At 44.3% G+C, this 568,039-nt stretch overlaps 2 protein-coding genes and 1 non-coding gene across 6 annotated transcripts; 1 reads left to right on the forward strand and 2 right to left on the reverse strand.

The window, feature by feature from the left end:
- Positions 1–8,073: 8,073 nt before the first annotated feature.
- LOC125448393 (U1 spliceosomal RNA) lies at positions 8,074–8,241 on the reverse strand. Its single transcript, XR_007246701.1, has one exon. It is a non-coding gene; the product is annotated as a U1 spliceosomal RNA (small nuclear RNA).
- Positions 8,242–13,252: 5,011 nt separating this feature from the next.
- spryd3 (SPRY domain containing 3) lies at positions 13,253–377,768 on the forward strand. 2 transcript variants are annotated; one of them, XM_059643420.1, is made up of 11 exons: positions 13,253–13,364; positions 19,741–19,886; positions 20,880–20,955; positions 36,775–36,899; positions 44,566–44,701; positions 64,550–64,738; positions 172,361–172,510; positions 291,697–291,754; positions 340,005–340,124; positions 360,049–360,188; positions 375,037–377,768. In XM_059643420.1, exons 2-11 carry the CDS (start codon positions 19,759–19,761, stop codon positions 375,169–375,171), a joined length of 1,257 nt encoding a protein of 418 aa, XP_059499403.1. In that variant the 5' UTR covers positions 13,253–13,364; positions 19,741–19,758; the 3' UTR covers positions 375,172–377,768. The 2 variants fall into 2 exon arrangements, with proteins under 2 accessions (XP_059499403.1, XP_048379550.2); XM_048523593.2 differs by lacking the exon at positions 340,005–340,124.
- Positions 377,769–380,729: 2,961 nt separating this feature from the next.
- Positions 380,730–495,921, reverse strand: LOC125448198 (calcitonin gene-related peptide type 1 receptor-like). Of its 3 annotated transcripts, XM_059643411.1 has the most exons (14): positions 495,788–495,921; positions 475,406–475,647; positions 470,448–470,544; positions 436,089–436,239; positions 427,456–427,566; positions 424,202–424,314; positions 418,753–418,844; positions 410,446–410,572; positions 402,730–402,883; positions 396,463–396,523; positions 394,293–394,359; positions 388,960–389,178; positions 387,694–387,735; positions 380,730–382,795 (listed from the first exon to the last, which is right to left on the reverse strand). In XM_059643411.1, the coding sequence occupies exons 2-14, from the start codon at positions 475,426–475,428 to the stop codon at positions 382,589–382,591; spliced, it is 1,464 nt and encodes a 487-aa protein (XP_059499394.1). In that variant the 5' UTR covers positions 475,429–475,647; positions 495,788–495,921; the 3' UTR covers positions 380,730–382,588. The 3 variants fall into 3 exon arrangements, with proteins under 3 accessions (XP_059499394.1, XP_048379268.2, XP_059499395.1); XM_048523311.2 differs by lacking the exons at positions 475,406–475,647; positions 495,788–495,921 and adding an exon at positions 475,042–475,148; XM_059643412.1 differs by lacking the exons at positions 410,446–410,572; positions 418,753–418,844.
- Positions 495,922–568,039: the final 72,118 nt, after the last annotated feature.

The raw sequence follows: 568,039 nt of genomic DNA on the forward strand, positions 1-568,039 counted from the left end.
TTTTCTGATTCATGTAAATGATTTGCCAGGTGGGCGTTGAGGGCAAAAATCTCCAAATTTGCACATGATACCGAACTACAGAAAATCGTGTATTGTGAGGATGATGCTCAAAAACTTGAGAGATATTGACAAGTTGACCAAAGGAGCAGACACCTGGCTGTTGAATTTCAATGCACAGAAATGTGAGGTAATGCATTTTGGCAGAAGAAATATGCTACACTCTACAAATCATTGGTCACACCATATTTGAAGTATTGTGTCCAGTTCCGGGCACCTTATTTAAAGAAGGGTGTTAAAGCCCTGGAGAGAATATAGAGGAGATTTACTAGAGTGGTACCATAATGTGGGAATTTATATACATGAAGAGATAAGAGAAATTGGGCTTTTTCTCCTTGGAGTAGAGAAGATTAAGAGGTGGCCTTATCGAGGTCATCCTTCCTAAAGTGTAGTAAGCAGAACTGCACACAGTACTCCAGCAGTGGCCTAACCAAAGGCCTGCGCAGCTCCAACATAATCTTCCTGCTCTTATAAGTTTATGCCTTGATTAATAAAGGCAAGCATCCCCTATTCCTTCTGAACTATTCTGTTAATCTGTTTGGCCACCTTCAGGGATTTGTTGACAAGCACTCCAAAATCCCTTTGGGAGAAGTTACACACTCATTGAGAGAGGTAATGTACCCTTTGGGAGAGGTAATGCACTCTTTGGGAGAAGTTATGTATCGTCTGGGAGAAGTTACACACCATTTGGGAGATGTAGCAAACTCTCTGGGAAAACTCCTTTAGGAGTGGTAATGTATCCTTTGGAGGAAGTTAGGTACCTGCAGTAAAGTTTCTCATTTTTTAGTAATCCATTCCCTTTGCAAGTAGTAACAACAATCCATTTGCCTTCCTAATCACTTGCTGTACCTTCAGACTGACTTTTCATTATTTACAATTCGCAATTATTCAGTCTATTTCAATCATCAGTAAAGTGATGGGAGGTATCATCAACAGTGCTATCAAACAGCATCTGCTCAGCAATAACCTGGTCAGTGATGCCCAGTCAGCTCCTGATCTCATTACAGCCTTAGTTCAAACATGGGCACGAGAGCTGAATTCCAGAGGTGAGGCGAGTGTAACAGCCTTGACAACAAGTAGCCCTCGCAAAACTGGAACCAATGGATATCAGAGGGCAAACTGTCCGCTGGTTGGAGTCGTAGCTGGCACAGAGGAAGATAGTTGTGGTTATTGGAGGTCAGTCATCTCAGCTCCAGGGCATCTCTGCAGATATTCTACAGGGTAGTGTCCTAGGCCTAACCATCTTCAGCTGCTTCATTGATGACCTTGCCTCCATCACAAGGCCAGAAATAGGGATCGTAGCCGATGACTACACAATGTTCAGCACCATTTGTGACTCTTCGGGTACTGAAGCAGTCAGTCAGTGTTCACTTGTAATAGGATATGGAGAATATCCAGGCATGGGCTACAAGTGGCAAGTGACATTTGTGACACACAAATGCCAGGCTCTGACCATCACAAATAAAAGACAACTTAACCACTGCTCTTAACATTCAATGGTGTTACCATCACTGAATCCCCCACTATCAACATCCTGGGGGTTACCATTGACTCGCAACTGAACTGGGCTCACCACGTAAACAAAATGGCTACAACAGCAAGTCTGAGGCAACGAACATGGTGGCAAGTAACTCATCTCCTGACGCATCGCAGCCTGCCTAGTATGTACAAGGCACAAATCAGGAGTGTGATGGAATACCCTCCACTTGCCTGGATGAGTTCAGCCCCAACAACACTCAAGAAGTTTGACACCATGTAGGACAAAGCAGCCCACTTGATTGGCACTACATCCACTCCCTCCACCATCGACGCTCAGTAGCAGCAGTGTGTACCATCTACAAGATGCACAGCAGAAATTCACCAAAGACCCTCAGACAGCACCTTCCAAACCCACAACCACTTCTATCTAGAACAGCAAGGGCAGATGTATGGGAACACCACACCTGTAAGTTCCCCTCCTGACTTGGAAATATATCTCCGTTCCTTCAATGTTGTTGGGTCAAAACCCTGGAATTCCATCTCTAATGTTTTGTGTCAGCCTACAGCAGGTGGACTGCAGCAGTTCAAGAAGGCAACTCACCACCTTCTCAAGGGCAATTAGGGACAGGCAATTAATGCTGACCAGCCAGTGATGCCCATATCCCACAAATGAAATAAAACAAAAGAAGGACACTTTACTGCAGCATTCAGCAGTGTCTCTCCATTTAAATATTTTTTCTATCTTTCCTACCAAAGAAAACAACCATCTATTTTATCACATTCCAGCACTTCAACTTTTGCCCACTCAAACTATCTATATCCTTTCGCCAATTCCTAATGTCCTCTTCACAACTTGTCCTCTTACCTATCTTTATATTATTAGCAAATTTAGTAACCATACATTCTGTCTCTTCATCCAAGTTATTTATATTAATTGTATATAGTTGAGACTTCAGCAGTGAAGTCGCACTCCACTTGTTACAGATTGTCAAAATCAAAGTGACCCACATATCTTTACTCCCTGTTAGCTCACCAAACCTCTATCCATATTAATATGCATTATTTAGTCATTGATGGGATACGGATGTCACTGGCTGGACCAGTGTTTATTGCCCATCCTTAATTATCCTTGATAAGCTGGTAGTGAGTTGCTTTCACCATCTTGGTGAGTTGGTGCAGCGCATCTTTTATATGGGACACACTGCTGCCACAGTGGTGGAGGCAGTACTTTCTTCCCCCGTTTATCCAGAGCTTTGTATATAGTGTCCCTGTGGACATGGTCCATCTTAGTCTTCCAGATGAAATGGATAATGGCTTGGATGACTACAGTGGTGCAGGTTCAGAGAATGGGCCAGACCTGGACCACATAAAACAACAGTACCTCACACCTGATGACCAGGATATACCTGCTCCCATTAGCCCAGTTTCTGCCTCACCTTGGCAATATGCTCCTCCCAAGCTTTTGCGCATGCCCGGCCCTTCGGAGCCATATTCTCAGCACTTTCAAGTAATCTGTCAGACAGTGGAGGGGATTAAGAATCAGTCAGCCTAGTTCCCAAAGACTATGGTCTCACGATTACTTCAAATTTACCTTGGCTCTCGAAGCCAGTTCAAACTGGACTGCAGATTCTCATGAGTCTACACACTGACAGCAGATCTGAGCAGAATGCGAAATCATCCATGCACAGGGGGCTTTGACATGCAAGCCTCTGCTGTCTGGAATAGTCACCCCTCTCAGGCTCACATCTGTCCTGATGGACTCAGCAAAATGCTTTATACAACACACTAACAAGGCAGGAGAGTGGGCAGCCCTATCTGACTCCAATTCCTCACTACTGATGCGTGCGTCAGAGCAGTTGGATCCAATTGCAGGTTTCCTCTCCCAAGCCCATTTTGGAGAGTATGTCCCACATGGTGCAATATCCTGTCAAAGGCCTTGTCCGAGTCGAGGCTGACCAGTTTGGCATAAAAAGTGGTGCTGGCTCGAAGGGCCAAATGGCCTACTCCTGCACCTATTGTCTAAAAGGATTTGCTGATTCTCATTATGTCAGACTCAGATGAAATTACTGAGCCATCTTCATCCTTCAGGCTGCTGATCGCAGAGCTTTCCTTGAGCATCTTCTCAAGTCTTCACCAGTTTCAAAATCTCCCCTTCCCCTACCGCATCCCTAAACCAGCCCAGTTCGTCCCCTCCCCCCACTGCACCACACAACCAGCCCAGCTCATCCCCCCCACCCACTGCATCCCAAAACCAGTCCAACCTGTCTCTGCTTCCCTAACCTGTTCTTCCCCTCACTCATCCCTTCCTCCCACCCCAAGCCGCACCTCCATCTCCTACCTACTAACCTCATCCCACCTCCTTGACCTGTCCGTCTTCCCTGGACTGATCTATCCCCTCCCTACCTCCCCACCTATACTTTCCTCTCCACCTATCTTCTTTTCTCTCCATCTTCGGTCCGCCTCCCCCCTCTCCCTATTTATTCCAGAATCCTCACCCCATCCCCGTCTCTGATGAAGGGTCTCGGCCCAAAACGTCAGCTTTTGTGCTCCTGAGATGCTGCTTGGCCTGCTGTGTTCATCCAGCCTCACATTTTATTATCTTGGAATTCTCCAGCATCTGCAGTTCCCATTATCTCCTTTAGGAGTCAAACAGCTCAATTAGTATTGCTGCTGCTGAGCCACTCTTTGTGGTGGACATTGAAGCACCCCACCAGAGTACATTCTATGTCTTCACCACCCTTCATGGTTTGCCCAGTTGTGTTCAACACAGGAGTACCGATTTATTATTTGAGGGGGTACATTAATCAGCAGATTTCTTTGTCCATGTTGGACCCAATGCCGTGACACTTACTAAGTTCCGGGTCAACATTGAGGTCTCCCAGAGCAACTTCCTCCCAAATGTCTACCAATGAAGGAGCTTCAGAGATTTCATCATGTTCAGTTTTGCGAAGTAAATCGGCTGCTTTAACATAATTTGATTCCTTTTTACTCAAATGAGAATAAACCACGACAGTAGGAAAACATGCTTGATGTCAGTGAAAGGTAAATTCTAGCAGGTCAGAAAGTTGTTCACAAGACAGTGCTCAAATGAATGGTGCAGGTCAGTAATGGTCCATTGTCAGCAAGACTCATTCAAGGAGCAAGCAGATATCTTGCAGGGAGAGAGCTTGCTGTCCTCATCTGCATCCATCTGGTTTGCCTATAATCTGGAGAATATCTCCTTTAGTCATACAACAGCCATGCAGTTTCACACCTATTAAGAACTAGTTTTGATGGAAGCAACTGAAGTGGCTCCCTAACCATCTGGTAATGTTTCCTAACAAACAATAGATAATAGCAACCCTTTACCACACCCACCCCACCATAGTAAAGATAAAATGAAACTGTTTTCAAGATAAGCAATTGTTACCATTTACCAGGCAATAAGTATGTTTCAAAACAAAGTCCCATTACCTTTAATTTCAGTTGGGCCAGAGAGGAATTGTTCTTCATTCAGAGCTGAGGCCCACAGTAATATTTTCACAAAAATGTGGTTATGTGTGTAGATCACATGTACAAGCTCTTACTCAACGGTGCAAACAAGGAAAAGACTTAAAAGGTCCCACATTGGAACCCAACCTCAATTATTCAAATTATCACAGTGGAGGGGAAATTCATTTCAATAAATCTCAGGCATACCTATTCCAAATCTTACACTGCTAATTGTACTTCAAATGAATTAATCCATGTTTCAAATACAGTATTTTCACCATTTACACATTTCAAATGCACAGGAAATATTTCTATGTAACAATTAGAACAAATTGATGCAAAGCAGTGAGATTTCCTCAGTCACATGGAGTATTTTGCCTGCAACCCAGTGTCATACCCAAACTGAAAGCAAAGCCCTCAGCACCTGCAGTCTCTGCATAGGCTGTTCATGTTTGAGGTGTACAAGGTAATGAGAGGCATGGATAGAGTCGATAGCCAGAGACCTTTCCCCAGGGCAGGATTGACTGCCACGAGGGGTCATAGTTTTAAGGTGTTAGGAGGAAGGTATAGAGGAGACGTCAGAGGGAGGTTCTTCACCCAGCCAGTTGTGACCGCATGGAATAGCTTACCAGTGGTAGTCGTGGAAGCAGAGTCATTAGTGACATTTAAGCAACTGTTGGACATGCACATGGACAGTAGTGAATTGAGGGGAATGTAGGTTAGGTTATTTTATTTTTGGATTAGGAATATTCCACGGCACAACATTGTGGGCCGAAGGGCCTGTACTGTGCTGTACTTTTCTATGTTCTATGTTCTAATAAGCTGCCAACTCTATTGGGCCTGTCCTGCTGGTGGGACAGGGCACACCCAGAGATGATGATTGTATTATGTGCAATATTGTCTGTAAGGTATGATTCTGTGAGTACGACAACATCAAGTTGCTGCTTGGGAAGTCTCTGATAAAGGTGTCCTAATTTTGGCACGAGTCCTCAGCTGTTTATAAGTTGGAGTTTGAGAAATTAACAGGTTTGACATTATCATTTCCGGTGCTGAGAACAATGATGGGTAGTCAGTTTGATTCTTAGACTTGGTAGATGTTTAATACAATGAAGTGGTTTGCTTAGCTATTTCAGAGAGCTGTTAAAAGTCAACCATATTACCTTGGGTCTGGAATTACATATAGGCCAGTCCAAGTTAGAATGGGACATTGCCTTTTACCAAATGACATTAGTGAACCAGATGGATTTTTATGACGATCGATCATGATTTTGTGGTCACCATTAAACTTGTTTTTAATTCCAAATTTATTAATCAAATTCAAATTTCACCGTCTTCCTGTTAACCTAGGCTTTTTGATTACCAGTCCAGCAAAATTATGCAATACCATTGCCTCTACTTAAAATCCTTATATTCTGAACTCTTACATTGTATAATAACCTTTGTTCTGGCACCTTTTCAAATGCTATTTTGGAAATCCAAGTGCAATCAAGTCTATAGGTTCCCATTTTAATTAGGTTGCTCCTTTCTTCCTAAAAAACTAAGAAATCAGTCAAATATGATTTTCCTTCCATAAAACCATGTTGACCCTGCATGATTTATAGAACACAAAACAGTACAGGAACAGGCTCTTAGGCCCACCATGTCTGTGCCAACCATGATTCCATTCTAAACTAATCACATCTTTCTGCAAGTGCTCCGTATCCCTCTATTCCCTGCCTGTTCAGGTGTCTGTCTATCTAAAAATCTCAAACATTGGTACTGAATCTGCTTCTACCAACCCTTTGGCAGCGCATTCCAGATATTTACCACCTTCTGTATAAAAAAACCTTTTCCCCTCATTGACCGGAACTGCACATACCACCCCAAATGTAGCCTAACTGACGTTTTATACAGTGGCAACATGACTTGCCAACTTTTAGACTCAACACCCCGGCAATTTCTTGACTACCTTATCCACCTTACCACCCTCTGGGGAGGAAGCGCCCCAGTGGTGTTATTGCTGGAATGTTAATCCAGTGACCCAGGTAATGTTCGCAGAACCCAGATTCGAAACCTGCCACAGCAGATGGTGGAATTTGAATTCAATAAAAATCTGGAATTAAGAGTCTAATGATAACCACAAATCCCCATTGCTAATTATCAGGAAAAGTCCATGTGGTTCGCTATTGCCCTTTAGGGAAGGAAACTGCCAACTTTACCTGACTTCGCCTACATGTGATTCCAGGCTCACAGCAACGTGGTTGACTCTGAACTGCCCTCTGGATAATGAGGGATGCAAAATAAATGGTGGCCCAGCCAGTGTCACCTCCATATAATTAAAAAGTCCACTTGTTTTGCCACTTTCAGTGAGTTATTGACTTGCATCCAAGTCCCTCTACATATCAATCCTCTGAAGGATCCTGTCATTCACTATATACTTGCCTCTTGCATTTAACATCACAAGATGTATCACCTCACACTTGTCCAGATTAAACTCCTTCTGCCATTTCTCCATCCAACTTTCAAACTGACCTGTACCCTGCTCTATTCTTTAACAACCTTCCTCGCTATCCATAACACTACCAATTTTCATATCATCCACAAACATACTAATCAGGCCACCTACATTTTCATCTAAATCATTAAACGCAGAGGTCCCAGCACTAATCCTTCTGGAACACCACTGGTCACAAACCTCCAGTCAGAAAAAGCATCCCTCCAGAACTCTGACTTCTATGACCAAGCTAATTTTATATCCAACTTACTAGCTCACTGTGGATCCCATATGATCTAATATTCTGGACAGCCTATCATGAGGGACCTTATCAAATGCTAAATCCACGTAGACAGTCTTCACTGTCCTAGCTTCATCAATCATCTTTGTCATTTCCTGAAAAAAGGCTCAATCAAATTTGTGAAATAAGACCTCCCCTGCATAAAGCCATGCTGACTATCCCTAATTATTCCTTCTTTTCCAAAAGAGAGTAAATCCAATCCCTAAGAATCTTCTCCAATAATTTTCCTACTACTGATGTAAAGGTCATTGTCCTATAATTCCGTGGATTATCCCTGTTGGCCTTCTTAAACAAAGAAACAATATTTGATAACGCAGTCCCTCACTACCATAAATTTTGCAGTCAAGCATTCTGCATTTGGGGACATCGCAGGTGTCAGCACACCCAAAGTGCAATGGGATAGCCTCGTCCTGGGAGAACTGCCTTGTTGATCATGGTATCTCCCCTGCCAGGTAAGTATTTTAAACTTTCTGAAGAAGGGTCTAGGCCTGAAACGTCAGCCTTCCTGCTCGGCCTGCTGTGTTCATCCAGCTCTGCTCCTTGTTATCTCAAACAATATTGGCTACTCTCCAGTCTTCTGGGACCTTGCCTGTGGTAAAGAGGATACAAAGATCTCTGTCAAGGCCCCAGCAATCTCCTCCTTTGCCTCTCTCAGTATCCCGGGATAAATCCTATCCAGCCCCAGGGACTTATCTTTCTTAATGTTTTTCAACACACACACTGCCTCCTTTCTAATTTTAATATGCCCTAGAATATCAACATATTGCTCCCTAATCCTACTACCCCCCATGTTCTTCTCCTCGGTGCATACCAATACAAAGTACTCATTAAGGACCTTGCCCACTTCCTCTGGGTTCTTGCATACATTCCCTCCTTTGTCCTTGATTGGACTGACCCTTTCCTTAGCTACCCTCTTGCTCCTAGTAAATGGATAAAATGCCTTGGGATTTGCCTTCATTTACATGACAAGGAGATTTCATGGTCCCTTTCAGCCCTCTTAACTTGTTGTAAGTTCTTTCCTGCTTCCTCTTTTCAAGGGCCCTGACTGATTTCAGTTTCTTAAACCTATGTTTCCTTTTCCTTTTTGACTTCTTTATGATTTTCTAAGTGCCCTGCTATAATTTCCTTAATAATAGTTTCTGGTATTTTCACCATGACAGATGTTGGCTAAACACCCTATAGTTTCCTTTCTTGACAAGGAGTTATGTTTGTTATTTTCCAATCTGATGAGATCTTCCCAGAATCTAGGGAAGTTTGGAAAATTACAATGTATGCACCTACTATCTCAGGAATCACATCTATGAAGATCCTGGGATGAAGTCCATCAGACTCTGGCAACTTGTCATTTTTATAAAGTTTTTCTAAAGGTTTTTTCAGTATCCCTTCCTCAGTAAAAGAGAACTTTATATACAGAGGGTGTTCTTTTTAAGAAAGAAGCATCCATCTTTTGCATGTACCCTGCTCTTAATGCCTTTATTTTGCATAATTTTGAAAGATCTTCAACCTGCACTGACCATCTATTTTGGAGGTTTCAGCTACCCTCTAAATAGCTGCCATGTGATTGGCTGATAAATTGACTTTGAGTTCTGTTTTAACCAGTTAAATGTAACATGACACAGATAGTTATCTTTGCATCCTTTCCGTGGCCAGGGCTGCAGACAAAGCAAAGTAGTAAAGTACATCAGCAGTGATAATCCAAAAGTCCCAGACTTGTACTCGCTCGAGCTTGGAAGATGGTTTCAGCGGATTGCAGCGCAATTTGTCACTTTTTGGTTCTTTCCTTTCAAACAACACTGAGCTAAAGTCAATTAGTTTGGCTAAGTTGCTCTAAAACCTTCTGGATATTAAAGAAAAGGTTGAACTCGTCACGATTGTGGGCAAACACTTTAAATTAGTTCATTGCTTTATTTGTTTATCCAGCCTGATACCACACCTAATTTTTGGGGAGGGACAGGGAGAATTATTACAGTTCATGACTTCGTTTTTGACATGTAGAAAATGACAAGTAGGTATTGTAGCCCTATGATTCAGAAACGCCTTACAGCTGTGAAGAGTTAGAATACCTCCTGTAACCTGAAATCCACATTTCTTCATTCAACCCTACAGCTTGCTCATGAGCATTACTTCATTCAAACAACAATAAGACATGAACTACCACTTATTATTCATTGAAAGTCTGCACATGTCACATGTCACTTGAGAACACACCCTTCAACCTAATTAAGTATCCATTGCATTGCTTTACATAAACTAACATTGTCTTATTCTTTGGCTGTACTTTCTCCCACGACTTCTCTGGACTAAAATAGTCTGACTCTTGCTCGACTGGGGACCAGGACAGTCAAGCTTCTACAGGAGCTTCAACCTCCTGTTGGCTCAGTTATCTCAATGGCAAATGCTGCAGCAATAGCACAATCATGCCCATTCTTAGCACCACCATGTCAAATATATGGCTTTGTTCACTATTACACTGCACATACAAAGTGACAAAACACATCGAGGACACACTCCCCCTGCAGACTGTTCACAGGGAAGCCAGCACCACTAAACTTAGGCTTAAAAACTAAAATAGCTTGGGCACTCAATGATAATCAATCGCTTAGAAATTCATACATTTAAAATTCATCCTCACTACTTCTTCATGATGCTCATAGAAAAGGAATCATAAAATCCCTCCAGTGCAGAAAGAGGCCACTCGGCCCATCAAATCTGCACTGACCCTCCAGAGGGCACCCCTGCACTATCCCTGTAACACCACATTTATTATGGCCAATCCACTTAACCTGCACATCCTGGATATTACAGGGCAATTTAGCATGGCCAATACACCTAACATGCACAATTTTGGACTGTGGGAGGAAACGCTTGAGCATTGTCTATTAAAGCCCCATCATCTAAGTTGTTCCGTCAGAATCCGCGCATAAACCTGAAGCAGCTGAAGCTGGGAAAGCACAAAAGAAGAATTAAGCCAATGCAGCCCATTTGTCTAATATTCCATTCCTCCACCACTCACCCTGTCAACTACACAATGTCTTAAATCTGCACTGCTTCAAGAAATAAGAAATTGGCTAATGAAAAGGAAACAGAGGGTGGGGATAAAAATGTCATTTTAAGTTGGGAAATTGTGACAATCGGAGTGTTTCAGGAAATCAGTGCTGAGCCACTCAGTCATTCACGAGCTACAGTAATGATGCAGATGAAGAGATTGACTGCATTGCAAGCAATGATGCAAGCAAGTGCAAAGATGTGCAGTTAGGTGGACTGGCTATGCTAAATTGCCTATAGTATCGAGGCATGTGCAGGCTAGGGGGATTAGCCATGAAAAATGTGGATTTACAGGGATAGGGTTGGGGGCTGAGTCCAGGTGGGACATTCTTTGGAGGGTCAGTGTACACTCAATGAGTCGAATGACTGCTTCTGCACCGTAGGGATTCTATGATTCTAAGCAAATTTTGTGAGGATACTAAGATAGGTAAGAAAACAAGTTGTGAGGAGGATACAAGGAAAACTCACAGGGATGTAAGTAGGACAATATGAAAAAAAGAAATGCAGATGTTGGAAATCTGAAACAAATACAGAAATTGCTGGAGCAACTCAATGGGTCTAGCAGCATCAGTGCACGATAAATGACAGAGCTAACATTTCGATCCAATGACTCTTACTGAGAACTGAAGACAACTGGGAAATGGTGGTAATTATGCTGATGATGGTGGCTGGGGTGGAACGGATGTGGAGAGGAGATCGTGCTCACAAAGAGAGAAAGGAGAAACAAAGGGATTGCTGATGGTAAGCAAGGTCAGAGATAAATGCTGAATCAATGCTAACAGTACGTTTGAATAGTTGAAAATGGGTTGGCCCTGTTGGGAGAAACACATACGGGATAGGACCTGGGAGTGTTGAAATGGGTAATAAACAGGGAGAGTGTTCACGCTCTGAAATTGTTAAACAGAATATTGACTCCTAAAGGTTATAAGGCACCTAGGCGGAAGATGAGGTGTCATTCCTCAAGCTTGTGTACAGCTCCGCAAGTGTCAAAGGGGACACGTAATGAGCAGCAAATACAGTAGACAAGATTGAATGAAGTGCAAGTAAATTGCTGCTTCACCTGGAAGGTGTGCCTGGGGCCTTGCATAGAGAGAGGGAGAAGGTAAATGGACAAGTGTTGCACCTTCTTGTACAGCAATCACTACACTGTACATTTGAGGGAAGCAGCACCAATGATGTTATTGATTATTTAAGGAAGAGTTGTTGGGAGGGAACAAGTAGGACTGGAATAAGAAATCTCCTACATCACACACAAGTTAATGGGGGCCTATGTGGGTACACAGTCACACCTTTGAAACTAAGAAAGTGACAGAAGTTAAAAGAAATTACATCAGCTTTTGTGCTCCTAAGATGCTGCTTGGTCTGCTGTGTTCATCCAGGTCCACACTTTGTTATCTCAGATTTTCCAGCATCTGCAGTTCCCACTATCTCTTTGCTCAAAGTGTGAATGAGCTCAGACAGGCCTTATTACGTTCCAATGCCAGTATTTCTAGCTTGGAACTAGTGTAGTGGTCCAGTGAAGCTTGATGCAAGTTAGAGGAAAAACATCTCAGTTTTCACCAAGGTACCTTACAGACCTCAGGCCTCATTATCGACATTAATAATTTCAGCGTGTGAACACCTTCCTCCATCTTCATCACCCGCTTATATACCCCCTGTTCTACATAGGCTGCCCGCAGCACAGTCAACCTACTTTCAACTATTCAGAATTTCCAGCAGCACTCATTCAGTATTCCCATTAGCCTAACAATCCCCCACTCCCTTTCTCACACTAACTATTACCACCATTTCGCAGATGTTTTCCATACTCATGTAGAGTCACTGGATTCAAAACAATTCCTTCCAGCACTTCCTGTTTCTTTTGGCATAAATTGGACAAGTGGTAAAAATAAGGCAGCTGGATTAAAATGTGAGATTCGGCACTTTGGCAGGCAGAACAGAACAGCCGAATATTATTTAAATGGAGTGAGGTCTTGAAGAATGTTTCAGTGCAGAGGAATCTGGATGCCCTTGTATATGTATTATAGAAAATTAGCACTACTAAATTGGAACTCAAAAGGAATGCTGTTGGAGCGTATAAGTAGAAAAGCATTGAACCATTAGCAGTCTACCAGTTCTCTCGCCTGTTACGTGGAACTGATAAGCACACCAGACACGGAAAGTAAACACACTCAAATCGCGAATGTTCTCATCACGTGTACCTTGCGATGGCGTATTTCCTCTACCAATGATTGACAGTGACTTGGGACCGCATCACCGAGGAGCTGACGTTAACCTCCCGCGACAACAGCCGCATATTACGGAGAAGGCGGCGGTGAAAGCCCGCCTTTTAGCCATTGCCATTGGTTGCTTGGCGGCTTGTGTGGCGGTTGATTGACTAAGTATGCCGTCACTCAATCCCACGGCGGGCTAGCCTTTCCGCTTCCAGTAGTGGTATTCCCAAACGGGTGGGCGGGCGCTGGTACGTCAACTGTTTGCTGAGCGTTAGGGAGAGGCTTGACCGACAGCTTAAAGGGAAATTCCTGCAGCAAAGGCCAGGTAGGCTGAGTAGTCAATTTAATGGTGTGCAGCTGCAGTCTGCTTGTGTGAACCACGGGGGAAGGAAATGTCCAACTTCTATTTGTCAATCCCAACTCCAAAGAATGGCAACAAAACATTAACAGCAACTGTAGCCACCTCTGAGTTTGTGACGACCGGGCCGTGTAGAAGGAACCGGCTAGTTCTGTACTTGTTTGCTGGCTAGAAATTTTGGGCGTCTTATTTAACGTGTGAGCATTCCATTGTAAGCGATTTACATGCGCTGCTCCCTTAAACGAATTCTCCTCGTTGAGAGAGTTTGCCCCTCACTATTCGCTGCCATTAAGCATTCCCAGGTCAGGTACAATAAAGCAGGTAGATGATGCCGGTAGTTCATTTTCTGATAGATTACCCCGAATGTCCACCTTACTTTGAGCCAGAATTGCTGCTGATATATCACTGCTGCATTTGCTTTATTTTTAGACATAATTGCCCCAAACCTAATGACTGAAAATGCCTAGGACAGTCATAACTAATCTGTAAATCGCCAAAAAAACTGCGAATATTAGAAATGAGAAACAAAAACCGAGATTGCTAGGAAAAACTCAGCAGATCTTTCAGCATCTGTAAAGAGAAAGCAAAATTAATGTTTTGGATCCAGTTCTGTATTAGGGTCACTGGACCCAAAACACTAACCCTGCTTTCCTTTCCACAGAATTCTGGTTGCCCTTCTGTGGGAAGGATGTTGTCAAACTTGAGAGGGTGCAGAAAAGATTTATAAAGGATGTTGCTGGGACTGGAGAGTTTGAGCTATGTTGAGAAGCTGAATAGATTGTGGCTTTTTCCGCTGGAATGTTGAGACTGAGTGATGTATGGAGGCTTATAAAATCATGGACATGGGTAGGGTGAATAGACCAGGTCTGCAATGTCAACTGATACTTTCATGCAAATCATGTGTTAAATAGAACTGTTGCCTTTCTGCTTGGTACTTCAGGAATATTCAAAACAATATGTTATTTGAACAGCAGCAGTTGGGAGATTTTGACTGAAATTCATCCCATAAAGGACAGCTTTAATTTGACTTGTGAATCTCCCATCTAGATGGACAAGGGCAGCAGATACGTGGGAATACCACTTACACATTACCTTCAAGCTGATCACCATCCTCACTTGAAAATATTTCACTATTCCTTCACTGTAACTGGGTTAAAATTTTGGAATTCCCTCTCCAAAGGGCATAGTTGGCCTACCTACAGCATGTGGATTGCAGCGGTTCAAGAAGAAGCTCATATCATCTTTGAGTGACAGACAATAAATGTTGGCCAGCCAGCAGGGATGCCTGCATTGCACAAGTCAATTTTAAAAAACTGCTAAATTCTCATGGATTTATTGATTGTAAAGCATCATGACCGAATCCAAGGGCACAAAAACGTGCCATGTAAATGCTAGATTTTTACTCGAACTTTAATAAAAACATTGAAGGCAAACCTCTTTATCCACATAATTTGAATTTTTGTTTGGATCTCTTGGTGGTAGGATTCCTGATCTTTGTAGTAGCACAAGTGTCTTCTGTAACACCTCTAAAGAGAGTTTATTCTTAAGGCAGTAGCAAATACAAATGGTGTCCTCTGGCAGGATTGTCAACTACTGTTTTTGTTTAAACAGGCAAAATGCTTCGATCATGTCACGTGCTAGAATTACACCTATCCATATGGTTCCAAGAACAGTCAATGCGTAATGTGTCTGTTCAAAGACATTTCAGCTTAGAGAGAATGAGATCTGTTAGCAAGTGACAAGATGGATGTAGTTACATCTTCCAACCATTGTCAGATGTCAAAAGAGTGGAACTGTGAAATTGGGATTTGAGAATTTGAGAAATTTTTTTTTTAAATTCCTTTTAAGCTGACCAACCCACTTATGTATAAATCAGGTTATCATACTTGCAGTGCCTTTTTGTTTCTATTTATTAATTAACATATATGTCACTTTTTAAATTTGTTCTCAATATGTGGGTATTGCTGACAGGGAATCCTCAAGATTGATAAAACAAAACTAGATGTATATATTTCTATTTACCATAAGTAGATTAAAATAAAACTGGAATTTGAAAGTAAGCTATTTGATCAAATTAAGCCAAAAAAAAATGCTAATCCAAATCATAGGGAATAAAGAATGTCAAAAGGTAGTAAGCAATAGAAGGAATTTAGATTTGTAATGACATCTTTCACAATGTCAGGACACCTCAAAGGTTTAATGGTTGATGAAGTACCTTTAAATGTAGATGTTGATATAATGTAAGGAAATGTAGTGGCCAGCTTGCGTCGCACAGTCAGTTAAATGAATAAGAAATCTAATTTTGAGGTGTGGTGATCAGAGTCGGGACACGCATGATTGACCAAATGGCTTCTGCTGTCTTATTTTATGACTCCATCCTAAATATTGCTCTAATATGATGTACTGCTCCCCCTCAAGTAGTAACATTGGATCTTTTGCATCCAAACAATGATATCCCTGACAGTCCCTTAACTTTCTTTTGTGCTCGATTCTGAGTCGGAGTTGAGCCCAGGACTATCTGACTCTGGCAAGAGAGCAGTCAGTAATCCAAGGCATATACAAAAGGGAGATTCAGAATACAAAGATGATGCATAGAAAACTGAGGAGATGTTATGAAAGGAAATAAGGAGGGTAGGACAACTTGGAAATGAAGTAAATCTGTTGGATAATGAAGATATTTCAGGGCATTAAGTCTTTTTTTACATGACCAATAGGAAGGAAAATAGAGTATGTTGGACAAGGAATTGATCCTGGAACCGTTTGCAGAATTGAAAAATAGGTCAGTCACTGGGTCTCATTGTGGTATCCTAGGCTATTCAGAAGAAGTCAGAAAAGAGAGCTAGGACTTTGGTCACAATCCGTCAATGCCCAAGTTTTCAAATAGTGCAGAGACTTTATCTTTCTCTTTCTCCTTGAATGGAAGTGTTAATCTGGGTGACAATAAACCAGTTTATCTAGGGCCAGTTCCAGGCGCATTCTTTGAAATGATAATTCAAGATCAAATTCATGTCACAAAATCAAAGTTGCTGAAAATGCTTAGCAGATCTGGCAGCATCCTTGAGGGTAAAAACAGATAACAAAATGAGTCCGGTGACCCTTCATCAGAAACATCACCCAACCTGAAATGTTAACCCTTTTTTTTCCTTCACAGATGCTGCCAGACCTGCTCAGCTTTAACAGCAACTTTGTTTTTGTTCCTGATTTACAGCATCTGCAGTTCTTTTGGTTTTTATAAAATTCATGGCTTTGTGCATGGGAAATCATGTCCCACTAACTTAATTGCATTTTTTTTGAAGAAATAATGAAGCGGATTGATGAAGGCAGAGTGGTGGATGTGACTATATGGACTTCAGTAAGGCATTCAATAAGGTTTCTTATGGTGGACTGGTTGGCAAGGTTAGATCACTTGGAATACAGGGAGAACTAGCCGTTTTTTTACAGAACTGCCTCAAAGGCAGAAGGTAGAGAGTGGTGGTGGTGGGTTGCTGTTCAGACTGGAGGCCTGTGACCAGTGGTATGCCATTAGGATCGGTACTGGATCCACTGCTTTTTGTTATTTATATAAATGATTTAGATGTGAATTTAGGAGGAATGGTTATTAGGTCTGCAGGTGACACCAAATTGGAGATGTAGTGGACAGCGAAGAAGGTTACGGAGGATACGGTTGTGGTCAAGAAGGCATACGGCATGCTTTCCTTCATTGGACGGGATATTGAGTACAAGAGTTAGCAGGTCATGTTACAGTTGTATAAGACTTTGGTTCGGCCACATTTAGAGGACTGTGTACAGTTCTGGTTGCCACATTACCAAAAGGATGTCGACGTTTGGAGAGGGTGCAGAGGACGTTCACCAGGGTGTTGCCTGGTATGGAGGGTGCTAGCGATGAAGAGAGGTTGAGTAGATTAGGATTATTTTCATTAGAAAGACAGAGATTAAGGGGGGACCTCATTGAGGTCTACAAAATAATGAGGGGTATAGACAGGGTGGATAGCAAGAAGCTTTTTCCCCAGAGTGGGGGACTCAAATACTAGGGGTCATGAGTTCAAAGTGAGAGGAGGAAAGTTTAAGGGAGATATGCGTGGAAAGTTCTTTACACAGAGGGTGGTGGGTGCCTGGAACGCTTTGCCAGCGGAGGTGGTAGACACAGACACGTTAGCGTCTTTTAAGATATATTTGGACAGGTACATGGATGGGCAGGGAGCAAATGGACACAGACCGTTAGAAAATAGATGACAGGTTAGACAGAGGATCTTGATCGGCGCAGGCTTGGAGGGCCAAAGGGCCTGTTCCTGTGCTGTAATTTTCTTTGTTACCTCAGAGTACAGAGTAGGAGTGGCAGATGGAGTTTAATTCAGATAAATGTGAGATGCTGCATTTTTGGAAAGACAAATCAGGACAGGACTTATACACTTAACGATCAGGTTTTGGGGAATGTTGCTGAACAGAGAGACCTTGGGTGCCTTGAAAGTGGAGTCCTAGGTAGAAAGGACAGTGAAGGTGGCGTTTGGTATGCTTACCTTTATTGGTCAAGGCATTAGTATAGGAGTTGGAAGATCGTATTATGACTGTACAGGGTATTGGTTAGGCCACTTTTGGAATACTGCATGCAGTTCTGGTCTCCCTGCTACAGGAAGGATACTGTGAAACTTGAAAGGGTGAAGAAAAGGTTTGTTGAGCCTCTCCCTACAGCTCAAACCCTCCAACCCAGGCAACATCTTTGTGAACAGAGATAATGGGAACTGCGGATGCTGGAGAATCCAAGATAACAAAGTGTGGAGCTGGATGAACACAGCAGGCCAAGCAGCATCTCAGGAGCACAAAAGCTGGCGTTTCGGGCCTAGACCCTTCATCAGAGAGGGGGATGGGGAGAGGGTTCTGGAATAAATAGGGAGAGAGGGGGAGGCGGACTGAAGATTGATAGAGGAGAAGATAGGTGAAGAGGACAGTATGGGTGGGGAGGTAGGGAGGGTATAGGCTAGTCCGGGGAGGATGGAGGGTCAAGTGGGCGGGATGAGGTTGGTAGGTGGGAGGAGGGGATAGGTGAGAGGAAGAATAGGTTAGGCAGGCTGGGACGAGCTGGGCTGGTTTTGTGATGCAGTTGGGGGAGTGGAGATTTTGAAGCTGGAGAAATCCACATTGATACCATTGGGCAGCAGGTTTCCCAAGCGGAATATGGGTTGCTATTCCTGCAACCTACGGGTGGCATTATTGTGGCACTGCAGGAGGCCCATGATGGACATGTCGTCTAAGGAATGGGAGGGGGGAGTTGAAATGGTTCACGACTGGGAGGTGCAGTTGTTTACTGCGAACCGAGCGGAGGTGTTCTGCAAAGCGGTCCCCAAGCCTCCGCTTGGTTTCCCCAATGTAGAGGAAGCCACACCGGGTACAGTGGACCAGGCTTAGGTAGGTTAATGCTTTTGAAGTGCAGATTTAAAACCCACCACAGTAGCTGGTGGAATTTGAAATTCAGTTTATGAAATCTGGAACATAAAGTTCATCTCAGTAATGGTGACCAGGAAACTGACACTGATTTCATGAAAAAAAATCAAAGAAGGAAATCTGGCCGACATGTGATTCCAGTCCTTTGGTAATATGGTCGATTTTTATCTGACTCCTGAAATGGCTGAGCAAGTCACTCAGTGTGTGGGCAGTTCAGGATGTGCAACAAATGTTGATCTTGCCAGTGACACCCATTTCACATGAAAGAATAAAGAAGAAAAGCAAGTGATATAAAGTCAGTAAGGAGTCTTCAGCATTGACTCTGGACCTCATGGCTTGAGATAATAGGCAAGGAAACTCCACCCCCCCCGCCCCGCACTAAATACCACCTACCGCTTTCCCTCAGTGGATGTATCAGCTGCTTCTCTATGTTGAACATCGCAAGTACCCATAATGGGTCCATCACTAAGAGTGGGAACATCACTGCTGGTTGAATCCTGAAGTATATATATGCCAGACTGGGTCTGCTGCATATGATGAGGGAACCAGCAAGAGAGGAAAAGCTATTTGACTTGGTTGTCACCAATGTACCTATTGTAGGTATATCTATCCATGACGATAAAGGAAGGAGCAATGCCCATAGTTATCAACTACAGTGAATTCAGGCAATGAGGGTTTGTAAACTGCCAAAATTGATCAATGTGCCAGTTAACTGATCACAATATCAGTGAAACTGCTTAACTGGGATTGCATTCAAACTCCAGTCAGTTCTCAGTCTGATGTTTGGCTCAGGCTTGATAGAAATTTGGCTCGGGTTTAAAAATTCCAGTTTAACCATCTCAACTAATTAGACCTAAAATATTAAGCCTGTGAATTTGTCTTTGAATATTTCTGTTCACTGTAGGAACTGAAATAGTGGGAAATGGAGGACTTCAACTTACACTACAGGTTCTTAAATTGGAGGCGACGAATAAGAGAAATAAGAGAAGTACGAGCAGTACGGCATCAAGAGAGGTACAAACGCATTCTTGTCGATGGAGACATACTGAGGTAATGCTTCCTGTTGAACAAGCACGTTGAATAATCTACATGAATCAGCGATAAAGTTGCTCTAGTCTGTGATGAAAGACTCAGAACTCAGTTTGATCTAGGGAATTGGAAAGTTGCTGCAGAATTAATTGCTGATTTTATGCACATTACTGCAACCAGTGAAATATGTTTTTTTTTAAATCCTGTTACTTCACCTCAGTCGCTTAGCTATCGCAGGTGACTTGCTTTACTGTCGAAAGCCTGAACAGCTTAACCTGGAGAGTTTTCATTAAATATTTATGAGAAGTAAACGGAAATCTAACCAGAATTATTGTTTATGCCTGCTGTTTTCCTTTGGCTTTGGACGTATATCCGTTTTTGGCTCTAGGGCTGCATGTGACGACTTAGGATGCAGTGAAGATCTGTGATCTGTATATGAGAGAAAAGCTGGAAATCCATTTTTACCCATGTCTCTGTGGAAATGTCCGTTCTGTAAATTAGTACATACTGCAATTATGTAGATTTATACTTTCAAGATTGCTTCTGAATGCCACTATGAAAGCTCAGTAGTTAACACTGCTGCCTCACAGTGTTAGGAACCTGAGTTCGATTCCGCCTTCAAGCGACTGTGTGAAGTTTGCACATTCTCCCTGTGTCTGCATGGGTTTCTACAGGTTCTCCAGCTTCCTCCCACAATCCAAAGATGTGCAGGTTAGGTGGATTAGGCATGGGAATTTTAGGGTTCCAGGAATGGGGTGGGTCTACATGGGATCCTCTTCAGAGGGTTGGTGTTGTCGCAATGGGATGAATGGCCTGCCTCTGTGCTGTAGGGATTCTATGATCTAGTCGAAAAAGGTGGCTAGCATTGTTAAAATCCACAGTGAGACTGGATGTTAAGCAAATTATGGACAGGCTGACAGAATTGGTGTGGATTACATCTCTTTGGCTAAAATACATTAATGTATTTAATTTATACAGAATTTAATGTAGATTCTTTGGGCACTAATCTTTCAGTTATCATGGAAATGCTGATGAAGTTGGCTGTTACGTGGCCCCTCGTCCTTTGACCAAGGAGAATCATTATTTTGAGGTGGGTGAATCTAAAGGAACTGACTTTTGCTGTGAAATACCAGGCTTCTAAAACTGTGGTTAAAGCAAAATTATTGATCCTGCAGTGCGTCCGCAGCGAGACTTGCATTGTTCTTTAAATTCAATTTATATCATTTGTCACAGTTTAAGAATACTCTCGTCTGAGGTGAGGATGATGTCCATGATGGGTTCTTGTGCGTGGAAACAGCATTGTTTAACTGGTTATTTTTATAAATAATTGCAGAAAAATCCATAGAGTATCTTGACCATGAGGCAGATGGCTTGACCATTTGTGTTTTAGTGGTCTAGACTAAGCAGATCTCAAGAATTGGTGCTTCTAATGTATGGAACAAAGAACAATACAGCACAAGAACGGGCCCTTTGGCCATCCAAACCAGCACCAATACATTTTGGCCTTCCAAACTAAAACTGCCTTTACTTACAGGATCTACATCCCTCTGTTCCCCTCCTGTTCATGTACCCACCCAGGTGCTTCTTGAAAGTTACTATTGTGTTTGTTTCCACCACCACCTCTGGCAGCACGGCCCAGGCACTCACCGCTCTTTGTGCGAAAAATGTGTCTCAAACGTCTCTTTTAAACTTCTCCCTTTGCGCCTTGAACCTGTGTCCCCTAGTAATTGACCTCTCCACATCCTTCATCTAGTCTAGAGACCAGAACTGTGTACAATATTCCAAGCGTGGCCTAACTAAAGCTCTGTAAAACTGCAGCATAGCTTGTCTATCTTTATACTCAATGCCCTTGACAATGAAGGCAAGCATGCCATAGGCCTTTTTTACTACTTTATCTACCTGTACTGCCACCTTCAGTGTTCTGTGGACCTGCACATGCCCAGATCCTTCAGCATAACAATACTCCTGAGGGTTCTGCCATTCACTGTATAATTTTCACCCGTACTTGACCTTCCAACATGCATCACTTCACGATCGTCTGGATTAGGCGGAACCAAATGGAAAGGTTTTTAATTACCTCAACCTTGAACTACTGTTGAGTCAATACATCCTTTTCTTTCATACTAAATGAAGTAACTCAGCAAATGCTATTTGAACTTTCGTTCGTCAATTCAATTAAATGAATGACCATTTTAATCATCTAGAGGGTATGTTTGAATATTAATATAAATGTTGTTTTGAATAATCTCAAAATCTTTTATGCATGAAGAGAAAAATTTGTGTTGTTTAATAGGTAAATGGAGCAGCTTGAAAGGTTCCACAAACAGTAACAAAGCTGAACCAGTTAATCTATGATTTGATTTTGGTGAGGGAGGATCAATAGGCCACCAGGATGAGTCCCTGTCCATTTTTCTTAATATTGCCACAGGATCTTTTACATCCTGATTTGATAGAAGGGCCTCAGGTTAACAATTTGCCCAGACAGCAGTGCCTTTCATTGTGCAACACTCCTTTAGAGCTGTATTGAAGTGTTAACTCAGATTATGAGCGCGAGTCTCTGGAATGAGGCTTAAAATGATATTCTGACTCACGTGCATGCTACCACTGAGCCAACCTTGCACTCAGAATGCTGAGAGAAATATACCAAACTAATCAATGTCCGTTTTATCTGACAGTCAGTGCAAAGTCTAGTCATATTAACCCTGAGTCGAGACAAAAAAAACTAGGAAGAAAGAAACCAATTTAGGGAAAATATTGTGAAATTCCTCCGTGATTCCTGAAAGTTGTAATGAAACACCAGGACACCAGTGTTATAGCATAAAAAAATCCTTACATGATCCCATTTACAAACTAATTCATTTTCTGCCTTCCTCGCATTTCCCAGCTCTCATTTTTAGGGACATAGGACCATGCAAGGCTGGTAGTAATCACCTGCATCTGGTTTCAAAAGTCACAGACTTCATAGCTAGTGTTAATTTTAATACCCTTCATTATCTCATCTGTTGAAACCTCATTAGTTACTGTCCTAAAATTTTTGTATGGAGACATTTGATTTTTACCTTTTATTCTTCAAGGATTGGAACGCCTATGGCCTATTGTTAAGAATGTTTAAAAAAAAGGGCTGGAATTATCAATTTGGTCCTTTAAACCTGCTCTGCCTTTCAACGTGGTCATAGCTGAACTTCCACCTCAACTTTACCTACTTATACTATTCTCCGATCTCTTAAATCGCTTCATACCATTTCATCTTGAACATACTCCATGTGCAATCTACAGTTCTTTGGAATAGAGAATTACAACTATTTACAGTCATCAAGCCATTTCTCCTCGTCATAGTCCTAAATGGCCAACCCCTTTTTCAATTGGCAATCCCAAGCTCCAGATTCTTCAGATAGGGGAAACATTTTCTGAACATCTACTCTGAGCCTCTTTAAGGCTTTTAATATATTTAAAGTGGACCACCCCTAATTTTTCTAAACTTCAGGGAATCTAGGCCTAGTTAACGCAATCTCTCAATGTATCTCACCCAGACAAGTGGAGAGTATTCTGTCATACTCCTGACTTGTGCCGTGAAGGTGGTGGACAAGGTTTGGGAAGTCAAGAGGTGAGTTACTTGCTGTGGTATAGAACATAGAACGTAAAACAGTACAGCACAGTACAGGCCCTTTGTCCCACGATGTTGTGCCACCCTATTATCCTACTAAGATCAATCTACCCTGCATACATTTTACTATCCTCCATGTGCCTATCCAAGAGTCACTTATAAGCGGCTAATGTGTCTGACTCCACTATCAATGCCGGCATTGCGTTCCATACGCCCACCACTCTGTGTGAAGAACCTACCTCTGACATCTCCCCTATACCTTCCTCCAATCACCTTAAAATTATGTCCCCTCGTAATAGTCATTTCCACCCTAGGAAACAGTCTCTAACTATTCACTCTCTATCTATGTCTCTCATCGTCTTGTACAACTCTATCAAGTCACCTCTCATCCTCCTTTGCTCCAATGATAAAAGCCCTAGCTCCCTAAACCTTTCCTCATAAGACCTGCCCTCCAGTCCGGGTAGCATCCTGGTAAATGTCCTCTGCACCCTCTCTAAAGCTTCCACATCTTCCCTGTAATGAGGTGACCAGAACTGAACACAATATTCCAAGTGTGGTCTAGTCAGAATTTTATAGAGCTGCAGCATAACCTCGCGGCTCTTAAACTCAATTGCCCTGGCAATGAAAGTCAACACACCATACGCCTTCTTAACAAACCTATCAACTTGGGTAGCAACTTTGAGGGTATCTATGGATGTGGACCTCAAGATCCCTCTGTTCCTCCACGCTGCCAATAATCCTGCCATTTACCCTGCATTCTGCATTCAAATTCGACCTTCCAAAATGAATCACTTCACACTTTTTTGGGTTGAATTCCATCTGCCGCTTCTTAGTCCAGCTCTGTATCCTGTCAATGTCCCATTGCAACCTACAAACAGCCCTCCATGCTGTCCACAACTCCTCCAACCTTCGTGCCATCAGCAAACTTACTAACCCACCATTTCACTTACTCATCCAAGTCATTTATAAAGACCCTAGCCTCTTACCTGTTCTTGTAGCCAAGTATTTACATTGTTCATCCAATTGACCCTCAGAGCATCTCACCGCCCCCCCCACACACACACACGCACAATATCTACACACACACAATATCTACACACCCCTAAGCACTACAGGCAATTTAGCGTGGTCAATCCACCTAGCCTGCACATCTTTGGACTATGGGAGGAAACCCATGCAGACACGGAGAATGTGCAAACTCCACTCAGACGGTTGCCTATGGCTGGAATCGAACCCAGGTCCCTGGTGCTATGAGGCAGCAGTGTTAACCACTGAGCCATCGTGTAACAGTATAAATTCCAAGCAGAGTAGAGCAACATCACTTCATTGGAGGCCTCACTGATGATGTTATGTAGCATAGTGATGAAACGTCTGAAAAAAAAAGCCAGCTTAGTGAACAAGTCACAACCTCACTGCTTCAGACTTATCCTATGTAAGATGTGTCCATGTGCATTTCTAGGATTAGTCGAGTTGCTGTGTTGGGAACCACCCCTGGTATACTATCAGTACGATGATTTGCAGCTTTGCTATGGTCCTGTTTTTTTTTTTGTCTGCTGGACACAGGCCACCAGAAATGTTGAACTTCCCTCTGACTACATATTCCCCTGCAGCTTGCTGTAACCAATGGATTGTTTAATGTATTTTATCAGTCTTGTTTAACTGTCATATGGATGTACATGGAATAGTGTAGGTTAGATGGGCTTGAGATCGGTATCAGTGATAATGGGAACTGCAGATGCTGGAGAATTCAAGATAATAAAATGTGAGGCTGGATGAACACAGCAGGCCCAGCAGCATCTCAGGAGCACAAAAGCTGACGTTTCGGGCCGAGACCCTTCATCAGAGAGGGGGATGGGGTGAGGGTTCTGGAATAAATAGGGAGAGAGGGGGAGGCGGACCGAAGATGGAGAGAAAAGAAGATAGGTGGAGAGGAGAGTATAGGTGGGGAGGTAGGGAGGGGATAGGTTAGTCCAGGGAAGACAGACAAGTCAAGGAGGTGGGACGAGGTTAGTAGGTAGGAGATGGAGGTGCGGCTTGGGGTGGGAGGAAGGGATGGGTGATAGGAAGAACAGGTTAGGGAGGCAGAGACAGGTTGGACTGGTTTTGAGATGCAGTGGGTGGAGGGTAAGAGCTGGGCTGGTTGTGTGGTGCAGTGGGGGGAGGGGACGAACTGGGCAGGTTTAGGGATGCGGTGGAGGAAGGGGAGATTTTGAAGCTGGTGAAGTCCACATTGATACCATTGGGCTGCAGGGTTCCCAAGTGGAATATGAGTTGATGTTCCTGCAATCTTCAGGTGGCATCATTGTGCCACTGCTGGAGGCCCATGATGGACATGTCACCTAAAGAATGGGAGGGGGAGTGGAAATGGTTTGCGACTGGGAGGTGTAGTTGTTTATTGCGAACCGAGCGGAGGTGTTCTGCAAAGCGGTCCCCAAGCCTCTGCTTGGTTTCCCCAGTGTAGAGGAAGCCATACCGGGTACAATGGATGCACTTTACCACATTGGCAGATGTGCAGGTGAACCTCTGCTTAATATGGAAAGTCATCTTGGGGCCTGGGATAGGGGTGAGGGAGGAGGTGTGGGGGCAAGTGTAGCATTTCCTGCGGTTGCAGGGGAAGGTGCCGGGTGTGGTGGGGTTGGAGGGCAGTGTGGAGCGAACAAGGGAGTCATGGAGAGAGTGGTCTCTCCGGAAGGCAGACAGGGGTGGGGATGGAAAAATGTCTTGGGTGGTGGGGTCGGATTGTAGACGGCAGAAGTGTCGGAGGATGATGTGTTGTATCCGGAGGTTGGTGGGTGGTGTGCGAGAATGAGGGGGGATCCTCTTTGGGCGGTTGTGGCGGGGGCAGGGTGTGAGGGATGTGTTGTGGGAGATGCGGTCAAGGGCGTTCTCCACCACTGTGGGGGGAAAGTTGCGGCCCTTGAAGAACTTGGACATCTGGGCTGTGCAGGAGTGGAATGCCTCATCGTGGAAGCAGATGCGGCGGAAGCGGAGGAATTGGGAATAGGGGATGGAATTTTTGCAGGAGGGTGGGTGGGAGGAGGTGTATTCTAGGTAGCTGTGGGAGTCGGTGGGCTTGAAATGGACATCAGTTACAAGCTGGTTGCCTGAGATGGAGACTGAGAGGTCCAGGAAGGTGAGGGATGTGCTGGAGATGGCCCAGGTGAACTGAATGTTGGGGTGGAAGGTGTTGGTGAAGTGGATGAACTGTTCGAGCTCCTCTGGGGAGCAAGAGGCGGCGCCGATACAGTCATCAATGTAACGGAGGAAGAGGTGGGGTTTGAGGCTGTGTAGGTGCGGAAGAGGGACTGTTCCACGTAAGCTACAAAGAGGCAGGCATAGCTGGGGCGCATGCGGGTGCCCATGGCCACCCCCTTTGTCTGAAGGAAGTGGGAGGAATCGAAAGAGAAGTTGTTGAGGGTGAGGACGAGTTCGGCTAGGCGGATGAGGGTGTCGGTGGAGGGGGTCTGGTCGGGCCTGTGGGACAGGAAAAAGCGAAGGGCCTTGAGGCCATCTGCATGCGGAATACAGGTGTATGGGGACTGGACGTCCATGGTGAAAATGAGGTGTTGGGGGTCAGGGAATTGGAAGTCCTGGAGGAGTTGGAGGGCGTGGGTGGTGTCACAGACGTAGGTGGGGAGTTCCTGGACCAAAGGGGAGAAAATGGAGTCCAGATAGTTGGAGATGAGTTCGGTGGGGCAGGAACAGGCTGAGACAATGAGTCGCCCAGGGCAGGCAGGTTTGTGGATTGTCAGCTTTTGTGCTCCTGAAATGCTGCTGGGCCTGCTGTGTTCATCCAGCCTCACATTTTATTATCTTGAGATCGGTATGACAGGTCGGCACAACATCGAGGGCCGAAGGGCCTGTACTGTGCTGTAATGTTCTATGTTCAGTTTCTCATTAGTGGTAGCCTCCAGGATGTTGGTAGTGAGGGACTCAGCATTGCTGATGCTATTGCGTTTCAAAGGGTAAAGGTTAGATACTGTCTTGATCATTGTCTAGTATTTGTGTGGCTCAAACGTTACTTGCCACTTGGATATTGCTTTTGACAGGAGATGCTGTACATTGCACAATTATCTGTGAACATCCCCATATCTGATAGATAAATCATTGAAAATAGCTGGGTCTAGGTTACTACCCTGAAGAACTCCTGTAGCGATGTCATAGGAACTGAAATGACTAACCTTGAACAATCACAACCTTTCTTTGTGCCAGGTGTGACTAAACCAGTGGAGCATTTTCCTGTGATTCCCATTCATTATAGTTTTGTTAGAGCTTTTAATGCCACATTTGGTCAAATGTAACCTTAATGTCAAAGACAGCCTCTCACACCTTCTCTCTGGAGGTTTGGCTCATTTGTCCATCTTTGACTCAATGCTGTAATGAGGCCAGAAGTGATTATCGGGTAGATGCCAGTGTTGTAGCTGGAGTGGAACAGCTTGGCTACGTGCACAGCAAGTTCTGGAGCACATCTTCAGTATTTCTTTCAGAATGCCATCAGAGCCTCTCGCTTTTGCAGTATCTTTCTTGGCTAACGAGTAAAACTGTACACAATACTCAAGATGTGGTCTGTGAAGTAACTCCACAGAGGCCTGTATCACACCACCAAGTCACCCTTAATTTACAAATGGAGAGTGCTTGACATTGATCTAGCTCCCTCAGGGCCAGCTATCAGCGTGAACAGGATGTCTGACACTCCTGTTCTTATCTGACAGCCAGGACTCCCTGTTTGGATCAGATTAACAGCCCCAATTAGGGAAATCCATATTCTACGAAGTCTACCCGGCATACCTCGTTACAATCGCTACATCCTTCCCCCACCAAGTCTGAGGACATAGGCTGGTTCTTCCTTTAGTAGCTCCTCCTGGGGTGTTTTAAAACTGAGTAAGGTTCCTCCATCTCTGCCTCCGGTACAGGCAATGTGTAATGCAGAGTAGATTGCCTCGTGCAACCAGAGTGACTTGGAAGAAAATTATTTTCCCCTTCCATCAAGGAGGCAACGTCTGCTATGTCCATCTCAGATTCTGAGGTATCTTCATTGCTTGAAAGAAAGGAAGAGCCCACAGTTGGAAATGCTGACAAGGAGCCGGGCAAGTTTTGCTCCCACACCTTTTGTGAGTTTGCAGCTTTCATATGGTTAGCATGCTTATTCAAGACCATCACACCTACTCGAACTTTTTCCACTACTAGACCTGACCTCAGGTCAACCATGCCTGTTACCAATGCAGGGCTGTTCTTGTGGTTCCTACGCCAAACTTCACCCTCTGAAATAAACTATCTGTTTCGCTTAATGGAGTCTTGAGTCCGACATTGGCATTCCTGATGCTGTTTCACCCTCCACCCCACCCCTCCAAGTCCAGGAAGATCAGATTTAGCCAGGTGAGGAGTCTTCTCCCCATTACACCTCTGCTAGAGCTATACGGTTTTTCCTATCATCATCCTTGTGTTAGACAAATGAACTCTATGCACATCCAGCCTTTTTGAGTGGGTATCCACAGTGACTAAGAACATTGAGCCCATGAAAGAGCCTGCATAGTCAATGTGTAACCAAGTCCAGGGTTTGCCCAGCCGTTTCCATGAATGTCGGGGTGCTGCTGACAGTAACTTCATCCTTGTTGGCACTCTGGGGCACTGTCTCACCAATGCAGTTAAGTCAGCACCCAATCCTGGCTACCAAACATAACTTTTCGCTAGCAACCACATTTTAGAAACCCCTGGATGACCCTGGTGGAGTTCAGCCAGTATCTGGTGGTGATCTTTGCAAGGGGCAATCAGTTTTGCTCCCCATAACAATAACTCATCCTCTACTGACATCTGTTCTGGCCAGGTCCAAAAGGATTTCAGTTTTGGTTGTGACAGCCCTTTGGTTCCCCCAGCACCTCCAATTTTGTTGGGACTGAATCTTTCTGTGTCCAAAGTCTGATATTGGTCAGCTGTGACTGGAAGTGTGTCCAGAAAATTTTAAAACTCTTCCACTGGCAGTACACTGGTGTGTATCTGCCAGCGGGAGGCAGCTCAAGGTGCCCGCATTCGCTACTTGACCTACCAGTCGGTGTTCCAACTTGTAATTATACACACTTCGAATTAAGCCCCATTGCTAAATTCAGCCTTAAGCTATGAGCAGCACTGCCTTGTCCTCTTTAATTAGAGCAATAGGTGTTTGTAGTCTATTATTATAACAAATTTACGTCTGTAAATATATCAGGGGAACTTCCTGACTCCAAATCTGACTGTCAAACCTTTCCTGTCTAATCTCGGCATACCTACATTCTGCACTTGTCAAAATCCTGGATGGATATACTATTATGCATTCCTCTCCATTGGGCCACCTATGAGCTAATATTACCCTGATACTGTATAGGAGGCATTGCATATCATAGTGTGCCACACTTTGAAGGATGATAGTTGTTTTTTCACTTCCCCAAAAGCTATGGCTTGGCTATGCGACCATTTCCAAGGTTATCTCTTGTTTAAGAGATGATGCAAAGGCGTAGGATGGAAGTAAGATTATGTATGAACTTTCTGTAACAGTTTGCTTGACCAGGGAAAGACCTAAACTCTGGTACAGACATGGGAACAGGGTCACCTTTGATCACCCCTACTTTATCTTCCAATGGGTGTAACCTGGTCTTGTTGACTCTGTAGCCCAAGTAAGTCATTTGTGTGCATGGAACACACATTTTTCCATTCTAAGGCAAATACCCACCTGGGAAAAATGTCTAATAACTATATGCAACTTCTCTAATTGCTCCTTATTGGTCTTCCCTGTTAATAGCACATCATCTAGATGAATGCCAACCTGGGGTAGACTTTGTAAAATGTTCTCCATCTTCCACTGAAAAATTGCACAGGCTGATGATACCCCAGATTGCTTTCTCATGTATTGGTACAAACCCTTCTGAGTATTAATTGTGGCATATTCTTGGGAATCCTCGTCTAACTGCAATTGCAATAAGCATGGCTCATGTCCAGTTTCATGAGGGACAGCTCTATGTATGAATCTCTCAATGGGGAGGCAGTAGCTGACTGGTATTATTGTGGGACTCTTAATCCAGAAACCAGTTAGTGCTGTAGCCAGGTTCAAATCCTTCCATGGCAGATGGTGGAATTTGAATTCATTTTTAAAAAGTCTGGAATTAAGAATCTAATGATAACCATGAATCCATTGTCACTTGTTGGAAAAACCCACCTGATTCAATAATGTCCTTTAGGGAAGGAAACTGCTATCCTTACCTGGTCTGGTCTGCATGTGACTGACTCTCGATGTGGTTGACTCTGAACTACCCTCTGGGCAATGAGGGACAGGCAATAAATGCTGCTGAGCCAGCGATGACCTCATCCTGTTAATGAATTTAAAAAAAACCTTCTATGCGAGTGATTGATAGTTATCCAGTTGTGCGAAATGGTTTACCGTTCGTTGAATATCCTCACAAAGGTGAGCTGACCTGTTGGCCTTCACAATTGGTACGGCTAGTGCTGCCCATTCCACAAACTGGACTGGTTTGATGATTGATTTATTCGCTTTTCAGTGCCCTGATTTCTGTCTCTACTTTTGTCCATAAGGCAAATGGCACTGCGCAGGCCTTTGTAGAATTGTGGAATTGCTTCCTGGTTAGTATGAAAGATGGCCTTGACTCCTTTGATAGTCACTTTATCTTCCTGAAAAATGTCTGGGTACTTAATCAGGACTTCACTAAGGCAGCCATTTTCTAATTGAAAAGTACTGATACTAGGTGATTCTTTACCAACCAATATTGCCCTATCAAGCTAGGGCCTGAGGCTTTTACGACAGTCAGAGGTGACATTTGGGGTCTGGCCAGTGGCGTTGGGCGCTGCTTCAGCTTTCTCTTTGATGTTGCGGCCTCAGGGAATAGTTTAGTGGCTGCCATGTGTAGCGGTGTCCTGTAGCTACTTAGGAAATTGAGAAGCCATGTGCAGGAAAAAAAAGTTCTAACTTTGTATGATTTTCTTTTTTTTATAAGTATACAATTAAAATGGTGCCAGCTTATGGCAACTTACTCACATTTTATTGTATACACACAAATACATGTAGCAATAAATTACTATTACTGTTACTATTACTATTTTGGAAAAGCCTTCTCAACAGCAGGATGAAGTTTACTGGCCTTGAGTTATTGGGTTTATCTTTGCATCCATCATTGAACAAGGGTGTAATTTTTGTAAGTGTCCAGTTAACTCACACCGCTCCTGAGTTGAAGGAAGACTGGAAAATTATGGCCTGTGCCTCTTGCAGTTTCACCCATGCCTCCCTCAACAGTCATGAACGTAGTCCAGCTATGCCTATTGACTCATCAACTTTAACTTCCACCAACCTATTGAATGTAGATTACTGTCTTCCTTTACAAAGACAACTGCAAATAAATGCTTCAGCCTCTATGTGTAAATGTTATTTGACCTCACCCCACTCTTGATGCTGTTTTACTATTTATATGTTGATAGATTTTCGGATCCCCTTTTATGCCTATAGGTCACTCTGCATACTTACTGTTTGTGTATTTACATTTCACTTCTTTTCTGAACTTTCTACAGGCAGTCTGATTCTCAATTGCATTATCAAACTGACATCTGTCATATGTTCGTTTTTTTTTGCTTTATTGTATTCTCTCCATTTTGTCATTCAGGAAACTCTGGATTTATTTGACCTACCTTCCACATGTTGGGAATGTACCTTAACTATACCCGAACTATCTCTTTGTTGCAGATTGACCATTGTTCCATTAAGGTTATACCTACTAGTTTATAGACATCCAAACTGTAATGGTAATGATGGGGAAAGCATTAAACAGGAAATTAGAAATGCAAGTTATAAAGCTATGGCTCCAAGTATGGGTGATTTTAATCTGCATGTGGATTAGGCAAATCAAATCAGTAACGATACCATCGCAAAGGAATTCAGGAAGTGTGTAGGATATTGATTCAGAAAACCATGTGTTGAGGAACCAACTAGAGGACAGCCTTCCTAGACTGAGTATTGTGTATTGAGAAAGGAATAATTGGCAAATTAGCTGTGTGAGGCTCTTGGGAAGAGTGATCAAAATATGATAGCATTCTGCATTAAGATGAAGAGTAATATAGTTGATTTTGAGAATAGGGTCCTGAATCTAAAAATAAACCATGATGGTGTGAGAGATAAAATTGTGATCAGAGATAATGGGAACTGCAGATGCTGGAGAATCCAAGATAACGAAGTGTGAATCTGGATGAACTGCTTGGCCTGGTGTGAGAGATAAGCTGGTTATGATAAATTGGGGAATGTTACTTAAAGGGATGACGGGTGGATAGGAAGTGACAAATGTTTACAGAGCACATGGAGGAATTTCAACAATTGTTCATTCCTGTCTGGTACAAAAATAAAATGGGAAATGTTGACCGACCAAGGTAATAAGGGAAATTAGGAATAGTATTAAATCCAAGGAAGGAACATACAAATTTACCAAAAAACAAAGCAGCAGACCCGAGGATTGGGAGCAGTTTAGATTTCAGAAAAGGAGGACAAAGTGTTTGAGATCTGAGGTAGGGAAATAAGAGTCAAGAGTCTGAAAGTAAACTTGCAAGGAACATGCAAACTGATTGTTAAAGCTTCGAGATGTGTGAAGAGAAAAAGATTAGTTAAGGCAAATGTAGGTCCCCTTTACAGTTAAAGGGGAAGTTATAATGGAGCACAAAGAAAATGGCAGATCAATTAAATACATATTTTGGTTCTGTCTTCATTTAAAAAAATTCCAAACTTGTTAGTTTATGCAGGGTTTAATGAGAAGGAGGATTTGAAGGAAATCAGTTCTATGAGGGAAATGATGTTGGAGAAATTGATAGGATTAAAGACCGATAAATCCCAGATCCTGATGATCTACATGAGGGAATATTTAGGGAGAAATTGTGGATGTAGTGGTCATTTTCAAATTCTATTGACTCAGGAACAGTTCTTATGGATTGGAGGGCAGGTAATGTCACCTCATCATTGAAACAGGAGGTGGAGAGAAAATAAGGAATGAAAGACTGGTTAGCCTGACATTGGTGGTAGGGAGATGCTAGAGTCTCTCATTAAAAGATTTAATTGCTGACCACTTGAAAAACAATGATAGGATTGCACAAAGTCAGCATGGATTTATGAAAGGGAAATTGTGCTTGACAAATCTGCTGGAATGTTTTGAAGATGTAGATGGGGGTGTAGGGTGCAGGGTCAGTGGACGTGGTTTACATAGACTTTGAGAAGGCTTTCAATAAGGTCCCACTTAAGAGATTAGTGTGTAAAATTAAACTGCATGGGATTGGTGATAGTGTACTGACATGGATAGAGAACTAGTTTTCAGACAGGAAACAAAGACAAGGGATAAATGGGCCTTTTTCCAAGTGGTTGGCTATGATTAGTACTGCAGGCTTCAGCAGTAGGATCCCAACTATTCACAGTGCATTCTAATAATTTAGATGAGGGAGTTAAATGTAATATCTCTAAGTTTGCAGACAACAATTTGGGCGAGAGGGTGATTTGTGAGGAGCATACTTCAAATGTTATTTGGACAAATTGAATGAGTGATTAAAATACATGACAAATGAAGTATAATGTTTCTGCCAGGCGGCCTGGTTTCCTACCATAGTCCAAAGATGTGCCGGTTTGGAGGATTGGCCATGCCAAATTGTCTGTGTGTGCAGGCTAGGTGGATTAGCCGTGGTTAATGTGGGGTTATAGAAATAGGGTGGCATGCTTTTTTGGAGGTGCAGCCCAGACGTGATGGGCTGAATGGCCTCTGTACTGTAGGGATTCTAATGATAACACTTCTGTAATTCTGTAATCACATGTATGACTGTGATTGTGAAGGGTTGTGAAATTAATTTGGTCCAGAAATTAGGAGTAGAGATCCCTATATCTCTGCCCTAAAAGGACAACCCTTAAGTTTAAGAGCAGCGTCCCACACTTTTGGGCTAATCCACCAGAACAAACAGCCTTACCATATCCAATCTGTCAAGATCATTCAGAATTTTATGAACTTGAATCAAATCACCCTTTGGTCTTCTCAACTCCAGTAAAAACAAGTCCACTTTGTCCAGTCTTTCTTCATAAGGCAGCCTAGTTTTCCAGTATCAATCGAGTAAATGCCCTCTGAACTGCCTCCAAGACACACATATCCTTCCTTGACAAAAATGCATACAAGAGGCGGTCTCACCAATGTCCTGTGTAACTGAAGCATAATATCCTTACTTTGATGCTCATTAGCCTTCCAAATCATGTGCTGCACACTAATTTTGTGACTCATGCCCAGAACACCTAAATCCCTCTGCACCTCGGAATTTTCCAGTCATTCACTGTTTCAAATAATATTCTGTTATTTCCTTCTTTGAGCTCCTCATGGGAGCACAAGGTGGCGCCGATACAGTCATCAATGTAATGAAGGAAGAGGTGGGGTTTAGGGCCTGTGTAGGTACAGAAGAAGGATTGTTCCATGTAACCTACAAAGAGGCAGGCATAGCTTGGGCCCTTGCAGGTGTCCATGGCCACCCCCTTTGTCTGTAGGAAGTGGGAGGAATTGAAAGAGAAGTTGTTGAGGGTGAGGACGAGTTCGGCTATGCAGATGAGGATGTCAGTGGAGGAGGACTGGTCAGGCCTGCGGGACAGGAAGAAGCAGAGGGCCTTTTAGGCCATCTGCACGGGGAATGCAGGTGTATAGGCACTGGACGTAACGTGGTTACTTGGAACGTAGCTTGCACGTAGAAGACAGAGGGTAGTTGTGGAAGGATATTTTTCTGACTTGAGGTCTGTGACCAGTGGTGTTCCACAAGGGTTAGTGCTGGGACATCCATTGTTTGGAATATATCTTTATGATTTTGATGAAAATGTCAGAGGTCTGATTAGTAAGTTTGCACAAGACAAAATTAATGGAGTTGTCAATAGTGAGGAAGGACATCAAAGGATGGAGCAGGATATAGATCAGCTGGAAAGGTGGTTGGAGTAATGGCAGTTGGAAGTTATTTTGGACAAGTGTGAGGTGATGCATTTTGGGAGATCAAACATGAGATGAAAGTATATGGTAATCGGCAGGACACTTGAGGGCATTGATATACAGAGGGATCTTGAGGTCTAAGTCTGTAGCTCCCTGAAAGTAGCAGCACAAATAGATAAGGTGGTAAAGAAGGCATATACGGCCTGCTTGTCCCCATTGGTTAGGGCATTGATTATAAATCTTGCCTTGCCAAGCCAAGCTGCAACTTTGTAAGACTTTGTTCAGGCCACGTTTGGAGTACTGTGCACAGTTCTGGTTGCCACAGTATAAGAAGGATGTGAAGGCTTTGGAGAGGCTGTAGAAGAGTTTTACCAGGATGTTGCCTGGATTGGACTGTATTAGCTGTAAGGAGAGGTTGAATTAACTTTGATTGTTTTGGAAAAAACAGATCATTTTTTGCTAGAGCATTGAAGGCTGAGAGGTAACCGATGGCAGGTATGTAAAATTGTGAGAAACATGATTAGGTTGGATAGTTGAAGTCTCTTTCCCTAGGTGGAAATGTCAAATACTAGGAGGCATAAGTTCAAGGTGAGAGGGGGCAAGTTTAAGGGAAATGTGCAAGGGAAGTTTATTTTATTTGGACATTAATAGATGCCTGGAATGTGCTGCCAGGGGAGGTGATAGAAGCAGATATGATAGCAAAAGAGGCATTTAGGCCTGCACACGAACAGGCAGAAAATAGAGGGACACAGACCATATGCAAGCTGATGAAATTACCTTAGAACAGCATTGTAGTTGGCACAGACATGGTGAGCCCACTGACCTGTTCCTACGCTATACTTTATGTTCCATTTTCTATGTTAATTACGCTCAATGACCTGGCCCCCACTGTCTTCTGCAGCAATGAGTTCCACAGATTAACCACCCTCTGAAGAAATTCCTGCTTATCACAGTTCTAAAGGGTCATCCTTTCACTCTGAGGCTGTGTCCTCGGGTCGCAGTCTCTCCTGCGAGTGGAAACATCTTCTGCACATCCATTCTATCCAGGCCCCTTAGTATTCTGTAAGTTTCAATGAGATTCCCCTCTCATTAGGTACATGGATGGAATAGGTATGGAGGGTCACGGACTAAATGCAGGAAAATGGGACTTGTTTAAATTGTGAAAATTGGGCAGCATGGGCAAGTTGGGCCGGAGGGCCTGTTTCCATGCTGTAGAGCTTTATGACTCATTCTTCTAAATTCCATAGAGTACAGACCTGACAGGAAAACTGGATATTTCTGAAGAATATGACTCTGTTGCAGAAGTATGCCACTTAGTTAATGAAATATGACCTGTTTTTCCTCCGTCTAGGTATGTATAGTGGATACTGGCGTAAGAGGGACCATTGCAGTAGGATTAGTCCCTCAGTATTACAAGCTGGATCATCAACCAGGATGGCTTCCGCATTCTATTGCCTACCATGCAGATGATGGCAAGTGAGTCATACAGAAGATCTGAAATTGAAAATAATCTGCCTGCAATGTCTTTGTTCTTCTTCCAGTGGAAGCTGTTAAAGCAATAATTGTTTATGTAGAACTTTATCACACTTCGAAATATCTCAGACTGCTTCATGCATTGTGAATTAATTTCGAATGCGGTGATTAGAGTTGAGTTGCTCATTTGTACATCAAAGATTCCACAACAGAGGTCATAAATGAGTGCCATCTAGTTCTCCAACACGTCTATTGCCTTTGACATCAAGGCAACATTTGAGCAAGATGTAGGTAGCATCAAGGAGCCTGAGTAAAGTTGGTTGGGAATCAGGGGAAAATTCTCCACTTTTTTGAGTCATTTTGAGCAGAAGGATGTTTGCGGTTGTTAGAAACCAGTCCTGTCAGCCCAAGGACACCACTATAGAAGTTCTCCAGAGTAGTATTCAAATTCAACCAGATTCAGCTGCTTCGTCAACAATGTTCTCTTTAACAAAATTTCTTAAGTGAGAATGTTTGATAATTTCTGCGTTCTGTTCCATCCAGAACACATCATACCGATGTAATCCATGTTCGTATATAGCAAGGCCTGGACAAATTTCAGGCTTGGGCTGATAAATGACAAATACCAACATTTGCATCACGTAAATGCCAGACATTGACTATCTTCAACAGGAAAGAATCTAACCATTGCCCCTTAACATTCAATGACATCAACTCGCTGAATCCCATGCTGTCGACATCCTTGGGGTGACCATTGACCAGAAACTGAACTAGACTAGCCATATAAATACAATGGCTACAAGAGCAGGTCAGAATCTAGGAATCCGGCAGTGTGTGACACATGTCGTGATGCATGGAATCCGTACAGCGTGGAAGCAGGCCATTTGGTCCATCCAGTCCAGAGTGACCCTTCAAAGAGCAGCCCACCCAGACCCATCCTCCCCTACCTGATCCCTGTAACCCTGCATTTCCCATGGCTGATCCACATGGCCTGCACTCCCCTGGACACTATAGGTACTTTATTGTGGTGAACCCATCTAACCTGCGCACCTTTGGACTGTGGGAGGAAACTGGAGCACCCAAAGGAAACCCATGCAGATGCTGGGAGAATGTGCAGACTCCACAAATTCAGTCACTCGAGGATGGAATTGAACCCAGGTCCTTGGCGCCATGAAGCAGCAGTGCTAATCACTGAGCCACCGTGACTCCTCAAAGCCTGTCCGCTAGGCACAAATCAAGGGTGTGGTAGAAGGCTCCCCGCTTGACTGGTTTAGTGCTGGTTTAGTGTTGTTGCCGTTCCAACAACACTTAAGCTTGACACCATTCAGGACCACCCAAATCTCTTGTTTGGTATCACATCCACCGTTTTGAACATTCACTTCCTTAGACACATATCCATACTAGCAGCAGCATGTACCATCTACAGGATGCATTGCAACAACCCCCCAGCACTCCTTCAGACACCTTCCAAACCCACTATTTCCTACTCCTGGAAAGTCAAGAGCAGCACATGTGTGAATACCGTCACCTGCAAATTCTCCTCACATTCCAACCTGATCGGGAGCGATATCACTGTTTGTTGTTTGTTGCTGGGTCATATCCTGGAGCTTGCTCCCAAAAATATAGTGTATCTTCCAGCACTACATGGACCTCAATAATTCAAGAAAGTGGCTCGCCATCATTGGCTGATGAACCAACCTTTTAAAAAAAAAACTGACAATTTCAAGACCGTGCACTATTTCTTGCCCCGTTTTACTTGGGATTCTTGAATGTATCCCATCATTTGTTTTTGATAGGGTCATGTTCAAAGGGGCTTTAATCTACAGAGAATGCTCTGCTATCGCTGGCATGGGATTATTTGCTGGGAACAGTGTGGAAAGAGCTTTACTCTCACGCTAAAAGAGTAGAGAGAGCTTTATTTTCAGTTTAAAAGAGCAGAGGAAGCTTTACTCTGTATTTAATCGCTTGCTGTCCCTGTCTGGGGACTGTTTGTTTGCAATAATGTAGCAGGGGCATTGCTCTGTCTGTAACCCATAACGTGTGGGGATGTGATTGAGTGTTGGTTCTCAGTGATGCACCGGCATGGTCAGTGCTGAAAGAATCCCAATTAATTCAGTCATGATCGTGATTGCTATTTGTGTACAGAACAGGAACAGGCCCTTCAGCCTACTATGTCTGCATTGAACGCATTGCCATTCTAAACTAATGCCATCTGGCTGCACGTGATCTGTCTCCCTCTATTCCCTACCTGTACATGTATCTGTTTAAATACCTCCTAAACTTTGTTATTGTGTCTGCTTCTACCACCTCCCCGGCAGCGCAATCCTGGCATCTACCCCTCTGTGTTAAATATTTGATTCGCACACCTCCTTTAAACTTTTCCCCGCTCACCTTAAACCTATGCCCCCGAGTATTTGACATTTCCACCCTGAGAAAAGGACTCCGAGTATATTCAAAAATACTGTAATCAGAAAGACTACCCATCTATCCGTAATTTTCTCTACTTCTGTCCGATCACTCCTCAGCTTCCGACAAAAACGGTCCAAGTTAATCCAGCCTCTCGTTATAGCTCAAACACTCCAATGCAACATCCTAGTGAACTCCTTTTGCACCCTCTCCAAAGCCTTCCTGTAGTGCGGTAACCAGAACTGCACACAATACTCCAAATGTGGCCAAAACTAAAGTTTTATACAGCTGCAAAATAACTTGCCAACATTTATTGTCAATGCCCTGACCAAAGAAGGCAGGCATGCTGTATGCCTTCTTTACCACCTTATCCACTTGTGTTGCAACTTTCAAGGAGCCATGGACTTGGACCTCAAGATGCCTCTGTATATCAATACACCTAAGAGTCCTGCCGTTTACTGAATACTTGCATTTGATTCCCCAAATTTCATCCTCTCACTTGTCTCGATTAAACCCCATTTACCATTTCTCTGCCCAACTTTCAAACTGATAGATATCTTGCTTCAACCTTTGATAACCTTCCTCACTAGTGACAACTCTTATCAGGTTTTGTGTTGCCTGCAACCTTACAAATCTAACCCCCTATATTTTCGTTCAAATCACTAATATATTTCTAGATTACAAACTGAGTTCCTAGCACTGATCTTTGTAGAATACCACTGGTCATAGACCTCCATTCAGCAAATCACACCTCCACAACTACCCTCTGTCTTTTATGACCAAGCCAATTTTGTACCTAACTTACCAACTCACTATGGATTAATCTTCAGGATCAATGTACCTTGAGGCACCTAGTTAAATGCTTCAGTAAAATCTATGTAGATAACATCCCTAGTTATCTAGGGATAGCTGACTATCCCTAATAAGGTCATTATTTTACAAGTGTGAGTAAATTTGGAGTGGCACGGTGGCTCAGTGGTCAGCACTGCAGCCTCACAGCACCAGGGACCCGGGTTCAATTCCAGCCTTGGGTAACTGTCTGTGCAGAGTCTGTGCAGAGTTTGCACATTCTCCCTGTGTTTGTGTGGGTTTTCTCCGAGTGCTCCGGTTTCCTTCCACAGTCCAAAGTTGTGCAGGCTAGGTGGATCGGCCATGCTAAATTGCCCATAGTGTTCAGGGGTGTGTGGGTTATAGGGGGATGGGTCTGGGTGGGATGCTCCAAGGGGCAGTGTGGACTTGTTGGGCTGAAGGGCCTGTTTCCACACTCTAGGGAATCTAATCTAATCAATCCTGTCCCTAAGAATCTCCTCCAATAATTTCGCTCCCACTGATATAAGGCTTACTGGTCTATGGCTCCCTGAATTAACCCTGTTGCAAAACAAAGAAACAATATTGGCTATTCTGTAGTCTTCTGGGACTTTGTGGCTAAAGATGAAACAAAAATCTCCTTGAAGAACCCAGCAGCCTCCTCACTTGCTTCCCACAATATCCTGGGAAAGATCCCATCAGGCCCTGGGGACCTATTACCCTTAATGTTTTTCCAGATACCGAACACCAACTCCTCCTTAATAGCAACATAAACTATCATCCATGTCCTTAGCTTTGGTGAATAACTATGCAAAGTACTCATTAAGGACCTCAACTACTTCCTCTAGTTCCATGCATAAACTCTCCCCTTTGTCCTTGAGTATAGCTACCCTTTACCTACCCTTTTGCTCCTAGTATATGTATAAAATGCCTTGTGATTCCCTTTCATCCTACTGGCCAAGGACATTTCACGGCCTTTTTTCACCCCTCCTAATTCTTTATTAAAGTTCTTTCCCACTTCCTTCACATTCCTCAAGGGCTTTGTCTGATTTCTCTTTCCTAAACCTTACATATGCTTCCTTTTCCTTTTTGACTAAGCTTTCAATATCTGTTGTCATCCAGGTCAGCCGAATCATGCCATCCTTATCTCTCATCCTCACAGGAACATGTTGGTCCTAAACTCTGATCAGCTGGCATTTAAAAGACAGATATGTCAGATGCGGATTTATCCTCAAACAGCTGCCTCTAATCTCATTTCCCCAATTCTTGCTTAATCCTGTTGTAATTAGCCTTGCCTCAATTTCACCTGAGGATCAGTGTTATCTTGATCCATAACTATCTGAAAGCTTTTGGAATTATGATCACTGTTCCCAAAATGCTCCCCCACTGAAACTTTGACCAATTGGTCAGGCTCATTCTCCAATGTAAGGTCTAGTATAGCCCTTTTCCTAGTTGGACTACCTACATATTATTTCAAGAAACCCTCCTGGATGCACCTAACAAATTCTGCCCCATCTAAGGCCCTGACATGAAGGAAGCCCTGTTAATACTAGGGAAATTAAACAAAAAAAATCACCCACTGCAACAACCCAGTTACTTTTATATCTTTCCAAGATCTGCCTACATATCTGTTCCGTTAAATCCCGCTGGCTATTGCAAGGCTTGTAGTATTACTCCATCATAGTGATTGTACCTTTCTTATTCCTGAGTTCTACCCTATGGCCTTGCTGGATGAGCCCTCCAAGATGCCCTCTCTTAGTACAGCTGTGACATTCTCCTTAATCAATAATGCAACTCCCCGACCCCTTTACAACCCTCTCTCTCTCTCACTTGAAATAGCTAAATCCTGGAACATTGAACTGCCAGTTCAGCCCTTCTCCCAGACTAGTTTATGTAATGGCTTCAACATCATAGTTCCATGCACAGACCCAAAATCTGAAGCTCATCTACCCTACCTGTTATACACCTTGCATTAAAATAAATACCACTTCAGGCCGCCAGGCCTGCTGTGTTCATTAACCTGGCCCTGACTGTTCTTCTTTTCATAGAATCATAGAATTTTACAGTACAGCTTTTGACCTATTGTGTCTCTACTGGTTCCCAAAAGAATTGCCCAGCTGATGAGATAATGGGAACTGCAGATGCTGGAGAATCCAAGACAACAAAATGTGAGGCTGGATGAACACAGCAGGCCAAGCAGCATCTCAGGAGCACAAAAGCTGACGTTTCGGGCCTAGACCCTTCATCAGAATTGCCCAGCTGGTTGCATTCTCCAGCCGTATCTCTGTAGCCCTCTAAATACGTCACTTTAAAATATATAGCCAGCTCTCTTCTGAAACTGTGTATGGAATCTGCCTCTACCATTCTCCCAGGCAACGCATTCCAAATCGTAATGACTGTGGGAGTAAAGAAGTTTCTTCTTACCCCACTCCTCGCTCTTTCTTGCTGACAGCCTTGAAATTGTGACCCTGAGTATTGAAGTACAACCAGTGGAAACAGAATATCCTGTTTACCCTGCCAAAATTGACCATAATTTTGGACAACTTCAAAAAGCTCACCTGTTAATCTTCTGTACTCAAAGGAGAATAAGCCCAATTGCCCTAATGGTTCCTTGTGTTTAAAATCATTCCAATAAACCTCCTTTGCACTCTCTCTAGGACTTTAATATCCTTCCTTAAATAAGGTGCCGAAAACTGAACACAATGATCCAAATGTGAGCTGCCAATGACTTGTAGAGGTGTAGTATCACTTACTTGCTTTTATACTCTATACCTCTATTTGTAAACCCAAGGACCCTATAAGCCGCCTTAACAATGTTTTCAACTTGCCTAACCGCCTTCAGAGAAATATGCACTTGAAACCCAAGGAGCCTGTCCTCCTGTACTTACTTCAAAGTTTTACCATTGAGTTTGTACTGTCTCTCCCTGTTTCTCCAACCAAAATACATTACCTCACATTTTTCTGCCTTGAAATTCACCTGCCAGGTATCTCCCCTTCTCAGTTTTTGTGAGTTAGCTGATCTCTCCCGGAATCCTCCTCAGTCACTTCTCACTACCGCCCTAATTTTCTTGTGTTGAGTGACTTGTTTGGCCATTTCAAAGGGCACTTAAGAGTCAGGCTTGTCGACCAGACTTGGTAAGCAAGGCAGATTTTCTTTCCGGAAGGATGTTCATGAGCTGGATGGGTACTTAAAACAATAAATGGTTGCCATTAGGCTATTGAATTGAAATGTTACAAACTGTCACAGTAGGATTCAAACCCATGCCCTCAGAACATTAGCCTGGCATTCTGGATTATTCATCCAGTGACATTACCATGAATAACAGCTTCACCGTTTCTATGTCATCTGTCAAATTGTACAATGCAGATGGATTGATCTGGGTACGTAGAACATAGAACAATACAGCGCAGAACAGGCCCTTCGGCCCTCGATGTTACGCCGACCTGTGAACTAATCTAAGCCCCTCCCCCTACACTATCCCATCATTATCCATATGCTTATCCAAGGACTGTTTCAATGCCCCTAATGTGGCTGTGTTAACTACATTGGCAGGCAGGGCGTTCCACGCCCTTACCACTCTTTGAGTAAAGAATCTGCCTCTGACATCTGTCTTAAATCTATCACCCCTCAATTTGTAGCTATGCCCCCTTGTACAAGCTGAAGTCGTCATCCTCGGAAAAAGACCCTCACTGTCCATCCTATCTAATCGTCTGATCATCTTGTATGTCTCATATAGGTAGCATGGCTGAATGGTCTAAGGTGCTGAATACAGGCTCTGGTCTGTTTGGGATGGCATGGTGGCTCAGTGGTTAGCACTGCTGCCTCACAGTGCCAGGGAGCCAGGTTCAATTCCAACCTTGGGCGACTGTACAAACTCCACACACGCATCTCCACGTCTCCGTGGATTTCCTCCGGGTGCTCCGGTTTCCTCCCACAGTTCAAAGATGTGCAAGTTAGGGTGGATTGGCCAAGCTAAATTACCCATAATGTGTTGGTTAAGTGGATTAGCCATGGGAAATGCAGGGTTGCAGTGATGTGGTGAGGGGATGGATCTGGGTGGGGTGCTCTTTGGAGGGTTGGTGTGGACTTGTTGGGCAGGGTAGCCTGTTTCCACGCTGTAGTAATTCTATGATTCAATGAAATGCGAGGAGAAATAATCAAAGAAAAAGGTGGACAAAGAACTTAACCCTGTATTTTTCTTGGATGGTATTTCTGTACTTATGTGAATTTTGTTTCCTTCCACTCATTTAAAAAAAAAGTTTAAAAAAAGCCTTTTATTCATTCTTAAATCTTGGTTCTTTGAAAGCAGTGAACTTGTATGATTTGAAGTCCAGCCTCTAATGAAACCTGTTGTGTGGCAATATTAATTTTGAGTTGAAGATGTGGACTTGTATTTTCTGATTATAAAGAATATGAGCTCAGTTTTTAATGAACTGATTATTTTTGATTCTGTAGGTTGTTTAATGGAAATGAGGTGGGCCAGCAGTTTGGACCTAAGTGTTTTACGGGTGATCGAATTGGTTGTGGAGTCCACCCAGAATCCTTTGATAGAGGAATGGCAACTGTGTTTTTCACAAGAAATGGCAAAGAGGTGGGAACAATACACTTCATCGAAGTTGAAGCATTTATTCATCTCAGACATATCAGGATATTATTCCTCTATCCTCGGTTACAGCCAGTCCCTGGGCGAGAGCCCACGACTTATGATTGCAGATGGGACACCTCTAAATGGTTATGCTCTTGGCTCCCCTTTCCTCACGTCCCTCTGTTGGTTGCAACAAGATTAATGTAGAACGGACCCCTTCTTATGCATACCTTTTCCCAGCCCAAATATTTGTAAATAAATGTTTTAAAAGGACTCAATTTAATCAGGCTTTTTTTTATCCAGGAAGGATTGAGTTTTTTCATAATAAAATCTAAGAGAGAATAAAACATGACACATACTCATGTATGAGTAATGAGAGGTGAGACCAAAAGGTTTTAAAAAAAAAATCACTATTTGTCTTGTCTGTGATAACTAGATTGTGAAATGTTAAGATAATAAAATGTGAGGCTGGATGAACACAGCAGGCCAAGCAGCATCTCAGGAGCACAAAAGCTGACGTTTCGGGTCTAGACCCTTCATCAGAGAGGGGGATGGGGTGAGGGTTCTGGAATAAATAGGGAGAGAGGGGGAGGCGGACCGAAGATGGAGAGAAAAGAAGATAGGTGGGGAGGTAGGGAGGGGATAGGTCAGTCCAGGGAAGACGGACAGGTCAAGGAGGTGGGATGAGGTTAGTAGGCAGGAGATGGGGGTGTGGCTTGGGGTGGGAGGAAGGGATGGGTGAGAGGAAGAACAGGTTAGGGAGGCAGAGACAGGTTGGACTGGTTTTGGGATGCAGTAGGTGGAGGGTAAGAGCTGGGCTGGTTGTGTGGTGCAGTCGGGGGAGGGGACGAACTGGGCTGGTTTAGGGATGCGGTGGGGGAAGGGGAGATTTTGAAGCTGGTGAAGTCCATATTGATACCATTAGGCCGCAGGGTTCCCAAGCGGAATATGAGTTGCTGTCCCTGCAACCTTCGGGTGGCATCATTGTGGCACTGCAAGAGGCCCATGATGGACATGTCATCTAAAGAATGGGAGGGGGAGTGGAAATGGTTTGCGACTGGGAGGTGCAGGACTGAAAAAGAGTCATATTTGACTCGTATTTGTTCAGTTTCTCTCTCCACAGGTGCTGTCAACCTCTCAAACCTTTTCAGCGTATTGTGTTTTAATTTACTTATCTTTAAACATTACACTTAAACTTAAATAAGTCATCATTTTTGGAGGGCAATAGATTTTTTTTTGCATGCTCAAATTGGAGGGCTGGAAAAAATTGTGCCTATAAGAGCTGCTCCTTTTTATTTTGAGGTATTTTCAGTGTTAGAGCTGATTTCCTCACGTTCTAGGAGCAGTAATTACTGTTTTATAAGCTGTTGCCTTGTTTGGGAATTTTTGGGGGTGGAAAAAAGATCAAAACAATGGCACTTGAAAAAGGAAGAATAGAGACGAAGGCAAGAACCACATGGGCAGTGTATCAAAGGGAGAAATAAACCTGCACTGCTGACTGACTGGGCATTGAATCTGCACAGCTGACTGTTCTGCTTGATTTCAAGTATCCCTGGACATTGGGGTTGATCTAAGAAAATATTAACAAACAGCGAAATTCACAGCTGACCTTCGAGAAACCCATGTGGGAGAGCTCACAGCAGCGGAGCAGCTAAGTGGCTTTTTAATGTGTAAACATAAAACATAGAACATCGAACAGTACAGCACAGTACAGGCCCATCGGCCCACGATGTTGTGCTGAACTTTAACCCTAAACCTAAGGTCTATCTAACCTTCTCTCCTACCTTATACTATCATCCATATGCCTAACCAATAGCCGCTTAAATGCCCCTAATGAGGCCGACTCCATTACCCTCTTTGGCAATGCATTCCACGGCCCTACCACTCTGAATAAAGAACCTACCTCTGACATCTCCCCTACATCTACCTCCACTCACTTTAAAACTATTCCCATTGTAATAGCTACCTCGACCCTAGGAAAAAGGTCTCTGGCTGCCTACTCTATACCTCTGATCATTTGTACACCTCTATCAAGTCACCTCTCATCCTTTGTCATTCTAAAGAGAAAAGCCCTAGCTCTCTCAAACTTTCCTCATAAGACCTTTCCTCCATTCCAGGCAACATCCTGGTAAATTTCCTCTGCACCTTTTTCAATGCTTCCACATCTTTTCTGTAATGAGGTGACCAGAATGGGCACAATACTTCAGATGTGGCCAAAACAGTGTAACCTTACTCTTTTTTTTGTAAGTGTAGTGTAGGTTGTTTTTAGATTATATGTTTTATTGAGTTCTGTCTCTTGATTAAACTTCAAAAATATAAAGCGTATGTATTAAGTTAGCCAGGAGCAGTGTTTTTTTAGAGCAGTAAGACTGCTATATTTTGTGTCTGTAGATTGTTAAGATTCAAAGATGGCCTTTAGTAGAGTGATTTGCTCTTCCTGTTGGATGGAGGAGATTAGGGAAAGATTCCACGTCACTGATGCTTATGTCTGCAGGATATGTGTTTAGTTGCGAATCCTATTGGATTACATGGATTGGTTGGAGTAGCAGTTTGGGGCAATGAGGAATTTATAGGAACTAGGGGGTGTGTTGGGTGGCAGTTGCAGTAAGGGAGATGAATCAAAGATACAGTCAGGTAGATAGGTTATCTCCAAGAAAGGTAGCAGAGGGAGGCAGGTCTTGCAGGAGTCTTTTGTGGTATCCCTATCTCAAGCAAGTATGCTGTTTTAGAAAATGTAGGGGGTGATGGACTCTCAAGAGAACGTAGCACTGACAGCCAGATTTCTGGTACCAAGTCTGGCTCTAATATAATGAGAGGTACATCACGTTCCAAGAAATCAATTATGATAGGGGACTCTGTAGTCAGGGGCATAATCAGACATTTCTGCAGCCGACAGTGAGACATCAGAATGGTGTGTTGCCTCCCTGTTGCAAGGATATTTCCGAGAGGGTGCAGAACATTCTCAAAGGGGAGAGAGACCGGAGTCATTGTACATACTGAAACTAATGACAGAAAGAGAAAAATGATGAGATTCTAAGGAGACAATATAGGAAGTTTGGCAGGAATTTTCAAAGGAGGCCCTCAAAGGTGGTAACATGTGGATTACTCTTGGTGCCACAAGCTAGTGAGGTAGGGATAGGAGGATAGAGCAGATGAATGCATGGCGAAGGAGCTCGTGCAGGAAAGAAGGGTTCACATTTTTTAATCATTGGAATCTCTTCTGGGAAAGAAGTGGTATGGTGGCTTGGTGGCACCGTGGTTAGCATGACTGTCTCACAGAGCCAGCGACTGGGTTCAAATCCAACCTCAGGTGACTGTCTGTATGGAGTTTACACATTCTCTCTGTGTCTGCATGGGTTTCTGCCAGGTGCTCCAGTTTCCTCCTCCTGTCCAAAGATGTGCAAGTTTGGTGGACCAGCCATGCTAAATTGCCCATTGTGTTCAGTGATGTGTAGATTAGGTGCATTAGCCACGGAAAATGCAGGGTTACAGGGATATGTTGGGATGCTGTTCAGAGGGTCAAATGGCCCGTTTCCACACTCTGGGGATTCTATAACCTGTATAAGAAGGACAGATTGCACCTGAATTCGAAGGGGACTAATATATGGCAAGGAGATTTGCTCAAGTTGCTGGGGAGGATTTAACCTAGTAAAGGGGTTGGGACCCAGGGATATAGTAAGGAAAGTGATTAGTCTGAGACTGACACAGTTGGGAAAAAGAACAAGGCAAATAGCCAGGGCAGGCAGGAACAAAGCAGAGATTTAAGTAGGACTGATTAGTTAAATTGCATTTATTTTAATGCAAGAGGCATAACAGGTAAGGCAGATGAACACAGGGCATAGTTGGGAACATGGGATTGGGATATCATAGCAATTACAGAGACGTGGCTCAGGACTGGAAGCTTAATGTTGCAGGGTATAGATACGATAGGAAGGACAGGCAGGGAGGGAGGGCAAGAGAGGAGGGGACTGCCGCTTTTGATTATAAATAAAACTTTGGCTGTGCTTAGGGAGGATGTTCCTGGGAATATGTCCAGGGAAATTATTTGGGTGGAACTGAGAAATAACAATGGTTGATCGCCACTTTAATGGGATTGTACTATAGAACTTACTGCCCAGTAATGAGTGGGAAATTGAGAAACAAATTTGCAAGAGGTCTCAGTTATCTGTAAGAATAAGAGGGTGGTTAAGGTAGGGAATTTTAATTTTTCAAACATTAACTCGGAATGCCATAGTGTTAAGGGCTTGGATGGAGAGGAATTTAAGTGTGTACAAGAAAATTTTCTAATTCAGTATGTGGATGTATCTACTGGAGAAGGTACAAAACTTGACCCACTCTTGGGAAATAAGGCAGGGCAGGAGACTGAGGTGTCAGTTGGGGAGCACTTTGGGGCCAGTGACTATAATTCTATTTGTTTTAAATTAGCGACAAAAAAGGATAGACCAGATCTAAGTGTTAAAAGTTCTAAATTAGACGAAGGCCAATTTTGATGGTATTAGGCAAAAACTTTCAAAAGTTGTTTGGGGACAGATGTTCACAGGTAAAGGGATGGCTGGAAAATGGATAATGAGAGTGCAGAGACAGTGTGCTCCTGTTAGGGTGAAGGGCAAGGCTGGTAGGTGTAGGGGATGCTGAATAACTTGAAAAATTGAGGTTTTGGTCAAAAAAAGAAAGCATATGTTATGTATAGACAACAGAGATCGAGTGAATGCCTAAGGCAGTAGGAGTATGCTTAAGAGGGAGATCAGGAGGGCAAAAAGGATATATAAAATAGCTTTGGAAAATAGGGTTAAGGAGAATCCAAAGAGATTTTACAAATACATTAAGGAAAAAGGGTAACTAGGGAGAGAATGGGGCCCCCTAAAAATCAATAAGGACGCCTATATGACGGAGATGGTGGGAGATAATAAATGAGTATTTTGCATCAGTGTTCTTTGTGGAGAAGGAAATGAAAGATGTAGAATGTGGGGAAATAAATAGTGACATCTTGAAAAATGTCCATGTTACAGAGGAGGAGGTGCTGAACGGCTTAAAATGTATAAAGCTGGATAAATCCCTGGGACCTGATCAGGTATACCCTAGAACTCTGGGAAGCTAGGGAATTGATTGCTGGGCCACTTGCTGGGATATTTGTATATCAGGTGAGGTGCCGGAGCACTTTGGTGATAGTGACCACAATTCGGTTATGTTTACTTTAGATATGGAAAGGGATAGGTATGTACCGCAGGGCAAAAGTTATAGCTGGGGGAAAGGCAATTATGAGGCGATTAGGCAAGATTTAGGATGCAGAGGATGGGGAAGGAAACTGCAGGAGCAGGGCATAATTGAAATGTGGAGCTTGTTCAAGGAAGAGCTACTGCGTGTCCTTGATAAGTATGCACCTGTCAGGCAGGGAGGAAGTGGTCGAGCGAGGGAACCTTGGTTTACTAAGGAAGTTGAATCTCTTATCAAGAGGAAGAAGGAGGCTTATGTAAAGATGAGGCTCAGTTAAGACGCTTGAGAGTTACAAGTTAGCCTGGAAGGACTGAAAGAGGGAGCTAAGAAGAGCTAGAGGGGACATGCAAAGTCTTTGGCAGGTAGAATCAAAGAAAACCCTAAAGCTTTCTATAGCTATGTCAGGAATAAAAGAATGACTAGAGTCAGATTCGGGCCAGTCAAGGACAGTAGTGGGAAGTTGTGCGCGGAGTCCAAAGAGATAGGAGAGGTGCTAAATGAATATTTTTCATCCATGTTCACACAGGAAAAAGATAAAGTTGTTGAGGAGAATACTGAGATACAGGCTATTAGACTAGGTGGGATTGAGGTTCATAAGGACGAGGTGTTAGCAATTCTGGAAAGTGTGAAAATAGATAAGTCCCCAGGACAGATGGGATTTATCCTAGGATTCTGTGGGAAGATAGAGAGGAGATTGCAGAGCCTTTGACTTTGATCTTTATGTTGTCATTGTCTAGAGGAATGGTGCCAGAAGACTGGAGGATAGCAAATTTTGTCCCCTTGTTCAAGAAGGGGAATAAGAGACAACCCTGGTAATTATAGACCAGTGAGCCTTACTTTGGTTGTGGGTAAAGTGTTGGAAATGATTATAAGAGATTGGATTGAGAATCATCTAGAAAGGAATAATTTGATTAGGGATAGTCAACATGGATTGTTGAAGGGTAGGTCGTGCCTCACAAACCTTTATTGAGTTCTTTTGAGAAGGTGGATGAGGGTAAAGCAGTTGATGTGGTGTATATGGATTTCAGTAAAGCGTTTGTTGATGTTCCCCACAGTAGGCTATTTGCAGAAAATATGGAGTCATGGGATTAAGGGTGATTTAGCGATTTGGATCTGAAATTGGCTAGCTGTTAAGAAGACGGACGGTGGTGGTTGTTGGGAAATATTCTTCCTGGAGTTCAGTTACGTGGTGTACCGCAAGGATCTGTTTTGCGGCCACTGCTGTTTGTTATTCTTATGAATGACCTGGATGAGGGCGTAGAAAGATGGGAAATTTGCAGATGACACTAAAGTCGATGGAGTTGTGGATAGTGCGGAAGAATGTTACAGGTTACAGAGGGACATAGATAAACTGCAGAGCTGGGCTGAGAGGTGGCAAATTGAGTTTATTGAGGAAAAGTGTGAGGTGATTCACTTCGGAAGGAGTAACAGGAATGCAGAGTACTGAGCTAATGGTAAGATTCTTGGTAGTGTGGATGAGCAGAGAGATCTCTGTCCATATGCATAGATCACTGAAAGTTGCCAACCGGGTTGATAGGGTTGTTAGGAAGGCGTACGGTGTGTTAGGTTTCACTGGTATGGGATTGAGTTTCGGAGCCATGAGGTCATGTTGCAACTGTTCAATACTCTGGTGCGGCCACACATGGAGCATTGCGTACAGTTCTGGTCGCCGCATTATAGGAAAGAGTGCAGAGGAGATTTACCAGGATGTTGCCTGGTATGGAGGGAAGGTCTTATGAGGAAAGGCTGAGGGACTTGAGGCTGCTTTTGTTAGAGAGAAGAAGGTTAAGAGGTGTCTTAATAGAGACATACAAGATGATCAGAGGATTAGATAGGATGGACAGTAAGAGCCTTTTTCCTCGGATGGAGATGGCTAGCATGAGGGGACATAGCTTTAAATTGAGGGCTGATAGATACAGGACAGATGTCAGAGGTAGGTTCTTTACTCAGAGTAGTAAGGGTATGGAATGCACTGCCTGCAATAGTAGACTCGCCAACTTCAAGGGCATTTAAATGGTCATTGGATAAGCATATAGATGATAATGGAATAGTATTGGTTAGATGGGCTTCAGATTGGTTTCACAGGTTGGCGCAACTTCGAGGGCCGAAGGGCCTGTACTGCGCTGTAATATTCAATGTTCTGTGTTCTATTTTGTTCATTCACAGGATGAGGCCGACAACTGGCTAGGCAGCATTTATTGCCCATCTCTAATTGCCCAGAAGGTAGTTAAGAGTCAACCATTTTGCTGTTGGTGTAGATTCGTATGTAGGCCAGACCAGGTAAGGATGGCAATTCCCTTCCCTAAAGAACATTAGTGAAGCAGATGGGTTTTTCCTTTCATCGGCAACAGATTCACGGTCATCATTAGGCTTTTAATTGCAGATGTTTATTGGATTCAAATTCCACCATCTGTTGTAGTGGGCTTTGAACCCAGGTTTGCGGGACATTATCTGGATTAGCAGTCCAGCATTAATACCACTCAGCCATTGCCTCCCGTTTGAAGTTGGATGACATGGTCCCACTCTTAAATAAAAACGGTAAGGAAAAGCCGGGGAACCCCCTGGGTTGGGGGTGTCCAAAACTAGAGGACACATGTTTAAGGTGAGAAGGGAAAGATTTAAAAGGGACCGAAGGGTGAACTTTTTCACACAGAGGCTGGTGCATGTATGGTATGAGCTGCCAGAGGAAGTGGTGGAGGCTGGTAGAATGACAACATTTAAAAGGCATCAGGATGAGTATATAAATAGGAAAGGCTTAGAGGGATATGGGCCAAATGCCAGCAAATGGGACTAGATTAATTTGGGATATCTGGTCAGCATGAACAAGTTGGACCGGAGGGTCTGTTTTCATGCTGTACATCTGTATGACTATGACTCTAAGTCAATGTGGGATGAGGGAGTCGTGCTAAAAGGTGAAATTATGGTTGGAAAATATCTATCATTTTATTAAATGATAGAGCAAGTTCAAGGGGCTGATTGGCCTACTCTTGCTCCTATTTCTTCTGCTGTTACACGTGACTCCTCAGATACTGAAGCACTCTATGTCTGAATGCAGCAAGAAAGGGACAATATCCAGCCTTGTGTTGACAATGGCAAGTAACATTGGCACCATATGAGTGCCAGTCAATGATCATCTCCAATGAGAGAGAATCTAACCATTGCCCTTTGAGATTCATTGGCATTACCATTGCTGAATTGTCTGTAACCCGGGGGTTATCAATGACGTGAAACTAAACTACAGTAGCTAAATAAGTAATGGTCACAAGAACAGGTCAGATGCCAGAATCCTTCAGCAGGTAACTGACCTCTCTCCTTTCTTTTTGCTGTATACACTGAACAAATCTGGAGAGTGATGGGATACTTATTTACCTGGATGAGTGCAGCTTTAATAACACTTGAGGAGCTTGACATCACCCAGGACAAAGTAACCCATTTCATTGACACCCCATCTACCATCTTCGCCATTCACTTGATTTGTGATCAGTAGCAACAGCATGTACCGCCTGTAGATTGCACTGCACTATTGCACCAAACCTCCTCAGACAGCATTTCTAAGGCCATGATGTCTACCAACTGAAAGGATCAGGGCAACGGACACATGGGAGCACCACTAGCAAGATCGCTTCCAAGCCACACGACATCCTGAGTTGGAAGTACATCACTGTTCCTTCACTGTCACTGAGTCAAAATCTTGGGGCTTCCTTCCTTACAGCGCTGTGTGTATATCCACACCCTAAGGATTGCAGCAGTTTATGAAGACGGCTCACCACCACCATCTCAAGGAGCAGGTTAAGATGGGAATAATGCTGGCCTAGCCAGTGACACCCACCTCCCATGAGCAAATTTAAAACTGAAAGCTTGGTCAAGCCACAACTAAAGTATTGCATCCAGTTCTGCTTGTCACACTTCAGGAATGTCATGAGGGCCCATGAAAGGGTACAGAGGAAATTTACCAGGATGATTCCAAGGATGAGGAATGTTAGCTCAAAGGTTAACATTTTCAGATTCTCCAACCCTGAATCAAAGAAGAGTGAGGGGATGTTAGAGATGTAAAAATTGATGACAGGCTTAGATAAGGTGGTCAAAGAAGATCTGTTCCCATTAGCTGATCACACAAGGACTAGGGGACATTGATTTAAGTGTTTAGACAAGAAGTGCAGACATGTCAAGATAAACTCCTTTATGCAGAGAGTGGTAACGCCTACAAAACATGCTGGGCTATGGGACTAGCACAGAGATATGGCATTGATTAGATTGTTCTATGAAGAGCTGGCATGGCTTGGTCCGAATGTCGTTGTCCTGTGCTGTTATTGACTCTCTAAATTCAATAGCAGGTTCAGGAGAAAAGACCTTACCCAGAGTGGTGAGAATCTGGAACTTTCAACTGCAGGAAATGGTTCAGGAGAACAACATAGATGCATTTGAGGTGTAGCTGGTTAGGACCTCCAAGGACATAAAAATGGGTAGAGTTAAATGGAAAGTGGTAGAAGGAAGCTGATATGAAGCATGAACTTTGGTATGGACCTGTTAAACTGTTCCTGTGCCATACATTCTGTAAAATATGTGCAAGGAGCACGTTGTGGTCGGTTGGAGGTTGTTTGTATGATTCCTGTTTCAGCTTTTCAGATTTATATACAGGAACAGGAGGAGACTTCAACCCCTTGGGCCTGGATATCCATTCACGAAGATAATGTTTTCAACCTCCATACTAATTGATACTCCTTGGCAAGTAAAAATCTATAGATCTTTGATTTAAAATTATCACTTGGCCAGCCCAGCCCAAACGTATGCCATGAGGAATAAAACTTGCCTGTAATGAGTATAATTTTAGAACATAGAACATAGAAAAGTACAGCACAGTACAGGCCCTTCAGCCCACAATGTTGTGCCGTCGAATATTCCTAATCCAAAAATAAAATAACCTAATCTACATTCCCCTCAATTCACTGCTGTCCATGTGCATGTCCAGCAGTCGCTTAAATGTCACTGATGACTCCGCTTCCACGAGTACCACTGGTAAACTATTCCGTGCGCTCACAACTCTCTGGGTGAAGAACCTCCCTTTGACGTCTCCTCTGTACCTTTCTCCTAACACCTTCAAACTATGACGCCTCGTGGTAGTCAATCCTGCCCTGAGGAAAAGTCTCTGGCTATCGACTCTATCCATGCCTCTCATTACCTTGTACACCTCGATCAGGTCACCTCTCTTCCTCCTTCTCTCCAGAGAGAAAAGTCTGAGCTCAGTCAACCTTTCCTCGTAAGACAAGCCCTCCAGTCCAGGCAGCATCCTGGTAAACCTCCTCTGCATCCTCTCCAAAGCCTCCACATCTTTCCTATAATAGGGTGACCAGAACTGGGCACAATATTCCAAGTGTGGTCTCACCAGGGTTTTGTAGAGCTGCAGCATAACCTCGCGGCTCTTAAACTCGATCCCCCTGTTAATGAAAGCCAAAACACCATATGCTTTCTTAACAACCTTATCCACCTGGGTGGCAACTTTAAGGGAGCTATGCACTTGAACACCAAGATCCCGCTGTTCCTCCACATTGCCGAGAATCCTGCCTTTAATCCTATCTTCAGCATTTAGGTTCGACCTTCCAAAATGCATCACTTCGCATTTATCCAGGTTGAACTCCATCTGCCATTTCTCAGCCCAACTCTGCATTCTGTCAATGTCTCGCTGAAGCCTGCAATAGCCCTCGATACGATCAACGGCACCTCCAACCTTTGTGTCATCAGCAAACATACTAACCCAGCCCTCAACCTCCTCATCCAAGTCATTTACAAAAACTACAAAGAGCAGAGCCCTGCGGGACACCACTCAGCACTGACCTCCAGGCAGAATACTTAGCATCTACAACCACTCTCTGCCTCCTGTCAGCCAACCAATTCTGAATCCAAGCCAACCAATTCTGAATACAGCCAACCAATTCTGAATCCATCATCACTTACAAATATATCCCAATTTTTCTTTGAACACCTCATATTGAATCCGTTTCCACTGCATTTCAAATCTTAACAACCAACGAAAGAAGTTTCTCATCTCACTCATAGCTCTCTTGCTGATAATCTTGAAATTGCAAACCTCCCTCTAGTTTTTGACACAACCACCAGTGGAAACATAACATCCCTCCATTCCTTGTAAAAAAAAATTGTTCATAACTTTGAACACCTCAATAAGGTCACCTCTTAATCTTCTCTTCTCCAAGGAAAATAAACTCAATTTTTTAATCTTTTTATCTAAAATCCTTCATTCCTAGTATCATTCTAACAAAGGCTTTTCTGAAGGAGGGTCTAGGCCCGAAATGTCAGCTTCCCTGCTCCCCTGATGCTACTTGGCCTGCTGTGTTCATCCAGCTCTACACCTTGTTATCTCGTCATTCTAACAAATCTCCTTTTAACTCTAAGGCTTTAAGTTTCCTTAAATAGTGCGCCCAGAACTGAGCACAATACTCCAGAAGTATTCTGACCAATATGTAGATTTTTGTACCCATGATTGATACAACTCTTTCTTGTTACCAAATGCTGTTGTCATAAGAACACAGTATTGCAGGTGCCGTGCCTGTTTTGTCTTGCACACAGTCCTAAAATATATGAACAATTTTAACTCAACTTTTTTGAAACAGATAGTTTTCAGGCACTTTGCTCTGTGTTTTTCTCATAGTGGAATAGGTTTGATTACTCCCTGATTGTCTTTTCTTGTCAAAGTTAGAATGCAATGCAGACAGACAAAACCTGGGCAGTTAAAATTAATACCATCTATAGTACTGGGTGAAATAGCAGCCAAGCTGGTCTGATTTGGATATTCTGTCAGCATAGCCTGTTGTACCTGCAGCAGAAGACACTGTGCTGACTTCTACCTTGACTGGGTAAAGATACAGACAGGGCCACTTGTTAATTGGAGTTAAATCTCTGCCAAGTACATCTCATCAGAAAGGCATTCCCAAAACTCGTGTCTTCTGTAGGCAAATCTTGTCTATGCCAGAGATTTTTTTACTGTGACGGTAGGAATTGTGACCGTCTTGAACTTCAATGCCTCTTGGTTCTTTCCACCTGCTCTGGATGGATTGGTCAATGGAATCAGTTTGCATTGGACCATCACACAAATCAGATCACCGCTTCTTTGTTAAGGTGAAGGTCTTTGATCATATTTTGAAAAGAAAGCAAATGACAGCAGGAGGGAAAGCTATATCAAAATTGCTGCATTTGTACAAGTGCAGATACTCAAAAGGCGAAAAATGTGTGATCAAACGATCTTGTCCATCCTCGCTGATCGGTGAGCCTGGCTATGACAGACCAAAACAAGGTTAAATTAGGAAGGCACTGAACGTTTTGAAATACTTCATCAGGAAATTGCAGAGACTAGTTAAAGGAATTTTAGAAGGCATGCACAAACCACCAAACAGGTCATCGGTCTGCCCCTTCAGATATCACCTGTCCCGTACGTGGCAGATTCTACAGATCCCACACTGGGCATTTCATCTATCGACACACCCATCAACTCAGAGTAGAGGCAAGTCATCCTCAGTCCCAAGATGCTGCCTAAGAAGAGATGATTACTAGAAGGAGCAGACGCAGCATTTTTGCTCATCCCCAATTGTCCTTGAGCTGTCCCCTTTAACTGACTGCAGCCCATCTGGTATAGGGTTATCCACAGCATTGTTAGGAAAGGAGTTACAGGATTTTGACCCAGCAATGTTGAAGGAACAGTATTGTTCTAAGTCGGGATGGTAGGATCCTGCAGGTGGTGATGTGCCCATGCATCTGCTGCCAAAGTCAAGGGTTTGGAAGGCTTTGTTGATGGAGGTTTGGTGAGTTACTGCAGAGCATCTTAGACATTGTACACATTACTGCCACTGTGTACTGGTTTTTTAGATTAGATTCCCTACAGTGTGGAAACAGGCCCTTCGGCCCAACAAGTCCACACCGCCTCTTGAAGCATCCCACTCAGACCCATCCCCCTATAACCCACATACCCTGTTTCACTACGGGCAATTTAGCATGGCCGATTAGCCTGCACACCTTTGGACTGTGGGAAGAAACCGGAGCACCCAGAGGAAACCCACACAGGCATGGGGAGAATGTGCAAACTCCACACGGACAGTCGCCCGAGTCTTGAATCAAACCTGGGTCCCTGGTGCTCTGAGGCTGCAGTGCTAACCACTGAGCCACCGTGCTGCCCCTGAATGGGATTGATGAATGGTGATGAATGGGATTCCAATCAAATGGGCTGCTTTGTCCTTGATGCTGTTGAGTTTCTTGTGGTGTTAAAGTTGCACTGATCCAGACAAATCAAGAGAATTCCACTCCAATGTACAGTTACATTATTAATTCAGGTCAGTTCTATCTCTAGTGAATGGATCCCAGGTGTAAGGAAATATTCCTTGACCTGTGGCTGACAACGCCGCCGTAGAAATCGAAGAACTATGGCAGATCAATCGGAGTGTATGTTTCTACTGGAGTATAATATAAGCATAAGTAAAACTATTGAGAGAGATTCTGCTGTGTGTATGGATCTGGGTAAATTCTGCCGTTTCACATTGAAAATGTCCCCAGAGTGATTGTGTGATAGAGAAGTACATCTATCTTATGGGGTTAAAATTGTTTCAGAGATGGTAGGAACTGCAGATGCTGGAGAATCTGAGATAACAAGGAACACTTTTTTCCTGAAGAAGGGTCTAGGCCTGAAATGTCAGCTTTCCTGCTCCTCTGATGCTGCTTGGCCTGCTGTGTTCATCGAGCTCTACACTGTGTTACATCTGTCTTATGCTGTCCCTGGGATCAACATAAGATAAATTAAAATGACTTTCTAGCCAACATGGGATTATTGTGTTAGTGGATCCAAGGCAAGTAAATCTTGACAGTTGTGGGACAGGTTGAATGTGTCACAGCCGTTTTTCCACATGTCTCATGGATATTAATTTGATAACTCGTCATTATCAAAATGAAATGTTGTGTATGAGGATTGTGTACACATGGGACCACTTATTCAAAGAGGTTGAGTAGACTTAACTGAATATTGCAGAACCCATGTTGTTCCTCTGACATAATTAATTTTTCTGTGTGCTATGATTTAGAGATCAGCATTGAGTATAGTGATTAAGAGTACATTTCATTGAAGTAGTTAACTTCTGAATGCTGCACTCGTGCTGGAAATGTAAAGGGTGATGTGCACAAGTGCATCAGTGTGAATATCATTGTCACAACTTAACTTAGAACAGTGTGCTGATAATTATGCTCCACCGCTCCACAAATCATCACAAAATGTGTAAAATCCCAGTGAGTTCAGCAAAACCTAATTTGCCTGACTGAGTGCTATCCAGGATAAAAGGAAAGCACTCCAGGATGCTTCAGTTATTATAACATCAATTCCATTTATTGCAACACAATTAATGTTCACAAAAACAGTGAAAGAAGAAAGGATATCTAATTTATGCAACTTAAATTATTGTCCTTCAGCGTCCCAAATAAACACACCTTTAGTCATGATTAAGACAGACAAAACACAAACAGTTTCAGACAGATTGCTCAGATGGAAAAAGAATATAGATAGGGTAAAAAAAAATTCTGAAGCTTGTAAGTCCAAATTCTTTCCCCCTCACAGAGTGCAGGGTCTGGAAGTTACTTTCATTCTCTGCTGCTCTTAACACTTGCACTTTCTTTAAAAACTCTGAAACTCAGCCAACCAGAAGGCTGTTGCCAGGCAGAATTTTCTTAACTTGAAAGTTTCTTAGTGTGGTTAAGCCATGACTTCTACCTCTTTTCGCTTCTAAAAGACAACATTGTATTGCACAGCTAGCAATATGCAAAACTTTGCTGCTTTTCTGTTCATAGAATCATAGAATCCCTACTGTATGGAAACAGGCTTTCGCCCAACAAGTCCACACTGACCTTCAGCATCTCACCCTGACCCAGACCCAGACCTATCCCCCCACAACCCACCTAATCTACACATCCTTGAATGCTATGGGCAATTTAGCAAGGCCAATTCACCTAGCCTGCACACCTTTTGGGCTGTGGAAACCAGAGCACCCGGGACACGGAGAATGTGCAAACTCCACACAGACAGTCACCTGAGGGTAGAATCGAACCCGGATCCCTGGTGCTGTGAGGCAGCAGTGCTAACCAATGAGCCACCGTGCCACCCCACCGTTATAACAGTAGAGGCAATGTGTGCTATCTACAAGATGAACTGCAGAAATTCTCTAAGGCTTTTTAGACAGCACCTTCCAAGTCACAGCCACTGCAATCTTGAAGGACAAGGGCAGCAGGTGCATAGGAATGCAGTTGCCTTCCAGTTCTCTTCCAAGGTGCACACCATCCTGACTTAGGAATATACTGCTATTCCTTCAGTGTCGCTGGGTCAAAATTCTGGAATTCCCTCCCTTAACAGCATTGATGGTCTGCCTACAGATCTTTTACTGCAGCAGTTCAGGAAGGCAGCTCACCTCCACCTTCCCCTGGGGCAACTAGGGAGGGACAATAGATGTTAACCCAGCCAGTGATGCCCACACCATATGAAAGAATAAAATAAAAGCCTGACTTCCATTCACTTTATTGTCCCAAACAATGAATAATAGGTTGTTTCATCCAATATCTCTCAAACCCCTGAGTACTCTGAAACGCGTGCAGTGGAATCTTAGTGAATACCTGATCTTGCATTGTTGTCACTGCATGTCTGAGAAAGAGGCGGGTGAATCAAGGCCAAAGAGTGTGAACTCATGAGCATTAGAGCAATGTCTCCATACTATCACTTGTGATGCAAGTTGCTGCTGCTGTGTCTGGGAACACTTTGGAAAGAGGTTCTTATAATCTAAAACATGCCACGATTATGTCATGTGTTAACACAGTATGCTCAGTCATGGTCCTTTGTGGTTCCTGTTAAATGAGCTTGACAAATGTTTGTGGGAAGAAAAATCAGTGGTAACCAGAGCCTGAAGATCTATGTGGCAGAATGCTACCTCCTGGGTTAATATCCTGAGAAAGTGCTGGCTGCATTACTACCAGCTACTGGGTTCTGTTAACGTTTACCTATAATCCTGAAGATGCTGGTGAACTACTGTTTGCTGACCCTTACTGTTGTAACATGATTAACCATTATGCTTTTCAAAGCAATAGTGCACGAATTTGCTGTGTACGCATGGGTGCTGTAGTATGCTTATGTACCAACGGTGAAAAGTTTTCTTGAAATATGAAAGGTGTGTTAGGCGTAAGTATGTGTAGACTTGTGGTCAAAATGAAGAGGCATCAGCTGAGCTGGTGTTTCATGAGTATGCAGCTGGTTGTGAATTTATTCAGAGATAGTAGGAACTGCAGATGCTGGAGAATCTGAGATAACAAGGTGGAGAGCTGGATGAACACAGCAGGCCAAGCGGCATCAGAGGAGCAGGAAGGCTGATGTTTCGGGCCTAGACCCTCCTTCAGAAGTGGGTCTAGGCTCGAAACGTCAGCCTTCTTGCTCCTCTGATGCCGCTTGGCCTGCTGCATTCCTCCAGCTCTACACCTTGTTATCCCTGTGGTCAATTTGTCTTGCTTTTTTGAGGTGTCAAGCTTTTTGCTCATATGTAGTGATGATCTGCACTGTTGACACTTCCTATGTAGACTAGACCATTACCTTCTGCACCAGTCTCTTAACTTTACCTAAACTAGAGCTTTTATAAAAGTAGCAACAGTTTTGCCCTTTTATGGGGGCATGCAGTTGTGTGATCTATCGAAATGCAATTCAAAAAACCTGTGGAACACTTCTCTTAACATCAAAAGATTTATAAGACACAGCTTTGGCTGCCTCATTGCCATACTCAATGTGTTCATTGAATCAGCAGTAGTGATTTGTAAATTAAGGAACACCGGAAAAGATAACAGCTAGATAACTTAGGGGAGTGATGGGGTAGTGGTATCGTCTTTAGACTATTAATCCAGACAAATTGAAACAGATGCTCGGAATCAGAAACAAAAACAGAAATTGCTGGAAAAATTTAGCAGGTCTGGCAACATCTGTGGAAAGAAATCAGAGTTAATGTTTTGGATCAAGTGACCCTTCCTTAGAATTGGTGGTAGCTAGGAAAAATTGGTTTTTATGCAGAAGATAAGGTGGCAAGAGGGGGTAAAGAATAAATGATAGATGTAAATAGAGCCCAAAAACAGAGAACAACAGTTAGACAGACAAAGAAGTGGACAACAATCAGCCTGGGAGATTGAACAGCTGCTGATGGGGGCAATTAGTGGCTAACAATGGGTTGTCTGTCATAGCTATACCATGTGATAACAGACCAGACCTTGGCCTGGTGTGTGGGGGTTGATGTAAGAACAATGTGCCTCCAACCCTAAAATTGTTGAACTCTATGTTGAGTCCAGAAGGCTGTAGAGTTCCCAAGTGGAAAATGAGGTGCTGTTCTTCTAGTTTGCACTGACTTTTGTGAGAGAACTGCAGCAAGCCTGGGACAAGTGATAGAGGCTACTACAACACACCACCTTGTTCCCTCGCCAACATTTCTATCTGACTTACTATGGAATAGTGGAATTTGAATTCAGTAAATATCTGGAATTAGGAGTTGAGCGATGACCATGGAACTGTTGTCGATTGTTGGAAAACCCCATTTGGTTCACTAATGTTCTTTAGGAAAAGCAAATGCGGTTCTTTCTTAGTGATGTAGTTGACTCTTAACTGGCAATTAGGGATGGGCAGTAAATGCTGCCTTAGCCAATGTCCTCAACCTGTGACTGAATAAAAAAAGCTCAGTCCTCTGACAGCCCTTCTACTTGTGCGAATGCTGCGTTTCAATCAGAATACTTCACCTATCTCATGTTTTTCATCTAGTGGTGTTTATTTGCTGCTGCTGTGTGTGTTTGAAGGACTGTGATATATTCTTTCCATTCAAACCCCTCTGATAATTATCCTGAAGCACAAGCCCCCAATCTGTTATGGCAGGAGTAGAGGTTCCCTTCTAATAATTAAACCTGAAACACCCAGAGAAGCTTGCCTCGCCTTATAATCTATTTTAAAAGAGTGATTAAATGAAAGAAAACCCCTAATATTCGCTTTATAAGTAACAATTTATTTATTTAATGTAACAGTGAACAAATTAATAGAATTACTAACAAACCAAATAATTCCCCCTTAACTACTAACTATTCCCAAACTGAAACAAATTCTACTGGTATGCTGTTCCAATAAACATAAGTCACATTTACATGAAACCAAATAGTAAAAAAAAATTAAGACTTAGTTTCTCAAAGTCAACACCCCTTTCTTCCACTGATCTGGCTGTCAGGGATGTTTTCTCTGTGCAATCTTCTATGAAGACTCTTAGCTGGAAGTGCCATGGTACCTTTTATGGATAGATGGTGCTTTCTTAGAGGCCTTAGCGATTTCTTGTGAGAGCTAGATGCTTACTTCTCAGATGGCGATTCACTTGTATACCGATTTTTTTTTTTCTCTCTCTTTTTCAAAAACCCTCTCTCCATAACTTGGATGACAAATCAATTTTCTTACTGTAATATTGGGCTGAGGTAGTCAAAACCATCAGATTTACATTCAATTGGCTTCCAATCGCTAAGAGCTTGGTTTAAATTTGTTGGCTGATTCCAGCTAATTGCCAAAATATCAAAACAAATCTAAGGTTGTCAATGACACAGCCAACTGATACATGTTTCAATTTTAGAACTGCTTGTATATCTTCAGCTGCATACAGACACATGTTTTTCTCTGTCTGAATCTCTAAACTTAGAAAAACGCTTTAGCTCTTAAAAGAACCATGCAGTCGGCTCCGTCATCATTTTTTTTTAACTAAAAATTTCCGGCTTCTTGCCTTCCAATTCACAATTACTCCATACAGGTTTTACTTAAACTTTAACTTTTATTTTAAAAGAGTAGAGGAGGCTTTACGCTGTCTAAGCCCCATGCTGTACGTGTTTGATTGGGCCATTGTAGAGGAAGCTTTACTCTATCAAAATAAAAACTGAAAGAGTTCAGAGAAAGGGTCGCCATCCCGAAACATTAACTCTGATTTTTCTTCACAGATGCTGCCAGATCTGTTGAGTTTTCTGGCAACTTCTGTTTTTTCACTCTTTTGAACCTGGTGTGTCCAAAAAAAAATTCTGGAGCTGAGGTCAAAATTATGTTTTTACAATCCTATTTTCCATAATATATATGGTGGGAATATGGATTGAATGCAAGTAAAAGGGTAAAGTATGTTGCCATAGCTCTACTTGACCATAAGGCTGTTCTCTCATCAGAGAAAGAGAGAGACAGAGCTAGCGGTGGTTTAACCTGAAGGTCGCTACACTTCAGGCAAGGGGAGAAGTTGAGAAGGAGAGTCCTTCGTGGTAACCTCAGCCAGTGTGGGAATTGAACCCACGCTGTTGAATTCGCTGTGATCACAAACTGGCCGTCCAGCCGTTTGGCGAGGTGTATTAGTTCCAACACAGACTCCGATCAGCCGTGATTTGATTGAAAGATCGAACACTCAAGACTTTAATGGCGTTCTTCTGTTCCTAAAACATGGAACTTCAGTACAATAATGAGTAATGCATTTTTTTTTCTGTTTGAGTTGGATCAGTATTGTTTGATCTTGCATTCTTGTGTCTGTATAACAACATATGTATGAAAGACTGAAACCTTTCTTTTTTATATTTGCCTAGGTGGGGTCAGTTGTTATGGCCACATCACCTGACGGATTGTTTCCAGCAGTTGGAATGCACTCCCTTGGTGAAGAAGTTCGCATTGACTTTCAGGTTGAATGGGGCCTGGAGGAGGATGACAGTGTCATGATGGTTGACAGTCATGAAGATGAGTGGGGCCGTTTACACGATGTTAAAGTTTGTGGAACAGTAAGTAACTTTTCATGTCTATGTTTCACAAGATTATCTTTGCATTGGGAAATATTGCAGGATAATGTGGTTTGAAAATCTGTCAGCAAGGAAAAGAGTAGCGTGCATTCCATCATGGCTTTCATGGTAGATTGTGGAGCTCATCAGAAACTGCTCTGGTATTGTAAAATTAGATTGCGCTTATTTGACAATGTCAGGAGACTCTATTCAAGCGACTTTTGAGAAGATTTGTAGCTCAGGTTGAGGTTCTGGATGTGAGTTTGCTCGCTGAGCTGGAAGGTTCGTTTTCAGACGTTGCGTCACCATTCTAGGTAACATCATCAGTGAGCCTCCGGTGAAGCACTGGTGTTAGGTCCCGTTTTCTATTTATCTGGTTAGGTCTCCTTGGGCTGGTGATGTCATTTCCTGTTCTTTTCCTCAGGGGATGGTAGATGGGCTCCAAGTCAATGTGTTTGTTGATGGAGTTCCGGTTGGAATGCCATGCTTCTAGGAATTCTCGTGCACGTCTCTGTTTGGTTTGTCCTAGGATGGATGTGTTGTCCCAATCAAAGTGGTGTCCTTCCTTATCTGTAAGGATACGAGTGATAGTGAGTCATGTCGTTTTGTGGCTAGTTGATGTTCATGTATCCTGGTGGCTAGCTTTCTGCCAGTTTGTCCAACGTAGTGTTTGTCACAGTTCTTGCAAGGTATTTTGTAGATGACATTCGTTTTATTTGTTGTCTGTGTAGGGTCTTTTAAGTTCATTAGCTGCTGTTTTAGTGTGTTGGTGGGTTTGTGGGCTACCCTGATGCCAAGAGGTCCGAGTAGTCTGGCAGTCATGTCGGAAATGTCTTTGATGTAGGGGAGAGTGGTTATGGTTTCTGAGCCCGTTTTGTCTGTTTGTTTGGGTTTATTGCTGAGAAATCGGCGGACTGTGTTCATAGGGTACCCATTCTTTTTGAGTACGCTGTATAGGTGATTTTCCTCTGCTCTGCGTAGTTCCTCTGTGCTGCAGTGTGTGGTGGCTGTTTGGAATAATGTTCTAATGCAGCTTCGTTTGTGGGTGTTGGGATGGTTGCTCCTGTAGTTCAGTATTTGGTCCGTATGTGGTGTTTTCCTGTAGACGCTGGATTGAAGTTCCCCATTGACTGTTCGCTCTACTGTGACATCTAGGAATGGCAGTTTGTTGCTGTTTTCCTCCTCTTTTGTGAATGTTATGCCAGTAAGGGTATTATTGATGGTCTTGAAGGTTTCCTCTAATTTGTTTTGTTTAGTGATGACAAAGGTGTCATCCACATAGCAGACCCAAAGTTTGGGTTGGATGATTGGCAGAGCTGTTTGTTCGAGTCTCTGCATTACTGCCTCTGCTGAGAACCCTGATATCGGAGGTCCCATGGGTGTACCGTTGGTTTGTCTGTAGGTTTTGTTATTGAAAGTGAAGTGGGTGGTGAGGCATAGGCCTACTAGCTTGATGATGAGGTTGGCGCTGTCTGGTGTATGTGTCTACGGTTCTTCTAATAGTGTAGTCAGTGTTTCACTATTAGAAGAACTGTAGACACATACACCAGACACCACCAACCTCATCAGCAAGGACAACATCATCAAGCTAGTGGACCTATGCCTTACCACCCACTTCACTTTCAATAACAAAACCTACAGACAAATCAACGGTACACCCATGGGACCTCCGATATCAGGGTTCTCAGCAGAGGCAGTAATGCAGAAACTCGAACAAACAGCTCTGCCAATCATCCAACCCAAACTTTGGGTCTGCTATGTGGATGACACCTTTGTCATCACTAAACAAAACAAATTAGAGGCAACCTTCAAGACCATCAATAATACCCTTACTGGCATAACATTCACAAAAGAGGAGGAAAACAGCAACAAACTGCCATTCCTAGATGTCACAGTAGAGCAAACAGTCAATGGGGAACTTCAAACCAGCGTCTACAGGAAAACAACACATACGGACCAAATACTGAACTACAGGAGCAACCATCCCAACACCCACAAACGAAGCTGCATTAGAACATTATTCCAACAAGCCACCACACACTGCAGCACAGAGGAACTACGAAGAGCAGAGGAAAATCACCTATACAGCATACTCAAAAAGAATGGGTACCCTATGAACACAGTCCGCCAATTCCTCAGCAATAAACCCAAACAAACAGACAAAACGGGCTCAGAAACCATGACCACTCTCCCCTACATCAAAGACATTTCCGACATGACTGCCAGACTACTCGGACCTCTTGGCATCAGGGTAGCCCACAAACCCACCAACACACTAAAACAGCAGCTAATGAATTTAAAAGACCCTATACAGACAATAAATAAAACGAACATCATTTACAAAATACCTTGCAAGAACTGTGACAAACACTACATTGGACAAACAGGCAGAAAGCTAGCCACCAGGATACATGAACATCAACTAGCCACAAAACGACATGACCCACTATCACTCGTATCCTTACATACAGATGAGGAAGGACACCACTTTGATTGGGACAACACATCCATCCTAGGACAAGCCAAACAGAAACATGCACGAGAATTCCTAGAAGCATGGCATTCCAACCGGAATTCCATCAACAAACACATTGATTTGGAGCCAATCTACCATCCCCTGAGGAAAAGAACAGGAAATGACATCACCAACCCAAGGAAGCCTAACCAGATAAATAGAAAACGGGACCTAACACCAGCGCTTCATCGGAGGCTCACTGATGATGTTACCTAGAATGGTGACGAAACGTCTGAAAACTAACCTTCCAGCTCAGCGAGCAAACTTACATTCAGACTCTATTCAACTTTGAAAATGTAATTCTTTGTGAAGCCAGCCATGTGTGACTGCAGCAGTGTCTAATCTTCTCTTTCTATGAGCCATCTCTGTTTGTATTGGGGAGCAGAGTATGTTTTGAGTTTATTCCTGATCCTAATAATTTGTTATATCTCACATTGCTGATTCTGATGTATGTGACTATGGGAACTGATTTAAAAATGCACAGATACAAGTTCATTCAAACGTGATGGGTCATGGTATTATTTGCTGAACTACTGATCCCGAGACCCTGATACTGTTCTGGGGACCCAGGTTTGAATGTTGCCATGGCAGATGGTGGAATTTGAAATCCAAATATATCTGGCATTAGAAGTTTAATGATGACCGTGAAACCATTGTCAATTGTTGGAAAAATCCATCTGGCTCACTAATGCCCTTTAAGGAAGGAAACTGCCGTCCTTGCCTTGTCTAGCCTATGCATGAGTCTAGTTCTAAAGCAATGCATTTGATACTTAACTGTCCTCTGGGCAATTTGGGATGGGCAATAAATGGTGGCCTGGCCAATGATGCCCACATCCTGTCAATGAATTAAAAGAAAACCCTCTCCCATCACTGAACTGATCTATGAAACTGACCCTTGTTGCATGATTTGCCTAGATTCCGCTTATTATGTTTGCCAGCACACTCAAAATAAAATGAAAACTTTTACAAACCAGATGTAAAGGTGTTGTTAATAAAATGTGAGGCTGGATGAACACAGCAGGCCAAGCAGCATCTCAGGAGCACAAAAGCTGACGTTTCGGGCCTAGACCCTTCATCAGAGAGGGGGATGGGGGGAGGGAACTGGAATAAATAGGGAGAGAGGGGGAGGCGGACCGAAGATGGAGAGCAAAGAAGATAGGTGGAGAGGGTGTAGGTGGGGAGGTAGGGAGGGGATAGGTCAGTCCAGGGAAGACGGACAGGTCAAGGAGGTGGGATGAGGTTAGTAGGTAGCTGGGGGTGCGGCTGGGGGTGGGAGGAAGGGATGGGTGAGAGGAAGAACCGGTTAGGGAGGCAGAGACAGGTTGGACTGGTTTTGGGATGCAGTGGGTGGGGGGGAAGAGCTGGGCTGGTTGTGTGGTGCAGTGGGGGGAGGGGATGAACTGGGCTGGTTTAGGGATGCAGTGGGGGAAGGGGAGATTTTGAAACTGGTGAAGTCCACATTGATACCATATGGCTGCAGGGTTCCCAGGCGGAATATGAGTTGCTGTTCCTGCAACCTTCGGGTGGCATCATTGTGGCAGTGCAGGAGGCCCATGATGGACATGTCATCAAGAGAATGGGAGGGGGAGTGGAAATGGTTTGCGACTGGGAGGTGCAGTTGTTTGTTGCGAACTGAGCGGAGGTGTTCTGCAAAGCGGTCCCCAAGCCTCCGCTTGGTTTCCCCAATGTAGAGAAAGCCGCACCGGGTACAGTGGATGCAGTATACCACATTGGCAGATGTGCAGGTGAACCTCTGCTTAATGTGGAATGTCATCTTGGGGCCTGGGATGGGGGTGAGGGAGGAGGTGTGGGGACAAGTGTAGCATTTCCTGCGGTTGCAGGGGAAGGTGCCGGGTGTGGTGGGGTTGGAGGGCAGTGTGGAGCGAACAAGGGAGTCACGGAGAGAGTGGTCTCTCCGGAAAGCAGACAGGGGTGGGGATGGAAAAATGTCTTGGGTGGTGGGGTCGGATTGTAAATGGCGGAAGTGTCGGAGGATAATGCGTTGTATATGCTACACTTGTCCCCACACCTCCTCCCTCACCCCCATCCCAGGCCCCAAGATGACATTCCACATTAAGCAGAGGTTCACCTGCACATCTGCCAATGTGGTATACTGCATCCACTGTACCCGGTGCGGCTTTCTCTACATTGGGGAAACCAAGCGGAGGCTTGGGGACCGCTTTGCAGAACACCTCCGCTCAGTTCGCAACAAACAACTGCACCTCCCAGTCGCAAACCATTTCCACTCCCCCTCCCATTCTCTTGATGACATGTCCATCATGGGCCTCCTGCACTGCCACAATGATGCCACCCGAAGGTTGCAGGAACAGCAACTCATATTCCGCCTGGGAACCCTGCAGCCATATGGTATCAATGTGGACTTCACCAGTTTCAAAATCTCCCCTTCCCCCACTGCATCCCTAAACCAGCCCAGTTCATCCCCTCCCCCCACTGCACCACACAACCAGCCCAGCTCTTCCCCCCCACCCACTGCATCCCAAAACCAGTCCAACCTGTCTCTGCCTCCCTAACCGGTTCTTCCTCTCACCCATCCCTTCCTCCCACCCCCAGCCGCACCCCCAGCTACCTACTAACCTCATCCCACCTCCTTGACCTGTCCGTCTTCCCTGGACTGACCTATCCCCTCCCTACCTCCCCACCTACACCCTCTCCACCTATCTTCTTTGCTCTCCATCTTCGGTCCGCCTCCCCCTCTCTCCCTATTTATTCCAGTTCCCTCCCCCCATCCCCCTCTCTGATGAAGGGTCTAGGCCCGAAACGTCAGCTTTTGTGCTCCTGAGATGCTGCTTGGCCTGCTGTGTTCATCCAGCCTCACATTTTATTATCTTGGAATCTCCAGCATCTGCAGTTCCCATTATCTCTGTAAAGGTGTTGTTACTGCTTTCTGAGTCACTTTTGTGAATATATCAGATGTTGTGAAATCAAACTTGAGCTTTTTCTTCACATGGGTGAACTTTCAAGTTTGTTCTTTGGAACGTGTGTGAAACTGACAAGGCAGTCTTTACTGTCTCTGCTGAACACTGTGAGCCTGGAGTTGTTTATTGGTGATACGTTAAATAATTGTGAACATTGCCACAGATGATTTCGTGGTAGGAAAAACCATTCAGTTGTGAGTACTTCCAGAATTAGAAAAAGGAAAAAGGTGAGTGAACGTTAGCACTTTTAGTTACTTTCTAGTGGCAGACCAAAAATTATGAGTTAATTGTTGCCATATACCGGATGAGATTTGAACTCCTTACCTTGGGATTGCTGGATCAACACCATAAACCAATGGATTACCGTAGCCTACTGCATTGGCCCATTTGCCTTGAATTTAATTGCCTTTGTGGAGGTAGTGGATGATATTGTTATAGACCAGCCAAACCTGCTTCACATACATCAGGGAGGTTGCCTCGACCCTAACATTTTCTTATTTAAAGGCAGTTGTAAGGTGCTGTGTTCCAGATGTAATTTGACTGGTTACACTACTCTACTTTAAGCAAAACACACTTCATTGTTATTCTATAGTTAAAATAGAATCAAAATAAAGAAAAATTGGTCTAACTCTAACCCTATTGGAAAACTTAACAGAATAATACCCTATATAACTACTAAACAGCAACTGTTTCAACATTGTAACACCCCGTAAATGCAGTCTTGGCAAAGACAAATTTGGTAAAATAAATTGCCTCTCGTGCAATGGTTCTCCAGCCCAAGAAGAAAGAACATCAAGAGAAAATTCTGGCAGAGAGAGAGTGAACTCAATCATGTTGGTGTAGCATCGAGAGATGTGTGGCAGTGTCAAAACCCAAAAACTACTGGAAGTTAAACTAAAACCCTGGTTCTATGGGACCCTGACTCTACTCATTCATGCTGCTTCTACTGTCCCAACTTTTAAAGAAAAACCCCAAGTACTCACACGTTGTTTATTTTATTGGCTTGGAACAGACTGCTTCCTACCCCTGTCTCAAACTCTCCTTTATTTTAAGAAAGGTAGACAAGACATTCCTCCAAAACCATAGTATCGTCACAGTATCAAAGTCAACCAAGATGACCCCATGTATATTCTCCACACTTCAAATTCTTGTTTTACTTGCTGAATAAATCCTGTCAGAATTTTTCTTAGAATTTAACATTCGCAACTTGCTTGCCAGTTAAGTTGTGAAATGGAAATGCTTATCTTGTATTTCAGAGGTGCTGGATTATGGGGAAGATTGGGGTAAACAGAATTACTCATGCTATGCTTTCAAAACATTCCCGACATTCTAAGAGTTGTTTATAAGGTGATATTAGCTGACTAAATCTGGAAAATGTGCAAATGCCTTGAAGTACAGCATATAGCACTTTGTGTGTCCAGTAATGAGATTGCAATCAAGGGTATCAAATGAATTGCATATCCTAACAATTAGTGTGTTTACTGAGATCACAGTAGGTTCATAAGACAGCATTGGGATTTTTAAAAGGAAATATTTGTGTGCAACCTTCAGAGCAGAAGATGTGCATAACTTTAGGTGAGTTTTTTCCCCCAGAAAAACCTATAGCCTTATGATCCTGCAAGTTTTTTTTTTGAAATGTACACATCTTCACTTCAATCTCCTACAAATACTGGTCCCTAACATTACCTTTTGTGAATCTCTCCTGCATGATCTGTAGCCTTGACGTTGCTCTTAAAGGTAATCATGAATAAATCTAATCTGGGATTTAGGAGAACTTTCTTTAACCAGAGGGTGGTGAGAATATGGAATTTGCTATCGCAGGGAGTACATGAGGTGAATGATACAGATGCATTTGAGGAAAAGCTGGATGAGCACAGTAAGGAGAAAAGATTTGAATCAGTCATAGAATCCCGACAGTGTGGAAACAGGCCCTTTGGCCCAACAAGTCCACACTGACTCTCAGAGCGTCCCACCCAGACCCATTCCTATTAATACTCACCTAATCTACACATCCCTCAACACTATGGACAATTTTTCATAGCCAATCCACTTAGCCTGCACATTTTTTGGACTGTTAGAGGAAACCAGAGCATCCAGAGGAAACCCGTGCAGATACGGGGAGAATGTGCAAACTCTACACAGACAGTCGCCCAAGGGTGGAATTGAGCCTGGGTCCCTGGCACTGTGAGGCAGTAGTGCTAACCACTGAGCCATCGTGCCACTCTGATGATGGGATTAGATGAACAGGGATAGAAGAAATCATGTGTGGAATGTAAATATCAGCATGACCTGTTTCTATATGATATATTCTGCATAATGTGTGCAGACCATTTACTGGTTACCTGCATATACATCATAGAACATAGAACATAGAACAGTACAGCCCTGTACAGGCCCTTCAGCCCACGATATTGCGCCGAACTTTTACCCTAATCCTAAGGTCTACCTAACCTCCACCCCTACCTTACACTGTCATCCATATGCCTGTCTAATAGTCGTTTAAATGCCCCTAATGAGGCCGACTCCTCTACCCTGTCCAGCGATGCATTCTATGTCCCGACCACTTTGAGTAAAGAACCTACCTCTCATGTCTCCCCTGTATCTACCTCTACTCACTTTAAAATTATTCCACCTTGTAATCGCTACCTCCAGTCTCGGAAAAGCCTCTGGCTGCCACCTCTATCTATATCTCCTGATCATTTTGTATACTTCTATCAAGTCCCCTCTCATTCTTCGTCATTCTAAAGAGAAAAGCCCTAGCTCTGTCGACCTTCCCTCCATTCCAGGCAACATCCTGGTAAATCTCTTCTGCACCTTTTCCAACACTTCCACATCTTTCCTGTAATGAGGCGACCAGAACTGGACGCAATACTCCAGAAGTGGCCGAACCAGGCTTTTGGAGAGCTGGAGCATAACTTCACGGCTCTTGAACTCAATCCCTCTATTAATGAAAGCTAACACACCGTATGCCTTCTTACAACTCTATCCACCTGAGTGGCAGCTTTCAGGGAACTGTGAACATGAACCCCAAGATCCCTCTGCTCCTCCACACTGCCAAGAATCTCTCTGTTAGCCCTGTATTCTGCTTTCAAATTTGTCCTTCCAAAATGAATCACCTCACACTTTTCAGGGTTAAACTCCATCTGCTCCTTCTCAGCCCAGCTCTGCATCCTATCAGTGACCTTTTGTAACCAAGAACAGCCCTGCACACTGTCACAACGCAACCCACTTTTGTATCGTCTACAAACTTCCTAATCCACCCTTCCACTCCTTCATCCAAATCATTTCCCAAAATCACAAATAGAAGACCCAAAGTAGATCCTTGTGGTACACCACTTGTAACTGAGCTCCATGTTGAATATTTTCCGTCCACCAACACCCTTTGTATTCTAAGGGTCAGCCAATTCTGAATCCAGTCTACCACATTTCCCCCTATCCCATGCCTCCTTACTTTCTGCATGGCCTACCATGGGGAACCTTCTCAAACACCTTACTTAAATCCATGTATACCACATCTACTGCTCTCTCTTCATCCATGTGTTTGGTCACCTCTTCAAAGAATTCACTAAGGTTTGTGAGGCATGATCTACCCCTCACAAACCCATGCTGATTATAACGAATCAAACTGTGCCGAACCAAGTGAACATAAATCCTATCTCTCAGAGCCCTTCCCAACAATTTTCCCACCACTGACGTAAGCCTAACTGGCCTATAATTTTCGGGGCTATTCCTATTCCCTTTTTTGAACAAGGGAAACGATGTTTGCCTCTCTCCAATCTTCTGGCACTATACCCGTGGACAGTGAGGACGAAAAGATCATCGTCAAAGGCCCTGAAATCTCTTCCCTTGCTTCCCATAGAATCCTTGGATAAATCCCATCAGGCCCAGGGGCCTTATCTATCTTCAAATTCCTCAAAATTCCTAGTACATCCTCCTTACTAACATCAACCTCCTCCAGTCTACCAGCCTGTTTCACACCGTCCTCCTCTACAACTATGTCCCTCTCAGTTGTGAATACCTAAGAAAAGTATTCATTGAGGACCTCTTCTATCTCTTCAGGCTCCGTGCACAAATTCCCTTTCCAACCCTTGATTGGCCCTGCCCTTACTCTGGTCATTCTCTTATTCCTCGCGTACGTGTAAAAAGCCTTGGAGTTTTCCTTGATCTTATCTGCCAAGGTTTTCTCATGCTCCCTTATAGCTCTCCTAAGATCTTTCTTGAGCTCCTTCTTGGATAACTTGTATCCCTCTGGAGCCTTTTCCGTTCCTTGTTTCCTAAACCTTACATAAACACCCTTCTTCCTGTTAACCAGTCATTCGACCTGTCTTGAGAACCAAGGCTCGCTCACTTGACCGCATCTTCCCTGCCTGCTAGGGACGAAGATTTTGAGCATACCCAGTATGCATTCCTTAAACAATCTCCACATTTCAATAGTGTTCTTCCCTGATAGAATCAGCTCCCAATTTATGTTACCCCCAGTTCTTGCCTAACAGAATTAGAATTACCCTTCCCCCAATTGTTAACGGTACCCTGCTGTATGTACCTATCCTTTTCCATGACTATTGTAAAAGTAACAGAGTTCTGATCGCTACCTCCAAAATGGTCTCCGACCAACAGGTCTAACACTTGTGCAGGGTCTAGGCCCGAAACGTCAGCTTTTGTGCTCCTGAGATGCTGCTTGGCCTGCTGTGTTCATTCAGCCTCACATTTTATTATCTTGGAATTCTCCAGCATCTGCAGTTCCCATTATTTCAGGTCTAACACTTGGCCTGGTTCATTGCTCAGCACCAAATCCAAAGTGGCCTCCCCTCTCCTTGAAGTAATCAAGGGAACACAAACTTGACATTGACTAATAAGAAATCCTGACCTTTGGTAATGAATGTTTTTCTTATGCAACGTGATGATAGAAATGGAGCAGGATATTCTAATTGTGGGTTAAGTGTTGCCTTGTAATTTATCATATATTTTGTTTGCAAAATAGCTACTTATTATCTCCTTTAGGCATAGGACTTAAAAACAGAACTTCCTCAAAGTCTTTTATCTTGTTGCTGACATTAAGAAAACTTTTAAAGCACAAATATTTTTGTTTATACTCATTGGAGATGGGCTACAGGACAGTCCCAGATCTCGAAGATGACTAAAGTTGTGATTGTTTTAAAAAAAATTACAAAGGCAACAGTACGGCCACAACTGGAGCACTGTGTACAGTTCTCATCATCACATGATCAGGATATGATTACACAAGGGAGGGTGCATGGGAGGTTCACCAGGATGTTGCCTAGGCTGGAGCGATTTAGTCACGTAGAGACACTAGATAGGCTTAGCTTTGCTTAAAGAGAAGGCTGAGGGGCAGCCTGATGGAGGTGCACAAGTTATGAGGGGCATGTCTGGGGTAGATAGTGAGAAACATTTTCCCCAAGTAAAGGGGTCAGTAACCAGCAGTTTTAAGGTAAGGAGCAGGTGGTTTAGAGGGAATTTGAGGAAAAATGTTTTCATCCAGAGGGTTAGTGGGAGCCTGGAACTCGCGACCTAAAAGGTTGGTGAGGCAGAAACCCTCAAGATGTTTGCGTCAGGCCAACTATCAATGGGCTGAAAGACCTTTTTTGCTGTAAAACCTCTGACTAATTGTGATGCCTGTATTGAGGCTCTGAGTTCTTCATTGCTATCATAACCATTGTTCTTCATAATGAACTTATGGTCAAGGGTTTTTATAGATAATACATGTAATTTGTCAAAAGAAAGTGGAAATGAATAATTTAAAATCAATGCTAAATGATGGCTATTCTCTCCTCGAAAAATAAACAAGTACAAGCTTGCAGACCTGCAGCTTTTACTGCTCCTGCACTTTACAGGCTCATGATGACTTGCCACTCAGATGGTTAATGGTTCATTAATGACAGATTTTATGATATGTCTTTAAAGAATAGATCATCAGCTTCACGCACAACCTTCATTAAGTTCATGGTTTCTGAGTGAGGTAAAGTTTGACCAATGGAGTCTTTTAAAAGCTGTGTTTATTTTTATGAGTTGGCAGAAGAAATTATCGCACACCCTTCCTTGACTAGTTGTCAGGTTTTATTTGAACATTGTTTTGAGCTGTCACTTGGTTACAGTAGTTGTTAAGACCAAAGAACAGGTGTGAGCATTGATTGCTTTCAGTCCAGTAACAGATGCAGCAATTTGGAAATGTCTTCAATCAAAGCTGAAATTTGACTTTTTAAAAATGTGGAACCAAGGGAAATTTACTACTTTTATTTTCTAAATATTTACTCTGCTTTCACACTTAGGGACTGGATGGTACACTGAGTTATCACACTATCTTTTCATACTCTGGGGGAGCATGGTACAGTGGGTTATCACACTGTCCTTTCGAACTATTGACTTAGGTGGTACTGTGGCTGATCGCACTGTTCTTTCTCTCACTCATTCGTTTTAATTTTTGGTGCAAGTCAAAGGGCAGTGGCATATCTTTATCAGAGGTTCTGCCACAAAAGGTTTCTATTTTCTGTCTGGTGTCAGGAAGTCACTGTGCTTCAGAAGAGTTGAAATCTTGATCACAATAATTGCAGACTTGCTTTAAGTGGAATATATCAACATCTCGCTTTTCTTTTATTTTCACTCTCTCTTGTCCATTTGCTTTTTCTCAGCATTTTATTGCTGAAAAGAATGTTTTCTAATAGAAAACAATACAGTGATTACAAAAGGTTAACTCAATACGAGGGGTGGATGGGAATTGAGACAATCCTTTCTTTTATGGTGAATACGTTAAATGTCCCAGTGAAGTACCTTGGCAGTTTAAACAATGAGTTACACATCCCTGTATAGTATCAAGAAATGCCTTAAGGAAAAGGTTCTTTCTCATTTGTAATCCCTGACCTTTTCGGAAAAATGTGGACACTTTCATTTGAGCCGAAAATAATGCTGAGAAATGCCCTGGAAATTGAATAGCAATATGGTTTTGTACTAAGACATATAGTGATGTAGAAAACTATTCAGAGAAACTGTATGCCCTGCTTGGTCCTGCCTGGGCTGTAATTAAAACTTGAATGGATTGCTTATGTTATCTGTTCTTGTTAAGCAATGCAGTGTAATTACTTTGGCATTTTTCTGATAATAATGTGAAAAATGCTGCAGTTTTGATTTTTATATTCATTCTTGTTATACGATACTGCAAGAAGTAATTGTTCCTGGATTAGTTGCTTTACGATTAAAATGCTGCATTTCTGACCACAGTGAATATATTCCCAAGATACTCAGTTGATTCATCAGCTCATTCATTTAACACTCTCTTTGAATGTTTTTACAATCTTGCTTCTCTCCTGTACAGAAGAAACCTATACAGAAACAAAGCTTTACAGTTGAGAAGAAAGCCATTCAGTCTTTCACCTATGTAACCTTGGCTACATTAATCCGAGATTAATCCCATACTGAACTTTGCCTCCTATACCCTTGTATATGTTTCTTTTCCAAGATTTTCTTGAAAAGTCGATTTTCTGAAAAGTGCAATGTTCTCAGCCCAACTGCTGCTTGTGGCAAAACATGCCATGCTTCAACAGGCCTCTAAATGAATAAATCTAACGAGATCAAAAGTGGATTTAGGATTAACCCCTGGAATGCATTATTTTTAATCTTTTTCCAATCCAAGCAATACCCATTAACTGTAACAATTTGCTGCCTTGTTTATAAATGAACATCCTTATCAACACTGCGACATATATATTTAGCACAATGAATAATTATATGCGAAGTTTCTGATAGATTGGAACTGGGTATAAAAATTTTTAAACATCTCCAGCTACCATAACCGATTAGAGCAAGGACTACTACTGCTGGAGTCAGAGATAACACAGTGTGGAGCCAGAGGAACACAGCAGGCCAGACAGCACCAGAGGAGTAGGAAAGTTGATGTTGTGGGTCAGGACCCTTCTTCAGAAATGGTAAAAGATTAGTCCCTCTCAGACAGCAATGTTAGTAGCTCAATGTAACAAACCTTGCGAGACCCGCAGAATTATAGAGTGATACAGCACAGCAGGAAGCCATTTCGCCCGATGTGTCTGTGCCAGTTCTTTGTGAAACGACCCAATTAGTCCCATCTCTCTCAAATTCATCCCACAATCATCAATTTTTCCACTTCCATGATTTATCCAATCTCATTTTGAATGATCCTGTTGAATCTATTTCTAGCATATTTTCATATAGTACTTTCCAGATCACCACCATTTCCTGCATTTGTATTAAATAATGTTGTGCATTCGTTTTACCTCTCATTCATTTTGCTGATCATTTTTTAAAATCTGTGTGGTGCTGATTCCTGACCTTTCTTAAAAAGTAGCAACAGACTAGAAACAGTTTTCCTTTGCTTATTCTGTCAGAACTGTTCTTGATTTTGAATATGTCCATTAAATGTATTCTTAAACTTCTTCACTGTAAGGAGATCAAGCTGAGCTTCCACAGTTTCTCCACAGCAGCAGAAAGCCCTCATCCCTGGTACCATTCCAGCAAATATCTTCTACATCGTTTCCAACATCTGTTGTCTATAATGCACTGTTCTGAATTGAACAGGCTATTCCAACTGAAGCCAAATGGATGGCAGAAACAGTCAGGGTGAGGGCAGAGTGAGAGCATCAGCTGGGGCAGGGGAAGGAAGAGCAGACACCAGGCCCAGTGTCAATTGATTTAGTAGATTCTTCATCCTTTAGTAAGGATTTAGAGAAATAGAACATAGAACATAGAACATAGAACAGTACAGCACAGAACAGGCCCTTCAGCCCACAATGTTGTGCCGACCATTGATCCTCATGTATGCACCCTCAAATTTCTGTGACCATATACATGTCCAGCAGTCTCTTAAATGACCCCAATGACCTTGCTTCCACAACTGCTGCTGGCAACGCATTCCATGCTCTCACAACTCTCTGCGTAAAGAACCTGCCTCGGACATCCCCTCGATACTTTCCACCAACCAGCTTAAAACTATGACCCCTCGTGCTAGCCATTTCTGCCCTGGGAAATAGTCTCTGGCTATCAACTCTATCTATGCCTCTCATTATCTTGTATACCTCAATTAGGTCCCCTCTCCTCCTCCTTTTCTCCAATGAAAATAGACCGAGCTCAGTCAACCTCTCTTCATAAGATAAGCCCTCCAGTCCAGGCAGCATCTCGTAAACCACCTCTGAACCCTCTCCAAAGCATCCACATCTTTCCTATAATAGGGCGCCCAGAACTGGACGCAGTATTCCAAGTGCAGTCTAACCAAAGTTTTATAGAGCTGCAACAAGATCTCACGACTCTTAAACTCAATCCCCCTGTTAATGAAAGCCAAAACACCATATGCTTTCTTAACAACCCTGTCCACTTGGGTGGCCATTTTAAGGGATCTATGTATCTGCACACCAAGATCCCTCTGTTCCTCCACGCTGCCAAGAATCCTATCGTTAATCCTGTACTCAGCTTTCAAATTCGACCTTCCAAAATGCATCACCTCGCATTTATCCAGGTTGAACTCCATCTGCCACCTCTCAGCCCATCTCTGCATCCTGTCAATGTCCCGCTGCAGCCTACAACAGCCCTCTACACTGTCAACGACACCTCCGACCTTTGTGTCGTCTGCAAACTTGCTGACCCATCCTTCAATTCCCTCGTCCAAGTCATTAATAAAAATTACAAACAGTAGAGGCCCAAGGACAGAGCCCTGTGGAACTCCACTCACCACTGACTTCCAGGCAGAATATTTTCCTTCTACTACCACTCGCTGTCTTCAGTTGGCCAGCCAATTCTGTATCCAAGCAGCTAAGTTCCCCTGTATCCCATTCCTCCTGACCTTCTGAATGAGCCTACCATGGGGAACCTTATCAAATGCCTTACTGAAGTCCATATACACCACATCCACAGCTCGACCCTCATCAACTTTTCTAGTCACATCTTCAAAAAACTCGATAAGGTTTGTAAGGCATGACCTACCCCTCACAAAGCCGTGTTGACTGTATTTGATCAAGCCATGCTCTTCCAGATGGTCATAAATCTTATCCCTCAGAATCCTTTCTAACACCTTGCAGACGACAGACGTGAGACTTACTGGTCTATAATTGCCGGGGATTTCCCTATTTCCTTTCTTGAAGAGAGGAATTACATTTGCCTCTCTCCAGTCCTCAGGTACGACTCCAGTGGAGAGCGAGGATGCAAAGATCTTCGCAAGTGGCGAAGCAATTGCATTTCTCGCTTCCCAAAGCAGCCGAGGACAAATCTGATCCGGGCCTGGCGACTTGTCAATCTTAATGTTTGACAAAATTTTCAGCACATCAGCTTCGTCTATCTCAATCCATTCCAGCATGCACGCCTGCTCTTCAAAGGTTTCATTCACTACAAAGTTGGTTTCTTTCGTAAAGACAGAAGCAAAAAACTCATTTAGGGCTTCCCCTACCTCCTCAGGCTCCACACACAAGTTCCCTATGCTATCCCTGATCGGCCCTACTCTTTCTTTGACCATTCTCTTATTCCTCACGTAAGTGTAAAATGCCTTTGTGTTTTCCCGGATTCCTTCTGCCAAGCCTTTCTCGTGCCCCCTCCTGGCTCTCCTCAGACCATTTTTGAGCTCCTTCCTTGCCTGCATGTAATCCTCTCTAGCTGAACTTGACCCTAGCTTCCTCCACCTTATGTAAGCTACCTTCTTCCTTTTCACTAGAAGCTCCACCGCTCTCGTCATCCAAGGTTCCTTAATCTTACCCCTTCTTGCCTGTCTCAGAGGGACATATTTACTCATCACTCCCAACAACTGTTCCTTAAACTGTTCCTTAAATGATTGTGCAAGGAAATTAGAGAGGTGCAAGGATTATAGAGTCATTAAATGGAACAATTGAATCGCGAGAATGTAGACTGGGATAGTGGTCGCATATATGTCAGGTAAGGCAAGCATTCCTAGATTGTATTCAGGAGAATTTTCTGACCAGTCCAATAAGAAAGCAGACATTGCATGACTTGGTTCTTGGGAATAAGGTGGCCTAAGTCAAGTGTCAGTGAGGGAGCATTTAGGTAATAGTGATCATTATCTTATGAGATTGAGAATATTTGCGGCAAAAAATGGAGAATCCAGAATCAGGATATTTAATTTGGGGAGACATGACTTCAATGGGGCAAGAATGAAACCCGACTGGATAGACTACAACCAAAGGTTGGTGACAAAACAGGAAGTGATCAATGGTCTATCTTTTCAAAAAAAAAGAGTTTGGGCATTATCAAGGTATGCTTCCTCAAATGGTAAAGGTAGGGGAAAAAATCCCAGAACACCATGTAAGAAAAAGCAGATCAGGAAACTTCTAGAAACAATAATTTGGAATACAATTAATATTCACATGGACAAATGTGCATTAATGTGAGAGAGTCAGCGTGCGTTTCTTAAGCTGGAGCTTTTTGTGGTAATACAGAGATGTGATAGGAAAATGCTATTCTTAGAATCATAGAATCTCTACAGTGTGGAAGCAGGCCATTTGGCCCATTGAGTCCACACCAACCTTCTGATGAGAATCTCACCCAGACCCACTCCTCTACCGTATCCCTGTAACCTTGCATTTCCCATGGCTAACCCATGCAACCTGCACATCCCTGGACACTATGGGCAATTTTACATGACCAATTCACCTAACCTGCACATTGTTGGACTTGGGAGGAAAAAAACCCAGACAGATATGGGACAATGTGCAAACTCCACATAGACGGTCAGCCGAAGGTGGAATCGAACTGGGTCTCTGGCACTGAGGCAGCAGTGCTAACCGCCATATTATGTGATGTACGTGGATTGACAAAAGGCATTAAGTGAAATGATTGTAAACTGAGAGGTGGACAGTGTAGAACTTCAAAAGGGCATGTTGATAGAGTGAGCAGATAGATGGCAAAGTTCAAATGTAGAAGTGTGAAGTGATGTATTTTGGGAGGAAGAACATGCAGAAACCACAAAGGGTTGCTACTCTAAAAGATATGAGGGAGCAGAGAGACCTGTATATTAAAGGTTGTAGGGCAAATGGAAAGCGTGGGTAGTTAAGCATGCAGTTTCCTGCACTTTACTAACAATTAAAACATGCAGCATGCTTGCCTTCATCAGTCAGGTTAAAACAAATACGATAGCAACATTTAAGACGCATCAAGACAGGCACACAGGCAGGGAACAGAAAGGTACGGACCATGTGCAGGCAAATGGGATTAGTTTAGAATGACATTGTGGTAAGCAGAGATATGGTGGGCTGCAAGACCTGTTCCTGAGTTGTACTGTTCTCTGCTCTCCTTGGAGAGAAGAAGGCTCAGAGGAGAATTGGTCGAAGTTTTCAAGTTCATGATTAGCCTGAGCAAAATTGACAAACAGAAACTGTGCCTGCACTTCAAAGCATCAAGAATGAGAGAGCAGAGATTTAAAATGATGCGGAAAAGACGTAAATGTGATGTGAGAAAAATCCATCTTTCACGCAGGTGAATCTCTCAGATCTGGGATGCAATGTCTGGAAGTGTGGTCAAAGCAAGTCTGGTGTAAAGGTTTAAAGTAACAGAGTAATGTTTCAAGGAGATGTGCAAGACAAGTTTCTTTTTACACAGTGGGGTAGCAGGTGCCTGGAATGTTGTGGAAGCAAGTTCAATCGAGGCATCTGGTGACTGGTTAAATAGAAGTCATGAACAGAGTCTTGGGGAAAAGGCAGGAGAATGGCACTAAGTCAAGATGATTATTCAAGAGCTGGTGCAGACAGAATGAGCTGCACCATAACAACTCGGTGATTCTATGTAACTTTATCTATTACTGATTAGATTATCACTGTTTATAGCACTAATAATGTTGAACTGAGAGGTGGACAGTGTAGAACTTCAAAAGGGCATGTTGATAGAGTGAGCAGATAGATGGCAAAGTTCAAATGTAGAAGTGTGAAGTGATGTATTTTGGGAGGAAGAACATGCAGAAACCACAAAGGGTTGCTACTCTAAAAGATATGAGGGAGCAGAGAGACCTGTATATTAAAGGTTGTAGGGCAAATGGAAAGAGTGGGTAGTTAAGCATGCAGTTTCCTGCACTTTACTAACAATTAAAACATGCAGCATGCTTGCCTTCATCAGTCAGGTTAAAACAAATAATAATGTTGAACGTGTTGAGAGGAGATCGAACACCTTTATTTAAAAAGGGAAAGAGATTAAAAATTGTAGGTTAGAGTTGAAATGCCCATCAGCCATGATTTAAATGGCGAAGTGGACTTGATGGGCCGAATGGCCTTACTTTCCACTCCTATGTCTTATGGTCTTAGCTTAACATGTTATTAGGAAAATGTTAGAGTCCGTATATAGAGTGTTATTGCAAAACATTTAGAACTGCATTGTATGGTTAAGTAGAGTCCGGATGGCTTCATGGAGGGGGAATCATGCCTGACAAATTTACTGGAATTTCTTTGAGGAGATAACAGACAGGTTAGATAAAAGGGAAGCAATGGATATAATGTATTTGGATTTCCAGAAGGCATTTGATAAGGTGCTGCACGTTAGGCTATTTCATAGACCTGATATACTAACCATTACAATGCACAGCCAGAACCGGCACCTACTGGAAGCAGCATACACCAGACCTTATAAATTCAAACCAGCATAAGACAACAGTGCCTCACAGGACACTCGACAGCACTGAGGATGTCACCTAATAAAGGAATGAAACATCTGCTATTAAACCTCCCAGCTCGATGAACACACTAACATCTACGAAGGAGCTGAATATTATATAAGTGGAGAAAGACTGCACAAGAAACAGCAGAGACGGATTTGGGAGTCCTCGTCCATGAATTACAAAAGGAATAATAGAGTCATAGTGTTGTCCATCGTAGAAATAGGTCCTTCAGCCCACCATGCCTATGCCAACTATCAAACACCAAACTGCACCAATCCCAGGCTACTGTTGGATCCATAGCACTTGGTTCATAGCCTATTACTCCGCAGCATTTTAAGTACTTGTCCAGATGCTTCTTAAATGTTATGAGAGTACCTGCCTGCACTATCCTCTCAGGCAGCATGTTCCATCGTTCTACAACCCTCTGGGTGAATTTATTTTTCTCAGATCTCCTCTAAACCACTTTTACTTCACCTTAAGCTTCTGCCCTCTAGTCTTAAACATGTCTGCCATGGGAAAAAGATTCTCACAATTGACTCTGAATATGTCTTCAAGGGTCAGTGGACTTGTACGCCAAGGTCCCTTTGTTCATCAGTACTCCGTGGGGACCTACCATTCATTGTGTATTTTCTTCCCTTTATAGACCTTCCAAAATACATCACCTCACACTTATTCAGATAAAATTCTACCTACTCGAGTTAATGGCTGATTAATATCAGACTGTAACCTGAGACCATCCTTTTCACTATCCACAATGCCCCAATTTTCGTATCATCTGCGAACTTACTAATTAAACCTTCTACATTCACATCCACATCACTAACGCACTTAACAAACAGCAAGGTTCCAAAGACCAATCCAAGTGGTTCAACACTGGCCACAGACTTCCATCACCAAAATAATCTTCCACCGTCACTCTAACTCCTATTTGCAAGCTAATTTTGGATCTGGTTTGCCAACTTTTCAGAGATCCCATGGGCTCTCTTACCTTTTGGACCAGCCTTCCATATGGGTCCTTGTCAAAAGCCTCACTGAAAGTCCATGTAAACCATATCAATGGCACTACCCTCATAAATATATTTAGTTATCTTTTCAAAAAGTTTCAATTAAATTAGTCAGACAGGATCTTTCTCTGACAAATTTATGCTGACTGTCCTTGATCAATCCCTGCCTTTCCAAGTATTGATTAATCCTGTCCTTCAGAATTTTTCCAATAATTTCCCAACTACTGTTTTTGTAAGGTGTGTTCAGGAGGGTTTCCTAACGCAGTACGTTTGACAGGCCGACGAGGGGAGAGGCCATTCTAGACTTGGTGCTCGGAAACGAGCCGGGGCAGGTATCAGATCTTGTGGTGGGAGAGCATTTTGGTGATAGTGACCATAACTGCCTCACATTCTACATAGCTATGGAGAAGGAGAGGATTAGGCAAAATGGGAGGATATTTAATTGGGGAAGAGGAAACTATGATGCGATTAGACATGAGTTAGGAAGCATGGACTGGGAGCAGTTGTTCCATGGTAAGGGAACTATAGACATAGAACATAGAACATAGAACATAGAACAGTACAGCACAGAACAGGCCCTTCAGCCCACAATGTTGTGCCGACCATTGATCCTCATGGATGCACCCTCAAATTTCTGTGACCATATGCATGTCCAGCAGTCTCTTAAATGACCCCAATGACCTTGCTTCCACAACTGCTGCTGGCAACGCATTCCATGCTCTCACAACTCTCTGCGTAAAGAACCTGCCTCTGACATCCCCTCTATACTTTCCACCAACCAGCTTAAAACTATGACCCCTCGTGCTAGCCATTTCTGCCCTGGGAAATAGTCTCTGGCTATCGACTCTATCTATGCCTCTCATTATCTTGTATACCTCAATTAGGTCCCCTCTCCTCCTCCTTTTCTCCAATGAAAAGAGACCGAGCTCAGTCAACCTCTCTTCATAAGATAAGCCCTCCAGTCCAGGCAGCATCCTGGTAAACCTCCTCTGAACCCTCTCCAAAGCATCCACATCTTTCCTATAATAGGGCGCCCAGAACTGGACGCAGTATTCCAAGTGCGGTCTAACCAAAGTTTTATAGAGCTGCAACAAGATCTCACGACTCTTAAACTCAATCCCCCTGTTAATGAAAGCCAAAACACCATATGCTTTCTTAACAACCCTGTCCACTTGGGTGGCCATTTTAAGGGATCTATGTATCTGCACACCAAGATCCCTCTGTTCCTCCACGCTGCCAAGAATCCTATCGTTAATCCTGTACTCAGCTTTCAAATTCGACCTTCCAAAATGCATCACCTCGCATTTATCCAGGTTGAACTCCATCTGCCACCTCTCAGCCCATCTCTGCATCCTGTCAATGTCCCGCTGCAGCCTACAACAGCCCTCTACACTGTCAACGACACCTCCGACCTTTGTGTCGTCTGCAAACTTGCTGACCCATCCTTCAATTCCCTCGTCCAAGTCATTAATAAAAATTACAAACAGTAGAGGCCCAAGGACAGAGCCCTGTGGAACCCCACTCACCACTGACTTCCAGGCAGAATATTTTCCTTCTACTACCACTCGCTGTCTTCTGTTGGCCAGCCAATTCTGTATCCAAGCAGCTAAGTTCCCCTGTATCCCATTCCTCCTGACCTTCTGAATGAGCCTTCCATGGGGAACCTTATCAAATGCCTTACTGAAGTCCATATACACCACATCCACAGCTCGACCCTCATCAACCTTACTAGTCACATCCTCAAAAAACTCGATAAGGTTTGTAAGGCATGACCTACCCCTCACAAAGCCGTGTTGACTGTATTTGATCAAGCCATGCTCTTCATGTGGAGACGGTTTAAGGAACAATTGTTGGGAGTGATGAGTAAATATGTCCCTCTGAGACAGGCAAGAAGGGGTAAGATTAAGGAACCTTGGATGACGAGAGCGGTGGAGCTTCTAGTGAAAAGGAAGAAGGTAGCTTACATAAAGTGGAGGAAGCTAGGGTCAAGTTCAGCTAGAGAGGATTACATGCAGGCAAGGAAGGAGCTCAAAAATGGTCTGAGGAGAGCCAGGAGGGGGCACGAGAAAGGCTTGGCAGAAGGAATCCGGGAAAACACAAAGGCATTTTACACTTACGTGAGGAATAAGAGAATGGTCAAAGAAAGAGTAGGGCCGATCAGGGATAGCATAGGGAACTTGTGTGTGGAGCCTGAGGAGGTAGGGGAAGCCCTAAATGAGTTTTTTGCTTCTGTCTTTACGAAAGAAACCAACTTTGTAGTGAATGAAACCTTTGAAGAGCAGGTGTGCATGCTGGAATGGATTGAGATAGACGAAGCTGATGTGCTGAAAATTTTGTCAAACATCAAGATTGACAAGTCGCCAGGCCCGGATCAGATTTGTCCTCGGCTGCTTTGAGAAGCGAGAACTGCAATTGCTTCGCCACTTGCGAAGATCTTTGCGTCCTCGCTCTCCACTGGAGTCGCACCTGAGGACTGGAGAGAGGCAAATGTAATTCCTCTCTTCAAGAAAGGAAATAGGGAAATCCCCGGCAATTATAGACCAGTAAGTCTCACGTCTGTCGTCTGCAAGGTGTTAGAAAGGATTCTGAGGGATAAGATTTATGACCATCTGGAAGAGCATGGCTTGATCAAATACAGTCAACACGGCTTTGTGAGGGGTAGGTCATGCCTTACAAACCTTATCGAGTTTTTTGAGGATGTGACTAGAAAAGTTGATGAGGGTCGAGCTGTGGATGTGGTGTATATGGACTTCAGTAAGGCATTTGATAAGGTTCCCCATGGTAGGCTCATTCAGAAGGTCAGGAGGAATGGGATACAGGGGAACTTAGCTGCTTGGATACAGAATTGGCTGGCCAACAGAAGACAGCGAGTGGTAGTAGAAGGAAAATATTCTGCCTGGAAGTCAGTGGTGAGTGGAGTTCCACAGGGCTCTGTCCTTGGGCCTCTACTGTTTGTAATTTTTATTAATGACTTGGACGAGGGAATTGAAGGATGGGTCAGCAAGTTTGCAGACGACACAAAGGTCGGAGGTGTCGTTGACAGTGTAGAGGGCTGTTGTAGGCTGCAGCGGGACATTGACAGGATGCAGAGATGGGCTGAGAGGTGGCAGATGGAGTTCAACCTGGATAAATGCGAGGTGATGCATTTTGGAAGGTCGAATTTGAAAGCTGAGTACAGGATTAACGATAGGATTCTTGGCAGCGTGGAGGAACAGAGGGATCTTGGTGTGCAGATACATAGATCCCTTAAAATGGCCACCCAAGTGGACAGGGTTGTTAAGAAAGCATATGGTGTTTTGGCTTTCATTAACAGGGGGATTGAGTTTAAGAGTCGTGAGATCTTGTCGCAGCTCTATAAAACTTTGGTTAGACCGCACTTGGAATACTGCGTCCAGTTCTGGGCGCCCTATTATAGGAAAGATGTGGATGCTTTGGAGAGGGTTCAGAGGAGGTTTACCAGGATGCTGCCTGGACTGGAGGGCTTATCTTATGAAGAGAGGTTGACTGTGCTCGGTCTCTTTTCATTGGAGAAAAGGAGGAGGAGAGGGGACCTAATTGAGGTATACAAGATAATGAGAGGCATAGATAGAGTTGATAGCCAGAGACTATTTCCCAGGGCAGAAATGGCTAGCACGAGGGGTCATAGTTTTAAGCTGGTTGGTGGAAAGTATCGAGGGGATGTCCGAGGCAGGTTCTTTACGCAGAGAGTTGTGAGAGCATGGAATGCGTTGCCAGCAGCAGTTGTGGAAGCAAGGTCATTGGGGTCATTTAAGAGACTGCTGGACATGTATATGGTCACAGAAATTTGAGGGTGCATACATGAGGATCAATGGTCGGCACAACATTGTGGGCTGAAGGGCCTGTTCTGTGCTGTACTGTTCTATGTTCTATGTTCTACTGACACCAGACCAACTGGTCTGTAATTACCTGGCCTGTCCCTGCTGTCTTTCCTGAACAAAAGAACTACATCAGCTAACCTCCAGTCATCTGGCACTTCACCTGTGGCAAGCAAAATACTAAATGTATCCACCAGGTCCCCAGCAATCTCCTCCCTTGCCTCCCATGCCAGAATGGGATACATCTCATTAGGCCCTGAGGATTTGCGCACCTTTATGACTGTTAAAACATCTAATACCTCCTCCTTATTAATCTTAATGTGTTCTCAAATGTCAGTATCCCAACTGAAATCCCCAGCTACAATGTCCTTCTAACGAATGCAGATGAGTATCAATTTAAGACCTCACCCACCCCCACTGGCTCATGCACAGATTGCCCCTTTGGCCTTTCGCAGGTCCCACCCTTTCCTAGTTATCCTCTTATGCTTAATATACTTTCAAAAAGCCTTTGGGGTTTTCCATGATACCACCTGCCAAAATGTTTTCTGGTCCCTTTTTGCCCTCCTAATGCCCTTTTTAAGTACCTTCCTACATTTTCTGTACTTTGGAAGGGCCTTCCCTGTTTTTAATGTGCTGTACCTGACGTATATTTCTAAAAAACTGAAAGCATCTGCAGTTCTTTTAATCAGGAATAGGAACAGAAGTTGCTGGAAAAGCTCAACAGGTTAATGTTTAGGGTTTGGTGACCCTTCCTCAGAACTTTTCCCGCAACTTTTTTTTTGTTTATGCTTCCTTTCTCCTCTTTTTCAAACCATGTGTCTTAACATCCAGGGTTTACTGAACTTGCTGCCTTTGCCGTTCGCTCGTCGAGGAATATGCTGGCCCTGAGTTCTCACTATAAGACTTCTTTTTTTAAAAAAACTCCCACTTTCCAAATGTAAACATACCTGCAAGTAGCTGCTTTCAGTCTTCGTTTGTCAGATCCTGTCTAATGATGTTGAAATCGGCCTTCCTCCAGGTTAGACATTCACTTTGGCACTATACTTATCCCTTTCCATAATAAGTATCAAATTTATAGATAGTGTCCCTATCCCCAACATGCTCATCCACGGAAACGTCAACCACTTGACCAGCTTCATTCCCTCCTGTTAGGTCCAGCACTGCCTCATCTTGAGTTGGGCTATCTGAGTCGTGACACGAAAAGCTCTTCTAGGCGCACTTTAAAAATTTCACCTTATCTAGTCCTTTCAAACTAAGCTGATCCCAGTTATTGTTAGCAAAGTTGAAATCTACCCCTGTTTCTTTCATCCCTTTCTGTGATTTGCTCCCCTATCTTCCCCTGACTCTTGGGAGGCTTACAGTATAACTCCATCAAGGTAGTCACCTAATTTAATTTGTAAGCTCTACCCAGATAGTCTCATTTTGGTGAGCCTTCTAGGACATCCTCCCTTACCACTTAACTGATGGTTTCCTTTACTGCTGATGCAATGGCCCTATCTCTCTTCTCCCCCTCTTCCCCCCCCCCCGCTTTTTTTCTCTCTCTCTCTCTTGCATGCACGCACCAGCTGTACCATGGACCGTGAAACGTCCAGTCCTGTCCGTCTTTCAGCCATGTCTAAGTGAAAGGGCAAAGGCAGGAAAGGTGACTTGAGGGATTCTCGGCTCATCCATGATCGCATTGAATAGTGGAGCAGACTTGTGCTGAATGACCTGCTTCTGCTCCTGTGTTTTATGTTCACACTGGAGAACCTTTTGTAATGGTGAGGCAGTCAGTGTAGCTGAAGCCTTACCTTTCTTTATGCGTAGAAGCATAGAGCTATCTTTACTGTTTAAAGGAGAAACCCCTAAAAAAAAAAGCAGAAATGAAGTGATATTACTATGTGACTTTATCACTTAGCAAGGTGACTGACAACGAAAAAGGAGCCACTCTGATTGGAAAATTGACCCCAAAATTCAAAACATAACCCTTGAGGAACTTTGAATCATTGACTAAATTATTTTGACTTCCTATTGGATATATGTTGCGCTAACCTGAGACTGCTAGGCCTCTTGCAGACTATCGATTTGCACACCATTTGTGGAGTTTCTCTGCTTCCTGTTTTTCCATTCTGTATACAATACCTTACATCTGAAAATATTCAGTTTCATTGTCAATTGTTCTGCCAAATTACTCATTTTGAGCTAATTCTGTGCTTTTTGGCTATCTTCACAAATTGTACTACACCTCTGTGTTTGTACCATTTGCAAGTTTGAACAATTTCCATCTACTTTTGAATTATCATTTGTGTCCCTAGTCTTTGTTCTGTCTGAATGCTAATAATGTGTGAAAGGATGATGCAGAATGATTTTTACATTCTGTCCAACCCTATACTGTACCTGTCCTGGGGCTGTTTCATGGGTACAATGTAAAAGGTGTTTTGTTTCATACCCAGCCCTTTGCCTTACCTGCCCTGGGAGTGTTCGATCGGGACTATGCAGCAGGAGCTTGTGCTGCACCTGTCTTGTCTGTGTTTGATGTGGCTTTACTCTGCAGCTAACCCCCTGCTATACCTGTCCTGAGAGTAATTGATGGGGATGTCGTAGAGGTTCCTTTATTTTCAATTTAAAATTGTAGAGGAAACTTTTGTTTTCAGTTTAAAAGAGGGTCTTTACTCTGTATCTAACCCTGTGCTCTCCCTGTCTTGCAGTGCATAATGTGCTGCCATGGAGGAAGTTTTATCTTCAGTTTAAATGCACAAAGGCAGCTTTATGCTGCATCCAACCCTGTGCTGTACCTGTCCTGGGAGTGGCTGGGGACAGTGTGGAGGGAGTTTTGCATTCAGTTTCAAAGAATCAGGAGAGCTTTACTCCGCATCTTTGGCCTATGCTCTTCCTGCCCTTGGAATCCGTGATAGGGACGATGTTGAGGAGCATTACTTCCAGTTTAAAAGATTAGGGAGAGCTTTACTGTGTATCTAACCCAGTACCGTACATGCTGTGGGAATCTTTGATGGGGACAGTGTGGAGGGATGTTTGCTTTCAGTTTAGAAGAGTAAAGATAGGGTATAAGATATACAGTAAAACTATGCTGGGGAGTACTCCAGTGATATTTATTGCACTTGATAGAAAGTATTTATCTTCAGGTCTGAATTGTCTCACTTTGTTACTGACAAAGTTCCCATATTTGTCTGACACTACCACCATCACCACCCCACCCCCACCACATTTATTTCCAGTTTGGTTTTCTTTCTGCATAGCTTTTTGGAGAAAATATCATTTTGCCGTTTGTCCTTTGGAATGCGGTGTTGAACCAGGGTTTGGCGATTTGATAATAGTTGCCTCATTTCCCCTGCCATTATAGAACTCAGTTTTCTTCTATTCTGGTCACTAAGTATGAATCCTACTCATCCACTTGCCTCTGCAATGACCGACAGCCCCATGCCATTGAAGCAAACCTGTTGAACACTGAATGGTTTGTCTGAATCATCTGTATTGTTGCTTTACCTATATTTATGATCAGAATACATTATTTGAAGTACACTTAATATGATAATATCAGACTAATGATCTTTCACGTGTTTCCTCTGAAGAGAGGAAAGCTCATTCTTAATATACAATAACAATGATTGCACTGACGAAACACAGAAAATGTTTGATTCATAATAGTATTTGCAGTATAACTCCATTCCCTGTTTACATCTTAATGCCATGTAAACCTCATTCTGTGCAGGTTAGGTGAATTGACCATGTTATATTGCCCATAGTGTCCAGGAATAGCCTAGACCCTAACTTTATCTTATTTAAAGTGTATGGTGCTGTGTTCCAGATGTGATTTGGTCACACCACTAGGCTTTAAGCAAAATTTACGTTATTCTTTGACTACAGTTAAAACACAGGCCAAAAAGAAGAATTAGCATAACTTTAACTCTATCAAAATACTTTTTAAAAAAAATTATTTAACTACTACTCGTTAAACATTCAAATATAGCAGCATCCCATAAACATGCCGTCGCAAAGGCAAATTCAGCAAAACAGATTTCTCGCACTTCAGTCTAGAAGAAGGAACACTGACAGAATGAACCTAGCAGCAGAGAGTGATCTGAATCTAGCAGCTTCAACTCCACAAATCCCACCTTCAACAACTGAAAACAAAACTAAAACTTTGGGTCTGTGTGACTCCACCCACTCATGCTTCTTCTGTCTACTTTTTTAAAAAAACTGAAAGGCAAACTAGGGCAGGACTTACACAGTAAATGGTAGGGCCTTGGGGAGTGTTGTCAAGCAGAGATACTTTAGGGGTGCAGGTTCATAGTTCCTTAAAAGTGACAAAACAGATAGGCTGGATGGTGCAGAAGGCCTTGGCATGCTTGCCTTCATCAGAAAGAGCATTATATACATGAGTTGGGACATCGTTATTGTAGCTGTTGAAGACATCGGTAAGGCCTTATGGAGTACTGCATGCAATTTTGGTCGCCCTGCTACTGGAAGGATGTTTTTTAAATTGGAAAGGGTACAAAAAAGATTTACAAGCATGTTACTGAGACTGGAAGGTTTGAATTAAAAGGAGAGACTGGCTAGGCTGAGACATTATCCCTAGATCTTAGGAGCCTGAGGGTGACCTTTGTAGATCTTTATAAAATCATGAGGGGCATAGATTAATTGAATAGCCAAGGTCTTTTCCCCCAGGGCAGGAGAGCCCAAAACTAGAGGGTATAGGTTTAAGGCGAGAGGAGAAAGATTTAAAAGGAACCTGAGGGGCAACTTTTTCACACAGAGGGTGATATGTGTATGGAATGAGCTGCCAGAAGATGTCATAGAGGTACACTGCATGGAAACGGGCCCTTCGACCCAACTTGCCCAAGCCGTCCGTTGTTCGGAATTCAAACTAGTCCCATGTGCCATGTTTGATCCATGTCCTTCCATATGTATGCCATCCATATACCCATTCAAATGTTTCATAAATGACAAAATTGAATTTACTTCCACCACTTCATCTGGCAGCCCATTCCAGACAGCCACCACCTTCTGAAATAAATTGCCCTTTTGGACTCTTGTATCTCTCTCCTCTCGCCTTAAACCTATGTCTTCTAGTTTTAGACTCCCTTACCACGGGGAAAAGCTGTTAACTATTTACCTTATCTATGCCTCTCATGATTTTATATACCTTTATAACATCACCTCCTCAGTCTTCTACACTCCAGTGAAAATAGTCCCAGCCTATCCAATCACTCTTTATAACTCAGACCTTCCAATCTAGGTAGCATCAGACTAAATCTTTTCTGCACTGTTTCTAGTTTAATATCCTTTCTGTAGTAGGGCAACCAGAACTGCATGCCAAATGTAGACTCACCAAGATCTTGTACAGCTGCAATAAAACGTTGCAACTCCTATACCCAGTGTTCTGACCATTGAAAACTAGCATGCTGAAAGCCTTCTTCACCACCCTGTCTATCTGTGACTCCACTTTCAAGGACCTGTGAACAGGGGTACAGACCCCTGGATCACTTTGTTCTATAATGCTCCCCAGGGCCCTACCATTGCCTGTGTACATCCTACCTTGTTTGTTTTACCAAATTGCAACACCTTGCATTTATCTAATTGAAACTCCATCTGCCATTCCTCTGCCCACTGGCCCAATTGGTCAAGATCCGGTTGTACTCTTAGATAACCGCCTTTACTGTGCACTATACTACCAATCTTGGTATCATCCACACCTCCTAAATTCTCCACTGAATCATTTATATAAATGATGGATAACAATAGACCCAGCACCAATCCCTGTGGCACACTGCTGGTCACAGGCTTCCAGTCTGAACAACAACCCTCTACTGCCACCTTTTGTCTTTTTGTACCCAATTTACTAGCTCTTCCTGGAAGTGGTAGAGGTGTGTACAATTACAAAATTTAAAAGACATTTGGACAGGTACATGGATAGAGGTATAGAGGGATATGGGCCAAATGTAAGCAAATGGGACTAGTTCAGTTTAGGATAGCTGAACGAGTTAGGCTGAAGTGTCTGTTTCCATGGTATATGATGCTGTTTATTCTATTTACTCTCCTTTCCATGGAGCAGACACCTTGGCACCAGATTTACAATACCTCTCTTCTAGAGAAACAGAGCAAATCCATTGTAAAGGCATAGTTTGTCACAACATGCCTGGGCATTTGAAAAGGACTAGATTAGTGGGAACTTTACTATATATATTTAATCCCCTGCTGTCCCTGTCCTGTGGGCGTTTGTAGGGGACAGTGCAGGGGGGAGCTTATCTCTGTAACTAACTCTGTGCTTCTGCTTGTCCCTGTCCTGGTAGTGTTTGATGGGGTCAGTATGGAAGAAGCTTTACTTTCAATTTGAGAGAGTAATTTGGATAAGTACATGAATAGGAAAGGCCTGGAGGGATATGGGCCAAACACAGGCAAGTAGGGCTAGTTTAGTTTGCGAACATGGTGGGCATGGGCTAGCAGAACTGAAGGAAGTATTTCCATGCTGTTGACTCCGTGTAGCAGGTGTTTTACTCTTTATCTAATATCCCCACTGCTGCTCCTGTCTTGGGAGTTTTGATCATGATATTGTTGAGGGAACTTTACTTCCAGTTTACTTTAAGTTTAAAACAGTTGAGGTAGCTTTATTTGCAGTTTAAGAGAGTAGAGGAGACCTACTGTACATCTAACCCCATGCTATTCCTGTCCTAAGAGTGTTTGATGGGGACAGTGTACAAGAAGCTTTACTTTCTATCTGACTCCATGCTGTATCTGATCCTCAGTGTATTTGATAGAGGTAGTGTCAAGAGAGCTTTAATTTCGGTTTAAAAGAGTAGATGGAGCTATACGCTATATCTAACTGCATACTGTACCTGCCCTGGAAGTGATTAAAGAGGACAGTGTTGAGGGGCTGTAATTTTTGTTTCGAAATATCGAGGGACCTTCTGTCTGTCAGTGCTGTACCTGTCCTACGAGATGGTGACTGTTGCTCTGTATCTCGCTGCATGCTGTCCTTGTCCTGAGTGTGTCTTATGGGGGACAAGTGGAGAAAGAGCATTTTAGTTTCAAAGACAAGAAGCAGCTTTACTTTCAGAATAGGGGAAACTTCCATTTCAGGTTTAAAGCTACCTCTATATTCTTTTCTCTACATCTAACCCCATGCTGCACCAGGTTCTGGGGGTATTTAATGGAGACAGTGTCAAGGAAGCTGTATGAATCATAGAACAGAATTATAGAATCCATAAAGTGTGGAAACAAACAGGCCTTTCGGCCCAACAAGTCCACACCGACCCTCAGACGTCCCACCCAGATCCATCCCCCTATGACCCACCTAATCTACACATCCCTGAATACTTTGTCATTTTAGCATGGCCAATCCACCTAGCCTGCACATCTTTGGACTGTTATAATGACCAATTGCATTTATTATCCACAGCTAGAGGTACGACATGGTGTTATATACAAAGTAAAACTCTCCCTTCACTGTCACCATCAAACACTCCCAGAACAAGTATAGCATGGGATTAGATGCAGAGTAAAGCCCCTCTACATTGTGCCCATCAAATACTCCCAGGTCAGGTACAGCACAGGGTTAGATGCAGTTTGAGAGTAGAGAAGCCTTACTCACCAAGTAGGGGTGACACGGTAGCTCAATGGTTAGCACTGCTGCCTCACAGTGCCAGGAACCCATGTTCAATTCCAGCCTTGGGTGACTGTCTGTGTGGAGTTTGCACATTCTCCATGTATCTACATGGGTTTCCTCCGGGCGCTCTGGTTTCATTCCACAGTCCAAAGATGGATTGGCCATGCTAAACTGCCCATAGTGTTCAAGGATGTGTAGATTAGGGAATGGATCTGGGTGGGATGCTTTGAGGGTTGGTGTAGACCTGTTTCTACACTCGGGACTCTCTGGACTCTATGGATATAACGGATGAAACTAAGTGGGATGAATGCATCCTTTCAAAGGCCAACTACAGGCAGTGTGGCTTGGAATAAGGAAAATGTTTTATTAACTGACTGCCGGGTGAAGGTCAGAATCTAGTTTGGGAAGCTCTTGAGACATGAAATGAGCAAAATTGCATAGGAAGGAGGATATTTAACTGAATGGCTGAGATTCCTCTTGTGCAACATGTATTTTACTTATCATTATTTCCACTTAATTTGAATAAATCTGTCAGGTGCAATAGCTTCAAAATATTTAGGCCTTGCACCATTTTAACGGATTATCAGCACAAATTTAATTTTTAACTTTGCTTAAATGTTGCTGGCCAGACTAACATTTCTGCCAATTACTTCCGGTAAGTCGTGGTGAGCTGACTTCTTAAATTGCCTCAGTCTGGGTTGTGGAGATACACCCACAATGCTATTAAGGAGGGAGTTCCAAATCAGGAAATTCAGTGGCTAGGAGGGGAACCTATAGATGTTGGAATTCCCATGCATCTACTGCTCTTTTCTCTCCAAGTAATTGAGGTTTATTGTGTGCATTAAATTTAGGTATATATTGAAATTCACTAAAGCTCTTTAGACAGTACTGTTGACCACTACTGTCTAGAAAGACAAAGCCAGGAGATGCAGGCAGTGGTGTTCCCATGTAACTTGCCCTCCAAACCACTCACCTTCCTGACTAAGAAACATATCGCCATTCCTTCAGCGTTGCTGAGTCAAAATCCTGGAACTCCTTCCCTAACAGCATTGTGGGTCAACCTATAGCACATGGACAGCAGCGGTTCAAGAAGGCAGCTCACCACCAGCTTCTCAAGGGGATAGGTAATAACTGCTGGCCCACACAGTGACGTCCACATCTCATGGACAATTTGTTAATCAAAGGTTGGTAGAGACGTTTGATAATTACCTAAGCATGTATAAGCACACTTATTGACGCTAGTCTGGGAGTAGCGTTACTGGCTAGAAACTTGTAGTGTTTCACTCTGTGAGTAAAGTTAAATTGAATAAATGTTGACTTGTGGTGTGCTACTTCTTCATCTGGCTCTTAGGGAGTTGACATGTTAACAGAGAATAACTGCCTACACGTAAAAATTGGAAACTCTGAAAAATATTCAGGTCGAAGATTAAATTGAAGTAGCTTTTGTGAAAAATGACTGAAAAGAAAATATAAATTGTAAGGATATAAAAACCTACTGAGGTTCTCAGAGTCTGAACCTTATGACCAGTGGGAAAATGAAGTGAACCCTAAAAAGCTGATCTAAAACCCACATAGTCATTAGGCTTTTTCCAGATACCTGAGTAACAATGGGGTCTGTCCTCAAGTTTATCTGCAGAAAATAATTTTAAAACAAACTGTTGGGTTAAAAAAAAGCACTTTTAGCTGCTGTTGAACTTTTGAGTGATGATAAGCTCTTTGTCCAGTATACACAAAGCTTCTCAGCTCTCTTGCACAGGTCTCAATTAAAATTAGTTTGGATTTGCGTTCCTCCAGATGACTCTTCAGTTCCAAAGAAGCATTATTGGACTTGAAACATTAACTATATTTATCTCTCCACAGATGCTGCCAGACCTACTGAGTTTTTCCAGCACTTGCTGTTTTTATTTCCCCCAGATGATGCATGTCATTACATCGTTGTAAAGTATGCTGCCCGGTATCCATAAACATCAACTATGATTCTTCCCACCTCCTCAATTTCAATGTGGTGTAGCAAATGTAGCAGTAACAAGTTGTGAATGTTGTATTTATATAATAAACTGAATATCTTCAAGGTGATTCAAAGAAGGATTAAGAAACAAAATTTGACTAATTCACTCAGGTAGATATTAGGTCAGATATTCAGAACTTTATGTGCAGATAGGTGTCTTAAAAGAGGTGTTTTCAAACTTGTCACCTAGGTAGCTTAAGGCATGACCACTGTTGTTTGAGCAGTTATATTTGGGAATCCATAAAAGACCATAATTTAGAGGAGCACAGAAACTGGTAGGTTGTAGGAACTGTAGAAATTTAGATGGAGGGTACGGAAGATGAGGTCATGGAAGAATTTGAAAGCGAGGATGATCATGTTAAAATCAAGCTGTAGAATGAGAGGGAGTCAATCTAATTAAGTGAGCACAAGTGTGATAGGGGAACTGGACTCTGAGTTAAGACACAGGGAACAGACTTTTGGATGACCGTTCAAGTTCACAACAGGTAGAATTTGAGCACGCTCCTGGAGTATGTTGGCATAGTCCATTCTTCAGTAGTGATTCTTGAATTCTTTCAATTGAAGGAGCCCTTTTCAAATGGGTTAGTAATCATGGAGCCTCCCCCATCTGAATTATGATACCATATAATATTAATAGATCATAGAATCCCTACACTGTGGAAAGAGGCCTTTCAGCCCAACAAGTCCACACTGACCCTCAGAGCATCTCATCCAGACCCATTCTCACTATAACCTGCCTAACCTGCACATCCCTGAACACTACAGGTAATTTTCTATGGCTAATCTACCTAGCCTGCACATCTTTGGACTGTGGGAGGAAACCAGAGCACCCATAGGAAAACCACACGAACACTGGGAGAATGTGCAAACTCCACACAGACAGTCGCCCAAGGTGGAGGTATCAAAGCTGGGTCCCTGATGCTGTTAGGCAGCAGTGTTAACCACGAAGCCACCATGCCACCGCATGGTTTAGTATAAATGTTCTGCAGGCAAATTGTATTTCAATAATGCTTTTAATGAAACATATTCACCGATTTCAATGAAATGAGTATGTCTGCTTCCCACTGCAGCAGCTGCCTTCCTTTGCTCTAAGAGGGCAGAACACAATAGATTGGGAGAACAGAGAGAACATCCACCAGGGAAAAAGCAGAGAGAGCACCACAGAGAGCAAGAGGGGAACAAGGGTGTGAGGACCACACCTGTAAGCACAGTTCACTTATGTACTCTCCATCAGATTGGATTGAACTACATTTCTCAAACAGAAAGCAAATCCCTGTAAACAACATTTTTACTTTTTGAATTAAAAGCTAAAAATTATTCAACAATTTGAATTAGATTATTTAAAAGCAGCAATCTAGAAGTGTGGTGCGCAGCATTAAAATGTCATGGCTTAAATATGATCGTTTTCCTTTCCTAACATGTCCATAGTCTGAGAATAAAGGCTTACAAAAATGTTATTGCTCTTTGTTCTAGACTCTTAAAGAGAATAACAAGATCCATGATGAAGAGCAACAATTGGCGCTGTTCAAACACCTGAGACATTGAACAAATGTCAGTTACCAAACCTCTCAGCACCACCTGTAGGGTTCTTGGCCAATGTGACAACAGTGCCTACACTTCAAAAGTACTTTTTCTTAATTCACTGCACCTGGGATGTGGGCATTGCTGGGTTGACCGGCATTTATTGCCTACCCTGAGTTGCTCTTGAGAAGGTGGTGAGCTTTGAAATGGAATGGCTTGGAAATGCCTTGGTACACCCTGGGATTGTATATTATGTCATAAGAAGCGCAGGATTAGATCATTCAGTCCAACAAGCTTGCTCCATTGTTCAACAAGGTAACCTATCTGACTGTAGCTTTAACTCAATGTTTCTACCTGTCCCTCAAATTTCTTGGCTCTTTGTCGATCTGTCTAACTCAGCTTTGAGTAAATTCAATGATCCAGCCTCCACTGTTCAATGGAGTAGAGAATTCCAATGACTAATGACCACCTAAGAGAAGAAGTTCCTTCCATCTGTCTTAAATGGGAAACTTTTGTTTAATACAGTGTCCTCTAGTTCTAGATTCCCCCACAAGAGGAAAAGTCTTCTCAGCACCCACCCAGTCGAGTCTTCTCAGAATCTTGGGTGTCAAGAAGATAGCCTTTAATTCTTTTAAACTCTAGTACATATAGCTCCAATCTAATCAGCCTTTCCTCACACGACAAACTCTTCATTGCAAGAATCCACCCAGTGAACTGAACTGCTTTCAATGCAAATAAGGAGACCAAAGATGCCAACAGTACTCTAGGTATGGTCTTAGCAATGCCCTGTACAGTCTTCATTGTTTTTATGCTCTATTCCCCTTAGGATAAAGGCTAACATTCCATTTCTCTTCCTGATTACTTGCTATGCCTCACTTTTTGTAATTTCTTCCGTCTTTCATTGTGAGCATTGCAGGAAAGGCCAGCAACTATTGTCCGAATTGCTCTTGAAATGAGGGGTTTGAGCAGCCAATTCAGGGGGCAGTTAAGAGTCAGCCACATGCAGGCCAGACCAAGTGAAATTAGCAGACTTCCTTTGTTAAAAAGGATGAATGAACCTGATAGGTTTTGAAACAATTGATCGTTCATGGTCACCAGTAGTAAAGATAGCTTTCAATTTCAGATTTATTCGTTGTATTTGAATTCTATCAGGTTTTATGATGTGAATAGAGCCATGCCCCTAGAGTCTCTGAATTGTTAACAAAAACAGAAATTGATGGAAAAGCTCAGCAGGTCTGGCAGCATTTGTGGAGAGAAATCAGAGCTAACGCTTTGCATCTCGTGACCATTCTGAGGAAGGCCTAGCAAATGTTAACTCTGATTTCTCTCCACAGATCCTGCCAGACTTGCTGAGCTTTTCCAGCAGTATCTGTTTTTGTTTCTCATTTTCAGCTTCCACAGTTCTTTCCGTTTTCCTCTAAATTACTAGTCTGGTTTGTGACTAGCCACCAACTACCCCCATCTAACCGTTATTCATGTACAAGGACATTCAGATCCCTCTACAATGCAGCATTCTGCAACCTCTCTCAATTTAAATAATATTGTGCTTTTCTGTTCTTCTTGCCAAATTGGACAACTTCACAACTTCCCACATGATACTTCATTTGGCTCATTTATTTTCCACTCACTTTCCCTCATTATATCACTAAAAGTTCTCTTCTTAGAGAACAAAGTTTGGAGCTGGATGAACACAGCAGGTCAAGCAGCATCTTAGGAGCACAGAAGCTGACATTTTGGGCCTAGACCCTTCATCAGAAATCTCCTGTTATTCTTCTTACAACTTATTTTCTTACCTATCTTTGTATCCTCCTAAAATTTGCTCACAATGCAGTCAGTCCTTTCATCTGCATCATTACTGAAGCTTGTAAATAGCTGAGAACCCCAGCACTGATTCCCTGCAGCACACCAATTGTTATCGTTCGACAACTTAAAAATGACCTTTTTATCCCTGCCCTCTGTTTCCTGTTTGTTCACCAATTTCTAATTTCTTGAAGCAGTGCAGAATTCAGTGTTGTGTAGTTGACTGGGTGAGTGGTATGAACTTTCAATAGATTAGTTACCATTGACTGTCCAGGCTATTTTAGTTTTTAAGCCAAAGTATGTTGCTACAGGCCTCCCTGTGAACAGACTGCAGGTAGAAGTGTGTGAACGCAAAGTGCCCGTGACATGTTTGGCCACTTCGTGTGAATACAGTCAAATACAGTGGATTTTCTTTTTGTCATCCATTCATGGGACATGGATATTGTGGGCCAGGCCAATATTTATTCCCCATCCCTAATTGCCCAAAAGGCAGTTCAGAGTCAACCACATCATTGCGGGATTGGAGTCACCTGTGGGCCAGACCATGGAAGGATGGCAGATCTCCTTCCCTAAAGGACAATAGTGAATCGGGAGAGATTTCCCTGACAATTGGCAGCAGTTCATCATTAGACTCTTAATCCCAGATTTTTGTTGAATTTACATTCCGCCATACGTCAGGGCAGCGTTTGAACGTGGGTCCCTAGCACTTCACCTGCGTCACTGGACGAAGCCTAGTGTTAATACCAGTAGACCATTTCCTCCCCAAAATAGAATTTGGTGCTCAGCTGCATGGGTCTTCAAAATGTTGCAAACAGGTGCACAAAAAAACCTAGATAGCTAATGGAATGCTGGCTTTTATGTCTACGTGACTGGAGTACAAGAATGTGAAAGCTATGCTGCAGTTATGCAAAACTCTGGTTAGACTCTACTTGGAGCATTGTGAGCAGATCTGGACACCACAGCTTAGGAAAGATATATTAGCCTTGGAGGGAGTACAATGTAGGTTTACAAGAATGATACCTGGACTTCAGAGGTTCATTTATGTGGAGTGATTACACAATTAGGCCTCTGATCTGATCGCAGTCATCAAGATATTAACAGGAGCAGACAGTTTAGACAAAGATAAACAATTTCCGCTAGTTAGGGATTCTGGAACTAGGAGGCTTAGTCTAAGAATCTGGGCCAGTTTATTCAGGAGAGATGTTTGGAAGCACATCTACATGCAAAGAGTAGTGGATGTTTGGAGCTGTGTTCCACAAATAGCAGTGGATGCAGGACCAGTGTTTCGTTTTAAATCTGAGACAGATAAGTTTTTGTTAAGCAAAGCTATAAAAGGGTATTGGTCAAGGCCGATATATGGAATTAGGCCTTGATCAACCATGATCTCATTTATAGGTGCAACAGACTTGAGGAGCTGAATGGCCTACTACTGTTCCTGTGGTTCCTATGTTTCTGTGTATGCACAGTGTTATAGTATCGTGTCATCAGTTGGTGATAATGTGCATGCATGATGAACAAAGCCATATATTTGACATGGTGGTGCTAAGAATGGGGATGATTGTGCTATTGCTGCAGCACTTGCCATTGAGATAACTGAGCCAACAGGAGGTTGAAGCTCCTGTAGAAGCTTGACTGTCCTGGTCCGCAGTCGAGCAAGAGTCGGACTATTTCAGTCCAGCTTTTGGAGAAGTTGTGGGAGAAGGTATATCCAAAGAATAAGAAAAAAAATGAAGTAATGCTTGTGCACAAATTGTAGGATTGGATGAAGAAATGAGAGTTTCAAGTTGTGGGAGGTATTCTAAATCTTCACAGCTGTAAGAAGTTTCTGATTCTTAAGGCTACAAAATCTACTTGTCATTTTTTACGTGTCAAAAACAAAGTCATGAACTGTAATAATTCTCCCTGTCCCTCCCCAAATTTTGGATATGCTATCAGAATAAAGCAATGATGTAATTTCAAGTGTTTGCCTGCAATCATGAAGGTATTGGAGCATCTTGGCCAAACTAATTGACTTTAGCTAAGTGTTGTCAAAAAGTGACACATTGCGCTGCGATCTGCTGAAACCATCTTCCAAACTAGCAAGTACAAGACTGAGACTTTTGGGTTATCACTGCTGATGTACTTTACTACTTTGCTTTGTCTGCAGCCCTGGCCACGGAAAGGATGCAACTGGTTAAAACAGAACTCAAAGTCAATTTATCAACCAATCACATGACAGTTATTTACAGGGTTGCTGAAACCTCCAAAATGGATGGTCAGTGCAAGTTAAAGATCTTTCACAATTATGCAAAATTAAGGCATTAAGAGCAGGGTACGTGCAAAAGATGGAGAGGTAACAGTTCTTTCTTAAAAAGAGCACCTGTGGTGTATGAAGTTCTGTTTCACTGGGGAAAGGATACTGAGCAAATCTTTATAAATAAAAAAATTAGAAACCTGACAAACCCCCAGAACCTGGTGGACTTCATCCCAGGATCTTCATAGAAATGACTTTTGAGATAGGTGTACTCATTTTAATTCTCCGGATATCTCCAGATTCTGGGAAGATCTCATCAAATTGGAAAATAACAGATGTAACTCCTCTTGCCAAGAAACGAAACTATAAGGGTGCTTAGCCAACATCTGTCATCATGAAAATACCAGGAACATTTTTAAAAGAAATTAACGCACGACACTTTGAGTTCTTTGAGGAAGTCACAAATAGCATAGATAAAGGGAAACTTGGAAGTAATGTGCTTGGATTTCCAAAAAGCATTCGATAAGGTGCCATATCAAATGTCACTGCATCAAATAGGTATGTAGAGAGTAGGGGCAGATGTATTCCATTCAGCCCTTCAAGCCTCTTCTGACACTCAGAGGATCAGCCATGATCATACTATCTTAATTTTATGTTCTTCCTTACTCCCCATATCCCTTGATGCCTGTTTAAATCCGAAAGAAAACGGTGTCTTTCTTGAATATATTCAGTGACTTGGCCTCCACAGCCTTCTGTAGTAGAGAATTCCACCAGTTCACTATCCTTCACATAAAGAAATGTTTCTTCATGCCCGCCCTAAGCGATCGACTGCGTATTGTGAGACTTTGTTCCTTGGTTCTCAAATCTCCCATCAGGAAAACATTGTCCCTCCATCTAACATGTCCAGCACTGTTGGAATTTTATATGTTTCAATCAGGTTCTGCTCTTATTATAATAAACTCTAGTGAACATCCAGTCAAACCAATATTCCCTCATAAGACAGTCCTGCCATATCTGGTGTCACCCGAGTGAGCCTTACTGCCCTCCCTCTATGGAAGGCATGTATCCTGTCTGAGGTAGGGAGACCAAAACTGCGCACAATAATCCAGGTGTGGTCTCAACAAGGATCTGTATAACACACCACCTTCTGAAGTCAAAGAGATCAAGGTGGGGTTAACATATTGGCATAGAAAGAGGATTGGATAGACTACTGGAAACAGACTGTCAAGATAAATGGGTCATTTTCAGCTCGATGGAATATAATGTGCAGCATGCCACAGTGCTGGTATCTCAACTGTTTACAACTTATATCAAATATATGAATGAAGAGTCCAAAAGTACTGTTGCTAAATTTGCTGATGACGCAAAGGTAGGTAAGAGAGCGAGTTGTGAAGGAAACATAAGGAGGCTGCAAAGGAATATAGATAATTTGAGATATTGAGAAATTGAAGATCTGCTAGATGTAGTATAATGTGGGGAAAACCTGAAGTTGTATATTTTGACAGGAAATGTGACAAAGCAGCAGATTATTTAAAGGGAGACAGACGGTTGAATGTTGGGGTATTGAAGGGTCTGGATATCCTTGTACATAAGTCACAAAAAGTTGGTTTGCTGGTACCGCAAGAGATTGGGAAGGCAAATGGAGTGTTGTCATTTATTGCAAGAGGGATAGCATAGAAAAGTAGAGAATTTTGCTACAGTTGTACAGGGTGTTTGTGATCTCACATCATGGAACCATACAGTACAGAACAGCCCCGTCAGCTCAGCAAGTCTATAGTACCAAAAATACACTAAATCGACAATCATCCCACTTTCCAGCACTAGGACCATAGTCATAGTCTTCTGAGTACTCTTAATAGTGAGGTTACCCGCTTCAACTACCCTCCAGGCAGTGTATTTCAACCTCCTACCACACTCTGGTTAAAAAAGATTTTTCCGCTTGCCACCTCTAAATCCCCTTTCACCTTAAAAGTGTGCCCCCTTGTTATTGATGCTTCAGCTCAGGGGTATTGTTGTCTTCTATTCACCCTGTTCAAGCCCCTTCGACCTCAGTCAGGCCCCCTCTCAACCTTCTTTGCTCCAAAGACAACAACCCAAGCTTATCTTGTCTCGTTTCATAGCTAAGATGTGCCATCCCAAGCAATGTCTGGAGTACTGTGTACAATTTTGGTCTCCTTATTTATGAAAGGATATAATTGCATTCAAAGCTGTTCAGAAAAGCTTCGTTCGACTGATTCCTGGGCTTATTTTAGGAAGTAACGTTAGGCAAATGTGGCCTGTATTCATTGTGTAGTGATTGTAATGAGGTCAACCAGGTGGATATCGCAAAATACTGTTTTCCTGGGTTGGGGCTGTTATTCTGATCCAATCAGGGAACCCTGGCTGATGTATAAGAACAGGAGCGTCAGTCATCCAGCTCAATTTGAAAGCTGGCTCTGAGGGTGGTGGAGCAGAGTCAAAGACTTTCCAGGTGTAACTAAAAGGTGACTTGGTGACAGGATACTGGCCTCTATGATGTTCTTACAGTGCTAATGAGAGAAAAGCATCCTCCTGAAAGAATTCACTCATAGCAGTCGTCTTTGAGTTGAGGTAAGAGTTTCTCGCATCATCCTATTATTTGGGAAGCTTGACTCATTCAATCCTATCATCGAAGACTATGGCCTAGTATGTGGAAAGAATGTGTTATTTTCTTGTGAGCAAATGACTTTAGGAAAGATGAAAAACAATGAGTAATTTTCCTGACAGCTGGTGGGCCCGCAGCAGTTTTGGTTATTAGGAGCCCTACCTTCCCTGAGGGAAAGGTGCTAAAACCTTTCAACAGTTGATGGATTTAGTTCAGGAATATTATCATAAGACCATAAGACATAGGAGTGGAAGTAAGGCTGATGCTAAGCCTCCTCTAATTCGTAGATACTATCAGTTTTACTCAGCAATCCGAGAACCAGGAATTCGTATTAGGAATTTGGACTAGGTTAAGATGATTGGCAGAGTCATGTGACTTTGTTTTAACCCTTAATGAGATGCTGACAGACTGTTAAGTATGTGGGATTAATGCTGTAACGATGTAAAAGCATCTACTAGTTGAAGCCCGACTGAACTTCAAACAGACACTACAACAGGCTTTATCATAAGAAAATGCGGCAAGTGTGGTATTCCGATGGAAGCGGCCACCTGCGCCAGTCCGACTGAGCTTGCGGAACACCACTTGAGTGAATGCAATTGCAAAGCATCACTCAGGACATACCCTGAACAGGGGGACTCTAGGTCAGCCCACAGCAAAACCCCAAAACAAAGCCAAGCTTCGGCCAAACAGTTAAAATTTTTTTCAGGACTGGGCTGGCAAGCCATTGTAGCTGCTGCTGATATGTGGACTTGAGACAGCAAAAGAGTTCCATGAGACCTAAATTGAGTAGTGGAAGTCATTGGCAAGTATCCAGGAGAGTGTACACCGTGGAAAGTCTGCCTACATCTGGTTTGGAACAAATAAATTGCTTAGCAACATTCAAATCAGAATCAATCAAAATGAACATCTGGATAAATGGTCAACTGGTTATATTGGAGGTGGTTGCCAGTGTAGCGGTTTCACTGATTGCATAGCTAGTCTTTAAGAAAAATTGTTCTGAACTCCAATACTTCAGTTTGTACAAGGCCTCAACTCAACTGAGAGCTTACACTGGAGAACCTTTACAAATTCAGGTTACAACTTCAGTTCCAGCCTCTTGTGAGAAGCAACTGATTCACTTACTACAGATTGCAGTAAAATGTTTGGGCTCAATGGGGAAAAATTGGTTGAGAAAGAATCACCGAGATTCATTCAACATTTTTCGATTAGAAAATGGCTGCCTGACTGAATGCCTAATTAAATATCCAGAGAATTTTCAGGAAGGTCTAGGAACTATCAAAGGAGCCAAGGACGCCATATATGTTGACCAGAAAGCAATTCCACGATTCTGCAAGGCCTTGCCCAGTGCCATATGCCTTACGGGCAAAAGAAGAAGCAGAAAATCAGAAGGCTGGAAAGCAAAGGAATCATCAAACCGGTCCACTTTGCAGAATGGGCAGCACAGGTTTAACGGATTGCAAGGTTCATCAGATTGGTTCGCCTTTGCACGGATTCTATAAACAAACAGTAGACTGCTTTTTGCAGCTGGATAAATACTGAAGCCCTCGTGTAGAAGATTTATACACAAAGTTGGCAGGGGGCTGTCCATCACAAAGCTGGACATGGTCCAGGCATACTTGCAATTGCGATTAAATGAGGATTCCCAGACATATGCTACAATTAATACCCATATGGTTTTGTACCAATATATGAGATTGCAATTTAGGACATTGTTAGCCTGTGCAGTTTTTCTGCGGATGGCTGACCTCAGGTTGTCATTTTCCAGATGATGTGCTAATAACAGGGAAGACCAATCAAGAACACTGAGAGAACTAGGACATTAGACCTTAGATATTTCTTCCAGGTAGGCATGTGACTTAGAAGGGAAAATTGTCTCTTCCAGGCACCCCAAGTGACCTGCTTGGACTACAGAGTCGATAAGCTTGGGTTAAACCCATTGCAAGATACAGTAAGCACAATCAAAGGTGCTCCTGCTCCGATGTCTGCACCAGAACCCATGTCTTTTCCTGGGCTGGTGAACTATTATGGAAAGTTCAGACATAATCTAACCTCCATCTTGTCTCCTTTAGCATCAATTCTTAAACAAGGGGCAGCCTTGGAAATAGTTGTGTAGCCAAGCCATAACTTTGATTTATTGTCATGTGTACTGAAATACAATGAAAAGCTTTGTTTATGAGCGATACTGGCAGATCACAGCAAGCACAGGATGTACAGATCAAAAAGACTTAGAGGCATACAGGTTACATTGCAGGTTATATTACTTTAGGCTAGAGTCCATTCAACAGTCTGATAATGAACGAAGCTGTTCTTGAACCTGCTTGTGCGTGTGTTCAGGCTTCCGTGTTTTCTGCTTGACGGAAGAGGTTGTAGGAGGTCATTACCAGCGTGCGATGGGCCTTTAATGTTGGCCGCCTTACCACAGCAGCGAGCTGTGTAATTAGAGGCCATTGATGGAAGGTTGGCTTCCGTGATGGTCTAGGCTGTGCACACCACCTTTTGTAGTTTCCGAAGGCCCTGGGCGGAGCAGTTGCCATACTTGGCTGTTATGCACCAGGACAGTATGCTTTCAGTGGTGCATCTGTAGAAGTTGGTGAGAGACCTTGTGGACATATCAAATTTCCTGAGCCACCTGAGGAAGTAGAGGCGTTGTTGTGCCTTCTTGACTGTCACATTTACGTGAGAAGTCCAGGACAGGCCATTGGTTATCGTCGTTCCGAGGAACTTGATGCTGTTCAGGGAAGTGAGGAAACAGTTTTCAGACGTTTCATCACCATTCTAGGTAACATCATCAGTGAGCCTCCGATGAAGCCCCTGGATGTGAGTTTGCTCGCTGAGCTGGAAGGTTAGTTTTCAGATGTTTCGTCACCATTCTAGGCTCACTGATGATGTTACCTAGAATGGTGACGACGCGTCTGAAAACTAACCTTCCAGCTCAGCGAGCAAACTCACATCCAGAACCTCAACCTGAGCTACAAATCTTCTCAAAACTCGCTAGTGAAGAAACAGCTATCATCCTCTAATGTGTTGGTACACCATGATCCCAAGCGAGATCTGGTATTGACATGTGATACCTCCCCGTACAGCATCGAAGTAGTATTAGCTCATAGGTGGTCCAATGGGGAAGATCATCTAATAGCATGCCATCCAAGACTTTGACCAATGCAGAGTGTAAATACTAAGGTTTTAGAGTAGATTTGTAGCTTGGATTGTGGATGTTGTGGTGGTTTTGCTCGCCGAGCTGGTTTGTTGTTCTGCGGATGTTTCGATACCCTGCTGGGTAACATCCTCAGTGCAGCCTCCGATGAAGCGCCGTTGTTTTTTCCCGTCTGTTATTTAAACTCTGGTGCATGTTGAGCTGGATTACCTCACTTCCAGTTTTCCTTGGCACTGGAGTGTAAATGGGGTTGAGCTCTGTGTTTATTGAGGGCTTTCTTTGTGGAGTACCAGGCTTCTAGGAACTTCTGTGCTTATCTCTGCTTTGCTTGTCCCAGTATCTTGGTGTTGTCCCAGTTGAATTGGTGGTTCTCCTTGTCCATGTTGATAGAGGTGAGTGAGTATTGGTTATGTATTTTTGTAGCCAACTGATGTTCGTGTACCCTTGTTGTTAATTTTCTTCCTGTTTGTCTGATGTAGTGTTTGTCACAGTCTCTGCAGGGAATCTTGTATATGACATTATATGACTACACCAGGGAGAAGAAGAGTACCTCTTCTACGTATTCAAAGACAATGGATACCTAAAAATCTGGTTCAGAAGATGCTTATGACACCAACGACACCATGAATACACTACATGCCCTGACACACTCATCACACTACTTTACATCAGGAACACATCTGAACTGACCACAAGACTCCTAAGACCACTGGGCATCAGAGTAGCACACAAACCCACATCAACCATAAGACAACTGCTCACCCGAACCAAAGATTCATTACCTACTATGGACAGGACCAATGTCATATACAAAATTCCCTGCAGAGACTGTGACAAGCACTGCATCGGACAAACGGGAAGGAAGTTAACAACAAGGGTACACGGACATCAATTGGCTACAAAAATACACAACCAATACTCACTCATCTCTATCCACATGGTAAGGAGAATCACCAATTCGACAGGGACAACACCAAAATCCTGGGACAAGCAAAGCAGAGACAGGCATGGGAATTCCTAGAAGCTTGGTACTCCACGAAGAAAGCCATCAACAAACACATAGAGAACGACCCCGTGTACACTCCACGACAAAGGAAAACCGGAAGTGAGGTAATCCAGCTCAATGGACCCCAGAGTTTAAAAACCAAGCAGGAAAACAATGGTACTTCATCGGAGGCTGTGTTGATGATGTTACCTAGCATGATAATGAAACATCTGTGAACTGATGAACCAGCTCGGCAAGCCAATCAACTGCAAGAGTGTAACTATGCCTAGATAGAGAAGGAAGTTTTGGCGGTCACGTTTGGAGTGAAGAAGTTCCAACAACACCTTTACGGATGGAAATTTGTAATAATAGCAGACCACAAACCCCTGCTAGATCTACTTAAAGAGGATAAGGCAATGCTGCCCATAGCTTCAGACTGAATTCAGCAGTAGGTTCTATTTCTGAGTGTTATAATTACAAGTTAGAACGCTGCCCAGGAGGCCAAGTATTAATATTAATTTCATTCAAAATATTGAATTTGGACACACTTATCCTGTCATACATAGACATACATTTAGACTGTCAAGCCTGTGCTGCCATACCTACTGGCAGAAACACCACTCATGGTTAACACCACTGGAAGAGTCCAGTTTTAAATTTTCTGGACATACTTCCAGTCGCAACTGACAGTATCAGACTTTGGACATAGAAAGATCAGGTCCTGGCAAAACTGAAACAATTGGTGTTGATGGGGGAAACCGAAGGGTTGTCATAATCAGAATCTTTTTAGACCCAAAGACGCCAGGTCACAGTAGAGGATGGCATATTATTATGGGGAACAAGAGTGATTGCCCTGAGAAAAGGTCGCTGTCAGATACTGGCTGAACTCCAACAGGATCATCCAGAGGTTTCCCTAATGAAGATGTTGACGAGACCTTATGTTTAGTAGCCAGGATTGGACGCAGACATGGCCGTATTGGTAGGGCAGTGTCCGTTGTGTCAGCAAGGACAAAAATTACTGCCAGCAAGCAAGCTCCCCCTCATTAATGGGAATATCCGGGTAAACCCTAAACTTGGTTGCATATCGACTTAGCAGGACCTTCCATGGGCTCAATGTTCTGAATCATTATTGACACCCATTCAAAGCATCTGGACATGCAAAGAGTTCATTCGTCAAACGGGGATGACGATAGAGATCTTTTGCAGTATACAGACGCCTTGAAATATTAGTCACAGATAACGAGCCATCGTTTACCAGCCGAATGGCTCTTGACCTATAACAATAGGTATAGGGGGTGGACTGGGAAGTAGAATTAAGGGTACAATTCGATCAGCCAGAATCTCATAATGTGGCAGCACAGGCTTGACAGTCGAATGGCCAACTCCTGTAGTACATTTCCATGTACGAAAGGCTAAGTGTGTCCAAATTCAATATTTTGTTCGAAATTAATATTACATTAATTGGTATCATATTGCAGGTGGGAAAGGAGAGACAGTGCCTCTAAGAACCAAAAACAATCTGTCAAGGATGGCTTAGAGCAGCATCAAGGAGCCACAAATGGTAGCCCATCATGTCTGCGCTGGTCAAAAATATCCAACTATTCTAATCCTGTTTTTCAGCACTTGGCCCATAGCATTGCATGCTTTGGCATTGCAAGTGCACATCTCAATACTGCTTAAATATTATGAGGGTTGCCTCCTCGACCATCCTTACAGGCAACGAATTCCAGATTCCTTCCATGTTCTCAGTTTAAAAAAAATCTTGCCTTCCATCCCTTCTAAACCTTCTGTCCCTTACCTTAAATCTATGCCCCCAGTTGTTGATCCCTCCACCAAAGATTATTTCTTGTCTGCCCTATCTATGCCTTTTGATATTTTTATCCATCTCAATCATGTTCCCCCTCAATCTCCACTGCTCTGAGGGGAAAAAAAAAGTCTATTTAATCTCTCTTCGTAACTAAAAGTCTCCAGCCCAGGCAATGTTCTGGTAAATCTCCTCTGCATCCTATCGAGTGTGACCAAATTCTTCCTATATTGTGAATTCCAAAATTGCACACAATAGTGTGGCCTAACCAACATTCTACATAGTTCTGGCAGAACTTCCTTGCTCTTGAGCTCCATGCCTTGGCTAATAAAGGCAGTTATGCCAAATATTCCTCCATCCCTTCAGTGGGGAAGTGATGGTGTACTGATAATGTCATAGGATTAATAAACCAGAGGCCCACACTAATGCTCTGGAGATAAAAGTTCAAATCTCACCTTCAGTGGTAGAATTTGAAATTAATTCATAAAATCTTCGGTATAAAGCTTACAGATACTGGCCAATAAGTGGTTATTAAAAAAACCAATCAAAATGAGGAACTGCAGGGCAAAAAATGATACAGGAACAAACGCAAACTAATTGGAGAAAATTAGATTGGGTTTACTCGTAGAAGCCCCAAAACTGTTGTTTGCCATGGAAAGTAAAAGATCATGCAAACTGTGGATACTGAGGGGAGAAAACAGCAAACTATAAATTGAATAAATTAGAAGTAGTTGCTCAGTGCGGAGTACGTTGGACTCCAGTTGCCAGCTCAGATGAATGAATGTTGACAATTTCATTTGAAAAGTGAGGCTTTCATCAGTACAGCTTTCCATCATTATAGCAGCTGAATAACATCCTGGAGCACGTGCTCAAGTCTCCTGGAGTGGGCCTTGATCCTCAGGAGAGTGCCAAAAGCTAAGCTACCTGAATGTCAGATCTGAAAACTGATAAACTCAGTCAGCACTGGGAGCTTAACTGAATTTGTTCACAGCCCAATGCTTAAAGTAACTTGCACTGTTCTACAATGCTGTACAACTTGTACAATGCTTGTACAGCTGTGAAACACTGAAACATACTGTACCTCTGCCAAATCACAGTGCAACAGTCTTTTTTTTGGCCAGTCGAATTGTAGTAGTCTCACTGATGTCAATGACGTCAGCCACTGAGAGATTTTACAAAGTGTATTCTCTAATTTAGATTAGAGAAGGAAATTTGCCATTTATTGTCAGTATTTCATTAACTATTGCTGTGACTGATCATTGAATTGCAACACATCATCCTGCTCAGTATGCTTATTAATGAGATACTACATAAGAAAATACCTTTGTGGCTTTTTGACAGTACTATAAGCAGCCCTTGACAGGTTTTCTGGTTCTGTGAAGATACTGATTTTATTTGTGGAACTTTTTGGTCAGATGTCAGATAGTGTGAAATCAGCACAGCCCCCTTTTATATTCAGCTTGACAGCTCAGCATATGGCCTTGACTGGGTTTCTATAAACAGACAGGTTTAAACAGGAAAGTCCAAGATAATAAAATGTGAGGCTGGATGAACACAGCAGGCCAAGCAGCATCTCAGGAGCACAAAAGCTGACGTTTCGGGCCTAGACCCTTCATCAGAGAGGGGGATGGGGGGAGGGAACTGGAATAAATAGGGAGAGAGGGGGACGCGGACCGAAGATGGAGAGTAAAGAAGATAGGTGGAGAGGGTGTAGGTGGGGAGGTAGGGAGGGGATAGGTCAGTCCAGGGAAGACGGACAGGTCAAGGAGGTGGGATGAGGTTAGTAGGTAGCTGGGGGTGCGGCTTGGGGTGGGAGGAAGGGATGGGTGAGAGGAAGAACCGGTTAGGGAGGCAGAGACAGGTTGGACTGGTTTTGGGATGCAGTGGGTGGGGGGGAAGAGCTGGGCTGGTTGTGTGGTGCAGTGGGGGGAGGGGATGAACTGGGCTGGTTTAGGGATGCAGTGGGGGAAGGGGAGATTTTGAAACTGGTGAAGTCCACATTGATACCATATGGCTGCAGGGTTCCCAGGCGGAATATGAGTTGCTGTTCCTGCAACCTTCGGGTGGCATCATTGTGGCAGTGCAGGAGGCCCATGATGGACATGTCATCAAGAGAATGGGAGGGGGAGTGGAAATGGTTTGCGACTGGGAGGTGCAGTTGTTTGTTGCGAACTGAGCGGAGGTGTTCTGCAAAGCGGTCCCCAAGCCTCCGCTTGGTTTCCCCAATGTAGAGAAAGCCGCACCGGGTACAGTGGATGCAGTATACCACATTGGCAGATGTGCAGGTGAACCTCTGCTTAATGTGGAATGTCATCTTGGGGCCTGGGATGGGGGTGAGGGAGGAGGTGTGGGGACAAGTGTAGCATTTCCTGCGGTTGCAGGGGAAGGTGCCGGGTGTGGTGGGGTTGGAGGGCAGTGTGGAGCGAACAAGGGAGTCACGGAGAGAGTGGTCTCTCCGGAAAGCAGACAGGGGTGGGGATGGAAAAATGTCTTGGGTGGTGGGGTCGGATTGTAAATGGCGGAAGTGTCGGAGGATAATGCGTTGTATATGCTACACTTGTCCCCACACCTCCTCCCTCACCCCCATCCCAGGCCCCAAGATGACATTCCACATTAAGCAGAGGTTCACCTGCACATCTGCCAATGTGGTATACTGCATCCACTGTACCCGGTGCGGCTTTCTCTACATTGGGGAAACCAAGCGGAGGCTTGGGGACCGCTTTGCAGAACACCTCCGCTCAGTTCGCAACAAACAACTGCACCTCCCAGTCGCAAACCATTTCCACTCCCCCTCCCATTCTCTTGATGACATGTCCATCATGGGCCTCCTGCACTGCCACAATGATGCCACCCGAAGGTTGCAGGAACAGCAACTCATATTCCGCCTGGGAACCCTGCAGCCATATGGTATCAATGTGGACTTCACCAGTTTCAAAATCTCCCCTTCCCCCACTGCATCCCTAAACCAGCCCAGTTCATCCCCTCCCCCCACTGCACCACACAACCAGCCCAGCTCTTCCCCCCCACCCACTGCATCCCAAAACCAGTCCAACCTGTCTCTGCCTCCCTAACCGGTTCTTCCTCTCACCCATCCCTTCCTCCCACCCCAAGCCGCACCCCCAGCTACCTACTAACCTCATCCCACCTCCTTGACCTGTCCGTCTTCCCTGGACTGACCTATCCCCTCCCTACCTCCCCACCTACACCCTCTCCACCTATCTTCTTTACTCTCCATCTTCGGTCCGCCTCCCCCTCTCTCCCTATTTATTCCAGTTCCCTCCCCCCATCCCCCTCTCTGATGAAGGGTCTAGGCCCGAAACGTCAGCTTTTGTGCTCCTGAGATGCTGCTTGGCCTGCTGTGTTCATCCAGCCTCACATTTTATTATCTTGGAATCTCCAGCATCTGCAGTTCCCATTATCTCTAAACAGGAAAGTCGTCAGGTTTAATAGAAGATGATGTGATGATGAACTGTCATGGCATAAAGAGGAGTGGGCTGGAAAATAAACTCACGCATGCAGCAGACATAGCTTTTCTTAAAAAAAACATTATTTGTGCGGTCATTCCAATTATTGAAAAATGCCCCCACCATCAACTAATGAACAAACCTCAGTGTAATGGTGTTTCTTATGTCTAGAGATTTATAAAATAATGAGGGACATAAATAAAGTGAATAGCAAGGATCTTTTCACTAGGGTGGGCGCGTTCAAAACTAGTGGACATATTTTTAAGGTGAGAGGAGAAAGATTTAAAAAGGACCTGAAGACCAACTATTCTTACACAGAATGGTTTGTGTGTGGAATGAACAGTCAGGTGTGGTGGATGCGGGTCCAGTTACAACTTTTAAAAGACGTTTGGATGAGTAGATGAAAAGGAAAGGTTTGGAGGGATATGGGTCTGGGAACATGATCAGCGTGGACTTGTTGGACTGAAGGGTCTGTTTCCATGCTGTATGACTCTGTGAATAGTGAAACTTTATATAAAAAAAACTTCTCCCCATCCTTCCCTGTGAAGACTGAATAATCTCAAAAAATATGCTTGTGTTTGTGGGTTTTGCTTCCAATTCATCAAAGGTCACAAATTGCAGAGATGTGGCTGCAGCCTATCAGTGATTCGGACTAAATATTAAAAGGTACCTGACATTTTCGGAAGGAAAAGCAGCTAGGGAAAGGTGTGGCTCTGTTAATTAATGATGACATAATTTCAGTTCAGCAAACCAGGATATCGAAGTGGTTTAGGTCGAGATCAGAAATGATAACAATAAGAAGTAACTTGTGGAAATGGTACACAAACCTCCAAGTAGTAGCCATATGGTAAGATAGAGTATAAAGGAAGAAATAATGGGAGCTTCTCAGAAAGGTACCACAATAATCATGGAGTATTTTAATCTCCATACAGACTAAAAGAAAATCAGATGAGTAAAGGTTGCCTGGATGATGAGTTCATTTAATAATTTCTGCAGAAGTTCTTCAGGATAGTGTTCTAGGCCCGGCTATCTTCAGCTGTTTCATCAATGACCTTCATTGTATCATAAGGTTAGAAAGTGGGATGTTCACTGATGATTGCACAATGTTCAGCATTATTCGTGACTCCTCAGGTACTGAAGCAGTCAATGTTCAAATGCAAAAAGATCTGGGCAGTATTCAGGCTTGGGTTGACAAGTAGTGAGGAACATTCCCGCCACACAAATTTGCAGCTCCAACAAGACTCTGGAAACTTGACACCATTTAGGACAAAACAGCCTGCTTGATTGGCTCCACATCCACAAGCATTCACTCCTTCCACTACCAATGCTCAGGAGCAGCAGTGTGTACAAGATGCACTGTACAAATTCAAAGATCCTTAGACAGCACCTTCCAAGCTTATGAGTACTTAGAAGGGCTCCTAGAAGGACAAGGGCAGCAGACAAACGGGGACACCCCCTTTACAATCCCCTCCAAACCACTCACCATCCCAACTTGGAAAGATAACCTATAAGCCTAACATCTGTGGTAGGTAAGGTACTCGAAAAGATTCTGAAGGATAAGAATACACATGCATTTGGAAAGACAAGGTTTGATTAGGAGCAGTCAGCCTGGCTTTGTGCATGAGAGATCATGCCTCACAAATTTGTTAGAGTTCTTTGAAATGACCAGGAAGGTGGTTGAGGATAAGGCAGTAGACAGTCTGTATGGATTTCAGTGAGGCCTTTGATAAGGTTCCATATAGTAGGCTGCTCTGGAAGGTTCGGCCACATGGAATACAGCGAGAGCTGGCAGATTGGATACACAATTGCCTTGATGGTAGGAAGCGGAGAGAGTAATAGTAGAAGGATGCTTGTCAGACTGAAGGCCTATGTCTCGTGGTGTGGCTCGGGTCCATGCTGGGCTGATTGATGTTTGTTAACTATATCAATGATTTGAATGAGAATGTAGAGGGCATGATTAGTGAGTTTGTGGATGACACTGTTGTTGAGCCGGGAGAACACCAGGTCCACTTAACGAATTATACAGAGAGGAGAAGAGCCAATTCTCATAACCTCACAATTACTTTATTAGTGTATTAAACAAGTGTTGCTTAAATGTGTTTTATCACAAAACTAGACTTCATATTTTCCTTCAAACTGAACCAGGATCTATTTTTACACCCACTGGAGTCCTCTGACACTCCCCAAGTAGTCACTGATTATGAGTAGGTCCTAGTTCAGGTTGAGGGAAAATGAGGTCAAGTTTTGTGGTGGTTGATTAGCTTAGCTGGTTAGAGCGTGGTGCAAATAACACCAAGATCGTAGGTTCACTCCCCATACTGGTGAAGTGCGTCAGAATCTAGCCACGAGTTTAATGCTTTGTTTAGGACGGCATGATGGTTCAGTGGTTAGCACTGCTTCCTTACACTGTTAAGGACCTGGGTTCATTCCACCCTCGGGCAACTGTCTGTGTGGAGTTTGCACATTCTCCCCGTGTCTGCATGGGTTCCCTCCAGATGCTCCAGTTTCCAGTCCAAACGTATGCAGGCTGGGTGGATTGGCCATGCCAAATTTCCCGTAGTGTTCAGGGATCTCGAGATTAGATGGGTAATAGGGGGATGGATCTGGGTGGGATGCTCTGAGGATCAGTGTGGACTTAATGGACCAGGCCGGTTTCCACACTGCAGGGATTCTGTGATCTATAAAAACTAATACCCGATCAGGATAGCTGCTGTCAACGAGGCCTGACGCTGCACTTGATGTTGTCACCGCATCCTTGATGTAGGATCTGCTTCTGCAATGGTTAGACTCTGGAGTTTTTGCTGGCTACATGCCCCGAGGATGGCCTTTTTATTCTTTCTCTCTCTTACCTCTCTCAAGTTATGCTGTCTTCTTCCTATTGACTCAGGCTAATTCACTTATTGTGTGCCTTTACCTTATTGGCTAGGACCCAGAACCTTAGTTAGTATTACCTCATTATTTCTTGTTCACATGAGGCTTTTCCATTAACTCGTTTTTCTTGCTTTTTGCAGGACTTAGTTAATTTAAAGTGGTTTAAATTATTTAAATTAAACTCTCACCTTGGAGCAGATCATTTTTAGTTCACAAGCTGTTTCTTTCCTCATGTCAGCACCTTTTATTCAGTACCTCCTATTAGCGACATCAGAGACTGGTGCCCCCTTCTCTCTCTCTATGTTTCTGCAGCCTTTGACTAACGTCTCCCCTTCCCCAGGCAGTGATGTCAGCAGCTTGCTCCTCTATCTCTATCTCTTTGCAGCCTCTGTCTAACAACACTAAAATGACAGTATTGTGGACAGTGATTGACATTATCAGAAATTGCAGCAGGATCTTGATCAGCTGGGGAAGTCAGATGAGAAATGGCAAATGGAGTTTAAGATAGATATGTGTGAAGTGTTGCATTTTGGAAAGTCAAATCAAGTTAGGAGTTTCATGGTGAATGATAGAGCATTAAAGTAGTGACCTTGGAGTTCAGGTGTATGGTTCTCTGAAAGTGGAGCCACGGTTACATAGGGCAATGAAGAAAGCTTTTGGCACACAGGCCTTCATCAGTCAGGGTATTGAAGGGAAGTTGTTTTGCAGTGTACAGAATGTTGGTGAGACCACACTTGGAGTATTGTATTCAGTTTTGATTGCCTTGCTAGCCGAAGGATGTTATTAAACTGGAAAGAGTGCAGAGGAGATTTATAGGGATGTTGCCAGGACTCGAGGGACTGAGTTTTAGGGAGAGGTAGGACAAGCATAGGCGATTGAGGAGCGATCTTACAGAAGTGTGTAAGATCATGAGAGGCATGGAGAGAGTGAATGCACTCAGTTTTTTTCCCAGGGTTGGGGAAATCGAGGACTAGAGGGCATCAGTTTAAGGTGACAGGGGAAAGAATACATACCTGAGGGACAACCTTTTTACACAGAGGGTGGTACGCGTAGGGAATAAGCTGCCAGCTGAAGTGGTTGAGGCAGGTACATTAACAGCATTTAAAAGATATACGGATGAATACGTGGATATGAAAGGTTTAGAATGATATGGGCCAAGTGCAGGGAAATGGGGTTAACATGGATGGACATTTTAGTTGCCATGGAATGTGCTGCCGGTGGAAGTGGTTGAGGTAGGTACATTAACAACATTTAGAGACATCTGGACGAATACATGAATAGGAAAAGTTTAGAATGGAGTGAGTGCAGGGAAATGGGGTTAGTGTGGATAGACATTTTGGTCGGCATGGGCCGGTTTGGTCCAAAGGGCCTGACTATTATCGCTGTAGTACTTTATGACTATGTCACTGTACCTTTTATTGTCGCTGGGCCAACATGCTGGAACTCTCTCCCTCAGAACATTGCAGGTCCACCTACAGCACATGGACCACAGCGGCTCAAGAAGAGAGCTCACCAACTCCTTCCAAAGGGCAGGTAGGGGTGGACAATGAATACCGATCAGCCAGTGATGTCCATGTCCCACGAAATAATTTAAATAAAAATGTTTGGGAATAGTTTTTCAGAATTGCAGCCAACTGGACGACAGGTTTTAATAGACCTGGTATTGTGCAATGAGATAGGAATAATTTATGACTTCGTAGTGAAGATGCCCCTGGGCACCAGCAATGATAGTATGACTGAACTTTAGACTCCGTTTGAGGGAGTAATGAACAGGACTAAGTTTAAACTTAAAAAGGGCATTTATGAGAGCTTGAATACACTGCTTGTTAAAGTGAACTGGTAAATTGGGTTAAGAGATTGGGCAACAAAGATGCAGTGGCAGACATTTAATGGGATGTTTCAGAATATACAATATTTCAGACTAACAAAAAATAATTCCAAGGTGAGGTCCCATCATCTGTGGTCTATAAAGTGAAAGATAGTATCAAGCAAAGAAAGAGTGCACAATTATTTAAAGATGAGTGGCATGACAGAAATTAAAAATAACAAAGAAAGGCTGAAGAATTAATAAGGATAGAAAAAGTTTAGAGTACAAGACAAAGCTAGCTAGAAAAAGAAGAACATTGTAAGTATTTCAATAGATACTTAAAAATGAAAGTAGTTAACAAAGTGAGCTTTGGTCGATATAGAAAGTGAATCTGGGAATTAATAACGGAAAGTAAGGAGATTCAAAATAATTTGAACAGTTATTTTGCATCAGCCTTTACAATAGAGGATACATCCATATCCCAGAAAAAAAAAGCTGTAAACCAGTGATGGATGGGAGGAACTCAAAATTGCAATCATTAGGGAAATACTGAGGTACTGAACGTTTTGTTGGAACTGACATATACCTGGGTCCTGTTAGACTCCATCCCTCAGGTCGTTTACAGAAAAATACCTTGTGAAGTAGTTGATGTGTTGGTTCTAATTTTGCAACATTTTCTAGATTTAGGGAAGGTTCCATTCGATTAGAAGATAATGAATGTAACTATACAAAAATAGAGGGAAGCAAAAGCAAGAAACTACAATGCCAGATAGCTTAACACATGTTATGTTTCACTAATTAATTGGAGTTTTGAGAAAGTAACAAGCTGTGTAAAAGGGGAACCAATGGATGTGCTTTAGATTTCCAGAAGGCATTTTGTACGATGCCACATCAAAGTGGGTGTCACATTGACATAGATAGAAAATTGAATAGGAAGCATCAAACAGAAGAGGCATAAATATGTCATTTTCTGGTTGTCAATATGTGACAAGTGGTGTACCACAGGGATCAGTGCTGGGGCCTCAGTTGTTTACAATTTATATAAATGACTTGGGTGAAGGGACCAAAGGCACCAACTTTGTTGATGATACAAAGTTAGGGACTGAATTAAATCGTGAAGAGGCCATAAGCAGCCTTAAAAGGATATTGATAAGTTGAGTGAGTGGACAAAAATCTGGCAACTGTGCAAAAATCGTCCATTTTGGCAGGAAGAGTAAAAAAGAAGCAATTTATTAAAATAGTGGGAGATTGCTAAGCTTTGAGGCGTGGAGAGATCTCGTTGTCTTAGTGCATGAATTGTAAAGTTAATGTGCAGGCACAGCAAGTAATCAGGAAAGTTAAGAGATAGTATGGTTTATTCTGCGGGAATTGAATAGAAAAGCAGGGAGGTGATGCTTCAATTATACAGCATTGCTGAGCCTGTATCTGGAATACCGCGTATGGTATTGGTCACCCTTATTTGAGGAAGGATGTAAATGTGTTTGAAATGGTTTTAGAAGATTTGCCAGACTAATACCTGGAACATAGAACAGTATAGCGCAGGAGCAGGCCTTTCGGCTCACCATGTCTGCACTGACTATATTGGCATTGTGAACTAATCCCATCTGCCAGCACATGGCCCGTATCCCTCTATTCCCTGCCTGTTCCTGTGCCTGTCTAAATGCCTCTTAAATGTTGCCATTGTGTCTGCTTCTCCCCCTGGCAGTGCAATCCATGCACCTACTGCCCTCAATAAAAAAAACTTGCCTTGCGCATTTTCTTTTCTTTGTCATCTTAAACCTATGCCCCCTAGTATTTGATAGTTCTACGCTGGGAAAGAGACTGTGATTACCCACCCTATCTGTGTCCCTCATCATTTTATATATTTATATCAGGTCATCCTCAGCCTTTGATGCTGCAGCAAAAACAATCCAAATTTTTCCAACCTCTCCTTGTAGTTAATACGCTCCAGTATGGGCAGCTTCATGGTCAACCTGTTTTGCGCCCTCTCCAAAGCATCCACATCCAATGCGGCCGAACTAAAGTCTTATACAGATGCAACATGACTTGCCAACTTTTACACTCCGTTCCCTGACCAATGAAGGCAGGCATGCCATACTCCACCTTTGCCACCTTATACATTTGTGTTGTCACTTTCAGGGAGCTATGGACTTGCACCCTAAGATCCCTCTGTACAAGGCTCCTACCATTTGCTGTATAATTTCCTCTTGAATTTGACCTTCCAAAATGAATCACCTCACACTTCTTTGGATTGAACTCCATCTGCTATTTCTTTGCCCAGCTTTCCAACTGATCAATATTCTGCCATATCTTTTGATAATTTTCCTCACTATCCTCAACTCCACTAATTATTGTGTTGTCTGCAAACCTGTTAATCAGAATGGGTGGGTTGGCTTCTGAGGAAAGGTTGGATGGGCTAGGATCCTAATCAATAAAGTTTAGAAGAGGAAGACGTGGCTTGAGTGAAATGTAAGATTCAGATGGTTCTTGATTAGCATGAATGTGGAAAGGAGGTTTCCTTTTGGTGGAACACCTAGAGCTAGAGGTCACCCAGTTAAGATGGAAATGAGAGAGATATTTTTCTCAGAGGATTGTGAGCTGCATTCCCCCTCCGTTTTTTTTTCTTCCACTATGTGGACTCTGAGGTCCATGCACAGTGCCAACATGCAGAAGTCTCTGCACTGATATACCAGTTGGCATGTGCAAGACCTCCAAGGGGGTGGAGACCTTAGAGGAACTGTTGATCATGTGTCTTTGGAAGTCTATTCCTCACCAAGGTAGTGAAAACAATGTCCTTGAATATTTTTAAGGTAGAGGTAGATAGTTTTTGTTGGAAAGAGTACATTGGCATGGATAGAAAATTGGCTCATGGGCAGGAAATAATGAGTAGGGATAAAGGGGTTCTTTTTCAGGTTGGCAACCTGTAACCACAGGGATTAGTGCTGACTCTGCAACTGTTTACATTATATAGTAATGATTTGGAGGAAGGAAGCCACTGTACTGTGGCAAAAGTTTCAGGTGATACAAAAATAGATAGAAAGGCAAGTTGCAAGAGAGGTAGAAACTGTAAACTGAGGGATATTGACAGGTCATGTAACTGATCAAAAAGTTGCCAAATGGAATATAATGTGGGAAAGTGAAGTTGTTCATTTTGGGAGTGTAATCAAAATAACCTTTATTTAAGTGGAGAAAAGCTGTCGAAAGCTGCAACACAATGGGACTTGGGGGATACTTGTGCATGAAACCCAGAAAGCTAGCATATCAGGAAGGTTAATGAAGTGTTGGCATTTATTTCAATGTGGTTTCGTGGAGTATAAGAGTAGGGAAGTCTTGTTGCAACTGTACAAGGTGCTAGTGAGGCTACATCTGAGTACTGTGAGCAGTTTTGGTCCCCTTATTTCAGGAAAAGCCACTTCTTTGGCAGCATTTCAGAGAACGTTCAAGAGGATGATCCCTGGTGTGGAGGGATTGTCATATGAGCAGAGGCTAGACAAGTTGGGACTCTGTAGAAGTTTAGATGTTTCGCATGAGAGGTGATTTGATTGAAACATACAGGATTCTCTAAGGGGATTGACAAGGTAATGCTGAGAGGGTGTTTCCCCTGATAGTATAGTCTCAAAATAAATGGGTGCTAATTTAAGCCTCAGATGAAGAAGAATTTCTTTTGAGGGTTGAGAGTCTTTGGAACTTCTTGCCATTGAGAGTTGTGCGGGCAGAGTCCTTACATATCTTTCAGGCTGAAATAGATTTTTGATCAGTAGGGGAGTTAAGGTTTACAAGGAAAAGGCAGGAAAGTGAACGTGAGGAACGTCATATCAGCTATGATCCTATTGAACAGTGGAGCAGGGTCGATGGGCGAAAAGGCCCACTGCTGTTCCTATTTCTTATGGTCTTATGAGTGGCTAGGAGTTAGGAGGAATCAGATCAGTCACGATCCTGTTGAGGGACAAGCTTGAGGGGCTGAGTGGCCTACTACTGCTCCTTATTTATATGTCTGTATATAAATCATACTTCTTTAGATCTACTGCAAGTTTTGTTCATTGTCCAAGCTGTGTTTACCACACTCTGAAATTGAGCTTCTATTCATCCATATTGCCCATCTTAATCTACCGGATTTTTAGGTGGCTTGAGGCGTTGTTTCTCCGTATTGAAGTAAACCTCAAGTCAAATGTGAAACCAAATACTGTGGTGAATTCAATGAGCAACTATTTTGACAAGGCAATCTAACTTTGGGCTCTTGGTGAGTGCAGTATCATTTAGTTCCAATTATCCAATCAATTGTTTTGGTTTATTCAGGGGCACAGACAGCTAATCATGCTTTCTGCTAATACAGTTCTGCATGGAGGAACACAGTGGAGGAAGGAGTATATCCTGTTGTACATCTTGAGGATTTGTATCACTGAAAGTTGTAAGCTGCATTAAGATTTTTTTTGTATTCTAGCATTTCTTCGTCCTCTCCGAGACAGCTGCTTCTGTTTCCTCTTGCTGTTTTAGACTCGTTATTCTGAGGACCTTCAGAACTCAATGTTTTATTCTATTTCAGGTTGCAGTCACTCACCTCAGAGCAACCCGTTAGAAGGGTTGCTAACTTATGACTTTCACTGTGTGAAGAAGGACCATGTGGAGGGTCATGTGATAGGAAGTAACAGATACAGACGTATAATGCTGTAAACAATTATTCTACTCACAACCGTATCTTTTTCAAAGTTTTTGTTTTTTGGAATGGATTGACTTACAACTAGCTGTCAGTGTACAAGGGAGATAAATCCAACGTGTTCACTACTAATGCGTGTGAAATTTTTTTTTTCCCAACCCACCGTGCAAGAGCCAAATTTGGGCGACATTTGTGATTGGTCTAGGTGCACAATGTATCAGTGTATTTTACCCATGGAACAGTTTTGTTCAGATTTTTTGGTGCTGATGAACAAGATCTCACCTTGTCTATGCCTGTTGCTGATTTTAATCTTAATTTCCTATGTTTTGTGCTAAGTGTGTGCATATTTGTCAAAAAAAAATTCTTGCATCAAAAATTGTCAGCACATGGTCATCACAGATTTGGATATATGTTATGAAGAGCAGGGTCTTGAGCTCTGCAGAGCACTATTGAAAAAAGCCTTCTTCCAGTCATAAAACCACTCATTGACTGTTACACCGTTTGTTTCCTACTACTGAGTAAATTTTTGGATCAAAGCTGTCATATCGTTCTTGGATCCCATGCATTCTTTTCAGAAACCTTGTCAAAAGCTTTGCTAAAATCATCAGTATAGATGACATCAAATGTGCTGCCCCATCATCACTCCTTGCTACCTCCTCAGAAAATTCAGTCAGATGAATCAAGCATAACCTTCCATTGCTGAATCCATTCTGTGCTTGATGAATTGTCATATTTTTTATTTTTCTGAATTTTTGATTGTAGACTGAAATGTGAAAGGAACTGTTTTAAAAGCCAAAGATATGCTGTGTGTTTTAAAAGTGAGTTACCTGACACTCATTGTACGTGCAATCTACAGAGCTGTTTGTTCAAGCAGTTGGGGGAGAAGTAGTTGCTGATGAGTTGGAACCAAGGGGTGTATATGAATAGAGTCAGCAACTAGTAGTGATGTGGGTGACCAGTTATAGATGACAAAGGCCTCCTGCCTGTCAGTAATGATTTGATTGGCCCCTAGGTAACTGAGCAGCTTGGGGTATAAACATCCAGGTAAGAAGCCATTGAATCTCTAGAAAGGAAGGAATTGTGTTTTGTTCCATAGTAAAAAGTATCTCAAGCCTGAAGATTACCAGTTTATTTTCCCTATCAATTGCTGTGAGCTGTGACTTTTAATTAATATTCCATTCTCATCCTTTCTAACTGTAATGTCTGCATAATCTCGGTCTCTTGTAAAGACAGGTGCCAAGTATTCATCAAGAACTTTGCCCATTTCTTTAGCCATCACATGCCATTTACCTTTGTGGTCTTCGATTTGGTCCTACACTTAGACATCCTCTTGCCATTATGCATTTATAAAGCATTTTTGGGTTTTCTTAATTTTTTTTAGCATCAGTTGGTTGACAGCAAGATACCAGCCTGCATATCCAAGTGGAGACCTTAATGAAGAGCGATTTTCTTTTGAAAAGGAAGAAAATATTAATTATATTTCATGCATTTTGTGGATAATGTGCAGACCGTTTTTAATTTGAAAGGCATTTTTTATGTATTCCTAATATTTTGCTCCTCTTTCAGTCAGTTCCCTTATCTTGTACTTTTCGTTGACCTTTTTTTGCCAGATTTTGCAGGTTTCTTTCTAAACCTTAAAGAACCACTTACTGGTATTCCTGGGTTGAATAGTACAGAGTCTCTGAAGAAGAGTCATTCTGGACTCAACTTTAATTCTGTTTCCCTCTCCGCAGATGCTGCTCGGCCTGCCGAGTTTCTATGGCATTCTCTGTGTGTTTCAGATTTCCAGCATTATTTTACTTTTATTCAAGTGCATACTTTCTGAAGTATCTTCCAATCTGAAATAAGCTACAGTTTGATTTTTCAGTAGTGATTGTGTTTGTAAAGCACTAATCTTTTGGATGATCAACTGCATTTCATCCCATTTCAATTCTTCTGTATTTATGGTATATACTTGCCTTTTTTGTCATGATGCAGCAATGCCATATATTGGCTGTACCACCACAGTGAGCTGTTGGCCTCTCTAATCAAACTGTCATTTAATATTTTTGACCATCTGTTTTGAAGATCTGTTTAGAACATAGAACATAGAACAGTACAGCACAGAACAGGCCCTTCAGCCCACAATGTTGTGCCGACCATTGATCCTCATGTATGCACCCTCAAATTTCTGTGACCATATACATGTCCAGCAGTCTCTTAAATGACCCCAATGACCTTGCTTCCACAACTGCTGCTGGCAACGCATTCCATGCTCTCACAACTCTCTGCGTAAAGAACCTGCCTCTGACATCCCCTCTATACTTTCCACCAACCAGCTTAAAACTATGACCCCTCGTGCTAGCCATTTCTGCCCTGGGAAATAGTCTCTGGCTATCAACTCTATCTATGCCTCTCATTATCTTGTATACCTCAATTAGGTCCCCTCTCCTCCTCCTTTTCTCCAATGAAAAGAGACCGAGCTCAGTCAACCTCTCTTCATAAGATAAGCCCTCCAGTCCAGGCAGCATCCTGGTAAACCTCCTCTGAACCCTCTCCAAAGCATCCACATCTTTCCTATAATAGGGCGCCCAGAACTGGACGCAGTATTCCAAGTGCAGTCTAACCAAAGTTTTGTTAATGAAAGCCAAAACACCATATGCTTTCTTAACAACCCTGTCCACTTGGGTGGCCATTTTAAGGGATCTATGTATCTGCACACCAAGATCCCTCTGTTCCTCCACGCTGCCAAGAATCCTATCCTTAATCCTGTACTCAGCTTTCAAATTCGACCTTCCAAAATGCATCACCTCACATTTATCCAGGTTGAACTCCATCTGCCACCTCTCAGCCCATCTCTGCATCCTGTCAATGTCCCGCTGCAGCCTACAACAGCCCTCTACACTGTCAACGACACCTCCGACCTTTGTGTCGTCTGCAAACTTGCTGACCCATCCTTCAATTCCCTCGTCCAAGTCATTAATAAAAATTACGAACAGTAGAGGCCCAAGGACAGAGCCCTGTGGAACCCCACTCACCACTGACTTCCAGGCAGAATATTTTCCTTCTACTACCACTCGCTGTCTTCTGTTGGCCAGCCAATTCTGTATCCAAGCAGCTAAGTTCCCCTGTATCCCATTCCTCCTGACCTTCTGAATGAGCCTACCATGGGGAACCTTATCAAATGCCTTACTGAAGTCCATATACACCACATCCACAGCTCGACCCTCATCAACTTTTCTAGTCACATCCTCAAAAAACTCGATAAGGTTTGTAAGGCATGACCTACCCCTCACAAAGCCGTGTTGACTGTATTTGATCAAGCCATGCTCTTCCAGATGGTCATAAATCTTATCCCTCAGAATCCTTTCTAACACCTTGCAGACGACAGACGTGAGACTTACTGGTCTATAATTGCCGGGGATTTCCCTATTTCCTTTCTTGAAGAGAGGAATTACATTTGCCTCTCTCCAGTCCTCAGGTACGACTCCAGTGGAGAGCGAGGATGCAAAGATCTTCGCAAGTGGCGAAGCAATTGCATTTCTCGCTTCCCAAAGCAGCCGAGGACAAATCTGGTCCGGGCCTGGCGACTTGTCAATCTTGATGTTTGACAAAATTTTCAGAACATCAGCTTCCTCTATCTCTATCCATTCCAGCATGCACACCTGTTTGTTAGTTGTGTTTCACTTTCTTTTGCTTGATACCCTCTGTGAATCGAATTCAAAATGTAACATTTAAATTTTGAAATTGCTCCCATAGATTTTCCATTGTTTTGTAGCTTTTTATTATCATGTGTCATTGGCAAATAATTCCACCCACAGAATTAAATGAATGATGTCTTGCCACCATCTCATACCCCTACCCACCCCATTACATTGATGCTTATTTTTGCTGATACACTGGCAGCCAACCTGAAAAGTAATATTTTCTTCTTTAGTCCATTAAGTGCATGTAAGCTGTGGCCTAGCTTATAAACATGCAATGCATGGTGCACATACATTGATAAGGAGATTGAAGTATTGGCATCCTCCAAGAATATTACAAAGAAATCAGATATTTGTAGGATCTCCTTTCTATGGTGCCACATAAGATCCCAAGATAATAACAGATACTGAAGGTTGCTTAGTCATAGAGTTATGCAGAATCAAAACAGGCCATTTGGCTGACCATGTCTGTGGTGACCAACAAGCAGCAAGCTATACTAATCCCATTCACCTGCACTTGGTCAATGGCCTACGATCTCCTGCCATTTTAAGTGCTCATCCAGATGCTGCTTAAATGTTGTGAGAGTACCTGCCTCCAGCACACGCTCGGGTAGCATGTTCTTGATTTATATCACTGTCTGGATGAAAACATCTTCCTTAGATGCCCTCTAAACCCTTACTCCTCACTTCAAAACTTATGCAGTCTGGTCTCAGACATACCTGCAATGGGGATTCTCATGATCTATTCCGTTTATGCTTCTCATAATTTTATATACCTCAATCAGATCCTCCTCAGCCTCCTCTGCTCCAAGGAAAACAAGCGCAGCCTATCCACACACTCCTCATCGTTGAGACTTTTCATCCCAGGCAACATCCTGGTGAAACTTCTCTGCACCTTCTCCAGTGCAATCATGTCCTTGTCATAAAGTGGTGACTAGGGCTGCACATAGTATTCCATCTGTGGCCAAATCAATGTTTTATAAGGTTGTAACAAGACTTCTTTGCTCCTTTATTCTATGCCTCAGCTAATGGAAGCAAGCATCTGATATGCCTTCTTCACCAACTTGTCTACCTATGGACTTTAATGTTAAGGTCCCTTTATCCCTCAGTACTCATTGTGCATATCCTTCCCTTACTAGATCTTCCAAAATGCATCACCTCACACTTATCAGGATAAAATTCCTTCTGCCATTGTTGTGCCCAGTTTACCAGCTGATCAGTATCAAACTTTATTTTGTGTCTTCCTCAAACTTACTAATTAAACCCTCTACATTCACATCCAAGTCATTAATGTACGTTACAAACAATAACGGCCCTAGCATCAATTCCTGTGGTCCACTGCTAGTCACAGGTTTCCAATCACAGAAACAAGCCTTCATCACCCTATTTTTACACCTCTCAGTTGTACACCAGTTTTGGATCCTATTTGCCAATTTGCCTGGATCCCATGGGCTCTTACCTACTGGACCAGCTGTCCATGTGGGACCTTGTCAGAGGTCTAACTGAAGTCCATGTAAACCACATCAACTGCATTACCCTAATCAATATATTTAATCACCTTTTCAAAAAGCTCAATTAAATTAATCAGACACTACCTGTCTCTAACAAATCTGTGTTGACTGTCCCCGATCAATCCCTGTTTTTCCAGTATTGATTAACTCTGTCTTTCAGCATTTTTTCCCAATTATTTCTGTACCACTGACATCAGACTAACTGGTCTGAAATTACCTTGCCTTTCCCTGCAGCCGTTCTTGAACAAAAGAACTACATTAGCTAATCTGCAGCCATCTGGCACTTCACCTGTGGCAAACAAAATATTAAATATATCCACCAGGGCCCAGCATCTCCTCCCTTGCCTCCCATGCCAGTCTGGGATGTACCTCATTACGCGATGGGGATTTGTGCACCTTTATGACCGCTAAAATATCTAATACCACTTTTTTATTAATCTTAACGTGTTCTAGAACCCACCATCCCAACTGAAATCTCCAGCTACAATGTCTTTTTCCTTTCTGAATGCAAATGAGAAATATTTGTTTCAGATCTCGTCCACACACAGGTCTTTGGTCTCTCACAGATGCCACAATTTTCCTGGTAATCCTCTTACTCTTATTATACTAATCAAATGCCAAGGGGACTTACTTGATCTCTGCCGAATTTATTACCTGGACCCCACTTTGTCCGCCTTATCGCTCTTTTTGTTTAAGAAGTTGTATAGTTGATCAATCTGCAATCAGACTGTACTCTTTCCTAAGTCTAGCATCTAATGAACAAATTTCTGAACAAATGCAGTATATTTGAACTTCTTTCTATATCCAAGAGTTCATAGCATGTGTAGAGAAACTATCCCTGATATCGGAGCTAAAATCATCTGCTGATAGCCTAATTTACTCCAAGCCAACTCATCACTCCTTGTGGTTCCTGATCTACATTGGCTTCAGTCTGGCAAAGTGCAATTTTTAAAAAGTTTCATCCTTACATTGATTTCCTTTTATGAATTCCCCTATCCTATGTTTGTAATCTTTTAAAAACTGATTCGCATGTAAAGAATTGCTATGAAGCATGTTGGCTTATGCCAAAGCTGCAGCCATTTTGCAGTAGCAAAATCTCACAAGCAGCAATGATGCGTAAGCAATTAATTGGCTTTTTTGTTTGGTGTTGCTGGTTAGGGAAGAATAGTTGGTTAGCAGAGTGAAATAACTTGCTGCTCTTCCACTTACACCATGGCATCTTTTACATTCACCTGACCCCTGGGACAGGTGGGTGTCAGGAATTTCGCATCTTATCTGAAGGACAGCATGAGCAGCAATGCGACATGACCTTGTGGAGTGTGAAGCTAGGCCATGTGCTCAAACCTTGGTATGCAGATGTTAAATTCCTGTTCAAAATAAAATGTGTAAGGTGATCAAGTGTTATGTATTGTCAGTAGGAAAGAAAAATGATCAATTTGTGCTCCTCAAAGAAAGTGTGCACATTGGGAAGAGTGAATCTGTAGGGGGCCTTGGAGCCTCCATAAATTCAGAGTAGTGGTTAATTAAGTCATTGGAATGCTGATAAAATGAACAAATGGTAAAGTGGAAGTCAATACTGGGCCAATGAGAAAGGGTGGTGGTAGTGCAACCAACTGAGTTGATCATGCAGAATGCCGGCACAGCCTGATAGGCTGAATAACCTCCTCTGTGCCATAACCATTCTATAATTCTCTGAGTAAAGGAGCTGGAAGACTGCGTAAATCAATAAGCAATAGTGAGGTGATGTGTGAGAACACCATCACCTGCAAGTTCCCATTCTTTTCAGGAGTGATACCCTCCTGACTTGAACTGTATTGTCGTTCCTTCACTATCACTGGACCAGAACCCTAGAATTCCCTCGTGAACAGCAATGAGTATGTACCTGTACCACATGGGCTGCAGCAGTTCAAGAACACAGGATCAGGTGTTGGCCATTCAACCTGTCAAGCCTGTTTCATCATTCATTTAGTTCATCACTGATCATTTTATCACAACACTACTTTTCCAAGCTATCTTAAAAAAATAAAGAAATTAGGAGCCGAAATACACCATTTGGCCCTTCAAACATGCTCTGCTATTTAATATGATCATGGCTGATCCTCTAACAATGTCATTTTCCTGCTTTTTCCCCATATCTGTTGATACCTTTCAAAAGCCAAAAATTTGTCCACCCTTTTCTTGAAAATATTTAGTGACTTAGAGGCATTCAGCACAGAAACAGACCCTTTGGTTCAACCAGTCCATGCCTAACATAATCCCAAACTGAAGTAATCCCACCTGCTTGCTTCCGGCTCATGTCCCTCTAAACCTTTCCTAATCATATACTTATCCACCAACTTTTAAACATTATAATTGTGCCCCCATCCACCACTTCCTTGTTAGAGATGAGAATTGATTTTCTGTCAGCAGGTCTGAATGTCCGTTAAATTCTCTTCCTCAGGGCATAGTGGAAGTGAAGCCATCAAGTACTGATAATGCTGAGTTAGACAGATTCTTGACAGGAAAGGGAATAGACAGTGAAGTAGAGGTGGCAATCAAATCAGCCATCATCTCATTAACTGGCAGAACAGACTGAAGGAGCTGAATAGTCTACTGTTGTTCCTAATTCAAATATCTTATATCCAAAATATATCCTCGTCATCTGAAAGACCTCCCACGTTAGCTCTCAGCTTTAATACTGACAAGCAAACAATGACAGCATGTTTAATGTTTTAGTCTTTACCATGAAAGAATAATATTTTACAGTAGTAAACTTGTTCTTGAAGTATGAGCATCCTTGTAATATTGACGCTTGCTTCAGGCCTTGACAGCCTTCAGTGATAGAAAATTGCGCAAGTTCACTACCCATTTTTCCTCATCTCAAGTCCTAAATGGCCTACTCTATATCCTGAGATTATGTCCCCTGTAAGGTTTTGGAGCAGATTTGTAGCTCAGGTTGTGGGTGTTGAGGTTGGTTAGCTCACTGAGCTGGTTTGTTGTTCCGCAGAACAACAAACCAGCTCGGCGAGCCTACCAGCCTCAATATTATGTCACCTGGTTCCACATTCCCCTACCAGGGAAACATTTTCCCTGCATTTCGTCTGTCCATTCCAGTTAAGATTTTATCTATTTCAATCAGATCCCTTCTCATGCTTCTAAATTCTCGTGAATACAGAGCCAAAGACAAATATGTCCTCTCAAGTACGGAAACTAAAACAGCTCACAGTGCACCAGTTCTGGTCTCACCAAGGCACTGTATAACCAGTAAAATGTCCCTACTTCTGAACTCCAATCCTTTTGCAATGAAGGCCAGTATACCAGTTGCCTTTATATTTACTTGCAGCACGTGCCTGTTCACTTTTGTTGACTGATGTGCAAGGACACCCAGATCCCATTGTACATCTACACTTCTCAAAATATCACCATTTAAATAATAATCTACCCTTCTGCTTGTCACACTAAAGTTTATAACTTCATGTTTATCCATGTCTTACTACATCTGCCATGTATTTGCCCACTCAATCAACTTATCTAAATTACCTTGGAACCTTGTTGTATACTCCTGACAACTCAATCCTGCCCAGTAATGTCAGAAAGCTTAGAAATGTTCCATTTGTTCCCTCATCCAGGTAATTTGTATGTAACATGAATTGTTGGTGCTCAAGCAGTGATCCTTGCAGTACCCCACCATTCACTACTTGCCACTCAGAAAAAGGCCCAATTATTCCCACACTCTGTTTCTGATCAATTCAACCAATTCTTGATAACTGCCAATATATTACCCCTATCCCATGTGCTTTAATTTTGCTCATTAACCTGTAATGAGGAACCTTACCAAAAGCCTTCTGAAAATCCAAATACTGCTTCTCCCTTCTCTATTCTACTAGTTACATCCTAAAAAAAAATCTCCAGTATATTTGATAAGCATGATTTGCCTATCATAAAGCCATGCTTGCTTTGTCCAATCCCATTTATTCTTTCTAAATTTTCCGTGATCATATCACTTATTAAAGACTTTAGCATTTTCCCCACTACTGATGTTAGGCTAATTGGTCTGTAATTCTGTTTTTTTTCTCCCTCTGTTTTTAAATAGTGTGGTTACATTTGGCACCCTCTGTAGGAACTTCTCAGGAGTCGATAGAATTTTGGAAGATATCACCAATGCATCCAATATTTCCAAAGTCACTTCTTTTAGTACTCTGGGATGTAGACTATCAACCCCTGGTGATGTGTCAGCTTTTAACCCCATTAATATCCTCAGCACAATTTACTTACTAATACTGATGTTCTTCAGTTCCACCCTTTCATAGACCCTTGGTTCCCTGACATTTGTTTGAAGTGTAATCTATGCCCTTTTGTTTTAAAAGACAGAACCAAAGCATGTGTTCACTTCTTCTGTCATTTCTTTGTTCTCCGTTATAATTTCCTTGGCTTCTGACTACACGGGACCTACGTTTGTCTTTATCAATTTAATCTCCATGTCATTGGTCTCTTTAAAAAATCAATTTTTGTCTGGAACTGGCCACCATCTTGAGACCAATGACGGAAGAATCACTAATTGTGGCCCATTAGCAATGCCAACATCCCAAGAATTATTTTTTTAAAAATAGTCTTGGGTGGGGGAGTAAAGCAGTAGGGGCTTACACATTTGTACTTTTTTATATAAGGCTCACTTGGATAATTGGATGAAAACAGTTGCCTTGCTGGAAACATGCTCGCTTTGAGAGACTATGTTAATCTTCTGGGACTTTTCCATTTCAAAAATCAAGCTGTCCAATGGTCGGAGAAGCTTTTTTTACTTTACGTTTTTTCTGAGTATAAATATTTACAGCTGGTTTTGTGTTTTTGCTGTGAAGCAGACTTAACCAGTGTGTTGTGTTTGGCTAAAGTGCTGGATGGCAATAAAAGACTATTTGCATAGCTTCAAATAATTACATTTTAATTCTGAACAGCTGCAGAACAGACACTAGATTGAAACTATAGCTGGTATTTAAACCAGCTGTTCAAAGCCACAATAAAAATGCTTTGTACACATTTGTTGAATATGTACACTCAGCAAAGTATGGGATGAGGGAGAATAACTGTTACTGGATATCTGAAGGCGTAGGTTTCCAGATCAGCTAGAAGCCTTTATAATGATACATCTCAAATGTGGAGTCTGACTTTCGGGTCCTTACTTTGGCTTCTCTGCTCATAGCACTAACTTTCTTTAGGATAAACATCTGGGAGATAACTTTTATTCAAAGCTGTTTGCTGACTCCACAAAGTTGTGACTGTCTGTCTGAAAAATATTCCAATGTTACTGCTCAAATCGGTCAGGTTAAAGAGTACAGTCAATGGCAGAAGCACCATGTACCTGCTCTGAAAGGATACTAATACATTGTTATGCCATAATCAATTAATGCTTTGTAGTCGTGTTATATTACAAAGAAATAACTACATTTAAACAGAACTCAAATCAGCACTTCTATGTGAGAGCTTTATTTTAGTTAACAATATTCAATAAATTCTCACACCACTGATTACTAGCCACTCATTTCTAATTCAAACCCAGTTAAGTCTCCATCATTGGTTCCCTCATTTCATCAGATCTTTCAGACCATACGAGATGATAACAGTGCCACCATTAAGATACGATGGGTCAAAGAGGCAAACCCTGTTATACAGCTTGGATTCTCCACTAGTTTGTGCTGCTTCTTTCAAGGCCAATTTGCCTGAATTGGAAAAGCAGATCAAATTATCACATGGCACAAATTACACTCAGCACAACTTGTATTTCTGTAATCAAGTTAGCTAACAAAATCACATTCCCTGATCAAATTTGTTGTGAGTAACTGCGTCTGCTTGTGAACCTTTCGGTAGACTCTAAAGAACTTTTTCTTGTGAACACTAGGCCACTAAGAGATGTAATTTAATATAGTTATTCAGGAACTGTTTAATGCACTCCAATATCAACATGAAGTCAAAGAGCTGTACAGCATGGAAACAGACCCTTCGGTCTAACTCATCCAAGCTGATCAGATATCCTAAATTAAACTAGTTCCATTTGCCAGCATTTGGCCCATGTACTTCTTAAACACTTTCTATTTATATACCTATCCAGATGCCTTTTAAATGTTGTCATTCTACCAGCCTCCACCACATCCTCTGGCAGCTCATTCCATTCATGCACTAGCCTCTGCATGAAAAAGTTGCCCTTTAGGTCCCTTTTAAGTCTTTCCCTTCTCAGCTTAAACCTATGCTCTGTAGTTTTGGACTCCCCCCACCCTGGGGAAAAGACCTTGGCTATTCACCCTTTCCATGCCCCTCATGATTTTATAAAAAACCTCAGTAAGGTCACCCCTCAGCCTCCAGTGTTCCAGGGGAAATAGTCCCTGCCTATTCAGCCTCTCCGCATAGCTTAAACCCTCCGACCCTGGCAACATTCTTGTAAATTTTTCCTGAACCCCTTCATGTTTCACAACATCCTCCCTATAACATGGAGACCAGATCTGAACACAGTATTCCGATCATGACCTCCCAACTCCTACACTTAATGCACTGACCAATGAAGGCAAACATGCCAAAACGCCTTCCTCACAACCCTGTCGACAGGGGGTTCCGATATAACGTGATAGTTGCGTTCCTGCACAACATCGCATTATTGAAAATTGCTGTATAGAAATAATGAGGGCTGTGGAAAAACGGGGTTAGGGGCATACCACTAAAAAATCACTCAATCACTCAAAAATCACTCAAAAGCTTAGCACAAAGGCTAGTACAGTTTGAATAAATGTTTTATTCACATCTAATAATGAAATAAAAGTAAATTTAGCACCTTATCTTGGAAAAATCATCAAGATGACTTGATGGGGGAGGAGGTTTTGAGATTGCTCTGTTGTTAATGTAGGGACTGAGGATCGTCAGCATCATTATCACCTTCAGGTGCAGTTGTGGTTGCAGAGTTAGGGCGAAAAATAGTTAATCCCAGAAAAGGATGGATGTGTTCATTGTCTTCTGACTGTTTCTTGGGAGTTGGCTTAAAAAAGGCATCCAGTTTTTGCTGCCCTGTTCTTTTCCTCCTTTCATGAAGAAGCTGTTCATAGGTGCCAAGCAAGATTTTATTCCACAAACTGCTACCCTGCTGCATTCTGCATTGTAATTGTTGTCCTCTGAAAGCTGCAACTGCGTCTCAATTTCCCTCAGGATAGAAGACGAAACAGAAGTGGAAAGATCTTGTGGTGCTGTATCCTCAACCCTTGATGAAAAGTCTAGGCCCGAAACGTCACCTTTTGTGCTCCTAAGATGCTGCTGGGCCTGCTGTGTTCATCTAGCTCCACACCCATCAATAGGAGTATGGCTGCTGGAATCTTGGCCTTGGCACTACTTTTCTGCTTTTCACTCGTAACCCTTGTCCATGAAAGATCTCTGTACTTCAGACTTAATTGCATTCACTGACAGCTTCCACTGCTAAAAGCGAAGTCCTACGGTTGCTGGAAACCAGTGCTGATGAAACCCACTCTATCAGGCAGCATCTGTGGAGAGAGAAACAAAGTTAATACTTTGAGTTCAATATAGTTGTTGTTTAGAAGTTCTTTCATTTCATCCCCAGATTATTTTGATGTCTTGCACTGTGAAAAAAATAAAACAGATCTGTTCAAAGTTACTGCCATCTCCTTCTTTTCCAATTCCCATTCTTAATTTCTCCAGTCTCTAAAGTACAAATATCTAATAGGTTCTTTATCATATCCTTGATATGTACTTACAGATGTTCTCACTGTCATTTTTGTTTGATTTCTTGCCAGTCAGAACCTATTTACTACTTTATTGATCTAGTTTCTGTTTCTTACTTTCAATCAACCTTTGCTGGTTGCTAAACATTTTTCCAGTCTGCTGGCCAAATACTATTTTTCGCAACATTTATAAGCCTTTTTGTTCAATTTAATTAACATTTGGTTTAGCACAGACAACCTATTCTTTAATTTGTCCCACGTTATATTGTTCCAAGAAAGGTTAGATTAGATTTTCCCAGTCTAAATGAAGATTGAAGTGGTTCAGAATTATTGCAGTACCATTTTTGCTGGCCTCTTATTTTTGATTTATACATTGCATTTCTGTGTGGGGACTTGAGGCTACAACCACTAGCAACTTCTTTCCCTTGCCATTTCTAATCTCCACCCAAACTCATTCAATGCATGAGCTTCTAAGCTAAAATCATTTTTCACAACAGTACGGATTTTTATTTACTAATAGAGTTATCCACCTCCTTAACCTATCTGTTAAGGATTCACTGATAACAGGAGTCTCAGTAGAAGGCTGAGCACTATCTTCTGTCATTCAGACTGTATATCTTGTGGTGTTTGTTCCCTCCCAGATTCTCAGGGCAAGGATATTTTGGACATATTGGAAAACATCTTGGAACTTGAGCAAGAGAAGTACTACTTGTGGGAATCAAGGATGTAGTGAAAAATGAACTAACCTTCTGGAAAATGTTTGACAGATTAGGAAGCAGAACTTCAGAGATGGTAATCTCCAGTCCCTTGTCACCTAATGGCTGAAGGTCGGAAGATTCAGCCATTCAAAGTGTGGTTTTCAGGGCTGGTGTAAGGAAATACATTTGAGTTGAGGCATTGGAGTGGCTCTGAGGAAGGTATGAGGTATTCCACAGGATAGGGGTCCAGCTGAACAGAAAGGGAGCTAATGAAATAGATGTTCCGAATAAAAGTAGCAGCAAAAGTCAAAGCAATCAAAAAGGTAAATTCAATAGTGTGGAAACTAATGAGGTAAATGTGGGGGAATAACCCTGCAAAAGGAGCTTGCCTTCAGGAGTAATAGAGGTGGAAAATCAAATTGATCTGTCCTAACCAAGAAGAAGACCAGGATAAAGGTGTTTCTTTGGGCAGAATTCTTAAGGGAAAAGGTGTAGCTTTAAATGTAAACTTGAAAAAGACAAAGGGCTTATATTGCAAGACTCCTGAGTGTGGGAAGTAAACAGGGGATGTTAGAACTACTAATGTCACAAGAAGATACAGGTTGAACAGCTTAAACAGAAACTTGGCTCCAATCTGAGCAGGAGTGGAAAATAAACACCTTGGGTGTGATTTTTTTTAGGAAGGACAGAATAGTTAAGAAAAGCGGAGGAGTAGTGACAGTATTACATAACACAAAACCCCCAATTGTGGAAGAGACCAGAAGAAGGGGAGATGAGTGAACAATAACATTTTTGTCCTAGATTTTCATTATCTTCTGGTTGATATAGGGCATGAGTAAACAGAACAAAGAAGATGGAATCCCTGCAATGTGTGCAGGCTCCCTTCTTTAATCACTATGACTATATGTAGATAAAGAGAGCGACATTACTCAGTTTAGTTCAGAGTTATGAAGTGGATCAGATAGATTATTTGAATGTGGGCAACACATGTGAATGATGAACACAGCATACATTGTATTTCGACCGAGTCAGAGCATCTTAAATTGCAACCAGTGCAGTACTTGTGAAATATAATGACTCCTCTAAAGATGAGAATTGTAGCAGTTTATTTGTTAATACCAAGGTTAGGCAAACAGCTTTGACATCCATTTCTGCATGGCTGGGACTAAAATGGGTTGTGTTGTGTCCATTCTTTAGGTGTCACATGGTCACTTAATGCTGGCAAATGGATCTGAAGATGCATGTGCACACTTGTGACTGGAATGCAAGGCATGGTGAGTTGCTCCAGTGCATTTGTACATGGTACGTGCTGCTGCCACTATGCATCAGTGAGGATGGAGGGAGTAAGTGCTGAAGATGATGGATAGGATGCTAATCATTTGGAGCTGCTTTGTCCAAGATGGTGCTGAGCTTCTTGAATGTTGTTACAGTCACACTGATGTAGGGGAGTGAAGAGTATTTTATCACACTATTGACTTGTGCCTTGTAGATGCCGGACAGGCTTTGGGAAGTTGAGTGGTGAGTTACTCACCACAGAATTTCTAGCTTCTGACCTGCTCTTGTAAATGCAGCATTTATATAGTTGGTCCAGTTTAAGGTCTGGTCAGTGTTAACCTCCAAGATGTTGGTGATGGGGATTTTAAGAGATGGTGATGCTATTGAATGTCAAGGAGATGTTATGTTAGATTCATTTTTATTGGATATAGTTATTACCTTGTTTTGTGAAAATATAATTTCTATTAATTAAATTGATAATTTAAATGAGTAATTTGTTTTTTCAATGTAAAGAATCCATTAGAAAGTGCCAAGCAGTATACAGAACTAATGTTTACTTGTCAACTCCTACTCCTATTTCTTATGTTCTGAACCTCCCTTTCCTCTCTGAAGTCCATAACTCATCCTGCAACTCCAAGTTTGGATCCCAGATCTGCCCTTGCTGCTGTTAGGATACAGGATCTTGCAAAGTCATAAATGACATCTGGTGAGAATGTGACAGAGGGAAACCATCCCTTCTGGATCTTCTTGATCTGTCTGCAGCTTTTGACCTTGACCGCACCATCCACCTACAGTTCCTCTCCAGTGTCATTCAGTTGGTAAGGGCTGCTTTTACCTGGTTCTATTCACAATCCTTCAAGCGAGGAGGTTTTTTGCTCATCTCAATCCGAAACGATTACCATCTTATCTGCTTAAAGAGGACGGTAAATAGAGTTTTTTCAATATCCAGGGGTTGAGGGCTATGAGAAGATGGCACAAAAGAGGATTTGAGGTCTCGTACATATCAGTCATGTTTTTATGGCACGGTAGGGCAGTCTTGAGGAGCTGAATGAAGCAGCAGAGATTAAGATGAAGAAGAAAAAGATAGAACATAATGCAGGGAGGTGTGTGGATCTCTACTTTGATCAGGAAAATAGAAAAACAGAATAGCATTTAAAAAGCATGAAATTTGTAAATGTTGATATTTTGAGAGATTTTGGTATACTCATACAAAGAACACAAAAGGGCGTATTCAGCCTATCTAAATATGAGGGAAATCCTTTTCACTCACAGGCTGGTGGGAATCTGGAACACACAGCCTGTAACGATGGTCAAGCCAGAAACCCTCACTACGTTTAAATGTGCTGTTGTGATTCCAAGGCATATGACGCTATGTACCTTGTGCTGGGATTAGAATAGTTAGGTATAACACAATGTGGAGCTGGAGGAACACAGCAGGCCAGGCAGCATCAGAGGAGCAGGAAAGTTGATGCTTTAGTTTGGGACCCTTTTCTGCTCCTCTGATGCTGCCTGGCCTGCTGTTTCTCCAGCTCTACAGTGTCATATCTGACTCCAGCATCTGCAGTTCTTACTGTCTCTAGAATAGTTAGGTAGTTGTTTTTGACTGGTGCAGACTCACTGGGCTGAAAGTCCTTTTTATGTGCTATAGACAGCTATGACTGTGCCTGAGCCTGGGTTATATCTTCTTCAAAAACAGCCGTTGTTCATTCATAGTTTTGCCTGCCAACCTTATACACTCTTGCCTGCACACACGCACACTCGTGCACAAACACAAATCTATGGGTTGAATTTGTATTTGCAGATACATTCTATTTTGTTCTAAATGCACACAATTTATAGACAGTCAGTCAATGTGGCGTTTTATAAATTCCTACTTTAGAAATTAAAACAGCCTGACACCAGTCCAAAACACAAAACAAGGCCTCACACCCAACATGCATTTTCTGAACTAAAATATCACCTCTTCTTTACACTAATAAAGCCCTTAGTTCTCTCAGGGCAGTGACTTAAAAGGAATTCAGGGATTTACATATGCATATTAATCAATTAAAACCTTCTAACTGATTAAACAAACCTAAGATGCTGTTAAATCTTTAATGCATCCTCAGTAGTGGTGTTATCCTTTGATATTTTACTTCTCAATTCTGTGTCTGATACCACCTCCCTCACTAACACCTGAAGAAGGACTGGGCCTCCAAAAGCTTGTGTTTTCAAATAAACGTGTTAGATAATAATCTGGCATCATGTGGTTTCTGATCTTGTCCACCCCAGTCCAACACTGGCACCACCACGTCCAAAAACAACACAAAGGTAGCTGTAAAACAGTTAGCCACAAAATGAATTACAACTGGTGTTGAGTCACTGATAAAGTTGCTGGAAATTCCACTGACCTCATTGCAAATATAAGAATATTATAATTTAGATGAAAATTACAGAAAATGACCTCTCTGACCTTGCCATATACTGATCCTTTCATTTCTGCATAACTGCCAAAATATATATCCTCACAGATGGAAAGTAAATTAGTAAATGGAAAAGATGCAAAAGTTGTTGACGTTGTGGGAAAACAGATATCCCTCGAATTCTCCATTGCCTAAAGGATTCATTACAGACAGCGAAAAAGATTTTCTAAGACTACAAAGGGATCTTGATCAAATTAGTCAAGGGGCTGAAAAATGACAGTTGGAGCTCAATCTGGATAAATGCAGGGTTTTGCATTTTGGTACAACAGGCAAGGGTAGGGCTTGTACAGTTAATGGTAGGACGTTGAGCAGTGTTGTAGAACAGAGGGACCCAGGGGTTCAGGTATATAATTCTTTGAAGTTGTATAGACAGGGTGGCTAAGAAGGCATTTGGCACATTTGCCTTCATTGCTCAGTCCTTTGAGTATAGGAGTTGGGACGTCACGGTGAGGTTGTTTCTGGAGTACTGTGTACAGTTCTGGTCACCCTGTTATTGGAAGGATATTATTAAACTGGAGAGGGTTCAGAAGAAATTTACCAGGATGTTGCAAGGTGTGGAAGGTTTGAGTTATAAAGAAAGGCTGGATAGGCTGGGACTTCTTTCACTGGAGCATTGAATGGTGGATTTCAAGATTTCACGTTTTTAGGTGAGAGGAGAGAGATTTTACACAGAGCATGGTTCATGTGTGGAATGAATTTCCAGAGGTAGTGGTGGATATGGGTACAATTACAACGTTTAAAAGGTTTGGGGGTATATGACCCAGAAGTAGGCAGGTGGGATTAGTTTTGTTTGGGAGTACATTCAGCATGGACTGGTTGGACCAAAGGTCTGTTTCTGTGCTGTTTGACTCTGTGACTTTATGGTCGAGAACAGATATTTATAAAGCAGTTTCCACCTGGTTAAAGGACTGATCTGAAAAGAGTGCAGTCATCTGCATTTATGCTGGAGTGCAGAGCATGAATAATTTGAAGATGGACCGATTCTTTTTTCCTCTCTCTCAGATAAATATTTAATCAGTTTACCAAAATTCATTCTTACCCCAAGGAAATTAGCTTTCCCCAGTTAATTATTCCTAGGCTGGATTGTCCCTTGTCCTTGTCAACAGAAAACCTAAACCTGTGTTACAATGATAGTAGGAACTGCAGATGCTGGAGAATCTGAGATAACAAAGTGTAGAGCTGGAATGAAATGAAATCCTTCTGAATCCTTCAGAAACCCCTCTGAAGAAGGGTCTAGGCCTGAAATGTCAGCCTTTCTGCTCCTTTGATGCTGCCTGGCCTGCTGTGTTCGTCCAGCTGTGCACATTGTTATCCCTGTGTTACAATGATTACTGGATCTTAAATGTTTCCCAAATGCCTAATACTAGGAAGCACGCATTCAAGGTGAGAGGGGAGAAATTCAAAGGGGATGCGAGGGGCAATTTTTTAAACAGAGTGGTAGGAGTCTGGAATGCACTGCCATGGATGGTGGAGGAGGCAGATATGATAGGGGCATTTAAGGGACTTTTAGTTGAGCACATGAAAGAGCAAGGAATGGAGGGATATGGATCAAGGGCAGGCAGAAGGGATTACTTTAATTTGGCAACATGTTTGGCACAACATTGTGGGCCAAAAGGTCATTTCTGTGCTGTATTGTTCTAGTTCTATGACTGTTTTATAATCCACTTAATCCACCTTATTCCCAAAAGTAGATCCAGCTGTGTTTCCTTTACCATGTGGCTATATGCACCTGCAACTCACCAATTTTATTACCTTGCTCCACTTGTTGCAATGCACGCTCAGTAACCCTAATTTAGACTTTTGTACTTTCACTGTTACTCTGAACTTGGCAAATAACCTATTATTTTCTACTGCACTATCTGTCTACTATCTTACTATCTGTCTCCCAGAATTCTGTGCACCTTGGGTTTTCCTCTTTGAAATTGCCTAATGATTCTGACAGTGCCAATTTAGTTGATACACTCCCTAATAGAACTAGCAAATCGCCCCACAAGAAAATAGCTCCTGTCTCCATTTAGGTGCAACATGGCCAACTTCACAGCTCCAATCTGTCCCAGAGCTGCTACTGGTCTCCCTGGAATCTAAAGCCTGTCTTTCTGCACCATCACTCCAGCCACATGTTCATCCTCCTATTTCTGTTTTCATTTGTGCATTGTCTTGGAAGTTTTTGGGAGTTTGCTACTTTTGAGGTCCTGATTGCTCATTTCCTTTCTAGTTCCCTAAATTCTGATTGCACTACCACTTCCCTCTTTCTGCTTACATTGTTGGATTGATGTGTACCACAACTGCTAGCCATTCATCCTCCTGCCTCAGGGGTAGTCTGCTGTCGCTCAATGACATATGTGACTTGGGCATCAGTGAGGGAACATGCTGTGTTGTGGTCACATCTGACTGCAGAAACACCTGTTTCTCCAACTATCAACTTTTATGCAATAACTGCTTTTCTCCTCACCTTCATGCTCTGTACGCAGTTGTGCTAGCCAAGGTGCTTTGATCTTGGCTCTGGTTGCATTCCCCAGATGAACCATTGTTCTCATAAATATTCACAACTGAATGCTTGTTAGAGAGTGAGCTACATTCAGGGAAATTCTGCACTACCTTCATGATTCTACTTGGCTGCCTGGTAATCGTCCTTTCCGTCTATTCCTGCACGCTCTTAAGCTGCACGTTGACCAAATCTAGAAACATGCTTTCTACGAAGCTGTCATTACAGTTTTGTCCAAGTGACGCCAGCTGCTGCTCAAGCTCTGAAAGCCGGAGTTTGAGCTACTGCTGCTGAATTCACTCCCTGCACGAGGTTACCTCAGTTCCAGAAAGCACTCTGGAGTTCCCACATATAACAGAGGGTGGCAGTAAAAAGCAGCTGAGGAGGATTCTAGGAGAAGTTAGCTTAGTAACCATAGAGAAGGGGATCGTGTGAGATGCATGCTCAACAGGAGGAACAGGATCCAAAGAGGATGGCAGTTCCTCCACAATAATCCTTAACACCAGTTCCCTGCAAGGCTATGTACTCAGTCCATGGCTATATTCCTTATACATTCTTGACTGTGTGGCCAAATTCGGCGCCAGCTCCATTTACAAGTTTGCTGATGACACCACCATGGTGGGCCAGATCTCCAACAGCAATGCGACAGAGTACAACTTAGTGGAATTGTGTAAAGACAGCAATCCCCAAGACGATGTTAGCATATTGAAGGAGCTGGTCATCAACTTCAGGAAGCAGAGTGGAAGGTACACTTTATCAATGGCGCTGAGGTGGAGGTGGTCAAGAACTTCAAGTTCCTAGCAGTCAGTACCTCCAACAATCTATCCTGGCCCATCCACGTTGATGTTACAGTCAAGAAGGTGCACCAATGCCTCTACTTCCTCAGAACATAGAGAATTGTACAGCACAGGAACACCCACAATGTTAAACTAATCCCTTCTGCCTACCCTTGGTCCATATCCCTCCAGCTGTTGCATATTCAGGTGCTTCTCGAAAAATCTCTTAAATGCCCCAATTGTATCTGCCTCCAACACTACCCCTGGCAGTTTTTCCCAGACTCCTACCACCCAGTTCTCCTTTGAACTTTGACATTTCAGCTCTGGGCAAAAAGGTTCTGACCATCAGCCTTATCTGTGCATCTCATTATAGACTTCTGTCAAGTCTCCCCTCAGCCTCTGCTGCTCTAGAGAAAATAATCCAAGTTTTTGTGGCCTCTCCTTCACGCTCATACTCTCTAATCCAGGCAGCATCCTGGTCAACCTCTTCTGCACCCTCTCTAAAGCCTCCACATCCTTCCTGTAATGTGGTGACCAGAATTAAAGGCCTAACCAAAGTCTTATAAAGCTGCAACATGACATCATGACACTTGTACTCAATTTCCTGACCAACAAAGGCAGCATGCTATACGCATTCTAAGGCTAAGGTGATTTGGCATACCCATAATGACTCTTACCAATCTTAGATGCACCGTAGAAAGCATCCTATCTGGATGAATGTCAGCTTGGTACAGCAATTACTGTGCCCAAGTCTGCAAGAAATTATAGACAGTTGTGAATTTCAGCCCAATCCATCATGAATACCAGCCTTCTTTCGTTGACTCCATCTACACTTTCTGTTGCCTCGTAAAAGCAGTTAATATGGGCAGACGAGTTGTAAGCTCCCACGTGACAGCAGAGAGATTAGTAAAGGTATTAAGATGTTTCTAGGTTAAAGGAAGATATCGATGGATAGACCAGTGACAGATGATATTTAACCCTGATAAGTGTGAGGTGATGCATTTTGGAAGAAGAAACAAGTTGAAGGAGTATTTAATGAATGGTAGGACACTGGGTAGCTGAGAGGAACGGAGATATCTTGGGAGAATTATTCACAGATTCCTGAAGTCAGCAAAGCACATGAACAGCGGGGTGGCACAGTGGTTAGCACTGCTGCCTCACAGCACCAGGGACCCAGGTTCGATTCTGGCCTTGGGTGTCTGTCTGTGTGGAGTTTGCACGTTCTCCCTGTGTCTGCGTGAGTTTCCTCTGGGTGCTGTGGTTTCCTCCCACAGTCCAAAGATGTGCAGGCTAGGTGGATCGGCCATGCTAAAATGCCCGTGGTGTTCAGGATGTGTAGCTTAGGTGGGTTATAGGGTAATGGGTCTGGGTGGGATGCACTGAGGTTTGGTGTGGACTTATTGGGCAGAAGGGCCTGTTTCCACACTGTAGGGATTCTAATTCTAATTCGAACAGGATAGTTAAGAAGGCAAATGGGACACATGCTTTCTTCAGTCATGAGGAGTTGTGCACAGCATTGATTGTGTAGGTCCCCTCCCTAAAACCAAAAGTGGGAACCAACATTTGCTAACCCTAATGGATGTGTTTACAAGATTTCCGGAGGCAATTCCATTAAAGAATGTTATAGCAAAAAGGTTGTGGAGGAGTTGCTTGCTTTCTTTACCCATTATGGATTACCCAGGGAGATTCAGTCAGACCAAGGGTCCAATTTTACAGATAAACTATTTAAGGAGGTAATAAAAAAACAAAGTTGCTGGAAAAGCTCAGCAGGTCTGGCAGCGTCTGTGAAGGAGAAAACAGTTAACGTTTCAGAACTGCTTCCACGCTGTAGGTATTCTATGATCTATGATGATCAATGATGGATTCATTAATTTGAGACTTCTTTTTCAAGAGGCAGGGCCCCACACAGAAGGGAGTTCAATTGGATAAAACTAACTGTGCTTGTTTGGGTCAATCATTTTAACCTCAGGACTTTACTGTAAGAGTTTCTAAGGATCATGTCCCAGTTCCAACTGTCTTCATTAATGATGTTCCCTCTATCAAAGGTCAGAAATGTAGGTTATGCAATCATCAGCAGCCATGTTCAACACCATTCATTCTTTCTCAGATGCTGAAGCAGCCACATCCATATACAGCAAGATCTGTATGCCATTAGAGTTTGGGCAGCTAACTGCCAAGTAACATTTTGTCAGGGCTATTCCTTCCTTCTGAGGAAAGGTTACCAGATCTGAAATGTTAACACTGATTTTTTTCTTCACAGATGATGCCAGACCTGCTGAACTGTTCCAGTAACTTCTGTTTTTGTTCTTCAACCATCACCCTCTTCTTCCTACCTTCAAGCCAATTTTGAGTCCAATTAGCTAACTCTCCCTGGATCCCATGTGAGCTGACCTTCATGACTAGCTTGCCATGCGGGACCTTGTCAAAGGCCTTACTGAAGTTCGTTTGACAACATCCATTGCCCTACCCTCATCTGTCCTCTTCGTTACCGGTTGAACATTTTCTGATCCATCGATTCTGTGTTACGAATGATGTTTCATAAGTTGAGAAGCTGAAGGGTTCCAATTGGAAGCTTCAGAAAGCAGACACAAGGTGGCTGAAAATTTTGATTACACCAATCCTGTAACAGCAATGGAATATTGCACAAAATCTAAGAATAAAGATATGATCCAATGAGGCTGCAAGAGGGATTTACGGATGACAATTTTAATATCAGTGCATTGGGCGATGAACTAAAGTAAATTGGTAAGAACATGGATGATGGGTTAGTGAACTATGTGATATGATATGAGTGGCAGAGTTTTGGGTAAGTTTGAATGCAAGGATAATGGAAAGTTAGATGGCGAGAGTGTTTACTGGTAGTCTTAAGGTGAAAAAGCAGTGTAAAGCCAACCAAAATTGTTGGAGATGGAAGTGGACAGTCTTGATGGTCAGTAGAATGTGGGTTGATCAGGGCACTGAAGTTGTGGGAAGTCTGATCCAAATATTCATAATGGGGTGGTGGAGGAGAATGATGGGTTCAGTGACAAAGCTCAGTCTGTTGGGGCTAAAAGCAATAGCTTTGGCTTCCTTTCCCATTGGAGGAAGTTCTGACTCATGAAAGTGGATTTTGGCAAGCAATTTTCATGACATGAAGGCACCAATAGGATATAGAGGTTTGGTAGTGAAGCGAAGCTCAGTATCATCACTGTACAAGTGAAATCTGATTCAGTGCCTGGGAAAAACATAACATGAAAGAACAATGCATACAAGGAAGGAGAGGACTATGGCATCACCTGGCATTTCTGGAAGAAATGATGTTTTCACTATATTCAGGTTGAAAAGAATGCAACCGTCATTGTATTCTTCCACAATACTAAAGATGCACATGGACAGCAGCGAAGCTGTAAGTTTGAAGTAGTTTTTGAAGGTTGTGGAGAGATAATATCAGTTCTGATGAAGGATCATTAAATTTGAAATGTAAATTCTGTTTTTCTCTCATCATATGCTGCTGGACCTGTTTTTGTAAGAGGTAATATTTCTTTTGTGACTTTAGCATGGACTAAAATCACAAATGTATGTTAAAACACAACCGGGTTGTGTTGTGAAATGTAATTGCTGAGTGAGGTGTTTGAACATTGGGGTAAGGGAAGGGTGTCCAAAGGTTGATTTTTGTGGCCTACACAGATCTGTATTAGGGAGTGTCAGGTGTTGCATATAAGGCTTAACTCTGTTCTGAATAATTCTCACATAATGCAAGTTGAAATATTGAAATTTGTGATTTCTCCACTAACTAGGCAGCATTTTTCACATCTTCAGGCTCTACAATTCCATGAATGTTTCAGGATTATGAGATCTGAATTGCATAGACCAGAAAGGCTGAATAAGCTTGAGTTTTCTTTAGTGCACAGAAGGCTAAGGGGGTACCTGATTGAGGTCTATGAAATTTTGAGGGGCATGGACAGTGTGAATAGAAAGCAACTGTTTCCCTTTGTTGAAGGGTCAGTCGGGAGGGGGCATAACATATGTGGTGAAAGGCAGGGGGTTTAGACGAGATTGAGGAAAGTATTTTCACCCAGATGGTAGTGGCAATCTGGAATGCACTCCTTGGAAGGGCATTGAAAGATGTGAAGCCTCACAACCTTGTCAGAAGTAATAAAGATGAGCAGTTGAAATGTCGTAGACTATGGGCCAAGTGCTGGAAAGTGAGATTAGTGTAGATAGGTTAATGCAGACTTGATGGGATGAAGTGCCTCTTCTGTCCTTTTTAAGTCTGTGACTTTAAGGCTGTGATTTTGGGTTAAATTGAATGGATGTGTGAGGTTCTATTGATGTCATGTATTGCTCGATTCTCCAGTCATTACTTTTGAATTACTTAAAGTTCAACACAATGAGTGGCAATGGATCATGTTTTATCTGTGATATTCATTTGCTTCCCATTTCCTTGTCTCCTCAGAAGGATGATCAGTGGTTGTTGACCAAAACATTAATGTGTTTTACTTTGTGCCATGTCTCTGTGTAGCTCTGCTTATTTTCATGTACAAACAACCTGTCTGTCTTCACATGCACTGACGTTTAGGATGACGAATGTGGACTTAAGAGGAACAATATGAATCATCAGATAAGTTTCTGTTGAACAGCCAGTAAGCACAATGGAATTCAAAATACCAGTTCCATGCTCAAACGTTGTCCATTCTTTCATTTGTGAAATTTCCACAAAAAAATAGGCATTTTGCAGTCATCTCTAAGGTAGGAGAAGGAGGAGCGTAAGGAACACTAAATGACACTTGCCAGTTTAGTGTCTTGTGTTACAAGTTGCAATAACCAGGTATTCCTTTTGTGGTTGAGGCTGATATTGACTCCCTGCTCCTTTTGCCTTAGTTTTTGCATCCATCTAATACTTCTTTTTATTATCTTAATTTGACACACGCACCACCATGACCGCCACTCTGGGCACGGGGGTGCAGTTTAAAGCCGATGAGGGTTTCTAGTCTGGCTTCAGTACCACTTTTCATTTATAGTATGGTAGTGGCAAAAAGATTGTGCAACTCTTCACCTATTAAATCAGAGTCAACATTTTCAAGTATTGAATTTCATTGAATAATGAGTTTATCTTCTGACTGCCGTAGATCAAACACACTTGAAGCATGAGGATGACCCTACTGGTGGCAGATACCATTCCATCTACAGAATTATGATCTCTAATAACAGAGTTTCCGATTGCAGAACCATCAACAATAAATTTGACCTTTGAACTGGATTCTTCACTTTAAATTTAGGAAAATATGTTCCATCCCGGAATCTTTTTATATTGAAGTATAGAGGTATAAGTTTAATAGAACAGCTTCCAGGACCACCTGCTTCCCTGCACAATGCGCTTTCATTATACTGAGAACTATGTCAAAATGGGTACATGGTTTTCTTTTGATATGTCATATAGTTTCATTTGGTTGCAGTGTTACGGAAGCATTGAAGTTCATAATTTATTTCAATTTGTGGAAACTGTTTGTGCAACTCATCAATAATTAAATACAGCCAAGTGTTAGCCCATTGGCCTCACTAGAAAAACAATTTCAACGGGACCCATTTGCCACAGTGACGAGAAAGATTCCTGTTATGGGAGTGAATAGGATGATGCAACTGGTTCTTTTTGGACTCATTTTGAAAGAGACAATTATTTCCTTTTTATCAAATCGTAGAATGTCCCAGCAGGATACCCGTGCTTCTTTCACATGGGCCAGCCAGTCTAATCTCATTCTCCCCCTCACTCCTCCTTACCTTTTTTAATATCCTATTCTTCCCCCTCAAACCCCGGATCCTTTTATATCCCACCCATACTTACCTCACTCTTCCTCCTGGCTTCCATCACCTTTTTGTATCCCACCCAGTTCAAACACACTCTCCATCTTGCTCCCAGTGTCCTTGCATATCCCACCCAGTCTAATCCTATAATCCATCACACACTGCACCCTTTATTATCTGACTCAGTCTAATCTTTTATTGTGATGCATTGGAATTTGTGTCCCCTCATTATTGTCTTGCTGATCATTTGAGGAAATCTTACTGGAAGCTTTCAGAATTGGTTCTTTCTTGAATTAAACTCCTTTGACAAAAACTGTAGCTCCTTGGATCTCTCTTTTTAATGGTCACTTGTTATTTCTTCTTTTTAATCCAGTTTAATTTTGTTGTCTACTGTACCACCTCCTTACCGACTGCCCACCATTTTCCCTGCTGCCTGTTGTATTTTGTCCTATTTTCTTTCTCCTTTGTCTTTGTGACCACTAATCCTTGCTGAACTTTTGCTGACTTGTCCTTCCTATATTACAACACCTTTTCCTTGAATCCTCACTGTTGAAATCAAGATTCATTGATACATTGCCAATGGAGACTCTCAGAGCTGTGACTTGAAACAGAATCTGGAATTTGTATCTTAATCAATCAAAATTAACATACCCTGCTTCTGCAATTTCTAGAATGCGGGAATGTATGAATGATTAAAGATTCAACAGAAGGCAGTCAGTCAGCCATTTTAGGTTTGTTCACCCCACTCACACCAGTTGTATGATCCTTTGATCTCTGCCTATAAACTCTGTGTGTGTTTGTGTTCTTTCCTCTTACCATACCTGACAAAAGGGCAGCACTCCGAAAGCTTGTGGTTTCAAATAATCCTGTTGGGCCATAACCTAGTGTCGTGCGATTTTTGAAATTCCTTCCAAGGATGGCCACCTTGAAGTATTTCTGTTCTTCTCTTTAACAGGATTTCCGTTCCAATCTTTTTTTCTTTTTCTTGTTCGCTGTCATTAATTTTGTTGTCACTCCTGGTGTTTGGTAAGGTATTTGCCAAAACTCTCAGCTATTCATTCCACCAGATTGACCTTTAACCACTCCTTTGTCCAACTGTTTTTCCTCTCTCTCTGGGTCCAATCTCCTCCATTCATTTACTCTTCCCCCCCCCCCATCCCATCTCTGGGCAGTTAGGGATTGTCAGTAAATGCTGGTCCAGTCAGTGATGCCCGCAATGAATGAATTAGAAGAAAGATTCAACAGGAGGCAGCCAGTCAGCCATTTTAGGTGTGTTCACTCCACTCACACCAGTTGTTTGTTCCATTGACCCCTCTGCCGATAACCTCTGTGTCTATCCCGTCACTGCACTTGATGAAGGGGCTGTGCTCCAAAAACTTATGATTTCAACTAAACCTGTTAGACTATAACCTGGTGTCATCTGATTTTTTGACTTTATCCACCCCAGTCTGACACTGGCACCTCCGCATCATGGAAGAGATTTGGCAATAAGTTAAACACTGAGACAAAACACAACAAGAGCTGTGGATGCTGAAAATCTGAAACAAAAGCAGAAATTGCTGGAAAGTTTACATTAGGGGCATTTACACAGGCCTTGGATAAGCATATGGATGATGATGGGATAGTGCAGGGGGATGGGCTTAGATTAGTTCACAGGTCAGTGCAACATTGAGGACCGAAGGGTCTGTTCTGTGCTGTATTGTTCTATGTTTTAAAGTATCTTGGCTGAGAAGTTGCCGGTTGAATCTGTGGTTCATAGTTATGTTCCTAGTGAAAAACCCGAATGCTGCTGCTATACAAGCCAACTTAAGAAAGTTAGTAAAGCTGACTGCTTCAAAAGGACAAAGTCCTCCAGGCTAATGTGATAATGGGAACTGCAGATGCTGGAGAATCCAAGATAATAAAATGTGAGGCTGGATGAACACAGCAGGCCCAGCAGCATCTCAGGAGCACAAAAGCTGACGTTTCGGGCCTAGACCCTTCAAACGTCAGCTTTTGTGCTCCTGAGATGCTGCTGGGCCTGCTGTGTTCATCCAGCCTCACATTTTATTATCCTCCAGGTTAATGACTGGCCAAATAATTGGTAATTCAAAGATAACTTTACATACAGGCATGTGATCAGGGCCATGCTTTAGATTAGATTAGATTCCCTACAGTGTGGAAACAGGCCCTTTGGCCCAACAAGTCCACACCGCCCCTTGAAGCATCCCACCCAGACCCATCCCCCATAACCCACATACCCCTGAACACGACGGGCAATTTAGCATGGCCAATCCACCTAGCCTGCACATCTTTGGACTGTGGGAGGAAACCCACATGGACACGGGGAGAATGTGCAAACTCCACACAGACAGTCGCCCGAGGCTGGAATTGAACCCGGGTCCCTGGCGCTGTGAGGCTGCAGTGCTAACCACTGAGCCACCGTGTTAAGTGAACAAGTAAAACCCTATTTTATTTTCATACAATTGCAGGATTTTTAGTGATTTGTGGAATGTGGTTCCAGTTTGAATTGCTTTGCTCTGAGAACTCTCAGCAGTGGCTATGATGTGAAAACAAATGGTCACATTGAGAATGTAAGTGTGCCATGACTTGTTACAACTTCAGGTCAATAAAACTACTACTGGAGGGGAAAGATATGCAAGCAAAATGCTTTAATATCTAGTCAGTGATCTAGAAATCAATGAAGGGATGTGAGTATCAAAGACACTGGGTTTCACTTCACTTCACACAACACCACACCACCACTTCTCACACCTTCCTCCAGGAATCATTGTTTTTTTAAACAAAAACAGAAATTATTGGAGAAATACAGCAGGTCTGGCAGCATCTATGGTGAGAAAACAGAGTTAACATTTCAAGTCCAATGACTCTACTGTTATTTTGTTGGTTTTCTTTGTTGAGTTAAAGGTATCAACAAATATGGATCAAAGGGGGAGTTGAGGCGGGGCTAAAAATCATGGACATCAGTAGTGTTCTCAGCACCTGACTCCTGCACAGTGGGCACAGTATTGATGTACTCCCTATCCTGGGCCTTGAGTTGAGGCTCAAATTAGCCATGATCCCATGGTAGGTGTACTTGGGCTGGATGGCCTCTTTCTGTCCCTGTGTCTCTAACGGTAATTAACACAGCACAGTGCTGTTATTAGGAATGATTTGCCCAGGCTTTCTATTCGTGTAATACTCTTCCTTTAACAGTGAAATATCCAAGATATTTCACAGATATGTTTATAGAAAGCAGGGCACTTAGCTTGGAGTAGCATCAGCAACTGTGAGGAGGGGAGGGGCACAGTAATAAAATTCCTAGGGTGTGGGAACAGGCCCTTCGGCCCAACAAGCCCACACTGAACCTCAGACCATCCCACCCAGACCCATCACTCTGTGACTGACCTAACCTATGCATCCCTGAACAGTCTGGGCAATTTACCTAATCTGCACATTTTTGGACTGTTGGAGGAAACCGGAGCACCCGGACGAAACCCACACAGACACAGGGAGAATGTACAGACAGTCGCCTGAGGCTGGAATTGAACCCAGGTTGCTGGCACTGTGAGGTAGCAGTGCTAACCACTGATCCACCATGCTGCCTTGTAATCTGCAGGAACATTGCCAGAATCTTCAGTGCAGCTCCTGTTGATGTCATAGCTTCAAAAAGTGAGAAAAGCTCCACGTTGATGCACACTAGTCAATGACAATTACTGGTTAACCCTTTTTTATTGCACAGATTTAAAGCACTGGGAAATTAGTTACGGTTAAAAACGAGAAGAACTGTGGATGCTGTAAATCAGGAACAAACAAAGTTGCTGGAAAAGCTCAGCAGGCCTGGCAGCATCTGTGAAGGAGAAAACTGAGTTAACATTTCGGGTCCGGTGACCCTTCCTCAGAATGGTTCTGAGGAAGGGTCACTGGACCTGAAAGGTTAGCTGTGTTTGCTCCTTCACAGATGCTGCCAGACCTGCTGAGCTTTTGTTTTTGTTAGTTACAGTTAATCTTTTCCATAACCTTAGTGATAGAGTAAGTATTCTGACAAAATGAGACATTTAATTCTAGTCTAAGACATTAATTGTAAGTTGAAGAGATGTCAGGAGAGGCCAGTTGAGTGGAATATGCAGCTTGTTATATGTGGGAATCCTGGACACTGCCAGTGTCCTAGATGACCACATGTGGGAAATGTTCCCAGCGAGAGCTCCGAGTCTTAGAGCTTGACCAGCAGTTGGAGACACTGCGGCATATTTGCAAGTCTGAGAGTTACATGGATAGCACGTTTAAAGAGGTAGTTACACCACAGATTAAGGGACTAGAGGAAAGAAGGGAATGGGTGACCACCAGACAGTCCAGAGAGAACAGGCAGGTAGCACATGAGTCCCCTGGGATGCCTATCACTAACCAGTATTCCATTTTGGAAGCTGACGCGGTGCTGGTACCTCAGAGGTGTGCAGTCAGAATCAAGTTTCTGGCACCACAAGCAGGGGTGATAAATACATGATCAGGAAAGGTTTAGAGGGATATGGGCTAAATGCAGACAAGTGGGATTAGCTTTGTTCGGAAACATGGCTGGCGCAGGCTAGTTGGACCGAAGGGCCTGTTTTTGTGCTGTATAATTCTGTCACTGAACAGCTGCAGGGCATCCCGAAAGGGGATGGTGATGAGTTAAAGATTGTTGTAGATGGTGGTACCAATGATATGGGCAAAGTGAGAAAAGATGTCTTGCAGCAGGAATTCAGGGAACGAGGCAATAGATTGAAAAGCAGGACCTCAATAGTTGTAATCTCTGGATTGCTATTGGTGCCATGGGTTAGCAGGTTTAGAAATAGGACAGATGAATGTGTGGCTCAAGAGTTGGTGTAAGAGGGAGGGTTTCAGATTCCTGGATCACTGGGTCTGGTTTTAGGGAGGGTGGGACACGTACATATGGAATGGTGTGCATTTGAACCACTCTAGGGCCAACATCCTTGTCAGTGGTTTTGCTGGCACTGTTAGGAGGAATTTAAACTAGTCTAGCGGGGGGAGGGGACACTGAAATTCAATGAAACAGAGACACATCATGCTACAGCAAAGGAAGCGAGTCAGAGTGAGTTCAGCTATGCTCAGTGGTGAGAGGAAGGCAAGGCTGGATGGCCTTTATTTAATGCTAGGCATCTAATAGGTAAGACTGATGAGTTAATGGTTTGGATTGACACATTGGAGTATGATGTTGTGGCTATCACAGAAACATGGTTGATTGAAGGGCTGGACTGGCAACTTAACATTCCAGACTGTAGGATCTTTAAGCAAGACAAAGGAGAGTGTAAAAAGGGCGGCAATGTAGCTCTATTAAGGAGTTGATTGCTACAATAAAGGGAGGAACAAGTATGTAGACAGTTCATAGATGTGTATAAGTAATAATCAGGTTATCATACTGGGAGATTTCAACTTTCCCTACATAAATTGGGATTGCTGTAATGTTAAGGATTTAGAGAGGGTGAGGATTTCTAGGAATGTATTCTAGGGAGTATCAACATGTAGAAGGCCCAACAAGGGACAGTGCAGTGCTGCCTCTGATTTTGGGGAAAGAAGCCATGATATGGCAGTGGGGAAACATTTCAATGACAGTGACAGCAACATGGTACGGTTTAAATTTGTTCTGGACAAAGAAATTAATGGCCTGCAAAAGATGGGTTTGGATTCGAGGAAGGCAGATTTTATTAAAATAAAGCAGAATCTGGCCACAGTAGACAAAGAACAGCTCCTTTTGTTTAAGCCTGCAGTGAAGTAATGGGGGGTCATTCAAATTGAGCTGAGGAGAGTACAGATCCAACATGTACTCTTTAGAGGGAAATGTAGGAGCAATAAATTCAGAGAATCCTGGATGTATCTGACAATTCACAACTGGAAGAAAAAGTAGAAGGCGGGCTTTTAGCAAGTCCAAAGGGAGGAATTCAGCTGTGGCCCCAAGAAGAATGTAGGAAGTGCAGGAGGAAACTTAAAGCAATTAGAACAACAAAAAAGGGCCATGGAAAAGGACTTGTGAACAGGATTAGGGTGAATCCTGTGGTATATTACAGGGAACAGGTTAACCAGGGAAGGAATAGGGACCAAGAGGGCAACTGTAAGAAGCCACAGGATATTGGAAGATGATGAATGAATACTTCTCTTCGGTCTTCACTCTCGAAAAGGAGAACGTAGGTATGAAATTCAGGAAAAGAGACTGTGAGGAAGTTGCACAGTTTGCCACAGTAAATATGGAGGTATTGGAGGCTTTTTTGGCCTTAAAAAAGCAGACAAACCCCCTGGCCCAGATGAATTGCATCACAGGCTGCTGTGGGAGGCGAGGCAGAAAATTGTAGGGTGTCTGACACATATTTTAATTCCTCTCTGGCCCCAGGGGAAGTGCCAGAGGACAGCTAATATGGTTCCACATTTTAAGAAAGGTTGTAGAGATGAACAGGGAAATTAGAGACTGGTGAGTCTCACATCAGTGGTAGGGAAACTATTGGAGAAAATTCTGAAAGAGCAAATAACTGCCCACTAGGAAAGTCAGCACGTCTTTGTCAAACAGAGGTCATGCTAACAAATTTGTTAGAATTTTTGAAAATGTGATCATGTGTGGATGAGGGATTTTAGTTGATGTAGTTTATATGGAATTTAGCAAAGCTTTTGATAAGTTTCCACATGTGAGATTGATTGAGAAGGTTAAAGCACATTGAGCTGAGGGAAACCTGGTGAGATGGATTAGAAACTAGCTTAGAAATGGGACACAAAGGGTAGTGGTAGAAGGCAGTTTGAGTGACTGGAGACCAGTGTCCAACAGTGTATCACAAAGATCAGTACTAGGACCCTTATTGTTCATTATTTACAGAAATGGTGTAGACGAAAATGGGGGAATGTTAAGCAAATTTGCAGATGATGCCAAGATTGGCATAGACTGTAAGAGCAAGGAGACAATGTTGGAGTTATACAGAACGTTGATCAGTCCACAACTGGTATGCTGGTCACCTCACTACAGGAAGGAGATGATAGCACGAGAGGAGGTACAGTGGAGGTTCGCCAGGATGTTGTCTGGAATGACAAAGTTGAGCTATAAGGAGAGGCCAGTTAAGTTTGGATTATTTTCTCTAAAGCAGAGAGAGGTGTAACATGATTGAGGTGTATAAGATTGTAAGGGATATGGTCAGGGTGAATAGAGAGCAGCTGTTTCCCCTTGGTTGACAGGGTATCACAAGAGGGCAGTTTTAAGGTAAGGGGCAGGAGATGCAGGGGAGATTTGGGAAAAGACACTTTCACTCAGTGGGTGGTGGCACTCTGAAACACGCTACCAGGGAAGGTGGTAGAGGGCGGAAACCTTACAAACTTAAAAAAAAAAATTGGATGAGCTCTTGAAATATCGTAACATTCAAGGATATGGGACAAGTGCAGCAAATTGGGATTAGAATGCCTTTAGTGGTAGTTGTGTCAATACAGACTGGATGGGCCAAAAGCTGTATGAATTGATGAATCTATGAAAAGGATAATCAGATAAGAGCCCATGGTGTTTTGAGAGTGAAGTTTGCAGATGACAGAAAAATAGCTTGTAACAGAAAGGATCAATGAGGATAATGCTGCTGATATGGTGTACATGGATTTCCTGAAGGTGTTTGTGATAGTGCCATCCAATAGCCATGAGGCAAGTGATCTATCATAGTATAAAAGAGCCAGTAACAACATGGATTCACACTTGGTTGAGGGTTGGAAGCAGCATAGTCATCAATGGATATTTTACAGGCTGCAGGAAGGCCTGTGGTGTAGTTCCCAAGTGTTAATATTAGAACCCTCGCTTTGCCTGATATGTATTAATGCCCCTGATATTGGTTTGTAGAGAACATTTTCAAAGTTGCAGGTGACTCAAAATTTTAAAGAATTATAAATTTTGAGGTGAGCAGTGTGGATCTCCAAAAGGACTTAGACAAGTTGGTGGATGTGGCAGATGAGGTTCAATGCAGCAAGTGTGAAGGCATGCATTTCTGTTGGAAGAACGTTGAAAATCAAGAGAATTGTAACTCTTGTTTACAGAAGAGATGCAGGAGCAGAGAGACCTTTTGTGTACATGTACAAAGATCGTTGAAGGTGGCAGAACAGGTGGACAGACCAGTTAATAAAGTATACAGTGTCTGTGGCTTTATTAATATGGCATAGAGTACAAGAGCAAGGAGGTGATGTTGAATATGTATCAGACACTTGTTAGTGCTCAGCTGTAGCATTGTGTACAGTTGTGGGCACCACATTATCGGAAAGATGTGAGTGCATTGAAGAGAATGCAGAAGTGATTTACAAGAATGCTTTCATGAATGAGAAATTTCAGTTATAAGGATAGATTGAAGAAGTGACTCTTCTCCTTGAAGAGAAGATGGCTGAGAGGAGATTTGATTGAGGTTTTCAAAATCCTGAGCTGCTGAATAGAGTGGATGGGGAGAAGCTGTTCCTGCTCATAGCAGGAACAAGAATGAGAGGGCATAGATTTAAAGTCATGTGCAAAAGCATGGGTGTTGAGAAAAAACCATTTTCACACACGAGTAATTAGGGTGTGGAAGGCATTGCATAGAAATGTGGCGGAGGCAGGTTCAATCGAAGCATTCAAGAGGACAGTGGATGAATATTTTGGTGGAAATAGTGTGCCAGGATATGAGGAAAAGGTAGGAGATTGGCCCTAGATAATCATGCTCGTTTGAAGAGGCATAATGGTCTGAATGGTCGCCTCTTGCACCGTAAAGATTCTGTGAATTTACCGAAATGCATTGCAAGTGCTGTTTACACTGTTGCTTTTTAAAGGTGGGGCAGCAGAAAGATTACCAAAGATGAACTAGCACCAGGAGGACTGTACAAAGGGAGATTTGACGGACAGCAAGTAGCTTTTTGATAACTGGTCATTAATCGACAAACTAATAACAAAGGCCTTCTGCCTGCCAACTCTTTGATTGGCTCCCAGATACTTGAACAGCTGTGAATCATATGGCCAGAAGCTTTTGGACTTCAGGAAACAGGAAGTTGCGTCTCTCTCAGTCCTGAAAGTAGCCAGTTTATTTTCTCTTGTCACTTTCTGTCAGCTGTGGCTTTTAACCAGTAGCTAAGAGACTTTGTAATTTGTAAACAAATTGCTATGCGTCTCCTTCAAGAATTCCATAAACATCTTAAGTGACATTGATGAATAACAGACTCTGACAAGCGAAAGGATCATCTCAGTGAACCTCTGTGGGCAGGAATCATTGAAGTGTGCGTGTGTGCGCACACAGGGCAAGTTTTATAAGGGAACAGTTATGTTGACAGTTCATAATTATTTACCTGTAACTCATTTGTTTATTAGTAATAAACATCAAGTAGAGAAATCTGGTCTGTGCTTTCTGTTAACCTGGTTCTAAAAGACAGGGAAATTGGGGAATTTTGCATTGTTGCAAAACTAACCTTTGTGATGACTCCAGGAATACTGGAGCTTGATTTCCAGGATGCTACACTAGTGAGTCGTGACACGATGATGGCAGGTTTGAATTATCCAAACTTATGCTGAGATACTGGCAAGAGAGGGGCAAGAGTTCCCAAATGTGTTCCGGACAATTTTCAACAGCAGCATGTTTCCAGATCAACAAGAAAGGAGGTACTGCTAGACCTGGTGCTTAAAAATGAGGTGTACCAAGTAGATCAATGGCCTGTAGGTGTAAAATTAGGTGATTGTAATCAATATATCATAAGGTTTAGGTTGATTATGGAAAAGATTGAAGGACAGTCCAGACTAAGAACAATTAATTGGGAGAAGAACAACCTCAATGGGGAAAGAATAGCATGGAAAACTGGAAGTGAACAAAAAACTTCTTTTTTGAATTGCAAACGTTACAGTCTTGTTCTAGTAAAATTGGAACTCCTGGGATAAAAGGAAAATTAGCAAAATGAGTATGAAATTGGCTGAGTGGCAGGAAACATGAAGTAGTGGCTAATGAATGTATTTAGACTGAAGGAAGGCACGTAGTGAAGTTCTCCAAGGTCGATATTGGGATTCTTTTCTTGATATATGCAAATGACCTGATCTTGGTGTTTGGTGCAGAAATCACAATACTTGGAAGTGTTGTGCACTGTGAAGAGGGTAGTGTGTGTAATCTGTAAAGCAAATGAAATAATTCTGAAAGTGTGAGATATAGGAGCTGTGGGACCTTGGGGCAAAAATACACAAATCGCTGGTGACATGTCAAGTTGAGAGTGTGATTATAAAGCATACAGTATCTTGGGCTTGATCAATAGAGGCATAAAGTACAAAAATAAAGAAGTTATGCTGAAAGAAATACTAGTTTTGCCTCAACTGGACTATTGGACCTAGTTCTGGGCACCAGAGTTGAGGAAGGATCTAACTGCATTACAGAGGGTGAAGAACACCACACTTTCTCTAAAGCAGGTGGGGGATGGTGGCTCAGTGGCTAGCACTGCTGCCTTACAGCCCCAGGGACCCAGGTTAATTCCAGCCTTGGGTGACCGCCTGTGTGGAACTTGTATGTTCTCCTTGTGTCTGTGTGGGTTTCCTCCCACAGTCCAAAGAGGTGGATTGGCCATGATAAATTGTCCGTAGTGTCCAGGAATGTGCAGGTTAGGTCAGTTAGCCATGCTAAATGTGGAGTTATAGGGATAGGGGTGGCTGAGTCTGTGTCTGGGGAGGACGCTCTTTGTAGGTTCGGTACAGACTTGATGGGCTGCGTGGCTTCTTTTAGCACTGTAGTGATTCTATGATTCAATGAAAAGATTTACAAACATGGCTCAAGTGTTTCTTTGTATTCATTCCTGGAACGTGGTCATTGCTGGCAGGCCAGCTTTTATTGTTCATCTCAGTTGACCTTGAGAAGGTGATAGAGAGCTGTAACCTTAAAACAGCTATAGTCAATGCACTGTATGTCGACCCACAATGCCCTTAAGGAGGAAATTCTGGGATTTTGACCTAGCAACAGTGAAGGAATGCTGATATATTTCCAAGTCAGGGTAGTGAGTGGCTTAGAGAGGAACTTGCAGTTGGTAGTGTTTCCATGTATCTACACATCTTGTCCTTCCAGATGGAAATGGTCATGGTTTTGCAAACTGCAGCGGAAGGATCGTTGATGAATTTCTGCAGTGCATCTTATGGATAGTACACACTACTGCTACTGAATAGCGGTGGTGGACAGAGTGGATATTTGTGGATGTGGTACCAATTAATCAGGCTGCTTTGTCCTGGATGGTGTTAAGCCTGAGTACTGTTGGAGCTGCACTCATTCAGGCAAGTGGGGAGTATTCTATCACACTCCTGACTTGTGCATTGTTGATGGTGGATAGGCTCTGGGGAGTCAGGAAGTGAGTTATTCACTGCAGTCTTCCTAGCCTCTCCATTTATATCACATGTCCAGTTGTGTTTTTGGTCAGTGGTAACCCCAAGGTTGTTTGTTGTGGGGCATTCAGTGATGGTAACTGTTGAATGTCAAGAGGCAATGGTTAGATTGTGCATTGTTGGAGATGGTGTGAAGATACAATGGCTTTAACAATGGCTAAAATTTTGTCCTCGTTTTTAAGAAGATAGATTTTGTGTCTCTCTCCTCCGAGTTAATAAAATAAACAGCTTGTGAGGTGTTATTTTTTTTTCAAGTGGGAACAGTAGAAGCAGCCTGAATGGGTGGAATTGGGTTTCCACATAACTAGCGTTTCAGTTTAGGTCACTGTAGTTGAGGGGGTTTTGAAGCTAATTGTCGAAACTGCTACATCTTTCTGTTACAGCGAAAAGCTTGGGTTCTCTTCCTACTGCCAGAATTGCATGTGAGACATTCTCTTTTATTGAATTTACCTTTTCCAAGTGTGCATTTGTGGATGTTACCACATTGGAACAGTTGCTGTTTAGTAGTTAAATAATCTATTATTCTGTTCAGCTTTCCAGTCAAGCTAATGTTGGACCAATTCTTATTTTTAGTTTGTATCTTAACTGTAGAATAAAGCATGTTTTAACTTAATGTCTAACCCATTGAATTATGTCTGGACACAGCACCTTACGCTTTTCAATAAGAAACAGTTAAGGTTGAGGCTGTCTCCTTGACATATTTGAAAGGGGTTTGGTCTAGCCCATAACAATTTGGGGGCTCTTGTTGGGATCAAAATCTCTAATTGCGGGTTGGGTTCAGGCTTATTGGACTCAAAGACAGTGCGTGGTGAGTGTTGATGTTTTTATTCCTTAGGGTGTTATGCTTGGTTGGTTTAAATAGGGTGTATCTTGTGTAATAATTGCTGTTTCAGTCACTAAGAGTTTCCTTGGGGTGGAAGAATTCACTTCAGGAGTTTTACAGAAGTTGAGCAAGGCAATGCTTTTGGAATTGGCAAACAAACTGAAGTTGCCTGTGTCTGTGAGGAAAGGGAAGATAATTGTGTTAATAACTGCATTTACAATTGCCAGGAATGCAAACAGAATAATTGGAAATGGCTAAAATTCAATTACAAATGAAGCAACTTGAATATGAAAGGGAAATGAAACAGTTTGAATTACTGTTAAAAGCAGAAGAAAAAGAAAAGGAAAGAATAGAAACCAAAAGAAGCGCGGATACTGTTAATCAGGAACAAAAACAGAAGTTGCTGGAAAACCTCAGCAGGCCTGGCAGATCTGTGAAGAAACCAATCAGAGTTAACGTTTCAGGTCCTGTGAACCTTCCTCGGAAGGATAGAATAGCCCTGGCAGAGCCGAAAGAAAAGGAAAGATATGTGCAGAAAAAGAAAGGAGGAAGAGAGGGAGAAAATGAGAGTTTATAAACTTTGCAAGTTGGAAATGTAAAAGGACAGCTGACATAAAATAGCAAAGTTAGAAAATAGGAGAAGTGATGGGGACAGTGATGAAGAGAAAACCCATCATAGCCAAAAACCTGGTGGAGGTTTGTTTAAATAGGCCCAAGCGTTGCCAAAGTTTGATGAGAAGGATGTAGAAACATTTTCATTTCATTTGAGAAAGTGGCTAAACAAATAAAATGGCCACTGGCCATGTAGTTGATTCAAATAAAATTGGTAGGTAGAGCGAGTGAGGTATTTGCATCACTATCAGAGAAAGTATCTGAAGAATATGAGGAGGTGAAAAAAGCCATCTTAAGTGCATATGAGCTAGTGCGAGAAGCCTATAGAAAACGTTTTGGGAACCTGGTCATCAAACGTACATTGAATTTGAAAGGATCAAACAAAGTAATTTTGATAGGTGGATAAGGGCATCGAGAATAGATCAAACATATCTTGCTGTTAGAGAGACAACTATGTTGGAGGAGTTCATAAATTCACTTCCTGAAGTAGTGAGAACGCATGAAGAACAGAGAATTAAAACAGCAAGATTAGCAGCAGAAGTGCCAGATGATTATGAATTAGTTCATAAATCAAAGTTTGGTTTCTGGCATCAATTTTAATCTGTGAGGGATAGAAATTGGGGGAAAAGAGAAATCCTTAAGTAATAAAGGAAAAATAGATTTTATTGAAGATTGTTTACCTTAGGTTAGATTAAAAAAAAATGTTCTCACTGCAGTAAAGTAGCACACATGAAGTCGGAGCGTTGGTGGTTTAAGAAAAGCACTGGGGAAACAGATGTGACAAGAGAGGCCAGTGGGCTTATTAGAGTGGTTAGTTGTGTTTGTTGGTTTTTTTTATTCTCGTCAGTAGCTGTCGTAGCTAACAGAACCAACGTTATTTACAAGATACCATGCAAAAACTGCCAAAAACATTATTTAGGGCAAACTGGAAGGAAACTAGCCATCAGGATCCATGAACACAAGCTGGCCACCAAGAGACATGACTAACTGTCACACTTTCAATTCACATGAACAAAGAGGAACACTGTAGCCATCCTAGGACAAGCCGAGCAAAAAGACACACAAGAATTCCTGGAGGCCTGGCACTCAAACTGGAACTCATGTAGAAATGGACCCCATATGCCAACTACTAAGAAACAAATCCGGAAGTGATGCTGCCCACTTCAACAAACCAAGACACAAATAGCAAGTGGGACAGAAAGCCAATGCTTCATTAGAGGTACGTTGATGATGTTACCTAGCATGGTGATGAAATGTTTGCAAACAAACTTAGCAGTTCGGCGAGCAAGTCAACAGCCACAAGGTTTACTCATTCATGCCAGAAACAGGTCAAGAAATTAAAATTTTAAGACATAAGGGAACAAGCTAATCTTTGGTGAGAGACAAGGAAGTGTGTACTTTGGAAGGAGTATTGCCAGAAAAGGTGGTAATATGTGGAATTCATGGTGAGAAGAGTAAGGTTCCACTGTATAAGGTGAGGTTGGAGAGTGCGTGAAAAGTGTTGAAGTGGTGGTTGAGGTAACTGAGAAGTTCTCAGGAATGATACAGCTGGACCACTGGTGGGAGTGCTGTCTACTGTGGTTGAAATGCCAGTAGAAGATCAGGCAACCAAGATATTACAGGAAGTCTCTCCTGGGATTTTCTCTGATTGTTTGGTCTCAAGGTTACAAAACCACAGGTTGATGTAGGAGGAGGAAGCAAAGAATAAAGATAAGGAAGTTGAATTCGAATTAGAATTAATTGTTCATATGTACTCAAGTACAAGGGTACAGTGAAAAGTGCACAAAGTTGCCATTCCTGGCGCCATCTTAGGTATGAAGATATCGAGCTACAAGGTTCACTAATCAGAAACTATGTTTTAGCAAACAAGAGCAAGTGGAGGAATAAGTGAATACTTTAACTCAGAGAGGTTACTTTTTATTACAACAAAAAGATGAAAAAATAAAGCAGTTGTATCAAAAAGCATTAATAGAAGAAGAACCTGCATGTATCCCAGAATGTCACTATCTTAAAAATGCCATCGTGATGAGGAAATGGAGGCCATTGCATATTCAGGCATATGGAAATTGGGCAGAAGTTCATCAAGTTGACTTACTGGTGGGTTATAGAAACGAGGTGTTACAGGTAGCACACAAATTACCAGTAGGATGCTATTGGGGAGTAAGCAAAGCTCAAATCAAAATACAAAAATATTTTTTATTGTCCTGGTCTGCATCAGGATGTGGTTGAATTTTGCCAGACATGTTATACGTGTCAGATCATAGGAAAACGTCAGTCAGTGATAAAACCAGCACCATTAATACCTACGCCAGCATTTGGGGATCATCTTACCAGATTGCATAAGGACCCCTCGCTAAAACTAAAAGTGGGAGTCAATATTTGTTGCCATAATGGATGTGTCTACTTAGAGGTCATGCTATTATGCAATATCATGGCTAAAAGGATTATATAAGAGTTACTCAAATATTTTACTAGATATGGACTGCCCACAGAAATACAATCAGATCAAGGATCAAATTTTACATCAGAATTATTCAAGGAAGCTATGGATAGCTTTGGAATAAAACAAATTAAATCAACTGCGTACCATTTAGAATCACAGGAAACATTAGAATGGTGGCATCAAACTTTAATGACCATGTTGAGGGCTTATAGTTATGACTACCCAGAGAATTAGGATAAAGGAATTCTATTTGTACATTTTACAATTAACATTTTGCACCTAATGAATCAACTAAATTCAGTCCATTTGAATTAGTTTTTACACATGTGGTGAGAGAACCATTGAAATTAATTAAGGTGAAATTGGTAATCAGAGTTCAGAGACCACATATTTGGACTATATCAAATTTTAGGGAAAGAGTGGGTGAGTTGGCGAGATAGCAAAATCAATGCAGTTATGAAATCTGATTCACATGTTATTCTGCTTTTGGAAAACTGTTGAGAAGGTGGAACAATTAGCATGGATTTCTAAGTTGGACCTACTCAGTGGATACTGGCAGGTACCTTTATTCAAAAGAGTGAAGTAAAGTTTGGATTTTGTAACACCAAATGGACTGTACCAGTTTAAAGTAATGCCATTTGGTATGAATTCCACCTTTCAAAAACTAACCAATAAAGCCATTTCGGGATTCCCAATTGTGTGGTGTACAATGATGACCTGCTGATTTTTAGTCACACATGGAAGGAATGATCAACTTCAGGAGGTGGGCTTGGTCATCAACCTGGCTTGGAGTGAGTTCACGGGCCATGTCACTGGACATGGTAAGATGGCCCCATGGGATGTGAAAACAGGTTTATCAGAAGATCATGCTGAAATTTAGCAGTGCGGCTGCTCCACTGACTGATTTGTTGAAGTGGTGCAGAAAGTTTCAGTGAACAGAGGAATGTCAGAAGGTATTTGACAGCCTGAAAGCTGTGTTAACCACCACTTGTGTTAGCCACACCTAATTATGCAGAGCCATTCAAGGTGGCTATTGATATAGAATTTAGAATCCCTCCAGTGTGGAAATAGGCCCTTCGGCCCAACAAGTCCACACCACACCTCAAAGCATCCCACTGAGACCCATTCCCGCTATAACCCATCTAAGCTACACATCCTGAACACTACGGGCAATTTAGCATGGCCAATCCACCTAACCTGCACATCTTTGGACTGTGGGAGGAAACCGGAGCACCCGGAGGAAACCCACGCAGACACGGAGAATGTGCAAACTCCACACAGACAGACACCCAAGGCCGGAAAAGTACCTGGGTCCCTGGTGCTGTGAGGCAGCAGTGCTAACCACTGTGCCACCGTGATGTGAGTGATATGGGTGTTGGTTTTGCACCCTTGCAAAGAAGACATTAAGAAGATAAAGACTTGTTGGGTATTTTTCCAGGAAATGGAATAATTGTTAACAGAAATATTCCATAATTGAGAAGGAGACCTTGAGCTTGGTATTGGCATTTCAACATTTATATTGCCAGTAATGTGTCTCAGGCAATTGCATATACTGATTGTTACCCCTTAACGTTTTTGTAAAGTTTAAGGATAAAAATTCCAGACTGCTTAGGTGGAGCTTGTTGTTACAGCTATTCAAATTGAAAATTGTACACATTGTAGGCAGAATGTAATTGCTGATGCAATGATGCAACTTTGATGTGGGATGGAGACAGTATTCAGTGGTAAAACAAAAATTGACTGTAGTATTGATTTTTGCGTACTTAGAGTTAATGTAATGCATATGTATTATAATATACGAATAGAGTAAGAGTAAAGGTTTTTAAAAATGAAGCCATCTTTGTGTATCAGTTTATTTTTAAAGGGGTACGTGTGACTATGCTATGGCTTTAAGAGGTGTATTTTGTCCTCTTATGTTTGAAGAGAGGTTTTAAGACAGAGGTAGATAACTATCTTATGAAAGCCCACAAAGTAAACAGTTTATGAGGCCTTGGGTTTTTTTTTAAAAGTTGGAATGAGAGAAGCAGCCTGTATGGCTCCCACAGATCCAGGAATTTTAGTTTTAGTTTTTCATTAAGCAGTTGTTGGGATCTCTCTCTCTCTCTCTCTCCCTCTCTCTCTGAACTTTCACCTAATTTTTTTTCCGTCCTGGGCTAGAGAATTGCCTGTGAGACAATCTATTGTTTTTGAACTTGCCTTTGTCAAGAGTGTGTTTATGGAATGTTGTTGGATTGGAACAACTAATTAAAAGTAGTTAATCTATCTATCATTTTGTTAAACATTTCAATAGAGTTAAGCTAATTCCTTATTTTTATTTTATCTGTATTTTAACTCTAGTGTAAAAAGCAAGTGTGTTTTGCTAAACATCGAGTACTTTGACCAATAGAATTGCACCTGGAATGTAGTACCTTACACTTACATTTAAAATAACAATAAAGTGAGGGTCTAGACTATCCATTGAATATATTTTGAGGGGGTTTGGTGTGGTCCATAACAGGAGGAGTAGTGATTCATCAGTGGAGTCCACCGGAAGGTTTCTTTGCAATAGGGTTCGGGTTAGAGTTAGGGCTAGGGCTATGGCAGAGTCAATGTTGAGGACTCCCAGGGAAACTCTGTCCTGATTGCATATCACATTGCCGCCACCTCTGCTGGGTGTTCTGACCTGTCTGACCTGACCTGTCCTTTAACCAGTCTCTGAAACAGCTGTCCAGTTTTGGCATCAGCCCTGAAATGTTAGTAAGGAGGACTTTGCAGGGTCGACACAGCTATTTCTGCCGTTGTCTTTTCTAGTGCTGAGCCAATGCCAAGTGGTCCATCTAGTTTCATTTCCTTATTGAGAGTTTGCAGCAATTGGTGCAACTGAATAGCTTGTGAGGCCATTTCAGAGGACAGTTGAGAATCAACCACATTGGTATGGGCCTGGAGTCACATGTAGGCCAGACAAGGTGAGGACAGCAGATTTCCTTTTCTGAAGGACAGGAGTGAACCAATTCTGAGAATTAACAGTGATTTCATGGTCATCAGCAGAATCTTTATTTCAGATTTTTAAAAATTGAATTCACATTGATTTATTGAAATACAATGAAAAGCTTTGTTTATGAGCAGTGCAGGCAGATCACAGCAAACAAAGGATGGACAGATGAAAAAGACTGAGAGGCACAAAGGTTATATTGCAGGTTACATTATTTGAGGCTAGAGTCCATTCAACAGTCTGATAATGGCCGGAAGGATGCCGTTCCTGAACCTGCTTGTGCATGTGTTCAAGCTTCTGTACCTTCTGCCTGATGGAAGAGGTTGTAGGAGGTCATTACCAGGGTGCAATGGGTCTTTGATAATGTTGGTAGCCTTTCCATGGCAGTGAGCCCTCGAAATGGAGCCTGTAGATGGAAGGTTGGCTTCCTTGATGGTCTGGGCTGTACACACCACCTTCTGTAGTTTTTTAACCATCCTGGGCAGAACAGTTGCTATACCAGGCCGTTATGCACCTGGACAATATGCTTTCAATGGTGCTTCTGTAGAAGTTGGTAAGGGACTTTATGGACATATCAAATTTCCTGAGCTGCCTGAGGAAGTAGAGGTGTTGTTGTACCCTCTTGACTGTCACATCTACATGGACAGGACAGGTCATCGGTTATTGTCACTCCGAGGAATTTGCTGCTCTTCACCCTCTCAACCTCAGTTCTGATCTTGTAGATGGGGATGTGTTGTCATCTCTTTTTTATGGTGTCGATGACCAGTTCTTTAGTTTTCCTGACATTGAGAGACAGATTGTTTTCATTGCACCACATCACCAAGCCCTCTTTCTCCCTTCTGTATTTTGACACATCATTGTTAGATATTCATCCCACTACGGTGGTGTCATCAGCGAACTTGTAGATGGTGTTCATTTGGAATTTGGCAATATAGTTGTGAGTGTTCAGGGAGTTTCGTAGGGGGCTGAGGACACATCCTTGGGGAGTTCCAGTGTTGAGTATTATTGTGGAGGGGGTACAGCTGCCTGTCCTCCCTGATTGCGGCCGGTGAGTCAGAAAGCTGAGGATCCAGTTGCAGAGGTTGGAGCTGAGACGCAGTTTTGAGATCAGTCCGGAGGGGATAATGGTGTTGAAGGTGGAGCTACAGTGAACGAGCAAGAATCTGACTTTGTTTTCCGGATGTTCCAGGGATGAGTGCAGGACTACGGATATGGCATTTTCTATGAATCTGTTATGTTAGTAGGCAAACTGTACGGGATTGAGTCAGGTTGGGACCCAGAAGTTGACTAGCCCTTCAAACCACTTCATGATTATTGAAATCAGAGCCACTGGGCAGTAGTCATTAAGGCACGCTGCATGTGTTTGTTTGGGTACGGGGGTGATAGTGGTCTTCTTGGTGCAGGTGGGGACTTTGGCATGTATTCCACTATCTGCCATGGCAGGATATGAATCCAGGTTCCAGGACATTAGCTAGATTTCTGGATTAATAGCCCTACGATAATACAACTAAGCCATTGTGTCCCCTCAAGTGATGAGGAAATTCAGTTACATGGACAGATTGGGCAACCTGGAACTGTTGTCCTTGGAGAAGAGAAGGCTGAGAAGAAATTTGATTGAGGTGCTTAAACACTGAGGTGTCTGGACAGTGTAAATAACAAGGAACTATTTGAATTTGTAGAAGGATCAAGAACCAGAGAACATAATCTAAGGGTAACAGAAAAAGAAGCAAAGGTGACATAAAAATAAACTTTTTCATACACCAACTGGTTAGAATCTGGAAAGCACTGCCCAAGAGTGTAGTTGAGGCAGACTCAATTGAGGAATTGAAAAGGGACTTGCATAACTACTTGCAGGGCTACAGTGAAAAGGTAAAAGGGTGCCTTTCATCAAAATGCTATTGCAAAAAGTCAGCAAGAAGAGGACAGGCTGAATGGCCTCCTATGCTGACACTATTCTATAATTCCTTCAGTTTGAGCAAGGTAATTTGTAAAGAAGTCAGGAATTACCGTAGTTTAAGGTTCACTCTTTTGCCATGTAAATTCGGTTGTTCGTAGAATCCCTGCAGTATGGAAGCAGGCTGTTTGGCCCGTTGGGTCCATACCACTGCTCTAAAGAGCATTCCAACCCACACCCACCCTATCCCTGTAATCCTGAAATTCTCCTGGTTTATCCACTTAGCCTGTATATCCCTGAACACTATAAGCAATTTAGTATGGCCATTCCACCTAACGTGCACGTCTTTGGACTGTGGGCAGAAACCGGAGCACCCAGAGGAAACCTACACAGACACGGAGAATGTGCAAACTCCACACAGCCACCCAAGACTGGGATTGAACCTGGATCCCTGGCGCTGTGAGGCAGCAGTGTTAATCACTGAGATAACTGTTAACCTCATGAAATCTCTGCCAGAAGATTCAGATAGATAGATGAGAACCTGTGGAACTGTACCCCAGAAGAGAATGGGGTGATCTGGGACTCTTGGAAGGGACATTGTAAAATCTTCCTATTTGAGCACTGCATTTTTATCAAAGTTGCAAATAAATGGAGCGCAACAGTTGTTTTAAAGTTTGCAGATTGTGTACCCTGTCAATTTTCCACTTTCTTCTTTCTTGGCTTTTCTCTAGCTATTAGAGTATATTGGAAAAGGGAAGAGTATCATGGATGTTGGCCTCGCACAAGCAAGACATCCTCTCAGCACCAGAAGCCATTACTTTGAAGTAGAGATCGTTGACCCAGGTGAAAAATGCTACATTGCCTTGGGACTGGCAAGGAAGGTAAGTGGCACAAAATGTATATTTTTCTCTACTTTGTTAAACATTTGTGCTAATTGAGGTTAGAAGAGGTAAGTGCTAGGCAATGGAAGAGCCGGTGTCAACTCCAAGTATGGCCAGATCCTATTCTTGTTCCCTTTACCCTGCCCTGTGAATATGTCTTTACTGCAAGCTCAAAAAAAGCACAACAGCATCAGTATAAATATTTTCTGCTTCCTACACCAAGTGTTTTTATTGCCTTTCTGAGTACTGTTGGAAACTTAGCACAAAAGCATATTCAAAACTAATCCCAGACATACGACTGACTTCAGGTTTTAAAATTCTGCTCGATAAAGGTGAAATGCAACAGAAGACGTGTGACACTGGATTTTTGATGTGTTAATCCCATGTGTTACCTCTGAGCTGACAGTCTTTTAGTTTTATTAAAGAGGGTTGGACTTGTGTGCCTAATATTTGCCTCAGGCTTTGCAATGAGGGAACTGACTGTCAAATCGTCCTGCATGTCTGAATCATTTTCAAATTCATGATCCAGCTGCCTACTCCAGGCATAAAGGTATACTGTTGCAGGCATACAGTTGTAAGATATTTAATAGTGGGATTAAAGATTTTTGGTCTTTTAGGAAATCAAGGGGTACGGAGAGGAGGGATATGGAATTGAAGCCCAAGATTATATTGCATGGCTTTCCATTGAAAGTGCCATATTGTTGGCTATTTTCTTAATTTATACTACTAATTGTTTAGTTTTATTTGTTTGATGAGCAAAGGCATTGGAAATGTTTTTTGCCTTTGTCTGTCTAAAGACACAGTTGCAAGGTTTACGGCTTGGATTCTACGGGAATAGATGCACTTCTTGTGGGCACCAAGGATATAGGAAAGGCCAGACATCCTGAAAATTGAATGAAGGATGAAGAACTGGGATTTCAATAATGACAGCAACAAGTTGTATTTTTATCGCACTTTCAATGCAATGAAAAGAGCATTATAGTTGAAAATATGATACTAAGACACATAGATACAGGTAATAGATCAAGTGACCAAAAACCTGGTCAGAAAGGTTGGTTTTACGAAGTGCCTCAGGAGGAAAGTGAGGTGGAGAGATGTAGGGAGAAAGTCTTGAGGCCTGGAGTTGAAAGTATGGCTACCAATTATAAACATAGAAAATAGCAACTGGGAGTAGCCCGTTTGGCCCTTAGCACCTATTTTGTCATTTAATATAATCATGGCTGATTTTCCAACTGGGAACCCTGGTCCTGCTTTCTTCCCATAGCCTTTGATCCCTTTAGCTCTAGGAATTTTTTTCTCACTCCTTCTTGAAAATATTCAATGTTTTGGCCCCAACCACTTTCTCTGATAGTGAATTCCACAGGCTTACTGGATGAAGAAATGTTTCTTCATCTCAGCCCTAAATGGCTTACCCTCTGGTTCTGGAGTCCCAGTTATCAAGAACAATCTTCCTGCATTTACACTATCTAACCCATGTTACAATTTTATAGGTTTCTATGAGATCCCCACTCATTCTTCTAACTCCAGGATATATAGCCCTAACTGATTCAATCCCTCCTGATACTGTCTGTGTATGTGTCTGTGTGTGTGCGCGTGCGTGTGTGAGAGACAGCAAGAGAGAGAATAACAGACACAGACCTCAGTCCCATCAGCCACTGCCTAAGAATGCCTAAGAGGTCATCTGTCAGTCCTGCCATTCCCAGAAATCAGTCTAGTAAATCTTTCTTGCACTCCCTCCATAACCAGACCATTCTCCCTCAGACAAGGAGACCAAAACTGCACACAGTATTCCAGGTATGGTCCCTCACCAAGGCCGTAAACAATTGCAACAGGTCATTCCTGCTTCTGGAATCTTCTCACTGTAAAAGACAACATATAATTTGCCAGCTTTACCACCTGCAGCACCTGCATGCTAACTTTCAGTGACTTGTGTGCAGGGACATCCAAATCGTAATGTACCTCCTCCTTTCCCAATCTATGACCATTCAGATAATGATCTACCTTCCTGTTTTCCCAATTAAAATTGGGAATACACATGAGGACAGATTTACAGGACCGGAAGTACTCAAGTGTTGTGCAGCTGGAAGAAATGATGAAGGGGGGGCGCGTGGGGGGCATGGGGGCGATAGAGGGATTTGAAAACCATGATGAAAACTTTGAAATCAAAACTCTGTTTGACCAAGAACATGTGTATGTCAGTGAGCGGAGAGCTCACTCTAAGTTAAGATGTGGGAGTCGAGTTTTGGGTTAGAGGGTAGAATGTGGGAGACCAGTCTTCTGTGCATTGGAATAGTCAGGTCCAGAGGTATTGAAGGCACAAATGAGGATTTCAACAGCATTTGAGGTAACATAGGGCTGGTTTTGTGCTATGCAATGGAGATGGACTAAGGCTGCCTTAATGTTGACACAAATATGAGTTTAGAAGCTCTTTTCAAGGTCAAGAATCAACATCAAGATTGTGACCAGGCTGTCTGAAATTCAAACCCTTACCAGAGAGATTAATGGAATCAGTGGTTAGGAAATGGAATAAATAAAATAAAACAAAGAACTGCAAATGTTCTGAAACAAAAACAGAAAATGCTGGCGAAATTCAGCAGGTCTGGCAACATCTGTAGAGAAAAACAGAGTTAATGTTTCGTGTTTAGTGACTCTTTTTCAGAATTGAAAGCAGCTGGGAACTTTTTATAGTATCAGAGATAATGGGAACTGCAGATGCTGGAGATTCCAAGATAATAAAATGTGAGGCTGGATGAACACAGCAGGCCAAGCAGCATCTCAGGAGCATCTCCTGAGATGCTGCTTGGCCTGCTGTGTTCATCCAGCCTCACATTTTATTATCTGGGAACTTTTTATGCTGGTTGCAGAATTGGGAGACGGGGAGAGTAGGGGAGACAGAGACTGGGAGAAACCCATGCAGAGCAGTACCAACTGTTACCAGGTGGGTAATGAACATGGAGGAAGGTGTTCATGCTCTCAAATTGTTAACTTCAGTGTTGAGTTCTGAGGGCTGTAAGGTACCTTCGAAATGTAGATGGAGTTTATAGTTGGAACTGAAAACAATGGCTTTAGCATTCCTGATATTTCATTGGAGAAACTTATCATATTGCTGCTTTTGTTTTCTTTCTGTTTTTTTTCACGACCTTTTATTTTTGTAATACAATGGTTAAGGGTCAGAAGATTCACACACTTAATTTGGTTTACAGAGCTGCTGTAAGGAACTAGGTTTGTGTTTGTGGGACATTGGAGTGCCTTTGGGAAAGGTATGAGGTATTTCACAGGATGGAGTCCAGCTGATCCAAAAGGGGCTAATGAAATATCCTGAATAAAAGTAACAGGAAAAGTCAAGAGTGTAGAAACTGATTAGGTAAATGTGGAAAAAGCATCTCTGTAAAAGGAGGAATAAAATAGAGGTAGACAATCAAATTGATCTGCTTTCAGTAAGAAAGAAACTAGGTTGAAGGTGTTCCCTCGGGCAAAATCTTCAAGGGGAAAAGGTTTAGCTAAAAAGACAAAGGGCCTGTTACAAGACTCCTGAGTGGAGGAAGTGAACAGGGTGTTAGAACTAGTGATGTCACAAAGACATACAAATTGAACAACACAAACAGAAACCTGGCTCCAATGTGAGCCGGAATGGAAAATAAACACATTGAGTGTAATTTTTTTGTTAGGAGAGACAGAATAGTTAAGAAAAGTGGAGGAGGTGTAACAGCGTTACTGAAGGTGGGAAAATCTGCTACGTGCAGACAAGTGGTCCGAGCAGAATTTGAGATTTAAGTTAAAAAGAGTCTGTCACGTTATTGGGACTTTTCTCCAGACCTTCTAATTATGGAAGGGCAATGGAAGAGGAACTCGGTAGACAGAGTAAGGAAATAACAAAGTTATTGTTTGAAGAGATTTGAAATTACCCTTTTATTACTTGACACAAGGAGAGAGTAAATGGAAAGTAGAGGATTGAATTCCTGCAACATGTGCAGGGATTCTTCTGCAAACACTATGTCCAGATGTCAGTAAGGGCAGATACAGCATTCCAACAGCTGCAACAAAAGCAGCTTGTATTCAAGTAATTACATTTAATGTAATAAATTGCTCCCCAGGAGGATTGTAACACAAAATATGACACAGAGCCACATAGGAAGTATTAGGTCAGATGACCAAAAGCTTGGTGAAAGAGGTAGATTCTAAGGAGTGTTTGCAAGGAGGGAAGCAAGGTAGAGAGGCAGAGAGCTTTAGTTTGGCATATTCCAGAGCTTACAATCCAGGCAGCTGAAAAAGTGACCACCAATGGTGAAGCAGTTAAAACTTAAGATGCTCATGGGGCAAAACTTAAAAGAGTGCAGGTATCTCAGAGAGTTTTGGAATTGAAGGAAATTACAGAGATAGGGAAGGGCAAATCCATAGAGTGATTTGAAATAAGAATGAGAATCTTAAAATAAAGAATTTGTTGAGCCATGAGATGGATGTGTCAACAAGCACTGCAAACTCTAACAGCAGAATTCAGAATGGCCTCACATTTATGGAAGATGCAATGTGAACTGTGGGAGATTGGCCTATAGTGTTTTTGAATAGTCACATTTGGAGATGACAAAGGCATGAATTTGAATTTTTGGCAGCAGATGACCTGAGACAAGCAAAATTTGAATGATGTTACAGATGTGAAAATAGGAAATATAGCTGAAAACTCAGTCAAATATGTTGTTGATGTTACAAACAGACTGGCTTAGTTTCAGACAGCTGCTGGGGACAGGCATCTCTAGACGACTGGTGTAAATATGGGTGACTGAGAGATTTTATGAAAACAAACTGCTGTTAATAAAGCAAGAAAGGGATATGAAAATAAAATAACAATAATCTGTAAGCACATCACTGAAAAGGTACAATCTGAGTTGTGATCCCTGCGAGCAGATGATCAATGGTTAGTAGAAGACTGATACCTGAGGAGATCTTTTCTGGAGAATCGATTACATGATCTTGAAACAAATAAAAGGCAAATGTTAGAAATATTTAAAATAAAGGAGGACAAAATTAACAACAAATTGTGGGGGAGGGGATGAGGGGTTGCAGTGGCAGGAATGTACTTGACAATTCTGAAACTACAAGGCTTGGTAAAAAAGACTGCACATATTTAATGCAATGAGATTAATAGATTGAAAATAAAGCAACATGTCCTTTATATTCATTATTGTCTTATTCGGCTCCCCACTTTGCTACTTGCCCGTGTAGGCGCAGGCCTGGTGGGGCGAAGGCCCTGCTCCTGTGCTGTATTGTTCCGTGTTCTATCCAACCTGTAGCTAGTTTTATGGTTGGTGTAGGAAGAACAGCAATGAATTCTGTCATAAGCCTATATCCAATATCAATAAATTAAACAGTTGGTGGAACAAAGACACTACCACCATCAGATTAGCAGCACAAGTAGGCAGAGGGTTCAGTGTGTGATGGGCAGGTATAGGACAAACACCAATGGGTACTTCTAAACAGAGAGTGATAACAACTGGAACACAGTTACTGGGAAAGTTGAGCATTTGGGCTTGCGTAACAAACAGCCGGATGTTAAAGTCAAAAGAGATAGGGTTGGTAGTCAGAAAGCAGATGTTCAAATGGTGAATGAGCAGTTTTTTTTTCATTTGTTCATGGGAATGTTGGTTTTTCTGGCTGGACCAGCATTTATCTCCCACGTCCAACTCCACTGGAGAAGGCTGTCTTCTTGACCCACATCAGTCCATGTAGTGTAGGGACACCCAAAGTGTTCTATTGAAGGGAGTTCCATTATTTTGACCCAGTCACTGTGAAGTCCCAAGAACAATGCCAGGAGCTATGGCAGGTTTATTTTCTTTTTAAACATCCAGGTAACTGAGTAACTCACTCAGCCATTTCAGGAGCAATTCCAGAGTCGACCACATTGCTATGGATCTGAAGTCATGTGTGGGTCAGAATAAGAAGTGGTGGATTTTCACAATGGTCTAGAAGAGTTTTGTTGCCGCCACTGTTCTGGTTGGATAGATTTTCTTCATTCAGATGATAGCAAATGTGTGGCAGAAACCTGCACAAGAAGGCAGAAGCAGGGGCAGCATGGTGGCTCAGTGGTTAGCACTGCTGCCTCACACCACCAGGGGACCCGGCTTTGATTCCACCCTCGGGCGACTGTTTGTGTGGAGTTTGCATATTCTCCCTGTGTCTGCATGGGTTTCCTCCAGGTGTTCCGGTTTCCTCCCACAGCCCAAAGATGTGCAAGTTAGATGGATTGGCCATGCTAAATTTCCCAAAGTGTTCAATGATGTGCAGGCTAGGTGGGTTAGCCATGGGTAATGCAGGGTTACAGGGATAGAGTAGGGGGATGGGTCTGGGTGGGATGCTCTCCGGAGGGTCGTTGTGGACCCATTGGGATGAACAGCCTGTTCACACTGTAGGGATTCTATAATTCAGAGAATTTAATAAGTTTTGAAAATGCAATGGATGAATATTTGGCCAAGAGGTTGACTATAGGGTCTGAGAAGCAGTATGAGAATCTGTCCACGTTTCGGGTCTAGTGACCCTTCACCACAACTGACTGTAGCTGGGGGAGAAAACTTAGCTACAGTCAGTGCTAAAGAAGGCTCAGTAGAACCAAATTAACTCTGCTTTCTCACCACATGCTGCCAGACCTGCTGAGTTTTCCCAGCAGTATCTGTTCTTGTTTCTGATTTCCAGCATCCACAGTTCTTTGTACTTTTTTTCATTTAAGAAGCCTGTCCATTGGACTGGCTAAATAGATGGATCTGTTCACTCCCACCCATATATATTCAGTTAAAATAAATGAAGGGAGTTGAGAACATGACAATAACAATATCCATGGATATTTTTGAACTTCTCTGATCTAGAGCACATTCAGGATTTGTAAGCAAACTTATAGAACTGAATTTTAACATGCAGAAAACCATCCCATCTTCCCACCATTGTCATGTTTTCCATTTTATTGCCCTGGAAATTGGAGACAAACTACACACCCATCAAAATGTTAGTTCAACACACAATAATGAGACTTTTTCATGTCAGTTAGAGCCGAATGTGGTCAACGGCCAATTTAAATATGCATCACTTTGTAGTCCAGGGACACTGTACAGAAGTCTTCAGCAGTTGACACATCAAAGATTAAGAAACATTAACTAGCCATTTTGAAGTTGAATGTTGTTTTAAAACTTTTCCTAGTTGGGGAATAATAGCAAAATACAGTTTCTGAACAGCACAGCAAGAAATGGAAAAGGTACCTTCATATTCACAAACCATAATACTGTGCAATGCATCAGAAAAACAAAACATGCTATCATCAACAATCCTATTTATTAAGATATGAAGAAGTATCGTACATAATTACTGTGGAGTGAGCAAAAGACTATATTTTTATCTATACATTAACAATCATTTGAAATAATCGCCTTGTTGCTCAAGCTATCGAACATAGGATTATGCATTATGCCCAACACTGAGGTAAAATACCAAGTTCTGTGACGTAGACTAATCTGGCTGAGAAAACCTTGTTATTGGCAGCCCCTGGCAGCTGGCAAGGTCATAGAAGTTCTAGAGTCATGACAGTGCAGAAAGAGGTGATTCAGCTCATCAAATCTCACCAACCCTCTGAAGAGCATCCCAGCCAATCCTCGTTACCCTGTTAACCCAGCTAGCCTGCACATCCCCAGACATTGTGGGGCAATTTAGCAATGCTAATCCACTTAATTGACATCTTTGGACTGTGTGAAGAAACTAGAGCACCCAGTGGAAACCAACACAGACACAGAAAGCGAACTCCAAGTGCAAACTCCACACAGTGACCCAAGGCTGGAATCGAGCCCCATTTCTGGTGATATGAGGCAGCAGTGCTAACGTAAAACCATCTTCACTTACAGGATCCATACCCCTCTATTCCCTTCCTATTCATTTATTTGTCTAAGTACTTCTTGAACGCTGCTATTGTGTCTGCTTCCACCACATCCACTGGCAGCGTGTTCCAGACACTATCAGAGTCAATAGAGTCAAAGAGTAATACAACATGGAAACAGGCCCTTCAATCCAAAGTGGTCCATGCTAACCAAGGTGCCCACTCAGCAAGTCCCAATTGCCCGCATTTGGTCCATATGCCCCTCAACCCTTTGCATCCATCAAACTATCCAAATGTTTTTTAAGTATTGCTATTGGGCCTGTCTCAACCACGTTCTCTGGCAGCCCATTCAATACACGCACCACTCTCTGCATGAAGAAGTTGCCCCTCAGGTCCTTCTTAAATCTTTCCCCACTCATCTTAAACCTATGTCCCCTAGTTTTCAATTCCACATCCCTAGGAAAAAGACTACATGTATTCATCCTATCAATGCCCCTCATGATTTTATATACCTCAATAAAGTTACCCCTCATTCTCCTATGTCCCAAGGGATAAAGTCCTATCCTCGCCAAACTCTCCCTATAACTCAGGCTTACTAGTCCTGGCAACATCCTCATAAATAGTGATCAGAGATAATGGGAACTGCAGATGCTAGAGAATGCAAGATTACAAAGTGTGGAGCTGGATGAACACAGCAGGCCAAGCAGCATCTTAGGAGCACAAAAGCTGATGTTTCAGGCCTACGATGAAGGATCGAGGCCCGAAACGTCAGCTTTTGTACTCCTAAGATGCTGCTTGTCCTGCTGTGTTCATCTAGCTCCATACTTTGTTATCTAACATCCCCATAAATCCTGTTTGCTCACTTTCCAGGTTATCTATGTATTTCCTATAACTGGGTGACCAAAACTGTACACAATACCCCAAGTGTGGCCTCACTAACGACTTATACAACTGTAACATAACGTCCCAACTCCTATACTTTACACCTTGACCAATGAAGCCCAACATGCTAAATGCCGTCTTCACCACCTTGTCCAGCTGTGACGCCGCTTTCAATGAACTATGTATTAGTACTCCTAGGTCCCTCAGTTCCACAACACTCCTCAGGACCTTACCATTTACTGTATAAGACCTACCTAGGTACGACTTTCCAAAATACAACACCTCATACTTATCTGTAGTGATTTGCATTTGCCAACCCTTAGCCCACTTCCCCACCCAATCAAGATCCCTGTGTAATTTTTTATAGCCTTCGTTGCAATCAGCGATACATCTTAATTTTATATCATCCGTGAACTTATTAATCATCCCTTCTACATTCACATCCAGCTCATTTATGTAAATAACAAATAACAAAGGTCCCAGCACCGACCTCTGCAATACATCACTAATCACAGGCCTCCTGTCCAGGAAACAACCTTCAACCATCGCCCTCTGCTTCCTACCACCGAGCCACTTTTGAATCCAATTCGCTAGCTTCCCCTGGATCACTCACCATCTTTTGTGTGAAAAACTTACCTTGGACATCTCTTCTCATTGCGCCCCGCCCCCCCACCCCTTGCACCTTGAACCTGTGTGCCCAAGTAATTGACCCTCCACCCTGATAAAAGCCTCATACTTGCCACATTATCTATGCCATTCACAATCTTACAAACTTCTATCAGGTCACCCCCCTTCAACCTCCTGCGTTCCAGTGAAAACAAACCCAGTCTATCCAACCTTTCTTCACAGCTAAAGGCCCCCCCCCCCGTACATCCTGGTAAACCTTTTCTGTACCCTCTCTGAAGTATCAACATCCTTTGTGTAGTTTGGTGACTAGAACTCTATGCCACATTCCAAATGTGACCTAATTACAGTTCGAGAAAGCTGCAACATAACTTGTCTATCCTTATACTCAATGTCCCTTCCAATGAAGACAAGCATATCATAGGCTGTTTTTACTACCTTATCTATCTGCACTGCCACCTTCAGTGATCTGTGGACCTGCACACCCAGATCCTTCTGCATATCAATACTCTGAAGGGTTCTGCCATTCACCATATAATTTCTACCTGTACTATTCCTTCCTAAATGCATCATTTCGCATTTGTCCAGATTAAACTCCATCTGCCATTTTTCTGCCCATGCCTCCACTGATGTTTCTCCTGCTGTATCCTCTGACTATCGTCAACTCGTCCAATCTTTGTATTGTCTGCAAATTTACTAATTAGACCTATCATGTTTTCCTCCAAATCATTTGTGTAAGCAGATACTCCCCATACAGACCCACTTACTATGAAGGTTAATTGGCTGGATGGCTAGTTTGCAACATAGTGATGCCATCAGCATAGGTTTAATTCCTGCTCTAGTTGAGGTTACCATTGAAGGACTCTCCTTAATCACTGTTCTTGCCCAAGGCATAGTCACTCTCTATGGTCTGGTTGGACAATAGTGACTTTATCTTGGGGTAAGGTATTCTTTTTCAGGTTGGCAAGCTGCAACTGGAGGTGTTCGAAAGGAATTAGTGCTGGGACTGCAATATATATTGATGACTGGTGATTATTGATAACAAATTTACTATAGCTGGAGATAAAAAGGTGTAGAGCTGGAGGAACACAGCAAGCCAGGCAGCATCAGAGGAGCATGGAAGCCGACGTTTCGGGTCTGGACCCTTCTTCAGAAATGGAGAGGAGAGGGGACACTGAAATAAATAGAGGGGAGGTGGTGTTAGAAGGTGGATATGGAGCAGATAGGTTGGAGGGAAGATGGACAGGTCAAAGAGGTGGGGATGAAGCTAGTAGAGGTCAGTGTAGGTAGGGGGATGGTCAGTAAGGAGGGAGAGGTGGATAGATGGGAGAGAAGACGGATGAGGTCGTGGGTGGGGACATTTTGAAACTGGTGAAAGTCCACATTCAGACCATTGGGTTGTCTGGTTCCAAGGCGCAATATGAGGTGCTGTTCCCCCAGTTCCCAGGTGGCATTGTTGTGATACTGGAGGAGGCCCAGGATGGACATGTCGTCCAGGGAGTGGGAGGGGGAGTTGAAGTGGCTTGCAACTGGGAGGTATTGTCATTTGTCGCGAACCAAGCGTGGGTGTTCCACAAAGCGGCCTCCAAGCCTCCGCTTGGTCTCACCGATGTAAAGGAGGCCTCATCAGGAACAGTGGTAGACCACGTTAGTGGATGTGCAAGTGAACATCTGTTTAATGCGAAATGTTGTTTTGGGGCCTGGGATGAAATCTCCCCACCCTGACCTCATTCAAAGACCAGCACTCTCTTCCATCTCCCGCCCCCCTCCCGCATTCTCCTCTCCTTGACCTGCCCATCTTCTCTCCTACCTATCCACTCCTCCCACGTCACTGACCAACTCCCACCTCCACTTCCTACCTAGCCTCATCCCCGCCTACATGACCTGTTCATCTTCCCTGGTCGGACCATTCCCCTCCCTAACTCCCCACCTACACTCACCTTTACTGGCTCCATCCCCGCCTCCCTGACCTGTCTGTCTCCTCTATCCATCTTCCCTCCGCCTCTCCCTCTCTCCCTATTTATTTTAGAATCTCCTTCCCCTCCCCCAGAAGAAGGGTCTAGGCCTGAAATGTCAGCTTTCCTGCTCCTCTGATGCTGCCTGGCCTGCTGTGTTCATCCAGCTCCACTGCATTATCTCTGACTCGGAGGCTTTTCATCCGGCGGTGTCGGGCTGTGAGAGTGATGGCGCCCTGAGGCACATGTTTGGAAGTGGGACTTGACAAATCATTGGAACCCAGGAAGTGTGGGATTTTCAAATATAATTGCGGCCCGTGTTTGACTTTGAAAACCAATTTCGCGATGAAGGTTGCAGGGGGAACCACTAAACTGTTCAGTTATTTCAATTCATCGGACTGAGTGTGAAATTTGATCAGGCAACATAACAGAGCTACACTGAAGACGAACAGTGTTCAGTTCATGGGGTGCTGGGTAGTGAGTGTGTTTCTAACATTCGGATCTGGCACCAAACTAACTGGAATCCAATGAGTAATATTATTGATGAGTGATAATGGGAACTGCAGATGCTGGAGAATCCAAGATAATAAAATGTGAGGCTGGATGAACACAGCGGGCCCAGCAGTATCTCAGGAGCACATTATGTTGTGCAGCCTTTATTCTTGACTTGAAGTAGTGCTTTATGAAATATTGCCATTAGATCTACATAGCTATATTTCATTCATAATGATTGACAGGAAAGGGCAGATGGAGGGTCTTTTCTTCAGTAAAGTGAAGGCTATTAGCAAACACCCACACAAACAGACGTTCTCTCTCTATTGCGCACTCTCCCTCTCTTTCTCCCCTTGTACACAGACACACTCTCTCTCTCTCTCACACGCACGCACGCTCTTCATCTCGCACACACATACTCTCTTTGTCTCTCGCACACGTGCACATTCACTTCATCTCATGCGCACACACACTATCTCTTCATCAGACAATGCATGTTAGGGGTAAGACATTTAAAATCTGTTTGTGTTTTGGGCTGGAGTCCGACTGGTTTTATTTCTAAAGTACGAATTTATAAAACGCCACATTGACTGACTGTCTATAAATTGTGTGGTTTTTGAACAAAATAGAAGATATCTGCAAATACAAATTCACCCCATAGATTTACGTGTGTGTGTGTGAGTGAGAGAGAGTGTGTGTGTGTGAGAAGAAGAGTGAATGTTCGTACACTCAGAGAGTAGTAAGGGCGTGGAATGCCCTGCCTGCAACAGTAGTAGACTCACCAAGTTTAAGGGCATTTAAATGGTCAATGGATAAACATATGGATGATAATGGAATAGTGTAGGTTAAATGGGCTTCAGTTTGGTTTCACAGGTCGGTGTAACATCGTAGGTTGAAGGGCCTGTACTGCGCTGTAGTGTTCTGTGTTCTGTGTGTTTGTGTGTGAGAGGAAGAGTGAATGTGTGTGTGTGTCGCACAGGAATTTTTCCTCCCCTTGGGGGAACACTTCAGTGCTCAAGGGCATTCGGCCTCAGATCTTAAGGTAAACGTCCTCCAAGGCAGACTTCGGGATACACAGAGTCACCGAGCAAACACTGATAGCTAAGTTTTATGCTCATGAGCACAGCCTTTACCAAGATCTTGGGTCCATGTCACACTACAGTTGACCCCACCACACTTTCCACTTGTACTCACTCACTCACTCACACTCTCTCTCTCTCTCTCTCTCTCTCTCTCTCTCTCTCTCTCTCTCTCTCTCTCTCTCCCCCCCTCCACACGCACACGCACACAGTCGCCCTCCCATATACACGTAACTCTATGGGATGAATGTGTATTTCCAGATACATTCTCTATTGTTCAAAAACCACACAATGTATAGAAGGTCAGTCAAAGTGGTGTTTTACAAGCTCCTACTGTAGAAATAAAACCAGTCTGACTCCAAACTAAAACACAAACAGATTCTAAACAAGGCCTCACACCTAGCATACATTGTCTGACTTAAAGTGTCACCTCTTCTTTACACTGATTAAACCTTTTAGTTCTCTCAGGGCAGTGACTTCAAACGAATTTGGGTATTTAAATATACATATCAATCAATTAAAACCTTCTAACTGATTAAAGATTTAACAGCATCTTAAGTTTGTTTTATACATCCTGATCAGTGGTATGATCCTTTAATCTTTTGCTTATAAATCCTGTGTCTGATACCACCTCTCTCACTAACACTTGAAGAAGGAGTGAGGCTATGAAAGCTTGTGCTTTCCAATAGACTTGTTGGACTATAACTTGGTGTCATGTGATTTCTGACCTTGCCTACCCCATCTGCGTCACCTGTTATACTCCTTGCATTGAAATGAACACACTTCAGACTGGCAGTCCCAATGTGTTCATTAACCTGGCCCTGCCTGTCAGACTTACTTGATTTTTATCTGTACCTTTTCTTCAATCACTGTTTGGTTCCAACCACAACTCCCCCTCCTACCACCCCAAATCCTCATGCTGTAAATAGATCCATAATACCGTTAGGAAGGGCATTCCAGGATTTTGACCCAACAACAATGAAGGGATAGTGATATGTTTCCAAGTCAGGGTGGTGAGTGGCTTGAAACTTGCAGGAGGTGATCTTCCCATATATCTACTGTCCTTGCCCTTCTAGTTGGAAACGGTCCTGGGTTTGGTGGGGAATAAGGACCTTTGGTTTTGGTGTGTTTTGTAGATAGTACACACTGCTCCTGAGCATTGGTGGTGTAGGGAGTGGATATTTGTGGATGTGGTGCCAATCAAGTGAGCTGCTTTGTCCTGAATTGTGTCAAGCTTCTTGAGTGTTTTTGGAGCTGCAACTATCAGGGCAAATGGGGAGTATTTCATTACTTCTGACTTGTGATGGTAACACCTTTGAATGTCAAGGTGCAGTGGTTAAATTGTCTATTATTGGAGATTGTCATTTCCTGGCAATGTGTGGTGTAAATGTTATTTGTCAGCCTATATCTTTACGTTCAGAGAGAAAAATTAGGAGCAGGAGTTTGGGTTTGCTGATTCAGTAAGATCATGGATAGTCTGATTCCTCATTTCCCGCCTGCCCCAATAGTGTCCATACAAGTAGCTTCACTACGTAATTGAAATCTCTCATCATTTAGATCATTCTAGTAAATCTTCTCTAAACTGTTTGTGAAGTTTTGACCTCTTTCCTAAAGTCTGCACCCCAGAATTGGATGCAGTACTCCAGATTGGGCCTAACCAGTGTGTTGTCAAAGTTTTGAGTAACTTTCTTGCTCTCATATTCTGTTCGAACATCTTAGCTTTCAAAAGCACAACATTGTGGGCTGAAGGGCCTGTTCTGTGCTGTACTGTTCTATGTTCTATGTTCTAACAGGGTACTCTTACCCTGCTATATTTCCCCTTTTACATTGATCAACAGCATTCAATATCCATAGCTCTCCAACCTGGGTTGCAGTTGAAAGAGCAGATCTCCAGCAAGTCCAAGGGAAACTATACACTGCAAAATCTCTCAAGGGAAAGAAAACACACAACAGCTATCCATAGGAATTTGGCATATTGACCAATGGGATGTCAGTTGAGAGCTGTTGAAAATCATTTCAATTGAGATTGTTATCACAGAAAGGAAGTGTTCAACCCGTCAATCTGGGTGGGATTGAATCCTGATCCCACAGAGTTGAAAGAACAGTCAAATGTGTAACCACCCTGTCTAGTAAAGTCACTAATGTTCCATTTGAGATTCTACATTTGAAACAGGACCGCATGCCAAATCAAATTCTGCTTCTTCAATATTGGCTGTAAAGTTGAGATCTGATTGAATAGGGAAACAAGCTTGAGGAACTGACAAGTCTCTTGTTCCTGTGGTGTGATCAATGGAAAAGAAAATGAGCCAAAATCTGTTTCTCAGCCCAGCAAAAAAGTTGCTTATGGAAAAATATATGTAATGTGTTCTTATCTTCTTACCACTGTCTGCTGAAAGATTGCCCTATTTTGTTTTGCAGTATCAAATTATGAGCAATGGAAAATATTGTAGTATTTTCAATTATGCCAGCTTCCTTGCTGACTTTTCTCCCGTTTGTCTTCTTTTCCTGAAAATGTTGGCTTCTGTTGGGGCACAGTAGCGGGGGTAACTGGCTCCTGCTGGTGACGGTTGTACAAAATATCTTTATATTCTTTTCACATTATATGTGCCAATCTTTTTAAAAAAAAAACAGCAAAAGCTGACCAATGGTTAGAAAGTAACCGACAGAGCTGCAAAAGGCTGACAACTGGTACATATCTTTGAATTTGAAATAAATATAGAAATGCTGGAACTACTCAGCAGGTCTTAACAGGATGCAACGGAAAAGAAACAGGATTAATTTTACAGGTTGATGATCACTCATTCAAAGTTCAAACAGTTTTAAAAGGCTTGAAGCAAGTGAAATATGGAAGAGTGGGAAAATTACAGAAGACAATATCTGTGATCAGCAGAAAATGTAGTAGTGATCAGCCTAAGGGTAGGTCCTCCGCTCATTTTTCCACTTAGCAGGATCTTTTACTTTCCAGTTGCTCACAAAAGTCTTGTGTTTTCATTTTCAAGAGCGATATGACAAGGAAAAATAATATGATACCTTTCTTTTGTGTCTTCTTCCCAGAGGATCCTCCTATGAACTGCCATTGTCCCTCAAAATTCTAGCTCATCCACTATCGCTATTGAAAATTCACTGATTTCATCACTGGCCATGGCTTGTAACCCTCAACATGAGAATCTTGTCTGAACAGAAAGTGGGAGACATTGAATGACCAACAAATTGGTAGGGAAGAGCTAAATTAGATTAGATTAGATTCTCTACAGTTGGAAACAGGCCCTTCGGCCCAACAAGTCCACACCGCCCCTTGAAGCATCCCACCCAGACCCATTCCCCTATAACCCACTAAATGAAGTGGTAATGGTACAAGTGAAGAAACAGATGAGAGGTCCAGAGAATGTGTGAATATCAGAATAATAAGCAACCACTGTCAGAACTCAAAAACAAGGAAAAAATTGAAAAGTCTGAAAGGTGCAAAGAAAAGGTAAGAAAATGGGGCAGAGATTACAATATGAAAATTGTTGACCTCCTTGTTGAGTTTAGATGCCTGCAAAGTACTTTATCAAGGCTTCGTCAAGAAGTGCGGTCTGGAAAGAGTTGAGAGACCAGTGTGCTTTGAGTTACCACTCCAAATTTGTGGCAGTTATTTGATTTCCTGATGGCATCTTGTGGAAGTGACTCTATTTTCTATGTCGGAACTTCCTGGAAATTGACTTAAAGCAGAGATTGGTATTAGGCTCTAAAACTCTTGCCATAAGGAACTGTATGAACTCTTCACTGGAATTACCTTGCTAGCTTTTAAAACCCAAGCTTGCTGTTGTTTAATCAGTGATGATGCAACCTATCCCCTTTCTATGAATTTCATCTTTGCTCTCCAGCCTTGAAAAACAAATGATCCTGAAAATTGATTTAATCATAAATTCTATATGTAATTATTACAGAATCCCAGAAAAAAAACATGTTGGAAAGCATTAGGAGCAAAACAGCTTGTATTTCCATGGCATTTTATATCTTCTCAGAATGTCTCAAATAAATGACTTCTGAAGTGTGGCCAGTTTTGTAATGTAGGAAATGCAACAGCCAATTTGCACACAGCAAAGTTCCACAAACAGTAATGAAATGCATTACCAAATAATCTGTTTCATTAGAACATGCTGGAGAACCTCATCAGGCCCGGCAGCATCTGTAGAGTGAGAAACAAGAGTTAATGTTTCGAGTCCAGTATGCCTCTTCGTCAGATACCCTCAATTTCATCAAAAATCATTCTTAAATTCTGGAGGGATCCATAGAGTAGATTTGGTGTGTTTCAGTTTGTGTAGGACCAGAAAAAGTCTGATTGTAAGTGAAGGAATATCTGAGCTGTACGTAATTTCGGAGGTGGGTATGGTGCGGCAGCTTCATACTTCAGTTTTTTTAAGCTGATGTTTCTCTGCATTGTATTCCATTTTTGAAATACTGGGACAACTGTTACTCTACACAGTCAGTGATGTTCGGATTTAAAATATGAAGCAAATTTGATTCCTGACACAAATTAAGCTAAATCAAAGGCACAAAGCTCAAAATGTTGTCAATGTATTGAATATGTAATTAACTAACTTCAAGTGGGTAGTTGGCTGGGTGATCCAGTCCGAGTTTCAGATTTAAGAGCTCAAATTGGGGAACTGCCTTTTAGCAGCAGTTTAACATATCTTCAAAATTCTTGCTGAGTACTTACTACCTTGAAGCTAAGGCACAAGAGACCGTGCTTGATACTAGTGTCCTTATTATAGTCAAATGCAGGATCAGAGGGTAAAACTGGTGGCAGAACACAGTTTATTAAGTGAAACTGGAAAAGCACCAAAAATAGGCAATACAGCATGGAGCTGAAGGAACACAGCAGATCAAGGCAGCATCAGAGGAACAGGAAAGTTGATGGTTTGGTTTTACACCCTTCATCAGCTATCTCCAAATCACCAAATATACATTTACAAAACAAGAATCCACATTTTATTGTGTGTTTTGAAAGCATGCTGAGTGAGAATGTGTTGCAGTTGGGGTCTCTGGGTTTTAACATCTCATGCATCAAATAAAACAGCGTCCTGGCACCGATATTTGTTTCTGAGAAGGTCGTCTTTCCGTTTCGCTAAAAGTTTCCAAGTAACCTAGAAATCAGTGCAGATGTCACTGTTGTTGATTTCCCAAGAAATTCAAATCTGACTCTTCTTTTCCGTCACACTAGCCAAATGACTAACATTGTTAGCAATGAGAGCGTATCTGGTGAGGAGACAAGTTGTTAGATAATTGGACAAACCCGAGAGTTTGCTGTTGCATGAAATACTTTCAATTAGCTAGTAGAGATGTCAGGAAAATTATGTCTCATAACGTTGTTCAATATTTGCCATTAAAAATGTTTAGCAATAAGGAACCTCTGTTGATTTTAGGAGTTTGATTTTTAGTCATGTCCCTTTTTCCTCCAGAGATCAAAGTCCAATCTATTCAAGCATTCCTTTAATGTCACTGCATCTTATTTTAATTCTTTTGTGAAATATTTGTATCAAGGAGTTTTGATGGGGTCTTGAATACTTGTATGCTGGTGAGGGTAGAGGTGGTGAGACATGAAAAAAATCCAGTTTCTTAAACATAATCTGCGTCAACAGTTAGAGCAAGGGGTGGAGCTTTACAGGGCAGTAGGTGGCCTTTTGGAAAATCAGATTTGGATTTTCCATCCATTGACATTAATCATCAGAAAATAGCATGCAGTGCAGCTGTGAGTTTCTGCCAAATTGCCCATTGCCATGTGAGGCCCTGTTGATGGATTATGCCCTCAAAAAATTCTATCCCCTTTTGCCCTGCGTCACGTGCTAATTATCAGTACTCACTCTACCTTCTTCCATCGGAAATCATGAACATGAAGCATCAGAATTTTTAAAAATTCTCTAAAGACTTCCCTGCATTGCCATGTGAAGGGGCAGGGGTTCAGTACCTCGAGAGACATAGCACTGACGTAAGCATTTCATATTCACTGAGACTACTGTCGCTATCATGGTGTGTTGATCAGTATAAAATGACTTTAGCATGTAGTTTATTCTCATCAGACAATGGATTCTTCACTTGTATGTGCTGCTGTCTAGGTGGGTTACTCCTGGGACAGCTTTTGTCAGATTCTGTGTTTCTTGGTTTCACAAATGATAAGTCAAATGAAGACCCATTTTCTTTCCTGAATGGATATGATTTCAGTGCATCTAAAAGCTCCTCAGCCAATATGAAAAACACGTGGTATGGTATTCTTGTGTTTTTTTCCTTTGGTGGATATTGCTGATTCTGATATTAAAGTCAGGTATTATAGCCTGTGCATATCTGAGGATAAAGTACAACCTTAACTGGTCAAGAAGAACTGTATTTGCATTCTCCTAAGTCCCACAAACACTTTTTTCAATAACCACCAGCTGTATCTCTCATGAGAGAGCAGCCATATGACCCAGTAGGATTATTGTGACTTTACGTTTTAGATTGGAAATTATGTCTTAATGAATGTGCATGTTCGGTGTCTGATGTTTTTCAGAGTCCTAATGATGAAGTAATGATTGAAAGGCAGTTTCTATACTTGTGTGTGACATATTTACACTATAACATTGGAGTCCTTGTTTGGAAAAAAGCTGACCTTTCACTTAAATATACTGAGAAGGGTACATGAGGTGAGAGATCTTGACTTGCAATCGCACAGGTCACTAAATGTAGCAGTACACGTAGATAAGGTTGTAAAGAAAGCACATGAAATGCTCTCTTTCATTGGCATGGGTATAGAATTCAAAAGCAGGAATAGAATAGAATAGAAACTTATTGTCATGTACTTTTAAATGAAAAATACAGCGAAATACTTTGTAAGTTGCCACACTACAGCGCCTATATTAATGACAGAAGTATTACTGTATAAGATACTGGTGAGGCCAGAACTGGAGTATAATGTAATATAATAAAATGTGAGGCTGGATGAACACAGCAGGCCCAGCAGCATTTCAGGAGCACAAAAGCTGACGTTTTGGGCCTAGACCCTTCTTCAGAGAGAGATGCTGCTGGGCCTGCTGTGTTCATCCAGCCTCACATTTTATTATCTTGGATTCTCCAGCATCTGCAGTTCCCATTATCACTGGAGTATAATGTGTTGTTTTGATCATCACGTTACAGGATAGATGTAATTGCTCTGGATGGAGTGCAGAAAAGATTTACCAGAATGTTGCCTGGGCTGGCGAACTGTAGCCACGAGAAGAGATTGAAGAGTTTGTGTTGTTTTCCTTGGAGCAGAGAAGGGCTGAGGTGTGACTTGGTTGAGGTATGCATAATTGTGAGTGGTAGAGAGGGATTAGAAGGAAGAAGCTGTTTCCTTGACAGAGAGTTAAAAAGCCAGGAGTCATAGATTGAAGCTAAATGGCAGAAGGATTAGAGGGGATGTGAGAAGAATTCTTGGCACAGAGAATGGCGAGTGTTTGGAATTTGCTGCCTGAGTGGTGGTGGTGGCGGCAGAGACCCTAAACTTCTTTTAACTGGTGCCTGGATCTGCACCTTAGGTGCTGTAAGCTGCAGGGCTATAAACTGTGCGCCTGAAAATGGGATTAGAAAGGGCACCTGGGTGTCTTTGGGTAAGCATGGACCAGATAGACTGAATGACCCCTTCTGTTCTGTATTATTTTTATGGTTCTACGTCAAAAGAACGGTTGGTAGGCAGTGGCCAACTTAGCTGAATTATGAAATCCAAAGGGTCATGAGCTCTTTTTCTTTTAAAAAAAAAACTGGATTTTCTTACTGTCGTGTATTGTCCTGTTTTGAGCATCTAGTGAAACAAAGTACAAGGTAATTATATTTTGGTGTATGTATTTGAGAATATTTGCCAGTTTGATGTTATTTACTCTCTTTAGATGCATTTGTAGAAACTAACAAATCTGTGGTGGACTGGGTGGTGCAAGAACTCTACAACAGTTGTACACCTCTAGCAATGAACAGCAATGTGTATTACTCTTCCCCACTTCCTTTCCCTCCGCCAGCCCCACCAACCCGCAAAGCATTCCTATGTTCTTTATGGACTAGCAACTGTTGAGCAAGGCCAAGAAGCCAGAGGTCATCCATGTGCAAGGTTGCTAACACTTGAGTTTTGTTCTGAAAGGCATCCAGACAGGTTGGGAACTGTAAGTCTGCCAAACAGTAGTTGTTCATTTGCAAGGAGCTAACCCTTCATCATGGGCCATCATTCAGCCTCCCAAGCACACGGTGTTGGCCCTTAAAAATGTTTGCCATTATTAGCAGGAATGCCTCAGCTCCAACACCAGAAAGTCACATTTGACTAAAATGAGAAAATAATTTCAAATGTGCTGGAGATATAGGAAGCATCAAAATTGCAATTGACAATATACTTGGATTTCAGAAGCTTTCAGCAGGCTGCCTTATCGATGATCAATGGCTAAAATAAGGAGTCACGAGTAGGAGGTTAAAATATGATTATAGATTGAGATTCGGTTAAAAATACCTAGAGCCTGGGATGTTTTAGGGTGGGAGTAGGCATATCCTTATGAGGAAGGGTTGGACAGGCTGGGCCTGTGTCCAGGTGAACGTTTCAAATAAGAGGTGATCTTTTTGAAATTTGTAAGAACCTGAAGGGGTGTGACAGGATGTGTGCTAAAAGAATGTTTCCCCTTGTGGGAGAGATGAGAACTACGAGACATATGGTATACTTGGCTTTATTAGTTGAGGTATAGAATTATGAGCAGGAGGTTATGCTGGAACTGTCTCAAAAAAGAATTGGTTAGCCCCCAGTTAAAATGTTGTATGTAGTTAGAGCCATACAGCATGGAAGCAGACGCTATGGACCAATTCATCCACACTAACCAGGTTTCCTCGAATAAACTAGCCCCATTTGCCTGTGTTTGGTCCATATCCCTCTAAACCTTTCCTATCCATGTTACCTGTCTTTTGAATGTTGTAATGTACATATCTCTACCACTTCTTGCGCCAGCTCAGTTCCATCCACGCACCACCCTCTGTGTGAAAGTTACCCCTTGGGTCCCTTTTAAATCTTTCCCCACTCACCTTAAACCTATGCTGTCTAATTTTAGACTCTCCTACCCTGGGAAAATTCCTTGGCTATTCACCTTATCGATGCCCCTCATTTTATAAACTTCTATAAGGTCACCCCTCAACCTCCTATGCGCCAGTGAAAAATGTTCCAGCCTATCCAGCTTCTCCCTATAACTTAAACCCTTCATCCCTGGTAACATCCTGGTAAATCTTTTCTGGACAGAGTAATTAGAACTGGACACAGTGCTTCAGAAGAGGTCTCACTAATGCCCTGTACAACCTCAACATAACGTTCCCAACACGTATACTCAAAGGTCTGAGAAATGAAGGGAAATATGCTAAATGCCTTCTTAACCACCCTATGTATATGTGATGCAAACTTCAAAGAATTATGCACCTGAACCTTTAGATCGTTCTGTTCTACAATACCACCCAAGGCCCTACTTTTCATTCTCTAAGTCCTTCCCTTGCTTGTTTTCCCAAAATGCAATACCTCAGATTTATCCAAATTAAACTCCATCCATCACCTTTTAGTCCATTGACTCAATTTATCACGATCTCTCTGTAATCTTAGTTAACCTTCTCGACCACCCACTATACCACCATCCGCAAACTTACTAATCATGTGAAATAACTGCATAAAGGCAGGTATCCCGTCACCAAGTTGTTCTTTATTTACATGTGCATTATACATGGACTGTCACCAGTCAGCCCAGAGCCAGTCCTTAGCCTGGCTCTGAGCTGGCTAGTCACAGTCCATGTACATGAGGAGACTTTCTGAGTCTGCTATTTATATCTATCAGCCAGGTCTCCCTGATTGGCCCAGGTTAACCACTCCAATCATGGATCTCATCATCAATGAGATCCATCTGGCAGTGGTTGCAATCACTACACCATGTGTTGTATATTCTCATCTAAATCATTTCTATAAACGACAAACAAAAGAGACTCAGCACCAATCCCTGTGGAATACCACTGGTCACAGGCTTCCAGTTGGAAAAACAGCCCTCCATTATCACACTCTGTCTCCAGCCATTAAGCCAATTTTGTATCCAATTGGCAAGTTCACCTTGAATCCCATGTGATCTAACTTTACTAATTGGCCTACCATGCGGAACCTTGTCAAAGTCTTTCCTGAAGTCCAAGCAAATAATGTCTACCACTCTGCCTTCATCTATCTTCTTGGTCACCACATCAAAAAACTCAGTCAAGTTTCTGAGAGTCGATTTCCTGCACACAAAGCCATGCTGACTATCTCTAATCAGACCTTGTCTTTCCAAATTTTTGTAGATCCTGTCTCTCAGAATTTCCTCCGACAGCTTACCCACCATTGATGTCTGTCATTCCCTGTTTTTCTCTTGCAGCCTTTCTTAAATAATGTTGCAACATTAAGCACCTTCCAGCACTTCACCCATGGATGCTGATGATGCAAACTATCTCTACTGAGGGCCCTCTCCCCTTACTTTCCATGTCCTGGGATACAAGATCAGCTTCTCGGGATTTATCTACCTCTGTGTTTTAAGACCTCCAGAACCCCTCTTCTGTAGTGTAGAATCTTTTCAAGACATCACTGTTTATTCCTCCCTGCCGTGTTCCTTGGCTTCTATGTCTTTCTCCACAGTAAATACTGACATGAAATATTCATTTAGGATCTTGTCCATCTCCTGTGACTCCGTAGATAGATGGCTTTGTTGATCCTAAAGGGCCCTATTGTCTCCCTGGATACTCTTTTCCCCTTAATATATTTGTAGAATTTCTTTGCATTCTCTTTAACCTTATCTGCAAAACCTATTTATGTCCTCTTTTTGCCCTCCTGATTTCCCTCTTAAGCATACTCCTACATCCCCTATACTCCTAAAGGAATTCACTTGACTCCAGCTGTCCACGCTTGACATATAGCTCCTTTTTGTTGATCAGAGCTTCAATATCTCTAGTCATTCAGTGTTCTCTACTCCTGCCAGCCCAGTGCCTTCACATTAACATGAACATGCTGCCCCAGAACTCTTATTGTCTCGTTTTTGAAAGTCTCCCACTTGACAGATGACCCTTTACCTGCAAACAACCTCCTCCAATCAACATTTGAAAATTCCTGTCTAGTACCATTAAAATTGTTCTTGCCCCAATTTCGAACTTTAACTTGGGGATTGGGCGTACCTTTTCCCATAGCTATTTTAAAACTAATAGAATTGTGGTCAGTAGTCCCAAATGCTCCACAACTAATCTCTTAGCCCCACTGTATTTCCCAAGAGGACGTTGGGTTTTGCCCTTTCTCCAGTTGCTCGTAGAGTCGTATAAGCACGGAAAGAGACCCTTTCATCCAACCAATCATTTACGTATTGATTGAGAAAAATTTCTTGAACACACTGCAATTCTGAAATCCACATTATAGAAGGGATATGGTAGGACTGAAGAGGGTGCGGAGGAGATCGACCAGGATGCTTCCTGAACTGGAGAGTTTCAGGTATGAAGAGAGATTACATAGACTGGGGTTAATTTTTCAGAACAGAAGAGCTGAATGGGGACATGATTGAGATGTATAAAATTATAAGGGGCATAAATCAAGTTGGTAGTGTAGAATCTTTTCAAGACATCACTGTTTATTCCTCCCTGCCGTGTTCCTTGGCTTCTATGTCTTTCTCCACAGTAAATACTGACATGAAATATTCATTTAGGATCTTGTCCATCTCCTGTGACTCCGTAGATAGATGGCTTTGTTGATCCTAAAGGACCCTATTGTCTCCCTGGATACTCTTTTCCCCTTAATATAGCTTCAAAATCTCCCCTTCCCCCACCGCATCCCAAAACCAGCCCAGCTCATCCCCTCCCCCCCACTGCAGCCCAAAACAGCCCAGCCTGTCTCCACCTCCCTAACCTGTTGTTCCTCTCACCCATCCCTTCCTCCCACCTCAAGCCGCACCTCCATTTCCTACCTACTAACCTCATCCCACCTCCTTGACCTGTTCGTTTTCCTTGGACTGACCTATCCCCTCCCTACTTCCCCACCTATACTGTCCTCTCCACCTATCTTCTTTTCTCTCCATCTTCGGTCCGCCTCCCCCTCTCTCCCTATTTATTCCAGAACACTCTCCCCATCCCCCTCTCTAATGAAGGGTGTAGGCCTGAAACATCAGCTTTTGTGCTCCTGAGATGCTGCTTGGCCTGCTGTGTTCATCCAGCTTCACACTTTGCTATCTTATGATAGTTAGGTGGTTGAATTTGGCTGGAGCAGACATTATGGACCAAGTGGCCTTTTTCTGTGCTTCAGATATCTATGACATTTAGTAGCCCTGTTCAGAGATCCCTTCATATATTTTCTTCATCGATTTTCAATGTAATGTTGAACGTTGTTAGTTTTTTTGACCACCAGCCCCAGAAGTAAATTTCACAGCCCAAAACGCTGTCTTTTTCTCTGGTCTGTATCTTTTACATTTACTCTTGTAATCTACTCCAGAAAGAACTCTTCCTTCATATTCTTACGCATCAGGCAACATCCCAGTGAATGAGCAGCAACTGTCTGTATTAAACACAGCGTACTAACTGAGCTTCTTGATAGACTTAGCGTGACTGTCGATTTTTTATGTTGTATATCGCTTTGATAATGAAACCTGGAATTACATGAGCTTTTTATTTTACAGCTTATCAATCTGTGGGGCTGCCTTTACTATCTTGCGAGCCGCATGATCCCAAGTCCCACGGCCATCAGAGAGTGAAATAGAACGAAAACAGACCCTTCGGTCCAACCAATCCATGCCGTCCATAATCCCAAACTCAACTAGTCCCATCTGCCTGCTCCTGGCCCATATCCCTCCAAACCATTCCTATTTAGGTACTAATCCAAATGTCTTTTAAACATTGTAATTGTATCCACATCCACCGTGAATCATCTTCTGAGCTTACCATCAATTTAGAAGATACCACTGTTCGTTTCAGAATGAGTCACATTATACTTGCTGACATTTTGAACTTGCCCTAGCAAGCTTTAGCTCATTCTTATTGATATTACTTTGATGTTTCCTTTGGACTGCGAAAGAATATGTTGCCTGGACTAGAGTCCTTCTATTTTCGCAGAATCTACAAATCTTGACACTGCAAACTCCAGGCGTCTATTCAAACCACTGATAGAACCATAGAAATATAAAAAGTAGAAGCAGTAGACCTTTCAAGCCTGCTCTGTCATTCAACATTATCATGGCTGATCATCCAACTCAGTACTCTGTTCCTGCTTTCTCCCCATGCCTTTTCATCTCTTCAGCCCCAAGAACTATATCTAACCTCTTCTTGAAAATGTTCAATGTTTTGGCCTCAACTGCTTTCTGTGGCAGGGAATTCATAGACTGACTATAGAGCCATACAGCACACAAAGAGACACTTCATTCGAACTCATCCATGCCAACCAGGTTTCCCAAACTGAGCTATTCCCATTTTCCTGCATTTGGCCCCTATCCCTCTAAAATATTTCTTATTCATGTACCTTCCAAATGTCTTTTAAATATTATAAGTGTGTCTGCAACCACCACCTCTTCTGACAGCTCATTCCATATACGCACCAAATCTGTGTAAAGAAATTAGCCCCTCAGGTCCCTTTTAAATCTTTCCCCTTTCACCTGAAACCTATACCTTCTAGTTTGAACTCCTCTACCCTAGGGAAAAGACTTTTGCAATTCTCCTTATCTAATCCTGTCCTGGTTTTCTAAACCGCCACAAGGTCACCCCTGAACCTCATATGATCCAGGGAAAAAAAGTCCCAGCCTATCCACCTCACCTTATAAATCAAACACTACAACGAAAGTAACATCCTTGGAAATCTTGTCTACATTGTTTCCAATTTTATAACATCTTGCCTTGAGCAGGACGACCAGAACTGTACGCAGTACCCCAAGAGTGGCCTCACCAATGTCAGGTATAGCTGCAACATGATGTCCCAACTCGTATACTCAATGTTGTGACCAGTCAGGGCAAGTCCGATGTTGTTCCACCCAACGCCTCCACAGCCAGCAGCTCCAGAGGAGAGAGTAGCACCCAGCCCTGCCGGGTCTTCACCATTCCCCCAGATCTCCCCCTTATTGAAGACGAACAGTCTGTCCTCAGTAAAGGGCTCATCTTTGTTCCCCTCCACCCCCACTTCAACGAACACCACTCATGCTTGGATGTTGAACAGTTTTTCCACTGTCTCCACCTCTGCGCTTACTTCTTTAATCATGAGCCTAACCTTCCCTCTAGTGACCCCTTCTCCCACCTCCAACACGCCCCTTCCGCCTGGACGCCACCCCAAGGCCTCCTACCCTCCCTCGACCTCTTCATCTCCAACTGCCATGGAGATATCAATTGCCTCAACCTCTTCACCCCTGTCACCCAGTTCAACTTCTCTTCTGTAGAACGTGCAGCCCTTGACTTCCAACGCTCCAATCCCAACCTCACCATAAAACCCACGGACAAGGGAGGCGCAGTTTTAGTGTGGCGCACTGACCTCTACATCGCTGAGGCCAGATGCCAACCCTCCGACACCACCTCCTTCCGTCCCCTTGATCATAACCCCACCCCTGACCACCAAAAGATCATCGCCCAAACCATCCACAACGTCATCACTTCAGGTGAACTCCCACCCACAGCTGCCAACCTCATTGTTTCCCAACCCCACACTGCCTGTTTTGATCTCCTTCCCAAAATTCACAAACCCAAATGCTCTGGTGACCCATTATCTCCGCCTACTCCTGCCCCACCGAACTTATCGACTCCATTTTCTCCCCCTTGGTCCAGGAACTCCCCATCTACATCCGTGACACCACCCACTCCCTCCACATCCTCCAAAACTTCTGATTTCCTGGTCCCCAACACCTCATCTTTACCGTGGACATCCAGTCTCTATACATTTGCATTCCCCATGCAGATGGCCTAAAGGCCCTCTGCTTCTTTCTGTCCCACAGGCCTGACCAGACCCCATCCACTGACACCCTCATCTGCTTAGCTGAATTCGTTCTCACCCTGAACTTTTCCTTCAATTCCTCCCACTTCCTACAGACAAAGGGGGTGGCCATGGGTACCCGCATGGGCCCAAGCTATGCCTGCCTCTTTGTAGGATACATGGAACAATCCCTCTTCCGCATCTACACTGGCCCCAAACCCCACTTCTTGCTCCGTTACATTGATGGCTGTATTGGTGCCACCTCGTGCTCCCACAATGAGCTCAAACAGTTCATCCACTTCCACTCCAACCTTAAATTCACCTGGACCACCTCTGATACCTCTCTCTCCTTCCTGACCTCTCTGTTTCCATCCCTGGCAATCACCTGGAAACCAATATCAATTTCAAGCCTACCGACCCCCACAGCTACCTAGGATACACTTCCTCCCACCCACCTTCCTGCAAAAATGCCACCCCCTATTCCCCATTCCTTCATCTCCGCCGCACCTGCTGCCAGGATGAGGCATTCCACTCCTGGATATCCCAATGTCCTCGTTCTTCAATTCACCTCCACCACACTAGTTGAAAACGGCCTCAACTGCGTCTCCTGCATTTCCCGCAACTCATCCCTCACACTCCCTCCCCGCAATAACAACCAAAACAGTATTACCCTCATCCTCACGTACCAACACACCAACCTCCGGATCCAACGCATCATCCTCCAGCACTTCCGCCATCTGCAATCTGACCCCACTACCAAAGACCTCTCTCTCCTTCCTGACCTCTCTGTTTCCATCCCTGGCAATCACCTGGAAACCGATATCAATTTCAAGCCTACCGACCCCCACAGCTACCTAGAATACACTTCCTCCCACCCTCCTTCCTGCAAAAATGCCACCCCCATTCCCAATTCCTTCATCTCCACTGCATCTGCTGCTGGGATGAGGCATTCCACTTCTCTTCCCACCCTTATGTACTTTCCGGACGGACCATTCTCTCGGTGACTCCCTTGTCCGCTCCACACTCCCCTCCAGCTCCACCTCACCTGGCATTTTTTCTGCAACTGCTGGAAGTGCCACACCTGTCCCCACATCTCCTCCCTCACCTCCATCCCAGGCCCCAAGAAGACCTTCCACATCAAACAGATGTTCACCTGCACATCTGCTATTGTGGTATACTGTAACCGCTGTACCCGTTGTGGCCTCCTCTACATTGGGGAAACCAAGCAGAGGCTTGGGGACCACTTTGCAGAACACCTACGCTCGGTTCGCAATCAACGACTGCACCTCCCAGTCGCGAACCATTTTAACTCCCCCTCCCATTCCTCAGATGACATGTCCATCCTGGGCCTCCTGCAGTGCCGCAACGATGCCACCTGCAGGTTGCAGGAACAGCAACTCATATTCCGCTTGGGAACATTGCAGCCCAATGGTATCAATGTGGACTTCACAAGCTTCAAAATCTCCTCTCCCCCAACCGCATCCGAAAATCAGCCCAGCTTGTCCCTACCTCCCTAACCTGCTCTTCCTCCCATCCATCCCCTCTTCCCACCTCAAGCGCCACCCCCATCTCCTACCTCCTAACCTCATCCCACCCACTTGACCCTGTCCGTCCTCCCTACACTGACCTATTCTGCCCCTCCCCCCACAACTCCCCACTACACTCACCTTTACCGGGTCCACCCCTGCCTCTTTGACCTGTCTGTCGCCTCTCCACCTACCTTCTCCATTATCCATCTATCCGCCTCCCCCTATCGCCCTATTTATTTCAGAATTCCCCTTCCCCTCCCCCATTTCTGAAGAAGGGTCTACGCCAGAAACGGGAGCTTTCTTGCTCCTCTGATGCTGCTCGGCCTGCTGTGTTCATCCAGCTCTACACCTTGTTATCTCACGCATACCAAATGGCTTATTTTTATCACCATTTCTACTGGTGATGCCATTTTGAAGGAACTTTGTATCTGAACTCCTAGGTCTGTCTGTTTGACAGCACTCCAAAGGCCCCTACCATTAACTGTGAGAGTCCTGCCCTGGCTTGGCTTACCAAAATGCATCACTTCACATTTATCAAAATTAAACTCCATCTGCCACTCCTCAGTGCATTGGTCCAGCTCATCAAGACACTGTTGTACTTTTAGATAACCTTCTTCATTATCCACTTTACACCCATTTTGGCGTCATCTCCAAGCCTACTAACTATCCTTCTGTATTCTCATCCAAATTGTTTATATAAATGACAAACAATAGTGGACCCAGCACTGATACTTGTGGAACACCGCTGGTCACCAGGCCTCCAGTCCAAAAAACAATCCTCTACCACCACCCTCTTTCTCCTGTCATCAAGCCAATCTTATGTTCAATTGGCCTGCTGTCCTTGGATCCCATGTGATCTAACTTTACCAACCAGTCCACCAAGCACAACCTTGTCAAAGGCTAGTTCTCTTCTTATTTTTCCTGGGATACATATTGAGCAGTATGGTCTGAAATCTTAGCCTTACTGGGCACTGCAGCCTGCTTCTAACCCATCCAATTGTTTTTTAATCAGTAGTGACAATCCTGACAACCAAAGTGATCCCTGTGCATGCACAGATACATCTTGTGATGTCAACTGGCCATGACAGGTCATAGGAAATGCCTAAAAATATGCTACTGATGTCGCCATGTTGTTACATAATGATATCAGCAGAAGTGCATGTGTAGGCATGTGCCCAATTAATTACACTATATGTGAACAACTCCAGTGATGAAAGTGAACATATTGTAGCCAAGTTTTCAGATGACATGAAAATTGGTGGGAAGGTACATGATGAAGATGACACAAACAGCCTGAGAGGGATAAAGACGGGTTAACTGAGTGAACAAAAGCTTGGCAGATGGAATGTAATGTGGGAAAACCAAGTGTGAAGCTGGATGAACACAGCAGGTCAAGCAGCATCTTCGGAGCAGAAAAGCTGACATTTCAGGCCTAGACAATTCATCAGAAACGGGGGAGGGAATGTGAGTTTATGCACTTTGGCAGGAAGCATAGAGGAGATGAATATTATTTAAATGAAGAAAGCTGCAGCGCAGAGGGATTTGGGACTCCTTGAGCATAAATCACAAAAACTAGCATTGAATAATGAGAGGTGACCTTTTTGAAACATAAGACACTTGACAGGGCTAATGTGAAATAGTTGTTTCCTTATGGGAGTGGCTAGGACCAGAGGGCATAATTCCAAAGTTGCTCATTTAAGACAGAGTTGGAGAGGAATTTCTTCTGAGCGTAATGAATCTCTGGAATTCTGTTGAGACATTCTCATTTTGTGAATAAATGAAGAAAAATGCACAACTTCAGCTACACTATGCTTATTCACTGCCTGTTTTTTAAATTCTATTCATTTTGTGGGATGTGGGCATCACTGACTGGCCAGCATTTCTTGCCCGTCCCTAGTTGCCCTTGAGAAGATGATAGTGAGCTGCCTTCTTGAATCACTGCATTCCTCCTCCAGTGGGTTGACTCACAATGCCCTTCAGAAGGTAATTCCAGGATTTTGCCTCTGTCGTAACACCAAAAAGCTGGTGATCTCATACAACTCTAAACAAATCTGTGCTGGCTCTCCTTTATTAGTCTGTGGTTGCTGTCCATGTAGCTGTTAATTTTCTTCCAGATCATCCTTTAGAAAGTCTTTCCCGTCACATCGTTAAACAGACTGTAGTTCTGTGTTCACCTTCTCCCCCCTTTTGAATAGGGCACAACATTTGCAATCATCCAGTCACTCCTCTGACATCACCTCTTTCACCTAGTTTATGTTTTTGAAAATCAACTCCTTGATTTGAAAGACTCCAATTACGTCAGAAATGTTCCTGCGTTTAAATGAACTATAAATGTTTCTGATGTATGTTTAGAGTTTTTGTATTTCTAGTAAACAATAAAAATACTTGGATTCAAACAGAAACTGATTAATTGGTTAAATTGCTCCTATTTCCTGCACGTTGTTTAGGGTAGACACTGAATGAGTGAATAAGTTAACTTTAGGTATAGGAATGTAGGGAAAATATAGATTTTTTTTTGAAAAATTCACTTGATAGACATGTGTGTTGCTATCTGGATCAGCCTTTATTGCCTTTCCCTAGTTGCCCTGGAGAAGGTGGTGGTGATGGACTGCCTTCTTGAATCGCTGCAGTCCATGTACTGTAGACAAACCCACAGTGCCATCAGAAAGGGAATTCCAGGATTTTGACCCAGCAACAATGAAAGAAAAGTGACATATTTCCAAGTCCAAATGGTAGGTGGCTTGGAGCAGAACTTTCAGGTAGTGTTGTTCCTATGTGTCTCCTGGTCTTGTCCTTGTTGGTGGTGTTGGTCTTGAGTTTGGAAAATTCAGCAAGTTTTCAACTTTTCAAATTATATCACTTGCTACTTCATTCTATTTGCAAAGTCTTTGAATCCTTTCTCTGGGCCTGTTAGATGACCCTTTTGGGTGTGTCGATCAGATCAGTATGGAGAGAAGTATGCAGGTGTGAAGTTTTATTTTCCTCTCTGGTTGCGAGAGAGAGCCTTCAACTCCAGGCAATACCCAGACAGTTTGGGAGTATTGGCAACTGTCATCACATCAGCTGGGGTTTTAGCCTTAGTACGGCTCAACTTATTTCCATGCTTTCTCCTGTGGTCTGGCCCACCCTGAAGTTGTCCTGGGCTGGAGAGTCAGCCCCACACAAATCCATCTCCATGATTGATTTTTTTTCTTCCAATGCTGCTGTGTTCAACTTGCCTTATCGTACTTGCAATGTTCTTGCTGAAAGCAGCATTCCAACCATAGTCTGTAAATATTGTGTGGTTGAACACAGCCACTCCCTGCTCTGTTTGTGCCCTGACTCTTGGTCAGCCTGGTGTATAGACCCACTGACTGGCTTGGCGTCAGAGTGAGAAGGGCTGTAAAGATATCGCACTAGGGGTTTTTTCCCCCAATTATAAGAAAGTTTAAGGCAGTTGTCAAAGGTTAAAAGGGCAGGAGGGAAGACGAGGTAGATCTACCAGTAGCAATTCGCTGATGTAGGTACAGCAACTGCAACTCTGGAGAGAGAAATAGGGTTCAAGTTTTGATTCTGATATGACTTCTTCAGAAATGAATGGGACTGAAAAAGTGGTAAGTTTCATCCTATAGTAAAAGGAGGGAGGAAGAGCAAGTGGAACAGATGGACAAGGTGCTGCAGAACAAAAGGCAAAATAAGTATTCATGATAGTAGAGAAGGTATATCGATGACGAGTAGGATTTTCAGAATTTGATAACGGGACATAGGCATCGCCGCCCAGACCAGCATTGGTAATGGTGCAGAGGGCAGTTAAAAGTCAATCACGTTGCTCTGTGTATGTTGCCTACGTCAGGTAAAGGTGGCAAAATTGTTGTACAAACAATCATTGGAAAATTATTGTTTTCTACAATAATTCTGCCACATTGGTGATTGAATCCATGTCCCAGAATGTTAGCCTGGGTTTCTGGATTGTTAACAAAATAGAAATTGCTGAGAAACTCAGCACGCCTGGTAGCATCTGGTGAAAAATCAGAGTTAGTGTTCTGGGTCCAGTGACCCTTCTTCAGAACTTCTGGATTGTTAGTCCGGTGACATGACCTCCACACCACCATCTTTCAAGGTGTTAATGGTAGGTGAGAGAGTCTGTATGAAGAAAAAAAATTAATAGTAATGGAAAATAAACAAAAGAACTGCAAATGCTGGAAATCAGAAACAAAACAGAAATTGTTGGGAAAACTCAGCAAGCCTGGCAGTACTTACAGAGAGAACTTAGAGTTAACATTTCAGCTGCAGTGACCCTTCTTCAGAACAAGGTTAGGGTTAATGTTCTGAAGAATGGTCACTGGAGCTGAAACATTAACTCTGATTTCTCTCCATAGATGATGCCAGATCACCTGAGTTTTCTCTGCAATCTCTGTTTAGTTAATAGTGAGGAAGTTTTGAGGCCCTAAATTAGAGAGGCAGTCAGCGCAGTGAACTTTATTTAAATAAAGGTGGAAAAATACGTAGAATGGCACCATGAGGAGAATGTGAGGAAGAAACCAGAAGAATTCAGAGAAAACTAAGGTAATTTTGATGAAATGGACAAAGACCAAGTTATTTTACAATGGAAAGAAGTTGTCTGGAGAAGTCATTATAGGATTAGTATTTTTGGGATTTACTGCTGAGCTTTAACTGCTACCTGCTATACTTTAAATACAAGACTTCCAGAGCTAACTAAATTGCTTGCAGTATGCAGGAGTAATGAGGAGACAGTTTGGAATTTTTTAATTCAATTGATGCTAAACATTTTGACTCTAAGCTTGGCCATGAGTGGGCACCACAAGAAGATAAAAATATCAAAGCCTCTGAAATGGAGGTCACCACAACATCCTACAAAATAAACCAACTGTTGATAGGGTAAGCGAAGACGAGGCAGCAAGCCAAGAAAAAGAATTGGAAATGCAAAAAGGAAAAATAAAATGAGAAATCTCAACAACAAAAATCACAGAATCGATCAAAGATACTGTGAAGGAAGGTACTTTTTGGATAATACTTTGCATATTTTATGTTTTAATTTTGATTAGTTCTGAAACTGGTGATGAACATAATCGCTTAGTATCATGCCAGACGTATATCGCATAAGTGACTTTTTTTCAGTTTTTCCATGCATCGTGCTTAACCATTTAATGCCTTTTACTGAACTCTAAGGTTTTCTTATTGACTCATGCACAATGCTATAATGTTTTCCACACCACAAAATCTGGAAAGCACAAAACCTTAGTTGCTTTATTCTCCCACTCCACTGATTGAATTTAAACCTGGGGGCTGAATTTGCAACTTCATCAGTTACAACATACTATAAACACACTTTTTCCATCTGACAATTCATTCATTTTTCTATTATGAGCTTCCTGTTTCAAACAAAAGGCAGCTTGATATGACGGTGATGTGACCAGTTCAGTTTTTGTCCAGCGTTGCAGATTGGTGGTAATCGTTTCCAGTAATAGACCTGGATTCTGAGAAAGCAGTTTTCACTACCCTCCACATCAAAATTCCTGTTTAGAGATGATATAGGACAACAAGAAAAGTATCTCAGTTTGATCACTTTGTGTCGGGGCCATGGGTATTCAGATTTATTCACGGAAACAGACAAAGGCAATATGAGATGCAGCATTAAGCTATAGATTCATCCTGCTGTAGATCGATGGCCCCCTTTTAGAGTTATGCATTGCAAGTTGTAGAAATGAAATTAGAGTAATTTCATCCTCCTCTTGTTCTCGAGTGTAATCTTTAGACTTAAAGTACCTTTTGGGATGCATTGGTATGTGTAGCAGGGAGTCACAAAGACTCATGGAGCCTGTTGTGTCCTCACTAGAACTGGCAATCACTGAAACATAGAATCCTGCATTTCTCATTTTCTTTGAAGATAGTACTGCATGATCAATGGAACAAAGCCATTGCATGGAAGCACATGGAAAAATTCAGAAACTGTATTCAAGGTAAAACACCCCTCCCATGTTGTAACTTGTAGCCAAGATTACATTACCTTTATCTTAATTGATTCCTAATCAAAAAGAATTTTCCTTTGTTGCAGTAAATCTATTCCTGAGAATTAGTGTTATTGGAACATTAGCACCACTGCCCCACTGTGGCAATGACCCAGGCTTGATTCTAGCTTTGGGTGACTGTCTGTGTGGAGTTTGCACATTCTACCCGTGTCTGCGTGGGTTTCCTCTGGGTGCTCCGGTTTCCTCCCACAGTCCAAAGATGCGCAGGTTAGGGTGGATTGACCATGCTTAAATTACCTAGTGTCCAAAGATGTGCAGGCTAGGTGGGTTAGCCATGGTAAATGTGGGGTTATGGGGATTGGGTGAGGGGCTGGAGCTGGGAGTGGGTGGAATGCTCTGCAGAGGGTCGGTGTGGACATGATGGGGTGAATGGCCTCTCTCTGCGCTGTAGAGATTCTGTGAAGAACTCAGAGCAGGGTAAGGTGCCGCATCAAAGATTACTATGGAGAATAAGAGCTCATCGTGTAGTGGGGTAACATATGAGCATGGATAAACAATGGTTATGTAGCAGGGAAAAGACAGCCAAGATAACTGGTTCAAAGAACGAAAAACAAAGAAAATTACAGCACAGGAACAGGCCCTTCGGCCCTCCAAGCCTGTGCCGATCGAGATCCTCTGTCTAAACCTGTTACCTATTTTCTAAGGGTCTGTATCCCTTTGCTCCCTGCCCATCCATTGTACCTGTCCAGATACATCTTAAAAGACACTACCATGCCTGCGTCTACCAGCTCCGCGTTCCAGGTACCCACCACCCTCTGCGCAAAGAACTTTCCACGCATATCGCCCTTAAACTTTCCTCCTCTCACTTTCAAGTCATGACCCCTAGTAAATGAGCCCCCCACTCTGGGGAAGAAGCATCTTGCTATCCACCTTGTCTATACCCCTCATGATTTTGTAGACCTAATTTTCAGGGTTCATTTTCAGGATCCCAACCTGTCACTAATGGAGTGCCACAGAGGTCATTGCTGGAGCCACAATTAGTTACAATCTCTCTCAATTACAAGGATAAAGAGAGTGAACTTATGATTGCTAAATTTACTTATGATACAAAGATAAGTAAGAAAGTAAAGTGAAGTGGATAGTAGAAGTCTGCAAAGAGATATGCATAGGTTTGTTAAGTGAGCATGGCTTTGGCAGATGGAGCACAATGTGGGAAAGTAAACTTGTCCACTTTGGCAGGAAAAATCAAAGAAACGTATTGTTTAAATGAGGAGAGTTTGCAGAACTCTGTGGCACAGCGGAATCTAGGTGCCCTGGTACATGAATCACAGAATGTTAGTATGTAAATACAGCGACTGATTAAGCGGGCGAATGGAGTGTTGATATTTATGGTAAGGGGAATGGAATATAGACATGGTGACCTAATTATATATACAGGATTGGATAAAGAGAAAAAAGGAGACTTACTTTGAGGACTCAAAATAGCAGAAGCCCGAGAGGAGTGTCAAACGTGCAAGGGGGAAGTTATGAAGGAAGTTAGCAGACCAAGAAGGATAATGGTAGGTAAAATAAAGGAAAATTCCAAAGTTATTTTACAAGTACATTTAGGGTACACTAGTCAACATTTTTTTCCTCAGGCCTGCTGCAATGCCCCAGAAAGATTCAACACCAGCTGGAAGTATAACACCTCATCCTCTGCTTGGGGACTTTGCAGCTTTCAAGACTCCATTTTAGAACCTGAATGCCTCCTTCCATGTCTTTTACCTGCCCCACACCCCATGTCCCACCATAATATGGGTTTCTTCCAGCACATTTTCACCCACTCATAACCCCCCATTATCACTTGTCTAGTTTCTTTCCTTCCCTGGTTTACTATCAACAGTCTATCTGCCTAGCTTTTGTTTCTCTCTTTCTGGATTTCCTCTCCACTATCCACTCACTCCTTTCCTTCCGCACCTGTCATCACTATAAATACCATTTTGTTCCTTGCTGCTAGTAGTTATGAAAAAAGGTCATTGAAATGTTAACTCTGTTTTCTTTCCTCAGGTCCGCTGCCAGACATGCTGAGTTTCTACAGCAGTTTCCGTTTTTGTGTGTTCAGGTCTCCAGCATCTGCAGTTCATTGTTAAATGTAAGGTTAAAAGGATAACTAGGGAAAGAGATAATAAAATGTGATGCTGGATGAACACAGCAGGCCCAGCAGCATCTCAGGAGCACAAAAGCTGACGTTTCGGGCCTGGACCCTTCATCAGAGAGGGTCTAGGCCCAAAATGTCAGCTTTTGTGCTCCTGAGATGCTACTGGGCCTGCTGTGTCCATCCAGCATCACGTTTTATTATCTTGGATTCTCCAGCATCTGCAGTTCCCATTATCACTGATACAACTAGGGAAAGAGTAGGCCCCAGAGTGGTAATTTGTGTGTAGAGCCAGAGGATACAAGAAGGCTTCTAAATTAATGCTTTTTGTTGGTGTTCACTTGTGAAAGGGTTAATAGGGGTGTAGAAATCAGGGAGAAGTCCTCTGATATAGCTTAAGAAATTAGCATGAACAGAGAGGAGGTTCTGAGTGGTCTGCCAGGCTTAAAAGTAGATAAATCTCCAGGAGTGGAGAAATATATCTCGGACTGCTGAATGAGTCAAGAGAGGAAATAGCAGGGGCATTGATAAAAATTTTCAGTTGCTCTCTGGCTACAGGAGAGGTACCAGAGGATTAGAGGACAGCAATGTATTACCATTATTCAAGAAGGGAGGAAGGGATAAACCAGGAAACTATAGGCCAGTCAGTCTAGGCATCAGAGGAGCAGGAAAGCTGATGTTTTGGGTCTGGACCCTCCTTTTTTTCTAAAGAAGGGTCCAGACTCGCAACGTCAGCTTTCCTGCTCCTCTGATGCTGCCTGGCCTGCTGTGTTATCCAGCTCTACACCTTGTTATCTCAGACTCCAGCATCGGCAGTGCCCGCTATCTATGAGGCCAGTCAGTCGACTTTAGTGGTAGGTATAACAATTGGAAACAATTCTGAGGGACAGAATTATCTGTATTTGGAGAGGCAGGGATTAATCAAGAACATCAGCATGGTTTTGTTAAGGTGAGGTCATCTCTGCTCAATGTGTTGAATTTTTGAAAAAGATAAATGAGGACAATGCATTTGGATGTAGTCTACTTGGACTTCAGCAAGTTTGCAGATGACACTAAACTTGGAAGAATTGTAAACCAAGAGGAAGATAGTGTGGCACTCCAAAAAGACATTGTCAAATTGGTGGAGTGGGCAGATAGCTGGTATATCAGGTTCAAGCAGAGAAGTATCAGGTGATGGACTTTGGTCAGAACATTGTTTTCCAATGTAAGATAGGAGGTACAGTTCTAAAAGGTTGTAGCAGAGGGACATGGATGTTTATGCGCATAAGTCATTAAAGTTGGCAGTTCAGGCGAGAGAGCATTTAGTAGAGCATTTGCGCCTCACAAATGCCAGGTTTTGACCATCACCAATAAGACACAATCTAACCACAACCCCTTAACATTCAATGTTACCATCACTAAATACTCCATTGTCAACATCCTGGGGGTTACCATTAACCAGAAATTCAACTGGACTCACCACATTAACATAGTGGCTACAAAAGCAGGTCAGAAGCTAGCAATACTGTGCGAATAACTCACCTCCTGACTCCCCGAAGCCTGTTCACCATCTACAAGGCACAAGTCAGGAGTGTGATGGAATATTCCCCACTTGTTTGGATGAGTGCCCAACAACACTAAAGAAGCTTGACACCTTCCAGGACAAAGCAGCCCGCTTGATTGGCACCACATCCACAAACATCCACTCCCTCCACTACAGACGCTCAGTGGCAGCAGTGTGTAGTATCTACAAGATGCCCTGCAGAAATTCACCAAAGATTTTTAGTCAGCACCTTCCAAACCCTCAACTACTTCTGTCTAGAAGGACAAGACCATCAGACATATGGGAACACCACCACCTCCAAGTTCCTCACCAAGTCACTCACCATCCTGACTCGGAAATATGTTGCCGTTCCTTCAATGTCGCTGGGTCATAATCCTGGAATTCCCTCCGTAATAGCAATGTGGGTCAACCCACAGCAGGAGGACTGCAGCAGTTCAAAAGGCAGCTCACCATCACCTTCTCAAGGGCAACTAGGGATGGGCAAGAAATGCTGGCCAGCCAGTGGCGCCCACATCCCACAAATGAATAGGGGGGGAAATTTCAGTATTTTAGGCTGTGCTAAGAGAGGGATGTTATGCTAAGCCTGTATAAGACACAAGCTAGACCACAGGTGGAGTACAATTCAGGCTGCCACAATTAAGAAAAGATGTGAATGCACTAGCGGTAGTACAGGAGGGGTTTACTAAAATGGTTCCAGGGATAAGGAACTTCAGTTATGAGAATAGTTTGGAGAAGTTGGGTCTGTTTTCCTTGGAGAGGAGAACACTAAGAGAAGATTTGATAGAAGTTTTCAAAGTCATCAGGGATCTGTACAGAGTGAATCAAAAACTGTTTCTACTTACGAAAGGATTCAATATGAGAGGGCACAGATGTGAGAAGGAAAGAATTCTTTTGCATGGCATGTAATTACGGTCTGGAAATCACTGCCTGAAAGTGAAGTGTAGTGGTTCAATTGAGGCATTCAAGAGGGGATTAGATGATTATTTGAAAAGAAAAAGTATGTAGTGTTCTGGGAAAAAGGCAGAAGAATGCTGTTAATGCAAGAGACAGTGTAGCCACAATAATCACATGGCTTCCTTTTGCACCAGAACAATTTCATAATGCTAATTATTTGTTTGATTAGGTGGACCATTTATTTTTTGAGGCTGCTGCATCATTCAGTGAGATTATAGCCAATATTCTGCATGAACTCCTGCACTTGCCTTATAGCTCCAGCTTTGCACAGTTTTTTGATACTCCTCAATGTGGACTGCAGCAGTTCAAGAAGGCAGCTCACCAGCACCTTCTCAAAGTCATCTGGGGATGGGCGATAAATGTTAGCCCAGCCAGGGATGCCTAGATCCCATGAATGAATTTAAAAAAACGGTACTCTTAGTATTCAAGAATCTACCTGTTTTGAAAATATTTGAAAACTGAGCACCTTAGCCCTCGAAGGTAGAGCATGCCAAAGATTCACAGCTCCTTGAATGACAAAAGTTTTCATCTCAGTCCTAAATGGCTGATCCCTTTATATTTTCAACTGTGAACCTGTGTACTGGGCTACCTACCCAGAAGAAACATATTCTCAGCATATGCTCTGTCAAGCCCCTTAAGTATTTTAAATATTTCAATCAATCAACTTTCATTCTGCTAAACTTAAGGGAATTGCAGGCCCGGTCAAATCTATCCCTTCTCATTGGACAATACCCTCTTTCCAGGAATCAGTCTATTGAATTATCACTACACTCCCTCCTTATGTTTAAGTAATGGCTTGCAGTGTGATTTGCTTGCACGTTCAGGAGGCTGCATTGATTAGTACGTAGGGCCTTGTTGTTCGTGGACAGAAAGCATGTTGTATGTTAAAATAAGGTCACCTCTCATTTTTCTATATTCCAACGAGTACAGCCTCAAACTACTCAACTGCTCCTCACATGCAGTCCCTCCACACATGGCATCAACCCATTGAACCTTCTTCCTCCAATGCCTGATATATTATACTCCAAAGTATATTATTCCTTAGATAACAGGGCCCAAAACTGTTCACAGTATTCCAGCTATGGTCTTGCATAGTTTTAGCGAGACTTCCTTCCTTTTATGCTCCATGTCCTTTGAAATAAAGGACAACATTTCATGTACCTTCCCAATCACTCACTGATGCTGGCTTTTGTGATTCCTGGATGAGGACTCCCAAATCCCTCTATTCCATAGCTTTCTGCAAGCTTTCTCCATTTCAACAATGTTATTCTTCCTGCCAAAGTGTGCAACCTGACGGGCAGCACAGTGGCTCAGTGGTCAGCACTGCTCCCTCACAGCACCAGGGACCTGGGTTTGATTCCACCCTCAGGCAACTGTCTGTGTGGAGTTTGCACATTCTCCCCATGTCTGCGTGGATTTCCCCCGGGTGCTCCGGTTTCCTCCCACAGTCCATAGGTGGATTGGCCATGCTAAATTACTCCTAGTGTTCAGGAATGTGTAGTTTCGGTGCATTAGCTGTGGGAAATGCAGGGTTACAGGGATAGAGTAAGGGGATGCGTCTGGGTGGGACGCTCTTTAGAGGGTCGGTGTGGTCTAGCTGGGCCAACTGGACTGTTTCTACACTGTGGGGATTCTGTGGATTTTCCCACATTAAGTTTCATCTGCCAAGTTTTTGCCCACCTATGTAACCTGCGTATATCCCACTGCAGGCTCTTTGTGTCATCTTTATCACTTGCCTTCACGCCTGTTTTTCTCATCTGCAAACTTATATATATTGTACATATTTATTCCTGAAAGCACCCACTTCTCCCAACTCTATATCCTATTAGTTAGCCAACCGTCTATCCATAATATACTACTTCTAACATCATGGGCTCTTATCTTCATAGAATCCCTACAGCATGGAAACAACCTATTCGGCCCAACAAGTCCACACAAACCCTCAGAACATCCCATCCCGACCCATCCCCCTAATCTACACATCCCTGAACACTATGGGACAATTTAGTATGGCCAACCCACCCTAACCTGCACATCTTTGAATTGTGGGAGGAAACCAAAGCACCCGGGGGAAACCCATGCAGACACGGGGAGAATGTGCAAACTCCACACAGACAGTTACCGGAGGGTGGAATCAAACCCAGGTCCCTGGCGCTGTGAGGCTGCAGTGCTAACCACTGAGCCACCGTGCCACCCTAAGTAGTTTATTGTGTGACACCTAATTAAATGCCTTCTGAAAATCCAAATTTATTACATTCACTGCTTTCACTTTATTTATCTTGATTGTTACCTCCTCAACAAATTCTAATAAATTTGTCAAACATAATTTCCCCTTCATTAAGCTATGCTGACAATGATCATATTATGTATTTCTAAAGCTCTGATATTATAACCTTTATACCAGTCTGCTTCCCTTTTTACATAGAGTTGTTACATTGATAGTCTTCCAATCCTCTTGGACTTTTCCCAAATCTTTGGATTCCTGAAAGATTACACAGTCAGTACATCCACAATTTTTTTGTCTACTTACTTTAATAACAGGTCGAAGAGATTTATCGGTCTTTAGCCCCATTAGTTTCCAGTGCAGATTTTGCAGATTGATAGTTATTGTATTTATATCCTGTCCTGCTTTTTCCCCTTGAATATTATTTAATTTTGGGATACTATTAGTGTCTTCTACTGTGAAGATTGATGCAAAGTTTCAAGTGCTCTGCCATTTCCTGCTTCCCCATTATTATTTACCCAACCTTATTCTCTAAGGGCCGATGTTCACTTTGGCTTCTCACTTCCTTTTGATATATTTAAATAAGCTTTTGCTGTCCATCATGATATTATTTGCAAATTTCCTCCCAAAGTTTATTTTCTCCTTTTAATAAAGTTTTGGTAGTGTTTTGTTGGTTTTAAAACTTTCCTAATCCTCTGGTTTACCATTGATCTGTTGACAAATTGCATGTTTTCCTTTAAATCTATGCTATTCCTAACTTCCCTGGTTAATCATTGTTGTTTTATCCCCTTCCTGGAATCCTCCTTCCTCACAGGAATATGTTTTTGCTGTGAGCCATAAACTATTTTCTCAAAGGTTTGGCATTGTTCCTCAACTATCTTTGCTGCTAAACTACTTCCCTATTCCACTGTAGCCAATTCTGCCCTCATTTAAGTTAAGCACAGTTGTTTCTGATCCAAGTTCCTCCCTGTCCAACTGAATGCTAAATTCTACCATGTTTTGGTCATTTTCTGAGATCTTTTAATCTGACATCATTTATTAAACATATCACCAGATCCAAAAGAGCAAGATCCCTGGTTGGATCCCCAACATATTGTACTAGGAAATTGACCCAAATGCACATTATAAATTCTTCCTCATGACTTCCTCTGCCAATCTAACGATGCCAATCTACATGAAGATCAAAGTCACCCATAATTAATACTGCCTTTGTTACATGCCATTATTTTCTCCTGATTTATTCTTTATCCCACCATTTAGTGACTGTTTAGCAGGTGTGTATAGACTACTTCTGCCAATATTGTTTTCTTCTTTATATTACTATCAGTAGTAATCTAACTGGTGTATTTTCTATGGCCATGCCTCTAACAATGGGAGACCATTTGACAACCAATTAGCATGCGCTTTTCATACAGTATGAAAGTGTTGTTTCTCTTTGCATTAGTATTCTTGTGTATTGTCTTAAAGCATGCAAGGCAAAAAATTTTACTAAAGTATCTTTCTTTTCAGCAGTACTCATTCTGAAAAAGACCTGTTTATTCCTACTGTTCACTTCTGTTCATTAACCACAGAATGACTAAACATGTGAACTATGAACTGCGAGTAAGAGTGGGCCACTCCAGCCTATTCCACCTTTCAAAAAGATTGTAGCTCATATGATTACTCCATATTCTGATCTAACCCCCCATAACTTTTCACCCCTTTCTTATTAAGATTCTATGTATATCTATTGTAAAAATATTTAAAGACTCCCTTACTCAAAGCCTGGCCTGTGCAACGTTGCCTTGTAACTCATTCCAGGTATTTATCTTCTCTGAATCGCTTCAAATGCATTTACATCGTTCCTTAAATAAGAAAACCAATGTTACATATTGCACTTAAGATGTGGTCTCAGCAGTGCACTGTATAACTGAAACATAACTTTCATATTTTTGCATTCAGTTCCCCTCTCAAAAAATGAAACATTCCATTCGCTTTCCTAATTACTTGCTGTACCTGTATTCTAGCTTTTTCAAATTGTGCATCAGGTCACCCACATCCAAATGCATCTCAAAGCTCTGCAGTCTCTTACCATTTAGATTTTTTTTTGTTTCCTGTCAAAATGGACAATTTCACATTTTCCCACATTATAATTTATTTGCTAGATCTTTGCCCACTCACTTAATCTATCTTTATCTGTTTGTGGCCTCCCTAAGTCAACTTACTTTGCTACCTATTTTTGTGTTGTCAGCAGATTTAGCAACCTTTGGTTCGTTTATCCAAGGCAATTGCACAAATTGTGAAGGGTTGAGATCCCAGTATGATCCCTATGGCCGCTCACTTGTTCGATCTTGCCAGTCCGAAAGATGATACATTTATGCCTACTGTTTCCCATTTGCTAACTGATCTTCTGTCCGTGCCAATATGTTGCCTCTATACAATGAGCTTTTATTTTCTACAATAACCTGTGGTCTGGCACCTTGTCAAATGTACTTGGATTTCCTGAAGACCGTACATACACCAATTTTGATTTAACACATGTTACTTACTTAAAGAAATTCAATAAAATGATTAAGTATGATTTCCATTTCACAAAAATATGTTGATTCTCATTTGGAAAGTTGGAGCCTTTTAAAAGTAGTGTAGTAAAAATTTGAGGCAGCAGGTTCAGAGAACTCTGGATGTTAAGGAATATGAAGAGTTTTGTAAAGAAAAATAAAGAAGCATATTATCAGGTACAGTGCATTAAAAACAGGGGAGCCCCTTCAAAAATATAGAGAATGTAGGAAATTACCTAAAAAGGAAATTAAGAGGGCAAAGAGGAGCCACATAATATCATTAGCAAATGGGATCAATAAAAACCCCATGGCATTTTATAAGTATATTAGGAGTAATAAGATAACCACGGAAAGAGTGGGACCAATGGGAGACCAAGTGGGCAGCCTATGAATGAAGCCAGTGAATGTGGGGGAGGCCCTAAATGAATACTTCTCATCTGTATTGACAGAGGAGAAAGCTCCAGTTACACTGTCTATCAGTTGGGAGGGTGAGTTTCTAGAACACGTTAAGATTAATGAGGAAGAGATATTGGATGTTTTAGTGAGCAGATAGGTGCACAGATCCCCAGGGTTTGATGATATGTATCCCATGCTGCTAAGGGAGGCAAGGGACGACATTGTCAGGGCCCTGGTGCAGATATTTAATACTTCGCTGGCCACAGGTTGAAGTGCCAGATGATTTGAGGATGGCTAATGTGGTCCTTTTGTTCAAGAAAGACAGCAGGGATAGGCCAGGTAATTACAGACCAGTTAGTCTGACTTCAGTGGTAGAGAAATTATTGGAAAAAATTTCTGAAGGATGGGATTAATCAATACTTGGAAAGGCGGGTTTGATCAAGGATAGTCAGCACAGATTTATTAGAGAGACCTATTGTCCGACTAATTGAGTTTTTTGAAAAGATGACAATATATCGATGAGGGTGGTGCAGTTAATGTAATTTACGTAGACTTAAGCAGGCCATTGACTGATATGGAGAACAGAAGTTGGCGGAAGAGCTCAGCAGTTCTGGCAGCATCTGAAGTAAAATCAGAGTTAACGTTTCGGGACCAGTGACCCTTCTCAGAACTGATGGTAGCTCGGAAAATTGTATCAGAGATAATGGGAACTGGAGATGCTGGAGAATCCAAGATAACAAAGTGTGGAGCTGGATGAACACAGCAGGCCAAGCAGCATCTGAGGAGCACAAAATCTGCCATTTCGGGCCTAGACCCTTCATCAGAAAAGGGCGATGGGGAGAGAGTTCTGAAATAAATAGGGAGAGGGGGGAGGTGGATCGAAGGTGGTTAGGGGAGAAGATAGGTGGAGAGGAGACAGACAAGTTAAAGGGGCGGGGATGGAGTCTGTAGAGGTGAGTATAGGTGGGAAGGTAGGGAGGGGGTAGGTCAGTCTGAGGAGCACAAACAGGTCAAGGGGGGCGGGATGAGGTTAGGCGGTATGAAATGGAGGTGCAGCTTGAGGTGGGAGGAGGCGATAGGTGAGAGGAAGAACAGGTTAGGGAGGTGGGGATGAGCTGGGCTGGTTTTGGGATGTATTAGGGGGAAGGGAGATTTTGAAGCTTGTGAAATCCACATTGATACCCTTGGGCTGCAGGGTTCCTCAGCAGAAAATGAGTTGCTGTTCCTGCAACCTTCGGATGACATCATTGTGGCACTGCAGGAGGCCCAGGATGGACATGTCGTCTAAGGAATGCGAGGGGGAGTTGAAATGGTTCGCGACTGGGAGGTGCGGTTGTTATTGTGAACCAAGTGTAGGTGTTCTGCAAAGTGGCCACCAAGCCTCCGCTTGGTTTCCCCAATGTATAGGAGGCCACAACAGGTACAGCGGATGCAGTATACCACATTAGCCCTGAAGCACGTTCATCCCTCTGTTACACCATGGATGATTTGTAGCTCAACTCCATTTACCTGCCTTTGTTGTATATCCCATTAATAATCATACCTAATGAAGCTCTTGATCCCAGCAGTGAAGATTTCAATGACAAAACTTGCAGTTAATGATGTTCCCATGTATGAGCTGCCCTTCTCCTTCTATGTGGTAGAGGTTATGGGTTTGGAACGTACATTGGAAGAGAACTGTTGAGCTGTTCCAGTTTCTCTTCTATGTCATGTTCACTGCTGTCAATGTGTGTCTGTGGTAAAGGGAGTGACTGTTGAAGGGGATGAATGGTATGCCAATCAAGTTGGTTATTTTGCCCTAGATGGTGTCAAGCTGCTTGAGTCTTGTTGGAGTTGCATACATCAAACATGTGGGAGTATTCCATCACAAACCTAACTTGTTCCTTGTGGATGTTGTACAAGCTCTGGGGAACTAGGATCTGAGTTATTTTCTTTAATTCCCAGCCTTCAACCTGCTCTTGAAACCACAGTATTTACCTGGCTAGTCCAGTTCGGTATCTGGTCAGTGATAATCTACAGGAAGTTTATAGTGTGGAATTCATCAGTTGTAATGCCTTTGAATGTCAAAGAAAGATGGTTAGATTTTCTCTAATATTCTTCTATGTTTCTACGTCACTTGCCTGGTGCTTGTGTGATACAGTGTTACTTTCCATGTATCAGTCCTAATGGAATGTTGTCCAGGTTTTGCCCCGCACAGGACATAAGCTGCTTCAGTATTTGAATACCATTCCATTTGAGCTGTGTGGCCACACAGGTGCTGGGAGGTTCTGAGGATGTACTGATGTATTGGCTTCAACTTCCAGAGGCTGCTGTTCTGCACAGTCTTAAGAGATCTGTGTAATAAGAAAAAATAGTTGTATCTGAGGAGTCACGAATGGTGCTGAACATTGTGCAATCATCAACAGTCATCTTAATTTCCGACCTTGTGATGGTAGGAAGGTCATTGATGAAGCGGCTGAAGATAGTTTGGTGTAGGAGACTCGCCAGAGGAGCTCCTGCAGAGATTTCCTGGACTGAGGTGACTGACCTCCAACAATCAAAGCAATCTTCTACCTTTCTTTGGTTGGAGTCATACATAGCACAGTAAACAGTCATCCCCCAACTTCCCTCCTCTGATATCTGTTGACTTCAGTTTTGCTGAGGCTCTGTTGTCAATGGTAGATATTCTCCACTCCCGTATGAAATTCAGCTCTTTTGCCATAATTTGGAACAAGACTTTGTTGTGAGGTCAGAAGCTGAATGGCCCCAGTGGAACCAAAATTGAAAGTAGTTGCCAATATATTGCCAGATAAGATGCCAGTGCTGTAGCTTTACTGGAATAACTTGTCTCGAGGCATTCCAAGTTCTGGAGCACAAGTTTTCAGTACTATTGCTGAAATGTAATCAGGGCCTGTAACCTTTGCAGTATCCAGTGTCTTCAACTGTTTCTTGATATCACATGGGAGTGAATCGAGTTGGCTGAAGACTGTGATGCTGGGAATCACAGCAGGAGGCCAAGATGGATCATCCACTTTGCGTGTCTGGCTGCAGATTGCTGTAAAAGCTTCCACCTTATTTTTTGCACTGATGTGCTAGACACTGCCATCATTGAGGACAGGGATTTTTGTGAGTTGTTTAATTGTCTACCACCATTCACAACTGGATGTGGCAGGACTGCAGAGCATAGAAACAATCCCTTGGTTATAGGAATGCTTAGCCCCGTCCCACATGCCACTTATGCTGTTTTGCACTCGGGTCGTCCTGTTTTGTGGCTTCACCAGGTTGACATCCCATTTTTACAACTGCCTGGTGTGCTCCTTTGACTAAACCAAGGCTAATCCCCGGCTTGATGGTAATGGTAGTGTGGAAAATGTGCCCTACAAGGTTATATAGAAACATAGAAAATAGGTATAGGAGTAGGCCATTCAGCCCTTCAATCCTGCACCACCATTCAATATGATCATGGCTGGTCATGTAATCTCAGTATCCTATTCCCGCTTTCTTTCCATACCCCTTGATCCCTTTTGCTGCAAGTGCCACATCCAGCTCCCTCTTGAATATATCTACCGAACTAGCCCCAACAGCTTTCTGTGGGAGAGAATTCCACAGCTTCACAACTCTGAGTGAAGAAATTCTTCCTCATCTCAGTCCTGAATGGCTTACACCTTATTCTTAAATTGACTCCTTGTTCTGGACTTCTGACATTGGGAACATTCTTCCTGCATTTCGCCTGTCCAGCCCCATCAGGATATGTTTCTATGAGATTCCCCTCATTCTTCTAAATTCCAGTGAGCACAAGCCCAGCCGATCTAGTTTTTCTTCATGTGTCGGTCCTGCCATCCTGGGAATCAGTCTGGTGACCCTTTGCTGAACTCCCTCAATAGCAAGAATGTCCTTCCTCAGATTAAGACCAAAACTGCACACAATACTCAAGGTGTGAACTTATACCAAGGCCCTGTATAATTGTAGCAAGATATCCCTATTCCTATACTCAGATCCTGTTGCTATGAAGGCCAGCACGCCATTAGCTTTCCTCACTACCTGCTGCACCTTCAGTGACTGTTCCACCAGGATACTCAGTGCTCATTGCACCTCACCTTTTCCCTCAGCTTTACCGATGCTCCAAAGTGAATCCAGATGCAGCTCCAGAGTTATCAAGCGGTCAGGCAGGAGCTGCAGCTGGGCACACTTCCCTCATGTGAAGGAGCCTGGGGCATCAGACAGTCCCTGAATTGCCATGTTACATAGGAGAAGCATGACACAGGTCTGGGATCGCCTGCCATGTCTTAACCCTTAAGTTACCTGAACAACAACAACAACAACAGCAAAGCCAAGAGAAAATAAGATAAAAGAAAACCTACTTGCCAGTCACCAGCCAATCACTTACCTGCTGGCTTTCTTTCTACTTCTCCTTTGACCTCATGCCTTCAGCATGACCATTGACTGCCTTACGTCACTGCTGATTGCCCTCCTTGCCAAAGCCCAGTGTTCACTTTAGCCTACACTTAAACTTCCTGCAGCACTTCAAAATCCAAAGCAACCCTTCTCAAAATGGCCACTCAGCTAAAGCTTGTCTTCCTTTTATTCGCTCTTCAACGGTCACTAATGACTGAGCTGACTTCTCCCAGAATCCTTCTCAGCCACATCTCAGCAGTGCCATCTGTTGGATGCTCTTGCACTGCTTGCTGACATCAGCTCCTATGATGCTGCTTGGCCTGCTGTGTTCATCCAGCTCTACACCTTGTATTTTATCTCAGCTCTTTTGCGCTCTGCTCCTCGCTTGTGGTAACTGAGCCAACTCCTCCCAGAATCCTTCTCAGTCGCTTCTTGGCAGTAACTTCTGTTATCGATTGTGGTCAAATGTAATTCTGCTGATGATGGCCCACATTTCATGAATGCCCAGTTTTGAGTCATGAAATCTGTTTGAAATCTCTCCTATTTGGCACACCATACAATGGAGGGTATTCTCAATGTGAGATTGGGACTTTATTATCATCACAGAGATTTTGTGGTGGTCACTCCCCACCATGCCCAGATGCATCTGTGACAGGTATATTGGTGAATGCAGCCTTCAGTAGTTGTCCTTCTCGGTTCCCTCACCACCACCTGCAGGCCAGTCTGCAGTACTTCACAGCTCTGCCAGAGAAGTTTCCCTTGGAGGTGGACATTAAAGTCCCCTACTCAGGCCTTGCTTCTCATGAAGCTTCTTTCAAGTGGAGCTCAAAATGCAGGATCACTGAATCATTGTGAGAGAAGACAATATGATGTGTGTTGTAAAATGGACTAATTGATGGAACTTAATGCACTCTCCAGCGATCGACTGATATCATAGTTGTTTGTATGGGGATAAGGCAGAGCGTATAATGTTTTAACGAAGATCTGTAGCTTGGGTTGTGGTCAGAGTTATTGGTTGGTTCGCATTTGCATATAAATTCAGGATGGGACAGAACAACAGTGCTTCAACACAGGCTAGACAGCACTAAAGATGTCACCTAGAAGGGAGACAAAATGTTTGGATGAAAACCAGTTAGCTCGCCGAACCAATCAACACTCCAAGGTAGAGTATGTTAATATCTTGTGGAATGCAGACCTATTTTTAATTAACCTATCAGGACATGGTGATGAAATGTAGGAGCAGCTAGCCTAGATAACCCTGGGTATCTTGGATAAAAAGGAAAGGAGAGGTGTATAACAGTACAAACGGATAGAAAGTCTAGAAGAGAACTTAAGAAAGTAATTAGGAGACCAAAGAGAAGGATCATAGGAAAAACTGGCAAGCAAGATGGAGGCACGGTGGCTCAGTGGTTAGCACTGCTGCCTCACAGCATCAGGACCCTGGGTTCAATTCCCCCTCGGGCTACTGAGTGGAGTTTGCACGTTCTCCCCGTGTCTGTGTGGGTTTCCTCTGGGTGCTCCAGTTTCCTCCCACAGTCCAAAGGTGTGCAGGCTAGGCTGATTGACCATGCTAAATTACCTATAGTGTCCAGGGATGTGTAGATTAGGTGATTTTGGGGAATGGGTCTGGGTGGGATGCGCTGAAGTGGACTTGTTGGGCCGAAGGGCCTGTTTCCACACTAGGGATTCAATGGATATGGATAAGATTAGGGAAAATCTAAAGAAATTCTAAATTCTGTGCGTGAATCAGGTGGACATTGGTTGAGTGGTAAATGAGCACTTCGCATCCGTCTTCAATCGGGCAAAGCAATTCTGCAGAGAGAGAATTCAGGATGGTGGACTGAGGTTCTTGAGCATGTTGATTGAGGGAACAAGGAGGTATTGGAGTTTTTGGTGGGCTTAAAAGTGGACATATCCAGGGGTCCGGATGAGTTGTGTCCCAGGCAGCTGTGGGAGACAAGGGAGGAAATCGCAGTGGCCCTGACCTAAATTTTTAAATCCTTCTCTGGCTGTAAGGGACTGGAGAACAACTACTGTGGTTCCACTTTATAAGGAGGATGGGAAGGACAAACCAGGAAATTACAGACCAGTCAGTCTGTCATCAGTGGCAAGGAAGCTGTTGGAGAAATTCTGAAGAAGAGAATTACTCTCCATTTAGAGTGGCAAGGTTCGATCAGGGATATCAGCATGGATTTGTCAGAGGAAGGTCGTGTCTAATAAATCTGGCTGATTTTTCTGAGGAGGTTACAAGTGTGTAAATGAGGGTCGTGCAGTTGATGTATTTTATATGGATTTCAGCAAAACGTTTGACATAGTCCCACATATGAGACTGATAAAGAGGTAAAAAGTATATGGGATCCAGGGTAACTTGACATGATGGATCCAAAATTAGGTTACTGGGAGGAGAAAGAGGGCAGAGGTGGAGGTGGCATTCTACAGGGGTTGGTGTTAGATCACAAATAACTGAATGTTGCATGGCAGGTTAATAGGTTGTTAAGGCGGCATACTCGACTCTTGCCTTTATTAGTTGTGGCATAGTTTATAAGAGCAGGAAGGTTACGTTGGTGCTGTACAAAACTTTGGTTAAGCCACAGCTGGAGTACTCTATCCAATCCAGGTTACCACAGAGTATAGGGAGGATGTGATTGCACTGGAAGGGGTGCAAAGGAGATTCAATAGGATGTTGCCTAAAATGGAGCACTCTAGCTATGAAGAGAGTCTGGATGAGCTCAGGTTGTTTTCTTGGAAGCACAGAATGTTGACCAGAGATGTGATTGAGGTGCATAAAATTATGATGGGCAGATCGATAGAAAGCAGCTGTTCCCCTTAATTACAAGGCCGATAACAATGACACACACTTTTGAGGTGAAAAGCAAGAGATTTCGAGAGGATTTGATCAAATTATTTTTTACCTAGAGTGTGGGGGTGGCCTAGAATGCTTTGGTTGGTGGGTAGTTGAGGCAAGTAACCTCACCAACTTTTAAAAGGTATGCAGGATGAGCGCTTGAAATGTCATAACATTCCAAGCTATGGGACTCAATGGAACGAAGGGCCTCTTCCAGACTGTGAGATTCAATTCTGTGTTATGACACACCACTGTAGCACATAAAAACCTGAGCCCAAAATTTTTGGCTAAGAGATGGGGACCACTACCATTGTACCACCACAGACTAAATCAAGAATGAAGAGGAGCATAGTCGGCTTGGAACCTCATGTGAGGTGATCCCACTACATTTCTAATCCACTACCTTAACCACATGGCAACAACAATAGGTCCCTGTTCAAAAAAAGCCGCAGTTATTTTAATCAGCCTGTTTGAACATGTTGTGGCACACCTTTGGGACAGGTGAGACTGGAGCCCAGACTTTCTGGCCCAGCGTTGGGGACACTACCACTGCAAACTTGCTGCCAACCCTCAGTGCAAACCTATATCTAGAAATTTCCTAATAGGCTTAATCATAATATCTTCCTATCAAATATCACTTGTACCTAATAGCTGTCATGGAATGAACTACATCTTGTTAAGGCAAGAGTGTCTTCTTGTTAAGACTCTCTGGTAGTTGATTATAGGCCATAAAACCCAGTTTGAGGAATGAGGATTAGTAGTATCCTTTAATAGTAGCATCCTTTAATAGTAGCATCCTTCCATCCACAAATATCACAGTTTTCTTGCCTGTGTATGACCTGATACCACGGGGAGGCAATGGCCTAGTGGATTTATCGCTGGACTGTTAATTCAGAGATCCAGATAATGTTTTGGTTTGAATCCTACCAGGGCAGATGGTGGAATTTGAATTCAATAACTATCTGGAATTAAGAATCTATTGATGACCATGAACCCATTGTAGATTGTCGGAAAAACCCATCTGGTTCACTAATGTCCTTTAGGGAAAAAAACTGCCAACCTTACCTGGCCTGGCCTACATGTGACTCCAGACCCACAGCAATGTGGTTGACTCTTAACTGAGCTCTGGGCAATTAGGGATGGGCAATAAATGCTGCCTAACCAGAATAAAGAAAAAAAAGCCATGGGATTTCATGATATCTACAGTCAATGTAGAGGACTCCCAGGGCAACACCCTTCTGATTGTACCCACCTCTAGTGGGCCTGTTCTGTCACTGGGACAAGAAACACTCATGGATGATGATAATGGTTCTGGTCATTGGTTGTAAATACAATTCAATGAATACAGCAATGTCTGGCCCAGTTCTGAGGAAGGGTCACCAGACCCAAAACATTAACTCTGTTTTTTCCTTCACAGATACTGTCAGACCTGCTGAGCTTTTCCAGCAACTTTGTTTTTGAACCAGGTTTCTGTGCTTATCAAGAATGACCATTTACTGTGATTGAATATATTCTAGTTTTCGGGAGAAATCATGAATCAACAACATCCTACTCTATTCATTAAAACTCTTCTGACACACACGCAGACAGGCACCGATAAAAGTTTGTTTGGAAAGGTGAAGGGAAAGACTGGGAAGGCAGGCCAACGGTTCCTGTCCGTAGTGTTCACTGAGATGATTCTTTTGGCTTGTTCATCAGTCTCTTTTCTTCAGATGTTTTCTCTTGCTTGCAGGAAGCACTGGGAGACTGGTTCATAAATGATAAGGTTTCTGACTATTTGGTTAAAAGCCACAGTTTGCAGCCACTGGTGAGGGAAAATAAGCCAGTTTTCTTCAGGCTTTAGATTTAAGCCTTTACTGCAGAGACAAAGACAGACTCTCCCTATCTGTAGACCCAAAGGCTAATCTTGCTCACAGCTCCAAGCTGTGAATTTTGAACTGGAGTTGGAAGATGGCTGAGGGATGCTAGACACAGGATGAGGAATCCCTGGAGTGAGAAAGGAAGAGGGCCCAGAAGCCGTGGGTGGGATTGACAAGGAGAGCTTTGAACCTGAGAGGGGGTGGTGCAAGAAGGGCAGAGGAGCTGGGAGGCATCTCCCCCTTTGTATCCCTTCCCCACTTCCCCCATGGCCTCTTCCCCACCCTCTCCTCCCCACCTACCCCACTTCCCTTTGGGGCTGTCCTGGACCTTAATTCTGTTCCATCCAGTTCTATCTGTTTCCACTCCCCAGCCCCACCCCTCATGCCATCCCAATATCTCCCCACCACCCTCTCAGTCCTGAACTATTTCACCCTGACCCAGTCCTGTGTTATAGAGTGACAGACTTATCCCCACCAGTACTGTGCTCCAGTTTTATCAGTGACAGGCCTGTACCACAGTGTTACACAGTGACATACCTGTCCCCACCTGCATTGTGGTTATAGACCAGAACACACCAGTACTGCACCCCAGTTCTACAGTGATAGACCTGTCCCTACCAGTACTGTAGCCCTGTTGTATAGTGTTATACAATGACAGACCAGTCCTCACCGTTACTGTACTCCAATGTTATACAAATCCAGACCTATACCCACCACAGAATTATCACAATTATTAGAAGGAGGCTATTCAGCCCATTGTGCCTGTATCGGCTGTATTATCTCATGCCAATCTCCTTTTTTTTTCCTTTATTCCTGGATACTATTACTATCCACATAACCATCCAATGCCCTCTTGAATGTCTCAATTGAAACTGCTTCCACCACATTTCCAGGCAGTGTTTTCCATGCTCAAACTACTCATTGTGTGAGCATGTTGTTTCTCACAACACCCTTGTTTCATTTGCGCATCACTTTAAATCTGTCCTCTCATGTTTATTCCTTTTACAAGTGGTTACAACTTCACCCTGGTTATTCTGTCCAGCCCACTTGTGATTTTGAAAACCTCAATCAGATGTTCTTTCAGCTTTATCCTCTCCAGACAGAAAAATTTCTTCAGTCTGTCCTCAGAATTGAAGTTTCTCAAACCTGGAACCATTCTAGTTAATTGCTCCTGCACTGTGTCCAATGCATTCACATCTTTCCTTTAATATAGTACCCACAACATTACAGTATACAATGCACAGTACCAAACTGCAGCATTTTGCAGTTTCTGACCTGGGTTGGGCCAAAAGATGAGTGAAGGTTGAGAGTTGCCATACAGCATTGCTGGAATGGGATTGGTGGTGTAGCAAGTTTCATTCAAGTCAAAATTTTCAATCAACCTGAGCCAAAGCACTCTCAAATGCTAGAAACTGCATTACAAGTCCAGGGTCTGAACAGAATAGAATATCCTTTATTGTCACTTGTATTCCACTACAGCAGTACAGTGAAAAGTTTTTACAATGACTGCCTTTTAATGGCGCCATCTTTGGTACAAGTACCTAGGTACAAATCTTACAGAGTAAATAAAAAATTGTGTTGTTATACAAAAGAGGGGATAAGTTCATGCCAAAATCCCAAACTTTGATGAAAGAAAATGACTGGAAAATTTTGTGTTGAATGGCATAAGGTGTAAAGTAAATTAGCTATTTTCTGTGTCAAGCATTTTGAAAATTGGTACCCATTGAAAAGGCTGTACCATTTTTTGTTTTCTACATTTTTGATTGAGAACCGAAATAGAACTAGAAACGGTCTAAAATGCAAGGACTGTGGAAACTATTGCTGTCGTTTTAAAAAACAAATTGCTAAAACTCATAATGTACGGTGTTTACGCTGTTGCTTTGTTGGAGCGATGGGAAAGTATGTTTGTAAATGGTGAGGCTCCAGGATGCATGTGGAGAACGAAAATTGCTTGGCAGAAAGTGTCTTATTGGTATATGCAATTGTGCTTAGTTGTGGATGACTAGTCTTTGGTTCCTGGCCAGCCTAACAAGTTGTGGGTGTGAACAATACAGGAAAAAGTCTTCAGACTGCTGGAAGAAACAGGTAACATATGTGTTTCACTCTTTCTCTGCAGTCAAAATGCCTGAAGCCTAGAGAAATCCAGTGATTTTTCTCCTATCAGTTGCTTTAAGCCATTGCGTTTACACAATAACTAAGAGATTTTATAGTGAGTGTACCAATCACAGTGTGCCTCCTACAAAGAGGTGGAAGAACTGGAGAATGGAAGTTGAAGAACAGAAAGTCCTGAGAAGCAAAGATCATCTCAACAAATTCTTTAGACTGGTGCTTTTGAAATAATATCCCTGTTTTCTTTCCATTCAGAAAGCCATTATTTTTGCTGTTTATCTGTATGTGTGTGTTGGGTTTTAAAAGATGGTTAGAGTTTTATTAGTTCAGCCACACTGAGAATTTATAGTTGTTTACTTGTGATTACAACTTTCTTATTTGTATTAACTAGTAACTCTTGTTAAATACAGGAAAAGGGTTTTCTGTTAAATTTATTCCATCTGACAGGTAATTCGAGGACTTTGTGTGCTTTGATTAAGTCGTTAGCTTTAGAGCAGTGGGGTTCCTGATTCAGTGCACTTTCCCAAGTGGATGGTAACATTGTGCTGAAAATGATGGCACATTTGTACTTTGTCATTGATTTCTGTTGGATAGCACCAGCCTAATCGACATTACTTTCACGTACTCCAAAAGTAATAGCTTTACAATGGAATTAGATTCTTAAATCACTGATGGTAAACTGGCTGAGTATGAGGAGGACTGTGATAATGGGAACTGCAGATGCTGGAGAATCCAAGATAATAAAATGTGAGGCTGGATGAACACAGCAGGCCCAGCAGCATCTCAGGAGCACAAAAGCTGACGTTTCGGGCCTAGACCCTTCTTCAGAGAGAGATGCTGCTGGGCCTGCTGTGTTCATCCAGCCTCACATTTTATTATGAAGAGGACTGTGTTGGGTTCATTTCAGCATTGAGCAGAACAGGAAATGTTGAAGGATACATCCGTGAGAACAAACTGTGAATCCTGGGCTTAGTTCAGTGCAAATCATCAGATTTTGCAAACTGTGGAAAAAGCTCTTGCAAGAGGGAATTTGTTTCAGGGTGACCAAGTAACAACCACTGGGTGCAATGCTTCTAAGTGCCCTATTCTTTACAAATTCTCTTTAGAATCTATATCCAGTGTTTATGGCGCCTTTGAGTGTGCAGTTTTACAAACAAAACAGCAAATAAAAAGTAAAGTAAAGTTGATTCTTCATGTTTCTTGGAATTCGAGTTCAAATAAATCCCTTGCTATTGCGGTCTTGTGCAAATGAGTGTCACAGGAAAAGCAGATCTATACTGGGCAACTGATCCCTCAATTACTTTAAAACCTTCTGAGACACCAGGGTTTGAAAGGAAAAAGAAAGGCAATGAACAGTTTTTCTGTGTCTTAATACTTGGGGGAGAAAAGGTCCGTGGGAGAAGAATCTTGAAGAATACAAACTGCCATTTATCTTGGAGTTCAATTTTTGTTTATGTAATTTTGATTTTAAATAATATTAATTTGGAAACTCTTGAACCCAATTCAGAAGTCATTTGCTGGAGCAAGTGAAATCATGGGTGAAATGTATTTCAACATTTGTACAACCTGTCTATATTCTTGTATACCCGGAATCTAATAATCAGAGCAGGGTAAGCAAAGCTCAGGCTTTGCTTCACTGATGATTGTTCAGTCACTATTCCTCAGCACCAGCTTTCTGAATATTCACAAGAATGTAAGAAAAGGAGCAGAAGATAATATGGCCTGACAAATCTACTCTGCATTATGTATGATCATGGCTCATCTTGGATCTCAGTGCCACTTTTTTGCCACTCCCCATATGCCTCGATTTCCACAAAGCCTATCTCTCTCAGGCTGAGCTGGAAGGTTAGTTTTCAGAGGTTTCGTCACCTTTTTTTTATTTGAAACAATATACTTTATACTTTATTTGTAAGATGTACAAAAAATAAAACATACTTATACACCTACCCAGTCATGCAAGCCGCTCCAGGTTACCCAGGGGATACGTGCACCAACTAAAGGAAAAAAACAAAGCAAAGAAAATACCCCGGCAATCGTCTCCCCGCACAGTCCCCGTTGGCCCCCTGACCAGTTGGGGAAGGCGCCAGCTGGGCCCAGTTATCAGATAGGGCCCTTTTTTCTATTCTGGACGAGGGATTTCATACGGTGGTCTTTCCCCACCGCGCCTTGGCGGCGGCTGCCCCAAGCATTAGCACGTCCCTCAGCACGTAGTCCTGGACCTTGGAGTCTGCCAGTCTGCAACACTCAGTCGGGGTCAGTTCTTTCAGCTGGCAGACCAGCAAGTTGCGGGCAGACCAAAGAGCGTCTTTCACCGCATTGATGGTCCTCCAGGCACAGTTGATGTCGGTCTCGGTGTGCGTCCCGGGAAACAGCCCGTAGAGCACGGAGCTGCTCGGGACGAACCTCGACAAATACCACTGCATCCCCCTCCAGACCACCTGCGCATAGGCACACTCCAGAAGGAGGTGATCGACGGTCTCGTTCCCCCCGCAGCCGCCTCGAGGGCAGCGTACGGTGGCACAGAGATTCCGGGCATGCATAAAGGATCTCACTGGCAGAGCCCCTCTCACCGCCAGCCAAACAATGTCCTCGTGATTGTTTGAAAGTTCTGGCGATGTGTCATTTTGCCAAACGACTTTGGCAGTCTGCGTGGGGAACCACACGACGGGATCCACCCTCTCCTTTTCCCAAAGGGTCTCGAGGATACAATGTGCTGACCACTGCCTGACGGCCTTGTGGTCAAAGGTGTTTCCCTTCAAAAATTTCTCCACGAAGGACAGGTGGTACGGGACGGTCCAACTACTTGGAGCGTTCTGCGGCAACGAGGCCAGGCCCATCCTTCGCAACACCGGGGACAGGTCGAACCTCAGTAAGTAGTGACACTTGGTGTTTGTGTACTGAGGATCTATGCACAACTTGATGCAGCCGCACACAAAGGTAGCCATCAGGGCAAGAGTGGCGTTCGGTACGTCCTTTCCCCCATTTTCGAGGTCTTTGTACATGTTGTCCCTGCGGATCCGGTCCATTCTCGACCCCCAAATGAAGTGGAATATGGCCCGGGTGACCGCAGCGGCGCAGGTCCAGGGAATAGGCCAGGCCTGCGCCACATACAACAGTACCGAAAGCCCCTCGCACCTGACAACCAGGTTCTTACCCGCGATGGAGAGGGACCGGAGATCCACCTGCCCAGCTTCTGCTTCAGTTTGGTGATACGCTCCTCCCAAGTCTTAGTGCACGCCCCAGCTCCACCGAACCAAACACCCAGCACCTTCAGGTAGTCTGTCCTGACGGTGAAGGGGATGAAGGAGCGGTCGTCCCAGTTCCCGAAGAACATGACCTCGCTCTTACCCCTATAGACTTTGGCACCCAAGGCCAGTTCAAACTGGTCGCAGATCTCCAACAGCCTACTCACCGACCAACGATCGGTGCAGAAGACAGCGACGTCGTCCATGTACTGGGAGGTCTTGACCTGAAGGCCTCCACTGCCTGGGATAATCACGCCCTTCAGGCTCACGTCCTTCCTGATGGATGTGACGAAGGGCTCCACACAGCACACGAACAAGGCAGGAGAGAGCAGGCAGCGCTGCCTGACTCCAGATCTGACGAGAAAACTGTCCGATTCCCACCCCTTGATCGAGACTGTGCTAACGATGGTGTAGAGCAGCCAGATCCAATTGCAGATGCCCTCCCCGAACCCCAATTTGGAGAGGACGTCCCTCATGTAAGCATGAGAGACCCTGTCGAAGCCTTCTCCTGGTCCAGGCTGACAAGGCAGGTGTCCACCCGTCTGTCCTGCACGTAGGCAATCGTATCCCTGATGAGCGCGAGGGTCTCAGCGATCTTCCTGCCCGGCACAGCACGGGTTTGGTCAGGGTGAATCACCGACTCCAGGACAGACCTGACCCGGTTGGCTAGGACCATGGCCAGGATTTTGTAGTCCACGTTCAATAGTGAAATGGGATGCCAATTCTTAATTTCTTCCCTCTCCCCCTTCCTCTTGTAAATGAGGGTGATGATGCCCTTCCTCATGGACTTGCACATTTCCCCTGCCCGAAGTGCACTATCATCCACCTCCGACAGCTCCTGGCCGACCAGGTCCCACAGAGCGGAATACAGCTTGACCGGTCAGCCGTCGCTCCCGGGAGTCTTATTCCTCTCTAAGGACTTGAGGGCTCTGGTCAGCTCGTCCAGGGATATCGGCCGGTCCAGACACTCCCTCGTGCCATCGTCTAAGACCTTCGTGATAGACGACAGGAACGACTCGGGGGCCGTACTGCCCGTGGGCTTCGTGTCGTACAGTCCGGCATCGAAGGATCTGCTGATCCTCAAAATGTCGGGCCGAGATGATGTCACCGAGCCATCGTCCTCCTTCAGCCGGCTAAGCACAGAGCTCTCTTTGTGCACCTTCTGAAAGAAGAAACGCGAGCACGTCTCGTCCTGCTCCACGGAGCGGACCCTGGACCGAAAGATTATCCTGGAGGCCTCCGCGGCGAAGAGCGAGGCTTGCTGGCCCCTCACCTCGCGGAGGTCCTCAGTGACATCGACCCCCATCAACTGCAGAAGGAGCAGGTTCTGCACCCTTTTGTGGAGTCGCAACAGCGTTCCCCAACCCCCTCTCGCCTTCCGAACAACCTTGAGGACAAAGAACCTCTTGATGTTCTCCTTCACCGTCTCCCACCAGTCGCCTGGAGACTCAAAGAGGGGTCTCACGGTTCTCCAACCAGCGTACTCCCTCTTAAGCTCCTCGACGTTCTCTGGGGTCAACAGAGTCGTGTTGAGCTTCCACGTCCCATTGCCAGCCTGCTGGTCGTCCTGTAAGTGACAGTCGGCCAGCAGGAGGCAGTGGTCAGAGAAGAACACCGGCTCAACGCTGGTGGACCTGACCGAGAACGCCCATGACACAAACAGGAAGTCGGTCCTTGAGCGAATAGACTCGTCTGGCCATGACCAGGTGTATCTCTGCTGCGCTCTGTCTGCAGGGGCGCTGAAGATGTCGAGCAGCTCGGCGTCCTTCACCGTGCTCATCAGGAATCTGGACGTGATGTCCAGTTGACTCCCTCACCCGCTGTTCCCACGCTGGATCTTCCATCTGCATCGATGATGCAGTTGAAGTCTCCACCTAGGATGACTGGCCTGGACGTAGCCAGCAGGGGTGGAAGCCGCTGCAGGACGGCCAACCGCTCACTCCGTACCGCTGGGGCGGACACGTTGATCAGCCTCAGGGGAGCGTTCCTGTAGGTGACATCAGCCACTAGGAGGCACCCCCCCACCTCCAGTTTAACAATGTCTTGTCTGGATGTAAGTTTGCTCGCTGAGTTGTAAGGTCCATTTTCAGACGTTTCGTTACCATTCTAGGTAACATCATCAGTGAGCCTCCGGTGAAGCACTGGTGTCCTTGGGTTGGTGATGCCATTTCCTGTGTTGATGGAATTCAAAAAGTCTTGACATCATTAGTAATAATGGGAACTGCAGATGCTGGAGAATCCAAGATAATAAAATGTGAGGCTGGATGAACACAGCAGGCCAAGCAGCATCTCAGGAGCTTGTGCTCCTGAGATGCTGCTGGGCCTGCTGTGTTCATCCAGCCTCACATTTTATTATCTTGATATCACTAGTATCCTCATATACAGATAAGGAAGGACACCACTTTGATTGGGACAACACATCCATCCTAGGACAAGCCAAACAGAGACACGCACGAGAATTCCTAGAAGCATGGCATTCCAACCGGAATTCCATCAACAAACACATTGATTTGGAGCCAATCTACCATCCCCTGAGGAAAAGAACAGGAAATGACATCACCAGCCCAAGGAGACCTAACCAGATAAATAGAAAGCGGGACCTAACACCAGCGCTTCGTCGGAGGCTCACTGATGATGTTATCTAGAATGGTGACGAAACGTCTGAAAACGAACCTTCCAGCTCAGCGAGCAAACTCACATCCAGAGGTCAATCATCTCAGCTCCAGGACATCTCTGCTGGCGTTCCTCAGGGTAGTGTCCTCGGCCCTGTCATCTTCAGCTGTTTGATCAATGACCATCCCTCCATAATAAGGTCAGAGTGGGGATGTTCACTGATGATTGCATAACATTCAGCACCGTTTGTGACTCGTCAAACACTGAAGCAGTCCATGTTCAGATGCAACAAGATCTGGACAATATCCAGGTTTGGCCTGACAAGTGGTAAGTAATTTTTGTGCTACACAAATGCCAGGCTATGACCATCACCAATAAGAGACAATCTAACCACTACCCCTTGGCATTCAATGGTGTTTTACTATCATTGAATCGCCCATTATCAGCATCCTGGGTGTTACCATTGACCAGAAACTCAACTGGAGTCGCCACATTGGCACAGCGGCAACAAGAACAGTTTAGAAATTAGGAATACTGCAGTGAGTAACTCATCTCCTGACTCTTCAAAGCCTGTCCACCATCTACAAGGCACAAGTCAGGAGTGTGATGGAATTCTGCCCACTTGCCTGGATGAGCGCAGTTCCAACAACACTCAAGAAGCTTGACACCATCCAGCAAAGCAACCTGGTTGATTGATCCACATCCACAAACATCCCACTCCCTCCCACACCATGTACACCACATCAACTGGTTTACTCTCATCTACCTGTTTGGTCACCTTCTCAAAGAACTCAATAAGGTTTGTGAGGCACGACTTTCCCTTCACAAAACCGTGCTGACTATCCCGAATCAATTTATTCTTTTCTAGATGATTATAAATCCTATCCCTCATAACCTTTTCCAACACTTTACCAACAACTGAGGTAAGGCTCACTGGTCTATAATTACTAGGGTTGTCTCTACTCCCCTTCTTGAACACTTGCTATCCTCCAGTCGTCTGGCACTATTCCTGTAGACAATGACGAATTAAAGATCAATGCCAAAGGCTTGGCAGTCTCCTCCCTGGCTTCCCAGAGGATCCTAGGATAAACCCCATCCGGCCCCGGGGACTTAGGTATCTTCGCCCTCTGTAGGATTTCTAATACCTCTTCCTTGTGAACCTCAATCCCACCTAGTCTGGTAGCCTGCATCTCCGTATTCTCCTCAACAACATTGTCATTTTCTAGAGTGAATACTGTTGAAAAATATTCATTTAGTGCTTCCCCTATCGCCTCTGACTCCACACACAACTTCCCACTACTATCCTTGATTGGCCCTAATCTTATTTTCGTCATTCTTTTATTCCTTAAATACCGATAGAAAGCCTTAGGGTTTACCCTGATCCTATCCACCAACAACTTCTCATGTTTCCTCCTGGCTCTTCTGAGCTCTTTCTTGAGGTCTTTCCTGGCAAGCTCATAGCTCTCAAGCGCCCTAACTGAGCCTTCACATCTCATCCTAACATAAGCCACCTTCTTCCTCTTGACCAGAGATTCCACCTCCTTTGTAAACCACGGCTCCCGCGCTCTACAGCTTCCTCCCTGCCTGACGGGTACATAGTTATCTAGGACACACAGGAGCTTTTCCTTGAATAGGCTCCACATTTCTAATGTGCCCATCCCCTGCAGTTTCCTTCCCCATCCTATGCTCCCTAAATCTTGCCTAATCTCATCGTAGTTGCCTTTACCCCAGCTATAACTCTTGCCCAATGGTATACACCTAACCGTTTCCATCACCAAAGTAAACATAAGAGGATTGTGATCGCTATCCCCCAAGTGCTCACCTACTTCCAAATCTAACACTTGGCCAGGCTCATTACCCAGTACCAAATCTAATGTAGCTTCGCCCCTTGTTGGCCTATCTACATACTGTGTCAGGAAGCCCTCCTGCACACACTGGACAAAAACTGACCCATCTATAGTACTCGAACTATAGTGTTCCCAGTCAATATTTGGAAAGTTGAAGTCCCCCATGACAACTACCCTGTCTCTCTCACTCCTATCGCGAATCATCTTTGCTGTCCTTTCCTCTACATCTCTGGAACTATTTGGAGGCCTATAGAAGACTCCCAACAGGGTGACCTCTCCTTTCCTGTTTCTAACCTCAGCCCATACTACCTCAGTTGACGAGTCCCCAAACATCCTTTCTGCAACTGTAATGCTGTCCTTGACCAACAATGCCACACCTTCCCCCCTTTTACCATCTTCTCTGTTCTTACTGAAACATAGAAATCGCGGAACCTGCAACAACCATTCCTGTCCCTGCTCTATCCAAGTCTCCGAAATGGCCACAACATTGAAGTCCCAGGTACTAACCCATGCTGCAAATTCACCCACCTTATTCCGGATGCTCCTGGCATTGAAGTAGACACACTTCAAACCAACTTCTTGCTTGCCGGTGCCATCTTGCTTTCCTGAATCTTTATTTCGGACCACCCTACTCTCAACCTTTTCTGTACTCCAACTACAATTTTGGTGCCCATCCCCCTGCTGAATTAGTTTAAACCCACCTGAATAGCCTTAGCAAATTTCCCCCCCCCAGGATATCGGTACCCCTCTGGTTCAGGTGAAGACCATCTTGCTTGTAGAGGTCCCAACTACCCCAGAAAGAGCCCCAATTATCCAAGAATCCAAAACCCTCCCTCCTGCACCGTCCCTGTAGCCACGTGTTCAACTCCTCTCTCTCCATATTCCTCGCCTCACTAGCACGTGGCATGAGCAACAAACCAGAGACAACAATTCTGTTCGTCCTAGCTCTCAGCTTCCATCCTAGCTCCCTGAATTTCTGCCTTAAATCCCCATGTCTCTTCCTACCTATGTCGTTGGTGCCACTGTGGACCACAATTTGGGGCTGCTCCCCCTCCCCCTTAAGGATCCCAAAAACACGATCAGAGACATCATGCACCTTGGCACCTGGGAGGCAACACACCAACTGTGAGTCTCTCTGGTCCCCACAGAACCTCCTATCTGTCCCCCTAATTATGGAGTCCCCAATGACTACTGCTCTGCTCCTCTTCCCCCTTCCCTTCTGAGCAGCAGGGACAGACTCTGTGCCAGAGACCTGTGCCCCACTGCTTTCCCCTGGTAAGTCATCCCCCCCAACAGTATCCGGAAGGGTATACTTATTGTTGAGGGGAATGGCCTCAGGGGATCCCTGCACTGCCTGCCGGTTCCCTTTCCGTCCCCTGACCGTAACCCATCTGTCTTTTTCTTGTACCTGAGGAGTGACTACCTCCCTGTAACTCCTCTCAATAACCCCCTCTGCCTCCCGAATGATGCACACTCTCCCTCTTGCACTGTCTGTCCCGCACAAACTCCTGCTCTCTCACTTGTGTACTTGCACCCTTGCACACAGTTGCACAATTGCTCCTTAGCACTATCTTATGTGTGCACTCTCTGTGTACATTTGCGCTCTTGAACTCCTTCGCATGCACTCACCATCTCTCTCGCATGCATAAGAGCTCTGAAATGCTCTATCCTGCACACAGCCATGGTTTCTTTCATGCTCTCTTGCACGCTGTCTCTTACACACCAAGCATGCATTCTGTGTTTCTTTCGCAAGGCATCTGGATTGACAGGATACTTGGCCATTTAGATTACCTGGACCTTGGAAATATCGACCAAGACTTGTCAATGTTGTTTGTCTTGGAAAAAATCCTTATGGTAATATTCAAAGGCATGATGATTCAGTGGTTAGCATTGCTACCTCAGAGTGCCAGGGACCTGGGTTCAATTCCACCCACGGCGACTGTCTTTATGGAGTTCGCACATTCTCCCCGTGTCTGCGTGGGTTTCCTCTGGGGGCTCCGGTTTCCTCCCACTGTCCAGAGATGTGCAGATTAGGTGGATTGGCCATGCTAAGTTGGGTGGGATGCCTTTTAGCGGGATGGTGTGGACTCAAGGGGCTAAATGGCCTGCTTCCACAGTGCAGGGATTCTGTAAAGTCCACCCAAGGTAGTAAGCCCCATAGTTAGCATCTGATCTGAAAAACAGCACCCCTAACAGTGCAACACTCCCTGAATACTGCACTGAAGTAGCAGCCTAGATTTTGTACGCAAATCTCTATAGAGTGCCTTGGATCCACAGGGGCAAGAATGTCACCAATTGTGAAATACTGTAGTGCACCACTTAGTTCAAGGGCATATAAAGATGGTAACAAATGCTAGCTTTCCTACGCTGTCCAGGTCCCATGAAGGAATGAAAGAAAGTTAAGAAACTGTACAGGAATCTTGACTTTGTAAACAGCAGGATTTAATCCAGAAACAAAAGCCTTGCAATGTCATCTCTTCCTGATCCCACACCATTACCTCTTATTTCCCAGTGATCTATTCTTGTTCCCCTCCTTTTTCTTACCTACATGCTGTCCCTCAATAGTATCACCCAAAAGCACAGTATTAATTTTCATGTGGATGTTGGCCCCAACTTGCTCTACCTCACCATCACCTCTCTCTCAACCCCTCTACTAGAGACATAGAATCATACAGCATGGAAGCACACCCTTCAGTCCAACTGGCCTATGCTGACCAGGCTTCCCATGCTAAACTAGTCCCTTTTGCCTGCATTAGGCCCATATCCATCTTTAGCTTTCCTAATCATGTACCTGCCCAAATATCTTTTACATGTTGTAGCTGTACCTGCATCTACCACTTCCTTTGGCAATTCATTCCACATATGCACCACCTGCTGTCTGAAAATGTTGCCACTCAGGTCCCTTTTAAATCTTTCCCCTCTCACCTTAAACCTATGCCATCTTGTTTTGGTCTCCCCTACCCTGGGGGAAAGGCCTTCGTTTTTCACCTTATCTATTCCTACCATTATTTTCTAAATCTCTATAAGGTCACACCTCAACCTCCTACGCTCCAGGAAAGAATGTCCCAGTCTGTACTTATTACTTAAACTTTCCTGGCCCAATAACATCCTTTTAAATCTTTTCTGCTTCTTTACCGGTTTACTAGCATTCTTCCAAAGTAGGGTGACCAGAACTGTGTGCATTATTCCAAATGTGGCCTCACCAATGTCCCATACAGTTGCAACATGAGGTCCCAACTCGTGTGCAGTGACCAATAAAGGCAGTGCCCCAAATGCCTTCATCACCCTGTCTACCTGTAACATCATTTTCAAGGAGCAATGTACCTGCACACTTTCATCTCTTTGTTCGGCAACAATCCCCAGGCTCCTACCATTAACTGTGAAAGTTTCATCAGACGATATACTATCTCTGTGCAAAAAAGACAGACCAGCAGAGATAGACAAACCAGCAGACAGGAGATCAATCAACCCAACAGCAGTGGCAGTGAATCTTTTCTGCATAATATTAATGGGACAAAATTTCTAATTGCTAATAAAGGCAAAAATTTAATTCAAGACGACCAGCGTAGATTTTGGAAAGTTTTTAATTTTATCTGACAACTTTATTTATTATAGTAGATTGTATTGATAATGGAGATGCAAAGTATGTTATGGATATTATGAAGAAATGGCCTCAAGAAGATCAAAATGGGAAACTTAACATTCAGCATATTTGACCTTTTGGAAAGACAGAAGTGTAGGAAAAGGTGATAGGGTAGCACTGTTAATAAGAGATAAAATGAGAACAGTTATGAGAGATGATGAAAGCTCAGATCCCGTCCAGTCCATTTGAGAGTAAGTGAAAAATAATCAGCAAGGGAAAAAAGATATTGACGGTAGTAGAATATATGCCCCCCAAATAGTAGCCACACTGTAAGAAAGGATATAAATCAATAAATAATAAGGTCATGCAAAAAAAAGCACAAAAATTCTGGGTGACTTTCATCTTCGTGTTGACTGGGTTAATCAAGTAGGAAAGGGTAGTTATGAAAACAAATTAATAGAGTACATTGCGGATAGTTTCCCGGAGCAATATGCCATGGAGACAACTTGGTGGCAGGCTGTCCTGGATCTGGTATTGGTTAATGAGGTAGGTTTGAAGACAGTATTAAGTTGAAAGAAAATGTGTTTCAAGAAGCAAATATCAGTGATACTTCAGACAGCTAGAAACAGAATCCAATAAAGGAGGACAAAAAGGTAATGAAGACAGGGAAAATAAACTTTGAGGCCAAATTAGCAGGGGATTTATCTGACAGTGAGAGCTTTTTTAAATATATAAAGAGAGAGGCCAACGTGAACATATGCCCCTTAATAAATGAATCTGGGGAGATCATTACGGGAAACAAGGAAAAGACAGAGCTGTTAAACAGATATTTCGCATCAGTCTTTACAGTGGAAGATACTTTAAACATCCTAGTAATACTAAAGCATACGGGGATGAATGAAGTATCATCATCATTATTGATTGGCTTATTGTCATGTGTATTAAAGTACAGTGAAAAGCTTTTTTTGCAAGCAGGACAGGCAGATCATAGTGCGCAAGGATATACAGATCATGAAGACTTAGGCAGAGGCATACAGGTTAAATTGCACAGGGTGTGCGCTAGATGAGATTGACATTAGCTAGATCAGCATTATTTGAGGCTAGAGAGTGCGTTCATCAGTCTAATAACAGCTGGGAAGAAGCTGTTCCTGAACCTGCTTGTGCGTGCATTCAAGCTTCTGTATCTTCTGCTTGATGTAAGAGGTTATAGGAGATCATTACCAGGGTCTGATGGGTCTTTGATGTTGGTAGCCTTTCCATGGCAGTGAGCCCTGTAAGTGGAGCCTGTGTATGGAAGGTTGGCTTCCATGATGGTCTGGGCTGTGCACACCACCTTCTGTAGTTTCTCATTGTCCTAGGCAGAGCAGTTGCCATACCAGGCTGTTATGTACCCGGACAGTATGCTTTCAATAGCACATCTGTAGAAGTTGGTGAGGGACCTTATGGACATGCCAAATTTCCCAAGCTGCCTGAGGAAGAAAAGGCGTTGTTGTACCCTCTTGACTGTCCCATCTATGTGGGACATCCAGGACAGGTCATCAGTTATTGTCGCTCCGAGGACCTTGACACTCTCTATCCTCTCAACCTCGGTTCTGTTGTTGTAGATGGGAGCGTGTTCTCCACTTTCCTTTCTGAAGTCAGTGATCCATTCTTTTGTTTTGTTGATGTTGAGAAAGATGTTATTCTCTTTGCATCGAGTCACCAAGCCCTCTATCTCCCTTCTGTATTTTGACTCGTCATTGTTTGATATTCGGCCCACTATGGTGGTGTCATCAGCGACCTTGTAGATGGTGTTCATTTGGAATTTGCAGCACAGTTATGGGTGTACAAGGAGTACAGTAGGGGGTTGAGGACACATCCGTGGGGGGACTCCAGTGTTGAGTGTTATTGTGGAGGAGGTGGAGTTACCTATCCTCACTGATTGCAGCCTGTGAGTCAGAAAACTGAGGATCCACTTGCAGTGGGTAGAGTCAAGACCAAGGTCACAGAGTTTTAAGATCAATCTAGAGGGGATAATGGTGTTGAAGGCGGAGCTATAGTGAACGAGCAGGAGTCTGATGTAGGTGTCTTTGTTGTCCAGATGTTCTAGAGACGAGTGCGAGGCTCAGGATTTGAATGCAGGCAGTTTGAACTTGCTGAGTGGGCACCTTGGTTAGCATGGACCACTTCGGGTTGAAGGGCTTGTTTCCACGTTCCAGGGTCGAGTGCAGGGCTCAGGATTTGGCATCCTCTGTGGATTTGTTATGTCGTTAGGCAAACTGTAGGGGATTCAGTCAGGTTGGGGGACTGGAGTTGAAGTGGGCTATGACCAGCTTGTCAAAGCACTTCATAATTATTGAAGTCAGAGCCACTGGGCAGCAGTCATTAAGGCACGTTGCATGTACTTTCTTAGGTACAGGGCTGATAGTGGCCTTCTTGAAGCAGGTGGGACTTCAGCTTGTAGGAAGGAGAAGTTGAAGATGTCGGTGAATACCTCTGCCAGTTGGTCCACACAGGATCTGAGTGCTCGGCCAGGAACGCCGTTTGGGCCTGTCGCTTTCCTTGGGTTGACTCCCAGGAAAGCCCATCTGACTTCTGCAGCGGTGACCGAGGGGACAGGTGTGTCCGGTGCTGTCAGGGCAGGAGTCGCCATGCTGTTGGCATTCTGCTCAAACTGAACATAAAAATCATTGTGCACATCAGGGAGGGATGTGTCCAGACAAGTACTATTAGACATACTAATGGGGTTAAAAGCAGATAGGTCCCTTAGCCCTGATAGCTTGCATCCTAGGATCCTAAAAGAAGTAACCACAGACATTGTGGATGCATTTGTTGTAATTTTCCCAAAAAAAATCCTTGGATCCTGGAGAAGTACCAGCAGATTGGAAAACTGCCAAAGTGACACATCTATTCAAAAAAGGAGGGATGCAAAAAGCAGGTAACTATGGACCAATTAGCCGAACATCTATTGTTGAAAAAATGTTGGAATCAATTATTAAGGAAGTAATAGAGAATATCATAAGCTTATCAAGCAGAGTCAGCATGGCTTCATGAAAGAGAAATTGTGTTTGACCCTTTTTTCGAGAAAGTGAAAAACAGAGAGGAATCATTAGATGTGTTACATTTGGAATTCTAGAAGGCATTTAACAGTGATCCTCAAAATATTGTCATATGACGTTGTGGCCTTGGAGCTAGTCATAGCGTTCTACAACACTGAAAAAGGCCATTGTTTTTATTCATTTGTAGGATGTGGGATGTGAGTGTTGCTGGCTGGCCAGCATTTATTGCCCATCCTTTGCTGCCCTTGAGAGGGTAAGTGTGAGCTGCCTACTTGAACTGCTGTGGTCCATCTGCTGTTGGTTGACCCACAGTGTCACGAGGGAGGGAATTCTAGAATTTTGACACAGCGACACTGAAGGAAAGTTGATATATTTCCAAGTCAGGATGGTGAGTGGTTTGGAGGGAAATTTAGAGTTGGTAGTGTTCCCATATATCGTCTTCAGCTGATCACGTCTGTGCCAGTCAAAAACAACCACCTAACTATTCAAATCTGATTTTCTAGCACTTGACCCACAGCCCTGTGTGTCTTGGCATTCTAAGTGCACATCTGACTACTACTTCAATGATATGAGGGTTTCTGTTGCTGCCACCTGTATAGGGTAATGGATGAACTGAAGGGAATTTATATTAGGCAGGAAATGGTGTTGGATAGATTGTTAGGTCTGAAGGCTGACAAATCTGCATCCCAGGGTACTTAAGGAGGTGGCTCTAGAAATTGTGGATGCATTGGTAATTATTTTCCAATGTTCAATAAATTCAGGGTCAGTTCCTGCGGATTGGAGAGTGGCTAATGTTGTCCCACGTTTTGGGAGTCAATTATAAAAGATGAAATTATGAATCATTTGGATAGCAGTAACAGGATAGGTCAGAGTCAGCATGGATTTATGAAGGGGAAATCATGCTTGACTAATCTTCTGGAATTTTTTGAGGATGTATCTATGAAGATGGACAAGGGAGAGCCATTGGATGTAGTGTACCTGGACTTTCAGAAAGCCTTTGGTGAAGTCCCACATAGGAGATTAGTGAACAAAATTAGGGCACATGGTATTTGGGGAAAACTACTGGCTTGGATTGAAACTAGGCTGGCTGACAGGAAGCAAAGAGTAGTGATAAACGGGTCCCTTTTGGAATGGCAGGTGGTGACCAGTGGGGTTCCACAAGGTTTGGTGCTGGGACGGCAGCTGTTTACAATATACATTAATGATATAGATGAAGGCATTAAAAGTAACATTAGCAAATTTGTTGATGACACAAAGCTGGGTGGCAGGGTGAAATGTGAGGAGGATGTTATGAGAATACAGGGTGACTTTGACAGGCTAGGTGAGTGGACTGATGCATGACAGATGCAGTTTTAATGTGGATAAATGTGTGGTTATCCACTTTGGTGGCAAGCACAGGAAGGCAGATTACTATCTAAATGGAGTCAAGTTAGGTAAATGGGAAGTACAACGAGATCTGGGTGTTCTTGTACATCAGTCAATGAAAGCAAGCATGTAGGGACAGCAGGCAGTGAAGAAAGCTAATGGCATGCTAGCCTTCATAACAAGAGGAATTGAGTATCGGAGCAAAGAGGTCTTTCTGCAGCTGTATAGGGCCCTGGTGAGACCGTACCTGGAGTATTGTGTGCAGTTTTGGTCTCCAAATTTGAGGAAGGACATTCTGGCTATTGAGGGAGTGCAGCGTAGGTTCACTAGGTCAATTCCCGGAATGGTGGGACTATCGTATGTTGAAAGATTGGAGCGACTGGGCTTGTATACACTTGAGTTTAGAAGGATGAGAGGAGGTCTGATTGAGACGTGTAAGATAATTAAAGGATTGGACAATCTGGAGGCAGGAAGCATGTTTCTGCTGATGGGGGAGTCCAGAACCAGAGGACACAGTTTAAAATTAAGGGGTAGGCCATTTAGAACAGAGTTGAGGAGAAACTTCTTCACCCAGAGAGTGGTGGATATATAGACTGCTCTGGCCCAGAAGGCAGTGGAGGCCAACTCTCTGGATACTTTCAAGAAAGAGATGGATAGAGCTCTTAAAGATAGTGAAATCAAGGGTTATGGGGATAAGGCAGGAACAGGATACTGATTGTGGATGATCAGCCATGATCATAATGAATGGTGGTGCTGGCACAAAGGGCTGAATGGCCTACTCCTGCACCTATTGTCTATTGTCTATTGAATGGGCTGCCAGAGAAAGTGGTTGAGGCAGGTCCAGAGGCAACATTTAAAAACATTTGGATAGTTTCATGAATGCAAAGGGTTGAGAGGGATATGGACCAAATGCGGGCAATTGGGACTTGCTGAGTGGGCACCTTGGTTAGCATGGACCACTTTGGATTAAAGGGCCTGTTTCCATGTTGTATTACTCTTTGACTCTATTGACTCTGATAGTGTCTGGAACACGCTGCCAGTGGATGTGGTGGAAGCAGACACAATAGCAGCGTTCAAGAAGTAATTTGACGAATACGTTAATAGGAAGGGAATAGAGCGGTATGGATCCTGTAAGTGAAGATGGTTTTAGAATGGAGGGGCAAAATGTATCAGTGCAGGTCTTGGAGGGTCATAAGACCTGTTCCTGTGCTGTATTGTTCTTTGTTCTTTCCTTTGCTATCAGTGCCCATGTGGCACAGTATCAAAAACCTTGCTGAAGTGCAAGTAGACTACGTCAAAGCATTGCTGCATCAATACACCTGGTCACCACTTTGAAAAATTCAATCATGTGAGTCAGACATGACCTCACCTGAACAAAACTGTGCGAACTGTTCTTGCCTGTCCAAATGCAAATTAATTCTGGCCCTCAATTGCTTCCAGTAGTTTCCACACTACCAAGGTTAGACCGACTAGCCTGCAGTTTCTTGGTTTATCCCTTGCTCCCTTCTTGAATAATTGGCTGTACTCCATGATGAGAGAGGAATTTTTGCAAGCACCCCTACTGTTTCCTCTCTCACTTCAGTCATCAACATGGGATATATTTCATCTCGCCCTGAAGATTTTTCGAATTCTAAGCCTGCCAGACTACTCATTATTTCCTCTCTCTCAATTCTAATTTATTTTATTGTATCGTAGACCTTCACCCAGATTTCTTTACGTGCATCATCCCTTTCACGGTATTACTTTAGAACCCTACTTTCATTCTCTGGCTCTACATGCAAATTACCACTGCTGTCCTTAATGCGCCGACTCTTTTCCTCATTCGCATTTTTCCCCTAATGTGCCTGTAAACCAACTTAGGATTTTCCTTTATTTTACCTGTCAGTGTCCTTTCATAGCCCGCTTCAGCTCTCCTAATCTCCACAGACATCTAGTTTCTACAGAAATGCAAGAAATTATAAAATCTCCACAGGATTCATAGGATTTTTTGGTTTTATGCATTTTCTTCTTTGGAACATCTGACCGTATACTCTGTATATTTCCTCTTGAATGCATCCAACACAAGAGTATCTGCTCCCAACCCACTTTGGCCAAATCAAATCTGATCTTATTAAAATCAGCTTTCCCCAGACAAAATTTGAGAATTTGATTTCAGGCCTGTTCTTGTCCTTTTCCACAACAATCTTAAATCTAACAAAGTTGTGACCGCTGTCTGCAAAATGCTTCCTGAGTGATACTTCAACCACTTTCCCAGCTTTGTAACCTGAAATTAAATCCAGGACTGCACTAGCTGGGCCAACATTTATTGCCTATCCATAATTGCCCAGAGGGCAGTTAAGAGTCAACCGCATTGCTATTGGGTAGTCACATGTACACCAGACCAAGTAAGTATGGTTTAATTCTATCCTCATTAGATTCTGAATTCCAAATTTTTATTCAGTTCTAATTGCACCATCTTCCATGGCGGGATTCAAACCCTGTTTCCCAGAACTTTTTCTGAAAAAGGGTTTAGGCCTGAAACGTCAGCTTTCCTGCTCCTCTGATGCTGCTTGGCCTGCTGTGTTCATCCAGCTCTACACCTTGTTTCCCCACCTTGTTCTATGTATGAACAGTCCAGCGATAATTCCACTAGGCCATTGTTGAAATTCCCTACTTGTCATGCCCTATTTCTTTTACATTCCAGTGGAATTTGCCCATGTATTTACTCTTTTATTTATCTCAGACTGTTCAGGGTCCTGTAATACGCTTCTAACAATGTGATTGCTCCTTTTTGGTTTTTAAGCTTTCCCATATGGCTTCATTTGAGGAACTTTCTGAGATGTTATCCCTCCCTTATTGCTGTAACAGATTCCCCGGTCAAATTTGCAAAACCTTCTCCTCTATCACCTCCTTCCCTGTCCCACCTGAAGATCCTGTACCCTGGGATATTGAGCTACCAGTCCCCCCTCTCAGCAATGTCTCAGAGACAGCAATGATATTGTAGCCCCATGTTTTAATTTGTGCCCTCATCTCACCCACCATGTTCGTTAGACTATTAGCATTAAATAGACATCGTCCAACCCTGCCAGGCTTCCTTGTACCTTAACTGGCCTGTGCTGTACATGCCTTCTTGACTCACTTGTTGTCACTTCTAACTTTAGCCATTCACCTTTCCCTGCTTAGTTGTCCTTCTGGATCCCAAACCCCTACAAAGTTAGTTGAAATCCTTCTCATGCACAAGTAAACCTCCCTTCAAGGCTGTTGGTCCCTTTCCAATGCAGGTGTAACCAATCTGCCTTGTACAGGTCCCACAACTCCCAAAAATGGTTCCAATGTTTCAGAAATGTAAAGATTTCCCTCCTTCACCATCTGTCCAACCATACATTCATCTGGACTAACCTTCTATTTGTATACTCAGTCACACTTGGAACTGGAAGTGATTCAGAGATTACTACCTTTTGGGTCTTGTTCTTTAACCTACTTCCTAGCTCCCTGCATTCTGCTTTCAGAACCTCATCCCTTTTCCTACGTATATCATTGGTACCAATATTTACCATAATCCCTATCTGCTTGCCCTCCCCTGTCAGAATGCCTTGCAACCATTCAGTGACATCCTTGACCCTGGCACTAGGGACACAACATTCCATCCTGATGTCTCTTTCGTGGTCACAGAAGCACCTGTCTATTTCCCTTACAATTGAATGCCCTACCCAAGTAGATTGGCATTGGTAGAGAATTGGCTAATGTACAGGAAACAGTGGAGATAATTTTCAGGTTGGTGACCTGTAACCAGTGGAGTTCGACAGGGGTCACTGCTGTGATTGCAACTGTTTACAATATGTAATAATAACCTGGGGGAAGGAAAGAAATGTATTGTAGCCAAATTTGCAGCCTACACAAAAATAGGTGAAAAGGTAAATTGCAAGAGGAATGCAAACAGTTTGCAGAGAGTTAGTCTTCAGTTAAAGTAAATGGACAAAAAGTTGGCAAGTGGAATCTAACATGGAAAAATGTGAAGTTGTTCATTTTGAAAGGAGAACAAAAGAGTATTATTCAATCAAGAAAACTGCAGAAAGCTGCAACACGTGCAGCAAGTAATCAGGAAGGCTAATGGAATGTTGGCCCTTATTTCAAGGGGGTTACATAGAACAGTACAGGCCCTTTGGCCCACGATGTTGTGCTGAACCTTTACCCTAATCCTAAAGTCTATCTAACTGCCACCCCTACCTTATACTATCATCCATATGCCTATCTAATAGCCGCCTAAATCCCCCTAATGAGGCCGACTCCACTACCCTCTCCAGCAATGCATTCCACACCCCGACCACTCTGAGTAAAGAACCTACTTCTGACATCTCCCCTGTATCAACCTCCACTTGCTTTAAAACTATGCCCCCTCGTAATAGCTACCTCCACCCTAGGAAAAAGTCTCTGGCTGTCCACTCTATACCTCTGATCATTTTGTATACCTCTATCAAATAAGGCTTGGTACTCCCTTCACCAGGCAGAAGGTTCCACCTAGATTTGAACTCGGATCGCTGGATTCAGAGTCTAGAGTGCTCACCATTACACAGTGGAAGCCAGAATCTTTTATTTGAAACTTCAGGAATCTCAGTCACTTGACATTTTTGTGAAGCGCACTGAATGATTTCTGCAAAAAAGATAATACAGCACCAGCCTGATGACAAGGTGGTGGATAGTTTCCACCTCAAGTGCAGATATAGAAATTCGCAATGGAAATATAAACAAAAGTGTGACAAAAAAGCAGGAAATAAGATTTTGTAGGCAGATGTAAACCTCTTAATAAAACACAGTTGAATTTTCTACTGTGTCTATATGGAAACAACATTAAAAAATACATATTAGCAAGTTGTTTTAATTTACAAAACTATTCAAATGCACCCTAACATGCTAAAATCATACCTCAAGAGGGGTTGGAGAATAAGACTGGTTAAGTCTTACAGCTACTGTACAAAGGCTGGTGAGACAGAATCTGGAGTGCTATGAGCAGTTTTGTTCCCCTTGTTTAAGGAAAGACACCATTTTTTTACAGGCACTTTATAGAATGCTCACTAGGATGATCCTTGGTATGAAGGGATTGTCTTATGAGCAAAAGCTAAACAGGTGTAGCAAGGTGGCTCAGTTGTTAGCTGTGTTGTCTCGCAGTGCCAGTGACTCGGACTCAATTCTAGGTTCAGGCGACTATCTGGTGGAGTTTCCACATTATCCCATGTCTGCATGGGTTTCCTCCCACAGTCCAAAGATGTACAGCTTAGGTGAATTTGCCATGCTAAACTGCCCATAGTGTCCAGGAATATGTAAGTTAAGTGGATTAACCGTGGGAAATGTAGGGTAGAGGGGTGAGTCTGGGTGGGATGCTGTTCAAAGAGTCGGTATGGACTTATTGGGCCAAATGGCCTGTTACAACACTGTGGGGATTCTATGAGGTTGGGACTCTATTCACTGGAATTTAGAAGAATGTGGTGATCTCATTGAAACCTGCAGGGTTTTTAAGAGACTTGACAGAGTAAATGCTGAAAGGATGTTACCCTTCTTGGGAGAGTCTAGGATCAGAGGGCATAATCTTAAAAAAGAGGGGGACAAATTTAAGACTGAGATAAGGAGGAATTTCGTCTCTCAAAGGATTGCGAATCTTTGGAATTCCTTGCCATATAGAGCATGGGGGCAGAATATTGTATATATTTTAGGTTGAGATAGATACATTCTCGATTAGAAAGGAAACCAAGAGTTATGGGAAAGGGCAAGAAACTGAACATGATGAATATTGGATCAGCCATGATCCTGTTGAATGGTGGAGCAGGCTCAAGGGGCTGAACGGCCTACTCCTCTTCCTATATCTTATGGTTTTATTATTGTACTTAGGAATTATCAAAAAGTGTTTGATAAAGGACCTTATAGGTTAAAGTTGAAGCATAGTCTATTAGAAGGAAGTGAGGGAGAATGGATAAGAAGTTCATTAAAGGACAAAAGTACTGGTTAATGAACACTTGATTGGACTGAAAGGATGCAAATCGAGGTGCCTGAAAGTAGTCAGTGTTGGAACTGTTGTTCTCTCACTATACACATAAGACCTGGACTTGGGTAGAGGGCCACACATTAGAATGGCACAAAGACTCAGTACAGGTTAACTGTGAAGAGGGCAGTCAGTGACTTCAGGAGGTTGTCGGCTGGTTAGTTTGTTAATTGGACTGATAAAAGTCAGATGCAATTCACTGTGGAGAAATGTAAGGGAATGTATTAGATAGAAGAATAAGGAGTAGAGCTATATGCTAAATGGTCAAATTTTAAGAAAAGCAGAGAGACTTCATATTGAGAGATCAGGTACAAACTGCGTTTAAAAGGGCCTAACAATTAGATTTTATGCGTGACATTATGGACTGCAGAAAGAGCTGGAGCGATGTGCCACACCCTGTAATGGATTTGTCTGCCCCTCTGCTCTCTTGCGTTTCCCGTTCCCACACAATGGCAGTTAAGAGATTCAGTGCAACCAACGCACATAGGAAGCGTGTGTAATTCTGTTATGGCTGGGGAAAGTTGCTTGTGGTTAAAGCAGCTGTCAATTAACGATGCAAGTTGTTATGGGTACCCTGTTAAAGAGTCTCTGGGTCAAATAGGGAGGGTGTGCATCTGGGCCATAACTTACCTGTCAATAACATGAGACTTGTTGAGAGTGCAGAGGTGGCATGTGTGTTTTTTTTCCTAAATTTTACTTGTGAATATTTCATTTTACATTGGTGTCACTTTATTCATTTGTATGTCACCGTTATTTGTTGAGACTGTCTTGGTCAGAGCACAATATTTATTGGCACACATGATGGTTTAAGGGGAGTCAGGGACATTTCCTTTCTTGGGGAAGAAACAATGTTATGCTTTTACATTCACTGTTTATTGAATAGATATTGCAAATCTATTTATAGGTAGATTGGAGAGTTGGGCAGACAAATGGCAGATGGAGCTCAATCCGGGCAAATGCGAGGTGATGCATTTTGGAAGATCTAATTCACGACTGAACTATACAGTAAATGGAAAAGTCCTGAGGAAAATTGATATTCAGAAAGATCTGTGTGTTCCGGTCCATTGTTCCCTGAAGATGACAACGCAGGTCAACAGAGTGGTCAAGAAGGCATATATGGCATGCTTTCCTTCATCGGACGGGGTATTGAGTACAAGAGTTGGCAGACCATGTTCAAGAGGGGGGAGCAAAAAGACAGGTAGTTGTTATAGGGGATTCTATAATTAGAGGGACAGATAGTATCCTGTGCAAGCCGGATCGGGAGTCCCGCATGGTGTGTTGCCTGCCGGTGCCAGGGTGCGGGACATCTCCGACCGGGTTGAAAGGATATTGGAGCGGGAGGGGGAGGATCCAGTTGTTGTGGTCCATGTTGGGACTAACATCATAGGCAAAGCGAGGGTAGAGGACCTGTTCAGGAATTTTGAAGCACGAGGAAAGAAATTGAAGTACAGGTCTTCAAGGGTCATAATCTCCGGATTACTGCCTGAGCCACGTGCTAATTGGCATAGGGAAAAGAAAGTTAGGGAAGTAAACACGTGGCTAAGGGATTGGTGTGGGAAAGAGGGATTTCATTTCATGGGGCATTGGCATCAGTTTTGGAACCGGGGGGGATCTGTATCGTTGGGACGGTCTCCACCTAAACCGATCTGGAACCAGTGTTCTAGCGAAAAGGATAAATAGGATGGTCAGTAGGACTTTAAACTTCTGGGTCGGAGGGAAGGGAAAGTGACAGCGACTGGGAGTATGGAGTTAATTGGAAAGATAAGCAACAGGATAGCATGTGTACAGGTGGGTTTAAGCTCGAGGCAGACTAGGAATACAGCAAAAAGGAAGGATCGCTTAAGACATCTTAGGATTTCCAATCTCTCTAATAATGATAAGAAAGTTTGCATTAAGGCACTTTATCTAAATGCTCATAGTATTCGCAGCAAAGTAGATGAATTAACAGTACAAATCCTCTTGAATGATTATGATGTGGTAGGCATCACAGAGACATGGTTGCAGGGAGTTCAGGACTGGCAGTTAAACATCCAAGGATTCACAACATATCGAAAAGAGAGGGAGGTGGGCAGAGGGGGTGGGGTTGCCTTGTTAGTTAAGAATGAAATTAAATCTACGGCACTGAATGACATAGGGTCAGAGGATGTGGAGTTGAGGAACCACCAAGGCAAAAAAACTACAATGGGAGTTATGTACAGACCTCCTAACAGTGATCAGGACCAGGGGCGCAAGATGCACCGAGAAATAGATAGGGCATGTCAGAAAGGCAAGGTCATGGTGATCATGGGGGACTTCAAGATGCAGGTGGATTGGGTGAATAATGTTGCCAGTGGATCCAAAGAAAGGGAATTCATGGAATGTTTGCAGGATGGCTTTTTGGAACAACTTGTGATAGTGCCCACAAGGGAACAGGCTATTCTGGACTTAGTGCTATGTAATGAACCAGACTTTATAAAAGACCTTAAAGTAAGGGAACACTTAGGAGGCAGCGATCATAATATGGTAGAGTTCAGTCTGCAGTTTGAAAGAGAGAAGGCAAAATCGGATGTAATGGTGTTACAGTTAAATAAAGGTAATTACAGGGGCATGAGAGAGGAATTGATGAAAATCGACAGGAAGCAGAGCCTAGCGGGGAAGACAGTTGACCAACAATGGCAGGAGTTTCTGGGTGTAATTGAGGACACAGTACAGAGGTTCATCCCAAAGAAAAGAAAGATGACCCGGGGTGGGATTAGACAGCCATGGCTGACAAAGGAAGTCAGGAAGTATATCAAAGAAAAAGAGACAGCCTATAAAGTGGCCAAGAGCACTGGGAAATCAGAAGATTGGGAAGGCTACAAAAACAAACAGAGGATAACAATGAGAGAAATGAGGAAGGAGAGGATCAAATATGAAGGGAGGCTGGCTAGTAATATAAGAAATGATAGTAAAAGCTTCTTTCAATACATAAGAAACAAACGAGAGGCAAAAGTAGACATTGGGCCGCTCCAAATTGATTCTGGAAGGCTATTGATGGGAGATAAGGAAATAGCTGAAGAACTTAATAAGTATTTTGCGCCAGTCTTCACAGTGGAAGACATGAGTAGTATGCCAACAATTAGGCAGAGTCAGGGGACAGAGTTGAGTACGGTAGGCATTACAAAAGAGAAAGTGCCAGAAAAGCTAAAAGGTCTAAAAATTGATAAACCTCCTGGGCCTGATGGGCTACATCCTGGAGTTCTGAGGGAGGTGGCTGAGGAAATAGCAGAAGCTTTGGTTGTGATCTTTCAAAAGTCACTGGAGTCATGGAAAGTCCCAGATGATTGGAAAATTGCTGTTGTAACCCCCTTGTTTAAGAAAGGATCAAGGCAAAAGATGGAAAATTATAGGTCGATTAGCCTAACCTCGGTAGTTGGTAAAATTCTAGAATCCATTGTCAAGAATGAGATTTTGAAATTCCTGGGAGTGCAGGGTCAGATTAGAACAAGTCAGCATGGATTTAGTAAGGGGAGGTCGTGCCTGACAAACCTTTTAGAATTCTTTGAAGAGGTAACAAGTATTCTGGATCAGGGAAACCCAATAGATGTCATCTGTCTAGACTTCCAAAAGGCCTTTGATACGGTGCCTCACGGGAGGCTGCTGAGCAAGGTGAGGTGTTTGAGGTGAGCTACTGCCTTGGATTGAGGATTGGCTGTCTGACAGAAGGCAGAGAGTTGGGGTAAAAGACTCTTTTTCGGAATGGCAACCGGTGACGAGTGGTGTCCCACAGGGTTCAGTGTTGGGGCCGCAGTTGTTCACCTTGTATATTAATGATCTGGATGAAGGGACCGGGGGCATTCTGGCGAAGTTTGCCGATGATACGAGGATAGGTGGGCAGGAGGTGGGGAAGCTGCAGAAAGATTTAGACAGTTTAGGAGAGTGGGCCAGGAAATGGCTGATGAAATTCAATGTGAGTAAATGTGAGGTTTTGCACTTTGGAAAAAAGAATACAGGCATGGACTATTTTCTAAATGGTGAGAAAATTCATAAAGCAGAAGCACAAAGGGATCTGGGAGTGTTGGTCCAGGATTCTCTGAAGGTTAACTTGCAGATAGAGTCTGTGATTAAGAAAGCGAATGTAAGGTTGTCGTTTATCTCAAGAGGGTTGGAATATAAAAGCAGCAATGTGCTTCTGAGGCTTTATAAAGCTCTAGTTAGGCCCCATTTAGAATACTGTGTCCAATTTTGGGCCCCACACCTCAGGAAGGACATACTAGCCCTGGAGCGTGTCCAGCGGAGATTCACACGGATGATCCCTGGAATGGTAGGTTTAACATATGATGAATGGCTAAGGATCCTGGGATTGTACTCATTAGAGTTTAGAAGGTTGAGGGGAGATCTAATAGAAACTTACAAGATCATGTGTGGCTTAGAAGGGGTGGATGCTAGGAAGTTGTTTCCATTAGGCGGGGAGACTAGGACCCATGGGCACAGCCTTAAAATTAGAAGGGGTAAATTTAAAAGGGAAATGAGATGACATTTCTTCAGCCAGAGTGTGGTGGGCTTGTGAAATTCAATGCCACGGAGTGCAGTGGAGGCCGGGACATTGGATGCCTTCAAGGCAGAGATCGACAAATTCTTGATCTCAGAAGGAATCAAGGGCTGTGGGGAGAGTGCAGGGGAGTGGAGTTGAAATGCCCATCAGCCATGATTTAAATGGTGGAGTGGACTTGATGGGCCGAATGGCCTTCCTTCCACTCCTATGTCTTATGGTCTTATGTTGCAGTTGTATAAGACTTTGGTTCGACCACATTTGGAGTACTGTGTACAGTTCTGGTTGCCACATTACCAAAAGGATGTGGATGCTTTGGAGAGAGTGCAGAGGAGGTTCACCAGGATGTTTCCTGGTATGGAGGGCGCTAGCTATGAGGAAAGGTTTAGTAGATCAGGATTATTTTCATTAGAAAGACGGAGATTGAGCGGGGACCTGATTGAGGTCTACAAAATCACGAGGGGTATGGACAAGGTGGATAGCAAGGAGCTTTTTCCCAGAGTGTGGAACTCAATTACTAGGGGTCATGAGTTCAAAGTGAGAGGAGGAAAGTTTATGGGAGTTATGTGTGGAAAGTTCTTTACACAGAGGCTGGTGGGCGCCTGGAACGCGTTGCCAGCGGAGGTGGTAGACGCAGACACGATAGTGTCTGCGAGTTTTGAGAAGATTTGTAGCTCAGGTTGAGGTTCTGGATGTGAGTTTGCTTGCTGAGCAATTCATCACCATTCTAGGTAACATCATCAGTGAGGCTCCGATGAAGCGCTGGTGTTATGTCCCGCTTTCTATTTAATAGATAAATGGATGGGCAGGGAGCAAATGGACACAGACCGTTAGAAAATAGATGACAGGTTTAGACAGAGGATCTCGATTGGCGCAGGCTTGGAGGGCCGAAGGGCCAGTTCCTGTGCTGTAGTTTTCTTTGTTCTTTGAATGCTCGTATTAGAATTGAGGGTACAACACTGGACATTATGGAATGGAATTCAACTTGCAGGTTCAGCTGGCTGTCTGTTCTTCGCACTGTGAAAGACACTGTTCAGGATCATTGAGTGGATCTTTGAAATGTTGTTGGTGAATTCAGGACTCTGGCGGTTAACACATTGGACAATACTGATACTGTCCATTCAGTTCTTTCTTTGACTGTTTGCCCCTCACCACCGCCCCACCACAGGATGTCAGGTCTATCCCATAACATTATTTTGTAACCTTGACCCAGATTAAGAGTCAGTCTAACAGTCATGCCTTGATATTCATGGCATTACCATCTCTGAATCCCCCACTGTCAAATTCTTAAGGGTTACCATTGATGTTACTATGTTCAACGGTGTTACCATCACTGAACTACCCCCACTATCGATATCCTGGGGGGTCACTGATGACCAGAAACTGAACTATACTAGCCATATAAATACGGTGGCTAAAAGAGCTGGTCAGGAGCTTGGTATCCTGTAATGAGTAACTCACCTCCTGACTCCCCAAAGCTTGTCCATAATCAAGGCACAAACTAGGAGTGTGGTGGACTGCTCCCCATTTGCCTGGATGAGTGCAGATCCAACAGCACTTCGAAGATTAACACCATCCCGGACGAAGCAGCCCCCACTTGTTTGGCATGACTTTCTCAAACATTCACTGCCTCCTTTGCATATACACACAGTCAAATCCCCTCAGGATCTTATGTTTCAATTGAGTCACCTCTGACCCTTCAAAACTCCAGAGGATACAGGCCCAGCCTGCCTAGCCCATCCAACCTTTCCTCATCAGGCAATCTGCTTATTCCAGGTATTAGTCTTAGCATTACCAGCTTTCTCCAAGTATGGTGACCAGTACTGTGCACATTACTTCAGATGTGGCCTCACCAGTGCCCTGTATAACTGAAGCATAACCTCTCTATTCTTGCTTTCAATTGCCCTTGCTATAAAACATAACACTGTATTAGCATTCCTGGTTACTTGCTGTGATCTACTTCTGTCCAGTGTCTTGAAGTTTGAGAGTATTGACTCTTTGAAGAATGATAACAACTGTTCCATTGAAGGCTATCAAGGCCCTGTTATGAAATTTGACTCATGAATTCTACTCCATGCCTTCTGGACCTTGGATAATGACTTTTTGATGTGCAATTTGCAGTGCGTTAGAGCACATTCGCTATTTGTTTATTTAGATTTCTTTACAGAATATTCCTATTCATCTTGAAAGCTTATTTACAATTGGTTTATACCAAAGGGCAGTTAACAGACACAACACAATCTGGTAAGGAGACATAGTGGAACCAGTAGAGATCAACACAGTGCTGTCTGGAATATTCCGAATTCCTTAATGGTGATAGTGTTATGTCAGAATGATAGCAAAAATTTTATTAGACTGTGAAAAATGTTCATCTCCCAGAGGCAAAGCTCCAATACGTGAGTATCGTTCAGATGAGATGAATCACTTCTCTGATCGTTTAATGGTGTGGGATGGTGCCAGGCCACCAACATGTTGGATGCATATGATGCTTTCAATATTATACACCCCTATTATACACATGCTTCACGTAGACATCATGTTACTACCCAGTTCAGAGGGGTGAACTGATTCCTTTCCATGTCTCAATCCTCGTCTGGTCCCAATGAGTATAAAGTTAAAAAAGGGTGGTGATAGTATAGATATATATCAAACCATATATAGCTCACTATCAGAAGTAAGTCAAATAAAGAGCCAGTTTTACTGCAAAGATGTAAAGATTATTAACAAACAGTTTAAACTATGCAAATAGATACTTCGTAGAAACTAGAATGCACACACACTGCGCCCCTGCTCCCCCACAAAGACTGGAGGAGGAAAATATAAAAATGCTGCAGCATTATCATACAAGCTTATCTTGTGTATATATTTTAATCTTTGGCTATGTGTGAGCTAAATTCAGAAAAAAAAACTTAGTCACAGATTGTCTAAATGTAACCAATGTCACTTTGCACAAAAGCTGGCAGTGGGATTTTCCCTGGCATCAAATATGGCTGGCTAAATCTGTTTTTATCTGAATAGAGTGGTGTCACTTTCCAAATTCTTCTTTTAGAAACTTTCAGATTGCAGCAGTGAAGGCTGTGAAAGCAGTGCAGGTGCACTCCATTTGTGATGTGGTCTTCTAGTGGCTTTACAACTGTCAAACTTTGAAGTGAAGATTTTCAAAGAAATGGGAGAGAGGTGGAAAGCTCTTATTCCAGACAAGATATCTCACTGGCTCTGTTAAAATCCTCCCTGTGAAGATGTTGCAGCTTGACATCTCTATCTAGGCAGATTGGTCCTTGCAAATGCAATATGGATATACATATATCCAGTCAATTTCATTGTCCAAACGTAGGCATAACACGTTGTAAAACAAAATATGACACAGCCATATAAATGGATATTAGGTCAAAGAGGTACCTTCTAGGTAATGTCTTAAAGGAGGAAAGTGAGGTAGAGGAGGAGACAGGAATTTTAGTGCTTGGGACCTCAGCAATTGCATGCCCAGCCACTGGTGATTGAGTAATTAAAACTTGAGATACTAAGGGGCCAAACTGAAAGGAGCACTAAAAGCTGAGGTGAGGTGAGTAGAGATTTGAAACTTAGAACTTAGAAACGGCATGGTGGCACAGTAGGTAGCACTGCTGCCTCACAGCACCAGCGACCGGGGTTCAATTCCACCCTCTGGTGATTGTGTGGAGCTTGCACATTCTCCCTCTGTCTGTTTGGGTTTCCTCTGGTTGCTCTGGTTTCTACCCACAGTCCAAAGATGAGCACGTTAGATGGATTGGCCATGCTAAATTACCCCATAGTGTTCAGGGATGTGTAGATTAGGTGGGTTATAGGGGGATGGGTCTGGGTGGGATGCTCTGAGAGTCGGTGTGAACTTGTTGGGCCGAAGGGCCTGTTTCCACACTGCAGGGATTCTATGAATTCTGTGAAAAACAAGAAGGGGATGGTCACTCTGTTGGAACTGTTTTATAGACCCCCAAATAGACAGTGGGTACTAGAGAAGCAGCAGTGTGAAGCAGCTTTCCTAAACCAATATGCAGCGGGCCCTACTCAGGACTGTGTAGCACTGGACATTCTCTTAGGAAATGAGGTCGGGCAAGTGACATGAAGTGTCAGTTGGAGAGCACTTTGGGTCCATTGACCTTAAGTCTTAGTTTTAACAGTTATGGAAAAAGATAGGACACATCCACGGGTTAAGGTGTTAACCTGGAGCAGGGTCATTAGGCAGAGTCTAGTAGTGGTCAACTGGGTGAATCTGTTTGAAGGAAAAGGAACAATTGTCAAATGGGAGGCTTTAAATGTGTGATATCAAGTGTCCATGTATGGACAGCAGAGGACAGTATGTCTTTGTTAGGGTTACAGGAAATGCTGGCAGGTTTAGGGATCCCTGGCTGACAAGTTTTATTGAGGGTCCGGTCAGAAAAAAGGAGGAGGCATACAAGAGGGAGCTATTGGGCTCAAATGAATCCCTAGATGACTATAAAAAGTCTAGGAGCACACTTAAAAGGGAAATCAGAAGGGCAAAAAGAGGCCATCAGAAGGATCTGGCAGATAAGGTTGAAGGTTCTATAGACGTATTAAAAGAGTGGCTAGGGAGACAATAGGTCCCCTTAAAGATCAGCATGGCCTTCTATGTGTGGAGCCACAGGAGATCGGGGAGATTTTAATGAATATTTGAATACTGAGGAGAGAATCATGGTTGCTAAGGAAATAGGAGAAACAAGTGGGGATATCTTGGAGTGCATATATATTACCAGAGAGGAGATGTTTGTAGCCTTCAAGTGCATTAAGGTGGAATAATCCCCTAGGCCTGATCAAGTCCATTCTGGATGTTGTGGGAGGTAGGGAAGAAATTGTAGAGGCCCTTGCAAAGATTTTTGCTTCATCTTTAGCCACTGGTGAAGTTCCAAAAGATTGGAATGTGGCTAATGTTGCTCCATTGTTTAAGAAAGGTAGCAAAGACAAGCCAGGGAACTATAGGACAGTGAGCCGGACATCAATGGTCGGCAAGTTATTAGAGAGGATACTGAGGGACAGGATCAACCAACATTTGAACAATTGAGGTCTGATTAGAGATAGTCAGCACGGATTTGAGCACAGGATGTCATGTCTTCGAGTTTTTTGAAGAGGTAACCAAGAGAATAGATGAGGAAAGGGCAGTGGATATTGTCTATATGGAATTCAGTAAGGCCTTTGACAAGTTCTTGCACAGCAGGCTAGTCATGAAGGTTTGGTCACATGGAATCCAGGGAGAGCTAGCTAACTGGATTCAAAATTGGCTTGATGGTAGGAAGCAGAGGGTGATGGTTTAAGGCTGTTTCTCGGATTGGAGGCCTGTGACTATTGGTATACCACAGGGGTCGATGCTGGGACCTTTGTTATTTGTTATTTACATAAATGATCTGGATGTGAGTGTACAAGGGATGATTGGTAAGTTTGTGGATGATAAATTAGGACGAATCATTGATAGCGAGAAAGGTTGTCAAATATTAAAGAGGGGTCTTGATCGGATGGGAAAGCAGACTGAGGATTGGCAAATGCAATTCAAAGAAGATAAGTGTAAAGTGTCACTCTTTGCAAAGTCAAACCAAGCTAAGACTTATACAGGAAATGGTAAGGTCCTGAGGAGTGCTGTGGAAGAGAGGGACCTGGCAATACAAGTACATAGCTTGTTGAAAGCGGCATCACAGGTAGACAGGGTGGTGAAGAAGGCATTTAGCATGCTGGCCTTCATCGGTCAAGGCATTGAGTGTAGAAGTTGGGATGTTATGTTACAGTTTTGTAAATGGTTGGTGAGGCTGTACTTAGAATATTGTGTACAGCTTTGGTCACCCTATTATAGGAAAGATGTTGTTTAAAAAAGACATTGAGTTATGGGGAAAGGTTGGCCAGGATGGGACTTTATTCCTCGGAACTTAGAATGAGGGATGATCTTATTGAGGTGTGTAAAATGAGGGGCATAGATAGGATGAATGCATTTAGTCTTTTTCCTGGGGATGGGGGATTGAAAACTGGAGGGCATAGGTTTAAGGTGAGAGAGGATAGACTTTAGAAGGACCTGAGGGGCAACTTCTTCATGCAGAGATTGGTACGTATATGGAATGACCTGCCAGAGAAGGTGGTTGAGGCAGGTCCATTGGCAATGTTTAAAAAAACATTTAGATCGGCATGTGGATTAGAAGGGTTTGGAGGGATTATGGACCAAATGCGGGCAATTGGAACTAGCTGAGTGGGCACCATAGTCTGCGTGGACCAGTTTGGGTCAAAGCGCCTGCTTCCATGCTATATTACTCCATGACTCTATGCAGCGAGTTAAGACGTGGGCAGCATAGTTTTGAATGACCTCAGGTTTTCAGAGCATAGAATGTGAGAGACCAGCCAAGAGAATATTGGAATAATTGAGTCTGGAAATAACAAAGGCACAAATAATTGTTTAGCATGAAATGAGCTGAGACAGGGTAAAGACTGGCAATGTTGTGCAGGTGGCAACTAGGTTATCTTAGTGGTGGCATGTTTGTGTGGTCCAAAGCACATCTGTTGGCAAAGAGGTGAATGGAATCACGAGTTTGCAGATAGGGACTGAAAGCAATGGCTGTCACGTAAGCAGTCTGATAATTTAGCAGTGGAGGGGTTGACAGAGGGATGGTGATGAGGTGATGCAGTGTCATGAGCATACAGCAGAAATTAAAGTGCTTGATGTCACCAAGGAGCAGCATATAGATGTGAAATAAGAGGGGTACAAGAGATAACTGTTCAGGGACGGGCAAAAAAAGACATTGATTTTGAATCTCTGGCTGTGCTTGAGAAGTGATTTCCTAAAAGTAGTGAGGTTTATGATAGCAGAAGGGCTTGTCATAGTCTCCCAATCAGTTTTCGATAAGGGGAATGGCAAATGTGACATCCTTATTCAAGCAAGGTTGCAAGGGTCTCTTAGTACCTGCAGGCCAGTCAGTTTAACATCAATGGTGTGCAATATTTTAGAAATAATAATTGGGGGAAAAATAAACAGGCATTTAGGGTGGTTTGAGTTACTTATGGACAGCCAGCATGGATTGATAAAAGGGAGATTGTAAACAAAATTAGAAATTGCTGTAAAAAGTCAGAGGATCTGGAAACATGTGGAGCGAAAGCAGAGTTAATGTTTTGGGTCCGCTGACCCTTCTTCAGAACTGATTGTAGAAAGGAAAAGGTTGAATAATATGTTGAAGATGGGGTGGGAGAGGGTGAAGGAGTAAATGATACGTGGAGATGGAGCTCAGAGAGAAATAGAAACAATTGGGCTCACAAAGGAATGGGAAATTGTTTTTTAGTTAACAGAGAAGGTTGGTGAAGGAAATGCAATAGTTTTTTTTCTATATAGGTTTTAAAGAAGTGCTTTAGAAAGTACGTTCATAAAAGGTCAAAGTTGATGTTCACAAAATACCATTGTCAAGGTGGATAGAAAATTGGTTTAAGCCCAAGCAACAGTCAATCACGGTAAGTGGAGGATGGTAGCCAGTGGTGTTTTCCAAGTGTCACTGGCTAGCTAAGCCCACTGCTTTGTTTTATATACAGAATGACTTGTATAATTGAATATGAAGTAAAATTTCAAAATTTGCAAATAGTACTAAACCTGGACGTGTGATAGATGGTGAAAATGATACCAATCAACTGGAACAAGACAGGCAAGCAAAGTGGACATGAGTTTAACACAAAAGTGTTAGGTGATACATTATGGCAGATGGGATGGAAAAAAGCAATATAGGCTCAGTAGCACAAGTGGAAAGAGTGTGCAGGGACAGACGCACCTGAGAGTATGCATGCAGAGATCTTTGAAGGTGACAGCCTATATTGAGGGTCTAGTTAGCAAAGGACATGGGACCTTGGACTTTATAAACAGAGGCATTGAGTGCAAAAGCAGGAAGTGATGTCGAGCCTTGAAAAGCTCTGGTTCGTACCCAACTACAGTATTGTGTCCAGTTCAGGCCACCTTTTTTATTTATTTGAAAATAATATACTTTATTCATAAAGATGTACAAAAAATAAAACATATTTATACACCTACCCAGTCATGCAAGCCGCTCCGGGTTACCCGGGGGTACGTACACCAACTAAAGGAAAAAAACAAACAAAGAAGAAAATAAAACAAAGCAAAGAAAATACCCTGGCAGTCATCTCCTCGCACAGTCCCCGTTGGCCCCCTGACCAGTTCGGGAAGGCGCCAGCTGGACCCAGTTACCAGATAGGGCCCTTTTTTCTATTCTGGACGAGGGGTTTCATACGGTGGTCTTTCCCCACCGCGCCTTGGCGGCGGCTGCCCCAAGCTTTAGCGCGTCCCTCAGCACGTAGCCCTGGGCCTTGGAGTGCGCCAGTCTGCGACACTCGGTCGGGGTCAGTTCTTTCAGCTGGCAGACCAAAGAGCGTCTTTCACTGCATTGATGGTCCTCCAGGTGCAGTTGATGTTGGTCTCTGTGTGCATCCCGGGAAACAGCCCGTGGAGCACAGAGTCCCGTGTCACGGAGCTGCTCGGGACGAACCTCGACAAATACCACTGCATCCCCCTCCAGACCTCCTGCGCATAGGCACACTCCAGAAGGAGGTGATCGACAGTCTCGTCCCCCCCGCAGCCACCTCGAGGGCAGTGTGCGGTGGGGCAGAGATTCCGGGCATGCATAAAGGATCTCACTGGCAGAGCCCCTCTCACCGCCAGCCAAGCAATGTCCTTGTCCTTGTTTGAAAGTTCTGGCAATGAGGCATTCTGCCAAATGACTTTGGCAGTCTGTGTGGGGAACCACATGACGGGATCCACCCCCTCCTTTTCCTGAAGGGTCTCGAGGATACTATGTGCTGACCACTGCTGACGGCCTTGTGGTCAAAGGTGTTTCCTTTCAAAAATTTCTCCACGAAGGACAGGTGGTACGGGACGGTACAACTACTCGGAGCGTTCCGCGGCAACGAGGCCAGGCCCACCCTTTGCAACACCGGGGACAGGTAGAACCTCAGTAAGTAGTGACACTTGGTGTTTGGGTACTGAGGATCTATGCACAGCTTGATGCAGCCGCACACAAAGGTAGCCATCAGGGCGAGGATGGCGTTCGGTACGTCCTTTCCCCCATTTTCGAGGTCTTTGTACATGGTGTCCCTGCGGATCCGGTCCATCCTCGATCCCCAAATGAAGTGGAATATGGCCCGGGTGACCGCAGCGGCGCAGGTCCAGGGAATAGGCCAGGCCTGCGCCACATACAAAAGTACCGAAAGCCCCTCGCACCTGACAGCCAGGTTCTTACCCGCGATGGAGAGGGACCGGAGATCCACCTGCCCAGCTTCTGCTTCAGTTTGGTGATACGCTCCTCCCAAGTCTTAGTGCACGCCCCAGCTCCACCGAACCAAACACCCAGCACCTTCAGAGATAATGGGAACTGCAGATGCTGGAGAATCCAAGACAACAAAATGTGAGGCTGGATGAACGCAGCAGGCCATGCAGCATCTCAGGAGCACAAAAGCTGACATTTCGGGCCTCGACCCTTCATCAGAGAGACCCAGCACCTTCAGGTAGTCTGTCCTGACGGTGAAGGGGTTGAGGGAGCGGTCGTCCCAGTTCCCAAAGAACATGGCCTCGCTCTTACCCCTGTTGACTTTGGCACCCGACGCCAGTTCAAACTGGCTGCACATGTCCAACAGCCTACTCACCGACCGACGTTCGGTGCAGAAGACGGCGACATCGTCCGTGTACAGGTAGGTCTTGACCTGAAGGCCTCTGCTGCCTGGGGATAGTCACACCCTTCAGGCTCACGTCCTTCCTGATGGATGTGGCGAAGGGCTCCACACAGCACACGAACAAGGCAGGAGAGAGCAGGCAGCGCTGCCTGACTCCAGATCTGATGGGAAAACTGTCCGATTCCCACCCCTTGATCGAGACTGCGCTAACGATGTTTGTGTAGAGCAGCCGGATCCAATTGCAGATGCCCTCCCCGAACCCCAATTTGGAGAGGACGTTCCTCATGTAAGCATGAGAGACCCTTTCGAAGGCCTTCTCCTGGTCCAGGCTGACAAGGCAGGTGTCCACCCATCTGTCCTGCACATAGGCGATCGTATCCCTGATGAGCGCGAGGCTCTCAGCGATCTTCCTGCCCGGCACAGCACAGGTTTGGTCAGGGTGAATCACCGACTCCAGGACAGACCTGACCCAGTAGGCTATGACCTTGGCCAGGATTTTGTAGTCCACGTTCAATAGTGAAATGGGACGCCAATTCTTAATTTCTTCCCTCTCCCTCTTCCTCTTGTAAATGAGGGTGATGATGCCCTTCCTCATGGACTTGCACATTTCCCCTGCCCGAAGCGTACTATCGTACTCCTCCGACAGGTCCTGGCCGACCAGGTCCCACAGAGCGAAATACAGCTCGACCGGTAAGCCGTCACTCCCGGGTGTCTTATTCCTCTCCAAGGACTTGAGGGCTCTGGTCAGCTCGTCCAGGGATATCGGCTGGTCCAGCCACTCCCTCATGCCGTCGTCTAAAACCTCCGTGATAGACGACAGGAACGACTTGGAGGTCATGCTCTCCGTGGGCTTTGCGTTGTACAGTCCGGCATAGAAGGATCTGCTGCTCCTCAAAATGTCGGGCCGAGATGATGTCACCGAGCCGTTGTCCTCCTTCAGCCAGCTAAGCACTGAGCTCTCTTTGTGCACCTTCTGAAAGAAGAAACGCGAGCACGTCTCGTCCCACTCCACGGAGCGGACCCTGGACTGGAAGATTATCCTGGAGGCCTCCGCGCCGAAGAGTGAGGCTTGCTGGCCCCTCACCTTGCAGAGGTCCTCCATGACATCGACCCCCATCAACTGCAGAAGGAGCAGGTTCTGCACCCTTTTCTGGCGTCGCAACAGCTTTCCCCGCCTCTCTCTCGCCTTCTGAACACCCTTGAGGACAAAGAACCTCTTGATGTTCTCCTTCACCATCTCCCACCAGTCGCCTGGAGACTCAAAGAGGGGTTTCACAGTTCTCCAACCGGCGTACTCCCTCTTAAGCTCCTCGACGTTCTCTGGGGTCAACAGAGTCGTGTTGAGCTTCCACGTCCCCTTGCCGGCTGGCTGGTCGTCCTGTAAGTGACAGTCGGCCAGCAGGAGACAGTGGTCAGAGAAGAACACCGGCTCGACGCCGGTGGACCTGACCGAGAACGCCCGTGAAACAAACAGGAAGTCTATCCTTGAGCGAACAGACCCGTCTGGCCGCGACCAGGTGTACCTCCACTGCGCTCTGTCTGCAGGGGTGCTGAAGACATCAAGCAGCTTGGCGTCCTTCACCGTGCCCATCAGGAATCTGGACGTGATGTCCAGTTGACTCCCCCACCCGCTGTCCCAACGCCGGATCTTCCACCTGCATCGATGATGCCGTTGAAGTCTCCACCTAGGATGACGGCCTGGACGTAGCCAGCAGGGGTGGAATCCGCTGCAGGATGGCCAACCGCTCACTCCGCACCGCTGGGGCGTACACATTGATCAGCCTCAGGGGAGCGTTCCTGTAGGTGACGTCAGCCACTAGGAGGTGCCCCCCCCACCACCTCCTGAACTTGAGAGATGGTGAAGTCGCGCCCCCGCAGCAGAATAGCCAGGCCCGAGGAGCGACAGTCGTTACCCCCCGACCAGATCGAAGGCCCACAGGTCCAGGCGCCGGACCATTTCCCGTACCTGCTGAGGTGCGATATCCCGCACTCCTGCAGAAACAGGAGGTCTGCCTTGACGGTGGTCAGGTAGGCCAACGTGGACACACATCTTGCGGTGGACTTGACGCTGCGCACATTATTGCTCGCAACTCGTACCCCTATTGTGGGCAGTGACCGCAGTACCCTCCCCAAGTCCAAGGTCCAGCCCCTCCATCTGTCCCTTCATGCCCATTGCCCGGGCTAACTGCTGGACGCTCTCCGGGCTCAGAAAACTGTCCGTGCTGCCTTCCGGGTGGCATCCCCCCGTCGGGGGTACGGAGGCAGGAGAGTCCGGCTCTGGGTCAGGCTGGGGACGTGCTGTTTCCTCCTTCCCGCCTGGAAGTTCCGGGGGGCCCCAGCGTCATGTGACTGGGTGTCGGAGGGAGCCTCAGGACGCCTCCCGTCACCTGCAAGCGGGGTACTGCTTTCCTTCTCCCTTGAGATCTTTAGCTTCTGCTTTGGGCGGGCCCTCTCCGAATCTCCCTCGTCAGAGGAGCTCTTCTCGCCCCCCTGTAGCTGCCTCTTCCCGCCAGATGGTTGCGTTTATTGGGCCCGCCGATGCGCCTTCCTCCTCGCTTTCCAGACCATCGTCCACTCCCCTGGGTCGCCTGTCGCCGCTTCCATCGACTCTGGTTTGTCGGCGGGGTGCGGAGCCTGGAGGGGTACTTTGCTGGCCTCGGGCCCAACCTGCGGGGCTGGGCCCTCCTGCACAACCTGGCCCTCCTGCACGTTAGTGGGGTCCTTGCAGGAGCCTGGTGCCTTCCTCTCCTCCCGGGGGGCTGGCCCCGCATTGCCCCTGCCGGCGACCTGGGCGTAGGTGGTCCCCCGCCGTGGGCATGCCCTATAGAGGTGGCCCGCTTCCCCGCAAAGGTTGCAGCTTTTTTCTTTTGGGCAATCGTTTGCAAGGTGTCCCTCCTCCCTGCAGATGGTGGCTTTGCAGTCGGCCGCCACGTGACCAGACCTACCACAGGCATGGCAGACTTTAGGTTGCCCTGCGTAGGTCAGGTAGCCCTTGCTCCCGCCGATCGCGAAGCTGGACGGTGGGTGTACGACGTTCCCGTCCGCGCCCATCCTCAGTGTCACCTTGACCTGCCTCTTACTGGTCCAGATGCCAAAGGGGTCCATGATGTCAGTTAGGTCACCTTCACCTTCACGTACCTTCCAAGGAAGGTCAGGACATCAACTGCTGGCACATGCGGGTTGTACATGTGTACAGTCACCATACGGCTCCTCTGCGCTGGCATCACGAACAGCGGGACAGCGGTCAATACAGAGAAGGGGCCCCTCACCTCCTTTCTCCTTGAAAACCTCTGGGAAGCGCTCGCAAAGCTTGGTACTCCTGAAGGTTACATCGTAGAAACCTCCTCCGGGGAAATCCTGCAGGCAGTAAATGTCCACAGCAGCGAACCCACAACAGTCCAACAGGACCCTCTTCACAAAGAATTTGCGGTCCACAGGTGCACCTTCATCCACCTTCTTCACGGAAACACGGATGGTGTTCCGGACCCCCTGACCTGGGGCACAAGCACTTGCCGCAGCCATCGTTGCAGGTTGGCTGCTCCCCTGAACCAGCGTTAGGCCGAAGCCAGCATTAAGATCCACTGGTCGCAATGGTGCACAGCCAACCCGACGTCTTCCTTCCACCTCCAACACGGCGCTCTCCTCCTCTCAGTCCACAAAAGAGTGGGTCTTTATTTTGTTCCAGATGTAAGCTGGTTCACTGAGCTTGAAGGTTTGTTCCCAGATGTTTTGTCACCATTCCAGGTAACATCAACAGTGAACCTCCGACGAAGCGCTGGTGTTAGGTCCCGTTTTCTATTTATCTGGTTAGGTCTCCTTGGGCTGGTGATGTCATTTCCTGTTCTTTTCCTCAGGGGATGGTAGATGGGCTCCAAATCAATGTGTTTGTTGATGGAATTCCGGTTGGAATGCCATGCTTCTAGGAATTCTCGTGCATGTCTCTGTTTGCCTTGTCCTAGGATGGATGTCTTGTCCCAATCAAAGTGGTGTCCTTCCTCATCTGTATGTAAGGATACGAGTGATAGTGGGTCATGTCGCCACTTTTTTTTTCAAGCAACTTTGTTTTTGTTCTAAGATTAAATGGGGAATGGACAGAGAGACAAGAAAGCAGCTGCTCCCTTTCGGCAAAGAGTCAGTAAGAAGAGGGCACAATTTTAAAATAAAAAGCAGGAGGTTCAGAAGGGATTTGAGGAAAACCCTCCACCCAGAGAATCAGGGAGTCTGTAAAGCATTGCCTCAGTGGGTAGTTGAAGGGGGATGCCTCAACCTTCAACAAGGACTTCTTGTAAATGTTGTAGTCGTGCGCAAGTGGTTAAGCTAATGGACTCAAAATCCATTGGGGTGTCCCTGCGTAGGCAGGTGCGGCACAGTGGTGCAGTGATTACCACTACTGCCTTACAGCATCAGGGACCCCTGTTCAACTCCACCCTTGGGTGACTGTTTGTGTGGAGTTTGCACATTTTCTCCGTGGTCTGCGTGATTTTTCTCCGGGTGCCCCGGTTTTCTCCCACAGTCCAAAGACATGCAGAGTAGGGTGGATTGACCATGCAAAATTGCCCATCATGTTCAGGGATGTGTAGATTAGGTGGGCTATGGCGGGGGTGGGTCTGGGTGGGTGCTCTGAGGGTCGGTGTGGAATTGTTGGGCCAAAGGGCCTATTTCTACACTGTAGGGATTGTATGATCTTCTATGACTCTATGAACTAAAGGGAAGTACAACACAGGAACAAGCCTTTCAGCCCTTCAAGCCAGTGCTGATCATCATGCCCTGACTAAACTAAAAAACAAACCTTCTGCCCTTATTCAGTCTGTATCCCTCTATTCCTTCCTGTTCATGTAACCATCCAGATGCCTCTTAAATGTTGCCAATGTGCCTTCTGCCACCACCTCTTCTGGCAGTGTGTTCCAGGCTCCTACCGCACTCTGCGTGGAAACACTTCCCTCGCACATCTCCATCTCACCTTGAACCTGAGCCCCCTTGTAATTGAAACTTCAACCCTGGGGAAAATGCCTCTGACTATCCACCCTATCTATTTCTTTCATAATCTTGTACACATCTATCAGGTCTCCTCTCATCTGCCGTCTTTCCGGTGAAAACAATCCTAGTCTTTTTAACCTTTCCTCATACCCAGTGTCCTCAATACCAGGCAATATCCTGGTGAACTTTCTCTGCAGTCTCTCCAAAGCTTCCATATCCTTCTGGTAATGCTGCAACGAAAACTGCTCACAGTACTCCAAATGTGGCCTAATAAGGTTTTATAAGGCTGCAAAATGCTTTACCAACTCTCCTGCTCCATACCCCGGCCAATGAAGGTAAGCATGCCATATGCTTTCTTAATCACCTTGGCTACCTGTGTTGCCACTTTTAGGGAACTGTGGACCTGCACACCCAGATCTGTTTGTATGTTAATATTCCTAAGAGTTCTGCTATTTACAGTATAATTCACACCTAAGCATGATCCTCCAAAATGCATCACCTCGCGTTTGTCTGGATTAAACTCCATCCGCCATTTCTGTGCCCAAGTCACTGATCTATCTATATCCTGTTGTATCCTTTCACAATTGTCAGCAATATCAGCAACTCCACCAATCTTGGTATCATCTGCACACTTACTAACCAGACCACCCACATCCTCCAGATCATCTATATATACTACAAACAACAGAGGACTTAAGACTGATCCCTGTGGAACACCACTAGTTACTGGTCTTCATTCTGAAAAACACCCTTCCACCACTACCCTCTGTCTTCTATGACCAAGCCAGTTTTGTACCCACCTAACCAGCCCAACCTGCCTCAGATGTGATTTTACTTTTTGTACCAACTTGCCATGTGGGACTTTATCAAATGCCTTACTAAGGTCCATATAAACTACATCCACAGCCCTTCCTTCAATCATCTTTGTCACCTCTCTAAAAAAATTCATTCTGGTTGGTGAGACATGATTTTCCCCGTACAAAACTATGCTGCCTGTCACTAACTAGTCCATATTCTTCCAAATGTGCATATATCTTGTCCCTCAGTATCTTCTCCAAGTGTTTCCCCACCACAGATGTCAGGCTCACAGGCCTGTAATTTCCTGGATTATCCCTGCTTCCTTTCTTAAACAAGGGAACAACATTGGCTAATTTCCAGTGCTCTGGAACCTCGCCTGTGGTCAATTAGGATGTCAAGATATCTGCTGATGCCCCAGCTATTTCTTCCCTTGCCTCTCGCAGTAATCTGGGATAGGCCCATCTGGCCGTGGGAACTTATCTATCTTAATGTAATTTAGGATACCCAAAACACCCTCCTTCAATATTTTGATATTCTCTAGAGAATTCACGTGCTCATCCCTGGCCTCAACATCAGTTATTTCCTTCTCCTTGGTGAATACCGATGCAAAGTACTCATTAATGATCTCCCACTTCCTGTGGCTCCACACATAACTTCCCTCCTTCGTCCTTGAGTGGAACTACTCTTTCCCTTGCTACCCTCTAATATATGCATAAAACACCTTGGGATTCTCCTTGACCCTGTTTGCTAAAGCCATTTCATGGCCCCTTTTAGCCTTCCTAATTCTGCGTTTAAGTTCCTTCTGAACTTCTGTATCCTCAAGGGCGTTGTCACTTTGTAGCTGCCTAAACCTATGGTATGCTTCCTTTTTCCTTTTGACTAAGCTTACAATTTCCCTTGTCATCCATGGTTCCCGAATCCCTCCATTCCTATCCTTCAGTTTTGCAGGGACATGTATGTCCTGCACTTTAATCAGTCTTTAAAAGCCTCCCACATGCCAGATGTAGATGTTCCCTGAAATAACTGCTGCCTATCCACATTCCCCATGCCCATGTCTAATTTGGATGTAATTGGCCCTTGTCCATGACCACTTGAAATCTTATGGACTTATGGTCACTAAGCCCGAACAGCTCACCTACTGAAATATTGACAACTTGTCTTGGCTCATTCCCTAACATCAAGTTTTGTACGGCCTCCTCTCTGGTTGGATTGTCAACATACTGTCTCAAAAATCCTTCCTGGACATATCTAACAAATTGCTGTCAATCCAAGCCCCTGGTTCTAAAGGAGTCCCAGTCAATAAGAGGAAAGTTGAAGTCACCCACCACAACTACCCTGCTTTTTTCACACCTTTCCAGTGACTACATATCTGCTCCTCTGTCTCACGTGGGCTGTTGGGAGATCTGTAGGAAACTGCCAACATTGTGATTTCACCCTTCCTGTTCCTGAGCTCCACCCATTAATGCCTCACTACAAGATCCCTCTGATGTATCCTCCCTCAGCACATCTGTGATGTGATCCCTAATCAGCAATGCAACTTTTGGTCCCATCTAAAACAGTCATATCCTAGAATGTTAAACTGTCCAACAAGCCCACACTGACCCTCAGAGCACCAACCCAAACCCATCGCCCATAACCCACCTAATCTACACATCCCTGAACACTATGGGCAATTTCTATGGCTAATCCACCTAGCCTGCACATCTTTGGACTGTGGCAGGAAACCGGAGCACCTGGTGGAAACCCATGCAGACACAGGGAGAATGTGCAAATTCCGAGGGTGGAATTGAACCCAGGTCCCTGGCATTGTGAGGCAGCAATGCTAACCACTGAGCTACCATGGCGCTCTCCTTTAACCTTATCTCGTTAATGGTAATAACATCATAATTCCATGCAGTAATCCATGCTCTTAGTTCATCTGTCTTACCTGTTATACTTCTTGCATTGAAGTAAATGCACTCCAGACCTCCAGCCCTTCTGAGCCCCACAACTTACCCCTGTCTGCTCTTACTCTCTGCTATGCATATCTCAGTTTCCCTTTTTGTCCCCAGGCCTTGCACTTATTGGCCTGTTATTCCAGTTCCCACCCTCTGTAGCCACGTGTTCAATTGTACTCTCTCTGTCCCCTGCCTCACTAGCCCATGGCACAGGTAGTAATCCTGAGGTTACTACCCTGGTAGTCCTGCTTTTTAGCCCCCTACCTAACTCTCCTGAATTGTCCTTGCAGCACCTCTTCCTTCTTCCTAGCTATGTCATTTATGCCAATGTGGACAATGACTTCTGTCTGTTTTCCCTCCCACTTCAGGATGTCCTGCACCTGCTCAGCGACACCAAGGACTCTGGCACCAGGGAGGCAACACGCCATCCTAGAGTCTTGTCCACAGCCACAGAAATGCCTGTCTGTGCCCCTGACTATCGAGCCACCTACTACTATCGCTCACCTGGACTTTGCTCCACAGCAGAACCAGTTGTAGTGCCACAGACCTGTCTGCTGCTTATACCATCTCCTGAGAAGCTATCAGCACCCCCAACACTAACCAAAATGGTATACCTGTTTCAGAGGGGATTAGCCACAGGAGACTCCTGCACTATCTGCTTGCTTCTCCTGGCAGTCACCTACTTATCTGCCTGGACCTGTGGTGTGACCACCTCCCTAAAGCTAGTATCTATCACTCTGTCTGGCCTCTGTATGCACCGCAGTGTGTCCAGATGCTTCTCCGACTGAACCACATGGTCTGTGAGGAGCTGCAGCTGGTCACACTTCGTGCAGACGTAGCTGTCGGGGACATTAGACTGCTTCCTGATTTCCCATATCTGACAGGAGGAGCATACCACTGCCCTAACTACTATCTCCGCCCTTGTACACTTCAGAAAAAAAGACAAGAATCTTACCTTGCCTGACCTTCTCGCAGTGCCCTTTTATTTGGTTAGAGGAAGGTGGGGGAAACATAACACTAACATAGAGTTTTGGGTTTAACCGTTCCTTGACACTAGTTCTTCAGTGATATTCAGACCAGCCATGGCCACTGCAGTGTTGTCTCCCAGAATTCCTCTCAGTGACGTCTCTGTTGCCCTCTGATTTAATGAAGGAGCAAGACATAGAATGCATGGTCAAGATGGACTCAGGATACAAGGGGGCTAAGAGAGAAACTGGAGAAAAATAAGAGTTCAGGCCTAGGGCAAGGAGGAACTTTAAAAGTAATTTGGCCAGATGGGCTAGTGGAAGAGAGGGATGTGGTTGAGTTAGCTTATCAGATGGATCTTAGTGGCACAGTGCGTGTGCTCCATGCATTTGTTGTTGAAAGTGAGGGAAGAGAAAACAAGGAAGGGAGGTTTAAGAAGACAGTTTGCAATGGAGAAAAGAAGCCAGAGCAATGTTTGCATTTGGGGTGATCTTGGAATAGTGAGTGGTTTCAGATGAGAAGAGGTGGATCCAGTAGTGCCTTGTGATTGAGACATATCTGGCAGTGGATGGCTTCACTAGTTATCGGCTTATACCCATTCAAGTCTGTCCACTTTGGACTTAAAGAAATGGGGATGAGGGCTGTTTCAGGGAGACATTGGTTTATTGGGACTAGCGATGGTAGCAGTGACAGTGCAGTTGAGTAAATCAGTAGCCACAGAAATGTAGTGTTGAATGTGTTGTAAATGAATTGGAGGCCAGGTTTCATTCAAGGGCAGATATAGAAGCTTCCGATTGAAGGTCATTGACCTGAAATATTAACTTTGTTTCTCTCCATGAATGCTGCCAGACCAATGGAGTTTTGTTTTTAGCATCTTCTATTTTTGTTTTAGATCTCAACGTCAATAGTATTTTAGGTAACAAGGTGTAGAGCTGGATGAACACAGCAGGCGAAGCAGCATCAGAGGAGCAGGAAAGCTGATGTTTCGTGCCTAGACCCTTCTTCAGAAATGCTTGTTCTTTTAAAGAAGAAGGTAGGGTCGGACCATGGAAAGGGGATGTTGGTGCAAGTTGTGCAAGCATGTGATCAGAGATGGAATAATCTGTGACTGGGAATTGAGAGGCCAAATGAGTTGGGGATGGCTGTAAATAAAATTTAAGCGCAGCGATGTAAGTTGCATAGTTTTCCTTGTTCTGCCTAACCAAGGGAAAGAAGAAGGAAAAAAAGTCAACCAGGCGTCCCTCCAGTTTATCCCAATAACGTTCCTTAGCTACAGTGCACCAAATATTAGCTTCCCCATTAACTGGACCTCACTATCCACCCTTTACAGACCTTGTAGAGTTTCATTTGTTACAAGACATTAGTTATTGTGGACTTCATTGCTGACAGGTATCCCAACTTCTGTTTGTACTCTGTATCCTTTTTAAAAAAAACCACCTGCAGCATTTCTGCCCTCTGACCAGGTCTTCCTTAACAATAAGTTGAATTTGGCTGAATGGGTGACTTGGATAATATCAATGCTGGAACAAAATAAAATAGAGCAGTTGCTGGAAATCTGAAATAAAAACAAATTACTGAAATTACTCAGCAGAAAAGTCAAATTGTTCACGATGTTAACTCTCTCTCTCCCTCTCTCTTCAAGAAGCTGTTAGCTATGCTGCGTATTTCTAGCACATTTTGTTTTTAAATTACTGCTGACCCTTCTACCTGAATCAGTGCATAATCCGTAGGAAAAAAACCCACAAATTCATACATTCTGGTCTAAACGCAATATTAGTTAGTCATGTTAAAGGAAAGATCAGTCATATCATGTTTCATGAACAATTCACATGATAATTGAGCTTTGTGAAACACTGATGAAAAGAATATTGCCAAATAATAGTTTACATGAAAAGCTCCTCAAATTAAGGTGGAGTTCTGCTGTTGCCCTTTAGAGCTGATGATTCAAGGTCAGAAAATTAAGAGAAAATATTTTACTCGAACTTGAGTCATGTTTTTACTTGCCTTAAACTCAGTTTACACAGTTTAGTATCGCAAGTATCACTTTAAAAACATCTTTTCTTTTCCCCCCTCAGTGATTTTCTCCTCCCTGGAGGCACAGATTTATGGAGGAATGCAGCCCCATTGCTGCCTAGCAGACTGAATGACCATCATTCAGGTCCAGACAACAGACATCTCTCTGATTGTATTAGCCAATGAGCCTGGCCAGGTGACTGACCTTACAGTAGGAGAACGTTTCAGAAACAGTGATCACAATTCTTTACGTTTTAAGATAGCTGTGAATGAGGACAAGTCATGACCTGTCGATAGGGTACTAAATTGTGGGAGGGCAAATTATGTCAGTATTAGGTAGGAACTAGGGAGAGTTATTTGGGACGGCACGGTTAGCACTGCAGCCTCACAGCACCAGGGACCTGGGTTCGATTCCAGCCTCTGGCAACTGTCTGTGTGGAGTTTGCACATTCTCCCCGTGTCTGCGTGGGTTTCCTCCGGGTGCTCCGGTTTCCTCCCACAATCCAAAGATGTGCAGGCTAGGTGGATCGGCCATGCTAAATTGCCCGTAGTGTTCAGGGCTGTGTGTGGGTTATAGGGGTATGGGTTTGGGTGGGATGCTTCAAGGGGCAGTGTGGACTTGTTGGGCCGAAAGGCCTGTTTCGACACTGTAGGTAATCTAATCTAATCTAAAAAAACTGTTATCAGGCAAGTCCACATTTGATAGATGGGAATTATTTAAAGTCCTACTAATCAGAGTTCAGGGCTGGCATGTTCAGTAAGGAGGACGGACAAGGATAACAAGGTGTGGGACCCTTGGATGACGAGGGAGTTTGTGAATTTAGTCGAAAAGAAAAAGGAAGCATATCTAAGGTTCAGGAAGCTTAAATCAGACAGGGCCCATGACGAATATTAAGAAAGCAGAAAAGCACTCAAGCAGGACAGCAAGAAGGGGCCATGAAATGTCCTTGGCAAGTAGGGTTAAAGAGAATCCCAAGGCATTTTATATATTAAAAGCAAGAGGATAACTAGGGACAGGATAGGATCACTCAATGTTGAAGGAGGATACTTGTGCTTGGAGGCAGAATCATAGAGTAATATGGCATGGAAACAGCCCTTCGGTGCAAACTGGTCCCTGCCGGCCATGGTTCCCACTCAGCCAGTTCCAATTGCACACATTTGGTCCATATACCTCTAAACCCTCCCATCCATGTACCTATCCAAATGTTTTTTGAAATGTTGCTATTGTACCTGCCTCAACCACTTTCTCTGGCAGGCCATTCCATTTATGCACCACTCTCTGCGTGAAGAAGTTGCCCCTCTCTGACAGGGGAAATTAAAATCTCCAGCCAATACTGCTCTCTTATTCCTACAAGTATCTACAATCTCTCTACACATCTGCTTCTCTAGTACCCACTGGCTATTTAGTGGTCTATAATACATTCCTAACAGAGTGACTGTCCTCTTCTTGTTTCTAAGTTCTAACCATATAGCCTCATTTGGTAACCCCTCAAGAATATCCTCTCTCAGCGCTGTTGTTATGTCCTCCATTATCAAAAGAGCTACCCCCCCTCTTCACTTACTTGTACTTCTGCCATGCCTGTAGAGTCTGTATCCTGGAACATTTGATCTGCCAGCCCTGCTCTTCTCTCAGCTATGTTTCTGTTGTGGCTATAATATCCCAGTCCCCAGAGCCAATCCATGTTCTGAGCTCATCTGCCTCACCAGTCAGGCCTCATGTGTTGAAATAAATGTAGATTACACCAGAACCCTTTTCCCTCCCTTTACTGAGCTTTTTGCTGTCCTGAATAATAAACTTGCTGTCGATGGCTAATGTACTTTCACCTGACTTCTGGATGACTTCTGTCTTATTCAGTGTGGGTGGGCCCCCCTGCCAAATATGTTCAAACCCTCCCAGGTAACACTAGCAAATCTCCCCATGAGGATACTGGACCCCCTCTGGTTCACATGCAATCCATCCCTCTTGTACAAGTCACCTCTCCCATAAAAGAGATCCCAATGACCCAAGAACTGAAAACCCTGGCCCCCTACATCAGCTCCCCAGCCATGGAATCATCTGGCCTCTCTTTCTATTTCTATCCTCATTGGCGCATGGAAATCATTACCCTTGAGTTCATGTTATTGACTTCTTACCTAACTGCTTATGCTCGTTTCGCAGGATCCCATCCATTTGTCTATCAATGTCATTTATACCAATGTGTACGATGACCTCAGGATGTTCACCCTCCCCCTGCGGAATGTTCTGCAACCGCTCAGAGACATCCTTGACCCTGGCACCCAGGAGACAACACACCATCCTGGTATCAGTGATAATGGGAACTGCAGATGCTGGAGAATCCAAGATAATAAAATGTGAGGCTGGATGAACACAGCAGGCCCAGCGCATCTCAGGAGCACAAAAGCTGACGTTTCGGGCCTAGACCCTTCATCAGAGAGGGGGATGGGGTGAGGGTTCTGGAATAAATAGGGAGAGAGGGGGAGGCGGACCGAAGATGGAGACAAAAGAAGATAGGTGGAGAGGACAGTATAGGTGGGGAGGTAGGGAGGGGATAGGTCAGTCCAGGGAAGACGGACAGGTCAAGGAGGTGGGATGAGGTTAGTCGATGCAGCCACAGGATCTCCTGTCTGTCCCCCTCACAAGTGAATTGCCTATCAATATCACTCTGTCTGACTGCACCCTTTCCCTTTGAGCCTCAGAGCCAGTCACAGTGCCACGGACCTGACTGTGCTGCAGCTACCCCCTGAAAGGTCACACCCTGCACACCCCACCCCAAACAGTATCCAAAGCGGTATACCTGTTATTGAGGGGAATGACCACAGGAAAACCCTGTACTATCTACCTTCTCTCTCTCCCTCACCTTCTCTCTCTCCCTCACCTTCTCTCTCTCCCTCACCTTCTCTCCCTCACCTTCTCTCCCTCCCTCACCTTCTCTCCCTCCCTCACCTTCTCTCCCTCACCTTCTCTCCCTCACCTTCTCTCCCTCACCTTCTCTCCCTCACCTTCTCTCCCTCACCTTCTCTCCCTCACCTTCTCTCCCTCACCTTCTCTCCCTCACCTTCTCTCCCTCCCTCACCTTCTCTCCTTCTCTCCCTCCCTCACCTTCTCTCCTTCCCTCTCTTTCCTTCCTTCCTTCCCTCACCTTCTCTCCTCCCTCACCTTCCTTCCTTCCCTCACCTCCCTCTCCTTCACCTTCTTCCTCACTCCCTCTCCCTCACCCTCCCCCTTCCCCCTCTCCTCCCTTCAAATCCCCAAGCCACTGGAAAGATCCCAGAGGACTCGCAAGTAGCTGATGTTCTTCAAGAAGGCAAATAAGGGTAGTCCAGGAAATTATAGACTGGTGAGTCTCACATCCATGGTTGGGATGCTATTGGAGAGGTTTCTTAAGGTTAGGATTTATACACATTTGGAAAAACATGGCCTAATTAGGGACAGTCAGCTTGGCTTTGTGCAGGGCAGGTTATGTCTTGCTGACTTTATAGATATTTTCAAGGAGATGATGAGAGTGATTGATAAGGGTAGAATATTGTTTACATAGATTTTAGTAAGGCTTTCAACAAAATCTCTCATGTTGTGGTCACGGAGTAGATTAAGGTGCATGGGATCCATGGTAACTTGACCGTTTGTATTCAGAATTGACTTCCCCAAAGAAGACAGAGTGTATGTTTTTCTGGCTGGAGATCCATGACGAGTGGTGTTCCACAGGGATCTATAGTGGGATGTCTGTTGTTTGTAATATGTATTAATGACTTGGATGAAAATATAGGTTGGTGATTTAGTAAGTTTACAGATGAAAAAAAAGATTGGTGGAGTTATGTATAGTGTGGAAGGTTGCCAAAGGATGCAATGGGATATAGGTCATTTGCAGATATTGGGGGAGAAATGGCAGATGGAGTTTAATCCAGGTAATTGTGAGGTGTTGCACTTTGTGAGATCAAATGTTAAGGGAAAGTACACAGTTAATGACAAGACCTTTAACAGCATTGATGCACAGAAGGATCTTGAAGTCCGAGTCTATAGCTCCCTGAGAGTGACCATGCAAGTAGGTAGGGTGGTATGATGTATTTCCTGAAGTATGATGCCCAGAACTGGATCCGATAGTCCAGTTGAGGCCAAGCTAGTATTCTTTTTTAGAGGCTTATTATAATGTGCTTGCTTGCTTTTGTACTCTATGCCTCTATTTATTAAGCCCAGAATTTAATGCAGCATAGAAAAAGTCCCTTCAGCCTATCAAGTCTGCACCAGTCAAAAACAACATCCAACTATTATAATTCCATTGGCATCACTAGTGAACATCTAAATGTTACTTAAATGTTATGAGGATTTCCCTTACAGACTGAGAGTTCCAGATCCCTACCACCCTCTGGGTGGAAAAAATCTTTCCTCACCTCCCCTCTAAACCGCCTACCCCATACTTTACATGTATGCCCCTGGGCATTGATCCCTCCAGCGAAGGGAAAAGTTCCTTCTTGTCTACCTTATCTATGCCCCTCATAACTTTCTCCATTTGTCATGCCCCCCTGCCAGTCTCCTCTGCTCCAAGGCAAACAATTCCAGTCTATCCAATCTCTCTTCATAAGTAAAACTCTCCGCCCAGGCAAAATGTTTGTAAATCTTCTCTATACCCTATCACATCCTTCCTATTATGTAGATTCCTACCGTTCCTGCAGAACGCACATAATATTCTAGCTGTGGCCTAACAAAAGTTGTATGCAGTTCCATCATAATCTCCCTGTTCTTACACTATAATAATTGGTAATAAAGGCGAGTATACCATATGCCTTCTTACCCACTTTATCCACTTGTCCTGATACCTTACAGGACTAGCAGACATACATACCAAAGTCCCTCTGATCCTCAGTGCTCCCCAGTGTCCTGCTATTCATCGTGTATTCTGTTGCCTTGTTTCCCTTCCCAAGTACATCACCTCAGACGTATCTGGATTGAAATCCATTTGCCCCTCATCAGCCCATCTGACCATCCTGTCTATATCTTTCCATAATTGAGTGCTATCCTCCTCATTATTTATAACCCCACCAATTTTTGTATCATCTGCGAACTTACTAATTAACCCTCCTATATTCAAGTCTGAATTGTTTAAATAAACCACAAACAATAAGAGCTCCAACATGACCCCTGTGGGATCCCACTGGGTGTAAGTATTCAGTCACAAAACCACCCCTCAACCATCACCCTCTGTTTCCTGCTACTTAGCCAATTCTGGTTCTAATTTCCCAAATTTCGTTCAATTCCATGGGCTCTTACCTTCGCTATCAGTTCCCATGGCTGACCAACATAAAGCTGAGTGTTGGTCTTTTTCTGGTTAGTAAGATGTAGCTCGTGGGATGCCACAGGGTTTGGTCCTTGGGCCCCAACTATTTACAATCTATATTAATAACTTGAATGCAAGGGATAGAATGTGCTATAACTGAATTTGCAGATGTCACTAAAATAAGTAAGAAAATAAATTGCAATTAAGAAATAAAATTACAAATATATACGGATAGGTAAGCTGAATGCACCAAATTTGGCAGATGGAAATGCAACTTATTACTGAAATGGAGATAAATTTCAGGGTGCTTCGGTGCAGAGATCTGGCTGCCCTTGTGCATGTATCACAGAAAAGTAGTATGTAGGTACAGCAGAAAATTAGAAAGGCAAATGGCATTTTGGCATTTTTGCTAAAGCACTTACGTTTAAATGTTGGGAATATGATGCTGCAACTATATAAGGTATTAGTGAGGTTTTAGCAGTATTTCGTCCCCTTACTTGACGAGGGATGTAATTGCATTGGATGCAGTTGAGGGGAGATTCACTAGATTGATTCCAGAGATGAGTGGTTTGCCTTATGAAGTGAGATTTAGGCCTATACCCTCCAGAGTTTAGAAGAATGAGAGGAAATCTAATTGAGATATATAAAAGGGACTAGTTTAGTTTAGGAAACCTGGTCAGCATGAATGAGTTGGACCAAAGGGCCTGTTTCCATGCTATGTGACTATGTTAAAGGGGATTGACAAGGTAGATGTAGGGCAGGATAATAAAATGTGAGGCTGGATGAACACAGCAGGCCAAGCAGCATCTCAGGAGCACAAAAGCTGACGTTTCGGGCCTAGACCCTTTGAAGGGTCTAGGGCAGTTGTTTACCCTTGTGGGACCATCTAGAATGAAAGATCATAGTTTTAGGATAAGGTTTAGCAGATTTAAAACAAAGATGAAGGGGAATTAGAACATAAAACATTACAGCACAGTACAGGCCCTTCGGCCCTCGATGTTATACCGACCTGTCATACCGATCTGAAGCCCATCTAACCTACACTATTCCATGTACGTCCATATGCTTGTCAAATTACTTCTCTTAAAAATGTTGTGAATCCACTAATCTTTTATATAAGCTACAATCTCTTAGTGTACTTTCTGTTTGCTCTCCTTATTTGTTTTTCACTTCCCCTCTCAACTTTCAGTATTGAGTTTGGGTCTGACTTGTACCAGATCCAGCAATGACACTGTCTTCATTGGACTGGAAACATATTGGTCTACAATATTCTCTTGAGAACACCTCAGAAAGTCTCCTCCATCTCTGCTGTTCACAATTAGTATTTCAGGTAATATCAGAATAATTAAGTTTTTCCTTTGCAAATTTCATTACATTTTTCCTTGCCAATTTGCTCCACTTTATCTTTCTCACTAGCTGGTGGCCTCTTAAATATGGTCAGTCTTGTATTGATGCCTCCACTGCATCTTCGGTCGAATGAAATGGATTCTGCCCTGAGCCCTCTGGGACCTTCTCTCTCTCCAACACTGTAATGTGCTTTTTAGTCAATGCTGCTATCCCTCCTTCTTTCTTTCCATATATTTCCAAAGCACCCTATATCCAGGAATATTTAGTACCCAGTCCTTTTAAAAGACAGGTATCAATTCTTGTCATATCTGTTCTGGGCTAACAACCAGGATAGAACGTTAGACAGAATGTATCTCTCATCAGTAATCTCATTATCATTGTTAGCTGGGACATGATTGATAGATTGCTGTAGCAGATGTTGTAGCTACCATACTTGCCCAGTGAGGGCAAAAGAGAGAAGATGGAGAATGGGAAATGGAAGTGAGGGAAGGCCTGAGTGTTGACAAAGAAATAGTCACCTTTGAATGGGCAAGAAATAGAAAAGGGCAGGGTTAAATTGTAAGTGTGTAAATTCACATGGAATATAGTAAGCAAGATTAGGGAATTGGAAGTAGAAATTGCTCTGGGGCATATGAAATAGAACCATCATTCAGAAATGTGGCTCAAGCCAAAATAGGACTGGATACTTATCATCCCGGGTTGTAAGGTTTTTAGTAGAAACAAGTTGGATAAAAGGTCGCAGTCTTGATCAAAAATAGTACCGTTGCCCTTGAACAAGATGTGGTTCCTGATATGGAGTCTGTATGGTTTGAGGTGAGAAGCAGGAAAGGGTAACCTTGTTGGGTATTTATTATAGATCTCCAAATAGAGGGGAGGAAGTAGAAGAGAACGTTTGTAGGAAGACTATGGAAATCTGCAGGTCAACTAGGGTTATGATAGCTGGTGATTTCAATTACTCTAGGTTAGACTGGGAAAAAGAGGTAGAACATGGGATATGGGAGGGAAGAAATTCCTGCATTGTGTGCAGGAGAACTTTCTGGAACAATGCTAGGAAATGAGGCAGGCCAAGTTGAGAATGTTTAAGTGGGGAGGCATTTAGGAAATATTGATCACAATGTAATAAGGTTCACTATTCAGTTGGAAAAGGAGAGACAATGCAGGCTCAATGGCATAACTTTGAGAGGAGTACAGGAAGAGAGGGACTTTGGGTTTCAAGTGCATTTTCTCTGAAGGTGGCCAGGCAAGTTGAAACCGTTGTTAAGAAGGATCATAGAATCCTTGGATTTATAAATAGAAGCGTAAATTATAAAAGCAAGGAAGTGATGCTACACCTGAACAATTCATCAGTCAGACCACATTCGGAGCATTGTGTTCAGTTCTGGGAACCTTGTTTAAGGGACAATTTTAAAGCCCTGGAGAGAATAAAAAGGAGATTTTACTAGAATAATAAAAAGAATCAAGGAGTTTAGATGCAAGGAAAGAGTAGAGAAATTGAGCTCCGTGGAGCAGAGGTGTTCAAAATTATTGTACAAATTTACAGGGTAAGGAAGGATATTCTGTTTCTGCTAGTTGGTATGTCAGTAACTGGTGGTCATGATTTCAAGATTGTCAGCAAGATAGCTAGGAATGAGATGAGGAAAAACGTCTTTACTCTGAGAGTTACTTGGAATTAGAATGTGCTGCCTGGGAGAGCAGTGGACGTGGATTCCAAAGGAGGTTTCAAAAGACTGGTGAATATATATTTGAAAGGGATGAATTTAGAGGGCTATAGAGAGAGGACTGGAGAATTAGGACTAGTCAGATAGCATTTTTGGGAGTTGGTACAGACACTGTGGATTGAATGGCCTCCTATACTGTAAATTTCTATGATCCTATGAATGGTATGTAAAATAGGATATGTAAGATTTGAGCTTCAAAACAGAGTGGAATTGGCATTGTCAAGAAGTATAATTGTTTTAGCCACTAGCTCTCATAGGATTTTTCATATTTACCACCAGTTGGGGAAAAGAAATTGGTGTTGTGTTCAATCCATCAGTTGATGCAATCCATAATGAGTAGAGGTAAAGCATATCTAAAAGAATATAAAGATATCGTGAAATATAAAGTTATCATGAAACATAAAGCTACTGCTGCAGCCCCTGTTAAGTCAGATTCTGTTTTTGATTTTCATTTGAAAACCTGACCTTCCTCACCAGGGCTACTATGTTACTTATAAACTGTTAATAATGTGACATTAGATCCATGCTAAATAGTTACACTGTTGTTTTGCATTTGTAGCATCTATCTATACCTCTTAAAATATAGGCCCCAAAAATGTTACATATGTACGTTTTAAGTTCTTGCAACTGATGTTCTATCCCCAGATTGTTTAGAAAATATGGCCATCCTGCATCAGAAGTGTGGAGTGATGTGCTTTGGCCAGCACATTGAAAGACAATATAAAGTAGGAGATATGATTCAAACGGGAGTGCAGAGGAACCTGGGTGTATATGTGCACAGGTCTTTGAAGATGGAGAGAGCAGTTAATAATGTATACAGTGTCCTCAACTCTATTAATGGGGCATAGAATACAAAAGCAGCACGGTGGCATAGTGGTTAGCACTGCAGCCTTACAGCACCAGGGACCCGGGTTCAGTTCCAGCCTTGGACAACTGTCTGTGTGGAGTTTGCGCATTCTCCCTGTGTCTGCGTGGGTTTCCACCAGGTGCTCTGGTTTCCTCCCACAGTCCAAAGATGTGCAGGGTAGGTGGATTGGCTATGCTAAGTTGTCCATAGTGTTCAGGGAGGTGTAGATTAGGTGGGTTATAGGGTGATGGGTCTGGGTGGGATGCTCTGAGGTTCACTGTGGACTTGTTGGGCTGAAGGGCCTGTTTCCACACTGTAGGGATTCTGATTCTGAAAAGCAAGGAGGTGATGCTGAACTTGCACAAGGCACTTGCTAGACCTGAGCTGGAGAATGGCGTAAAGTTCTGGGCACCATATTAGAGAAAAAATGTAAATATATTGGAGAGAGTACAGAAGTGTTTACCAAGAATGGTTTCAGGAATGAGAAACTTCAGTTATGAGGATTGATTGAAGAATTTGGGATTGCTCTCTTTGGAGAGAAGAAGGCTAAGAGGAGACCTGGTAGAGGTTTTCAAAATTATTATTGAGCTGGATAGTGTAGGTAGGAAGAAGCTGTTCTGGCTCATAACAGAAACAAGAAAGAGAAGGCATATATTTAAAGTGATGTGCAAAACAAGCAAGGGTGATATGAGGGAAAACTTTTTCACACAGTCATTAATTAGAGTATGAATAGCACTGCCTAGAAATGTGGTGGAGGCAGGCTCAGTTGTAGTATTCAAGAGGACTGTGGGGATGATTATTTGGAAACTGGTGGTGTACAGGGATATGGAGAAAACGAAGGAGATTGGCACAATATGTCCATTGAGTTCATATAAAGCAGGACTGAGGTTGTGTTCACCCTGTAAAATTCTTCTCTTAATAGGGTTGGGCGCCACTACAATGAGAGTTATCTCCCGGGAATAAAGCAAAAAAATCTATGGATAGAATAAAGAAAACACAGTTTTACATGACAATTTCTGAATTTTCTTGGACACCCAGGAGCAATTCTTCATTGTTGGAATGGGGGCTCTTTCTTAAGGCCCTTCAAACTGCTCCAGTTGCCTTTGACAAAGATTTGGGCTTTGCTCTGATTCCTTGTGATGACGTGCTGTGTTTAGACTTGCTCATGGAGAATGGCCATTTGGGCAAAGGATCAGAGGATGTCTGTGGCAGTTGTTAGTGCCGTTGAGAGGAGATTAAAGGTGAAAATGAGCAAGGCCTCTTCCCACTTAAGTGAGAGAGGGAGTGATCAGTTCCTTGTGCTGCTAATAATGTCCTGATTATCAATGGAAGTAAGTTTTAAAACATAAAGAGTGGAGAATACACCAGCACTGTGACTGGGTACGAGATTTTGCTGGGGCAGAAAAATTGTAACTAACAGTGTCTGGGATGTTTGGTCATGTACTAGTAGACCTCATATGCCTCTGCGTATTCAGTGTATTTCAGAGAGCTAATTTTGTAATTAGTTTTTTTTCTGAAGTTGTTTGTCATCCAGAATACACCACGACACTATTTTCAAAGTTCAAACATGTAATTTATCTGTGTAATTACATGTGAGACTGTGTGTTAATCCTGAAAGAGAGGTAGAACAAAGCAGTACTGTTTTCCTCACAAACATAGAGAGTGCAAAGGTTAACAGTATCTAGCAGCCAGTACAAAGGTGAAGCTTAGCTAATACACCAGCACCACAGACAAGGTAACAACATCAGAGATTCTAAATTTCTGCCATTACAAAGGAATAAGTGCTTGGCATTGAAGTCCTCCCACTCCAGAAGACTCAATGTTTTTTAAAAAAATGAAATGTGTACTGTTGATACTTTGCCTTTCTTATGTCTGTTTTTATGTGAAGTTTGGTTGTGAATCAGACCAAACGTTTTGTGGGCCGTACCCTGTTCTTTTCTCCTCATCTGTCTAATCCCCCTTATGAAACACCATGACTTGATTCTTCCTGACATATCAACCTTGCTTCCTGCTGTTTGAAGCTTAAGGCTTCTCCAGAACAAGCTTACCATCCCAATTGGTCTTGTGGCAGAGGAGTAGTGTTCCTGCCTCCAGGCTAAGAGGCCTTGGTTGTAATTCCACCTTCTTCAGAGGTGTGTTATAACAATGACTGAATAGGTTGATTTAAAAATATCTGCCATCCACTCAGGGTACCTTTGCTGCACTGATCACTTAAACCACTTCCTCACTTCATTCCTACTAAATGATGCATTGTCTTCCAACCCTTCCGTTCACCATTCTTCCGATCTTCATGCCTTCAGATTTGGTGGCAACAAACTCAAGTGCACATAATTCACACTGGTCTTAGTCGTTTATAGTTAGACTTGGCTCAGCCATGTTATTTTTACCTTCCTTTTCTCTCTGCTCCAAAAATTTGAGGATCATGTTGGATGACAAAAACAAGCCAAGGTTCCTTCTCTTCCTGATTCATGTCATTTTCAAATCCTTTACTTCTGTTCTCCCCCTTTATCTCTAATATCATGTGGCATGCCAATGAGGTAGCAATGTTTGTGGTGCTTTCATAGAATCCTTACAGTGTGGTCCACACCACCCCTCCGAAGAGCATTTCACCCAGATCCATCCCCATCCCCCTACCCTATCCCTGTAACCCTGCATTTCCCATGGCTAATCCACCTAATTTACACACCCTTAGACACTACAGGCAATGTAGCATGGCCAATCATCTAACCTGCACATCTTTGGAATGTGGGAGGAAACTGGAGCACCCAAAGGAAACCCACGCAGATACAGGGCGAACATGCAAACTCCACACAGATAGTTGCCCAAGGGTGGAATCGAATCTGGGTCCCTGCTGTTGTGAGGCAGCAATGCTAATCACTGAGGCTCCATGCCACGCTGTGCCTTATTACTTTAATTCTTGACTTTTAAGATAATCAAACTCATCATCATTGTCCATTATGTTTGAGACATACACAATGGGCTGAGTAACCTCCTTCTATGATCATATCACCATCTCTCCTCTACTGTCCAGCTCAATGGACTGTGCTTTGTTCCACTCCCAATGATCCAAACACAGCCAACAGATCTCCAGCAGTAGCTTCTCTTCCCAACCCGCTCTATCATTAATTGAATTTTCCAAGGCTTTGTTCTTAGCTCCTTCTCATCTTCATACATGTGCTACTCATTGGTGGCATCATTGACAGAGACAGGATCAGAAACAATGTATATGCTCCAGACCAGGCAACATCCTGGTGTTTAATAGATTAGGATTATTTTCATTAGAAAGACGGAGGTTGAGGGGGACCTGATTGAGGTCTACTAAATCACGAGGGATATAGACAAGGTGGATAGCAAGAAGCTTTTTTCCCCAGAGTGGGGGACTCAGTTACTAGCGGCCATGAGTTCAGAGTGGGAGGAAGAAAGTTTAGGGGAGATATGCTGGAAAGATCTTTATGCAGAGGGTGGTCGGTTCCTGGAACGCATTGCTAGCGGAGGTGGTAGACGCAGACACGATAGTGTCTTTTAAGATGTATCTGGACAGGTACATGGATGGGCAGGGAGAAAATGGATGCAGACCCTTAGAAAATAGATGACAGGTTTAGACACAGGATCTCGATCAACGCAGGCTTGGAGGGCCGAAGGACCTGTTCCTGTGCTGTAATTTTCTTTGTTCTTTGTACTCCAGTGGATAGTGAGAATGCAAAGATCATTGCCAAAGGGGCAGCAATCTCTTCCCTCGCTTCCCCTAGAAACCTTAAGTATATCCCATCTGACCCAGGGGACTTATCTATCTTCATGTTTTTTCAAAATTTCAGCACATCCTCCTTCCTAGCATCAACTTGTTCGAGCATATCAGCATTTTTCATGCTGTCTGCACAAACAGCAATGTCCCTCTCACTGGTGAATACTGAAGCAAAGCTTTCATTAAGGACCTCCCCTACTTCTTCTGACTCCGCGCACAAGTTCCCTCCACCATCCCTGATTGGCCTTACCCTCACTCTGGCCATCCTCTTGTTCCTCACACAAGTATAGAATGCCTCAGGGTTTTTCTTAATCCTACCCACCAAGGTTTTCTCATACCCCCTTCTAGCTCTCCTAAGTCAATTCTTCAGTTCCTTCCTGGCTACCTTGTAACCCTCTAGGGCCTTGCCGATCCTTGCTTCCTCAACCTTAAGTAAGCTTCCTTCTTCCTCTTGACTAGATGTTCCTCATGTCTTGTCATCCAAGGTTCCTTCACCTTACCATCCCTTCCTTGCCTCAGTGGGACAAACCGATCCAGTACTCGTAGTAAGTGCTCCCTAAACAACCTCCACATTTCTGTCGTGCATTTCCCTGAGGACATCTGTTCCCAATTTATGCTCTGCAGTTCTTGCCTAATAGCATTGTAATTTTCCTCTCCTCCAATTAAATACTTTTCCCATACTGTCTGCTGCTATCCCTCTCCATGACTACAGTAAAGGTCAGAGAGTTGTGATCACTATCATTGAAATGCTCTCCCACTGAAAGGTCTGACATCTGGCCTGGTTCGTTGCCTAGCACCAAATCCAATATGGTGTCCTCTCTAGTCAGCCTGGAACACAGGGGTTCATTTGCATAATTGTTTGAAATTTGCATCACAGGTAGACAGGACAGTTAAGAAGGTGTTTTGTGCACTTGTCTTCATTGCGGAGATGTTTGGGTAAAGGTGTTGGGAAGTCATGGGTACCGAGCTTGGCTATCAGCCTCTGCTCAGTGACTTTGTTGTGTATCCTGGAGTCATCCTGAGAGGACGTTTACCCAAAGATCCGAGGCTGAATGCCCTTGTGCACTGAAGTGTTTTCCCACTGGGAGGGAACAATCTGGCATTTGTTGTGTGGTATCCATTTATCCATTGTTGTAGCACCTGCATGGTTTCGCCAATACACCGTGCCCCAGGGCATCCTTGCCTGCAGCGTATAAAATGGACAACATTGCCTGAGTCACATGCATATCTGCCATGCTTATGGTGGGTGGGGTTCCAATGTGTAATGGCAGTGTCCGTATCAATGATCCGACATGTCTTGTAGGGGTTGCCATGGCAGGATTGTGTGGTGTTGTGGGCGATGTTGTCCTGAAGGCTGGGTAGTTTGCTGTGAACAGTGGCTTGTTTAAGGTTTGGCAGTTGTTTGAAGGTGAGAAGTGGAGGCATAGGGAAGATCCTGGCGAGACACTAATCATCATCAATAATGTATGGAAGGCTGCGAAGAACATGGCGTAGTTTCTCTGGTCCTGGGAAATACTGGATGACAAAGGGTACCCGATCAGTCCTATCCCATGTCAGTCTTCTGAGGGGGTTATTGTGGTTTTTCGCTGTGACCTGTTGGAACTGGCGATTGATGAGTTGAGCATCATATCCTGTTCCTATGAAGGCATCCTTCAACACCTTCAAATGTCAGTCATGTTCCTCCTCATCCATACAAATCATGTGTATGGATAGGGTTTGTCTGTAGGGGATGGCTTTGTTAATATGTTTAGGGTGGAAGCCAGAGAAATGCAGCATCATGAGGTTGTCAATAGGCTTGTGGTACAGTGAGGTACTGAGGTGCCCATCCCTGATGGAGATGCATGTGTCCAAGAATGAGACTGATTCTAAACAGTACCCCATGGTAAGTTTGATGTTGGGATGAAACTTGTTGATATTGCTATGTAGTCGTTTCAGTGATTCCTTGCCATGAGTCCAAAGGAAGAAAATGTTGTCAATGTATCTGGTATATCTGGTGCGGGAGTTCTGCTTGGTGTCCTGGTCAGTGTTAATCCCTCATTCAACATCACAATGACCAGATGATCTGTTTTAATCACCTTGCTGTTTGTGGGAACTTACTATGTGCAAGTTATCTGCTGCAGACTAGTTTGTACAGTACGAGGGTAACTGCACTTCAATAATACTTCATTGGCTGTTAAAAACTCTTTATGACAAGTTAAGGTTGTGAAAGGTGCTTTAGAAATTTAAGTCTTTGTTTCTTTCTGTTCTGAAACCTCAGAAGTGGTCCAGAAGAGTATTTTTAAAATAAATTTAATCAGGGGAGTGCCTAAAAAGGATTCTATTGTCAAGCAATCTACAAATCTAACAGGCAACAAAGCACCTTCAGTGATTTAAATCACGGTATTGTCTCTGAGCACTTCAAAACAGAAAAGGGGCAGTAATTTATAACACTGAAATGTCATCACCTGCCCAAAGTGAAACTTTGGGAATTCACCCTCTGTTTTTTCTTCAAATCTTGTGGGCAAAGCCAAATAAACTGTAAGACGGTCACTGCATTTCGGTCACAGGCCCTTTTACTTCATGTTCTGTTACTGTCCTCTGTACAAACTGAGAAACTTTGTAAATTGCTCAGAATGCACAGAATTGTTTGGAATTTCTGTCCACCTGGTGTTTTGTAAAAATTCTATGAAACCTAGGCCTTTAATGAAGATTTTGAAAAGTACAAAACATACTGCAATGTAAATATTGTTATGAAATTTGTATTTCTTTATTAAACTTGTCATATGCTGAGGTGACTGCTTAAGGAATGAAAATCTTTTTGAGAGAGCCTAGAACCAGAGGGCATAATCTCACGACCAAGCTTTGCAAATTTAAGACAGATTAGGAAGAATTTATTCGCTAAGTGTTGTGAACCTGTGGAATTATTTACCACTGAGGGCTGTTGATGTTGAATCATTCAGTATATTCAAGGCTGAGATAAACACATTTTTAATCTGTCGGGGAATCTAGTATTACAGGGTAAAGGCAAGACAGTGTTATTGGGAATTGACAAATCAACCATGACCTCATTGAATGCTAGAATAGACTCAGTGGGCTGGATTTGGCTTACTTCTGCTCCCATGCTTTATAGTCTACTTGAAGCTGGGCCTCTGAATTGGAAAGAGGGCCATTATTCATGACTGAAGTTTATAACCTTTACCTGAAATGATTAATTAAAAGAATGGGTATCTGACAAATTCCTTTCAAAGTGCAATATTTGCACACTGAATACAGAGCCGTAATTAACATTCTTGTTTTAGAAAAGACATGACCTGGAGTTTGTGAATTGTTTATCACAGGTTGCACCCATTTCCTCCACAGAAAAGCCAAGATGTTTGATTACTTTTCATTTCCTTTTTTTAGGACTACCCCAAAAATCGGCATCCAGGCTGGAGTCGAGGATCAGTGGCCTATCACGCAGGTATGAACTTGAAGTGTGAGCATTTCTGCAAGTCCGGGCCAATGTTCTCTCTGACTACGTAAAGACAGTACGGGATCTGGGCTTTGCACAGTTGCATTACTGAGCACTGACACTGTTTGTCCTAATCACCCAAATCTTCCTTTTAAATTGACGTACAGCGTTTGCTGGAACACCTTTCCTTGCTTATTTTTAATACCAGTGGATCTCCCCAGGTGGAGCAGAGTCCAAAGAATGTGAAAGGGACAAACTTCAAGGAGGTAAATGAGACTCTTAAAGACAAGCGTTTTCGCGCATGATATAACAGATTGAGGAAGGTGTGAATAAGCAGATGGTAAGGGGAGACAAATCAGAAAGGAAGTTGGGTCATAAAAGTGAATGCCAATCTATGCCAATTCAGCAGTGTGGCTGGACCAACTGAGGGAATTTTGAAAGCAATGTACTCAAGTTAAATGAGAGGTAACCTGACAGAAGGGTTTCAGGATTTGGCCTTGTGAAGATTAATTTATTGTTGCTCAAGTGATGTTGGATTTCAGTGTTGCTGGGGTAGCCATGGCTGTAAATATCAATTCACTACCATTTAACAGGGGGGGGGGGGGAGGGAAAGGGCCCAAGACTGAGGATGGCAAGGTTGGCAGATGGAAATAGGGTGGAGAATTTGTACGTTAGTCAGTAGGTCACAATTGTCACAAGCCAGTGGGGGAGCAGAATTTAATTTTAAGGTTTGAAATTATTGGTCAACTCAGCAAGAGTGGCAGTGCGGAGCCCAAGAAGAGGGCAGCTATGCTGTTTCATGATTGTGGCAAGACTGCAGTGTATGTGAAAATTATTTTCAAAGCAGAAAAACAAACAAAATTGTATTTACAAAATCATTAATTTTAAAGGTCAATAGCCATTTACTTCTATAAAAACAAAATCAATTGATGAGAAACATGCTTATGGTTCAGCAGTACCACCTGTTGTTCAGTTGTTAGAATTACAGCATGACGGGTTTTGACAGAAAATAGGAATGTAGAAACAGGCATTTGAGTGAAATGTCCGAAGAGATTTGGTTCTGTGAACAGAATGTTTTGTTTTCTTTCATGGGATGTGGACATAGTCTTAATTTCCCTTGAGCTGAGTGGCCTCCTCAGCATTTCAGAGGCAACCACATTGCTGTGGGTCTGGACTTAAATGTAAGTCAAACTCCATTAGGATGGCCGATTTCCATCCCTAAATTTAAGACAAGAATAAAGCAGATGGGTTTTCACAACCATCAACAGTAGTTGATGGTCACCATTCCTGAGCTTTCGAAATTTATGAATGAATTTTATGAACGCATGTTCCCAGAGAATTAACGTGACTCCACTGGATTACTAGTAGTTACTACCGTTAGTGTAATGTACCATGGCACCTCCACCTGCTTCATCGATTTCTAGTTAGTATACCATTTCCCTGCAGAATTTATGTCAGTCGTACCTGGCATCACAACTGTTCAGTTCACAGGACTTGGTACTGACACCATTACTCTCTGCCATGGTTCCCACAACCAGCAGAAGTAAAAAGGTTGGAAACAGTAGCAAGTTCTACTAACATTCCATTATCTGGGGAGTTGATAGTTTCGCATCTAATGTATTTTTCCAAGTGTGTCAACTCAAAGGTATCCATTGAGCTTAAAAAAATGCTGATTGTAGTCATGCTGCTTATGTTAAATGTAGTGAATTGAGCTGTTGCATTTTAGGGTCTTCTCCTGCTTTTAATTATTTTATCTCCTGATAGATCATGACTAGCTGCTGATTTCTCAGAATTTCTAGTGTCTATCTACCTTTGACATAGGATCCAGGTAAAGCTGTCAATCTTGTACCAGGTAGTGAACAGCAACCGTTGTCTGGCTTTACCTGGATCCTAAGTCAAAGGTAGATAGACACTCTTGAAATTCTGAGAAATGAGCAGCTAGTCATGATCTAACAGGAGATAAAATAATTAAAAAGCAGGAGAAGACCCTAGAATGCAACAGCTCAATTCACTATGTTTAACAGAAGCAGCATGACTACAGTTAGCATATTTTTTAGCTCAGTGGATTTGTTTGTCACGGTAAGGCATTTAATACTTCAGTGCAGTAGTGGTGATGGGAAGGCTGCACCATTTAAGTAATTAATTTGAAAGACTCCACACCCTCTTGAAGAAGAACAGGGGAATTCTCTTTGTACTGACAAGCATTGTTTTGTCAACCAAAATCACCAATACAGATTACATCTGATTAATTATCTTCTAAATGTAGGACTTTACAGCAGTGATGATATTTCAGAAGTTCTTGATTGTAAGGCATCCTGAGGTTCTGAAAAATTCTATGTTACTGACGGTCTGTTCTTTCTTCCTTGTATTGAGAGAGAAGGATCAGGAATGGAAAGGCAGAGAAGTAAGTTACCCATGAGGTTAATCCTCTCACGCTGTTTAAATACATGAACACTAAGAATTGCTGAGGGAAATACTGAAAAAAAACATTCTGCAGAATTTATCAGTCACAGTGCATTTATCCTTCTGAAGGAAAAAATAGACTCCCAAGTTTAGTTGACCAGGAGTAGTGAGGTGAACATTTGGGGCTAATATCTGAAACTGGCGAAAAATATTCAGTGAAGTGAATCCTAGGTGACAATTGCAAAACCATCCAGATGGATTACAGCATAATCCAATGTGCATCTGTCATAATTACAAGATGAAACATGTAGAGCTCCTTGAGATTATTGTAGTATTTTATATGTTAATAAGATTGCCTCATCTCTACTGTGTGCCAGGAACCTGCAAACTCTTTGCTGCACAGTATGTTGAACTATTTTGCAACAGTTGTTGTTGCAAAATTGTTTTTGTGACAAGGCTTTCATGCTAGATGGAACGGAAGTGAGAAATCTGTTCCCACCCATGCTGCATCTATGTGGGTCTATAATTGTTTTCTGCCCGTTTCCATAGTGCCCAGGGAAATATTTACATGCACGCAGCAGCTGGATTTGGGCAGATGGATGTATGTATACAGATGAAGTCCTGGCTAGATATATTATTCAGGAATCCTGTAGAATAATTCCAATGTGGGATTATAGTAACATAGAAAGTAGACGCCAAAGTAAGCCATTCAGCCCTTTGAGCTTGCTCACCATTCGTCATGATCATGGCTGATAATCCAGCTCAGTCCCCTGTTCCCACTTTCTCCCGATACTATCTGATCTGTTTAGCCCTGAGAAATGTAAGTGTCTCCTTCTTATAAACATTCAATGTTTTGGCCTCAACTGCTTTCTATGGCAGAGATTTTCACAGGCTCACCACTCTCGAACTGAAGACATTGCTCCTCATGTCTGTACAAACATCTGACAAGTTAGGAGTAGGCCATTTGGTCCCATGAAATTGCTCCACCACCCACCAATATCATTGGCTGGTCTGATTATAATTTCAAATCCAGTAGAAGAGAACTAATTTGCAAGGTCAAGATGATAAACCTGAGGTTTGGGACTGAATTGAGCAATTTATTTTTGGAAGGTTCAGTATAGACACAGTGGGCTGGGTATTATTCTGTGCTGCTAAATTAGATGTTTTGAGACTCAGACTTACTTGCAAGTTAATGGATGTACAGACACAGCAAGACAGCACAATGTACTGAAAAAAGAATGGATTTAAAGAACCTTTATTTCGAAAAACATTGCAAAAATGGTTTACAAGAAGTAATCGATCACAACTACAGCATTGTAAACACAGCATTATGACAAGTGATCTGAAGCTTCATATATGAAATGGGTTATCATAGAATAGAATCCCCACAGTGCAGGAAGCAGCCTTTTGGCCCATTGAGTCTGCACTGACTCTCCAAAGAGCTTCCGCAAGAAATTGCCAAGAGTTGTGAACGCAGTCCAGTCCATCACAAAACCAGCCTTCCTTCCTTTGACTCTGTCTATACTTCCTGCTGCCTTGGGAAAGCAGCCAACATAATCAAAGGCCCATTCCACCCGAGTTATACTCTCTTCCGCTCTCTTCCACCGGGCAGAAGATACAAAAGTTTGAAAACACGTACCAAGAGATTTAAGAACAGTTTTTTTCCCCTGTTGTAATCAGATGTATAAACAGACCTCTAATATATTAGAGTTGATCTTACTCTGCACCTTCTTTGTAGCTGAAACACTATATTCTGTGTTCTGTTCTATTGCCCTGATGTACTTACGTAAGGTATAATTTGTCTGGTCAACATGCAAAATAATACTTTTTAGTGTATCTCACTACATGTGGCAATAATAAATCAAATCAAATCACCCTATTTCCATAAGCCCATGTTTACCATGGCTAGCCACCTCGCTCACACATCCCTAAACACTATGAGTAATTTAGTTTGGCCAATCGACCTAACCTGCACATCTTTGGACTGTGAGAGGAAAATGGAGCACCTGGAGGAGACCCACACAGACATGGGTAGAATATGCAAACTCCACACAGACATTCGCCCGAGAGTGGAATCAAACCCGGATCCTTGGTGCTGTGAAGCAGCAGTGCTAACCACTGAGCCACTGTGCTGCCCTTTTTAAGGGTCACCATACCTCAGGTGAGGGGAGATGTTAAGAAGGTTTCCCTTCATGGTAGCCTCAGCTGATGCAGGAGTTGAACCCATGCTGTTGGCATTAGTCTGCACCACAAGCTAGCTGTCCAACCAGCTGAACCATGAAAGAACAAAACGCATGGATTCAAATGTTAAATTGGAATTGTCATTGGGGGATTTAGGAGCAAATGCAGATCAAGAGGAATGAGTGGGCAGGATTTCGTCTGGAATGAGATATAAGCTGCAGAGTTTTACAGAAGTTTACTTTCTTTCCTTCCTCTATGCTCTAGTGTAAATTGAAGGGTCAGCAATTAATTGGGACTGTGGCACAGAAGGTGTTTCACATAAGCCAGATTATCTTGAGAGAGCATGATTCAAGAAACTGGAAGGAAATGGCAGGAGGAAACCTTGAATTCAGTGGGGGGAAAAGCCGTAATTGGCAATCCCAAAAGTTGTTTAATGTTTCTGAAGTTTCCTGCGTCTTTAGGAGAGTTTTCAATTTTGGGAATAAATGGTGTATATGGGAAGAGAAGAGTGAGTCAGAACTGATGGCAAGAGGGAGGAGCAGAGAAGGCAGATGGAGTGATTAAGAAAAGCACCGAAGGAAAAGGAAGTGGAGTAATTGAAGAGGTATTGTTGCAAGTGTTTTTGTTCAATATAACCTTGAGCACCAACACCTCATCTTTCAGTTAAGCACTTTACAGCCTTCCAGACTGAGTGTTGAGTTCAAGATAACAAAGTTTGAAGTTGGCTGAACACAGCAGGCCAAGCAGCATCTCAGGAGCACAAAAGCTGACATTTTGGGCCGAGACCTTTCATCCCTCACTGATGAAAGGTCTAGGCCCAAAATGTCAGCTTTTGTGCTCCTGAGATGCTGCTTGGCCTGCTGTGTTCATCCAGCTTCACACTTTGTTATCTTGGATTCTCCAGCATCTGCAGTTCCCATTAACTCTGAATGTTGAGTTCAACAAGTTCTAATTATAACTTCTGCCCTCCTCTTCGAATAACAACTGTGGATAATAGAGAGATACAGCACAGAAACAGACTCTTCAGGCCAACCCGTCTATGCCGACCCAGTCTCCTAATCTGAACTAGTCCCATTTGCCTGCATTTGGCCTATATCCCTCTATACCTTTCCGATCCATGTGCCTATCCACACATCTTTTATAGGGCGGCACGGTGGCTCAGTGGTTAGCACTACAGCCTCACAGCAACAGGAACGTGGGTTCGATTCCAGCCTCGGGTGACTGTCTGTGTGGAGTTTGCACATTCTCCCCGTGTCTGCGTGGGTTTTCTCCGGGTGCTCCGGTTTCATCCCACAGTCCAAAGATGTGCAGGCTAGGTAGATCGGCCATGCTAAATTGCTCGTAGTGTTCAGGGGTGTGTGGGTTATAGGGGCGGTCTGGGTGGGATGCCTCAAGTCGCGGTGTGGACTTGTTGGGCCGAAGGGCCTGTTTCCACACTGTAGGGAATCTAGTCTAATCTAATCTTTTAAATGTTGTAATTGCACACACTTCTAACACTTCCTCTGGCAGCTTGTTCCATACACACACCACATTCTGTATAAAAAAAGGTTGCCCTCCAGGTCCCTTTTAAATGTTCCCCCTCTCACCTTAAACCAATGCCTTCTAGTTTTGGACTCCCTTACACTGGGGAAAAGACTTTATCCTTCCTCTAGCAGGGTGACCAGAACCTAGAACATAGATCATAGAATCCCTACAGTGTGTAAACAGGTCCTTCAACCCAACCAGTCCACACCAACCGTCAGAGTATCCCACCCAGATCCATCCCCCCATAACCCACCTAATCTACATATCCCTGAACACTATGGGCAATTTAGCATGGCCAATCCACCTAACCTGCACATCTTTGGACTGTGGGAGGAAACCGGAGCTCCCGGAGGAAACCCACTCAGATACAGGGAGAATATGCCAACTCCACACAGACAGTCGCCCGAGGGTGGAATTGAACTGGGGTCCCTGGCACTGAGAGGCAGCAGTGCCAACTACTGAGCCACCGTGCCACAGAAGTTAACACAGTACTCCAAATGTGGCCTTACCAATGTTGGTACAGGAGATGTTCCAACTCCTGTACTCAATGCTCTGACCAAAGAAGTATCTTATTTACAACCCTGTCTACCTGTCATGTCACTTTAAAGGAACTACTTGCACCATTAGGTCACATTGTTCAATGACACTCCCCAAGGCCTTATCATTAACTGTGTAAATTGTGACCTGATTTGTCTTTCCAAAATACAACACCTCACATTTATCTAAATCAAACACCATCTGCTATTCCTTGACCCACTAGCCCCGTTGATTAAGATCCCATTGTATTTTTAGATAACTTCCTTTACTGTCCATTATACCATCAATTTTGGTGTTGTCCACAAACCTATTAACCATGTCTCCTATACGCTCATCCAAATCGTTTATATAAATGACAAACAACAGTGGATCCAGCACCGATCCTGCGGCAAACCGCTGGTTGCAGGCCTCCAGTCTGAACAACCACCCTCTGTCTCCTACCATCAGGCAATATTGTAACTAATTGGCTAGCTCTCCCTGAATCCCATGTGATCTAAGCTTATTAACCAGTTGACCATGTGGAGCCCTGTTGAAGGCTTTGCTAAAATCCGAATACACAATGTCTACTGCTCTGCCTTCATCTATCTTCTTGGTCACCTCGTCAAAAAACTCAATCAAGTTGCTTCAGTGGTCACACACACCCATACTCTCTCACTCTTGCAGAATTGTAGTTGCAGTTACATTCTATTTTGTTCAAGAAGCACATAATTTGTAGACAGCCAATGTGGCATTTTATAAGGTCCTACTTTGGACATAAAACTGGAATGATTAAACCTTTAGTTATCTCAGGGCAGTGACCTGAAAGAAATTTGGGAATTTGTACATTAATCCTTTCTAACAGCTATCTTAGTCTTGTTCAACATACATCAGTTCTATGACCTTTTGATCTTTTGCTTATAAATTCTGTGTCTGACGCCACCTCTCTCACTGACACTCAAAGAAGGAGTGAAACACTGAAAGCTTGTGTGTTCAACAAACCTGTTGGACTATAACCTGTAGGTGTGTGATTTTTGGACAATGTCAAACTCGTAGGCCTATCGTTCATTGCCTTTTCCTTACAGCCTTCCTTATACAAGGGCACAACATTAACCACCCTCCGGTCCTCTGGCAACTCACCCGTGGTAATAGATGAAACAAATATTTCTGCTAGGGTCCTCACAATTTCTTCCCTACCTTCCTACAGTGTACTGGGATACGCTTGATCAGGTCCCGATTTATTTACCTTTGTGTTTTCTAAGACCTCTAGCCCTTCCTCTTCTATCATGCAAACTGTTTTCAAAATGTTAGTATTTATTTCCCTGAATTCTCTAGCTTGCATTTCTTTCTCCACAGTAAAAACTGGCACAAAATATTTATTTAGTATCTTTCCCATCTCCTGAGGTTCAACACATAGATGACCTCATTGATCTTTAAGGGGCTCAGTTCTCTCTCTAGTTGGTCTTTTGCTTATTATGTATTTGTAGAATTTGTTTGGATTATCCTTAACCTTATCTGCCAAGACTGTCTCATATTCCCTCTTTACCCTCCTGATTTCCCTCCAAAGGATGCCCCTATACTCTTTCTACTCTTCAAGAGATTCATTTGATCCCAGTTGCCTATATCTAACATATGATTCTTTCTTATTCTTGACAAGCACTTCAATATCTTTATTCAGCCAATGTTCCTCACTCTTCCCAGCCTTACCCTTTACTCTAACAGGAACATGATGCTTCTGAACTCTCATTATCACATTTTTGAAAGCTGTCACTTTTCAGTAGTCCCTTTACCTGCGAACAATCTACTCCAATCAACTTCTGAAAGTTCTTGACTCATTCCATTAAAATTTGCCTAACTCCAATTAAGAACTTTAACTTTTATGGAAGGCTTGTCCTTTTCCATAACCGCTTTAAAACTAGTAGAATTATGATCACTAGTCCCAAAGTGTTTCCCTATTAATACTTCAGTCACTTGCCATATCTTATTTCTCAAGAGAAGATCAAATATTGTTCCTTCTCAAGTAGGTACATTTGCATATTAATAAAGAAAATTTTCTTTAGCACGTTGAACAAATTCTTCACCATCCAAACATTTAACACAATGGTCGTCACAGTCGATGTTTGGAAAATTAAAATTTCCTTCTATTACAACTGTATTAATTTTATATCTATCTGAGATCTCTCTGCATATTCATTCTTTAATTTCCCTCTGACTATTGCAGGGTCTATAGTGCAATCCCATCAAGGTGATCATTCCCTTCTTATTTCTAGTTTATACCTGTATAGTTTTACTGGATGATCCCTCAAAAATCTCTTCTATAATTACAGGAATAATGTTTTCCTTAAACAAAAACGCCACTCTCCCTCCTCTCTTGCTTCCCTTTCTATCCTTCCCACAGCATCTTGCCAAGCTACCCCTGGATCTTATGAGCCTTGACCTTCCTTATCAGTTTTCCATATCGGACCTTGTCAAAGGCCTTGCTGAAATTTATATAAAATGCATCAACTGCCCTACTCTCGTCCAAGCATTTGGTCACCTCCTTGCAAAATTGAGTCAAATTCATTAGGAAAGAATTCCATCTGACAAAGCCATGCTCACTATCCTTGATCAAACCTTGCCTCTTTAAATATAGATGCATTTTCTCCTTCAGAAATTTCTCCAATAGATTCCCTGGTTTATCTTTACCACCCTTCTTGAAAAGTGGAACCACATTAGCTGTCCTCTAGTCCAGTGGCACCTCCCCTGTAGCCAGAGGCAATTTAAAAATTTGGGTCAGGGCCACAACTCGGGGGTACATGCTCCTGGGATACAACTCCTCTGGACTTAGGCATTTACCACTTTTAAATCTTCCAAAACTTCCAATATCTCCTGGCTTCTTTTATCATTCTGCTCAAGAACTTCACAGCCCATCATCTTGAATTCTATACTTACATCTTTCTTCTACCGAATAAAGAAGGATATAAAGTACTCATTTGCCACTTTATCAATGTCCTCTGGCTCCTTGCAAAAATTGGCCCCTTGGTCCCTAAAAGGCCCTGCTTTTCTCCCTGGTTGTTCTCTTACCCTTGAAATACTTGTAAAATATCTTGGGATTCTCCCGAATTTTACCCATCAGTGTCTTCTCAAAATGACAAAAAATCATGCTCCTGACCACTTGCTGAAAGTCAGGCTCCACATCATAAAGAGTTTAACCTACCCTGCAATCCCGGAGACAGAATCCTTTGACGAACTGGTAGATATGGTAGAGGATCACTATAATCCCACGTCATCTGCCATATTGTAGCGATACTGGTTTAATACAGCAAATAGACATCCTGGGAAACCAGTTACTGAATTCCTGATGTGACTGCAGAAATTCGCGGAATACTGTGAGGATAGGTCAGCACTTTGAGAAATGTTAAGGGATTGCTAAGTTTGTGGAATAAATAATATTTTGACCTAAAGGAAACTACTGACTGAACCGGATCTGAACCTCAAGAAAGTAATAAAACTGGCCCTTTTCTACAGAAAAAGGAGCTTGGGAATGTTGGGGTCCCATAGAAGATACCATCCTCCACCTTTGGTGACTTGCACACTGCAGAGCCAAATGCCCTCCAGCTAATACAGAATGGCTCCCATGCTGCAAGGCTCCAGAACTGGATGGGAAGTTTCTTCACAAAACGTTGTGCAGCAAGAACATCCATGTAGCACTGGTGGCCATAGGATCCACCCCGGGCAAAGTTACTGAAACCGGTGACATGCATGTTGCACATCTCAAAGGGTAAAGCTATCTCAAAACAGGGCTTTGCATATAAATTGGCCTAATCAGCCGAAGGATGAGGAATTGATGCAGCTAAATTGTGTCATTGCTTCCAAAGTGGCCCCAGTTAATATAAAACTTCAGGTAAATGGCCGCACCCTTTCAGGGAGGTAGATACAGGTACTGCTGTATCTATTGTTGAGGAGAAAACCTTCAGGAGACTCTGATGGGGTATCTTGCCTTTAAATCTGTCAGACACCAAGACTAGATTGGCCACACACACTGGAGAGCTCTTATGTATTATTGGGGCCAATGTAGCCCCAGTTACACATGGGCATCAGACAGTCCAACTTCCCTTAATGGTAGTTCAAGGGCCAGGCCCTAACCGTTTGGAAAGAGACTGGTTACAGAAAATCGACCTGGATTGGCAAGAGATCTTTAAAATGGATACTGTTGAGCTATACAAAGTCATTGAGAATTATCCCAAGCAGCTCCAAGAGGACTTCAGAAGATAAAAGGTGACAGGGCCAGAGGCCCAACCTGACTACTTAAAGGCATAGCCAGTCTCCTAAGCCCTATCTGCCAAAGTAGAGGAACTCGGCATCATACGCCCAGTGCGATTTGCTGACTGGGCTGCGTTGGTAGCTCCAGATTTAAAACCTGATAACTCGGTCCGTCTCTGTGTGGATCATAGCTATTACATAAGTTATGTAAGACAACAAAGCTTCCCGCTTAGACAGATATCCTATGCCACACATGGAAGACCTGTATATAAAGCTGGCTAGGGGTTGGATGTGAGCTATGCCTACCTCCAACTGGAGCTTGAGATATCATCTAGCATATATGTGGCCATAAGTACTGAGAAAGGACTGTATGAGTGCAATTGCTTGCCTTTTGGGGTGTCTTCACCTTGTGCAATCTTTCAAAGGGTGATGGAGAACATCCTCTAAGAGGTGCCAAGAGTTTGAAATCTTACGGGATGATATTTTAATCTCAGGAGCTACTGCAAAGTAATGTTAGGAAAGTTTGGAGGAGGTCCTGTGGCATTTTTGTTGGATCTGAGGGAGCTGTGCCAAAGTCAAGGACTTCCTGGCAACGAGTACTTTGCATCGGTATTCACCGAGACGGACATGACGGATGTTGAGGTTAGGGATAGATGTTTGATTATGCTAGGTCAAGTCAGCATAAGGAAGGAGGAAGTGTTGTGTATTCTAAAAGGCGTTAAGGTGGACAAGTAACCAGGTCCGGATGGGATCTATCCCAGGTTATTGAGGGAAGCGAGAGAGGAAATAGCCGAGGCCTTAACAGATATCTTTGCAGCATCCTTTAATGCGGCTGAGGTCCCAGAGGACTGGAGAATTGCTAATGTTGTCCCCTTGTTTAAGAAGGATAGCAGGGATAATCCAGGAAATTATCGACCAGTGAGCCTGACGTCAGTGGTAGGGAAGCTGCTGGAGAAGATACTGAGGGATAGGATCTATTCCCATTTGGAAGAAAATGGGCTTATCAGTGATAGACAACATGGTTTTGTACAGGGAAGGTCATGTCTTACCAACTTAATAGAATTCTTTGAGGACGTGACAAAGTTGATTGATGAGGGAAAGGCTGTAGATGTCATATACATGGACTTCAGTAAGGCATTTGCTAAGGTTCCCCATGGCAGGCTGATGGAGAAAGTGAAGTCACATGGGGTCCAGGGTGTTCTAGCTAGATGGGTAAAAATACGGACTAGGCAACAGGAGACAGAGAGTAGTAGTGGAAGGGGGTTTCTTAAATTGGAGACCTGTGACCAGTGGTGTTCCATAGGGATCTGTGCTGGGACCACTGTTGTTTGTGATATATGTAAATGATTTGGAGGAAGGTGTAGGTGATCTGATCAGCAAGTTTGCAGATGACACTAAGATTGGTGGAGTAGCTGATAGTGAAGGGGTCTGTCAGAGATTAGAGCAGAATATAGATAGATTGGAGATTTGGGCAGATAAATGGCAGATGGAGTTCAATCTGGGCAAATGCGAGGTGATGCATTTTGGAAGATCTAATTCAAGAGCAAACTATACAGTAAATGGAAAAGTCCTGGAGAAAATTGATGGACAGAGAGATATGGGTATTCAGGTCCATTGTTCCCTGAAGATGGTAATGCAGGTCAAGAAGGCACATGGCATGCTTTCCTTCAACAGACGGGGTATTGAGTACAAGAGTTGGCAGGTCATGCTACAGTTGTATAAGACTTTGGTTCGGCCACATTTGAACTACTGTGTACATTTCTGGTTGCCACATTACCAAAAGGATGTGGATGCTTTGGAGAGGGTGCAGAGGAGGTTCACCAGGATGTTGCCTGGTATGGAGGGCACTAGCTATGAAGAAAGGTTGAGTAGATTAGGATTATTTTCATTAGAAAGACGGAGATTGAGGGGGGATCTGTTTGAGGTCTACAAAATCATGAGGGGTATAGACAGGGTGGATAGCAAGAAGCTTTTTCCCAGAGTGGGGGAATCAATTACTAGGGGTCATGAGTTCAAAGTGAGAGGAGGAAAGTTGAATGGAGATTTGCGTGGAAAGTTCTTTACGCAGAGGGTGGTGCGTGCCTGGAACGTGTTGCCAGCGGAGGTGGTAGACACAGACACGATAGTGTCTTTTAAGGTGTATCTGGACAGGTACATGGATGGGCAGGGAGCAATGGGATACAGACCCTTAGAAAAAAGATTACAGGTTTAGACAGAGGATCTCGATCGGCGCCGGCTTGGAGGGCCAAAGGACCTGTTCCTGTGCTGTAATTTTCTTTGTTCTTTGACTTTGCCCGTGTTAATAAGGGGTGACTTGGTGAAGGTGCTTGGATATCAGCCCCTGGGGAGTTACTTCCGTAGCATACATGGTGAATCCTGGGAGAAGACCACAAAATAAAACACATTGAGGGGGCACCTCTGTCAGCAAGAACCCTCCACAGAAATGAATGTTTCAACAGACATGTCAACATCAGCATCCTGCAGATGGGAAACTCCACCCACTGGAAGCTTGAGAGCCAGCCTGAGGACTATGAGGACTCGGACTCTGGTTTTGACTTGGAGGTGGAGGCAGAGGCTCAGTCAGAAGTTGCTACCAAGGACAAGCCCACTGCAGTGGCTCTTTAATAGTCTTCGTGGAAACTTATTATACACCGCTGCCCAGACCTGGAAAGCAACAGGAATGGAGCCGTGGGCAAAGCGACACATTGTCACAGGAGCGAAGGGGAACCTTCAGACCCGGAGGCGGAGAGGTGTAACCCTTACAAGGCCTAAGGAGAATCACTAATTAATCTCCTTGTGTATCTTGTTGAGTATGAATTCTCTTGTTAGCAGGCAATGGCTGCCCAGCTGGCACTCATCATCTGAGCCTTTGTGGTGCTGTGGTAGTATCCTTACCTTTGAACCAGGAGGCCTCGGTTCAAGCCTCACGTGTTCCAGAAGTGTGTAATACCATCTCTGAACAGGTTAATTTGAAAATAGAGCTCTGAAGAGTCATCTAGACTCAACATTAGCTTGCTCTCCCTCTGTGGGAGCTGCCTGACACACTGTGATCTCCAGCATGTTTTGTTTTCAGTACAGATTCTAGCGTCTGCAGTAAATTGTTCCTATAAACCAGGCCTAGTTGCTTGTAAATACTTAATGTGCTATACGGGTGATTACTGGTGAGGTTAAAGGGGAGAAAAATCACAAAAACGAAATAACGGTGATTTGGTGGTGGGCAAGCTGTTCAGTTGTGTGTAAAAGCACTATTGGATATATTGAAAATTAAAAATAGAAGTAGACCCAGATAGAGACGTTGTGGTGCAGTGGTAGTGTCCTTCCTCTAAGCCCATAGGCCTAGGTTCAAATCCCACCTGCTCCAGAGGTGTGTCATAACATCTCTGAAAGCGTTTTTTTAAAAAAAAGGCAGACCTAGATATATAAAAGAAAAAGCAGACTGAGGTGCACTTGCAGTGCAGGGGTAGTGTCCTTACCTCCAAGCCAGAAGTCTTGGGTTCAAATTCCAGAGATAATGGGAACTGCAGATGTGCAGATGCTGGAGAACCCAAGGTAACAAAGTGTGGAGCTGGATGAACTCAGCAGGCCGAGCAGGAAAGCTGACATTTCGGGCCGAGACAGCTTTCCTGCTCCTATGATGCTGCTTGGCCTGCTGTGTTCATCCAGCTCCACACCTTGTTATCTTTGGTTCAAGTTCCTCCTGCTTCAGAGCTGTGTGAACTGAACAGGTTTGGGCGACACGGTGGCTCAGTGGTTAGCACTGCAGCCTCACAGCACCAGGGACCCGGGTTCGATTCCAGTCTCAGGCAACTGTCTCTGTGGAGTTTGCACATTCTGTCCGTGTCTGCGTGGGTTTCCTCCGGTTTCCTCCCACAGTCCAAAGATGTACAGGCTAGGTAGATCGGCCATTTTAAATTGCCCATAGTGTTCAGGGGTGTGTGGGTTATAGGGGGATTAGCCTGGGTGGGATGCTCCAAGGGGCGGTGTAGACTTGTTGGGCCAAAGGGCCTGTTTCCACACTGTAGGGAATCTAATCTATAGCAGGTTGCTTAAAAAAAAAAGCAGACCCAGACAGAAGGAACAAAAACAGAAGTTGCTGGAAAAGCTCAGCAGGTCTGGCAGCATCCTTCCAGAGGGAAGGAAATCTGCCATCCTTACTCACTCTGACCAATATGTGGCTCCAGGCTCTTAGCAATATGTGGTTGACTCTTAACTGCCCTGAGCGATTAGGGGCAGGTAATAAATGCAAGCCCATGATGACAACATCCCTAAAACAGAAAAAAAGCAGACCAGGCTCCAGGGCTTCAGGAACAAAAACAAATTTTCTTGAAAAGCTCAGCAGATTTGGCAACATCTGTGAAGGCAAAAACAGAGTTAACATTTCGGGTCCAGTAACCCTTCCAAAGAACAGTCACCGGGTCTGAAATGTTAACTCTGTTTTTCCCTTCACAGATGCTGCCAGACCTGCTGAGCTTTTCCAGCAACTTTGTTTTTGTTCCTGATTAACAGTATCAGCAGTTCTTTTGGTTTTTATTGGCCTACACAACTGTCTGCCTTTAGCGAGGATCAGCCTATGTACGCCACGAATAATGGCTCTGCTTTGGTGTTCAACAATACATGATGTTCCTTTCTAGTCACGTTTCTTGATTTATACAGTACCCTATTATTATTTTTACTCACCTTAGTTAAATGTCTGCATATCTGCTCCTCAATTGCTTGATGACGTTTTGGAGGCTACAGTACCTTCCAAACAATGTAACTGCTTTCGGTGTATAATGCTTACTTGCTTCAGTGCTAATGATTATTCAACGTTGTCACAGTAAATGGGTGCTCTCTCCATGTGAGAAATGTTATTGCTGGGAAAGAGATCACTGCTGTACTTATTTTCGCTTTTAGAACCCATTTAGGTGCTTCTGGCTAAAGTATAATACAGGTTAACAGTGGGTCCACTTTATTTTACCAATATGCTTTTAGTCCCATCTCAGCAAGAGACAACCCATTGACATTCAGCCCACAAGCGCCTCAATGGAAAATTCTGGATGATTTTCTCCTGCTGGTTTGTGACTGGATTTTGTCAAGGTCAGGCTGAGCCAATTTAATTTCACTTGGCATTCTTACAACTAGTCGAAGTACAAATGTGTTTATTGAGCTGGATTTAGAAACTGAGAGAACAGTATCAAAATGACCTAATAACACCAAATTGGACAAATGTAAATTGTGATGAGGATTGTGAAAAGGACATTGAGACAACCGATGTAATTCAATGTAATGCTGGATGTGAGATTGCTCGCTAAGCTGGAAGGTTCATTTTCAGACGTTTCATCACTATTCTAGGTAACATCATCAGTGAGCCTCCGACAAAGCTTCGTCGGAGGCTCACTGATGATGTTACCTAGAATGGTGACGAAACGTCTGAAAATGAACCTTCCAGCTCAGCGAGCAATCTCACATCCAGAACCTCAACCTGAGCTACAAATCTTCTCAAAACTCGCTATCAATGTAATGCATTTTGAAAGTATGTTCAAAGTGAAAATACGGAATAAATAGAGTTGAGGAGCAAATCACTCAAAGGTAGAAACTCTGGCAGATAAGGGCATTTTGTAAATAAAAAAGCAAACTAGATACTGGGATTCAAATCTGGAACTATTTAATACAAAAGCTGGAACATAATGAACATATACCAGATCTTTTGATTGGAGGTTGTGTATTATACTGGCTAAGAGCTGATTATTTTCTCCATATTATAGCACTGATGATAGAAATTGATTTAAAAGGCGTAGGAAGGTTGTCAGGAACGAGTATTACCGCCAGAAGAGTTCAGAAGAGAAACCAGAGACATTGCAGTATTTTTCACTGGAACTGAATTCAGGGATGAGCCAATTCTGAAAGTTTACAGTAAAAGTAGCTATGAGATTACCCCAACTGATCAACAAATGAACAGACTCAAATTCCAAGTCGTTACAAAAAAAATCTAGGCCAGGGTGAAAATGCTGTTTGCACATTGTCGGGTTAGAATGTGGGATTGTTTGCTGACACCCACGTTTACAGAGTAGTTCATTCAGACATTTACTGGAAACAGTAGTAAAAGATACGGGGAGTGAGGGAGGAGATGGAATCAGACTAGATGGGATATTAAAGTGCTTGAGGTGTTGGGGAAGAGTGAGATTAGACTGGGTGAGATATTAAAAGGTGAAGTGGAGGAGAGTGAGATTTGACTTGATGGAATATTTTTAAAGGATGTGCGGAATAGGATTAGATTGGGTGCTCTATTAACGGATGGGGGATGGACCGAGGGTGAGGGTGAGGGTGGGATTAGACTGGCCGACAGTCTGTAGCCTTCTGCCCACGCTTGTTCATGCTAAAGCTCATATGCCATAAATCTGTGTGCCTCCTCTCTTCTCTCTCTCTGCCTCACCCTCCCTTCTCCTTGTCTTTCATCCCTCGTTCTGTCTTTACCCTTCGTCTTTTTCCCACATATCTCATATGACTGCTAGAAAGATACAAGAGAACATACAAAAAAGATGTGCTGAAAAGACGCCAGAACTGAGAGGTTGTATCTATGAGGGACAATTAAATAAGTTGGCATTCCTTTGTCAAGAAAAGAGAAGACTGATTGATGCCCTCAACACTATAAAATGATGTGATCAGGGAGATGTAGAGATGTGGTTTCCATTGGTGGCTAAACCAGAACACATGAAAGATAATCAGTAATAACTCCAATTAGGAATTCAGGGGCAACCTCTTTATCCGGAGAGTAGAATGTGGAGCATGTTTCTACAAGTAGTTGAGGTGAATAGCATTGATGCATGCACAGTAAACAACACTGAGGGAGAAAGGAATCGAAGGATATGTTAATGGACTTCAATGAAGAGAGGTGGGAGATAGTTCATGTGGAGCATACATAGCTAATGACCTGTTTTTTTTAATGCTGTGAACACTTTGTAAGCAGTACTTATATATCTGAATGGCTAGAAGTACATATAAATTTAATATAAACCAGTTACAGATGCATACAATTCAAACAAACGCTGTGTATATGTGGGTAGCACTATATGTAACCAGGGTTTAGGTCAGGTTATGGCAAGTGTCAACAGGGAAGCAAGAAAGAGGCAGGGTGTGTGAAACTTCTGGATTTCAGTGCATGGTAAGTTGAGTAGGTGATCAAGGGAGTTCGGGCAGCTGCCCAAGACCACCTACCCATTGTGCACTGTGCTTCAAAAGTGTACAGCTGAGAGCTTTTATTTAACATACCTGACTTATGCCAGGTTCTGCATTAAGAATCTACAAACCACAAAGTATTTCCATTACCTGATGTAACCTTTCCATAAATACCAGCCTCAACTTGTGCAGCCTGCCAAAGGTTCCAAGGTAGGTCGAGAAAGAAGAGGCTCCAGTTGCATCCAAGTTGATAAAATTTAGGACATCAAAGGTGTCAGCTTCTGTTTGTGCCAAAGTCCATAAATCCAACAAATTGACATCGAAGTTTTCCTCTTCCCACAGCCTCACCCATGATAGGGAACCAGCCAGGAAACATTGGGAAGGAAAGGGATTGGATGCAATATACTGGACAAAATCTCCATGTGGACCGAATTCAGCTGCAATACACATTTTATTATGATTTGAAGCAAGCTGGAGATGAAGAGCTCTAAATAAAACAATTTGCATTTGTATAGCATCTTTAGAGTAGCAAAACATCCCAAAGCATTTCACAGAACTACAATCAGACAAAATTCCAAAGGAGGATATGTTAGGATGGAGTAACCAACAGCTTAGTGAAAGAAATAGGTTTGCTGCAGCTTCTTTGTAAAGAAGTGAGAAGTTTGGGGAGAAAATTCCAGAGCCTACAAACTAAGACTAGTTAAGTGGGGATGTGTGAGCCCAGAGTTGGAGGACTGCAGAGCCTTCAGAGGGTTGTTGAGTTAGTGGAGGTCACAAGGATTGCAAGAGGCATATGATAGTTTGAATACAAGGACAAGAATTTTAAAATTAAGACAATGCCATATTGGAAATCAAGGAGAGAGCAAGAACTGCAGATGTTGGAGTCAAAGTTAATACACAGCAGGTAAGGCAGCATCAGAATGATCATCATTATCACCGTGTTCCTCCAGCTCCACGCCATATCGGAAATCAATGTAAATAAGCAAATACAGGGTAAATACAGCAAATACATCCATCTTCGGTCCGCCTCCCCCTCTCTCCCTATTTATTCCAGTTCCCTCTCCCCATCCCCCTCTCTGATGAAGGGTCTAGGCCCGAAACGTCAGCTTTTGTGCTCCTGAGATGTTACTTGGTCTGTTGTGTTCATCCAGCCTCACACTTTGTTAAGCTAACTGGTCTGTAGTTTCCTGCTGTTTGCCTTCTCCCTTTTTGAATAGAGGAGTTACATTAGCTGTTTTCCAATCTAAATAAACACACCCCAAATTTGGAAAATTACAACCAATGCATCAACTACATCACTAGCAACTTCTTTTGAGACTCTCAGATGAAATTAATCAGGACCTGGGAACTTTCATCAGTTTACTCAGTACTACTTCCCTGGTAATTGTAATTTTCTTGAGTTCCTCCGTCCTTTTCCATTCCTAATTTACAGCTATTTCTGGGATGCTATTTGCATCCTGTCCAGTGAAGATTGGTCCAAAATATCTGTTCAATTCATCTGCCAGCTTTTATCCTCCATTAACAATTTCCCAGGCTCATATTTTTATTGGATCAGCACTTCTAGTAATTCTTATCTGTGCATTCTGGAATATTGCCTTAAAGGTTTGCCACTGTATCTTGACTGATTTCTCTTAGTATAAATTGCCAGTTCGCTTTCACTAGATCAATTTTCATGTCCTTATAATTGCCCTTGTTTAAATTCAAAATAGTAGACTTGGATGCATACTTCTCACTCTTAAACTGTATGCAAACTTCAGTCATATTATGGTTGCTGCAGCCCAGAGGTGCTTTCACTGTGACGGCAGTAGTTAAACCTACCTCATTGGTCAAAACTTGACGTAGTAAGCCTGCTCTCTTGGTGGTGCCGTCGCATGCTGCTCTAGGAAATTGTCTCAAAAACATTCAGTTCGTTCCTCATGATTTTTCCTGTCTGTGTGTAGGTTAAATCTTGCTGTGGTAATTGCTGTACCCTTTTGATAAGCTTCCATAATTTCTTCCTTGACACCCTGTCCTACAATGTGGTTATTGTTAGGGGTCCTCTACACAGTGTTCACAAGTGACCTCTTACCTTTATCATTCCTCATATTCGTCTCCCCAGACTGCTTCTATATCCTGGGTTTGGGAATTTAGGTCATACATCTCTATTGTGCTAATATCATCTTCAATTAACAGTCTTTCCTCTGCCATATCCTTCCTACATGTTACATATCCTTCATTATTCAGGTCCCAAACTCACTTGTCCCGCAGCCATGTCTCAGTTATGGCCATTAGATTGTACTTCTTTACATCAAATCATACTACAAGTTTATCTGTTTTGTTTTGAATACCATGTGCATGCAAATGTTCCTCAAGGTTTGTTATTTTTGTATCTCTAGTCTTATCTATTGATTTCTTGGATCTGTATTCTCTGTCCCTTCCTGTCATTATCTGTGTATTATTTCTAATATTAATTCCTCTGTTCATTTTCCCCATTCTGATTCACCATAACTTCTAAATTTGGACCCCCTTGTCCCTATTATTTAATTTAAGACTAGTTTGCGTCCCTAGTAATGCAGTTCACAAGATCACCAGTTGCAGTACAATTTAGGTACAGACTGTCCCACTGGTACAGATCTCACCTTTCCCAGCATTGGCACCCATGCCCCATAAGTCGGAACCTACTTCTCCCACACCAGTCTTTAATTCACTTTTACCTTGTTTACCCTATGTCAATTTGCATGTGGGTCATCTAATCCAGAGATTAGATAGGCATATGGATGATAGTATAAGGTAGGGGTGGAGGTTAGATAGACCTGAGGATTAGGGTAAAATGTTCGGCACAACATCGTGGGGCGAAGGACCTGTGCTGTGCAGTACTGTTCTATGTTCAGTGCTCTATGTTCTATACCTGTTCAGGTTCTGCTTATTAATTCGGCGTTTAGCTTCTCATTTTGGCTATGTGGAATGCCTTCCCTAATTCTGCACCTATGACATTAGTGCCTATATTGCCGATAACAATTGCATCTTCCAACTTCCACAGCAAGGTCTTATCCAGCCCAGACCAGATATCCTAAACCCTAGCACTGGACAGGCAAGCTGTCTCAACTCACGCACTTTGCTACAAAGAGCTGTAGCATTCCCCCTCACTCTGCTGTCTACACTACCACTCTGTTCATCTTGGCTACCCCCACCCCTAACGAGTTTGCATAGCTTGCTGTACCATGGTGCCATGGTCAATTAGCTCATCCAATCCACTTGTTCTCATCTCAACAAGCTGGGAGAACCTCAAACATGTTGGATAATTTGCAGAGGCTGACACTCCTACACTCCTGTCCTCTAGGCCCCCTTACCTGCCTCATTTGAAGTTAAGTCTATCGCTTAGAAGAGCTATAAGGGGGCATGAGAAAAGCTTAGGAGAGCTATAAAGGGGCACGAGAAAACCTTGACAGATAGGATCACGGAAAACTCCAAGGCTTTATACACAAACATGAGGAATAAGAGAATGACCAGAGAACGGGTAGGACCAATCAGGGATTGTAAAGGAAATTTGTGCACGGAGCCTGAAGAGATAGGAGAGGTCCTTAATGAATACTTTTCTTCGCTATTCACAACTGAAAGGGACCTAGTTGCAGAGGAGGACAGTATGAAACAGGCTGGTAGGCTAGAGGAGGTCAGTGTTAGTAAGGAAGATGTACTAGGAATTTTGAGGAACTTGAAGATACATTAGTCCCCCGGGCCTGAAGGTTCCCCATGGTAGGCTCATGCAGAAAATAAGTAGGCATGGGATAGGGGGAAATGTGGCAGATTGGATTCAGAATTGGCTGAACCTTAGAAGACAAAGGGTGGTAGTGGACGGAAAATATTCGACACGGTGCTCAGTTAACAGTGGTGTACCACAAGGATCTGTCCTGGGTCCTGTTCTATTAGTGATTTTTGTAAATGATTTGGATGAAGGAGTGGAAGGATGGATTAGTAAATTAGCGGATGACATGAAGGTGGGTCGAGTTGTGGATAGTATGGAGGTTTGTTCCAGGTTACAAAGAGACATTGATAGGATTCAGAGTGGGGCTGAGAAGGGGCAGATGGAGTTTAACCCTGAAAAGTGTGAGATGATTAATTTTGGAAGGACAAACTTGAAAGCAGAATACAGGGTTAACGGAAAGATTCTTGGCAGTGTAGAGGAGCAGAGGGATCTTGGGGTTCATGTTCATAGTTCCCTGAAAGCTGCCACTCAGGTGGATAGAGTTGTTAAGAAGGCATATCGTGTGTTCACTTTCATTAATAGAGGGACTGAGTTCAAGAGCCATAAAGTTATGCTCCAGCTCTCCAAAAGCCTGGTTCGGCCACTTCTGGAGTATTGTGTCCGGTTCTGGTCACCTCATTACAGGAAAGATGTGGAAGCATTGGAAAGGGTGCAGAGGAGATTTACCAGGATGTTGCCTGGAATGGAGGGAAGGTCTGATGAGGAAAGGTTGAGAGAGCTAGGCCTTTTCTCTTTAGAATGACGAAGGATGAGAGGTGATTTAATAGAGGTGTACAAAATGATCAGAGGTATGGATAGAGTGGACAGCCAGAAACTTTTTCCTAGGGTGGAGGTAGCTATTAAGAGGGGACATAGTTTTAAAGTGAGTGGAGGGAGGTATAGGGGAAACATCAGAGGTAGGTTCTTTACTCAGAGTGTGATCGGGGCGTGGAGTCAGCCTCATTAGGGTCATTTAAGCGACTGTTGGATAGGCATATGGATGATAGTATAAGTTAGGGGTGGAGGTTAGATAGACCTTAGGATTAGGGTAGAAGTTCGGCACAACATCGTGGACCAAAGGGCCTGTACTGTTCTGTGTTCTCTGTTCTCTGTTCTAAGTCCTCCTGCCCTGATCACTGACGGTATCAGATCACCCGATCTGAAGAGATGTGACTGCCTCCTGGTGTAAAGAATCCAGATTACTTTCCCACTGCTTGATACATTGCTGTGTTTGTAGCTCAGTCTCCAGCTTATAAGCTTTGAGCCAAAGGTGTTTGCCTTTGATCACAGTGGTATTCATGAGATCTCTCAGGCTGCAGCTTTGACACATCACCTGTACTGCTATTCCTAATGAGTTTTAAGTAATTATTTAGTGATATTATTCACATGATTCTTTTTTAATTTATGATGTTAACTTTACCACCACCAATGTGCATTCCACACAATATGTTGAGAATAAAGTAGATTTCTACCAATTAACGGGTAAGCCACTCCTGATGAGCCAGGTCTGTGTCAGGTCTGATGTTGAGTTTAACCTGCCTGTCTTCAAATCCTCCTTTTCCAATACCAGCCAATGAGCTTTTGAGTTAATGTTTCCTCCTCTAAGATGACTGTTGCTTGCCTGGGAAGACAGTGACACTGTGCTATATATAAACTATTAAGTTATTCAAAGGAGGTAAACGTACTTTGTTTGGGTACAGCTCAAATTTAATTACATTTTGTAACTGCAACTTAGAAATAGTTTTGCCTGGGAAGTTTTAGAGGGGAAATTCAAAACAACTAGGCTCCTGATTACAAAAATGTTGGCATTTTCATTTTGTTTTTGTAACAGATCTATTAAAAACTTGTGCTGTTTGTTTTTTTTTCTTTGAATTCCTTCATTTGGAGTTATTTCTGCTCGTTGCTTTGCTCGTATGGTGTCATTCTTTCCATGAGATACAGCACGTAGGTCAGTGGACAGTGGATATACAAGACAAGTATACAAAATTTGGCTCAAGAAGTAAAACTCACATTGTAGGATGAGATATAAAGCTGTGGGAATGTGAAGCCCAACAGAAAGCAGCTGTTTTGAAAAATGGCTAAATTAGAATTGTAAAAATGAGCGTTAATCTGAAATTTAGTGTAAATCAGATATCCTTTTATCCCATTTCTGTGGCTTGGCAGCTCTGGAAATATTTTCCATACTTCTGCAGTTTCTGCATCTAGTGAATTAGATGATTCTTTTTGAATTATCCTATACTTTCCCAACATTTACAAAATCGATTTGATGATAGAACAACAGTGAGCATCGCCCAGTGGTTAGATCTGCCACCAGATAAAGCAGGCCCAAAGTTCAAGGTTCAATCTCTGCTACAAGGACTGGGTCAGATTTGTCTGATGCCTGCAAAGATGAGGTCTGCAGGATACATTGGTATTGTAAAAGGTATTGGTCAGCCAAATGGTGGTTTTGCAAAACAGAGTGATGCCAGTAGCACAGGTTCAATTCCAGTACTGGGTGAAGTTAGCACGAAGGTGCCACCTTTTCAGACTCGACCCACACCTGAGTCATGATGACCTTCATGTTAACATAGAACATAGAACAGTACAGCACAGAACAGGCCCTTCAGCCCACAATGTTGTGCCGACCATTGATCCTCATGTATGCTCCCTCAAATTTCTGTGACCATATACATGTCCAGCAGTCTCTTAAATGACCCCAATGACCTTGCTTCCACAACTGCTGCTGGCAACGCATTCCATGCTCTCACAACTCTCTGCGTAAAGAACCTGCCTCTGACATCCCCTCTATACTTTCCACCAACTAGCTTAAAACTATGACCCCTCGTGCTAGCCATTTCTGCCCTGGGAAATAGTCTCTGGCTATCAACTCTATCTATGCCTCTCATTATCTTGTATACCTCAATTAGATCCCCTCTCCTCCTCCTTTTCTCCAATGAAAAGAGACCGAGCTCAGTCAACCTCTCTTCATAAGATAAGCCCTCCAGTCCAGGCAGCATCCTGGTAAACCTCCTCTGAACCCTCTCCAAAGCATCCACATCTTTCCTATAATAGGGTGCCCAGAACTGGACGCAGTATTCCAAGTGCGGTCTAACCAAAGTTTTATAGAGCTGCAACAAGATCTCACGACTCTTAAACTCAATCCCCCTGTTAATGAAAGCCAAAACACCATATGCTTTCTTAACAACCCTGTCCACTTGGGTGGCCATTTTAAGGGATCTATGTATCTGCACACCAAGATCCCTCTGTTCCTCCACGCTGCCAAGAATCCTATCGTTAATCCTGTACTCAGCTTTCAAATTCGACCTTCCAAAATGCATCACCTCGCATTTATCCAGGTTGAACTCCATCTGCCACCTCTCAGCCCATCTCTGCATCCTGTCAATGTCCCGCTGCAGCCTACAACAGTCCTCCACACTGTCAACGACACCTCCGACCTTTGTGTCGTCTGCAAACTTGCTGACCCATCCTTCAATCCCCTCATCCAAGTCATTAATAAAAATTACAAACAGTAGAGGCCCAAGGACAGAGCCCTGTGGAACTCCACTCACCACTGACTTCCAGGCAGAATATTTTCCTTCTACTACCACTCGCTGTCTTCTGTTGGCCAGCCAATTCTGTATCCAAGCAGCGAAGTTCCCCTGTATCCCATTCCTCCTGACCTTCTGAATGAGCCTACCATGGGGAACCTTATCAAATGCCTTACTGAAGTCCATATACACCACATCCACAGCTCGACCCTCATCAACTTTTCTAGTCACATCCTCAAAAAACTTGATAAGGTTTGTAAGGCATGACCTACCCCTCACAAAGCCGTGTTGACTGTATTTGATCAAGCCATGCTCTTCCAGATGGTCATAAATCTTATCCCTCAGAATCCTTTCTAACACCTTGCAGACGACAGACGTGAGACTTACCGGTCTATAATTGCCGGGGATTTCCCTATTTCCTTTCTTGAAGAGAGGAATTACATTTGCCTCTCTCCAGTCCTCAGGTGCGACTCCAGTGGAGAGCGAGGATGCAAAGATCTTCGCAAGTGGCGAAGCAATTGCATTTCTCGCTTCTCAAAGCAGCCGAGGACAAATCTGATCCGGGCCTGGCGACTTGTCAATCTTGATGTTTGACAAAATTTTCAGCACATCAGCTTCGTCTATCTCAACCCATTCCAGCATGCACACCTGCTCTTCAAAGGTTTCATTCACTACAAAGTTCGTTTCTTTCGTAAAGACAGAAGCAAAAAACTCATTTAGGGCTTCCCCTACCTCCTCAGGCTCCACACACAAGTTCCCTATGCTATCCCTGATCGGCCCTACTCTTTCTTTGATCATTCTCTTATTCCTCACGTAAGTGTAAAATGCCTTTGTGTTTTCCCGGATTCCTTCTGCCAAGCCTTTCTCGTGCCCCCTCCTGGCTCTCCTCAGACCATTTTTGAGCTCCTTCCTTGCCTGCATGTAATCCTCTCTAGCTGAACTTGACCCTAGCTTCCTCCACTTTATGTAAGCTACCTTCTTCCTTTTCACTAGAAGCTCCACCGCTCTCGTCATCCAAGGTTCCTTAATCTTACCCCTTCTTGCCTGTCTCAGAGGGACATATTTACTCATCACTCCCAACAACTGTTCCTTAAACCGTCTCCACATGTCTATAGTTCCCTTACCATGGAACAACTGCTCCCAGTCCATGCTTCCTAACTCATGTCTAATCGCATCATAGTTTCCTCTTCCCCAATTAAATATCCTCCCATTCTGCCTAATCCTCTCCTTCTCCATAGCTATGTAGAATGTGAGGCAGTTATGGTCACTATCACCAAAATGCTCTCCCACCACAAGATCTGATACCTGCCCCGGCTCGTTTCCGAGCACCAAGTTTAGAATGGCCTCTCCCCTCGTCGGCCTGTCAACGTACTGCGTTAGGAAACCCTCCTGAACACACCTTCCAAAAACAGCTCCATTCAAATCTTCTGCTCGAAGGAGGTTCCAATCAATATTAGGAAAGTTAAAGTCACCCATTACAACAACCCTACTGCGTGCACACTTTTCCAAAATCTGTCGACCTATGCTTTCTTCAATCTCCCTGCTGCTATTGGGGGGCCTGTAGTAAACCCCTAACGAGGTGACTACTCCCTTGCTGTTCCTAATTTCCACCCATCCTGACTCAGTAGGCAGATCTTCCTCGACAAAGGAAGCTTCTGTCGCTGTGATACCCTCTCTGATTAGTAGTGCTACACCCCCTCCTCTTTTTCCCCCCTCCCTATTCTTTTTAAATGTTCTAAACCCTGGAACATCCAGCAACCATTCCTGCCCATGAGAAACCCATGTCTCTGTTATGGCCACAACATCATAGCACCAGGTACTGATCCATGCTCTAAGTTCATCACTTTTATTCCTGATACTCCTTGCATTAAAGCAAACACACTTGAACCGATCCCTTGGTTTCTTCCCGGGAAAATCCTTCCCACTAGCTGGTCTACCTCTTGCTACTGCCTCACCTGCATCAACTCTCACCTCCGGTATACAGCTCAAGTTCCCACCCCCCTGCCATACTAGTTTAAACCCTCTCGAACTACTCGAGCAAACCTTCCACCCAGGACATTGGTCCCCTTCCAGTTCAGATGCAACCCGTCCTTCTTGTACAGGTCCCACCTTCCCCAGAAGGCATCCCAATTATCTACATATCTGAAGCCCTCCCTCCTACACCAGCTGCGTAGCCACGTGTTCAGCTGCGCCCGCTCCCTGTTCCTCACCTCGCTATCTCGTGGCACCGGTAGTAAACCAAAACCAGCACCAATCATCTTTCTCTCTCTAATGAGAGAGCAGCCTATGATCTGTTTGCATTATAATAACTTTACCTCTTATGTTTACATGTGTACACCTGAATTAGGAGCCGAGTTTGGCTATTTGGTCCCTCAAACCTGTTCAATTGTTCAGTAAGATAATTGCTGATCTGTTTGTTCAAATTCCACATTTCCATCTGTCCCTGATAGCCTTTGATTCCCCTGTCTAACACAAATCTATCTATCTCCACCTTGAAACTGTTCTATGCCTTTGCCACCTTCTGACACATACAATGCTAAAGTTGGGCTACCCTTTGAGAAAGAAAACAATTCGTCATCCCCATTCTAAAAAGGTGACTGTCAACTTTTAAACAGTGCCCGTAGTTCTGGACTCATCCACAAGAGGAAATATGTTTTCTACATATTCCCTTTCTCAAGACTGTAGTGATTGTAATGAGGTCAGCCAGGTGGATCTCACAAAACATGAGTTCCCTGATTGGTGCTGTTAATCTAGTCCAATCAGGGAGCCCTAGCTAACAGACATAAACAGGAGTGTCAGACATCATTCCATTCTGGAAGTTGGCTTTGATGAGGCTGTGCCAGAGTCAAGGACTTTCCACATAAAAATAAAGGGTAACTTGGTGATCAAATACCAGCCTCTTAGGAGTTATTTCAAAGACCATTCAAGATCTCATACAGTTTAATCAAGTCACCCCTCACAGATCTAAACTCCAGTGGAAACCAGCCCAGCTTGTTCAAACTATCTTCTCCTCTTTTTCCAGGTAACCTTACCTAAACCAATTCCAACACATTTATACTTCAATCAGAGACAATAAGAACTGCAGACGCTGGAGTCAGAGATAACACAGTGTGGAGCTGGAGGAACACAGAAGGCCAGGGAGCATCAGAGGAACAGGAAAGTTGACATTTCGAGTCAGGACCCTTCTTCAGAAAAACCATTTTCTGAAGAAGGGTCCTGACCTGAAATGTCAGCTTTCCTGTTCCTCTGATGCTCCCTGGCCTTCTGTGTTCCTCCAGCTCCACACTGTGTTACCAACATGTTTATATTACAGCAGATGCTGGAATCTGTACCGAAAACAACAAATGCTGGAGATAACAGTGGGTCATACAGCATCCGTGGAGAGAGAGCAAGCTAATATTTGAAGTCCAGTGACTCTTCATCAGAGTTGAAGTGAAGTTGGAGGGAGCAGCATTTATGCAATAGGGGCAGGGGAGTTGGAGAGCTGATGGAGAAGAGATGCTAGTATAGCAGCTGCTGAAAGGCAGTTCAAGAATGATATGTCTACGGAGTCAGTTTGGGTTGAGGTCAGGAACAAGAAAGGAACAATCACTTCGTTGGGTTTTTTTTAACAGACCCCCAAATCGTTGCAGAGGAGCAGATTGGGAGGCAGATACTGGAAAGGTGCAGAAGTCACAGGGTTGTAGTCATGGGTGACTTCAACTTTCCAAACATTGATTGGAAACATTTTAGTTGTAATAATTTAGATGGAGCGGATCTTGTCCAGTGCGTTCAGGAAGGATTCCTGACACAGTATGTGGATAGACCAACACGAGGAGGGGCCACTTTGGATTTGGCAATGAACCGGGCCAAGTGTTAGACCTGTTAGTAGGAGAGCATTTTGGAGGTAGCGATCATAATTCTGTTACTTTTACAATAGTCATGGAAAAGGATAGGTACACACAGCAGGGTAAGGTTTATAATTGGGGGAAGGGTAGTTATAATTCTGTTAGGCAAGGACTGGGTAACATAAAATGAAAACAGTTGCTATCAGGGAAGAGCACTATAGAAATGTGGAGATTGTTTCAGGAATGCATACTGCGTGTGCTCGATGTGTTTGTACCTAGCAGGCAGGGAAGATGCGGTCGAGTGAGGGAGCCTTGGTTCTCAAGAGAGGTTGAACAATTGGTTAAGAGGAAGAAGGATAAGGTTCAGGAAACAAGGAATGGAAAAGGCTATAGATGGATACAAGTTATCTAGGAAGGAGTTGAAGAAAGGACTGAGAAAAGTTATAAAGGGTCATGAGAAAACCTTGGCAGACTACATCAAGGAAAACTCGAAGGCTTTTTACACATACATGAGGAATAAGAGAATGACCAGAGTAAGGGTAGGGCCAATCAAGGATTGGAAAGGGAATTTGTGCCTGGAGCCTGAAGGGATAGGAGAGATCCTGAATGAATAATTTTCTTTGGTATTCACAACTGAGAGGGACCTAGTTGTAGAGGAGGTCGATGTTAGTAAGGAAGATGTCCTAGGAGTTTTGAGGAACTTGAAGATACATTAGTCCCCCGGGCCTGAAGGTTCCCCATGGTAGGCTCATGCAGAAAGTAAGGAGGCATGGGATAGGGGGAAATTGGATTGGATTCAGAATTGGCTGACCCTTAGAATACAAAGGGTGGTAGTGGACGGAAAATATTCGACACGGTGCTCAGTTAACAGTGGTGTACCACAAGGATCTGTCCTGGGTCCTGTTCTATTAGTGATTTTTGTAAATGATTTGGATGAAGGAGTGGAAGGATGGATCAGTAAATTCGTGGATGACACGAAGGTGGATCGAGTTGTAGATAGTACGGAAGGCTGTTCTAGGTTACAAAAAGACATTGATAGGATTCAGAGTGGGGCTGAGAAGGGGCAGATGGAGTTTAACCCTGAAAAGTGTGAGGTGGTTAATTTTGGAAGGACAAACTTGAAAGCAGAATACAGGGTTAACGGAAAGATTCTTGGCAGTGTAGAGGAGCAGAGGGATCTTGGGGTTCATGTTCATAGTTCCCTGAAAGCTGCCACTCAGGTGGATAGAGTTGTTAAGAAGGCATATCGTGTGTTCGCTTTCATTAATAGAGGGACTGAGTTCAAGAGCCATAAAGTTATGCTCCAGCTCTCCAAAAGCCTGGTTCGGCCACTTCTGGAGTATTGTGTCCGGTTCTGGTCACCTCATTACAGGAAAGATGTGGAAGCATTGGAAAGGGTGCAGAGGAGATTTACCAGGATGTTGCCTGGAATGGAGGGAAGGTCTGATGAGGAAAGGTTGAGAGAGCTAGGCCTTTTCTCTTTAGAATGACGAAGGATGAGAGGTGATTTAATAGAGGTGTACAAAATGATCAGAGGTATGGATAGAGTGGACAGCCAGAAACTTTTTCCTAGGGTGGAGGTAGCTATTAAGAGGGGACATAGTTTTAAAGTGAGTGGAGGGAGGTATAGGGGAAACATCAGAGGTAGGTTCTTTACTCAGAGAGTGGTAGGGGTGGATGATAGTATAAGGTAGGGGTGGAGGTTAGGTCGACCTTAGGATTAGAGTAAAAGTTCGGCACAACATCGTGGGCCAAAGGGCCTGTACTGTGCTGTACTGTTCTATGTTCTATGCCAATAGCTCAGATTAAGTGATCAGCATGTGAGATCAGCAGAACAATGGTGTGTCTACCTGCGAGACTCAAAAGGACAGACTGTCCCACTGGGGTGGGGGAGGGGAGAGAGGGTGACAGAGGATTTAACAAGTAATGCTAAAAGAAAGGGAAGGAATGGGAGTTGGTTCACAGTTTGAAGCTGTTGAACTCAGTATTAAATCCAGAAGGTTGTAAAGTGCCGAATCTGAAGATGAGATGGTGTTCCTCCAGGTTGCGCTGTGATTCACTGGAACACTGCAACAGTATGCTGAGGTCAGACACATGAGCATGTAAACAGGACACTGTGTTAAAAGTACCGTCTACGGGTAGGTTGGGGTCATCCTTGCACACATAATGGAGGTGTTCTGCAAAATGGTCAGCAATTTATGTTTGGTTTCTCCAATGCAGAGTAGGCCACATTGGGTACAGTGAATACAATACATAAGATTGGAGGAGGTACAGGTGAAATGCTGCTTAGGCCCTTGAATGGTCAGCAGAGTGGAGGTGAAGGGGCAGGCATTGCACCTTCTGTGATTACATGGGAAGGTGCTGTGGAAAGAGGGAGGTGATATTGGTAGTCAATGAATGGAATAGGGTGTCCTGGAGGGAACAGTCCTTAAATAAGGAGACCAAAACTACACACAGCATTCATAATGTGGTCTCACTAACACCCTATATAATTGAAGAATAACTGAGTGCTTAGTTTGGTTCTTAATTCTTCTTGTCCAAACCGTAGCATTCCATTAGCCTTCTTAATTACTTGTCAGGTCAGTCAAGGCTGGGATGGACAGACCAGAAAGTGGACTTGAGGATTATCAGGTCTGCCATAATGTTATTGAATGGCGAAGTAGACTTGATGAGCTGAATAGCAGACTTCTGCTCCTATGCCTTATGGCTTGGCATGTAGAAGCTCACCTTTACCTTAATGTGTGCTCCCCCAACTAGCTCCAATAAATTGCTTAAACATCATTTTCCTTTAATGAAACTGTGCTGACTCTGCTTGAGCTTTTCCAAGTGCTCAGATATAACCACCTGTTGTTTTCGGCCTCCCTCCCTTTTTGTAGAGTTATTGCATTTGCTACTTTCCAGTCTGATGGAACCTTTGCAGAATTCAGTGAATTTTGAAGAATGAACATCAATGCATCTCTTTTAAGAACTGAGGATAAAGTCCATTAGAGTCTAAAGACTTGCCCCCTAGCAAGGATTTGACAGCTGAAAAAATGGGGTGGAGAAATCGGAGTGTGACTGATGTGAATACTGACACTGTGTGGTGTTGGCCACATGTGCTTCTTAATGCATTTTATTCACATTATTTAGTCAGCTTCACTGTGTTTCAATGTGAGTGGGGATGTATGGTGGCACAGTGGTTAGCACTGCTGCTTCACAGCACCGGAACCCGGGTTTGATTCCTGTCTGTGAAGTTTGCACATTCTTTCTGTGTCTGCATGGGTTTCCTCTGGGTGCTCCAGTTTCCTCCCACAGTCCAAAGATGCGCAGGTTAGGTGGATTGGCCATGCTAAATTGCCTGTTGTGTTCAGGGAGGTGTAGGTTAGGTGGGTTATCGGGGGATGGGTGTGGTTGGGATGCTCCAAAGCTCAGTGTGGACTTATTGGGCCAAAGGGCCTGTTTCCACACTGTAGGGATTCTATGATTCTATGTATCAAATCTTCAGTATCGCTTCAGAAATAATAAAAAGTCAGATGCTTTTTGTTTATAGAACCAAATCTCTCTAATCTGCAGTTTGTAGCATCATCAAGTTCCCTGACACATTCAATAGAACAATGGTTTTCCCCAACTCAAGCTTGGGATAACCAAGTTTCAGGGGCAGCTGGAGTCATTACAGAACACTAGGAATGTTGAGAATTATCCTAGGAGGCTAACACCTTGCAGGTAATGAGGGGCCAGGATAGCAGACTGATGGTCATTCAGAAGACGAGGTTGTGCAGGTTTCTTTGGCATGTGCGTCACTTTCAAACTGGTACTCAGAATTGGAGACTGCTGAGAGTGACAAATACAGTGAAGGTGTGCAACCATGAATTAACTTAGAACTGCTCAGGAGGGAACAGCAAAAGGCAAAATTGAAGTCATAATAGAAAATTCCATAGTCAGGAGGACAGGCAGATATTTATGTCACCGTCATTATGAATCCTGCAGGATGTACTGCTTCCCTGGTACCAGGATTAAAAAAAGCAGCATGGAAGGGATGCAGAATATTCTACAGGAGGAAGAGAGTAAGTTAGAAGTTATAACACATGGTGGGGTACCAAAGACGTAACAAGGTCATATATTGGGGTTGTAAGGGTGGGTTTTCTGGAGCTGTAGAGGTGTTTAAAAAGTAAGACCTCGAAGCTAATGCTAAGCACTCCTTGCAGCCTTCTTCTTTCCAAGGAGAACAGTCTCAACTTCTTCAATTTGTCCTCATAACTGAAAATTCTCATTCCTTGAACATTCTTGTAAATCACATTTTGAACTCCCTTCAGTACATTCACATATTTCCATAATGTATTGCCCATAACTGTACATAGTACAACAGCTGAGACCTAGTAAGTATCTTATACACATCCAACATCTTGTACTCTATGCCCCTATTAATAAAACTGTGTGCTTAACATACTGCTCTCTCCACCTATCCTGCCAACTTCAATGATCTGTTCTGCCAACCAAAATGTACTATCTCACATTTTTCTGCATTGACCCTCGCCTGCCACCTCCATCAACTTGTCAATGTCATTTTGGAGTTCCATTCTGTTCTCCTTACAATTTACAACTCTTCCAAGTTTCATTTCTTCTGAAAACTTTGAGCTTGTCCTTTGCATACTGATATCTAGATCACTAATATATACCAGGAAAAGCAGGCTCCCAATACCAACCCCTGTGGGATTCCAATACAAGCTATTCTCTAGCCTGAAAAATATCCATTGATTATTACCCTTCATTTTCAGTCAGTCAACCAATTTCACCTGCAGGTTATTACTGTCCCTTTTATATCATGACCTATTTATTTGTTTACAAGTCTGCCATGTAGCACTCTATCAAATGCCTTCTGGAAACTTGGAAATACTACATCATCAACTACATCATCAGTGTTGTCCTCATCAACTTCCTCAAGATTGAGGAAGTTGATGTGCTGGAAATTTTGGCAAACATTAAGATTGATAAGTCCCCAGCGCCAGACCAGATTTATCCTCGGTTGCTCCAGGAAGCGAGAAAGGAGGTTGCTAAGCCGCTGGTGAAGATCTTTGCTTCCTCACTCTCCACGGGAGTCGTACCGGGAGATTGGAGGGAGGCAAATGTTGTTCCTCTTTTCAAGAAAGGGAATAGAGAAATTCCTGGAAATTATAGACCAGTCAGTCTTACGTCTGTGGTCAGCAAGGTTTTGGAAAGAATTCTGAGGGATAGGATTTTTGACTATTTGGAAAAGCATAGTGTGATTAAAGGGAGTCAGCATGGCTTTGTGAGGGGCAGGTAATGCCTTACAAATCTTGATGAGTTCTTTGAGGAAGTCACGAGACAGGTTGACGAGGGACGAGCAGTGGATGTGGTGTACATGGACTTCGGCAAGGCATTTGATAAGGTTCCCCATGGCAGGCTCATTCATAAAGTCAGGAGGTATGGGATACAGGGTGATTTGGCTGTCTGGATTCAGAATTCGTTGACTGACAGGAGGCAGAGATTGGTTATAGATGGTAAGTATTCTGCCTGGAGGTCAGTGCTGAGTGGTGTCCCACAGGGCTCTGTTCTTGGGCCTCTGCTCTTTGTAGTTTTTCCAAATGACTTGGATGAGGAGGTTGAGGGGTGGGTTAGCATGTTTGCTGATGACACAAAGGTTGGAGATGCCGTTGATAATATCGAGGGCTATTGCAGGCTTCAGCGAGACATTGACAGAATGCAGAGTTGGGCTGAGAAATGGCAGATGGAGTTCAACCTGGATAAATGTGAAGTAATGCATTTTGAAAGGCTGAACTTAAATGCTGAATATAGGATTAAAGGCAGGATTCTCGGCAGTGTGGAGGAACAGCGGGATGTTGGTGTTCAAGTGCATAGCTCCCTCAAAGTTGCCACCCAGGTGGATAAGGTTGTTAAGAAAGCATATGGTGTTTTGGCTTTCATTAACAGGGGGATCGAGTTTAAGAGCCGCGAGGTTATGCTGCAGCTCTACAAGACCCTGGTGAGACCACACTTGGAATATTGTGTCCAGTTCTGGTCGCCCTATTATAGGAAAGATGTGGAGGCTTTGGAGAGGGTGCAAAATAGGTTTACCAGGATGCTACCTGGACTGGAGGGCTTGTCTTACGAGGAGAGGTTGACTGAGCTCAGACTTTTCTCTCTGGAGAGAAGGAGGAAGAGAGGTGACCTGATCGAGGTGTACAAGGTAATGAGAGGCATTGATAGAGTCGATAGCCAGAGACTTTTCCCCAGGGCAGGATTGACTGCCATGAGGGGTCATAGTTTTAAGGTGTTAGGAGGAAGGTATAGAGGAGACATCAGAGGGAGGCTCTTCACCCAGAGAGTTGTGAGCGCACGGAATAGTTTACCAGTGGTAGTCGTGGAAGCGGAGTCATTAGTGACATTGAAGCGACTGCTGGACATGCACATGGACAGCTGTGAATTGAAGGGAATGTAGGTTAGGTTATTTTATTTTTGGATTAGGATTATTCCACGGCACAACATCGTGGGCCAAAGGGCCTGCACTGTGCTGTACTTTTCAATGTTCTATGTTCTAACACTTTCCATTATTTATTCAAAAACAGTAAATTAGTTGAACATAGTTTTCCCCTTTAGAAATCCATGCTGACCCTTTTTCTAAATGATGACTGATTCTATCCTGGATAATTGTTTCTAGAAGTTTTCCTACCATTGAAGTAAAACTGACTGATAATTGATAGGATGATCTTTTCTTGAACATAGTTGTAATACTTGCTATTCCCCAGTCTTCTGGCACCTCCCTGAGTTCAGGAAAGACTGAAAGATTACAACAAGTACCTCTACAATTTCTACCTTTGTTTTCTTCAAAATCCTTGGATGCATTCATTCCAGACCTTAAGCCTTGTCAACATTAAGTGCAAACAATCTATCCAAGACCTCTTCCATATTGATTCCTTATGAATGTAGCTTAAAACAGTAAGTACTCAGTGCTTGATGTACAAAGATAGAAAGTTGAAAAGACAGGAAAGTGAAAAGGGGTTAGTTGACATTACAGTGTTAGAAATAGAGGGCTGTCCTCTTGAGAGGACGAAGGTTGAAAACTAAAAAGTAACACTTACAGTAAGTCTACTTACAGTATTCTGTAAGCCTGCAAATATTGAATGGAAGATTGAAGTGGAAAAAATGTCAATATAGAAATTGTTTTTTTCAGAAATGGAAAGGGGAAAGGGAGCTCAGAAATAAATAGAGTGGAGGGGTAGGGGTGGGGCTGGGGAAGGTAGGTAGGATGGTGATAGGTGACTGCAGGTAGGCAGTGATGGGAATTGGTCAGTGAGGTGGGAGGAACGGAAAGGTGGGAGAGAAGGCAGACAGGTCAAGGAGGCAAAGTGGAGAAGGAGGGTTCGCCATGGGATTAGGCCAGGGGTGGAGATATTTTAAAAATAGTGAAATCCACATTTAGGTTATTGGGTTGTTGGCTCCCGAAGCCTAATATGATTTGTTGCTCCTCCAGTTTGTAGGATGGACCTCCTTCCATCTCATCCCCACCTCCTTGACCTGTCCATCTTCTCTCCCACCTATCAACCCCTCCCACCCCACTGACCAATCCCCACCACTCCCTACCTACACTCACCTATAACCATCCCACCTATCTTCTCCAGCCCCATCCCTCCTCTCTGTATTTATTTCTGAGCTCCCTTCCCCCCCTCCCCCATTTCTGAACAAGGGTCCCAATCCGAAATGTCAACTTTCCTGCTCCTCTGATGCTGCCTGGCCTGCTGTGTTCCTCCAGCTTCACTGTGTTATCTCTGACTCCAGCATCGGCAGTTCTTGCTTTCTCTGATATAGAAATTGCCTGTGCAAGAACTGTGCAGTGGTGACATAGAAACATAGCAAATAGGAACAGGAGTAGGTCATTCAGGCCAAGGAACAAAAACAGAGGTTGGTGGAAAAGCTGAGCAGGTCTGGTAGCATCTGTGAAGAAAAATCAGTTTTAATGTTTCAGGTCCAGTGATCCCTCTTCAGAACTGATATAGCTAGGAAAATGTTTATGTGCAGAAGAAAGGTAGGGGAGGGGATAAGGAGTAAACAATAGGTGGGAATGGAGCCCAAAGAGAGAGAAGAGCAGTTGGATAAACGAGTTGATCAAGCTGGGAGGATGAATAGTAGTTCATGGGGACTGTTAGTGACTAACAACAGAGGGTGTGTAATGGCAGGCTGTGTGATAACAAGGCCTGGTGTGTGGGATTGGGGGCTGGGACATGGGAGCGTTTAGGCCATAAAATTATTGCACTTGATATTGAGTCTGGAGGGCTGCAGGATCCCCAAGTGGAAAATGAGGTACTTCTGGAACATTGCAGCAAGCCAGAGACAGAGATGTTGACCAGGGAACAGGGTGGTGCATTAAAATGGCAGGCAACAGGAGCTCAGGGTCTTTTTTGCAGATAGAACATAGACGTTCTGTGAAGCGGTCACCTAGTCTACACTCATTTTCCCAATGTAGAGGAGACCACATTGTGAGCAGCGGATGCAGTAGACTAGATTCTGAAAGTACAGGTGAAGTGTTGCTTCACCAGGAAGGCATGTGTGAGCCCTTGGATATTGGGGAGGGGGGAGGTAAATGGGCAGGTGTTAGAAAACAGTGGTTACAGGGGAAGTTGCCGTGGTGCAGTGGGGGACAGGGGTGTGTGTTGGAGGTGAAGGAAGTGTGGATCAGGGTGTTCTAGAGGAAACGGTCCCTGTGGAAGGTGGACAAGGGATGGGAGGGGAATATGTTCATGGCACCTTGGGGTGGTGGAAATGGTATCTGATGATCTTCTGGATGTGAATACTGGTGGGATGGGAAGTAAGGACAACGGGAACCCAATCACTGTATCGGGAAGAAAGAGAAGGTGTGAGGGTGGAAGTCGGACCCAGTTGAGGGCCCTGTTGACAACAGGGCTGGGGAATCCTCTGTTGAGGGTTAACCCTAACCCTAACCCTATCGCAGGTGAACATTTCAGAGCTTCCCTTGTCAAAGTTGGCCTCATCTGAACATGTACGACAGAGACAGAGGAACTGAGAGAATGGGATGGAGTCTTTACAGGAAGCAGTATGTGAGAATGTATAGTCCAGGTAGCTGTGGGAGTCAGTGGGTTCATAGTGGATATTAGTGACCAGTCTATCCCCAGAAATGGAAACTGATGTTGAGGAAGGGAAAGGAGGAGTCAGAGATAGACCAGCTGAAAGTGAGGGCAGGGTGGAAATTGGAGGCGAAATTGATGAAGTTTTCCAATTCCTGATGAGAGAGGGTAGCAGCACCGATGATATCATTGGTGTATCAGAGAAAGAGTTGCGGGTGGGGTCGGAATAGGAATGTTCCACATACCTTACGAAGAGACAGGCATAACTGCAGCCCGTGTGGATACCCATGGCCACCCCCTGACCTGAAGAAAATGCGGGGAGTTAAAAGAGAAGATGTTGAAGGTGAGGACAAGCTCAGCCAAGCAGAGGAGGGTGTTGGTGGGTGGGGACGGTTCAGGCCTTTGCTCCAGGAAAAAATGGAGAGCCCTGAGACCATCCTAGTGGGAGAAAGGAATTGCAGGTTCATGGTCAAGAGGAGGCAGCTGGAACCCGCAAACTGGAAGTTTTGAAACCAGTGTGAAGCATTAGAGGAATTACAAATGTCTGCGGGCAGGGACTGGACCAGGGAGAGAAGACTGAGTCAAGGTAGGAAGAGATGAGTTCTGGGGCAGGAGCAGGCTGAAATAATGGGTCTGCCCAGACAGTCCTGTTTGTGGGTTTTTGGGAGGAGGTAGAAGCGAGCTATGTGGGGTTGAGGGGCTATCAGCTTGGAAGCAGTTTAGGGGAGCTCACCAGATGCAATGAGGTCAGTGACCATACTTGATACAATGGCCTGATGCATACAAGGCGAAGACAGTGGAAGAATTCGAAGTCATGTCGTGCCTGAAATTCATTAAGGTGGGGGTGCAGGGGGATAAAGTTGAGCCCTTTGCCGAGTACAGAACATTCAGCATCAGAGAGTGGAAGGTAAGGAGGGATGGTGAACATCTGACAGGAGGTGGGGTTGGGAGATGGGATGGGGTCAGAGGAAGGGGAGGGGAGGGGAGGGGAGGGGAGGAAGGTTCCAGAGGGTCATGGGTATATCTGAGTTGTTGCATCTTGTATGCCTTGATTCCTGAAAGGGAAAGGAAAAGTTTCCTGTTAGCATGACGAGTGAGCCAGAAGACAAAGTGGAACTGTGGACTGGTGCCTTAGAACCATGTACTACCTTTCAACATGATCACGGCTGATCATCTAACTCAGTACCCACTCTTGCTTTCTCCCCGTACCCTTTAGCCCTAAGAACTGTTTCTAACCACTGCTTGAAAACTTTGTGTTTCAGGCATAACTGCTTTCTGTGACCAAGAATTACACAGGCTCAGCACTATCTGGGTGATGACATTTCTCCTCATCTAAGTCTTAAATAGCCTACCCATTATCCTTAAACTGTGACCCCTAGTTCTGAAGTTCCCGGTCATCGGGAACATACTTCCAGCATTTTTTCTAAAGAAGGGTCTAGGCCCAAAACGTCAACTTTCCTGCTCCTCTAATGCTGCTTGGCCTGCTGTGTTCATCCAGCTCTACACCTTGTTATTCCAGATTTTCCAGCATCTGTAGTTCCTACTATCGCTGAGAATAGTTAAGGGGATGTTTTTGATTTGTGCAGACTTGATGAGCTGAATGGCCTTTTCCAGTCCTGTGGACTTCCATGACTTCCTTGATCAGTTCATTCTATGCCCAACTAGGAAGGTGTGGCATTCCTTTCTCTGACCTTGATGCAATTATTATCCTTGACTGTGTCGATCAATTAAGGTTAAAATTGCCAGCAATAGGACAATGATCAGTGAACAGAATGAGCACACAAGTGACGGATGAAGTTTAAGACATAGAAGTGATAGAAGGGATGGGAGAAGGCAGTAAAGATTTAATGGCACTGTTCTAAGGTATGCAGGGACAGAGGGACCTGGCGGTGCACATGCAGAGACCTTTGAACATAACAAGACATGTGAATGTGTGGTTGGCAAAATGTACAGAATCTTGAGCTTCATTATTAGAATAATTGAGTAAAAACACGGTAAGTTGTGCTGGAACCTTTATTAAGTTCTAGTTAGGACATGTTTAGATCATTGCATCCAGTTCTGGCCGTCACGTTTCAGAAAATGTGTGAAAGTCCTTGAAAGGGTGAGGAGGAGATTTACTGGAATCATTTGAGGATGGGGTGTTTTAGTTACAAGATTAGGTTATAAAGGCTAAAGTTATTCTCCCTGGATAATAGTTGTGAGGAGATTGTATCGAAATGTACAAGACTATAGCAAGTTTAGGTAAGGTGACCGAGAAGGAAACTCCCATGAGCTGACTGTATGCAGGTTTAAGTTTTTGTACAAGACGTGCAGGGGAATGTGAAAAGGAATTCTTGTACACAATGAGTGGAAATGACTTGGAACTCGGTGTCTACAAGGCCAGTAAAGATGATCAATGTTGCCAAAATGAAATTAGATGGATACATGAAGTAAATAAACTTGCAGAGTGATGGGAATAGGACATGGTAGTGGGACTGCTTGATTTGCTCCATAAGAACTGACATAGAATTAATAGGTGTGGGTTGAGGGATGTGGGAATAAGTGGATAGTTGGACATTGAGGGATGTGGGAATAAGTGGGTAGGTGTGGGTTGAGAGGTGTGGGAGCAGGTGGGTTGACCTATATAAAATGAATGAGTTAATTTTGCCGAATTGATTAAAATATATGTTAAGCTTATGAATGTAATAATGCACCAAAGCATGGTAACAGTATGAATACCCAAATGTTTATGTCTGGCAATGTCGATGTATGTAATGAGATGGTGCTCGTGCACAGCTGAACAAAGGTCGATGTATATATAGGTACAGAACAGTGTATTCTCTGTGGTGCTGCCAATAGACAAAGATAAGTGTATAACAATATAAGTGTATTTAATGCCACAATGCCAATGAATGATGCAGCAGCATCACTGCGCAAAGGTATGTTTAAATCAGCAATCAATCAATACATGTATTGTATGTGTGCCAGTACATATGGGGTAATGTTGTCAATGTGAAAAGGTGTATGCATAACAGCACCAGTACATGTAATGCTGCAGCGCAAATGTGTGTTGTGTAGTGCTGCAAATGGATAAATGTATATATTTAATGGTGCCACTGTATGTAATGCCACAGCACCAATGAATGTGATAGAACAGCATCACTGTCCAAAGGTTTATATATAACTATGCCAATCTCTATGATGTATTGATGTCAGTGTGAAAATGTGTATGTATTTTGGCACCAGTGTGTAATGTATGCAATGAAGCAGTGAGTGCGCAAAGGTTTACGCATAACACTGCCAATGCATATAATTTAATGACGCAAACGCGCAAAGATCTAATTGTCGTGGTGCCAGTGGACATGACGGAAAGGTGTCCAAAGGTGTGCATATAATTGATCTTATTTGTACAACATATGGCATCACTGTGCATGATAGAATGGTGTCGATTCAGATGTATAACTAACAACCATTCGTGCAAAATATCAAGCTACCAGTGTGTGTAACTTCGCGAGTGCACATCTGGAACTGTGCATTATTATGACAGTGTAGGAGGCTGTATTGGTGCGAATGTTGATGAGATAGCACCTGAATTTAGGAGCAGGTATCTGCCTATGTGTGATTGACAGAACTAGTGTATTGTGCACGATGAGTGATGCAGATGTGTTGCTCAACCTGCATATGCATGTCTGCCACCTTATCTATCTCATGTGAATGTTGCCTTGTTTATGTGTGCACATTTTTTGCACACATGCCTGTTGCCGTGTGTGTGTGTGTGTCACCATGCCTGCACGTGCGGGTATCTGTTTCCTCAGCTGCGTGCGCCTGTGACTGTTGCCTCGGCTGTGTATGTATGTCTGCTGCCTTGCTTGCATGCGTGTGGCTGTTGCCTTGACTGCGTCTATGTGTGTCTGTGCCTCAGCTGCATGTGTCTTTTGCCTTGACTACGTGTGTGTGTGAGAGAGCGAGAGTGTGTGTGTGCATGCGCATGCTTACATTTGGGCATTATCAATCATCATGCGAAATGAGTGACTGATCCATTTTCATCTGTTTCCTGCCAAGTGGGTTTGATTAAGAGCTAGTCCTATTCCCTATGTAGTCAACAATAGCGGCTCACACTTATATATCACGTTTTATCAAAAATCATAGAAAACTACAGCACAAGATGCCATGTCTTGTCAGGCTTGTGCTGGCTCTTTGCAGGAACTGTTAGAGTTAGTTCCATGTCCCTGCTTTTTTTTGTCTATTACTATCTAAGCTCTGAGATCTCAAGGACCTGTCCAATTCCTTTTCCAAACGATTGCTTTAATCTGCTTGCACCACCTTTTCAGGGCAAGTGTTCCAAATCCTGATAACTGTGAATGAAAACTGAAAATGTTTCTCTTTGTCTCTGTTTGAAACATTAACCAATAATTTTGAATCTATGATTTCTCGTTGCTGGCTCACTCACCAGAGGCAGCAATGTTTCTCAATCGACTCTATCAAAGCCTGTCATTATCCTAAAATCTCTATTAGGTCATCTCTGTCCTTCTCTGTTCTAACAAGAACAGTCCGAACTTTTCCAACTTTGTTTCATAATTGGAGTTCTTTATCCTTGACGCCCCTTCCTATGACTTTTATTTCTTTGCTGAAGTGTGCTGCTCAGGTGAGAACTGGGGTCTGACCAGTGAGTTATAAAGTTTTGGCATAATCTCTTTGCCTTTATTTTGAATTCCTTTATTAATAAACCTGAAAACCTATATGCTTTATTGATCACCTAATCAACCTAGATTGATAACTTTAAGGATTTATATATGTAGAAATGAAATCCCAAACGATTTAACGTTTTCAAAATCATGCTATTTGTAGTCCACTGTCTTTCCACGTTAGTTCCCCCAAAATGCATCACTTCATATATTTACACACTAAACCCCACTTTCTATGTTACCACCACTTTCATAATCCACTGTTACAGAGTCACACAGCACTGAAAGAAGCCCTTTGACACATCGAGTCCGCACCGAATTATCTATGTTAATGAGGTTGTAGATTTGCTCACCGAGCTGTTATGTTTGTTTGCAGACATTTTGTCGCCCTGCTAGGTAACACCGTCAGTGCATCTCTGGTAAGGTGGTGGTGTTCTGTCCTACTTGTTATTTATATGCCTCGGTTTGCTGGGGGGTTTGATATCAGTTCCGGGTCTGTTTTTCAGTGGTTTATATATCGGGTCCAGGTCAGTGTGTTTGTTGATGGAGTTCCAGTTGGAATGCCAGGCCTCTAGGAATTCCCTGGCATTTCTCTGTGGCTCGTGCTATCATGGATGTGTTGTCCCAGTCGAATTTGTATCCTTCTTTGTCCATGCCTATTGAGACCAGTGAGAATTGGTCGTGTCTGTTGGTGGCTGGTCGGTGTTCATGTATCCTTATGGTCAGTTTTCTTCCAGTTTGGCCTATGTACTGTTTCTCTCAGTCTTTGCACGGTATTTTGTATATTACATTAATTTTATTGGTTGTGGGTATGGACTCTGTTACATTTGTCAGTAACTGTTGCAGGGTGTTTGTTGGTTTATGGGCTACACTGATACCTAGGAAAACCAAGGCATATAAATAACAAGCGGGACAAAATACCAGTGCTCACCGGAGGCACGCTGATGATGTTACCGAGCCGAGTGATGATACGTCTGCAATCAAACACACTGGCTCCATGAGCAAGTCTATGACCTTATCCACAGCCTGAGCTACAAATCTTGTCAAAAATTTACCCACGCCTCCCACAGCAGCCTGGGGTACAAATCTTCAGACCTGCCAAAACCTTCAATAATTTCTCACTCACTCTATCAATCTGCTCAAGAACCTCACAGTTCACCTTCCTGAATTCTATCTCTACATCTTCCTTCTGCCAATTGAAGACAGATGTGAAGTATTCATTTAACACTCTACCAATGTCCTCTCGCTCCATACATAGATTGCCCCCTAGAGCCCTAATGGGCCCTGCTCTTTCCCAGGTTATCCTTTGCCCCTTGATACAGAATATCTTGGGACTCTCCCTAATCTTGTTCACCAATGTTTTCTCATGCCTCTTCTTTGCTGTCCTAATTGCTTTCTTAACTTTGCCACCACCCCCTTCAATACTTTCTTCCTGCATGACGGCTTTTGTTGATTTACTCTCTCTGCACCTGTTAAAAGCCTCTTTTCTTTCCTTTTTATCCAGTCCTGAATAATCCGAGATATCCATGGATCTCTGGGCTTGTTGCTTCGACATTTCACCCTAAAGCGAACATGTTGGGCCTGTACTCTCCCTTTTTGACTGTTCTGAAGATTTTCCTCCAATTAGCTGTTCCCAGTCAATGTTGGCCAGATCCTGCCTTGTTTTAATAAAATTTGCCTTACCCCAATCCAAAACCCTTTTTGCAGATAATCCCTTTCCTTTTCCATAACAATGTTAAATCATTTGCATTGTGGTCACTTTCACTAACGCGCTCCCCCATGGCCACCTCAAACACCTGTCTGGCCTCATCCCCCACAGGTAGGTCTGGCACTGCACCATCCCTTGTGGATTATCTATATGTTAATATGAAAAGCTCTCCTAAATACATTTCAAGAAATCCACCCTCTAAACAATTTATGCTATGACTATTCCAGTGAATTTTGGAGAAGTTAAAATCTCTTATTAACCTGTTAATATTTGTTACACAACTCATGAATTGTTTACATATCTGCACCACTATTGCCCTCTAGGTGTTTGGGAGCCTATAATACACTCTCAGCAACGTGACTGCCTTCTTTTTATTCCTACTCTCTGCCCACAAAGCCTCACTTGAAGACAGATTTGAAGCCTCATTCTAAGATATCATCCATTGTTACTGCAGAACTGACTCCTTAATTAATAATGTGACACCAACTTATTCTTTACACCCTGCCCTGTCCTACCCGAAGATCCATCACTTTCAGTCTTTGATATTTCTGGATTTTTATCATAAGTACTTTCAAATAAATTATATTGTGGCTGATTCCTACTGGAAAACACTTAATTTCCCAGAATCAAATCAAACATTGTTTCATTTCTTTGAGAAAAAGCAGCTTTCTCTACATAGATGCTGCCAGACTTGCTGAATTTCTCTAACAGTTTCTGTTTTTGTTTCAGATTTCCAGAATCCACAGTTCTTTGTTTTATTTTACTATTTCATTTCCTGTTGATCTTGAAACAAACTGATTGAGAAGGTTCTCCTGTACACATCAAAAATTCCTCCCTTCCCCATCCTTAGCATATTTCCCCCCACCCCAGTCCGTAGAGTGACTAAAGTCCACTGACATTGTGAATTTTGCTACCAGCCTTTAAAATTTGCTGACACATTTGTTTGTCCGTTTCGTTTCTCAGTTTACATTTCTATGTGAAAACTGCCCTCTGTTGCTTAACTCCAGCCTAATATTCCTTGTACTACGTAGTAAATCTTTTCTATTTAGAGCTTTAACATCATTCTTCATCAGGACTGTCTATTTTTCCTTTACTATCATGGAGACCTGATAACTAAAATGTTAAGAACCCATTCCTGGCTTTATTTGAGACATGTCATTAATGCCACCATGTCATAATCTCATGTGGCAATGTGTGCCTGCAGTTCACCAAATGTTAAAGAATTGCATCATGTGGCTGTACAGAGAGACTTGGGTGTCCTTGTGCATGAATCGCTAAAAGAAGGATTGGAGGTGCAGCGGGTAATTAAAAAGGCAAATGGAATTTTGTCTGTCATTGCTAGAGGGATGGAGTTTAACAACCGGGAGGCTATGCTGCAGTTGGTGAGGCCACACCTGGAGTACTGTGTGCAGTTTTGGTCTCCTTACTTGAGAAGAGATATATAGCACTGGGTGGGGGCGGGGGTGGTGTGCAGAGCAGATTCACTCGGTTGATTCTAGAGATGAGGGGGTTGGATTATGAGGAGACTGAGATTATACTCATTGGAATTCAGAAGAATGAGGGGAGACCTTATAGAAACATATAAGATTGTGAAGGAAATAGATAAGGTGGAGGCAGGGAGGTTGTTTCCACTAGCAGGTGAAACTAGGTCGAGGGGGCATCACCTCAAAATAAAGGGAAGCAGATGTAGGACTGAGGTCAGGAGGAACTTCTTCACCCAAAGGGTTGTGAATCTGTGGAATTCCTGGCCCAGTGAAGCAGTTGAAGCTACCTCACTGAATGAATGTTTTTAAGGCAAGGCTAGATAAATTTTTGAACAGTAAAGGAATTAAGGGTTTTGGTGAGTGGACAGATAAGTGGAGCTGAGTCTCAAAAAGACCAGCCATAATCTTATTAAATGGCAAGGTAGGCTTGAGGGGCCAGATGGCCTACTCCTATTCCTAGTTCTTATGTTCCTATATTCTTCTCAATTTATTGGATTACATCTGGGCACTGACATACACACAGCTTAACACCTCCTTTGTCACTTTAATTGTTTTCTTTATTGGGATATTTCAAATTTTACTGCAGTTTATATCTCATTGTCCTCTTATTTCATTGCTTCATTCTGCTACTTTCTCATTCTCCTTCTCTTTGTGAAATATGTTTAGCCTAACCAATAACCATCAACGGCACAAGCAAACCCACCAGCTTTAGCAGTGATGTTTGACAGGGTTATTATCAGGCATTATTTGACACCAAGTCAAAGGATATATTAGCACAAAAACCTTGGTCAGAAGGAACCTCCAGAATTTAGTGTCTTTGCAGCTGAAGATACTGAAGTCACTGGTGGAGCCATGAAATTTGGGAATCCTCAAGAAGTGCAGAGATTTTAGAGTGTTGTAGGTTTGGAAGAGATTTCAGAGATAAGGAGGGGTGAGGGCATGAGGTATTTGAAAATAAGGATGAATATTTTATGTTAGACTCAGCTTTTCCAACAAACTCTTGGTGAACCTTCTACCTTGTGACCTGTAGAAACATGAGCCTGTCCAAAACTCGAACTCTCATCAAGCCCCATCACTTCTGCATGCCGCAAATCATAAAATGTTCAAATTACAGTGCTGCTTATAGACGACTACTTTGACCAAGCTTTCACCCCCTGTCCTAATATGTTCTTAAATAGCTTAGAACAAAGAAAATTACAGCATAGGAACAGGCCCTTTGGTTCTCCAAGCCTGCACCAAAATACTGCCTGTCACAACTAATACCCCTTACTCTTCCAGTGACCATATCCCCCTATTTCCATCCTATTCATGTATTTGTCAAGACACCCTTTAAAAGCCATTATCATATCTGCTTCCACTACCTCCCCTGACAGCGAGTTCCAGGCACCCACCACCCTCTGTGTAAATAAAATTGCCTCATACATTGCCTTTAAACCTATGGCTCCTGGTAACTGACTCTTCCATCCTGGAAAAAAGCTTCTTGTCCAGTCTGCTGTCCGTTCCCTTCATAATCTTGCAGACCTCTATCAGGTCTCCCCTCAGCCTCCGTCATTCCAGTGAGATCAACCCAAGTTCCTCCAACCTCTCCTCATAGCTAATGCCCTCCATTACCAGGCAACATCCTGATAAATCTTTTCTGTACCCTCTCCAAAGCCACCACATCCTTCTGGCAGTGTGAGATTTGGACACAATATTTCAAACACAATAGTCTCAAATTTTGTCTGATAATGTTCCTGTGAAGCATCATGGAGTTTTCTACTATGTCAGAAATACTGTGTAAACATAAGCTGTTCTTGTAATATATGAAAGTTCAAGAGTCGTTACAGAAGGGCCCCGGCTAATAAGCCTATCAAGTTCATTCTGGTTCTTTGTTAAGCAAGGCAGTCAGTCTCGCTCCCCTACTCTATCCCCTTAAAGCTTAGTTGCCAGTATTTAATAGTACCTGGATGTGAGTGTGATAGAGGAAGTGTCTATGAGTGTGCGTATGTCAGGCATTGTCAGTTTATGTATAGTTCCTTTGCTTGGGTGAGAGGGAAATAAAAACAGGATTTGTCTCTGTGTATGCCTAGCTGTGAGAAGGAGAGAAAGACGGGATTGATGTCTAGGTGTGAGAGGACAAGAATAGTAGGATTGCTTTCTGTGTGTGTACCTGTGCTTGGGTGTGAGAAGGAGAGAAAGACTGGATTGGTGTCCGTGTGTGTGTGTTACTAAATTCTCTGATTTCTTTTCTCAGATGATGGCAAGCTTTTCCAAGGAAGTGGAGTGGGAGATCCCTTTGGCCCTCGCTGCTACAAGGGTGATATCATGGGTTGTGGTATCATGTTTCCTCGAGATTATATTTTAGACAGTGATGGTAAGAATGCTGTTAGCATGGTGTATTATTATCTGGAAATTGGATTTAGTGGCTTCTGAATTCAAATGGAGCACGAAGCAGGCAGCCTTGCAACATAGTATGTTTTTGCTTCTCTATAATTTGACAGCGCAGAAGGAGCCCAATTAGCCCATTGCTATAATGTTCTCTCACTGGTGGAGCTATTGCATTTGTCCCATGAATCGTCACCTTTCCCCATTTGGTCACCATGTGTCTTCTTTCTCTGAAAGAGCTGTCCCTCTTGCCCTTTCACCATACCTGCCACATCTGTACCTTGTCTCTCAAAGACCAAGCCCATCTGACCAAACACTCAGTGTGATCAGCTACATGAAACCTTAACTACAGGAGGAGATCAGAGGCTGAGTATTCTACAATAAGTGGCTCATCTCATGGTGAGCATTATGGGAATGCCTTCACAACATGCATTCTTGAACAGTTGGAGTGTAAGTCACCACCACCTTCTGAGGGTTAACCACAGATGGGAATTAAATGCTGGCTGTCACAGTGATACCTATATGGCCAGAATGATTTCATTTTAAGTTTCATTCCCCTGAACTTCTCCAGTTCCCTTCAGCATTCTGTTAAGGTGCTCTGTCTCATTCTCCTGTCCTTTCCCCATTCTTCCATCTACTCTGTGCACTGTTTCTGAAAGAGCTTTCGTCTTCATCATTCCTCACTCTTTTGCCCCTATAAGTGCAAATTTTATTTTTTTCTGTCTTTCCGCTGAATCTGTTCTGTATGCCCCTAAGACCATCTTGCTCTTTTTTGCACAAACTTTCCAATATAAGAATTGGTAAACTGTAGTTAAGTGCTTTTATTTGAAGACTAGTTCTAATATATTCAAGATACAAGAGCGATCAAGAAACATCTAACCTGGAGATTCCACACACATGTACACTTACATATGTGCACACATGGATATGTGTGCACACAGACACCTACATGCTCACATACATATACCTAGTCATATACTATCAGAGATAATGGGAACTGCAGATACTGGAGAATTCCAAGATAATAAAATGTGAGGCTGGATGAACACAGCAGGCCAAGCAGCATCTCAGGAGCACAAAAGCTGACGTTTCGGGCCTGGACCCTTCATCAGAGCCTCTCTGATGAAGGGTCCAGGCCCGAAATGTCAGCTTTTGTGCTCCTGAGATGCTGCTTGGCCTGCTGTGTTCATCCAGCCTCACATTTTATTGTCCTAGTCATATACTGGTTTGCATCCAGGTTCCTCAATCACACCTGTGCACCACTTCCATGTTATCTTCAAGCCATATAGCAACATCGTCCTTTATTTCTGTGAAGATAGACATTGTATACAGCAAAAGTAAATATAAATAACAAAGTAGGGTGATTGCTGAAACTATTACACAAAAAATAGATCTCATTTAAGAGTTTAAGTCTTCATAATATAACGGTTTACTAATTCTTCCCAATCTCTTGACTGTATAACCTTCCTGAGATCTACACACTTCATTTGGTAGAAGAGGCTGAAGGCTGAATAGACTGGGGTTTTTTTTTCATAGAATCCCTACAGTGTGGAAACAGGCTCTTTGGCCCAACAAGTCCACACCGACCCTCAGAGCATCCTACCCAGACCCATCCCCCTAATCTACGCATCCCTGACCACTACGGGCAATTTAGCATGGCCAAACCACCTAGCCTGCACATCTTTGGTCTATGGGAGGAAACCAGCGCACCCAGAGGAAACCCACACAGACACAGGGAGAATGTGCAAACGCCACACAGACTGTCGCCCGAGGCTGGAATTGAACCTGGGTTCCTGTCACTGTGAGGCAGCAGTGCTAACTACTGAGCTACCCAAATTTAGTTATAATTTAGGAGATCTTGACTTGTAGGTGCTTGGCAGTCTGTGTGTTGTTAGAGCGCTGGCTATTTTCATAGTAGTCTTCCTCAGCCTTAATCTCCAACTTCATCTTGGAATATGGGAATGCTGTGTGGAATATCTGGACACTTCACTTAGCTGGCTTATTGTTCTTCTTAATGTGGAGACTGATTTGATGGGCTTATTTCTGTTTTTTTTGCCACACTGTATGTGTTGGTGACCTCATGTATGGTCATAGTGTTAAGTTCCAAATGCACCAGTGCCACTGCCAGTCCATTTGTGCCTACCAGTGTCCATGCAAACTTGCTGTATCTGCAGAGGCAGGAATGAAAGATTTGCAGTGGAGTGAGGAAACTGAAATGAGTTGACAGATGTGCAGAGCTTAGAGTCAGAAGGGGTGAGAGAATAATCGATCCACGTAGCACACATTCTATTTTAGGATTGAGTCAAGGATTCAGACAGCGCAGAAAAGGCCGTTTGGCCCATCAAGTCTGCTCCGACGTAACTGCTACTTAAAGGCACGCTAATCCCGATGTCCCGCACTTGCCCCCATATCCTTGAATGTTTTGTTATTTCAAGTGCTCGTCCATATGTTTTTTAAAGGATGTAAGGTTTTTGGCCTTAATGACATTTCCAGGCAGTGCATTCTGGGATTTCACCACCCTCTGAGTCAAAAAGTGTTTTCCCAAATCCCCTCTGAATCTCCTTCCCCTTACCCTAAAACTATGTCCACTCATAATTAACCCCTCAAGAAAGGGGAACAGCTGCTCCCCACTCACTCTATCCATACCCCTCATAATCTAATACACCTCAATCAAGTACCCCCCAGCCCCCTCTCCCTAAAGAAAACAATCCAAGCCAATCCAGCCCCTCCTTATAACTCAAACCCTCCATTCCCAGCAATATCATGGTAAATCTTTTCTGAACCCTCGCCAGCTTAATAATATTCTTCCTGTAACAGGGAGACCAGAACTGGACACAATACTCCAGAAGAGCCTCACCAACATTCTGTAAGACCTCAAGATGACGCCCCAATCCTATATTCAAAGGCTTGAACAGTGAAGACAAGCATGAAGGCTAAACGCCTTCTTACCACTATCCCCTCCCACCCCCCCCCCCCCCCCACCATCTAGATGTGATGCAAACTTCAAAGAATTAGGTACCTGAACTCCTCACTCTCTCAGCACTAACCAAGGCTGTACTTTTAATTGTATAAGTTCTGCCCTTATTTGTTTTACCAAAATGCAATACCTCGTATTTATCCAAATTAAACTCTATCTGCCACTCCTTAGACCAATGACCCAATTGATCAAGATCTCTTTGTAATCTTAGATCATAGCATCGTAGAATGCCTGCAGTACAGAAGCAGGCTATTCGGCCCATCAAGTCAGCACCAACCCTTCAAAAAGCATCTCACCCAGACCCACCCCGCTGCCTTATCCCTGTAACCCTACAATTTCCATGGCTAATCCACCTAGCCTGCACATCCCTGAACACTATGGGCAATTTAGCATGGCAGATCCACCTAACCTGCACAATCTTTGGACTGTGGGTGGAAACATAGAACATAGAACATTACAGCGCAGTACAGGCCCTTCGGCCCTCGATGTTGCGCTGACCAGTGAAACCAATCTGAAGCCCATCTAACCTACACTATTCCATTATCATCCATGTGTTTACCCAATAACCATTTAAATGCCCTTAAAGTTGGCGAGTCTAGTACTGTTGGAGGCAAGGCATTCCACACTCTTACTACTGTCTGAGTAAAGAGCCTACCTCTGACGTCTGTCCTATATGTATCACATCTCGTTTTGAAGCTGTGTCCCCTCATGCTAGCCATCACCATCTGAGGAAAAACACTCTCACTGTCCATCCTATCTAATCCTCTGATCATCTTGTATGTCTCTATTAAGTCTCCTCTTAACCTTCTTCTCTCTAACAAAAACAGCCTCAAGTCCCTCAGCCTTTCCTCATTAGACCTTCCCTCCATACCAGGCAACATCCTGGTAAATCTCCTCTGCACCCTTTCCAATGCTTCCACATCCTTCCTATAATGCGGCGACCAGAACTGTACGCAATATTCCAAGTATGGCCGCTCCAGAGTTTTGTACAGCTGCAACACGACCTCACGGCTCCAAAACTCAATCCCTCTACCAATAAAACCTAACACACCATATGCCTTCTTAACCACCCTATCAACCTGGTGGAAAATTTCAGGAAACCGGAGCACCCGGGGGAAATCCATGCAGATGCGGGAAGCATGTACAAACTCCACACAGACAGTCACTCGGCTGGAATTGAACTTGGATCTCTAGCACTGTGAAGCAGTAATGTTAACCACTGAGCCACCGTGCCGCCTACTAACCTTCTTCATTGTCTACTATACCATCAATTTTGGTATCATCCAAAAACCTACTAGCCATGCCTTCTATATTCTCATCTAAATCATTTATAGAAATGACAAACCAAAGTGGACATGACTCTGATCCCTGTGGAGCACCACTGGTCACAGGCCTCTAGTCCAAAAAAACCAATCCTCCACCACCACTTGTCTCTCGCCGTTAAGCCAATTTTGTACCCAATTGGCTAGCTCACTCTGAATCCCATGTGATCTAACTTTACTCATTTGTCTACCATGTAGAACCTTTTCAAAGGCTTTACTGAGGAAACAATGTCTACTGCTCTACCCTCATCAATCTTCCTGGTTACTTCCTCAAAAAATTCAGTCAAATTTTGTGAGACACGATTTCCCTCACTCAACACCATGCTGATAATCCCTAATCATTCTTTGCCTCTCGAAATGCATATCTTTCAGAAACACCTCCATTAACTTACGCACTACCAAAGTTAGACTCACTGGCCTATAGTTCCCAGGCTTCTCTTTACATCCCTTTTCACACAGAAAGGGACAACATTAGCACCTTCAGTCATCGAGAACCTCACCTGCACAAATATTTCTGCAAGGAGCCCCGCAATATCCACCCTCGCTTCCCACAACATCCTGGGATACACTAGAACAGGTCCCAGAGATTTATCCACTTTTATATTTTAGGGTTACAGGGATAGGACAGTGCTCTGGGTCTAGGCGGGATGCTCTTCGGAGGGTCAGTGTGGACTTGATGCGCCAAATGGCCTTCTTCCACAAGGTAGAGATTCTATGAAGAGATTCTTTTGATCCCAGTTGTCTATATCTAATATATGATTATTTGATTTTTTTTATTCATGACTAGAGCTTTAATATCTCATTGTTCCCTAATTCTACCAGCCATACTTTTCACTCTGACAGGAGCGTAATGACTCTGAACTTTCATTCTCACACTTCTGAAAGACTCACACTTATCAAATGTCCCTTCACCTGTGAACAGTCTACACCAATCAACTTTTGAAAGCTCTTGTCTCATACCATTAAAATTTGCCTTTCTTAAAACCTTTAACTTTTATGGAAGGCTTATCCTTTTCCATACAATTTTAAAACTAATAAAATTATGATTGCTAAAGATAGGCTAGGACATTTTTTCACTGGAGCGTAGGAGGTTGAAGGGTGACCTTATAGAGATTGATGAAATCTTGAGAGGCATAGATAAGGTGAGCTAAACTCCTTTTCCCTGGGTTAAGGGAGTCCAAAACCAGAGGGCATAGGGTTAAGGTGAGAGGAAAAAAATTTAAAAGGGACCTGAGGGGCAACTTTTTCACACAGAAGGTGGTGCTTGTTTGGAACGAGCTGGAAGAGGAAGGTGTAGAGGCAGTTTACAATTACGAGATTTAAAAGACATTTGGACAGGTAGGTGGATGGGAAAGGTATCAAGGGATATGGGTCAAACGCAAGCAAATGGGAAATTTAGCTTGGGAAACCTGATTGGCATGGATGAGTTGAACCTAAATGTCTGTTTTCATCCTGTATGGCTGTAAGACCCAACCCAATTATATCTTCCTAAAACCATCTTCTTCAGTATTAACCACCTTACCAATCTTGGTAGTGTTAAGCAAACTTGCTTAAAAGTCCCTCCACTTTTTTATCTATATCATTTATGTCCATAACAAACAAAAAGGATTCCAGTATTGATCCTTGATGACACGAGCCACCATCACTGAGGCAGCCTTCTACCACTACCCTTTATGTCCTATTGCTAAGCCAGTTTCTGATCCATCTCTTCACGTTTTCCTGAATTCCATGTGCTTTAACTTTCTCAATCAGCCTCCCATGTGGTACCTTGCCAAAAACCTTGCTAAAATCCATATAAATGACATCAACTGAACATTATCCCTCATCCACTTGATCACATTTTTGTAAAATTCTAGCATATTTGTTAGGCATGACCACCCTCTGACAAAGCCTTTCTGATTATCATTAATTAGCCCATACTTTTCTAATTTTAGATAAATTTTCTCCTTCGGAATTTTCTCCAACAGTTTCCCTATCGCGGGAGAGTGAGACTGACCGGTGTGTAATTTCCTGGTTCACCTTTACACCTTTGTTGACAAGTGGAACCATATTAGCTGTCCTCCATCCTCTGGCACTTCCTCTGGAGCCAGAGAGGAATTAAAAATGTGTCAGAGCCCTTACAATTTCCTGCCTCGTCATCCACGCTAGCCTGGAATGCAATTCATCTAAGCCAGGAGGTTTGTCTGTTTTTAAGCCCGTCAGGGCTTGTAATACCTCCCAGTTTGCTATGTTAAACTGCAAGTTCCTCAAGTCCCTTTTCCTGAATTCCATACCTATGTTCTCCTTTTTCAGGGTGAAGACTGAAGAGAAGTATTCATTTAACACCCTTCCAATATCCTGCAGCTTCACACACAGATTGCCTTCTCGGTCCCTAATGGGGCCTACTCTTTCCCTGGTTAACCTCTTTCTTTTAATGTATTTATACAATATCTTAGGATTCTCCCTAATCCTGTTTGTAAGTCCTTTTCCATGCTCTCTATTTGCTCTTCTCGTGCTTTCTTAAGGTCATCATTTTCCAAGGGACTTTTAGTATTGCAAGTGTTGACAGTCGACTCTCGCCATTGTTTCACACTTGAATTTCTCATTCTAATTCAACCATCAGCTGTTGTGTTCCCTATTAAAGCTGCACTTCCAATTGTACGGCAGTAGAGCCTCTCCATATTATCTTGTATAATGACCAAAACGCTTCGGGTAAGTTGAGCAATATTCATCATCTTCAGACTTTTTTCTAGAGCTTTTCTTTCCTGCCTCCAGCTCTGCTGTGACTTGACGACGTCAGCAAGTTCTAGATTCTGTCCAAAGGACCTGCTGAGATGATCTTTCCTGTTCTAACAATCTAGTTAGGCTGGTGGATGAATTCCTTTCCTTATCCTCCCCCTCCACTGCCTACAACAAAGTTCAAATTTAAAAGAGAGGTGGTATTACACGCGCACACTCACATGCACATGTGCACTCACACAATTGTTCAAATTCTGGTCTTCAGATAAAGTCGATTTTCATGCAAGCTATTGGCATGGGGATTTCTTTCTGGATCAGTAAAGGTTGGTTGATTTCTCTTTTCCTGGAGATAGTGGTGTAGATTAAGACTTCTCATCTAAGAACTCTCCACTTGCAGAAATGCAGTCTTCCAGTAGATTTTCAACTCTCAAGCTTCAATAAAGGGGGTTTCAGAGACAGGGCAAAGGTTGTTGCCTTGTGGCAATTTCTCTCTGGTTGTGTTTAACAATTTTTTTTAAACAGTCACAAACTGGATGATATTACCTCTCTGTCTGAAAGTGTGTAGAGTAACTGTCTCCATCCAACCAGCCTGTTCTTTAGAAATGCAGCATTGATACTGCTGTAATACTGTGTGACTTGGTTTGAAAAGTATTCTTTTTTAAAAGTTCAAGATTCGCATAGATAACTGGTCAATTATTATAAATTAGTATTTTTGATAATAAATCATCATAACACTTTCTTTGAATAAAATTTTTTTGAATAAAAGATGAAATAGACTTGGAATGCAAAGCGAGTATCAGCGAAAGTTGTCATAACGTTGGCCAATCAGTATAAACTCGCTGCTTTCCGAAAGTCCTGGGTAAGGAAACATACTGTTCTTACTCAGGATCGACACCAAAATTTTTGTCTGTCAACCATATTCTGAACTGACCAAGCAACTAGTTGCATTATGTTAAATGAGTTCCAAGAGAGGTGAAGACTCAAAAGAAAAAAACACCACATGTCTTGAAGCATTGAATTGGCACTTGGGAAGTCACACCCACCCAAGGTGACCTTGCAGATCCTCTCCGCTGATACTTGAGGGCAATTGTCAAAGTTAACAGAGCTATCCCACAGCCTAGTGGAGCAGCAGCCTGATATGGTAATATGCTTAAAAGTATAGCTTGCAGCCAAAGTTCCAGACTCCCCTGTCTCTGTTGATGGATATGTCTTGCTCCACGCAGTTTGAGGGAACTCTCCTTAACTATTGGCCTCCTAGATAGCTCAGATTTTAATTGCTCTGCCACTGGTGGCTATGCAATCAGCTGCCGAGAAATGGAAATCTGGAAATCCTTTCCTAACTTCTGCACTACTCTGTCTTCATTAAAGACTCCTTGCAACTATTTGCTTTGACCAAACAGGGCTATTGCAACAGGCTTTTTACCACCACTCAGTCTCCTCTCATTCTTAAACAAAGTGATGGAGCCATTGACAGTGTCATCAAGTGGTGCGTGCTCAGCAGCTGTTTTTGGGTTCCACCAGGGCCACTTATCTCTGACCTCATTACTGCTCTGGTTCAAACATAAACAAAAGAACTGAATTCCGGAAATGAGGTGAGATTGAGTGCAGCGTCAAAGAGTCTTAGCAAAGTGGCAGTCAATGAGAATCAGAGGAAAAATTCTCCATTGGTTGGAATCATATCTGACACGTAGAAAGATGGCTGTGGTTGTTAGAGTCCAAACATTTCAGCTCCAAGACATCAATGCAGGAGAATCTCAGAGCAGTGTCCTAAACAATTTTCCCACTAATGAGTGCAACAGCCAAAGTACTCCATGCAGTCTATGTTCTGTGAGAAATTGTGCATATTTGCAGCTGCGCAAAGAAATGCAAAACGGTCAAGCGCAACACATTTTAATTGATCCTTCACTGTATCATCAATTAGTTTTTCTTCATTTAGGTCACAAATGGGGATATTTGTTTCCGTTACTGTGCCACTGCCACCATGTCTCTCCTTGGCAATTGTTATTCAGCCTTAGATAATGTTGAGCATCCAAGGTTTGAATTATTCTCCAACTAGTGGCCATACCTTCAGTTGTAACAAAAACAAAGTTGCTGGAAAAGCTTCGCCGGTCTGGCAGCATCTGTGAAAGAGAAAAACAGAGTTACCGTTTCAGGTCCGGTGACCCTTCCACAGATGTGTTGTGTTGTGTTGGGCCTAAATATTGAAATCTCCCTTCCTTACCTCCTCCCTACAAAGGTATTCAGGGAGTTAGGTAAGCAGCTGAAAAGCAGAACCTCTAGGGTTGTAATCATGGGATTACTTCCTGTGCCACACACGAGTGAAGCATTGGAACAGTTAAACATGTGGCTAAAGAGCTGGTCTAGGAGGGAGGGTTCCAGGGATGTGGATCATTGGGTTGTATCCTGGGACAGGTGAGACCTGTACAAGAAGGATGGGTTACACCTCAACTGAAGGGCTACCAATACCCTGGCAGAGTGGTTTGCTAGTGTCAGTCAGGACTAGTGACTCACTAGTGTAGCAGAGGGGTAAGAACAAGAGCCGTTAGTCAGTGAGTAAAATGACCAAGGATGAGTCAAAGACTAAGGCTAAGAGGAAGAAAAGGAGAGGTTATTGAACACGGCAAGACTGGTGGTCTGAATTCTATATGTTTTAACGCAAGGAGTATGACAGTTAAGGCAAATGAACGTAGAGCTTGGATTAATACCTGTAACTATGATGTTGTAACTATAATAGAGAGATGCTGTAGGAATGATAGAAAGAGGGGCAAGAGAGCTGTTTATGGTTACGGATAACATTACAGATCTCCTTAAGGAGGAGATTCCTGGGAGTACGTACAGTGATGTTATTTGGGTGGAAGTGGGAGATTGGGAGACTCAAATATCTGTAAGAATAATAGGGTTGCAATGGTGGAGGATTTTAATTTTCCAAACATTGACTGGGACTGCCATTGTGTTAAGGGCTTGGATGGAAAAGAATTTGTTAAGTTTGTGCAAGAATATTTTCTTAGTAGTATGTGGATGTACCTACAAGAGAAGAAGAAAATCCAGGTAATTATAGACTGGTGAGCCTGATGTCAGTGGTGAGGAAGCTGCTGGAGAAAACACTGAGGGATACGATCTATTTACATTTGGAAGAAAATGGGCTTATTAGTGATAGGCAGCATGGTTTTGTGCAGAGAAGGTCATGTCTTACCAACTTGATAGAATTCTTTAGGGAAGTACAGTTCTGGTCACCGCATTATAAGAAGGATGTGGAAGCTTTGGAAAGGGTGCAGAGGAGATTTACTAGGATGTTGCCTGGTATGGAGGGAAGGTCTTACGAGGAAAGGCTGAGGGACTTGAGGCTGTTTTCGTCAGAGAGAAGAAGGTTGAGAGGTGACTTAATTAAGACATATAAAATAATCAGAGGGTTAGATAGGGTGGATAGGGAGACCCTTTTTCCTAGGATGGTGACGGTGAGCACAAGGGGGCATAGCTTTAAATTGAGGGGTGAAAGATATAGGACAGATGTCAGAGGTAGTTTCTTTACTCAGAGAGTAGTAAGGGAATGGAACGCTTTGCCTGCAACGGTAGCAGATTCGCCAACTTTTAGGTACATTTAAGTCGTCATTGGATAAGTATATGGACGAACGTGGAATAGTGTAGGTTAGATGGGCTTGACATCGGTATGACAGGTCGGCACAACATCGAGGGCTGAAGGGCCTGTACTGTGTTGTAATGTTCTATGTTCTATGTTAATTGACAGAGTTGACAGATGAGGGAAGAGCTGTGGATGTCATATACATGGACTTCAATAAGGCATTTGATAAGGTTCCCCATGGTAGGCTGATGGAGAAAGTGAAGTTGCATGGAGTCCAGGGTGTACTAGCTAGATGGATAGCGAACGGGGTGGGCAACAGGAGACAGAGAGTTGTAATGGAAGGGAGTTTCACAAAATGGAGAACTATGACCAGTGGTGTTCCACAGGGATCTGTGCTGGGACCACTGTTGTTTGTGATATATGTAAATGATCTGGAGGAAGGTGTAGGTGGTCTGATCAGCAAGTTTGCAGATGACACTAAGATTGGTGGAATAGCATATAGTGGAGGGGGTCTGTCGGAAAATGCAGCAGAATATAGATAGATTGGAGAGTTGGTCAGATAAATGGCAGATGGAGTTCAATCCAAGCAAATGCGAGGTGATGCATTTTGGAAGATCCAATTCAAGAGCAAACTGTGCAGTAAATATAAAAGTCCTGGGGAAAATTGATGTTCAGAGAGATCTGGGTGTTCAGGTCCATTGTTCCCTGAATGTGGTAACGCAGGTCAATAGAGTGGTCAAGAAGGCATACGATATTCTTTCATTCATCGGACGGGGTATTGAGTACAAGAGTTGGCAGGTCATGTTACAGTTGGAAAGGTTCGAGCACATTTGGAATACTGCATACAGTTCTGGTCGCCACATTACCAAAAGGATGTGGATGCTTTGGAGAGGATGCAGAGTAGGTTCACCAGGATGTTGCCTGGTATGGACGGCGCTAGGTATGAAGAGAGGTTGAGTAGATTAGGATTATTTACATTAGAAAAGCAGAGGTTGAGGGGCAAGCTGATTGAGGTCTACAAAATCATGAGAGATATAGACAGGGTGGATAGCCAGAAACTTTTTCCCAGAGTGGGGGAATCAATTACTAGGGGCCATGATTTCAAGGTGTGAGGGGAAAAGTTTAAGGGATATATGCGTGGAAAGTTCTTTACGCACAGGGTGGTGGGTGTCTGGAACGCGTTGCCAGCGGAGGTGGTAGAGGCGGGCACACTAGTGTCATTTAAGATGTATCCAGACAGATACATGAATGGGCAGGGAGCAGAGGGATACAGATCCTTGGATAGAGGATCTGGTTTGGCACAGGCTTGGAGGGCCTGTTCCTGTGCTGTAATTTTCTCTGTTCTTTGTTCTTAAAACTCAACCTCGCAGAAAATAAGGCAGGGTAAGTGATTGAGGTGTTAGTGGGTGAGCACTTTGGGACCTTTGAACATAAATTTGTTAGTCTTAACATAGTTACGGAAAAAGATAGGTGTGACGGATGTTGAGGTTAGAGATAGATGTTTGCTTAGTCTAGGTCAAGTTGACACAAGGAAGGAGGAAGTGTTGGGTATCCTAAAAGGCATTAAGGTGGACAAGTCCCCTAGGCCGGATGGGATCTATCCCAGGTTATTGAGGGAAGCGAGAGAGGAAATAGCCGGGGCCTTAACAGATATCTTTGCAGCATCCTTAGACACGGGTGAGGTCCCGGAGGACTGGAGACTTGCTCATGTTGTCGCCTTGTTTAAGAAGTGTAGCAAGGATAATCCAGGTAATTATCGACCGGTGAACCTGACGTCAGTGGTTGGGAAGCTACTGGAGAAGATACTGAAGGATAGGATCTATTCCCATCTGGAAGCAAATCAGCTTATCAGTGATAGGCAACATGGTTTTGTACAGTGAAGGTCATGTCTTACCAACTTAATAGATTTCTTTGAGGACGTGACAAAGTTGATTGATGAAGGAAAGGCTGTAGATGTCATATACATGGACTTCAGTAAGGCGTTTGATAAGGTTCCCCATGGCAGGCTGATGGAGAAAGTGAAGTCACATGGGGTCCAGGGTGTTCTAGCTAGATGGATAAAAAAACTGGCTGGGTAACAGGAGACAGAGGATAGTAGTAGAACGGAGTTTCTCAAATTGGAGACCTGTAACTAGTGGTGTTCCATAGGGATCTGTGCTGGGACCACTGTTGTTTGTGATATATGTAAATGATCTGGAGGAAGGTGTAGGTGGTCTGATCAGCAAGTTTGCTAATGACACTAAGATTGGTGGAGTAGCTGATAGTGAAGGGGACTGTCAGAAATTACAGGAGAGTTGGGTGGATAAATGGCAGATGGAGTTCAATCCGGGCAAATGCAAGGTGATGCATTTTGGAAGATCTAATTCAAGGGCAAACTATACAGTAAATGGAAAAGTCCTGGGCAAAATTTATGAACAGAGAGATCTGGGTGTTCAGGTCCATTGTTCCCTGAAGGTGACAACGCAGGTCAGTAGGGTGGTTAAGAAGGCATATGGCATGCTTTCCTTCATTGGGCGGGGTATTGATTACAAGAGTTGGCAGGTCATGTTGCAGTTGTATAAGACTTTACTTCGGCCACATTTGGAGTACTGTGTACGGTTCTGGTCGCCACATTACCAAAAGGATGTGGATGCTTTGGAGAGGGTGCAGAGGAGGTTCACCAGGATGTTGCCTGGTATGGACGGTGCTAGCTATGAAGAGAGGTTGAATAGATTAGGATTATTTTCATTAGAAAGACGGAGATTGAGGGGGGACCTGATTGAGGTCTACAAAATTATGAGTGGTATAGACAGGGTGGGTAGCAAAAACCTTTTTCCCAGAGTCGGGGACTCAATTACTAGGGGCCATGAGTTCAAAGTGAGAGGAGGAAAGTTTAAGGGAGATATGCGTGGAAAGTTCTTTACACAGAGGGTGGTGGGCGCCTGGAACGCGTTGCCAGCAGAGGTGGTAGACGCAGACCCGTTAGTGTCTTTTAAGATATATTTGGACAGGTACATGGATGGGCAGGGAGCAAATGGACACAGACCGTTAGTAAATAGATGACAGGTTAGACACAGGATCTTGATCCACGCAGGCTTGGAGGGCCGAAGGGCCTGTTCCTGTGCTGTAGGTTTCTTTGTTTCTTTGATCTAAAAGTTGTAAATTGGAGTAAGGCCAATTTTGACAGTATTGGCAAGAACTTTCCAAAAATTGATTGGGAGAAGCTATTCACAGGTAAAGGTGCAGCTGGAAGTGAGATAAAAATTGAGCTAACAAGAGCCCAGAGCAACATGTTACTGTGAGTGTGAAGGGCAAGACTAGCAGTTGGAGGGAATGCTAGAGGACTAGACAAATTGAGGCTGTGGTCCAGAAAAAGAAGGAGGCATATGACAAGTATCAGATATAGCTGGGATCCCTCATGGTGTATAAAGGTATAAATACATGAGAGAAATCAAGTGGGCAAAAAGGTGACATGAGAAAGCTTTAGCAAATAGGGTTAAGAAGAACTCAAGGAGATTCTGCAAATACATTAAGGACAAAACAGTAACTAGGAAGAAAACAGGGCCGCTTAAAGAGCAATAAGGCCATCTATGTATGGGTCCACAGGAGATGGGTAAGATACTAAACAAATATTTTGCATTAGTATTTACTGTGGAGAAGGATATGGAAGCTGGAGAGCCTGAAGAAATAAATAACAATATCTTGAAAAGTGCCCATATTACAGAGGAGGAGATGCTGACATCTTCGAACACATAAAGGTAGACAAATCCCCAGGACCTGATTGGCTATATCCAGAACTTTGTGGGAAGCTAAGGAAGTGATTGCTGGGCCCCTTGCTGAGATATTTGTATCAACGATACCAGAGGTAAGGTGCCAGAAGACTGGAAGGTGGCTAATGCAGTGCCATTATCGAAGAAAGGCAATAAAGAGAAACCAGGGGACGATAGACTAGTGAGTCTGATGTGGTGGTGGGTAAGCTTTTGGAGGGGTGTCTGAGGAACAGGATCTACATGTATTTGGAAAGGCAAAGATGATTAGGGATAGTCAGCATGGCTTTGTGTGTGGGAAATCATGTCTCGCTAATTTGATTGAGTGTTTTGAAGAAGTGACCAAGAAGATTGATGAAGGCAGAGTGGTGTTATCTAGATGGACATTAGCAAGGCCTCCAAGGTTCCACAATGTACACTGGTTAGCAAGGTTGGATCCCATGGTATCCAAGGAGAACTGTCTGTTTGGATACAAAATTGGCTTGAAGATAGGAGACAGATGGTGGTGGAGGGTTGGTTTTTAGATTGGGAGTCTCTGACCAGCGGTGTGCGGCAAGGATCTGTGCTGGATTCAGTACTTTCTGTCATTTTCATCAATGGTTTGGATGTGAATAAAGGAGGTATTGTTGGTAAGTTTGCAAATGACACCAAAATCAGGAGTGGACAATGAAGAAGGTTATTGTCAGAGTACAATGGGACCTTGATCAAATGGGCCGATCGGCTGAGGACTGGCAAATGGTGTTTAATTTACGTAAACGTGAGTTGTTGCATTTTGGTAGAGCAAATCAGGGCAGGACTCATACACTTAATGGTGAGGTCCAGAGTGCAGGTTCATATTTCCTTGAAAGTGGAGTCGCAGGTCAACAGGGTAGTAAAGAAAAAATTTGATGTGCTTGCCTTTATTGGACAGTGCTTTGAGTATAGGAGTTTGGAGGTCATGTTGTGGCTGTACACGACGTTGGTTAGGGCCACTTTTGGAATACAACGTTCAATTCTGGTCTGTCTGCAATAGGAAAGAAGTTGTTAAACTTGAAAGGGTTCAGAAAGATTGACAAGGATGTTACCAGGATTGGAGTGTTTGAGCTATAGGGAGAGGCTGAATAGGCTGGGCTATTATCCCTGGAGTGGTGGAGGTTGAGGGATTACCTTATAGATGTTTATAAAATCTTGAGAGGCATGGTTAGGGTGAATAACCAGGGTCCTTTTTCCCAATGCAGGGGAGTCCAAAACTAAAGGACGTAGGTTTGAAGTAGAGGGGAAAGATTTAGAAGGGTCTAAAGTGTCAATATTTTCATGCAGAGGGTGGTGTGTGTATGGAATGAGCTGCCAGACGAGGTAGTGGAGACTGGTACAGTTATAACATTTAAAAGGCATCTGGATGGGGACATGAATAGGAACTGTTTAGAGGGATATGGGCCAAATGCTGGCAAATGGGACTAGATTAATTTAGGATATCTGGTTGTTGTGGGTGAGTTGAACCAAAGGATCTGTTTCCGTGCTGTATGACTGTATGATTTGGTTGAGAGACGGTGAAGACTGGCAGCGTAACATTGGATGTTTCAGGCGAGATACAGAGTAATTTAAAAGAGGTGGGGGCGTTGCATTACTGATAAGGGAGAATATCACATGTTCTGAGGGAAGGCATCTTGGAGGCCTCCTCTGCTGAGGTCATATAGGTAGAACTCAGGTATAGGAAGGTTGCAATCGCTTTGATGGGATTGTACTACAGATCAGCCAGCAGGTTATAGAGGAACAGATATGTGGACATATCTGGTTGTTGTGGTTGGTGATTTGAACTTTCCCATATCACCAAGGGCTTGGATGGGCAGGGATATTTGTTAGGTATGTCCAGAACAGTTTTTTTTTTAAACAATATGTTATCAGTTTAACTAGGGAAGAGGCCACAGTTGACCTTGTATTTAAGAATGAATTTGGCCAGATGATCGAAGTTTTAGTGAGGAAACATTTTGGGAACAGTAACCATAAAACTTACAGATTTAACTTATTTATGGATAAAGTTAAGAATAAGTCCTCAGTTGAATGTACTAAATTGAGGGAAGGCAGAGCCCTTAAAGAGAATGAAGAAAGTAGGAAAGAACTTAAAAGGGGCCGTGAAATACCTTTGGCAAACAGGATTAAGGGAAATCCCAGGGCATATATTTATACATACATAAAAGGATCAAGAGGTAGCTAGGGAAAGGGTAGCTCCACTCAAGGACAAAGGAAGGAAGTTATGTGTGGAGCTAGAGTAGTAACTGAGGTCCTTAACGAATACTTTGCATCAGTATTCACAAAGGAGAAGGACGTGGTGGTTAGGAGGATTGGTAGATGTTGATATTCTACTGTTAGCCTCGTGACCAGTGTGCAGTGACATACCACAGGTTTCAGTGTTAGGTCCCTTATTGTTTGTAGATGAGAATGTGGGAGGGTGATAAGTAAATTTGTGGAAGACTCAAAGGTTAGCCAGATAGCTGACAGTGAAGAAGGTGTTAGGTTACAGGAGGATACAGACAGATTGGTCAGATGAGCAGGTCAATGACAGATGGAATTTACACCTCATAAATGTGAGATGATGTACTTTGGAAGAAGTAAAGAGATGAGGGAGTCCTCAATGAATGGCAGGACACAAAGCTCAGAGTAACTACGGGATCTTGGGGTGCTTATCTACACATCCCTGAAGGTGGCAGGACAGTTTAATAGGGTGGGTAAGGCATACAGGATGCTTGCATGTATTAGTCATGGCATAGATTGTAAGAGCAAAAAAGTTATGTTAAAGCTGTACAAAATTTCGGTTATGCCACAGCTGGAGTTTTGGTCATCGTACTATAAGAAGGATATGATTGCACTGTAGGGAGTGCAGAGGAGATTCACCATGACATTGTCTGAGATTAAGCATTTCAGCAATGAAGAGGGACTAGATAAGTTTAGGTTGTTTGAAGCAGAGAAGTGAATAAGATTATGAGGAGCATGGGCAAGGTGTCTGTAGGATAGGGACAGGACAGCTGTTCCCCTTAGTTGAAATGTCAATAACAAAGGAGAATAATTTTAAAATGGAAGCAGGGAGAGATTTGAGGAAAAGCTTTTTCATCCAGAGGGTGGCGGAAGCTTGCAGTGCACTGCCTGGGAGGGTAGTTGAGGCAGGAAACCTTGCAACCTTTAAAAAGTACTTGGATGAGCACTTGAAGTGTCATAACATTAAAAACAATGGGTGAAGTGCCAGCAAGTGAGACTAGTGCAGGTAGTAGTGTACCTTTAGCAGTACAGACTTGATAGGCTGAAGGGCCTCATCTGTACTGTATGATTCTGTATCTGCTGTTCTATTTATCTCAGACTGTTGGGAGTCCTATAGTACATTTCTAGCAATGTGATTGCTCCCCTTCGGTTTTTAAGCTTTCCCAAATGGCTCCATTTGCGGAACCTTCTAAGATGTTATCCCTCCCTTACTGCTGTATCAGTTTCCCTGGTTAATATTATGATGCCTCCTCCTCTTTTACCTCCTTTCCTGTCCCACCTGAAGATCCTGTACCCTGGGATATTGAGCTACCGGTCCCCCCTCTCATCAATGTCTCAGAGACAGCAATGATATTGTAGCCCCATGTTTTAATTTGTGCCCTCATCTCACCCACCATGTTCGTTAGACTATTAGCATTAAATAGACATCATCCAACCCTGCCAGGCTTCCTTGTACCTTAACTGGCCTGTGCTGTACATGCCTTCTTGACTCACTTGCTGTCACTTCTAACTTTAGCCATTCACCCTTCCCTGCTTAGTTGTCCTTCTGGATCCCAAACCCCTACAAAGTTAGTTGAAATCCTTCTCATGCACAAGTAAACCTCCCTTCAAGGCTGTTGGTCCCATTCCAATGCAGGTGTAACCAATCTCCCTTGTATAGGTCCCACAACTTCCAAAAATGGTTCTAACGTTTCAGAAATGTAAAGATTTCCCTCCTTCACCATCTGTCCAACCATACATTAATCTGGACTACCCGAGATAATGGGAACTGCAGATGCTGGAGATTCCAAGATAATAAAATGTGAGGCTGGATGAACACAGCAGGCCAAGCAGCATCTCAGGAGCACAAAAGCTGACGTTTCGGGCCTAGACCCTTCATCAGAGCTGATGAAGGGTCTAGGCCCGAAACGTCAGCTTTTGTGCTCCTGAGATGCTGCTTGGCCTGCTGTGTTCATCCAGCCTCACATTTTATTATCTTGGAATCTGGACTACCCTCCCATTTATGTACTCACTCACGCTTGGTACTGGAAATAATTCAACGATTACTACCTTTTGGGTCCTGTTCTTTAGTGTATTTCCTAGCTCCTTGAATTTTGCTTCCAGGACCTCATATCGTTTTCTGTTTAGATGAGACACAGTTTGACAGAGTAACAAGAAACTGTTTCTCCAGCACACTCTGTTTTTGTCCCTCTTCTTACCTGTGTCATTTGTAGAACAAAACACAGAACAGTACAGCACAGTACAGGCCCATCGGCCCACTATGTTGTGCTGACCTACTGCCAGCAGCACATTCCACACTCCCACCGCTCTCTGTGTGAAGAGCCTATCTCTGACATCTCCCCCATACCTTCCTCCAGTCACCTTAAAATTACGTCCGCTCATAATAGTCATTTCTGCCCTGGGAAAAAGTCTCTGACTATCCACTCTATCTATATTTGTACTAATATGCACCCCATATGTTTTCCATCCCCGTTAAGAATACTGTGCAGCTGATCAGTGACATCCCTGACCCTGGCATCAGAGAGACAAAATACCATCCTGGAGTTTCTTTTGCAGCTGCTGAAATACCTGTCTGTTGCCCTTACAATTAAATCTCCTACCACTCTATCTGTGCCTTTCTTCTTCCTCCCATCCTGTCCTGCAGACTCATCCATGGTGCCATGAAATTGGCTATTTTTCCCTGCACAGTCACCTGCCCCAACAGTATCCAAAATGGTGTATCTGTTAGGAAGGGGGACATCTGCACTCCCTGCCACCTCAGCTCTGCCTGGTGATCATCAATGCCCTTTCTGCCTAGGCCCTTCATCAGAAATGTCAGCTTTCCTGCTCCTAAGATGCTGCTTGGCCTGCTGTGTTCATCCAGCTCCACACCTTGTTATCTCGGATTCTCCAGCATCTGCAGTTCCTATTATCTCCATTCAGAGAGATTATGGTTGATTGATGGGTTTTCTGTGGTTCTATCAAATGTAGAGGCCATGTCTAAACCAAAGGGGTCACGTTCCCTTTCAAGCACTAGTTATGAAACAATATAGGTACTTCCCTTACAGTAACTAGAAATACTTCATCCATTCCAGGAAAGAGGAAATCTAATAGGCAGTGAACTGACTGCAATGTTTGGGTGCAAATTTTTGGCTAAATTAATCAATGCTAAAAATTTAAAGGGAACATCTTGCAGAGAACCAGAATATACATAGAAACTTCATCTGTAGCAAATTGCCTGTCACCTGTTGATTTGGCTTCACATTCCTCTGTTGTTAACTAAACTAGTTTCAGTTTGGAGCATCCTACAGCCCACCTATTCCTGATTCATCCTGACTGACATCCATTTCTTTCTACAGCTGACAGTGATGACTATGTTGATGCCGCAGAAGTGAAGCCCAAACAGAGACGTGTGAGAAACATCATGTATTTTAATGATGAAGATGAAGAGGATGAAGGAGAGGAAATGGAGCAAGAATATGATGGAAAGAAAGTAACGGTACAGAGGCACTTCTCCTGTCCTACATTTGTTGTGCCCTCCACTCTGTTCTTTCTGCTGTTTCTGTCAAGTACTGTGCCTAGCTGATTGGATGGGAATATGAATTGGTTGGAGCTGTTGTGTTGCTGACATATTAGAGTTGCTTAGCAGTCCTAGGGTCTTTGAATTAAGACCCGTGACTTATAAACTAACCCACTAGTATGTTGCACCTTTCTATAAAGTCATCTTTGTCATCTTGGTTCCCTTCATTGTACATTGTTGGCTGAGCAAGGGCTTGGTGAGGTTAATGTAGAGTCCTCAGACACAAAACTTTGTGTTCTAGATTGCTAACAGGGAACAAGATGCAACAAAGAACTAGTTCAACTGTTGCCTCAGCTCCTTCAAGGTTATTTGCCAGACCACCCAGAATGAGCGAGCCACAGTAAAACATCACATGGGAAATGGTTCTGCTCTGATCTACTTTGTGAACTTTAGGAGCGTTTGTGTGATCTAGGTACCTCATGTTACATGCAGAAGGACTTTCCCTTATCCTGGGCTTGTTCTCAGAGAGCAGGGCCAATTGAAGGGGACAGAACAAGCTGAGATTTTTTGATTAATTAGGAGAGACTGTGAATGTAATGGGCCACAGTGCATGAGGAAAACAAGTGCGGTCAAGCAGCAAGTTCTGATTAACTGATGTCACAGGAGATGTTGAAAGTATCTACCCTTACATGAGGCATGGTGACCTTTAGGTTAAACATTCCCAGTCATGTCTCTGAAGAGAAAGTATCCCTGTGGTCTGGTAGGACTATGGTGACTTCACCTTTACCTTTTAAAAGCCTACAGATTGCAAGAGCCCAGAGTTTGGGGTTCCAAGGAAAGATTAGGTTGGAATAGGAAGCAAATGTGGCAAGCTTTGAGATCAGCGGAGCGAGCTTACAATAAAAAAAAGAGAACGTCAGCATGGAAGTGAGGGAGTAAGTGCCCAATCGTCATCTTTGCAGAAGCGAGAAAATCTTAGCTAGATTTGAAGTGTTATTCAAGACACACAATAACTTTTTCACTGAACTGAGTGAAGTGTTAGGTGTGGCTCATTTTGTAGCACTCTTAGAAGAATGTAGATTCAAGGCTCACTTTCAAGACATGAGCACAACATCTAAACTGACACTCCAGTGCAGCCCTGAAGGAGTGACATAGTTTTGCAGAATGGTAAAATTGATGCCCTACGTGCACACTCAGGTGGGCATGAACATTTCCATGACATTAATTTTTGAGAAGAAGATAGTAATTTCTTCCCAGTGCCCTGATCAATATTTATCTTTCAAACAACACAACTGAAACAAGATTCATTTGGTATTTGTTCCAGTGTCAATTGTGAGATCTTGCTGTTAAATGCAAATTTAATCTGCACTTATTGACACAAAAACTGTGACTAGACTTCACCATGCAGCATTTTGGGCTTTCTGATGTGAGCAATCAGGTCTATTGCTATTTTAAAAACCTATCTGATTTACCAGTGTCCTTTAGGGAAGGAAAATCTACCATCCATTCTGGCCTGCATGTGAGTCCAGACCCACAGAAATGTGATTGACTCTTAACTGCCCTCTGAAGTAACCAAGCAAGTTGCTTCAACCATGGCAAAGTCTGATAAAAGGAGTGAAACTGGATGCACTAAAAATAACAGCAGCAAATGTAGCCCTGTCGACTCTACAAAGTCCTCCTTACTAACATCTGGGTGCTAGTGCTAAAATTGGAAGAGCTGTCTCACAGACTAGTCAATCAACAACCTGACATTGTGTGAGAGATAGGATTCCATGAATATGGGTTACGTCCCAGGAACACCACTAACACCATCTGTGGATATGTCCAGTCCCACTGACAAGCCAGATGCAGCAAAGTTGCCAATACAGTGGTATACACAGTCAGGGGCAGCTGCTCTGAGAATCCTCAACATTGGCTGTAGACACCATGAACTCCTATGGCATTAAGGTCAAACATAGGCAAGGAAACACCCTGCTGTTTACTACTGATAAACGATTACTCCTGCATATTCCACATATCTTAGAGGATGCCTTGAGTATGCTAATGTACTCTAGGTTGAGGGCTTCAATGTTCATCACCAAGCGTGCCTCATTGCACATCTACTGACCAAGCTCGTTGAGTCCTGAAGGTCAATGATGAAGAACTGACAAGAGGCAAAAGCTTATTGATGTCATCCTTGCCAATTTGCCTGTTGTAGATTCATCTGTCTATGATAGCATCAATAAGAATGACCACCACACAGTTCTTGTGGAGACAAAGTCCCACTGTCACATTGCGAATACCCTCCATCATGTTGTATCGCACTATCACCATGCTAAATGGGACAGACTTCAAACAGATCAAACAACTCAAGACTGGGCTTCCATGAGGTGCTGTGGGCCATCAACAACAGCAGAATTGCACTATAGCACAATCTGCAAACAATGGTCCAGTATATCCCCCACATCAAGCCAGGTGATCAACCCTGGTTCAGTTATCAGTGCAGGAGCATATGCCAGGAGCAGCAGCAGGCATACCTAAAAATGAGGTGTCAACCTTGTGAAGCTACCAAACAGGACTCCTTGTGTGCCAAGCAGCATAAGCAGCAAGTGATAGGCAGAGCAAAGCAATCCCACAGTCAATGGATCAGAACTAAAATCTGCAGTCCTGCTACATCCAGTTGTGAATAGGCAATTCAGCAACTCCATGGAGGAGAAGGCTCCAAAAATGTCCCCATCCTCACTAATGGGAGAGTCCAGCACATCTGTGCAAAAGCTGAAGCTGAAGCATTCATAACAGTCCTGTCAGAAGTGCCAAGTGGATGATCCATCTCAACCTCCTCTAGAGGTCTCCAGCATGACAGGTTCCAGTCTTCAGGCAATTTGATTCACTCCACCTGGTTATCAAGGAGAGGCTGACAACAGTGGATAATGCAAAAGCTACAGGTCCTGACAACATTCTAGCAATAGTACTGAAGATGTGCTCCAGAACCTGCCTGGCCATTGCACCAGCAGTCTTCTCTCAATTAACAGTAACTGATGGAAGGGGTCATCGACAGTGTTATCGAGCAGCATCTATTCAGCAATGATCTGCTCACGACACTCAGTTTGGGTCCTGCCAGGGCCACTCAGCTCCAGACCTCATTAAGCCTTGTTCAAACATGGACAAAAGAGCTGAATTCCAGAGGTGAAGCGAGAGTGACATTCCTTGACATCAAGGCTGCATTCAACCGAGTGTGGCATCAAGAAGCCAGCTGGATTCAGGGAAAAACTCTCTATTGCTTAGAGTCATAGCTGGCGCAAAGGAAGATGGTTGAGATTGTTGGAGGTCAGTCATCTCAGCTCAAGGATGTTTCTGCAGGAGTTCTTCAGGGTAGTGTCCTCAGCCCAACCATCTTCAGCTGCTTCATCAATGACCTTTCTTCGAACATAATGTCAGAAGTGGGGATGTGCAATCATCAGTGAACAATATTCAGCACCGTTCATGACTCCTCAGATACTGAAGCAGTCCATGTCCAATTGCAGCAAGTCCTGGACACTTGGGCTGACAAGTGGTAAGTAACATTCACACCAGACAAGTGCCAGGCAATGATCATCTCTAGCAAGAGACATCTAACCACTGGGCCCTTAAATTCAATGGATTTGCCATTGCTGAATCTAGCATTATCAAGATCGTGGGGTCACTGTTGACCAAAAGCTCAACTGGAGGCACCACATAAATACTGTCTCTAGAAGAGCAGAACAGCTGCTGGGAACCCTGCAGTGAATAACTCACCTCCTGACACCCCCAAAGTCTGTCCACAAGGCGCAAGTCAGGAATGTGATGGAATACTCCCCACCTGCCTGGATGACTGGAGCTCCAACGACACTCAAGAAGCTTAACACCATCCAGGACAAAGCAGCCCCCGCTTGATCCATATACAATGTATCACCTTAAGCATTCACTCCCTCCACTATCGATGCAGTGTGTGCCTCTGCAAGGTGGACTGCAGCCACTCATCAAGGCTCCTTAGACAGCACCTTCCAACCCATGACTTCTACACTGCAGAGTGCAGTGGAGGCCAGGACGTTGGATGCCTTCAAGGCAGAGATCGACAAATTCTTTATCTCAGAAGGAATCAAGGGCTACGGGGAGAGTGCAGGGAAGTGGTATTGAAATGCCCATCAGCCATGATTTAAATGGCGGAGTGGACTTGATGGGCCAAATGGCCTTACTTCCACTCCTATGTCTTATGGTCTTATGTCTTATATGGGAGGACAAAGACAGCAGAAACATGGGAATACTGCCACCTGTTAAGTTCCCCTCCAAGCCACATACCATCCTGACTTGGAAATATATGACGATTCCTTCATTGTTGCTAGGTCAAGATCCTGGAACTCCCTCCTCGAACAGGATTGTGAATCTACCTACAACACATGGACTTGCGGTGGTTCAAGGAGGTATGGAATGCCTTCTCAAGATCAATGAGGGATGGGCAGTAAATGCTTCGTCAGTGATGCCCACAGCCCATGAATGAATTAAAATAATTGAATATCCTTTTAAGACAACAGATCTGTAAGATTCACATTAAGTATTGACTGCAAGAGGAACATTAAGGAGAATACATCCCCAAGAACTGATGGTATCTCCCCCAGGTTATTGAGAGAGGCCAGAGAGGAGATTGCTGGGGCCTTGACCAAGATGTTTGTATCCTTGCTAGCCACTGGAGAGGTCCCAGAGGACTAGCAAGTAGCTAATGTTGTTCCTCTGTTCGAGAAGGGATAATCCTGGAAACGTCGCAGGTTGTGAAGCTATAGGAGAGAATTCTTAGGGATAGGATTTAAGTGCATTTGGAAAAGCATGGCCTAATTTGGGACTGCCAGCCTAGCTTTGGAAGAGGCAGGTCATGTCTTACTAACTCAATTGAGCCTATTGAGGAATTTTCACTGGAGCATTGGATGCTGAGGGGTGACCTTATAGAGATTTATAAAATCATGAAGGGCATGGATGGGGTGAATAGAAAAGGTCTTTTCCCTGGGGTGGGGAGTCCAAAACTAGCGGGAATAGATTTAAGATAGAAGGGAAGGATTTAAAAGGGACCTAAGGGGCAATGTGTTCATGCAAAGGATGGTGTGTGTGTGGAATGAGCCTCCAGAGGAGGTGATGGAGGTTGGTACAGTTACAACATTTAAAAGACATCTGGATAGATGAATAGGAAGGGTTTATAGGGATAAGGGCCAAATGCTGGCAAATGGGACTAGATTAATTTAGGGTGTCTGGTCAGCATGGATGAGTTGGCCCAAAGGGTCTGTTTCTGTGCTGTACGGCTCTGTGTCTCCAGGTGACAAAAGTGATCGACGAGGGTGGAGCCGTAGGATGTTGTCTGTGGATTTTAGTAGGGCTTTCAACAAGATCCCTCATGGTAGGCTCATTGAGAAAATTAAGATGCATGGGATCCGCAGTGACTTGGCTGCATGGATTCAGAATTGGCCTGCCCATAGAAGGCAGAGGGTAGTGGCGGCAGGTTTTTTCAGGCTGGATGTTTGTGTGTAGTGGTATTCTGCAGGGACCCATACTGGGATCTCTGCTGTTTGTGATATATTTGAATGACTTAGATGAAAATGTAGATGGGTGGATTAGTGAATTTGCAAATGATACAAAGATTGGTTGAGTTGTTGATAGTGTAAAATGTTGTCAAAGGATGCAGCAAGATGTAGGTCAGTTGCAGATATGGGCGGAGAAAAAATCGCAGATGGAGTTTCATCTGGATAAGTGTGAAGTGCTGCATTTTGGAAGATCAAATGTTAAGGAAAACTATACAGTTAATGGCAGAACAGCATTGATTTACAGAAAGTGGCCATGCAGGTTAGTCTGGTGGTAAAGAAGGCATATAGCTTGCTTGCCGTTATTGGTCAGGGAATTGAGTACAAGAATCAGCGTCCTTGCGTCAACGACTTGCCAATCTTTCTGTCACCAACTAACTTAGTTATCATTCCCCTCCCTCCATTCTCATCCACATTGTTTGAACATATCACAAACAATAATGGACCCAGCACTAATCCCTCAGGTCTGTCACTGCACACCAGCCTGTAGTCACACAGTTTCCTACCATCACCACCTGTCTTCTGTCAGTAAGCCAATTTTGGATCCAACTTCCCAAGTTACTCTGGATCACATGCACTTTTACCTTCTTTATCAGTTTCCTTTGTGGGACCTTGTCAAAGGCTTTTCTGAAATCCATATAAACTACATTAACTGCCCCATCCTCGTCTACACACATGATTACCTCTTCAAAAATTAATCAGATTTGTTAGACATGACCTCCCTCTGACAAAGCCAGGTTGACTGCCCCTGATCAAATCTTGCCTCTCCAAGTGGAGGTTAATTCTCTGCTTCAGAATGTTCTCCAACAGTATCCCTAGGACGCTTCTTGAAGAGTAGAGCCACATTAGCTGTCCTCCAGTCCTCTGACAACTTGCCTGTGGCCAAAGAGGAATTAAAAATTTGGCTTAAAGTCCGTACAATTTCCACCCTCGCCTCCCACAACAAATTGGATACAACACATTCACCTTTACAATTTGTTTATTTTTGACCGACTAAAACCTCCGAGACCACCTCTCCCTGTGTCAAACTGATGAAGAACCTCACAGTTTATCTTTCTGAATTTTGTACCTGCATTGTGTTTTTCCAAAGTGAAGACAGATGTGAAGCACTCATTTAACACCTGACCAATGTCCTCCAGCTCCTTGGTCCCTAATGGCCCTACTCATTCACTGGTTATCCTCTTCCCCTTGGTATACTTTGTAGAATGTCTACAGTACAGAAAGAGGCTTTTTGGTACATTGAGTCTGCACTGACCCTCCGAAGAGCATTCCACCCAAAGCCAGCACCCCACACTACCCCTATAAACCCACATTTAACATGGCTAATTTATCTAACCTGCATATTCCTGAACACTACAGGCAATTTTTAGCATGGTCAATCCACCTAGCCTGCACATCTTTGGACTGTGGAAGGAAATGGAGCACCCAGAGGAAACTCACGCAGACACAGGGAAAATGTGCAAACCCCATACAGACAGTCACCCAAGACGAGAATTGGGTCCCTGGTGCTCTGAGGCAGCAGTGCCAACCACTGTGCCACGTGCCACTTGTAGGATACCTTGGGATTCTCCCAATCTTACCCACCAGTGTTTGTTCATGCCCGTCTTTGTTCTCCTAATTGCTTTCTTAAGTTTTGCTTGGGCCTCCATTGATCACTGTGTACCTGTTAAAAGCCTCTCTTCTTCTTTGTATCCAGCCCTGAATATTCCGAGACATCCAGGGTTTTCTGGCCTCATTGCTCCTGCATTTCACCCTAAAGGAAATGTCTCGGGCCTGTACTCTCTCCAATTCTGTTTTGAATCCCCTCCCATTCTTCTGCTGTAGTTTTACCCAAAATAGCTAATCCCTTTCTACTTATGGACAGCTGGTTTGCAATGCAGAGAGATGCTGACAGTGTGGGTTCAATTCCCACCCCAGCTGATGTCCTGGCCATGAAGGACTCTCCTTCTCAACCCCTCCATGTGCCTGAGGCAAGGTGACCCTCAGGTTAAACTGGCATCAGTTGTCTCTGTCTGTAATGAGAGAGCAGCCCTATACTCCAGTAGGACTAAGGTTTTGAATGAAATCTGCCTTGCCCAACTCCAAAACCCTTTTCTGCAGACCATCTTTGTCCCTTTCCATAACAAACTTAAAATGTACAGTTGCTGGAAAAGCTCAGCAGGTCTGGCAGCATCTGTGGAGGAGAAAACAGAGTTAACATTTTGCGTCCGGTGACCCTTCCTCAACTGATGGTGGCTGGGAAAACGTCAGTTTGTATGCAGAAAATAGGGAGGTGGGTGGGGTAGGGAGTAAACGATAGGATAGATTCCAAAGAGAGAGAAAGACAGGTGGACAGACAAAGGAGTTGCTAATGATCAGGCTGGGAGGGTAAATAGTTGTTAACGGGGACTGTTAGTGACTAACAACAGGGGGTGTGTAATGGCCTGGGGTGTGGGGTGGGGTGCTGGTACATGGGGGAGTTTAGGCCTTAAAATTATTGAACCCGCAGGGCTGTAGGGTCCCCAAGCGGAAAATGAGGTATTGTTCCTTCAGCTTGTGCTGGGCTTCACTGGAACACTGTAGCAAGCCGGAGACAGAGATGTTGGCCAGGGAGCAAGGTGGTGCATTGAAGTGGCAGGCAACAGGTAGTTCAGGGTCTTTTTTGGGAGCAGAATGTAGATGCTCTGTGAAGCAGTCGCCAAGTCGACACTTCATTTCCCCAATGTAGAGGAGGCCACATTTTGAGCCGCGAATGCTGTAGACAAGATTCTTGGAAGTGCAGGTGAAGTGTTGCTTCACCTGGAAGGTATGTTTGGGCCCTTGGATACTGGGGAGGGAGGAGGTAAATGGGCAGGTGTTGCACCCTCGTCGGTTACAGGGGAAGATGCCGTAGGGCTGTGGGAGGTGTTGGGGAAAACGGGGCACATTTTCTGGAATGCATTCAGGAGAGCTTTTTATATCGACATGTAGCTGGTTCTATAAGGTTCAACAGTGCTGGCCCTAAAATAGCAGAGGCTTTGGTTATGATCTTTCAAAAGTCACTGGAGTCAGGGAAAGTCCCAGATGATTGGAAAATTGATGTTGTAACTCCCTTGTTTAAGAAAGGATCAAGGCAAAAGATGGAAAATAACAGGCCAATTAGCCTCACCTCAGTAGTTGGTAAAATTCTAGAATCCATTGTCAAGGATGAGATTTCTAAATTCCTGGAAGTGCAGGGTCAGATTAGAACAAGTCAGCATGGATTTGGTAAGGGGAGGTCATGCCTGACAAACCTGTTAGAATTCTTTGAAGAGGTAACAAGTATGTTAGACCAGGGAAACCCAGTAGATGTTATCTACCTAGACTTCCAAAAGGCCTTTGATAAGTTGCCTCACAGGAGGCTGCTGAGCAAGGTGAGGGCCCATGATGTTCAAGGTAAGCTACTGGCTTGGATTGAGGATTGGCTGTCTGACAGAAGGCAGGGAGTTGGGATAAAAGGCTCTTTTTCGAGTATAGAAAAGGTCGAGAGTAGGGAGGTCCGAAATCAAGTTTCAGGGATGCAAGATGCACCAGCAAGCAAGAATTTGGTTTGAAGTGTGTCCCCTTCAATGCCAGGAGCACCTGGAATAAGGTGGGTGAACTTGCAGCATGAGTTAGTACCTGGGACTTCGATGTTGTTGCCATTTCAGAGACACGTATAGAGCAGGCACAGGAATGGTTGTTGCAGGTTCTGGGATTTAGATGTTTCAGTAAGAACAGAGAAGATGGTAAAAGGGGCGGAGGTGTGGCATTGTTGGTCAAGGACAGCATTACAGTTGCAGAAAGGATGTTTGGGGACTCGTCAACTGAGGTAGTATGGGCTGAGGTTAGAAACAGGAAAGGAGAGGTCACCCTGTTGGGAGTTTTCTATAGGCCTCCGAATAGTTCCAGAGATGTAGAGGAAGGGAAAACAAAGATGATTCTCGATAGGAGTGAGAGAGACAGGGTAGTTGTCATGGGGGACTTCAACTTTCCAAATATTGACTGGGAACACTATAGTTCGAGTACTATAGATGGGTCAGGTTTTGTCCAGTGTGTGCAGGAGGGCTTCCTGACACAGTATGTAGATAGGCCAACAAGGGGCGAAGCCACATTAGATTTGATACTGGGTAATGAGCCCGGCCAGGTGTTAGATTTGGAAGTAGGTGAGCACTTTAGTGATAGCGATCACAATTCTGTTATGTCTACTTTAGTGATGGAAAAGGACAGGTGTATACCGCTGGGCAAGAGTTATAGCTGGGGGAATGGCAGTTACAATGAGATTAGGCAAGATTTAGGGAGCGTAGGATGGGGAAGGAAACTGCTGGGGATGGGCACATTAGAAATGTGGAGCTGATTCAAGGAAAAGCTCCTGTGTGCCCTAGATAAGCATGTACCTGTCAGGCAGGGAGGAAGCGGTAGAGTGCGTGAGCCGTGGTTTACGAAGGAAGTGGAATTTCTGGTCAAGAGGAAGAAGAAGGCTTATGCAAGGATGAGATGTGAGGGCTCAGTTAGGGCGCTTGAGGGCTACGAGGTAGCCAGGAAAGACCTCGAGAGAGAGCTCAGAAGAGCCAGGAGGAGACATGAGAAGTTGTTGGTAGATAGGATCAGGGTAAACCCTAAGGCTTTCTATAGGTATTTAAGGAATAAAAGAATGACAAAAGTAAGATTAGGGTCAATCAAGGATAGTAGTGGGAAGTTGTGTGTGGAGTCAGAGGAAATAGGGGAAGCACTAAATGAATATTTTTCGACAGTATTCACTCTAGAAAACGACAATGTTGTCGAGGAGAATACTGAGATACAGGCTACTAGACTAGGTGGGATTGAGGTTCACAAGGAAGAGGTATTAGAAATCCTACAGAGGGTGAAGATAGATAAGTCCCTTGGGCCGGATGGGATTTATCCTGGGATTCTCTGGGAAGCCAGGGAGGAGATTCCCGAGACCTTGGCATTGATCTTTAACTCGTCATTGTCTACAAGAATAGTGCCAGATGACTGGAGGATAGCAAATGTGGTTCCCCTGTTCAAGAAGGGGAGTAGAGACAACTCTGGTAATTATAGACCAGTGAGCCTTACCTCAGTTGTTGGTAAAGTGTTGGAAAAGGTTATAAGGGATAGGATTTATAATCATCTAGAAAAGAATAAATTGATTCGGGATAGTCAGCATGGTTTTGTGACGGGAAGGTCGTGCCTCACAAACCTTATTGAGTTCTTTGAGAAGGTGACCAAACAGGTAGATGAGAGTAAACTGGTTGATGTGGTGTATATGGATTTCAGCAAGGCGTTCGATAAGGTTCCCCGCAGGAGGCTATTGTACAAAAAGCGGAGGAATGGAATTGTGGGAGACATAGCAGTTTGGATCGGAGATTGGCTTGCTGAAAGTAGACAGAGGGTGGTAGTTGATGGGAAATGTTCATCCTGGAGACCAGTTACTGGTGGTGTACCGCAAGGGTCGGTGTTGGGTCCACTGCTGTTTGTCATTTTTATAAATGACCTGGATGAGGGCGTAGAAGGATGGGTTAATAAATTTGCAGACGACACTAAGGTCGGTGAAGTTGTGGATAGTGGCGAAGGATGCTGTAGGTTGCAGAGAGACATAGATAAGCTGCAGAGCTGGGCTGAGAGGTGGCAAATGGAGTTTAATGCAGACAAGTGTGATGTGATGCACTTTGGTAGGAGTGACCGGAAGGCAAAGTACTGGGCTAATGGTAAGATTCTTAGCAGTGTAGATGAGCAGAGAGATCTCGGTGTCCATGTACACAGATCCTTGAAAGTTGCCACCCATGTTGACAGGGCTGTTCAGAAGGCATACAGTGTTTTAGCTTTTATTAATAGAGGGATCAAGTTCCGGAACCAAGAGGTTATGGTGAAGCTGTACAAAACTCTGGTGCGGCCGCACTTGAAGTATTGTATACAGTTCTGGTCACCGCATTATAAGAAGGATGTGGAAGCTTTGGAAAGGGTGCAGAGGAGATTTACTAGGATGTTGCCTGGTATGGAGGGAAAGTCTTACGAGGAAAGGCTGATGGACTTGAGGCTGTTTTCATTAGAGACAAGAAGGTTGAGAGGTGACTTAATTGAAACATATAAAATAATCAGAGGGTTAGATAGGGTGGATAGGGAGACCCTTTTTCCTAGGATGGTGATGGCGAGCACGAGGGGGCATAGCTTTAAATTGAGGGGTGAAAGATATAGGACAGATGTCAGAGGTAGTTTCTTTACTCAGAGAGTAGTAAGGGAATGGAACGCTTTGCCTGCAACGGTAGTAGATTCGCCAACTTTAAGTACATTTAAGTCATCATTGGACAAGCATATGGACGTACAATCAATAGTGTAGGTTAGATGGGCTTGAGATCGGTATGACAGGTCGGCACAACATCGAGGGCCGAAGGGCCTGTACTGTGCTGTAATGTTCTATGTTCTATTTTCGGAATGGCAGCCGGTGACAAGTGGTGTCCCACAGGGTTCAGTGTTGGGGCCGCAGCTGTTCACGTTATATATTAATGATCTGGATGAAGGGACCGGGGGCATTCTGGCAAAGTTTGCCGATGATACGAAGATAGGTGGACAGGCAGGTCGTACTGAGGAGGTGGGGAAGCTGCAGAAAGATTTAGACAGTTTCAGAAAGTTGCCCAGGAAATGGCTGATGAAATTCAATGTGAGCAAATGTGAGGTTTGCACTTTGGATAAAAGAATACAGGCATGGACTATTTTCTAAACGGTGAGAAAATTCGTAAAGCAGAAGTACGAAGGGATCTGGGAGTGTTGGTCCAGGATTCTCTACAAGTTAACTTGCGGGTAGAGCCCATGATTAAGAAAGCGACTGTAATGTTGTTGTCTATCTCAAGACGGTTGGAATATAAAAGCAGTGATGTGCTTCTGAGGCTTTATAAAGCCCTAGTTAGGCCCCACTTAGAATACTGTGTCCAAATTTGGGCCCCACACCTCAGGAAGGACATACTGGCCCTGGAGCGTGTCCAGCGGAGACTCACACGGATGATCCCTGGAATGGTAGGTTTAACGTACGATGAATGGCTGAGGATCCTGGGATTGTATTCATTAGAGTTTAGAAGGTTGAGGGGAAATCTAATAAAAGCTTACAAGATAATGTATGTCTTAGAACGGGTGAACGCTAGGAAGTTGTTTCCGTTAGGCAGGGAGACTAGGACCCGTGGGCTCAGCCTTAGAATTAGAGGGAGTAAATTTAAAATGGAAATGAGGAGACATTCCTATAGCCAGAGAGTGGTGGGCTTGTGGAATTGATTGCCACAGAGCACGGTGGAGGCTGGGACGTTAGATGCCTTCAAGGCAGAGATCGATAAATTCTTGATCTCACAAGGAATCAAGGGCGACGGGGAGAGTGCAGGGAAGTGGCGTTGAAATGCCCATCAGCCATGATTTAAATGGCAGAGTGGACTTGATGGGCCGAATGGCCTTACTTCCCCTCCTATATCTTCTGGTCTTCTCGTTAACTTGCACTGATGAAGCAGGTGACTGACTGACCTACTGAATTCTCCCACATCAACTGTGGGCACAGTTTTACAGTATCTGGGCAACATTATAAAATTGATTATAAATGCTCTCCGCTTCTTCCTGTCCCACAAACCCAACCAGTCCCCCTCCACTGACACCCTCATCTGCTTATCCAAACTCGTCCTCACCCTCAACAACTTCTGCTTTAATTTCTCCCACTTCCTACAGACAAAGGGGGTGGCCATGGATACCCACATGGGCCCAAGCTATTCCTGTCTCTTTGTAGGTTACGTGGAACAATCCCTGTTCCAAACCTACACTCGCCTTATCCCCCATCTCTTCCTGCTTACGTTGAAGACTGTTTCGTCGCCGCCTCATGTTCCCACAAGGAGCTCGAACAGTTCATCCGCTTCACTAGCACCATCCACCCCAACCTTAAGTTTACCTGGACCATCTCTGACACCACTCTCTCCTTCCTGGACCTCTCTGTCTCCACCTCTGGCATCCACCTGGAAACCGAGATCCATTTTAAGCCTACCGACTCCCACAGCTACCTGGAATAGTCTTCCTCTCACCCACCTTCCTGTAAAACAGTGATTGAAAATGCCCTCAACCGTGTCTCCCGCATTTCCTCCAACTCATCTTTCACATCTCCTCCCTGCAATACTAACCAAAACAGAATCCCTCTCATCCTCACGTACCACCCCACCAACCTCCCAAATCCAACGCATCATCCTCCAGCACTTCCACCATTTGCAATCTGACCCCATTATCAAAGCACTTTTCCCTCCCCACCCTTATGTGCCCCATCACCCCGGGCACTTTCTCCTACACCTGCCCCCATATCTCACACCGATCCCAGAAGACTTTTCACATCAAACAGATGGTCACCTGCACATCTGTTAATGTGATATACTGTATCCGCTGTTCCCCGTTGTGTCCTCCTCTTCATCGGGGAAACCAAACGGAGGCTTGGGGAATGCCTTGCGGAACACCTAAGCTCAGTTCGCAAAAAACAAATACACCTCCCAGTCACGAACCATTTCAACTTCACCCCCCCCCCCTCCAAAACTCCTCGGGCGACATGCCCATCCTGGGCCTCCTGCATTGCCACAATGGTGCCACCCGAAAGATGCAGGAACAGCATCTCATATTTCGCTTGGGAACCCTGCAGCCCAAGGGTATCAATGTGGACTTCACAAGCTTCAAAATTTCCCCTCCCCTGACCACATGCCAAAACCAGCCCAGCTAGTCCCCGCCTCCCTAACCATTCCTCCCACCTCAAGCTGCACCCACATCCCCTACCCACTAACCTCATTCCGCCTCCTTGACCTGTCCGTCCTCCCTGAACTGACGTATCCCCTCCCTAACTCCCCAGCTACATTCACCTTCACTGGCTCTAATCCCGCCTCTTTGACCTGTCTGTCTTCTCTCACCCTATCTTCTCCTTTATCCACCTTCTATCCACCTCCCCCGTCTCCCTATTTATTTCAGAACTCCCTTCCCCTCCCCGATTTCTGAAGAAGGGTCCCAACCTGAAACGTCAAGCTTTCCTGCTCCTATGATGCTGCTTGGCCTGCTGTGTTCATCCAGCTTCACGCCGTGTTATCTCAGATTCTCCAGCATTGGCAGTTCCTACTATCTCATTATAAAATTGATGTTGTTCACAAATTGAGGGACACACTTCCCAGTAAGATTACCAATTGACAAAGTGTTGAGACTTGAATTGAGAATGCTCATTTCTTTTGTTGCTCTGTTTACACTGTACAATGTCTCTCCCTCTGCAGTGCAAGTTTTTATTTGAAAATCTCTTTCAGGTATTTTTTACTCGAAATGGAAAGATAATTGGCAGGAAGGAAGCCCCAGTGCCTTCTGGAGGATTCTACCCCACCATTGGAATGCTTAGCAATGGAGAGAAGGTTAAAGTTGACCTGCATCCCTTGAGCGGCTGAGCTGTCAGTCTGCTTCTTCCTGCACACAGCATGTTCTTCTTCCTACTGACATCTGCTGGCTGTGTTGGAGCCTGTAACTGCACAGAATGTGTGCAGAATTGACCATTATCTTTGGCCATTTATGTAACTCTGCAATTCCATTGGTGTATTTAACATATGGTTACATAGGACATGTCTATTTTGATTGTTTTTGTTCATTATCTGTTAAATCCTGCTTTAAAACACTAAAAGCCATGACTGCTTTCAAATCCTTTGCTATTTCTGTAGGCCAATATTAATTGATTACCTCAATTGGTAAGAACACTCCCTGATGCTGATCTCTACATGTACATCCAAAGCTGTTAAAATATCAATAGCAGACAGCAAATTATAAGCTGATCAAAATTAGTTTTGTCCTTGTTTGCTGTCTGCAAGCTGCTTTTGATAAAATGTTTTTGAGGAATCTGCTCCTGTCTGGTAGTATAGCCCTCAAGTGTTCTATAATTAGCAGAGTGTACAAATGCACTAAGTTTTTATATGGGATCCTAGGATCATCGGAGAGCATACAGATGTGAGCTGTCATCTCCTCACACTAAATTCTGTGTAGAGTGTCTTACCCACACTACTGATTGGGCTGCACGTCTGACACGTATTATCATTGATGTGGTGGTAATTACCAGCTCACAGTAAGGTGAGTGACCCAGATAGGAAATATCCCATCAATACTTCCTCTTTCAGATGTTGATCTATCTGTTGCAAATGAGCATTCCTGTTCCTTCCTTCAATTACAGTATCGTCAGCGGTCAATCTGCATTGTGAAACAAATGTTGCCAGTAGTATGCTCTTCCCTATTTTTTGGCCCCTGTTTCTGTGGCGCATCTCCACTGCACTGGGTAAGATAGCAAGCCTCAGTCAGAACATTTGAGTGCACAGCTACTAGACATTATACACTAAAAACACTGGGAGAACCTCTGTTCGCTGAAGAAGTATCGGGGAGGTGTGGTATGATGCAATCCTGAAGATAGCCAACTGCATGTGTTGTTGGGGTGTCATTCATTAGAAGAAAATAGACACTGACAAAACAATGCCAACAATTCGAGAAATGTTTGTTCCCCATCAAACTTTGCTGAGTTCAAACGGTACTCAGCCCCTGTGTACAGAATTTTATAAAATAACTCCACTCAGCCCATTCACATCTTTCCCATATCAAATTAACTTTATGAAAGTTTTAAACCTACAACTTTTGCTTAAGTTTTAAATGTTGCAATGTGCAGAATACAATGTTTTGGCAAGGTTTCTCAAGCCCTTTTTCCACTTTGCTAATGCCATTGTTCCTGTTGTGTGCTAAATATGCCCCATTTAATGAAAGCCTTTAGCCCTTTCAACTTTGGCAACTTTACCTTGGAATCCTGCATCATGAACAAGAGACAATAAGTTTTTTTTTCCTACTTTATCGAACTTTAATTCCCATTAATAAGGTTTTCAAGTTGGAGAATAAAATATTTTGCGAAGAGTGGAAAGCTTCGGATAGGAATGTGTGTGATATTCAAGTGCCTTTCAGATCTGTTGCAGACTTTGTTTGCATCACATCATATAAAATGAAACTTGGGATAAAGTGCTGTAGTGTTCTGGATCTGAACCATATGTAAAACAGTAAATGTTAGATTGGAGGCTTGTGGAGTTCTTTTGGATTATGAGGAAGAGCTGTCATAATTCAAGAGATAGACTTTCCCTGTCTTCTCCTCCAACTCAGAATTCCATAATGATCTCAATAAACAGAACCTTACATGGCTAAAACAGTATTTGTGACACACATAACATGACTTGTATTGAACAGGGACAGATGAGGTAGAGGAAATGCTACAGGTATTAGGGAGGCCATTCAGATGTCTAAGGCATTTAAAAACAAGGTGCTCTCCTTTAAGTGCTACATTATGAAGTGAAGTGAACACTGCTAAAGGGCTCATTGTCCAACCCCAGTGTCCTTTTTGTTCTATTGCCCAAATTTCATTCCTTTCTTTGATTTGGTATTATCTGCAGCTTCCCACTCTTCCCCCTGCTTGTTTGAGGTGATGGTAACTGTCCAGTTACGGACCAATGTCCAGCAGTAACAAGTTTCATGTTTTGTAAACGTATTTGGCATTCACTCCTCCTTCCCAGCCAGTAAACAGATGTTTATCTCATCTGAATTGGAGCTGAATTTGATGATTCACCTCAGAATAAGCAAATGAACAGGGAGGTTGCAGCCATGTGCTTTACCTGCTTTTATTTCCAAGCATTGCACTGAGGAAAAAGGAAACCATTTTATGTACTGTCAATGTATGAGTGATTTCTGTAACATTGTGTGTTAAACTGAGATTTCCTGAAAGGGGCTATAACAGAGTTCAAAGTTATATAAAAAAATACAATTTCTCCCCACCCGATCTTTGATATAATGTGAGTGATTGTAAATTGTAAATTGCTTATTGATTGTGGATATTTTTGAGAAATTACCTTTGGCATGTGGCAGTCTCCTACCAATTATTTTGTACCAATAGCAATCTTGTGCACTATATTATATCAAAGATATGTATATAATTCAGATGTTTATATGCCTTAATTAAAATAGATATTTCCCTAATAGTGTGTTCATTTATCCCGCAATTGTCTGTGATCCTTATTGTTGTGTAAAATATAGCAAAGCTGATACTGTTAACATGGGCTGTGTGAGAGCTTGGCTTAGCTGGTCATAGCTGAGAATCCCATTCTGGACACTTAGACATGCAAACCACGCCAACACGCCCCTGAGGGAGCACTTCCCTGTTATAGATGCTGACTTTTGAGTGAGATGTTAAGCCAAGTCTCCCTCTGACTGTCAGATGGATGTTAAAAATCTCATGATAATTTTCAGAGAACTTCAGACGATTTATCCCCAGTTTTCCTCACAGCCATAACTAAAAAAGATTACCTGGCCACAAGCCATGGTCACATTGCTGTTTTGGGGATCTTGCTGTGCATAGACTGGCTGTTGAATGATGCACATGACAACAGCGACGACAGTTCAAAATGCTCTTCATTTGCCACTGTGAGAACTTTCCTAGGACTGAGAAGAGTTTGATGCTTTTGGATGAATACTCAACTTGTGTATCTTTATTGGTAAAAATGTCTATACTGCTTAGTTTGAAAGCTTATTCAAGAAGCAAAAATACTTTGCAAATCAACATTACATTATGTATTCACAAAAATTGATTGTTTAAAAAACAGACCTTGAGTTTTCAGATCGCTATTTATTCAGGAGCAGCTCCTGACTGTGTTCAATGTTTGTCTCATTTCAAGGACAGATTTTGTACTTTAAAGAGTTTAAACTAATTTTGTAGAGAACATGCACCAGAATGAAAGATGGAAGAGGAGAAATAAGGGGCATATAGGTTATTAGATTTAGATTACCTACAGTGTGGAAACAGGCCCTTCAGCCCAACAAGTCCACACTGCCACACATCCCACCCAGACCCATCCCGCTATAACCCACACATCCTGAACACTACGGGCAATTTAGCACGGCCGATCCACCTAGCCTGCACATCTTTGGACTGTGGGAGGAAACCGGGGCACCCAGAGGAAACCCATGCAGACACGAGAAGAATGTGCAAACTCCACACAGACAGTCGCCCGAGGCTAGAATCGAACCCGGATCCCTGGTGCTGTGAGACTGCAGTGCTAACCACTGAGTCACCGTGCTGGTGTGGGAGAGACAAATAGTGCTGAAGTAACAAAGTTCAGAAATAGTATGATCACACAGGAGGCAAATGGGAAACAGTCCAGATGGGTTTGGAGTGTACATGTGTGAATGCAAAGCACTTAACAGACCTTGTTGAAAGAGAGGAAGGATTGGAGCTTAATAATCCACAGTACAAGGTTTTCAAGGAAGATTTAAGACCTTAAAGCATTGAGCCCTTTGGGTGTACTCTGCCATTCCATGAGATCATGGCTGATCTGATAATCCTCAACTCCTCTTCTTTGTCCCATTACTCTTGAACCCTTTCCTGATAAAAGCTGTCAATCACAGCCTCAAATATACTCAGTTCCCAGCCTCAGCAGCCCTCTGCAGTAGATAATTCCACAGATTCACGATCTTTAAAGAGAAAAAAATCCTCACCATCATCTTTATCTGACGTGTGTGACACCAGCCCCCTACTCCACCATTTTTGAGATTATGCCCGCTGGACCTAGACTCTCCCACAAGGGGAAACAACTTCTCCACATCAACCCAAAAGTCCCCTGTATGATTTAATAAGGTTGCCTCATTTTTCTATATTCCAATGGGTACAGGCCCAAACTACTCAGTCTGTCCTCATAAGACAGTCCTTCCACACCTGGTATCAACCCAGCGAACCTTCTGCCTCCAATGTCAGTGTATCTTTTCTTAGATAAAGGACTCAACTGTTCATAGTACTCTAGCTGCGGCCTGACTAATGCCTTATATAGTTTTAGCAAAACCTCATTACTTTTATACTTCATTCCCTTTGAGATAAAAGCTTTTGAGACCATAGAAGAGTGGTCCTAAACCTTCTGTAGCATTCTGCAGTCTTTCTCCATTAAATAATATTCATCTCCTGTATTCTTTCTACCAAAGTGCATAACCTCACATTTTCCCAGACTTTATTCTGGCTGCAGTGTTTCTGTCAGCTCGCTTAACCTGTCTATATACTGTACAGGGTCTTTGTGTCATCCACAAATTTGGCTATAATACATTTACTTTCCTCATCAATGTAATGAGTATATATTGTAAATAATTGTGGTCCCAGCATTGATCCCTGTACAAAGTACAAGTTATGGGCTACCATCCTGAAAATGTCCCCCTCCCATCCCAAATCTCTGTCTTCTCTGAGTTAGTCAATCCTTTGTCCATGCTGTCAGCTTATTAAGAAGCCTAATATGTGGTACCTTATCAAATGCCTTCTGAAAATCCAAATATATTGCATCCTCTGTTTTCCCTTTATCTATCCTGGTGAGAAAATGCAAAGCACTCAGAAACAAAAGAAGAATGTAACTTCTTTGCAGCTTCTCTTCAGGACAAGGTACAATTTTCTTCCTGAGATAGGAACTGGGAATTAAACTTTTCATTTCATTTTCTCCCCACTGGTCCTGGAACTGTCGCCTTTCTTGCTGGATAGCCTTCAAAAGTGAATGTAGGAAATCATCGGGTTATTTGACTTTGGAGGACTTCACAGCAGACCCTGTTGTTTGCCAAGTGCCTTTGCACAGCATTCCTAGCAGAAATGGATGGAATGCTTGAGGTGCTGAATCCTGAGTGATTTTCAGGTCTCTCTTTAATCCAATTCTAAATTGCCAACCATGAGCAGAGAGCAGCTAATGGAGCACAGATAAAACTATTGCCCTTTCTGCTCTGCATGGCTCTCTGTCTCTTTGGTAATTTACTGAGGCCAGAGTTATCACAATTTCAGCCAGCAATACTTTGTGGTTTATTTTAATCTCTTGCAGATTCGCAAACAGACCAACATTAAACTGAAAGATTCAGAAATGATTAACAAGTAAGCATTCATGTTGGAACATTCCAGAATGCTGGGGATCAAGTAAGCAAAACGGCCAGAATCAGAAACCAGGAAGTGGAGACTGAATAGTACTTATTGCTCAGTTCCCTATTTACAGATTTAGACTTCATATTGTCTGATTTCTTGCCTCTGAAATTTGGGACAAAATAATCTCTGGAATATAATGAAGAGTTTTCCAAGGTGGAGACTCAAGTGAGCCATTCATGTCTGATTGTGCTTCCCAGGGATGCGGCTTCATTGGCTGGATCAGTATTTATTGCCCATCTCTCTTTACCTTTGAGAAGGTGGTGGTGATCTGCCTTTAGTCCATGTGCTGTAGATAGACCCACAATGCCATGAGGGAGGAAATTCCAGGATTTTGACCCAGTGACACTTGAAGAAACTGCAATACATCTCCAAGTCAGAAGGCATGGGACTTACAGGTGGTGGTGGTTCTAAGCACTTGTTCTTTTAGTAGTTGAGAGTTTGGAAGTGGTGTCTGCAATGATTGTAATAAGGTTCACCAAGTGGATCTCACTATAATATTGATTCCCTGATTGGGATATTAACCTGGTCCAATCAGGGAGCCCTGGCTGACATATAAACAGGAGTGTCAGGAGTTCTACTCACTCTAGGAACTGGGTCAGTGTCATGTACAATGCATGTGTAAATAAAGGATGACTTTGTGATGGGGATACAGGCCTTTGTGGAGATATTTCACCACCTAAGGCAAGTTACTGTTGAGCCATGTGTATAATTCAACAGAGGTCACTTCCTGAGAGAAGGGGCAAACGACATTAGGTACGATATTCCTGTCTTAACAGAAGGCAATGAGCAGAAATCCTTAGAATCTAGAAGGTAGAGAAAAGCCTGTGTAAGGCCTCAATTCAATTGGTACGTGGCCCATGTATTCCTGGGAATAGTGTATTAAATGATGTATTAGGGTTTACTAGAGCCAGGAGATCATTAGGTGGTAATGATTCACAGCAAGATGTGAACACATTTTTCAACCAAAGAACAGCGATTGTAGCTCTGAAGTACATTATGAAGTATATTGAGATGTCCTGAAACTGTACAAGTGTCGACTGAAATACATAATCCTTCTGTATTGTACGTAACTAGCTCTAGTACTAATTTTACAAGAAAACCAGGAAATCATAGAATCACCACAATGTGGAAACAGGCCATTCAGCCCATCAAGTCCATATCAACCTTCCACTGAGCATCCTACCCAGATCCACCCCCCTACCCTAACCCTGTAACCCTGAATTCCCTATGTCTAATCTACCTAGCCTGCTCTCTACAGGGTAATTTAGCATGGCCAATCCAACTAACATGTGGGAGGAAACCAGAACATCCGGCAGAAACCTACGCAGACATGGGCAGAATGTTCTAACTCCACACCGATAGTCACCCAAGGCTGGGATCAAATCTGTGTCCCTGGTGTTGTGAAACAGCAGTGCTGACCACCTGAGCCATGATGCTACTCCAAAACTGATCTTTGTCACAAGTTCACCCATGTGTCATAGAATATCCAGCAGTGCCTCACTCTATGTTAAAAGTCATGTCAAAATAGTTCTATGACTTCTGAATTTTCAGAATGGAAATCTTAAGGCCTTTCTTCCTGGACCATTTTTTGTGACTGGTCTATTGAACTGTTCAGAAAATCTCGCAAGTAGCATAACGAGTCACAGTGAGTCACTGGGTTACAGAAACATCAAAAAATATTTATATGTGATACATAACAAGAATTGGACCTCCAACAAATTCCTTGTAAATTAGAGCACTGAAAGATTCCTAAGACGTAGGATCATGCTGTATGTAAAGGAAAGCCTTCTTTTTTTTGCTCTATATTGCGAAGATATTGAAGAAAGCCTGAAAGGTGTGGTGGAGGTCTTGATTGTCCCTCACATGTGGATGCCTGGTACTTTCACTGCAACGGTCTCAGGGCAGCTTTTGCTGTTGATGTGGTTGCTATCCGTGGGCTGTGTGAGCATGTATCTTGTGATCTCTACCACAGATGTTGCATTAGAGTGGAAGACATCTGTGCTTGTTAATTGGTGGCTGCACTGGACCTTGTACTGTGACCACTGCCTTTTAAACGCACTTTGCACCTAAAGGAGAAAGGCCCTGTTAATCCAAGCGTATCTAGCAACCAGAATATCAACAAGCTTTAACTATTTGAGAGAAATATTGAGGAAATCCCTACCATTGTTCGTGCCTCACATGGGAATGCTGTACATTAGGCTGAAATGAGAGAAACTCATTGGCCAGTTTTTTCAAGACCTCTTTGGGCTGGAATTTCCTCAGAAGACTTGCTCCAAGTCAGTATGTACAATGATGGAAACAACACGAGTCTGGTGCAGAGGCCTACCACCAACCGGAGTTTCCTCTCTGTACCCCACAGAGAAGACTGGTGACCACGCCTCTCTACATGATTAGAAATTGGGGGGTGGAAGATGGGGCATCCACTGACCGTCCAAGTATCGCCTGCAGGTGAATGATAGCAGCAATGACAATCCCTCGGGGTAGCTTCATGGAGGGGAGGCTTCTCTAAATCCCTTATTGCCTTTTATAGCTAATATGGCTATTGTTGGACTCTGACAACATTGCAACATCAGCCTTTGAGGTTCTTCCACCTGCACATCTGGAGGCAGGATTCAGCAGATTGCTCCCTGGAATGAGACGGATGTCCTATTGGGCCGATATTCACTGGAGTTTGGCAGAGTGAGAGGTGATCACTCCAAAACACACAAGGTTCTGAAGGGGCTTTTCGGGATAGATACTGAGAAGTTATGTTCCCCACCTGGAACATGGGACTGATCGTTTAGGACTGAGATGTGGATAAATGTCTTAACTCAGTTTGTTGTGAATCTTGAAATTCTGTGTCCCAGAAGGTGTGGATGCTCAATTATTGAATCTATTTAAGGGTGGGACAGGCAGAGTTTTGGTCTCAGGGAATCTACAGAGACTGGGTGAGAAAGTGGAGTAGAGATAGATCAGCCATGATCACACTGACTGGCAGACCATGTGCAATGGGCCGAAAACTCTATTCATCCTATTTCTGATATTTTGTAACAGCTACTATGATTGAATCAGCTAGAACTTTTGTGAAAGTGGAGACCCTGCCCAAGCCCTGTACAGCGGGATAGTCCCAGGGCAGAAAACAAAGCTGGTTCAGACCAGGGTCATGATTCTTGAGAAACAGGCTCTTGGAGTCAGATTAGGACGTCAGTGAGCAATCCCCAATTCTTTATAAGTCACAGGCTTGAGCTTCCACTAAGATTCTGGCCCCCAAACAGTAGAGATTGTGGGAATGTGGCCTAGTAATCCAGAGGGCCTGGCTAATGCCCTGAGGATATGGGTTCGTGGCATCTAGAATTTAAATTCAACAATTAAATTGAAATATAAAACTAGCCTTACCATCATTTATTGTCATAAAAAACCCATTCTGTATGCTCATGTCCTTTAGGGATGGAAATCTGCTATCCTTATCTGCTCTGGCCGACATGTGACTCTAGATCCACAGCAATATGGATCCACAGCAATTAACTGTATTACAGAACATGGAACAATACAGTGTAGAACAGGCCCTTCGGCTCTCGATGTTGTGCCGACCTGTGAACTAATCTAAGCCCATCCCCCTACACTATCCCATCATCATCCATATGCTTATCCAAGGACTATTTAAATGTCCCTAATGTGGCTGAGTTAACTACATTGGCAGGCAGGGTATTCCACGCCCTTACCACTCTCTGAGTAAAGAACCTGCCTCTGACATCTGTCTTAAATCTATCACCCCTCAATTTGTAGCTATGCCCCCTTGCACCAGCTGATGTCATCATCCTTGGAAAAAGACTCTCACTGTCCACCCAATCTAATCCTCTGATCATCTTGTATGTCTCTATTAAAGCCCCTCGTAGCCTTCTTCTCTCCAATGAGAACAGACCCAAGTCCCTCAGCCTTTCTTCATAAGACCTTCGCTCCAGGCCAGGCATCATCCTGGTAAATCTCCTCTGCACCTTTTCCAATGCTTCCACATCCTTCCTGTAATGGGGCAACCAGAACTGCACGCACTAGTCCAAAATGAGACCGCACTAGCATTTTGTACAGTTGCAGCATGACATCACAGATCCGGAACTCAGTCCCTCTACCAATAAAACCTAAAACATACTTGATCACCTTCTCAAAAAACTCAATGAGGTTTGTGAGACACGACCTGCCCTTGACAAATCCATGTTGACTATCTCCAATCAAATTGTTGCTTCCTAGATGATTATAAATCTTATCTCTTGTAATCCTTTCCAAACCTTTTCCTACAACAGGCGTAAGGCTCACAGGTCTATAATTGTCTGGGTCATCCCTACTGCCCTTCTTGAACAAGGGCACAACATTTGCAATCCTCCAGTCCTCTGGTACTAAACCTGTAGACAATGAGGACTCAAAGATCCAGGCCAAAGGGTCCGCCACCTCTCCCTAGCGTCCCAGAGAATCCTCGGAAAAATCCCATCTGGCCCAGGGGATTTATCTACCTTCACACCTTATAGAATTGATAACACCTCCTCCTTACTAACCTCAATCCTTTCAATTCTAGTAGCCCATAACTCAGTCTTCTCATCTACAATAATCTCCTTTTCCTGAATGAAAACAGTTGAAAAATATTCGTTTAGCACCTCTCCAATCTCCACAGGGTTCACAAACAACTTCTCACTTCTGTCTTTGACTGGATCTCTTCCTACCCTAGTCATCCTCTTATTCCTCACATAACTATAGAAAGCTTTAGGGTTCTCCTTTATTCTATCTGCTAATGTCTGCTCGTGTCCCCTCCTTGCTCTTCTTAACTCTCTCTTTAAATCCTTCCTAGCTAATCTGTAACTCTCCATCGCATCAACTGAACCATCTCGTCTCATTGTCACATAAACCTCCCTCTTCCGCTTAACAAGAGATACAATTTCTGTAATAAACCACGGTCCCCTTACCTTATCACTTCCTCCCAGCCTGACAGGGACATACCTATCGAGGACAGACCATATCTGTTCCTTAAACCAGCTCCACATTTCGATTGTCCCCATCCCCTGCATTTTGCTAACCCATTCTATGCCTCCTAAGTCTTGCCTAATCGCATTATAATTGCCATTCCCCCATCTATAACTCTTGCCCTGTGGCATGTTCCTCTCCCTTTCCATCGCTGAACTAAATGTAACCGAATTATGGTCACTCTCTCCAAAGTGCTCACCTACCACTAAATCAAACGCCTGGCCTGGTTCATTACCAAGTACCAGATCCTGTGTGGCCTCCCCTCTCGTCGGCCCTTCCACATACTGTGTCAGGAAACCCTTCTGCACACATTGGACAAAAACTGATCCATCCGACGTACTAGATTTATAGCATTTCCAGTCAATGTTAGGGAAGTTAAAGTCTCCCATAATGAGCACCCTGTTCCTTTCACTCCTGCCCAGAATCGTTTTGCCAATCCTCTCCTTCACATCCCTGGAACTTTGCGAAAAAAACTCCCAGCAGTGTTACCTCTCCTCTCCTGTTTCTGACCTCGGCCCATACCACCTCAGTAGACAAATCCTCTTCAAAAGTTCTTTCAGCCACCGTTATACTGTCCTTGACTAACAAAGCCACACCTCCCCCTCTTTTACACCTTCCCTGATCTTAATGAGAGATCTAAACCCCAGAACCTGCAACATCCATTCCTGACCCTGCTCTATCCATGTCTCCGAAATAGCCACAAAATCGAAGTCCCAGGTACCTATCCATGCTGCAAGCTCACCCACCTTATTCCGGATACTCCTGGCATTCAAGTAGACACACTTCAATCCAGCTTGCTGTCTGCCAGCACACTCCTGTGACACTGAGATCCTGTCCATGTCCTCTCTGCTCTCTTCCTCCTGTGTACTGGAACTACACCACAGTTCCCCATCCTCTTGATGAGCTAGTTTAAAGCCACCCAAATAGCACGAGCAAATTTCCTGCGCAGGATATTAGTGCCTCTCTGGTTCAAGTGGATACCACCCTGTTTGTACAGGTCCCACCTTCCCCAGAATGAGCCCCAATTGTCCATGTACCTGAAGCCCTCCCTCCTGCAGCATCCCTGCAGCCACGTGTTCAGCTGAAATCTCTCCCTGTTCTTTGCCTCGCTATCACTTGGCACGGGTAACAAACCAGAGATAACCACTCTGTTTATTCTAGCTCTCAGCTTCCACCCTAGCTCCCTCAAATCCTGCCTGACATCCCTATCCCTCTTTCTACCTATGTCGTTGGTACCTATGTGAACCACGACTTGGGGCTGGTCACCCTCTCCCTTCAGGACCCCAAAGACATGATCGGAGACATCACGGACCCTAGCACCTGGGAGGCAACACACCGACTGTGATTCTCTTTCGTTCCTGGCAAACCTTCTATCTGTCCCTCTAACTACTGAATCTCTAATGACTAACACTCTCTTCCTATTCTCCCTTCCCTTCTGTGCAAGAGGGACAGACTCTGTGCCAGAGACCTACACCCTACTGCATGCCCCTGGTAAGACTTCCCCCCCAACAGTATCCAAAATGATACACTTGTTTTTCAGGGGAACGACCACAGGGGATCCCTGCACTGACTGCTTAATCCCCCTTCTAACAGTTACCCAGCTTTCTTCATGCTTAGGAGTAACTACTCCCCTGTAACTCTTGTCTATCAATGACTCTGCCTCCCGAATGATCCGAAGTTCATCCAGCTCCCGCTCCAGTTCCCTAACGCGGTCTTGGAGGAGGAAGAGTTGGGTGCACTTCGTGCAGATGTATTCTGAAATGGCCAAGCAAGCCCTTCAGTTTAGGGGCAATATGGGATGGAGAACAAATGTCAGCCTTGCCCACGATGCCTGCATCCCATGAAAGAATGAATTAAAAACATCTGAGATGAGCAATGTTGGCAGGAAAGATGTTGTAGTTTGAACAGGAATTCTACTTGAATGGGCTTGGCTAGAGCTTGATAACTCATGCAAAATCTTGGAAGTCAAACTTACCTCTCCATTATAAAAGCAGAATATCGTTGTCACCAGTATACCCTGTGAAATAAAGCAGATTTGTTTATCATTTAGCCATGTTTGGGAGTTTCCTATCCAGTCAAGCTTAGGTCATTCTGCCACCAGTTCTGAGAGGGCAAGTCTGTCAGAACATTCAGTTCCAAAGCAACTACCTGTCTGCAATTTGAAATGGAAATGTGAAGAACCATTTGTGTGTGAATTAGCCACATTGCAACAGGAATGCACTTCTCACGTAGCCCATAGATTGCAGCGTGGTTTAGGGGATCTGTATGAACACCGGAGTCAGTAAATCATTGAAATGACAAGGGCCATGGCCCATCAAATTGATCTTGGACCATACTGACAGTTTTCTCACCCAACAGTCCAATCACCTGGTTTTCTCCTTGTGGTTAGTTTCCCACCCACAAGCTGGTAACTTCAAACAGTGACCAATTGGACTACGGGGCTCTGCATATGAGGAAGTCCCTGGAACAATCTGCATCCCACCTCTCAAATGGGGATGCATCAGTGGAAGGATGTTATTTGGGAGTGTAGGTCTGTGCTGTGCCATCACAATATAGTGTTACTAATGCACAGGTATGTAGTACTAAACAGATCATAGCCTATAGATTGGAAACAAACAGAGCTGAAGTATCACCAGAACATCTGTGGACAGAACTGGATGGATAGGCAGATTACAGTGTTTAAAAAAAACTAGAAAGGTCAGAATCTGTGGTATGGTATCCCCATTTAGGCTCCAAAATTAAGTTTCTGGACACTGGCTGTTTTATCTGATGTTCAATGTTAAACAAAATCAAACAACTTCTCTCTGTTATTCCCAGAGTGTTGCCCTCATGAAGCATCCTTTAGTACTTCAGCCAAGTGGCAATCAGAAGTCACTGCACAGTGACCAGGAGCAGCATCCCTTGGCCGATTTGCATTTCTTCAGCCCAGGGACACAAATACCAAATCTAAACCCTGAACCTGTTGCAGCTCACTCAGCACTGGCCATGAACAGAGCCTGGGACTTTCCTCTGTACTCTTTGTGTGGGGCAGCTGGTGAGACACACTGATGATACTTTGCCCTATATATGCCCATTTGTATGACCATCACTCATTATTCTGTGGCTTTGTGGGCAACATTAAGTCGAACTTGAATTGGTTTGATGGCAGACAGAATTTCAATAGGGCTCAGCCCTCACCCCAACAGGAAACTGGGCAATGGTCCTGGAGTGGTTGTCCATAAAATGTCTGAAAATATTTTACCTGATAATGTATACAGATGTGCATCACATGCTCATAAATCTCTCCAGTAATGTGCCCTTTGGGTTTTGATGGAACCAGAACATACTGAATGCCAAGCAATGGCACCAGAATCAATGTGGCTCGCACAACCTTCATGTAAGCTTTTGACTGCGCCTGGTGGGTAACCCTCAGCTTTGTGATAAGAACTCGAACAATGTTGAGTAGAAAAAACAGGTTGACCTGGGAGTTAGGGCAAACAGAATTATGAGAGATAAGCAATGACATCCAACTCATCAACCCTCAGCCCAGTCCACAGCAGTTCACAAACACAGCTCAGTCCCCACCTTCCAAACATTCACTAACGCCTGTAGGGAACTAGATAATGGAGTCAGCATGACTAAAGGGAAGAGTAGGCAGGGAGCAGATGATGAACACAAAGGGACCGGTGGACTGAGGTGCATTTGTTTTAATTCAAAAAGTGTGGTAGATAAGGCAGATGAACTTAGGGCTTGGATCAGTACCTGGGAGTATGATGTTATTGCTATTACTGAGACTTGGTTGAGGGAAGGGTATGATTGGCAACTAGATGTCCCAGGATATTGATGCTTCAGGCAGGATAGAGAGGGAGGTAAGAGGGGTGGAGGACTTGCATTACTGGTCAGAGACGATATCACAGCTGTACTGAAGGAGGGCACTATGGAGGACTCGAGCAGTGAGGCAATATGTGCAGAACTCAGAAATAGGAAGGATGCAGTAACAATGTTGGGGCTGTACTACAGGCCTCCCAACAGCGAGCGTGAGGTAGAGGTACAAATATGTAAACAGATAATGGAAAGGTGTAGGAGAAACAGGGTGGTGGTGACGGAAGATTTTAATTTTCTCAACATTGACTGGGATTCACTTAGTGTTAGGGGTCAAGATGGAGCAGAATTCATAAGGAGCATCCAGGAGGGTTTTCTAGAGCAGTATGTATGTAGTCCAACTCGGGAAGGGGCCATACTGGACCTGGTGTTGGGGAATGAACCTGGCCAGGTGGTTGAAATTACAGTAGGAGACTTTGGAAATAGCGACCACAATTCCGTAAGTTTTACAATACTCGTGGACAAGGATGGGAGTGGTCCGAAAGGAAGAGTTCTAAACTGGGGCAAGACCAACTATACCAAGATTCGGCAGAATCTGAGGAATGTAAAGGTTGATATGGGGAATGTTAATATGTGGGAGGCTTTTAAAGAGAGGTTGATTAGCGTGCAGGAGAGACATGTTTCTGTGAAAATGAGGAATAGAAATGGCAAGATTAGGGAACCATGGATGACAGGTGAAATTGTGAGACTAGCCAAGAGGAAAAAGGAAGCATACATAAAGTCTAGGTGACTGAAGACAGACGAAGCTTTGGAACAATATCAGGAATGTAGGGCAAATCTGAAACGAGAAATTAAGAGGGCTAAAAGGGGACAGGAGATATCTTTAGCAGACATGGTTAAGGAAAATCCCAAAGCCTTTTATTCATATATAAATAGCAAGAGGGTAACTAGAGAAAGAATTGGCCCACTTAAGGACAAAGAAGGAAAGTTATGTGTTGAGTCAGAGAAAATGGGTGACATTCTTAATGAGTACTTTGCATCGGTATTCACCAAGGAGAGGGACATGACGGATGTTGAGTTAGCGATAGATGTTTGATTACTCTATGTCAAGTCAGCATAAGGAGGGATGAAGTGTTGGGTATTCGAAAAGGCATTAGGGTGGACAAGTTTCCAGGTCCGGATGGTATCTATCCCAGGTTATTGAGGGAAGTGAGAGAGGAAATAGTCGGGGCCTTAACAGATATCTTTGCAGCATCCTTAAACACGGGTGAGGTCCTCGAAGACCAGATAATTGTTAATGTCCCCTTGTTTAAGAAGGATAACAGGGATAATCCAGGTAATTATCGACTGGTGAGTCTGACGTCAGTGGTAGGGTAGCTGCTGGAGAAGATACTGAGGGATAGGATCTATTCCCATTTGGAAGAAAATGGGATTATCAGTGATAGACAACATGGTTTTGTACAGGGAAGGTCATGTCTTACCAACTTAATAGAATTCTTTGAGGACATGACAAAGTTGATTGATGAGGGAAATGCTGTAGATGTCATATACATGGACTTCAGTAAGGCATTTGCTAAGGTTCCCCATGGCAGGCTGATGGAGAAAATGAAGTCACATGGGGTCCAGGGTGTGCTAGCTAGATGGATAAAAAAACTGGCTAGGCAACAGGAGACAGAGAGTAGTAGTGGAAGGGGGTTTCTCAAATTGGAGACCTGTGACCAGTGGTGTTCCACAGGGATCTGTGCTGGGACCACTGTTGTTTGTGATATACGTAAATAATTTGGAGGAAGGTGTAGGTGGTCTGATCAGCAAGTTTGCAGATGACATGAAGATTGATGGAGTAGCAGATAGTGAAGGGGAGTGTCAGAGATTAGAGCAGAATACAGATAGATTGGAGAGTTGGGCAGATAAATGGCAGATGGAGTTCAATCTGGGCAAATGCGAGGTGATACATTTTGGAAGATCTAATTCAAGAGCAAACTATACAGTAAATGGAAAAGTCCTGGGGAAAATTGATGTACAGAGAGATCTGGGTGTTCAGGTCCATTGTTCCCTGAAGGTGGCAACGCAGGTCAATAGGGTGGTCAAGAAGGCTTACGGCATGCTTTCCTTCATCAGACGGGGTATTGAGTACAAGAGTTGGCTGGTCATGTTACAGTTGTTTAAGACTTTGGTTCAGCCACATTTAGAGTGCTGCGTACAGTTCTGGCCGCCTCATTACCAAAAGGATGTGGATGCTTTGAAGGGGGTGCAGAGGAGGTTCACCAGGATATTGCCTGGTATGGACGGTGCTAGCTATGAAGAGAGGTTGAGTAGATTAGGATTATTTTCATTAGAAAGACGGAGATTGAGGGGGGACCTGATTGAGGTCTACAAAATCATGAGGGGTACAGACAAGGTGGATAGCAAGAAGCTTTTTCCCAGAGTGGGGGACTCAATTACTCGGGGTTATGAATTCAAAATGAGAGGAGGAAAGTTTAAGGGAGATATGCATGGAAAGTTCTTTACACAGAGGGTGGTGGGTGCCTGGAACATGTTGCCAGCGGAGGTGGTAGACGCAGACATGATAGTGTCTTTTAGGATGTATCTGGACAGGTACATGGATGGGCAGGGAGCAGAGGGATACAGACTCTTTTAGAAAATAGATGACAGGTTTAGTCAGAGGATTTCGATCAGCGCAGGCTTGGAGGGCCGAAGGGCCCGTCCCTGTGCTGTAATTTTCTTTGTTCTTTGTTCTTTGTTCCTGATATATTTCACAAGGATCTTCTGCCTTTATTGAGTGTAAATCAGCACTGATTGACCATCTGACTGTGATACGATGCCAGCTCCTCATACAACTGCTAGGAGTGGGAATACTGACAGTTTTCATGTTCCTTATCCCTAAGACACTGAAGTCAGTGGTGACACCACGAGCCCCCACCCTGGGAGAACTTGGATATTCCTGATGTCTGCAGTTTGGTGAGCAGAGCACATGTAGTCGCACCTTGCATAATCATAGAATCACACAGTACAGAAAAGGCTCTTCAGCCCATCAAGTCTGTACCACTAAAAATACACTACTACCTACCGTCGTCCCACTTTGCTGCATTAGGTCCATAGCCTTGAATGTTATAACATTTCAAGTGCTCATCCAAGTATTTTTTGAAGGTTGGGAACTTTTGCACCTCAATTACCCTCCCAGGCAGTGCTTGCCAGACCCTCACCACTCTCTGGGTTAAAAAATGTTTCATCAAATCCCCTCTATAGTTCCTGCCTTTCACTTTAGAAGTATATCCCTTATTATTATCCCCTACAACTAAAGGGAAGAGGTCCTTTCTAGACATCCTGCCCATGCCCCTTGTAATCTTAGACACCTCTACCAGGACCCGTTCAACTTTCTCTGCTCCAAAGAAAACAACCCAAGCTTATCCAGCTTCTCTTCATCACTGAAATGCTCTGTCCCAGGCAACATCCTGGTGAGAATCCTCTGCGGCCCCTCTGGTGCAGAGACCAGAGCTGTTCCAGCTGTGGCATACCAACGTCCTGCATACCTCTACATAACCTCCCTGCTTTTATAATCTATGCCACATCTGAAAAAGACAAACCTCCCAAATTCTTTCTTATCTACCCTATTAACCTGCCCTGCTACCTTTAGAGATCTGTGGACAAGCACCCCAAGATCCTTCTGTTCCTCTGAGCTTCCTTGTGTCCTGCCATTCATTGGCTACTCCCTTGTCTTGTTACTTCTTCCAAAGTGGATCACCTCACACTTATCAAGATTAAACCATCAACCACTGATCTGACCAATCCATTTATAACCTCCTATAACCGAACACCTTCAACCACCTGGCTAATCTTTGGTTAATCTGCAAATTTACTTATTATGCCATCATCCACATTCTCATCTCCATCATTTAAACATGTTGCAAACCACAAGGGACCCAGCACTGATCCCTGTGGTATGTAACTGCACACCAGGCTCCAATCACACAAACAGCCTTCTACCACCACCCTCTGGCTCCTGTAACTAAGCCAATTTTGGATCCAACCACCATATTGCCATGGATCATATGAGCTTTTAATTTATTTATCAGTTTCCTATGTGGGACTTTGACAAAGGCCATGTTGAAATCTATATAAACTTTATCGACTGCCCTACCCTCATCTATACACTGGGTCACATCCTCAAAAAATTGAGTCAAATTCATTAAGCAACACTTCCCTCTGACAAAACCATGCTGATTATTCCTGCTCAAACCGTGCCTCACTAAATGGAGATGGATTTTCTCATTCAAAATTTTCTCCAATAGTTTGACATCCCACTGATGTGAGACTCACAGGTCTTTAGTTTCCTGATTTATCTTTACCACACTTCTTTTGAAGTGGAACCACATTAGCTGTCCTCCAATCCTCTGGCACATAACCTGTGGCCAGAGAGGAATTGAAAATTTGGGTCAGGGCCCCTGTCATTGCCTCCTTTGTCTTTCACAGCAGCCGGGGGGTACAACACATAAAAATCTCCAATACGTCCTCACTTCTTATATCACTCTCCACAAAAGTCTATCTCCTTGAATTCATTTCTCCCGAGTGAAAACAGATGTGAAGTATTTGTTTAACATTCTACCAATGGCCTCTGGCTTCACACACAGATTGCTGCTATATTCCTTAATGTGCCATACTCATCCCAAGGTTATTCTATTTCCCTTGATGTACCTGTACAATATCTTGCGATTTTCCCAAATCTTGCCCAAATCTTAAATCAATTCATGCCGAGTTTCAAAAAAAGGTACATACCAATAAGGCAGCACATATTGGACCATGAATGATGTACAGAAGATGAGTGCCTGAACTGATCCAGCAACTAGAGAAAATGGAAGAGCAGATTTAGTTGGTGAAACTAGCCCGATCAATTCCCAACATTTTTTTTATCCATCAGTGATGGATAATACACAATGGGCTGTTGCATTATTGAACTGATCCCAGGAAATAGCATCCTCTACCTTGTAGAAACTATTGTTCGCAGTTTATTTACTGAGATGTGATTGGCTCTTGGAGGTCTTGTTTCACAGTGGATTGTGTCCTTGTCTCTGAGCCAGAGGTCCCTAGTTGACCTGGGGAAGATGGCAGGATGATAGAGCAGCACGGTGGCTCAGTGGCTAGCACTGCCACCTCACAGCACCAAGGACCCGGGTTCAATTCCAGCCTCGGGTAACTGTCTGTGTGGAGTTTGCACATTCTCCCCGTGTCTGCGTGGGTTTCCTCCAGGTGCTCCGGTTTTCTCCCACAGTTCAAAGATGTGCAGGCTAGGTGGATCGGCCATGCTAAATTGCTCGTAGTGTTCAGGGGTGTGTGGGTTATAGGGGTATGGGTTTGGGTGGGATACTCCAAAGGGCAGTGTGGACTTGTTGGGCCAAAGGGCCTGTTTCCACACTGTAGGGAATCTAATCTAAACTGCCTTCTTGAACTGTTGCAATCCATGCTCAAACATTCATTCATGTTGTTGTTGAAATAGCTCACAGATTGTTGGAAGAATGTGTTAACCATCAGACAGTGAACTGGTTCTGGAGAAGAGTCACACTGGACTCGAAACGTTAACTCTGTTTCCTTCTCTGCAAATGCTGCCAGACCTGGCAGACTAGCAATTTGTGTGTTTGTTTCAGATTTACAGCATCGACAGTATTTTGCTTTTGTCAAATTAGTGCATTTATTTGATCAAGAATAATGACAGGAGCAACTGACCACAGCACACAGCATTCAGCCCATGACATTTTTACTGGAAAAGCTGGGTGCTCGAAGTGAGCCATATAAAAGCCCAGCACTTGATTCTAAAGGACAAGTTGAGAGATGGTGGTGAAATAGCAATATTACTGGACTTGTAGTCCAGAGATCCAGGCCATTGGCGTGGGGAAATGAGTTCAATTCCCACCACAGCATCTGGTAGAAATTAAATTCAATTAATAAACCACCATGATCTTTTAATATCCATCCGGTCCTCCAGTCGTTACCGGTCTGTCCTCTACATAAGTTCAAATCCACTGCAATGAAATTGACTGTTAACTGCCCTCTGAAATGTTCTAGGGAGAGGCAACAAATGCTGGGATGTTGCCCACATCTCATGAAAGAATAAAGCAATAGAAGAGGTTTTTAATATCAAACAAAGTGGAGAGGATTCTGCCACTTTCCTTGAATCATGAGACTGGGAGAAAGTCTCTCCTGTTGCAAAAACAGGGTCACCATCTTTTAGATCTCCAAATCCCATGGGGCCTTTAAGAGGTACTTGGGCTGAGGACTGTCTATTTATTGAGACTAGTGGAATTATAGGGAAGAGGATGAGTGGGATCATTCCCAAGAGAGTTTGTAAATGGATTGAAATGGAAGTGTTGGAAAGTCTGGGAGATTGATAACAAGGCAACCAATGGAAATAGGCTAAGCCACTATACCCAGGGCCTACTCCAGCCATTCTCCAGCTTCAGTCTGGCAGACATCAGAATAACTGAACTAACCCCTGATCCTGGTTCAACATGGAAGCTAGTTGTGAGGGGAATCCACAAGCACATTGTACTTGCACTGACAAAGTGTTGTGTCCACTGAAATCTGGACCAATTATGTTAAATCCTACTCTGTGTCACACAGAGCTCCATTCTGCAATCCTCAAAGATACAGGCGCAGAGCTCTCTTCATCTTGCGGTTCCCTGTTCATCTCAATGATTTCATCAACCTGCTTTCACTGTGTTCTCACTTGTCCATCAGCTCTCCATCCACTTTGCCTCTTTCCCATCACAATTTTTCACTGCTCTGATCACCTATTTGGTGGTGGGTTGGGAGCTAGGGAGGGGTGTTCTTGGCTAGATTCCAACTCATGTTTTGTGGAATTATATAGTGGATCTTTTCCTTGGCCTGTGCTGTCTCACAGTAACAAAACCTAGCTCCTATGCAGAAGACTAGCAGGTATAAATTTTCTTACTTGTCGTTGAAATATTTGCTTCTGGCAGCTGCGTGTATAATGGCTGGAATCAGTGGGAACCCTGAAAAAACAGAGAGACAGCATCAATTCTTTCAGAGATTCAATGATACAGTAGTGGTGGGTCACATGGCACAATATTCCTCTGCCTATTTAAAGGACCTGGGCAGAACTGAAGTTCCAGGTGCGGTCAGGAAGTTTCTATAAAGAGGGCTGATGGACAGGAGCCACAAGGTGTGAAGAACTGCAATGACTGGCTTCCATTTTACAGATGCTTTGCTTGTATTGTCGGAGAAAGGCTGGTGAAAAGTTCCTCTTCATCACCAGCTGCCACCAAGGAAGAGGCCTGATGGAGGTGGCAGAAGAAATAAGAAGCAGGAGTGGGACTGAGATGCTGAATATTGTCCAGGAAATGATCAGAATGTCATGACTATAGATCAAGGATGGCTCTTGATAGCCAAGTTCTGCGGTGGGACCCTTCCCGCTCTGTGGCTTCAATCTTCCTACCTTCCCCCACATGATATTCACCAGCATCAATCAAATCAGTCTAGTTTTTCCCAAATGACACAATTCCCTCTTTCTCCTTCTCTACTGCCAGAAGTCTCACTCGTCCATTTGTCCTATCAGATCTCATTCAATTCCCCTCACTCTGTCTCCATATCCTGAGATGGCTGTGTCCTAATTTCTCACAGCCATATTCTGTATGCCTCTACCACATCTATCTCATACTTTCCCCCGATCCATATGCAGCAACCCCATTGGGGTGGGGGCGCGGTCAGCATTCAACTATTGTCCCTTAAGAGAAGCTGGAGTGCTAAGTGCCAGGGAGGTGGTACAGCCTATAGGAGGGCTGGAGGGACTGAATAACATTTCTCCAGTACAGGAAGAAGATCTGAACACCAGTAGGCCCTCAAGCACCTTGTGTATTACTGATGGAAAAACTGTAATCTTTCAGACTTGCCTCTTGAGCCTCAGAGCATCACTACTCCGATCATATCTTTACAGTATCTTTTCAACATCTCAAAAACTCCACCACCTGCTATTGTCTTTTCCTTTGCTTTTTCCAGGGCAACTACCTGAAGACTGGAAGCTGCTCCCCAGGAGAGGACAAAGACTCCTCAGGGGCGTGGACACCTCTATCACAAGATACAATGTTGTGGGCAATAGTGCAAATGCCAGCCCGCTTAGGTTGGCCCTCTTCGTTGGGTAGTTGGGAATGCACTTGGCAATTCTCACGTTGAGTGGTAAGCAAGGAACGAGCAGAGTGGCAGAGACAGCTGCTGCAATGAGGAGCCACACGATCCTGTGCTCCCAGGCTCTGCTGATCAGGGCAGAAAGGCAGACTCACTGGGACCAGTTGTGAAAAGGTTGGGACAGCAGCAACAGCCAGCCTCTCCATCTGCAGCAGAAAGAGAAGACGTGGATTTCAACTCAAAGATATGTAGCCTGATGGTGGTAATGGTAACAGCAGCCACAAACATTCATAGAGTTATACAGCACGGAAACAGAACCTTCAGTCCAACCCATCCATGCTGATCAGATATCCTAAATTAATCTAGTCCCATTTGCCAGCATTTGGCCCATATTCCTCCAAACCTTTCCTATATGGTTAATAAGTTTGTGGGTGACACCACAATTGTTGGTATTGTAGACAGTGAAGAAGGTTTTCTCAGATTACAAAGGGATCTTGATCAAGTGGGTCAATGGGCTGAAAAATTGGCAGATCGAGTTGAACCTGGATAAATGCAAGGTATTGCATTTTGGTATATCAAACAAGGGTAGGGCTTATACAAATAATAAGGCCTTGAGTAATGATGTAGAACAGAGGGACCTAGAGGTTCAGGAACATAATCTTTTGAAGTTTGCAACACATATAGACACGGTGGTAAAAAGGCATTTAGTTCACTTGCCTTCATTGCTCAGTCCTTTGATTATGGGAGTTGGGAAGTTGTGTACAGGACATTGGTGAGGCCTTTTCGAGAATATTGTGTCCAGGTCCAGTTGCCGAGTTATAGGAAGGGTATTGTTAAACTGGAGAGGGCTCAGAAGAGATTTGCCAGGATGTTGCCGGGTGTGGAAGGTTTGAGTTATAAAGGAAGGTTGGATAGGCTGGGACTTTTCTCACTGGAGTGTAGGAGGGTGAGAGGCAACCTTATAGAAGTTTATAAAATAATGAAGGTATAGATAGTGTTAATGATAGTTGTCTTTTCCCCAGGATGAGGGATTTCAAGACTAGGGACACATTTTTAAGGTGAGGGGAGAAAGATTTGAAAAAGACAAGGGGAAATTGTTTCCACAGAGGATGGTTTGCATATGAAATGAACTTCCTAAGGAAGTGGTGGATGTGGGTAAAATTACAACGTTTAAAAGACATTTGGACAAGTATATGTATAGGAAAGATTGGAGGGATATGGGCCAGGATCAGGCAGGTGGGATTATGTTCAGCATGGGCTGGTTGGACCTAAGGATCTCTTTCCATGCTGGATGACTCTATGACACTATTCATGTACCCATCCTGAGGCCTTTTAAATGTTGTAATCGTACCAGCCTCCACCACTTCCTCTGGCAGCTCATTCCATATATGCACCACCCTCTGTGTGAAAAAGTTGCCCCTCAGGTCCCTTTTATATCTTTCCTCTCTCTCCTTAAAAATATGCCCTCTAGTTACCCTCGGGACTCCCTTACCCTCAGGAAAGGACCTTTACTATTTGCCTTATTTGTGCTGCTCATGATTTTATAAACCTCTGTAAGATCACTTCTCAGCATCCTATGCTGCAGTGAAAAACAGTTCCAGCCTATCTAGCCTCTCCCTATAACTCCAAGCTAGACAGATAAATTTGGGAGTGTCTCTGATTTGCTCCACTCTGCACCCCCTCAAGTGGTAAGGCTGATATCTCACACCCCATGGGAGAAAGGATTGACTGAACAGAGCTTTCTCAGAATATCTGCATGTCTCATGGCCACTTCTTCGAGTAATACCCAATATGGAAGCTGCATACTGCACCTGCCCTACACTGCCACACTGCCAGTGACCCAGACCTCACAGTCTCTAAAGCTCAGTTCGTCTTCAGCGAAGAACTCCTCTTGATGATGAAGAATCCAGACTAGACTGCCAAAGATTCTGCAGAAGCTTCCTTGGAGAAGAGAAGGTTGAGAGACGTTAATAGATTGATAGAAGTGTTCAGGAAAAGAAAGAGCTCTCTTTACAGTCTTCCTGGCTCAACAGCGAGTTCAATAATTTGTCTCCAATCTCTGGCCCCGTTCTGTTTGCTTTCATACCATTTGTCTTCTTTACTGCCTGCTGTACCTGCATGCTGACCTTCAGTGACTGGTGTCCAAGGACAGTCAGATCCCACTGCACTCTCCCTGCTCCCAAACAACAGTTCCAATCAGGGAACTCAGATTCTATGAGGTCCAGCTGGCTGACCTTATTACAATCACTACAATTGCCTCTACTTCCTCTATATTCCAAAATATACTGGCTAATCTACTCCACCTCTCCTCAGGAGACAGCCTCTAGTGAACCCCTCTGGACTGCCTCCAATGCAAGTATGTTTTTCCTTAGATAAGACGCCCAGAACTATACAAGCGATGAATTGATTTGGCTGTCATAACAAAAGAGCTACCTAATTAACTGACTGCGGCTTCCTCTCGAAACTGAAATTGTTTAGCCTGGCTAAGAATGAAAAGTCTTCACTTTAAGAATAAATGTAGCCTAAGTGCAAACTAGGCCAGGTTTCAGAAGAGATTAACCTTTAAAATTAGCTATTATTATTCCGTGACTCACCAAATTCCCAAGCTAACACAATGTCTAGTTGTCACTCTAATCTACTGTCTTCATGCTACATAACTGCCAAGCTATGACCATCTCGATTAAGAGAATCTGACCATTGCCCCTTGACATTTAATGGCACCACGACTGAACCTTCCACTGTTAACATCTAGTGGGTTATCATTGACCAGAATCTGAATTGGATTAGCCACCTACTCGTTTAACAGCAAGAACAGGTTAGTCAGAGGCTGGGAATTCTGTAACTCATTTCCTGTCTCCCCAAATCTTGTCCACTATCCACAAGGCACAAGTCAAAAGTACAGAGATAATGGGAACCACAGATGCTGGAGAATCCGAGATAACAAAGTGTGGACCTGGATGAACACAGCAGGCCAAGCAGTATCTCAGGAGCACAAAAGCTGACATTTCGGGCCGAGACCCTTCATCAGAAAAAAATTTTTTCTGAAGATGGGTGGGCCTCTGACATTGCTGGAGAATCCGAGATAACAAAGTGTGGACCTGGATGAACACAGCAGGCCAAGCAGTATCTCAGGAGCACAAAAGCTGACATTTCGGGCCGAGACCCTTCATCAAAAAAAAATTTTTTCTGATGAAGGGTCTAGGCCTGAAACATCAGCTTTTGCCCTCCTAAGATGCTGTTTGGCTGGCTGTGTTCATCCAGGTCCACACTTTGTTATCACAAGTCAAAAGTATGATGTAGTGCTCCCCAATTATCTAGATCAGTGCAGCTCCAATAACACTCAGGCTTAACTCCAGACACGCCAAAGCACCCCATATAATTAGCACCCCCACCACCAATGCACTGTGCCTGCTGTGTGTACCATCTACAAGATGAACCATAGCATCTCACCAGGCTCCTTTAACTGCACCTTCTAAAATCATACCCACTTCCATCCAGAAGGACAGGGCAGCAGATACATGGAACACCACCCCCTGCAAGTTGCCCTCCAAGCCACTCACCATCCTGACTTGGAAATACATCGCCGTTCCTTCACTGTCGCTGGATCACGATCCTGGAATTCTCTCCCTAAGGGCATTGTGGGTCTATCAACAGCACATGGACTGCAGCAGTTCATGAAGGCAACTCAGCGCCACCTTCTCAAGGAAATCTAGGGATGGGCAAGAAATATCTATCTAGGCAGAAAGCCCCACAACATGAAAAGTTCCTGTTTGCTGAATGATGTGTAGAGATAATTTTAGTGATTAACCATATCAGGATCTAAGAGGCTGTGCACTGATGATTCAAACACTAGCATATTATTTATTTGACCTGCTCGATCTCAGTGTCACCTTCCCTCGTCGTTGATAATTAGAGAGCTGTGAATGTGTACAGTGTTGCAGAATTCACAAAATGAAAGATATTATTGCCTTGGCCCAAACATGAACAGAAGAGCTGTATTCCAAAGGGAAGGTGAGAGTAACTGTTCTTGACATCAAGGCCACATTTGACCGAATGTAAGATTAAGAAGCCCTAGAAAGGCTAGGGTCAATGGGAATCCAGGGGAGAAACTCTTTATTGGGTGGAGTTATACCTGACACATAGGAGGATGGTTGTGGTTGTTGGAGGACAGTCATCTCAGCTGCAGGACATCTCTGCAGGAGTTCCTCAGGAGAATGTCAGAGGCCCACCCATCTTCAGCTGCTTCATGGGAACACCTCTACCTGCATGTTTCCCCCCAAGCCACTCACCATCCTGACTATATCACCATTCCTTCAGTGTTTCTGGGTCAAAACCCTAGAACTCCCCCTCAAACAGCACTGAGGGGCAGATACACTGCAGGGACTTCAGCAGCTCTAGAAGGCTACCCACCACCATCTCCAGGGCGATTATGAGTGGACAAGAAATGGTGGCCCTGCCAGCAATGCCCACATCGTACGAATGGGGTTTCCCATTTCACCTCACTTGGCTCAAACCAGCGTCAGAACTTGTCCTTCTACAGAGTCATTTACACCTTCAGGATGGTCCGAATGGCTTCACAGCTAATGAAATACTTTCAAAGTGCAGGCATTACTGCAAACAAGGCAGCCAAACTGTGCACAGCGTAACCATAACCAGCCATGAGATTAATTATCATATAATGTGATTTTTCTGTCATTGGTTGAAAGATAAATATTGGCCAGGACATCAAGGTGACTTGCTTTCTCTTCTTCAAATCAGGGCCATGGAATTTTAAACATCTACCCAACAGCAAGTCTCAGTTTAATATCTCAAATGAAAGACAGCACTTCTGACAATCCAAAACTTCCTCACTGCTGCACTGCAGTGTCAGTCTAGATTCTCATGCCCAAATCCCTGGAGTAGGAATTGAACCCAGAACCTCCCAACACAGAACTAAGAGTGCAACCACCATGGGAACGGGAGGGTGCAAGGTTGTAGTAAGATCTGATATTTTATTCTTACTGCTCAGATCACTTCCCCAATTCAAGCAAAGGATGTGGGTACTGCCTGTTTGAGTGGTGTTCCTGACAGTACCTACCCCATCCAAGTATGTAGTACCAGAATAATTGTTGCTGCTCCACAAACACAGCCACGATGATGAGAGTATGGAGGTAGATTCCCTCACAAAGCATCCAGAAGTAAGTGCAGCTCGTCAAGTACAAGTGAATGAAGTTTAACACCTTGCAGTCAACCTGCAGACAGAACATACACCAACACATCAGAGGCAGCTGGCTAGAAACTAAAGACTGTGCACTAGTAATCACAGAGTGTGGCAACCAGTGTGGGGCTCAGGAAAACAGAATCACTACATATGTGGAGAGGGCAAACAGACAATATAAACGCACATTTCTCATTCCTTCTCTTTCTCTCAGTAACTTGGTACAGAATTCACATTCTAACCCAGAGTGTAAACAAGTGCTCCACAAGCATTACCCAGCTGGACTCTGTCAGTCTCAGTTTAAAACGTTTACACTGCACAATCCTGCAGATGGATGTTTTATTGTTTCAAATGGATAAAAGTTACAAGTCACTCCGCACCCTGTACCAAAAGAACCACGGATGCTCTAAATCAGGAGCAAAAACAGAAGTTGCTGCAAAAGCTCAGCAGGTCTGGCAGCGTCTGTGAAGAAAAAAAATCAGAGTTAATATTTTAGGTCCAGTGACCCTTCCTCACATGTGTTCTCACCAGACCCAAAGCGTTAACTCAGATTTTTTTCTTCACAGATGCTGCAAGACCTGGTGAGCCTGTCCCTGGGATGGTTTGATGAGGACAGTGTAGGGGCAGCTGTACTCTGTATCTAACCCTGTGGTGTCCCTGTCCTGGGAGTGTTTGATGGGCTGCAATGGTGAGGGATTTTTGCTTTCGGTTTAAAAGAGTAAAGGAAGCTTTACTCTGTTTCAAAATCTGTGCAGATTTGTTCTGGGAGTATTTGACTGGGACAATGTTAAGGGAGCTTTACTTTCAGTTTAATTTCAATTTAATGGAGTGAAGGATGTTTACAATGAACAGTACAGTACAGGAACAAGCCTTTGGCCCTCCAAGCTTCCGCTGACATATTTTGCCCTTCCACACTAAAACTGTCTTCACTTAGAGGATCCTTATCACTCTATTCCTGTCCTATTCATGAATTCGTCCAGGGTGCTTCTTGAATGCATGTCCTGTGGCAGTGCATTCCAGGTACTCGCCACCCTTTGTGTGAAAGACTTGCCTCACACATCTCTTTTAAACATCACCCCTCGCGCCTTGAACCTGTGTCCCCTCGTAATTGACTCCTCCTCCCTGGGGAATAAGCCTCATTTTCCACTCTCTCCATGCCATTCACAATCTTACAAACTTCTATCAGATCACCCCCCTCAACCTCCTGCATTCCAGTGAAAACAAACCAAGTCTATCCAACCTTTCTTCACAGCTAAAGACCCCATATGACGCAACATCCTGTTAAACATTTTCTGTATGTTCTCCAAAGCATCCACATCCTTCTGGTAGTGTGGTGACCAGAACTGTATGCAATATTTCAAGTGTGGCCTAAATAAATCTGAAGCATAACTTGTTTGTCCTTATACTCAATGCCCCTTCCAATGAAGGCAAGCGTGCCATTGACCATTTTTACTACCTTATCTACCTGCACTGCCCCCTTCACTGATCTGTGAACCTGCACACCCAGATCCTTCTGCATATCGATACTCCTAAAAGTTCTGCCATTCACTGTATAATTTCCACCTGTATTTGGCCTTCCAAAATGTATCACCTCACACTTGTCTAGATTATACTCCATCTGCCATTTTTCCACCCATGCCTCCAACTAACCTATATCCTGCTGTATCCTCTGACAATCCTGCTCACTATCTGCAACTCCATCAATCTTTGTATCATTTGCACACTTACTAATTAGATCAGCTATGCTTTCCTCCAAACCATTTGTGTAGATCACAAACAACAGAGGTCCCATCACTGATCCCAATGAAACACAACTAGTTACAACCCTTCATTCTGAAAAGCCTCTTTCTGCTGCTACCCGCTGTCTCCTATGACTAAGCCAGATCTGTATCCATCTTGGGAGCTCACCCCTGATACCATGTGACTTCACCTTTGTACCAGTCTGCCATGAGGGACCTTGTCAAAAGCTTTACTGCAGTCCATGTAGATAACATTAACCTCTCTTCCCTTACCAATCATCAAAGCAACTCCTCAAAAAAACTCAATCAAGTCAGTCAGGAACGTTCTGCCCTGCAAAAAACGATGCTGTCTATTGCTAATAAAACCATTTCCTCCAAAGTGTGTGTTGATCTCGATCTATATCTAACCCTGTGCTGAACCTTTCCTGGGAGAGTTTGATGGAGACAGTGTAGAGGCAGTTTTAGTTTCTAATTACTTTTTGTTTATCAGAGTAGACCAAGGTTTTCTTTCAATTTAAACAGAGTACGGGGAGCTTTACTTTCAGATTAAAGTGTGGAGGAAGTTTTACTCTGTAACTAACCCCATGTTCTCCATGTCCCTGGGAGTGTTTGATGGGGGACAGTGTAGAGGGAGCTTTACTCTGTATCTAACCCCGTGCTGTTCCTGTCCTGGGAGTGTTTGATGGGGGACAGTGTAGAGAGAGCTTTACTCTGTATCTAACCCAGTGTTGTCGCTGTCCCTGGGAGTGTTTGATGGTGGGGGCAGGGGTGTACAGTGTAGAGAAAGCTTTACTCTGTATCTACTGTGAGCAGACCCTGTCCTGGGAGTGTTTGATAAGAGGGAGAGTATAGAGGGAGCTTTCATCTGTACCTAACCTCGGTCTGTCCATGTACTGAGAGTGTTTGATGATGGCAGTGTTAAGGGAGTTTTGCCCTGCATCTAACACTGTGCTGTCCCTGTGATGGGATCTTTTGATGGAGACAGTGTTAAGGGAACTTTACTCTGTAACTAACACTTTGCTGCCCCTGCCCAGGGAGTGTTTGATGGGTCAGCGTTAAGCGTGTTTTACTCTGTATTTAGACCTGGGCTGTCCCTGTCATAGATTGATTGTTGGGGACAATGTAGAGGGAGGTTTTCCCTGTATCTAACCCTGTGCTGTCCCTGGGAGTGTTTGATGGGTGACAGTGTAGAGAAAGGTTTGCTTTCAGTTCAAAAAAAGTAGAGAATTCATTTCTTTCAGTTTAAAAGTGTAGAGAATGCTTTAACTTCAGTTTATATGAGTAGAGAAAGCTTCTCTCTGTATCTAACCCCCATGGTGTCTCTTTCCTGGGAGTGTTCAATAGTGACATTTTTGTGGGAGGTTTACCTTCAATTTTAAACAGTGCACGAGCTTCACTTTGTATCTAACCCTGTGATGTCCCTGTCCTGACAGCATTTAATGGACATAGTGTTCCGGGAACTTTACTTTGCAAGTAGTAGAAATCCTGCATTTCTGTGTCTTCAGCTGATTTTTTTCTGGCATTTCCTGCCTTGAAATTAGGGCCAATTATGTTGGAAACATCTTTGACAACATCCCAAGCATAGCTGTGAGCACACCACTGGGTATTGCAGACAGACAGCGAGTGTGGTATTGTCTGATTGGAGCCTGTTCCGAGCAATGTATTACTATCTGTCCCTATCTGCACACAAAGGTCTCTACCTGGTTGACAAGTCACATGACTATACAGTTTATTTGCATTTCTCCAAACGTTCCCCTTTTCATAAAAAAAATTAAGCCCTCTCATTTGCAGTTACGTGTTTGATGATTTACCTAATCTCTTTGGCCACACAGAAAATTATCATTCATTTATGAGACCATGGTCATTCTAATCAGTTTCATTTTCACTGGTCTTTGAACAAGTATTGCATATATAGTATTTAAATCATGCAGGATATGTGTTATGGTATGTGTTATCATTGACTGGTATCTGCTTGCTTCTTTGGTGGTATTCATTTCCTGGGGTGTGTCATATCTTTGGCAAGTGTCAACTGGTTGTTGATCCATTTCTGTTGCTCACACATAATGGACCTCTGGAATTGAAGACTGTTCTGCACTGCGGATGCTGAGGTCACTTTTTCCTCATCTTCTTTCTGTTGTGAGGCACAGTTATATGTATACATCTGTGACATAGGACATAGAGCATAGAACTGTACAGCACAGTACAGGCCCTTTGGCCCATGATGTCGTGCCCAAACTTTTACCCTAAACCTAAGGTCTATCTAACTTCCACCCCTACCTTATACTATCATCCATATGCCTATCTAATAGTCACTTAAATGCCCCTAATGAGGCCAACTCCACTACCCTTTCTGTGGCAGTGAATATATATCTGGTCATTCACATTCACGACATACAACGAAGGTGACCACTGTTCTGCATATGTACCATGTTGCCTTATCGGCTTACTTCTATTCAGAGTGTTGAATGTTTGCACTCTGACTGGCTTCCAATTCTCAGCTCTGTCAATGACTTGGCAGCTGTAGCAAAATGAAATTTAGCTGTCATTTTACCTTGATTTTGTCACTCATTCTTGTTCCTACTTCTGGTTTCTATTGTTTCATGTGATTGGAACAGTAGCTAGGGTCCAACAAAATATTGTTTTTTGAACCCAACTACTTTGCATGCCTTTCAAAGGTGTATTTCTCAAGTCAAGGATTGCTTTGATTTAGCCTAGTTTTTTTTCAATTTATTTATAATCTCTTTGTCAATTTTCACTGCCACTTCAGCCTTTCTATTTGTCTTGCGAGATGATATGTGGTGTTGGATCACCTGGTATTTTATGAAGTAGCTGAATTTTTTTGTCGTGAATTGAAGGCCATTGTCTCTTACCACAACAAAATAAAATGAAAGAACTGCAGAGGTTGGACATCAGAAGCAAAAACAGAATTTGCTGGAAAAATCCAGCAGGTCTGTCAGCATCTGTGGAGAGAAAGCAGAGTTAACAACCTGAAGAGGGGTCACTGGACCCGAATTGTTAACTCTGCTTTCTCTCCACAAATGCTGCCAGATTTGCTGAAATTTTCCAGAAATTTCTGCTTTTTGTTCTTTGGTTGTTTTGCATAATTTTCTTGTTCAGCTTCAGGTTCATCTTAACGCCCACTCTCTTGCAGTCACAAGACATCCTGATTATGGTCTGCGATTGCCTCTTCCATCAGGTCTCCACATTTATAGACCAGAAGATCCTCCACAACAGCTTCCATGCTAGAAATATCACTATCTCCTGCAATCTGTGTTGATAATCTTTTGGAGCAGAGGAAATTCCAAATGGCATGCACAACCATCTGTATCTCCTGAATGTAGTTAGAAAACTGCTTTCACCTAGCTTCACTTGCCAGTAAGTACCCTTCACGTTGAGAGAAGTAAAGGCCTTTGCCCAGACCACCTTTAGCAATATTTCTTCAATAGTTTCTATGGAGTAGTGAAATCTCTTCAAAGCTTCATCATGATCTTTTGGATCAATACACATGCTGAGTTTTCCAGGATTTGCCACTGCTGCCTTGCTGCTAATTCAGGAGGAGGTGTCACTTTCTTGATTACTCTCTTCTTTTCAAGCTCTTCAATCTCATTCTTCAAGCTAGACTTAACAGCAGCTGGAACTCTCCTCACCAGATGCTAGTGTGCCTTAATTTCTCAACTATTTCATGAGGATGTTCAGCAGGAGGCCATCCAATACCTGTAAAACATCTTTGTAATTGCCTGGGATAGTAGGAACTGCAGGTGCTGGAGTCAGAATTAATACAATGTGGAGCTGGATGAACACAGCAGGCCAGGCAGCATCAGAGGAGCAGGCAAGTTAACATTTCAGGTCAGGACCCAGTTTCTGAAGAAGAGTCCCGACTAGAAACGTCAACTTTCCTGCTCCTCTTATGCTGCTTGGCCTGCTGTATTCATCCAGCTCCACACTGTGTATCTTTGTAATTGTCTAGGATCTGTTCAGCAGTATGTTGCCCTGCAAAACACTGTAAATATCTTCTGGCATGATAAGGGTTACCAGTCTGAACTTCCAACTTGTTTGAGGTGAGGTGGGTAGATTTTACTTAATGTCCATTTTCTGGAACTCCGGTTCTTCATTCTTCCCATTGTACTGGGCTCCCAGTTTCATTTGGCCTCTTATGATAAGGATCATATTCCAACATAAAGGCTGAACCTTACCCTTGAAGGCTTCACTTTTGTGTTAACCATCTTGAACAACTTCACACAGGCCTGCAAAGCTCATGATGTTGTACAAAGCACCGGCGTCTATCAACACTTCACCTTGATGCTGTCTTTCTGCAGCCATCGCTCTAACAGGCACAAACCATTTATCACCTTTAAAGCAGATAATGCCAATCTGCTGTATGAAGTAGAATGATGCATTACTACCATTGGCTGACAGCTCTTCAGCAGCCAGCTTTAAACACTCGCTTGCCCTTTTCTAACCAAATACTTGGACTTGGATTAGTCTCCTGAGTCATTAAGCCTCTTGCATTTAGAGCACTGCTTTCTTCATGCTGTATGTGCTTTTCGGTTGTGTGATGCTATCTGCAATATCTACATCCTGTCCTCTGGCCTTGATCTTTCTACTGGCTCCTCTTCAAATAGTTTTTCTTTTTCCCAATCTGTTGTTCTCATCCTCCTGGAATGCCTCTCAGCACAATGTAAAACCTTGTTTATTCTCCTTAAATGTTCTAGTTGATGACTGACTACCTCAGAGTTTCTGTACATGTTGAATTCTTTCTTGAAAATAGGTATCTCCATCTCAGCTGATATACTTGCACGATGGGATCTCTTATGCCTCAGGTAATCTTTTCTTGAAAAGATCATCTTTCAGTTGTTCAAATACACTTAGCTAGATGTATCAGTGGGCCATATACTGATGAATTAGTTTTCCTCACCCCTTGAGCTCTGATACTAACCACAAACCATTCGTATGCAACATTAATAAGCTCAAAGTATGCAGTGAAAGCTTGAAAAATGTCTTCAGTCTGGCTTTTTTGCTCCTCAAAATCTAGTTTGCAATGCAGCTTGTAGCACTTTATTCACCAGCATATGAAAAGCAAGTTTGAAAGTCTTCTAAGTTCAGATTTTAAAAATTCAACATGTTGCTGTTTTACAGTTTGGCCGTTGAGAAAGGAAAATAAATCCAATTCTCTCTCTAACCTCCTTTCCTTCGCAAAGCAACAGGAAGTGGAAAATTCACAGCCATTTTGACCCTCCCATTATTAGGCTTTTTTAACATTTTCCTTCCTGTCTTTTTCACAGTAGCTATCTCTCTTACAGCTCTGAAAAGCCATACAATTACAGTTGCACCACCCCAATATCATGTTATGAATGTGTAATGTCTATCACCAACTGCACACAAAAGCATTCACAGCAGAGGGTAGAGGTCACACAATTATGGCAAGCCAGCAAACCCACGAAAGGGCAATTGCATTTCTCTAAGCAGAGTGCTAACAGACAAGTGGCCTGTACACAGTTTCAGGCCTAATTGATTTTGCATGATTGAGAGCAATATAGCTCACAGTTATCATTTAACCATTCTCAGCAGGCATCAATGACATTGCCAATGTGTTTTAGCGCAGGTCTTCAGCGCAAATTTGGGCATTTGTAAGACAGCAAATGTTTGACTGCAGTTTCGCAAAGATGGTGGCATTTCAAGTTGTGCATGGTGCTCAGACAGGCTGAAGTTGCAGCCTTCTTGCTCTGTGGTGCTCAGCTCTTGCCCTTTTGTTGGAGTAAAGATGATGATAAGAAAACAGTGAAGTGCAGCACCAAGAGATTGTGCTTGCAGCTCTCAGTGCAACAATGAAGTTTCTTTCAAAGCAGCTCAGACTTACAGGGTTCCTAGATACCAAATCCTGGTTATTGGCCACAACCTTCAGCCAAATGATGCTGACGATGGAGTTGAGGATGTACGATACGAAGAGGTTTTTGTGCAGTGTGATCCTCTGGCAGCTGAGACTCCTGCAAGATGAAACGAGATTGTGTTTCAGAGTTAAGGTGAGATTGAGCTTCATGCCTGGCCTCACTGGAAGAACACTGCCTTACTAACAATGAGATTCTTGCTACAAAATGGGGGCCATCCATGAGGACATGCTGAAGCAGGGTATGATGCCCAATACAGTCAAATAGTCCATCAACATCTGAGCAGCATTGATCAGCTAGGGCCACAGTTGAAGCCTCGTGGGTTCTATAGCAGGTGGGGAGGCGGGGGCAGGAACAGCCTTGCCAGTTTGTTCTGCATCATGATAGATTGAAGTTCCCATTCACTCTACTCCCTGGGGTGTGGCTGACAGTCCAAAGCTCCCAAAATTGAAAAGCTCATCAAGGTTGGGGGAATGATATCTGGGGCAGAGTTCCATTAACACAGCCGGATTATTCCATTAAGGTTCACAGCTCAATTCTGGGCATGTCTTGGGCCTTTCAGTTGGGTTGTGTACACGATCACAGATCACAAGAAACATTGACTTCAGTGATTTTACTGCTCAGTGATATGTTTTTGTTAGCATTTAGCTGGAACTCTCTCCTTAATGGGGAAATGGCCTACACCAAATAGATTCTCGCGGATCAAGAAGACAGCTCATGAACATCTTCTCAACTCCAGACCCACAGCAATGTGGTTGACTCTCCAACTGCCCTCTGAAACGGCCTAGCAAGCCATTCGGTAACTAACACTACAAAGTCTCAAAGAAATGAAACCAGATAGACGACCTAGCATCGACCTAAGCACTGGAAAAGAGAACAGCAGAAACAGCCCAGTTAACCCTGCAAAATCCTCCTCACTGACATCTGGGGGTAGTGCCAAAATTGGGAGAGCTGTCTCACAGATGACTCAAGCAACAGCCTGACATAATAATACTCACAGAATCATACCTTACTGGCAATGTCCCAGGTACTCCCATCACAATCCCTGGATATGTCCTGTCCCAACAGCAGGACAGACCAAGCAGAGGGGCTGGCACAGTGGTATAGAGTCGGGAGGGAGTTGCTCTGGGAGTCCTGAACATTGACTCTGGACCCCATGAAGTCTCATGGCTTCAGGTTAAACATGGGCAAGGAAATTTCCTGCTGATTACCACATACTGTCCTCCCTCAGCTGATGAATCGGTATTCCTCAGTATTGAACAACACTTAGAGGAAGCACTGAGAGTGGTAAGAGCACAAAATGTACCCTGGGTGGGAATTTCAATGTCCACGACCAGTAGTGGCTCGACAGCAGTACTACTGATTGAGCTGGTCGGGTCCTAAAGGACATAACTGCTAAACTGGGTCTGCAGCAGGTGGTGAGGGAACCAACAAGAGGGAAAAACATACTTGACCTCATCCTCACCAATCTGCCGGCTGCAGATGCATCTGTCCATGACAGTATCGGTAAGAGTAACCATCGCACAGACCTCATGGAGACAAAGTCCAGCCTTCACATTAAGAATACCCTCCATTGTGCTGTGTGACACTATCACCGTGCGAATTGGGACAGACTTCACACAGATCTGGCAAATCAACTGTGCATCCATTCGGCGCAACAGCAGAATGTACTCCAGCACAATCTGTAACCTCATGGCCTGGCATATCTCCTACTCAACCATTACCATCAAGCCAGGGGATCAACCCTGGTTCAATGAAGAGTGTAGGAGGGTATGCCAGGAGCAGTACCAAAGATACCTGAAGATGGGGTATTAACCTGGTGAAGCTACCAAACATGACTACTTGCACGCCAAACAGCATAAGCAGAAGTGATAGACAGCTAAGCAATCCCGCAACCAATGGATCAGATCTAAGCTCTGTAGCCCTGACACATCCAGTTGTGAATGGTGATGGACAACTAAACAACTCACTGGAGGAGGCTCCACAAATATCCCCATCCTCAATGATGGAAGAGCCCAGCACATCAATACAAGAGATAAGGCTGAAGCATTCGCAGCAATCTTTAGCCAGAAGTGCCGAGTGGATGATCCATCTCGGCCTCCTCCAGAGGTCCCCAACATCACACATACCAGCCTTCAGCCAATTTGCTTCATTCCACGTGATATCAAGAAACTGTTAGAGACATTGGATACAGCAAAGTCTGTGGGCCCTGACAACATTCTGACAATAGTACTGAAGACTTGTGCTCCAGATCTTGCTGCTCCCCGTGCCAAGCTGTTCCAGTACAGTTACAGCATTGACATCTACCCAAAAAATGTGGAAAATTGCCCCGGAATGTACTGTACATGAAAAGCAGGACAAATCCAACCCGGCTAATTACTGACCCATCGGTCTCCTCTTGATCATCAGTAAAGTGATGGAAGGTGTCAGTAACAGTGCTATCAAGCAGCACCTGCTCAGTGACACCCAGTTTGGGTTCCACCAGGGTCACTCAGCGCCTGACTTCATTACAGCCTTGGTTCAAACATGGACAAAAGAGCTGAATTCCAGAGGTGAGGCGAGAGTGACTGCCCTTGACGTCAAGGCTGTATTCGACCAAGTGTGGCATCAAGGAGCCCTGGCAAAACTGGAATCAATGGGTATCAGGGGGCAAACTCTCTGGTGGTTGGAGTCATTCCTGATACATAGGAAGATGGTCGTGGTCGTGGGAGGTCAATCATCTCAGCTCCAGGACCTCTCTGCAGGAGTTCTTCAGGGTAGTGTCCTTGGCCCAATCATCTTCAGCTACTTTATCAATGACCTTCTCTCCATCATAAGGTCAGAATTGGGGATGTTCGTTGATGATTGCACAATGTTTAGCACCATTTGTGACTCCTCAGACACTGAAGCAGTCCTTGTCCAATGCAACAAGATCTGGACAATATCCAGGCTTGGGCTGACAAGTGGCAAGTAATATTTGTGCCACAAAAATGCCAGGCTCTGACTATCACCAATAAGAAATAATCTAATCACCTCCCTTTGGCATTCAATGGTGTTACCATCCTGAATCCCCCACTATCAACATCCTGGGTGTTACCATTGACCAGAAACTCAACTGGACTCACCACATAAACACAGTGGCTACAACAGCAGGCCAGAGGCTGGGAATCCTGCAGTGAGTAGCTCACCTCTTGACTCCCCAAAGGCCTATCCACTATCTACAAGGCACGAGTCAGGAGTGTGATGGAATACTTCCCACTTGCCTGGATGGGTGCAGCCCCAACAACACTCAAGAAACTTGGCACCATCCAGGACAAAGCAGCCCCCGCTTGATTGGCACCACATCCACAAAGATTCACTCCCCCCACCATCGATGCGCTGTAGCAGCAGTGTGTACTATCAACAGGATGCACTGCATTATTTCACCAAAGATCCTCAGGCAGCACCTTCCAAACCCACTTCCAACGAGAAGGACAGGGTTAGCAGATATATAGGAATATCACCACATTCAAGCTCCCCTCCAAGCTACTCACCGTCTTGACTTGGAAATGTATCTCTATTCCTTCACTGTCACTGGGTCAAAATCCTGGAATTCCCTCCCTAATAGGTCAACCCACAGCATGTGGACTGCAACAGTTCAAGAAGGCAGCTCACATGCTGACCTTCTCACATGCAGCTCGAGATGGGTAAGAAATGCTGGCCCAGCTGTCCCAAAAATGAATAAATTTTAAAAAAAGCTCGCCAGCCAGCCCACATCCCATAAATGACCAACAAAAAAATAATTTGTGCAATCCTTTGTGTCAAGAATACTAACTCGGCAATGGCCTAGTGGTATTATCACTAGACTATTAATCCAGAAACTCATCTAATGCTGTGGGGACCTGGGTTCAAAACCCACTACAGCCGATGGTTGAATTTAAATTCAATAATTTTTAAAAATTCTGGAATTAAGAATCTACCAATCACCATGAAATCATCGCCCATTGTCGGAAAAACCCATCTGGTTCGCTAATGTCCTTCAGGGAAGGAAATCTGCCATCCTTACTTGGTCTGGCCTACATGTGACTCCAGACCCACAGCAATGTGGTTGACTCTCAATTACCTTCTAAAATGGCTTAGCAAGCCACCCAGTTCTGCCAATTGCTACAAAGTCTCAAAGAAATGAAACCAGATGGATCACCTGGCATGGACCTAGGCACTGGAATAGACAACACCAGAAACAGCCCTGAAATACCCTCCTCATTAACATTATGCTAAAATTGGGAGAGCTGTCTCACAGACGAGTCAAGCAACACCCCAACATAGCAATACTCATGGAATCATACCTTACTGACAATGTCCTGGACACCACCATCATTATCCCTTATTGTGTCCTGTCCCAGCAGAGGGGCTGGCACAGTGGTATAGAGTTGGGAGGGAGTTACTCTGGGAGTCCTGAACATTGACTCTGGACCCCATGAAGTCTCATGGCTTCAAGTTAAACATGGGCAAGGAAATCTCCTGCTGATTACCACATACCACCTTCCCTCAGCTGATGAATCAGTACTCCTTAATGTTGAACAACACTTAGAGGAAGGACTGAGGATAGTAAGAGCACAAAATGTACCCTGGGTGGGGATTTCAATGTCCACCACCAGTAGTGGGTCAGCAGTAGTACTGCTGGTCGGGTCCTAAAGGACATAACTGCTAGACTGGGTCTGCAGCAGTTAGTGAGGGAACCAACATGAGGGAAGAACATACTTGACCTCAGCCTCATCAATCTGCCGGCTGCAGTTGCATCTGTCCGTGACAGTATTGGTAAGAGTGACCATCGCACAGACCTCATGAAGACAAAGTCCCGCCTTCACATTGAGAACAACCTCCATCGTGTTGTGTGACACTATCACCATGCGAAATGGGGCAGACTTCACACAGATCTGGCAAATCAACTGTGCATCCATGAGGCGCTATGGGTCATCAACAACAGCAGAATTGTACTCCAGCACAATCTGTAACCGCATGACCCAGCATATCTCCTACTCAACCATTACCATCAAGCCAGGGGATCAACCCTGGTTTAATGAAGAGTGCGGGAGGGTATGCCAGGAGCAGCACCAGGGATACCTGAAGATGGGGTACCAACCTGGTGAAACTACCAGACAGGAATACTTGCACGCCAAACAGTGAAAACAGCAAGTGATAGTCAGAGCTAAGCAATCCCACAAGCAACGGATTGAATCTAAGCTCTGCAGTCCTGCCACATCCAGTTGTGAATGGTGGAGGAGGAGGAGGCTCCACAAATATCTCTGTCCTCAATGATAGAAGAGAGCAGCACATCAGTGCAAAAGATAAGGCTGAAGTATTCGCAGCAATCTTCAGCCAGAAGTGCCAAGTGGATGATCTATCTTGGCCTCCTCCAGAGGCCCCCATCATTACAGATACCAGTCTCTAGCCAATTCGATTCACTCCACGTGATATCAGGAAATGGTTGGAGACGCTGGATACTACAAAGGCTACGGGGCCTGACACTATTCCAGCAATAGTCGTGAAGATTTGTGCTCCAGAACTTGCTACTCCCCTAGCCAAGCTGTTCCAGCACAGTTACAATGGCATTAACCCAAAAATGTGGAAAATTGCCCCAGTATTTCCTATACATAAAGAACAGGACAAATCCAACCTGACTAATTACCGCCCATCAGTCTACCCTCGATCATCAGTAAAATGGTAGGGCAGCACAGTGGCTCTGTGGTTAGCACTGCTGTCTCACAGTGTCAGGGATCTGGGTTCAATGCCACCCTCAGGTGACTGTCTGTGTGGAGTTTGCATGTTGTCCCTGTTCTGCATGGGTTTTCTCTGGGTGCTCCAGTTTCATCCCACAGTCCAAAGATGTGCAGATTAGGTGGATTGGCCATGCTAAAATTGCCCATAGTGTTCAGGGGTATGTAGGTTAGGTGGGTTAGACAAGGAAAAATGTAGGGATAGGGGTGAGGGAATGGGTCAGGGCGGGGTGCTCCTCTTCAGAGGGGCAGTGTGGACTTGTTGGGCCAAATGGCCTGTTTCTATGTAGGGTTTCTATGAATCTATTTGTAATATATCATCAACAGTGCTATCAAGCAGTACCTGCTCAGCGACGCCCAGTTTGGGTTCCAACAGGGCTACTCGGCTCCTGATCTCATTACAGCCTTGGTTCAAACACGGACAAAAGAGCTGAATTCCAGAGGTGAGGTGAGAGTGACAGCCTTTAAGGCTGCGTTCAGCGGGGTGTGGCATCAAGGACCCCTAGCAAAACTAGAATTAATGTGTTTCGGAGCAAATTTCCCACTGGTTGGAGTCATACTTGACAGACTCAGATGATCAAGGTTTTTGGAGGCCAATCATCTCAGCTCCAGGACATCTCTGCAGGAGTTCCTCAGGGTAGTGTCCTTGGCCCAACCATCTTCAGCTGCTTGATCAATGACCTTCCCTCCATAATAAGGTCTGAAGTGGGGATGTTCGCTGATGATTGCATAATGTTCAGCACCGTTTGTGACTCGTCAAACACTGAAGCAGTCCATGTTCAGATGCAACAAGATCTGGACAATATCAAGGTTTGGCCTGACAAGTGGCAAGTGACATTTGTGCCACACAAATGCCAGGCTATGACCATCACCAATAAGAGACAATCTAACCACCACCCCTTGGCATTCAACAGTGTTTTACCATCAGTGAATCCCCCACTATCAACAGCCCTATCAACATTGACCAGAAACAAGAGCAGGCCAGAAGCTGGGAATACTGCAGTGAGTAACTCATCTCCTGACTCTTCAAAGCCTGTCCACCATCTACAGGGCACAAGTCAGGAGTGTGATGGAATTCTGCCCACATGCCAGGACGGGTGCAGCCCAAACAACACTCAAGAAGCTTGACACCATCCAGGACAAAGCAGCTCCCGCTTGAGTGGCACCACATTCACAAACATCCCACTCCCTCCACCACTGATGCTCAGTAGCAGCAGCGTGTACTGTCTACAAGATGGGGTGGTTGATATTACTTCCAGTTTTGTTCTTCAGTGGTTTGTATATTGAGTCCAACTCAATCCATAATAGCACGTGCCAAAGAAACAGGCCTGGGAATTCCTGGAGGCCTGACATTCCAACTGGAATTCCATCAACAAACACATTGACCTGGGCCCGATATACAAACCACTGAGAAACAGAACCGGAAGTATTACCAAGCACCCCAGCAAACCGAGGCATCTAAACATCAAGCAGGTCTAAACACCAATGCTTCATCAGAGGCACACTGACGGTGTTACCTAGCAGGGCGTCGAAATGTCTGCAATCAAACACACCGGCTCGGTGGGCAAGTCTACAACCTCATCCACAACCTGAGCTACAAATCTTCTCAAAACTTTGAACTGATTGGGATATTTAATGGTGTCAGGTGTGAGGGGTGAATGGGACTAAACTGGGCGGAATATTAAAGGTTGTGGGAAATGAGGGGGAAGAGGGGGAGTTGACTGGATGGGATATTAAATGGTGTGGAGAAATACTGGAAGAACGTGATTACTCTGTGTGGGATGCTAAAGACTGTCAAGAATGAAAAGAGTGGGATTATACATTCTGAGATATAAAAGGAAATGGAGGGACATTGAGAGCAGGCTTAGACTGGGTGGGATATTAAAGAGTGTGAGGAGCAAGGGGGAGAGTGGGATTAGACTGGGTGAGATAGTAAAGGGCGTGAGGGAATGAAGAGAGCGTGGGATAAATGGAAAATTATTGTAAATATTTTCAATGAAATAGTCATAATGCAAGCATGAATTACATGAAGAGAAATGGCAGAGTTCAAAGTCTTTGGAGAAACAGAGTGAAAGATGTCTGCTACCAGATTAAATGTCCAAATTAAAACCTGATTGAACATATTTCTCTCCTGACAGGCTCAACCAGCGCACGTGAAAATAAGTTTTCTCAGTTCAATCATCTAACCAGCTAGTCACCTGGCTACTGGGAATCATGGAGAATTGGCTCTGCTCTCATCACCAATCAAAATGAATATGCTGCCTGTTTCAGACCTGAATGCTCTAATTCCAGATGCCAGACTGGGAGGTGCCTGGCAAACAGTCAGGGAGCAGGTCCTGCCCTGCTGGTTGCGTTAATCCTCAGCAGAAAATGGCATTGCCTGTTGCGTGGTAGATTGACTATACAGCAACATTTTCAAGACATGGTACTGTGCTTCCCAAGTTTGGTTCTGCCTGGCCAGCTTATTTAAAGTGGTACAGCAACGAACATGAGGGTGAATGATTCAGTAATTCTCGGAGAAAACTTGTCAAATTGTAAACTTACTTGAAGTAGTAGAATATAGACAAGGCAAGCAGTAAGCACACGATAGAAATCACATGACCTGTAATAGCTGAATAATAGAGGTTCCATACTGTCTGCAAATATAGAAAGACAAAAGTGTGAAAGAGCCATTTGCATTCCTGTATTGAAGATCAACAAAAAACACACACCACTCAACATCACAGTACCCTGTAGTTTAATGTTAAACATTTCAGACAGCAATGTTCTCTCACTGGCTCAAATGAGATGCTGAACACATGCTTCTGCAGCATTGTTATGGAGCCATCCAAGGCCAAGTTAACATCCAACAGCTTTGACTGTCCCATTTGAAAGCAACATTTCAACACAAACACCAGAGCGATACCCAGTCAACAGAAACCAACTGCAGCAAACCTGGCTTGCTGTGCTCTGGTGAACAGAACAGATAATGGTCTCCAGCAGCTAACTTCGAGCACTTCCACTCCTGGTAATGTTTGAGAGGGACAGTGTAGAAGGAAATTTATTGTGTATCTAACCCCATGCTGCCCCTGTCCTGAGAGTGTTTGATGCAGGGACAGTGTAGAGAGAGCTTTACACTATATTAAACCCCATGTGGCCCCTGTCCTGTGAGTGTTTGGTGGGAGAAAGTGTAGAGGAAGCTTTACCGTGTATCTAACCCTGTGCTGTCCCTGTCCTGGGAGTGTTTGATGGGGGGAGGACTGTGCAGAGCGAGTTTTACTCTGTATCTAACCCCATGCTATCCCTGTCCTGGGAGTGTTTGCTGGGGGACAGTGTAGAAGAAGTGTTACTCTGTATCTAACCCCGTGCTGTCCCAGTCCTGTGAGCGTTTGATGAGGGACAGTGTAGAGAAAGCTTTACTCTGTATTTAACCCCATGCTGTCCCTGTCCAGGGAGTGTTTGATGGGTGCACAGTATAAAGGAAGCCTTTCTCTGTTTCTAACCCCGTGCTGCCCCTGTCATGGGAATGTTTAATGGGGGGCAGTCTACAAAGAGCTTTCATAGAACATAGAACATAGAACATAGAACAGTGCAAAACAGTACAGGCCCTTCTGCCCATGATGTTGTGCTTTTACCCTAATCCTAAGGTCTATCCAACCTCCACCCTACATTAAACTATCATCCATATGCCTATCTAATAGTTGCTTAAATGCCCCTAATGAGGCCGACTCCACTACCATCTCTGGCAATGAATTCCACGCCTCGACCACTCTCTAAGTAAAGAACCTACCTCTGAAGTCTCCCCTATATCTACCTCCACTCACTTTAAAACTATGTCGCCTCGTAACGTCTCTAAATAAGCCCAGGCTCTCCCTGTATTGAGTCTGTTTGATGGAAGACAGTGTAGAGAGAGCTTTACTCTGTATCTAGCCCCATGCTGTCCCTGTCCTGGGAGTGTTTGTTTGGGGGGACAGTTTAGAGGGAGCCTTACTCTGTATCTAACCCTAAGCTATCCTTGTCCCAGGAATGTTTGATGGGGGACAGTGTAGAGAACTTTACGCCATACCTAACCCTTTGCTGTCTCTGTCCTGTGAGTGTTTGACGGAAACAGTTTAGAGGAAGCTTTACTGTGTATCTAACCTCCTGCTGCAACTGTCCCAGGGATGTTTGAGTGGGGACATTCAAGAGGAAGTTTTACTTATGGGTTAAAAGAGTAGAGATAAATTCACTCTGTACCTAACACAGTGCTTTACATGTCCTGTGACTCTTTGATAGGGACTGTGTAGAGGGAGATTTGCTCAGTCTCCAACTCCTCTGCTCATGTTTCCCCTCTGGCCCAGATTTTAATATCCTCCTTAATATTACAAGAAATAAACACCATTCTCCAGCCTATCAGGTGTTTTGTAAAGTCTTGGCAAAACCCCTAACATTGGAACTTGATTTCTCTGCCGATAAATCCAAGCCTGTGCTCTCAGCATAGGCCCCCACATCTATTCTATTGTAATCATCACCCTCTCCCATCCAGCATCCCATTTCAAACTGTGCCTTCTATTTTATGTTGCCTGTCCAATTCTTCCCACAGAATACTATCAGTTCACATATATCTGCGTTAAGTTTAATCTGGAACTTGTCAGGCCGTTCGAGCAGTCTGTCCATTGCGCCTCGATCTTTCACTGTCCTCCTCTCAGTATCTTAGCAGTTTGGAGTTTCGAATCACTTGTAAAAATTGTGGTTATGCATGAGCCCATGTTCTTCCTTTCATACTGGGACATGTGATAACATCAGAGTGATAGCCTTGCACCATTACCATGGCTCTGAAACACCAGGCTTTCTGTCCCACCTTCCATTTCAAATGGTTGGGTCCTAAAGGACATAGCTAGGGAGCCAAGAAAAGGGAAAAACATACCTGATCTCATCCTTACTAATTTGCCAGCTGCGGATGCATCTGTCCATGACGGTATCAGTAAGAGTGACCACCACACAGACTTTGTGGAGACAAAGTCCTGCTTTCACATTGAGAATACTCTCTATTGTGTTGTGTGGTTCTATCACTATGCCACATGGGACAGACTTCACACAGATCTTGCAACTCAAGTCTGGGCATCTATGAGGCGCTGTGGGCCATCAACAGCAACAGAATTGTACTCCAGCACAATCTGTAACCTCATGGCCTGGCATATCCCCCACTCAACCATCACCATCAAACTGGGGGTCAACCCTGGTTCAATGATAAGCGTAGGAGGGCATGCCAGGAGCAGCACCAGGCATATGTAAAAATAGCTAGAGACAAAAAAAATGCTGACACTGGAATCCAAGGTAGACAAAGAGGAGGCTGGAAAAGCATAGCAAACCAGGCAGCATCTGCTGGACTGGAGACCTGAAGAAGGGTAATACCCGAAAAGTTGACTTCTCCTCCTCCAAATGCTGCCTGGCATGCTGTGTTTTTCCCAGCTTTCTGTTTGTCTACCTCAAAATGAAGTGTTAACCTGGTGGAGTCTTTAACAAATACTTCATATCAGTTTTCACAAACGAGAAGGGTATGATTGGATGGTGAGTCTGAGAATGGGTATGTTGAATTTTTAGGGCATGTCAATATAAAAACAGTGTTAGATGCTTTGAAAAGCATCAAGTTAGACAAGTCCCCAGGACATGGTGGAATCGATCCCAGAATACTGAGGGAGGCAGGTGAGGAAATTGTTCGGGTCTTGTACAAAATCCTGTGTATCCTCTTTAGTCACATGCGAGGTCCCAGGGGACTGGAGAATTGCCAGTGCTGTTCCTTGGTTTCAGAAGGATAACAGGATAACCTGGGAAATTACAGGCCAGTGAGCCTTACATCATTGGTAGGAAAATTAGTGGAAAAGATTCTTAGGGACAGGATTTACTCACATTTGGAAAAATAAGGATTTATTAATGATATGCAGCATAGCTTTGTATGGGGGACAATATGTCTCACAAAGTTGATTGAGGGTTTGGAGGAAGTGACTTAGATGATTGACAAGGGCAGGGCAATAAATGTTGTCTATATGTCTATAAGGCTCCTCATGGCAAGCTGATACAGAAAGTGTACTTACATGGGATCCACGGTGAGCTAGTGAGATGGACACAGATCTGGCTTGGTCATAGAAGACAGAGAGTAGCAATGGAAGGATATTTTTCTGACTGGAGATCTGTGACTAGTCGTGCTCCACAGGGATCAGTGCTGGGGCTCCTGCTGTTTGTAATATATACGAATAATTTGGAAGAGAATGTATGTGGCCTGATTAGTAAGTTTGCAGATGACACAAAGATTAGGGGAGTTCTGGTTAGTATGGAGAATTGCCAGAAGATACAGGAGGATATAGATAGGCTGGAGACTTGAGTGGAGAAATGGCAGATGGAGTTTAATCCCGATAAATGTGAGGGGATGCATTGTGGAAGGTCTAATGCAGGAGAGAATTATACAGTAAATAGCAGAACCATTAGTAGCATCAGCATATAAAGGGATCTAGGTGTACAGGTCCACAGTTCCTTGAAAGTGACAACACAAGAGGATAAAGTGGCCAAGAAGGCATATGGCATGCTTGGCTTCATCGGTCAGGGCAGAATGCAAAAATTGACAAGGCATGTTGCAGCCGTATAGAACTTTAGTTCGCCCACATTTGGAATACTGTGTACAGTTCTGGTTGTCACATTACCAGAAGGATGTGAAGGCTTGGAGAGGGTACAGAAACAGTTCATCAGGATGTTGCCTGGTTTGGCAGGTATTAGCTTGAGGAGAGTTTGGACAAACTTAGTTTGTTTTCACTTGAGTGTCAAGGGATGAGGGGCAACCTGGTAGAAGCTTACAAAATCATGAGATGCATGGATAGGATGGATAGTCAGACTCTTTTTCCCAGGTAGAAATGTCAATTAGTAGGGAATGTAGGATTAAGGTAAAAGGGGGTAAGTTTAAAGGAGATGTGAGAGGCAGGTTTTTTACACAAGGGATGGTAAGTGCCTCAAATTCACTGCCAAAAGAGGTGGTGGACATAGATACAATATCAACTTTCAAGAGGCATCTTGACAGATATATGAATAGTCAGGGATTGGAGGGGTACAGGCTACATAGAAGCTGAAGGTTTGCAACTTAGAAAGATGTGCAGTCTTAGTGGGCCGAAGGGCCTGTTCCTGTGCTGTACCATTCTTTGTTCTTTGTTAGATAATGCAACCAGCTTTATTAGCAACATATCCCCAAGCACCCACTCCCTCCACCATTGACACGCAGTAACAGCAGGGTGTACCATCTATAAGATGCACTGCAAACATTCGCCAGAGATCCTTAGAACCTTCCAAACCCACAACCACTTCCATCTAGAAGGACAAGGGCAGCAGCTACATGGGAACATCACTCCCTGCAAGTTCCCCTCTGAGCCATTCACCATCCTGAATTGGAAATGTATCACTGCTCCTTCACAGTTGCTGGATCAACTTCCTAGAATTCCTTCCCTAAGGCCACAGATGGAGAAGGGAATGGAGCAGGATGGGCATAGTAACACGATAGGGAGAAGGAAGCTGTGGTGGCAAGGATGAGGAGGGGATGGGAAGCAGAGTGAGGAAGTGGATATGGAGAGGGATGGGGAAGGGAAAGGCAATGAGGAAGCAGATGTCCAGCCATTCAAGACTCTTCAATGTACTCAAGGTTGGTCTGGATTTCCTCTCCATGTCTTGGGTCCATGTTTTTCATTGGCTCAAATCCCTGTCCCTGAACATTGTAGTTACTAACATGTCCTAGCATTCAGGAGATACCAGGACAATGACTAGAGGTCTCACCATCTCCTCCCGAAGCAATTGACACCATGCAAGTGAGGCCCGCACAATATACTTACCCTTCTTTGACTGGTGCTGCTTTTTCAATTGGTGTTGCCTTTAAATGTAACAAATTGCAGGCAAATGCCACCACAGCAGGCATCATGCGCCAGCCATTCAAGGGGATGAATGGATACAGCTTACAGTTTCTCACGAAAGAACCACAAAATTCAGCAGAATCCCTCACCTTGACCTTGCCCATGGTTTGGGCTGTACACTGCGTGTAGTTGGTCCATATTCGATTGCTCGAAGGGTGTCGATACCACTTTCCACTTTCAGTACAGATCTTGGTTGCCTTTTCTATAAGGGTAAAGAGAGAGTTGCAGACAGTTCAATTCTTGAAGTTTTGAGGTACATCAAAAAGCAAAAGATTCAAACAGAAAGGAAAATGTGCAGGTAGACAATATTGCAGAGCTAGACTACAGGTCGCCTTTGTGATGCATTTCAACACTCAGACTGAGGTTTAATCTGAAGTTGTAATCATGAATTAAGTTGAATGTAACACAATATCCAGGTCGGGGTTTAGATCAGTCGCAAGTGTCTGCAGTGTGGGTGCAGGTGAGGCTGTGGCTTCAATCTTCCCCTGAATGATTTTGTCACTGGGATATCAGATAAAACCACAGAAGATGCTGGAAATACTCAGTAGATCAACCAGTATCTGTGGAGAGTGAGAGAAAAACAGAGTTAACATTTCAGATCGACAACCTGTCATCAGAACTGGAGCAAATTAGAAATGTGGCTGATTTTAAAAATGGCAGTTGGGCGAGGTTGGGGAAAAGTAACATCTCTAATAGGATGGGGAGCAGGAAAGATTAAATAATGAAAGTGTTCACGGTGCAAGGCCAAAAACAATTGAAGCAACAAGAAGCTATGGATATGTCTAGAGGAGGTGTAAATGGCAGAATGTTCATTGGGTGTTGTCCAAAAGGAAAAGAATAGAAAACAAGACAGTGATCCCAAAACTCGTTAAGAATAAAGATGCAGAATCGCAGAATGAAGACATTACTATCTGAGTTTGGTGAATTCAGTGTTGAGCCCAGAAGGCTGTAAACTGCCTAATTAAAAATAAAGCTTGAGCTTCATTGAAACATTGCAGGAGGCAGAGGACAGTGAGAGTCAACTGAAATTTAAGAGAAGAAAATGACAGATAACTGGGAGTTCAAAGTCACACTTGTAAAGTGAATGGAGGTGTTCCACAAAGCAGTCACCCAGTCTGCATTTTGTCTCTCCAGCATTGAGGTGCGCTGTGAACTGCAAAGACAGTAGACCAGATTGAAAGAAGTACAAGTGGATTGCTGTTTTACATCCCATACAGTTTCTGAAGCCATGGACAATGGGAAGAGTGGAGATAAAATATCAGGTGATGCATCTCCCATGCTTGGACCAGAAGCTGCTGTCAGGAAGGCAGGAGGTGTTGGGGTGATGAGGAATGGAGCAGGATGTCACGAAGGGAACAGGCCCCTTCAAGATTCTGAAAAAGGAAGGGCAGGGGAAGATGTGCTAGGAGGAGAGGTGGACTACACCAGGCAGAAATGGCAGAGGATCATATGTTGCGTTTAGAAGTTGGTGAGTTGAAAGTCAGGATGAGGGGAGGAAGGGAAAAAGCGAGAGCAGAAATGCAGACAGTTGATCAGACAGATTGGAGGGGGCCCTGTCAATCACAGTGGTTAGGAATTCTCGGCTGAGGGGAAAGGGCAACATGTTGGAAACACTTGCGTGGAATGTGGCATTATTACGACAGTGGCAATGCAGACAGAGAAACTAGAAGAATGGAATGGAGTTCTTACAGGAAGCATTGTGCATGGAAATATAGTTGAAATAACCGTGGTAGGCCATGAATTTGTAGTGCACATTCATTTGGTGGTATAATGATAACAGAAGGGCTCTTCAGAAGAGTCTCGACCTGAAACGTCAAACATTCCTGCTCCTCTGATTCTGCTTGGCCTGCTGTGTTCATTCAGCTTCACAACGTGTTATCTTGGATCCTCCAGCATCAGCAGTTCCTACTATCTCCGTAACAGCAGGTAGTGAAGTTTGAATTCAATGTAAATTTGGAAATTATAAAAAGGTAGTCTAACGGTAACTGTGTTGATTGTGGATTTTCAGTTGGCAATTGATAAAATAACTTGTAAGAGACTGTTAGTTCAAGTTCATAGAACTGAAGGCAAATTTATTGACCTGATAGGAAATTGGCTGAGCAGAAGGAGACAGAGAATAGTGATAATGGATAGGTGCTCTAACTGGCAGGACATGGCTTGTGGTGAGCCACAAGAAGCTGTACTGGGGCATCAACTGTTCACTGAATTGATGGGATAGACTGTCACGTATCCAAATGTGCCAATGACACAGAAATGGTCAGCATTATAAACAGAGTAGATGGAAAGTGAAACTAGCAGATGGATTTGAACGTAGGAAAAAGTGAAGTTATCAATTTTAGACTAACAAAGGATCAAACAGGATACTCTCTAAATAGGGAAAAGCGTGACAGTGGAGAATTAAAAGAGACTTAGGGATCCAGATACTTAGATTATTAAATTAGATACTTTTCCCAGGATAGGGGAGTCCAAAACATAAGTTTAAGGCAAGGGGAAAGATTTACCAGGCCCTAAGGGTGAACATTCTCACACAGAGGGTGGTGCATGTACAAACTGAGCTGCCAGAGTAAGTGATGGAGACTGGTACAATTACAGCATTTAAAAGGCATCTGAGGAAGGGTCACCGGATCCGAAATGTTAACTCTGCTTTCTCCTTCACAGATGCTGCCAGACCTGCTGAGCTTTTCCAGCAACTTTGTTTTTGTTCCTTCTTTAAAAGGCATCTGGATGGGTATATGAATACGAAGGATTTAGAGGGTGATGGGCTGAATGCTGGAAAATGGAAATAGATTAATTTAAACTATCTGGTTCAGCATGGATGAGTTGGACCAAAGGGTCTGTTTCCCTCCTGTACAATTCTATGCCTCTATACAGGACCAGAGGAGGTTGGGATTATCATCCTGAAATGGCGATTGTGCAAAATCAACAATTAAACTTAAAAGTGACAATGGTGGGTACTTGTTACAGACGTTAAGCGATAACGGACAATGGCAGACCTATGGAGTTAGGTCACTGATCAGTCCTGATCTCACTGAATGACAGAACAGATTCAAGGAGCTGGATGCCTCCTCCTGTTCCTATATTTCAATAATAACTTCAAAATCCTTTGGAAATTTTGAGATTACAATAGTCCAATCAGCATGTACAACAATGTTGAAATCAGAAAGTTGATGCCTGTCACTGTGCAGAGTTTGTGTTTCTTTTCATTTGGATCCCTATTTGAGATTTTCCTCTTTGTGGTGTGTGTGCTCATGGTCATACATCATAAAATAATGCACTGAAGTTTAAGATATGTTCAGAAGATGAGTGGTGGCGGAACTAGATAAACAGCAGTTTACAGACTTGCCTGCAGGATCAAAGACCTGATAGTAATCAGGGCAATGTTGTGCAGACATCGATTTGGCTGAAGCGTCATCCCAGCACAGCCATCCATCCCAGGTACGGTTACAGTACGAACCTGCAAAGTAGAAAAAGTAGCATATCAAATGTTTACTTCCTTCTTAACTACTTTTCTGAATGTACCTCTGAACCTCCCAACCTTATTGCTCCTGAAATGTTCCATGTTGCTCACTTGGCTCTCAACCTCAGGCTCCAGTAGTTTCCACTCTTCTCTCTGAGGCAGAAAGGTGCAGGCCTAAATACCACTATCTATCGGAATTGGTAGTGTGATACTGAAAGCTGTTCACAGCTTCACATATCTTGGTTCCATAATCACCAACAATATGTCACTTCATGCTGCAGCTGCTATGTTGAAGCTGAGTAAGAGAGTGTGGAACATCAGGAACCTGACTGAGAACACCATAGGTGACCCTCCAATGCTGGAGTGCTGCAGTGGCAGGTGATGTCAGGGTAATAACTCTCACAGACGCAGCTTCTCAAGATTTCCACCCCTTGATTGCTGCCATGTCAAAGTCAGTCAAGCTAATCATTCCCATGACTTCAGAGGAAGAACTGGTGCTGATTACTAAGTGTGGGAATGGAGTCATCCAAAGAGATGAGGTTGGTGGTATTAACAGCACTGATCTCTTGCTGAAGTTACATGCTGACAGCATATTATCTAAATAGAGAGAGACTGCAGAATGCCAAAGTCCAGAGGGATCTGGGATCCTGGTCTGTGAATTGCAAAAAGATCAGTATACAGCTACAAGAGATTAGGAAAGCGAGTAGGATGGTGGAGTGGAGAAGAATGACAGGTGATCTTATTGAAGCATATAGGATCCTGAAGGGACATGATAGGATGGATTCTGAGATGATATTTTCTCTTATGCGAAAGACGAGGCAGCACAGTTTAAGAATAAATACTTTCCCTTACGAGACATCCCTTTTAAGACAATGAGGAGATTTTCTTTCCTTGTAGGGGATTGTTAGCGTGTGGAATTCTCTTCCCCAGAAAACAGTGGGAGCTGAGTCACTGAACGTATTCAAGGCTGAGTAAGGTAGATTTTTGACAGACAATGAGTCCAAGGTTATTGGGGGTAGGAATTGAGTTTGTGGGAGTTGAGCCGACTGTAGTATGGGGGTGCTCATTCTCTGTGTGAGCTGCTACACATGATGATGATGGCTGCTGCCATCTCTTTCCTGGCAGGGATCTACAGGCCAGGCATGGTCAAACGTGCAGAGGAGAAGTTCCTTCTGGTCTAAATAGAAGGGATGCTTTTATTAAACAAGGTTGGAAGTTTATTCCATGTTGGCAAATAGTTGCAGGTTACATAAAAATGGCAGCCACTGCAGCAGAGAATGAGGAATATTTTGATGTTGGGCCTCACTCATTTTGACATGCTGACTTGTTCTTCCAATATTTCCAGATGACACCTTCAGAGTTAAAACTTCCAGATCAACAGGAAACAATCCAAATCAGCTGAGAAACGACAATAGCACCCAGTCTGAGAGTGTGAAATGAGAGGGTGATAACACACTGTAACACCCAGTCCCAGGGTGGGAAAGGACAGTGAAATGACCCACGGTGACAGTCAGTCCCAGAGTAAGAAAGGACACTGTGATTACACAGTGTACCACCCAGTCCCAGAGTGTGAAAGGAGAGTGCGATGACCCACTGTAACACACAATTAAAGAGTGTGAAAGGACAGTGCGATAACACACGGTAACACCAAGTCCCAGAGAGTGAAAGGACAGTGTGATATCACACTGTAACACCCAGTCCCAGAGTGTGAAAGGACAGTGCGATAAAACACTGTAACACCAACTCCAAGAGTATGAAATGACAGTGTGATAACACAAAGTAATAGACAGTCCCAGAGTGTGAAAGGACAGTGTGATAACACACTGTACCACCCAGTCCCAGGGTGTGAAAGGACAGTGCGATAACACACTGTACAACCCAGTCCCAGGGTGTGAAAGGGCAGTGTGATAACACACTGTACCACCCAGTCCCAGAGTGTGAAAGGACAGTGCGATAACACAATGTACCACCCAGTCCCAGAGTGTGAAAGGACAGTGTGATAACACACGGTAACACCCAGTCCCAGAGTGTGAAAGGACAGTGCGATAACACACTGTAACACCAAGTCCCCAAGTGTGAAAGGACAGTGTGATAACACACTAACAGCCAGTCCCAGAGTGTGAAAGGACAGTGTGATAAAACACTGTAACACCAACTCCAAGAGTATGAAAGGACAGTGTGATAACCCAAAGTACCAGTCAGTCCAAGAGTGTGAAAGGACAGTGCGATAACACATTGTACCAGACACTTGCACTGTGTGAAAGGAAAGTGTGATAACACACTGTACCAGTCAGTCACAGAGTGTGAAAGGACAGTCTGATAACATACTGTACCACCCAGTCCCAGGGTGTGAAAGGACAGTGCGATAACACACTGTACAACCCAGTCCCAGGGTGTGAAAGGGCAGTGTGATAACACACTGTACCACCCAGTCCCAGAGTGTGAAAGGACAGTGCGATAACACAATGTACCACCCAGTCCCAGAGTGTGAAAGGACAGTGTGATAACACACGGTAACACCCAGTCCCAGAGTGTGAAAGGACAGTGCGATAACACACTGTAACACCAAGTCCCCAAGTGTGAAAGGACAGTGTGATAACACACTAACAGCCAGTCCCAGAGTGTGAAAGGACAGTGTGATAAAACACTGTAACACCAACTCCAAGAGTATGAAAGGACAGTGTGATAACCCAAAGTACCAGTCAGTCCAAGAGTGTGAAAGGACAGTGCGATAACACATTGTACCAGACACTTGCACTGTGTGAAAGGAAAGTGTGATAACACACTGTACCAGTCAGTCACAGAGTGTGAAAGGACAGTCTGATAACATACTGTACCACCCAGTCCCAGAGTGTGAAATGACAGTGTGATAACACACTGTAACACCCAGTCTCGGAGTGTGAAAGGACAGTGTGATAACACACTATAACACCCAGACCCAGAGTGGGAATGCACAGTAGGATAACACACTGTAACACCCAGTCCCAGAGTGAGAAAGGACAGTGCGATAACACACTGTACCACACACTCCCACTGTGTGAAAGGAAAGTGTGATAACACACTGTACCATCCAGTCCCAGAGTGTGAAAGGACAGTGCGATAACACACTGTAAAACCCAGTCCCAGAGTGTGAAAGGACAGTGCGATAACACACTATAAAACCCAGTCCCAGAGTGTGAAAGGACCTTGCGATAACACACTGTACCACCCAGTCCCAGAGTGTGAAAGGACAGTGCGATAACACAATGTAACACCAAGTCCCCAAGTGTGAAAGGACAGTGTGATAACACACTGTAACAGCCAGTCCCAGAGTGTGAAAGGACAGTGTGATAAAACACTGTAACACCAACTCCAAGAGTATGAAAGGACAGTGTGATAACCCAAAGTACCAGTCAGTCCCAGAGTGTGAAAGGACAGTGCGATAACATACTGTACCACGCAGTCCCAGAGTGTGAAAGGACAGTGCGATAACACATTGTACCACCCAGTCCCAGAGTGGGAAAGGACAGTGCGATAACACACTGTACCACACACTCCCACTGTGTGAAAGGAAAGTGTGATAACACACTGTCACACCCAGTCCCAGAGTGTGAAAGGACAGTGTGATAACACAATGAGAAACCCAGTCCGAGAGTGTGAAAGAACAGTGTGATGACAACAGTGTATCAGACAGTCCCAGAGTGTGAAAGGACAGTGTGCTAACACACTGTACCACCCAGTCCCAGAGTGTGAAAGGACAGTGTGATAACACAATGAGAAACCCAGCCCGAGAGTGTGAAAGAACAGTGTGATGACAACAGTGTATCAGACAGTCCCAGAGTGTGAAAGGACAGTGCGATAACACACTGTAACACCCAGTCCCAGAGTGTGAAAGGACAGTGCGATAACACATTGTACCACCCAGTCCCACTGTGTGAAAGGACAGTGCGATAACACACTGTAACAGCCAGTCCCAGAGTGTGAAAGGACAGTGCAATATAACACTGTAACACCAGCTCCAAGAGTATGAAAGGACAATGTGATAACACAAAGTAACAGACAGTCCCAGAGTGTGAAAGGACAGTGCGATAACACACTGTACCAGCCAGTCCCCGAGTGTGAAAGGACAGTGCGATAACATACTGTGACACCCAGCGTCAGGGAGTGAAAGGACAGTGTGGTAACACACTGTACTACCCAGTGCCAGAGTGTGAAAGCACAGTGTGATAACACACTGTAACACCCAGTCCGAGAGTGTGAAAGAACAGTGTGATGACAACAGTGTATCAGACAGTCCCAGAGTGTGAAAGGACAGTGCGATAACACACTGTAACACCCAGTCCCAGAGTGTGAAAGGACAGTGCGATAACATATGGCAACACCGAGACCCTGAGTGTGAAATGACAGTGTGATAACACCCTGTATCACTCAGACCCAGAGAGTGAAAGGAGAGTGCAATAACACACTGTAAGACGCAGTCCCAGAGTGGGAAAGGACAGTGCGATAACACACTGTAACACCCAGTCCCAGAGTGTGAAAGGACAGTGCGATAACCCACTGTACAACCCTGTCCCAGAGTGTGAATGGACAGTGTGATAACACATTGTACCTCCCAGTCCCAGAAAGTGAAAAGACATTGCGATGACCCGGTGTAACACCCAGTCCCAGAGTGTGAAAGGACAGTGTGATAACACACTGTGACACCCAGTCCCAGAGTGTGAAATGGCAGTGCGATAACACACTGTAACAGCCAGGCCCAGAGTGTGAAAAGACAGTGTGATAACACACTGTGGCACCCAGTCCCAGTGTGTGAAATGGCAGTGCAATAAAACACTGTAACACCAGCTCCAAGAGTATGAAAGGACAGTGTGATAACACAAAGTAACAGACAGTCCCAAAGTGTGAAAGGACAGTACGATAACACACTGTACCAGCCAGTCACAGAGTGTGCAAGGACAGTGCGATAACATACTGTGACACCCAGCGTCAGAGAGTGGAAGGACAGTGTGATAACACACTGTGACACCCAGTCCCAGAGTGGGAAAGGACAGTGCGATAACACACTGTAACACCCAGTCCCAGAGTGTGAAAGGACAGCGCGATTACACTCCGTAACACCCAGTCCCAGAGTGTGAAAGGACAGTGCGATAACACACTGTACCTCCCAGTCCCAGAAAGTGAAAAGACATTGCAATGACCCAGTGTAACACAAAGTGCAAGAGTGTGAAAGGACAGTGTGATAACACACTGTAACACTCAGTCCCAGGGTGTGAAACGATAGCGTGAGAACACACTGTACCACCCAGTCCCAGAGAGTGAAAGGACAGTACGATAACACACTGTACCAGCCAGTCCCAGGGTGTGAAAGGACACTGCGATAACACACTGTACCACCCAGTCCCAGAGAGTGAAAGGACAGTGTGATAACACACTGTACTACCCAGTGCCATAGTGTGAAAGGACAGTGTGATAACACACTGTAACACCCAGTCCCAGAGTGTGAAAGGACAGTGTGATAACACACTGTCACACCCAGTCCCAGAGTGTGAAAGGGCAGTGTGATAACACAATGAGAAACCCAGTCCGAGAGTGTGAAAGAACAGTGTGATGACAACAGTGTATCAGACAGTCCCAGAGTGTGATAGGACAGTGTGCTAACACACTGTACCACCCAGTCCCAGAGTGTGAAAGGACAGTGTGATAACACAATGAGAAACCCAGCCCGAGAGTGTGAAAGAACAGTGTGATGACAACAGTGTATCAGACAGTCCTAGAGTGTGAAAGGACAGTGCGATAACACATTGTACCACCCAGTCCCACTGTGTGAAAGGACAGTGCGATAACACACTGTAACAGCCAGTCCCAGAGTGTGAAAGGACAGTGCAATATAACACTGTAACACCAGCTCCAAGAGTATGAAAGGACAATGTGATAACACAAAGTAACAGACAGTCCCAGAGTGTGAAAGGACAGTGCGATAACACACTGTACCAGCCAGTCCCAGAGTGTGAAAGGACAGTGCGATAACATACTGTGACACCCAGTGTCAGGGAGTGAAAGGACAGTGTGGTAACACACTGTACTACCCAGTGCCAGAGTGTGAAAGCACAGTGTGATAACACACTGTAACACCCAGTCCGAGAGTGTGAAAGAACAGTGTGATGACAACAGTGTATCAGACAGTCCCAGAGTGTGAAAGGACAGTGCGATAACACACTGTAACACCCAGTCCCAGAGTGTGAAAGGACAGTGCGATAACATATGGCAACACCGAGACCCTGAGTGTGAAATGACAGTGTGATAACACCCTGTACCACTCAGACCCAGAGTGTGAAAGGAGAGTGCAATAACACACTGTAAGACGCAGTCCCAGAGTGGGAAAGGACAGTGCGATAACACACTGTACAACCCTGTCCCAGAGTGTGAAAGGACAGTGTGATAACACATTTCACTTTCTGGGACTGGGAGGTACAATGTGTTATCACACTGTCCTTTCACACTCTGGGACAGGGTTGTACAGTGTGTTATCGCAATGTCTTTTCACTTTCTGGGACTGGGAGGTACAGTGTGTTATCACACTGTCCTTTCACACTCTGGGACAGGGTTGTACAGTGTGTTATCACACTGTCCTTTCACACTCTGGGACTGGGTGTTACACTGGGTCATCGCAATGTCTTTTCACTTTCTGGGACTGGGAGGTACAGTGTGTTATCACACTGTCCTTTCACACTCTGGGACAGGGTTGTACAGTGTGTTATCGCACTGTCCTTTCACACTCTGGGACTGGGTGTTACAGTGTGTCATGACTCTGTCCTTTCACACTCTTGCACTGTGTGTTACAGTGGGTCATCGCAATGTCTTTTCACCTTCTGGGACTTCGAGGTACAGTGTGTTATCACACTGTCCTTTCACACTCTCGGACTGGGTGTCACAGTGTGTTATCACACTGTCCTTTCACACTCTGGGACTGGGTGTTACACTGGGTCATCGCAATGTCTTTTCACTTTCTGGGACTGGGAGGTACAGTGTGTTATCACACTGTCCTTTCACACTCTGGGACAGGGTTGTACAGTGTGTTATCGCACTGTCCTTTCACACTCTGGGCCTGGCTGTTACAGTGTGTTATCGCACTGCCATTTCACTCTCTGGGACTGGATGTCACAGTGTGTTATCACACTGTCCTTTCACACTCTGGGACTGGGTGTTACACTGGGTCATCGCAATGTCTTTTCACTTTCTGGGACTGGGAGGTACAAAGACATTGCGATGACCCAGTGTAACACCCAGTCGCAGAGTGTGAAAGGACAGTGTGATAACACACTGTGACATCCAGTCCCAGAGAGTGAAATGGCAGTGCGATAACACACTGTAACAGCCAGGCCCAGAGTGTGAAAGGACAGTGCGATAACACACTGTACAACCCTGTCCCAGAGTGTGAAAGGACAGTGTGATAACACACTGTACCTCCCAGTCCCAGAAAGTGAAAAGACATTGCGATGACCCAGTGTAACACCCAGTCCCAGAGTGTGAAAGGACAGTGTGATAACACACTGTGACACCCAGTCCGAGAGTGTGAAAGGACAGTGTGATAACACACTGTACCTCGAAGTCCCAGAAGGTGAAAAGACATTGCGATGACCCACTGTAACACACAGTGCAAGAGTGTGAAAGGACAGAGTCATGACACACTGTAACACCCAGTCCCAGAGTGTGAAAGGACAGTGCGATAACACACTGTACAACCCTGTCCCAGAGTGTGAAAGGACAGTGTGATAACACACTGTACCTCCCAGTCCCAGAAAGTGAAAAGACATTGCGATGACCCAGTGTAACACCCAGTCCCAGAGTGTGAAAGGACAGTGTGATAACACACTGTGACACCCAGTCCCAGAGTGTGAAATGGCAGTGCGATAACACACTGTAACAGCCAGTCCCAGAGTGTGAAAAGACCAGCTCCAAGAGTATGAAAGGACAGTATGATAACACAAAGTAACAGACAGTCCCAAAGTGTGAAAGGACAGTACGATAACACACTGTACCAGCCAGTCACAGAGTGTGCAAGGACAGTGCGTTAACATACTGTGACACCCAGTGTCAGAGAGTGAAAGGACAGTGTGATAACACACTGTACTACACAGTGCTAGAGTGTGAAAGGACAGTGTGATAACACACTGTGACACCCAGTCCCAGAGTGGGAAAGGACAGTGCGATAGGACAGTGCGATAACACACTGTAACACCCAGTCCCAGAGTGTGAAAGGACAGCACGATAACACACCGTAACACCCAGTCCCAGAGTGTGAAAGGACAGTGCGATAACACACTGTACCTCCCAGTCCCAGAAAGTGAAAAGACATTGCGATGACCCAGTGTAACACAAAGTGCAAGAGTGTGAAAGGACAGTACGATAACACACTGTAACACGCACAGTATGAAGTCAAAGCATAATCAGCCTGATCATAATTCCTGACTGATCACTGAAACGTGAAATGTTTTTCTCGCTTGCTCTCTTCAGGCAGATTTTCAACTGCATATACATACCTTCCTTCTGATATGGTGCATCATTGATGATCTTTAAGTAGCACTCAAATTGCGCTGCCATTATTCGGTCCCGAGTTGGTCCCACTGTTTCTGCCATTTGATCTGCCATATATTCTGGACTCTCCTGGTTTGTTTGCGTCTCCTGGGTTGACTGAAAAGATGAAGCATTTCCTTTCATAGAATCATCATAGACCCTGACAGTATAGAGACAGGTCTTGCAGCCCATCGAATCCACACCAACCCTTCAAAGAGTATTCGACCCAGATCCTCTCCCCCAACCCTCTACTTGCAATCCTCCATTTTCCATTGCTAATCCACATGGCCTGTACCACGCTGGGACAACTTCCCATGGGCAAGTCTCCACACTTGCACATCTTTGGACAGTGGAAGGAAACCAGATCCCCCAGTGTCAACCCATGCAGATACAGGGCGAACGTGCAAACTCCACACAGACAGTCACCTAAGGTTGGAATCAAACCCAGGTCCCTAGTGCTGTGTAGCAGCAGTGCGAATCACTGAGCTGCCATGCTCAATATAACGGTGCTCTTTTACCAGCATGCAAATGATCACAAAGGTTATATTGCAAAGAAACACGCCATTCATCACAACCTTCAAAGCATTGTTAATGCTCCACTCGAGCCTCCACTCATCAACACTGACTATGCCTTTCTTCCTCATATGCTTGTCCAGTTTCCCATTAGAAATAATGACATGACTCACTTCAGCTACTCCCTGTGGTAGCGAGTCCCATATTCTCACCACTCACTGAGGAAAGTTGTTTCCTCTGAATACCCTTTTGGAATTATTAGGTTGTACCTTATTCTGACACTGTCTAGTTCCGATCTTACACAAGAGTCAGCAGCCTTTCTGTCAAAATATTTAATCATTTTAATGATCTTGATTAGCTCATCTCTCCATCACTTTTTTCCCTCCCCTAAGGGAAAAGAGTCTCAGCCTTTCATTCTCGTCCTGGTGTGAACACTCACATTTCTGGTATTGTCCTTCTAAATCTCTGCATTCTCCCCAGTACCTGTCAGCCCCCTCAATACTACAGTGACCAGAACTGCAAGGTCTGTGCTTAAGTGTGGTCTAAGCAAGGTCAGCAGAGCTTCCCTACTTTTCAATTCTATTGCTTTAAAAATAAAGCTTTGTGCTGGGTTCCCTATATTTTTAAAAGGCTTTGTTAACCTCCAGCACAAATTTTAGCAATTGGTGTATTTGTACTCCAAGGTCCAAAAATGGGTCCCAGGGTTGTTCCACCTATCTACGCTGACTTAATTGCTGTCTGTGGAGTACATAGAACATAGAACATAGAACATTACAGCACAGTACAGGTCCTTCGGCCCTCGATGTTGTGCCAACCTATCATACCGATCTCAAGTCCATCTCACCTACACTATTCCACGTATGTCCATATGCTTATCCAATGACGACTTAAGTATATTGATGACTTGCGCTTAAATGTGCAAATGGGAAATTTACAGACAATACAAACATTAACCAGATAGTTGATAGTGAAAAGGATGGATGTGGATGACAGGGTGATGACAATGGTAGAGTTAAGTGGGTGGAAAAGTGACAAATGGAATTCAATCCGAGACTGAGAGGTTATCCTTTCAGACGGCAAATAAAGCAAGGGAATACACAATAAATGGGAGTGCATTGAGAGAGGTAGAGGAAGTCAGAGAACTTGGAGGGCATGTCAACAATTCCCTGAAGGAAGCAGGGCAGGTGGATAAGGTGGCGTAGAAGGCTTATGAGATGCCTCCTTTCATTGAGTTCAATGTCAGTCCAACATTGAGCACTGTGTCCAGTTCACTGCCAGTCCCACATTGATCTCTGTGTCCAGTTCACTGCCTATCCCACAGTGAGCTCTGTGTCCAGTTCAGTGTCAGTCCCACATTGAGCACAGTGTCCAGTTCAGTATCAGTCCAACATTGAGCACTGTGTCCAGTTCACTGTCAGTCCCACATTGAGCTCTGTGTCCAGTTCACTGCCTATCCCACAGTGAGCTCTGTGTCCAGTTCAGTGTCAGTCCCACATTGAGCACAGTGTCCAGTTCAGTATCAGTCCAACATTGAGCACTGTGTCCAGTTCACTGTCAGTCCCACATTGAGCTCTGTGTCCAGTTCACTGTCTATCCCACAGTGAGCTCTGTATCCAGTTCAGTGTCAGTTCCACATTGAGCTCTGTGTCCAGTTCAGTGTCAGTCCCACATTGAGCACAGTGTCCAGTTCTGTGTCAGTCCCACATTGAGCACTGTGTCCAGTTCAGTGTCAGTCCCACATTGAGCACAGTGTCCAGTTCACTGTCTATCCCACAGTGAGCTCTGTGTCCAGTTCAGTGTCAGTTCCACATTGAGCTCTGTGTCCAGTTCAGTGTCAGTCCCACATTGAGCACAGTGTCCAGTTCTGTGTCAGTATCAGATTGAGCACTGTGTCCAGTTCAGTGTCAGTCCCACATTGAGCACAGTGTCCAGTTCAGTATCAGTCCCACAGTGAACACAGTGTCCAGTTCAGTATCAGTCCCACAGTGAGCACAGTGTCCAGTTCAGGGTCAGTCCCACATTGAGCACTGTGTCCAGTTCTGTGTCAGTCCCACATTGTGAACTGAGTCTAGTTCAGTTTCAGTACAATGCTGACCACAAGGTCCAGTACTTTTTCAGTCCGATATTGAGCATTGTGTCCAGTTCAGTGTCAGTCCCACATTGAGCACTCTGTCCAGTTCATTGTCATTCCCATATTGGGTACTGTGTCCCGTTCAGCGCCAGTCCCACATTCATCACTGTGTCCAGTTCAGTGCCAGTCCCACATGGAGCACCGTGTCCAGTTCAGTGTCAGTCCCACATTGATCTCTGTGTCCAGTTCAAAGTCAGTCCCCACGTTGAGCTCTGAGACCAGTTCAGTGTCAGTCTCACATTGAGCACTGTGTCCAGTTCAGTGTCAGTCCCACAGTGAGCTCTGAGACCAGGTCAGTGTCAGTCTCACATTGAGCACTGTGTCCAGTTCAGTGTCAGTCGCAGATTGCGCACTGTGACCAGTTCAGTGTCAGTGCCACATTGAGCACTGTGTCCGGTTCAATGTCAGTCCCACAGTGAGCACAGTGTCCAGTTCAATGTCAGTCCCACAGTGAGCACAGTGTCCAGTTCAGTATCAGTCCCACAGTGAGCACTGTGTCCAGTTCAGGGTCAGTCCCCACATTGCGCACTGTGACCAGTTCAGTGTCAGTGCCACATTGAGCACTGTGTCCGGTTCAGTGTCAGTCCCACAGGGAGCTCTGTGTCCACTGCAGTGTCAGTCCCACATTGAGCACTGTGTCCAGTTCTGTGACAGTCTCCACACTGAGCTCTGTGTCCAGTTCAGTGTCAGTCCCAAATTGAGCACTGAGTTCCATTCAGTGTCAGTCCCACAGTGAGCACTGTGTCCAGTTCAGTGTCAGTCGCAGATTGCGCACTGTGACCAGTTCAGTGTCAGTCCCACATTGCGCACAGTGTCCAGGAGAGTATCAGTCTCACATTGAGCACTGTGTCCAGTTCAGTGTCAGTCCCACATTGAGCTCTGTGTCCAGTTCAGTGTCAGTCCCACATTGAGCACTGTGTCCAGTTCACTGCCAGTCCCACATTGTGCATTGAGTACAGTTCCGGGTCAGTCCCACATTGAGCACTGTGTCCAGTTCAGTGTCAGTCCCACATTAAGCACTGTGTCCAGTTCAGTGTCAGTCCCACAGAGAGCACTCTGTCCAGGTCAGTATCAGTCTCAAACTGAGCTCTGTGTCCAGTTCAATGTCAATACCCACGTTGTCACTGCGGCCAGTTCAGTGTCAGTCCGACATTGATCTCTGTGTCCAGTTCAATGTCAGTCCCCACATTTAGCACTGCGCCCAGTTCAGTGTCAGTCTCAGATTGAGCACTGTGTCCAGTTCAGTGTTAGTCCCACATTGAGCACTGTGTCCAGTTCAGTGTCAGGCCCACATTGAGCACTGTGTCCCGTTCAGTGTCACACCCACATTGAGCACCGTGCCCAGTTCAGTTGCAGACCGACATTGAGCACTGTGTCCAGTTCCGGTTCAGTGCCCACATTGGTCACTGTGTCCAGTTCTGCGTCAGTGTCCACACTAAGCACTGTTTCCATTTCACTGTCAGTCCCACATTGAGCACTGTGTCCAGTTCAGTGTCTGTCCCAGATTGAGCACTGTGTCCAGTTCAGTGTCAGTCCCACATTGAGCACTGTGTCCAGTTCAGTGTAAGTCCCACAATGAGCACTCTGTCCAATTCAGTGTCAGTCCCACATTGAGCATTGAGTCCCGTTCAGAGTCACACCCACATTGAGCACCATGCCCAGTTCAGTTGCAGACCGACATTGAGCACTGTGTCCAGTTCCGGTTCAGTGCCCACATTGAGCACTGTGTCCAGTTCTGTGACAGTCTCCACACTGAGCTCTGTGTCCAGTTCAGTGTCAGTCCCAAATTGAGCACTGAGTTCCATTCAGTGTCAGTCCCACAGTGAGCACTGTGACCAGTTCAGTGTCAGTCCCACATTGCGCACAGTGTCCAGGAGAGTATCAGTCTCACATTGAGCACTGTGTCCAGTTCAGTGTCAGTCCCACATTGAGCTCTGTGTCCAGTTCAGTGTCAGTCCCACATTGAGCACAGTGTCCAGTTCACTGCCAGTCCCACATTGTGCATTGAGTACAGTTCCGGGTCAGTCCCACATTGAGCACTGTGTCCAGTTCAGTGTCAGTCCCACATTAAGCACTGTGTCCAGTTCAGTGTCAGTCCCACAGAGAGCACTCTGTCCAGGTCAGTATCAGTCTCAAACTGAGCTCTGTGTCCAGTTCAATGTCAATACCCACGTTGTCACTGCGGCCAGTTCAGTGTCAGTCCGACATTGATCTCTGTGTCCAGTTCAATGTCAGTCCCCACATTTAGCACTGCACCCAGTTCAGTGTCAGTCTCAGATTGAGCACTGTGTCCAGTTCAGTGTTAGTCCCACATTGAGCACTGTGTCCAGTTCAGTGTCAGGCCCACATTGAGCACTGTGTCCCGTTCAGTGTCACACCCACATTGAGCACCGTGCCCAGTTCAGTTGCAGACCGACATTGAGCACTGTGTCCAGTTCTGGTTCAGTGCCCACATTGGTCACTGTGTCCAGTTCTGCGTCAGTGTCCACACTAAGCACTGTTTCCATTTCACTGTCAGTCCCACATTGAGCACTGTGTCCAGTTCAGTGTCTGTCCCACATTGAGCACTGTGTCCAGTTCAGTGTCAGTCCCACATTGAGCACTGTGTCCAGTTCAGTGTAAGTCCCACAATGAGCACTCTGTCCAATTCAGTGTCAGTCCCACATTGAGCACTGAGTCCCGTTCAGAGTCACACTCACATTGAGCACCGTGCCCAGTTCAGTTGCAGACCGACATTGAGCACTGTGTCCAGTTCCGGTTCAGTGCCCACATTGGTCACTGTGTCCAGTTCTGAGTCAGTCTCCACACTGAGCACTGTTTCCATTTCACTGTCAGTCCCACATTGAGCACTGTGTCCAGTTCAGTGTCTGTCCCAGATTGAGCACTGTGTCCAGTTCAGTGTTAGTACCACATTGAGCACAGAGTCCAGTTCAGTATCAGTCCCACAGTGAGCACAGTGTCCAGTTCAGTATCAGTCCCACAGTGAGCACTGTGTCCAGTTCAGGGTCACGCCCACATTGAGCACTGTGTCCAGTTCAGTGTCAGTCCCACATTGAGCACTCTGTCCAGCTCATTGTCATTCCCATATTGGGTACTGGGTCCTGTTCAGTGCCAGTCCCACATTGAGCACCGTGTCCAGTTCAGTGTCAGTCCCACATTGATCTCTGTGTCCAGTTCAAAGTCAGTCCCCACGTTGAGCACTGCGCACAGTTCAGTGTCAGTCTCAGATTGAGCACTGTGTCCAGTTCAGTGTCAGTCCCACATTGAGCACCGTGTCCAGTTCAGTATCAGTCCAACATTAAGCACTGTGTCCAGTTCAGTGTCACTCCCACATTGAGCACTGCGTCCAGTTCAGTGTCAGTCCCACATTGTGAACTGTGTCCGGTTCAGTTTCAGTCCAACGCTGACCACTAGGTCCAGTACTTTTTCAGTCCAATATTGAGCATGTGTCCAGTTCAGTATCAGTCCAACATTAAGCTCTGTGTCCAGTTCAGTGTCAGTCCCACATTGAGCACTGTGTCCAGTTCAGTGTCAGTCGCAGATTGCGCACTGTGACCAGTTCAGTGTCAGTCTCAGATTGAGCTCTATGTCCAGTTCAGTGTCAGACCAACTTTGAGCACTGTGTCCAGTTCAGTTTCAGTCCCACATTGAGCACTGTGTCCAGTTCTGTGTCAGTCTCCACATTGAGCACTGTGTCCAGTTCAGTGTCACTCCCACATTGAACACTGTGTCCCGTTCAGTGTCAGTCCCACATTGAGCACTGTGTCCCGTTCGGTGTCAGTCCCACATTGAGCACTGTGTCCCGTTCAGTGTCAGTCCCACATTCAGAACTGTGTTCAGTTCAGTGCAAGTCCCACATAAGCACTCTGTCCAGTTCAGTGTCAGTTCCACATTGAGCACGGTGTCCAGTTCATTGTCAGTCCCACAATGAGCACAGTGTCCAGTTCAGGGTCAGTCCCACATTGAGCACTGTGTCCAGGTCTGTGTCAGTCTCCAGACTGAGCTCTGTGTCCAGTTCAATGACAATCCCCACATTGTCACTGTGTCCAGTCCAATGTCAGGCCCCACATTAAGGACTGTCCACAGTTCAGTGTCAGTCCCATATTGAACACTGTGTCCAGTTCAGTGTCAGTCCCACACTGAGCTCGGTGACCAGTTCACTGTCAGTCCCAAATTGAGCACTGTGTCCCGTTCAGTATCAGTCCCACATTGAGCACTGTGTCCAGTTCAATGTCAGGCCCCACAATGAGGACTGTCCACAGTTCACTGTCAGTCCCATATTGAGCACTGTGTCCCGTTCAATATCAGTCCCACATTGAGCACTGTCTCCAGTTCAATGTCAGTCCCACGTTAAGCACTGTGTCCAGTTCAGTGTCAGGCCCACAATGAGCACTCTGTCCAGTTCAGTGTCAGTCCCACATTGAGCATAGTGTCCAGTTCAGTGTCAGGCCCACAATGAGCACTCTGTCCAGTTCAGTGTCAGTCCCGCATTGAGCATCCTGTCCAGTTCAGTGCCAGTCCCACATTGAGCACGGTGTCCAGTTCAGTGTCAGCCCAATATTAAGCACTGTGTCCAGTTCAGTGTCAGTCCCACTTTGAGCACTGTGTCCAGTTCAGTATCAGTCCAACATTAACCACTGTGTCTAGTTCTGTGTCCGTCCCACATTGAGCACTGTGTCCAGTTCACTGCCAGTCCTACATTGAGCTTTGAGTCCAGTTCCGGGTCAGTCCCACATTGACCACTATGTCCAGTTCAGTGTCAATCCCACATTGAGCACTGTGTCCAGTTCAGTGTCAGACCTACATAGAGCTCTGACTCCAGTTCAGTGTCAGTCCCACACTCAGCTCTGTGACCAGTTCCGTATCAGTCCCACATTGAGCACTGTGTCCAGATCAGTGTCAGTCCCACATTGTGAACTATGTCCAGTTAGTTTCAGGAAAACGCTGACCACTAGGCCCAGTACTTTTTCAGACCCACATTGAGCACTGTGTCCAGTTCAGTGTCACTCCCACATTGAACACTGTGTCCCGTTCAGTGTCAGTCCCACATTGAGCACTGTGTCCCGTTCGGTGTCAGTCCCACATTGAGCACTGTGTCCCGTTCAGTGTCAGTCCCACATTCAGAACTGTGTACAGTTCAGTGCAAGTCCCACATAAGCACTCTGTCCAGTTCAGTGTCAGTCCCACATTGAGCACGGTGTCCAGTTCATTGTCAGTCCCACAATGAGCACAGTGTCCAGGTGAGTATGAGACTCACACTGAGCTCTGTGTCGTGTTTAATATCAATCCCCACGTTGTCACTGCGGCCAGTTCAGTGTCAGTCCCACATTGATCTCTGTGTCCAGTTCAATGTCAGTCCCCACGTTGAGCACTGCGCCCAGTTCAGTGTCAGTCTCAGATTGAGCACTGTGTCCCGTTCAGCGTCAGTCCCACAGTGAGCACCGTGTCCAGTTCAGTATCAGTCCAACATTAAGCACTGTGTCCAGTTCAGTGTCACTCCCACATTGAACACTGTGTCCAGTTCAGTGTCAGTCCCACATTGAACACTGTGTCCAGTTCAGTGTCAGTCCCACATTGAGCTCTGAGTCCAGTTCAATGTCAGACGCATATTGAGCACTGTGTCCAGTTCAGGGTCAGTCCACACAGAGAGCAATGTGTCCAGATCAGTGTCTGTCCCAGACTGAGCAATGCGTACAGTTCAGTGTCAGTCCCACCGTGAGCTCTGTGTCCAGTGCAGTGTCAGTGGCCACATTCAGCACTGTGTCCAGTTCTGTGTCCCTCTCCACGTTGAGCACTGTGTCCAGTTCAGGATCAGTCCCACCGCGAGCACTGAGAGCAGTTCAGTGTGAGTCCCACATGGAGCAAGTCAGTCCCACGTTGAGAACTGTGTCCAGCTCAGTGCAAGTCCCACATGAGCACTCTGACCATTTCAGTGTCAGTCCCACAGTGAGCACTGTGTCCAGTTCAGTATCAGGCCAACATTAACCACTGTGTCTAGTTCTGTGTCCAGTTCACTGCCAGTCCCACATTGAGCTTTCAGTACAGTTCCGGGTCAGTCCCACATTGAGCACTGTGTCCAGTTCAGTGTCAGACCCACATTGAGCTCTGACTCCAGTTCAGTGTCAGTCCCACATTGAGCACGGTGTCCAGTTCAGTGTCAGTCCCACAATGAGCACAGTGTCCAGGTGAGTATCAGTCTCACACTGAACTCTGTGTCTAGTTCAATGTCAATCCCCACGTTGTCACTGTGTCCAGTTCAGTGTTAGTCCCACATTGAGCACTGTGTCCCGTTCAGTGTCACACCCACATTGATCACCGCATCCAGTTCAGTTGCAGACCAACACTGAGCACTGTGTCCAGTTCCGTTTCAGTGCCCACATTGGTCACTGTGTCCAGTTCCGTTTCAGTGCCCACATTGGTCACTGTGTCCAGTTCTGAGTCAATCTCCACACTGAGCACTGTTTCCATTTCACTGTCAGTCCTACATTGAGCACTTTGTCCAGTTCAGTGTCAGTCCCACCGTGAGCTCTGTGTCCAGTGCAGTGTCAGTGGCCACATTGAGCACAGTGTCCAGTTCACGGCAAGTCCCACATTGAGCTTTGAGTCCAGTTCCGGCTCAGTCCCACATTGATCACGGTGTTCCGTTCAGTGCCAGTCCCACATGAGCACCCTGTCCAGTTCATTGTCATTACCTTATTGAGTAATGTGTCCCGTTCAGTGCCAGTCCCACGTTGAGCACTGTGTCCAGTTCAGTGTCAGACCCACATTGATCTCTGTGTCCAGTTCAATGTCAGTCCCCACATTGCGCCCAGTTCAGTGTCAGTCTCAGATTGAGTACTGTGTCCAGTTCAGTGTCACACCCACATTGAGCACCGTGCCCAGTTCAGTTGCAGACCGACATTGAGCACTGTGTCCAGTTCCGGTTCAGTGCCCACATTGGTCACTGTGTCCAGTTCTGCGTCAGTGTCCACACTGACCACTGTTTCCATTTCACTGTCAGTCCCACATTGAGCACTGTGTCCAGTTCAGTGTCTGTCCCAGATTGAGCACTGTGTCCAGTTCAGTGTCAGTCCCACATTGAGCACTGTGTCCAGTTCAGTGTATGTCCCACAATGAGCACTCTGTCCAGTTCAGTGTCAGTCCCACATTGAGCACTGAGTCCCGTTCAGTGTCACACCCACATTGAGCACCGTGCCCAGTTCAGTTGCAGACCGACATTGAGCACTGTGTCCAGTTCCGGTTCAGTGCCCACATTGGTCACTGTGTCCAGTTCTGAGTCAGTCTCCACAGTGAGCACTGTTTCCATTTCACTGTCAGTCCCACATTGAGCACTGTGTCCAGTTCAGTGTCTGTCCCAGGTTGAGCACTGTGTCCAGTTCAGTGTCAGTACCACATTGAGCACAGTGTCCAGTTCAGTATCAGTCCCACAGTGAGCACAGTGTCCAGTTCAGTATCAGTCCCACAGTGAACACAGTGTCCAGTTCAGTATCAGTCCCACATTGAGCACTCTGTCCAGTTCATTGTCATTCCCATATTGGGTACTGTGTCCCGTTCAGTGCCAGTCCCACATTGAGCACCGTGTCCAGTTCAGTGTCAGTCCCACATTGATCTCTGTGTCCAGTTCAAAGTCAGTCCCCACGTTGAGCACTGCGCACAGTTCAGTGTCAGTCTCAGATTGAGCACTGTGTCCAGTTCAGTGTCAGTCCCACATTGAGCACCGTGTCCAGTTCAGTGTCAGTCCCACATTGTGAACTGTGTCCGGTTCAGTTTCAGTCCAACGCTGACCACTATGTCCAGTACTTTTTCAGTCCAATATTGAGCATGTGTCCAGTTCAGTATCAGTCCAACATTAAGCACTGTGTCCAGTTCAGTGTCAGTCCCACATTGAGCACTGCGTCCAGTTCAGTGTCAGTCCCACATTGTGAACTGTGTCCGGTTCAGTTTCAGTCCAACGCTGACCACTATGTCCAGTACTTTTTCAGTCCAATATTGAGCATGTGTCCAGTTCAGTATCAGTCCAACATTAAGCACTGTGTCCAGTTCAGTGTCACTCCCACATTGAGCACTGTGTCCAGTTCAGTGTCAGTCGCAGATTGCGCACTGTGACCAGTTCAGTGTCAGACCCACTTTGAGCACTGTGTCCAGTTCAGTTTCAGTCCCACATTGAGCACTGTGTCCCGTTAAGAGTCAGTCCCACATTGAGAACTGTGTTCAGTTCAGTGCAAGTCAACACATGAGCACTCTGTCGAGTTCAGGGTCCGTCCCACATTGAGCACTGTGTCCGGCTCTGTGTCAGTCCCACATTAAGCACAGTGTCCAAATCAGTGTCAGTCCCACATTAAGCACTGTGTCCAGTTCAGTGTCAGTCCAACATTAAGCACTGTGTCCAGTTCAGTGTCAGTCCCACTTTGAGCACTGTGTCCAGTTCAGTATCAGTCCAACATTAACCACTGTGTCTAGTTCTGTGTCCGTCCCACATTGAGCACTGTGTCCAGTTCACTGCCAGTCCTACATTGAGCTTTGAGTCCAGTTCCGGGTCAGTCCCACATTGACCACTATGTCCAGTTCAGTGTCAATCCCACATTGAGCACTGTGTCCAGTTCAGTGTCAGACCTACATCGAGCTCTGACTCCAGTTCAGTGTCAGTCCCACACTCAGCTCTGCGACCAGTTCCGTATCAGTCCCACATTGAGCACTGTGTCCAGATCAGTGTCAGTCCCACATTGTGAACTATGTCCAGTTAGTTTCAGGACAACGCTGACCACTAGGCCCAGTACTTTTTCAGACCCACATTGAGCACTGTGTCCAGTTCAGTGTCACTCCCACATTGAGCACTGTGTCCCGTTCGGTGTCAGTCCCACATTGAGCACTGTGTCCCGTTCAGTGTCAGTCCCACATTCAGAACTGTGTTCAGTTCAGTGCAAGTCCCACATAAGCACTCTGTCCAGTTCAGTGTCAGTCCCACATTGAGCACGGTGTCCAGTTCATTGTCAGTCCCACAATGAGCACAGTGTCCAGGTGAGCATGAGACTCACACTGAGCTCTGTGTCGTGTTTAATATCAATCCCCACGTTGTCACTGCGGCCAGTTCAGTGTCAGTCCCACATTGATCTCTGTGTCCAGTTCAATGCCAGTCCCCACGTTGAGCACTGCGCCCAGTTCAGTGTCAGTCTCAGATTGAGCACTGTGTCCCGTTCAGCGTCAGTCCCACAGTGAGCACCGTGTCCAGTTCAGTATCAGTCCAACATTAAGCACTGTGTCCCGTTCAGTGTCACACCCACATTGATCACCGCATCCAGTTCAGTTGCAGACCAACACTGAGCACTGTGTCCAGTTCCGTTTCAGTGCCCACATTGGTCACTGTGTCCAGTTCTGAGTCAATCTCCACACTGAGCACTGTTTCCATTTCACTGTCAGTCCTACATTGAGCACTGTGTCCAGTTCAGTGTCAGTCCCACCGTGAGCTCTGTGTCCAGTGCAGTGTCAGTGGCCACATTGAGCACAGTGTCCAGTTCACGGCCAGTCCCACATTGAGCTTTGAGACCAGTTCCGGCTCAGTCCCACATTGAGCACGGTGTTCCGTTCAGTGCCAGTCCCACATGAGCACTCTGTCCAGATCAATGTCAGTCCCACATTGACCACTGTGTCCAGTTCACTGTTAGTTCCACATGAGCACTCTGTCCAGTTCAGTGTCATTCCCATATTGATAATGTGTCCCGTTCAGTGCCAGACCCACATTCAGCACGGTGTCCAGTTCAGTGTCAGTCCCACACTGAGCTCTGTGACCAGTTCACTGTCAGTCCCAAATTGAGCACTGTGTCCCGTTCAGTATCAGTCCCACATTGAGCACTGTCTCCAGTTCAATGTCAGTCCCACATTAAGCACTGTGTCCAGTTCAGTGTCAGTCCCAAATTGAGCACTGTGTCCAGTTCAGTGTCAGGCCCACAATGAGCACTCTGTCCAGTTCAGTGTCAGTCCCACATTGAGCATAGTGTCCAGTTCAGTGTCAGGCCCACAATGAGCACTCTGTCCAGTTCAGTGTCAGTCCCACTTTGAGCACTGTGTCCAGTTCAGTGTCAGTCCCACTTTGATCACTGTGTCCAGTTCAGTGTCAGTCCAACATTAAGCACTGTGTCTAGTTGTGTGTCCGTCCCACAATGAACACTGTGTCCAGTTCACTGCCAGTCCCACATTGAGCTATGAGTCCAGTTCCGGGTCAGTTCCATATTGAGCACTGTGTCCAGTTCAGTGTCAGACCCACGTTGAGCTCTGACTCCAGTTCAGTGTCAGTCCCACACTGAGCACTGTGTCCAGTATAATGTCAGTCCCCATATTGAGCTCTGTGTCCAGTTCAATGTCAGTCCCCACATTGAGCACTGTCCCCAGTTCAGTGTCAGACCCACCGTGAGGTGTGTGTCCAGTTCAGTGTCAGTCCCAAATTGAGCACTGTGTCCAGTTCAGTGTCAGGCCCACATTGAGCACTGTGTCCAGTTCAGTGTCAGACCCACCGTGAGGTGTGTGTCCAGTTCAGTGTCAGTCCCACATTGAGCATGGCATCCCGTTCAGTTCCAGTCCCACATTGAGCACTGTGTCCCATTCAGTGGCACACCCACATTGAGCACTGTGTCCAGTTCAGTAACAGTCCAACATTGAGCACTGTGTCCAGTTCACTGTCAGTCCCACATGAGCACCCTGTCCAGTTCATTGTCATTACCTTATTGAGTAATGTGTCCCGTTCAGTGCCAGTCCCACGTTGAGCACTGTGTCCAGTTCAGTGTCAGACCCACATTGATCTCTGTGTCCAGTTCAATGTCAGTCCCCACATTGCGCCCAGTTCAGTGTCAGTCTCAGATTGATCACTGTGTCCAGGTCCGTGTCAGTCTCCACACTGAGCTCTGTGTCCAGTTCAATGTCAGTCCCCACAATGAGCACTGTCCCCAGTTCAGTATCAGTCCCACATTGAGCTCTGTGTCCAGTTCACTGTCAGCCCCACATTGAGCACTGTGTCCAGTTCAGTGTCAGTCCCACAATGAGCTCTGTGTCCAGTTCAGTGTCAGGCCCACAATGAGCTCTGTGTCCAGTTCACTGTCTGTCCCACATTGAGCACTGTGTCCAGGTCAGTATCAGGCCCACAATGCACACTCTGTCCAGTTCAGTGTCATTCCCGTATTGAGCATCCTGTCCAGTTCAGTATCAGTCCCACGATGAGCTCTGTGTCCAGTGCAGTGTCAGTGCCCACAATGACAACTGTGTCCAGTTCTGCGTCCCTCGCCACATTGAGCACTGTGTACAGTTCAGTGTCAGGCTCACAATGAGCACTGCGTCCAGTTCAGTGTCAGTCCCACATTGAGCACGGTGTTCAGCTCAGTGCCAGTCCCACATTGAGCACGGTGTCCAGTTCAGTGTTAGTCCCACATTGAGCACTGTGTCCAGTTCAGTGTCATTCACACTTTGAGCACTGTGTCAAGTTCAGTATCAGTCCCACCGTGAGCTCTGTGTCCAGTGCAGTGTCAGTGCCCACATTGACAACTGTGTCCAGTTCTGTGTCCCTCGCCACGTTGAGCACTGTGTCCAGTTCAGTGTCAGTCCCACATCGAGCACTGTGTCCAGTTCAGTGTCATTCCCACAGTGAGCACTGTGTCCAGGTCAGTGTCAGTCCAACATTAAGCACTGTGTCCACTTCAGTGTCAGTCCCACATTGAGCACTGTGTCCCGTTCATTTGCAGAACGACATTGTGCAATGTGTCCAGTTCCGTTTCAGTGCGCACATTGAGCACTGTGTCCAGTTCTGTGTCGGTCTCCACTTTGAGCACTGTGACCAGTTCAATGTCAGTCCCCACATTAAGCACAGTGCCCAGTTCAGTGTCAGTCTCAGATTAAGCAGTGTGTCCGGTTCACTGTCAGTCCCACATTGAACACTGTGTCCAGTTCACTGTCAGTCCCACTTTGAGCACTGTGTTCATTTCAGTTGCAGAACGACATTGAGCACTGTGTCCAGTTCAGTGTCAGTCCTACATTGAGCACTGTGTCCAGTTCAGTGTCAGGCCCACAATGGGCACTGTGTCCAGTTCACTGTATGTCCCACATTGAGCACTGTGTCCAGGTCAGTGTCAGGCCCACAATGCACACTCTGTCCAGTTCAGTGTCATTCCCGTATTGAGCATCCTGTCCAGTTCAGCATCATTCCCACATTGAGCACTGTGTCCAGTTCAGTGTCAGTCCCACACTGAGCTCGGTGACCAGTTCACTGTCAGTCCCAAATTGAGCACTGTGTCCCGTTCAGTATCAGTCCCACATTGAGCACTGTCTCCAGTTCAATGTCAGTCCCACATTAAGCACTGTGTCCAGTTCAGTGTCAGTCCCAAATTGAGCACTGTGTCCAGTTCAGTGTCAGGCCCACAATGAGCACTCTGTCCAGTTCAGTGTCAGTCCCACATTGAGCATAGTGTCCAGTTCAGTGTCAGGCCCACAATGAGCACTCTGTCCAGTTCAGTGTCAGTCCCACATTGAGCACGGTGTCCAGTTCAGTGTCAGCCCAATATTAAGCACTGTGTCCAGTTCAGTGTCAGTCCAACATTAAGCACTGTGTCCAGTTCAGTATCAGTCCAACATTAAGCACTGTGTCTAGTTGTGTGTCCGTCCCACAATGAACACTGTGTCCAGTTCACTGCCAGTCCCACATTGAGCTTTGAGTCCAGTTCTGGGTCAGTTCCATATTGAGCACTGTGTCCAGTTCAGTGTCAGACCCACGTTGAGCTCTGACTCCAGTTCAGTGTCAGTCCCACACTGAGCACTGTGTCCAGTACAATGTCAGTCCCCATATTGAGCTCTGTGTCCAGTTCAATGTCAGTCCCCACATTGAGCACTGTCCCCAGTTCAGTGTCAGTCCCAAATTGAGCACTGTGTCCAGCTCAGTGTCAGGCCCACAATGAGCACTGTGTCCAGTTCAGTGTCAGTCCCGCATTGAGCATCCTGTCCAGTTCAGTGTCAGTCCCACACTGAGCACTGTGTCCAGTACAATGTCAGTCCCCACATTAAGCACTGTCCCCAGTTCAGTGTCAGTCCCAAATTGAGCACTGTGTCCAGCTCAGTGTCATTCCCGTATTGAGCATCCTGTCCAGTTCAGCATCATTCCCACATTGAGCACTGTGTCCAGTTCAGTCTCAGTCCCACCGTGAGCTCTCTGTCCAGTGAAGTGTCAGTGCGCACATTGACAAATGTGTCCAGTTCTGTGTCCCTCGCCACGTTGAGCGGTGTGTCCAGTTCAGTGTCAGTCCCACATTGAGCACGGTGTCCAGTTCAGTGTCAGGCTCACAATGAGCACTGCGTCCAGTTCAGTGCCAGTCCCACATTAAGCACTGTGTCCAGTTCAGTGTCATTCCCACAGTGAGCACTGTGTCCAGTTCAGTGTCATTCCCACATTGAGCACTGTGTCCAGTTCAGTATCAGTCCCACCGTGAGCTGTGTCCAGTGCAGTGTCAGTGCCCACATTGACAACTGTGTCCAGTTCTGTGTCCCTCGCCATGTTGAGCACTGTGTCCAGTTCAGTGTCAGTCCAACATTAAGCACTGTGTCCAGTTCAGTGTCATTCCCACAGTGAGCACTGTGTCCAGTTCAGTGTCAGTCCAACATTAAGCACTGTGTCCACTTCAGTGTCAGTCCCACATTGAGCACGGTGTCCCGTTCATTTGCAGAACGACATTGTGCAATGTGTCCAGTTCCGTTTCAGTGCGCATATTGAGCACTGTGTCCAGTTCTGTGTCAGTCTCCACTTTGAGCACTGTGACCAGTTCAATGTCAGTCCCCACATTAAGCACCGTGCCCAGTTCAGTGTCAGTCTCAGATTAAGCACTGTGTCCGGTTCAGTTCCAGTCCCACATTGAGCACTGTTTCAAGTTCAGTTTCAGTCCCACATTGAGCACTGTGTCCGGTTCAGTATCAGTCCAACATTGAGCACTGTGTCCAGTTCAGTGTCAGCCCCCACATTGAGCAGTGTCCCGTTCAGTGCCAGTCCAACATTGAGCACTGTGTCCAGTTCAGTGTCAGTCCCACATTGAGCACTGTGTGCAGTTCAGTATCAGTCCCACATTGAGCACTGTGTCCAGTTCAGTGTCATTCCCACAGTGAGGACTGTGTCCAGTTGAGTATCAGTCCCACACTGAGCACTGTGTCCAGTTCAATGTCAGTCCCACATTGTCACTGTGCCCAGTTCAGTGTCCGTCCCACATTGAGCAACGTGTCCAGTTCAATGTCAGTCCCACACTGAGCACTGTGTCCAGTTCAATGTCAGTCCCACATTGATCTCTATGTCCAGTTCAGTGTCAGTCCCACATTGAGCACTTGTCCCGTTCAGTGTCAGTCCCACATTGAGCTCTGTGTCCAGTTCAGTGTCAGTCCCACATTAAGCACGGTGTCCAGTTCAGTAGCAGTCCCAAATTGACAACTGTGTCCCGTTCAGTGCCAGTCCCACATTGAGCACAGTGTCCAGTCAGTGTCAGTCCCACATTGAGCACTGTGTGCAGTTCAGTATCAGTCCCACATTGAGCACTGTGTCCCGTTCAGTGCCAGTCCCACATTGAGCACTGTGTCCAGTTCAGTATCAGTCCAACATGAAGCACTGTGTCCAGTTCAGTGTCAGTCCCACATTGACCACTGTGTCCCGTTCAGTTGCAGAACGACATTGAGCACTCTGTCCAGGTCCGTTTCAGTGCCCACATTGAGCACTGTGTCCAGTTCTGTGTCAGTCTCCACACTGAGCTCTGTGTCCAGTTCAGTATCAGTCCCACATTGAGCACTGTGTCCAGTTCAGTGTCAGCCCCCACATCGAGCACTGTGTCCCGTTCAGTGCCAGTCCCACATTGAGCACTGTGTCCAGTTCAGTGTTAGTCCCACATTGAGCACTGTGTCCAGTTCAGTGTCAGACACACTTTTAGCACTGTGTCCAGTTCAGTATCAGTCCAACATGAAGCACTGTGTCCAGTTCAGTGTCAGTCCCACATTGTAAACTGTGTCCCGTTCAGTTGCAGAACGACATTGAGCACTCTGTCCAGGTCCGTTTCAGTGCCCACATTGAGCAATGTGTCCAGTTCCGTGTCAGTCTCCACACTGAGCTCTGTGTCCAGTTCAGTGTCAGTCCCAAATTGAGCAAGGTGTCCAGTTCAGTGTCTGTCCCAGATTGAGCACTGTGTCCCGTTCAGTGTAAGTCCAACAGTAAGTACTGTGTCCAGTTCAGTGTCAGTCCCACATTGCGAACTGTGTCCAGTTTAGTTCCAGTCCAACGCTGACCACTATGTCCTGTTCTTTTTCAGTCCCATATTGAACACTGTGTTCATTTCAGTGTCAGTCCCCACATTGTGCACTGTGTCCAGTTCCGCTTCAGTCCAGCATTAATCACTGTGTACAGTTCAGTGTCCATCCCACAATGAGCACTGTGTCCAGTTCTCTGTCAGTCGCCACATTGAGCACTGTGTCCAGTTCAGTGTCAGTCCCACATTGAGCACTGTGTCCCGTTCAGTTGCAGAACGACATTGAGCACTCTGTCCAGTTCAGTGTCAGTCCCACATTGAGCACTGTGTTCAGTTCAGTTTCAGATGCGAATTGAGCACTGTGTCCAGTTCAGTGTCAGGCCCACATTGAACACTGAATCCAAATCAGTGTCAGTCCCACACTGAGCTCTGTGTCCAGTTCAGTTTCAGTCCATTGCTGACCACTGTGTTCAGTTCTTTCTCAATCCCACATTGAGCACTGTGTCCAGTTCACTGTCTGTCCCACATGAGCACTGTGTCCAGTTCAGTGTCATTCCCATATTGAGCACTGTGTCCGGTTCAGTGTCTGTCCAGCATTGAGCACGGTGTCCACTTCAGTGTCATTCCCAAATTGAGCACTGTGTCCCGTTCAGTGTCAGTCCCAAATTGAGCACTGTGTCCAGTGCAGTGTCAGTGCCCACATTGACAACTGTGTCCAGTTCTGTGTCCCTCGCCACGTTGAGCACTGTGTTCAGTTCAGTGTCAGGCCCACACTGAGCACTGTGTCCAGTTCAATGTCAGTCCCACATTGATGTCTATGTCCAGTTCAGTATCAGTCCCAAATTGAGCACTGTGTCCGGTTCAGTGTCAGTCCAACGTTGAGCACTGTGTGCAGTTCAGTATCAGTCCCACATTGAGCACTGTGTCCAATTCAGTGTCCGTCCCACATTGAGCACTGTGTCCCGTTCAGTGTAAGTCCAACAGTAAGTACTGTGTCCAGTTCAGTGTCAGTCCCACATTGTGAACTGTGTCCAGTTTAGTTCCAGTCCAACGCTGACCACTATGTCCTGTTCTTTTTCAGTCCCATATTGAACACTGTGTTCATTTCAGTGTCAGTCCCCACATTGTGCACTGTGTCCAGTTCCGCTTCAGTCCAGCATTAATTACTGTGTCCACTTCAGTGTCCATCCCACAATGAGCACTGTGTCCAGTTCTCTGTCAGTCGCCACATTGAGCACTGTGTCCAGTTCCGCTTCAGTCCAGCATTAATCACTGTGTCCAGTTCAGTGTCCATCCCACAATGAGCACTGTGTCCAGTTCTCTGTCAGTCGCCACATTGAGCACTGTGTCCAGTTCAGTGTCAGTCCCACAATGAGCACTGTGTCCCATTCAGTTGCAGAACGACATTGAGCACTCTGTCCAGTTCAGTGTCAGTCCCACATTGAGCACTGTGTTCAGTTCAGTTTCAGATGCGAATTGAGCACTGTGTCCAGTTCAGTGTCAGGCCCACATTGAACACTGAATCCAAATCAGTGTCAGTCCCACACTGAGCTCTGTGTCCAGTTCAGTTTCAGTCCATTGCTGACCACTGTGTTCAGTTCTTTCTCAATCCCACATTGAGCACTGTGTCCAGTTCACTGTCTGTCCCACATGAGCACTGTGTCCAGTTCAGTGTCATTCCCATATTGAGCACTGTGTCCAGTGCAGTGTCAGTGCCCACATTGACAACCGTGTCCAGTTCTGTGTCCCTCGCCACGTTGAGCACTGTGTCCAGTTCAGTGTCAGGCCCACAATGAGCACTGTGTCCAGTTCAGTGTCAGGCCCACACTGAGCACTGTGTCCAGTTCAATGTCAGTCCCACATTGATCTCTATGTCCAGTTCAGTATCAGTCCCACATTGAGCACTGTGTCCGGTTCAGTATCAGTCCAACGTTGAGCACTGTGTGCAGTTCAGTATCAGTCCGACATTGAGCACGGTGTCCAGTTCAGTAGCAGTCCCACATTGACCACTGTGTCCCGTTCAGTGCCAGACCCACATTGAGCACTGTGTCCAGTTCAGTGTTAGTCCCACATTGAGCACTGTGTCCAGTTCAGTGTCAGACACACTTTGAGCACTGTGTCCAGTTCAGTATCAGTCCAACGTGAAGCACTGTGTCCAGTTCAGTGTCAGTCCCACATTGAGCACTGTGTCCCGTTCAGTTGCAGAACGACATTGAGCACTCTGTCCAGGTCCGTTTCAGTGCCCACATTGAGCACTGTGTCCAGTTCAGTATCAGTCCAACATGAAGCACTGTGTCCAGTTCAGTGTCAGTCCCAAATTGAGCACTCTGTCCAGTTCAGTGTCAGACCCACATTGAGCACTGTGTCCAGTTCAGTGTCTGTCCCACATTGAGCACTGTGTCCCGTTCAGTGTCAGTCCAACAGTAAGCACTGTGTCCAGTTCAGTTTCAGTCCCACATTGTGAACTGTGTCCAGTTCACTGTCAGTCCCACATGAGCACTGTGTCCAGTTCAGTGTCAGTCCCACATTGAGCATGTGTCCAGTTCAGTATCAGTCCCACATTCAGCACGGTGTCCAGTTCAGTGCCAGTCCCACATTGAGCACGGTGTCCTGTTCAGTGCCAGTCCCACAATGAGCACCGTGTCCAGTTCAGTATCAGTCCAACATTAAGCACTGTGTCCACTTCAGTGTCACTCCCACACTGGGCACTGTGTCCAGTTCACTGTCAGTCCAACATGATTACTCTGTCCAGTTCAGTATCAGTCCAACATGAAGCACTGTGTCCAGTTCAGTGTCAGTCCCAAATTGAGCACTCTGTCCAGTTCAGTGTCAGACCCACATTGAGCACTGTGTCCAGTTCAGTGTCTGTCCCACATTGAGCACTGTGTCCCGTTCAGTGTCAGTCCAACAGTAAGCACTGTGTCCAGTTCAGTGTCAGTCCCACATTGTGAACTGTGTCCAGTTTAGTTCCAGTCCAACGCTGACCACTATGTCCTGTTCTTCTTCAGTCCCATATTGAGCACTGTGTTCATTTCAGTGTCAGTCCCCACATTGTGCACTGTGTCCAGTTCTGCTTCAGTCCAGCATTAATCACTGTGTCCACTTCAGTGTTCGTCCCACAATGAGCACTGTGTCCAGTTCTCTGTCAGTCCCCACATTGAGCATGGTGTCCTGTTCAGTGTCAGTCCCACATTAAGCACTGTGTCCAGTTCAGCTTCAGTCCTACATTGAGCTCTGTGTCCAGTTCACTGTCAGTCCCACATGAGCACTGTGTCCAGTTCAGTGTCAGTCCCACATTGAGCATGTGTCCAGTTCAGTATCAGTCCCACATTCAGCACGGTGTCCAGTTCAGTGCCAGTGCCACATTGAGCACGGTGTCCAGTTCAGTGCCAGTCCCACAATGAGCACCGTGTCCAGTTCAGTATCAGTCCAACATTAAGCACTGTGTCCACTTCAGTGTCACTCCCACACTGGGCACTGTGTCCAGTTCACTGTCAGTCCGACATGATTACTCTGTCCAGTTCAGTGTCAGTCCCATAATGAGCGCTGTGTCCCGTTCAGTGCCAGTCCCACATTGAGCACTGTGTCCAGTTGAGTATCAGTCCCACACTGAGCACTGTGTCCAGTTCAGTGTCAGGCCCACAATGAGCACTGTGTCCAGTTGAGTATCAGTCCCACAGTGAGCACTGTGTCCAGTTCAATGTCAGTCCCACATTGTCACTGTGCCCAGTTCAGTGTCCGTCCCACATTGAGCAACGTGTCCAGTTCAATGTCAGTCCCACACTGAGCACTGTGTCCAGATCAATGTCAGTCCCACATTGATCTCTATGTCCAGTTCAGTGTCAGTCCCACATTGAGCACTGTGTCCAGTTCAGTGTCAGTCCCACATTGAGCTCTGTGTCCAGTTCAGTGTCAGTCCCACATTGAGCACGGTGTCCGGTTCAGTAGCTGTCCCACATTGAGCACTGTGTCCAGTTCAGTGTCAGTCCCACATTGAGCTCTGTGTCCAGTTCAGTGCCAGTACCACATTGAGCACAGTGTCCAGTCAGTGTCAGTCCCACATTGAGCACTGTGTGCAGTTCAGTATCAGTCCAACATTGAGCACTGTGTCCAGTTCAGTGTCAGCTCCCACATCGAGCACTGTGTCCCGTTCAGTGCCAGTCCCACATTGAGCTCTGTGTCCAGTTCAGTGTTAGTCCCACATTGAGCACAGTGTCCAGTCAGTGTCAGTCCCACATTGAGCACTGTGTGCAGTTCAGTATCAGTCCAACATGAAGCACCGTGTCCAGTTCAGTGTCAGTCCCACATTGACCACTGAGTCCCGTTCAGTTGCAGAACGACATTGAGCACTCTGTCCAGGTCCGTTTCAGTGCCCACATTGAGCACTGTGTCCAGTTCTGTGTCAGTCTCCACACTGAGCTCTGTGTCCAGTTCAGTATCAGTCCCACATTGAGCACTGTGTCCAGTTCAGTGTCAGACCCACATTGAGCACTGTGTCCAGGTCAGTGTCTGTCCCACTTTGAGCACTGTGTCCCGTTCAGTGTCAGTCCCACATTGTGAACTGTGTCCAGTTTAGTTCCAGTCCAATGCTGACCACTATGTCCTGTTCTTTTTCAGTCCCATATTGAGCACTGTGTTCATTTCAGTGTCAGTCCCCACATTGTGCACTGTGTCCAGTTCCGCTTCAGTCCAGCATTAATCACTGTGTCCAGTTCAGTGTCCATCCCACAATGAGCACTGTGTCCAGTTCTCTGTCAGTCCCCACATTGAGCACGGTGTCCAGTTCAGCGTCATTCCCACATTGAGCACTGCGTCCAGTTTCGTGTCAGTCCCACATGAGCATTGTGTCCAGTTCAGTGTCAGTCCCACATTGAGCATTGTGTCCAGTTGAGTATCAGTCCCACACTGAGCTCTGTCTCCAGTTCAGTGTCAGTTCCACATTGTGCACTGTGTCCAGTTCAGTTTCAGTCTAACGCTGACGACTGTGTTCAGTTCTTTTTCAGTACCACATTGAGCACTGTGTCCACTTCACTGTCCATCCCATATTGAGCGCTGTGTCCAGATCAGTGTCAGTCCCACATTGTGAACTGTGTCCAGTTCAGTGTCAGTTCCACATTGTGCACTGTGTCCAGTTCAGTTTCAGTCTAACGCTGACGACTGTGTTCAATTCTTTTTCAGTACCACATTGAGCACTGTGTCCACTTCACTGTCCATTCCATATTGAGCGCTGTGTCCAGATCAGTGTCAGTCCCACATTGTGAACTGTGTCCAGTTCAGTTTCATACCAACGCTGACCACTATGTCCAGTTCCTTTTCAGTCCAATATTGAGCAGTGTTCAGTTCAGTGTCACTCCCCACATTGAGCACTGTGTCCAGTTCACTGTCAGTCCCACATTGAGCACGGTGTCCATTTCAGTTTCAGTCCCACACTGAGCTCTGTGTCCAGTTCACTGTCAGTCCCCACATTGTCATTGTGTCCAGTTCAGTGTCAGTCCCACATTGAGCACTGTGTCCAGTTCAGTGTCGTCCCACATTGAGCACTGTGTCCAGTTCTGCTTCAGTCCAGCATTAATCACTGTGTCCACTACAGTGTTCGTCCCACAATGAGCACTGTGTCCAGTTCTCTGTCAGTCCCCACATTGAGCATGGTGTCCTGTTCAGTGTCAGTCCCACATTAAGCACTGTGTCCAGTTCAGCTTCAGTCCTACATTGAGCTCTGTGTCCAGTTCACTGTCAGTCCCACATGAGCACTGTGTCCAGTTCAGTGTCAGTCCCACATTGAGCATGTGTCCAGTTCAGTATCAGTCCCACATTCAGCACGGTGTCCAGTTCAGTGCCAGTCCCACATTGAGCACGGTGTCCAGTTCAGTGCCAGTCCCACAATGAGCACCGTGTCCAGTTCAGTATCAGTCCAACATTAAGCACTGTGTCCACTTCAGTGTCACTCCCACACTGGGCACTGTGTCCAGTTCACTGTCAGTCCAACATGATTACTCTGTCCAGTTCAGTATCAGTCCAACATGAAGCACTGTGTCCAGTTCAGTGTCAGTCCCAAATTGAGCACTCTGTCCAGTTCAGTGTCAGACCCACATTGAGCACTGTGTCCAGTTCAGTGTCTGTCCCACATTGAGCACTGTGTCCCGTTCAGTGTCAGTCCAACAGTAAGCACTGTGTCCAGTTCAGTGTCAGTCCCACATTGTGAACTGTGTCCAGTTTAGTTCCAGTCCAACGCTGACCACTATGTCCTGTTCTTCTTCAGTCCCATATTGAGCACTGTGTTCATTTCAGTGTCAGTCCCCACATTGTGCACTGTGTCCAGTTCTGCTTCAGTCCAGCATTAATCACTGTGTCCACTTCAGTGTTCGTCCCACAATGAGCACTGTGTCCAGTTCTCTGTCAGTCCCCACATTGAGCATGGTGTCCTGTTCAGTGTCAGTCCCACATTAAGCACTGTGTCCAGTTCAGCTTCAGTCCTACATTGAGCTCTGTGTCCAGTTCACTGTCAGTCCCACATGAGCACTGTGTCCAGTTCAGTGTCAGTCCCACATTGAGCATGTGTCCAGTTCAGTATCAGTCCCACATTCAGCACGGTGTCCAGTTCAGTGCCAGTGCCACATTGAGCACGGTGTCCAGTTCAGTGCCAGTCCCACAATGAGCACCGTGTCCAGTTCAGTATCAGTCCAACATTAAGCACTGTGTCCACTTCAGTGTCACTCCCACACTGGGCACTGTGTCCAGTTCACTGTCAGTCCGACATGATTACTCTGTCCAGTTCAGTGTCAGTCCCATAATGAGCGCTGTGTCCCGTTCAGTGCCAGTCCCACATTGAGCACTGTGTCCAGTTGAGTATCAGTCCCACACTGAGCACTGTGTCCAGTTCAGTGTCAGGCCCACAATGAGCACTGTGTCCAGTTGAGTATCAGTCCCACAGTGAGCACTGTGTCCAGTTCAATGTCAGTCCCACATTGTCACTGTGCCCAGTTCAGTGTCCGTCCCACATTGAGCAACGTGTCCAGTTCAATGTCAGTCCCACACTGAGCACTGTGTCCAGATCAATGTCAGTCCCACATTGATCTCTATGTCCAGTTCAGTGTCAGTCCCACATTGAGCACTGTGTCCAGTTCAGTGTCAGTCCCACATTGAGCTCTGTGTCCAGTTCAGTGTCAGTCCCACATTGAGCACGGTGTCCGGTTCAGTAGCTGTCCCACATTGAGCACTGTGTCCAGTTCAGTGTCAGTCCCACATTGAGCTCTGTGTCCAGTTCAGTGCCAGTACCACATTGAGCACAGTGTCCAGTCAGTGTCAGTCCCACATTGAGCACTGTGTGCAGTTCAGTATCAGTCCAACATTGAGCACTGTGTCCAGTTCAGTGTCAGCTCCCACATCGAGCACTGTGTCCCGTTCAGTGCCAGTCCCACATTGAGCTCTGTGTCCAGTTCAGTGTTAGTCCCACATTGAGCACAGTGTCCAGTCAGTGTCAGTCCCACATTGAGCACTGTGTGCAGTTCAGTATCAGTCCAACATGAAGCACCGTGTCCAGTTCAGTGTCAGTCCCACATTGACCACTGAGTCCCGTTCAGTTGCAGAACGACATTGAGCACTCTGTCCAGGTCCGTTTCAGTGCCCACATTGAGCACTGTGTCCAGTTCTGTGTCAGTCTCCACACTGAGCTCTGTGTCCAGTTCAGTATCAGTCCCACATTGAGCACTGTGTCCAGTTCAGTGTCAGACCCACATTGAGCACTGTGTCCAGGTCAGTGTCTGTCCCACTTTGAGCACTGTGTCCCGTTCAGTGTCAGTCCCACATTGTGAACTGTGTCCAGTTTAGTTCCAGTCCAACGCTGACCACTATGTCCTGTTCTTTTTCAGTCCCATATTGAGCACTGTGTTCATTTCAGTGTCAGTCCCCACATTGTGCACTGTGTCCAGTTCCGCTTCAGTCCAGCATTAATCACTGTGTCCAGTTCAGTGTCCATCCCACAATGAGCACTGTGTCCAGTTCTCTGTCAGTCCCCACATTGAGCACGGTGTCCAGTTCAGCGTCATTCCCACATTGAGCACTGCGTCCAGTTTCGTGTCAGTCCCACATGAGCATTGTGTCCAGTTCAGTGTCAGTCCCACATTGAGCATTGTGTCCAGTTGAGTATCAGTCCCACACTGAGCTCTGTCTCCAGTTCAGTGTCAGTTCCACATTGTGCACTGTGTCCAGTTCAGTTTCAGTCTAACGCTGACGACTGTGTTCAGTTCTTTTTCAGTACCACATTGAGCACTGTGTCCACTTCACTGTCCATCCCATATTGAGCGCTGTGTCCAGATCAGTGTCAGTCCCACATTGTGAACTGTGTCCAGTTCAGTGTCAGTTCCACATTGTGCACTGTGTCCAGTTCAGCTTCAGTCTAACGCTGACGACTGTGTTCAATTCTTTTTCAGTACCACATTGAGCACTGTGTCCACTTCACTGTCCATTCCATATTGAGCGCTGTGTCCAGATCAGTGTCAGTCCCACATTGTGAACTGTGTCCAGTTCAGTTTCATACCAACGCTGACCACTATGTCCAGTTCCTTTTCAGTCCAATATTGAGCAGTGTTCAGTTCAGTGTCACTCCCCACATTGAGCACTGTGTCCAGTTCACTGTCAGTCCCACATTGAGCACGGTGTCCATTTCAGTTTCAGTCCCACACTGAGCTCTGTGTCCAGTTCACTGTCAGTCCCCACATTGTCATTGTGTCCAGTTCAGTGTCAGTCCCACATTGAGCACTGTGTCCAGTTCAGTGTCGTCCCACATTGAGCACTGTGTCCAGTTCAGTGTCATTGCCACATTGAGCACTGTGTCCAGTTTCGTGTCAGTCCCACATTGAGCACTGTGTCCAGTTCAGTGTCATTCCCACATTGAGCACTGTGTCCAGTTTCGTGTCAGTCCCACATTGAGCACTCTGTCCTGTTCAGTGTCAGTCCCACATTGAGCACTCTGTCCAGTTCAGTGTCAGGCCCACATTGAACACTGAATCCAAATCAGTGTCAGTCCCACATTGAGCACTGTGTCCAGTTCAGCGTCAGTCCCACATTGAGCACTGTGTTCATTTCAGTTTCAGATGCGAATTGAGTACTGTGTCCAGTTCAGTGTCAGGCCCACATTGAACACCGAATCCAAATCAGTGTCAGTCCCACATTGAGCACTATGTCCAGTTCAGTTTCAGTCCCACGTTGAGCACTGTGTCCAGTTCAGTGTCAGTCCCACATTGAGCACTGGGTCGACTTCAGTTTCAGTCCCACATTGAGCACTGTGTCCAGTTCACTGTCAGTCCCACATTGAGCACGGTGTCCATTTCAGTTTCAGTCCCACACTGAGCTCTGTGTCCAGTTCAATGTCAGTCCCCACATTGTCATTGTGTCCAGTTCAGTGTCAGTCCCACATTGAGCACTGTGTCCAGTTCAGTGTCAGTCCCACATTGAGCACTGTGTCCAGTTCAGTGTCATTGCCACATTGAGCACTGTGTCCAGTTTCGTGTCAGTCCCACATTGAGCACTGTGTCCAGTTCAGTTTCATTGCCACATTGAGCACTGTGTCCAGTTTCGTGTCAGTCCCACATTGAGCACTCTGTCCTGTTCAGTGTCAGTCCCACATTGATCACTGTGTCCAGTTCAGTGTCAGTCCCACATTGTAAACTGTGTCCCGTTCAGTTGCAGAACGACATTGAGCACTCTGTCCAGTTCAGCGTCAGTCCCACATTGAGCACTGTGTTCATTTCAGTTTCAGATGCGAATTGAGTACTGTGTCCAGTTCAGTGTCAGGCCCACATTGAACACTGAATCCAAATCAGTGTCAGTCCCACATTGAGCACTATGTCCAGTTCAGTTTCAGTCCCACATTGAGCACTGTGTCCAGTTCAGTGTCAGTCCCACATTGAGCACTGGGTCGACTTCAGTTTCAGTCCCACATTGAGCACTGAGTCCAGTTCACTGTCAGTCCCACATTGAGCACGGTGTCCATTTCAGTTTCAGTCCCACACTCAGCTCTGTGTCCAGTTCAATGTCAGTCCCCACATTGTCATTGTGTCCAGTTCAGTGTCAGTCCCACATTGTGCACTGTGTCCAGTTCAGTGTCATTGCCACATTGAGCACTGTGTCCAGTTTCGTGTCAGTCCCACATTGAGCACTCTGTCCTGTTCAGTGTCAGTCCCACATTGAGCACTCTGTCCTGTTCAGTGTCAGTCCCATTGTAAACTGTGTCCCGTTCAGTTGCAGAACGACTTTGAGCACTCTGTCCAGTTCAGCGTCAGTCCCACATTGAGCACTGTGTTCATTTCAGTTTCAGATGCGAATTGAGTACTGTGTCCAGTTCAGTGTCAGGCCCACATTGAACACTGAATCCAAATCAGTGTCAGTCCCACATTGAGCACTATGTCCAGTTCAGTTTCAGTCCCACATTGAGCACTGTGTCCAGTTCACTGTCAGTCCCACATTAAGCACTGTGTCCAGTTGAGTACCAGTCCCACACTGAGCTCTGTGTCCTGTTCAGTGTCAGTTCCACATTGTGCACTGCGTCCAGTTCAGTTTCAGCCTAACGCTTACGACTGTGTTCAGTTCTTTTTCAGTCCCACATTGAGCACTGTGTCCACTTCACTGTCCGTCCCACATTGAGCGCTGTGTCCAGATCAGTGTCAGTCCCACATTGTAAACTGTGTCCAGGTCAGTTTCATTCCAACGCTGACCACTATGTCCAGTTCCTTTTCAGTCCAATATTGAGCACTGTGTTCAGTTCAGTGTCTGCCCACTCATTGAGCACCGTGTCCAGTTCACTGTCAGTCCCACATCGAGCACTGTGTCCAGTTCTGTTTCAGTGCCCACGCTGAGCACTGTGTCCAATTCAGTGTCAGATCCACATTGAGCACTGTTCCCAGTTCACTGTCAGTCCCACATTGAGCACGGTGTCCAGTTGAGTATCACTCCCACACTGAGCTCTGTGCCCCGTTCAATGTTAGTCCCCACATTGTCATTGTGTCCAGTTCAGTGTCAGTCCCACATTGAGCACTGTGTCCAGTTCAGTGTCATTGCCACATTGAGCACTGTGTCCAGTTTCGTGTCAGTCCCACATTGAGCACTGTGTCCAGTTCAGTTTCATTGCCACATTGAGCACTGTGTCCAGTTTCGTGTCAGTCCCACATTGAGCACTCTGTCCTGTTCAGTGTCAGTCCCACATTGATCACTGTGTCCAGTTCAGTGTCAGTCCCACATTGTAAACTGTGTCCCGTTCAGTTGCAGAACGACATTGAGCACTCTGTCCAGTTCAGCGTCAGTCCCACATTGAGCACTGTGTTCATTTCAGTTTCAGATGCGAATTGAGTACTGTGTCCAGTTCAGTGTCAGGCCCACATTGAACACTGAATCCAAATCAGTGTCAGTCCCACATTGAGCACTATGTCCAGTTCAGTTTCAGTCCCACATTGAGCACTGTGTCCAGTTCAGTGTCAGTCCCACATTGAGCACTGGGTCGACTTCAGTTTCAGTCCCACATTGAGCACTGAGTCCAGTTCACTGTCAGTCCCACATTGAGCACGGTGTCCATTTCAGTTTCAGTCCCACACTGAGCTCTGTGTCCAGTTCAATGTCAGTCCCCACATTGTCATTGTGTCCAGTTCAGTGTCAGTCCCACATTGTGCACTGTGTCCAGTTCAGTGTCATTGCCACATTGAGCACTGTGTCCAGTTTCGTGTCAGTCCCACATTGAGCACTCTGTCCTGTTCAGTGTCAGTCCCACATTGAGCACTCTGTCCTGTTCAGTGTCAGTCCCATTGTAAACTGTGTCCCGTTCAGTTGCAGAACGACTTTGAGCACTCTGTCCAGTTCAGCGTCAGTCCCACATTGAGCACTGTGTTCATTTCAGTTTCAGATGCGAATTGAGTACTGTGTCCAGTTCAGTGTCAGGCCCACATTGAACACTGAATCCAAATCAGTGTCAGTCCCACATTGAGCACTATGTCCAGTTCAGTTTCAGTCCCACATTGAGCACTGTGTCCAGTTCACTGTCAGTCCCACATTAAGCACTGTGTCCAGTTGAGTACCAGTCCCACACTGAGCTCTGTGTCCAGTTCAGTGTCAGTTCCACATTGTGCACTGCGTCCAGTTCAGTTTCAGCCTAACGCTTACGACTGTGTTCAGTTCTTTTTCAGTCCCACATTGAGCACTGTGTCCACTTCACTGTCCGTCCCACATTGAGCGCTGTGTCCAGATCAGTGTCAGTCCCACATTGTAAACTGTGTCCAGGTCAGTTTCATTCCAACGCTGACCACTATGTCCAGTTCCTTTTCAGTCCAATATTGAGCACTGTGTTCAGTTCAGTGTCTGCCCACTCATTGAGCACCGTGTCCAGTTCACTGTCAGTCCCACATCGAGCACTGTGTCCAGTTCTGTTTCAGTGCCCACGCTGAGCACTGTGTCCAATTCAGTGTCAGATCCACATTGAGCACTGTTCCCAGTTCACTGTCAGTCCCACATTGAGCACGGTGTCCAGTTGAGTATCACTCCCACACTGAGCTCTGTGCCCCGTTCAATGTTAGTCCCCACATTGTCATTGTGTCCAGTTCAGTGTCAGTCCCACATTGAGCACTGTGTCCTGTTCAGTATCAGTCCAACATTGAGAACTGTGTCCAGTTCAGTGTCAGACCCACATAGAGCACTGTGCCCAGTTCAGTGTCAGTCCCACATTGAGCACTGTGTCCGGTTCAGTGTCAGTCCCACATTGAGCACTGTATCCAGTTCAGTGTCAGTCCCACGCTGAGCACTGTGTCCCGTTCAGTATCAGTCCCACATTGAACGCTGTGTCCAGTTCAGTGTCTGTCCCACGTTGAGCACTGTGTCCAGTTGAGTATCAGTCCCATATTGAGCACTGTGTCTGGTTCATTGTCAGACCTCACGTTGAGCACTGTGTCCAGTTGAGTATCAGTCCCATATTGAGCACTGTGTCCAGTTCAGTGTCAGTCCCACATTGAGCACTGTGTCCAGTTGAGTATCAGTCCCACATTGTCACTGTGCCCAGTTCAGTGTCCGTCCCACATTGAGCACTGTGTCCAGTTCAGTGTCAGTCCCACACTGAGCACTGTGCCCAGTTCAATGTCAGTCCCACATTGATCTCGATGTCCACTTCAGTGTCAGTCCCACATTGAGCACTGTGTCCAGTTCAGTGTCAGTCCCACATTGAGCACGGTGTCCAGTTCAGTAGCAGTCCCACATTGACCACTGTGTCCCGTTCAGTGCCAGTCCAACATTAAGCACCGTGTCCAGTCAGTGTCAGTCCCACATTGAGCACTGTGTGCAGTTCAGTATCAGTCCCACATTGAGCACTGTCTCCAGTTCAGTGTCAGCCCCCACATTGAGCACTGTGTCCCGTTCAGTGCCAGTCCCACATTGAGCACTGTGTCCAGTTCAGTGTTAGTCCCACATTGAGCACTGTGTCCAGTTCAGTGTCAGCCCCCACATTGAGCACTGTGTCCCGTTCAGTGCCAGTCCCACATTGAGCACTGTGTCCAGTGCAGTGTCAGTGCCCACATTGACAACTGTGTCCAGTTCTGTGTCCCTCGCCACGTTGAGCACTGTGTCCAGTTCAGTGTCAGGCCCACAATGAGCACTGTGTCCAGTTCAGTGTCAGACCCACACTGAGCACTGTGTCCAGTTCAGTATCAGTCCCACATTGAGCACTGTGTCCGGTTCAGTATCAGTCCAATGTTGAGCACTGTGTGCAGTTCAGTATCAGTCCCACATTGAGCACTGTGTCCAGTTCAGTGTCAGTCCCACATTGAGCACTGTGTCCAGTTCAGTGTCATTCCCACATTGAGCACTGTGTCCAGTTTCGTGTCAGTCCCACATTGAGCACTCTGTCCAGTTCAGTGTCATTCCCACATTGAGCACTGTGTCCAGTTTCGTGTCAGTCCCACATTGAGCACTCTGTCCTGTTCAGTGTCAGTCCCACATTGAGCACTCTGTCCTGTTCAGTGTCAGTCCCACATTGAGCACTGTGTTCATTTCAGTTTCAGATGTGAATTGAGCACTGTGTCCAGTTCAGTGTCAGGCCCACATTGAACACTGAATCCAAATCAGTGTCAGTCCCACATTGAGCACTGTGTCCAGTTCAGTTTCAGTCCCACATTGAGCACTCTGTCCAGTTCAGTGTCAGTCCCACATTGAGCACTGTGTCCATTTCAGTTTCAGTCCCACATTGAGCACTGTGTCCAGTGCAGTGTCAGTGCCCACATTAAGCACTGTGTCCAGTTCAGTGTCAGTCCCACATTGAGCACTGTGACCAGTTCACTGTCAGTCCCACATGAGCGCTCTGTCCAGTTCAGTGTCAGTGCCATATTGAGCTCTGTGTCCAGTTGAGTACCAGTCCCACACTGAGCTCTGTGTCCAGTTCAGTGTCAGTCCCACATTGAGCACGGTGTCCATTTCAGTTTCAGTCCCACACTGAGCTCTGTGTCCAGTTCAATGTCAGTCCCCACATTTGCATTGTGTCCAGTTCAGTGTCAGTCCCACATTGAGCACTGTGTCCAGTTCAGTGTCAGTCCCACATTGAGCTCTGTGTCCAGTTCAGTGTCATTCCCACATTGAGCACTGTGTCCAGTTCAGTGTCATTTCCACATTGAGCACTGTGTCCAGTTCAGTGTCATTCCCACATTGAGCACTGTGTCCAGTTTCGTGTCAGCCCCACATTGAGCACTGTGTCCACTTCACTGTCCATCCCATATTGAGCGCTGTGTCCAGATCAGTGTAAGTCCCACATTGAGCACGGTGTCCATTTCAGTTTCAGTCCAACACTGACCACTATGTCCAGTTCCTTTTCAGTCCAATATTGAGCAGTGTTCAGTTCAGTGTCAGTCCCCACATTGAGCACTGTGTCCAGTTCACTGTCAGTCCCACATTGAGCACGGTGTCCATTTCAGTTTCAGTCCAACACTGACCTCTGTGTCCAGTTCAATGTCAGTCCCCACATTGTCATTGTGTCCAGTTCAGTGTCAGTCCCACATTGAGCACTGTGTCCAGTTCAGTGTCAGTCCCACATTGAGCACTGTGTCCAGTTCAGTGTCATTCCCACATTGAGCACTGTGTCCAGTTTCGTGTCAGTCCCACATTGAGCACTCTGTCCAGTTCAGTGTCATTCCCACATTGAGCACTATGTCCAGTTTCGTGTCAGTCCCACATTGAGCACTCTGTCCTGTTCAGTGTCAGTCCCACATTGAGCACTCTGTCCTGTTCAGTGTCAGTCCCACATTGAGCACTGTGTTCATTTCAGTTTCAGATGTGAATTGAGCACTGTGTCCAGTTCAGTGTCAGGCCCACATTGAACACTGAATCCAAATCAGTGTCAGTCCCACATTGAGCACTGTGTCCAGTTCAGTTTCAGTCCCCTATTGAGCACTCTGTCCAGTTCGGTGTCAGTCCCACATTGAGCACTGTATCCATTTCAGTTTCAGTCCCACATTGAGCACTGTGTCCAGTGCAGTGTCAGTGCCCACATTAAGCACTGTGTCCAGTTCAGTGTCAGTCCCACATTGAGCACTGTGACCAGTTCACTGTCAGTCCCACATGAGCGCTCTGTCCAGTTCAGTGTCAGTCCCACATTAAGCACTGTGTCCAGTTGAGTACCAGTCCCACACTGAGCTCTGTGTCCAGTTCAGTGTCAGTTCCACATTGTGCACTGCGTCCAGTTCAGTTTCAGCCTAACGCTTACGACTGTGTTCAGTTCTTTTTCAGTCCCACATTGAGCACTGTGTCCACTTCACTGTCCGTCCCACATTGAGCGCTGTGTCCAGATCAATGTCAGTCCCACATTGTAAACTGTGCCCAGTTCAGTTTCATTCCAACGCTGACCACTATGTCCAGTTCCTTTTCAGTCCAATATTGAGCGCTGTGTTCAGTTCAGTGTCAGTCCCCACATTGAGCACCGTGTCCAGTTCACTGTCAGTCCCACATCGAGCACTGTGTCCAGTTCCGTTTCAGTGCCCACGCTGAGCACTGTGTCCAATTCAGTGTCAGATCCACATTGAGCACTGTTTCCAGTTCACTGTCAGTCCCACATTGAGCACGGTGTCCAGTTGAGTATCACTCCCACACTGAGCTCTGTGCCCCGTTCAATGTTAGTCCCCACATTGTCATTGTGTCCAGTTGAGTGTCAGTCCCACATTGAGCATGTGTCCCGTTCAGTATCAGTCCAACATTAAGAACTGTGTCCAGTTCAGTGTCAGACCCACATAGAGCACTATGTCCAGTTCAGTGTCAGTCCCACATTGAGCACTCTGTCCAGTTCAGTATCAGTCCCATATTAAGCACTGTGTCCAGTTCAGTGTCAGTCCCACAGTGAGCACTGTGTCCAGCTCTGTTCCAGTCCCTCTATTTTAGTGAATAGTTCAATGAGAATAGGGATTTGAAAGAGTATTTTACCTTACCCGTTGAAACAACAGAGCCATGAAGAAACAGATGATCGTGATTGCTTTCATAGTTTCAGGGAATCCTGATCCAATTGGGGAGACCACCACTCGCATACTGGGAACAAAATGGAAGGCAGAGAATTAAAAATGCCCGGACACTCAATCTTCATGTCAATATCCCACTGAGGGAGAGCCACACTGTCGGAGGGTCAGTGCTGAGGGAGCAGCCACTGTCGGATGGTCAGTGCTGAGGGAGCGCCGCAATGTTGGAGAGGCAGTGCTGAGGGAGTGGGCACTGTCGGAGGGTCAGGACTGAGGGCGTGCCGCACTGTCAGAGGGTCAGTGCTGAGGGAGCGCCGCACTCTCGGAGGGTCAGTGCTGAGGGAATGCCGCACTGTTGGAGGGTCAGTGCTGAGGGAATGCCACACTGTCGGAGGGTCAGTGCTGAGTGAGTGCTGCACTCTCGGAGGGGCAGTGCTGAGGGAATGCCGCACTGTTGGAGGGTCAGTGCTGAGGGAATGCCACACTGTCGGAGGGTCAGTGCTGAGTGAGTGCCGTACTGTCGGAGCGTCAGTGCTGAGGGAGCGCCGCACTATCAGAGTGTTAGTGCTGTAGGACACCACACTATCGGAGGGTTAGTGCTGAGTGCCGTGTGATTGGAGGGTCAGTAATAAGGGATTGCCGCATTATTGGAGGGTCAGTGCTGAGGGAGTGCCGCACTGTTGGAGGGTCAGTATTTTGGAAGTGCCACACTGTTGGAGGGTCAGTGCTGACGGAGCGTGGCACTGGAGGAAGATCAGTGCTGAAGGAATGCCGCACTGTGGGATGGGCCAGTGCTGAGGGAACACAGCATTGTCGGGGGGTCACTACTGAAAGAATGCCGCACTGTCCGAGGGTGGGTCTGAAATCGAGTACAACACTGTCAGATGGAGAGTACTGAGAGAACGCTGCAATGCTTGCGGGTCAGTACTGAGGGAGTGCCATGCTGTTGGAGGGTCAGTGTTGAGGGAGTGCTGCACTGTCAGAGGGTCTGTACTGAGGAAATACCAGACTGTGGGAGGGTCAGTGTTGAGGCAGTGTCACACTTTCTGAGGGTCAGTGTGGAGGGAGTGGTGCACTGTCAGAGGCAGAGCAGTGAGGGAGCGCCGAACTGTTGAAGGGTCAGCACTAAAGGAGTGCTGCATTACTGATGGGTCAGTGCTGAGGGAGTGCCGCACTGTCGGATGGGTCAATGCTGAGGGAGCACTGGACTGTCTGAGGGTCGGTGCTGAGGGAGTGTCGCACTGTCGGAGGGCCAGTGCTGAGTGCCGCGCTGTTGGAGGGTCAGTACGAAGGGAGTGCCGCATTACTGAAAGGCCAGTGCTGAGGGAGCGCCGCACTGTCGGAGGGTCAGTGCTGAGGGAGTGCTGCACTGTCGGAGGGTCAGTGCTGGGGGAGCGGGCACTGCCGGAGGGTCAGTGCTGAGGGACAACGGACTATCAGAGGGTCAGTGCTGAGGGAGTACAACACTGTCAGAGGGTCAGTGCTGAGGGAGTACAACACTGTCAGAAGGTCAGTACTGAGGGAGTACAACACTGTCAGAGGGTCAGTACTGAGCGAACACTGCACAGCATGGGGGTCAGTACTGAGACAGTGCCATGCTGTGGGACGGTCAGTGTTGAGGGAGTGCTGCACTGTCAGAGTGTCAGTACTGAGGAAATACCAGACTGTCTGAGGGTTAGCGCTGAGGGAGCACTGGACTGTCAGCAGCACAGCACTGAGGGCATGTAACACTGTTGGAGGATCTGTACTGAGGGAGCACCGCACTGTCGGAGGGTCAGTGCTGAGGGAATGCCACACTGTCGGAGGGTCAGTGCTGAGTGAGTGCTGCACTCTCGGAGGGGCAGTGCTGAGGGAATGCCGCACTGTTGGAGGGTCAGTGCTGAGGGAATGCCACACTGTCGGAGGGTCAGTGCTGAGTGAGTGCCGTACTGTCGGAGCGTCAGTGCTGAGGGAGCGCCGCACTATCAGAGTGTTAGTGCTGTAGGACACCACACTATCGGAGGGTTAGTGCTGAGTGCCGTGTGATTGGAGGGTCAGTAATAAGGGATTGCCGCATTATTGGAGGGTCAGTGCTGAGGGAGTGCCGCACTGTTGGAGGGTCAGTATTTTGGAAGTGCCACACTGTTGGAGGGTCAGTGCTGACGGAGCGTGGCACTGGAGGAAGATCAGTGCTGAAGGAATGCCGCACTGTGGGATGGGCCAGTGCTGAGGGAACACAGCATTGTCGGGGGGTCACTACTGAAAGAATGCCGCACTGTCCGAGGGTGGGTCTGAAATCGAGTACAACACTGTCAGATGGAGAGTACTGAGAGAACGCTGCAATGCTTGCGGGTCAGTACTGAGGGAGTGCCATGCTGTTGGAGGGTCAGTGTTGAGGGAGTGCTGCACTGTCAGAGGGTCTGTACTGAGGAAATACCAGACTGTGGGAGGGTCAGTGTTGAGGCAGTGTCACACTTTCTGAGGGTCAGTGTGGAGGGAGTGGTGCACTGTCAGAGGCAGAGCAGTGAGGGAGCGCCGAACTGTTGAAGGGTCAGCACTAAAGGAGTGCTGCATTACTGATGGGTCAGTGCTGAGGGAGTGCCGCACTGTCGGATGGGTCAATGCTGAGGGAGCACTGGACTGTCTGAGGGTCGGTGCTGAGGGAGTGTCGCACTGTCGGAGGGCCAGTGCTGAGTGCCGCGCTGTTGGAGGGTCAGTACGAAGGGAGTGCCGCATTACTGAAAGGCCAGTGCTGAGGGAGCGCCGCACTGTCGGAGGGTCAGTGCTGAGGGAGTGCTGCACTGTCGGAGGGTCAGTGCTGGGGGAGCGGGCACTGCCGGAGGGTCAGTGCTGAGGGACAACGGACTATCAGAGGGTCAGTGCTGAGGGAGTACAACACTGTCAGAGGGTCAGTGCTGAGGGAGTACAACACTGTCAGAAGGTCAGTACTGAGGGAGTACAACACTGTCAGAGGGTCAGTACTGAGCGAACACTGCACAGCATGGGGGTCAGTACTGAGACAGTGCCATGCTGTGGGACGGTCAGTGTTGAGGGAGTGCTGCACTGTCAGAGTGTCAGTACTGAGGAAATACCAGACTGTCTGAGGGTTAGCGCTGAGGGAGCACTGGACTGTCAGCAGCACAGCACTGAGGGCATGTAACACTGTTGGAGGATCTGTACTGAGGGAGCACCGCACTGTCGGAGGGTCAGTGCTGAGGGAGTGTCGCACTCTCAGACGGTCATTAATGTGGGAGTGCAGCACTCTCAGAGGTTCAGTTCAGAGTGTGTGCCGCACTGTCGGAGGGTCTGTACTGAGGGAGCGCCGCACTGTCGGAGGGTCAGTGCTGAGGGACAGCCGCACTGTCGGAGGGTCAGTGCTGAGGGAGCAGGCACTGTCGGAGGGTCAGTGCCAAGGGAGTGTCATGCTGTTGGAGGGTCAGTGCTGAGGGAGTGGGCACTGTCGGAGGGTCAGGGCTGAGGGAATGCCACACTGTCGGAGGGCCAGGGCTGAGGGAGCGAGGGACTGTCAGATGGTCAGTGCTGAGGGAGTGCCGCACTGTCAGAGGCACAGTACTAAGGGTCTGCAACGCTGCTGGAGGGTCTGTACTGAGGGAGCGCCGCACTGTCGGAGGGTCAGTGCTGAGGGAACGGGCACTGTCGGAGGGTCAGTGCTCAGAGAGCGCCGCACTGTTGGAGGGTCAGTGCTGAAGGAACACTGCACTGTTGGAGGATCAGTGATGAGGGAGCGCCACACTGTCGGACGGTCAGCCCTGAGGGAGGGCCGCACTGTCAGTGGCACAGCACTGAGGGTGTGCAACACTGCTGGAGGGTCAGTGCTGAGGGAGCGCCGAACTGTTGAGGGCCAGTGCTGAAGGACGGCCGCACTGTCGGAGGTTCACCGCTGAGAGAGCACCGGACTGTCAGACCGTCAGGACCAAGGGAGCACCACACTTTCGGAGGGTCAGTGCTGAAGGAATGCCACACTGTCGGAGGGTCAATGCTGAGGGAGCGCTGGACTGTATGAGGGTCGATGCTGAGGGAGTGTCACACTGTCAGGGGGTCAGTACTGAAGGAACACCGCACTGTTGGAGGGTCAGTGCTGAGGGAGCGCTGCCCTGTCAGAGGGTCAGGGCTGAGGGAGCGCCACACTTTCGGAGGGTCTGTACTGACAGAGTGCTTCACTGTCGAAGGTTCAGCGCTGAGGGAGTGCCGCACTGTCAGAGGGTCAGTGCTGAGGGAGTGCCGCACTGTCAGAGGGTCAGTGCTGAGGGAGTGGGCACTGTCGGAGGGTCAGTGCTGAGGGAATGCTGTACTGTCAGAAGATCAGTGCTGAGGGAGTGTCGCACTGTTGGAGGGTCGGTGCTGAGTGACCGCCTCACTGTCAGTTGCTTAACTGAGTAATGCACCTGGAAATGGAAGTGACAACTGTCTCATGGAGGAGCCAGCCAGCTGAAAGCTCAGCCTGATAGCAGACCAGTCAGGAGATGGCTGGTCGAATTACTTACAGCATAAAGAAGCCTTGCCTGAACTCATTTACTAAAAGCTTTCAATGTGAAACAGTTATCTGGGAGGAAGAGAAATAACAACTTACCTATTTGTGAGCAGTTTCTGACAGGGTTTCAGCTCACACAGTCACACTTAAGCTACAGAGTTGTGTTATGCTGGGGCAGATTCATTGAATATTACCAGTACGGGGAGAGGCAACAGCGAGTTACTATGGGAAATGAGTGGCTGCTATCATCAGTGACACACACAAGAGGGGAACAGAACACTGTGACTCATGGGCCTTGCAGCAGCAGTACTTCCCATATTCAGCAAAAAACAGTAAAAGCTAGAAATAACTGGTACAGAATCAAACTGGTCTTGCGTACTAGAAAACAGATCACCAGGCTGGATCCAGTAGCACTGTCACTTTTCTTTCCTTCTCATTGTAATCGTTCAGCAAAAACACTAACCTGCTGCTTTCTGAATCTCTCATGCAGAGTGATTGTGGGCACTTCTCTGATCTGTGCAGCCCACACGTTGATTCCTTGCCTGCCTGGATTCAAAGCAAAACTCTGCTGAACTTCCCAGTTCTGAGCTTTGTGGTTTCAAAGCTTGTGTGATCCTGCCAAAACGTTGAATGAGGAATCAGCCCTTGAGATCTTGTGAAAAGGAGGAAGTGGGTTGATTTTCCTCTTCCTAATGCCTGACGATGCTGCAGGGATGAAAAAAGATGAAGAAACTTTATGTTCAACCAGGTCTCTCCAATTGCTGTAAAGTTTCTGAAGTTTCAGGACTGAGCATGGGCTGCTGGTGAGTTTCATCCAAACAGGTTCTTACGTGAGCTAGCAATGCTTATGTTGTCTCCTGCAACATAAACTGGGTGTGGAAATCATGAATTTGAAGAATCCAACAGGCTTTTATTACAGCTAACAGTTCTAATACAGATATAATAAAGGACTCTCCTTCTCAGTCTCTTTCTTTGTTTGAGGCGTGGTGACCCTCAAGTTAAACCAACACCAGTCATCTCTCTCCAATGAGAGAACAGTCCCATGGCCTGGTAGGACTGTGAAGACTTTATCTTTACCTTTCACAAAAATAACATTCCTCATGGATATCAGCATCTGGCCTAGCATTGAGCCCATAGTTTACAATAGCGAAGCCTAATTCCAGTGGAGTGTCATGCTTCAGGTGATCTGAGGCAAGTTGAAGTAAGAGATTTCTGCACTGTCGTGATTCAATGAATTTCTTTTTTATACAATTAGCTCATGTACTACGGTTCAGTGACAATATAATCAAATGTACACTGATACACTGAACATGTTACATAACACAACATCCCCCTTTTTCCAAAGATAAAAACTGATCCAAACAGTTATATGCAGTCACATGTAAGCACCACTGTCAATTTGAGAATTGTACAGAGTTTTTGAGGTGCAGTGGTAATGGGTATGGGTTCAAGTCCCACCTGCTCCAGAGGTGTGTGATAACATTTGTGAATAGGTTGATGAAAAATACCTGCAAACAGATTATATAAGATTCCAAATTTCAATGGAATGATTTGGAGGTTTGATAGCTCATCCTGATAAAGTGAGCATACATCTGTCTGGAGAACTATGCGCCGTTCTATGTTGCAGTTGGCTGACAACCTGGTTGTCCTGCTACTGTTTGAGATCTGTTAAAAATGTTGAGCTGTACCTGTAAGTACAGGAGTTGGGAGGGTCATGTTGCAGCTGTACAGGACATTGTTTCGGTCCCTTTTAGAATACTGTGTTCGATTTTGGTCTCCCTGATTTAGGAAGGATGTTGTGAAACTTAAGACAATTCAGAAAAGATTTACAAGGATGTTGCCAGGGTTGAAGGGTTTGAGCTATCGGGAAAGGCTCGAGAGGTTGGCATTATTTTCCCTGGAGCAGAGGAGGCTGGGGGCTGAACTTATACAGGTTTATAAAATCATTAGGAGGTGAATAGTCAAAGTCTTTTCCCAGGGTAGGGGAGTCCAAAACTAGAGGGCTTAGGTTTAAGGTGGGAGGGGAAAGATATAAAAGGGACCTAAGGGGCAACTTTTTTCACACAGAGGGTGTTGCATGTATGGAATGAGCTGCCAGAGGAAGTGGTGGAGGCTGGTACAATAACATTTAAAAGGCATCTGGATGAGTACATGAATAGGAAGGGGCTAGAGGGATATGGGCCAAATACTGGCAAATGGGACTAGATTAATTCAGGATTTCTGGTCGGCATGGATGGGTTGGACTGAAGGGTCTGTTTCAACGCTGTACATCTCTACGACTCTAACATACCTGGAGGAACCCACCTAATTTGTAATATACTGAGAAAAACTTCCATGGCACTGTCTGATTAAAGACTCCCATGACAGGTACAGCACAGGGTTTAATGCAGAATAAAGCTGTCTCGACAGTTTTGAATTGAAAGTAAAGCTCTCTCTATTCTTTAAAACTCAAAGCAAAGCTGCTTCTACACTGTCTCCTTTGAATGCTCCCAGGACAGGGTCAGTGCAGGGTTTAATACAGATTAAAGCTTGCTTAACACTGTCCCCATGAATCACTCCAAAGCCGTTTTCTGCACAGGGTTCAATACAGACTAAAACTCCCTCTACAATTTTAAACTGAAAGTAAACCTTCCTCGACACGGTCCCCATCAAACACTCCCAGGACAGGTACAGCACTGGGTTAGATACAGAGTAAAGCTCCCTTAACACTCCCAAGACATGTACAGCACACTGTTCAAGACAGAGTAAAGCTTCCACTACTCTTTTAAACAGAAAGTAAAGCATATTCAGTATTGTCACCATCAAGGACTCCCAGGGCAGGAACAGCACGGAATTAGACACAGAGTAAAGTTTCATCTACTTTGTTTGTAACATATGTAAGTGAGTTCAGTGAAAATGTAGGTGGTCCCTCTAGCAGGATCCTTAGGAACATTGATATACAGAGGGATATTGGGTTCCAAGTCTATAGCTCGTTGAAAGTGGCAACAAGTGTTTGGCCACATTTGGTGCATTGTGTGCAGCTCTGGTCCGCAAGCTGTGGAAGGATGTGGAGGCCTTGGAGGCGCTGTAGAAGAGTTTTACCAGGATGTTGCTTAGATTGCAGTGTATTAGCTATTGGGGGAATTGGATTAACTTTGAGTGCCTTTTGCTACAGCATCAGAGGTTGAGGGATGATCTGATAGAAGTATATAAAATGATGACAGGCACAGATAGAGTCAATACAGTGTGGAGCTGGAGGAACACAGCAGGTCAGACAGCATCAGAGTAGCAGGAAAGTAGGAGTAGGAATTTCCTGCCCCTCTGATGCTGCCTGACCTGCTGTGTTCCTCCAGCTCTGCACTGTATTGACTCTGACTCCAGTTTCTGCAGTTCTGGGTATCTCCGAGAGGCAGAGATAAGATGAGGAGTCGGAGTCTTTTCCCCAGGATGGAAATGACAGCTACTAAGGGAAATAGGTTTAAGATGAACGGGGAGAAGTTTAATACAGATTTGCAAAGCAAGCTTTTGTGTTATACTGAGTATGATAGGTACCTGGAATATGCTGCAACAATAGAAGCAGATATGATAGCAACATTTAAGAGGTATTTAGACAGACACACAAACAGACAAGGAATAGAGGGATATGGGCCTTGTTCAAGCTGATGGGTGCTTCCGCCATTGCCCCTTCCTATCACTCACAACAGCGTAATTGAGTCCCCCCGACCCCACTTTTCATCCCACCAGCCTCCGCATTCAAATGATCATTCTGTGCCATTTCAAACAACTCCAGCAGGATGCCACCACCAAACACATCTTCCCCTCACTCCACTTGTACGTATTTCACAGGAATTTTTCCCTCCAGGACACCCTATTCCATTCATTGACTACCAATATCACCTCCCTCTTTCCACAGCACCTTCCCATGTAATCACAGAAGGTGCAATGCCTGCCCCTTCAACTCCACTCTGCTGACCATTCAAGGGCCTAAGCAGCATTTCACCTGTACCTCCTCCAATCTTATGTATTGTATTCACTGTACCCAATGTGGCCTACTCTGCATTGGAGAAACCAAACATAAATTGCTGACCATTTTGCAGAACACCTCCATTATGTGTGCAAGGATGACCCCAACCTACCCGTAGACGGCACTTTTAACACAGTGTCCTGTTTACATGCTCATGTGTCTGACCTGTTGCAGTGTTCCAGTGAATCACAGCGCAACCTGGAGGAACACCATCTCATCTTCAGCTTCGGCACTTTACAACCTTCTGGATTTAATACTGAGTTCAACAGCTTCAAACTGTGAACCAACTCCCATTCCTTCCCTTTCTTTTAGCATTACTTGTTAAATCCTCTGTCACCCTTTCTCCCCTCCCCCACCCCAGTGGGACAGTCTGGCAGTTAGACACAACATTGTTGTGCCAATCTCACATTCAAATCACTTCATCTGAACTATCAACATCCTTTCTCCCCCCAGGGCTCAACACATCCCCCCCACCCCCCCCACTATAGTATTAATCCTTGATCGGAACTATCAACATCCTTTCTCCCCTCAGGGCTCAACACCCCACACCCCCACCCCCCACTACAGTATAAATCCTTAATCTGAACTATCAACCCGAAACGTCAGTTTTCCTGCTCCTATGATGCTGCTTGGCCTGCTGTGTTCATCCAGCTCTACACCTACTAATCTCAGGGAAGATTTATCTCCTATTTTAATCTGAAAGTAAAGCTTTCACAACATTGGTCTCATTAAACACTTGCAGTGTCGGGACAGCATGGGGTTAGATACAGAATAAAGCTCCCTTTACACCATCCGCATGAAACGCTCCCAGGACAGGGACAGCACAGGCTTAGGTATAGAGTAAAGCACTTTCTACATTGTCCCCCCACCATCAAACACTGCAGGACAGGGGCAGCACAGGGTTAGATGCAAAGTAAAGCTCACTCTACGCTGTTTCCTCATCAAATTCTCCCAGGACAGGGACAGCACAGGGTTAGATGCAGAGTAAAGCTGCCCCTGTACCGTCCCCCTGCCCATCAAACACTCCCAGGACACAGACAGCACAGGGTTGAATACAGAGGAAGATGTTGCATTGAATCCAGTGAGGCACAGTTTAATCAGGTCTGTCTGAGAATGCTGAAGTGAGGATGACTTACTCGGTCAGCTTCTCTTAATGGGAGTTCCGATGCACTGATACATCTTCCCCTTGTGCAACCTTGTCCTCCTCACAGCTTTATTGCATTGGTGGAGACGAGATGTGGTTGAGGAGACAAGGATCTGATTCCCATAGAGATCCTGTGATAGTTTGTTTGGGGAGAGCTAGTTTGCTGCAGTCTATGCACCTCCCACGCTCTCTCCTTTTGAGATCCAGATGTAGCAGAGTGAAAATGCTTTGATTATAAACAGCAGTACCTCAGCAAATTAAAACATTACCCTGCCAGTGTACTTTTCAAAATGTTGGTTCAAACACCAGGATTAATCATCTTCAGCCAAAGTATCCTTATTTCAACAAGCTTCTTCTGAAATGAGGTACAATTTTCAACACAAACAGGAAGCAGACTTTGTAGTTTTGGATTGCTCTTGCAGGATTGTCACTCTGATGGGAAGTTGCTGCTGCCCTGGCACCAACTGGAAGTCATTTCCTGTAAGGCTTTGACATTTGCTCGTGAGAACTTTTATTCATCAGTAGCAGCAGCCAGTTGGATGCAAAACAGCATTATCCCTCAGGAAATAAAGCTACGTACCTCACAGCCCGAGTCAGCATCAGGAGAGTGAGGAGCAAGAGTAGATGTTTTTCTCCCTATAGTCTGAGTAGGAGGGACGAAAGGAAAATGTGTGTTTTGTGCACTGTGCTGCGAATCATGGTGCCAGGACGACCGTGCAGCTTCCACCCTAGATGCTGGGATTTTACTGGAGATGGTCAGCCCAGAAATCGGACCATGGTGGTGAATGGTAACAGTCACGGCAGCTGCCGGAATTTAAACTCATTTCAAAAAACTCGGAAATATAAAGCTAGTCTCAGTCACAGTGCCCACCATCGATTGTCGGAAAAACCCATCTGGTTCACTAACATCCTTTGGGAAACGAAACTGCCATCTTTACCTGGTCTGGCCTACATGTGACTCCAAACACACAGCAATGTTGTTGACTCATAACCTCCCTCTGAAATTGCCCTAGCAAGCACCTCAGTTCAAGGGCAATTAGGGATGGGCAACAAATGCTGGCCATGTTAGTAATGTCCACATCCCAAGACCATATTAGACAAAAATAAAATGTGTGATCTAAAGTCATAGAATCCTTATGGCGGAGGTAGAGACCATTCAACCTATCGAGTCTGCACCTTACATTCCTTATGGCTAGCCTGCACATCCCTGGGCACTATGGAGCAATTTAGCATGACCAATCCACCTAACCTACGCATTGTTGGACTGTGGGAGAAAATCAGAGCACTCAGCAGAAACAGGGAGAACGTGTAAGCTCCACACAGACAGTCACCCAAGGCTGAAATCAAACCCAGGTCCCAGATGCTATGATGTCAAGCATTGAGCCACCACACCACCCTAAAACACTCCTGAAACAGCTTGCACGTTGTCTGTCAGTGATAGGTACAATGACCAAACTGATCATGTATTAGGTCACGTGGCAAGCTGAATGAGACATGGCAGACTGTGAGGGTAGGCTGTCAGTCACTTGATTTGAAATGATTTCTTAAATTAGAATTGAATAGATGTTATTTTTAAAAATTCAGTTGGTCTGCTCAAGGACAGAAAGCTCATTTGGATTCATTGTCCAAATAAACCATATTCCCGTTTGTGCTGAGAGCTAGATGTGCTTGGAGATACTTTACAGAAAAGCAGACAGACATCCTCAAGGGACTGAACATGCTGTTTCCTCTCAAGCTGCAATGTGCACAAACAGCTGACTCATTTAATGAGCATGGGTCTAATAAAGGTTGTCAATGCTGGGAACAGGATACTTTGTAAACAGTGAAAAATCCCAGGTGCTAGATATATGTTTGTTGCCAGATCCACTGATGATAACCTGATCCAGATTTACTTCACTTGGGATCCTTCACTCAGGACAACTGTATCTCATCACACCCATGGTTAAGTCTCACAGTCAGTACATCAGTGTAGATTTCAGAGCTGCAGTGAGCTGAATCTTGTGTTTTGCTGGCACAGTCTGGGTTGCATCGAGTTTTGTTTTGGAAGGCTTGTCACTGCAAGGCCCAGTGAGTTCTTTTGCCCCATTCTACCAAGCTCACCTCATCAATTGCTTACCCTTTCCCCATGGCATCTCTCACATACAACTGCCACCCACATTACCATGTGCCATTCCCGGTCAACTCGTCACTCAACAGATACCCCATGAACTCACCGGTATCCCTTGCGCCCATATCATCTTTAAAAGGTCTTGTGCTCTGGGACAAACACTGGCTGTCCGGAGCTGCCCTGCACGGTTCCTGACATTTGCCCCAGATATGGTGTATAAGGGGGAATTTGGTGGCCCACTATGTGGGCAGGGTCCTGGAAGGTCCTCCCAGACTCCAGCATTGGCAGTTCAACATGGGACTTCTTCTTCCCCACAGGACCAGCAGTCCAAACCACTACACCAGATCATACCAGCCTGGTGAGAGACTGCCACCTGTGTTCAGTGCAGTTTCAGCCACCTGGATGAATGCCCAGTATCGTAGGAAGAAGGTCAATAACCTTCTCCACTCTGCCAGGTCAACACATTTCCACTTGCACCAAAAGTAACAGCTGCCTCACCCCCTTCCACTTTCATAATATCCACACCTCTCTCATTCCAGAGCCAGAGTAGAGCAGAAAAAGTCGAGGTGCGTGCTGGGCTGCCCATCGTCCTCATTCTTTTCGATTGTAAAGGGTGCCTATCAAGGGACTGAGACAGTTCTTCAATAGGATCCTGATTCTGAGAACCCCAAGTGGTTGACTGACTCTATCTAAATGCTTGGGCTGGTATGACCAGGCCTGGAGGCTGCTCTTGGTTCACATATTGCACATCTTTGGACCGTGGGAGGGAACCAGAGCACCCAGCAGAAACCCATACAGACAATGTGCAAGCTCCACACAGAGGGTTTCTCACCACAGTTCATGTTGTTCAGGTCCCGACAAGACTCCTACCAAAGTCATGCGCAAACACACAGATCCAAACACACAGATGTGCCTATGGGAAGTCCACATTTTCAGAACAGAAGGCAAGGAACATTAAAATAACAATGAAGACTGGAATGTCAAAAAAAAATGACAGAGCCAATAATGTGTAAATTGATTAAGTGGCTTCTTCGTCAGAATCATGTCCATTTTCGTGTTGACTAGCCCAATTATGCACATTAAATTGGGTAACACTGCTGAACTTGGGTTGATTCATGGATGGGAAGGGTTTGGAGGGATATGGACCAAATGCAGGCAATTGGAACTAGCTGAGTGGGCATCATGGTCAGCATGGACCAGTTTGGGCCGATGGGCCTGTTCCCATGCTGTATTACTTTCTGACTATGTGATGTGTAGTTTTTGTGAATTCATTCCAAAGAAGAATTATCTCAGTCCCATTGCAAAGGCAACCTTTACAGTCCAGAAATGTAGACATAGTGCAATCAATTTTCAGATCTCCTGTCCTCCAAAATCAGGGCAATTGTGCCCCAAAAATGGCACACAATGACTAACAGCCAAGTTGCCTCTATTGTTGTGACATTTCCCAGGGATCTCTGTCAGGCTGAATGGAAATAGAGGTTGCATGATGATAACAGAAGCTCAGATGTCATTTTTACACTGATTTAGCCAGAGCTATGAGATTTTCCAGTCAACCTGTTCAGTGATGCTATGGCACCTCTAGAGTAGGCAGGACCTGAACCTGGAGCCTCCTGGGTCAGGGGTATGGACACTACACCTGTGCCACAAGAGCTCTAGCTATAACTTGTGTCATACACATTTCAAACAGCATTGGCTAACAGGACAACTGAAGATGAATCAACCAGCCAATTCACTTCCTATTTGCAGATGAATCTTAACACTTGGACCTCAACAAGGTTACCAGAAGGAGGACACCAGATCTGAGTACTCTTCCTTGTCAATTAATTGGCAATTGTTCTTATCTGTTTTATTTTCTCATCCAATGACAACAAATATTTCACGGCACTACTTCCTGCTTCCACTTGCACACTAAGTGTTGTGATAACTTGATAATTGTTACCCAATTTAATGTGCATAATGGGCAAAAGACTGCATTACTTTTAGGAAGTTTTTTTGGTTTTAAAGTGGAACAGGGAAGTATTCTGAAAAAAGCGGTAATTGGGCTACCTACCAAGCATTTCGTTACGAGAAATGTCCATGTGACCTGCGGTCGCTATGGGTAGTAAGTAGTTAATTAAAAGATTGAATTACGACAGAGCTAGAACCAACAGATTCTGGTTGAGGAGCAGGGAAAACACTCTGAAAATAGAGCACAGATTGCATTACTATGTCTGTTATACAGTTAGATTTGGCTGTAAGAAAAAGGGATTGTCGGTTGAACAAGACCACTATTGCTACCTGAGATAACAAGGTGTAGAGCTGAATGAACACAGCAGGCCAAGCAGCATCAGGGGAGCAGGAAAGCTGACATTTCGGGGCTAGACCCTTCTTCAGAAATCCATTTCTGGAAGTGTGTCATGGGTGTGGAAGGTACTGCCTGAGGGTCTTTGGTGAATTTCTACATTGCATCTTGTAGACGGTACACACTGCTGCTGCTGAGCGTCAGTGGTGGAGGGAGTGGATGTTTGTGGATGTAATGCCAATGAGGCCGCTGCTTTGTCCTGGATGGTGTCAAGCTTCTTGAGTCTTGTCAGAGCTGCACCCATTCAGGGAAGTTGGGAGTATTCCATCAAACTCCTGCCTTGTTCCTTGCAGACGGTGGACAGGCTTTGAGGGGGGAGTCAGGAGGTGAGTTACTCGCCGCAGCATTCCTAGCCACTGATCTACTCTTGTCGCCACTGTGTTTATGTGGCGAGTCCAGTTGAGTTTCTGCTCAATGATAACCAATGACAATGACAATAGCATGAGAAGCCTTGCTGGACCTTGTAGAGAGAAACTTTCCCTAAAACTCAACAAAAAAAGGGAAGACCCAACCCTTAACATTTAATCGTGGAGTTTCATAATGCCTGAGGTTACTATTGTACAAAGCTAATTAAAGTGAAAAAATGTAGGAATAGGGCACTGTATAGAAATATTCGAAGGTGCGGCTAATTCCTGGGTAATCATGTCAATTGTAAGCAAGTTGACTAGCAGCAGAAATTGAAAATTTTTCTGTTTCCAACAAGGACCAGGAGGCCAAAGTGTTAAACAGCAGGGACATTCTAATTTTGGTGCTCACTCCACAGCCAGCACAGTTAATGAGAGCTCTTTGTCTGCCCAAAATGGCTGAGGATGTCATCATTATGTCACTTGACTGGGCTCAAAGTGACAGTCCACCATATTTACATAAATACACAACATCCCTCTCCTTTTCCATCAGAGGCCTCTGCAATGAACACATACACAATCATTTATAAAACATTCAATAGGTAAAATCTTCCAGAGGGCATCACTTCCTGTGAGGCTTTAGGTGCACCTCAGGTGCCTGTTTATCGTTCTTGTTGGTTTTAACCTTTTGGTCTTTTAGAGGTATTAAGATCATCATTAAGTTATCAACCATCATTTTTCCCTGAGCTGACTACAGTCTTGGAGGCTCGCGCAATTTTGTGGCATTCTCCACTAAGGTACTATCTCCTTCAGATCCACTTACTGTTCTGTACTCGGGTGTAGAGAGGTCTCTATTTGGCACAGTTATCTGTGGGTTTTCAATTAATGTTGCCGACAGTTGATCTGCACATCTTCTCCACACTATATTGTCTCTCATTGTATGATGTACGAGACTGGTCTAGTCTGTGCTACAACAATGGATGAATGATGATATTTTACAGTGAATAATACAGTAAAAAATGAGAAACACTTCAACTGTCACCAGAATCTAGTGCCATTTTGAACAGTTTAAGAATATAAATGATATAGTTGAAAAAGAATCCATCTCCGCCCCTTCTACTATGAGCCCTGCACCGGTTGACCAATAACACCTGTGCCACCACCCCTCTCCAGCACTTCGCCACCACCTGCACTGGATCCACCAATGTCGGAGTCTCCGCTTTTCAGGCATCATCTCTTCGTCACTGGGCATACCTCACCAATAGGCCACTAATGCTAACACCAGGCCCCATGCTGGACCCACACTTGCCTCACAAACAGGAAGTCCCTGAATGGTACTCACTTCTTGCCAGTGGTGTAATTCCTCACCAACGCTACTTGACTTTTTCTTTCTAAATGTAATGTTCGCCTTTGTTCTTCCACAAGAAAATCAGATTCTGTTGTTTTCAGTCAACAACGTCTTTTGTCTTGAGTGGTTTCAGCAAATCATCTGCCATGTACAATTGATGTTTTACCATAAGCAATGCTGGAGGATTTTGAGTTGCCGAGTGGGTTGTGTTCCAATACGTTAAGAAAATTTGGCTAAGCCATTTGGATAGTGATCCTTGGTCTTGAGTTGCCCTGAAATCTTAAATGGGAAGGACGTGAATTACATAATGGACCACAACAATTTTAGCATGATTTCACTTCTTCCTGTTTAAAAGCAAGCTATTCCCGAGGCTGCCTATTTCTTTGCAAGTCCTAGCTGTAGATGTTTCCCTCCATGTGGGGCACTCCTTACTCACAGTATTCCTTCAGGTGGAACATGGGGCGAGCTTCTTCAGCATTGTTCACCTCTTCCCTGGGTTGTTTGTGTTTTGCTGACCATAACTGTTTTAATGCAGTGATTGCATCTTTTGATTACTTCTTCTTATCAATGCATTTCCAAAATCTGCAGTGAGGACTACAAATGTTTTTTTTTGACAAATCAGTTGACTAACCCAATGGATCTGAAAGTATTTTTTATCCTCATCACCAGTTCTCTTCCTCTGATAACTTTCAAGAAGAACCAGGAGGCTGAAGCATCAAAGAGCAGGAACTTTATTTTGGAGTGTTCACTGTACTCTCTGAAAAATTAGAGAGATGTTTGTCCACCCAAAACAGTTGATGGAATCATCATTTCATCACATGATCTGACTCTTAAGGTGACAGTCCACCATGTTTACACAAGTATATCAAAAAGACCTTAAGCCTGACTCTAAGTCTACTTGCATAAAGGAAAACAGGATGGGAATGTGTACACAAAAACAGAAATTGCTGCAGCGCCTCTGTGGAGAAAGAACAAAGAACATAGAACAGTACAACACAGTACAGGTTCTTTGGCCCACAGTCTTGTGCCAAACTTTTACCCTAATCCTAAGGTCTGTCTAACCTCCACCCCTACCTTATACTATCATCCATATGCCTATCTAATAGCCACTTAAATGCCCTTAATGAGGCCGACTCCACTACCCTCTCCAGCAATGCATTCCACATCCCGATCACTGCGTAAAGAATCTACCTCTGACGTCTCCCCAATATCTACCTCCACTCACTTTAAAACTATGCCCCCTCATAATAGCTACCTCCATCCTAGGAAAGAGTCTCTGGTGGTCCACTCTATCTATACCTCTGATAATTTTGTACATCTCTATCAAGTCATCTCTCGTCCTTTGTCATTCTAAAGACAAAAGCCCTAGCTCTCTCAATCTTTCCTGGTAAGACCTTCCCTCCATTCCAGGCAACATCCTGGTAAATCTCCTCTGCACCTTTTCCAACGCTTCCACATCTTTTCTGTGATGAGGCGACCAGAACTGGACACAATTCTCCAGGTGTGGCCGAACCAAGCTTTTGTATAGCAAACTGAGTCAATATTTCAGGTCTAGTGACCCTTCCTCAGAAGGAATTATTAGGCCTTTCTAGCAGCTAAGACCTTAGCAAATGAGATGAGAGGCACAGTTGGACATGTTGTGCGCATATGAAACATACCTGGTTGGTCAAAGACAGTCTCCTTATGCATGGGGCTGAAGATGATTTAGGATGAGGGAGGGGTTACCTGAATAACAGTCAGAATATAGGCACCCTCAGTTTCGATTAGATTAGATTCCCCACAGTGTGGAAACAGGCCCTTTAGCCCAACAAGTCCACACTGCCCCTTGAAGCATCCCACCCAGACCCATCCTCCTATAACTGACACACCCCTGAACACTACGGGCAATTTAGCACAGCCAATCCACCTAGCCTGCACATCTTTGGACTGTGGGAGGAAACCGGAGCACCCGGAGGAAACCCACGCAGACACGGCGAGAATGTGTAAACTCCACACAGACAGTTGCCTGAGGCTGGAATCGAACCCGGGTCCCTGGTGCTGTGAGGCTGCAGTGCTAACCACTGAGCCACCGTGTTGTCCCAGTTTGTTTTTACATGGTGGAGAGATCATCCAGAAGCAGTAGAAGCAAGGCAAGATGCAAGGGAGAAAGTCCTGAAGGCATAAAAAACAATGTTGTGCACTCTGTTGACCTGCTCTTGACACGGGTAATGAAAGCCACTTCCTTTCTGTACATAGTCGTTCCAACTGCTCTCTCCACTACTTCCTCTGTAGACTGTAATTCTATAATCTATTTGACACAACTCTGTGCCCTGTAACTCTGTTAGATCTAACTATTCCCCTCCACTTTGATGCAGCCGGTTACCAATCCATGTTGCTAACTACTGGGTCTTATCTGAACCTTTCACTGCATATTCCCTCCTTTCACAGGACCGTATTTGTGATATTCAAGGTAAATATATCCACATAGTGCCATTCATCCATCCTCTACACAGAGAATCGGAACAGTTCTGTCCTGATCTCTTCCTCTTTCATATTTATATGGGCACTTTATAGGCTATTGCATCAGATGGCCTCCAACCTATCGCTGCTGACAGCTAAATCATTCACTTGCCTGTTATCTCTAGGGCATTCATACCACCTTTGCAAAATGTCACCTCATTTGATGTTTCATTCGTTCAAACTTTCGATTTCAATGACTCACTAAGGATCCCAAACAGGGTGTGACTAGGTCTGTCAGCTTTTCCTATAAGAAAGTGAAGTCAATAGTAAAGAGGATACTTTAGTGGAATACAGAGGAAGGGTTGTACTGTCCATGATGGCTACTTTCAGATGTGATATTAACTGGGGTCCTGCCTGCACTCACAGACAGAAGAGGTTCCATGACTCTACTATGAAAGAAAACAGTGAAGGTTATCCTGGGATTCTGGCCAATATTCATCCTTAAATAATCATCACTAAGGCTATTTATCTTAACTTTATCACACTTTTTGTTCCTGCAATAGCCTGTAGTGTTTCTTGCATGACAGTAGGAACAGCAGTTTAAAAATGACTGTGAAGAGCCTTGGGATGTCCTGAGGTCATGTAGGGTGCTATATAAATGCACAACTCTATTTTTATTGTGCGTAAGAATGCTTCAATTGTCAATATGGCTAAGGTACCTTACTAAAACCCCTCAACTCCCAGCTATATCAGCATGATACGACGAGAGAATCAGAGATGAAATTGTTTGTTCTTGTCCCAACATTCACTCAGTATTTGTCGCTGTTTATGTTTTTTTAGTAATTTGCTGGTAGATATATCTAAATATTAGCTAGAAGCCAATTTAGGCATTGCAGCTTCATGAATTACTTCATAATTCCTCCTAGTTGCAGTCAGCAAAAACGTGTCACTTTTATATAGATCTCAACAAACTCCATTTTGAAAAGCACTAGTATACTGAGTTAAGAGAGGCTCATTGGGCTGCTATTTTCCAGCTATAATTTAACATAGATAGAGAATTGCACAAAAATAACAGAAACATGTCTTTTGATAACAAAGTGTGAAGCTGGATGAACACAGCAGGCCCAGCAGCATCTCAGGAGCACAAAAGCTGACGTTTCGGGTCCAGACCCTTCATCAGAGAGGACATGTCTTTTGGTTGTCCAACATGTCTGCACTGACCGTGATGCCATTCTAAACTGCCTACATTGTCATGGACCAGGCCAAACACCCAAAAAAGAGAAGAAAATAGACTAGGGCCTGACTTTTTCTTATTTTAAAGATAACTGTAACACGTTGCAAACCAGATGCAATTTGATTTGTCCAACACCCCAAGGCCCACAAGCCATTTACTTTATTAGCTTAATTTGGTTTTGTCTCAACCTTTTTTCATTTAAAAAAAAGGACAAAATACACTTCTTAAAGCCATAGTATCATCACAGTATCCCTTCATTCCCTGTCCAAATATCTATCAAACTTTGCTATCATCTGCTTCTACCACCTCCCCAGGCACCCACTACCCTCCAACGCCCTGCTCCTTCCTGTCAGGGCTCTTTCTCCGCCTCTACCCTGGCTGGAATCTTGCTTACAAATATGAACGTGTAGCTGATATGCTGCACATCAAACCTGTTTATCTACATAAACCACAAAGCTACCATGAACGAGGGAACAGGATGCTCACTGCACACAACAGACAAGCCTGGCAAAACAGGCGGCAGTCTTACTGTTTGTCTGTGAGACCAGCACTCATACTGAATGTTCAGCAACATCTCTCTCACACACACACACACAGTCTCTGTCTCTATCTTTGCCTCTTTCCCTCTATTTCCTCTCTCTCTCTCTCTCTCTCTCTCTCTCTCCCCCCAACCCCCTCCGCCCCTCTCTATTTCTCACACTCTCTCTGGCATTGCAATCCCACAGAGGTTCTTATTTTGCAGCCTGAAGGTTAATGTTTCCATAGGAATCAGCAACTGAAATGAATCCTTGGCCGTTCATTGACCAATTCGCTCTGGATTTTGTTCACATACAGCATGTTGGCAGTCAGATGTGTGACTATTACAAAGGGCTAAAAACTGGCCATTCCTTTTAAAAGATGAATGCTGTTGGACTTTGAAAATGGCTGCTATGGATCATCTCACTCCTGGAATGCAATTGGTCAAACTTCTGGAAGCTTTGAGAAGTTGATTACAAGGGACATGCCAGGTCCGTTTCCCTGTGGAATTTCACAGCTACCATTGTCAGGACCCCAAGCCAAGACATCAATTCAATATGCCCAGACTTCTTGTCGCCAAACTTGGCTCATTAACAAAGGACACCCATTGAAAATCTCATAATCCAAGCAAAAAGGTTTGAATGCTGGAGATCTGAAATAAAATCAGTGCTGGAGAAACTGGGCAGGATTGGAGAAAGAAACGGAGTTAATGTTTGGAGCTCAATATACCATCATTATGCCCAATGAAGTGTTAAAAAATAACAATGTATCTTTGATTGTATTTTCAATGATTTGACCATGAGAATAGAGGCTACGTTGTTAACACAATCAGACTTTATTGCTGAGATAACAAGATGCAGAGATGGATGACCAGCCAGAGGGTGGTGAATCTGTGGAACTCATCGCTGCAGAGGGCTGTGGAGACCCAGTCATTGAGTGTATTTAAGACAGAGATAGATAGGCTCTTATTTAGTAAGGGGATCAAAGGTTACATGGATAAGGCGGGAGAATGGAGTTGAGAAACAGATCAGCCATGATCAAAGGGCAGACCAGACTCAATGGACTCAAATTGCCCAGCTATGTCCTCTTCCTTAAAAGCAGAACAAGTGCAACCTGACAGTTATCGCCCCATCGGTCTCCTCTGGATCATCAGTAAAGTGATGGAAGGTGTCAGTAACAGGGCTATCAAGCAGCACCTGCTCAGTGACACCCAGTTTGGGTTCCGCCAGGGCCACTCAGCTCCTGACCTCATTACAGCCTTGGTTCAAACATGGACAGAAAAACTGAATTCCAGAGTTGACGTGAGATTGACCATGGCATCAAGGTGGCATTTGGCTGAGTGTGGCATCTAGGAGCTTTAGCTACACTAGAATTAATAGGTATCAGGTCCAAACTCTCTGCTGTTTTGAGTCACACCTGGTACATCGAAAGATGGTTGTGGTTGTTGCAGGTCAGTCATCTCGGCTTCAGGAATTCCTCAGGATAATATTTTCTCTAATGAACCTGTTCAGAAATGCTATTATATACCTCTGGAGCAGGTGGGATTTGAACTCAGACATCCTGGTCCGGGGTAAGGACAGTAGTGCTGCCCTGCAATGACTCTTTGTTCCTCAGTTTAGTGTCCTCGGCTCAACCATCTTCAGCTGCTTCATCAATGACCTTCCCTCCATCATAAGGTCAGAATTGGCGATGTTCACCAATGATTGCACAATGTTCAGCACCATTCGCAACTCCTCAGACACTGACACCGTCCGTGTTCACATGCAACAAGATCTAGACAAAATCCAGGCTTGGGCTGACAAGTGGCAAGTTGCATTCACGCCACACAAATGCCAGGCTATGACCATCACCAATAAGAGACAATCCTCCACCACCCCTTAACATTCTATGGTTTATAATCACTGAATCCCCCACTTTCAACAACCCTGGGGTTATCACTGTCTGGAAACAAACTGGGCTAGTAAGATAAATTCAGTGACTACAAGAGCAGGACAGAGGCTAGGAATACCACGGAGAGTAACTTGTCTCCTGACTCCCCAAAGCCTGTTCCATCATCGACAAGGCACGAGTCAGGAGTGCGATGGAATACTCCTCCATTGCCTGGATGGAGTGTGTCTCCAGCAAAACAAGAAGCTTGACAACATCCAGGGCAAAGCACCCCCTGCTTGATTGGCACCACATCCACAAACATCAATTCTCTCCACCACTGACACTCAGTAGCAGCAGTGTGTACTGTCTACGAGATGCACTGCAGATCCCCAGGTAGCACCTTCCAAACCCATGTCCACTTCCATCTAGAAGGACAAGGGCACACATACATGGGAACACCAGCCCCTACAAGTTTCCTGCTGAGCCACACACCATCCCAACTTGGAAATATATTGCTGTTCCCTCAGTGTTGCTGGGCCAAAATTCTAGAATTCCCTCCCTAAGGGCATTGTGGGTCAACCTACCGCAGGCTGACTGTAGCGTTTCAAGAAGGCAGCTCACCACCACCTTCTCAAGGGGCAACTAGGGATGGGCAATAAATGCTGGGCCCAGCCAGCAATATCCACATCTCACAAGTGAATAAAAAAAAGTATAGAAGGAGCCATTTGACCTGTTACATCTGTGCTGGCTCTCCATGACAGCAAATCACCGAATGCCATTTTCTTTTCTTCTCTGTAGCCTACACATTTTTCCTTTTCAGAAAACAATCCAATTGCATCTTGAAAGATTCAATTGCAGCTGCCTCCACCACTCCATCAGGCAACACATCAAATCCAAACAACATGCAGCTTGAGAATGATTTTCCTCATGTCACCATTTCTTCTTTTAGTAATTATCTTAAATCAGTGGCCTCTGGTTCTCGATCCTTTCAACGAGGAAGAATAGTTTGTCTCAATCTATTCTGCTCAGACCCCTTCCCTGCAATCTGTTCACATAACTGAAGTTCCTCTTCACTCGCTCTTGTGTGTTCACAACTTTCCTGAAGTGTGGTGCCCACAGTGGACATAATACTCCAGTGAAACCAATGTTTTATATAAATTCAACATAATCTCATTGCTCTTGTAATCTATGTCTTTGATGTTAAAACCTTGGATACTGAATGTGTGATCAACCACACTCAACCTGTGTTGTCACCTTCAGAGACTTCTGCACATCAACCCCCAAGTCCCTCTGTTCCTGCAGCACCTTTATCTTGTATTGTCCTTCTCTGCTGCTCCTACCAAAATGAACCACTTTTTTGTATTGAATTTCATCTGCCACTCATTCACTCATTCTACCATTGTCTATTCTCTTTTCTTAAAATTAATTCATGGGATATGGGTGTCATGGCCAGGCCAGCATTTATTACCCATCCCTAATTGCATTAAATGTCAACCACATTGCTGTGGGCCTGGAGTCACATGTAGGCCAGACCAGGTAAGGATGACAGTTTCCTTCCCTAAAGGACATTAGTGAACCAGATGGGCTTTTCCTGACAATTACCAATGGTAATCATTAGATGATGAATTCTAGATATTTATTGAATTCAAATTCCACCAACAGCTATGGCAGGATTTGAACCCAGGTCCCCAGAATATTACCAAGGTCTCTGGATTAATTGTCTCCCGATAATTTCACTCGGCCATCACCTTCCTTTTTTTTTATACAGTTGTCTTCACTCTTCACATTGCTACCTGCTCTTGTGTGGTCTGTAAATTTTGAGACCATACCCTGCAAACCAAGGCCTAGTCCTTAATGTACATCAGGAAGAGCAAGAACAGGACATCTCTGCAGGAGTTCCTCAGGGTAGTGCTCTTAGTCCAACCATCTTCAGCTGCTTCATCAGTGACCTTCTCTCCATCATAAGGTCAGAAGTGGGGATGTTTGCTGATGATTGCACAGTGTTTGATGTCATTCAGACTTCTCAGATGCTGAATGTAGTCCATGCAGCAAGACCTGGACAACGTTCCAGCTTGGGTAAGTAAGTAAAAAATAACTTTTGTGCCACACCAGTACCATCTCCAACAAGACAGAACTTAACCATCAGCCCTTGGCATTCAATGGCATTACCATTTCTGAACACCCCACTGTCAACATCCTGGGGCTTATCATTGACCAGAAACTGAAGTAGGCTAGTCATATAGATACAGTGGCTACAAGACCAGGTCAGAGGTTAGGAATTCTGCACTAAGTAACTCACCCCGAGAGTGTAATGGAATATTCTCCACTTGTCTGGATGGGTGCAGCTCGAGCAACACAAGGAGTGTGATACCATCCAGAACCATGCAACGGCTTGATTCGCAATGACTCACCAAAATCTCATCGACAGTACCTCCCAAACTCATAACCACTAGCATCTAGAAGGACAATGCAGTAGATACATAGAAACACCAGCCCCTGCAACTTCCCCCTTAAACCACTCACCATCCTCACTTTGAAATACAACGTTGTCCCTTCAGTGCTGCTGTGTCAAAACCCTTAGCTGCATTGTAAGTGCACCTATACCACACAGATAGTAGTGGTTTCAGAAGGTAGATCTCTATCACCTTCTCCATGGCAATTAGGGATGGGCCAGCCCATGATGCCCACATCCTGTGAATTAATATTTTTAAAACTCAAAAAGCAAGTACACAAGATTCTGAAAGGATATTTTTCCTGCGAGCTGGGGAATCAAGAACACAGGGATACAGTCTTAGGATAAAGGCCAATCATTTGGGACTGAGGTGACAAGAAATTGTGAATCTTTGGAATTCTCTACCCTTGAGGGTTGTGTTGTATTCAATATTGAATATGCTTAAGGCTGGGGTTTTATAGATTTTTGATCTCTCAGGGAATCACTGGATGCAGGGAGGAAAATGAAGTTGAACTCTAAGATCAGCCATGATGGTATTAGACTAGACTCAAGGGCTGAATAGACTCTGCCTGCTTCTATCTCTTGTGTTCTTTTGGGATGTGAGACAAAGGTCACGCTTTAATTGAACAATCAAACAGATTTGAGGGGCTAAATGGTCTCTTTCAGTTTGTATGTTCCAATTTCATTTTTCCAGACATCAGCTCCAATGATGCAGCATCCCACAGTACTGCACTGGAGGGTGAACCTAAAATAGGGACAATGCTTCCTGTTGACTCAGAGCTGAGAGCACCACCACTGAGCCAAGCTGATACAAAACATGAAACAAGAGAGAGGCACAGAATAAAGAAGCACTTCACAGATTAGTGGCGACAGGAGTTTCACATCCTGGGATGACATTCATAATAGCCTGGACTTTGCCTACATCGCCAACTGCAATATATGTGATATAGATATGAGGCACAAGGAAGGTTTTTGTTAAATTAATGGAGATTGGAAATTTCCAGGCTCAATTCTTCTCTCTGTAGCAGTTATGATAAAATAATCTTACCTGCTGAGTTCAGTAATGCCCATTGCCAATGAGTTCAATGGTCAGCAAATATAATGTACATTACATGGAGTCCACAGCAGCCTAAGTACAGCTTGTATCCCATCACAGTAATGCATATAACATAACAATGTGGGGAAGGTTCAACAATGTTGGAGAGACTACAGGACAGGAAGTGCATGTGTCTGTGCACAGAGTTCAGCCCAGTCTTCTGCAAGGCAAAGCACTTTCCAGACAAATGTTGTAGCCGGTTTTAGATCCAGATCAGGCTTTTGGTGTATAATGAATTCAAACATGCACAGACAATACAGTTCAGATCATTTAACAACTGCAGCAGGAAGTGGAAAACAGTCCTGAAATGTTCCCATTGTAAAGCGGGAACCTGTTGAGGAAGCTCTTTCCTATTGGATCAGAGCCATTCACCTTAGCACATCGTGCAAACTTTAGAAGTTCAAAAATAGCTTTCTGAAAATGTGGCAAACTGAAGACACTTAGCCATGTGCCTGTTTTGGCATCTGTTGCCTTTCTGAAGTATCTGACTCCTTTTGCTCCCCAGAGAGGGAAGCAAGCCAGACAGGGAGGCATGCTGACAAGGCCAAACCAAATTCCTGATCTTTGCTGTGACAGCCCTGCAGCCTCAGTTGACTCTCAGAGCCTACAGCAAGTAAATGCAGAACTGATTCAATGGCACCCGAGACACTCTTGTGTAAGCATCATATTGAACTAACATCAATATTGAAACCCCTCCTCTCATGTCTGCCTCAGGCCACAGGAGTTGGCTTGGAGGCTTCAGCCTGTCCTGCCACCTTCAATGCTTTGTGTGCATACTCCGTACTCCAAGGTCCCTTTGCTCCTGTGCCACCTTTGGAATTGTACTCTGTTTTATATTACTCCTTAGGGCGGCACAGTGGCTCAGTGGTTAGCACTGCAGCCTTACAGCGCCAGGGACCCGGCATCGATTCCAGCCTCGGGTAACTGCCTGTGCGGAGTTTGCACATCCTCCCCGTGTCTGCATGGGTTTCCTCCTGGTGCTCCGGTTTCCTCCCACTTTCCAAAGATGTGCAGGCTAGGTGGATTGGCTGTGCTAAATTGCCCATAGTGTTCAGGGGAGTGAAGGTTATCGGGGGATGGGATGCTCCATGGGGCAGTGTGGATTTGTTGGGCCGAAGGGCCTGTTTCCACACTGTAGGAAATCTAATCTAAAAACATCCTCTGAAATGAATCACTTTATACTTCTCTGTATTAAATATCTTGGGCAACAAACCTGCCTGTGCTCCCTTAAGGTCTTTCAGTATCTTTCCCAGAATCCACAATCCTTCCAAGGTTTGTGTGACCCTCAGGTTTTGACACGGTGCCCTATACATTCAAGGCGACATCACGAATTGAATTCATGAGAAACAGGGCTCCGAAGACACACCTTGAACCAACAAGCTGTTTAATACACTTGCCAGCAATAGTTTGGCTGATATGCAAGATGGGTCACAACACTCACCTGCAAGATTCTGAGGTCAAAATTGCTGTGGTGCCCTGCAAAGTCATTGGCCATATGGAGCAGCTGAACTGCAAGCATATTCAGAGAAGAGTGTATAGCTTTTCAGCTGATGGCTTGGAGCTTGAGGAGAGCAGCCAAATCGGTGCAGCAGGGCCTTCAGATTCAGTTAATGCCTTTCAATAGGTGTGGGGGAAACATGCTCGGTCTGCTGGCGCACTTGACTTGCTTTCATTCAAACACAAAATACTGCTTTCACCATACTCCCACACCATCTTTCATTGGCCTCACTGTAGTTTTCACTTGGGTGCCTTGGGCCAGGGCCTGAATGATAGACAGTGGTAGCCCTAAGCTTAAACCAGTTTGGGAAAGGTAGAACCCAATCCTAATCAAGGTAAACATCCCAGGAGTCTGCTGTCAAAGGATACAATTCAAGCTATCACACATTTTCAGCAAAGCAACTGCCAAGTGCCACGGTGGCTCATTGGTTAGCACTACTGCCCTCACGGTGCCAAGGGCCTGGGTTCGTTCCTCCTCCAGGTGACTGTCTCTTTGGAGTTTGCACTTTCCCCCCCACCGTGCCTGTGTGGATTTCCACCAGCTGCTCTGAATTTCTCCCATAGTCCAAAGATGCGTAGGTTCGGTGGATTAGCCATGAGAGATGCAGGGTTACAAGGATGGTGTGCGGGAAGAGTCTGGGTAGGATGCTCTTCAGCAGGTCAGTGCGGATTCAATGGGATGAATGGCCTATTTCCACACTGTAGAGATTCTATGACTCTAAGTGGTTTAACAACTCAGTTGATCCTGTGGAGGAAATCAATCCCTTTGGGTTGGATGGGTCTGAGGGAAATTTCCTGACAGAATGCAGTATCTGTTCTTGGGATGGCAATATATAACAGGAAGACATGCAAAGTTCTTTGCCTAATCGTGCTCTTGCGGGCAGGAACCAACTGGTGACAATCCTTGCAGTGTCCCAACAAGGTCAGGAAATGATCTTGGGAGTTTCTTCCTGTGGACTCCTTAGCTGCAGGCTGGTGCCTGGCAAATGTCATGATCCAGACAGCCAGTTCTCATCCTGTTATTTTAACTTGTTCCAGGTTCTGAGCCCACTGACCCCAGCTGTCTGACTCAGTGCACAGCTGAAAGCTGGAAATGTAGGGATCGGAAGGACAAAATTCCCATCTCTGATGTTTGAATGCACTCAAGATTTACAAATGTGATTAACCAGAAAGATTAAGAAAGAGTAATGCCCTAATAACCACTTGAAATGAGAGAACAGACATTCCCAGGAACTATGTAAAACAAGTCATGTCTTCTGAAAGAGCAAAATGCACTGAAAGATCTATCAGCAGTTTCCATGAGTGTTTTTATTCCCATAGCAGTTATTGGATTGACGCCGGCCTGAGGACTGCATAGAGTGCAGGCGGCCGTTCCAAGATATTAATAAGAAGTGTCAACTCCAATAGAAACAGAAATTGTTGGAGAAATTCTGCAGATCTTCAGAGTCAGCGGATATGAAACATTAACTCTGCTTTCTCTGCACAGAGACTGCCAGACCTGTTCAGTTTCTCCAGCAATTTCTGTTTAAGTTTCAGATTTCCAGCATCCACAGCTCTGTTTAATTTTAGATAACAAAGTGTAGAGCTGGATGAACACAACTGGCCAAGCAGCATCAGAGGAGCAGGAAAGCTGACATTTCGGGTCTAGACCCTTCTTCAGAAATGGGGGTGGGGAAGGAGGTTCTGAAATAAATAGGGAGAGAGGGGGAGGCAGGTAGAAGATGGACAGAGGAGAAGAGACAGACAGGTCAAGGAGGCAGAGATGGAGCCAATAAAGGTGAGGAGTTAGGATGGGGTTTGATCAGTCAAGGAAGCAGGTAGGAGGTCAGGCTTGAGGTGGGAGGAACCACTTCACATCCCTGAACACTACGGGCAATTTAGCATGGCCAATCCATCTGGCCTGCACAAGGAAACGCAGATACAGGGAGAATGTGCAAACTCCGCACAGACAGTTGCCCGAGGGTGGAATTGAACCTGGGTCCCCAGTGCTGTGAGGCAGCAGTGCTAACCACTCAGCCACCGTAAATGACAGATAAATCAGAAGTGCTGTCACTATGATAAATTAGTGGAATAGAACTTCTATTCCCTGACCAGGAATCGAGCCCAGGCCGCAACAGTCAAAGCGTCAAGTTCTAACCACTAGGCCACCAGGGGAAGCAAGCAATTTTTTTGTGAAGAAAGATAGATAGATAGAACATTACAGCACAGTACAGGCCCTTCGGCCCTCAACGTTGTGCCGACCTGTCATACCAATCTCAAGCCCATCTAACCTACACGATTCCACATACATCCAATGCTTATCCAATGACGACTTAAATGTACCTAAAGTTGGCGAATCTACTACCATTTCAGGCAAAGCATTCCATTCCCTTACTACTCTGAGTAAAGAAACTACCTCTGACACCTGTCCTATATCTTTCACCCCTCAATTTAAAGCTATGTCCCCTCGTGCTCGCCGTCACCATCCCAAGAAAAAGGCTCTCCCTATCCACCCTATCTAACCCTCTGATTATTTTATATGTTTCAATTAAGTCACCTCTCAACCTTCTTCTCTCTAATGAAAACAGCCTCAAGTCCCTCAGCCTTTCCTCGTAAGACCTTCCCTCCAGACGAGGCAACCTCCTAGTAAATCTACTTTGCGCCCTTTCCAAAGCTTCCACATCCTTCTTATAATGCGGTGACCAGAACTGTACACAATACTCCAAGTGTGGCTGCACCAGAGTTTTGTACAGTTGCAGCATAACCTCTTGGTTCCGGAACTCAATCCCTCTATTAATAAAAGCTAAAACACTGTATGCCTTCTAAACAGCCCTGTCAACGTGGGTGGCAACTCTCAAGGATCTGTGTACATGGACACTGAGATCTCTCTGCTCACCTACACTAACAAGAATCTTACCATTAGCCCAGTACTTTGCCTTCCAGTTACTCCTACCAAAGTGCATCACCTCACACTTGTCTGCATTAAACTCCATTTGCCACCTCTCAGCCCAACTCTGCAGCTTATCTATGTCTCTCTGCAACCTACAGCATCCTTCGTCACTATCCACAACTCCACCAACCTTAGTGTCGTCTGCAAATTTACTAACCCATCCTTCTACCCCCTCATCCAGGTCATTTATAAAAATGACAAACAGCAGTGGACCCAACACCGACCCTTGCAGTACACCATTAGTAACTGGTCTCCAGGACGAACATTTCCCATCAATGACCACCCTCTGTCTTCTTTCAGCAAGCCAATTTCCGATCCAAACTGCTATATCTCCCACAATACCATTCCTCTGCATTTTCTACAATAGCCTATTGTGGGGAACCTTATCGAACGCCTTGCTGAAATCCATATACACCACATCAACCGGTTTACTCTCATCTACCTGTTTGGTCACCTTCTCAAAGAACTCAATAAGGTTTGTGAGGCAAGACCTTCCCTTCACAAAACCATGCTGACTATCCCGAATCAATTTATTCTTTTCTAGATGATTATAAATCCTACCCCTTATAACCTTTTCCAACACTTTACCAACAACTGAGGTAAGGCTCACTGGTCTATAATTACCAGGGTTGTCTCTACTCCCCTTCTTGAACAGGGGAACCACATTTGCTATCCTCCAGTCATCTGGCACTATTCCTGTAGACAATGGCGAGTTAAAGATCAATGCCAAGGTCTCAGGAATCTCCTCCCTGGCTTCCCAGAGAATCCTAGGATAAATCCCATCCGGCCCAGGGGACTTATCTATCCTCACCCTCTGTAGGATTTCTAATACCTCTTCCTTGTGAACCTTAATCCTACCTAGTCTAGTAGCCTGTATCTCAGTATTCTTCTCGACAACATTGTCGTTTTCTGGAGTGAATACTGTTGAAAAATATTCATTTAGCGCTTCCCCTATCTCATCTGACTCCACACACAACTTCCCACTACTATCCTTGATTGGGTCTAATCTTACTTTCGTTATTCTTTTATTCCTTAAAATACCTATAGAAAGCCTTAAGGTTTACCCTGATCCTATCCACCAACAACTTCTCATGTCTCCTCCTGGCTCTTCTGAGCTCTCTCTTTAGGTCTTTCCTGGCTAGCTCGTAGCCCTCAAGTGCCCTGAGCCTTCACATCCCATCCTAACGTAAGCCTTCTTCTTCCTCTTGACCAGAGATTCCACTTCCTTCGTAAACCACGGCTCCCACACTCTACCGCTTCCTCCCTGCCTGACAGGTACACACTTATCTGGGACACACAGGAGCTTTTCCTTGAATAAGCTCCACATTTCTAATGTGCCCATCTCCTGCAGTTTCCTTCCCCGCCCTATGCTCCCTAAATCTTGCCTAATCTCATCGTAATTGCCTTTCCCCCAGCTGTAACTCTTGCCCAGTGGTGTACACCTATCCCTTTCCATCACTAAAGTAAACATAACAGAATTGTGATCGCTATCACCAAAGTGCTCACCTACTTCCAAATCTAACACCTGGCCGGGCTCATTACCCAGTACCAAATCTAATGTAGCTTCGCCCCTTGTTGGCCTATCTACATACTGTGTCAGGAAGCCCTCCTGCACACACTGGACAAAAACTGACCCATCTATAGTACTCGAACTATAGTGTTCCCAGTCAATATCTGGAAAGTTGAAGCCCCCATGACAACTACCCTGTCTCTTTCACTCCGATCGAGAATCATCATTGCTATCCTTTCCTCTACATCTCTGGAACTATTTGGAGGCCTATAGAAAACTCCCAACAGGGTGACCTCTCCTTTCCTGTTTCTAACCGCAGCCTATACTACCTCAGTTGACGAGTCCCCAAACATCCTTTCTGCAACTGTAATACTGTCCTTGACCAACAATGCCACACCTCCGCCCCTTTTTCCATCTTCTCTGTTCTTACTGAAACATCTAAATCCCGGAACCTGCAACAACCATTCCTGTCCCTGCTCTATCCATGTCTCCGAAATGGCCACAACATCGAAGTCCCAGGTACTAACCCATGCTGCACAGTCACCCACCATATTCCGGACGCTCCTGGCATTGAAGTCGACACACTTCAAACCAACTTCTTGCTTGCCGGTGCCATCTTGCTTTCCTGAATCTTTATTTCGGACCACCCTACTCTCAACCTTTTCTATAGTCGAACTACAATTTTGGTGCCCATCCCCCTGCTGAATTAGTTTAAACCCACCCGAATAGCCTTAGCAAATTTCCCCCCCAGGATATCGGTACCCCTCTGGTTCAGGTGAAGACCATCTTGCTTGTAGAGGTCCCACCTACCCCAGAAAGAGCCCCAATTATCCAAGAATCCAAAACCCTCTCTCCTGCACCATCCCTGTAGCCACGTGTTCAACTCCTTTCTCTCTATATTCCTCGCCTCACTAGCACGTGGCACGAGCAACAAACCAGAGACAACAACTCTGTTCGTCCTAGCTCTCAGCTTCCAGCCTAGCTCCCTGAATTTCTGCCTTAATCCCCATGTCTCTTCCTACCTATGTCGTTGGTGCCAATGTGGACCACGACTTGGGGCTGCTCCCCCTCACCCTTAAGGATCCCAAAAACACGAGCAGAGACATCACGCACCCTGGCACCTGGGAGGCAACACACCAACTGTGAGTCTCTCTGGTCCCCACAGAACCTTCTATCTGTCCCCCTAACTATGGAGTCCCCAATGACTAATGCTCTGCTCCTCTTCCCCTTTCCCTTCTGAGCAGCAGGGACAGAGTCTGTGCCAGAGACCTGTGCCCCACTGCTTTCCCCTGGTAAGTCGTCCCCCACAACAGTATACTTATTGTTGAGGGGAATGGCCACAGGGGATCCCTGCACCACCTGCCGGTTCCCTTTCCGTCCACTGACTGTAACCCATCTGCCTTTTTCCTGTACTTGAGGAGAGACTACCTCCCTGTAACTCCTCTCAATAACACCCTCTGCCTCCCGAATGATCCAAAGTGCATCCAGCTCCAGTTCCCTAACGCGGTTTTCAAGGAGCTGGAGTTGGGTGCACTTCCCGCAGATGTAGTCAGCAGGGACACTAGAGGTGACCCTTACCTCCCACATTCTGCAGGAGGAACATTCAACTGCCCTGACCTCCGGTCCCATTATTCTAAATTCCCAAGACTTTAAAAATAAAGAATAAAAAATAAACTTGTTACCTTACCAATCAGGCACACAGAAACTTTTTTTTGGTTAGAGGAGGAGGAGGAGGATGGGTGGGAGACACTGCACCAGGTAGTGTTTTAGGTAACGCAACCACACAAATATATTACCTCACTCACTCACCAGTCCCGTGTCGGCTCCTGCTCAGCGCAGCTCCGCCCATTCACGAGGTAAGCTTTTTAAAGATTCAAAAATAGTGACTCACCGGCTTCCCGACAGGCCCCTGCTCAACCAGAAAGTATGTTTTTGAAATAAAATAAAGAATTGCCAACAAATAGCATAGGGTTCAAAAGATAGATTGTCAGTGTCAGTAAACACATTGCACAATGTGTTCAGGTCGATTGATGGTGTGCGTCCACCAGGCACAGAACAGCAAGTGCACCGAACACAGGAGTGTGAGCATGAGTCTGAGCGCTGGGTGCGAGCTGAACAGGGGAGTGTGAGGTGAACACGGGAATGTGAGCGCTGGGTGTGAGCTGAGCACGGGAGTGTAAAGTGAACACGGGAGTGTGAACACTGGGTATGAGCTGAACACAGGAGTGTGAGCACTGGGTGTGAGCTGAATGCAGGAGTGTGAGCACTGGGTGTGAGCTGAACATGGGAGTGTGAAGTGAACACAGGAGTGTGAGGTGGACACGGGAGTGTGAGCGCTGGGGTGTGAGCTGAACACAGGAGTGAACATACTGTGTGTTCACATTTTTTTTAAAAATGAGCCTCTTCCTCTTGTTGTCAGAAAGCTACTGCTACAGGGCTCCATGCCTCCATTAGCCCAGGTTTGAGCAGTTTACAGAAACTGGCTGCAGAGTTCACACACATACATGCTACATACTGGGTGTCAGAGGAATACTATTAGAAATAACATGTTGTGTCACAGTGGAGGGCCAGCTTCCAGTTAAAACAAACCACAGTCTGAAAATGACAGCAATCTTGGCATCCGTCAATTGGAGGACACTCAGGTGTGCATTGGGATCGCGGCTGCATGTATCCCCTGCTCAGGCAGAATTCTACATTGGTCCCAGGTTTGAACCTCCCACAGGTGCCCACACTTGACAACCTTAGCCATCCTCCTTGTCCATCAATATTCCTTCTGTCGTCAGGGGCAAGGGATCCCGGTGGCAACATCTCTATGCTCTCCATCAGGGGTGGTGGGAGTTGCCCACTGCACTCCCACAAAATCATAGATTAAGATGGTTCGCTGTTTCTCAGGTCAACCATTAATTCTGGAGTGCTGTGACGTCTGTGGCACATATATGTAGAGGCTATGATAGGTTGAACTCTCTGTTTTGTTCTTAAAAGAATATTTTGTTGTGTTTTTGGTTTCACTTCAAGCCCACGGACATGATATCAAGATAGATGGGCTGGGGTCCATTATCTTCCTGATCAATAATGCTTTGACTTGCCTCTCTGATGAAGGGTCTAGGCCCGAAACGTCAGCTTTTGTGCTCCTGAGATGCTGCTTGGCCTGCTGTGTTCATCCAGCCTCACATTTTGTTATCTATAATACTTTGATTTAGTCCCTTTTATTTTCCTTGCTTTTGGTTGTTGTGGCTTTGGGCAATCATTACTGTGCCTTTGTTAGGCAGTTTTGTTCTTGAACATTTGGTGATTTGATATATTATTTAAAAAGTCTGGGTTCTTCTGGGTTTCATTATTTTCCCCTCACTTGATCTTTTGGTGTAGGCCATCCTGGTTCTCCCTGTTGCTTTTCAGTTTTTGTGCGATATTGCACTGCTGTAGTAACCAGTTTTTGTTGTCCGTAGAGATAACAAAAGTTGTAATATGAAGGGTCTAGGCCCGAAACGCCAGCCTTCCTGCTCCTCTGATGCTGCTTGGCCTGCTGTGTTCATCCAGCTCTACACCTTGTTATCTCAGATTCTCCAGCCTCAGCAGTTCCTACTATCTTTGTTCTCCTTAATTTGGTTTTATTTTTAAGAAAAAAGCTAGTTCTTCTATCATTAGAGAGCCACTGCTCAGGAACTTGTGCTTCCATCATTGCAGGATGAAGTGGCTGGCAGAAGGCAGGTTCATGACTGTGGCATGGCCAGAGTCAGGGACGTACTGAGTGGCAGTGGCTTGAGTTCACTGTTACTGCAGGAATTGGTAAGCTGAGATGCGGTGAATGTCCAGCTCATTGTCTGTCACCTGAAAATGGTGATGTGTGGACCAAACCTGATTCACAGGTTGGAGGTCACTCGAGTGGGCAATGGAATCCCCTTGCTCTGACAGAATTTGACATAAGCACTGGGTTCCAGAATTGTTAAAAGAACTTTTTCACAGAGCACTGCCTGGGAATGTGGCGGAGGCAGGGTCAATTGAAGCATTTAAGATGGCATTGGATCATTTTTCAGACAGTAATGGTGTGGAGCTATATAAGCTACCCATCCTTAGCACCATACCATGTTAGAACCCTGTTTAAGGGAGTGCTACTCTTTTCCTAGCACCCAGCACTGCTTCAAAATGCAAGATTCAACAGGGCTTCTGGAAAGATAGCCGTTGAATAGGGCATCTGAGACTGGGACTCATCTGCTTTACTTTCTGTTTTTTTTCTGTCTCTCATTTTTTCTTCTCTTCTTTTTTGTAACTTACCTTGGTGAAGAGCTCAGTCACGGCAACAGCAGGAGAGGTGAGAACACGAGTCAGGGGCAGCCAGGAAGGTAAGGCTTTCCTTATAAAAACTTACTTCGTGAGTCAGCATCCTTCTAGATTTGAGCAGCAGGAGAGGTGAGAGGCCATATTGGATTTGTTGCTAGGCAACGAACCAGATCAAGCATCAGGCCTCTCAGTGGGAGAGCATTTCGGTGATAGTGATCACAACTCCCTGACTTTTATAGTAATCATGGAGAGGGATAGGAGCAGAAGGTATGGGAAAGTATTTAGAGATAGTGGGAACTGCAGATCCTGGAGAATCCAAGATAACAAAGTGTGGGGCTGGATGAACACAGCAGGCCAAGCAGCGTCTTAGGAGCATGAAAGTTGATGTTTCGGGCCTAGACCCTTCATCAAAAAGAGGGATGGGGAGAGGATTCTGAAATAAATAGGGAGAGAGGGGGAGGCGGACTGAAGATAGATAGAGGAGAAGATAGGTGGAGAGGAGAGTATGGGTGGAGAGGTAGGGAGGGGGTAGGTCAGTCCGGGGAGGACAGACAGGTCAAGGGGGCGGGATAAGGTTAGTAGGAAGGAAATGGAGGTGCGGGTTGAGGTGGAAGGAGGGGATAGGTGAGAGGAAGAACAGGTTAGGCAGGCTGGGACGAGCTGGGCTGGTTTTGGGATGCACGGGGAAGGGGAGATTTTGAAGCTGGTGAAATCCACATTGATACCATTGGGCTGCAGGGTTCCCAAGTGTAAAATGAGTTGCTGTTCCTGCAACCTACGGGTGGCATCATTATGGCACTGCAGGAGGCCCAGGATGTACATGTCGTCTAAGGAATGGGAGGAAGAGTTGAAATGGTACGTGACTGGGAGGTGCAGTTGTTTATTGCAAACCGAGCGGAGGTGTTCTGCAAAGCAGGCCCCAAGCCTCCGCTTAGTTTCCCCAATGTAGAGGAGGCCACAACCGGGTACAGCAGATGCAGTAAACGTGGGGGAGGCAGAATTACAATGCTATTGGGCAAGAACAGATGAGCAGAAATTTAGATCAGATGTCCTCACGGAAATGCACGACAGAAATGTGGAAGTTGTTTAGGGAGCAGTTGCTCCAAGTACTGGATAGGTTTGTCCCACTAAGGCAAGGGAAGGATGGTAAAGTGAAGGAACCTTGGATGACAAGACATGAGGAACATCTAGTCAAGGGGAAGAAGGAAGCTTATTTAACGTTGAGGAAGCAAGGATCGGACAGGGCTCTAAAGGTCTACAATGTAACCAGGAAGGAACTGAAGAATGGACTTAGGAGAGCTAGAAGGGGGTATGAGAAAACCTTGGTGTGTAGGATTAAGGAAAACCCCAAGACATTCTATACTTATGTGAGGAACAAGAGGATGGCCAGAGTGAGGGTAGGGCCAATCAGGGATGGGGAGGGAACTTGTGTGCAGAGTCAGAGGAAGTAGGGGAGGTCCTTAATGAAAACATTGCTTCAGTATTCACCAGTGAGAGGGACATTGCTGTTTATGCGGACAACATGAAAAATGCTGATATGCTCGAACAGGTTGATGCTAGGAAGACGGATGTGCTGAGAGTTTGAAAACATGAGGATAGATAAGTCCCCTTGATAAGTCAGATGGGGTATACCGAAGATTTCTAGTGGACGTGAAGGAAGAGATTGCTGCCCCTTTGGCAATGATCATTGCGTCCTCACTGCCCACTGGAGTAGTGCCAGACGTTTGGAGGGTGGCAAATGTCATTCCGTTGTTCAAGAAAGGGAATAGGGATAATCCTGAAAATTACGGACCAGTCAGTCATACTTCTGTGGTGGGCAAATATTTGGGGAGGATTCTGAGAGATCGTATTTATGATTATTTGGAAAAGCACAATTTGATTAGAAATAGTCAGCATGGCTCCGTGAGGGAGGGGAAAGCTGTGGAAGCTTTAGAGAGGGTGCAGAGGAGATTTACCAGGATGCTACCTTGACTGGAGGGAAGGTCTTATGAGGAAAGGTTGAGGGATCTAGGGCTCTTTTCATTGGAGCAAAGGAGGTGACTTGATAGAGATGTACAAGATGATGAGAGACATAGATAGAATGGATAGCTAGAGACTTTTTTCCCAGGGCAGAAATGACTATTATGAGGGGGCATAATTTTAAGGTGATTGGAGGAAGGTATAGGGGAGATGTCAGAGGTAGGTTCTTCGTACAGAGAGTGGTGAGAGTGTGGAATGTGCTGCCTGGTGGAGCCAGATACTTTGGAGATTTTTAAGCGACTCTTGGATAGGCTCATGGAGGATAGTAAAATGTAGGGTATGCGGGGTAGATTGATCTTAGTAGGATAATAGGTTGGCACAATATCGTAGGCCGAAGGGCTTAAACTGTGCTGTACTGTTCTGTGTTCTATGTTCTATGTTGTAATAGCATCAGCGGTGAGTGAGCCCAGCAGGCCAAACTCGTGGTGACAATGATGGAGGCAAGTTTGCGTTCCTGGCAGCTTCTGCATCAACAAGGCAGATGAAGAAATAAAGAAAGTGTCCATCTTTACAGTCCTTCTTGTTAAATGCTTCATCATGGATCATGGGCCTGGTGGCCAGGCATGAGTCCCTTTTACTGCCCCTTCTTTTAATTCTTCTCTGACCACAGGGAAAGTGCCAGAACACTTTTTAAGAGAGGTGATAGAGATGAACCAGGAAGTTACAGATTGGTGAGCCTCACTTCAATTGTAGGGAAACTATTAGAGAAAATTCTGAAGGAGCAAATAACTGCACACTAGGAAAGTCAGCACGTCTTTGTCAAACAGAGGTCATGCTAACAAATTTGTTGAATTTTTGAAAATGTGATCGTGTGTGGATGAGGGATTTTAGTTGATGTAGTTTATATGGAATTTAGCAAAGATTTTGATAAGTTTCTACATGTGAGATTGATTGAGAAGGTTAAAGCACATTGAGCTGAGGGAAACCTGGCGAGATGGATTAGAAACTGGCTTAGAAATAGGACACAAAGGGTAGTGGTAGAAGGCAGTTTGAGTGACTGGAGACCAGTGTCCAACAGTGTATCACAAAGATCAGTACTAGGACCCTTATTGTTCATTATTTACAGAAATGGTGTAGACGAAAATGGGGGAATGTTAAGCAAATTTGCACATGACACCAAGATTGGTAGAGTTGTTAACAGCAAAAAAGATAGTTATAGGTTACAGGAAGATATAAGTGGGTTGGTCAGATTGGCAGACCAGTGGTATTTTACCCTGATAAATGTGAGGTGATGCTCTTTGTAGAAGAAAACAAAATGAGGGAGTGTTTAATGAATGGAAAGACACTGGGTAGCTTAGAGGAACAGAAGGATCTTGGAATAATTATTTACAGATTCCTGAAGTTGGCAGAGTATGTGAATAGGATAGTTAAGAAGGCCTATGCGACACTTGCTTTCATCAGTAGTGGCACAGAGTATAAGAGCAATGAGGTAATATTGGAATTGTACAGAATGTTGGTCAGGCCACAGCTGGAGTACTGTGTGCAGTTCTGTTCACTTACTACAGGAAGGATATGATAGCACGAGAGGGGGCAAGAGAGGAGGCTCACTAGGACGTTGCCTGGGATGAAGAAATTGAGCTACAAGGAGAGATTAGATAAACTTGGATTGTTTACTCCAGAACAGAGGCGACCGGGTTGGGGGCAGCGGGGACGTGGTTAATGAGTATAAGATTATGAGGGATATGGACAGGGTGAATAGAGAGCAGCTCTTCCCCTTGACTAAGGGGTCAATCACAAGGAGACATAGTTTTAGGGTAAGGAGCAGGAAATTCAGAGGGAATTTGGGAAAAAACCTTTTCACTCAGATATACATTGCCTGGGAAGGTAGTGGAGGCTGGAAACCTTTAAAAAGTAGTTGGATGAGTGCTTGAAACATCATAGCATTCAAGGATATGGGACATATGCAGGAAATCGGGATTAGCACACCTTCAGTGACAGTTATGTCAGTGCAGGCTCAATGGGCCAAAGGGCCTTTCCTATGCCGAATGAATCAATGTATCTATGAATGGTAACCAGCTCTAATTCCTGGGTAACTATTAAACTACCCCCCACCACCCACTGTTAACTCACCATTGACTTCTGCTTTCAGCCCCCAACAAAATGAACAGCCAACCCCACTCCTGAACTCTCTGAAGCCTCCCACAACCCCGCAGAGCACAAGCCCCTGCCATCTACGCCACACCCACAGTCACCTCAATATTGACCTGCCCCCCAACCCTCAGGCTAGAACCATCATATAACCCTACCCCCTCTGATTTCCCGCTGATCCAACCCCCACTGACTGAGCCCAACCTGACCTGAAACCCCTTGCCTCTCTTTCCTAAGACTCCTCCCTCCTGTCCAGGCCCCTTGTCCCACACAAGGAACCCACTCCCCTGACTGGACCCACCTCAATAGCCTGCAAATTCCAGCCTACCCGCCCTATCCTCAACATTCACCCCTTCACTTGCCACTTTCCTGACACCTAAATTCAAGATTAGTAATGACTTCTCCCAACATCATATAAAACTAAAGATCTAATTTATACCTTAGATACATATTATAATCCCAGAAACTCCACTCACCCATTGTGATGAACGAGGAGTTGTTTGGAATAAAACATTTATCTTTTGTTTTCTGTAGAGCTGGGCGAAGTTATGACTCATCCTAAGCCTAATGCTCTACCATAAATTGAGAGGGTGGTAACAACAAAGTAATTCAAGAAGCAAAACATGCATCATTGAACATGCTAACAAACTGTGGAGCTGGATGAACACAGCAGGCCAAGCAGCATCTCAGGAGCACAAAAGCTGACGTTTCGGGCCTAGACCCGTCATCAGGTGCATCAGACACATCTCTGATGAAGGGTCTAGGCCTGAAATGTCAGCTTTTGTGCTCCTGAGATGCTGCCTGGCCTGCTGTGTTCATCCAGCTTCACACTTTGTTATGTTGGATTCTCCAGCATCTGCAGTTCCCATTATCACATCATTGAACGTGCATTTGGAAGCTAATTCTCTCCTGATGGTGCTGCCAAGGGAAAGGCTTCTCTAAAATCCCAACAGTGTGGAAGCAGGCCCTTCAGCCCCCACACCAACCCTCAGGTCATCCCACCCAGACTCTTCCCCCTATAATCCTAATCCTGAACACTTTGGGCAATTTAGCATGGCCACTCCACTTAACCTGCACATCTTTGGAGTGGGAGGAAACCGGAAATTAGTTCAAGGCCCGAAACGTCAGCCTTCCTGCTCCCATGATGCTGCTTGGCCTGCTGTGTTCATCCAGCTCCGCACTTTGTTATCTTGGGATGAGGGTTTGGGGTAGGAACCAAGGGCAGAAGTGAAATTTGGATATGCAGGTGATCATAAGGGAGAGATCAGGAAAACCCACCGGAGGAAGTGTAATGACTTTGGAGTGCATGGAGTGGGTGGAAAGGTGAAAGGGGAGCTTCACTGGACAGGAAGCTAAAACTCAGATTTCAAATGATGCATTAAAGTTTTGGCATTACTTGTGGATTGCTTAAGAAAGATACATTTTATTGAAGCAACTCTAATGCACTCATCAGGAAAATTTGCAAGGAATTTCAGTGAAAAGGGAAAACGATATTTGCATTAAATTATGGGAGAGTGCTGACTGGTTGGCAAGTGGACTCTGATTGGTGGAGGTGTTGCCATGGAGATGCATGAGTTAAAATGACTGTCAGTTAACTGTCAATTTCTATTTAGTTTCAAACTTAGGAACATTGACTATGATTGGTCAAAGCATTACTCTAAGAAACAAACTATAAGGTGGCTGTCACCTATTTAGTTGATTTAAAACAGGCATGTACATGTTCTTTCTGTCTGCAATGAACAGGGGCCAGTGTCTTAATTTAAGTAGCTTCCAGTACACTTAAGTGCACCACACCGTAAACCCAACTGACAATCTCAAATCAGTTTCCAGTATAATTACTTCCAAACTTGGGATTATTAAGAAAATGTTGTCCAATTGCAGAATCAAATGTAACACTTGATATTTTGTTATGAACTTTGTACATGCGGCTGTGAGGATACAGCCAGTGTCTTGCAGATCGTGAACGGCTGATGGGATATCTACCAGTGTTTGGGACATACGGCCCACATTCTTGGCATTAGACTGGCACTGAAATGTATCTACCACACACTCCACATTTATGTGTAAAGCAGAGTGTTCTTTTGTCTTGATGGCAACATCCTGTCAGTGGCAAAGACCATTGATGATGCTACTGCACAGTAGCAACCTGAAATACCTGCTTCACCATCTGCTCCAAACTTTATCACTCCTTACCTTTCCAGCATAACCTGAGGCAGGCTGGGCACTTTCCAGGACCAAAAGTGACAGGCTTAGGCCACTCATGTATTTACGTGATATACATTTGGAAATGATCTGCTCTGGGTGGCCATTGGCTTTGATGCAGCCTGTCTCAGCATCAAGATTGCATGATGGCTTGGGACCCTATTTATGAGGTTGCTAATAAGGCTAATCTTCTTGCATGTGGAACTGTACAAATGTGTATAAACGACCAGCAAAGGTAGGTTTTCAGCAGACAGGAGCAGAGAACCCTCCAACCAATTTCTCAATGAGGGCATTGAGGAACAGGAGCTCTGAAACAAACACAGAGATTGTTGGAGAGACTCAGCTGCTCTGTTGGTAACTGTGGAGAGACAAATAGTTAAAATTTCAATGATAATGGGAACTGCAGATGCTGGAGAATCCAAGATAACAAAGTGTGAAGCTGGATGAACACAGCAGGCCAAGCAGCATCTCAGGAGCAAAAAGCTGACGTTTCGGGCCCAGACCCTTCATCAGAGAGGGGGATGGAGTGAGGGCTCTGGAATAAATAGGGAGAGAGGGGGAGGTGGACCGAAGATGGAGAGAAAAGAAGATAGGTGGAGAGGAGAGTAAAGGTGGGGAGGTGGGGAGGGGATAGGTCAGTCCAGGGAAGACGGACAGGTCAAGGAGGTGGGATGAGGTTAGTAGGTAGGAGATGGAGGTGCGGCTTGGGGTAGGAGGAAGGGATGGGTGAGAGGAAGAACAGGTTAGGGAAGCAGAGACAGGTTGGACTGGTTTTGGGATGCAGTGGGTGGGGGGGAAGAGCTGGGCTGGTTGTGTCGTGCAGTGGGGGGAGGGGACGAACTGGGCTGGTTTTGGGATGCGGTGGGGGAAGGGGAGATTTTGAAGCTGGGGAAGTCCACATTGATACCATTGGGCTGCAGGGTTCCCAAGCGGAATATGAGTTGCTATTCCTGCAACATTCGGGTGGCATCATTGTGGCACTGCAGGAGGCCCATGATGGACATGTCATCTAAAGAATGGGAGGGGGAGTGGAAATGGTTTGCGACTGGGAGGTGCAGTTGTTTATTGCGAACCAAGCGGAGGTGTTCTGCAAAGCGGTCCCCAAGCCTCCGCTTGGTTTCCCCAATGTAGAGGAAGCCACACCGGGTACAATGAATACAATATACCACATTGGCAGATGTGCAGGTGAACCTCTGCTTAATATGGAAAGTCATCTTGGGGCCTGGGATAGGGGTGAGGGAGGAGGTGTGGGGGCAAGTGTAGCATTTCGTGCAGTTGCAGGGGAAGGTGCTGGGTGTGGTGGGGTTGGAGAGCAGTGTGGAGCGAACAAGGGAGTCACAGAAAGAGTGGTCTCTCCGGAAAGCAGACAAGGGTGGGGATGGAAAAATGTCTTGCGTGGTGGGGTCGGATTGTAGACAGCCGAAGTGTCAGAGGATGATGCGTTGTTTCCTCACCCTCAACAACTTCTCTTTCGATTCCTCCCACTTCCTACAGACAAAGGGGGTGGCCATGGGCACCCGCATGAGCCCCAGCTATGCCTCCCTGTTTGTAGGTTACGTGGAACAGTCCCTCTTCTGCACCTACACAGGCCCCAAACCCCACCTCTTCCTCCGTTACATTGATGACTGTATCGGCGCCGGCTCTTGCTCCCCAGAGAAGCTCGAACAGTTCATCCACTTCACCAACACCTTCCACCCCAACATTCAGTTCACCTGGACCATCTCCAGCACATCCCTCACCTTCCTGGACCTCTCAGTCTCCATCTCAGGTAACCAGCTAGAAACTGATGTCCATTTCAAGCCCACTGACTCCCACAGCTACCTAGAATACACCTCCTCCCACCCACCCTCCTGCGAAAATTCCATCCCCTATTCCCAATTCCTCCGCCTCCGCCACATCTGCTCCCATGATGAGGCATTCCACTCCCGCACATCCCAGATGTCCAGTTCTTCAAGGACCGCAACTTTCCCCCCACAGTGGTCGAGAACGCGTCTCCCGCATTTCCTGCACCTCATCCCTCACACCACGCCCCCACACAACCGCCCAAAGAGGATCCCCCTCGTTCTCACACTCCACCCCACCAACCTCCGGATACAACGCATCATCCTCTGACAACTTCTGCCATCTACAATCCGACCCCACCACCCAAGACATTTTTCCATCCCCACCCTTGTCTGCTTTCCGGAAAGACCACTCTCTCCGTGACTCCCTTGTTCGCTCCACACTGCCCTCCAACCCCACCACACCCGGCACTTTCCCCTGCAACCGCAGGAAGTGCTACACTTGCCCCCACACCTCCTCCCTCACCCCTATCCCAGGCCCCAAGATGACTTTCCATATTAAGCAGAGGTTCACCTGCATGTCTGCCAATGTTGTATACTGTATACATTGTACCTGGTGTGGCTTCCTCTACATTGGGGAAACCAAGCGGAGGCTTGGGGACCGCTTTGCAGAACACCTCCGCTCGGTTCGCAATAAACAACTGCACCTCCCAGTCGCGAACCATTTCAACTCCCCCTCCCATTCTTTAGATGACATGTCCATCATGGGCCTCCTGCAGTGCCACAATGCTGCCACCCGAAGGTTGCAGGAACAGCAACTCATATTCCGCTTGCGAACCCTGCAGCACAATAGTATCAATGTGGACTTCACAAGCTTCAAAATCTCCTCTTCCCCCACTGCATCCCAAAACCAGCCCAGTTCCTCCCCTTCCCCCACCGCATCCCAAAACCAGCCCAACTCGTCCCTTCCCCCCACCGCATCCCAAAACCAGCCCAGCTCGTCCCCGCCTCCCTAACCTGTTCTTCCTCTCACCTATCCCCTCCTCCCACCCCAAGTCGCACCTCCATTTCCTACCTACCAACCCTCATCCCGCCCCCTTGGCCTGTCCGTCCTCCCCGGACTGACCTATCCCCTCCCTACCTCCCCACCTATACTCTCCTCTCCACCTATCTTCTTTTCTCTCCATCTTCGGTCCGCCTCCCCCTCTCTCCCAATTTATTCCAGTTCCCTCTCCCCATCCCCGTCTCTGATGAAGGGTCTATGCCCGAAACGTCAGCTTTTGTGCTCCTGAGATTCTGCTTGGCCTGCTGTGTTCATCCAGCCTCACATTTTATTATCTTAGTTAAAGTTTCAAGTCCAGTATGTCTGTTCTTCAAAACTACATATCAACTTTGCACCCCCTCCACTCACTCCCAGCACCTTTAGGTTCCTTTGTTTTTGTTATTTATTTTGTTAATAGAAGGAAGGACAACATTCCATTTTCTGTCCCTAGCCCCCTCACTTTCCCCCTTTTTTTGCTTCAAAGCTGTCACCACCTCCCACCACCCCCCAGCCCCCCCACCCCTTTTTCTCTCTGTTTTGGTATCAAGGAGTTGAGTTCCTGTGGTTTTATAGGTAGTGTAAAGATCACTAGCACCGCAACGCTCCTGTTCTCCCAGCACCAAGGGAAAAAATGGGCGGCACGGTGGCTCAGTGGTTAGCCACTGCTGCTTTGCAGCACCAGGGACCCGGGTTCGATCCCACCCTTGGCCGAGTGTCTGTGTGGGGTTTGCACCCTCTCCCTGAGTCTGTGCAGGTTTCCTCCTACAGTTCAAAGAGGTGCAGGCTAAATTGCCCATAGTGTTTGTGGATGTGTAGATTAGGTGGGCTTATAGGGGGATGGGTCTGGGTGGGATACTCTGAGGGTGGGTGTGGATTTGTTGGGCCGAAAGGCCTGTTTCCGCACTTGTAGGGATTCTATGAATTTCACAGGTGGAAAGAGCATGCACATGCACTGAGAAACTGCAAGAACTGCCAATGCTGGAGTCAGAGATAACACAGTGTGGAGCTGGCAGAACACAGCAGGCCAGGCAGCATCAGAGGAGCAGGAAAGCTGATGCACTGCCCTGTATCAACTCAACAAAATAGGTGACAGTCATTTGCTGATTTATTTCTCAGGCCATTGCCTTTGCAAATCATTCAACACCCTCCCCTCATAAATTAGAAATGCTGTTTCTCTTTTGCTTTGGTATTTCTTGCAAATTGTCCTTGTGAGGGCATGGCAAAAAGCTTTGTGTTTTTTTCATCAGCAACACTGAAGTCCTGTGCTCTGAGGTAACTCTTTTGGTTTAATATTACAAGGAAGTTTCAGGCAGGTAGATTGGGAAGGACTTTTGCATTTGGACACAAATGCTTATTAGCGCCCCAGCCCACTGCAATTACATTAGTGGTCCCGTTCATGAGAAGCAGAAAAATGTGCTAGCACAAAGCTGACCACATATTTGAGGCATGTCCCTGGCTGGGGCACACTTCTTCCTGAAACACTCGTGAGGGCACAATGCTTCAGAGCAAGTTTGTTCAGTCTAAACAATGCAATCCCGAGAGTCACCTTCATTCACAGTCTCATTTACAGTGGATGTTGAGGACTTAGTTTGGTGTTATGGTTACTATCTAAGAAATGCAGCCTGTCCGGGTCAACTAGCTTGCACAAGCCAGGCAGTAGAACTGGCTCATGGAAGGAATGTTATCAGGACGGGCAGAAGGAGTAAAACGTGACTGAACAGAAAAAGGGCCAGGTAAGGGCGTGAATATTGGTAGGTGTGGGCAGGGAATGAAATGGGGCGACAGAAGGATCATGGGGGATGGAGACAGGCAACTGAGGAGCAGTGGGGAGGGTAATAGTGATAGGGGCAAGATGACAAGGAAAGTGGAATTGAGGCCGAGATGAGATCAGCCAAATTGAATCAAGTGGGTGGAGCAGGTTCAAGGGGCAGGATGGCCCACTCCTGCTCCTAGTTCTCATATTTTTGTATTCCAGGTATCTTAACACAAGTAGGAGGGCAGTGCTCATGATGGAACATCTGTCAGCCTGTCAGGAAATGCTGGGAAGAGGTACAGATATTCATCGATGTCCACAGTAGATCTATGAGGCACTGACCGGGGCTTTTGAGGACAGCAGCTGCCCCTAACCCAGTTACAGCAGAGGTTTTATGTGTACAAGCAAACTGAAGGGGAGGATCTGGTGAGCTCGGTTGTTTGCATGATCCTCCTTGATCCTGCATTGCAGTTGACAAGTCACAGGATTTTGAAGTACCATATATGAGAAGCAGAGAGGGATAGGAATGTCCATGGAGGCATAAAAGTGACAAATCTTTATTACCTTTCTTTGAAATGCGGGATCGCATCCTCCAGATCACAGGGATAGATTGGACTAGGAGAAAGGTTACTGTTGGGAGTGCAAACATCAGCCATCAATGTAGACTTCATGCTGAAGAGGTAGGAACAGATTGCTTCACAGAAAGTGCAGATCCAGTCCTTGCAGTCCCTTCACCAATCAGAGCAACAGTATTCCTCTGAAATCAGAACATCAGGGGTCAGGACGTGTGAGACCCTGGACCCCACAGTTATCCAGTAATAGAAACACAGACGGCCAAATCAGTGCCATTGAATCAATTGCTGGAGGGCAGCCTCAGAAAATGATTCATGGATGGGTGTTGTTTGAGTCCAGAAGTCTGGAGAATGATGTGAAGGCGAGCAGTTCATTCAGCAGTATTGACCTTGCACTTTTTATGATTCTCCCAGCTTTCTGCTGTATTGATAACATATATGCTGTATTTGTACTTTGCCTTTAAGAGCGTTCATCTTTGAGGACTCCATGTGCTGTGTATTTAAAATGTTTCATTGTTGTCTTCCTGTTGGTCTGCTTTGAGCTTTGTACACAGAAATAAGTTGATGTCCCGAAACCTCGACTTCATAACTTATATGTTTTAGTGTTTTAACTAAACTAATCCGTGGAGTTAATCAATCAGGATGGGTAATTGGCTGTTAGACGATCATAATTAAAAATGCAGTTTTACATTTTGTTTCACATTGTCACTCCATGTCCTTTCTATCGAAATGTATCATCACACATTCCTCCACATTAACCTTCATTCTGCACTTACCTGCCTACTCCATCAACTTGTCTCTGTCTTTTGAAGTTTGACACTGTCCTTCTCACAGTTTACAATGTTCCATTTCAAATTCTGTGTTCCTGCAAAGAGAATTGGCCCTTTAAACTGGAGTTGAGGTAAAGCACTTAGTGTCCTCACACAACACCTGGCACCATCCAGGCAACAAATACAGAAGTAACATTAGGAATATTAACATACAGACGGATCTGGGTGTGCAGGTCCACAGTTCCCTAAAAGTGGCAACACAGGTAGCCAAGGTGATTAAGAAAGCATATGGCATGCTTACCTTCATTGGCCGGGGTATGGAGCAGAAGAGTTGGAAAGCATTTTGCAGCCTTATAAAACCTTGTTAGGCCACATTTGGAGTACTGTGAGCAGTTTTGGTCGCAGCATTACCAGAAGGATATGGAAGCTTTGGAGAGACTGCAGAGAAAGTTCACCAGGAAATTGCCTGATCTTGAGGACATCGGGTATGAGGAAAGGTTAAAAAGACTAGGATTGTTTTCACCGGAAAGACGGCAGATGAGAGGAGACCTGATAGATGTGTACAAGATTATGAGAGAAATAGATAGGGTGGATAGTCAGAGGCTTTTTCCCAGGGTTGAAGTTTCAATTACGAGGGGGCTCAGGTTCAAGGTGAGATGGAGATATGCGAGGGAAGTTTTTCCACGCAGAGAGTGGTAGGAGCCTGGAACACACTGCCAGAAGAGGTGGTGGCAGAAGGCACATTGGCAACATTTAAGAGGCATCTGGATGGTGACATGAACAGGGAGGAATAGAGGGATACAGACTGAATAAGGGCAGAAGGTTTGTTTTTTAGTTTAGTCAGGGCATGATGATCAGCACTGGCTTGAAGGGCTGAAAGGCTTGTTCCTGTGCTGTACTTCTCTTTTGCTCTTTAGTTCTTTTGTAAAACAAAATTGATAGTAGTGTTAAAAAGCCAGAGAACGTGCTGAACTTATTTCTGGATTCTCCGTCCAGTAGCAGAACCCCGAATCCCAACACACAAGGAGAAATATCGAGGCCATTGCTTCAGTCAATTTGTGTCAAATCTGATGAGTCAGTGCTGTCACAGTTCCGCTGCCACAAGAATATAGTAAAGTTCAGAAACTTCAGGTCCTAGAGTCTCCAGGAGTAACACCACAGAGTGTTTGTTACTCTAAAATAAATGTGGGGACGATCTGCAAAAATAACTTTCCTATTTCACAGTTTATGGAATGTAATGTATAGTTTCTGAGCTGTGTCTCCAAAGGCATCACTGCATCACTTGATACATTACATTTTAATAATCAGTGTGGTTTAAAAAGTTACTCAGCCAAAACCCAATCTTGTATATAGTTCCAAAGTTTATTATATAGAATATTCCTTATGGAGTGTACAACCTGTAGCTAAAAAGAGCTGTGTCCAGAGACATGTAACCAAAAGCTCACTTCTGTATTCATTTTTCCACAGCTACAACCTTCAGTATTCTGCTTCTGGTCAGGCTGAGTCATATATGCCGGCATTCAAAATGCTGCAAATGAAATGAAATTATTGGGATTCATTTTACATGCAACACACTAGTTCAAATCCAGAAGGAAAATTTTGCAACTCATGGAGATATATATGCGAGTGTGCACTACGTAAGGTAGTATAGACTACATATGCTCTCTCTTCACACCCAATATGTTTACTCTCCCTGCCTCATTTCCCCTCATGCATTGGGATGCAGGATTCTGTACCACATTGTCAGAGAGACATTCTTGACCCTGGCACCTGAGTGGCAACAAGCCATCTTGGGTTCATGCCTGCAGCCATGGAACTCTTGTTTCTCATCCTGACTATTGAATTCCAATGACTATTGTCCTCCTAAACTTTCTTCTGTCCTCCTGTATATCTGAGCTACCCACTGAAACAACTCCATGAATGTTGGTATCCCATCAACAAATCACCCTTTATTTACATGGGCATTGGGCATGACACTGACCCAGCTAGCACAGAGCCAGCTCCTGGAGTGAGCAAAACACTTGACATTCCTGTTTCGATTTGTCAGCCTGGGCTCCATGATTGGACTAGGTTAACAGCCATATTTTATGAGGTCTACTTGACTGATCTCGTTCCAACATTACACCCATGATGCCATGAAATTGGCTGTAGCCAAACTTGCCAGATGAACCACCATTCTCACCACCATTCTGCAAACTGAATAACAGTTAGAAAGTGAGATACTCTCAAGAAACTCCTCCACTACTTGGCTGTTCTCTCTTGGCTGCTGGTGGTCATCATTGAGACTAGAAGTAGGTGTGTGAGTGGGCAATTTGGCCAATTGAGCCTGCTCTGCCATTCAATAGGAATGTGGCTAATCAGATTGTGGCTTCACCTCTGTTATCAGTCCTGGGAAATGAGTGCTATAAGCTATATTGCACCTGGGCGTCACTGAGGAACAGAAAAGCTAGATGTTTAAGGTGAGAGGGGAAGGATTTAAAGGGAACCTAAGGGACAAATTTTCTCACAGAGAGTGGTGCATGTATGGAATGAGCTGCCAGAGGAAGTGGTGCAGGCTGGTACAACATTTAAAAGGCATTTAGATGGGTATATGAATAGGGAGGGTTTAGAGGGACATTGGCTAAACACAGGCAAACAGGACTAGATCAGTTTAGGATATCTGGTTGGCATGGACGAGTTGAACTGAAGGGTCTGTTTCTGTGCTGTGTGACTCTATGACTCCTTGCATTGAAATTCTGGAGGTTTTGAAGGCCCACTTTGAATCCTCTACCAATATTCACTATAGCTCAGGACAAGAGTGAAAATGTTTTTTAAAGTGTTATTGTGCTGAGACATCTAGCTAAAATATAAATAAATGTAACTGAAGGATTAGCATCCACTATTACTATGAAAGCTTCTTATGGCATGTGAAAATGGAAAGCTTAGCAAAAACAACTGTAGGTCTATTACAGGCAGAGACACAAGAATTTACCTTGGCTAACATCCTGGATACTACAGGGCAACATTTGGTTATGGTCAACTCACCTAACCTGTACATCTTTGCACTGTGGGAGGAAGCCCACACAGACACAGGGAGAATGTGCAAACTCCACACAGACAGTTGCCCGAGGGTGGAAGCGAACCTGGGTCTCTGGCACTGGGAGCCTACAGCGCTAACCACCGAGCCACCCAATATTTACAAAGGAGAAGGACATGGTGGATGGTGCATCTAGAGATGAGTATGATGATATTCGAGGGCATGTTGACATAAAGATAGGAGGAGGTATTGGGTGTTTTGAAAAGCATCAAGGTAGACAAGTCCCCAGGACATGGTGGAATCTATCCCAGAATACTGAGGGAGGCAGGTGAGGAAATTGTTAGGGTCTTGTACAAAGTCCTGTGTATCCTCTTTAGTCACATGCGAGGTCCCAGGGGACCGGAGAATTGCCAGTGCCGTTCCTTGGTTTCAGAAAGAAAGCAGGATAACCTGGGAAATTACAGGCCAGTGAGCCTTACATCATTGGTAGGAAAATTAGTGGAAAAGATTCTTAGGGGCAGCATTTACTCACATTTGGAAAAATAAGGATTTATTAATGATATGCAGCATAGCTTTGTATGGGGGAGAATATGTCTCACAAAGTTGATTGAGGGTTTGGAGGAAGTGACTTAGATGATTGACAAGGGCAGGGCAGTAAATGTTGTCTATATGTCTATAAGACTCCTCATGGCAAGCTGATACAGAAAGTGTACTTACATGGGATCCACGGTGAGCTAGTGAGATGGACACAGATCTGGCTTGGTCATAGAAGACAGAGAGTAGCAATGGAAGGATATTTTTCTGACTGGAGATCTGTGACTAGTCGTGCTCCACAGGGATCAGTGCTGGGGCTCCTGCTGTTTGTAATATATATGAATAATTTGGAGGAGAATGTATGTGGCCTGATTAGTAAGTTTGCAGATGACACAAAGATTAGAGGAGGCTGTGGTTAGTAGGAAGAATTGCCAGAAGATACAGGAGGATATGTATGAACGGTCAGAGAATATAAGGATACAGACTGCAGAGAGGCAAAAAGGTTTTTAGTTTAAAAAGGAGTTGTGACAATGCAGTCTTGGTGGGCCGAAGGTCCTGTTCCTATGCTGTACTGTTGTTTTTCCTTGGAAGGGTGCAAATGTAATCCCAATCATATGAGAAAGGAAGGAGAGAGAAAACAGGGAACGCTTGATCTGTCAGTCTGGCATCAGTCGTGGGGAAAAAATTAGAGTGTATTATAAAGAATGTGATAAATGGATCTGATTGGGTTCAGTCAGCGTAGAAGGCAGGGTCTTGTGACACAATGATAGTGTCCCTTCCTCCAGACCAGAAAGTCCAGGTTCAAGTCACCACCTGCCTCAAAAGTGTGTCATAAAATGTCTAACAGATAGTAGTTCTCTACCCCTGAAGGATGTGGCAACTCAGTTGTTAAGTATGTCTAGGTACAAGAGATCTTGCCATGTGAGCACAGCTGCTGAGAAAAGGGAAGCATGAATGATATTAACATGTGCAGACGCTTTGAGGTGGATAGTCATCAGCTGAACAGTATTGATGGGAGAACGGATTGAGCTGTACACTATGCTGACAGGCAGTTGAAGCCTTTCAAACACAAGTCAATGATGAAAAGGAAGGACAAGCCTAGAGAGTGCCAGTAGGAAGTTGAAGGCCAGCGTACTGTGTATAAACGCTGCGGAGGACACCACAAGAAGGAGGAGGAAGAATTTCCAGCTTGGGGATGAAAATACTTTGACAATATAAAGCTGGCCACTTTGCATTGAGATGTCTTACAAGAATTAAATAAAAATTAAACAAAATCCATTGTCAAGCTGTTTGCCAGAGCTATGTCAAATGATGATTATGATGAACCATTCTACACCCTAGTACAAGTTGGAATCAACAAATCATAGTCATAAAGATGCACAGCACAGAAACAGACCCTTCAGTCCAACCCATCCATGCTGACCAGATATCCTGAATTAATCTAGTCCCATTTGGCCCACATCCATCTAAACGCTTCATACTCATGTCCCCATCCAGATGCCTTTTAAATGTTGTAATTGTACCAGCCTCCACCACTTCCTCTGGCAGCTCATTCCATACACACACCACCCTCTGTGTGAAAAAGTTGCCCATCAGGTCCCGTTTAAATCTTTCCCCTCTCACCTTAAACCTATGCCCCTCTGGGATAGAGAGTGGTTTGTGACTGTTGGGAGGATGACTGCAGAAGAAGAGCATCAAATGAATGTGAAGTGCCAGTCATTATGTGCTTCACAAATTTGTGTGTAATTGATCAAAATGCTAAACAAAAATGAAATTGTCAAAGGTAACATGACCTTTCTGTGGCAGAATGATGCTTGATGCTCATCAGAGGATAACAAAGCTGAGAGTCCAATACAACAAAAAGCTCTTCAGTTCCAGATAGTGGAGAGAAAATTTCCTCATATTGGCTGAAACACATTAAAAGCCTGACGACTGGTAACCCTCCACTTAACAGGAAAGGCTTGCAGTGTTTTGTGTGACACCAAGCCATTGAGTGCTGAACAGATGCTGCAGGATTACGAAGATGTTTTCACAACCCAGGAAAACTGAGACTATATATCGATCCAACTGGACTGTGAAACTGTGAAGAGACGTTATGATCCTATGGCAGCTATTGACGAACCTCTACCTCAACTTAGTGAGGCTTTATTATCGTAGATACTCAGCATTTATATGGGCAGGTGAAGTTAAATGAAACTAGCAGCTTTCACTGTTCTAGATAGTGTACAATAATCAATGGTTTTTCCTGGATTAGAAGTGCTGGCCTATTGGTGATGTCATTGGGCTAGAGGGCCAGGCTAATCCTCTGGGTACATGGATCTGAATCCCACCAATGGCAGATGATGAGATTTGAACTCTATTTATAAATCTGGTGTTTAAGACTAGTTTAATGATAGCCATGAAATCACTGAAGATCATCTTAAAAATCCATCTGGATCACTAATATCCTTCAGGGAAGGAAACTGCCATCCTTACCTGGTCTGGACCTACCCGTGACTCCAGACCCACAGCAATGTACTTGACTCTCAACTGCCCTCTGAAATAGCCAAGCAACCCACTCCGTTGTATATTGCCACAAAGTCTGATAAAAGTAATGAAACCAGGCAGATACTGGGTATCAACCAAGACACCAGACACAACAGTGGGACATACAGCTCTGGCAACACTCCAAAATCATCATTACTAATGTCTGAGGGATGGCACCAAAATTGGGAGAGCTGCCCCATAGGCTAGTCAAGCGATAGCCTGATATAGTCGTACTCAAAGAATTATACCTCAATGTCCCAGACACCACCATCACAGTCCTGAAGAAGGGTAATACCCGAAACATTGACTGCTCCTTTCCCCCACATGCTGCCTGGCCTGCTGTGTTCCTCCAGCCTTCTGTTTGTCTACCTTGGATTCAAGCATCTGCAGGTTTTTCGTTGCTAACCACCATCACTACCCCTATTATCAGAGCCGGTGGTACAGCGGCATACAGATGCAGGAGAGTTGCCCTGTGAGTTGCCAACATTGACTCCAGACCCCCTAAAGCCTCATGGTATCAGGTCAAACAAGGACAAATAAACCACCCGCTGGTTACCACATACCACAAGTCCCAACGTCCCCTTAGCTGATAAACAATCCAGATTAAACACCGCCTGGAGGGTGCACTGAGGGTGGCAAGGTCACAAAATGACCGGGAACTTCAACTTGCATCACCAATAGTGCCTAGGTAACAGCATTATGACTGAGCTGGTCACATCCTAAAGGAAACCAACAAGAGCAAAAAATGCACTTGACCCCATCCTCACCAAACTACCATTTCAAAATGCCCTTTTGTGATGGCTTGAGGAAGAGTGAATAGTTTCCAAATTCAGTTGTAATAATGGTAACTGCCAGGTTGTTGACAGAGGAGTTTCAGTGATGGTAAAGGCCTTGAATGTCAAGGTGCAATATTTGGACTTGCTGTTTTTAGAGATTTTGTTTTTTTTATTTAGTCGTTCATGGGATGAGGGTGTCACTGACCAGGCAGCATTTATTGTCCATCCCTAATTGCCCAGAAGGCAGTTAAGAGTCAACCACATTGACGTGGGTCTGGAGTCACATGTAGGCCAGCCCAGGCAAGGATGGCAGTTTCCTTCCCTAAAGGACATTAGTGAGTCAGATGGGTTTTTCCTGACTCTTAATTCACATTTTTTTGTTACTGAATTCAAATTCTGCTATCTACCACAGTGGGATTTGAACCTGGGTCACCAAAACATTAACTGGGTCTCTGGATTACTAATCCAGCGATAATATCAATAAGGCATCACTTCTCCACAATATACCCCGATACTTATTGCCCAGCACTAATGTTGTGTGTAGGTGAGTTCATGCCAATCAGCCCAAACCTGGATATTGTCTGCATCTTCTTGTATTTGAACACGAACTGCTTCAGTATTTGAGGTGTTGCGAATGGTGCTAATCATCAGCGAACATCCCCACTTTAGACCTCATGATGGAGGGAAGGTCATTGATAGAGTAGCTGAAGATGGTTGGGCCAAGGACACTACCCTGAGGAACTCCTGCAAAGATGTCCTGGAGCTGATATGACTGATCTCCCACAACCACGATCACCTTCCTATGTGTCAGGAATGACTCCAACCAGTGGGGAGTTTTTCCCCGATACCCACTGATTCCAGTTTTGCCAGGGCTCCTTGATTAAATTCCTTTCCCTACAGTGTGGAAACAGGCCCTTTGGCCCAACAAGTCCACACCGCCTCTTGGAGCATCCCTCCCAAACCTACTCCCCCTATAACCCACACACCGCTGAACACTATAGGCAATTTAGCACGGCCGATCCACCTAACCTGCACATCTTTGGACTGTGGGAGGAAACAGGGGCACCCGGAGGAAACCCACGCAGACACGGGGAGAATGTGCAAACTCCGCACAGACAGTTACCCGAGGCTGGAATCAAACCCGCGTCCCTGGTGCTGTGAGGCTGCAGTGCGAACCACTGAGCCACTGTGCCGCCCAACTTGGATGCCACACTTGGTTGAATGCAGCCTTGCTGTCAAGGGCTGTCAGTCTCCCATCACCTCTGGAATTCAGCTCTTTGTCCATGTTTGAACCAAGACTGTAATGAGGTCAGGAGCTGAGTGGCCCTGGCGCAACCTAAACTGGGCGTCACTGAGCAGGTTCTTGCTGAGCAGGTGCTGCTTGATAGCACTGTTACTGACACCTTCCATCACTTTACTGATGATTGAGAGTAGACTGATGGGGCGGTAATTGGCCGGGTTGGATTTGCCCTGCTTTTTGTGTACAGGACATATTTGGGCAATGTTCCACATTGTCGGGTAGATACCTGTGTTGTAACTGTACAGGAACAGTTTGACTAGGGCAGTGGCACATTCTGGAGCACGCATCTTCAGTACTATTGCCGGGCTGTTGTCAGGGCCCGTAGCCTTTGCAGTACCCAATGTCTCCAACTGTTTCTTCATATCACGTGGAGTGAATCGAATTGGCTGAAGACTGGTATCTGTGAAGCTGGGGACCGCTGGAGGAGGCCAAGATGGATCATCCACTCGGCACTTCTGGCTTAAGATTGCTGCAAATGCATCAGCCTTATCTTTTGTACTGATGTGCTGGGCCCTTCCATCATTGAGGATGGGGATATTTGTGGAGCCTCCTCCTCCAGTGAGTTGTTTAAACGTCTACCCCCATTCACAACTGGATGTGGCAGGATTGCAGAGCTTAGATGTGATCCGTTGGTTGTGGGATCGCTGAGCACTGTCTATCACTTGCTGCTTTCATTGTTTGGGGTGCACGTGGTCCTGTCTGGTAGCTTCACCAGGTTGATACCCCATCTTCAGGTATCCCTGGTGCTGCTCCTGGCATACCCTACTGCACCCTCCATTGAACCAGGGTTGATCCCCTGGCTTGGAGGTAATGGTTGAGTGGGGGATATGCTATACCATGACATTGAATACAATTCTGCTACTCTCGTTGGTCCACAGTACCTCAGCCTTGAACTTAACATAATGATAGTGCTGCACAGCATGATTGATAATATCCTCAATGTGAAGGTGGGACTTCATCACCACAAGGGCTGTAAAGTGACCATTTAACCAATACTGCACTGGTTAAATGATTAAGTTCCTTTGGAACAATCTCACATTTCAAGTGTTATATTTATCTAGAAATGTTACAGTCAGTGTATATCATTGTTTCTTTACAACCATGATGGATGTAGACTGCAAAAATTCCAAAGTCTCCTCTTCCACTGTGGAGTACTTCTTCTGATATTGGTTTAATTTCTTAGAAAAGTGTTCCATTAGTTTGTCTACTCCTGAATAATCTTGCAACCAGACAGCAGTTACCTCCAAGTCATTAATATCATTGCCAGTTGAAGAGGTTTTGTAAAGTCAGGAAGCCAACACCAGTTCATGTCTGATCATCTGCTTCCCAAATACTGCTGACCCACTGCTGACACTTCGTCTATTTTCATAAGAATTCTGTTAAAATTAAGCTATTGCGCTAAAGTTAGGTATAAATTTCCAATTAAAATCCACACTTTCCCAGGAAGCTTATGCTCGCTCATTTTGCTTTTGCAACAGGAAATTCAATCAGAGCCCTCACTTTCGCTGTTCTTGGCACCACTTGCCCTTGTCTTGTGTTGTGTCCTAGATAAGCCACATGAATAGTTTTCCACAATTATTTTTTTCCACTGTGTGAACTCCAAAGATCTGTGCAGCTGCTCCGAGGGTCTATGTATGCTGATCAGTATGTTCTGGCCTGATGCCAAAGTACTGCCTTCCGGCTTCGAAAGCTGCTGCCACACATGGATCTTGGATGTTCGCATAGCAGCAGGAAAGTTTAGAGAGAATGTCACTTCAATCTGATCCAACACATTTGCAGAGGTTGCTGTTTTCTTTGCAAAGGTATAATTTAGCAGTGACATAAAGCACAGGAAGCAGATAGACATCACTAAGTGCTGCTGATAGAAGCACTCCCTATGAAGAAAGTTGAGGCTATGAATGCAAAGTGTGAAGTCTTCCAGATTCAATGAAAAACAACAACATGACTTGCTCTTGAAGTCATCATCTCAGGCAAGACATTGAATATAGCATACAAGGGTCTTCCTCAGATCAAGCCAAGTGTTACAGGAGTTTGTGATGAAAAGATGTGTTGAAACCATCAAGGATACAAGCATGCAGAGATGAAATGATCATTCAAGTGTCAACATCCCTGAAACATATCTATGCAAGCCATCAAGGAATTAAGTCTCACCTGAGGAAGATACCAGAAATGCTCTCCTGGGCAAGCATAAGTAATGAGATTAAAAGCCCTCATCAACCAGTGCGTGTTTGTCATAAACATCAAGCCAGGCAAGCTAAACAGCTCTCTATGGATGTGATCGCCAGCATTTTGGTTTTTCTATCAAGTTAAAGAGCTGCTCATTGACATCCGAGACAGATGGGCAGACAACAACAGCTCACGCGCATGCAATAAAAAACCTGAACACTTTAAAGAGAATTGTTGGAATCTGTTGGAGTGACAAAGGTGTCAGATAATAGCTGGACAGCCACCAAGAGCTAGCCCCATGTCACCATTTTTTGAGAAGTTCTTCTCCACCTTCTGTCACTCTCCAGCATTTAACAGCTGTCTCACTCCCAGACAGCTGTCAGATGCTGGCAGCTTTTCTCTGCTCAGCAGCTTCTCCAGGAAGTTGGGGTCTGCTTCCAGCAGTATATCCACCCATGGCTGCAGCTTAGTAAGACACAGGCGAGCAACGGCAGCAATGGGATCATGTGCTTGTGGAGGAGGTGGATCAGCAGCAAAGACTGGATCCCAGGTCCCTCGATCCGGTATTGAGAAACATACCGGAGTTTGCTTCTCATGCCAAGGTTTGCCATATCTATGTGACTTCTGAAATCACAATATGCAAATAAAGGCTTTAGGGCAATAGTTGTTTTACACGCCACCTGAACAATTGCTCTCTAGTGTTTTGAAAGATGCACTGCTTCCCATGGAGGGCTTGCCAATGAAAAGGCCAAGCAAACAGTGGGAAAGCATGTTTCAAATGATGACATTGTTAAGGACTTATCCAGGCTAACCTTATAGCTCAGTGACTCCTCGAAGTCATTTGTAACATACAAAAGGTCAGCTGTGGAAGCTTAATGCTGAAAGATAAAGAAAGTTTCTCATCGCCAAGTATTAGCATAAGTCCTCAATACTCACACATACAAGCCCTAGTGATTCGACACACACAGAATTAATGTACAACAGTATTATCATCATGACAATTGATGTGTGAAAGCACAAAATAAAGGCATATATTGGAGTCTCAGAGAGCCATGAGAGGCACTGCCCGAAATCTGAAAGGGGTAGGTTTAAATAAAGTGCCATTTATTAAGACTGATGAGGAGATGGTTAACATTTAACTGTGCATAACCTCAAAGATCTAATCTATAACAGGATTATTATTCAGGGGATTAATGTAGTAGTATGCAGAGTGTTGAAGTATTGTAACAGTCAAACGCTCAAAAGTTACAAAACAAGATGCTCAGCAGGGTATTCGAAAAGAAAACAACTTTCAAGCAGACTAAATTAGTGGAAAAAAAATTATTACATTAAGGCCACCCCACAACAAGGCAGGGCCACTTTGGTTAAGTACTTCTTCCCATCTCTATAATTCCATATTATCTCCTGTGACAGCCAAATAGCAAAGTGAAAAACAGGGCCAAGTAGGGAAAAAATACTTGGAAAATCCCTATCTCATTCCTTCAGGTAATTGAAACCTGACCAGTAGACACATGGACCAAGAGTTGCCTACAAAGTGACTAGCCCTCTTAGCAACAACACATCATCCCCCTCTTTGATTTAAAGAATGGAAACTCTTTCTGCTCATGTATAAGGATCCATATAGATGTGTTGGGCAGTATCTTATTGGGACTTGCACAACATGGGCAAGATCTGTGGCAGAATCAAACAAGAGGGATCAGTGAATTGGAAACAATAGGGAAGGCAGACGCTGGAAACCAGAGTTTCTAGGTGTGAGGCTGGAAAAGCACAGCAGGTCAGACAGCATCTGAGGAGCAGGGAAGTCAACGTTTCAGGCTGAATCCCTTCATCAAGACTCAGAGTGAAGCTTATCTCAATGTTGAAAACAGCTTGCAAATTTTTTTAATGCTTTTATTGACTGGCATGATGGATTTCTTGCTGGCTAGCATTGAGTTGCCGATTAATGGACATTATAGCTTGGTAAACCCTTGATCGTGGCACATCGGTATTCAGCTCCCTATCTTACCAAACAGGCCAAACAAACTCAAAGTCAAGAAGCCTCGAGCCATAAAACAGCTGGAGCTACCAGGATCATCTTGTCTCTAGCACATCATGCCTTTTAGCAAGCACAAAGCCAATAAGCCTGTCATGGTGTTGGCAGTTCTTAGTCAAATCACGGGAGATAACCATCGGTCAGGAGGTCCAGGCACACCAGTCAAGGCCAGGCTCCTATCCCAGCCTTAGACACAGTCAGTCAAACACTCAGGGTGGTCAAAGTCCTGCCACATGAAGAGGTTAGGAGTCAAATGTTAAGCAGCACGTCCTGACGCTATGCTGTTGATAACAAGGTGTAGAGTTGGATGAACACAGTAGGCCAAGCAGCATCATAGGAGCAGGAAAGCTTGACATTTTGGGCCTAGACCCTTCTTCTTACCTGAAACGTAGGAAAGCTTGACATTTTGGGCCTAGACCCTACTTCTTACCTGAAACTGAAGAGGGATGAGAACGTACAATATTATGATGACAACGTGGAATACTGTGTTAAAAGAATATGGATAACATTTTTAAACTGCTTTATTTTCGACAATAATTTTCTACAAGGGGAATTTTTTATAAAAAGAGATTTGGGAATCTGTGATCTGTTAATGATTGGTTGCATTCTAATGTGCAACACAGAAGTTTAGGGGAGAAGAAAGCACTTTATTCTTTGGTTTTCAAAAGGTTGAATTTAAAGAAAAAGAGCAATTAGTTAATCATATTAGCCTTTAAATTTAATCTAGTTTTCTAATCAGCCTGTTCAGAAATATTATTACATATATCAGGAGCAGGTCAGGACTTGAACTTAGGTCTCTCAGCTTATGGGTGTAGAGACACTACCACTGCACCTCAAGAGGTCCCAATAGTATTCATGCTAATATTTAATGTTAAGAAAAAAGAGGTGGTGGCTATTGTGAGGAAAGGCGCATAATTTCTATAGTTCATAGATGCTGCCCGACCTGATGAGCTTCTCCAGGAACTTCTATTTTAGTATTATGAGCACATTTTATTGAGCACCACAATAGAGTCAGTATCCATGGTACATAGTCATACCTGGGTTTGCTTTGTTTTCTAATCAACCTACTCAGAGATACTATTACACATATGTCTGGAACTGGTGGGATTTGAATCCAGGCCTCTTGCTTTAGAGGTAGGAACACTACCACAGCACCACAAGAGCTCATCTGAATCTATTTTGTTTTATATTTCTAATCAGTACACACCTCTGGAGCAGGTGAGACTTGAGCCTAGGCTGCCTGGTCCAGGGGCAAGGACACTACCACTGTGCCACAAGAGCCCCACAAGTCTACTTTAAAAAGGACTCAGTGGATGATTTTCAGATAGGTAGGCCATTGCCTGTTACCAGGGGAATTCATACACAATGAGCTTCATGATTATCTATGGACTTTGTAGGGGTTATCACGCTCTGGTATATTCCCCACAGCGAGGGAAGTTTGGAAGATTATGACAAGCCCATCAGCTATCTCCATCCTCACATCCTCAAGCAACTTGAAATACAAACATTCCAGACTAGATGCCTCATGCACCTTGAGAAGAGTCAGCTTTTTGAGGGCATTTCTCAATTTTCACTTTATCCATACCCTGCATCGTCTGTACCCGCTTCCTCAGTAAACACCAATACAAAGTATATATTATGTATTTAAGTGTTCTGGTAGAGGTGGGGCATTAACCTCAGTTTCCAAACATTTCAATGGTCTGTTTGTGCATTGCTGTGAAGTCAAGGTCAGAGATACCAAAAGATTCAATGATCCCACCGAGAAGATTGTCATGCTTGTTTATCCTGTCGTGGCTGCCAGGGAGAATGGAATGAATGGAGCTTCATGCTTCTAAGATATGGGAAGTATGTTGATGTCAAGAAAGTTATTAAAGCTATGTATGGCAGCTACCCAATCAGCACCCATGACTCTTTTAACCTTCACACCAGTCAGGGAGGAGGGTTATGTCAGAGGACTGCGAGGTCACTGCTGGAACTCTTCTGAATTTGAATCTGTGCGTGTTGATTTTCATTAATGCCTGTGTCACCTGAGCAGACAACACAGGGTCAAATTCTATGTCCTTAACCTCGGATTTTAGTGTCAAATGCCACAAACCAGGTACAAGAGACATTAAACAGGGCTTTCAAGAACATCAGAATAGTCCCACAGAACACAGTTCAAAGTCATAGAGGGCACAGCGCTGAAGCAAACTATGAATTACGTAACAATAAAGTGCAAAATAACTGCCAACCTAAGTGGCCAACAGTGACAAATGAACGGCTAAAGAGTAGGAAGCTGCTCAGATGCATCACAAGGTTTTGATCATAATTATATTCTTGGGAAAAGTGGATAAGGGAGTGAGAGGCAGAGTGACACATGCCAAATTAGATCCAAACCAGTCAGAAGACAGAAAACCAAGGCAGGTTTATTGACTATTTAGTCTTCCAGCTTCTTCCACTCCAAGTGTAGCAGCAGAACCCTATAAAGGTAAAGTCACTACAGTCTTACCAGACCATGTTATTGCTCTCTCATCAGAGAGAGACAGCTGGTAGTGGTTTAATCTGAGGGTCACTCTGCCTCAGGCAAGGTTGAAATACGATGGTCCTTCAAGATAACCTCAGCCAGTGCAGGAACTGAACCCATACTGTTTATATCACTCTGCATCACAAACCAGCCATCCAAGCTAAAAAATTACCCTAAGGTCCCTATATACAGAACAAGTCAGATCGAGAATGAAATCTGCCTTGGTGGATTTTTTTAAATCTAATATGGTGATTGTTCACTTGATCATGGACACACAGGGCTGTAAATATTCTTTCACAATAAAACAGAAGTTTACTACACGAAAGATAAAGAACAAGCTAGCTAAATATAGAACAGCTTGAAAGATCTTAAAACACACAGCAAAACAATATATCATTTAAACTCCAATGACATCTCACGACATAGTCTCAAATCCAGAGGAACTACCCTTCTATATCAATCTTTAGGTTTTATTTAACTGCTTCCCCCAGTTCTGATCCATGAACTGCAATGTCTTCGGACATGAATACTCATAAAACTGGAAGCTTAGACTTTTTTAGTCCTGCAATAATTTTCAGATTTATAACTAAACACTCCTGTCCTGAAGATTTCACAAGTTAAGCTTTTACTCCAAAGTAACTGAGCTTTCCCTGAACCGTCCCAAACTCTTTTCGCAGGGAGAAAATATATCTACTTTTGACCTCAGTCACACTTCCTGCAGAATATCTCTAAAACATTTTAAGCTCTGGGATTTTTTAAGCTAAAGTCAATACCTAATTATTCTAATGCAAAAGGAAGCTTTTCAATGTTTACTCTACCTGCTGGAATCTCCATGGCGTAAATAAAATCTTCCATTAACATGCCAAGGCTTGCAGCTACCTGTTTATTGATGCATATTGGATGAAATCACAGTTCCGGAAGAGACTATCTGATCTTGTTTACTTATAACTCTTCAGAAAAGTAACCAAAGCCTATATGTCACTAGTTTGAAATCCAAAATCTAAAAATGATACTTATATCTATAGAAATTATGCGCCTTTCCTCACAATAGCCACCACCTCTTTTTTCTTAACATTAAATATTAGCATGAATACTATTGGGACCTCTTGAGGTGCAGTGGTAGTGTCTCTACACCCATAAGCTGAGAGACCTAAGTTCAAGTCCTGACCTGCTCCTGATATATGTAATAATATTTCTGAACAGGCTGATTAGAAAACTAGATTAAATTTAAAGGCTAATATGATTAACTAATTGCTCTTTTTCTTTAAATTCAACCTTTTGAAAACCAAAGAATAAAGTGCTTTCTTCTCCCCTAAACTTCTGTGTTGCACATTAGAATGCAACCAATCATTAACAGATCACAGATTCCCAAATCTCTTTTTATAAAAAATTCCCCTTGTAGAAAATTATTGTCGAAAATAAAGCAGTTTAAAAATGTTATCCATATTCTTTTAACACAGTATTCCACGTTGTCATCATAATATTGTACGTTCTCATCCCTCTTCAGTGACATCTAATTTCTCATGACCAGCCTTTCCATTTGTAAAATAGTTTGACAACTGGTGACTTGTATCAACCTATTTTATGTTTGGAATCCGAGATAACAAAGTGTGAAGCTGGATGAACACAGCAGGCCAAGCAGCATCTTACGAGCACAAAAGCTGATGTTTCAGGCATAGACCCTTCATCAGAGAGGGGGACGGGGAGAGGGTTCTGAAATAAATAGGGAGAGACGGGGAGGTGGATCGAAGATGGATAGAGGAGAAGATAGGTTGAGAGGAGACAGACAAGTTAAAGAGGCAGGGATGGAGCCTGTACAGGTGAGCGTAGGTGGGGAGGTGGGGAGGTAGGGAGGAGATAGGTCAGTCCGGGGAAGACAGACAGGTCAAGGGGGTGGGATAAGGTTAGTAGGTAGGAAATGGGGGTGTGGCTTGAAGTGGGAGGAGGGGATAGGTGAGAGGAAGAACAGGTTAGGGAAGCAGAGATGAGCTGGGCTGGTTTTGGGATGCAGTGGGGGAAGGGGAGATTTTGAAGCTGGTGAAGTCCACATTGATACCATTGGGCTGCAGGGTTCCCAAGCGGAATATGAGTTGCTGTTCCTGCAACCTTCGGGTGGCATCATTGTGGCACTGCAGGAGGCCCATGATGGACATGTCGTCTAAGGAATGGGAGGGGGAGTTAAAATGGTTCACGACTGGGAGGTGTAGTTGTTTATTGTGAACCGAGTGGAGGTGTTCTGCAAAGCGGTCCCCAAGCCTCCGCTTGGTTTCCCCAATGTAGAGGAAGCCACAACAGGTACAGCGGATGCAGTATACCACTTTGGCAGATGTGCAGGTGAACATCTGTCTGCTTGTCTCCTCTCCACCTATCTTCTCCATTATCCATCTTCGATCCGCCTCCCCCTCTCTCCCTATTTATTTCAGAACCCACTCCCCCCCCCATTTCAGATGAAGGGTCTAGGCCTGAAACATCAGCTTTTGTGCTCCTGAGATGCTGCTTGGCCTGCTGTGTTCATCCAGTTCCACACCTCGTTATCTAGGATTCTCCAACATCTGCAGTTCCTACTGTCTCTTATGTTTGGAATCTCTTTTTTTCCCAACATTGCCTTTACATGAGCAAAGTCAACTGTCAATCTTTTCTCTGCAGAAACCTTTGTTTATTTGTTCCCAAAGAAAACAATGATACACTTACTTACTTACCCATCCACTTATGGGTAAGTTTTTCTCAGATTGTTCCCTTGCATAAGATTTCCTTCAGGGTATTAGATAAGTAAGCAACATTTCTGTTGCTTTCACTGTTGCCAGTACTTCAGCAGTTGGTAGGTTTTCTGCCCTTCTTATTTTCTTGGCTTCCCAGGCCATTGGAAACTTTTATTATTCACTTCCACCAAGAATATGATCAACCCTTACTGAACGTAATTATAGGTCAGATGTTGGTGTCTATGATGACCATATATAGCAATATTTAGCATTAATGTAAAAAAAGGTGTTATTTTGAAGTCTAAGCTTGAAGTCAGTTCTTGACTTTGCCTTCACCTCAACCAATCTGTCTCAAATTCCAACTCACAGTATGACATCAAACCACATTATAAAAGAGGCATCTGGAAAGAATTTGGCTTATACACCAAGATAGCAGATAGGGGACAGTGAGCCCTGTCATACAATGGATATGCACAAACAATGTGCTCCCTGATGGGAGCAAATAAAGTGAAAGCCAGACTAGTGGCTTGGAAGTTTAAAGAAAATCTTAGTGATAAAGATGTTGGAGCAGATAGCCCTACTGCAGGAAAAGTAATCTTGAAGATCTCCTTGGCTCTTTTAACACAATACTCCGGGGAATGCAAGTCAATCAATATAAAAGCTGAGTTTTTGCAGAATAAAAAGGGAAGTATTTTTGAAGCCACCAAAAGAAGTAAGTGCTGCAGATAGGAACATATGGAAATTAAATAAATCTGTTTATGATTTAATTATGCTACGGGGTATGAATTTATCAATAGGTCCATCTTGCTCTAAGGAGGTTGCATTTAGCTTACAGCAGATCGCAAGGAGAAACTGGTAGACATTTTCATAATGCACATTAATGATGTATGTGAGAAAGTCTGCTGAATTCAATCAATATCTGATCGATAAAATAAAAAAAAGATACAAAAACAGAAATTGCTAGAAAAACTCAGCAGGTCTGGAAATATCTGTGGAGAGAAATCAGAGTTAATGTTTTGGGTCCAGTGAATCTTCCTCAGAACAATTGAGATTGATAGTTGAGCTTCAGGGGATTTTAAATATATACAATCAGATATGAAGCAGAACGAGTCAAGAGAGACTTTGAATCAACAACCTTACTTAAAACAAGCTAACCAGATCTCAGTAAAATAAGGCCAGGTTTTCCAAGAAAGAAGATAGCAGCAAATGAGTTAAGAAGTTTGATTGGTCAGGTTGTGCACCCAGACTAGAGGTGATGCCAGTTAGACCTATTGGAACTGAGTACCATGTCAAAACATGGTAACGCTGGGGACCAAATAACACAACCAAGATATTAAACTCAGAGACATATGCACTCGGGTTTCCAGTCTTGGGTAGTCCAGAATATATGAACTGAGTCATTTTTAGTGATGCTTTATATGTTAACCTTCCAGACAAATATTCTTCTATTCTATAAACCAAATTCTTTCCAGATGTCTCTTTTATAATGTGGTTTGATGTCACACTGTGAGTTGGAATTTGAGACAGATTGGTTGAGGTGAAGGCAAAGTCAAGAACTGTCTTCAAGCTTAGACTTCAAACTAACACCGTTTTTTACATTAATGCTAAATATTGCTATATATGGTCATCATAGACACCAACATCTGACCTATAATTACGTTCAGTAAGGGCTAGTTGATCTCTTCCAAGTGTTCATGTCTATGTACTCATACAAGACTTTCAGATTACACTGTACTGTTTATGGTCAGTGATGTGTAACTCTATGACATCATCATGGGGCTGCTCTGGGTCCTGAAACCTGTACACACAACTGTCCAACTCTTTGTTTGGCATTCTTTATCAACTTCTAACTTGCTTGTAGCTACATTAATGAATTTTTCTTGTAAGTATCATTTGTGTGGAAAGCCAGCATTCCGTGAAAATGGCAACATTGTAACATTCAGGAGCACAGACAGGCAGCTTCAAAGCCAAACTGGCAAAAGTTAAGAGTTGCAGCCCCTTGTGCAATTTAATGGGATATGGTGACCCACGATTGCATTAACATCTGGGGGGCTGCTGAGAAATCCATGGGATCTATCTTGATCACGTTTGCTATTTGACGTGTGCTATGGGTTGTTAGATCACAGTATATTACCCATATTTGTCACATATTAATTTTGGACATTAGAAATAAGTTGTACAGGTATTTTACATTGTATTACTGTTCTAACTTATATACAGTAATCGGGTGTTATTTGTTCAAAACCAAACAATCTTGCAGTTCTATTTCATTAATAAGTCTCCTGGATCTCACCTGCTGTCTGTTTACTTTAAAAACGAAAGGTCAAATTAGATCACAGAAGTAGTTGGTGGTCTTCTCCAGGATCACAGCAATAGATTGATCACAGGCACACATTAATCACAGCTCAACCTGCTGCCCGTTGACCTGCCAGCACAATGTCTGCTGAGGATGGCAGTGCCAAGGCAGGCTGCTTCTGGCATTTGGCCTCTGCTGAGCAACCCCAGAGGCGATGAGAGAGGAGCTAAGAGGGTACAGTGCCACACAGAACCAACTTGGCATTCCAGCTGTGGGTAAAATAAAAGCAGCTTATCTAGGACCCATCTACAATAGCCTTCACTGCGCTGCACCACATGACCAAATAGCTCGACAATGCGGCACTCAGCTCTCTCGATGCTGACCCTCTGTCAGTGTGGCACTCCCTCAGAACTGACCCTCCGACAGTGCGGCACTCCCTCAGCACTGACCCTCTGACAGTGCGGCGCTCCCTCAGCACTGACCCTCAGACAGTGCATCACTCCCTCAGGACTGACCCTCCGACAGTGCGGCACTCCCTCAGGACTGACCCTCTGACAGTGCCCACTCCCTCAGCACTGAACCTCCGACAGTGCGGCGCTCCCTCTGCACTGACCCTCTGACAGTGCCCACTCCCTCAGCACTGACCCTCAGACAGTGCGTCACTCCCTCAGGACTGACCCTCCGACAGTGCGGCACTCCCTCAGGACTGACCCTCCGACAGCACAATCATTCTGAAGATTTCGTTTGCACAGTAAAACAGTTTATTAAGCACAAAAAAGTAATACCAAACTGTATGTCACACTAATTTATAGACTTTGAAACACTGTAAAATACAATCCCATTAATCCCAACAGCATCCCATTGCAGTTAACAGAGAGAAGCCCTCATCAGGTTTGACTGAGCAGTCATGCAAATCCTTAATCTGTCATGTAACTGAGCTTAAACATTCTCAGCTTCAAATAACCCTTCCAGGGTTTCAACCAAACTATTCTGGTCTTGGAAGCTTAACTAAACTCCTTATTCTGAGGTAACCTATTGATAACCATACCAAACCTATCTTCTCCCTTTTCTATGGAGCAATTGTTTTGCACATCCAACTTCAGCCAGGAACACTGCAGAGCTGCCTAAACTGAAACTGAAAAGCTGCTTTCCAAGCTATGGGTGTTTCCCCTAAACCCAAAAAAATCCAGAAAGCTTAATGCAGTACACTGTTAATTTTGTTTGTGTGTAAACTCGCAGCGTAAACTCTCCAGGAAGTCTTTCTGTCACACTATTTTAAAGAAAATCACCATGGATACAGAAATACTTGCAAGTTAATCATTAAACCCCTTCAGGCACCCAAAAAAAACCACATGCCACTAGTTTGAAATTCAAAAAATTTAAAATCCAGAATAAATGATGTTAAAATAGATATAAATGTATTGATGTTGATCAACTGAAATCTATAAATCTATCTTTATAAACTTTGCACCACAGGTATAACAGCTCTCTAATTCTGTGACTTGAATTTGAGAAAACAAAATTAGGACTATCCAGAGAAGTGAGCAGATTAAAAGAGAGTGGGGTTTCACTGGGGACTGAGCTGTTGGAAGTGAAGGTATGAGAATGGCTGAACAGGTGAATAGAATAGATTCCCTACAGTGTGGGGACAGGCCCTTCGGCCCTTGTGCCCCTTCCAACATCCTACCCAGACCCATCCCCCCCATAACCCACACACCCCTAAACACTGCAGGCAATTTAGCATGGCCAACCCACCTAGCCTGCACACCTTTGGACCGTGGGAGGAAACCAGAGCGCCCGGAGGAAACCCACACACACACGGGGAGAATGTGCAAACCCCACACAGACAGTCACCGAAGGCTGGAATCGAACCCAGGTCCCTGGTGCTGTGAGGCTGCAGTGCTAACCACTGAGCCACCGTGCCGCCCTAGATGTCAAGCTAGTGAATGATGGGATAGAACTTTGTGTGCTTTCAGTACAGTTTAGACTTTCTGTGTCCCGTTCTGCCTGTAGGTCTCGACTCCTGTGATGTGGATTAAGCCAGAGAGTTCATATTCCGTCCCACTCTGGATTATTATTCTGGCTGTGTTGGTCGGCCTGCTCCTGCTTGCTCTCGTCATCTTCATCTTGTACAAGGTAAGGCAGTTTGATCCCAGAATCCACTGCAGCATTCACTCTGTCCTAATCTTTCAGTTCCAAAGTGTGTTTCACATCATCTGTGTCAGTAACCAGGACTTCTATCTCTGAGACATTGGCTTAGATCCAGGCAATCCCTTTTATTCTTTCATTGGCATAGGCATGGCATTTGTTGCCCATCTCTAACTGCCCTTGAACTGAGTGGCTTGCTGGATAGTTAAGAGTTGGCCATATTGGCTGTGGGACTGAAGTCATGTGTAGGCTAGACTCGGCTAGGACAGCAGATTTCCCTCCCTAAAGGGTGTGAGTGAAATAGATGGGGTTTTACAACAGCTGTTCAAGGTTGCCATGGTCATCAGGACCAAAATTAGCTTTCACAATCTGATTTATTACTACCCGCCCCCACCTCTTCTATCTCTTCCACACAACTGAATCGGTTTTGGAATTGAATGAGTGGCCATGCTGGTATTTGAGACCTGTGTTCCCAGGCTGGCCAGCTTCAGCATTGTAGCAGAGCAAGCCTCAAGCTCGCTGTCCTTTCATGGTTTCAACAAATTCCTGAACTGGCAGGAAGCAAACAAGACTGAGGAACCGAAACTGCTTCCACTGACAATGGCTCAATCTAATTGGGACCTGCTGGGACCTCTGTCCCGATCGTACCAACACTGTTCTGTTCCCAGCTTATTGTTCAATCTGTCACTCTGTGTGAGGATCCTGACCAGTTTTTGTTAAACGCACAGTCTCACTTCTGCTGGACATCCCCCTCAAACACCCTTCCACAGGGCATTGCCCATGGCTAAACCACCTAGCCTGCACATCCCTGGACACTCTCTCTGTCTCTTCTCTTCTCTCCCTGTCTCTCTCTCTGTTCTGTCCTCTCTCTTCTTTCTCTCTTTTCTCTCTCTTTCTCCTCCTCACACTCTCTCTCTGTCCCCAGGCCCCCTCTCTTTCTCTGTCCCTGTGTGTTTTTTCTGTTTCAGTCTCTGCCCCAGCCTCAGAGCTCCTGGTCTGACTCTGTGCGTGTGTTTTGTTTTTGTAGCTCGGTTTCTTCGAGAGAGCCAAACTGCCGCATGGGACAGCGATGGAAACGGCACACCTGAAACCACAGGCCACGTCAGAGGCTTAAAGATGGCACGACAGCGGCCCGGTGATCGAGGAGCGACACGCTGCACTGCTTCCTTCTCTGGCCCGGCTCGCTCACTCACTTTGAGAGAGCAGCCCTGAGCGATATCCTGACCTGTGCCTGGGTAACAGGCCGCTCAGAGTGACCGTGAACTCTCCTCGAACACATTATTTAAGGAAATGATTCAAAAGCACTGATTGTGATTTGAAACCATTCTTTCACGCTCCCTCGGTGGCTGTATCGAGAAGTGCTGGGTTTTGATGTAAATTTTTCAAACTGTTCTCAGAGTGCAATATATTTTATATCTTCTATTTTTTCTCCCCCGCACCCCACTTCCCCCACCCCCCCGCCCCCAGTGACCTACAGAACCAGGGTTGGCCAATGTGAATCTTTTTATCTCTTTCCGCCCAGGGAGAGAGGGAAAATAAGCTGTTTCCCCCTCTCTGGGTTCCCAAAGGTTTCCAATCGGAACTGTCCAGGGTGCTGCAGGGTCTGAGGGTGTCTCAGATGAATGTGCTTCCTCAGAAACTTGGAGCTGGAAGGGAACTATCTGGGGGAGAGGACGGAGTGCACAGGGAAGGGATCCTGATTGGTTCCTCCATTGTATGTTCACCAGGGCCATTCTGTGAGCCATGCAGTAGTGACACCTCCCACAGATCCATTGTTGCCGTTTTACCAAGGGTGCTATTCTCTACACACAGAACTCACATCTTCTCTCCCTTATCCTCCACTGTCCTGGCAGTCCGAAACTCTCCATCTTCAGGCTAAAGCCTCAAAAGCCCTCCTCCCAGGGCGATCCTATTGGGGCTGCCTGGTAATCCCAGAATGGGTGTTGTAACCGTGAGTGGCTTGTGGGTTTGGAAATGAGCAGCTCCCTGGCTGTGAAGAGTAGGGAGGCACAGAGCTGACAACAAGGAGAGACCTTGCAGCTGGCTCGGGCACAGTTTCAAGGGGAAGCCAGGCTTCAGGAGGTGGGATGGGGAGGGCGACTCGACCATTTGTCAAGAGAGGTCGCCTCATCTCTGGCAGGGAGTGCTGCCACCTTTCTCTGGTACTGGGATGGGATCCACTGTGAGATGTTGGTCGAGTCACTAATAGAAACCAATCTGCTCAGTCCAAACCACACGAGACACTTTGGCTGTAGGTTGTCGTTTTGTTGGTCTCCTTTAATTTTTATTAAGAAAGTTGTACATTAATTAAGGAATTAAATTGAAATATACCTTTTTAAAACAAAGAACCTGTGGTGTTTTGACATCTGCTCTTTTGTGTAAGTGCATGAGCTGCTTGTTCCTCTCCATATCCCAACCCACCTGTGAGACTCAGTCCTCTGTTATCCCAGACCACCCAACTAAGTCCATTGCCCACAAAGACTGATTTTTCTCCAAAACACCATTCATCCGCATTTGGAATGACCCAGAGGGTTTGTCCATCCAAGAGGCTCCAAGTCTTTGTGGGTCTTCGAATTTGACATCACCTTGGTTTATTGAAAGGCTGGTTGGAGAAGCTTGGATATTTCAGCCTGGGAAACACTGAGCTCCACAGGAGATCCTGAAATCAGGCAATGTGCATTGTGAAAGCACAGATTCCACTTGATCAAGGGGAACCTGGTGCCAGTGACATGATGCTTTTCAAGCATGCAGAGGGGGAAGTGGAGACAAAATCACAGGCAACATTTCAGAGCAGGTGGAGGTCTGAATGGGGCAGGTGGCATTTGGCATCAAGAGCAGAATGGGGTGGGAGGGGATTCGCACCGACAGCAGAATGGGATGGGAGGGGATTGGCACCAAGAGCAGAATAGGTGGGAGGGAATTGGCACCGAGACCAGAATGGGATGGGAGGGGATTGGCACCGAGAGCAGAATAGGGTGGGAGGGGATTGGCACTGAGAGCAGAGTGGGGTGGGAGGGGGTTGGCACCGAGAGCAGAATGGGTAGGAGGGGATTGGCACTGAGAGCAGAATGGGTGGGAGGGGATTGGCACCGAGAGCAGAATGGGGTGGGAAGGGATTGGTGGATATTTGAGTTTATTTGAAAAATAACCGATTGACCTTTCAATTCCATAGTTATTCTCCTGTAACAAGACTGCTCCAACCCCTTCCTAGGGCAAGGTGACCAAAATTAAATGCACTACTCCAAGTGCAGCCTCACCAACATCCTATACAACTGCACCATAGCTTCCCAGATTCTATACTCAATGCCCTGACTGGCGAAGGCCACTGTGCCAAAAGCCGCCTTCACTGCCCTATCTACCTGTGACTCCACTTTCAGAGAACCGTGCACCTGAAATTTAAGGTCCCTCTGCTCCACTAGACTCTTTAAGGACCTACCATTCACCATGAAACTCCTACTTTGATTTGACTTTCCAAAATGCAACACCTCACACTTATCTATATTAAACTCCATTTACCATTTCTTGGCCCATCTGCCAGCCCTCCCTGGATTCCATGTGATCTAACCTTCCAGAGCAGCCTACCATCTCGAACCTTATCAAAGACATTACTGAAATCCATATAGACTACGTCTACCGCCATCCCCTCACCAACCTTCCTGGTCACCACCAAAGAATGCTAACAAATCTGTGAGGCATGATCTCTCATGCACAAAGCCATGCTGATTACTCCTAATCAAATCCTGTCTTTCTAAATGCATGTATATTTTATCCCTCAGAATGTTCTCAAGTAACTTACCTACCACAGATGTTAACCTTACTGGCCTATCATTCCCAGGTTTTTTTCTTTGTAGCCCTTCTTGAATAAGGACACAACATTCACTACCCTCTAGTCTTCCGGGACTTCACCTGTGGCTAACAATGATGCAAATATATTAGCCAATTGCTTCTGTAGCCTCTTGCAGGGTTCTTGGATATATCTGGTCAGGACCACGAGATTTATCCACCTTTATTCATTTTAATACTTCCACATCCGCCTCCCCAAGATATCGCCACTAACTTCCACAAGTTCCCAAGTTTCATGTCTTTCTCCATGGTAAGCACAGAAAAGAAATATTTATTGAGGACCTCACCCATATCCTGTGGTTCCACACATACAAGTCCACTTCAGTCCTTGAGGGGTCCTATTCTCTCTCTAGTTATTCTTTCTCTTTTGATATACTTAAATCTTTTTGGATTCACCCAAATCTTCCCAGCCAAAGCTATCTTGTGCCCCACTTTTGCCCTCCTGATTTCCTTCAGTAAATTCCTCTATCCCCTATATACCTCCAGGGATTCCCTTGATTCCAGCTGCCTGTACCTGAGCCATGTCTCCTCCTCTTTTTCTGGTCAAAACCTCAGTATCTTTTGTTATGCAGGGTTCCCTACTCCTGCTAACCTTGCTCTTCACCTTCACAGGAACATTTAGACCTTGAACTCTATCTATCACACTTTCAAAGGCCTCCCACTTGCTGGAGGTCCCTTTGCCTGCAAACACATTACCTCAATCACAACTTGCAAGCTTGGGTCTAATTCCATCAAAATTAGCCTTGCCCCTTTGAAATGTGGCTGGTGCATTCTCCATTCCAAAGGACATTACTTTAAATTGATACAGCCCTTTTGGGGCTACAAACTTGCTTCCCTGAAACTTTATTTTGGACCACCCTACTCTCAACCTTTTCTACAGTTGAACTACAATTTTGGTGCCCATCCCCCTGCTGAATTAGTTTAAACCCAAGGCTATTCAGGTGGGTTTAAACTAATTCAGCAGGGGGATGGGCACCAAAATTGTAGTTCGACTGTAGAAAAGGTTGAGAGTAGGGTGGTCCAAAATAAAGTTTCAGGGACGCAAGATGGCACCGGCAAGCAAGAAGTTGGTTTCAAGTGTGTCTACTTCAACGCCAGGAGCATCCGGAATAAGGTGGGTGAACTTGCAGCATGGGTTAGTACCTGGGACTTCGATGTTGTGGCCATTTCGGAGACATGGATAGAGCAGGGACAGGAATGGTTGTTGCAGGTTCTGGGATTTAGATGTTTCAGTAAGAACAGAGAAGATGGAAAAAGGGGTGGAGGTGTGGCATTGTTGGTCAAGGACAGTATTACAGTTGCAGAAAGGATGTTTGGGGACTCGTCAACTGAGGTAGTATGGGCTGAGGTTAGAAACAGGAAAGGAGATGTCACACTGTTGGAAGTTTTCTATAGGCCTCTGAATGGTTCCAGAGATGTAGAGGAAAGGATAGCAAAGATGATTCTTGATAGGAGTGAGAGACAGGGTAGTTGTCATGGGGGACTTCAACTTTCCAAATATTGACTGGGAACACTATAGTTCGAGTACTATAGATGGGTCAGTTTTTGTCCAGTGTGTGCAGGAGGGCTTCCTGACACAGTATGTAGATAGGCCAACAAGGGGTGAAGCCACATTAGATTTGGTACTGGGTAATGAGCCTGGCCATGTGTTAGATTTGGAAGTAGGTGAGCACTTTGGTGATAGCAATCACAATTCTGTTATGTTTACTTTAGTGATGGAAAGGGATAGGTGTATACCACTGGGCAAGAGTTATAGCTGGGGCAAAGGCTATTACGATGAGATTAGGCAAGATTTAGGGAGCATAGGATGGGGAAGGAAAATGCAGGGGATGAGCACATTAGAAATGTGGAGCTTATTCAAGGAAAAGCTCCTGTGTGACCTAGATAAGTATGTACCTGTCAGGCAGGGAGGAAGCTGTAGAGTGTGGGAGCCGTGGTTTACGAAGGAGGTGGAATCTCTGGTCAAGAGGAAGAAGAAGGCTTACGTTAGGATGAGATGTGAAGGCTCAGTTAGGGCACTTGAGGTCCACAAGGTAGCTAGGAAAGACCGAAAGAGAGAGCTCAGAAGAGCCAGGAGGAGACATGAGAAGTTGTTGGCGGATAGGATCAGGGTAAACCCGAAGGCTTTCTATAGGTATTTAAGGAATAAAAGAATGACAAAAGTAAGATTAGGCCCAATCAAGGATAGTAGTGAGAAGTTGTGTGTGGAGTCAGAAGAGATAGGGGAAGCACTAAATGAATACTTTTCAACAGTATTCACTCCAGAAAACGACAATGTTGTCGAGGAGAATACTGAGACACAGGCTACTAGGCTAGGTGGGATTGAGGTTCACAAGGAAGAGGTATTAGAAATCCTACAGAGGGTGAGGGTAGATAAGTCCCCTGGGCCGGATGGGATTTATCCTCGGATCCTCTGGGAAGCCAGGGAGGAGATTGCCGAGCCTTTGGCATTGATCTTTAACTCGTCATTGTCTACAGGAATAGTGCCAGATGACTGGAGGATAGCAAATGTGGTTCCCGTATTCAAGAAGGGGAGTAGAGACAATCCTGGTAATTATAGACCAGTGAGCCTTACCTAACTTGTTGGTAAAGTGTTGGAAAAGGTTATGGGGATATGACTGATAATCATCTAGAAAAGAATAAATTGATTAGGGATAGTCAGCACGGTTTTGTGAAGGGAAGGTCGTGCCTCACAAACCTTATTGAGTTGTTTGAGAAGGTGACCAAACAGGTAGATGAGAGTAAACCGGTTGATGTGGTGTATGTGGATTTCAGCAAGGCGTTCGATAAGCTTCCCCATAACAGACTATTGTACAAAATGCGGAGGAATGGAATTGTGGGATATATAGCAGTTTGGATTGGAAATTGGCTTGCTGAAAGAAGACAGAGGGTGGTAGTTGATGGGAAATGTTCATCCTGGAGACCAGTTACTAGTGGTGTACCGCAAGGGTCGGTGTTGGGTCCACTGCTGTTTGTCATTTTTATAAATGACCTGGATGAGGGCGTAGAAGGATGGGTTAGTAAATTTGCAGACGACACTAAGGTCGGTAGAGTTGTGGATAGTGACGAAGGATGCTGTAGGTTGCAGAGAGACATAGATAAGCTGCAGAGCTGGGCTGAGAGGTGGCAAATGGAGTTTAATGCAGACAAGTGTGAGGTGATGCACTTTGGTAGGAGTAACTGGAAGGCAAAGTACAGGGCCAATGGTAAGATGCTTAGTAGTGTTGATGAGCAGACAGATCTCGGTGTCCATGTACACAGATCCTTGAAAGTTGCCACCCACGTTGACAGGGCTGTTAAGAAGGCATACAGTGTTTTAGCTTTTATTAATAGAAGGATCAAGTTCCGGAACCGAGAGGTTATGGTGAAGCTGTACAAAACTCTGGTGCGGCTGCACTTGGAGTATTGCGTACAGTTCTGGTCACCGCATTATAAGGAGGATGTGGAAGCTTTGGAAAGGGTGCAGAGGAGATTTACTAGGATGTTGCCTCGTCTGGAGGGAAGGTCTTACGAGGAAAGGCTGATGGACTTGAGGCTGTTTTCATTAGAGGGAAGAAGGTTGAGAGGTGACTTAATTGAAACATATAAAATAATCAGAGGGTTAGATAGGGTGGATAGGGAGACCCTTTTTCCTAGGATGGTGATGGCGAGCACGAGGGGGCATAGCTTTAAATTGAGGGGTGAAAGATATAGGACAGATGTCAGAGGTAGTTTCTTTACTCAGAGAGTAGTAAGGGTATGGAACGCTTTACCTGCAACGGTAGTAGATTTGCCAACTTTGGGTACATTTAAGTCGTCATTGGATAAGCATATGGACGTACATGGAATAGTGTAGGTTAGATGGGCTTGAGATCGGTATGACAGGTCGGCACAACATCGAGGGCCGAAGGGCCTGTACTGTGCTGTAATGTTCTATGTTCTATGTTCTAAACGCAGAAACTTATTTCACTCTCTCCGATAAAAGTCAAATAAACATGAAGTAAGTGAAACTTTGTGATCTAAGTGGTTTGTCCAACTTTTTCCACACAGTCTTCCAGCCTTGGAATTCGGTATGAGTCTGATTTAGTTATGCCATTGAACGTCCAATAATTCATGCAAAATCATTGAGTACCATCAGGTTTGGGAAGCAACAATCAGTGAACTCCACTCGCTTTGACTCCACTTGATGATGTCTTCTTGGAGAATTGCTTCCCCTTCCATCTGCACCTATGCAGCGTTGAGAAGATTAAGCCTGTAGGAGTGTTGTTTTATTGGAACAGCACTCCCTACATCAACCTTATGTACTATGCAAATGTCCTCATATTGCTGCAACAAGCCTTTCAAATCAGTTCTCTGTTCCTCAGATAGATAACTTACTTGCTTTTCACATTCTTTTAGGGCTACCTCATTATTTCATTTATTCTGAGGCACATCAAAATCCAAATCATTTACTTTCCTTTTCGCTTTCTTCCCATTATTTTTCTTTTTGTCTTTCCTTTGCTTGTAACCATAATTCAAATTGTTTCAGAGATAATGGGAACTGCAGATGCTGGAGAATCTGAGATAACAAAGTGTGGAGCTGGATGAACACAGCAGGCCAAGCAGCTTCTTAGGAGCAGGAAAGTTGATGTTTCGGGCCTAGGCCCTTCATCAGATGATGGGCCTAGGCCCGAAACATCAGCTTTTGTGCTTCTAAGGTGCTGCTTGGCCTGTTATGTTCATCCAGCTCCACAGTTCAAACTGTTTCATTTCCCTTTTTTCTTCTTCTGCCCTGGGTCTTCTTTCCTTTTCCTCCAAGTGCTGGAAAATGGGATTTGATTATCTTGGTGCTGGATTTTGAGCAGCATGGATGCAATAGGCTGAAGGACCTGGCTCTGCGCTACTGAGTCGGAATCGATTTTGTGTGAGGAAAAATGACACGTCAACTTTTTGGGATTTGTGCACAAGATCCCACTGGACCACATTACTGTGATCTCTCCAAATTAAATGCTGCTCAAACCTTCCTACCAAAGTGGGGGAGCTCTCAAATTACCACATTGTGCCCTTACAGTCTCCTTGTTGCCTTGATGCAACTTAATTTCTGACTGATCTTTGTGTCAGGGAATTTAACTCCTGTAACTTCGGTAAATTCACTGGCTGCAAATCCTTATTGCCCCAGAACTAAGTTCTATGGTACTGAACAGATAATCAACACAGAAATAATCCATTTATCCTGACTCTGCTTCTTGGAGGTGAGAAAGTTCTATGTCCAATTTATGACTTCCCCTTGACACTGTTAGCTCTTACTTTGTCTTGTAGTTTTGAGACGGCAGCCTCTGAAATGATTTTTGGAAATCCAAATATTCTACATCTACTGGTTCTCCTTTATCAATACTTGTTAATTTCTTCAAAGACAAAAAGCAGACGGGATCGTCAATGTCTTCCTTCATTCACAATAATATGTTGACTCATCTTGGTGTTTTTATGTGATTGAAGGAGGCAATTACAAAGGTTCAGCAGCAGAGGACAGAGTGAGGAATACGGAAATCAACGACACTACAGACCAGGACATGAGGAGCTCAATAATCTTGAAATGATTTGTGGGCAATGCAGGAGGTTAAATAACTAGAGAGGGAGAGAGAAATACTAATTGCTACGGTGTAGGGCCTGGAAGAAGTTAGAGATACAGAAGAGTATAGATAGGGCAGCATATATGTGTCTATATATAGCTGCAGATAGCACACTGTCTGAATGTGAGACCCGTAGATAGTGCATTGTGTCTATCGAAGATACCAAGAACTGCAGATGCTGGAGTAAGAGTCAGGATAGTGCGGAGCTAAAGGAACACAGCAGGTCAGGCAGCATCAGAGGAGCAGGAAAGTCTCCCCTGGCCTGCTGTGATTCTCCAGCTCCATACTGCGTTCTGTTACAGACCAGATCAAACCCTCTCAAAAGACAGCAAGGAAATAGCTCAAACCCTAACTTTTAACTTATTTAGAGGTAAATATAAGGTGGTGCATTCCAGATGTGACTTGATTGATCAAACTACTAGGCTTTAAGTAAAACATACTTCAATCTTACACTACAGTTAAAATAAAAACAAAATAAAGAGGAATTAGCATGACTTTAACTCTATTAGAATGCTTTATAAAACATGTATTGTTTAACTACTACTTATTAACTGGTCCAATACAGTAACATCCCATAAACACACCCTTGGCAAAGGCAAATTCAGCAAAACAGAGTTACTCACTTGTTATCTTCTCCAGTCCAGGAAAATGAACCAACAAAATGAATCTAGCAGCAGTAAGAGAGCTCAAGTGTTCTACAGCAGCAGCAGAGAGAGAGCTATATCTAGCAGCTTCAACTCCAAAACCCCCAACTTCAACAACCAAAAGCAAACACTAAAAGCCTGGGTCTGTCTGAGCCTGGCTCCAACTACTAATGCTTCTTTGGTGTACTTTAAAAAGAAAACCAAAGCTATTTACTCTGCTTCCCATACAGCAGACACTTGGGCACCAGGTCTACAGCACCCATCTTCAAGAGAAACAGGACAGGACCAAATAACTTCTTAAAGGCACACTTCATCACACCTCCCCACTTTTAAAAAATTGAACTATCAATATACAAACATGGTTTCATTTTGAAAGACTTTACTCTCACATTATTAGCATGCTGTATTAAATATATGTTATACTGAATCTAAGCATGCAAATGTTCAATGCTACAGTCCATCTCAGCCTGTTTTTTTCTGCCACTGAACATCTCTGACTTTCTTCATCTGTCGTGACAAGGTGTCAGCAATTGTATGATATTGTCCCGCCATGTGTAAAATTTTCAAATTGAATGGCTCTAACAATAAGCTCTATCTCGCCAGTTTGTTATTTTTAATCCTTAAATTTCTCTAAATTTAGAGGTTATGATCAGTATATACAATTGTCTGAGGTATATTACTGGCAACAGAAATGTGGCAATGTTGCAATGCCAACACCAAGCACAAGGTCTCTTTCTCAATCGTGGAATACTTCTTTTGATGATTATTCAGTTTTCTGGAAAAATACCCAATAGGTCTTTATCTTCTCATCATCTTCTTGTAAACACCAACACCCACATCACTCACATCAATAGCCACCTTGAATGGCTCTGCATAATTAGGCGTGGCTAACACAAGCGGTGGTTAACACAGCTTTCAGGCTGTCAAATGCCTTCTGACATTCCTCTGTCCACTGAAACTTTCTGCACCACTTCAACAAGCCAGTCAGTGGAGCAGCTGCACTGCTAAGTTTCAGTTCAAATTTCCAATAGAAGTCACTCAGGCCCAGGAATCGTAGCACTGCCCTCTTCGTCAATGGTATGGGAAACTCACCAATAACTTCTGTTTTCACATCCCATGGGGTCATCTGTCCATGCCCAGGAACGTAGCTTTGGTACCATCACTACGGGTGAGCTCCATTTACTGCAACTCACTTCGATTACATCATCTCTGAGCATGCTTCCAATCGCTTTTCTGATACTGTGCCAATTTTAGAGGGATAAGCCTATGAGGATGCTGCTTAACTGGAATAGCATTTCCGAAATCTACATCATGTGCTATTTGATTAATACTTCCTAGCTTATTCCCATATATAGATTAGATTCCATACAATGTGGAAACAGGCCCTTCGGCCCAACAAGTCCACACCACCCCTTGAAGCATCCCACCCAGACCCATCCCCCTATAACCCACACACCCTGAACACGATGGGCAATTTAGCATGGCCAATCCACCTAGTCAGCACATCTTTGAACTGTGGGAGGAAACCGGAGCATCCGGAGGAAACCCACGCAGACACGGGGAGAATGTGCAAACTCCACACAGACAGTTGCCCGAGGCTAGAATCGAACCTGGGTCCCTGGCGCTGTGAGGCTGCAGTGCTAACCACTGAGCCACCGTGCCGCCATATCACCCAAAGCAAGAGCAATAACTCTTTCAGGTCATTCTAATTTTCCTCCGGAAGGTAACTCAATAATTTATCTTGATTTTTGAGAACTTCTTTATTGTCCAATTTAATATCCAAATCAGAATCCTCTGCACTTGGTTTTTCACTCTGTGTTGTAACCAGTAACAAATTCTCCTCTGCTTTCCTTCCCTATCAAAATATCTTTTGACTACATTTACATGACATACTTGGTGAGATTTCCAACTATTTGGCATTCTTATTAAATAATTCACCCCACTGATTCTCCTTCCAATCTGATTAGGTCCACTAAACCTTGCATTTAGAGGTTCACCTACCTCTGGTAATAATACAAGCATTTTATCTGCACAAACAAAGCTACAAATGTTTGATTTCTTGTCTGCTTCCTGTTCCAGCACATGCTGTGCTATATTTGAATGCTGTCTAGCCAATTCACTTGCTCTATTTAATCCTTCCCTAAAGTTTTGCACATAGTCCAATAATGTAGGCTCTGAACTCTGACTCACCAATTTCTCCTTAACTCATTTTGGTGGTCCGCTCGCCTCATGCCCAGAAACTTTTTCAAATGGATTGAATGTAATTGATTCATCAGATGCATTCCTAACTGAAAAAAAGCACAAATGAAATTTCTTTATCCCCATCATTTTGATAGTCCTGGCTATAAGCCCTCAATGCAGTCTTTAAAGTTTGATTCTGGGTGGTATGCAGTGGATTTGAATTGTTTTTTTAATTCTCAGCTTATTCCTCAGCTAGCCATAACTTCCTTGACTTACTTATAAAATTTGTATTTCTGTGGGTAGTCTGTATCTAGTAAAAAATTTGAGGAACTCTTCCATAATCCTTTGAACCGTGAAGCTGCATAATGGAATGGCTCCTGGAAATCTCGTGGACACATCCATAATGGTCAACAAATATTGATTCCCACTTTTGTTTTCGGGAAGGGTCCTACATAATCAATTAAGGCCCTTGTAAGATGTTCCCCAAATGCTGGCGTAGGTATTAATGGTGCTAGTTTTATCACTGACTGAGGGTTTCCTGTGATCTGGCACGTATGACATGTCTGGCAAAATTCAACCACATCCTGATGCAGACCAAGCCAATAAAAATGCTTTTGTATTTTGGCTTGTGTTTTCTTTGCTCCCAAATAACCTGGACCAGGAGAACCACGACTTCAACTGGGACAACACCAAGATCCTGGGACAGGCTAGGCAGAGACAAGCACGAGAATTCCTGGAAGCATGCCACTCCACGAAGCATGATATTAATAAACACATTGAACTCAATCCCATATACATTTGACTACGGAGGAAACCTAGAAGTGAGGCAATCCATCTCAACGGACTCCAGAGTTTAAAAACCAGGCAGGAGAACACACAGACACTTCATCAGAGGCTGCACTGAGGATGTTACCAAGCACGGTAACGAAACATCTGTGGAACAACAAACCAGCTCGGCGAGCCAACCAACTTCAACAACCACAACCCGAGCTACAGATCACTCCAAAACCTTAAATAACCTCCTACTGGTAATCATGTGCTACCCACAACACGTCCTTTCTATAACTCACTGGGAATACAACTTTGACAAATTTTCTCCCCATTTGCCATCTACCTGAATATGTGATGGTCTCCGTTTTCTCATCTGGATAACATTTTTAAGATGGTAACATTCAGGAATACACTCAGGTTCTTCTTCTGCTTGTCCTTTTTGATACAACTGCTCTATTTTTTCATTTTTTTGTTGTGAGTCAGCTAATTTCTCTGGACTAAAAGTACCTCTGCCTGTTCTTACTTTTTTCTCAGCTATTTGATCAAACATGGTCTCTGATAGTTGAGCTTCAACTTCCTCATTGTTACTCTTTGATTTCAACCTGTGACTTTTTGACCTTGCTGCCACATTGTCAGGAAAAATCCCAGGATAGACTTGCTGTAACACCTCAGTTGTTTGATTTTCCACTGGCATTTCAGCCACAGTAGGCATCACTCCCACCTGTGATCCAATAATATCACCAGCAAGGATAAATTGAATTTCTGGAACCGAGAGTTTCTCCATTACTCTTACCACCACTTAAAGAAATAACAGCCAGGGAGCTCAAAGCTGTTTATCCATTGCTTCTGAAGCAGCCATTCCAGCACCACTGTAGCAACACCTGTCTGCAAGAATTAGTTCCTCTTAAAGACACAGTACCATCACACAGGGAATATTATCTCTGGCCGTGAAGTAATGTCGGAAGCTGTAACAATGCCAGTTGGGTGGGGCTAGACAGAAATAAGAACCAGCTGTGAGGTGAAATCAGTGATATTTACCCACCATTCTAAACTAACACCATGCATTCTGAGTTGTGAGTTCAAAGTGCCCTCAGTAGGCTCTCTTTCTCCTCTCCCTGGCACCACGTGTGTTTGTACTCCCTGGTTCTGCAGCTGGGGTGGAGGGTGCCTGCTCAGCAGTGGAACCCTCCTCTGCACCAGAGACTCCAGCAGGATGCACTGGAGAATCACAGCATCACAACACGATCTTCCTATCTCTGATATGTTCACAATCTGTCCTAGAGCAAGCAGGGCTGCTTTGGAACTCCTGTGTTCCTCTGGCTGCTCAGCAGCCTTTTAAAATTGACACAGATGCAAGAGATGCCGGCCTTTTGGCAGATATTTGGTTAGTGACAGTTACCTCTGGGAATAGTGCATGGTAAGATTAGGCCAGAATCCGTATGCCATAGTGTCATGGTAGGTATTTCATAAGCTGAGCTTGGTTAGATATGCCAAGAAGGCAAGAAAACATGCTAGGCTTTACAGCAGAAATTACCCCCGCACCCCAAAAAATACAGAAGAACTCAGACATAGCCAAAAAATACGATATCATTCAGACCAAAGTGCAGGTTTACAGGACAACAGGGCTCCTATGACCACAAGGCATCTGAATGGCACACAAACCCACATCAACCCTACGCCAACTGCTCACCCAAACCAAAGATCCACTACCCACTGTGGGCAGGACCAATGTCAGACACAAGATTCCCTGTAGAGACTGAGACAAACACGACATCAGCAAACAGGAAGAAAATTACCCACAAGAGTACACGAACATCAACAGGCAACACAGAAACACGACCAGTGCTTGCTTATCTCCATTTTAAAAAATTCATTTGTGGGATGTGGGCATCGCAAGCTGGGTCCAGCATTTATTGCCGGTCCCTAGTTGTCCCTTGAGAAGGTGGGGGTGAGCTGCCTTCTTGAACTGCTGCAGTCCACGTGCTGTGGGTTTACCCACAATGCCCTTCGGGAGGGAATTCCAGGATTTTGACCCAGCGACACTGAAGGAACGGGGATATATTTCCAAGTCAGGATGGTGAGTGACTTGGAGGGGAACTTGCAGGGGGGTGGTGTTCCCGATGTAGCTGCTGCACTTGTCCTTCTAGATGGAAGTGGTCGTGGGTTTGGAAGGTGCTGCCTGAGGATCTTTGGTGAGTTTCTGCAGTGCATCTTGTAGATGGTACACACTGCTGCTACTGAGTGTCGGTGGTGGAGGGAGTGGGATGTTTCTGGATGTGGTGCCAATCAAGTGGTTACTTTGTTCTGGGTGGTGCCAAGCTTCTTGGATGTTGTTGAGGGCATCACCCATCCAGGCAAGTGGGCAGTATCCCATCACATTCCTGACTTGTCCCTTGGAGATGGTGAACAGGCTTTGAGGGGTCAGGAGGTCAGTTACTGGTCACAGTATTCCAAGCTTCTGACCTGCTCTTGTAGCCACTGTGTTTATGTAGTGAGTCCAGTTAAGTTTCTGGTCAATGATACAATGATAACCCCCAGAATGTTGATAGTGGGGGATTCAGTGATGATAAGGGACAGTGGTTAGATTGTCTCTGTTTGTACTTCCCTCACAGAGTTTATGTTAAGCTGCAGCCAGACCAATCAGAGAGTTGTCACTCTGCTGAGCTTTTCTGAACCACAACAGATGGTGTCAGTGCTGATGAAGAGCCATCAGACTCAAAACATTAACTCTGCTTTATTCCCAAAGATGCTGTGAGACCTACTGAGTTTCACCAGCAATTTCTGGTTCTGTGGCAGATGGTGACTATTTGTCTGGACTCACTGTCTGTTTAAAGTAACATTGATCTGGATCTTGCGTTTTTTTTGTCTAAGACTGAGTTGCGTTGAGATTTTTTAGAAGGTTTTCACCATAAGGTCTAGCAAATTCTTTCACTGTATCTTACCAAACCCTTCTCGTTGATTACTTACACCCACACCCCTACAATGTCAGCCCCCTCTAATTCTGGCCCCAACCTAACCTTGTGTTGTTCCTGGAACAACTCACCAGTCAGTGGATATCCACCGAAAGACCAGCATCCCTGGTGCCCACACTATCTTTAAAAGGCCTCTCTTCACCCTGATGGGCAGTAGCATTCTGAAGTTATCCTGTTCAGTGACAGCCATTCGGTCAGAAGATGTTGGAAAAGGGGAAGATGAAACTGCAGTTCGCTGACAGGGACTTGGAGGTCCTGGTGAATGGGTTAGTCCAGAGGAAGGGAGTCTTTCTGTCCTGAAGGACTGCATGACCTGGCAGCCTGGTTTGAGATTGTCATCCTGGTTGGCACGGTCTCTGTGATGTGGAGGAGTGCCAGCAGTGTAGGAAGAAGGTCAATGACCTTCCCCACTCCGGCAAGGTAAATGCCATAATCTTATCTCTGCTACCTCACACTCCCCTTGCCTCACCCCCACCTCCCACCAAGCCTCATATTCTGCTGCCCACACTATTACCTTCCAGATGTTCTGTCACTCACTCTCCCCACCTGCTCCTCCCAAACACTCAACTTTCTGCCCCCTGCCCTTTCTCCTCACTTGCTCGGAACACCTCACCAGTTTTCAACCAACTGCACTGTCACTAACAGCTGTGCCACCTACTGTCACACCACTCAATCCCTCCCTTTTTCTCATTACAGCAGAAAGCTGCCTACATCACATTAGAGTGAGCCCATACATTTGGCTTTTCATCCTCTAGCCATTGGTTGTTGGGTGGGGTAAACAAGCCAATACTGCAGCCATGCTGTTAGGCACGAAGTGAGTGAGTGCTGAGGGAGCAAACAAGCAGCCCTGAGATGCAGAACCCTCTCTGATGAAGGATCTAGGCCCGAAACGTCAGCTTTTGTGCTCCTGAGATGCTGCTTGGCCTGCTGTGTTCATCCAGCTTCACACTTTATTATCTTAGCCCTGAGATGCAGCCTGGTCCCGACTGTGAGCTGGCTGCCCGTGCCTCTGTGCAAAGTGTCATTGCTGCAGCTTTGTGATGCCAGTACTCAGTGTGCACCAAAATGCATGTCTATAATCCAGTGCCAGTGCAGCAGGGAGATGTCATGATGGTCATGAGAAGTTGGCAAATGCCTTGTGCCAATGTTTGTGAATGAGAGGTGGGTGCAGCTAGTATCTGTAGGTTGTGCCTCAAGCTATAGGTTAGTTGTAGGTAACACGGAAGTCATTCAGAGCAAGAAGTGAACTGAAGTCACCAGGTATCTACTCTGGTTTCATAGAATCTGACAGTGTAGAAGCAGGCCATTTGGCCCATCCAACCTGCACATCCCTGGATAGGCTAACCCACCCTAACCTGAACGTCTTCGGACTGTGGGAGGAAACCGGAGCACCCAAAGGATGCCCACGCAGACACGGGGAGAATGTGCAAACTCCACACAGACAGTTGCCCAAGGATGGATATGCAGGTGGATTCGGTGAATAATGTTGCTGGTGGATCCAAAGAATTCAAAGACCCAAAGAAAGAGAATTCATGGAATGTTTGCAGGATGGCTTTTTGGAACAGCTTGTGATGGAGCCCACAAGGGAACAGGCTATTCGGGACTTAGTGCTATGTAATGAGCCAGACTTTATAAAAGACCTTAAAGTAAGGGAACACTTAGGAGGCAGAGATCATAATATGGTAGAGTTCAGTCTGCAGTTTGAAAGAGAGAAGGCAAAATCGGATGTAATGGTGTTACAGTTAAATAAAGGTAATTACAGGGGCATGAGAGAGGAATTGATGAAAATCAACAGGAAGCAGACCCTAGCAGGGAAGACAGTAGAGCAACAATGGCAGGAGTTTATACGTGTAATTGAGAACACAGTACAGAGCTTCATCCCAAAGAAAAGAAAGATTATCCGGGGTGGGATTAGACAGCCATGGCTGACAAAGGAAGTCAGGAAATATATCAAAGAAAAAGAGACAGCCTATAAAGTGGCCAAGAGCACTGGGAAATCAGAAGATTGGGAAGGCTACAAAAACAAACAGAGGATAACAATGAGAGAAATGAGGAAGGAGAAGATCACATATGAAGGGAGGCTGGCTAGTAATATTAGAAATGATAGTAAAAGCTTCTTTCAATACATAAGAAACAAACGAGAGGCAAAAGTAGACATTGGGCCGCTCCAAATTGATTCTGGAAGGCTATTGATGGGAGATAAGGAAATAGCTGAAGATCTTAATAAGTACTTTGCGTCAGTCTTCACAGTGGAAAACATGAGTAGTATGCCAACAATTAGGGAGACCCGGGGGCAGAGTTGAGTACGGTAGGCATTACAAAAGAGAAAGTGCCAGAAAAGCTAAAAGGTCTAAAAATTGATAAATGTCCTGGCCCGATGGACTACATCCTAGAGTTCTGAGGGACGTGGCTGAGGAAATAGCGGAGGCTTTGGTCTTGATCTTTCAAAAGTCACTGGAATCACGTTAAGTCCCAGATGATTGGAAAATTGCTGTTGAAACTCTCTTGTGTAAGAAAGGATCAAGGCAAAAGATGGAAAATTATAGACCGATTAGCCTAACCTCAGTAGTTGGTAAAATTCTAGAATCCGTTGTCAAGGATGAGATTTCTAAATTCCTGGAAGTACAGGGTCAGATTAAAACAAGTCAGCATGGATTTAGTCAGGGGAGGTCATGCCTGACAAACCTGTTAGAATTCTTTGAAGGGGTAACAAGTATGTTAGACCAGGGAAACCCAGTAGATGTTATCTATCTAGACTTCCAAAAGGCCTTTCGTAAGTGTCTCACGGGAGGCTGCTGAGCAAGGTGAGGGCCCACGGTGTTCGAGGTGAGCTACTGGCTTGGATTGAGGATTGGCTGTCTGACAGAAGGCAGAGAGTTGGGATAAAAGGCTGTTTTTCAGAATGGCAACCGGTGACAAGTGGTGTCCCGCAGGGTTCAGTGTTGGGGCCACAGCTGTTCACCTTATATATTAATGATCTGGATGAAGGGGCTGGGGGCATTCTGGCGACGTTTGCCGATGATACAAAGATAGGTGGGCAGGCAGGTAGTACTGAGGAGGTGGTGAAGCTGCAGAAAGATTTAGACTGTTTAGGAGAGTGGTCCAGGAAATGGCTGATGAAATTCAATGTGAGTAAATGTGAGGTTTTGCACTTTGGAAAAAAGAATACAGGCATGGACTATTTTCTAAACGGTGAGAAAATTCGTAAAGCAGAAGTACAAAGGGATCTGGGAGTGTTGGTCCAGGATTCTCCAAAGGTTAACTTGCAGGTAGAATCCGTAATTAAGAAAGCGAATGTAATGTTGTCGTTTATCTCAAGAGGGTTGGAATATAAAAGCAGTGATGTGCTTCTGAGGCTTTATGAAGCTCTAGTTAGGCCCCATTTAGAATACGGTGTCAAATTTTGGGCCCCACACCTCAGGAAGGACATTGTGGCCCTGGAGCGTGACCAGCGGAGATTCACACGGATGATCCCTGGAATGGTAGGTTTAACGTATGATGAACGGCTAAGGATCTTGGGAATGTACTCATGAGAGTTTAGAAGGTTGAGGGGAGATCTAATAGAAACTTACAAGATAATGTATGTCTTAGAAAGGGTGGGCACTAGGAAGTTGTTTCCGTTAGGCGGGGACACTAGGACCCGTGGGCACAGCCTTAAAATTAGAGGGAGTAAACTTAAAACTGAAATGAGACGACATTTCTTCAGCCAGAGCGTGGTGGGCTTGTGGAATTCATTGCCGCAGAGTGCAGTGGAGGCCAGGACGTTGGATGCCTTCAAGGCAGAGATCGACAAATTCTTGATCTCAGAAGGAATCACGGGGTTCGGGGAGAGTGCAGGGAAGTGGTGTTGAAATGCCCATCAGCCATGATTTAAATGGCGGAGTGGACTTGATGGGCCGAATGGCCTTACTTCCACTCCTATGTCTTATGGTCTTATGGTCTTATGGAATCGAACCCGGGTCCCTGGCGCCGAGGCAGCAGTGCCAACCACTGAGCCAAAATGCTGCCTCTGTCAAGTTTCCATGCTAAGTTCTTTCAATGTCTCATTTGTTTATCAGGTTTGGTAAGATAGAAAAACAATATTACTGAGGTGAGTTGGGCCATCAGCAAGGTTTTTAGCAATACTTGTAATTGGCATCTCACCACTGCCTAGTGGGAAACGCACCACCCTGCTTGTGTAAAGCACAAAAACAGTGTGAGATGGTCCCGACATTGAGATGGGCTTCACTGAAATTCTTGTCAGATTCTGCTGCAAATCCAGGCACAGCCCATATCAGTCAGAGCCCTATAAGCTTCCATTGTTCTCGCATGCATCAGGTATGTTCAGCCAAGTTGCAAACAACACCTTGGCACATTCTCCCCTTTTTAAAGCCGCATCCATTTTCCTTATTTTCAGTCCACAGCACAAAAATGTGAAGATGTGGTCTCTTATGACAGGGAAAGGTCAGAAGATTAGTACCAAGTTAAAATAGTCACAGAGCCAGTGTACACAAGATGCGATGAATGGCCTCCTTTTACACTGGAACACTTCTGCAATTCTGTAGTTTTACCCTTCATTTAAATATACAATTTCTAATGTTGAATATTGATATTATGTCAAGAGCTGAGCAAATGGTTAATTTTGCGGTGGCTGTTTTCTAACTGACCACAAGGTGGTCTATCTGCTATCCGCCTCCCCCTCTCCCTATTTATTTCAGAACCCCCTTCCCCTCCCCCATTTCTGAAGTAGGGTCCAGACCCAAAACAGCAGCTTTCCTGCTCCTCTGATGCTGCTTGACCTGCTGCGTTCATCCAGCTCCACACCTTGTTATCTCTGACCACAAGGTGGAGTATTTTTCCTTCAAACAAAGGGTTTGGCTCCCCTCCAGCTGCATATTGATTAAAGCAGCGGATTTCCAGCACAACCCAATGTACGAGATTGATTCAGTTTGGGCTTTTGGGTTCCATGTGACAGATCACTTGTGACCAGCCACAACATTAAGAACATTAACAAGCCTCACATAGAAAACAGCACAGAGTCAGAGTACAGCACAGAAACAGACCTTCCAGTCACACCTTTCCATATCCGAAATAAATCTTGTCCCCATTTTCAGCATTTGGCCCCTGACCCTCTAAACCCTTCCCATTCATGTATCCACCCAGGTGCCTTTGAAATGAAGTCATTGTACCAGCCTCCACCACTTCCTCTGGCAGTTCATTCCACACAAACACCACCCTCTGTGTGAAAATGTTACCCCTCAGGTCCCTTTTACATCTTTCCCCTAGGTTTGGACTCTCCCACTCTGGGGAAAAGACCTTGGCTATTTACCCTATCCATGCCCCTCATGGTTTTTTAAACCTTTATAAGGTCACCCCTCAGCCTCCGATGCTCCAGGGAAAATAGCCCCAGTCTATTCAGCCTCTCCCTGTAGCTCAAACCTTCCAACCCTGGCAACATCCTTGTAAATCTTCTCTGAACCCTTTCAGGTTTCACAACATCCTTCCTGCAGCAGGGAGACCAGAATTGCACACAGTATTCCAAAAGTAGCCCTGACCAATGTCCTGTACAGCTGCAACATGACCCTCCCAACTCCTGTACTCAATGCACTGACCAATACAAGTGACCATACCAAACCGCTTCTCAACCACCTTGTCTACCTGTGGCTCCACTTTCAAGAAACTATGCACCTCCAAGTTCTCTTTGTTCAGAAACACTCCCCAGGGCCTTACTATTAAGTGTATAAGTCCTGCCCTGATTTGCCTAAAGAGAGAGTTCAGAAGAGCCAGGACGATAGATGAGAAGTTGTTGGTAGATAGGATCCGGGTAAACCCGAAGGCTTTCTATAGGTATTTAAGGAATAAAAGAATGACAAAAGTAAGATTAGGCCCAATCAAGGATAGTGGTGGGAAGTTGTGTGTAGAGTCAGAAGAGATGGGGGAAGCACTAAATGAATACTTTTCAACAGTATTCACTCTAGAAAACGACAATGTTGTCGAGGAGAATACTGAGATACAGGCTACTAGACTAGGTGGGATTGAGGTTCACAAGGAAGAGGTATTAGAAATCCTACAGAGGGTGAAGATAGATAAGTCCCCTGGGCCGGATGGGATTTATCCTCGGATCCTCTGGGAAGCCAGGGAGGAGATTGCCGAGCCTTTGGCATTGATCTTTAACTCGTCATTGTCTACAGGAATAGTGCCAGATGACTGGAGGATAGCAAATGTGGTTCCCCTGTTCAAGAAGGGGAGTAGAGACAATCCTGGTAATTATAGACCAGTGAGCCTTACCTAACTTGTTGGTAAAGTTGGAAAAGGTTATAAGGGATAGGATTTATAATCATCTAGAAAAGAATAAATTGATTAGGGATAGTCAGCACGGTTTTGTGAAGGGAAGGTCGTGCCTCACAAACCTTATTGAGTTGTTTGAGAAGGTGACCAAACAGGTAGATGAGAGTAAACCGGTTGATGTGGTGTATGTGGATTTCAGCAAGGCGTTCGATAAGCTTCCCCACAATAGGCTACTGTACAAAATGCGGAGGAATGGAATTGTGGGATATATAGCAGTTTGGATCGGAAATTGGCTTGCTGAAAGAAGACAGAGGGTGGTAATTGATGGGAAATGTTCATCCTGGAGACCAGTTACTAGTGGTGTACCGCAAGGGTCGGTGTTGGGTCCACTGCTATTTGTCATTTTTATAAATGACCTGGATGAGGGCGTAGAAGGATGGGTTAGTAAATTTGCAGACGACACTAAGGTCGGTGGAGTTGTGGATAGTGACGAAGGATGCTGTAGGTTGCAGAGAGACATTGATAAGCTGCAGAGCTGAGCTGAGAGGTGGCAAATGGAGTTTAATGCAGACAAGTGTGAGGTGATGCACTTTGGTAGGAGTAACTGGAAGGCAAAGTACAGGGCTAATGGTAAGATTCTTAGTAGTGTAGATGAGCAGAGAGATCTCGGTGTCCATGTTCACAGATCCTTGAAAGTTGCCACCCACGTTGACAGGGCTGTTAAGAAGGCATACAGTGTTTTAGCTTTTATTAATAGAGGGATCGAGTTCCGGAACCAAGAGGTTATGCTGCAGCTGTACAAAACTCTGGTGCGGCTGCACTTGGAGTATTGTGTACAGTTCTGTTTACCGCATTATAAGAAGGATGTGGAAGCTTTGGAAAGGGTGCAGAGGAGATTTACTAGGATGTTGCCTGGTATAGAGGGAAGGTCTTATGAGGAAAGGCTGCGGGACTTGAGGCTGTTTTCATTAGAGGGAAGAAGATTGAGAGGTGACTTAATTGAAACATATAAAATAATCAGAGGCTTGGATAGGGTAGATAGGGAGAGCCTTTTTCCTAGGATGGTGACGGCGAGCACGAGGGGGCATAGCTTTAAATTGAGGGGTGAAAGATATAGGACAGATGTCAGAGGTAGTTTCTTTCCTCAGAGAGTAGTAAGGGAATGGAACGCTTTACCTACAACGGTAGTAGATTTGCCAACTTTGGGTACATTTAAGTCGTCATTAGATAAGCATATGGACGTACATGGAATAGTGTAGGTTAGATGGGCTTCAGATCAGCACAACATCGAGGGCCGAAGGGCCTGTACTGTGCTGTAATGTTCTATGTTCTATGCCTTTCCAAATGCAGCTCCTCTTATCTAAATTAAACTCCATCTGCCACTCCTCGGCCCATTGGCCCATCTGATAAAGGTCCTGTTGTACTCTGAGATAATCTTCTTCACTGTCCACTACACCAACAATTTTGGTGTGACCTGCAAACTTACTTACCATTCCTCCTAGATTCAAATTCAAATAATCTATATAAGTTCAGAAATCACACGACAACAGGTTATAGGCCAGCAGGTTTATTTGTAATCACAAGCTTTTGGAGCACTGCTCCCCTGTCAAGTAACTTCACCTGACAAAGTAGCAGTGCTCCAAAAGCTTGTGAGTACAAATAAACCTGCTGGCCTATAACCTGGTGTCGTGTGATTTCTGACTCTGTCCACTCCAGTCCAATACCGGCACGTCCACATCATTTATATAAATAACAAAAAACATTGGGCTCAGTGATCCTTGTGGGTCTCCAGTGTGAAAAAGAACCTTCCACTACAACCCTCTTTACCTTCAAGCTAATTTGTCCAAATGGCTCGTCCTCCCTGGTTCCATGTGTTCTAGGAACAAAAACAAAGTTGCTGGAAAAGCTCAGCATCTTGAAGAAGAAACAGAGGTAACATTTCGGGCCTGGTGACCCTTCCTCAGAACGTTTGACTTAACCTTGCTAACAAATCTACCACATAGAACCTTGCTGAATACCTTGCTGAAGTCCATATAGACAACATTCGCCACTCTGCCTTCTTCAATCTTCTTAGTCACCACTTCAAAAAACTCAATTCCAAGTTTGAAGTGAGGCATTCAGAAAACCTTGGCAGGCGAACACAATACATTTAGGGTGGAGAGAACATGGAGGATTATGAACACACGGTAAAGGGTCGTATAATCGAATTCAACCAAAACAGAAATTGATGGAGAAACTCAGCAGATCTGGCAGCATCTCTGGGGAGAAAGTCAAGCCAACATTTTGGGCTTAGTGACCCTTCATCAGAATTGAACTGAAGAAGGGTCACTGGATCTGAAAACATTAACTTTGCTTTCTCTCCACAGATGTTGTTAGATCTGCTGAGTTCCTCCAACAATTTCTGCTTTGTTTTTGATTTCAAGCATCCACAATTCTTCAGTTCTTTTCACATAATCCAAATTATCTGGGCAAGGTTACAGAGTCTGTAGAGGTATGGCAGCTGGTACTTTAGAAGTTAAGCTTTGGGGCAACAAAGAGATGAGTAGGATCTAGGCATGGATGGGAATAGACTTAGAGCCAAGGCAATATTTTGGAGGAAGAATGACTTTTGCTAATGGATTAGATGTTGAACAAGGAGACCATTGTGCCTGCACCAGATCTGTGCTAAAGCTTCCCCAATTCATCCTATTCCCTGTGCTTACCCCATATCTGTCCTGTACCATTTTTCCTTCAAATATTCATCAAACTTTCTTTTGAATGTTATTGAATCTGTTTCCATCACTCCTTTAAGCTCTGCATTCAGTCACTCAGAAGCAAGAAAATGTTTTCCTTATGGTGGCTCTGATTATTTTTTTGCTAACCATTTTAAATCTATGTTCTCTGGTTGGTCAATCTTGCCACAAATACAGCTTCTCCTTCATTTACTCTGTGAAGCTCTTCCTGATGTCAAGTGCCTCAATCAAATCTCCCTTTAACCTGGTCTGCTCTGGAGGGAACAATCTCAGCTTCTCCAGCTTGTCCACTATCTACAAGGCACAAGTCAGGAGTGTGATGGAATACTCCCCACTTGCCTGGATAGGTGCCCCTTCAACAACACTCAAGAAGCTTGACCCCATCCAGGACAAAGCAGCTCCCGCTTGATTGGCACCACATCCACAAACATCCCACTCCCTCCACCACCGATACTCAGTAGCAGCAGTGTGTACCATCTACAAGATGCACTGCAGAAACTCACCAAAGATCCCCAGACAGCACCTCCCAAACCCACAACCACTTCCATCCAGAAGGACAAGGGCAGCAGATACATGGGAACACCACCCCCTGCAAGTTCCCCTCCAAGCCACTCACCATCCTGACTTGGAAATATATCGCCGTTCCTTCACTGTCACTGGGTCAAAATCCTGGAATTCCTTCCTCAGGGCAATTGTGGATCAACCCACAGGACATGAACTGCAGTGGTTCAAGAAGGCAACTCACCCCCATCACCTTCTCAAGGGGCAACTAGGGACGGCCAATAAATTCTGGTCTAGGCAGCAACGCCCACATCCCACAATTGACTAAAAACATCCTCAACCAGTCTAGCCCAATCTGTGGAGAGAAAAAAAACAGAGTAAACTGAACTGAAGAAGTGTCATCAGACTCAAAGCATTCATTGTTTTTCTTTCAGTAGATGCAGCCATACCTCCTGAGTTTCTCCAGCATCTTGTATTTACATCAACTCCACTATCCTGTTCAACTCTCACTGTTACTTCATTAGAGAACTTGAACAAGTCTGTCAAACACAATTTGCCTTTAATACATCCATGCTGGCTGTCGTTTATTAACTACACTTTTCCAAATACCAGCTAATTTTGTGTTGATTTATTGTGGCTTGATAGGCTTCCCCACCATCAGCGTGGGCCTGTCTGCTCTCTAACTCTCTCTCCTTTTAAACAGGCCTGTAAGATTGTAATCCTCCAGCCCTCTGGTATCACCCACATATCCAAGAACAATTCAACGATTGTGGCCAGAGATGTTTCAATTTTACACTTATTTTTTTCAGTAAATATGATAGACCCTAGCTTTGACACCAGGACCTCAATCTGTTTCCTTCCTGTGTCATGACCACACACCACAGTGAGCTGTGAACTAAGAATTTGTTGAAGCTCATCCAGCGCTTCCTTTAGTTTTTTGAGTGTTTAAATTTTAAATAACCTGTAGTTAAAGCTTTATGCTTTAAACGTGATAAAAGGTTAGTTTCTCTTATTGGAAGCGATTTAAGTTAGAAGAGATAAAGTTACAAGTTAAAATGCAGATACAAAGATTTGAAATAATTCAGGATAAAAGTTATACATCATGTGTGAAGATGAAAATGAGATCAGTCTCTACTATCCTTACAGGTCTGCCTTGCCTGAAGATTCTCTTCCCAAAATGAAAGCAGGTTCAGCAGCAGCAGTGGCTGTTGACACAAATTGCTGGATGTTGCTCCCACAGATGGCCTGAGCAGTGAGCTCCTGTGGAGTGAAGGAGGTCTAATTTGCTTCACTTTTACGCACTACATGTTGCAGCTTTTGGTAGCCAGGTTCAGCGCTGCAGTCTTGGATGCCTGTCTGCCTCCCTCTTGGAGAAACAGCAACTGTTTCAAGGTGTTTCCCTCATTGGCCTGAATCTTCCCAATGAAGATAATTATTCCTGTACTGCACGTGGAGTGGTGCTTCGGGATCATATAAAAGTCCTGAACCTGAAGCAGTCTTCAGAGGGTTGCAACTCATTTAACTTAATAATTCCCCAGGAAACGTTAGAGGAATTTAATGAATGGAAAGACACTGGGTAAGCTTAGAGGAACAGAAGGATCTTGGTATAATTATTTACAGATTCCTGAAGTTGGCAGAGTATGTGAATAGGATAGTTAAGAAGGCCTATGCGACACTTGCTTTCATCAGTAGTGGCACAGAGTATAAGAGCAATGAGGTAATATTGGAATTGTACAGAATATTGGTCAGGCCACAGCTGGAGTACTGTGTGCAGTTCTGTTCACTTACTACAGGAAGGATATGATAGCACGAGAGGGGGCAAGAGAGGAGGCTCAGTAGGACGTTGCCTGGGATGAAGAAATTGAACTACAAGGAGAGATTAGATAAACGTGGATTTTTTACTCCAGAACAGGGGCGACCGGGGGTGGGGGCGGTGGAAGGGGGGACGGACGGTGGGGGGAACATGGCTAATGAGTATAAGATTATGAGGGATATGGACAGGGTGAATAGAGAGCAGCTCTTCCCCTTGACTAAGGGATCAATCACAAGGGGGCATAGTTTTAGGGTAAGGAGCAGGAAATTCAGAGGGAATTTGGGAAAAAATCTTTTCACTCAGCAGGTGGTGGGAATCTGGAATGCAATTGCTGGGAAGATAGTGAAGGCTGGGAGTCTTATAGCCTTCAAACATATTGGAATATGTGCTTCAAACATCATAACATTCAAGGATATGGGGCAAGTGTGAGAAATTGGGATTAGCACACTTCTAAT

This window comes from Stegostoma tigrinum, chromosome X (assembly GCF_030684315.1).
Source record: "Stegostoma tigrinum isolate sSteTig4 chromosome X, sSteTig4.hap1, whole genome shotgun sequence".
Lineage (NCBI taxonomy): Eukaryota > Metazoa > Chordata > Chondrichthyes > Orectolobiformes > Stegostomatidae > Stegostoma > Stegostoma tigrinum.

Coding starts and splice junctions, on each gene's coding strand:
- spryd3 (XM_059643420.1), top strand. CDS start 19,759: ATGGAGGACTTCAACTTACACTACAGGTTCTTAAATTGGAGGCGACGA. Junction 19,887..20,879: donor GTCGATGGAGACATACTGAG/GTAATGCTTCCT, acceptor CTAATCTTTCAG/TTATCATGGAAATGCTGATG. Junction 36,900..44,565: donor TACCATGCAGATGATGGCAA/GTGAGTCATACA, acceptor TTGATTCTGTAG/GTTGTTTAATGGAAATGAGG.
- LOC125448198 (XM_059643411.1), bottom strand. CDS start 475,428: ATGAGAGATTCAGAAAGCAGCAG. Junction 470,545..475,405: donor AGAGATTCAGAAAGCAGCAG/GTTAGTGTTTTT, acceptor TTTTGTTCCCAG/TATGCGAGTGGTGGTCTCCC. Junction 382,796..387,693: donor TCTGCTTTTATAATGGAGAG/GTAAGTTTGACT, acceptor TTTCTCCTTTAG/GTGCAAAGTGCGTTTAAAAG.